This window comes from Chlorocebus sabaeus, chromosome 11 (genome assembly GCF_047675955.1).
Source record: "Chlorocebus sabaeus isolate Y175 chromosome 11, mChlSab1.0.hap1, whole genome shotgun sequence".
NCBI lineage: Eukaryota > Metazoa > Chordata > Mammalia > Primates > Cercopithecidae > Chlorocebus > Chlorocebus sabaeus.
In genome coordinates this window covers 128,932,719-129,411,535 of record NC_132914.1, presented here as the reverse complement: position 1 = coordinate 129,411,535, position 478,817 = coordinate 128,932,719, and the positions used below count along the sequence as shown (strand labels likewise).

General features: G+C 51.2%; 9 protein-coding genes and 3 non-coding genes across 45 annotated transcripts; 2 read left to right on the top strand and 10 right to left on the bottom strand.

Annotated features, from left to right (window-relative positions):
* Positions 1 to 13,595: 13,595 nt before the first annotated feature.
* Positions 13,596 to 20,120, bottom strand: LOC119622614 (uncharacterized). 2 transcript variants are annotated; one of them, XM_073021255.1, is made up of 3 exons: positions 16,137 to 20,120; positions 15,669 to 15,781; positions 13,596 to 15,407 (listed from the first exon to the last, which is right to left on the bottom strand). In XM_073021255.1, exon 3 carries the CDS (start codon positions 14,616 to 14,618, stop codon positions 13,638 to 13,640), a length of 981 nt encoding a protein of 326 aa, XP_072877356.1. In that variant the 5' UTR covers positions 14,619 to 15,407; positions 15,669 to 15,781; positions 16,137 to 20,120; the 3' UTR covers positions 13,596 to 13,637. The 2 variants fall into 2 exon arrangements, with proteins under 2 accessions (XP_072877356.1, XP_072877357.1); XM_073021256.1 differs by having other exon boundaries at positions 15,669 to 20,120.
* Positions 20,121 to 20,564: 444 nt separating this feature from the next.
* Positions 20,565 to 27,005, bottom strand: NOC4L (nucleolar complex associated 4 homolog). 2 transcript variants are annotated; one of them, XM_008005277.3, is made up of 15 exons: positions 26,694 to 27,005; positions 26,326 to 26,446; positions 25,579 to 25,685; positions 23,861 to 23,968; positions 23,434 to 23,583; positions 23,230 to 23,329; positions 23,103 to 23,137; positions 22,540 to 22,590; positions 22,337 to 22,448; positions 21,966 to 22,026; positions 21,641 to 21,751; positions 21,366 to 21,526; positions 21,182 to 21,264; positions 20,805 to 20,918; positions 20,565 to 20,719 (listed from the first exon to the last, which is right to left on the bottom strand). In XM_008005277.3, the coding sequence occupies exons 1-15, from the start codon at positions 26,808 to 26,810 to the stop codon at positions 20,600 to 20,602; spliced, it is 1,551 nt and encodes a 516-aa protein (XP_008003468.2). In that variant the 5' UTR covers positions 26,811 to 27,005; the 3' UTR covers positions 20,565 to 20,599. The 2 variants fall into 2 exon arrangements, with proteins under 2 accessions (XP_008003468.2, XP_037850911.1); XM_037994983.2 differs by lacking the exon at positions 26,694 to 27,005 and having other exon boundaries at positions 25,579 to 25,761; positions 26,326 to 26,435.
* DDX51 (DEAD-box helicase 51) lies at positions 26,952 to 32,713 on the top strand. Of its 2 annotated transcripts, XM_008005279.3 has the most exons (15): positions 26,955 to 27,305; positions 27,389 to 27,561; positions 28,385 to 28,535; positions 28,824 to 28,969; positions 29,056 to 29,127; positions 29,290 to 29,396; positions 29,641 to 29,749; positions 29,827 to 29,972; positions 30,225 to 30,414; positions 30,510 to 30,625; positions 30,706 to 30,822; positions 31,137 to 31,238; positions 31,411 to 31,474; positions 31,566 to 31,700; positions 31,992 to 32,713. In XM_008005279.3, exons 1-15 carry the CDS (start codon positions 27,002 to 27,004, stop codon positions 32,016 to 32,018), a joined length of 1,959 nt encoding a protein of 652 aa, XP_008003470.2. In that variant the 5' UTR covers positions 26,955 to 27,001; the 3' UTR covers positions 32,019 to 32,713. The 2 variants fall into 2 exon arrangements, with proteins under 2 accessions (XP_072877362.1, XP_008003470.2); XM_073021261.1 differs by lacking the exons at positions 31,411 to 31,474; positions 31,566 to 31,700; positions 31,992 to 32,713 and having other exon boundaries at positions 26,952 to 27,305; positions 30,725 to 30,822.
* A 4,719-nt stretch (positions 32,714 to 37,432) lies between these two features.
* On the bottom strand, positions 37,433 to 89,970 carry LOC103239433 (putative EP400-like protein). 16 transcript variants are annotated; one of them, XR_005236635.2, is made up of 9 exons: positions 89,841 to 89,969; positions 69,613 to 70,917; positions 64,568 to 64,678; positions 52,651 to 52,836; positions 51,697 to 51,834; positions 48,257 to 48,428; positions 47,297 to 47,483; positions 46,779 to 46,897; positions 37,433 to 38,919 (listed from the first exon to the last, which is right to left on the bottom strand). XR_005236635.2 is itself a non-coding variant. In XM_073021257.1 (9 exons), the coding sequence occupies exons 3-9, from the start codon at positions 70,891 to 70,893 to the stop codon at positions 44,277 to 44,279; spliced, it is 2,181 nt and encodes a 726-aa protein (XP_072877358.1). In that variant the 5' UTR covers positions 70,894 to 70,917; positions 83,230 to 83,335; positions 89,841 to 89,970; the 3' UTR covers positions 42,188 to 44,276. The 16 variants fall into 16 exon arrangements, 9 of the variants coding, with proteins under 9 accessions (XP_037842989.2, XP_072877358.1, XP_072877359.1 ...); XM_073021257.1 differs by lacking the exons at positions 37,433 to 38,919; positions 46,779 to 46,897 and adding exons at positions 42,188 to 44,382; positions 83,230 to 83,335 and having other exon boundaries at positions 89,841 to 89,970; XM_073021258.1 differs by lacking the exons at positions 37,433 to 38,919; positions 46,779 to 46,897 and adding an exon at positions 42,188 to 44,382 and having other exon boundaries at positions 69,613 to 70,347; positions 70,744 to 70,917; positions 89,841 to 89,967.
* A 3,740-nt stretch (positions 89,971 to 93,710) lies between these two features.
* On the bottom strand, positions 93,711 to 221,707 carry EP400 (E1A binding protein p400). Of its 10 annotated transcripts, XM_073021254.1 has the most exons (55): positions 221,517 to 221,703; positions 211,396 to 211,503; positions 210,134 to 210,889; positions 208,456 to 208,566; positions 191,074 to 191,173; positions 189,281 to 189,388; positions 188,400 to 188,785; positions 183,903 to 184,196; positions 182,510 to 182,695; positions 180,309 to 180,449; positions 179,697 to 179,775; positions 178,941 to 178,990; positions 178,178 to 178,235; positions 175,449 to 175,538; positions 167,264 to 167,371; positions 166,148 to 166,338; positions 165,574 to 165,751; positions 161,182 to 161,318; positions 159,639 to 159,808; positions 159,152 to 159,326; positions 158,902 to 159,038; positions 155,094 to 155,280; positions 154,436 to 154,602; positions 152,635 to 152,804; positions 151,537 to 151,779; positions 148,885 to 149,049; positions 147,128 to 147,286; positions 145,395 to 145,489; positions 144,646 to 144,917; positions 143,037 to 143,239; positions 142,784 to 142,953; positions 140,803 to 140,999; positions 135,594 to 135,705; positions 135,290 to 135,433; positions 129,935 to 130,093; positions 129,668 to 129,751; positions 128,972 to 129,106; positions 128,568 to 128,612; positions 128,330 to 128,483; positions 127,731 to 127,972; positions 127,393 to 127,566; positions 123,346 to 123,482; positions 123,149 to 123,205; positions 121,574 to 121,652; positions 121,201 to 121,455; positions 119,747 to 119,792; positions 119,558 to 119,667; positions 111,482 to 111,695; positions 111,098 to 111,339; positions 109,015 to 109,233; positions 106,946 to 107,141; positions 106,431 to 106,555; positions 104,289 to 104,435; positions 97,490 to 97,567; positions 93,711 to 96,681 (listed from the first exon to the last, which is right to left on the bottom strand). In XM_073021254.1, exons 2-55 carry the CDS (start codon positions 211,459 to 211,461, stop codon positions 96,409 to 96,411), a joined length of 8,976 nt encoding a protein of 2,991 aa, XP_072877355.1. In that variant the 5' UTR covers positions 211,462 to 211,503; positions 221,517 to 221,703; the 3' UTR covers positions 93,711 to 96,408. The 10 variants fall into 10 exon arrangements, with proteins under 10 accessions (XP_072877355.1, XP_008003443.3, XP_072877351.1 ...); XM_008005252.3 differs by having other exon boundaries at positions 191,074 to 191,170; positions 210,134 to 211,503; positions 221,517 to 221,707; XM_073021250.1 differs by having other exon boundaries at positions 106,946 to 107,120; positions 191,074 to 191,170; positions 210,134 to 211,503; positions 221,517 to 221,707.
* Positions 141,617 to 141,752, bottom strand: LOC119624065 (small nucleolar RNA SNORA49). Its single transcript, XR_005240154.1, has one exon. It is a non-coding gene; the product is annotated as a small nucleolar RNA SNORA49 (small nucleolar RNA).
* Positions 221,708 to 229,484: 7,777 nt separating the features above from the next.
* PUS1 (pseudouridine synthase 1) lies at positions 229,485 to 247,326 on the bottom strand. Of its 2 annotated transcripts, none has more exons than XM_008005250.3 (6): positions 247,248 to 247,326; positions 246,356 to 246,584; positions 243,936 to 244,073; positions 236,595 to 236,697; positions 231,385 to 232,076; positions 229,485 to 229,842 (listed from the first exon to the last, which is right to left on the bottom strand). In XM_008005250.3, the coding sequence occupies exons 2-6, from the start codon at positions 246,572 to 246,574 to the stop codon at positions 229,795 to 229,797; spliced, it is 1,200 nt and encodes a 399-aa protein (XP_008003441.1). In that variant the 5' UTR covers positions 246,575 to 246,584; positions 247,248 to 247,326; the 3' UTR covers positions 229,485 to 229,794. The 2 variants fall into 2 exon arrangements, with proteins under 2 accessions (XP_008003441.1, XP_008003440.1); XM_008005249.2 differs by lacking the exon at positions 247,248 to 247,326 and adding an exon at positions 246,685 to 247,241.
* A 3,692-nt stretch (positions 247,327 to 251,018) lies between these two features.
* Positions 251,019 to 279,204, bottom strand: ULK1 (unc-51 like autophagy activating kinase 1). Of its 2 annotated transcripts, XM_073021248.1 has the most exons (28): positions 279,038 to 279,202; positions 278,426 to 278,518; positions 278,301 to 278,342; positions 267,369 to 267,401; positions 266,767 to 266,803; positions 265,502 to 265,675; positions 265,309 to 265,382; positions 264,448 to 264,549; positions 263,856 to 263,914; positions 263,693 to 263,775; positions 263,425 to 263,475; positions 262,942 to 263,030; positions 261,652 to 261,796; positions 260,471 to 260,531; positions 259,535 to 259,624; positions 258,882 to 259,007; positions 258,197 to 258,345; positions 258,007 to 258,093; positions 257,300 to 257,568; positions 256,866 to 257,059; positions 256,395 to 256,504; positions 256,174 to 256,317; positions 255,061 to 255,245; positions 254,686 to 254,858; positions 254,475 to 254,593; positions 253,978 to 254,135; positions 252,890 to 253,025; positions 251,019 to 252,817 (listed from the first exon to the last, which is right to left on the bottom strand). In XM_073021248.1, the coding sequence occupies exons 1-28, from the start codon at positions 279,146 to 279,148 to the stop codon at positions 252,762 to 252,764; spliced, it is 3,150 nt and encodes a 1,049-aa protein (XP_072877349.1). In that variant the 5' UTR covers positions 279,149 to 279,202; the 3' UTR covers positions 251,019 to 252,761. The 2 variants fall into 2 exon arrangements, 1 of the variants encoding a protein (XP_072877349.1); XR_012094626.1 differs by lacking the exon at positions 251,019 to 252,817 and having other exon boundaries at positions 252,920 to 253,025; positions 253,561 to 254,135; positions 279,038 to 279,204.
* A 51,661-nt stretch (positions 279,205 to 330,865) lies between these two features.
* Positions 330,866 to 355,458, bottom strand: MMP17 (matrix metallopeptidase 17). 2 transcript variants are annotated; one of them, XM_008005243.3, is made up of 10 exons: positions 355,195 to 355,458; positions 345,042 to 345,174; positions 344,624 to 344,753; positions 342,414 to 342,697; positions 341,449 to 341,625; positions 338,979 to 339,063; positions 337,933 to 338,015; positions 337,685 to 337,837; positions 332,528 to 332,785; positions 330,866 to 331,717 (listed from the first exon to the last, which is right to left on the bottom strand). In XM_008005243.3, the coding sequence occupies exons 1-10, from the start codon at positions 355,354 to 355,356 to the stop codon at positions 331,362 to 331,364; spliced, it is 1,821 nt and encodes a 606-aa protein (XP_008003434.2). In that variant the 5' UTR covers positions 355,357 to 355,458; the 3' UTR covers positions 330,866 to 331,361. The 2 variants fall into 2 exon arrangements, with proteins under 2 accessions (XP_008003434.2, XP_008003435.2); XM_008005244.3 differs by lacking the exon at positions 355,195 to 355,458 and adding an exon at positions 349,857 to 351,771.
* A 6,430-nt stretch (positions 355,459 to 361,888) lies between these two features.
* On the bottom strand, positions 361,889 to 361,992 carry LOC119623952 (U6 spliceosomal RNA). Its single transcript, XR_005240053.1, has one exon. It is a non-coding gene; the product is annotated as a U6 spliceosomal RNA (small nuclear RNA).
* Positions 361,993 to 371,704: 9,712 nt separating this feature from the next.
* LOC119623985 (U6 spliceosomal RNA) lies at positions 371,705 to 371,810 on the top strand. Its single transcript, XR_005240085.1, has one exon. It is a non-coding gene; the product is annotated as a U6 spliceosomal RNA (small nuclear RNA).
* Positions 371,811 to 386,172: 14,362 nt separating this feature from the next.
* Positions 386,173 to 478,092, bottom strand: SFSWAP (splicing factor SWAP). Of its 4 annotated transcripts, XM_008005242.3 has the most exons (19): positions 477,724 to 478,055; positions 474,941 to 475,110; positions 474,230 to 474,361; positions 469,038 to 469,123; positions 462,628 to 462,853; positions 461,204 to 461,316; positions 459,839 to 459,974; positions 434,253 to 434,493; positions 433,126 to 433,257; positions 431,855 to 431,948; positions 430,351 to 430,522; positions 421,421 to 421,651; positions 419,795 to 419,985; positions 408,009 to 408,274; positions 400,763 to 400,918; positions 399,090 to 399,215; positions 388,535 to 388,708; positions 386,813 to 386,885; positions 386,183 to 386,488 (listed from the first exon to the last, which is right to left on the bottom strand). In XM_008005242.3, the coding sequence occupies exons 1-19, from the start codon at positions 477,939 to 477,941 to the stop codon at positions 386,423 to 386,425; spliced, it is 3,003 nt and encodes a 1,000-aa protein (XP_008003433.2). In that variant the 5' UTR covers positions 477,942 to 478,055; the 3' UTR covers positions 386,183 to 386,422. The 4 variants fall into 4 exon arrangements, with proteins under 4 accessions (XP_008003429.2, XP_008003430.2, XP_037843188.1 ...); XM_008005238.3 differs by lacking the exon at positions 400,763 to 400,918 and having other exon boundaries at positions 386,173 to 386,488; positions 477,724 to 478,081; XM_008005239.3 differs by lacking the exons at positions 400,763 to 400,918; positions 421,421 to 421,651 and having other exon boundaries at positions 386,173 to 386,488; positions 477,724 to 478,092.
* Between the last annotated feature and the right edge of the window lie 725 nt (positions 478,093 to 478,817).

Sequence of the window (478,817 nt, the reverse complement as noted above, 5' to 3'; positions counted from 1 at the left end):
CCAGCAGCCCCGGGCCCTCTGTTTCCCTCCCAGGGCCCCTCTGTCTCCCAGCAGCCCCGGGCCCTCTGTTTCCCTCCCAGGACAGCCTCTCCCAGCAGCCCCGGGCCCTCTGTTTCCCTCCCAGGGCCCCTCTGTCTCCCAGCAGCCCCGGGCCCTCTGTTTCCCTCCCAGCAGCCCCGGGCCCTCCGTTTCTCTCCCAGGGCCCCTCTGTCTCCCAGCAGCCCCCGGGCCCTCTGTTTCTCTCCCAGGACAGCCTCTCCCAGCAGCCCCCGGGCCCTCTGTTTCTCTCCCAGGGCCCCTCTGGCAAGTGTCCTGGTTTGGCAGTGGAGGAAAGTCCTCGAAGGCTGGCCAAGTGTTGGGTGAGCAACCTGCAGTGGTCCCCACGCCAGAAGCTCAGAGAAGCCGGGAGAGCAGGGCACAAAGCCTCACGCCTGCTCCACTGCTGCCCTGCCTGCTGCCTTTCCAGAAGGTTCTGGAGGTTTCTGGATTGTTGAAAACGCTGGGCCTGGGGCATACATGCACATCTAGGAGTAGAGGGTGGGCAGCCCAGTGGACACCCGGCACCGGCACAGGCAAAGCCCAGGCACCCCAGGCAGCAGGAGAGGCTCCAGCCCAGGCCCCTTCTCCACCGAGTCCCGAGACGCCCAGCCCCCAACACCACGTGGCCACGTGCCCTCGGCCGGGGTGGCCGGGCTGTGCGGCAACCCACACTGGGGACTCAGGACGTGAGAAGTGGGTCCCAGTCAGCAGAGACCGTCCCCACATCTGAGGGACTCGGAGCCCGCTGAAAACCCAAGTGTGCATCTGCAGCCTCTGGGTGCTGGAGGAGACGTGGAAAGTGGGTCCTGGGTTTCAGTGCAGCATGAACCATTCAGCCCACCACGGCCCCCAGGGGACCCCAATCACTCCCCTTCCCTCTGCCACTCCTGGCAGACACCGAAATCCCCAGCCTGAACCCTGGGGAGGGCCTGGTCTCCCCCAGCCCTTCTGGGTCTCTCCATGATGCCTCTTGTTTCTGTGTGTCCAGAATGCCAGTGTCGGAGCCCAGCCTCGCCGCCCCTCACACCTGCCTCGGTGCACATGGGCCCTGCAGACTTCACAGGTCCACACCACTCCCCCCGGGAAGACTCTGTTCTTCCCACAGTGCCCCGCCCAGTGAATGCCACCCCCGCCCATTCCTCAAGCCAAAGACCATAGAGCACCTTTGGTTCCTCAGTTCCTATCACCCCAAAATCCATCCCAGCAGCCCCCAAACGCCCGTGCTGCCTGCTCCTCCCCTCCCCTCCCCAACAGATCACGGTCACACGCGCTGTCTCCCTGTGCTGGGAAAGGCCAAGGGCACCACAGCCGTCCAACGGAGCTAACTCCACCTGCTTCCTTGCAGCGCTGACACATGCAAACCTTGCAGACCTGTGGGGTTGGGTGGGAGGGACGCCTCGAACCACGGATCCTTGCAGGACTCCAGGCCAGCCCTCGGGTTTCTCCTCTTCTGCTCACCCTCTCCCCAGGCCTCACCCTGTTTGTGGCTTTAGAAACCATCCATTATCTGTCGGCTCCAAGTGGTACCTGCTGCTGCCCGGACCTCTCCATGAACTGCAGCCTCGTAAATCCACCCGCCGCGTGTGTCAGTCTTTCCGCCTGGACGTCTCGGAGACACCCAGGTCCAGCATCCACAAAACCAAACTCCTCCTTTCCCAGCCTCAGAGTCCACTCCAAGCCCCCATCCCATCAGCGCCCACTCTGTCCCCACAAGTGATCACACCAGGGCACTGGGTTCAGCCTTGGCAGCTCTTTCCCATCCACTCATAGTGGCTTCTGCAGCAAATTCTGTCAGCTCTGCCTCTGATGGACATCCTGACCCGACTTCTCAGACCCCCGCTGCCCCCCGGGTCCAGGTCACCCTGGGCTCCCGACTTCTCGGACCCCCGCTGCCCCCTGGGTCCAGGCTGCCCTGGGCTCGAGTCCCTGCAGCTGCTTCCTCATCGGCCCCTGCCCCGCCCTCACCCCTGCGGCTTCTTCCACGGAGCAGCCAGCAGGAGCCCAGGAAAGCACACGGCGTTCCCTCCCCCTCCTCCCCTCCCTGTGGGGCCGCCGGGGAAGTGGCTGAGTCTGGGCCGACCACCTCTCCGAGCTGAGGACTTGCTCAGACAGTGACGGTGGCATTTCGAGGACACAGGGGACAGGCCCGGCACCACTCAAAAGGGCAGAGAAACAGTAAAAATATCTAATTACAACAAATCCTGAGTCTAAGAAAAGGGGTGGGGAGGGGAGTTCTGCTTCCCGGAGGAACGGCGGGCTCCAGGCTCACAGGCAGCGGCAGGACTAGAAAATTCCCACTCAACAACGGACCCACATCCGGCCCTCCTGGGTGCTCAGCCACCGGGTGGGAGGTGGACGGGGATGGGATACTCGACTGCCCAGAAGTGTCACCCACGGGTCACCTTCCAGTGCACAGGGAGGTGTCGTCACGATGGAGAAACCCCCAGGTCACCTTAACCGAGTGAGCAATGATCAGACAAGCAGCCTGTCTGCCCCGGATGTGACACACGAATCCCTCGGCCAAGAGAGTGGCATGGAGGCCAGTCCCAGGGCAGGACCACCGGCTCCAGAGGGGAAGCCCCAGTGAGGCCACGGTGGAAGAGCCTCAGACTCTGCCCGTCTGTGCTGCCGTGCCTCTCTGGGCCTGTTTCCTCCTTTGTAAGGTTCAGCATCTGCCTCATAAGCTTGTGGGGTAAGATGAGGCTGCATTCAGGCGTCTGGAGCAGCCTCTGGCCCTGAGCAAGCCCGAAGCAGAAGGGCACGGTCGCCCTGTTCCCTCTTTCCTTGGGAGCGAGCCGCACGGAGGGTCAGCCAGCGCCATGCAGGGCCCCTGCCCTTGCCGAGCTCAGCACCACAGGCTCCAGGCCAGGCTGTGTGGGCAGAGGGAGGCGCGGAGACACGTACAGGCAGCTGACGGGGAGAGCAGGACTTCCACATGGGGCAAGGGTAGAATAAAAACCTCCACTGCCACCCGTGACACCTTCGCTCTGAGCCCCACAGGGCCGGGAAAGTGCCTGAGCCTCCATCAGCCCTGGGAGGGACCTGCTCTACTCACCCCCTTCACAGATGAGCAAACACAGCCTCGGAGGAGTGGGGCTGCCTGCCCAGGGCTGCACCTGGGAGGGCCCGGGTGGCTCCGAGCTCCTGGCCTGGCGCCCTGGGGAGGTGACAGTGGGCAGGGTAGTGACCTCTTGGCTACAGGCCCAGAACGGCTGGAAAATGTGGCCCTTCGGGGACTTTCAGATGCTTTGGGACGGCTTCCAGTGTCCCTGGTGCCCCCTCATGCCCTGCCGGGTCTTCCCTGTCCCCACCCGCTGACACCCCACAGATCCCCACGTCTGTGCCCTCGAATGTGCAGGACGTGCCCAGGCACGAACCCGACCTCATCGGAAGCCGTCTCCACCGACACCATCATGCGTGGCCAGGCCTGGTCCCCCAGAGCTGCTCCCCGACCGGCAGCATCACAATCCAAGGCAGATGGAAACTGTCGTGTCTCCACCTCGCAGGCCCCGAGCATGCAGCTGGGCGAGTCCCCTGGTGGGTCCCAGGCAGCACTGCACAGCCTGATCCGGCAACAGCTCCACGGGTCCCAGGGACGGAAACTGAGGCCCTGCCGCTGTCTGCACGTGCCTTCTGCCTGGGGTCGGAGGGCGTGAGTGCAGCTGTGCGTGCCTGTGTGTGCTGGTCTCATGGGTGTGCACATGAAAAACAAACACGCGGTCCAGTGCCCCTTCAGTGGCCAAAGTCAATGCCCCTTGCTGAGGCCCCAAGGGCTGGGGTTCCCTCCCCAAAACCTGGTTGTGTTGTCTCTCTGGCTCAGCGTTGTCGGAACCCGGGGTCCCCCAGCCTCCCGCTGGGTGGGGCACGGCCTCGTCCTCATGGGGCTGCCGGGCAGCCGGTGTCCTCTTGTTCCACCACCCCGCCGGCGGACTCCATTTGCGGCCACAGGGTCCCCTGCTGTGCAAAATGTCCCCAGCTCACTCTTTGGCCAGTGACAAGCGTGTTCACCTCCAGCACGGGACAGAACTTGGGAGTGTCTGCCAGGATGGAGAGGGCCCAGCCAGGGCCTTCCCAATGCACCCTGGGTATTAAAGGGACCTGCCTCGGGGACATTGGGGGATAGGGACAGGAAGGGGCTGGGGCCATGGCTTGACCACAGTGTGCTTGGAAAAATGTGACTGGAGGATGATGAGGCCGCCCCCGCCCAGCACCAGGCAGCACGGATCCGTTTCCCAGGAGGAGCGGGCCCGGACACGCGAGGCGGCCCAGGCTGGGGCTGGTGGCTTCCTACTTGTCTGCTCATTAGATCTACAAAGTGAATTACGTTTCTCATAATTCTGCCATCGACCGCTGTGCACTTTGTGGTCTGGCAGGGGGACAAAAGAATTTACCCAGAGCAGAGAAATCTGTGTGAATAAACTCGTCATTAAGAATTCCTGTAACCATCAGAAAGGCTGATTGACAGCACTTTTTCTCGTGCAGGAAGAGGGCTGACATCGCGACGTTATTTACTGAGAATCAGGCCTGAGCCTGGCCTGCGGAGGGAGGGTGTGAGCCCCCAATCGCTCTCATGATTAGAACTTGTTCCCAAGTATTGACTGGGTTGAAAGAAACAAAATTTGATTTGAAATCAATTCCGGAGCATAAAATCGACCTCCGCTGCATGCGCTTAGAGGCCACCAGGCCAGTCTGGGAGCTCGTGGTCCAGGCTAGGGGCGTCGGACCTCCAGCTGCCCCCCTGCCAGAGAACGTGTCCACCCTGCAGAGACTCGCCGGAGCCCCTCTGCCTTTGCCCTTCTTTTGGGGTGTGGTGGGAGGGCACAGACAGCGTCCTTTTAAGAGACCCAGGGTCCTTAAGCCCAGGTCCGCCTCAGGTTGGGCTCCTTCCACCCAGGGTCCTCCTGCCCATGCCCCCTCAAGCCCAGGTCCCCCTCAGGTCAGCCCTCCCACCAGGACCCAGGTGCCATGGGAGGTGGGGGATCAGCAGCCTCAGGGGCCCCCGTGTCAGACGGACAGAGGTCACGCTGCAGACGTCCTGGCCGACACCTGGGGTTTGGGGTCACCTGCCAGTCTCACCTGCCACTGCCCGTGCTAGACACCTGATTCTGGCGGCGGCCCAGGCTCAGGGAGGGACTCAGGCCAGCAACCGCGAGAGGCAGGTGTGGGCCACTCAGAGGAGCCAAGACCCCTCAGCGACCCTGCCCTGGGGTGCCTACCGCGGGCAGGGGCTACGGGGCAGGTGGGAGCCGCCTTAGAGGACCTGAGCCCCCTTAGTGTCCCCGCCCTGGGATGCCTACTGCGGGCAGGGGCTGTGGGGCAGGTGGTAGCCACTTAGGAGCTGAGCCCCCTTAGTGTCCCCGCCCTGGGGTGCCTACCGCGGGCAGGGGCTTCGGGGCAGGTGGTAGCCACTTAGGAGCTGAGCCCCCTTAGTGTCCCCGCCCTGGGGTGCCCGCTGCAGGCGGAGGCTGTGTTCCCTGAAGAACACTGGCTGGCTCCGGCCCTGGCTCCCCACTGTCTCCCCCTGCCACGCGGCCCACCCTCCCTGCTGTCTCCCCCTGCCACGCGGCCCACCCTCCCTGCTGTCTCCCCCTGCCACACGGCCCACCCTCCCTGCTGTCTCCCCCTGCCACACGGCCCACCTTCTCCAGAATGCACCTCGGGGTGGGGTCAGGACCAGGGGCCCCTGGCACGCGGGGACTCACACCCAACACTCAGCAGCCCCCAGCTCCATGCACAGACGTGAGGACCAGCCGGGAGGGGCAGGGTGCTGGCCACCACAGGGTACTCCTATCCCCAGATCCCTCAGTGCACTCTGCTGGGGGGCCGGGACCCCACCAGATAGAGGGAGCCAGTGCGGCATGGCAGGCAGCGGGCACCCGGGACTCTGCATTTCTAAGAAGGCTCAGCCAGTGCTGGTGCTCCTGGTCCTGTGACCACGTGGCACCGTCCCACCACCCACCGTGGGAGCACACACCCTCCCTGCTGGCCCCATGGAAGCCCCACGGGGTCCCTGGCCCATAACCCAACTCCCTCCCAATCCCACATCCTGCTCCCTGGCATCAAGAAAGGATGCACCCCCAGGACCAGGGACAGCCTCAGCCCCGGCACCATCAGAGTTGGGGTCCCAGCTTCTGAGCCTGGCGCCAGCATGGCCCAGGCAGGTCCTCCGATGTGAGGCTTTTTGGAAGGGCGGGCTTTGCTGGGCTCCTGTCGTTTGGGTCTGCACTGCACTCAGCAGCCCCCACCCACAGTCAGTAGCCCTGGCCCTGTCCTGCACTTATTCCCGTTATCCCAGCCCGGACCCCATCTCAGCACTGGCCCCCAGGGGGCCTAAGTGGCCACCCCTCCCCACATCGCTGTGCCGGGGCGTGTGGCCAGCCTGCCGGGACGTGTGGCTGCCCCTCCCCACATCGCTGTGCCGGGGCGTGTGGCCGGCCTCACTGTGACTTGCAGAAAGCCCATGGAGAAGGCTGTTCCCGACCTGTTTCACTCAGGGGAAACTGAGGTTCAGGGACTCCGTGGCGACCAAGACAGCTGGCTGCAGAGCACCCCCTCCCAGCTTGTTCGTCTCCTCCAGTCCAGCCCAACCAAAGGCCACAGCTGGGAAGCCCCGTGGGCTGGCTCAGCAGGGCTCCTGGGGACCCTCATCCAGCCCTGCTGACACTGCCGCCAGACCAGCCCTGACCTGGGAAGAGCCCAGAAGGCCCAGCCCCCAGGCCAGAAAGTGACCGCCCCACATCCTTCCCTCCACAGCGGCCCCAGCGCCTCCCCCACCCCCACACTCAGCTGTGGTCTCGGGATCCCCAGGTTTCAATCCCTGCTGGATTTCCAGAAAAGCTGATTCACCTCGGAAACTGCATGTGCTGTGGGCGCGCAGCTGCCGAGAACAAACACATAGCGGGGCAACCCTCGGGGACGCTGTGTTTCGGCCTCGTGTGTTATTAAACCTACCGATTTCCGCCTCGGTTCTGGCCCACGTGGCCTCCTCTGCTGCTGTGTGAATGGCCCCGTCCTGCACTTACCGCCGCAGCAAATCCCAATGCCAGCCCTGCCTCCCTGCCGCCGGCCACCCTCCTTCCAGCTCGTCCTGGAGAGGCCCCGGGCGCCGAGCAGGGAAGAGGCTGGAGAGAGGGAGGGTGGTCCTGAGCCGAGGGTTTTCCCAGGCTCCTCGCTTGGATTCCCACCCTAGGTGGAGGAGTGACCCCTTCAGGCTCACGGCTGCGGCCACCCACTGCCTTCTAACAAGAACCCCACAGCTGAGTGGCTTAAGCAATGCCAATCACTTTATCTCCTCCCTTGGATTCTGTGGTCAGAGGGTCTAGCTCAAGGACAGGAAGAGTAGGGCCCAGAGATCTATGTTGTCATTTCAGCATGGCAGCTTCAGGTGCCTGTGCTGCTCAGTGGCCTGGGACTCTGGAGGAGGGAGTCCCCAGACACACCTGCAGACAATGCATGGCCATGCCCAACAGCCTCAGCACACACAGGCAGAAAGGAGGTTCCACCCCACCAGCCATCAGAGAGACCCACTCAAACCACAGGGAGACTGCACTTCACATCCAAGGGATGGCGCAGATGGAGAATGAGTGGATGGATGGATGGATGGATGGATGGATGGATGATGGATGGGTGGGTGGATGGATGGATGGGTGAATGGGTGATGAATGGATGGATGGACAGATGGATGGATGGCTGGGTGGATGAATGATGGATGGATGGATAGGTGGGTGGATGCATGGATGGGTGAATGGATGGATGGGTGTGTAATAGGTGGATGGATGGATTAATAAATGTATGATGGATGACTGTGTGGATGGATGGTGGATGGATGTGTGAATGGATGGCTGGATAGGTGGGTGATGAGTGGATGGATGGATGGATGGTGGATGGATGGTGGGTGGATGGATGATGGACGGATGGGTGGATGGATGGGTGGATGGATGGATGATGGATGGTTGGGTGGATGGATGGATGGATGAATGTATGATGGCTGGCTGGGTGGATGGATAATGGATGGGTGGGTGGATGGATGGATGATGGATGGATGGGTGGATGGATGGATGGGTGGGTGGTAGGTGGATGGATGGACGGATGAGTGGATGAATGAATGATGGATGGATAATGGATGGGTGGGTGGGTGGATGGATGATAGATGCATGGATGGGTGAATGGATAGATGGATGCATGGGTGGGTGATGGTGTGCAGGAAAAGTTAAATGTTAAATTTGAACTCAATTGAACGTGGACACTAACAATGGTCACCAAGTCCTGGAACAGGTTGTGTGAGCCCCTTGAGGCATTTATGCAGTGCTGTTTCAGAGAAATCTCTATTTCAATCTATTCCTATATAGTAGTTATTGAAAAATAACAGACAATCGCAAGAACAAGTTGACCTTTTTGCGTTCCTTGAGCCCGGTCGCAAAGGGCCCTTGTGACTGGGCCTCATGCCAAACAACTCCTTACAAAAAGAGCTCAGGTCCCAGACCGAGCCGAAGCTTCATGAGACCTCTCCTCATCTGTGCACAGATGAGTGGCCAACTCTGGAGCCCAAGCTGTAGCTTCCCAGTCTGCAGGTGAATCCTCCATAGTCTGGTGAGTATAAATATATATGTATGTTTTTTCCCTTCTCCCCTTCCCATTGCAATTTTCTTATTACATATCTGCACTGTCATTTATGTGGGATAAAGATTGTTTATCCTTAAAGGTATTGTGTGTCTTTTCTTCTTCCCTCACGCATCTCCTACACAGAACCGATGGATGGGTTGATGGATGGATGGATGATTGATGGATGGGTGGATGATGGATAGATGGGTGATGGGTGGATGGATGGGTGGCTAGGTAAATGGATGACAGATGGATGGCTGGATGGATGGGTGGGTGGATGGATGATGGATGGATGGATGGATGACGGATGGGTCAAGGGATGGATGAGTGGTTGATGGACGGATGGGTGGATGGGTGGATGGATGGATGGGTGATAGATTAGCTAAATGGCAGATACAAATAGATGAATGATACAGATATATATGATTAATCGATGAATATAAATGATAGACAAAGGATAGAGATCATTAATATAGATAGATGTGGCAGACAGGTGATAGATTGAAATAGACAAATAGAGATGGGTAGAGAGATAGGATAGACGATAGACATGATAGAGAGATCACAGAGATAGACAGACGGGAGAGAAACGATTGAGAGAGACAGAGAGAGATAGAAGGGACCAGTGCTGGCAGGGATGTGGAGAACGTGGACCCTTGTGCCCCGTTGGTGAGATGTCAGTGGTACACCCACTGTGGAAGGCTGTCTGGAGAGTCCTGAACACACTAGACGTGGAATTACCACAGGATTGCAGCCACGCTGCACAGCCCCGAGCAGCCGGGAGCCCCACACTAGACGTGGAATTACCACAGGATTGCAGCCACGCTGCACAGCCCCGAGCAGCCGGGAGCCCCACACTAGACGTGGAATTACCACAGGATTGCAGCCACGCTGCACAGCCCCGAGCAGCCGGGAGCCCCACACTAGACGTGGAATTACCACAGGATTGCAGCCACGCTGCACAGCCCTGAGCAGCCGGGAGCCCCACATTAGACGTGGAATTACCACAGGATTGCAGCCACGCTGCAAAGCCCTGATCAGCCGAGAGCCAAGAGACTCTTCTTTAATGGGATGAATGTGGTGAGACTGCTGGGCCATTTATCCAGTTAGTGACAGGACAAAATCAAATTCCAGAGGCCATGCCACCCGCACGCCCAGGCCCTGCGGGAATTCCTGGCTTTGTTAGCCATGGGGCTAACCAGGGCGGAGCCACCCACGAGGCACCTTCCTGGAGGCTGGGGTGACACCCTCTGAGGCCCGATGTGGACCCCACTCCATGGGTGACCTGCACCCTGGGAACCCTGGGCAGCCTGAGAGCGAGCGTGGTTCAGGGCTGGGCCACACATCCTGGCTCTGCACAGCACCTACCTGGCTTTTGGTTACTCACGTGTCCTTTAAAATGTGTGCAGAGCAGGGAGAGGAGCTCACATGGCGGGGGCGAGGGCACGGGCGCAAGCTCAGGGTCATGCTACTCCTCTGGGGCAGGCCAGACACCCGTCCTGGGGGCGTCCTGCAGCCCCTGTACCCCCTGGCCTGAGCAGCTCCCATTCTGCCAGAGCAGCAGGGCCCCACCTTCCTGCGGGGCACCTGCCCTCCCCACGGGCAGCTCAGTGCATGACAGCTCTGATCCAGCATCAACAGAGACCACTTCTGGGGGAAGGAAACTAAGAGGCAACGGAGTGGCTTAGACCTGCAGGACGGACCTGCACCCAGCACAGGGCGAGTCGGAGGTCCCACAGGCGGGGAGAACCTGGCAGCTGGGGATGGAGCCACCTGGGGCTAGAAACAGAAAAACGGGGTCAGGGGAGGAACAGAGACAGAGGAGGGACAGTGAGGGAGGTGATGCAGCCGTGGGTGAGGTCAGGGGTCAGGGAAGCTCCCAATGGCTCCTACCACAGGGGCTCTGGAGCCTGGGCTCACCAGCGACTCGGCAGCAGCTGAGCACGGGAACGGAGGGGACGCTCAGCAAGGGGTTCCCGCCTTCCAGAAAAGGCGACATCCACCCTCACGGCCCAAATGTGAGGGTTCGGGGAAGGGATTTCAGAAGGGCCCCTGCCCCGCCCTGCCCACGACTTCGGCGGCTGACCTCACTCTCCATGCGGCATCTGCTGTGGCCGTGTGGCCCAGGAACCAGCTGGGCAGAGAAAACTCGGACTCTGTGCGTCCCCACTGCCCGGGAAGGTGGCCAATGCCGCTTTTGAATTTTAAATGAAACCAAAATTGACTGCGGTAGTGGGAAATATTTCATAACAGCAATTCTCCTCAGAGTGCAGCTGCCATATTAGTAAAAATACACAGCTCTGAAGTGGCCACAGCTCAGGAAGTGGGCAGAGCACAGGCTGGCCCAGGAGGCTGCTTCCCTGGCTCTCACGCGCTTCCCGCCTCCCCACGGGCCTCCCCGAGCCTCCTCACGGCAGGGCGGCTGGTGACCTGAGAGGGTGGCTGGAGACAGCACGGAGAATGGGGACAGCACCTCAGGACCGGACTCTGGACGCGCTGCACCCTCTCATGCCGGGTGCTGGCAGTTCCGACCAAGCCCAGGCACGAGGGAGGGCCAGGGGGTGTGAGCCCGGGGGGGTACTGGGGGCCGTTCTGGAGGCCAGAAGCTGCAGGTGACAAAATAATGTGTGACGAGAGGGATTTGAGAGTAGCAGAGAGAAACGCGTCCTATGTCTGCCAAAAAGAAAGAAAGGAGAGAGGAGAGGGGAGAGCAGAGAGAGGAGAGGGTCTGTGCAGGGCACATGTTTCCCGTCCTCCAGGGCAGGGAAGGACGGCACCCAGGGCAGAGCTGTGGAACCCTTGTTTTCTTCCCTCCTTGATGCTGTGGGTTGGCAGTGGCTGGACACTGCCCCACCAAATGGGGGCTTCGGCTGGGATGAGGGCTCCGTGGGTGGCTGCTGGGGTCCCAAGGCAGCCAGGCTGAAAACCGAGGCAGGTGTCATGGGCCACTGTGTGACTTGGGCTTTCTCACAGTGTGGCGTCTCCACGTAGCGGAGGGCATGGTGTGGTCTCTGATGACCCAGCCTGAGAGTCCTGTGGGACCACCTTGCCCAGCCTCTCCTGGTTAAAGAAGTCACAAGCCCACCCAACCCCGAGGAGAGGGACGCAGACCTCATCTCTCAAGGGGACAACTGTTGAAGAGCTGTACTCGTGTTCTCCAAGTGCCACAGTGCAAGCGTCAGACCCACTGACCCACATAATCCAGACAGAATCCCTGAGTGGGGAGGAGCTGAGGGAGGAGGAGCTGAGGGAGGAGAAGCTGAGTGGGAAGGAGAGGAGCTGAGTGAGGAGGATCTGAGTGGGGAGGAGCTGAGTGGGAAGGAGAGGAGCTGAGTGAGGAGGATCTGAGTGGGGAGGAGCTGAGTGGGGAGGAGCTGAGTGGGAAGGAACTGAGTGGGAAGGAGCTGAGTGGGGAGAAGCTGAGGGAGGAAGAGCTGAGGGAGGAGCTGAGGGAGGAAGAGCTGAGTGGGGAGAAGTTGAGTGGGGAGGAGCTGAGGGAGGAGGAGCTGAGTGGGGAGGACCTGAGTGGGGAGGAGCTGATTGAGAAGCTGAGTGGGTAGTAGCTGAAAGGGAAGGAGCTGAGTGGGGAGGAGCTAAGTGGGAAGGAGAGGAGCTGAATGGGGAGGAGCTGAGTGAGGAAGAGCTGAGTGAGGAGGAGCTGACTGAGGAGCTGAGTGGGAAGGAGCTGAGTGGGGAGGAGCTGACTGGGAAGGAGCTGAGTGGGAAGGAGCTGAGTGGGGAGAAGCTGAGGGAGGAGGAGCTGAGAGAGGAGCTGAGGGAGGAAGAGCTGAGTGCGGAGAAGCTGAGTGGGGAGGAGCTGAGGGAGGAGGAGCTGAGTGAGGAGGAACTGAGTGGGGAGAAGCTGAGTGGGGAGGAGCTGAGTGAGGAGGAACTGAGTGGGGAGAAGCTGAGTGGGGAGGAGCTAAGGAGGAGCTGAGTGGGGAGAGGCTGAGTGGGGAGGAGTTGAGGGAGGAGGAGCTGAATGGGGAGGAGCTGAGTGAGGAAGAGCTGAGGGGAGGAGTTGAAGGAGGAGGAGCTGAGGGAAGAGGAGCTGAGTGGGGAGGAGCTGAGTCCAGAGGAGCTGAGGGAAGAGGAGCTGAGTGAGGAGGAGCTGAGTGGGGAGGAGTTGAAGGAGGAAGAGCTGAGTGAGGAGGAGCTGAGTGAGGAGGAGCTGAGTGGGGAGAAGCTGAGTGGGGAGGAGCTGAGGGAGGAGGAGCTGAATGGGGAGGAGCTGAGGGAGGAGGAGCTGAGTGAGGAGGAGCTGAGTGGGGAGAAGCTGAGTGGGGAGGAGCTGAGGGAGGAGAAGTTGAGTGGGGAGGAGCTGAGGGAGGAGGAGCTGAGTGGGGAGGAGCTGAGTGAGGAGGAGCTGAGGGAGGAGGAACTGAATGGGGAGGAGCTGAGGGAGGAGGAACTGAATGGGGAGGAGCTGAGGGAGGAGGAGCTGAGTGGGGAGGAGCTGAGTGGGGAGGAGCTGAGTGAGGAGGAGCTGAGGGAGGAGCTGAGGGAGGAGGAGCTGAATGGGGAGCAGCTGAGGGGGGAGGAGCTTAACGGGGAGGAGCTGAGTGAGGAGAAGCTGAGTGGGGAGGAGCTGAGGGAGGAGAAGCTGAATGAGGAGGAGCTGAGGGAGGAGGAGCTGAATGGGGAGGAGCTGAGGGGGGAGGAGCTGAGGGAGGAGGAGCTGAGTGTGGAGGAGCTGGGGGGAGGAGCTGAGGGGGGAGGAGCTGAGGGGGAGGAGCTGAGGAAGAGCTCAGGGGGGAGGAGCTGAGGGAGGAGGAGCTGAGTGGGGAGAAACTGAGTGGGGAGGAGCTGAGGGAGGAGGAGCTGAGTGGGGAGGAGCTGAGTGAGGAGGAGCTGCGTGAGGAGGAGCCGAGCGGGCAGGTGTGGGCAGGCGGGGAACTCAGAAACCCAGGGAGGACCAGTTCCTGCCTTTTCCAGCTCCCAGAGACCCCTGCTGCACCCTCAGAGCCGATGGATCGTTCCGGCCTCTGCCTTCCTCCTCATGCCTCTGACAGGACACCAGCCACCGGATTGAGGGCCCAGCCTGAACGCAGGATGATCTCAGCTGGTTCTTTTATTACATCCGCAAAGACCCTACTTCCGAAGAAGGTCCACTCGCCAGTGCTGGGGGCCAGGACGGGGACATGGAGTGAACCCCACCCCGTGAAGGCTGTGGGATGAGGGGTCCCCGTCGGCACCCTGAACAGCAGAGCTGGTGGAGAACACCTGGGAAGACCAGGAAGGGGCAGAGGCGTTTCAAGGGCCACTGAGTCACACCTGCAGGGAGGGCGCTGAGGCAGGTGGGGCCCAGGGCCTGGGTGTGTGCGTGTGTGTGTGTAGTGGTGTGTGTGTGTAGTGGTGTGTGTGTGAGAAGTGGTATGTGTGTAGTGGTGTGTAGTGGTGTGTGTGTAGTAGTGTGTGTATGTAGTGGTGTGTGCGTGTACTGATGTGTGCGTGTCATGAGTGTAGTAGTGTGTGTGTAGTGGTGTGTGAGTGTAATGTGTGTAGTAGTGTGTGTATGTAGTGGTGTGTAGTGTGTGAGTGTAGTGGTATGTGCATGTAATGGTGTGTGCGTGTAGTGGTGTGTGTGTGAGAAATGGTATGTGTATAGTGTGTAGTGGTGTGTGTGTAGTAGTGTGTGCATGTAGTGGTGTATGTGTGTACTGATGTGTGCATGTCGTGAGTGTAGCACTGTGTAGCAGTATGTGTGTAGTGGTGTGTGCAGTGGTGTGTGTGGTGTGTGTAGTGGTGTGTGCGTGTAGTGGTGTGTGTAGTGTGTGTGTAGTGTGTGTACTGGTGTGTGCATGAAGTGGTAAGTGGTAAGTGTAGCTGTGTGTGTGTAGTGGTATGTGTGTAGTGGTGTGTGTGGTGTGTGTAGTCGTGTGTGTGGTGTGTGTAGTGGTGTGTGCGTGTACTGATGTGTCTGTGTAGTGTGTGAGTGTAGTGTGTGTAGTGGTGTGTGTGTGTACTGGTGTGTGCATGAAGTGGTGAGTGTAGCAGTGTGTGTGTAGTGGTATGTGTGTAGTGGTGTGTGCAGTGGTGTGTGTGGTGTGTGTAGTGGTGTGTGCGTGTACTGATGTGTCTGTGTAGTGGTGTGTGTAGTGTATGTGTGTAGTAGTATGTGTGTAGTGGTGTGTGCAATGGTGTGTGTGGTGTGTGTAGTGGTGTGCGCGTGTACTGATGTGTCTGTGTAGCGGTGTGTGTCATGGCGTGTGGTGAGCTAATGACCCCAGTCCCCAACACCCAACTCTACCTTCTGCCACCTGGAGCAGAGGCGAGCCGTCCCCACTAAGTCCACATTGCAGATTCATGAGCAAAATCAGTGCTGCTGCTGCAGTTCCACACCACGACGTTTTGAAGTCATTTTCTGAGCAGACACAGCCCCTGGCAGCACACTCTGTAGATGGGACAACTGAGGCCTGGGGCTGTGCCACCCTCCCAGCCAGGAGTGGAGCCCATGCTGTTGGAGACTGGCATGGCCTTCACCATGGGCTGCTGGCCCAGTGGGGGAGACCCAGGCACCCAGGGAACGGACACGCTCCTCACTGTCGAGCAGGAATCGCTTACGGCGGAGGCCTTCGCCACAGCTCCCAGCACGATTGATGTTCAGGAAACACGGGCTGACGGCTAATTCTCCGCAGCTGATTTCCTAAATGCCAGTTAAATGCTCCAGCGTCCCTTATTGCCGGAACGCGCACTCCACAGCTCGTCAGACGTCCCTCATTACGGATGTAGCTGTGACTTAATTGTCGGGCAGCCACATTCATTTCCTGGAGGGAGACCCAGAATCGGGGTCAGGAGGAGAGGGAGAGACGGAGACAGTGAGGGAGCGGGGGAAGTACAGGGGGAGAGAGACCCCATTTGTGCGGTGTTGTTCTCCAGGCGAAGCGAGGACCTGGAAGGGGACCTGCCGGGGACACACAGGTGCTGGCTGAGTATTGACCTCATAGGTGATTGAAGGGCCCTGGAATTTCTCTAAGATTCTGGAACTGAAGGCGTCTCAGTCCGTCTGCACCACTGTTACACGTTACCTGAGAGCAGGCAACTTCTACAAGGTACCACTGTCTTCTCTCCAGTTCTGCAGCCCGGGAAGTCCAGGACGAAGGCACCAGCCTCTAGCAAGGGCCTCCTGACTGTGCCCAACCTGGTGGGAGGCCAAAGGCCAGAGATCAGCTGGCTCAGCACCAAGTGAAGAAGCCACTTTTACAAAGGCCTGAATCCCATTAACAAGGACAGCACCCTTGAGGACAAGGCACCCCTAACACTGCCTGGTGGGCAGCACCTGGATCTCGGAGGGCACGCGGTCCTCCACAGCACAGGGGACGGACGTGCCCGTGCTCTCGGGGATGGGGGCTGCCAGCCAGGGAGAGGGGACCTCAGGCGGTGAAGGAGGTCCCTGTTCATGCCTGGGTCCCGCAGGGAACACAGGGAGCGGAGGACCGAAGACGGGTACGTGGAAGTTGCCGGACACAGAGCCCCTCTGACGACAGAATCCAAACCTGGCTGACTCAGAGGAATGAGCCGGCTGGAAGAACATGGATGTAGGTCCTGGGCACACCCGCCGGCAGGGAGGGACGTGGCCTTCCAGGTGCTCTGTGCCTGTCCTCCTGTGGAGGGAAAAACAGAATCTCTGTCAGCTCAGGGTCCCCGCGGCCCAGGCCTGTATCTGCACTCTGGGAGGCCGGATGGTGTGGGGAAGGGAGGTGGGCGTTCCAGTCGGGTTAGGCCTCCACACTTGGCTAGGGATTTCATCTGGGGAGGGGAAGGCGAGGTGGCGGCGGCGTCCTCAGCCCAGGGACCAGGTGGTCTTTGGAACCAGGACCATGGGGGGTGCCGGCTGCAGGAGCAGGAGGCAGAGTGACTGTCACCACAGGGGCCACCCAGGGCAAACGGGAGGAAACGCCTGGGCTGCCCCTCACCCAGCACCAAAAAGAAAAGACAAACCGGTGAACTGAATGAGTTTCACCTCAACTCGGTATGCCCCAAATGCTGCCAATGGGGCACTCATCCTTACATTTAAAATGTTTTTGTTTATACAGAATTTTTGGAAGTGGTTTTAAAAAGCTCAAACTCGAGCCAGGAGGCAGTGGCGTCCCCAGTGGCACGTTTGTGGTGCTGGCAGATGGGGGCTCCGTGCTGGGGGACCGAGCGCTTCCCAGGGCAACGGGAGTCAGGCTCTGGTGCAGACAAGAAGGCTGGGCTGAGGTTCCGTTTTGGACACAGCGAAGGGGGGGTGGCAGGAGATGCCCGAGGGCATGGCCAAGAAACCACGGCCCACTGCCCCTCGCATGCCTGAGGCATGACCCATTCTGCATATCCTTGCGATGAGAATACTGAAGCTCAGAAGGAATGAACAGTTTGCGTGTTAAAAGAAAAAACAAAGATACACAGCAAAGCTTTGAACTGAGGCTGAGGCCAAACAGGAAGGGGCCGTTTAGGCGGAATGGCCGGGACTCCTCACAGCTTCTCTGTGCGCTGAGCTTTCATTTGAATGTTGACCATCAGGTTCATGTTGCCTTTGTCATTTAAAAATTATAAATAAAACTGAAGCCCTGTTTTAATTAGGGAAAAGGCTGTTGGTTTATGCAGAGGAAAATCACTATTTCACTCCCTTGCCCCAGGGGACTCTAGGAGGGACCGTGCTGCCTACAGGGCGACGAGGCTGGAAGTGGCCTGGCTGCCCCACCTCCTGGGGCTCCTGCCTGCTGGGTGCACAGGAGCCACCGGCCTCTGGGGCCCAATCCTGACTTGTTGCTAAATATTCACGATCAGCATCCTGCAAGACCCTCTGCAAGGGCCTCTAATGGAACCCAGCAGTTCCCCTCCACCGAGCCCAGACTGGAGGGAGGGGAAGGCGCAGGGAGACGCTGCCTGGGAGGTGCTGCGCTGGGCAGAGGGCACGGGGCAAAGGCCCAGGCCGGGGTTGCTGTTAGTTTGCTTCACAGAAGCAGGGTACAGAACGCCTGGGGCGGAGTGGGGGAGGGGGGCACAGGGCGCAGCCGGGGAGGACACTGGCGACAGCCCAGCCTGGGTCAGCAGTGACAAGCACCCGGGAGCGCCCGGACACGCAGGTCCCAGCCCAGACCCGCTGTGCCCAGACGTGCACATCCAGTTGAGTCTGGGGTGGTCCCAGAGCTGCCACAGTCTGAGTTCTAACCAGCGGGGCCAGGAGCCTCACAGCCAGCCTGGCCCTCTGGCCTCTCACCCGAGTCACAGAGGTTGTCCCGGCCACTCAGGCCCCTTTTGGAGCCTCCTCAATTCTCCACAGAGCGTCACCCAGCAGGTGAGCCCAGAGGCCCTGGCCTGGCTCCTCCAGGGCCACTCAGCTCCACTCGGCCCTGCGGGGCCCCGTCTACAGACGGTCGGCTGGGTCAGGCAACACGACATCCCTCCTGGACAGGCCTGGGTGCACTGAGGTCAGGAACGCCACAGACCAGCAGGCCAAGGACACGACATGGCCAGAAGGCCTGGGCCAGAGCCTCCCCCGTGCCCTGGAGCCCCCACACACCTGCTCCTGCTCAGCAGGCCTGGCTTCCGTCCCCCCGCTCCCCCACACCCAGGCCCGGCCCCTGCAGAGATCAGTGTGGGGATCCAGCCTCCTGCCAGTCCCATCTCCCAGTTCCCATCCACCCTTCAGGAGCTCTGCACAGCAGTGAGGCCAGGAAGAGCCAGGCTGACACCTCCTCCTGCAAGAGCAGGATCCGTGGTGCCACCTTGGAGCTGAGGTGCAGAGCCCGGCTGTGGGTGACTCTGGGTGAAGGCCCAGTTGTGCCTGAGGTTAGCTGTGGCCCCCCAGCGGAGTCCCTTCCACTGAAGCCGTGTGACTTGTCACCACCAGCAGAACACACCTAGGGTGACTGGAGAGCCTGCGGGGAGCCCGGAGAACTGGGATGTCACAGCTGGGGTGCGGACAGTCGGTGTGACAGTCTGGCAACCTCAGCGCAGTTCATCTGTTAGCTCAGGCTCCCGTCAACAAGCACAGACCAGGCGGACTGGACAGCGACAACGTGCCCCGTTCTAGAGGCTGAAGTCCCAGGTCCTGGTGTTGGCAGCAAAGGTTCCTCCTGGCTCTCCTTAGCGTGCAGACGCCACCATCCCCATCCCCTTCCCACGATGCTCTCCCTCCTCCGGCCTGCGTCCAGGTTGACCCCAGCTACATAGACCCCACCGTACAGGATCCGAGCCTTGATGACCTCCGTAACGACCTCTGTAAGGACCCCATCTCCGGATGACTTCCCACTCCGAGGCCCTGGGACCCCACCCTACAGGATCCGAGCCTTGATGACCTGTGTAACGACCCCATGTCCCCAGATGACATCCCACTCCGAGGCCCTGAGGGCTAGGACTTCAGTGCATCTTCTGGGGGCCCCAGCTCAGCCCACAGCCGAGTGAGCCTGGAGTGTCTGCCTCCAGCGAGGTGCTTTCACTCCTGCAGCCGGCTCCTGGCCTCACCCGTCATCCGAGATGGGCCCAACAGCCCAGCACAAACCCCCCGTGACATCAGGAGGGAGGCCCTGGCCGAGTCCCAGTGGGAAAGGCTGTAGAGCCTGGCAAGGTGAACCTGGCAGGGCAGCTTGGGGAGCGCCCCAGCCCAGGCAAGGCTGCAGCGGCCTCTGGTGGCCGCACAGGCTCAGGACACCAGCGCCTCCGGCCCAGCCCGGCCCCACCAGCCCTGGGAGGGTGGGGAGAGGAGCACACCGGGTGTGACAGGCTGCCCAGGGCACAGCAAGAGGCGGGGCCCTGTCTGCTGCGCTGCAGCCTGAGCGCTGAGGGGCTCGGGCAGGACAGTCTGTGGAGAGTGGGGAAGGACTGGTCCCCGTGCAAGACTACTACACACAGGGTACCAGGGAGGGCCTCCCGGGGGCGGGGAAGGGGTGTTCAAACCGGGGCAACGCAGGGAAATGCAGCAGAGGCCACAGCTGTGGCTGGTGCGAGGCCCTGGGGCAGGAGCCGGTTCACTTGAGGAGCCCGCTGGGGCAGAGGGAAGCAGCCGGGGGATGCTGGGAGCAAGGGCACCATCTCCACCGTCACTCTGCTCCCCAAACCCCCGCTGGGCACACGGAGCGTTCCCAGCCAATGCTGGGCCAGCAGGGTGGCCCCCTCAAGTGGGAGCCGAGGTACTGCCCACCCTCCCCAGCCACGCCCACGCCCACCAAGCTCCGTTCCAGTGCCCTGTGCCACTCTCTGTCCTTGAATAAGCAGACTGTGAAAAGCAAACTGGGGGTCCCCATGTAGACAGAAAACCTGGTTTAGTACAAACTGAGTCCCCTGAATATAAACACCCCAATAACAAGGCTGTGCTGCAGCTGGACCAGGGCCTCCCAATGGGGGGAAACTCCAGAGGGGCCCAGGCACTGCCTGTAACTCTACGCAGCATCCACCCGGGGCCTCACAGGACTCCCAGAACAAAGGCGGGATCAGCAGGACACAGCCAGGGTGGGACGCTGACACAGGAACCCCCGACTCACATCACACCCCACTGACACCAACCCCCCCATTCACACGAACACCCCCTACTCACAACCAAAGTCCCCCCAGTCACACGGATCCCCCACTCACACTAACACCCCCCCACTCCCACACATCATACCTGTACATACCACCACACCCACCTTCCGCCACAACTGACTCAGGCAGAGAGAACCCCCCAGCTCCCTCCCAGGTGTCTGGAGTGGCCTCAGCAGAGGCCCTGAGCTCTCCAACAGTGAGGTCACTGGGGCCCGGGGAGTGAGGGAGGCTGGGTGACCTGTGACACTGGTGGGCCAGAGGCCCTGGGAAAGACCACGCTTCAGTTCCCCACCAAGCCGTCCCAGGCTGCAGGGGAGGCAGGGGCCTCGCTTTGCCATGTGCCTGGCGGGCTCAGGTGGATGTGAGGCCCTCGGCCTGGCAGAGGCATCCAGCCGCCCCGTCCACACTCCGAGCCACTCTCCTACAAAACCATTTATTCACAGGTGGGCCGGTGTCAGCTGAGTGTGAAGTGCTGGGCACAAAGTTCGCCCGGCCGTCCCAGCAGGCCCTGGGCTGGGATAAACTCCAGCGGCACCAGCTCGGACCCCTTCTTCTTCAGGTCCCGCTCAAAGATCTGCAAAGGACAAAGGACGGTGGCTCTCAGGCTTGGCTCAGCGCCCTGGGGCCCAGGCCCTCGCACCCCGGCCCCAGTCCCATACCTCATAGGCCGTGAGCTCCAGCAGCGGCGCGATGCTGACCTCGGGCATGGACAGGGCCTGGTTGATGACGCTGGCGGCTTTGGACACCTCAGGATGGTAGTGGCGCTGGAGGGCCTGGGGCAGCAGGGCTGTCAAGGGGCAGCTACCCCAGGCCCCCGCCCTGTGCCACCAGCCACCACCTCCCTGTGCTCCTAACCAGAGTGGGCGGGGTGGGGGCAGAGCCATGGAAGACGGCCAAGCACCAAGCACCCACAAACCCTGGTGGCCAGTGGGGGACGCAGCACGAGGCTATGCGGGAGGTGGCACGGGGAGCTGGGCTTTCTGAGGGGCCAAAGGATAGCTCGGGAGGCCCCAGGGCGTGGCAGCAGCACCCTCACCTGAAGCTCCCACAGGGAGCTCTCCAAGGCCCGACTCTGGGCTGGATCCTTCTCTCCGGGGTCGTAGGGGTCAGCGTCCAGCTCTAGGAATGAGATGCAGGCCCTCATTTGCTGTCCACCTCTCCAGGGCACCAGGCACCCCTGCCACAGGTCCGGCCCAGCCTCTGAGAGCCCCGCGACTCACCAGGGCCGTGTGGCCGGTGCACGAGGACCCGGCAGGCGGGGTGCCGGCGCAGCAGGTTACAGATGAAAGGCAGGACCATGAGCAGGGCCTCGGGGGGAGCCGTCAGGGCCAGGCGGGCCAGGCGCTTGGCGAAGGCGGCCACCAGGTAGGCAGGGAGGTGGCTGGGCAGGGCAGTGGTTGTGAGACAGGGCCTGGACCGCTAGCCCCGCCACCCTCCCCTGGCCCCAGGCTGCAGAAGCACAGAGCAGGGCAGAGCCAGGTGCTCTGGTACTCACGAAGAGGACAGGAAGAGGTCGGCCAGGTGGAAGAAACGGGCCCGGTACTTGACGTGAAAGACGGAAGGGTCCAGGAGGCCATAGAGCTTCCGGTAGAAGTCGGGGTACTCCCTGTGGGCCGGCGGGGAAGGAGCAGTGGATGGAGCCGGGCCCGGGAACTGAGGCCTCCAAGGCCAGGGTCTCACTCAGCACCCCTTCCTCCCGGCCAGGGGCTCCGATGCCACAGCCTGTGAGAAGAGCGGGGACCCCGTGGGGCAGGGTAGGAAGGGGACAGGTAAGCAGGGCTGGGCGGATGGGGAAGACCTGCACCCCTGGAGACACTCACAGGTTGTGTTTGTGAATCAGGATGAACAGCCCGTTCAAGGCCAAGAGGCTGAGGGCCCCACCTGCAGACAGACAGACACGCTAGAGCTGCAGTGACCTCGCTCCCACTCCCACTCCCTGCCCACGCTGAGCGTACGCTGTGGAGTGTGGCCCTGCCCCTGCTGTCCCCTCCCACAGCCCCACGGACACAAAGCTGGAGACCACACGCAGGGCAGGGAGTGGGGGGTGGAGGCTGCAGGGCTGGGGAAGAGGTGCTGCGGGGTAGGGGCTGGGGGGTTGGGGGTATGGGAGGCGCTGCTACTGGCGTGAGTGAGGCGGCCGCACTCACCGAGGGGGGTTGGGGTGTGGTGTGAACCAGGCAGCCGCACTCACCAAGGTCACAGGCGCGGGTGAGGAAGTCGATCATGAGCGTGGGCTGGGCCAGCTGCGGCAGGATGGCGTCGTGCGTGATCAGCAGCACCTTCTTGTAGAGGCTGAGGGGCAGCTGAGCGAGGGCCGGCAGGTCAGGGTGAGGCCTCTGCCCTTGGGGAGACCTGGGTACTACCCCCGCCCTCACCAACCAGCCTGGCCCCTACCTTGTGCTTGAGGAAGCTGAGCCACATGGTCTGGAAAGCCTTCCTGTGTTCCTGCAACAGGGTCCAGACTGTACTTGCTGCCCTCCCGACCCCAGACCCAAGAGCCCAAGCAGCTGCCAGGGCACACTGAAGCCCAGCACTGAGCCAACACAAGCCCGCTCTCCACTCTTCTGACCCTGCCCTCCCTCTAACTGTCACCATTCAAGTCAGGAGCACCTCGCCCTCAAGGCTGGGGTCTCAGAACAGCCAGGAAAGAAGCCCTTGGCAAGACGAGGGCCAAGAGGGGGGCTGCGCCCAACACAGCCCACGGGGCCCACAGATGGCACCAGAGGCTTCAGACTCCGAGAGGCGGTGGTGGCCTCTGACCCAAAGGAGGGCCCCGAGTTCACAGGCCTTGTCACCTCCCACACTTCTTTGAGTGACCCGGTGGCCGTGCGAGCTGCCACCTGTACCCTGGGAGTTTCCTCTTGTGAGGAAGGTGGCAGCCTGCACGGGGTCTCACACGCACCCCACACGCACCCTGCAAGCCCAGGAGGGTGCCCGGCTCTCCGGAGGCCACTCACCTTCAGGTGAGCAACCTTCCAAGTGTCCCACAGCTCTGCAGGGAAAGCGAGGACAAAGGTCACCTGACCCTCGGGGGAGGCAGACCAAGGCCCAGCCCTGTCCACCCCTGGCCCTCAGTACCCTCACCCGTGCGCTTCACATAGAAGCTGGAGACGGTGGGCTCCTGGCGGGGCAGGCTCACGGCAGACAGCAGCGTGAACGTGTTGTTCCAGAAGGCCGGGGGCACCTGCGAAGCCAGACCTGAGTGCCTGAGCGCCTGGATGCCACACCCCGGCCCCTGCCTCCCCGGGAGGCACCAGCACGATGCTGGTGACAGGCCCCATCGCTCACCTCGGGGTGCTGGCCAGTGACCCGGGCCACGGCCTCCACGGCCGCCTGCATGGTGTGGTAGCGGGTGTCGTCGTAGTCCAGGTACTCCCGGAACTGGGACAGGAGCAGGCTCTGGTCCTCCTCAGGAGAAAGCAGGCCTCCCACCACCAACTGGGGGCAAGGACCAGTGAGCAGCCCTGCCCAGCCCAGCACGGCCCAGGCAGGCAGCCCCACCCCACCAAGGCCCCGACTCAGACTCCTCCTGGTTGAGTGGGCCATGAGAGGCACCCCACACACACAGGAGCCGCAGGAGGGTCCCAGTCAACAGCCAGGCTCAGCTCAGCAGACCCCGCCCCAACTACAGGGCCACCCTAGGCTCTGGCCAGCCAGCCGGGCCCTCCGGGACCCCCCAGCCGGGCCCTCCGGGACCCCCCAGCCAGGCCCTCACCTTGAAGAGCTCTCGGGGAAACAGGTAGTTGCCTTCCCACTTGGGCTTCTCCAGGGGATGTGCTCCTTCCAGCTGCACGAACTTCATGAGTGCACTGAGGGCCAGCTCCTGGGAAGGGGCAGTGCAGGGTGGCTGTGATGCCCTCAACCCAGATGGGCCCAGAGCTCAGCCCAGTCAGGGAGCCCCTCACAACCAGGCCCAGAGCTGAGAAAAGGGCATCCTGGCCTTCTCTTGTTCCACACGCCACCAGATGGCACTCCGGGATTCCGTGTCCCACCCACGACATGGGCATGACAAGATCTTGAGTTAAAGAGATCCAGTGCTCACGAGAGAGTCTGGCCAGAGAAAGGCACACAGCCCAGGTCTGCTTTATGGCTACCTGACTGCTCTCTCATCACCTGTATCACAGGAATGCCACCATAACCCTTGGGCACAGCTGTGAAAACAGGGGTGTGTGACGCCAGCATGCTGCCCAACTCAGATCCAGGCTCAGAAGCTCTCATCTCAGGGTGGCAAACTCAGTACTTTCAGGGCCCACGCAGATGACACCACAAAGCAAAAGAGCCATGTGTGGAATGACAGGAGCAGGTGCCTATCTCAGAGCTGTCCCTGACTCTCCCTCCAGCCAATTACAGCCACGAACAAACTTAGACCCCAGTGTTGACAGAACTGATTATTTCTTTGTGAAAAGCAGGACGCTGGTTATTTTCACGTAGTATCTCCCCAGCTGTTAGAAGTCTGCAACTCGACTATAACTAGAGACAGATGCATCGGCAAAGACGTGGAATATGGAATGCTCATACTCTGCCAGTGGGAGTGAAAGATGGCGCAGCTGCTGTGGAAAACAGTCTTGCAGTTCCTCACACGTTAGACACAGAACTGCCGTGTGGCCCTGTAATTCCACTGATGAGGCACATTCAACCAAAACAAACATGTACACACAAAAGTTTGTATGTGAACATTCACAGTCCACTGTTCTTAACAGCCACAGGTGGAAACGACCCAAATGCCCAGCAACGCACGCGCAGCTGATGGGCGCGTGCCGCACGACGGGACACCGCTCAGCCGCAGGGAGGAACCAGCCTCGAACACACTGATGACTGGAAGCCACATACCACATGCTCCCCCTTGTGACGAGCGTCTAGAGAAAGCAAACCCACTGACCCAGAAACTAAATGAGTGGGTGCCTGGGGGTTGGTGTGGAATGGGGTGGGATATGGCAGCGATGTTAACTGGTACAGGATTTCTTTTTGGGGCGATGAAGATGTTCTGGGATAGTGGTAACCACTGCACAACTGTGAACATAGTAACAAACGCTAACTTGTCAATTTTAAATGGTAAACTGTACATCACTTATTTCTCAATACAGATTTTAAAAAAGCTCGCAATGCATTCCCATGGCTGCAGACTACAGTGTGGGCTGAGCAAACACAGCTGTGGACTGGCACGAGGCTTGATGTGTGTGTTCTGTGCAACAGAGATGCCCGTCGATGCCGCTGGAGGTGAACATGGGTTCTGCCTCTTCAATATTCAGTACAGGACTCGATAGCCATGTTTGTAAACGGGGCTGAACGCCCACAAGGTGACGCTCCCATGAGCCAAAGAAAGGAAGCAGCTTTCCCTGGAGAATTGTGGGAGCCCCAGACCTCTGATTTGTGGATAGCCTGGGAGTGGGGGTGCAGGGTATGGACACAGATGAGTGCGGCCCAATGACCCACCTTGACCTGAAAGGAGGGGTGGCCCAGAAGCTCTCCCAAGCGGTTGCCGCAGCTGTGATAGCGATGTCTCATCCACACCTTGTATTTCCGTGCGGCTCCCCGGGACCCTGCAGACAGGTTAAGGCGGTCAGTGATAGCGGTGTCTCGTCCACACCTTGTACTTCCGTGCGGCTCCCCGGCACCCTGCAGACAGGTTAGGGGGCTCAGCCCACATATGCCACCTTGGGACCCGCCCAAAGTCTCAGGCCTGGCTCCACCCTCCCACTGTCTTCTCCTCAGCCTCCACAGCTGGAAACAGGTCGATATGGCTCCCAGACCTGTGCTGGGACCTGCAGGTTCCCTGAGCCCTGCAAACAGGAAGAGCAGCTCCTACCCCAGGACTGCCTCAGGCAAGCTGCCAGGGGCAGGATCCACATCTCCTCACTTTACTCCAAGACCCCATGTCCCCAGGATGGGGACATAAAGGAAGTTCTGAGTTTAAGTGACCATGTTAAGATCAATCAACATAAAATTACAAAATGGGTGCAAAGCACACAGACAATAAGTCGTACCTTGTCCAGTGTTCATCTAAATCCAGCTACATAGTATCCATGTCACCCCTGCATCCATCCTCCGCGGGGGCTTGGTGTGTCCTCCCACCAGCCTGCACGGTCTGTGACAGGTTTGGGGGCGCTCATCCCACGGTGACAAAGCCTCCCTCCGACCCACGGAAAGAGAAGAGCAGCCCTAGGGCCCTCCAGGGCTCACCTGTCATGACCATCTCCTCAGAAGGCAGCTGGCCCACAAACAGCTCTCCCCGCTCCAGCAAGGCCCCAAAAAGACGGCTGCACGTGCGGACTGCTTCCTGGATCTCCTCCTGGTCCTCAGACTGCAGGAGAGGCGGCGGCAGGGTGCCAACCGGGATGTCACCTTCGCCCCTGCCTCGGCCGCCGCCCACCCCTGCTCCCTTCCCCCTCGGGACGCCAGCCCCATCACCCCCGACCCGTGATCCACACGCCTCCCACCCTGACCCTCCCACGCCGTCTCCGAACCTCCTAGGGCCCTGCCGCCGCAGCCCCCCGTTCAAGTCCCGCTCCCGGGCCGCGACCCCGGCCCTGCGACGCCGCCGGGCCCACCTGCAGCACGGCCAGGATGTCGAACACGGCGTTGGCCTCACTCCGGCTCGCCAGTACCGCCTCCAGCCTGCGGCCCAGCGCCCGGCGAACGCCCGCGGCGCCCGGCTCCCGCTCCATGCCGCCGCCAACACGGGAAAACGCGGTACCCAGCCGCCGGCGCTCCCTTGACGTCACCACTGCGCGTAGAGTCTGACGTCATCTCTACGCGCCGTACCCAAACCCCATCTTTCGCGCCGAGCCCGAGTCCCAGGCGTGCCGCCGACGTCATCGCCGCGCGCCGAGCCCGAGTCCCAGGCGTGCCGCTGGCCATGTCGCTATTCTACGTCGCGCGGTACCAGGGCCCCGAGGCGGCAGCTGCGGCGGGGCCGGAGGGCGCGGAGGCCGGGGCCCACGGCCGGGCTCGCGCGCTGCTCGAGCGGCTGCAGAGCCGGGCCCGCGAACGGCAGCAGCAGCGGGAGCCCGCGCCGACCGAGGCGGCTGCACCGACCGAGCCGGCGACCAGGAGGCGACGGCGGCCCCGGCGGCGGCGGCGGGTGAACGGCGCGGAGTCGGGCAGCCCGGAGGCGCGGCAGGGAAAGCGACGGAAGGCGGACGGCGAGGACGCGGACGCAGGTGGGTCGCGGGGCGAGCGGGCTCCCTCCGGGGCGCCGGCGACTCGGTGCTGACGGGCTGCCGGGTGGGTGTCTGCCTCGCAGAAAGCAGCGAGGATGCGCCGGGGGAGCCCAGCTCAGGGAGCAGCGAGAAGGCGCCGGGGGAGCGCAGCGCCAGCGCCGAGGCGGCCCCAGACGGACGGGCCCTGGAGGAGGCGGCCGGACCCCTGGTCCCCGGCCTGGTGCTGGGGGGGTTCGGGAGGAGGAAGGCGCCGAAGGTGAGCGGCGGCTGTCGGAAGGGTGGTCGGCGTGGGAGGGGAGGCTGCGCAGATTCTTAAGTGTGGCGGTCGCCCCGGAAGGCATCGTTGAGCGAATGCTCCCGGGTCACAGACGCGCCTCACTGCCAGGCCTGCAGTTTCATCCCCTAGGAGTCTGGATCCTGCATGTGCGGAGTTCCCGTTTCTTCTGCTAGGCTTGCCCCTACCATCCCGCCGCGCCGCGCCAGTTCTCCTGCAGGATGTGCTTGCGTGAACGTGCGGGGGGGTCTCCTGCTGTGCGCTCACCGCCTCAGAAGCAAGTCAGAGGCCATTCCGCAAGCCCCTGGCCCTTGGTGTTTTTGCTTAGCACGGGTGGTTTTCGGTAGAGATCTCTGGTGAGACAGGTGAAGAAAAGGAGAAGTTTGGCGGAATGCTTGGGCATCTTAGGTAGGGCGGGTGGAGAAGGTTTTCTTTGAGCTGCGATGCGAAGACTTGAAGCCAGGTCAAAGTTGAGGGTTGGGGATGCCAGGCAGAGGCCTCGAGGCAGGGACGCCGGCGTGGCTGGGGCAGGCGAACGCCAGGTCACAGGGCCTCCTGGCTGCGGAAGGGTGGGTGCCACTGTGGGTTGATGGGAGACTACGGGTGAGTTTGCTCAGTAAGTGGTGTCTACTTTTGCTGTTGAACTTCTGTGAAGGCTGCATGAAAAGTGCATCCTGGGGCTGAGGAGGAGCTGGAGACTACAGAAGAGGTTTCCCCGGCCTCCCTCCCCCAGCCTCTGCCACCCTGGGCTGCTTTTGCATGAGAGCCTGGAAGGTGCTCACCTGGCCTCTCTTTTTGATGGCAGGTGCAGCCTTTCCTGCCAAGGTGGCTGGCTGAGCCCAGCTGTGTCAGAAAGAACGTCAACGAAGATCTGGTTCCTATCGAGGACATCCCTGAGGTCCACCCTGACCTGCAGAAGCAGCTGCGGGCACACGGCATCTCGTCCTACTTTCCAGGTGCCCCAGCCCCAGGCAGGCAGCTGAGGGAACACCTCCCTGGGCACCCACATGAAAGGCTGTGAGTGGCCATGGGTCAGGCGTCCCTGCCACATCGGTGCCAAGTGTGGTCTCAGCACCCTTAAGCTCATGGTTCTCCTGAGGCTGGTGTTCCTCTGGGCCCTGGTGCCATTTCTCGGGGGAGTGGTTCCCAGGCCTCCAGCAGAGCGGCCCAGCCCAGAGGTCACAGGCAGGGAAGCGGCAGGCCCAGGCGTAAACATGACTTCTCTCTCGCCTGCCTTCATCCAGTCCAGGCAGCTGTGATTCCTGCCCTCCTGGAGAGCGCGGCCTGTGGGTTTCTGGTGGGCAGAGGCGGCTACCGGCCTAGCGACCTCTGTGTTTCTGCCCCGACAGGCAGTGGGAAGACACTGGCCTTCGTCATCCCTGTGGTGCAGGTCTGTGTGAGGGTCCCCTTCCTCTATAGCACGTGTGCAGAGGGCAGGTAATAGCCTTGCTGACGCAGGAGCTCCTTCCTCCTCAGGCCCTGCTGTCGAGAGTGGTCTGCCATATCCGTGCCTTGGTCGTGCTGCCCACCAAGGAGCTGGCTCAGCAGGTACGTGGACCCTAGACCTGGAGTGTGGCACCGCCAGCCTCTGCTTCCTTGCTTAGTGCACGGCGGTCAGCCTCTGGGTGACCCAGACTAGATCTGGGGTCCTTTTTGCTGCAGTGGGGGAACACCAGCTATCTCCAGGCCGGTGACAGACTTCTCCTGCAGGTGAGCAAAGTTTTCAACATCTACACGGATGCCACACCTCTGAGAGTCTCCCTGATTACGGGACAGAAGTCTCTGGCCAAGGAGCAGGAGAGCCTCGTCCAGAAAACGTAGGTTGTATCAGGGTGTGGGGTTTTCAAGGTGTCCTTGCTCAGCCTTGCCGGTGGCCTAAGGCACCACAGGAGCAGAGGAGGGGCCGCCAAGTTTAACCGCCTGGTTCCCGTGAAGAGGAGGAGCTCCCGTCTGCCCCCTTCCCATGCGGGGTGGGGTTGGGACTATGGGGTGAGGCAGCATCTTGCTGTCCGGAAGCCCTTGAGAAAGCTTCCTTCTGTCGAGTCGCCCTTTGGTCTGTAGCGCTGATGGGTTCCGCTGCTTGGCTGACATCGTGGTAGCCACCCCCGGCCGCCTGGTGGACCACATCGACCAGACCCCAGGATTCAACCTCCAGCAGCTCCGCTTCCTGGTAAGTTCCCACCCCAGAGGCCTGGGCTTTGAGCTCAGGGCCGCGCCACCGAGTCCCGGGCTCCCTGCCTCCCGCAGGTCATCGACGAGGCTGACCGGATGATTGACAGCATGCATCAGTCCTGGCTGCCACGGGTGGTGGCAGCTGCCTTCCAGAGTGAGGACCCCGCGGACCCCTGTGCCTTGCTCCAGCGAAGACAGGCCCAGGCTGTGACAGCCGCCAGGTATCCAGCAGCCCGCCCAGGTGCTGGCATCCCCTGAGTAGAGGCCTCTGCGTATAGCTCTCTTTTCTTAGTGCCAAGAGACAAGGCTGGCTTGAGCTCTGGTGCACAGAACCGCATCGTTCTGTTCTGTGAGCTGGACTCACCTTGCCCCTGGTCCATGGTAGTCTACAGTGGGTAGTGTGAAGAATCCCGTTCCCTGGAGTCTCGAGGCAGCCGCTGACACGGTGCCAGCAACACCCCCTTCTCTTCCAGTACCTGCTGTCCCCAGATGCCCCTGCAGAAGCTGCTTTTCTCGGCTACTCTGACCCAGAACCCCGAAAAGCTGCAGCAGCTGGGCCTCCATCAGCCCCGGCTTTTCTCCACAGGGCTGGCACACAGGGGCCTGGAAGATACAGATAGGGACGGGGACTCGGGGAAGTATGCCTTCCCTGTTGGGCTCACGGTGAGTGGGATACTGGCTGGGCAGAGGGTTGCGCCAGGAGCCTGGGGCCCCTAACCAACCCCCACCTCCATCCCCACCCCCTGCTGTCCCTGTAGCACCACTACGTGCCCTGCAGCCTCAGCTCTAAGCCGCTGGTTGTCCTGCACCTGGTCTTGGAGATGGGCTTCTCAAGGGTTCTCTGCTTCACTAACTCCCGAGAGAACTCCCACAGGTGAGGCCCCAGCTGGACGGGGATGGCAGAGGCAGCCTCTGGTCCCAGCATCACGTGGCTGTAGCCTTCTCTCTACCTAGGCTCTTCTTGCTGGTGCAGGCTTTTGGGGGTGTGGATGTGGCTGAGTTCTCCTCGCGCTATGGCCCTGGCCAGAGGAGGAGGATCCTGAAGCAGTTTGAACAGGGGAAGATCCAGCTGTGAGTCCCTGGGCAGGGGCGGGCCTCTGTGGGGTGGGGGTGCCACTCCAGGGTCAGCTTGGGGGCAGGGCCTCTGTGGGGTGGGGGTGCCACTCCAGGGTCAGCTTGGGGGCAGGGCCTCTGTGGGGTGGGGTGCCACTCCAGGGTCAGCTTGGGGCCCTCTAAAGGGTGCTTCCTTCTGCAAATCGGCTTCCTGTGCCCTGGATCCATGGCAGCCACTTCCCAGAAAGGCCTGAGCTACCCCACACAGGGCCGGTGCTGCCACGGCCCCTGCTCCTGGCACAGCAGGCCCACGTTGCTGTGTGTCCCGGCAGGCTCATCAGCACGGATGCCACCGCCCGAGGCATCGATGTGCAGGGTGTGGAGCTGGTGGTGAACTATGACGCCCCCCAGTACCTGAGAACCTACGTGCACCGGTGAGTGCGGCACAGCCGCCATTGAGGGGTCTAGGGCTTTGTGAGCTCCTGGGCGTTGTATGTGGGACCGTCCTGCCTGGTGTGGGTGGGGTTGGTGTGGAGAGAAGCCGTCGTTCTGTCAGACCCCTGAAGGCTCAGGGGCCAGGCTGGAGATAGCCTCGTTTGATTCCAGGGTTGGGAGGACGGCCCGTGCTGGGAAAACTGGACAGGCCTTCACGCTGCTGCTGAAAGTGCAGGTGAGGCTGCAAGGGTCTTGGGAGTTTCTGCTGCCTGAGGGTGACAAGGGGCTGGCCCAAGAACCTCCTTCCACCATGAGCTTCCCTCCAGGAGAGGAGGTTCCTCCAGATGCTGACTGAAGCTGGGGCACCTGAGTTGCGGCGGCACGAGCTCTCCAGCAAGCTGCTGCAGCCCCTGGTTCCTCGGTACGAGGAGGCCCTGTCCCAGCTGGAGGAGTCCATCAAGGTGAGGACCAGTGTCCGGCACGAAACCCTCTGAGGGTTTCTCCACGTGTGCACAAAAGAGGAAACGAGGAAAGAGGGTCATACAAGTTGTCCTCGAGCTTCTAGCCCAAGGACAGAGAGCCCCCGGGCGTCAGTGGTGGAAATGCATGGCCCCAGGGAGGGTCAGCAGAGCCAGGGCCGGGCTTCTGCTGCGTGGGACTTCCCATCCTCAGCGTTCCGGGCAGAGCCCAGGGTCCCACAGACAATGAGGGGAAGGAGTGTGTGGTGCTGAACCGTCCTCTTTCCTCCACAGGAAGAGCACAAGCAGAGGGCGGCCTAGGCCGGGGCTCGGAGGGCCCGAGGGACTGCACCAGAGGACCAGAGGGACTGCGCGCTCACCACCCTGAGCCTCCTTCCAGAGCTGATCACTGATGCTCTGTGTGAGGAAAGGAGTCCCCCAGCAGACACAGCCTTCCTCCTCGAGCACGTGGTCTCTGCGCCAGGCAGCCTGGGCGTCAAAGCTCAAGCACACGCCCAGACTGGAGACTTTAGGGCCTGTCACTTTCATGGCCTGAAGGTCAGGATGGCCGCTGGCAATGAAGCCTCAGTAAAACTATGAAAAGTACTCCCAGACAGACACAGTGGCACCTGTCATGATTTTGGCTGAGAGTTGTGGGGATTAACCTTGAGCTAATGTTAAAAATGAGGCTCTCGGCCGGGCGTGGTGGCTCGCGCCTGTAATTCCAGCACTTTGGGAGGCCAAGATGGGTGGATCACCTGAGGTCAGGAGTTTGAGACCAGCCTGACCAACATGGAAAAACCCCATCTCTTTTATTTGTCTTGTATTTTGTAAAAATACAAAATTAGCCGGGTGTGGTGGCAGGTGCCTATAATCCCAGCTACTTGGACAGCTGAGGCAGGAGAATGGCTTGAACCTGGGAGGTGGAGGTTGTGGTGAGCTGAGATTATGCCATTGCACTCCAGCCTGAGCAACAAGAGCGAAACTCTGTCTCTAAATAAATAAATAAATAAATAGCTCTCAGAGCAACACAAATGTGTTGACCATCTTCCCTCTGAAAGGTCGCTCCAGAGTCCCACGCTGACACGTGAGGGACCCACGTGGGCTGTCCTGCTTTTGGAACAAACGCTGAGAAATGCGGGTAAACCCTTCCCCAGGCCTGTGTCCGGCAGAGTTGCTTGCATTGTCACAGACCAAAGAAGTCAGCTGTGCAGTTCGCAACATTTTACTTTGTAACCAGTCCCCCGCCTGGGTGTAAAGTCAACTCAGCATGAAACTTTTCACTGTGAACATGGAAAACACGCCTTGGAAACACGGACCACTGTCTGTAAAGAGGCTCTGTTTTGAAAGTCTTGTATGATAATATTCAAAGAAATAGGAGTGAACTGTGGTTCTTTCTTTGCCTGGAGATACCTGCTTCAGTAGAATGACAGTGTGGAAACATTCCTGAGACTGAGGCTCACCTCGAGTTACATTCGCTTGTCCCCCAGCCACAGGCCAAGGTGACGCATGAGAAGTCAAATCCCACGAGCAGGATGGACGCTCACGGGGACGCACTCAGACCAGAAGCCTCACACTAGACACGCACACACTTCGTCGGGATATAAACACAATATTCCCACACAAGGCAAGCTTCAGTGCAGGCTGCACGAGGCACCCTCGTGCGTGCTGGAACGTGGGGCCTTGGCTACAGAGCTGCCCTCCCAGTGTCTACTGTGGTCATCCAATGAGAGGCTTCTCCTGGGGTCCAGGTTTCTGGGCCAGTCCTAGTCCTGGGAGCTTCCCAGTGTAAAAACAGCAACAGCAGCCCTGGACGTCCCACCCCAGTCCAACAGCAAAGGGGATGAGAATGGGGGCACCCTCCTCGACTAGAGCATGTGCTGATACCCCTTGGTTGGGGTGCACGTCAAGGAAGCCGCCCTGCTGAGCTCTTGGGTGACTCCCACCCCACTCCCCATGCCTGCCCCTGCCTCTGCTGGGGCCCGGAACCTCCCAGTGGAGGCTGCATCTGGGCTTTGGCTGCTGCCTCGGCCTTGCAGCGTCCAGAGCTGCCCAGGGTTCTGTGCCCCCAGCACGGGCGTCTGTGAGCCAACCATGGTGACACTGCTGTAGTAATTTGTGCTGTGCCTGCTGGAAGCACGTGCCCCTGCTACTGGCCACTGTGGTCTGACACGTCACCAGTGGCTGTGCTGAACCTGTGTGTTAAAGGGTGTGATGAACAGATGGATCTGTGTTTAACAGAGAATTTGACACTGCCGTCATTTTCCCGAGGTGGAGTGGACCTCAGAGGGGGTCAAAGCAGCGAAACGGGAAATGCTGCCTCTGCAGAGCCTGGAATCAGCTAATTCCCCAGCACGTTGGTTTTCTCTCATTTCTTAGAAAGCAACATACCCAGAATTATCAAAATGCCGCTTATGATATATGAATAGCCGCCACTGATGTGGTCTGGTTTTTGGTCAAGGAAGACAGTGAGAACTGACTTCTGCTGACCCCACAGTGAGGCAGGCTTGGCTGGTGACATCAGCAAAGCACCAGCCACTGAAAGTGTGTGGACACTTAGGGCAGACAAGAACAAGCCCAGAACCAGCCCGTGGTGTTTGAGGTACAACCCTGCCCTGCCCTCCCCGGGCTCAGCCTGACGGAAGCTCTCTTCGGGGCACTGCCAGGCACAGTGGCCGCCAGCCATGGAGACGCATTCCATGCCACTCCTCAGGGAGATGCAGCTCAACCACAGTGAGATCCATCTCACACCCACAAGGATGGATACTCTGTTTGAAGGTAGGCGTGGGTGGAGATGCAAAAAACCGGAACCTTCTGTTAAAACAGGGACCCTAAGATTGACAGAACAGAGTCTTCATGGCAATCAGATGCCAAATTACAAACAGGACCTAAGGCTGGGCTGTGTGAGGTTCAAGTCATACACCCACACTTACAGAATAAACCATGTTCTGAGGCCACAAGATGTTTCTCTCTAGCAGCTAAGCAAGCTCTGGCCTCAAGACGAGGAATGTTGAAGCAACTGCAGCTTACCCAGCTCGCACACGCAGACTCACCGACCCCTGCTCCACCAGCCATGACTACAGCCCTGACGACACAACGCTGACGGCAGTAACTCTCCTGATCAGAACACAAGGCTGACGGCGCTCACTTCCTCCTGATCAGAGAGCACTGAAGTATGCATGGCCCTGGTTGGTGTGGAGGCTGCACACAGAGTGCCTTCCCGTCCCCAATTCAGCTTTTCGCATGCACGGTCTAATTATTCGTAATGCATTCGAATGTGATGCCTCCACCCCGAGGTGAAGATGGGACCCACGTAACATGCGTGTTTGCCTGTCACACACGTCCATGTTCCCCTTTCGTGAATATTCATACCTGTTCTGTGACCTGTTGAACACGTGCACCTGGCCAAGCTGTTGGGCACACACCTGCCACAGCGTCCTCGCTTTGGAAGTGCCTGCTTGTGTCTCTGCCGGAGGCTCCACTTCCCGGCCTGGCAGGACAGCCACCCTGCAGGGTGCAACCCTTTCTAAGAAACAGCTCGGGCCGGGCGCGGTGGCTCACGCCTGTAATCCCAGCACTTTGGGAGGCCGAAGCGGGCGGATCACGAGGTCAGGAGATCGAGACCATCCTGGCTAACACGGTGAAACCCCGTCTCTACTAAAACTACAAAAAAACTAGCCGGGCGAGGTGGCGGGCGCCTGTAGTCCCAGCTACTCGGGAGGCTGAGGCAGGAGAATGGCATGAACCCGGGAGGCGGAGCTTGCAGTGAGCTGAGATCCGGCCACTGCACTCCAGCCTGGGCGACAGAGCGAGACTCCGTCTCAAAAAAAAAAAAAAAAAAAAAAAAAAAAAAAAAAAAAAAAAAAAAAAGGAAACAGCTCGGTCCACCTGCGTTGAAGCTGGTTTGAAAAAAAAAGAGAGCTCTCCTCCCCAGATTTGTGAACCTTGTGATTGTTCAGTGGACACCTCACGTGTTGCTGGTGGGAAGGTCACATGTGGAGACAGTTGGGCAAAGCCTTGGGACATTAAATGCAGAGTCACTTATGACCCAGCACTTCCCTCCTATGCACCTTGTACACCGCATATCAGTGAAACCTACGTCCACACAGAAACGTGTACACAAATCTCTCCGCAGCAGTGTTCACAGTAGCCAAAAACTAAAAACTAACCACATGTCCATCAGCTGATGAACGGATAATAAAACGTGGGAAATCCACACCAGGAGAGAAAAAGGAGTGAGGCACCAGCACAGGCACCACGTGGATGAACCTGAAACCCAACACTAAGTGAAGGAAGGCTCCAGCTGTAGGGAGTGTCCCAGGCACAGCCAGAGATTAAAGGGCGCCAGGGCCGTGAGTGGGGGCTGGGGACACGGTGGCCGGGAGCGGGTGGGGTTTGTTTTGGGGATGATGACAATGTTCTTAGATTGTGTGTGGTGATGGCTGCTCACCTCTATAAACCTTTTACTAAAAACCATGGACTGGGTGGATACAGTGTGTGAATTCTGAGTCCAGCACTTTGTTTGAAAAAGGTGGACGATGCCAACATCACTAACCACCAGGGAGACGCAGGACACGGCCATGCCTGGCTCACTGGAGTTGTGAGGATGGAAACACCAGCCTGCCTCCCTCAATTCAGACCTCAGCATGGATCCAAAGAATGTCTGGGACAGGGACTGGCAGCTGATTAGAGACGCAACCGCTGAACCTATGGACTGTGTTCAAACAAATGCTAGCAGAATGCAAAGGCAACTGTTATAGGAGGCAGAAAGAAAGGGTTTAGGTAGGGTAAAGCCAGTCTCCAGCAGAAAACTTGCCTTTTAACAAAAATAGCTCCCTTTCTAACCTCTGAGTTCAAGATTACTTCTCCTCTAACAACAAGCAGGCTGAAAGAGCAGACCGTAAGTCACAGACGAGACAGCTCGGGCCCAGAAGGAGTCAGCGGGGAGTCTCCTGGGTAATCGCCAAACTTCACCCTTACACAACGGGCCCCAGTAAAACAGTGGGCCCTAATAAGCACATTCCTTTCCCTTTAGGCACTCTTAAGATAGGGAAACTAAAAGCAGACTGTCCGGGGTGCCTGTAGCCCCAAGAAGATGTCTGGGAACAGACCCAGAGACCTCCCAGAAAAGCGTCACAGAGCAACAGACTAAGAGTCTGATAGGAACTCTTCTCTATACAGATAGCACACCTGGTCCCAGCTAAATCCTTGGGCCCTGGGAGGACAGGACATCCCTCCTCTAGCCCCTCATCACTAGCCCACTTATGAAAACCTTGACAGGCCGGGCGTGGTGGCTCACGCCTATAATCCCAGCACTTTGGGAGGTTGAGTTGGGCAGATCACAAGGTCTGGAGATCAAGACCATCCTGGCCAACATGGTGAAACCCCACCTCTACTAAAAATACAAAACTTAGCTGAGTGTGGTGGCGTGTACCTCAGGAGGCTGAGGCAGGAGACTTGCTTGAACCCGGGAGGTGGAGGTTGCAGTGGGCCGAGATCGCGCCACTGCACTCAAGCCTGGGTGACAGGAAAAACCAAACAAACAAAAAAGCCTTGACATCTTTACTACAACTTGGCAACCCACTCAGTTCCCCTCTGTGACGGAGAGCTGTTCTTTCCTTTTGCTTATTAAACGTCTGCTCCAAACTCACTCGTGTGTGTGTGTGTGTGTCTGCGACCTCGATCTCCTTGGCCATGAAACCAAGAACCTTGGTATTTACCCCAGACCACAAGGCTACCTCACCATGATTGCCATTTATCGGGGATTGATAATGGCTCAGCGCCGCTGGGGGCACAGACAGGAGATGTGGGCCTGGCCACACTCGGGAGGTGGGAGGAGCGGGCACCGGGGCACACTCGGGAGGTGGGAGGGGCGGGCACCGTGGCCACACTCAGGAGGTGGGGAGGAGCGGGCACCGGGGGACACGGGAGGTGGGAGCGGGCACTGGGACACACGGGAGGTGGGAGGAGCGGGCACCGGGGCACACTCGGGAGGTGGGAGGGGAGGGCACCGGGGCACACTCGGGAGGTGGGAGGGGCGGGCACCGTGGGCACACTCGGGAGGTGGGAGGGGAGGGCACCGGGGCACACTCGGGAGGTGGGAGGGGCGGGCACCGGGGCACACTCGGGAGGTGGGAGGGGCGGGCACCGGGGCACACTCGGGAGGTGGGAGGGGCGGGCACCGGGGCACACTCGGGAGGTGGGAGGGGCGGGCACCGGGGCACACTCGGGAGGTGGGAGGGGCGGGCACCGTGGCACACTCGGGAGGTGGGAGGGGCGGGCACCGTGGGCACACTCGGGAGGTGGGAGGGGCGGGCACCGGGCACACTCGGGAGGTGGGAGGGGCGGGCACCGGGGCACACTCGGGAGGTGGGAGAACCGGGCACCGGGGCAGCTGTGGCACATCAGGCAGGCCCATCCCAGCCCTTCCACAGTGGCACGGGGGCCTGGAGCCTTCCCCAGAGTTTCGAGAAGAGATGTGAGGGGTAGAGAAGCGGTTTGCCCGACGGGAAGGACACCAGCTGAGCACACAGACGAAGAGGTGGGAGGGGCAACAGGAGGGCCGAGGTGTTAGTGACAGTGGAGACCAGGTGGGAAGGGTTGGGGTGGGGCTGAGGGGTGTGCCAGGGCCATGCCGGCGACAGGATGGTGGGCCACCAGCTGCTGAGGGCTCAGGCAGGCATCTGTGGCTGGGCCTCGAGGGCTCTTTGCAACCTTCACGGAGCACAGAATAGGGAGGAGGGACCTTCCGTGTGGAGTGTAGGGCTGGGCTGTCCACACACTCCCGTCTCCTTACCTCTCTGGAGGAAGGGGGTGGGTCTTGAAAGTAGGATAATGACAGCAAGGCGCACATCAGTCACGTGGGAGGGACACAGTGTGAGCCGCCCCCACCTGCATGTGGGCCTGCACTGGCAGGGTCCCCATGGCCTTGGGAACCTGAGACACGGGGGGATGGCAGACAGAGTGCCTTCCTGGTGGGCCGCAGACCGTAGGCCCCTCTCCTGGCGGGCTGCGGACGGTAGGGCCCTCTCCTGGCGGGCCGCGGACGGTAGGCCCCTCTGCTGGCGGGCCGCGGACCATAGGCCACTCTTGGCTGTTGGCCGGTCGGCTGCTGGGCCTGAACTGTGACTTGCTGGGCATTCATCTAGGAACTCAAATGATGGAATGAGAACACCACTCCTCCTGTTGTCCTTCCCAGCTTCTCCCCGACTTCCCCTTTTCCCTAGTTTATAAAACAGGAGAAAAGGGAGAAAGCAAAAAGTTGGAAAGAAACAGAAGGAAGATAAATAGTTAGATGACCTTGGCACCACTACCTGGCCCTGGTGGTTAAAATAATAATAATAATATTAACCCCTGACTAAAACTACTGGTGTTATCTGTAAATTCCAGACATTGTATGAGAAAGCACTGTAAAACTTTTTGCTCTGTTAGCTGATGTATGTAGCCCCCAGTCATGTTCCTCGCACTTGATCTATCATGACTTTTTCACGTGGACCCCTTAGAGTTCTAAGCCCTTAAAAAGGCTAGGAATTTCTTTTTCAGGGAGTTTGGCTCTTCAGATGCGAGTCTGCCAACGCTCCCGGCCAAATAAAAACCTCTTCCGTCTTTAATCTGGTATCTGAGGAGTTTTGTCTGTGGCTCGTCCTGCTACAAAATGACAGGCCTTAGAGAAGGAGCGGGGAGACGGTGAGCTGTGGAGGGGTGGCCAACCCCTCCTTCACCTTTCCAGACATGCGTGTTCCGGACAGCCCTGTGCATTCTGGTTGCTGAGAGACTTTAGGGCGAGTTGGAGAAGTCTAGCCCTCCAGGAGCGAGGTCTACACTGTCAGGAAGGCAGAGCAAGGCTGGCCACAAGTGGCTCACGCCTGTAATCCCAGCACTTTGGGAGGCCGAGGCAAGGGGATCACCTGAGGTCAGGAGTTTGAGACCAGCCTGGCCAACATGGTGAAACCCCGTCTCTAATAAAAATACAAAAATTAGCTAGGCATGGTGGCGAACACCTGTAATCCCAGCAACTCGGGAGGCTGAGGCGGGAGAACTGCTTGAACCCGGGAGGTGGAGGTTGCAGTGAGCCAAGATTGCACCACTGTACTCCAGCCTGGGTGACAGAGTGAGACTCTGTCTCAAAAAAAAAAAAAAAAAAAAAAAGGAAGGCAGAGCGAGTCCACCTGCCAGGGCATAGGCAGGGTTCCGGGCCTGGAAGGCCCACAGCCACCCCCACTCAAACAGTCGTAGGCCCCCTATCAGCCCCGGTTCCAAGGAGATGGTCCTTGTCACTGGATAGCTGCAAACTTGGGCAATTGAGAGGTGGACCCATAGGCTCAGCTGGGCCTGGTCTCCGCAGGAGACCCGAGAGGCCCGTCCAGGCCTCAGGAGGAGAACCATCCCCAAGCTCCCGCCCAGGTCAGGGTGGCAGTCATGCCTCTGGAAGGTGGCACAAGACCAGGCAGCAGGCACAGTCAGCAAAACTGGCCACACCCACGGAGTTAGGGAGCAGAGGAGGGCACGGCCTCCCCAGAGCACAGCTGTGCCCGTCCAGGCCCAGAGGGAGGCGGTGGGTGGTGTGTGCCACCTGCGTGTGGCTCACCTGCTGCAGCTCCCCGGGCACTCCCGGCCTTACTGATTAAGCAGAGAGAAGCCCAAGGTGGGGGCGGCCTCTTGGGCCTTTCAGAGAAACCTCACGCCGTTTCTGGAGAAGTGCGCCCCTGACCCAAGGTCCTCCCTTGCCAATGACACTGCTGGGGTCCACATCACTGTGGGGAGGCGTGGGAAAGAAAAAGAAACCAGTGTACGGGTGGCAGGGACGAGCCACACCCGAAGGCGCTCCCCTCGCAGGCCCCGCTGCACTCCTGGACCGCATCCTCCCGTGGCTGAGGAAGGAGGCGCATCCAGGCTCCCCCATCTGCGTCCCAGCCTCAGCTCTGCTACGGAGAGGCCACCAGGCTGGGGCAGGCAGCACGGTGGCCCACACCCCTAGCTCCCCCAGCGTCCCCGCCCCTGGCAGCCCCATTGCCAGCCAGGGTCTGGCGTCTCTGAGCCAGGCGGCCCAGCTTCCTGGGCCATGCCATTTGCACCAAGACCCTGAGAAGTCAGCCCAGGCTCCACGCAGTGGTTTGGCACATCCCAGGAGACGTCCTCACTGCAGTGCAGCCCTCCCCATGGCTCCTGCTCCCAGGGCTGCGCTGGGCAGGGGTGGGAGGCAACACCAGCTGCCCACTCCAGGAAGGCCTGGGGGCTCATGGGAGGCATCCGGGGGTTGCAGCTGCTCTGGGCTGCGGCCTTGGGGGAGCAGCTCCCCTGGACCACACCTGGAGACTCTACCATTAGCAAAAATGACAGGGAAAAGGCCTCTGTAGCACTCTCCTGTGACTGTGGGCAGAAAAGGAGGCCTCGCTCCCGCTCAAGGAACCTTCTAGAATGCACCTGCTGCTGCTTGCAGTTCTCTTCTTAGTGGGGCCTGCAGCTCCTGGTCCAGGTGACAGCGCTTCCCATAAGATGGGAGAGAATCATCGCCCACCAAGCCCGCAGCTCTGGGGCCAGCAGGCAAAAGGCGAAAGCCCTGCTCATATTCCAAACCAGTGGCCTTTGAACACCATGCGCCTGCTGTTCAAAACTGTGCCTTGGGATATGAGAACAGAGCTCGCAGGGACTAACATGCAAGTCAGGAAACTGCTTCTGAGGGTCCCGACCCTCCGTGGGCTGCCGCTCCCCGCCGCACCTCGACGCCACGCAACCCTCCATGGGCTGCCGCTCCCTGCTGCACCTGGACGCCACGCAACCCTCCGTGGGCTGTCGCTCCCTGCTGCACCTGGACGCCACGCAACCCTCCGTGGGCTGTCGCGCCCCGCCGCACCCCGACACCACGCAACCCTCCGTGGGCTGCCGCTCCCCACCACACCTCCATGCCACACAACCCTCCGTGGGCTGCCGCTCCCCGCCGCACCTCGATGCCACACAACCCTCCGTGGGCTGCCGCTCCCCTCCGCACCTCGACGCCACGCAACCCTCCATGGGCTGCCGCTCCCCGCCGCACCCGGACGCCACGCAACCCTCTGTGGGCTGTCGTGCCCCGCCACACCCCAATGCCACGCAACCCTCCGACGCCACGCAACCCTCCGTGGGCTGCCGCTCCCCACCACACCTCCACGCCACACAACCCTCCGTGGGCTGCCGCTCCCCGCCGCACCTCGATGCCACACAACCCTCCGTGGGCTGCTGCTCCCCGCCGCACCTCGACGCCACGCAACCCTCCGTGGGCTGCCGCTCCCCGCCACACCTCGACGCCACACAACTGAGCTGCTCTTTAATAACCCAAGTTCTGCAACACTCCTTATTCTGATTTTGTATTCCCATTCCATTCTCCCACAGACTTAGTCCTAATGTATTTTATGCTTGGAATCCTTTGACAGCTCCCATACACTTCTGTGCAACAGAAATGTGTACAAAACTTGATCACAAGGCTCTAGGTGTTAAAAAACAATGATCCCGACTGAGAAATCATTACAATTAGTATTGGTATGCAAGTAGTCAAAATAACATAAGCATATTACAAAATAACATCAGCATGGTAATAACTAAATATAAAAAGTGAAATTTAACCCAAGTGAGATGGATCAGGCTGTAAACTGCCTGATTCTGTCGCTGTTCAGGGCGCCACTTGTAACCGCCCTTGATCCCTGGTGGACTGAACAAAGGGGGCGAACGTAGGCATAAAAGACAAGAGACAAGAGAGTATATTTGGAAAAAGGGGTCGGGGGCACCTTGCTTCTAGTGGACAAGGGCCCTGAGCTTTACACAGCCCTCCGTATTGACTGGTAAAAGAGACAGCGAGAAAGGGAGGGATGATTGTCAGGCAATTGGCAGTCTGCCCGTTTGGTTCACAGCAGGCTCAAACAATAGGTGCTAGATTTCCCAGTAGATAACTTCAAGGAGTCCGGAGCCAGGGAGTGACCACCTTCAGCAAATCTGGCAGCAGATGCAGTCATGAGTTTCACTTACATACTACATTCATGATAAACGGTTTGCTGTTTGATCATATAGCCTCCAGTGGAATGCTGAGTTGGTCACGATCCCTTTGGCCTTTCTGACTCTCAACATCAGGCTATTTGATTTTTTTTCAATCAGTTCATCCATCCATGGGACAACATAGATTCAGCATCAGCACTGTTCTTATTTTTTGTATTTATAGATCAAAACACCAAGGAAACCCCGTGCCCATCATCAAGCAGGTGGCACCAGGAGTTCTGCCACTTGACTCTGAGCTCTTCTGAAGACTTCACCAGTCAGAGCTTGACAGGTTCTCCTTCACATGTGGCCCAAAGCCAGAAGAGAAGCCTCCCGGCCTGCAGGCAGCTTCGTGGGTGGCACGTGGCCTCCTCAACTTTGATGGCGGCACTCAGGGCTGTCCTCTGGCAGAGCCCTCACCAGGCAGCAGCTGATGAGAAGACCCAGATGATGATGGAAGCTCTGGAGACGTTCCTAAGGTCCTGTGACTGTGTTTGGAAGGTCTTTGCATCTGTGCAGCTCAGCATGAGGGGCAGATCAGCAGAGCCGCACTCTGGCAGCCTGGGGTAGTCAACTGATTGTTGCTGTCCTCAGGCTCATGCTCCAGTCTCACCGTGCATGGCTCCCAGCCCCTCCCTTGGCCCTGGGGGGACCCTCCGGTGAGCATCATCGCCTACTCTCCAGCACGCCCTCTGTCCCCTGCGCTTTGCTTTCCACATCGAGGGCCATTTGCCTTCTTAAGGTGAGTTTGTTTGTGGCAAATGTTTTCAGTTTTTGTCTGTCTTTGTTTCACTCTTATCCTTGAAAGACAGTTTAATCCCAGCACTTTAAAGCTACTTCTGGTTTCCACAGTTACTAGTAAGAAGTGAGCTGTCCATGGAATCGCCTTTCCTTTGTGAGAAATCTGTTTTCCTCCTGGATTCTTTCATGGTTTTCTCATCTGCTTTGAGTGCCACAGTTTGCCCAGATGTGTCAGGCACAGATATCTTTGTATCCCGCTAGGGACTTGTTGTATTTCTTCAGTCTTTAGACTGGTAAGTTAAACCCATTCTGGAAAATTCTCAACCATCCACTCTTTGAATATTTTCTTTTTTCATTCTCTTCTGAAACTCAGTTGAATGTCAGATCTTCTCATCCCTCCCTCTCCTTTTCTTATTTTTTGCAGAGATGGGCTCTCACTATGTTGCTCAGACTGGCCTTGAACTGCTTGGCTCAAACAATCCACCCACACTGGCCTCCCAAAGGGCTTGGGTTACAGGCCTGAGCACTGCAGCCAGCCTGTCTTCTTTGTCTTGTTTCCTAATCTCATGCCACCACAATTATTTCTCCAGATCTCTCTGCATCTAACAAATTCCCTAATGTATTGTTTAACTCCTCCATTAAGTTTTTAAAAACTGCAGTATAGGCTGGGCGTGGTGGCTCACGCCTGTAATCCCAGCACTTTGGGAGGCCAAGGCAGGAGGATCACAAGGTCAGGAGATCGAGACCACCCTGGCTAGCACGGTGAAACCCCGTCTCTACTAAAAATACAAAAAAAATTTAGCTGGGCATGGTGGTGGGCACCTGTAGTCCCAGCTACTTGGGAGGCTGAGGCAGGAGAATGACGTGAACCTGAGAGGCGGAGCTTGCAGTGAGCTGAGATCGTGCCACTGCACTCCAGCCTGGGCAACAGGGCAAGACTCTGTCTCAAAACAAAAACACAAAAACACTGCAGTATAATTTATATACAGTCCAAGTCGCTGTTTCTGATGTATACTTCAGTTTTGATCAATGCACACAGCCATGTAACAACCATCAGCATCAACATACAGAATCTTTCCACAGCCCCCCAGAATTCCCTCTTGCCCCTTTGAAAGTCAGTCCTTCTACTGCCCCAGGCCCAGGTGACCACAGATCTCTTCTCTGTTGCTATAGTGTTGCCTTTTCCAGAATGTCATATAAAAACAAAAACTGCAGCCTTCTAAGTGTGGCTTCTTTCACTCTGCACAAGACATTTCAGGCTTATCCCTGCTGCCCCCAGCATCAGTGGTCCAGCCCTCTCTCCTGCTGAGTGCTGTTTTATGGAATCAGTGGGCCACCATTTGTTTACCCATTGGCTAGTTGAAGAGTGTCTGGGTTGCTTCCAGTTTTAGGTAAATGAATAAAGCTGCTATGAACACTTGTGTTTTTCATTGTGGTTACAGTATTTGGTTATCACTTGGGACATATGTCTTCATTTCTCTGGTGTAAAGAATGAGGGGTGGGATTGCTGGGTCATACAGTAAATGATTGTTTTATTTTATAAGAAACTGCCAAACTGATTCCAGAGGGCTCCACTATCTTACAGTCCCACCAACAAGGTATGAGAATTTCTGTTGTTCTACACCCTCACTAGCACTTAGTTTTGGTCTTGTCTTTTTTTTTTTTACTTAAGGCATTCTCACGGGTGTGCAGTAGTTTCTCATTGTGATTTTGATTTGCATTTCCCAGAGGACAGTGCTTATTTGCCACCTAGAGAGCTTCTTTGGTGGAGTGTCTGCTCAAATCTGTTGCCCACTTTACAAAATAAGTTGTTTTTGTATTAGTAAGCTTTGACAGTTCTCTGTATGTTCTGTTTACATGTCCTTAATCAGCTACATGACTGGCAAAAGTTTTCTCCCAGTAACTTGTCTTTTTATTCTCTAAACAATGGTTTTCACATAGCAAAAAGGTTTAATTTTATTAAAGTATGACTTGCCAATTTTTTCCTTTTATAGGCTCTATTTTTGGTGTCATATCTAAGAAATGTTTACTTAATCTATAGTCACAAAATTTTTCCTATGTTTCATAGTTTGAATTTTATGTTTGGGTCTATGATCCATTGAGTTAATTTTCTATGGGGTGTGAGGTAGGGATCAAGATTACTTCCATTAAGTTTTGAATTTCAGTTATTACATTTTTCATTTTTAGATGTTCTATTTGGTTCATTTAGTGTCTGCTTAGCCTCTGATAATCTCTTGCTTCTTATTCATGCTTTTTAGCTTCTCCTTGTTTCTTCAAACACATTAAACATATTTGCATTTCCTATTCTAACATCTGAGTCTTTGTAGGTGTGGTTCTTTTGGCCATCACTTCTGAGGCCCCTTCTCTTGCATGTGCTATGATTTTCCACTATGAACTTATAGTCTAGGGATCCTGCTGGCTGGAATTCTTTGAGGCCTAGGTTGGGGGTTCCTCCTGCAAGAATGTACATTCTAGCAGAGGCCTGGGGCACTATAGATCCAGATATGCTTGCAATTAAAACTCACAGTTTGCAGTTCTTTTGAACATGTAAATAATATGAACTTTGGCCCTACATCTGTGGTGGAGAGTGCTAGCCAGGGGCCATAAATTTATAGGAGGGACTTTTTAAAGATGTTCCATCCACAGCCATGGCCAAGTGAGATACTGTTCCTGCAGTGAAGCTTAGAGGAGTGGTTTGCCCACTTCATCATTTCCTGGTAGTGTTTGCTGTATCCTTTTGTGAGCCCAGCCCTATATGGGGGTCTCCAATTTGGTTCTGCACCTCCCTGGGCCCAAGGCTTCTCCAGACTGCTCCCAAAACTCACTTCAAAGTTCTAGGTCATCTGGGTCCATGGGGACCCAGGTCATAGAGTGTCTTTAGCACAGACCTACCTCCTTAGACTTCAGCCCTTGCCTGGTTTCTAGACTCACTATCCTGCAGACTCATTCATGGTTTTATATATTTTACCTGGCAATTTTTGAAAATCCGGCATTTTTAGATGTTTTGTTGAGATAGATTTTCAGGTTCTCTCATCTACCATATTACCAGAAATAGAAGTCCTTGTCAGAGTGATTTTTCATAGAAATCATTGTAAATATTTTTGAAAAATTATACTCTACAGCAAAGCAAGCTCTCCCCCAGAGAGCAAATATATGTAAAAATTACAGGGTCTGAGTTCCTTAACACTCGGCCCCTACCCACCTCCAGGAGCCTCCTCAGCTCTGCTCATCAGGCTGCCTCCAAAAGGAAGGGGCTGAGTCCAGCCCCACTCTGGCCTAAGGTGCCTGAACGACGAGTGTGAGATGCAGCTCCCACAAAGCCAAGTGGCCACTTACCTTCTGCTGTGCAGCAGCGGGCCTTGGGTGGCTGAGGGCTGCACAGCTTGTTGCTGCTGGTGGTGTTTCAGCTTTTGGAGCTGCTGCACATGCAGAGGCTGTGCAACCAGTCTGGCCCCCTGTGGTGACAGGAGAGAGACAGCACACAGGACACACGAAGCACATGTAGACAAGGAGCTTCATCTCACACTCATCATTGCTGCTGATTTGCTCAGAGGAGTAAACTGCATGGCAATGACAGTAAAGGAAATGCCTGCTGCCTTAAAAAGGAGAAATAATGCCCATGCTGCATCTCCCCTTAATAGCGGCAAGCAGCTCTCGCTGGGGGGTATTGCGGTCTCTGCTCCATTTGCTTAGAAGGGGGAGGTGCAAGGAATGAGGCTCTAATTAGGCATCTTAAAAAATTAACACGTGGCAAAACAACTCAGCAACTTCTAGAATGAGAAATTTAGAAAGGTTTGATGCAACTCACTCAAGTGAGTTGTTTCGAGTTGGGTGAGGTGAAGTTGACTGCCTACCTGCCGCTTTCTGCAGCTGTCCTATCACAACACTGATCCTGTTGTGTTGCTGGAGGCTCTGTGACCCTGGCTGACAGCACCGCAACTGCCAGGACAGACACCACAGGAGGCGTAGCCAGAGCAACCTGGGCCATCTGGGACATCAGCACTGACATCAGTCTTGGGCCTTGCAGGTGGGAGGTGGAGTCTAAATAACAAGAAACAAGAATCACACGTGCCCTGCCCTGTCACACCATGTTATCCTTCCTCAGGGACTGGAATCATCAACCCACCTCAGGTATTAAAAACCATGATGAGGCCGGGTGTGGCGGCTCAGGCCTGTAATCCCAGCACTTTGGGAGGCTGAGGTGGGTGGATCACCTGAGGTCAGGAGTTTGAGACCAGCCTGGCCAACATGGTGAAACCTGGTCTCTACTAAAAATATAAAATTAGCCAGGCATGGTGGTGCACGCCTGTAATCCCAGCTACTGCGGAGGCTGACACAGGAGAATCACTTGAACCCATGAGGGGAAAGTTGCAATGAGCTAAGATTGGGCCATTGAACTCCAGCCCAGGCAACAAGAGTGAAACTCCTTCTCAAAAAAAAAAAAAAAAAAAAAGCCGGGTGTGGTGGCTCAGGCCTGCAATCCCAACACTCTGGGAGGCCAAGGCAGGTGGATCACCTGAGGTCAGGAGTTCAAGACCAGCCTGACCAACATGGTGAAACCCTGTCTCTACTAAAAATACAAAAATTAGCCGGGCATGGTGGCGCGTGCCTGTAATCCCAGCTACTCGGAGGCTGAGGCAGGAGAATTGCTTGAAACCGGGATGCAGAGGCTGTGGTGAGCCGAGATCACACTATCGCACTCCAGCTGGGGCAACAAGAGGGAAACTCCATCTCAAAAAAAAAAAAAAAAAAAAAAAGGAATGATGACTGAACGCTTACGAGTCAGGCTACCTGGAGGTTGGCCATGATGGTACCCGTCACCAGGGCTCTGGGCCCGGAGCCGTGAGCTGGGGGCTCTGCTGTGGTAGGGGGTGGCGACTGCACTTGCACTTGTGTGGTTGGCTGCGGGGCCCCAGGCAGGGTCTGCGGTGGTAGGGGTGGTGGGGGCAGCTGCAGTTTCTGCTCCTGGAGTCGAATCAAGTGCTCCTGAAGATACAGATAATATTCGTGTGTTTCCTTAGTTGGCAAGCTCACTTATGCAAATCCGGAAGTTTATGTCTTTCTTCATTCATGCTTTTAAAAAGACTGTCAAAAGATGTACATCTAATCAGACATAGATGCCACTACCAGGTATCTCTGGTATCACTGGCTTGCTTTCAGGAGCCACGTGGTTCTTTTTGTTTGTTTGTTTGTTTGAGACGGAGTCTCACTCTGTCGCCCAGGTTTGGAGTGCAGTGGCTCGATCTCTGCTCACTGCAAGCTCCGCCGCCTCCCGGGTTCACGCCATTCTCCTGCCTCAGCCTCCCTAGAAGCTGGGACTACAGGCGCCCGCCACCACGCCCAGCTAATTTTTTTGTATTTTTAGTAGAGACGGGGTTTCACCGTGTTAGCCAGGATGGTCTCGATCTCCTGACCTCGTGATCTGCCCGCCTCAGCCTCCCAAAGTGCTGGGATTACAGGCGTGAGCCACCACACCCGGCCAAGCCGCCTGTTTCTAATGGCACATCCTGACTGGCCCTCGGACCCTACAAATGTGCTGCTGGCAGCTCCCTCCCACGCACAGGACACAACACACACTCTTACACATGACACACAAAGCTCATGCAGAGACGTGCCATCCTCAGAAACACCTGCACACAAGGCTGGCCCTGGGCTGGCCTCAGGGAACTTGGGATTTGAGGAGGTCACCACCATTCTCTGACGCACAGCCCCTCATCCTCTGGGCCTGTGCTGCCTTCTCCCTGTGTTCTGAGTTCTCATCACACAACCCCGAGCTTCCTGAATGCACTGCACTGCTCCCTGTCATGTGCATGTGTGCACTACTCCTGCTGCCATGAATTTCCCTCCCCCGTAACCATCTAGGAACTTCCTATTTGCTTTGAAGACTCAGCATGACCTCCATTCTCCCAGGGTCAGGCACTTCTTCCTCTGTGCCTGCAGCACCTTCCCTATGCTTTCTGATACCACCAGGACTGTGAGTTCCTAGGGTCATGTGCTGGTTTTCCACTTTGAGTAGGTGATTAAAAATGTATGGATGGATGGATAGATAAGAGGATGGGTGGATGGATGGGTAGATGGATGGACAGATGAGTACATGGATAGATGGATAGCTGGATGGGTGGATGAATGGATGAATGAATGGATGGGATGGCTGGCTGAGTGGGTGGGTGGATGGGTGGATATATGGATGGGTGGGTGGGTGGGTGAGTGAATGCATGAGTAGATAGATGGATAGGTGGATGGATAGATGGATAGACAAGCAGATGGGTAGATGAATGGATAGATGAATGGGTGGATGGGTGGGTGGATGGACAAGTTGGTAGGTAGATAGGTGGATGGGTGGGTGAGTGGATGAATGGAGGGACAGATGAGTAGGTGGACGGGTAGGTGGGTGAATGGATGGATGGATGGACAGACAGGTAGGTAGATGGATAGATGAGTGGGTGGGTGGGTGAGTGAATGGGTAGAAAAGCACTGAGACTATAGGTGTGAGCCACTGCACCCAGTATATGTATTTTAAATTTAGCCATTAAATTTGAAAGATAAAGGATATAAAGTGGATGTTTAAAATCTTTTTCTTTTTTTTTTTTTTTTTTTTTTTTTTTTGAGACGGAGTCTTGCTCTGTAGCCCGGGCTGGAGTGCAGTGGCCGGATCTCAGCTCACTGCAAGCTCCGCCTCCCGGGTTTACGCCATTCTCCTGCCTCAGCCTCCCGAGTAGCGGGGACTACAGGCGCCCGCCACCTCGCCCGGCTAGTTTTTTGTATTTTTAGTAGAGACGGGGTTTCACCGTGTTAGCCAGGATGGTCTCGATCTCCTGACCTCGTGATCCGCCCGTCTCGGCCTCCCAAAGTGCTGGGATTACAGGCTTGAGCCACCGCGCCCGGCCTTCTTTTTTTTTTTTGAGACGGAGTCTCGCTCTGTCGCCCAGGCTGGAGTGCAGCGGCGCGATCTCGGCTCACTGCAAGCTCCGCCTCCCGGGTTCACGCCATTCTCCTGCCTCAGCCTCCCGAGTAGCTGGGACTACAGGCGCCCGCCACTGCACCCGGCTAGTTTTTTGTATTTTTAGTAGAGACGGGGTTTCACCATGTTAGCCAGAATGGTCTTGATCTCCTGACCTCGTGATCCATCCGCCTCAGCCTCCCAAAGTGCTGGGATTACAGGCTTGAGCCACTGCGCCCGGCCAATATTTTTCTTAAATACAGCACAAACTCACATCTTAGGGGTGCACCAAATCACATTTCAGCTGGATGCCTGCATGTCAAAATCTCTGATTAGCCAAAGCCAATATAACCATCAACAGAATAAACTCTGTGACAAATGAATAAATCTGACATTTTATTTTTAAAATAGTATTTTAAATTTAGGGGTCAAGTTTTTTTGTATCTGTGAAAAATTCCCAAACTAGTACTTTTTCTTAAAAGACGTGTCAACAACAAAATTAAACGCTGTCCTTGAAGACGATTTTGCTCAATGCTGTGAATGCCAGTCCATCCCAACACAAAGATCAGAATCAGCCTCTAATCTACTCTTCCCACCATGCCTGATATTATTACTTACATGTTTGGAAACACATGTTGGTTCAAAAAAGATAAAATGTGCTTCCTAAAGTATTCTACCATGGAGTCTCTCTTTATGTGTGTAGCAACTATTAATCTATTTCTGTATTTTATTAGAAAGTTCTTAACAATTATTTGTGTGCACAAAATTAACAGCTTTACAATAATCATTCATTGTGCTACAGCCTTCTACCACTGCAACAATAGATACAGGTTCATATTTCAACTGACAGAACTTCTAAATATAAAGTCCCATGAGGGTTTTTTTTTTTAATCCCAAGTCACCTGAATACATCACAAAGAAAACACTCACTACGTCACTTTTATTTTCAAGCGGAGCGCCTGCTTCAAAGATGCTGGAGTCTTTACCAACAAAGGTAGAATTCATAACGTTTTCAAGACTTCAGTCTCATTATGCCCTGTCACAAAGCGCAGGAGCAGCACAATGAATTCTGACAGTTCACCTTGACAGTGGGCTTTAACATGACTACTATTTGAATAAGTACACAATATTAACTGAGTTGGTTACCTCTTTTTGAATATTTATTCAAATTTAATGTCTTTTTTGTTTCTCTTGAAATTCAATTTGCAGCTTAATTTCTACTATCTAAAAGAAAAAAATCATGAATTAAAATATAAAATCATTAGCTCCCGAGTGAAAACTTGAGGGCAAATTGTAGAGGAAAAGTGTGTTTACCTGCGCAGTACTAGACCAGGAATGCTGGATTTCTCTGGTAGTGGAGGTGCCGTCCGTCTCAGCCTGCTCGGCTCCGCCCTCCCGGTCTCGGCCTCTGCGCGTCCTGTCCTGCAGCTGCCGGGCCACGGCTCTGACCATCTGAAGACAATCACCGTGTTGTCTGCGAGGGTCTCCGTGCACAGAGTAACATGGAAACATCTTGTATTTTTACTAGATATACATATCTAATTCTGGAGAATTCCAAAGAAAGTCTATTATTTCCATTATAGTATCCATTCATGATACTGCTTCAATCAACAATTCTAATAATATTCAAAATTAAAAAGTAAAATGGATATTCCCCTAGAAAATATCCCTTTACTGTCAACCAAAGACACTTACGTTAATGGGCAATAAAGTCCGGATGAAACATGAACCACAGTTATCACAGTGCTTTCTATGCAAACATAATTCAAGATAATCCTTCTCAATTTAGACTGTGCCATGGCCAGACATGAAATGCCAGTTGGTATGAAATTGTCCACATGGCCGGGGGCGGTGGCTCATGCTTGTAATCCCATCATTTTGGAGGCCGAGGCAGGTGGATCACCTGAGATCAGAAGTTCGAGACCAGCCTGGCCAACATGGCAAAACCCCATCTCTACTAAAAGTACAAAAAATTAGCTGGGCATGGTGGCAGGTGCCTATAATCCTCACTACTCAGGAGGCTGAGGCAGGAGAGTCAATTTAACCTGGGAGGTGGAAGTTGTAGTGAGCTGAGATTGCGCCACTGAACTCCAGCTTGAGGGACAGAGTGAGACTCCGCCAAAAAAAAAAAAAAGACTTAGAGTTAGTGATGAAAACTCAAACATTAAATTGGCCATATTAAATTTAGAAATCTTCTTTTACATAATATAATTACTTCTTCAATTCTCTTTCACGATGTGATTTCCACAAAGTACTATTCCAACCCACCTTCTTCACAGAGGCCACCTTCCACCTCCTTTCCTGGGCAAAGTCTGTGGCCACCCACTGCATCTCCTCCAGCAGATAGCACCAGTGCGACTTGGGCTGTGGGGCCTCCTGCAGCTTCGGCAGATGCCTCTGGGACCACACACCTGCTTTCCTCAGCTCCGCAACGCACTGATGCACCTGGTTCTCCTGAAAGATAGGAGCAGTTCATCAGCTGTGAAGACAGAGACTCCAGCCCCTTTGCCACAGGCTCAGATTAAGGACCTGAATGAGGGAACACGGTGCCCTGGTGGTCCCCAATGCAGACCACACTGGGTGCTGGTGGGGGGACCTGCAGTGCCCAGACGCTGTGCACACACCCCAGATGCCCCCTGCTCTAGACTCTGAGTAGGCTGGTGCCAAAGAATCACCAGAGAAACAGCTATGGCCAGTTCTTCAGATGCCTTTACCGTCTGCCATATTATAGAGAAACATTTCAACTTCTAATTTAAACAGCTTGTAGCAAAAGCAACTTCTCCCACTGATAACTGAGCTCTCTCACCAGCTTGATCTGCTCTGCAATCTTGTCCTAAGGGCTCTCCTATGGCCACAGGGCTTGGTGGTGGGGGGTGGGGTGGGGCGGGTGGTGCTATACTCTGGGCTCTGGGCACCATGGCCACAGCCACACCTGCACGTCTGGATGCACCTGGAGAGGCAGCTTTGTGACTTGCTAGGGGGTGCTGCTTGTCTGCACGGAGGAGATGGAAAGGGGTGCTGCCCACAGGAGCTGAGGGCGGATGAGGTGACAAGGGGCAGAGTGTTTGCAACAACTGGTTACCCTCAAGGGCAGCAAGCAACCCGTCGCTAACACATTCAGTTCTCAATTTCACTAAAACCTTTACCCCGAACGCTGACTTACGGCCCTCACCATTTCACCAGAAGCGCTTAGTAGAGGAAAAACATTGAACAAGTTAGATCTAGTCCTTTACACTCACTGGAAACACAGATTCCTGGAGAAGCACAGACCACCAAGAATATTCTGGTACCACAGCCCATGTGGGTCAGGACTCAGCCTGTGCCCGGGTTTGGAGGGCAGCCCCTCTGGGTACTTGGGATGGTGCCCGGGGAGCTGCCTGCCCCTGGGTGAGGAGGTGGAGCGCGAGCTGCACAGCCTATGGGGGTGGCGCTGAGAGTTGGCCTAGCAGGAGAGGTGGCGGCGCTGCGATTGGCTGCTGGGTCCTTCCCTGGACTGGACTGGGGGCTGTGCTTGTGGCTCTGTCGCCCGCTGCTGGGAGACCTGCAAAGACGCTGCAGCACAGACCCCGGCCGGGGGCAGCCTCCCGGGCAGCTGTGGCAGTGGGGTATGTAAGCTGGCAGCATTCTGCATGGGAGGCCCTGTGGAGGGGTTGTACTGCTGCCGACTCTGCCACTATCGGGTGAGCTGCGCGGCCTGCGGTGTGGGGGGCATTCCTCCTGCAAATGCAAAGAAAGTCAAGCCCAGCTCTTCCAGTATCTCAAAGCAAAATAGAGACGTGACTTTAAGAAGGGAGTCCACTGCTCCCCAAACCAAATAATGTCCCAAGTGTCCCTTGACAGATGACGGGTAAACAGAAAGCGGCCTTAGCGAGGAAGGAAATCCTGCCACGTGCCACCGTGTGTACAAGCCCCGAGTGACACGAGCCAGGCACAGAAGGGCAGATCCTGTCTGTCCCACTAACATGGGGTCCCTGGAGCACTCAGAGCCATGGGACAGCAAGCGGAGCGGGGGTGCGCAGGGGAGGGGAGGGGCATGCGTGTTTCACGAGGGCAGCGTTTCCGTTTGGGAAGTTGGAAATCTTCTGGAGGTGGACGCAGGTGACGGCTGCACAGCAACGTGAATGTGCTTCATGCCACTGAGCTGTGCCCTTAAAATGGTAAAACAAAAGCCAACCAGAAAAACTCCAAGGAGTAACACTTGAATCATTATTATTATTTTAGAAATAAGGGCTCACTCCATCACCCAGGCTGGCATGCAGTGGAGCAATCACAGCATTGTCTCTGCGGCCTTGACCCCTGCGCTCAGGGCGATCCTTGTGCTTCAGCCTCCCGAGTAGCTGGGATTACAGGCACGCACCACCACATCCGGCTAATTTTTGTATGTTTTGTAGAGACAGCATTTCTGCATGTTGGCCAGGCTGGTCTCGAACTCCTGACCTCATGTGATCCACCCACCTTGGCCTCCCAAAGTGCTGGGATTCCAGGCTGAGTGGCTGCACCCTTCAAGCACAGGTTTTAAAAAAATCATTTTTACAGTAGTTGTTCCAGTCCTAAAAATAGCCAATATAAAAGATTTGATTTTACATTTTACAAGCAAAAGAAAAAAAAAAGGAAATCTCTAGAATCTAGGTAATGGCTAAACTATCAATTTGGCCCCATCATTCATTCCTTTCCAGGCCCATGGTCCTGAACGGACCTCCTTCCTCAGCGGCAGGTGAGGGCAGCCAATGCCACGGCCTGTGATTGGAGGATGCCTGCCTCTCTGCTGCCCTGTGATTGGAGGGCCCCGGCCTGTGACTGGAGGGTGCCCGCCCCTACGCTGGCCTGTGACTGGAGGGTGCCCGCCTCTGTGCGGGCCTTTGATTGGAGGGCGCCCGCCTCTATGCTGACCTGTGATTGGAGGGTTCCCGCCTCTGGGCGCGCTTTTCCTCCTCTGGTGCTCGCACACCTCGCCTCACAGCCCCCACCTCGCCTCACCGCCCCCACGCTGGGAGAAGGTGATGGCCATGCTCTCTGCTCTGGGGCTCCGTACTCCTGGATGGTGACTCCCCGGGCCTGCCGAGGCCCGGCCCACCTGCCCTCCCCACAGCTGCAATGCTCCTGGCTCACACCCTGCCCAGCAGCTGCAGCCTGAAGGCCTTGACGACCACCTGCCTCGCGGCGTGCACATGGTGCGGCCTCTGCCACCAACCCTCCTCAAGAGGGCGCGGTCAGAAGCGCCCACTCTGTTGTAGCAGCGGCGCGGCTTCTCCACCTCAGCACCATCTGCAAGGTGACTCTGCCTGAGGACACGGGACCACCTTCCCTGACCACCTTCTGTCCCGAGGGCAGAGCGGAGCGCGGGGCACGCCAGGCCCTGCTTTCCTCAGGGAGGCACAGACACAGGCGACCTGACGGGAGTGGGCGCTCTGAGGACCAGGGAGAGCAAACAGGGCGGCGCAGGGCGGGCACCGGGTCGGCAAAGGGCTCTCCAAGGCGGGCCGTGGAGCCAAGACCTGAATAAAGAGAAGGGAGCAGTCGGGAGCTGGTCCCGGCAAAGGCAGGGGGTGGCGGTCACGCATCTCTGCGTGCTCGCGCCTCGCCACTCGCGAGTTTCTATAAATATCTGCTGAAGGAGCGCATCGATGTGACTCATCATCATGGACCGGTTTCCCGGGTCTCTAGGCACAGACTGATACGCACGTACGTATACATATTCTGATACTGGTATTTTCTGATGTGTTTTCCTTAAAAACTATGGTGTATTCTATTAGCAATGCAAACTTGCAAAAATTAAAGAAAGACAAAAAACAATAGATGCTGGTGAGGACGTGGAGAACAGGGAACATTGTACACTGTTGGTGGGAATGTAAATTAGCATAGCCGCTATGGAAAATAAAATGGAAGTTCTTCCAAAAACTAAAAATACAACTACTGTCCAATCCAGTAGTCCCACTCCTAGGTGTATATCCAAAGGGAAATAAATCATTCTATTGAAGTGATACCTGCGCTCGCATGTTTACTGCAACACAATTCATAACAGCAAAGACACGGAATCAACCTAAGTGCCCATCAACAGACAACTGGATAAGAAGATGTGGTGCATATATACACAATGGAGTACTATCCAGCCATAAAAAAGAATGAAACTTTGTCCTTTGCAGCAACATGGATGGAAACAGAGGCCATCATCCTAAGTGAAACAACTGGGACACAGAAAGACAAACACCGCACATTTTTGCCCGTAAGCGGGAGCTAACTCACACGTCCACACAGATGTAGAGTGTAGAATGAGAGATAATGGAGACTTGGAAGGGTATAGGGTGAGGGGAGGGTAGATGCTGGGAAATTACTTAGTGGGTATGATTACGTTATTCCGATAACGGATGCACTGAAAGCCCAGACTTCGCCACCATGCAGTATGTCCATGCAACAAAACTGCTCCTGTACGCCGTAAGTTTATAGCAAAAAAGTTGGATATGTTAAAAAAAAAATTAAAGCTTGCCATTAAATTTATAGAATGTTAATTTTTTAGTATGGTATTAACTGACATTATGTGCTTACAACATGGTGCTGTGCTAAGCACCTTACAGATATAACAGTGTCAGTCCTCAGAACAGACTTGAGAAGTGTGATTATCACTGTTGCTCCAGTTTTACAGATGAGACAACTGAGATAGGTGAGGTGACGCCACATGGCCACATCCCCAGAGCCAGCGAGGGCAGGGCTGACCACGCTGCAGCCCACACTCGGAGTATCACAGCACGGGCCCCCACAGAGCAAACAACAGTGTGTGTGAAGACAGCCTGAGATCATCATAGAGAAAAAAAGAATGCTCCTTGGAAAAAGGAAAATATGTGAAAATTCTTGATAGTTTGGTTTTTAATCACCTGTAGGAGAAACTATGAGTCTGCACAGACACCGCCAGCCTGTGCCCAGTTCTGGGTCAATAAACAGGTGCAAGGGCCCACTCTGCCCAGGAACAATCAACAGATGACAGAGTGTGTGGTAGCTTCAGAGCCTCATTGGCTCCTGGCTCCCACAGCCCACTCCTGGACTAGTACCTGCCAGGTACTTTGGCACACAGATACTTTGTGCTGTCGGCATTGACTGCTGGAGAGGAACACCTGATGTCACCTCCAGGTGCTGTAAACCCATCCCAGGATGGCCCACTTCTAGGTGAGGCCTCTGACATCAAAGGAGAATCTGTGACATCAAATCCAATCACAGCACAGTGAGCCACATTCCACCTTCGAAGTTCATGCTACATTATCCCTGGTGCAGAACAGGGAAAAAGCACAAAATGTGGAAATAGCACAGAACGCATTGCGGGCAGAACATCCTCTCTCTGATCCTCACCAGGAAGGGAGTCAGTCTCAGGCCTGAGTGGGACCAAGCTCTTGAGGCACCCATCTTGCTTTGCTCTGAGTCCATGCCCACTGCTAAGTGGCTGCTCCCAGGGATCCTGCTATCAAGGGGGGTGGCTGGACAGTGAGTGCGGGGACACTCACGTGCCAGATTCTGATGTGCCTGGCTGGCATGGGGAAGCTCCTGGGCACAGAGCTGAGGCCCAGGCCCTGCCACTCCATGAGTGCTCATGGCCTCCCCAGGCCCGCCTCCCATGCCTCCAGCCCAAGGCTCTAACTGGCTAAAATGATGGCTGAGTGTAAAGTCACTTTGCTCCAAGCAAGAACTGAGAGGAGGCACAGGGGTGACCCTGTGAGCCCACAGAAGCCATTTGGTACATATTTGTTGACTTACTTAAAATGAAAAAAGTTGGAAAATACACTGCTAGAAGGCTAGAATGGTTTCCTTTTTGTTTACAGGCTGACTTCATGCTGGGTGAAGCTACATACCTGTGGGCGCCAGTGTTCACTGGCTCTTAGATGCTTCCATTTTTATGGAATTCACATCTCCAGGTACTGGAGTCCCCATATGCATTTGCTATTAGAAGACAAAAATTATGGGAAGTATAAATGTGCGTTAACTTTTATCACACTGATTTTAAAATAAGTATTTCTCCACTGTCTCTTCAATTTCTATGACAAAGAACATGATATCACAGCTTAGAGCTATTGGCCAGTGATCATAAATAAACTCAAAAAACCCTCCATATTATCTTTTGAATTTGACAGAAAGGAACTATAAAAATACTCTTCTCATCATTTAGTGCTTTTCTGTGTACCACTTGCTAAAGGCAGCACAACAGAACCAGGCTTCAGAAGTAGTATGTAGATAAGAAATCTAAGTCACCACTGCTAACCAAAAGTGGAAGCCAGAATTAAATCACTAGAGGTATCTATGTGAAAACTAAATCTAGAGCTTAGAAAAATAGTTGTATAAACTAAGGCAAAAATGACAATGTCAAAATATTTGTGGAAAGAAATAAAACTCTTAAGTCTATAATATGTCTTCACCAAAAAACAGAAGGCTTATGTGGATCTGACAACAAAATCTTGGTAACTGGAGAATAATGTGAAAAGAAAAATGTCTAAATGTTTACTGAGTAGAAAGCAGACTTAGGTTTTATAAAGTCCACCATACATGAAAATGCATTGTATTCAAAGCCACAGAGGCCCCTGCAGAGGTATCCCACACACAAGCACCAGAGCTGCTCTAGGTATTGCTTTCCACCTGTTTGCTTGGGAGAAGGTGTAATAAACCTTTCCCCTCACAAGCACAGACACTCAGGCCTTGCCTCATCATCTAGGGGACTGCGTCCTGCATCTGTGACAGTCGCTTCCGGGACATATCTCCTGGCATGGGTCCTTAGGGACAGCCTCAGAATCAACTCCTCAGAGTGATCTGCAGCTTCTGTAAATATATTGATTGCTATTTTTGGGATATTGGGATATGAAATATGTATGTATTGATCCTCAGGCATTATTATCATATAAAACAACATTTGTTTCAATATCCTTATATATGAGCCCTTCCTTAAGCAGAATGTTAAGTTTCAGAGACCAAAATAGAATAGAGATTTGGCCGGGCATGGTGGCTCACGCCTGTAATCCCAGCACTTTGGGAGGCCGAGATGGGCAGATCACTTGAGTTCGGGAATTTGAGATCAGCCTGGGCAACATGGTGAAATCCCATCTCTACAAAAAAATACAAAAATTAGCTGGGTATGGTGGAGCGTGCTGATAGTACTAGCTACTCAGGAGGCTGAGGTGGAAGAATCATTTTGAGCCCAAAAGAGCAAAGTTGCAGTAAGCTGAGATCATGCCACTGTACTCCAGCCTGGGAGACAGAGCAAGACCCTATCTCAAAAAAAAAAAAAAAAGAATGGAGATTGAGACAGGTTCACAATTAAAACCAGTGTGCACTATTACTTCAAAGACTGTCAGAATGCTGCAGCAAGCTGAGTTTCAGAAATACCAAAAAAGGCGGGAAAAGATGCTTAAACAAACAACCAAGCTGGACAACATTAACTTTAATAAAAAGCTGAAAATTTAACTGGGCATGGTGGCTCACAGCTGTAACCCCAGCTAGTTGGGAGGCTGAGGTGGGAGAATCGCTTGAGCCCAGGAGTTCTAGACTAGCCTGGGTAACATAGTGAGACCCCATCTCAACTAAAAAATTTTAAAATTAGCTGAGCATGGTGGCGCCTATAGTCACAGCTACTAGGGAGGCTGAGGTGGGAGGACTACTTGAGCCCAGGAGATGGAGGTTGCAGTGAGCCAAGATCACACTACTGCACTCCAGCCTGGGTGACAGAGCAAGACCCTGTTTAAAAAACAAAACAAAAAACAACAACAACAAAAAACACTTTTCTTTTTTTTTTTGAGACAAGAGTCTCGCTCTGTCACCCAGGCTGGAGTGTGGTGGCGTGATCTCGGCTCACTGCAACCTCCGCCTCCCAGGTTCAAGCCATTCTCCTGCTTCAGCTTCCTGAGTAACTTGGATTACAGGCATCTGCCATTTTTGTATTTTTAGTAGAGACGGGGTTTCACCATGTTGGTCAGGCTGGTCTTGAACTCTTGACTTCAAACAATCCACCCGCCCCAGCCTCCCAAAGTGCTGGGATTATAGGCATGGGCCACTGCACCTGGCCCACTTTTGTTTCTTTACCTCATTTAAGGTGTTAAAGGAAATTTGTTTTTTTGAGCCAATATGTTAACACATCATGGAGATACGAGGCTGAGTCAGGCAGACAGCCAGGTTCATCCTCTTAGTGAACAAGGGCAGGCCCAGCCCCAGGGCTGCTCTCCAGGGGTGCCGGCACAGGGGTTTCAGCCCTGTGTGGGGCGCTGCACATGTGGCCTTGTGTAAAAGCTCAGTTTTTGGTTTCCACTCCCTACTGCTGGCCTCTCCTTGGCAGTCATCCAGTTGTTTATCCCCTCCTGCTCTTCGTAGGATGAACAACTGGAGGACTGCTAAGCCTCAGTCTGGGGCCAAGCTGAGCACGTGACAGAGAGTGCCTCTGTCCAGAGTGTGCTCGGAGGGCAACCTCCCCTGGCACGCACAGCACCCAGCCCACCTGCAGCTGCATCTCCCTAACCGGCCTGCACAGCTTGGTGGAGAAGCAAATGCGTGCAGAGCTCCGCCTCCATTGTATTCTTGCCAGAAATGTTCAGTCTACGTCGAGCAGTGAGAAACGGAACACCCAGGCTGTGGTAGCCTCTGCACAGCAACTGATCTGGGCGCTTCAAAACATCAGTGTTGTGAGAGAAAGAAAAGCAAACCGAGGCAGGAACATGCCTTGAGAGGTGTGGATGCCGGCAATCGTGATAGGAGGGCTGTGGTCACATGGGACGTTTTCTTGTTGGGAGATACACAACAAAGGATCCAGGGGTAAACAATCATGACTGACAACTTTAAAATGTGTGGAGATAGACAGATAGGTAGAACACATACATGCGACAAAATATTAACAACTGGTGAGTTTACCATTCACTGTACTGCTCTTTCAACATTTTCAATAATTGAAATTTTTCACAATATGAAATTGGAGAAAAGAGCCAGGCGTGGTGGCTCACGCCTGTAATCCCAGCACTTTGGAGGCTGAGACAGGAGGATCACTTGAGGTCAGGAGTTCGAGACTAGCCTGGCCAACATGGTGAAACCCCCCCGCTCTGCTAAAAATACAAAAATTAGCCAGGCATGGTGGTATGTACCTATAATCCCAGCTACTCGGGAGGCTGAGACATGAGAATCGCTTGAACCCGGGAGGTGGAGGTTGCAGTGAGCCAAGATCACGCCACTACACTGCAGCCTGGCTGACAGAGGGAGACTCTGTCTCAAAAGAATAAATAAATAAAGAAGTTGTAGAAAAGAAAACTGACACTGCCCACAGCCAGTTTGTTTGGAGAATCACACTGAACTCAACCTGTGTTCTCAACATTAAGAACATGACATGAGAAGAGTAGGGTAGAGCAGCCCTGTGTTCTGTGTGGGTGCTTGCACTTGCTGGGACCAGGCCAGAGGTGCCAGCCCTGCCGGCCACAGGTGCAGCACACTGGGCCACCCCACAGCCTGCATCCCGCTCCCAGGAGCCCATCCATCCCTCCATACTCTTCCCATGGGATTCCACATATGTCACCAATGCCATTTGTTACTCTGAGTTAAAGTTTTTTCAAAGGCTGCCTCCTTCACTAGTCGATTTTGAACCACCAACAGTGCCAGCTGATGAACAGATTAAAACTCTAAATGTCTTTTTTTTTTTTTTTTTTTTTGAGATGTCTGGAGTGCAGTGGCGCAGTCTTGGCTCACTGCCACCTCCGCCTCCTGGGTTCAAGTGATTCTCTTGCCTCAGCCTCCCAACTAGCTGGGATTACAGGTGCCCGCCACCAGGCCCGGCTAATTTTTCCTTTTTTAGTAGAGACGGGGTTTCACCATGTTGGCCAGGCTGATCTCAAACTCCTGCCATCAGGTGATCTGCCCGCCTCGGCCTCCCAAAGTGCTGGGATTACAGGTGTGAGCCATCGCGCCTGGCCAACTCTGAATGTCTTTAGCCATATGTACATGCATATTCAGTAATATTTTTCTATTACATTATAAAGCATATAGCACACCTATTAGAGTGGCCACTATAAAAAATTGTACAAGCGTTGGCAAGGATGTGGAGAAAGAAAACCCTCGCTCTTGCTGGTGGGATGTGAAATGGTGCAGCTATTATGAAAATGGTGTGGACTTTCCTAAACGTTAAACACAGAGTTACTGCATGACCCACCAATTCCACTCTGGGTATATGCCCAAGAGAACTGAAAGCAGGAACTTGAAGAGGTATCTGTACGCCCATATTCACGGCAGCACCGTTCACAATAGCTGAAATGTGGAAGCAACCCAAGCGTCCACCAAGAGGTGGATCGACACCCGCAGAGTCTACCCATCCCACGGAGCATGATTCAGCCTTCCACACCTGCAGTCTGTCCATCCCACGGAGCATGATGCAGCCTTCCACACCTGTAGTCTACCCACCCACAGAGTGTGATTCAGCCTTCCACACCTGCAGAGTCTACCCACCCACAGAGCATGATTCAACCTTCCACACCACAGTCTGCCCATCCCACGGAGCATGATTTACCCTTCCACACCACAGTCTGCCCATCCCACGGAGCGTGATTCAACCTTCCACACCACAGTCTGCCCATCCCACGGAGCGTGATTCAACCTTCCACACCACAGTCTGCCCATCCCACGGAGCGTGATTCAACCTTCCACACCACAGTCTGTCCATCCCATGGAGCGTGATTCAACCTTCCACACCACAGTCTGCCCATCCCACGGAGCGTGATTCAACCTTCCACACCACAGTCTGCCCATCCCACAGAGCGTGATTCAACCTTCCACACCACAGTCTGCCCATCCCACGGAGCGTGATTCAACCTTCCACACCCACAGTCTGCCCATCCCATGGAGCATGATTCAACCTTCCACACCCACAGTCTACCCATCCCACGGAGCATGGTTCAGCCTTCCACACCCACAGTCTACCCATCCCATGGAGCGTGGTTCAGCCTTCCACACCCACAGTCTACCCATCCCATGTAGCGTGGTTCAGCCTTCCAAAGGAAGGAATTCTGTTACAGGCTACAGCATGGGTGAACTCTCAAGACACGATGCTGAGTACAACAGACAGAAAAGGACAAATACTGTATGATTCAACTTACTTAGGTGGCTTGAGAAGTGCATTCCAATCCGCAGAGACAGACAGTACAGTGGTGGGTGCCAGGGGCTGGGGGAGGGGAATGGGGAGTTAGCATTTCACAGGGGCAGAGTTTCCGTCTGAGAAGATGAAAATGTTCTGGAGATGGATGCTGTGATGGCCACACAACAATGTGAACATGCTTCATGCCATGGAACTGTACACTTAAAAATGGGTAAAATGGGAACTGTTATGGATATTTTAACATCATTTTTAGAACATGTTTTTAAGTATATAGAAATGTTGACTGGGTGCAGTGGCTCACACCTATAATCCCAGCACTTTGGGAGGCTGAGGCGGGGGATAACCTGAGGTCAGGAGTTCGAGACCAGCCTGGCCAACATGGTGAAACCCCATCACTACTAAATACAAAAAATTAGCCGGGCGTGGTGGCACGTGCCTGTAATCCCAGCTACTCGGGAGGCTGAGGGAGGAGAAATGCTTGAACCCAGGAGTCAGAGGTTGCAATGAGCTGAGATTGTGCCACTGCACTATAGCCTGGGCAATAAAGCAGGACTCCATCTCAAAAAAAAAAAAAAAAGAAAAAAGAAAGGAAAGAAATGTAATAACTGAGCTGCAGTTTCCAGGAACTTCCTTGTATTCTGAAATCTAAAATCATTGGTTTTTGAGACTCATCCCCTAGAATATGTTTAAAGAACAAAATCAACTCCCTGTAGCAAGAAAATAATTTAGGAAATCTGTTTGTTTAAAAGCAGACAAAGGGGCAAAAAGAGAAACATCCAAAGAGGCCACAATCGTACAGAAGCAATGAAAAATGCAAATATATCAGAAAAGCAAATGCAAATGAAAAACATTCCAGCAGAAAAGTTAACAGAACTAATGATCAGAGACAAACACTTTAATTTCAGTAATAGTAGGGAAAAATAACAGCATTCATGCATTAAAACTAAGAGCCTTCACAAAGACGTCTCAAGATGTATTTTGAACAACAGAGGACAGGCTCTTGGGAGACCTCTGGGTCCTGCCTCAGAACATCGAGTCCTCAAATCCGAGTGAGGAAAGTCTGGGGAGCTGCATTGTGGAGCCATCAGAAAGTACCTGGAGCGGCTGCTGCTGGGCTGGAAAAGCCGCGGAAGTCCTCGGGGGAAGCTGGGTTGCTATGGCAACAGGAGTCCCAGGCTGCCCGTGCTTTCTGGCCACAACCTTTACCTGAGAGGGAACATTCAAAGAGAAGAGAGGAAGAAGGGAAAATAATGTTTAAACTTTGCAAAGTTGATCACCACCAGCACATCCCACGCAGCTGGCGGCCTCAGCCACTAATAGAGGGGCACGGGGACAACTTGGCTCGCTGATTGCAATTTAAGGCCTCACGGGGCTGGAAAGAACAAATCTGGCCCTAGGCACTGAAGCTTTGTTTGAAGTCCAGTTTAAACCTCAATCTGTGGCCAGCAGGTAGCCACGGTCAGGCTGCACAGGCCGTGTCCACACAGCTTCACGCAGGAGCCCAGTGGCAGTGTCAGAGGGCAGCCCACCCCTCACGGCAGGGGCTGCGGAGGCCATGGTGGGGCATGAGGAAGAATGACAAAAAACACTCCCACTGAAAATGTGTCATTTCTTAAAAACACACTTTGATCTGATAAAACAGAAAGACAAATTAATCCGCATCTCCATAATGACAGCTTCTTAGGAGTAAGTAAACCAAAGAATCTTTCCAGAGACATTAACTGCTTCACATCCAGGGTATTCAAATGGGAATACCCTTGAAATTAAATGAACTCAAAGTCAAACGGCACTTTACAGCTTAAAATCACAGAGATAAATACAAGAAAACAGAAACTGGTTCTTACTTCTGGCTGACAGGTCTAAAAAAAAAAAAGGAAAAGAAAAAGAAACTGGTTCTTCTGGCTAAATATGTCCAGAAGGCTAAATATAAACAAGCATATATCATCATAAATAATCAAAACCAAACCTTAATGTTTATCAGTACCCTGGAATAAATTAACACTTTAAATAAATCAGATAGACAGTAAATCTTATGTTTTGTATAAGTTACCACAATTAAGTGAGTTTTTTTGTTTGTTTGTTTTTTGTTTTTTTTTTTTTTTTTGAGACAGAGTCCCGCTCTGTCGCCCAGGCTGGAGTGCAGTGGCACGATCTTGGCTCACTGCAAGCTCCACCTCCATAGTTCACGCCATTCTCCTGCCTCAGTCTCCCGAGTAGCAGGGACTACAGGCGCCCGCCACCGCGCCTGGCTAATTTTTTGTATTTTCAGTAAAGACGGGGTTTCACCATGTTAGCCAGGATGGTCTCGATCTCCTGACCTCGTGATCCGCCTGCCTCGGCCTCCCAAAGTGCTGGGATTGCAGGTGTGAGCCACCGTGCCCGGCCCACAATTAAATGTTTTAAAGAAATCAAATAGTGGCCAGGCATGGTGGCTCACGCCTATAATCTCAACGCTTTGGGAGGCCGAGGCAGGTAGATCATGAGGTCAGGAGTTCGAGAACAGCCTGACCAACATGGTGAAACCTCGTCTCTACTAAAAATACAAAAATTAGCTGGGCGTGGTGTTGCACACCTGTAATCCCAGCTACTCAGGGGGCTGAGGCAGGAGAATCGCTTGAACCCAGGAAGTGGAGGCTGCAGTGAGCCAAGATCGCACCACTGTACTTTAGCCTGGGTGACAGAGCTAGACTCCATCTCAAAAAAAAAAAAAAAGAAATCAGGTAGCTTGATCCTGTAATCAAGCATGCTTGCAGAAAGTGCACAAACATTTCTTACTCTTTCAGGAACCTGCAATATAATCACTGAACAACATGCCTAAAATTGCTTGACACTGGCCACAGGTATCAGCCTTGGAAGGAATTCAGTTCTAGTAGGAGGTATTGAAGCCTATAACCTTGACCCAAAAGAAGAGAACTTGGTTGTGAAAATGGGAATCTGGGCATTTCAGTAGGCAGGGGGTGGGGGAAGGGTTCGGCAGTGCTTGGAGTTGAAGGAGAGTCTGAGCTGTGGGCATCCTCCAGGGACACCAGTGCCTGAGTGTGGTGGCCCTGCCTGAAGGTATGTTTGAGATCAAGTCATCCAAAGCTGAAAAGAAAAGCCGTTAGTAGAGTTCACTCCTTCTTGGAAGGCAGGGTGTCTTTTAAATACAAGTCTTCTCATACAAATTTAAAACACTGAAATTAAGTATTCTGGAGTAGTTCAATAATAGTATTGAAAAGGTTAAAAGGGATATGGAGGCCGGGTGCAGTGGCTCACGTCTGTAATCCCAGCACTTTGGGAGGCTGAGGCGGGGGGATCACCTGAGGTCAGGAGTTTGAGACCAGCCTGGCCAACATGATGAAACCTCGTCTGTACTAAAAATACAAAAATTAGCCTGGCGTGGTGGCGCATGCCTGTAATCCCAGTTACTCAGGAGGCTGAGGCAGGATAATTGCTTGAACCCAGGAGTGGGAGGTTGCAGTGAACCAAGATTGCGCTATTGCACTCCAGCCTGGGCAACAAGAGTGAAACTCTGTCTCAAAAAAATAAAAAATAAATAAATAAACAAAAGCGATATGGAGGCACCACTCCCTTGATACTTACAATTTCTAATATATTGACTACAAATACATCACACAAAGGTGTCAACAGGAAGATTCTACTATATTGAGAGGCAAAATTTTAAAAACACTAAGTTATGAAAATAAGGCATTAACACATCAATGTCAGTTTACACACTGACTTCTAGATACTTCTGAAAATTTCCTGAAAACTTAATGATTTTTAAGGTTTCAAATGTATATAAACATCATTTGTTCAAAGGCTTTAAAAGTGCATTTTTTCACTTGCACCAATTCCCCAAGTAAAAAACCCATAGGCAAATGTACCTAATTAGTTTAAATAATATTTTATAGTGCTAATGAAGTTTGGTAACAGGGATCATGTTAGTAGAGTCAACCTAAATACACAACAAGCAGCTGGCCGGGCGTGGTGGCTCAAGCCTGTAATCCCAGCACTTTGGGAGGCCGAGATGGGCGGATCACGAGGTCAGGAGATCGAGACCATCCTGGCTAACACGGTGAAACCCCGTCTCTACTAAAAACACAAAAAATGAGCCGGGCGTGGTGGCGGGCGCCTGTAGTCCCAGCTACTCGGGAGGCTGAGGCAGGAGAATGGCGTGAACCCGGGAGGCGGAGCTTGCAGTGAGCTGAGATCCGGCCACTGCACTCTAGCCTGGGCGACAGAGTGAGACTCCGTCTCAAAAAAAAAAAAAACAAAAAACAAGCAGCTGGAATGTGAGCGATATTACACAGAGGAAAATAGTCACGAGAAATCAAAATGTTAGTACACTTCCAATATTTTACTATAAAATGATCATAAACATAAATTCCTAAGATGCCAGTCAGGTTCTATAAAAACTTATTTCTACCATTTAGAAGTGAACTTTAATACAACGATTAACTTACTCTTCATGTGACTATCAAAGCTGTTAGACTGCTTATCTTCAGTATTTCTTAACTGAATGCCATAATGACCTTTCTAAGGAGACCTTCAGCTGATCCCACAAGATCTGTAGGCTGTGGTACCTCAGCTGTGGTGTGCTTTAAGACACTTCCATGAAGATATTCTCCTCAACCTATGAATACCTTATGGGCAAGTTTCCTAGTTTCCAAACATAGTAAATGTTTAAAATAATTGCTTTCTGATTTTGTTGCATTATAGGAAGAGGATAGTTCATATGAAATTAATTTTATAAATTTTATTGAGGATCCCCTTGGGGGTCAATTTACAAATAGTCTCCATGTATACTCTAAAAAAATTATTCTTTGTTGAAAGTTTTTACACACACATACATATACATGTGTGTTATACACTTAAACAGGCTAATTTGTATTGTTAATTTGAATAGTTCACATTCTACATACTTATAATTATTTTATTTATTTATTGTCTTCCGAGAAAAAAGCTAGTAATTCCTCATACAATTGTGGATTTAAAAACTGCTCCCTAGGAGGCCAAGGTGGATAGATCACAAAGTCAGGAGTTCGAGATGAGCCTGGCCAACACAGTAAAACCCCGTCTCTACTAAAAATACAAAAAATTAGCCAGGCATGGTGGCGGATGCCTGTAATCCCAGCTACTTGGGAGGCTGAGGTAGGAGAATTGCTTGAACCAGGGAGGTGGAAGTTGCAGTGAGCCGAGATCATGCCACTGCACTCCAGCCTGGGTGACAGTGTGAGACTCCATCTCAAAAAAAAAAAAACACACACACACACACAAAACACAAAAACTGTTCCCTTGAAACTCTATAGATAGGCCACACATGGTGGCTCACGCCTGTAATCCCAGCACTTTGGGAGGCCGAGGTGGGCTGATCACTTGAGGCCAGGAGTTCAAGACCAGCCTGGCCAACATGGTAAAACCCCATCTCTACTGAAAATACAAAACATCAGCCAAGCGTGGTGGCACATGCCTGTGATCCCAGCTATTCGGGAGGCTGAGGCACGAGAATTGCTTGAACCCGGGAGGCATAGGTTGCAGTGAGCTGAGATCGCACCACTGCACTCCAGACTGGGCGACAGAGCGAGACTTTGTCACACACACAAAAAAAAAAAAAAAGAAAGAAAGAAAATGAAATTCTATACACTTTTGCTCTGTGTATTCTGAGTCTAAGTTAGAGCTGTACTTGTTCAGAAACTCTTGACATTGAGATGTGTTCAGGAACCTTGGAACCTTGGCTTTGAGCCCATCCAGCCCTGACTGCAGGCGGCTGGCAAGGGTGGACTCTGGAGGTTCTCACCTTGCACAGCACAACCGTTTAGGAGCAGGCAAATGTGGTGACATTCTAAGAAAGGTGCCAGGATGCTGTCCCCGTGAGCACCTGCCACAGAGGTGCCTGAACCACCACCGGAGAGGGGGGCTGCCGGGGGTTCAGCCAGATGCCAGGATCCCCAGAACCACCCTCTGTAAACGTGGGGAGCCTGTGAGAGACTTTAAACCACTATTCACGGCCACAGTGTGTTCACAAAGTGAACTGCACTTCACAAAGTGAAGTGCTCAGAACGCATGCTCTGAGATGGTAAGCTCTGCATTGCACCTGCACGCAGCATAAGCCCTGAGCTGTGCTTCCCATGACAAGCACCAAAACAGAGAACTGTTACCTCATCATTAATGACTTCAAAGTGCTCCTCCTCCTCCTCTTCAATGTCCAAATCATTCTGCCTAAGATATGCTTGTAATGGTCCATACAGTCTCTCTTTGAAAGCTAAGAAATCCATCATGTTCCCTTGAAAGTGTTGCAAGAAAAACAGTTCAATCAAATACTCCTTGAAGACCTCCTTCAGAGCCTGCATCTCCTGGTAATGATAGTCCAGGCACTGCTTCCTCATCTGCACCATCTCCGGAGAGGCTGGGGGAATCTCCTCTAACTTCTTGGGAGCCTTCTTCACTCCCACGTTCCCCACAGACGTGAGTGGGAGGCTGGAAAGGCCTGGGGGCACGGCAGTCCTGGAAGGGCTGGTGGGTGGTGGGGACGTCATCCCAAACCCCGCTGCGCCCCCAGCCCCGGGGAGCAGCACGCCGGGCGTCCTCTTGAAGCCCAGGGGCCGGGACAGCGGCGGCCCCTGCAGCACCTGCTGCTGCTGGACCAGCTGGCCCTGGATGATGCTGCTGATCTGTGGTGGCAAGTTAGCCGTGGTGATGTGGCTTGGGCTGGCCAGGGGCTGCAGGCCAGCCCCACCCGCGGCTGCAGGGCTCTGGGGTCCCAAGTGGTGGATGGTGCCCCCTGACTGTGTGTGGGGCTGGGAGGGTCTCCGCTCTCGGACTGTGATGGGCGTACCCGGGTGCTGGAGCTGAACCTGGGCTCCCTGGGTGATCTGGGTGAGTCCTGGCCCATCCTGAAACACAAAGTGTCCGCCACTGGATGGGCTCAAGCTGATCTGCCTCACCAGCACGCTGGCATCCACGAAGCCCCCCGTGGGGCTGCTGCTGCAGAGGCCCAGCCCAGGGCCAGGAGCACCTGCACGCACATTCTGCAGGGCCTGCCCCGGCCCGGGGCCGGGCTGCGTGGGGCTCTGGGTCTGGACCTGCTGGGACAGTGGGGACGTGACCTGAATGTATGATGGAGACCCGTGCTCAAACTGCCATGGCTGAGTGCCAAACTGGAAGCCTGGAGAGGTGGGGCTGGGGAGCGTCAGTGGGGCCAGTGTGACCTGTGGGATTCCCTCGAGCCCAGGGCCCATGCCCTGCAGGGCAACATGCATGTTCTGCCCACCCGCAGGGCCCCCTCTCACCATCAGCTGCTGCGGTTGGTGGCTGGGGGATGGCAGCGTGAGGGGCGGGGGTGGCTGGGAGCATGCTGGCTGCTCCTCGCCCGTGCCGGGGCAGGCCCTGGGCCATTGGACGTGGTGCTGGCCGCTCTGGGAGCTGCTGATGCGCTGCATGGCCACGTCTTCAGGAAATGCTCCCTAAACAAACGCAGAAAAGTTAGAGTTGAGTGAGGCGAGCTCCATGCCCGGCGCCTTTCAGAGCCTGCACAGGTGTCTGGAAAGGTGGCTCAGGAGGGGCCAATGCAGGCCTAGCAAACCCCAGGCACCAGACTGCTACCCAGGGCAACAAAGGCTCAGATCAGAATATCTGCTCCGCGAGAGATGCTTGGCGAGCTCCCCTGCTTCACACTTTTCTTGAACTGAAGTATTAATACCTGCTTAATCCAACTCTACCGCAAGGGGCTGAAAGTGCTGGCAAGGAAGAGCATGGGAGGGAGGAGAAGGGCGAGAAGCACAGCACAGCAGGGCATCTCCAGCGGGCGGCAGACGGTGGCTCAGGATCACGAAGGTCAGTTCTCTACGCCCCTTACATGATCTCATTTAGTTTTCACAGTCTTGCCGTGGGGTCACTCCTATTGATAGACCATTTCCACAGAGAGACACTGAGGCAGCGAGCAATGAGCTCCCTGGGCTGCAGGGTCCAGCCCTACGGGGCTTAGCAGGTGTTCTCCCTGTGTGCGGAGACGAGAGATTGTAATAAATAAAGACACAAGACAAAGAGAAAAGAGAAAACAGCTGGGCCCAGGGGACAACTACCATCAAGATACGGAGACCGGTAATGGCCCCGAACAGCTAGGCGCACTGATATTTATTGCATACAAGACAAGGGGGGCAGGGTAAGGAGGGTAGATCTTCTAAGTGATTGATAAGGTGAAGCAAGTCACGTGATTACAAGACAGGAGGCCCTTCCCTTTTAGCCGAAGCAGAGACAGAAAGCAGCGTATGTTAGCGTTTTCTTCTATGCACTTATAAGAAAGATCAAAGACTTTAAGATTTTCACTATTTCTTCTACCGCTATCTACTACAAACTTCAAAGAGAAACCAGGAATACGGGAGGAGCGGACAAGGAGCGTGACCATTAAAGCACAGCACCACACGGAGGGGTTTAGGCCTCCAGATGACTGCGCGCAGGCCTGGATAATATCCAGCCTTCCACAAGGAGCTGGTGGAGCAGAGTGTTTCCTGACTCCTCCAAGGAAAGCAGACTCCCTTTTGCGGTCTGTTAAGTAACAGGTGCCTTCCCAGACACTGGTGTTACCGCTCGACCAACGAGCCCTCAAGCGGCCCTTATGTGGGCGTGACAGAAGGCTCACCTCTTGCCTTCTAGGTCACTTCTCACAGTGTCCCTTCAGCACCTGACCTTATACCCGCCGGTTATTCCTAGGTTATATTAGTAATACGACAGAGTGATATTAAAGGCTAATGATTAATAATGTTTACGCTAATGATTGATAATGTCCATGATCATCTCTATATCTAATTTGTATTATGACTATTCTTATTCTAACTATTTTCTTTATTATACTGAAACAGTTTGTGCCTTTAGTCTCTTGCCTTAGCACCTAGGTAATCTTTCGCCCACATCGGGCCAAGCTATGAAGTGGTGGAGCCATCATTCAGCTCCAAGCACACGGGTTCTGAGGCCCATGGGCCTCACTATAGGCCAATACCGTGGACAGGTCCAGAGCCTGCCCCTGAATCTGGAACTTGGACACTGTCAACCCCAGTGCTAAAACATCAGTTCCACAGATTCGATCCTGCATGAAGACTGAACACTTGATTGATGGTTTTCAGCATTTAATCTGTCCTGAAGGACTCAGTGCACACTGCCTGGTAGAAAAACGCAAAGGGAATCTGTTTCAGAAGTAGTCATTCCAGAGACAGGCTGGAAACACGGGGACAGAATGGACCTGAGGCACTCCAGGTGTGGCCTGACCCGGGCTGGGAGGACAGTCCAGCTCCCACCTTCCTACCATGACAGTAGACCCCAACTGCCACGTGTTTTTTAATGAAGGACATGTATGATAGACAAATGCATTTTATGGACGGCTCAGACCTGACGTTTTTTCCATCATCACCAACATAGAAATTCAAGGGAAACATTCAAAAAGCTGCAAAGATACCACCCACTACAGAAGCTGCCTCTCCTAATGCCTGATGCTCAGGGACACAGTAGACAGTGTTTACGTGAAAACGGTGCAAGCTCACATCCAGCACGAGGTGTGGCGAGCCAGGCAGGCACGAAGCGACGCCTGCCAGAAAAACCGTTTATAAAGAGTGCTTGATAAACACACTGTTTATGTTCGATTTTAAATGGAAAAATTCAAGATCCAAAATTATGTAATTTGAAAGATTTAATAAAAAGACTCAAAATATGCCCACAGGTGGTGGTCTCTGGGTTAGGTGGATTATAGTGATTTTTTCCCTTTTTATACTTTTTTGTACTTTCTAGATGTTCTATAATTACTACGTGGTATTTTTATATCCACAGGGGAAAAAAGGCATCTTTTTAAAAAGTGTTTTTCCTGGCCGGGCACAGTGGCTCACGCCTGTAATCCCAGCACTTTGGGAGGCCGAGGCAGGTGGATCCATGAGGTCAACAGATCGAGACCATCTGGCCAACATGGTGAAACCCCATCTCTGCTAAAAATACAAAAATTAGCTGGGCGTGGTGGCGTGCACCTGTAGTCCCAGCTGCTCGGGAGGGTGAGGCAGGAGAATTGCTTGAATCTGGGAGGTGGAGCTTGCAGTGAGCTGAGATCACGCCACTGCACTCCAGCCTGGCGACAGAGTAAGACTCTGTCTCAAAAGAAAAAAAAAAAAGTGCTTTTGTTTACTAGTAAACTCTTCTTCCAGGTGTGCAAAGTTTGCACGAGGGACTGTAATCTAGTAAAATAATAATTAGAAGATGTATAGAAGACACAAGGCAAAAAGTTATTTGTACATTATTTCTAACTCAGAACACTTTTTCCTATGGAAATGCAATGACTATAGTCTCTTTCTAAGATAAGGTAGATCAGTGGCTCTGTACTTCGGAAGACTGTGCCCACAGGGGACATCAGGCAATGTCTGGAGGCATTTTTGGTTGTCACAACTGATAAGGGTGGGAGCACTCCTGGCATCCGGTGGGGAAAGGCCTGGAGATCGCTAACCATCCTGCAGCACACAGCACGGTCCCACCGTGAGGAAACTTCTGGCCCTCAACGTGAACCGGCTGAGGCTGAGAACCTAAGACAGAGGAGGCGGCCCTGTGGGACTGACCCGCCACATCATCCGCACCGTGTGTCCAGGACTGAGCGAGGGCTTCTCCTTGCAGTCAGGCCACCCAGGCACACAAGGATGCAGCCTGGCCCTCAGTGGCAGCCAGACTGACCCTGGCTCTTCAACTTGTTGACACAGAGGGGGCCACTGGCCCTCCTGAGAATCTAGTGAAAGCTGTGCACTGTTCTTACCAAACACACCTCACAGCCACAAGCTTTACATGTTCACACACAAGGGGCTCTAAGAACCAAACCCTCACTCGGCAGTAAGGGATGAGGCCGGGGGAGCCAGTGACTCCTCATGGGGCAGAAGGGCAGCTGGGTCCCCTGTGAGAAAGCCCAGCCTGGGCGGGGCCAGCCAGCAGGACCAATGGTGGGCAAGAGTCCTAAGGGGACCATAGAAGGTCTGGGGTTAGCAGGCAGTGCCTGGGCTCTGGGGAGGTCAGATGAGGGGACAGCGAGTCGGAGTGCAGAGGAGCCTGTGCTTGTACCTGGGAGGAGGGGGCGGTCCTCTTCCATGACTGCTCCCAGATGACAGGACTCCTACCAGAGCAACGCTCAGAAAGAGGACAGTGCATACGTCCCCTCCCACAGCCGTAGTCAGAGCCTCCTGCCAGCCCTGATCACAACATAAAGGGCTGGCGGTGTCCGTGCCTGTGTGCCCTAGGCACACACACAGTCATCTCCAGACACCGCCTTGGCTGCTGGTAGAGCCTATGTGAGGGCGGTTAACACACAGCCAAACTGTAACTCTCCGCCCACCACAGGTTTCTGTGGTCTCCATGCAGCAGATATCCCTGGGAGCCCCCAGGATGCTGGGCAGGGCTTCCTCCTCAGTTCAGATTCTCCACAGATGCTGCTTTTCCTGAGGCAGAGTGCAGCAGAGACCCTTCCTGTCACCCTACACTGACGCAGGCCTGAAACCAGAAAAGGGGCTCAGAATACTCACGGGGCACAATCAGGCTGCAGCAGGAAGAAGGGAGGGGAGCCCTTCTGGAGCCATGCAGGCTGGTCAGCAATATTCAGTACATGCACTGGAGGAGGCAAAGGCCAACCAGCAGTTCAGCCGTATTCGCTGTATTAGAGTGAACTTAGTGTATCAGAGTGAATCCCAGCACTTTGGGAGGCTGAAGCAGGCGGATCACTTGAGGTCAGGAGTTTGAGAACAGCCTGGCCAACGTGGCGAAACCCCATCTCTACTAAAAATACAAAAATTAGCCAGGCATGGTGGCACACGCCTGTAATCCCAGCTACTTGGGAGGCTGAGGCAGAATTGCTTGAACCCCTGGGAGGTGGAGGTTGTAGTGAACCAAGATCAGGCCACTGCACTCCAGCCTGAGTGACAGAGTGAGACTCTGGTCTCCAGAATAAAAAAGGAAAAAAGACAAAATAAAGATTTTTCCAAATTTACAAAACTGAAGAATTCACCACCAGCAGATGTGCAGTATAAGAAATGAAGGACATACTTTAGGAATAAGGAAGACAGATCCAAGGTGAAAATCTGGTTCCATACAGTAAACTTGGGAAGAAGAAAATTTCCTCAACCTGATAAAGAATCTCAGTGGCTACAACAGCTAATATGATACTCAGTGGTAAAAGCCTGAAAGCTTCCCCTCTAAGATGGAAACAAGGAAGGGATGTAATATGTCTTGGATCTGTGTCCCCACCAAATCTCAAGTCGAATTGTAATCCCCAGTGTTGGAGGAAGGGCCAGATGGGAGGTGACTGGATTATGGGGGCAGTTTCTCATGGTGTTACACCATCCCCCTTGGTCGCAACAGTGAGTTCTCATGAGATCTGGTCATTTAAAAGTGTGTATCACCAGCCAGGTGTGGTGGCTCATGCCTGTAATCCCAGCAGTTTGGGAGGCCGAGGCGAATGGATCACTTGAGGTCAGGAGTTCGAGACCAGCCTGGTCAACTTGGCAAAATCCCGTCTCTACTAAAAATACAAAATTAGCCAGGCATGGTGGCGCACACCTGTAATCCCAGCTACTCAGGAGGCTGAGGCAGGAGAATCACTTGAACCTGGGAGGCGGAGGTTGTAGTGAGCCAATATTCACACCACTGCACTCCAGCCTGGGAGACAGACTGAGACCCTATCTCAAAAAAAAAAAAAGTATATCAAAAAACATAAAATATTCAAGAATAAATCTGACAGATGTGCAAGACCTGTACACCAAAACCACAAAACACTGCAGGGAGAAAATTTTGAAGATATTAACAGTGTTCATGAGTCAGAAGATTCAGTATTGTTAATATGTCAGTTCTCCCAAAATTAATCTAAAAATTGAATGTAATGTCAATCAAAACCCCAAGAGGCTTTTAACAGAAATTGAGAAGCAGATTTTAAAGTTCATAAGGAAATGCAAAGAACCCAGCAGAGCCAAAATTATGAAAAAGACAAAAATATTTAGATTTCCTGACTTTAACATGTAGTATAAAGCTATAGCAATTAAGACAGCATGGAAATAGAACGATGTTACAGAACACCAGAAATAGATTCACACATACATGGTAAACAAATTTTCAACAAAGAGGAAAGATCATAAAGTGGAGGAAGGATAATGTTTTCTTTTTTTTTTTTTTTTTGAGACGGAGTCTCGCTCTGTCGCCCAGGCTGGAGTGCAGTGGCCGGATCTCAGCTCACTGCAAGCTCTGCCTCCCAGGTTCACGCCATTCTCCTGCCTCAGCCTCCCGAGTAGCTGGGACTACAGGCGCCGCCACCTCGCCCGGCTAGTTTTTTGTATTTTTAGTAGAGACGGCGTTTCACCATGTTAGCCAGGATAGTCTCGATCTCCTGACCTCGTGATCCGCCCGTCTCGGCCTCCCAAAGTGCTGGGATTACAGGCTTGAGCCACCGCGCCCGGCCCCGGATAATGTTTTCAAATATGATGCTGAAACAGTTGGATATCCATATGCAAGAAAACGAACTTTGATCCGTTATTGTACAACAGACAAAAAAAAAAATTCAAAATGGATTGTAGATCTAAATGTGAAATCTAAAACCAAAAACTTCCTAGAAGGAAATATAGAAAAAAAAAAAAACTTTGTGTGTGATCTTTGTAATTCTGGGTTAGACAAAGATTTTTCAGATTCAACAGCATGATTCATACAAGAAAAAACTGGTAAGTTAACCTTCATGAAAATTAAAACTTCTGCTCCTGAAAAGACACTGTTAAGATAACCACAGACTAGAAAATATTTTCAAATCACGTATCTGATACAGAACTTCTATCTAGAATTCTCCAACTCAGTTTTTTTTTTTTTTTAATTTCACCAGGCAAAAGATGTCAACAAACACTGTCAAAGAAAAACGGATAGAAAATAAGCACATGAAAAGATGTTCAACATCAGTAGTGATTAGGGAAATGCAAATTAAACCCACAGTGAGATACTCCTACAGGCCTTACTAAGATGGCTCAAGACCGATCATACTGGCTGCTAAGGATGTGGAGAAACTGGAACCTTCATATACTACTAGGGGGAATATAAAATGGTCCACACACTTTGGAAAACAGTTTGGCAATTTCTTAAAAAGGTAAACACCTGCCATATAATCCAGCCATTCCACTCCTAGGTACTTACCCAAGAAAAGAGACAGCAGGTGTCCATACCAAGTCTTATAAGTGAGTATTCCTCCTAGGTTTATTTGTGAGAATCAAAAACTGGAAACAACCCAAATGTCCACTGACAGGCAAATGGATAAGAAAATTATGATCTATCCCTACAATGGAATCTATTTGGAGTATCATTCAGCAATAAAAAGGAATGAACTGGTGATACATGCAAAAAAATGAATCTTAAAAAAAAGGTTAAGTGAAAGAAGCCAGACACAAAAGAGGACACTGTTCCTAATTCCATTATAAGGAATTCTAGAAAAGGCCAATTATATGACAGCAGATCAGCGCTTGCCTGGGGCCAGGCCTGAGGTGGGAAAGGTGGCAAAGGGATGCAAGGGCCCCCTAGGGTGAGGAAAACACCCTAAAAAGCTGCTCTGCAACCATGTGGTGAATACTTACCAGGATTCAACGAAGAGTACACTTAACGTGAGTGAATTTTATGGTAGGTAGCTTATACCTAAATAAAGCTATTTTTAAAGTATAGTGGATAAATATGCATTTATATTTTTAATTGACTATTTTATCTATTTTTTTTAAAGGCTGGTGCCTGGACTGTTAGAAATGCAAAATGCTTGTTCCCTGGTGCCACAAAGAAATAGCACTCGAACATACATTTAATTTTCTCAGCAAGGCAGCTTTTACTTTCTGCAGAAAGCATGCTCCTCGCAGATGGAACAATGGCAAGAGCACACCTGGACAGGGCAGGGGCAGGAGTTCTTATCCCTGACGCAGGTAGTCCCTACTGCTGTGTCGTTCCCCTATTGGCTAGGGTCACAGTCTTAGCTAATTCCGACTGGCTATTTTAAAAAGAGCGGGAGTACAAGCCGGAGTGGCGGGGTGAGTAGGTTGGTAGGAAGGATGGTTAGGAACAGGTAACTAAGGGTGACTCAGGTCAAAGCAGGTGACTGGGATGAGTCAGGACGGAGCGGGTGACCAGGGGAACGGATATGAACTACTGATTGGGACTGGTGGGAAAGTTGTTTACTGAAACTAGAGGCAAGGGGGTGAAGAGAACCAGGAAGTTACACTTTAAAATGGAGAATCAAAGAATAAGAAAGCTGAACAGACTGACATACTGATTCTTTGAAGAGAAACTTGGGGTTCACTATACTTAACTCTTTATTTCTATGAATCAAGTGTGCTCAGAAAATCAAAGAGGCAATAGAGAGTCTGAAAACTATGATTCTGTCTCACTATTAGAACAGGATTAGTAGGGAGAATGAGACTAACAGAATGTAAACCAATTAAAATATAAAAAGAGATATTTCCTGAAGAGAAAGGCTGAAAAAAATTTTTTAAAAGATAGGTTGGATAGAAAAAGAAAAACAAGGCCAGGTGAGGTAGCTCATGCCTGTAATCCCAGCATTCTGGGAGGCCGAGGTGGGTGGATCACTTGAGGTCAGAAGTTCAAGATCAGTCTGACCAACAGGGAGAAACCCCATCTCTACTAAAAATACAAAACATTAGCCAGGCATGGTGGCGCATGCCTATAATCCCAGCTACTCAGGAGGCTGAGGCAGGAGAATCACTTGAACCTGGGAGGTGGAGGTTGCGGTAAGCCAAGACTGGGCCACCTGTACTCCAGCCTGGTCAACAAGAACGAAACTCTGTCTCAAAAATAAAAAATAAAAAAAGAAAAGAAAAGAAAAAAGAAAAAGATCTGTCCTGCAGAGAAAGGCTGAATAAGTTTTTTTAAAAGGTTGGATAGAAAAAAAAACAAAGCCGGGCGCAGTGGCTCACGTCTATGATCCTAGCACTTTGGGAGGCTGAGGTGGGTGGATCACTTGAGGTCAGGAGTTCAAGACCAGCCTGGCCAACATGGTGAAACCCCATCTCTACTAAAAATACAAAAATTAGCCCAGCATGGTGGCACATGCCTGTAATCCCAGCTACTCCGGAGGCTGAGGCAGAAGAATTGCTTGAACCTGGGAGGCGGAGGTTGCAGTGGGCTGAGATAGCACCAATGCACTCCAGCCTGGGCGACAGAGCGAGACTCCATGGAAAGAAAGAAAGGAAGGAAGGAAGGAAGGAAGGGAGGGAGGGGAGGGGAGGGAAGAGGAAGGTGGGAGAGGGGGAGTGGGGAGAGGGGAGGGGAAGGGAGAAAAACAAGATCTTTTGCAAAGACCAGGACAACCAAACAAAAGAGGTAAAGGGAATGCGCTCAAGTCTGCCTGATGGTCCACAAGGCAGGAGACGGAGTCTCAGAGCCAGCTGGGACACTCCTCTAGAGGAGGCTTCCTGAGAGTGATGGCAGAAGGGAACCCAGGACAAGCAGCAGAGGCATGGCTCAAAGCCTGAAACCGGCAGGGACCCCATTGGGAGGCAGCCAGCCTCAGCTCTGGAACCCACTGAGGAAGGTTCTGCATGAAACAAAGGTGGGCACAAGGGAGCTGGAGAGGACACCCTCAGGCCCGTAAGCACCGGCCAGAGTCAGCGTCTCTCAAGCAGCTCTGTGTCCAGCCAGGCACACCCAGTTCCAAGGACACCTGGCAAGAATTTCAACTGCCCCTCTCTCCAAGAGCCATAGTAGTACAGTCAACATTAAACAAAACAAAATTCATGGCAAACACATAGAACAGGACAAAAAGAAGCCTTATGTACTGATTAAAGCTGCAATTAGACCGGGCATATGATGGCACCTGTGGTCCCAGATACTTGGGAGGCTGACGCAGGAGGATCACTTGAGCCTTGGGGTTGGAGGCTGCCATAAGCTACGATCACGCCACTGCACTCCAGCCTGGGTGACAGAGCAAGACCCTGTCTGTAAAATATACTAATAAAATTTTAAAAAGAGTCGCAACTCACAAATTATACATGACATACATAAATCTTTATAAACTAACATTATAGCAACCAAATGCATGAAAACAAAATTTCCTAGGAGAACCTGATTTTAAAACCAAAACAAAACAAAAAAAGAACTCATTTAGAATGAAAGACTGTAAAACACCTCTTTCAAAACTTGATTGATCAAATCAGACAAAAATAAATAATGGAATACAATGCAACAAAATAAATAATATGCTTGCTATAAAACTTTGTACTTGGCTGGGCGCGGTGGCTCACGCCTGTAATCCCAGCACTTTGGGAGGCCAAAGCCAGCAGATCATGAGGTCAGGAGATAGAGACTAACCTGGCTAACATGGTGAAATCCCGTGTCTACTAAAAATGCAAAAATTAGCCGGGCGTGGTGTCAGGAGCCTGTAGTCCCAGCTACTAAGGAGGCTGAGGCAGGAGAATGGCGTTAAACCGGGAGGTGGAGTTTGCAGTGAGCTGAGATCGCACCACTGCACTCCACCCTCTGTGACAGAGTGAGACTCTGTCTCAAAAAGAAAAAGATAAATGTTGGGAATTAAAATATATAGCCATAGAACAGATTAGAATAGTTAGGAGACAATGTGTAACTCCATGGTGATTACCTGGAATATCTACCAAAAAAAAAAAAAATCACTTTCCTACTAAACATAAACTAAAAAAATTACCCCAAGGAGGAGAGAAAAGTGACCAAAAACCACCAAAAAGAAATCAGGCTGGGTGCGGTGGCTCACACCTGTAATCCCAGCAGTTTGGGAGGCCGAGGCTGGCATATCACGAGGTCAGGAAATTGAGACCATCCTGGCTAACATGGTGAAATCCCGTCTCTACTAAAAATACAAAAAAATTAGCCGGGTGTAGTGGCGGGTGCCTGCAGTCCCAGCTACTAGGGAGGCTGAGGCAGGAGAATAGTGTTAACCCAGAAGGGGGAGCTTGCAGTGAGCCAAGATCACGCCATTGCACTCCAGCCTGGGTGACAAAGCCAGACTGCGTCTTAAAAAAAAAAAAAAAAAATCAAAAAGAAAATTAAGTATCTATCGTTTTAAAAGACTCTAAGAGACAATGGAATTTTACTTAACTGAGCTCTAACCTTTAAAGCTCAAGTAATTACTATGCTATTTAAATATTTCAAGTTTATGGAAAAAATACAGATCTAATTCACTTTACAAAATTAGCATTTAATACCCAAAGCTGACAGATAGTACAAAAAAGCAATACACTTATAAGAATTTTGCATATGCCTGGTATAAAAATTATTTTTAAAAATTCATAAATAGAACCGAGCATACACTCGAAGAAAAACACTGTCAAAGGGGAGTCAGTCCAGTGATTCAGGGAGTGGGCCAGTATCAGGAAACCGACAAACTTTACCATCATTTTAAAGCTAAAAGCCACTAAATGAAAAAATGATATCCTATAAAATTTAGCAGCTCTTCCAAATAATAATTCAAAGTAAAACACATATCAAAGGAAACAAATTGAACATAATGTTTTAAAAACTAGCTCCCAAAACTCAACAGCAATAATCATATTAAATGCTGATATGCAGAAACTAATTCCATTAAATCAGGAACACAAGGATGCAAATGTCACCATTTCTATGTAGCACTTCAACAGAGGTTTTAGCAGTTAAAAATAAAAAGAAACATGAAGTAATGAGGGAAGGGAATACAATTTATTATTATTATTTAATATATATTTTTTAGAGATAGGGTCTCACTCTGTTGCTGAGGCTGAAGTACACTGGCAGATTCTTGGCTCACTGCAGCCCCGACCTCGCAGGCTCAAGTTATCTTCCCACCTCAGCTTCCCAAGTAGCTGGGACTACAGGCACGAGCCACCACACCCAGCTAATTTTTTAATTTTTTATAGAGACAGGGTTTCGTCATGTTGCCCAGGCTGGTCTCAAACTCCTGGGCTCAAGTGATCTTCCTGCCTCAGCCTCCCAAAGTGCTGGGGTTACAGGCATGAGCCACTGCACCTGTCCTGAAATTATATTTATTTGTATATGATATAATTGTATGCCTACAATACCCACAAGACCAAAACTTGTAAGAATAACAATTCTTACAGGCACAATGGCTCACACCTATAATCCCAGCACTTTGGGAGGCCAAGGTGGGTAGATCACCTGAGGTCAAGAGTTCGAGACCAGCCTGGCCAACATGGTGAAACCCTGCCTCTACTAAAAAAAAAAAAAAAAATTAGCCAGGTGTGGTGGTGGGTGCCTGTAATCCCAGCTACTCCGGAGGCTGAGGCAGGAGAATCGCTTGAACCTGGGAGGCAGAGGTTGCAGTGAGCCAAGATCGCACCACTGCCCTCCAGCCTGGGCAACAGAGCGAGACTCGGCCTAGAAAAAAAAAAAAAAGAATAACAATTTTGTTGAGGTGCCTGCAATCAAGATAAATATACAAAACTCAACAGGCTTTTTTTTAGGTCAGCAATAGACAACTGAAATGGAATTTTTAAGATGTCCCATTCGGAGGCCACAAAAACTATAAAATACCAGTCAGTACATTTACCAAGAAGAGCACAACCAGAAATAAACTATCTAATGTTATTAAAGGACGTTTAAAAATACATGATTAAGGCTGGGTGCGTTGGCTCACGCCTGTAATCCCAACACTTTGAGAGGCGAAGGCGGGCGATCACCTGAGGCTGGGAGTTTGAGACCAGCCTGACCAACATGGAGAAACCCCATCTCTACTAAAAAAAAAAAAAAATACAAAATTAGCTGGGTGTGGTGGCGCATACCTGTAATCCCAGCTACTCAGGAGGCTGAGGTGGGAGAATCGCTTGAACCCTTGAACCCGGGCGACGGAAGTTGCGGTGAGCCGAGATCGCACCATCCCACTCCAGCCTGGGCAACAAGAGCAAAACTCCATCTCAAAAAAAAAAAAAAAAAAAAAAAAAGAATAAAATGAAGCAACATACCATGTTCCAGAATAAGATTTACTATCATAAAATGTCATGCCTTCAAAACTGAACATATATATGTAATGCAATTCTGAAGAGGATTACAATGAGTTTGGGTTTTGTTTTGCTTTAGAAATAAGAAAAAAATTAGCTTAAAGCTCACGTGAAATGGTATATGTTTTTAAAGAGACAATGCTTTTTTGAAAAACATGAAAGAACACCGACAAAAGAAAAACAAAATAGTAGAATTCCTGATTTAGGAAAATAGTCATACTTATTCTAGAGCTTCTGTAATAAAAAAGCAATGTAGGTATATATAGCTATTGCGTAGCCATAAAAATTAAAAGTTTAAACTAAAAAAAAGTAGCATGCTCTTGGCCTCCCAAAGTACTAGGATTGCAGGTGTGAGCCACCATGCCCAGCCTGAAATTATCTTTATTTGCAAATGATATAATTCTATGCCTACAAAATCCGAGACGAAAAGTTATAAGAATATTTTGAATTTGGTGAAGTGTCTGTAATCAAGATAAATATACAAAAACCAACAGGTTTTTATTGAAAAAAGAAAAAGAGGAAAGAAAAAGGAAAAAGATTCAAAAATGTATAGATACTTTAAATGAGATAAGAATGCTTTATTTAATAAATGGTAGTGGCATTGGGAGAAAATATTTGCAAACCACACATTTAATAAGGGGCTAATATCCAAAATATAGAAGGAACTGAAACCACTCAATAGCATGAAAACAACGTAATTTAAAAATGGGCAAAACACCTAAATAGACATATCTCAAAAGAAGATATATAAATAGCCAACAAATACATGAAAAAAGGCTCATCATCACTAACCATCAGGGAGAGGCAAATCAAAACCACAATGAGATTATTACCTCACAACTGCTAGGATGGCTATTACCAAAAAGACAAAAGATAGTTAAGTGTTGGCGAGAATGTGGAGAAAAGGGAACCTTTGTGCACTGTTGGTAAGAATGTAATTAGTACAGCCATTATGGAAAACAGTAAGAAACTTCCTCAAAAAAATAAAAATAGAATGAAGATACGATCCATCAATCCCACTTTTGGGTGCACAGCCAAAGGAAACAAAATCAGGATGTTGAACAGTTATGTGTACTCGCATGTTGATGGCAGCATTATTCACAGTAGCCTAGGTACCCACCATCAGATGAATGATTAAAAAAAGTGTGGTATATATACAACACATAATAATAGTATACAGCCATTAAAAAATAAGGAAATTCTGTCATTTGCAAGGACATGGATGAGCCTGGAGGACACTGTGCTAAGTAAAATAAGGCAGGCACAGAAAGATAAATACCACATGATCTCACTTATACATGGAATCTAAGAAGGTTGAACTCATAGAAACAGAGAGCAGAACAGCGGATACTGGGGCCTGGGGGTGGGAGAACAAGAAAAGGGGGATATTGATCAAAGGTAACAATTTCAGTTAGCTAGAAAGAATAAGCTTTAGTGATCTATTGCAGAGGATGATAATTATAATAAATAACAATGCATTGTATATTTCAAAATTGCTGAAAGAGTAGATTTTCAAGGTTTTTGCCACATAAAAATGGTGTGTGAGGTGATGGGATTGTTAATGAGCACAATTTCATCATTCTATAATATAAACACATTAAGACATCATGTTGTTTTTCATAAATATGTAATACATACAATGATTATTTATCAATTAAAAATTAAGGCCAGCCATGGTGGCTCATGCCTGTAGTCCCAGCACTTTGGGAGGTCGAGGTGGGCAGATCCCTTGAGGCCAGGAGTTCAAGACCAGCCTGGGCAACAGGGCAAAACCCTGTCTCTACTAAAAATACAAAAATTCGCTGTGCACCTGTGGTCCCAGCTACTCAGGAGGCTGAGATGGGAGAATTGCTTGAGCCCGGGAGATCAAGGTTGCAGCGAGCCAAGATTGTGTCACTGCATTCCTGCTTGGGTAACAGAGTGAGACTCTGTCTCAAAAAACTTTCCTTTAAAATTGTTAATTAAATTTAAAACAAAAAAAGAAATGGTAGTAGCATCTAGAGGGGAAAAGGTTGTCCCCTACCTCACACCATTTCAATCAGAATAAAGAACTAAATGTTATCCTGGAAGGAAGAGGAGGCAGAGAGGAAAGGAGGAGAACACCCCTATCTTATACCATTTCAGTCAGAATAAAGAACTAAATGTTATCCTGGAAGGAAGGAAGAGGAGGCAGGGAGGAAAGGAGAAAAACGCTTTATTGGAATAATATTTAGGGGACTATCTCTACAACCACGAGGTGGTGAAACCTTCTTAATAAGTAATGCAGGAAACCCAGATGCTGTAAAGTAAAAAATACATGACTACATAAAAGATGTTTTAAATAAGATCAAAAGACGAAAAATAATTAGCAGAAAAATACATGCAATATTTTATGACTTCAAAGGGTAAATATCCCTACTATACAAAGAGCTTGGCTGGGTGCTAGTGGCTCACACCTGTAATCACAGCACTTTGGGAGGCCGGGGCAGGCAAATCACTTGAGGTCAGGAGTTTGAGACCAACCTGGCCAATATGGTGAAATCCTGTCTCTATTAAAAAATACAAAAATTAGCCAGGTGTGGTGGCACCTGTCTGTAATCCCAGCTACTCTGGAGGCTGAGGCAGGAGAATCACTTGAACCCGGGAGTTAGAGGTTGCAATGAGCCAAGATCACGCCACTGCACTCCAGCCTGGGCGAGAGAGCAAGACTCCGTCTCAAAAAAAAAAAGAAAAGAAAAGAAAAGAAAAAAAGAGCTCCTATAAAATAGTTCAAAAAAAAAAAAAAAAAAAAGAAAGAAAGAACAAAGAAAAAAAGAAAAGGAAATATCTCTAGGAAATGGGGAAGAACACAATGGAAAACTTCCAGAAGAGGCACTGCCAATGGGTCACAGTCCACAAAGTGCGGGACGTGGCCTCACCCATTCAACAGGCAGTATGTCAGATGGGAGCAAAGCGTCCTCCCCTTCATGGCTTCAGGCATATAAATTGCTATAACTTTCTGGGAATAGATCTCTCAATAACTATTGAAACGTAAATGTTAAATATGCATACCCTTTGACCCACTAACACCGTTTAGTTCCCATTCGTGGGAATCCCGCCTATAGAAATGAAAGTGTCAGGACTCATGCATAGGAACGTGTCTCTCAGTACAAACTGTGGCAAAAAAAACAGACAAGAAATGCAATCCATCAATGGGGAATTGTTGACTAAATATGTTATATCCTCAGTACAGACTATTATGCAAACATAAAAAGAATAAATTTTTATCTCCTGACATGAGCAGATGTTGAAGACATATTACTAACTGAAAAGGAAAAAAAGGTGGAGGGTGTAATTACAGCACAAAAGGACTGAAAAGGACTTATTTTTCTGTATTGTTTGAATTCTTATGAGGGTTCATTTTGTAACATTAAAAAGCAAATTAAAAATATGGCTCATTCCAAGGTACAAAAAATTACTTTGGCAAATCAAAGTTTTTCAAAGTATCTTCAGACTCAAAGAAGTAAAAAAATAAGCTGGATACAAATACACACTATTTGTTCCTGTAGCAGCTGGAATTAAACCACAGTGAAAGAGCATTTGCTTTTCCTCCTTAGAAGGGCCTCAGCACCTGACTTCAGAGAGAGCCCATTCCTTTGCCATTTTTCCGTACATGGTGGTTGTCACTGAACTCTTAGGGGACCAAGAATCACTTTACAACATTCTGTTCTCCTATTCAAAATGGGTCATGCTCCGTATTTCTCAGAGTTATCACCCAAAATCATACATTTCAATGCTTGTTCAAATATGTGAATACCACCCAGCAAATGAGTAGGGATGCCATTATCCTCCAGGCGCTCGGTTACATGATCACCGACATTAAAGTCCTACAACTTAACCGTTTTGTAGTAGTTATGACCACTGTTATCATAAGTTACCAGATCAGACGACAATGTATCCATGGCGAGGTGGGAAGATGTGGACCCAGCAGGACCTAAAATCATGGCCAAGAGACCTCTGTACCACATGCTGACTCTGTCAGGCCATCTCTCCTTGAGTGTTAGGTATTGTTAAAGGAGGGAGTTTTTCTACTTGTCTGTACTGTGACTGAACATGAAGTACAGACTTTTATAAATAATACTTTTTTTTTTTTGAGACAGAGTTTTGCTCTTGTTGCCCAGGCTGGAGTGCAATGGCGTGATCTCGGCTCACTGCAACCTCGGCCTCCCGGGTTCAAGCGATTCTCCTGCTTCAACCTCCCAAGTAGCTGGGATTACAGGCAAGCACCACCACACCCAGCTCTCTCTCGCTCTCTCTCTCTCTCTCTCTCTCTCTCTCTATATATATATATATATATATATATAGTATTTTTAGTAGAGATGTGTTTCTACATGTTGGTCAGGCTGGTCTCGAACTCCCAACTTCAGGTGATCTACCTGCCTCGGCCTCCCAAAATGCAGGCGTGAGCCACCACACCTGGCATAAGTAATAATTTTTAAAAGTGTCTTAGTTTAGCAAAAACATGACAGGGACGTCAGTGAAATACCTTTGTGTTATAGCTGTCATTCTGTACACCTTGGACAACTCCATTCAACAAACAATTTAGTTAGTTTTGAAGTCTCAATAACACAGCTGGAAAAGAAACTACTGTAGTCTCCCCTTATCCATGGTTTTGTGACCCTCGGTGAACTGCAGTTCAAAAACACGTGCGTACAATACAGTAAGATATTTTAAGAGAGAGACATCACTTTCACATGACTTTTATTACAGTATATTATGATTGTTCTATTTTATTATTAGCTATTATTAATCTCTTCCTGTGCCTAGTTTGTGAATTAAACTTTATCGTAGACATGGATGGATGCATAAGAAAACAGTATGTGTAGTGTTCACTACTATCCTCGATTTCAGGCATCCATTGGGGTGTTGGACCATATCCCCTGAAGATAAGGTGGGGGCACTACATGGATTGAGAGGTACCTTCAGTGCTGCCGAGCTGTGGTAACAGCACTCACTGTGGTTCCCAGACAAGACTCTCTGGTCGTGAGCCCCCAACAGCCAGTGGTACTGCTATCCAGTTTGACAGATGGAAACCAACGCCAACTAGCCTGCCTGGAGCGGTACAAATAAGCCTAAGACGCAAACTTTCAGCCAGTTAACTGTAAGTAAACCAACTTTTTGGTAAGGAGGAAATATTTACCTAGCTCTTGGGCAAGTGTCTTTATTATAAAAAGTGTCAATTCGCAGTCTTTACTGTAAAGCTGGTGGTATTATTAGATTCTTCCTTTCCACTAACACAAAACTCCCAGTACTGGAAGGCCCTTGTCAGGAGCAGGACCCGCGGAGGGGTCCGTGGTCAGTTCTGGGGCAGCTGCCAAGCAGGGCAGTCTGTGGAATCAACTTCATTGCTCCCGTGCACCACACCCTAAGCGCACTCGTCCCTCCTGGAGTGCAGGCCAGGCCCGGACCTCAGGGATTGGGACACCGAGGACAGGGGGCCAAGAGGGAGAGGCGGCATCAGCACCGGAGACAGCGGCGGTCTCCCGAGGCGGGAACCAGGCGGGCGGCAGTGACGGGGTGGGCACCCGGGGACGGGGTGAAGGGTCATGGGGGGAAGGGGCGGTTACCGGGCCGGACGGTCACAGGGATCGTGTCACCGGGGAAGGGGTGGGAGGTCAGGGGGTTTGGGTCATGGGATGGGGGGAAGCGGTCACCAGAAAACGGGGTGATGGGGGAGCGGGGGTGGGGGGAGGGAAGTTGGGAAAGGGGCAGTTAGCAGGTCGCGGGGAGACGGGTCGCAGAGGGAGGGGTCGCAGGGGGAGGGGTGGGCCCTCACGGGGACAGAGTCACTGAGGGAGGGGTGGGTCTTTCCGGGGGGGTCATGTCACGGGGGAGGGTTCACTGAGGGAGGGGTGGGCGTTCACGGGGGATCGTGTCACGGGGAGGGGGTCCCTGAGGGAGGCGTGGGCGTTCACGGGGGATCGTGTCACGGGGAGGGGGTCCCTGAGGGAGGCGTGGGCGTTCACGGGGGATCGTGTCACGGGGAGGGGGTCCCTGAGGGAGGGGTGGGCGTTCACGGGGGATCGTGTCACGGGGAGGGGGTCCCTGAGGGAGGCGTGGGCGTTCACGGGGGATCGTGTCACGGGGAGGGGGTCCCTGAGGGAGGGGTGGGCGTTCATGGGGGATCGTGTCACGGGGAGGGGGTTCCTGAGGGAGGGGTGGGCGTTCACGGGGGATCGTGTCACGGGGAGGGGATCCCTGAGGGAGGGGTGGGCGTTCGCCCAGCCGGGGTCACCGGGTGATGGGACAGAGAGGGGAGCTCGCGGCCAGGGAGCCTCGAGGGCAACCGGCGGGTGTGGGCGGTCGGGGGCCGAGGGTAGGGCCAACCCCTCAGGCCCGCCACGGCCCCGGCAGCGGATACGCGGGCCGTCACTCACCGCGGCTGCCGGGCGACGCAGCCAAGGGCTCCCGGCGCGGATGAGCGCTGCGACAGCGGACTGGGCGGCGAGGCCACCACAACCGACCAAACCGGCCGGCCGACGCGGAGCCAGTGCGCAAGTGCGGGAGCCGGCCCGGCACTGCGCAGGCGAGACTCGGACCAATCAGCGCCCAGCGGACCCGGAGGGGGCGGGGCGGGCAGGGCCAGGCCTCGGTCCGCGCCGGCGCGCGCCTCTGGCTCCGCCCAGAACTAGTTCGTTCGTTCATTCGCACCCACTGGACACTGAGTTGTATTTGCCCGCCCGCCGGACAGCTGCTGAGCGCTGGTCACACTGACAAGCACAGCTAGCGGCTCCCTTCGTGGGCCCTACAGTCTAGGCGGGGAGGGGAGCACCAGGCAAAGCAGCCAGGATGGGGCGGGCTGAGGTCTGTTTTAAATCCGGCAGGGGAGTCGGGACGCCTAGGAAGGTGAGATGTTACGTGGGATCCGAAGATCCACAAGAAGAGCCCTTTCTCTTGCCTGTGACCACTGAAATGGTGGGACATGTCCCTGGTTTCATCGTGTCCACTCTAGATAGTTGAGCTTTGGAACTGTGCATCAGGCTCCTCCCCCTGCATCACCTGCCCATCTACTTAAGAGTGAAACCCGTATCACTTACCACCTACCCATTTCTTCGTGGTACTTATCCCCTGAATTATTTTATCTGACCTGCTAGCATGCAACCCCCTTTTTTATTTTGCTGACAACTATAACTTAGTTGTCTAAACTGCCACATAGTATGTATTTCATAAACAGCTGAATCAACCAGTAATTTATCCATCTCTGATCAGCTTTGATTTTCTTGAATAGCCAAGTATTGTTCTTCTGCCACTCCAGCACTAGTGGTAAAGCTGGCATGAAATACACTGCATTAAACATTCATTGACTAGGGATAAAACAGAACCACACTACAGCTGGAGAAATAAGACAAATACTATTGTTCAGCCCAAGGTACTACTGGAGAAGGAGAACACTGGGGAGAAATGAATAAATGAATGAATGAATGCTCAGTTATGTGGGGTGGTCTTCAAAGGAGGAGAAATACTTTACAACAAAGGAGAAAAGTACAAAGTCAGGGAGACAGGAAAGGGCTGCAAAGGGGAAAGAAAGATGCTGCTCTGGGGGCTGGTCAGAGTGCAGGTGGCTACACAAAATCAGGCAGGATGTTGGAAATAAAGGTTCCCGAGTAGGGGACCATGTGACAAGCTGATAGGGCCTTATTTTAAAAATTAATTCATGGCCGGGCACGGTGGCTGACACCTGTAATCCCAGCACTTTGGGAGGCCAAGGCAGGCAGATCACTTGAGCCCAGGAGTTCGAGACCAGCCTGGTCAACATGGCGAAAGCCCATCTCTATTAAAAAATACAAAAATTAGCCAGGCGTGGTGGTGCGTGCCTGTAATCCCAGCTACTTGGGAGGCTGAGGCAGGAGAATCACTTGAACCTGGGAGGCGGAGGTTGCAGTGAGCGGAGATCACCCCATTGCACTCCAGCCTGGTGACAGAGTGACTGTCCCCACCCCCACCCTGCCCCCACCACACACAAAAAAATTCATGCACTTGGCAAACTACGTAAACAGTTAAAATTGATCCTTTCCCCCCAGTCTCTCCCTCCACAGAGGCAGTGCTAACACAACATACAAGCATCCCTCAGGACCTCCCATGGATGCCAAAATCCGAGAGGCTCAAGTCCTTGACGCAAAATGCATATAACTCGAAAACATCTTCTTGTATACTTTAAATAATCTCTGGGTTACTTATAATACTGAATGCAATGTGAATGCCATGTAAATAGTTGTTATACAGCATTGTTTGGGAAATAATAACCCCCCCAAAAAAAGGTCTCTATATATTCAGTATAGACACATTTTTGTTTCTGAATATTTTCAATCCTTGGTCGGTTGAACTCATGGACGTAGAATACACCACATGCAGGGGCAAATACTTGCAGGATATTCTAGGCACATCCAGGCAGACAACCAGTTCCGTCCTGGTAGCATACTTCACAAACACATCCCCCACCACGGCTGTACTTTCCTATTTGTAGAGGCTGCACTGCACTCCACCGAATGTATACAGCATGATCTACCCAATAGAATGCGACCTTCAGAAAAATGAATGTGGCCGGGGGAACAGATGCTGCAGCAACAGCATAGCAGGACACCCTACAGCAAAGGAATCTCCCCTCCTGTTGCCCTGGATCACAACGCCCAACTCTGGGACGCTGGTGGGCAGCTGTCACACGATCTGACATCTTGAGTAGGAGGTGACACAACACACTCTAGGCTCAGAGGCTACCTTAAGGTCTTGACGGCCGTGTGCAGGCACAATCGCTTCACCCACTGGCCCCCGGTCGCTACTGGACAGCAAACAGAAACAGGCTCAAGGCCAGATAAGCCCGCCGTAGGGCCTGCTGCCACCGGCACATTTGGCAAAGACGTGATGGTGGGGTCAGGATGACAGAAACAGTAGCCTTTGCAAAACCTGCAGTCCTCTGCACTGGGAGTATAAAAGACGGACACCAAGTGCAGCACCAAATGTTGCACTGGATCCTCCAGCCACCTTAAGAGAGGGGACATGGGGACGCAGAGGCCTTGAAGAAGGAAGTCACCCACCCCTGGTTATGTGGTTGGTAGGCATGGAGCCGCAGGTACACCAGGCACTGCAGTACAGACCCCCAGGGGCCAGGGGGCACCAGCCGGGCTTTGCAGCTGGCTTTCCCACCCACCCTGGTATCTGCACTATCACCTGCAGACACCAAGTGTGCACCCAGACCCTGGGAGCTTTCAATCTGGAAGACCTGAAGTGGAAGTCCAAAGCTGCAGGGCCATGTGCCCCGTGAACTCCCGTTTTTGTGGTGGGAGAAAAGATACCAAAACTAACCGTGGGCTTCTGGGATGCTTCTTTACTTTGCGTAATGCGGGTATTTTCAATTAAAAGTATGCACTGATTTTTGTAATCAGATTTAAAACGAAACAAAGAAAAGTCCAAAAGCAGAAGAAAAAGAGAAGCAACAATTCCCAGGCCACCTGCTCACAGGCGTTTTCGGTGGTGAGCACCTGTGAGCAGGTGTCCCTGCCCTTACTCGGGCACATGGACTGGGTGTGGAAGGACACTGGTGTCAGCATGGCCCCCAGGACAGTGACAACGGGTGCTGTGCGGGTGGCCGGCCACACGGGGCCACGATGGCCCCCAGGACAGTGATGACAGGTACTGTGCAAGTGGCAGGCCACACGGGGCCACCATGGCCCCCAGGACAGTGACGACAGGCACTGCGAGGCCACACGGGGCCACCATGGCCCCCAGGACAGTGACGATGGGTGCTGTGTGGCTGGCAGGCCACACGGGGCCACCATGGCCCCCAGGACAGTGATGACGGGTGCTGTGTGGCTGGCAGGCCACACGGGGCCACCATGGCCCCCAGGACAGTGATGACAGGTACTGTGCAAGAGGCAGGCCACACGGGGCCACCATGGCCCCCAGGACAGTGACGATGGGGGTGCTGTGCGGCTGGCAGGCCACACGGGGCCACCATGGCCCCCAGGACAGTGATGACGGGTGCTGTGCGGCTAGCAGGCCATGTGGGGCAGGGCGGCGCCGGCTCTTTCCTCCACATGCGGCTTTGGGAAGCGGCTGCCTGGTGGACTCAGTGAATGTGGTTTCTGTTCCTTCCAGGTCCTTCTATGGCCACGGAAGAGTGGGTGAGGGGAACACTTCTGGCTCCAACATTACTTGTTTGGTTTTGTTTTTTCCTCACACAAATGAAAAATCCAATTAGCATCTCATTTTTACTGAAATACCAGTTTTCTATGAAAGACGAAATGAAAACATATAGAAAAAGGTCACTTTATTTTGCCTTTTGTTTGGTAGGCTATCAATGCCCTTTAAAATCCTACTATTCAAGTACAAATGCTTATGTTTACAAAGTATTTACAATTTCAGTCTGGTTCCTTTCTATCTTAAAACACAACAGCTAACTGGTTACAACAGTTAACAAAATAGTAATAAAGGTCACAAAAAGAGAAATCCCCGTCTTATCAGGCACCAAATCTGAACAAGGGCTTGGATCCAACCTTCTGTTTCCTGCCAGATGCTTTAAAAACAGTCTGGCTTTCATTAGAATAAACGTCTTTCTTTAAAGAATAACAGGGCAACTGTTTCCCAGGGTGGCCAATTAGAGTCTGACAGTGTTTGGGCTGCTGCCTTTATAGTCCGTGTTCTCAAAGTTTCCAACTCTTACTTGCCGTATTGGAATGAACCCAGATTCACAAGGGGCCTAGACTCCTGAACGCATACTTAATTCTTAGGTTAGAAACTTTAACCTTTAAAATGGAAGGCCAAGAAAATAATATACTGAAAGGAGAATTTTTACTTACAAGACAAAGTGAAATTAACTCAGGTCAACGGTAGCATCTAGAAGTTACTAAATTGAGTGCTACGAGTAAAAATATGTCCATATTTTGTATTAGGGAACAGCCAAAGGAAACACACTTGAGATCTCGACAGGAGACCCTCACTGACGTGAGATCGGGGCTGGAACTCCACATTGCAAATATTCAGAATCCCGTTCATCTCTCCAAAAAAGCTTTTGAGAGATGTTGCTAAATTCTCTTGTAGTGTTTCAGATTAATAGAGCGCTTTTACTTAAGTTATGGCTAGGATATTCTAAAGTAAGTGCACTCAACATTTTATCTTCACCTATAAAGAGAACAGCAAGATTTGGGAAAGACAAAAAAAACGAACAGGGCACGCAAATTAAAACAGATGACAAAGGCAGAATTCCTAAATACTCCAGTTCTGCACATTTCTGGATGAGGAGGAGTAAAAATTTCCACCGGGAGCTAGATCCGAGGCCCACACAGCAGCCCTCCCTCCGGCAAGCTGTGCTCTCATGGCACACGCCGAGTCAGGGAGAACGGGTTTGGTTAGAAGAAACAGATTCCAGTCCTCTGCTTTGATATGTTCACCTAACTAAAAGATTAATTTCTTCTGTTTTATCAAAGCTTGATTTTTACTTTTCTCCAAATTTCTTATCAAGAGCTCAAAAGTGAGTTCCCCAGTTGATTTCACTGAATCCTGCCGTATCGCTGTCCACAGAAACATATGGGACAGAATACCTTCCTCAATGTCACTTAAAGTGAGAGAATGGGGAGGAAGCAGATGAAATACAATGTAAAAATGGAAAATCTTTATTGTGCCGTAACTAATTTTTAGTATACAAAAAATCCTAATATAACCTAATTTCCTGGACCAAATAATGTAAAATAGGCCAAAATCAAGCCAGAGTACAAAGGATATTATTGGATATGGACCTTTTTGTTTTGGTGAAAACTTCAAAGTAAGGAGACATTGTCAGTCAATCACTTCCACTAAAATTGCATTTATTTTCTCGTCATAGTAAAAAAGGGAAAAACAGTAGCAAATACTGGGCTTCCTTTCTTCCACAACAGCAGAACCATACAAGCTTATCTGAGAGAAAATCTGCTGTCACAAGTCCACAAGGAAGAGCTGACTGGGCCCACCACTATAGCCAATACTTCCAGAATCACGAGCCAGCCTTTGTCAAAGGGCTGGCTGTGGCAGCAAGGGGTGTCTGTCACATTCGCCCTGGCTCACTGAGTCCGGGCCCCATCGTCCCCTCAGCCATGACATCGGTACTAACATTGCCTCTGCGTGGTCCTCTGGGCCTCACGCCAGCCATGGCGGAGCGTCCCAAAGGTTCTCAGGAGCTGTTTAACACACTACATCAAACACCAGCTTCCTCCAAAAACTGGAGATGCATCTTGAGTGCACTGAGTTAGGCATCAGTCCCAGAAGTTTCCATTAAACGAAAGCCAATCCCATTGCGGGGTGGGCCTGGGGGAAGCCACTGTTGGCTGCTCTTTGGAATAACAATGCAATGACTGATGATTTCCCTTGAACACAAGCCAGGAACGTGCCTTGCGTGTTTAGGTGGGTGTTAGGACATTTCTCTTAAAAGTTAAGTCACATTTTAGGAGGGAAGGAAAGAACCATAATGGCTTTCTTTGGAATGGAAAACCAATCTCGGATGATTTACTTTAGACAGGCCTTCTCCTCTACGAAGACCATGAGGCATTTTTCAGTAAGGTATAAAGAACTAAACTCTGGCACATGGCACGTGTTATCTTTAGAAAGTCCACTGTATGCTCCTCACACACTAGATGGCTTCTGTGGCACGCAAAGCACTACACGCTCACAAAGAAATTCGAAATGGCCTTCAGAACACAGGACTAGGCTCTGGGGGACCGGTGCGGGTGGGGGCTGAAAGGCGAAATGATTTGGAGGAAACCGCGTTGTCACTTTTTACAGAGAAGGGGGCGCTCCATAAGGTCCCTTTGTCCTGCAGTGCGGGATGCATTTTAATAAAATGATTACACTACTTTGTTTCAATTATATCTTTCCCAGTGCTGAATATCTTGCATGACATTGTCCCGAGGTTCACAAATAAAGCGTTTTCCGTGAGGAAGGTAGTTTTGCTTTAGATGAGAGGCAGCCCTGCTGCCCTGACTACTGGCACGGAGGCTTAGTGGGTGTCTTTAGCCTGACAGCAGGGACCCTCATCTGTAACTTGGGCTGCTGGCTTGGGCTGTCAGAACTGGTGGGCACCTGGGCTGGGTTGGGAGTGCCTGGGGTCTGGAGCGGGGCCGATGCCGTGGTCACCACTTGCTGCTGAATGAGTTTCTGCTGGACCACCTGGGCAGTCGCGGTCACTGCAGGGATCATCTGCACCTGTTGCCCGGCCGCTGTCGCCTGCGTGAGCGCCACAGTCTGTGGAGAAGCCTGAGCCGAGAGAGTCAGAAAACACACATTGCCCAGGAAACTCAGTCCAGGGACAGGACAGGGGACGTTCTTTGGGATGGGGAGGGCTCGAGAAACTTCACTGACTATGCTTTTATGACATGGAGAATGACCGGTCACACAACAATATGACCTCTGGTTTCTAACTAAACACAAGTGGAAAATTAAAAGACGGTTGCTTTTAGACTAACACCAGATGCCTCTGGGGAAAAGGTGAGAGTTGGGTCAGGGACTGATTTTGTTGTTGTAGTAAAGCTTTTAATACAACCTGGATTGTCGAAATCTATATGCCAGTGTGACTTTGAACAAAATTTAAAAAGTTTAAAGCACTGCTTTACACTTGAAGCACTGTGCTAAAGTCATATTGTGGAGCATCAGCGACAACAATGAAAGTGCCGGAAGGGCTTCTGTGGGAGGCAGGCCCCTGTGCCCACAGCGCCTCTGCTCACGGGCGGGCCCCCGAGCAAAGCCTGCTTGCCTGAGGCCTGCGCCTCCCTAAAACCACAGGGCAGTGTCTGTGACTTGCAGGACACACTCGCAGTAATCAGTGAACGAAGGGTCCTGGGAGTGAGCCCAAGGAGAGGCTCCCTCAGTGCGGCTGACACAACACCCCAAAATGCTTGTTCACTCTTCTTCTCATTATTAAGCATATCTAGTTTTTCCCCTGAAGTTAATGTTTTTGTGTGTATCACAAAAATCAAAAGTGATTCCCTCATCATGACCTCAGATGAAAACCACCCATTCTCTGACCTGGGAAATGTGAGGTTTCCACCTTGTCTACACGTCCTACCTGCTGGGAAGCAGAGGCAACTTGCTGGATGCTGGCCACGGGTGTTTGCTGCTGAACGACTTGAGGAAGTTTTGCAACCTTTGACAAAACAAAAAAAGCCAAACATAGAATTCAAAGGAGCATGTGCACAAAAAGATTTTTCCTCCCTTTCGGTCCTTCTCAGTTAATGCAAAAAACACAACGACCAGGTGACACAAAAGAGCAGTTCTCATACTGTGCCCACCTGCAGCAGTGACACAGAAAGTCGCTCCACTGCATGGCGAGTCAACTGACTGCCTCCCCAATTTGCCATCACTCATCATTTAAGCTTATTTTTGGTCTCATATTTCAGACACATTTTCTCTTTTCACAAAAACTACCACAAGTTTATATGAAAGAATCAGACTGAGGATGGTAAGTATTTGAGCGTCTTGTGAGTCCCAAGAGTTCTGCATGTGACAGGCCTGGACAGCGTTCCAATAATGAGCTGTACAGTGCAGCTCGGGCAGCCAGCTGAAATGGGGAACCCAGAGATGTACCAAGGTTTTGAGGCTGGTAATTTTATCATTTTTCTACATTTTTCTTAGTCATGATTGAATATGACTATTTATAAAGCAGCGCTTTCCACCCAGTGCCCACTTTCTGTGCATTTGCTATTGCATGCGTCCCCCACTGTCTTGATGTAGTAAGTGGCTCTGGGCCATCTGTACGTCCTATCAGCACCGTCAGGGCATGCACCCAGAGCACAGACAGGCTCCAGCGTGGACAGCTGCTGGGGGCCCTGATTTCAAGGGCCCTCCCTGCACAAGGCCCTCATGGACCCTGGCCTCTTGGTGCGTCCTGTTTCTTATAGAACACGGATGAAAATAATATTTCCCAAGATAATTCTGGGAAAAATGTGAAATCATATGATTTACTCATACATCAACAAAGATCCAAATAAATGTTAGTCCTTACTAAAATTAAAATCAATCAGAAGGCATTTACTAGTTTACTGTCACTTAAAAGAAACAATTATAAATAAGATTCACTAAGATAAGAAGTGCCCTGAGCGCCCCCTGTGGAACTGATGAGAAACAAAGATGCGGCCGGTGCTCCAGGGCCCATCTCAAGACCACAATGGCCCAGGACTTACTTGGCACAGCACTGAAAATCCTGAGATGTCTTACGTAAAGCACTAGGAAGAAATCTGAAGAAACCTGCGAAGAGTCAGGAACTGCCAGTCTCCAAACCTAAGCACAGGCGGGCACCACGAGCCACGGAGCAGAAAAGCTGCACAACCTCTGCTGGGATCACCGGCCACATGGAGATGCACACTATGGTCTTCAGGGTCGCACAGGACACAGCTGAACAGACACCAGGTACAGGCCAGCTCTCGGTGGGGAGCTCGCAAAAGAGCCCCATGCTACTGCCAGCTGCCATCCTGGAGGGAGACACTGTCCCCACAAAGGTACCCAAAAGCTGCAAAGAAGGCACCCCCTTCCTCTAGTGGCATCTGTAAGAAAAGCACCTGCCCTAAGCCTCAGTGCCAGGGAGCAGAGAGGAGCAGACACAGATTCAGAGGCCAGGTGGGTGACACCTGAGAGCCCAGCGCAAGCCCGAGCCACACACTGAGCGGCGTTCCTGATGCCACCCAAAGGTACCTGCAGAAGCAAAAATCCACCTCTGCCCCAGGCCACAAGGTGTCCCTACAGATGCAGCACATTTCAGACAGGGTAATCACCAGATTCAGAAAACCACTGGGCTCACTCTGTGAAGCCTGCAAACAAGAGACTATAAACAAAGATCAGGCATATTTGGGAACTTCTGAAAATAAAATAATAAATCATCAAGATAAAAATTCAACAGACAAGCCTGAGAGATTTGACCTAACCAAGGGGAAAATGAGTGAGGAGAAAGAGCAAAAGACATGACTCAACATATGGTACAATGAGACAGACACAGAAAATATAAAAGCTGCTGAGAGACCCGGAGGTCAGAGAAAACAGGACAGGAGCAACATCTAAACAAACAGTGGCTGCTCACTTCCTAAAGAGATGAGAGAGCCTGCCCCAGATTCAAGAAGCTGGAGCATCGGAATGAAAATGCAAACAACAAAGACAAAGACAATGTCTCAATAACAGGCAGAGGGTGGGGAAAAGAGAGGTGACCCTGGAAGAGTGAAAGGCTGGACAGACACCAGCTCCTCTTCAACAACAAAAGCAGCCATAGTGAGGAAATGATACAGTGAATGCACTCAGAAAACAACGCCGGCCGGGCACGGTGGCTCATGCCTGTAATCCCAGCACTTTGGGAGGTCAAGGCAGGTGGATTACCCGTGGTCAGGAGTTCAAGACCAGTCTGGCCAACATGGTGAAACACCACCTCTACTAAAAATACAAAAATTAGCTGGGCATGGTGGTGCACGCCTGTAGTCCCAGCTACTTGGAAGGCTGAGGCAGGAGAATCTCTTGAACATGGAAGGCGGAGGTTTCAGTGAGCTAAGATCGTGCCACTGCACTCCAGTATAGGAGAGTGAGACTCTGTCTCGGAAAAAAAAAAAAACAAAAACAAACAAACAAAAAAAGACAATGCCAATTGGGAATTCTGTACTAAGCAAAACTGTCTCCCAGGAACAAGAATGACACACAGGCATTTTCAAGCACTTAAGGAAATTCCAAAGGATGGGTCAAGTGGAAGGAAAGCAATTCTACATAAAAAGTCCAAGATGAAAAAGGACAGAATTATGGCCACGCATGGTGGCTCACACCTGTAATCCCAACACTTCGGGAGGCTGAGGCAGGTGGATCACGAGGTCAGGAGTTCGAGACTAGCCTGGCCAACATGGTGAAACCCATCTTTACTAAAAATATAAAAATTAGCCCGGCCTGGTGGTACGTGCCTGTAATCTCAGCTATTCAGGAGGCTGAGACAGGATAATCGCTTGAACACAGGAGGCGGAAGTTGCAGTGAGCCAAGATCACACCACTATACTCCAGCCTGGGTGACGGAGCGAGACGCTGCGTCAAAAAAACAAAAACAAAAACAAAAAAAAACGAAAAAGGACAGAATTAAAACGCACGCTAACAGCATCATTTGAAATGAACAAACTGAGCTACTGTGTGGTAAGATCATTGCTGGAGAACAGGTTGGAGGCAACCGTTAACTTCATACTCTGATACAGAAATGTGCACATGGAGATTTTAAGGTAACCACTTAAAGAACAGAAAGAAAATATAAAATTTTTCACTGGCAGAGGGGCAAAAATTGACAAAATAAAAAATAAAAAAAATTTAAAAAGGTGGCTCAAAAGAAGGCAAGGAAGGGAGGAAAGAAAAAACAGAACAAGTAAGACAAACAGGGTCCAAACAAAAGAGAAGCCAGAAATTCAAACATACCCACCCTTATACCCACCCTTATATACAGACGAGTGGGCACGTGTTTCAGGTAAGAGTCACAGACGGAAAGCCTGACCTCACCGCAGTGCCGGACCTGCCTGTGAGCTGCTCAGAGGAGTGACGCGGGGCACACAGAGAATGGCTGACAACAAGGAGGGAAAAATACAGACCAGAAACTTCCAACAGGAGGGTGATGCTTTACTCATACAAGGCAAATAGGCTTCAAGACCAGAGATATTACTGAAAATAGTAAGAGTCATTTCAAAATAACAAAATTTAAAACTTTAAACTTAAATGTGGCTAATGAAAAACCATCTAAGATATAAAGCAAAACCAGAGAGAAAGGTAAGGAGAAACAGGTAAATGCATACTCACAACGGGACATCTACACACGCTTCTCAGTACCTAGTAACACAAGTGATTGGCAGGACACACAAGACCGAAATGACACAAACAGTAAACCTGACCCAGTCACAACAAAACCATCTCACAACTGGAACCACCCTGAAGACTGCTTTGGAAGGACATAGACCATTTTTTAAAACTGACTGTATTTAGCAGATAGCAAGTTTCCACAAATTCCAAAGACTGAAATCATTCAGACCTCATTCTCTGATGATACAATGAAGATTTATTTTTAAGTCAATAATAAAAAGTAACTGGAAAACCTCACCTGGAAATTAAGAAACACTTCTTTAAAGAACCCAAGGAACAAAGAAGAAATCAAAATGGAAATTCAAAAATATTTAAGACTGAAGGAAAACCAAATAATAAAATTTGTGAAATAAGCTCAGGTGGTATTCCATCTTAACAAGTTAGAAAATGAATAGCAAAATGAAAGAAAGGAAAGGAAGTAAAAACCCTGGCAAAAGCCTGGCATCGTGGCACACACCTGCGGTCCCAGGCACTCCGGAGGCTGAGAAGGGAGAACTGCTTGAGCTCAGGAGTTCGAGGCCAGCCTGGGCAACACAAGCAGGAGCCTGTCTCAGAAACAGACCTGACAAGGCAGGCAGAGCGCTCAAATGAGGCCGTGCCGCCCCGATGCCATGAGGCAGCACACATGAGAGCAGCAACTGAACTCATCCATGCACAACGACAACCACCACAGGATCCAGTGAGTCACCCCAGAACACAGCGATGATTGAACATCACAGGATTCAATGACTATAACCCGCTACAACAGTCCATCTGTCCACTGTACTAACAGCCCTCGCGCACGCCTGTACTCATGGGGCTGGCTTTATTGGAGGAGACAAAATCATCTGATCCAAGTAATTACAGTATTTGTTGAAGGTGACAATACAGAAACAAAGAGCAGAAAAGGTGAACAGGAAGGGGGTGTGAGCAAGGCTGGTAGGGACACAGGTGCAGAGGAGCAAGTGCAGCGGGGTGCACAGGCCAGGAGACATCCACACCCCCATACCCTCCACCCAGCCACACACATACCCACAACCACAGAGTATCCTGGGGGATAGATGGCAAAAAGGAAGCAGGAGAGATGGCAACAACCAGGGAAGGGGTGCGGAGGAGGGGCTGATGGTAGAAACAGGAAGTGGCTGGTCCAGGTCTCTTCTGGAAGTCAAGCACACACAACTGCCTGCCAATGGGCTGGACCTGTATGGGTGACTGTAGGGGTTTCTCAAGTAGGCAAAGGTCTGCAGAGACAGCTGTCCTTCCTGAGCCAGAAGCCTCTGGTAGGAGCAGGTCAGGCGTACACACCTGAGGCCTGAGGTATCAGACATCTCCATGGATCTGTCAAAGGCAGGTAGGATGAAGAATCTGGAACTCAGGACAGTAAGTGGCTGCAGACATGAATCTGGGCGTCATTTGCACCGAGACAGGACTTAAAGCCTTGAGGCTAGAGGAGATGTGTAAGGGAGGGAGGTCATACACACGGGCTTTAAACAAGACAAAAAGCACCATTAACAAAGAGGAACAGAATCTTCCAGCAAAGTAGGAAAGAACAGAATTTTCTTACTCTGACAAAAAACACAGCAAACACCCTACTTCACAGTGACATATGGACTCTGACATTCACCACTGTGCTGCAGGTCCCAGCCAGCACAGTAAGGCGGGAGCAGAGTAAGGCGGGAGCACAGTAAGGCGGGAGCACAATCAGGCGGGAGCACAATCAGGCGGGAGCACAGTCAGGCGGGAGCAAGCAAGGGTTTAAGATGGGAGAAGTAGATCGTCACGATTTACACGTGATACAACTGTATATGAAGGAAACGCAACAAAACCAAATCCTAAGATAAATTATTCAAATAACCAGAATCTAGCAAGGCGGCCAGAAAAACCAATGTACAAAAATGTACAACAGCCAGAGACAGAAAACAGAAATTAAAAGCATACCATTTACAAAAGCATCAAAAAATACTGATTAAGAATAAAACTAACATAATCTATAAGACTTTCACAAAAAAAATTTAGAAAACTTCACTAAAAGGCATTAAAAAAGACTTACAAAAAATGTATCATATTGGTGAATCTGAAGCCAAGAGTGTAAAGATGTTAACTCTCCCCTAAACAGAGCTACAGAATCAATGCAATTCTAACAAAAACTTTCAGCAGTTTTGATTGCAGTGTATGAATTAAGCTAACTAAAATTAACACGGAAGTGTAAAGAGCCAAGAATAGGCACCTTACACCCAAGGAAGGGTGTGGTAGGGGGGCTCGCCCTCCAGACACCAAGTGTCACGGCCACTCAGAGCAAGAGTGCAGTAGGACCAGCACGACCTCTGAGACACGAAGCCCTGAATGTCCCCACAGGATCTCGGGTGGAGGTGGCACTGTGGATTGATGGATGACAGAGTGGGCTTTTTAATAAATGGGGCTGAAAATAGGGTGTTCACAGGGCACATCAAATTGAATTCCTGTTTCTATCTCAAACCCAAAAACCAATTCCAGGAGGGTGGAAGACCAGCTGAGAAGGTAAAACTCCCTCGCTCTCAGAGGAGGATGCAGGGAGGTAACTCCATAAGCTCTGGGAGGAAGCAGGACATAAAAGCTCTAGGCAGAGAGGAAGACGGGAGGGCACACTGCACACATGAAATCAGGAACTCCATTCTCCCAAAGACACCAGGTAGAACTTGATGAACAAGAAATATCAAAAAACAAAATAAAAAATATTTTTTAAAAAGACACTAGGAAGGGAGAAGAGGAGCCTGGAACTGGGAGATGGCAGCTGTACCCCGCAGAGCTGGAGATCGACATCCAGAACATGAAGGCAAAGCTGGCGACAGCTGGAACAAGCACCTGCAGAGAGGAGCCTTCCCAGGAGCCAGCGGGGCTGAAACCTGAGGCCAGGAGACAACACTTCCCCTCCAGTACACCACCTAGTGGAGCCACCGAGAGCTGGGAGCTGGCAAAGCCCACGAGACATACAAGCCAAAGGCCAGGCACCCACTCCTGACACTTGGGCCCGCACCCTGTTCCCCACTCACCTGGATCTGGGTCTGCACTTGCTGGGCCCCGGCCAGTTTCTGGGCCTGGGAGATGGGTGTGGTAAGAAACTGGGTCTTAAGGGCCGGCTGTGCGGCGTAGGCGACCTTCTGCTGCGCGCCAGGGGTGGTGATCTGCTGTGCAGTGATCTGGGGAGAGACTGCGAAATTAGGGCCGCAGAGACCACGCTGCGCTCAAGACTCCCGGGACTCCTGACTGCTCTGGGCCCTACGGCAGAACCCAGCCCCTTTCCAGCCTACCTCCCAGACCAACCCTGTGTGCACCCACATCCCCTGCCCTCTGCGCCTGACGCTGCCTCCTGGCAAACCTCTGCCCACGTGGCCTGGCCACCAGCTTCTCCTCCAGGAGGCCCGGCAGTTGCCTGCACCCCACCCCACCCGGGATGCTGTTCCCTGCATAGCTGGGCTGGTGGGGCACCCTGACACCCTTGGCACACCTGCGCAGGGCTGCTACTTAGGTGACTGAAACCGACCACAATCTCTCAAATCCAATTTAAGAATTTGGTAGACATAGAGAAAATATTTAGTACAAGGGGTAACAAACTGGTATGCACAATTTTTGCATATCATATTGTGCACGTGTGAAGTTTACGTATCTGCTGTATCAGCCATGCTATGGGTAAGTAGGGGTTTCTAACATCTAAGGGCGTTTCTGTCCAATCGTAGGAACACAGCCTGGCACTTCAGCTGCAGCCTTCCACTGCTCCCTCAAGCACAGCTCAAGCCTGAGGGACCACGCCCACCTGTGCATCAGCGTGGCCACATCTGCCCATGGACCACCATGAGGCACCCAGCGGCTGCTGACCAGGCCTGGGAGGTAAGTCCCAGTACCATCTCCTTCTTCTAGAGGTAAATAAACGCAGATGACCATCCCGACCCAAAGGACATGCACTTCCCTGCAGCGGTCGTGCCGAGTGGGGATGCAGGCTGGTCTTCGGAACCCAGCCACGGCGGAGCTGATGGCATTACCCAGACACCCTGTGCCTCCCGGCTTGTGTTCCCTCAGTGCTCACTCCCTCCCGCTCTGGGTTCCAAAGACAGCTCTGCTTCCAGCTCCCCACAGAGCACGCCATCGCTGGCAACCAGCAGGGCTTCACCACAGGGTTCCTGAGCACTGGTCTTCTGCAGGAGGTGGCAGCGGCTCACAGCACAGCCAGTGTCCAGCTGGTGTGACACAAAGCACCCTGGGCCCGCTGGAGTCAGCCAGCCGCCTTTTACTGGCCCTGTGATCTGGGCAAGTCCTTTTCTCTGAGCCTCAGTTTCCTCAAAACAACATCCTCCATCTTGAAGATGAGCACCAGGTACCTGCAGGGGGCCAGCGCAGCGCTCAGGGAACAGGGTAGCTCCCCGCACAGCCACGTGGCTTCCCATCAGAGCCCGCCTTCTAACTCTAGCCAGAGAGCAGTGCCAATAGAACATGGGGTCTGAGGGCCCACACCAGCCATCCAAAGCCTGGGACTTGGGCTGGGTGCCACCGATGAGCCACCATGAGCAGATGTCCCTGGAGGCAGAGCTGTCTCACCACTGTATGTCCCTCACGTCCTTCAACATAGCACTGGCTGCTGAGAGGCACAGGTGTCGTCTCAGGGAGCTGGGTGAGCCTGTAGACACCCTCGGAGCCCGGTGCCCTGCTGCACCCCCATCCACGTCAGTTCCTGGTGTGTATTCTCCCCTTTCACCACCAACATGCACAGAGGCCGCATTCTCTCTGGGGTCCAGACCGTGTGGCGTCCCTGTCCTCCACTAGGAGTCCAGGCGGGTCCTGTGGTGTGAGCTGCGTCTGCTTCCGTGAGTCCACTGGCCCCCATCATGTAATTGCATCCCCTGTGTCTGTCCCAATGCCATGCAGGCTTCTTACCTGGCACCCAGCCATCCTCACAGACTATACCCCCTCCACCCCCCTGCCAAGACCTCAGCCTCACTTGTCACTTCACACACAGCGTTCACCTTTAAAAGGAAGGGAAAACCAACAGGGATGACCACACTAGCACCTCCAGTCCTTGAAGCCACCCTCTGAAAAGCCTGGGCTGCCACAAGGGGCCTTGTCTGCTCAGGACCCTCTCCTCCAACAGCCAGCTTTGCCTTGGCATAGACCCAGAGGTGAGAATCCCCCAGCCCCAGTACCTTCTGCTGGACGGCTGCCGGGCCCTGGGCAGCCTGTGGCTGGATGGCCTTCTGCTGCTGGACGGCCTGCTGTTTCAGCTTCAGCAGCTGCTGCACATGCACGGGCTGGGCCACCACGGTCTGTCCTGCAGGCAGCAAAAGCCACTTAGTCAGCACATTGGGGAAAGAGCTCGAGGCTCACGCCAAGCTGTTCCAACGGACTCACCTCTACAGAAAATAATAAACTATGAAACTCTATGGAGACAAGTAAGCCATCCCGTAACTACATTAAAATGTTTCTGGATTCACAAATTACACTTAAATTAAGATGGAAATTTCAAAATGTCAACAGTTCAACTGAGGACCAAGCCTTGTGCCTGGAAAGCGCCAAGGCACGTTTGTGCTAGAACATGTGACGGCACGCTCAAGTGGGTGGGTGCGAGGAAAGAACACAGGTTGCTGGCGACCACTGCCACCAGAGAGGCCTATGAAACTGGGCTCAAGCCCAGGAGGGGAGGGTGTGCTGGGGCCGGCACCTGCTGCCTTCTGTGGCTGACCGATCGCCACGCTGATCCCCGCGACGTTCATGGGCAGGGTGGTGACTCCCGGCGAGGAGACCACAGCTGCCGGGACGGACACCACTGGAGGCTTCGCCAAGGCCACCTGGGCTGGCTGGGGTGCCTGGGTCTGCATCTGCCCTTGCGCCTGCAGCTGAGAAGTGGGAACCCGGGTCTAAACAGTAGAAATAATGGGAGAGTCCAGAGAAATTCAGGACATGGTATGTCTTTCCAAATACTTCCCCACAAGAGGTCATGCCATGAGAAAATTTACAAAGATCAACAAAGTTGAAAGTAGCCCGACATAAAAGGAAAACCGAGTGATCTGCACGCCTCAGGGAAATGTCGATTCACAGGTCAGCCTGTGCTTCTGAAGCTCCCGCAAGACCTGCAGGCTCATCACACATGCTGCTGCGTCCAGATGTCCGTGATCTCGTGGGACATCACCTTCACTTCCCTCCATCTCCCGAACCGCACCAGTAACCACATCCTGACCCATTTCCCACAGAAGCCTTCACTTCCTGTTCCTTCAGCGACCACCCAACATCGGCCCGTCCCTCACTTCAAAATGACTGCCACAGCCTCCCGTCCCACACATTTTCTCTTAAATTACTATTTTAAAAATGGTAAGTGGAAATAGCTCTATTGTTGTATGTATAAAGACTAAGATTACGTAAGAAAATACAAAGTAAAAATTACCCACACTCCTCGAACTACTCACATCTGAATGTTAAAACTGGTATTTAGCCTTCAGCCACTGTTCATATCCAGGTGGCTCACCGTGAAAGTGTGCAAAAGTGACATGAATCATAAATATTTTGAAATCTGTTTCTCTTCCCTTTACCAAAAACCACTTTCAAAGTTGCTTAATATTCCATTGTTTGGATGATACATAATTTACTTAATGAAATTCTTAGTAATGGATATTTAATTTCCTCTAACATTCATGAAGCAAACAAGCTTGTATATTCATCACTTTGTAAATGTTCTGTTATTTCTCTAGGACATAAGAGGAGTGTTTAGTTAACTAAGCAAGCACATTTTTATAGCTTAATTACCAAAATCCTCTCCAAATAGAGGCCACTGATTCCTGTCCAACAAGACCCCTATACCCTGGCCACTACTAGGTGTTACCATTCTTCTCAGTGAATTTGCATTTTTGTGAACATGATTGAAACTGAGCACCCTTTTGTAGTTTTTCATCCACTTCTACTCACTCTGTTGTGGAGGGCTAGTCCCTCCCAGGGAAGACCCAAAGTGGGGGTCCAGCACCCACACAGCTGAGCCTGAGCACCCAGGTCCCCAAATCCTAGCTTGAGATGCAGCTGACTGGTTGTGGAATTTGGGTGGGAACTTAGCCTATGTGCCTCAGTTTCTCAACCTATAAAATGGAATTAATAGTAAGACCCTTATCCCTGTCTGGGGCAGTCCATGAGCGCTGGGCCAGGTGAAAGACACAAGAGAACAAAGGGCAAAGTCTAGCTCAGGGTGAGCCTCTATCAGGGCAGCTGTCACCAGCACCCCTAGCTAAGCTCTGCTCAGGGTGCAGGGACCCTGCCTGCCCCGGGACGCTGGCACCTGCTGAGAGCCAGTCTTCCCAGACAGCACTTGTGCCTGATGCTAGTCCCTTCTGAAATCTCCAAATGCTCTCCTGCCTCCAGCGGTCACCTGAGAGCAGCTTCAGAGACGGCTACCTACCCATGCCTACGGCTTACATGCACAGCGCCCTCTGCTCCAGCCACGCAGGCCTTGGTCCCCGCATGCTCCCTCAGCAGCACAGGGACGCCACGCAGGCTGCACCTCACCTTGCTCACGCTCCACCCACCCCCGTTCAGGCCCTGAGAAGCTTGCTGATGCCTGGATGGCCTCTGGGAGCTGCTGCTGTGTTAATGCTCCACAAGTGGTGAGTCCTGTCCTCTGTCCAAGGGGCACTAAGTTCTTGGGGAAAAGATCCCATCTCACACTCACTCCTGTAACACGTGACACGCAGCCGAGCAAGCACAATAGCTGTGTTAAAACTTGGAAAACAAACAGAAACTGACACTTACGAGCCGGGCCACCTGGAGGTTGGCCACGGTGGTGCCCGTCAGCAGGGCTCCAGGCCTCGGGGCCGTGACCGTGGTGAGCTGAGGGCTCTGCTGCTGCGGGGGCTGTGAGGCCTGCACCTGCACTTGGGCTGTTGGCTGCGGGGGCGCAGACTGGGCCTGTGGCGGTGGGGGCTGCGGAGGCATCTGCAGTTTCTGCTTCTGCATTTTGATGAGGTGTTCCTAAAATACAAGCAAAGTATCTTCTCTTCAACATTAACTGTGCTCCATTCTTAAGTAGACATCTTGATCCTAAGCCACCCCTCTACTGCCCACTAAATACCAAAGCAGGCACCTGCTACTGTGCAGCATCCAGACTGCCTCCTATGGGCTGCCCAGTATCTTTTAGGTGTTCATTTATTAAAAATAAGCATTTTGTCAGGTGAAAGCTACAAACAGGGATTCTGACTGATAAGTTCATAGCAAAATTTCTATTATCCCTCACAAACAAGTCGATTTAAATCTGTAGTGCCAACCAAACTTATTTATTAGTTTATAAGTTCAAAAAACATTTTAAGAAAAAAATTTTTAAGAAAACCTATAATGAGTTGATCAGGACTATCAAGTGTCTTTTGAAAGGCTGGAAGTGAAACTGGCTTTGAAATGGATTTGGAAGAGGGCAGAGTGAGGAACGAAGGAGCCAGGCAAACACCTGGCACACAGGACTCCTGGCAGCCAAGGCTGGGTGGCAGCCTTGACGTTGAAGGCACTGGTGTCTCAGTGGTTGAACAGGGGCAGGTGACAAGGCACCTGTGTGGCTGTGGGCCGGGGGGTCAAAGCCCAGCTCTGGCTCCGATAGTTGCCTCTGCTGGGCCTGGAGTTCCTGAGCACAGCGTTCATATTTAGCACTCTCCAGCGGCACTTCCTGCAGGATACAAGTGGGCTAGACGGGGACTGCCCAGGGTGGTAGCCACAGCCACATATGACCACGGAGCCCTCGAGGAATGGCTGGTGTGACAGGAACAGGATAAGCTCGATGTCTAAATTCCACCAACAGCCCTGCCAACAGCCCCAGGACAGGCCCTCAGCTGAGTCTGTGTCTCCCGCAGCCCACTTCCTCCCTTCTAGACCATGGAGAGGCCCAGACTCAAGCACTCCGGCAGGCCCAACAGTGAGCTGAAACTTCAAAATATTGTCTTGTTTTCATTCCATATATTTCTCTGGTTACTTTCTATGACAAGTATTAATGGTTTTCCATTTATGGTAGGGGTATAACATTTCCTTTTTTTTTTTCCTTTGAGACAGAGTCTCATTCTGTCGCCCAGGCTGGAGTGCAGTGGCACAATCTCGGCTCACTACAACCTCTGCCTTCTAGGTTCAAGCGATTCTCGGGCCTCAGCTAGGATTACAGGCACCCGCCACCACGTCCGGCTTTTTTATTTTTAGTAGAGACAGGGATTCACCATGTTGACCAGGCTGGTCTCAAACTCCTGACCTTAAATGATCTGCCCACCTCGGCCTCCCAAAGTGCTGGGATCACAGGCATGAGCCGCTGCGCCCAGCCCAACATTTCCTTTTAAAATGAACACATTTACATAAAGAACAGCAAAGCTGGTACAGAGGTTAGCAAAAATCAGGTACATCAGTACCCCAATGACCACCTCTGAGAAACAGTACTGCACACGAACCACACCGAAACAAACCCAGGGTCCACTGCCTGCTCTCCCAACACTGTGAGGAATGCCTTCTCACCAGCACTTTCTCTGGTCCAGAACCGCACCAAGTGGGCTGCCTAGTCCTCCCCAGAGACTGATGCTGAACACAAGGCACAAGACCCCTAAGCAAGAAGACACATTTGCACGCTGGGTGTTAATGTCTTCAAAGTGCTCTGAATACGCGTAAGATACTTCTCTAAGGCATGATCAAAGTGTTATGACATGGGAAGTTTTAGATCAATAAAACGAAGCACGCGTCCTACAAAAAGGCAGTGCTAGACGTTTGCAAAATACACTCTGGACTGCACCATGCAAGCAGGCACCACCTCACAGACGCTGGGCTGACTGACCACAAGACGCACACGTCCATGGTCCTCCGGGAAAATGCTCACCGGCGTCAGCTTGCCCACAGCTTTGATCTGTGCTGGAGACTGGGCCTGGCCTTGGATCTGCGGAACTTGCACCTGAGAAGTCGTCGTCTGCTGCTGCTGCTGCTGCTGCTGCTGCTGTTGCTGCTGCTGCTGCTGTTGCTGCTGCTGCTGTTGCTGCTGCTGCTGCTGCTGCTGTTGCTGATGCCTGAGAAGCTGGAAATGTGCAGGTGTGATGGTTTTTCCAGGGAGCTGAACTCCTGTGGCTATGAAGAGGTTTGCTCATTAGGTCTGGACAGGGATACTCGCCCACCTTCAGATCCTCATTCTCAGAAAGCAAGCAGCAGCTGAGCCCTCACACGTGCCACAGCAGACGCGTGTCAGAGAAAGCTCCCAGCCTGGCTTTACCTTGGGACACCTGGGGCACCAAAGACCGCGCCGGGGTCTGCACTGGGGTCAGGCTGGTAGTGACCACGGCCGAGGCTGTCACAGAAGTGACTGCTCGAACACCCTGAGTCGTCGTCATGGACACCAGGTCAGGGGTCGCCGTGGCTGGGGAGCCGACTGCCCGTGGCGGGGGCTGGGTGTGCACCACCTGGGCAGGAGCAGAGCCTCCCGGCGTCTAGAAAAGGCAAACAGAGGACCTCATCAAATATTTCACACAGCACTCAGGGCTGTTCACACTCAGAGCAGGGCAGACAAGAGCACCCAACTTCAGAGGCGAAACAAGTGAAACACACGCTAGAGTTCAGTCTTTTGACAACTGCTGATTTCACGTGTCAATTCAAAAGCAAGTGCCTTGAGCAATGTTTTCTTACAGCGGATCACATCACCCACAGAAACGCGGTTGAGATGACGACACTCCCATGCATATGCTGAAAAGGCTGTCCTGTCCCTCCCTCTCTGCACAAAGACCTCTTGGTCCCCAGGAACATAATGACTGTCCTTGCGGCACCCATGCTACCCACAGACACGCAGCCCACAGCCCTGGCTCTACCACCGCCCCCATCTGTGCTGACATTACAGCCCCGACACAGCCCACAGCCCTGGCTCTACCACCGCCCCCATCTGTGCTGACACTACAGCCCTGAGTCTCTCACCATGTGCTTGGGGTCTTGTGGCATCTTACCTTCATCTTGCCTAAAATTCAGAGCATCCTCACTGTGCCCTGCAGTCGACTCTGGCCCGCAGGCAGAAGTGGCAGCCAGAGTGGCTCCCTCACCCTATCTCGCCCCACCACCCTTCCTTGTCCCACCATAAACTGGAAGGCAAACGCAGCCATGCCACCTCTGCAATGTCTCTTCAGCTGGCCTCTACCAGCTCCCTTGGTTCTGATGTGCCGTGTATTTTTAGTCTGTCTTGATCCTTTTACGTCTCACTGCTTATGCATCTGGATGGAAATCTAGCATGTCACTCCGTGTTTTCCACTCAACCCAGCTGCTGCATGCTTCTTTTCATCTCCTTTCTTGCCTCCTCTCAGATGACTCTTTCCTCACCAACGTCCCCTGCCATGGTTGGGAGCAACTCGCTCTGCTCTCGCTCTTCTGGTGGCTCGTCTGGAATTACCACGGATGCTTGCCAAAGTCTAAACGCTCCATGCTCTTCCTAAACAGTAACGAGACCTGTGCACACTTCAGCCCCTCTGCCCCTTCCCCAGCTTGCATGTTACCATCCTGTGTATTTATTTCCTCTTTCTAACCCCAGCGAGCTCTTGCGTTCATCCACGAGCCAACCTTGTTACCACCTCCCGCTGGGAACACCTTTCTTCTGCTTAAAGCATATCATTCAGTGAAGTTCCAAAGTTGAAAACTGCTTTATTTTGCCGTTTTTTGTTGCTCTTTTTTTAGACAGAGTTTTGCTCTTGTTGCCCAGGCTGCACTGCAATGGCGTAATCTTGGCTCACTGCAACCTCCGCCTCCAGGGTTCAAGCAATTCTCCTGCCTCAGCCTCCTGAATAGCTGGCATTACAAGCATGCGCCACCACGCTCGGCTAATTTTGTATTTTTAGTAGAGATGGGGTTTCTCCATGTTGGTCAGGCTGGTCTCGAACCCCCGACCTCAGGAGATCCGCCCACCTCGGCCTCCCAAAGTGCTAGGATTATAGGTGTGAGCCACCACACCCAGCCTCCCTTGTTCTTTAAGATATTTCCAAGAACTGCAGAGCCCCAGGCTGGCAGCAACTTCCTTTCCCTGGCACGACGACGACACCTGCTGGCTCCCGGCCTCACTGCTGCCACTGGCAAGCGCGCCGCTCCACCTCTGAAGGCAATCTGTCTCTTCCTGTGGCTGCTTGAAAGACCTCTTGGTCACTGGCATTATGCAGACCAGACTTGGTTCCTTTTTCTCATCCTTGATTGGGATTAGACTTTCTACATAAATGCATCAGTGTCATTAGTAAGTTCTTAAAAACTATTCCGTCTTCAAATATTGACTCTGCTTAATTTTCTGTCTGACAGTCAGTAACCACCTATCAGGCCCTGTCACCATGTCCTCCATGTGTCATCTTGTCATCCCATGTCGCGTGTAGGATGTCTTCTGATTTTGCCTCCACTTCCCTCATTTTCTCCTCAATTGTGTGATACTAAAGCCCACTCATAAGTTTGGTTTGTTTCCCCCAACTAGGGTAATCAGACTTTTCTAAAAGTTCTCTATATTCTTTCTATACATAGTTTCCTGATTACAGACATTCAGATATTCTCAATCTTCTCTTTTATTTCCTTAAAATAGAAAGCATAACTTCTTTTTTTATTTTTTAACGGAGTCTCACTCTGTCACCCAGGCTGGAGTGCAGTGGTGTGATCTCGGCTCACTGCAACCTCCGCCTCGCGGGTTCAAGCGATTCTCCTGCTTCAGCCTCCCGAGTAGCTAGGACTACACACGCGTGCCACCACATCTGGCTAATTTTTTTTTTTTGTATTTTCAATAGAGATGGGGTTTCATCGTGTTAGCCAGAATGGTCTCTGTCTCCTGACCTTATGATCCACCCTCCTTGGCCTCCCAAAATGCTAGGATTATAGGCGTGGGACACCGCGCCCAGTCTGAAAGCCTAACCTTTAAAATCTAAACCTGATAATCCCAATATCGCTCATCTTTGCAGGCCTATCCAGTGTCTGCCATTCCGCTGATTCTCACTCACAATGCCTTTTCTTTTCTGTTTAGTTATTTTGTATTCTATTATATTGTATTATACTAGAAAACTATTTGTGGAGATTCTCAGAAGTCAAGAAAGCATAATCCTCCAGAGAGAATCTGCATTTGTTCCTGGTCGGCTGCACAGGAACACGCCCAGTGAAGCAGGTCTACTTCATTTGATGTGAGGGAGTGCCGGAGACACTCTTAAGGTAATACCAACTTGAACTGCAAACTGACCTGTGGCTTCAACCTCTCAGGGGCCGTCCCCACCGTGCTCCACTGCTCAATCCAAGGGCAACTCTTCTTTTGACCCCTGAAGGCCAAGGGCAGATGGATTCTGCTTCTGGTTCACTCTTGCCCTAAGAGTTTAGCCACCTGGGAGCCTACCTCGGTGTATCAGCAGTTTCCTTTTTAGATTCTCCACCTTGGCCCAGCCTTGGACTTGAATTTGAGTTCCCTCATCCCACAGGCTGAAATTTATTTTCAAGGCAAACATGACTTCAATGAATCCTGTTTCTCTCTCTGAGTTTCTTCCCTCCCTTAGATTTGGGCCTGATAACTAATTATTCTTGTCAGTTCCCTGAAGCTTTAAAAATGTTTATCTAATAACTTCAGTTATTCTCATTAAGAGGTGATATAAAAATAACTTAACTCATCTTGTTACCAGAAACAGAAGTCATCCTTTTCTGGACTAAACAGTTTTCACATCCAAACTACTAAGGAAGCTGAGGCGGGAGGATTACTTAAGTCTGTGAGTGTGAGGCTGCAGCGAGCTGTGATTGCACCCCTGCACTCCAGCCGGAGCAACAGCAAGATGCTGTCTCAAAAAAAAAAAAAAAGAAAAGAAAAAAAGAAATCATTTTGTCCTTAGCCTCTTCTACCCTAATCAATTCTAGATATGTAGTATCACATTAATCTTCCTAGAACATCTCTCTGCTCGAAGACCGTTAAGGGCTCCCCACTGCCTAGTGAATAAAATCCGTATCTAGGCTGGGCGCAGTGGTTCGTGCCTGTAATCCCGCACTTTGGGAGGGTGAGGTGGGTGGATCACGAAGTCAGGAGTTCAAGACCAGCTGGGCTAAGATGGTGAAACCCCCTCTCTACCAAAAATACAAAAATTAGCCAGGTGTGGTGGCAGGCACCTGTAATCCCAGCTACTTGGGAGGCTGAGGCAGAGAATTGCTTGAACCCAGGAGGCGAAGGCTGCAGTGAGCTGAGATCACGCCACTCCGAGATCGCGCCACTACACTCCAGCCTGGGTGACAGAGCGAGACTCCATCTCAAAATAAAAAACAAAACAACAACAACAACAACAACAAAAAACCATATAGCCCAATATCCAAAGACCAGTACAATCTAACCTCAATATTACAAAGTGCCAAGCACACAGAAGCCACTCAATAATAATGGTTTTAAAGGCAGGGAACCACTGTTTCTCTGTTAATATCTTTTGTGTTCCATTCAAACAGAACAACACGTCATTCTCCATGCACACCATTCCCTTCCCCTCAGACCCCCCGCTCACACGACTGGCCCTGCCTTCAGAAGGGCCAATTCTGTGGATGATGCACTTCCTGTCCTCCTGAAGCCCAACATCACTTTCTCCTGAAAGCCTTCTCTGAGTCCCCCGAGTACAATCACCTACATGTCCACCACTGCTATCTGCACCTCTCTCACGTTCTAGCCACAGCACTACAAGGCCCCATGAAAGCACACTGTGTCTTGGGCCCACAGTGCCAGGAAGAATGTCTTGTCCATTAAGAGCCACACAAAAATATGTCATGAATGAAATGCTTTAAAGTTTAAAATACCACAAAGAACAGGTCTTTTTCAAAATAAAACGCTAAATGCAGTGATTCTGGCTTGGTACCCTCACAGAAACAGTGGTATTGGTCATACAGGATATTCCCAACGCCACAGGCCTAACAACTTCTACTATCTACTGCAGCGACTGAGCCTGAGGTTGTTTACTGCAAAGCACAAAGAAAAGTGAAATAATCTTAAAGTTACATACTAGAAAAACCGTGTGTTTTTATATATTCTACTGCTTAAGAGTGTTTTACAGGGATTTATTGAAGGGTAATTTACAGAGAGTACAATATGAGGTTCTATGAATTTTGACAGACACATTATCATCATGTGGCTACTGCCACGACCCCACCACTCCCAACGTTCTCATATTCCTCTCCATAGTCGAGCCCCTCCCGCATCTCCAGCACGTGGCATTCATTCATCTGTTTTTTCGTCTCTCTAGTTTTACCATTTTTATAATGTTATTTAAATGGAGTCATACAGCATATGAAGCCTTCTGAAACTGTTCATTTAGCTGCAAAATGTATCTGAGAGTCCTCCACGGAGGTGCATGTCTCAGGGGTTCATTCTTTTGTATTCCTTGGTAGGACTGGGCTGTACGAATGTACATGGTTTATCAGCCCATCCACCAGGGCATTTAGGCTGTTTTCTTTTACAGCAATCCTGAATAAAGTCACTATAAATATTGGTGTTGAGGGTTCTCGTTCTGGTGTTTTCACTTCTCTTGGGGAAATACCTAGCAGCAGAACTGCTAAGCTGCATGGTAAGGGTATGCTTGGTTTTATAAGAAAAAATGAAACTGTTTTCAGAAGTGACTGTGGATTCTGCATTCCCACAGCCTTGTGAGAGAGTCCTGGCTACTTCCATTACTGCCAGCCTTCTGTTTCTGAAGCCACTCTCCTAGGCACATTATGCTGTATCACTGTGGTTGTAAAACTCTGCATTTCCTTAATGACTAATGACGTTGCACGCCTTTCCAAGTATTTATCTAATTCTTCTATCTTCTTGGTGAAGTGATTGCTCCATCTTCTGCCCATTTTATAAAGTTGCTTGTTTTCTCACTATTGAGTTGAAGAATCTTTATATTTTCTCCCAGTCTATGCTTTTCATTTTCTTACTATTTTTCAAGGACGAGAAGTCCTTAATTTTGATGAAGCCTAATGTATTAATTTTTCTTCATGATTCATAGGCTTCCGGTATCCTAAGAAATCTTTGCCTAAACCAAAGTAGCACAGATTTTCTCCTAGAAATGTTACTGTTTTGGCTTACAGTGTAGTTTTTGCTTTTACATGCAGGCCTGTGATCCACCTGCAGTGACTTTCATATTCAGTGTGAGTTACAGGCCAAGGCTCATTGTTCTGCACATGGCCGCCCAACTGTTACAGCACCGTTTGCTGACAAGACAGTCTGTTCACCTCTGAATTTCCTTGGCACTTTTACTGAGGTCAACTGAAAATCTGTGTGTGTGTGTGTGTTGGGGAGGGGTCTATTTCTGGACTCTATCCAATTCCATCATCCACACATCTATCCTGCCAATGCCCCATCACCTGCTACTATAGCAACGACATCTTTACAGGAAAGACGCTTTTTAAAACCCAAGAGAGACTGCATTCTACTTGCCAACGCACTGACTTTGAAGCATGGTTTCTTCTCATTCAGGGTGTGTTGCCCCTGGGTCTGTGAACTATTTGGAAAATCGAGATACAAATCTGAGCTCCTTATTCTCACTTGTGTTTGGTTCTGATGATGAAAAACCCAAGTGAAGCAGTGGTCCCAGGGCACCACATGGCTCTGCACCTTTGCCTGGGCACTTCCTCTCCACCTGCGTGGGCTGCACCTACCACTTCCCACACCTGGGGCCTCCACGTTCCGTAGAAACTGCCCACTCCTCCCATGCCCGCCTGCTCCTGGCACGCACCCAGCCATGCCCTTGTGTGATGCCGTGTCCCTTCCCCCAAAACCTCGCCCCCAAGAGGCCCGTCATCTCTCAGCTTCCCCACATGGGCACAGTGATCAGCATATGGGGGGCACCTGCGGCAACAGAATCAGCAGCGGACCCTCACATCCCACCTACCTCCTACCTAAAATCATCCTACAGGGAGGGGACCCTTCACACACACACACACATACCCCCTCCTACACTTCACACACACACCCCTACACCTCACACATACCCCTACACTTCACACACCCCCTACACCTCACAAACATACACCCCTACACTTCACACACTCCTACACCTCACACATACACCCCTACACTTCACACACACCCCTACACCTCACATACACCCGTACACCTCACATACACCCCTACACCTCACACACATCCCTACACCTCACACACACACCCCTACACCTCACACATACACCTGTACAGCTCACACACCCCTACACCTCACACACACCCCTACACCTCACATACACCCGTACACCTCACACACACACCCCTACACCTCACACACCCCTACACCTCACACATCCGTACACCTCACACACCCCTATACCTCACACACACACCCCTATACCTCACACCCCTACACTTCACACACACACCCCTATAACTCACACACACCCCTACACTTCACACACCCCCACACCTCACACACATACACCCCTACACTTCACACACACACCCCTACACCTCACACACACCCCTACACTTCACACACTCCCTACACCTCACACATACCCCTACACTTCACACACACCCCTACACCTCACACACACCCCTACACTTCACACACTCCCTACACCTCACACATACCCCTACACTTCACACACACCCCTACACCTCACACACACCCCTACACTTCACACTCCCTACACCTCACACATACCCCTACACTTCACACACACCCCTACACCTCACACACACCCTTACACTTCACACACCCCTACACCTCACACACACACCCCTATATTTCACACACCCCTACACCTCACACACACACACCCCTATACTTCACACACCCCCCTACACCTCACACACATACAACCCTACACTTCACACACCCCTATACCTCACACACATATACCCCTACACTTCACACACCCCTACACCTCACACACACACACCCCTATACTTCACACACCCCCTACACCTCACACACATACACCCCTACACTTCACACACCCCTACACCTCACACACATACACCCCTACACTTCACACACCCCTACACCTCACACACATACACCCCCACACTTCACACACCCCTACACTTCACACACCCCTACACCTCAAACACACACACCCCTATACTTCACACCCCCCCTACACCTCACACACATACACCCCTACACTTTACACACACATATCCCACCTCATTTTCATCCCTCATAGAGAATGGAAACCATCCCCCAAACAGGTGAATGTTTCTGAAATCAACATACTGATCAGCTACTTATTTTATGAAATTCAAATTAGACAGTTTTTTCACCAATGGAATACTTAAAAATAATAAGAAGAATTAACAGACAAGTAAATAATTTCGGCGGAATGCAGTCAAGGTGCACGACCCAGGTGAAGGGCGACTCACAGTCAAGGCTCCAGGAGCCACTGGTGACGCCAGGCGCTTGTTGATGGACTGGAAGGTGGCAGCCGGGACCCCTGCGATGGTGTTCACGATCACATTTCCACTCACGGTGCCTGTGGAGACAGGTGGGCATAAGGCAACAGTGCCAGGAGAAATGGGGTCCACATTTCAGCATCTCTGTATTTGTCTTACCAGTGGGTATGCTTGTCCCAGTAACTGATGTTTTAATGGTTCCTGCCTATTTAAAAAAAAAATTTGAATTTCATGTCAGGCTCTCCCCCACATAAACACTCCAAAGGCTTCCACTTCATTCAGAATCAAATCAAAACTCCCAGACATTCACACAGCCACCCGTCCCAACCTCCCCAACTCATTCCACCTGGCGGTGCCCCCACCATCTGTCTACCTGCTATCCCTCCACCCCTATCCCACTGTCCCTCTAGCCCCACCCCACTGACCCTCCACCTCTACCCCGGGGTCCCTCCATCCCCACCCTGCTGACCCCACACCCCACTGTCCCTCTACTCCTCTGTCTCTCCACTCCATTCATCCACCCTCTGTATCTCACCACCTGAGTCCAGCCACACTGACCTTTCTGGCCCCCATATCAGCCAAGCTCAGGACCTCTGTACTTGCTGTGTGTGTTCTTCTCATGACAAATCCTTGTCACTCAGGCCTTAGCTCAAATGCCAACTCCTCAGAAAGGTGTTTCCTCACAAGCCAGCTCCACACTGTGCCACCCTGACTCCTCCCACCAGCATTTAAAATGATCTCTTTGGCTGCCTCCCTCCCCTGCAGAACATGGCTCCAGAGTGTGGGCACTGCCCATCTTGCCCACCTTGCACCAAGTAGGCATTCACAAAGATCTCTTTTGAATAGATGAGGAATGAAGTTGCCTGAGTACATTGAAAATTCCACAACAACAAACAATTTTCTAAAAACTACTGCAGGAAATGGTTCTATGTAACAAAAATGTTTTTATGCCTGCCTGGTAGTCCAAAGTGTGGGTTTTCCCAATTTGGCACAGCTCCTATTCTCTGCAGGTGTGATTCTCTGCATATGATTTCAGCTCTGTGTGGCACATGGACACACACAGTACAGAGATGCACCAGAGCGTGGTGCGCACGGCCACAGTCTGCAGCTCCACACCCTGCCTTTCTTTTCACAATGCTTCTCGTGCACTTTACAGCTTTTCTACAACATGCATTAAAGACTGATGTGTATGAGTGAGCACACATGGGCAGGCTTTCAGGAGACACCAGCACAGACAGGACCTGCTCCCTAAGTGTGTAGGAAGTCAAGAGGTAAATGCGTCACAGGTATGTTTAGGTATGTTTTACAAAACCCAGGCAATTCCAAACTTCCCAGCCACCTCCACTAAAAGGAGCTGCCTCTACCTGCCAAATCCAATAAAGCCACTAAGCCCACAAAAGCCTTGGAGGAGTGAAATGGCAGAATCTGGGTGAAAACACACAATTCCTCTGGGGTGAGACTAAGCCTTTTCCCATTTCTTCAGAGGAAGGTCTACAGCCTAGAAATGTGTTAGAACTGGCAACAAGCTTCGTTTTAACAGAAAGCACTTGAATCAAGTGTGGGTGGGGGTGACTTCCTGTGGAGGGGAAGCCCGTGAGGAGGTCCCTGCTCACCAGCACGGCCGCGCTGCCCCCCGTCGTGATTGCGGGCTGCGCCTTCGCTGGGGCCTGCACAGGCTGCGTCTGGGTCTGGGGCTGTGGCTGGGGTTGAGACTGGACAGCTGGTGGCCCTGCTGGTGGCTGGCTGCCCGCTGCCTGTGGTTGTGGCAGTGGTGGTGGTGGCTGCTGCGGGGGTGGTGGGGGCTGCGGCTGGGGCGGGGGCGGCTGGGCCACGGCCGGCTGCTGTGCCTTCTGCTGATCAGCCAGAGCCTGAGGGGCAGGGAAGGAAGAGGAGCCACTGGAGGGGCGGACCCGGCCTGCACACCCCCTGGATGAAGTCACAGCCACCACATTTTCCCACTCAAGCAGAAGGGCCCAGGGCGCTGACCTTTTTCTCTTTTGCGATTCGCTCTGCACGGAGAGACGCCACCTGGATGGGAGGCAGTGGCTTGTCATAGTTGATTCCACTGAAAGACAGACGCAAAGGTTAAAAACATATAGGCAAATGTTAAGATGGACAAGTACCAAGTACCCTAGAAACCCCATGCTGCCAGGTGCTGGGGCAGCTCCAGCCCAGCCCAAGAGAGGAGGGCATAAAGCAAGGTGCCCGACGTGCCCTGCAGGAGATCGAGCCACCTGGACCTTGTCCTCAGCCTGGCGCCGAGTCCTCTTCCCTGAGGCCGAGCTCTCCCATGCTCCAGGAGAAGTATCTCTGAACACATCCCCAGGGTAACTGGTGGCAGCCGCCAAAACGCACAGCCCACCTCATGTGCCTGCACTGTACTCAGGAAAATCACTGTCTGTTCATTCTGTGAGGACGCCCTCCAGTGAGGCAAAGGGAGGGCGGGACTGAGCCTGTCTCACTCCCCTGGGAATGCCCAGGCTCCACGCCGTGCAGGCCCGCAGCAGGTCCATAAATATTAGTTGGGTGAATTAACTCTTCATTTAATCGACAACATAAATCAAACGCCTGGTCTGTGCTCCCAGACACTAGAGTCCCAACAATCATAGCACTCACATCAGACAACAAACAGGTAAAACGTGCAGTAGGTCTGAAGACGTATACTGACTGCTATGAAGGAAAACAGCAGGGTAGGGCTGCAATTCTCAACAGTATGCTCTGAAAACATCTCACGAGGGTGGTTAAGTGAAGGCCTGAGGCGCGGCTGCCAGCACACCCAGGGAGCACCAAGGGGCCGAAAGCCAGGGTCAGGCGACTCAGAGCATGGGCAGGAGGGAGTCCTGGGGGCTTGAGGAGATGGGCCCTGGGCCAACTCCCTCTGACAAGGATCACTCCACCACTGTGTGGAAAGGGAGCCACAGAACAAGGAAGCATCCCAAATCTGCCACTGTGTGACAACAGTGCCTAAACCAGATGCACACCATTTCATCCCAGCATTTCCAACATTTATGGGAAGAGTCGGACAGTCAGAAACACAGCAGACACCCACGTGCCTGGCACTAAGGTTCCACACTGGGGTTTCGCCATCCAATTCTTACCCCATTTGCTTTCTTGCATCTACCCACTTCTCTACCTATCCATTCATCCATTCCTCTTTTCCCCTGTAGAACTTCAGGGCAAATACACACACCCCTAAACATGATGTGTTCTTAAGATATGGCTAACAAAATCAGTGCCTGAGAGGTGGGGTGCAAGGAAGAAAGCCCCTTGTGGTTGGCCACATGGCCCTGGCACACTCATCATGTCTGTCAGCGTCTTTCCCCACCGAGGGCCAGCAAGGACAATCCCTGTAACACAGAGACAGGGCAGGGGCCGTCCCATGCACACCCCAGCCCACGGCAGGAGAAGCACCATCTCTCCCGCAGGTTCTGCGCACTGCCATGTCCAGCTGATGCCTGAACACACTAAGTGCACAACGATTTGCTGAACTCGCTGAACTCAGATGACACTGGAATGAAATCCTTCCAAACAGTAACAAATGTGTCATGACTAGAGAAATACCTTTCTGCCAACACAGACGCGTGCTTGGGGTTCTTCTGAAAGGGATTCATGCCAAGCCTGCAGTATAGATGGTGAGACAGTAATTATTAAATAAAGGAAATATCTGAAGAAGCGTTATGTTAAAAATACATCAAAACCAAGCTTCACGCAATCTACTCAGTCATAATTAACATAAAATGAGCACTCAGGAAACATACAGAGGTTTGATTGGGGGGCTCCTCTTGCCCGCAGTCATTTTCATTAAGTCAAAGTGGCTCGTGTACAGTTGGGTGTGTGTGGCATTCTCATCCTGGGCATAGATCTGGCTCGTACGGAGAGGACGGTTGTTTTTACTCTGCAACAAAATTGACGAGAGTGCATCTGAATTAGGCAGCATGGACAGATGGCTGCGCGGGACACAGGCCTCACTGGGTGGGAATCTGAGACTAAACTCCCCATGGCTGAACACAAACTTTCCTTTCCTGGGCCTTCTTTCCAAGTCCAGGCATAACCCAACAGCAGCAGCATTAAGTGGCTGTCACGGCCAACTGCTATGACACTCCCCCGTCCACGCTAACCCTTTCCAGGTGTTCTCTCACATAAGCCCCATAATCACCTAAAGAGGGAGAGGGAGGCCGGGTGCGGTGGCTCACGCCTGTAATCCCAGCACTTTGGGAGGCTGAGACGGGCGGATCACGAGGTCAGGAGATCGAGACCATTCTGGCTAACACGGAGAAATCCCGTCTCTACTAAAAAATACAAAAAACTAGCCGGGCGTGGTGGCAGGCGTCTGTAGTCCCAGCTACTCGGGAGGCTGAGGCAGGAGAATGGCATGAACCCGGGAGGCGGAGCTTGCAGTGAGCTGAGATCCGGCCACTGCACTCCAGCCTGGGTGACGGAGCGAGACTCCGTCTCAAAAAAAAAAAAAAAAAGAGGGAGAGGGAACAAAATAGGTGTGCAAAGTGCCCGAGGTCACACGGCAGGTAACCGTGTGGAGCAGGCTGTGAGCCTTCACCCGGTAACACCAAGGGGCAGTGCGGACCGCCATGGACACCACTGTCCTCTGCCCATGGTGGACAGTGAGGCTGCTGCATGCCCAACGGTGTCTCAAGGTACATTCTTGGGGGTCTTTAGCAGTGCTTATGCCTGGCAGTCCTTCCTTCATAAATTGCACGGCTAAACAACGGGCCACTCAATTGTGGGCTACTTGCTCCCAAGACATCTTAGCATCCTGCAGAATTTTAAAGTAACTCCTTATCCTGTGAAGTGAACAGCCATCCCAGGAATGCTCTCTGTGCAAGGTCACAGAGGTAGTGACAAGTCAAGACCAGGGCTCAAGCACCTCCTTCCTTGCCCAGGGCTCTTCCCCCATGCTCCTCTAAACTCCGGTCAAAGAGAGTGTGCCAAGGCGAAAACCAAGACTCTCACATGACACAGCAGCACAGGCCCAGGTACAGGTGTGTCTGCGCATGTACAAGCACACATGTCTGTGTGCACACGTGTCCTCTACTGCTAGAGGAATGCCCTAAATTCTGAAGGCAACACTAAGGACAACCAGAACTAGAAACCAACATGCAAGACCACAGCAGTCTCCTCCCAGAACACTGTGCCATACAGGGAAGCATTCTCCTCCTATCTATCGTCCTAAGAGTGAGCAAAGGGAGGGAGGGAGAAGGGGTGCATAAGAGTAAGACCAGGTCTATCACACAAGACGCTGGATGGCTAGGTTGAGCCAGGCCAGAGGCGGAAAGACTGTGTGTCTGGTAAGGGAGCTCCTGTGCAGGCTCTCACCAGGCATGAATGCCCCATCCCACATGGCTTGCCGGAGTCCCGCAGGCTCTGAGAGGTGGGGCTGTCCCACTCACGCACACATCCGACCACTGTCACCATCAAGGGCTTCCACAGGGCGTGAGGGACATGGAGGCTCAGGATGCCCTTTAGGGGGCTGGACAAGTCACCGTGGGGTCCTCTAATGCAAAGAGTCATGGCCTCTACATACAGAATGAGAGGCCCTGGAGAAAATTCTAGGTCTCAGGTTTCTGTTGATTCCTAAAATATAGGGTAAGACTGAATCTTACTCTACGTTTCTGTGCACAGGCTCTTAACAAAGTGCTCCAACTTATTCAGAACATCACCCGCAGTCGCGGGTGGTGGCTCATGCCTGTAATCCCAACACTTTGGGAGGCCAAGGTAGGTGGATTATCTGAGGTCAGGAGTTCGAGAGTAGCCTGGCCAACTTGATGAAATTTAGGGTATTCCTCTAGCAGTAGAGGACACATCTCTACTAAAAATACAAAAATTAGCCAGGCGTGGTGGCATGCACCTGTAATCCCAGCTACTTGGGAGGCTGAGGCAGGAGAATCACATGAACCTGAGAGGCAGAGGTTGCAGTGAGCCGAGATCATGCCACTGCACTCCAGCCTAGGCAACAACAGTGAAACTCCTGTCTAAAAAAAAAAAAAAAAAAAAAAGAACATCACCCTCAAACTTTACAAATATTTTTGCCTTTTTCTCTGGATTAGCTTCATAAATCAGCTATAAAAGAAGACAATATTTTAGCTTTACTTTTTTCCATAATAAGGTAATGGCTATTATTACAAATGCTTCCAAAACACAGAAAATCTAATTAACGCAAGATTCCAGGAAGTCTTATTGGTAAAGGGACCACAAAGTGGTATTACGAAGAAAACTTGCTTTTCTACGTTCAACAACAACAACAAAAAAATGCTTTATTTTCAGATAAGTGTTTTTAGCAAAATGGAGAGAGATGACTGAAAGAGCGGGTACAGAAATAAATTAAGTGTGATGTTCGCTTCCTGAGGATGGATCTGGCTATTATGGAGAAAATGTAATTCTCACAAACTAGAAACAAAAGTAAATATAGTAAAAGTACTGGATGCCTGCCTCTACTATATCTGCCCCACCCTGCCCCATGCAAGAAGACGTGCCCACAGCTCCTGTTTGGATGGGCTCCACGAGGTGAACTGAAAGGCAGTGGTCCCCACACACCAGCATGGCAAGTGCCCTGGAAGTGGGACAGCACATCCCCTGAGGGGTGTGGACACCGGCAACGTGGGCACAGCAGAGCATGCAGACGCTGCTGGTATGGGGGCTCTGGATGCGGTCCTGAGGCGAGAAAGGCAGGCAAGCAGCAAGGAGGAGCTGCCTGAAGAAAGCCAGATGCACAATGGAGAGGGATGACTCAGTTCGGGGGAAGGCACGCCACACGCACACCTACACGTTACTGACCAGCTGCCTGGACTCTTCCGGGGCCAAGCTACAAACCACACAGCTGACTTCTTACATGAAAGACCAACGATTTGACTATACTATATGTAAACAAACACTTGCAATACTTATAGTTAACCCTGAAACACGGAATATTACGCTTGTCAAACCATTGCAGCCAGCCAGTCATTCAGTACCAGAATAGCAGAGGTACCAGTAACAGACTTTTCTTTAAGTATGCTATGATCAAAACAAAGCGAGACAGCTTATCTTTTTACTCACCCAAAAACTTCTTGAAAATGTCTGTCTATATATGACCAAGTATTTGGATGATACCCTCATTTAAGTATGCCATGATCAAAACCCAGAGAAAGGTCTTTTCATTCATCCAAAACCTTGTTGAAAATGTATATATATCGGCCGGGTGCAGTGGCTCACGCCTGTAATCTCAGCACTTTGGGAGGCCGAGGCGGGTGGATCACAAGGTCAGGAGATCGAGACCATCCTGGCTAACACAGTGGAACCCCGTCTCTACTAAAAATACAAAAAATTAGCCGGGTGTGGCGGTGGAAGCCTGTAGTCCCAGCTACTCAGGAGGCTGAGGCAGGAGAATGGTGTGAACCCGGGAGGCGGAGTCTGCAGTGAGCTGAGATCGTGCCACTGCACTCCAGCCTGGGTTACAAAGCGAAAATGTATACATATATATACGGCCAAGTATTCGGATGACACCCACACTATCTTAGAAATGACAACGGCAGTGCAAATGTTGGTATCAGATAAAACCTCAGGTATGAGGCCTGCTGCCAACACCAAGCACAGTGCGAACACCTCCATCACTGCTCATGCCATAGGCGAGGCACAGTGCAGGAACCTGACCTCGCTGGGTCCATCAGGAGCCCGAGGAGATGGACTTCACCGCAGACCCACAGGGATCAAGGAGCCCAGTCAGTGAAGAGCAGGACTGGAGCCAACACTGCAGGCCACAGCCACCACACCTGCCTGTGTTCTCCTTGGAGGACAAACGAGACCGTGCTTACCTTCCCCTCCTCTCGTGGAATGATGACGTTCTCGTAGCGATTCCGGCACTGTTTGGAAGAGCGGTAGATTCGGCTACAGGAGTTAACGACGTCACTGACAAGATCCCAATTAGGTGTGTGAGCAGGTGACACGATTGTGAGGTTCAAAGGCAGCTCCAGTAACTGCTTTACAGCCTAGAGAACGAGGTTTCAGATAAAACAGGCGAATACACTCTAAGTCAGAAGGTCTTCCCTCCTGCCAAAGACTCCCCGCAAAGTGACCACAGTGAGCTGGAAGCACAGACGTGAGGGAGAAAAATGACCACGTGACCGCTGGCACAAAGACCATGCCCACCTACCTGCAGCAGCGCCCAGTCCTCACTGATGAGCCACTCGGGGTTGTCTTGACCAGGCTCAGCTGTGGGTTTGGCAAAAGTTGGCAGGGGCTTGGCGAACGGCACCTGCTGCTTCAGCAGAATATTCTTCTTCTGCTCCTTGCCCTCTCTGCGAATTTTCAGGAGGCCTGGTGTCGCTCGGTCAAACAGGGACCGAGGAGGGACGACTGCCTCCCCATGACGCTGCTTCTTCTTCCTGCCTGCAGCTGAACAGAGAGGCTGTCTTCAGCAAGACAGTAAACCAGGAGATTCCACATTGGCAGGCAAAAGACAAAGGAAACAGGTTGGGCAAGTCTGGAGGTGCCTGGGCAAAGAGGCTGCAGAAAGCACCTGCCAAAGATAGACCTGCTCTCAGGTCTTCACGGTCAATTAGAAGGAAACACGAAGGTTTCCTCATTGGAAACAACAGAACTTGTGCACAGGGCCTGAGAGGCAGTGGACGGGCGTGTGGGCACTTGCCCTGCAGCAGACAGGCAGACGGTAGACAGCAGAAAGCGGCTGATATGCAGGGACTCTGCAGGCCAGGGCCCGCCTAGGTCACGGGATGCCCTCGGGATGCGCACCTGAGGGGTCTGTTTTGTGTCGCTTCCGCTCCTTCCTCACATACACGGGGGGCAGCTTAGCCTCTGGGATGGGAGTGGCTTCATACATGAGACACATGACCGAGTCAAGATAGATGTCACTGTCATCCTGTGGCGGGGTGGGTGGGGTCCAGAGCTGCACAGAGAAGGGAGGGCCCATGAGATGTGGAACTCACAGGAAGCTGCCCGCGCAGACCCAAAGGGAGAGGGCAGCACTCACCGGCATGACTTCTGCCTGCCCATCGACATCTTCGTAGACATACTCCTGTAGGGAACACGGCATGCTCTAATTTCCACCAAGTCTCAGTGTCATGTTGTAAGCCACAAATCATGTACCTTCATACTTATTAAGTCTTCCAAGTAAGTCTGATCGACATGACTATTTATAATAAGATTTATAAATGCTTTAATCAGAACTGGTCAATATCTAACTGCAATCTCCAAGTGTCAATTTTTAAGAAAACTGTGTTTTTAGAACATGAGTGAAGTTGTTTTGATATGAGAAGTAACAATTCCTAGGCATTTTCTCATGTCAATGTACACAGATTTTGAACAGCCAAACATGGCTGAACAAGTGCCCCTCAGCAGGGGGGCAAGAGGGCAGGAGGGCCCTGGGCCAGGTACCATGCTGTAGGCATCCTCTCGGGTGTAGGTCAGGAGCTCCGCCTCCTCCTGCTCCAGCCGCAGCCGGGCCTCCCTCTCCTGCAGGGTCTTCAGGTTCCAGAACTCCCACGCCCTCACTGCAGTCATCACTGCGTCCTGATGGGGAGAGCAGCAGGAACTTTCAGGATCAGGAACGCAGCTCAGAGCAGTCCCCGAGTCCCCACTACAGGTCTCCCTGCTGTCTCAGAGCCACATGTTCTCTATACACACTGACCCACAACGTGTCACCCTGCAAGCAGCAGCCTGCTGCAAATCAAATCAAAGACATTGAGGGCAGAACAAGCCCCATGGTCCCTATGGGGGGAAAACAAGCTCCACGGTCCCTACGAGGGGTGAACAAGCTCCATGTTCCCTACAAGAGGTGAACAAGCTCCACGGTCCCTATGAGAGGTGAACAAGCCCCACGGTCCCTTTGGGGGGAAAACAAGCTTCACGGTCCCTACGAGGGGTGAACAAGCCCCACGGTCCCTTTGGGGGAAAAACAAGCTCCACGGTCCCTACGGGCTTCTCGAGACTCTCTTCATTTTAAGTTCGTTTCCAAACTTGTGGGTTTTGGCTTTTGTGACTCTAATTTAATGAAGTCACATTTACTTTAAATCAAACTTAACTCTGAAAATATTGCCATTTTTTTCACTGACTGAAAGCTGACCGTCTTACCTCACTGTCTCTCGCTTTTTCTTGCTCAGTGGAAGCATGGAATAATTCCAGGTAATTTAAAGCGTATTTTTCAATTGGTGTAAGCTGTTCCAAAAGTATATTTTTTGAATAGGGTTAACAGCAAGTTAATAAAAGTCAAGTTCCTTATACAACCCACTCACCAACATTTGAATCAAAAAAGTGATTTTTCTTGCAGTGAACAATAAATATTTCATAGAACGGTCAAATTTTTAAAGTAGGTAGTTGTAAAGGAAAACATGCCCAAACCTGCTCCATGAAGTCAGCTAGTTCCTCTAATTGGGATGGTTCTTCATCACATGGCACGTTCTCAGAGTCTGAGGACAGCGCATCAGTGTGTGGTCCCGGCACCCCCTCCTCTGCGGACTTCTGGGCATCCTCCTCCAGATACTCAATACTCTTGAGGGCCTGAGGAAAGTCGATGTTTAGATTGCCTTGACAGACTTTTTAAATGAGGGTAGTTTGAAAAAGAGCCATCCTATGTAAAGTTAATGGAGATGCCTACACTGTAATCACCCACTCTCTATAAAGGCCATCCACTCCTTCCCTGAGGTCCTCTTACAGGTGAAAATGATAAGGCACTTAGAGAATACAGAAAATGAGCGGGAAACCTCCTGGGCCTTGCTAACCTTACTATCGAGTTGGACAGGCAGGCCCCATGGAAGGGCTGAGCACTGACGCAGGGAAAGCGTGCCAGGGCACCCAGGGCCAGGGAAGCTCCGAGAACAAGAAAGGCCCAGGAGGCTCTGTCTCAGACCGGATGCACACCACTGCCCTCAGCTGACAGACACAGCAGGACAGAGGCTTCTGTCCAGGAAACAGACAGCAGACGGACAGCCCAACATTACGGCAGCAGGAGCAAGTCCACCGCGAAATGTAGCATTGATGACTATAACATACAAGACAGCTTTATCACAGTGCAAGACACGCAAGTTAGAACGAGGAGACGCCACTGTTCATCTGCAGAAACAGCTAGGAACACACGTCTGATAGTTACCTGCAGATGTGGGCAAAAGACATCTGACATGGAGGTATGGTTTTTAGTTAGAAGATACAAATTAAAAACTGATACAATCTGTTTCCAGGGCAATCTGGTAAAACCTGCAAAGTTATATAATACTACTTCGACACTATACACAGAACTTATTGCCAGATAGGTGGTGCACCTAAGTAGCAAACATAAAACAACGCAACATGTAGAAGAAAACAGAGGAGGATGCACGGCGACCTTCAGGTGGGCAGAGAATCTCCTCAGCAGAGCACAAACAGCACCCACTATAAAGACAGCAGACGTGGACCCTGGATGGTGTCAGAACTTGGAACTTCTGCTCATCAATATATAGCGTTTAGAAAGGCAAACCACAGAATGGGAAGATATGTCACGTGTATCAAACAAAGGCCTTTTATCTGGGATACATAAAGAACTCCAACAAGTCATTAAGAAACAGAGACAACTGGCCAGGCATGGTGGCTCACGCCTGTAATCACAGCACTTTGGGAGGTCGAGGCAGGTGGATCACCTGAGGTCAGAGGTTCAAGACCAGTCTTGCCAACATGGAGAAACCCCATCTCTACTAAAAATATAAAAATTAGCCAGGCGTGGTGGCATGCACCTGTAATCCCAGCTACTTGGGAGGCTGAGCTGGAGAATCACTTCAACCTGGGAGGTGGAGGTTGCAGTGAGCCGAGATCATACCACTGCACTGCAGCCTGGACGATGAGTGGGACTCCGTTTAAAAAAAAAAGAAAAGAAAAAGAAATAGAGAAAAACCCAATAAAAAAAAATTGGGAAAAGCCTTGGCATTTCTTTAAAAAGTACTCAAACTATCAGTAAATACGTGAAGAGGCACTCAAACTCATCCATCAACAGCAAAACTACAAATTAAACCACAATGAGACTATCCCACATTCCACCCTGTAGCTACGGTGACAGGACCAGCAATTTCGCCTCCACACCACCACCCAGAACAATCCCATGGTGGGAGCATCCCCGGTGCAGCCACAGCATCTCCTGAGGTCAAACGTATGCAGCCTGAATTGCACATGCGTGCTTACCAAAGACAAGGATAGAAACACCCACAGGAGCGCAACTCAAATTAACCACTCTACCACATCCATGAGCCGCAGATCTGATCAACTGTGGTATATTCAGACAGAACTCTACACAGCAGTGAGAATGAGTTACCGACTGCCGCGCACAACAAGAAGGCAGACCCGAAGGAAGAGCGCCCCATGTATAGAAAGTGCAGAAGCAGGGAATGCTGTCAGAATTCTCAAGAGGCAGCACCGATGGGGGGACAGGCCTTCTGAGGAGCCAGCCACATCCTCCTCCTCCACCAGATGCTAGCTACTAGGTGCTTCTACTGACAGAACATTTCTCCAGCTGGAATCTTTGTGATGCGTACACTTGCTGCATGTTTTTGTATGTCAACAAGGACTTTTCTTAAAATCATTTTTCAGGCACAAATCCTCTGATGACCGTTGCCCATGATAGAAGAATCCTACAGCCACAGTCCCGTGCAGCAGGTACGAGCACAGCACGCTAACGTGGATCTGTCTCTGCTGGCAAAAGGTCAAGGCTAACCTACCTCTCTGTTCCCAGGGGCCGGTCAAGCCAGTGAGGAGCAGCCATCCTCCTCACACACCCACTGCAGCGAGTCCTGCTGGCTCCACCCTCCAAAGACCCCCCTGCTGCCCCGGCAGGTCCCCCAGCTTTCCTCACCAGCCTTGCTCACCAGTGTTACTGCTCTGGGACTCTTAACTGGGCCCCAGGATCCCCCTGCCTTGCTACAACCGAGTCTCAACAAAGGAGTCAGAGCGACTCTCTTAGGTCATGCCAGACCCTGCACCACAGCTTGACTCAAACCCTTCCAAGGGCTTCCTGCAGTCAGGCCCCACCTGGTCACACCCTCCCCACCCCCTCAGCCACACTGACCTGTCTACTGTGGTGACCACAACATTCTCCCCTGGACTCAGCATTTCACAGCTTCTCGTGTGAATAAATTACATGCTTTACTCACTAGGTTTGGTTTCTGCCTCTCTCCTTACTAGAATATAAGCTTCAGGAAAGGTGAAATTCTTGTCTTTTTTTCGATCCTGTATCCCCACTGCTTAGAACAATGCCTGACACACAGTAAAACAATCAACAAGTATGTTTCCAAAGAATCTATGTGTTGAAATACTATGCTGCTGGGAAACAACAGAGCCAATACAGAAAATCCCAGACTTCTGATGGACACTTGGGTTGATTCTGTGTCCTGGCTGCTGGGATGGTGCTGCCATGAACACGAGGGTGCAGACCCCTCTTCTACGCGCTAATTTCAACTCTTTGGATAGACACCCAGCAGTGGGATTGCTGGATCCTGTGGGAGCTCTATTTCCACATTTTTGAGGAAGCTCCCTGCCGTCTCCCATGGTGGCTGTGCCAACGACGTTCCCAGGAACAGAGTGCAACAGGTCCCTTTCCTCCATGCCCTCACCAACACTCGCTATCTTTTGCGTTTTGATGACAGTCATCCTAACAGGTGCCAGTTGGTACCTCATGTGGTTTTTATTTGATTTTCCTGATGATTAGTGATGCTGGACATTATTTCGTCTACACATCGGCCACTTACATGTTTTCCTTTGAGACACACAGAGTCAGGTCCTTTGCATATTTTGTCTTTGAGACAGGGTCTCACTCTGTCACCCAGGTTGGAGTGTAGTGGCACGATCACAGCTCACAGCAGCCTCAATCTCCTGGGCTTAAGAGATCCTCCCGCCTCAGCCACCCCAGTAGCTGGGACTACAGGTCCTCACCACCACACTCATAGTTTTTAAAATTCTTCTTGTAGAGATGGGGTCCCACTATAATGCCCATGCCAGTCTTGAACTTCTGGCTTCAAGCCCTCCTCTAGCCTCAGCTTCCCAAAGTACTGGGATTACAGCCTGAGCCACCACACCTGGCCCTAGCTATGATTTTGTGTTGTTTTTCTTTTCCAACCTCATGCATGTATTACCTCCTTAAAATGGAATGAGGTTGATCCATACCTCCTGATACGTAACAATCTGTAAGGTATTTCTGTGTAAAGGAAATGATACACAGACAATCTCCAGAAGAAATGTGAGAAACGGGGTGGTGGCAGGGTACGGGGCAGGGCAGGAGACTGGCTTTTCATGATAAATTCTCAAAGGTTTGGGTCATAGGTGGATCCCTCAGGAACAGACATGCTCTGGGGCTGGGGGAATGGGTCTCGCCCTGTTCGTCCTGTGAGGGTCAGTCTATTAAAGGAAGCCTGCTGTCTGCCCCTCGCTCCCTCTCTCGCTCCGTGGCCTGCACATGCAGCTCCCCCTCCCCTTCTGCCACCATGGAAGCTGTCTGAGGCCCTCACCAGACAGATGCTCAATCCTGAACTCTGCTGCCATCAGAAACGTGAGTGAAATAAACCCCTTTTTAAAATAAATCACCCAGTCTCAGGTATTCCTTTACAGCAACACAAACGGACTAAAACAGTCATGCCCCAAGTATTTCTTACTTATTTGGTAACTGAGTAATGTTTAGAAATGGAAGAGGAGACAGCATCAGAGTTGATGAGAACAAGCTAAGCACAGGCAAGGACGGGGCTGACACCATGAGGCTGGGAGGCTCAATCTCACGTGTCTAGGGACAGGTGCTGAGAGGCTGTGCAGTGTGCCTGGTCTCGTCTTTAACGCTTTCACCGAAAAGAAAAACATACAGAAAAGCCCATGCAGTCAGGCGCTGTAGTCAAACAGGGCAGGAAAAAAGATGCACAGGGATACCAAATCCTTCCAAGGTAAGAGGCATAGCAAGGGGGGCCCCAGAACAAGCTCTGGAGGAGTAGCAGGGCCACATGAAGGAAGAGAGGACTCAGAGAACGAAGGTAGCTAAAAGCCTCCATCTCCAGGACGTGAGGCTGTAGGGCTTTGGCAGGCAGCCATGGGGACAGGGAGGGAACAGCGGCCCCGTGACAGGTATGTGATGTGTCCACACAGCAGCACCTCCAAAAGGGAAAAATCAAAGGACCCAAACATGCCCTCTATCTTCTAGTACCCACGCCAAAACAGTAAAATACTGACATAACCCGACAGCCAAAATATTATCACTTCAACAGGCAGTCAACATTCAAAAGTACCAACATGATAGTCTGTGTTCTTTCTTACACTCAGTCTTCACAATCAACCGGCACCTGACACTTAGCACCTGAGTGCAGGCTAGTGACTGCTCTGCTCAGGGAGAAGCCAACACAGCCAGCTGGAGGGGAGCAGGGGCAGTGCTGGTAGAGCCTCCAGAGGAGGCAGGAATAGATTTCCACAGGGAGGGGAAGGAGCTGAGACTGTGGGAAAGTGCGGATGAAGACGGCAGCAACTGCTTCAGTGACAGGCCTGTGGTTCGCGACCTTTGTCACCATTTCCCTCACTTGTATTTGCAGTTCAAAATCCCCATGACGGAAAGAAGGGAGGGGGGAGGCTCCAAAAGCAGGGACGGGAAGAGGGCTTCAGGCCAGGGAAGAATGGGGACTAAGCACTCAGAGCCCCAGGGGAGGGTGCAGGTGTTCTGACGGCTCCCACCATGCAACTCTCCAGCCAGATTCAATGTATTCTCACCTCTATGAAAGGTCTTGCAATTTTGGGTGCAATGGTTTCCGTGACAGAAGGTTCCTGAGAAAGCACCACAAACTCCTCAGCTTTGACCGGGAAGCCAGCATCATCCATGGGAGAATAAACCTCAAACAGCTCCTGGATGGTTCGCTGAACACAGAGACATGCGTTACTCCCCAGTACAAGGTCCAAGTGTGCATCTGACCTGAGCTGGAGACCAAAGCCCCTCGCTAGTGTGCACTAACACCAGGCGATTCCATGCGCCGCACAGCGGGCCTCACCTCAAGGACTCTCACCGAATAAGGAGTACCTGAGTTAAGAAGGCCATGGAGTAGTCATTTCCCTGAGCAGCCACTTCTCGGATCAAATCTTTAGTTCCATTTTTCAACAATTTCTCTTCAATGGAATTGCCACTCACAAGCCTGCAAACAAAGGACATAAGATGCTAAGTCGGTCACCTGGAAATGCAGTGACAACAGGCTGGCCACAGTATGCAGATGGTGATCAGCGAGTCCACATCCCTCCTCCAGGTCTACCCCTGTTTGGAACATGCCTTCGTGGGGCCCCAAAGGCCGCTGTCAGCCAGCCCCTCCAATCTTAGCTCTCCTGCCTCCCAGACAGCTGACAGGAGGCCCCTCCGGAAGACTCTTCGCTGTTCCACCTCATCCTTCTACACGTCATCCCGTTTTTTTCCCACCAGTCTCAACCTGGAAATGTCCCACCCGGTCCTTCCAGATGTACCTCCAGCATCTATCTTCTCGGAAACCTTCACTGAGCCCAACAGGCAGAACTGATAATTTCACAGACTTGCTTGTTAACCCTCATGAGACATCTCATTCTCACGTAATTATGGACATTTTCATCTTTTTAACCCCTGTACACTACCAGACCCACAATAGGCGTTCAATTAAGACTATGATTTGTAGATGTGACCCCACTGGACAGACGGACCCCCAGTGCAGGGACACATGCACCTGAGTGGCTTCCTTAAGACTGTATCACTGGGGACACAGAACAGACCACGCAGTCTATTGCCTTCCCATGAGGCTCATCTGCCTCTAAAATGCTAAATGCTAACCCCCCAAAATGTTCACATTAAACAACTTTAACAGCATGATATTCACAGAGATGAAAACAAATTTTTTTTCAGAAAATTCGAAATTAAAAGGATCTTAAATATTAAAGAAAAACAATCATAGGGAACAGAATGGAAAGTGAAGACGTGAACCCAGACACAAACAAAGGAACTAAATACATAATAAAGGGAAATAGCAACATGAAAGACGGACGGACAACTTCATCAACAGCAAACCACCACCTAGGAAGACTTTCCTGGCCTTTCAATGAAAATCTGCTCTTTCTTGATTATATTACTACATGCTCATCGTAAATTATTTGATTACATAAAAGTATAAGAAACAAAACAAAACAAAAAATCACCTGGATTCCAATCACCCTGAGAACCATTAAAAAAGGTAGGGATGGCATTTCCACCCACCTTAGTTCACAAGAAGGTGCTGCTGCCTATATATGACGGTGTGCACTTCCACGGGCACACTTTTCCTAACAGGTGCACCTCATGGCTGCTTCAGGGAGGGCGGCCTGCCTCTCCTGCCCTCTACCCCAGCAGCCATGTCAGCGTGAACCTGGGTGGGTGTGCGCTTCCACAACGTTCCGTGTGAACCTGGGCGCGAGCTTCCACGAAGTTCCGTTTCAACCTGGGTGTGTGTTTCCATGACGCTCGGTGTGAACCTGGGTGTATCCTTCCACGACGTTCCGTGTGAAACTGGGTGTGTCCTTCCATGGCGTTCCGTGTGAACCTGGGTATATCCTTCCACGACGTTCCGTGTGAAACTGGGTGTGTCCTTCCATGGCGTTCCGTGTGAACCTGGGTGTGTCCTTCCATGACGTTCCGTGTGAACATGGGTGTGTCCCTCCACGACATTCCATGTGAACCCGGTTGTGTCCCTCCATGACATTCCATGTGAACCTGGGTGTGGTGTTCCACAATGCTCCGTGTGAACCTGGGTGTGTCCATCCATGGCGTTCTGGGTGCACCTGTGTGTGCCCGTCCACAATGTTCCATGTGAACCTGGCTGTGTCGTTCCACGATGCTCTTTGTGAACCTGGGTGTGTCCTTCCATGATGTTCCGTGTACTGTCACCTCATGCACAACCGTGTGGGAAAATGTCTGCCTCATTTCCTACTTCTCTGCATTCTGCTATCCTCGCTAAGCAGTGTATTACAGAAATCCCTCGACATGAGCTCATTTTCCACCTGGCTGCTCAATACGGTGGGATGGCTGTACCCCAGTGACTGCTTTGTGCCATGTGACAAAGCTGCGACACACATCCTTAGATAGCAATCCCACATTCCCATCAACATGAGGACATCCCTTTTCTAGTACCAGGCTGAGCAGGCTCGTTCCCTTAGGGTCTCACCTGTCTGGGGCATGAGAAGAGAGATCTCATCATGCATTAAACTGGTCCTTCCTTCTCCAGACCAGTGAGCTGGAGCGGCCTCTCATACTTTTTGGCCAATTGGGATGGACTGTTCATATTCACAGGCCCTTCCTTTTTAAAAGTAAGGTGGGGGGGAACTTTATATATCTTCTCGATTTTTAGGAGCTATTTAATCCTTTACTTACACTGAGAATGGCAAATCATCTTCCTGCTCTATCACCCGCCTGCCCACTGGGCTTACCGTACATGCACAATGCTCGGCTTCCTGTCATCTCCCCACTCATCACCTGCCTGCCCACTGGGCTCACCGTATCTGTACAACGCTTGGCTTCCTGTCTCACTGCAGCCATGTGCCTGTCTCCCCTGACTTCGGGGTCTGTGTGGGTCAGGCGGTCCCTTCCAGCTCTCGGCCACAGGCACTGTCTCTTCAAGAGTGTTCTAATACTGCTGCTCCACTGAAAACATTCAAGTCGTTCATCCCTCTGGACTCCACTCTGGTCAGCCATGGGAGCAGCACTCCAAGCCCGTCCTCTCACTCGTGGAGCGAAAGGTGTGCAGCACATTCATGACAGAAAGGCCCCCCAGTTACTGTGACAGCCAACCTCTGTTAACATGCAAACTCCCCATGGATGCCAGGCTATCTGCCCTGACACCAACAGCACCCTCATGCGGTTTGGGGGTCCCCATGGCTCATAGTGGGGCACACTCTCACCCGCAACACTAAGCATCTTGATAGCGGCCTTCGTCAGGATGTCCGCACCGCAAGCACACTGGCACCACCTTACCCAGCCACATGTGTGCACGCATACAACCTCCACACCCATGAGAAGCGTTTTCACAAAAATATTAAATTTTAGTATTACTTTGGAGAAACTTCACAAGTTCATGAACGAAGTCTACCCACTCAAGAACAAAGTGGGTCTTCACACTTGGCACAGCTCATCCTGCATCCTTCAAGGCCACCTCATGCCACACTTCAGATGCCCTGTTCCTGCACCGCTAAGGCCATGCCTGAGACTTTATTGCTACTGAGAATAAAACACTTTTCCAATTTCTAGCTAGTAATTGCTAAAGGGCCAACAATGCAGAATGGATTCCACACTAAGCCCTTATCCATTCAACATAAACCATGCACCAAACTTACATTCATCACCATGGAAACGTATGTATAATACACTGTTAAAAAAAAAAGTTTACAAAATAAGACATAGTGTGAGCCTTCTTAAAGACTCAGAAACATGTCTTGGAAAGATGTGCATCTAAATATTAATAATTGCTGCCTCTATAGGATCCTTGTTTTTCTTTACAGGCTTTCCTTTTTTTCCTCGAGGAACAAGGAATGCATTTATAGCAAGAAAAATAATAATCAAACAATTTAAATACAGCATTTGAATTACTATGACACCAACTGTCTTGTTAAAAAACAAATGGCGGGCTGGGTGCAGTGACTCACACCTGTAATCCCAGCACTTTGGGAGGCTGAGGCGGGCTGACTGCTTGAGTCCAGGAGTTTGGGACCAGCCTGGGCAACATAGTGAAACCCTGTCTGTACAAAAAACACAAACATTAGCCAGGCATGGTGCTGAACACCTGTAGCCCCAGCCACCCGGGAGGCTGAGCTGGGAGGATCACTTGAGCCTAGGTGATAGAGGCATCAGTGAGCCAAGATCACGCCACTGTACTCCAGCCTAGGCAACAGACCCTGTCTCCAAAAAAAAAAAAACAAAAAAAGAGGTTAAAGCACACTTGGGGTTGTAGTTGCAGTGTCAGCTACTACCTAGGAGATCTCATGCAGGGACCATAGTTGTCTAGTCTCAGGTTCCCTACTGGGAACTGACATGTCACTATGAGAGGCGAGCCTAGGCTGCACTCGGTACACAACCAGGCACAAAATAAGCAAAAGAAGTAAATATCCTATTACACTGTAACAGCAAGCACTTAGAAATTTAAACATATACAGTAACCTTTCTCCATGTCTCCCAATTGTGTTTTGACAGTTACAGTTTTTATCTTTAAAGCTAGTAATAGGCTGGGTGCTGTGGCTCATGCCTATAATCCCAGCACTTTGGGAGGCCAAGGCAGGAGATCACCTGAGGTTGGGAGTTCCAAGATCAGCCTGGCCAACATGGTGAAACCCCGTCTCTACCAAAAATACAAAAACTAGCAGGGCGTGGTGGCGCACACCTGTAACCCCAGCTACTCGGGGGGCTGAGGCAGAAGAATCACTTGAACCCAGGAGGTGGAGGTTGCAGTGAGCCGAGACGGCGCCATCGCACTCCAGCTTGACTAACAAGAGCAAAACTCCATCTCAAAAAAAAAAAAAAAAAAGGATAAGAATAGATTTTGGCTGGGCGCAGTGGCTCATGCCTGTAATCCCAGTACTTCGGGAGGCCGAGGCAGGCGGATCACGAGGTCAGGAGTTCGAGACCAGCCTGGCCAATATGGTGAAACCCCGTATCTACTAAAAATACAAAAATTAGCCAGTCGTAGTGGCGCACGCCTGTAGTCCCAGCTATTCAGGAGGCTGAGGCAGAAGAATCGCTTGTACCTGGGAGGCAGAGGTTGCGGTGAGCCAAGATCATGCCACTGCACTGCCGCCTGAGCGACAGAGCAAGAGTCTGTCTCAAAAAAAAAACCTATTTTAATTCTCTTTTTCTTCTTTTCACAGGTGTTGACCATTCTTTCAATAGCCATTTTACTAACAGGTAACTTTTAGTTCATAATAATTAAAACAACCCAAAATCTAAATCGTACTTTTAAGACTGAGGTACTCTGGAAGAGGTACCACATGTAAAAACTGAGGACGGCAAGATGATTTGTGTGAGCAGCATCACTAACTTACAATTTCAAGCAAATGTTGAGTATAAATAAAAGGAATAAATAAAACAGCAGAAACATACATTTGTCTGAAGGAAAACGAAACCTAGTTTAAAATTAGATATCATGTACTGCCTTTAGTGTTTCCTTTTGTTTCTGCATTAGTGCTTCCTGCACCAAAGCCTCCTGCAAAGCTTCTCAGTGACTCCATCTCCACACGGCCGTCCCTGCAGGCCTCACCTGTATATGTGGATGTCTTTGCATCTCCCGATCCGATCACACCACTCCTGAGCTTTGGCATCCATCACTGGATTCAAGTCATTGTCATAAAACACGACGGTGTCTGCCTCTACAAGGTTTATACCTGTGGTACGGCTGTGAGTGGAAAGAATGGCACAAAAAATCCGCCTGTCTCTGTTGAAACTCCTCATCAGTTCCTAAGATGAAACAAAACACTGGAGTTAGTATTCTTGGGAAATGTTGGGAAACCTTTGACACATTTCACCATTTATCAATTAGAAATTACCCCATAGCAGGCCAGGTGTGCCGGCTCACACCTGTAATCCCAGCACTCTGGGAGGCCGAGGCGGGTGGATCACAAGGTCAGGAGATAGAAACTGTCCTGGTTAACATGGTGAAACCCCATCTCTACTAAAAATACAAAAAACTAGCCGGGCGTGGTGGCGGATGCCTGTAGTCCCAGCTACTTGGGAGGCTGAGGCAGGAGAATGGGGTGAACCCGGGAGGCGGAGCTTGCAGTGAGCCGAGATTGTGCCACTGCACTCCAGCCTGGGCGACAGAGCAAGACTCTGTCTCAAAAAAAAAAAAAAAGAAAGAAAGAAAAAGAAATTATCGCATAGCAAAACTGCTTGGTTTGTATTCCATTCAACACAAGGCTCATGTTAAAGCAACATCAAGGTCCCTGCACTATATTATGGCTCTTCCGTGTAGCCACCATCATCTTACACTCACCCATCTCCAACACCCTCATACCCACGGTTTAAATAACACCAGCCATGAGTGACAAGAAAAAGTTAGATTCCACCTTGCATTTACTGTCAGCTCAACTTGTAGGCCCCAAAAGAAAACAGCGTCTTACTGGGGAGGGATATGTGCTTTCTCATCTATCCTCAGGCAATGCCAGGGCACTTTACAGGCAACAAAAAGCCCCTGGAGTAAGGCTGAGGAAGCAGGAAAAACAAAACCGTGAAAGACATTCCTCTAACCTCACTGAGGACCATGAAAGGAGATGACTTGAATACTTCTCTTCCATAACTATTTCTGTGCCAGAAACGAAACCTAACCACTGAACACCTCTCTTCCTGCAAAGCATTCTGCCTGTAATTTGTTAGACTATCACCAAGAAAACTTGTTAAACCACCTTTTGCTCTATTTCGTTCTAGGCCTCTTCAGTGTGTGCATGAGCATATGTGTGAGATAAAGCAGGTTGCATGACTTACAGGGCAGCATCTGGGGGACACGGGGCCATGCTACTGAAGCTGGCTCTGAAATGCTGCTGACAAGGGCCTAGTGCACCACATGGAATGCTGGGCACGGTTTCTGCTCATGAAGCTGCCGGGGCGCGGGGCCCAGGGACAACCCCTTATGCACTCACTCTTCTGCTGAACACTGACTGTTCCCAGCTGTGGATTACCATCAACATTTCAACGACGACTCTGCAGACAGATCTCACGTGGTGTGTTTGTTGTTATGTAAGTAAAGGGTTCTAAATACATCACCACTAAGGTTCAAATCCATACTGCCAGGCTGCCTTCTAGAACTATACTACTTTATGCCTCCACGGCAGGCTATGAGAGTGTCTGACTCACTGTGCCTGATGAATCAAAACAGCCTTGGCAAATCTAGTAAGTAAACAATGGGCATATTATCTTAACTTGTATTTCCTTTAATTCTAAATTGGTTGGAATTGTTTTCATATTTTTACCTCGTAGTTACCTCTTGAAGTACACCAGTATTGTCTTAATGATGACTGCAGGTCACCAGTGTTTATTCTGAGACATCAAGACTGCATTTACCTAACAACATGGCTTTCAATAAAAAATATCAAAGGATGGATTGAGACTTAAGAAAGTTCAAAGGCTCATTAAGTCCTTCTCCTTTCACTTAGAAGGGCCATGAGACCACTGAATTTACACAGCACTCAGGCCTTAAACACCGGTGACTGACCCATCAGGGACAAGGTAAGCAATGTCCTTCTCACCTGCCGTTGCTCACTGCTGGCATTTTCATCGATTCTTACATAGGTGAGGTAATGGAAGTTCAAGAACATCTCTAAAATGTCCAACATAAGAATCATCTGTGATAAAATCAGCACCCGACGTCCTTCAGATTTCAACTTCTGAAGCAAGATAGCTAAAGCTTCCAACTTTCCTGGGAAACGAATCACATCAAGAGTGTCTCATCATCCAGGGCCAGCCCAGCTCACACGGGCCACACCACCAACTGCCCCATACCTGAATCGAACTGCACCAGCCTCAGCTCAGGGAACTGCAGCAGGCGCGGAGCCGTTGTCTGCCGCAGCTGCTGGAAGTAAGGTGCAGCATGCTCTCTCAGGCCCTCCCTGAAGATCCTCATTCTGTGGTTGTACAAGGGTGGCGGCCGCGGCACCCATAGGGATGGGGGTGCTGCCACCACCGGAGGAATCACAAAGGCAACCCTGAGGAGCAGAAAGCATGTTTTATCACCACCAGGAGCCACACACCTTCACCCAGCATGGGGGCTCCCAAAAGATGTGGCAGAGACCTCCGGCAGTCCAAGTTCCAGGAAACAGCAGGGCTCAACCCAGTCACATGGGGACATGGCTGTTGGCACACGGGTAGGGGCCCAACGAGGCAGATCCTAACCAGTCCTGGCCAACCACCACCACCTTAGGGACTACTTCAGACAGTCCAGGGCTGACCGACCAATGGGGGTGGACTCCCTAGGCCGCAGGCACTATTCAGAGATGAGCCATTCTCTTTCCAGCGTGTCTTCAGCTGGAAAGTTTGGGACAAAGGTGCGCTGTCTCGTGGACCCTAGAACTGCTACGGACTGTGTCACCAGGATGGGGGCCAGACTCAGGGTGAAGGAATCTTTAGGACAATGACAATATAGCAAAGATCGCACAGCCAACCTGAGGCCCACCTTGCAACCTGTGGAGGTCACCTGCGCCAGAAGGCCCTTGCTATGGACATCAGCTATGACTCACTCCCAACTGTATACAAACTGAAAGAATGGTCAAATGTTCAATGAGGGAGGAGTACACAAAGACAAACCAGTACTTGAAAGAAAAACTCCAGGAGCACAAGGTCACTGACTTAGCCACTCCTAGACCAGGAGATGCCAGAGGTGGCTTGTTCGGCCTTGGAGAAGCACTCGCAGTTTTCTTTTTTTCCATTAATTCTGTTTCCTGATCTGAAAGCACTGAAATAGGTAGACCTGAAAGCTGAGCTGAGCCAAGGTACAGGAAGAAGCCAGGTTTCCCTTTGTAGATGGGATACAACTATGAGAAATACAACAGCTGTAAAGAAGGGAAGAAAACATGTCTGAAGCAGAGCCTGGAGACCGAGTCCAAGCAGGGAGTGGAACTACAAACAGGGTAACGCGCTCTACTGAAAGCAAGCTCAGTGAGAGCGGCCAGGTGCCCACCATGCCCACCAGAGCTCGGATTTGCTCTCCATTAACGCATGTTCTGAGCTCAACTCTGGCACATATTTGTCATCATGTAACGTTCACTCACTCATGAGGATCTTTTAATACAGTCATTGTTTTGAAAGAATCAAATGGAGAAAGTCCTTAGCAACACAGTCATTTGTCCCCAAGCACAGTGTGAGCTCAGTGCTGTGGCTCTGCCCCGGGGCTGCCAACTTCCTTCAGAAGCCGTGCCTGGCACTGAGACCCAGATAATAAAACCATCTAATCCCAAAGCTGAAGACCTCAAACAGTAACTTCAAAACGGACTGCTAAGGGACAGCGTGGGGAGAAGCCGATGGGAATAAGATGAACATCCACGAGACAAGAAGGGGCCTTGCTGGGGTGTAACGCAGCCAGAGAGCACCGAAAAGGCCACGAGGTCTGCAGTACCTGTCAATAACATCCTGCAGAGACTCTCGACACTGACAAAGCGTCAACATCAGCTCACTTGGACTTTCTGAGGATGAAGCGTAACTGTGTGCTGGCCCGGCCTCCTTCTCACGATGGCCATCCAGGGACCCACGCCACTGTACCCTTCCGTGGCCAGGCAGGGCACAAATCCTTAGCAAGTCTCTGCCATAGACTGGAGCTTGAGAACAGCGCCGCTCGTTGACCAAATAAATCTGATCCAGGCGCTCTTTCAAGAGTCTGGTCTTCTCCTCCTTTATCAAAAAGTGATGAAAAACAGTTACTTGAGAAACAGAACGACAAGTTACCGTCTTCACCAAACCCCCTGGAATTTCCCACGCATGGGATCCACTTCAATATCCAAGGTCTTATGTTACAGGAAATAGAGACTGAAATGAAGCCGAGAGCTACAGGAAACAGAAATGGAAATGAAGCAGAGAGCACAAGCATTCTCTTCTCTGTCAAGATGGGAAGTATTTCTCAAGACACAAGTGAGTAATTCTAATGCCCAGGAAGACTTGCAGAAGGACATAAAAAATACAAAAAGAGATTTTGGCAGTCGTAAGTCCAGTTTCATTTCTTGTATTAGGAAATTTGTGTTTTAAAATAAGAATTCAGTAACATAACTTGAGGATTCACAGGAGCCTTTAAATATCACAACCGAACACAACAAGCAGCTCTTGGAAAGCCACTTGTCCACATGCACCAGGGTCTCAAGCTCAGGTGCTTACCTGGGTTGGCCCTCCAATGGGAGAAGCTGGTTTGGAGGCCGTTCCAGGTTCTCCCACAGCCAAGGCATTCACCGCCACGCGGCCCGGAACGCCAACTACAAATGCATAAAGGAAGAGGTGAAAAGGAATGCCAAGTTCGCAGGATTTCATCTGCCACCAGCATGCTCCATGGAACCTCGCCCTCCACCAGCACACTCCGCAGAAAGTCATTCTGCAACAGCATGTCCCCAAGGCCTCATCCTCCACCAGCACGTGGCTGGAATGTGCATGGCTCAAACTTAAATGCTTTAGATCTGCCACGGAAGCATGCTGGCTCCCAGGCCATGACTGGAGCTGAATGGAGCCAGGAGTTTACCCCTTTCCCTTGGGAAGCACTCCAGAGCCACCCAGAAGCATCCCAGCATACCTCCAAGGCCCTGGGTGCCCCATCGCCATCAGCATGTGGCCACCTCCTAGCCCAGGTGACAGCCTGATAACTGTGAGGCCTCTGCCTGCCATGAGCAGCCCAGCCCTGGCAGGATGTCCACCCAGTCCTCACGACTGCAACAGAGCAAGCCAGTGCCCGTTTCATATCTGTTCCCCGGAGCTGCTCCTGACATGACACCAGCTACCAGCCAGGGCCAGCGAGGAAGGCAGAAGCTGTGCCACTTAGTGCGGCAGACTTTCCTACACAGATGTGGTCAAAGAGGTGTCTGAGTGCTGAAAAGGGGCCCAGGGGTTAAGAGTCACCCTAGGGGAAAACAAAGGGAGAGAGGCTGAGGTTGTCAGAACTCAGCACTTGGGGGTAGGGGTGTCTGGGCTCAGACCCTCAGGGTCCAGGACTCCCGTTGGTACTGGGGTCTCTGAAGCGGAGGAGGGCTTCCACAGGACAGTGACTCCTCAGCCCGCGAAGAAGGTGCAGCAGCTGGTTCTGGAATCCCCAAGATGCCTGGTTCTGGAGGTAGCGGCAAAACCTGGCGAGTGGAACTGCTGACCACGCTGGCATGCAGGACTGCTGCTGGGTGACGCTAACAGGACTGGAGAACAAGCCATGGCCCCTCCCCACTCCAGGCTCGCAGCCTCCTCTGATGCCTAACAGAGCCTAACAGGTTGGCAGTGGCCCACCCAACATCACTGCCCACTACACAGAGGCGGGGCTGGAACTGAACAAACACCACTCGGCCACCAGGACAAGGGCTCCATCCCAAGGAGAGAGCCTCACCCCTCTAGGCTCCCAGCCGCCTCCACGGGTCTTTGGGTTCCAGAGGACACACCACATCATGACAGAGCATGTCCAGGGAGACCCAGGGCCAAGGCAGGGGCAGAGTGAGGACTCAGAGGTGAAGCACGTGGCGAGACAGGATGAGGAGTGGCAGCTCGGGCCGGACAAAGAACCAGGCCCTGCGTGGGCGGCCACACGGTCCCACTCCCAGGGGAGACTGAGCACACTGAACGTGTTGGCGATATACAAAGCAGCAAGATTTCTCATGATTCCAAATTTCTTGTGAGAACACAAACAAAACAAAACCCTAAGGACAGTGGAGGCTGGTTATATCCAATCAATACCTTTGAAAGCACAAGAAAAAGAAAATAAATCAGGCTGAATGACACATCTATAGAAATCAGAGATGGCCACACACTAGACTGTGCTGTTCTGAGATACAGTCAAAGACACATGAATGCCTTCCACTCGCCTTAGATGGAAGAGGAAGAAGCTTCCAAGCCAAGTCTCCCTCCTGCTCAGAGCACCCTACCTTGTGGGGTCAAGGGTGCAGGGCTGGGACCGCCGGCCAGGGGCTTGCTTCCCAGGGCGCCGTGCACAGCGCCCGCCTGAGACACGGTCTGCATCACCACGGGGCCAGGGGCTCGAAGGTAGGGTTGCCCGGGGGCGGACACGATCTGGAGGACGCTGCCTGCAATCATAGGTCCGCTAGGTGTCAATAACAGGCACGTGTACATCACAGTCACACACTCCAGGCACTTCCAAACAGTACAAAATAAGTCGACAAACTGAAAATCAAATCTAAACAAACAAATCAATGCAAAGTTCAGTCACTGTGAGAAAAGTGGCAACCCATCACCAACAGTGGATGACAACACACTAAGAGGCAAGGTCTCTTGCTCAATGTCAAGAAAAGGCCATCTACCCTCTGTCCCTTACAGAAGGTGTGTGACACACAGCTGCTGAGGACCTGCTGTGCTGTTTGAGGTACTGAGCTGGACATCCTCACTCCCAGATCACCGCAGTCACTCCTGACAGCAGTCAAGGAGAAGGAAGAAATGGAACAAAACCCTGTTTTTAGCCCAGATGCCTGTGGCTTTTCTGCTGCTTTTTAAGGAGGCTGCCACTTTGGATCTTGTATGACTGCATCTTTCTGACTTCTTTTACTCTGGAGATAGCTTCCCATGTCATACTTTGTGAAAACTGGCGGCCATCAGAGATGTTACCAATTGGCCCCGCCTCTGTGGGCCAAAAAAATGTTTAAAAAAAAAAAGAAAGGAAGTAAACCAAACTGAATCGTTTCTCTGTGGCAGGCCTTGTTCTGCTGAGATGTGTGTCTCTCTCCAAGGAGGTCAGTGGGCTCACCCCACTTATGACAAAACCTTCCACGCTGACAAATACCACAGGCAGCCATCATGAGGAAAGCACTGGGGAGGGCGGTCGCTGAGGCTGCAGTCAGGGAAGGTGGGGGAAGGTGCCGCCGGGGCTGCTGTGTGGGGGTGGGAGGGAGGCAGCCCCTAAGGCTGCTGTCGAGGAAGGAGGGGAAGGCGGCTGCTGGAGCTGCTGTGGGTGCTCCCTGAACCCTAAACTAAAACAGAGAGAGCTAATGATCCCACCACCAGGACAAGGCACCACTCAATTCCTCTCCCTCACTTTTTTTAAAGAGCAGTTACTATATAAACACACTGCTCTTCACCAAAGGTCTGGGCTTTGGGTCTGGGAGTTAAAATTAAGTCTGTTGATAGAAGAAAATGATTTCTCATACATAAAATTACTAATCCTGTGGTGTTTTGGGGACAATTTGTCTCACACCTATATTAGAAAGCAGCAACTATTTCTGTTACTTATCTATTATTTAGAGATGGGAGCCTCACTCTGTGATCAGGCTGGAGTGCAGTGGCACGATCTCGGCTCACTGCAGTTTCAACCTCTGGGGCTCAGGTGATCTTCCCACCTCAGCCTCCCGAGTAGCTTGGACCACAGGAGAGCACAACCACGCCTGGCCAAATATTTCTACTTTGATCTACAAAATACGAAACTCTCTTCAAAGGGCAGATGCTGGGAACGAACGTGCCTGTTGTTTGTCTGACACGCGTCAAGCGCAGGCAGCCCAGTGGCTGCTGAACGGCGTCTCGCTGGGCCGGTCCTCCGCGGACCATGAGACGCACCATTGGACACAGGGAAAAGCCTGAAGCATACATGCACGAAGCAGGCCTGCGGGCAGCAGGGCTCATGGTGAGGCGCTTTTGGCACTTTCGGCGTCAAGTGCTCTCTCTTCCTTATCCTTACCTTGCAGCTGCAGCGGCTGGCCCGCCGTGAGCTGCCGGAGCTGGCTATGCGACAGGGTGAACTTGCTGCCCTGGAACTGCAGTGTCACCGGCGTCTCCGGCTGAGCCACGCGGCTCTGTGGTCCTGCGATGGATGCCAGCTGAGCTATTTTCACTACCTCGCCACCTGTTGAAACGGAGATGAAAAGGTGAATTCAGATCATTTTGGAAAAAATTTGGGTGTGTCATATTGACAATCATTTCTTGTATATAATGACCATCTATCATAAACTGAAGCACCACAGAAATGTTTACCAGGTAGTGTTTTCTACCACTTTTTAAAAATAATTATTTTCATTAAAAAGAGAAAACAAAATGTCAGATTTTAATGGTTAACTTTACTTAACCATAATTGGTAGGGATTTTAGATATCAGATATTGATAATATTAAGGAAGCTATTAAGGAATATTTTACTTTTCTACCCAAACAATAAAAAAGCAGCAAACATCAAAAACAGCAGAAATCAGCTGCATGAAGTGGCTCATGACTGTAATCCCAGCACTTTGGGAGGCTGAGTTGGGTGGATCACATGAGGGCAGGAGTTCGAGACCTGCCTGGAAACAGGGTGAAAACCCATCTCTACTAGAAATGCAAAAAAAAAAAAAAAAAAAAAAAAAAAAATTTAGCTGAGGCATGGTGGCGGGCGCCTGTAATCTGAGCTACACAGGAGGCTGAGGCAGAAGAATCGCTTGAACCCAGGAGGCAGAGGTTGCAGTGAGCTGAGATTGGGCCATTGCACTCCAGCCTGGGCAACAAGAGTGAAACTCCACCTCAAAAAAAAAAAAAACAAAAAAAGGCAGAAATTTATTTGTAATACACTTGGAAACTCACACATGAACCTAAACTTTAGAGAACTTTATAAACGTGGAAAGTACCTGTCCAATTTAGCTCACAAAGAGAGACTGTATCTTCACAAATATGAAAAATAACTAGCTTCAGTTACACCCATAACTCTCCAAAATCTAGGAATGTATTTTTATTTATTTTGTGAGAGACAGGGTCTGGCTATGAACCAAGCTGGAGTGTGGTAGCAGGATTATAGCTCACTGCAGCCTCAAACTCCTGGGTTCAAGTGATCTTCCCACCTCAGCCTCCCAGGTAGCTGGGACTACAGGTGTGAGCTACAGCACCTACAAGATCTAGCAATGCCTCTAAATACATAAATAAATCACATACATAAAAAAATCTTGAAGATATAAAACTTCATACTAATTTGAATTAGACGGTAAAAGTCAATCTATAACATTTACTGTTTTTTTAAAAAAGTAAAACTTAGCGTTGCTTAAAACCCTTTTTTTGAAAAAACATAACTCAGACGTGGTCATATGCCCCCAACTCAAAAAGGTATTACCTTCCGGCTACAACTGAACAACAGGTTTAAAGATTTATTTCCCAATGGTTGATACTTGAGTCTAAATGTTCTTCCCAAGAAAATCCATGCCAGAATTATTAGTAATATGATAAAAAGAACAGTTAGTAAGAGACTAGAAAAATGTCTAGAGGCATCTTGCCCACAGAATAACTGTGAACAAGGAGGGGAAAATGGAAACAGAAGACAGAGATTTGTGCATAGAAGTGTCAATCTCCCAACAATCCTCCTTGCTCCATACACAGGTGAGAACCGACCCACAGGAAAAGCAGTTTTGCTCACTTTACAGATCTCCCAAAGAACAGCTCCTCTGGCAACCACCAACATGACTTTCATCCCACGCAAGACAGTGTCTAGTTTGATAAAGATGTAACATATGCAATTGCTTTCTCCCTTAGGGCAATTAACTAGGACAATTACTCTTTATTTTTGGGCAATGGGAGAGAGAGAGATTTGTAAGGAAAGACAATTAGTTCGAACTCAGTGTCTCTCTGCATCACTCCCTCTCCCATCTCCATCTTTCCAGAAAGGCCTCCACACAATTTGGCTACACCAACGAAAAAAGGAGTTGAGGTGGCACTTGAGAAACAATATAATACTTTAAGTCAGGATAATTTCCACCACAGAAAGAATAGGGTACATGTAAGGTCTGAAAACATACTAATTCCACTGGACACAGCAAAATGTTCTGTATTTAAAAAATTAATAACTGTGTTTTTTAAGTCATTAAATTGTTACAAGTTATCTTGATTGAGCAATTATTCATCCCAAGTTTAAGTTTGGTAACAGGCAAGAGATTAAAAAGACCTAATTTTTTTAGGAACCTAAAGCTTGTTCACATGACTGGCAAGGAAGCGACCTTAACAAAAGCAGTCGCTGTCACTCTAGAAGCATCTGCTCCCCCAGAGTGCACCTGTGTGGCTGGTGGAACAAGGCCGGGGCTAACACTGGGAAGTGCCGACAACAGCACCAAAGCAGTGAGTGAGCGCAGCAGGAAAGCAGAGCTGGATGGCGGGGTCAGGAGAGAGAGCACAGACAGGAGAAGGCCGGACGCGGCCTCCGCAGAGGCGCTCCCTGCTAGACTCATGCCAGAGGTGGCTGCACTGGTGAGAGGCAGCGCTGGGCATGGGGCTGGGGAAAGACACAGGAGTGGACAGCAAGGCTCCTCCTACATCCCCGTGTTCTTAACACAACTCCTCTGGGGTAGAGAGATGGCAGAAACCTGGAAAGGTGAGGCCACTTACTAGGCAAGCGGGCCTGGGCCTGCGAGGTGAGCACCAGCCTCTGAGGCAGCGCGCTCTGCCCGGCCGCGTGCGAGGGGGCCTGGGGCTGGGGCGGGGGCTGGCCTGGGGTGGAGGCCTGTGCTGTGGTCTGGGCCCGCAGTTTCGCAGGATGGGCCGGGCTAGCGGCTGTGCTGGAGGCCGAGGCGGGCTGGTGTCGTGGAGCACTGGCGGAAGCCTGAGAGGTCTGAAACGGGGCTGCTGCTGCTGCAATCGATAAGGTTTGTTTGTGCAAAGCTGTTAGAGGTTCTTAATAAAATACAATATTTTAAACCGAATTTTAAAGAAATAAAATAAACATTTCACACTGTCTCTCAAATGAGAAGCCCCCTCTTAAGGAAAAAAAAAAGGAGGGGCCATATAGTTTACAGAGTGAGAGAAACGTAATTTTACATGTCGTCAATTATCTTCACTTTGAGCTACGCGGTACATTTCTCAGAGTAAACAGAAACTGTTAGAAGTCAGCCCAACCAAACATTAGTATCAATTAGAAACTATTTCCTAAACACACAAAAAAAACATCAACAGAGCTTCCACTCATATTTCTATACAGAACGCTGGCAACAATGCAGGTCTTCTCATTTATTTTTAGCTCAGAAAACCCAATGGACATGGTGTGGAGGGCCCCTTTGGCCACGTGGTGAAATACTACTTTTAACTATTTTGATGACCTTTTCTACACTATCCTTCCTCAAAAGAATAATCAAGTTCAAGTGACAGCACAAAATACAATATGAGCAGACGTTCTCAGGAGTCTCCTAGACGACTGCACGCATGCGCCTCTTGTCAACAGAAACAGCCTGCCCAGTGGCTGTCAGTATCAGATCAACACTTATTAACCTAGGAGTGAAATTTCTTCAATAGGGAAAACATCCATTACCAGCCATCAAAAAGTCTAAAACTCATCAAGAACTCAACAAGGCACCTTCAGAGAGCCAGCAGGTGGTGCCTATTCCCACTTGGGGACGATTACCACGTCCAGAGGCGCAAGAAGAAAGTGCCATGAACTTGTCCCACAAAAACCTCCACAAGGCGGAGAGCAGACAACTACGTGAAGTCTACCTTTTGCCTCCGGATTGGCAGAGAATGTGGCGATGGGCGGCCGTCCTCGAAGCGGGCCCTGTGGAGCAGCAGAGGCCGTGGTGGGGGCTGCCGTCCGGGGCGGGTGAGTGCTGGGGAAAGCCACGGTGCGACCCTCGGGCTTCTGGCCGTACTGCACAGGCTGAAACAACCTAGATGCCCGTTGTTCCAGGCAAGAAGACACAGAGCATCAGACCACAGAAAGAACAGGCCACCTCAAGGAGCCGGGGTTCACCGCTGCCCACAGGAAGCCAGCTCAGGGGCCAGCACCCAGAGTGCAGTTTACAGAGGGAAGGGAAAGACGCCTAAGTACTGCCCTAGGTAAGCTCCCCCCCAAGCCCGGTAGCAGTGGCTAAGAAGACTTAAGTACACCAAAGTGGTATGTTACATCTGCCCAGATTCCTGGGAATACAAGGATGAAAGCTGTTTTAACTTTCACAATCGTATCAATGTAGATTAGAAAACAACACATCTATTATAGCACAAGGGCTAAGGGGAGTGAGAAGAAACATCAACTTGACAAAAGTCTGATCAAGTGGCCGTACAAGTGATGGTTCACTGTTGCCTCAAACTCCTGGCTTCAAGCAATCCTGCCTCAGTCTCTAAGTAGCTAGGAATACGGGTATGCACCACCACGCCTGGATTGTATTTTTTTTTTTTTTTGAGAGATAGGGTCTCACTATGTTGCCCAGGCTGGTCTCCAACTCCTGGGCTCAAGCGATCCTGCCACCTTGGCTTCCCAAAGCATTGGGATTACAGGCATGAGCCACGGTGCCCACTTTAAGCTGGGAACTATACTGGCCATTTTCAAAACCCCTATACAACGTAACAGGCAGAGATGGCCATCAAAAGTCATTTTTAGGCCGGGCGTGTGGTCTCACACCTGTAATTCTAGCACTTTGGGGGACTGAGGCAGGAGGATTCCTTGAGCCCAAGAGTTCAAGACCAGACCGGCAACAGAGTGAGACCCCTGTCTCTATTAAAAACTTTTATAAACTTTTTTGTAAAAGGCCATTTTAAAAACACAGACTAGTACCCACTAGAATGGGTGCTGTTCATTTAACTGAGGGCTGCAGGCTCCCTGAGGAGCAGCCTGCTGGGTCGTGGCTCCTCAAGCTAAGCAGAAACCTCTGGTACTGACGAGGGGAGGGTGATCCACTCAAAGTCCCAGTGAAGCCAAGGACAGAAGTGCCAACAAGAAAGACTTGTCTGCAGAACTGGCCCCTCATCTCTGAACGCCTCTCTCCTCTCCTTTCCTTTTTAACCCAAGCACAGGATTTGGGATACTTCCAATTGCTAGATTTAGACTATGAGTCATTTATATCTTGTTTTAATCATCTAACGTGTCTGTCCCTCCCAGCCTCACGGCATTGGCAAAAGCATCACTTCAGAATCATTCACATGTCACTTGTAAGACAATGACATCACGGTGGGGGTGGAGCCCTCTGCCTGCCACACTCACGACACGTGTGGTCCGGCCACACCAGCCTCCACCACAGGAGGCACCAGGTTAAATGCAGCCCTGATACCCACCCTACCCTGAAACTGCCACAAAGACGATCAAGGAGGTTGCTGCTCAGGGAGGCAAGTAGTTGCACTGCACCACACAGCCTAAAAGGCATCTGCACAGCCACACGTACCACAGCCAAGGACATCAGCAAGGTCCCAAGAGCAGCAGGTAACCCAAGTACATTAGCAGCCTTTCTTTCACCACGCACAGACCCGGGTCAGCTGCAGGGACCCTGGGAGCCGACCCTCCCTGCTGCCTCTGGGTCGCACGCACCTGCTGGCCTTCAGCTTTGCTGCTGCTGGTCGGGCTGCTGGGGCTGCTGAAATGGAGATTTCTTCCATGAGTTTCCGTGGTATCTTTTTCTTAGACAGCAATTCTGCCTCGTGACGAGTGATTTTATTTTCTAAGCCGATGAGATCAAACATAGAAAGATCTGTTTCCTAGAAAGAAAAAGAAAAAAAGTCTTGCTGCATGAAGTGGCATAAAAAGCACCTAAGAATCAAAACTGATTTCTATGGCAGGGCCCTAACGTGGGCATCCAGACGCGCCCCCTCTAACGGTCGCTCGGCAAGCAGACCCTCCTCCACGCCAACACACAGGTGCTGTCATGCCCTTGGTGAAGTACTAAGGATGCACCGTGCATGCTCAGCTGCTTCTCACAGTCCACAATCCACACAACACCAAGAAAGTCTGCCCTCAGCATCTCTGCACCCTGCGAGCCCGCCTCCCTCAGGTAAACTTCCGGAGGCGGAACACTCCGGCAAGGGGTGGCAAGCCATCAGTGCTGCTAGACAGTGCCATGTATCACAGAGCTGCAATTGCAATTGCAGAAGAAGAGCTGGTTGAGAACCATTTCCAAGAATGGTTTTATCTATAATGTGCCTGGAAAAGACATCCAACAGTGATTCCGCTTTCTGGATCCTCCACTTACCCTCCAGAAATCTCTCTCCAGTGCCTTCAGGATTAGAGATGCAGACGGATATTCCAGGGGCCCCGCCACATAGGAAGAGCCTGGGTGCCGGGGCTCGACGAGCCCAGGGTGATTGCAGATGCGCTGCAGCCGCACGAGGATGCTCAGGACATTGACAAAGTGCCCGCTCTTCAAGGCCTCCTGAGTGCTGCCCGTGGAGGAAGAAGCATGAAGCATTCAATCCAAATGGCACATGGACATATTCCCACCCTCACGATCAACTGTCTCAACTCCAGAAAGGTGGACAGAAGAAGATTTTTCTAGGTCCGTTTACTGAGTTAGAGAGAGTGGCCATTCAAGACCACGTCCCAGGCAGGGCCTTCTGCACTTGCTCGCCATCCCCGTTTAGAGTGACACCGCCCCACCAGAGCTGACCAGAGACAGCCACTCCAGTTCATTCTTCATTCACAATCATAGCGAATGCTCTCAAAGAGACGTGAGGGGCAACCGAGGGGGATGAGCAAAGTGAGGGGCAGGGTGAGCGCAGCAGAGCAAAGCCCCTCACACAACTGCTTGGCAGCTCTGACACCTGGTCCTGCACTGGCCCTGCAGGCGGTGCGCAGGGGTAGACAAGGGCCCAGGTCCCTGCCCTGTGCGTCTTACCACCCAGTGAAGGGGGCAGACAGAAGGACCTACAACGCACACTGGGACCAGGGCTGGGTAGGAAATGGGACCGTGGTAGGGAGTAGCCCTCTGGCGTGAGCACAAAGCACCAGGCAGCCTGAGGGAGGAAACCAGGGTGACAGTGACGACAGGTAACTGGTCTGGAGAGAGATGGCAGACTCATGGGAAGAGAAGGGAGGAGAGAGCAATGGCAAATTTCCAACCCAAACAACTGGGTTGATGGTGGCGCACACCCTAAAACGGGAACACCAGGGAGGGAGCCAGGCTTGGGAAAACACGAACTCAGTTCTGCCATGCTGGATGTGAGGAGCTCAAGGGTCAGCTCAAGCGCAGGTGACAGAAACCACCATGACATCAGCACAGAACCCAACCAGGGCCGGCACGGAGGCTCACGCCTGCAATCCCAGCACTTTGGGAGGCCAAGGTTGACAGCAGCACGCACCACAGAACCCAACTAGGGCCGGCGTGGTGGCTCGCCTGCAATCCCAGCACTTTGGGAGGCCAAGGTGGGCGGATCACTAGAGGTCAAGGGTTCGAGACCAGCATGGCCAACATAGTAAAACTCCGTCTCTACTAAAAATGCAAAAAAAAATTAGCCAGGTGTGGTGGCGCATGCCTGTAATCCCAGCAACTCGAGAGGCTGAGGCAGGAGAATCACCTGAACCTGGGAGGCAGAGGTTGCAGTGAGCTCAGATCGTGCCACTGAACTTCAGCCTAGGTGACAAGAGTGAGACTCTATCTCAAGAAAAATTTTTAACAAAACAAAACAAAACAAAAAAACGAAAAACAAAAACCCAAGCAGGAGGGCTCCACAGGGGAGCCGATGCCTGGAGTCTTGAGTCCCCACACAGCTAGGCGCATGAGAAGCACATTGCATAGGGGCTGAGAAATGAGTGGAGACCGAAAAATGGAGACAAGCATCGGGAGAGCTCCTGCGAGCCTGGCTCTGGAGAGCAGCGGTGGGAAGGAAAAGAGGCCAGGGAAGGACTTACATGCACAACGGCCGGGGCACAGCACGTGCTTCAAAAAGAATGGCTGAGAAGATGGATGATTCCGGAGAAGGGATGGAACTTAAAGCCCACATGGACGGGCTGATAACAGAAAGGCAACTCGCCCTGGCTAACAGGAACCAGGAGAGGCCAGCACAAGTGCAGGGTGGTCTGGGCAGGTAGGGAGTCTGGTCTGGCAGCTCTGGAGCTCACGGTACAGAAACATGGGCGCTGCCCTCACGGCAGCGGGTGTGGCACGGTCCCTGCAAGAGGGAGGAGCTGACCAGGACAGGACGCTCCTGGACCACCCGAGGATCCCGTTGAGCACCGGACAGCGCCCCAAACACTTGATTACCAGGTGCTCTAGGGGGGCGAGGCGTGCGCACACCTAATGCACTACAGCTTGATTTCAAGGAAAGAAAGAGGAAAACGTGCATGAGGAGTCCAAGTGCCCTCCTGCCATTCCGCCCGGGGAGCAGATGCCACACAGCCAGCCTGAGCCCAGCAGAAGAAGACATGCTTTCCCCCTACAGGTCCCAGGGCCACCAGCCTCTCACACCTCAGACAACACTGCAACCCTGAAGGCAAACCACCATGTTGCATGGGCACAACCCCAGAAGGGCAATGGGTCAGACTCCCTGAGATGGTCCCTGTACGCAGGGCGTGGTCAACGTGACTTCCCTGACACGCTGGCGCCCAAACCCTGCATACGTTGTGAGCCCTCTCCACTCAAACGACAACTAGTGTGTTACCAGCTGGCATAGGCTGATTTCAGTATTCTACTGAAAAATCTGACACCAGAGCTTCAGCAATGTGGTAAAGCGTTTTCTGTCCACGCATACAAAGTTTCTACAATGCCTGGAGAGTCTCGCCACTAACGGCGTGGAGTGAGGTGCTGCTCCACTGCCCTGCCTCTTGGAGAAAGGACGGTTGTACTGTGTCATTTGTGAATTTGAGAAATTCCACAGTCACCATGCACACTTACTTTCCTTCCTGAAATCTTCACTCACCAGGTTTAAGCTGCATTCACAGTCACCCTCCTCTCAAGGGTGCCCAGGCGCCACGTGCACATGCACAGAACCCTGGCAAGCCCCTGAGTGCATGCCCTCCGGCTGCAGAGCAGAGGATGAGGCACAGAGAGGGAGACCCAGGACGGGGGGTGGGGGGGGTGTGTGTGTGGCTAACATGGGCTCACCCCTAGTCTCCGCAAACCACAGTCTGCTGTGCCCATGGCCACGGAGTGCACTCACACGATCGCCTGGCATCTGCTCCCCCACAGCACCTCACCAGGGTCCCCATGTCGTCTCCCCACAAGGAGGGGAGCACATGAGCACATGGCTGGTGGAGGAGTGGGGTCGCTGATCCAGTGTGTCTGACTGTGGCCTGTGAGGGACACTGAGGTGGCATGGGGTAGGGGGTAACCCTGCAGCACTGCCTCATGGCCACACCCCCAGCAGAGACTGAGTTGTGATGACTAAGCACAGATAAATTTCAAATCCTCCAAAACTTGACTTCCAGGGTTTTTTGTGTTTCTTTCATTTAAACTCAGAAAACTGGAAAGCCAGACAGATCAAAACCAGGCACATCTGACGACCTCAGAGGATCAAAGGGGGGCCCCACACTGTGTCAACTCCAGGGGCACAGCTTCCAGCACCAGCACGTCCCTGCCAGAGGCACAGCAGCCAGCCATCACATGGTGTGCGCTGAATGGCGCATTCCACCCCATGCAACACCCCGCTCACTGCGCCGCAGACAGCAGCGTGCCACCTCCTGTGGGCCACAGCTGACCCAAGTTCTGGGGCCTCCAGGCTGGCTGTGGGAAGACGAGCTGCTCAATCATCGTCTCTCCCAGATGAATGGAAACTAAAATGCCCACAGAATTCTCTGGGCAACACAGACAGCAGCACCAGGACACCACCCTACACATGGCGGCTACACAGGAGTGGGGCTTCTGAGACAGGAAGTACAGCAGGGCCAGCATGAGCCTGAAACACCTGAGGCTGCAGAGTCTGCTGCCCCCAAGAGGGCACCTCGGCCTCCAGCTCCAGACACCCAATCCTTATGGAAAGGAGCTTTCTGCTGAGGCCACAGAAAGGGCCTCTGTCCCTCACAGGCAGGGACACCGAAGGGGGCACATGCCCAGAGTCCACACTCACCCGGGTTGTAGGATAACATCCTCGTATAAGGCTTTTTGTCGGTTAGAAAGGCGACACTTCAAAACATGCTCATATTTCTTTGTCAGTTGCTTTTCCACATCTCTCTTAGTTCTCCTCAAAATAAATGGCTGTGTCACCTGAAAATAAAAAACTGTTTACTGTTTTCTTTCCAAAAATGCTGCTGTAACACATTTACAATGAGGCATACACATGTTTAATCACTGAGCTGAAATGGCAGAGCCCAACCTACCCTGTGTAACCTTATGACCACCTTATGGTAGTAATCCTGGCTCTCTTCACTGGGGGCCCTCAGAGGGGAGCTCAGGTAGGGTCTGGAGATCCCTGGGACCAGGAAGTGCACCATGGTCCAGAGCTCCAGGAAGGTATTGTGCAGCGGCGAGTCGATCAGAAGCAGGCGTTGTTGGCTGCAAACAGGACAAGAGACAACACTGGAATTCTCCAGCCACGGGGCTGGATGCAGCAGCGTCTTCTCCGACAATGTGTGAGAAAAGGGACAGTTAATTTGACACTGTGAATGTCAACGTGCACATGACTGAAAAGGGGGGCTGCATTGACCCAGCTCTGGGGCTTTCTGGCCCACATGCTGGGATGAAGATGAAAAGCAATTCTCTAGCTCAAAGGCCATTTTTTGTGTCTGTAATTATGCAGATTTCTTCAAGAGAACCTTTTACATCAACAGCAAAGAACACTCAATGACAAGCACGGAACACACAGACCTCTGCAGGGTGAAAACCGCTTCCCAGTGCCTCTCGGTCATGCCTTTCACACGCTGCATCTCATCAATGATCAGACACTTCCAGCGCACTCGTGTGAAGGCGGTGAAGCCCCGGAAGAACTGCGTGTAGGACGTGATGCAGACGTGGAAGCTGTTGGGTTCGGCCCACTCCTGCAGCACAGAGAGGATGGCTCAGTGCCTTCGCACCCCACGGTCTTCCAAAACCACCTTGAGGACACACGCTTCCCAAAGCTCTCCACCCAGTGACTCCGTTCCCACCTATAATTCTACTCGCTTTTTTAAATAACTTGCTATTACCGCACAGAAAATGGCTGCGTTTATGTTTTTATCTCTTCCTCTAGGGGTCTAAAGCAGTTTCGTTGACAAATTAAGAAGCTATTCTGCAGGCGCTGACAATTACCATTTGGAAAATACTGAGATTATAGCAGAGGATCCTGAAGCAGGGCGAGCTCTTCTAGTATCTAATCAAAACAAGGGGAAGTGTGCTCAGAAAAATAAGAGATGTCAACATCTGTATTGCAACTGACTGCATTATATGCTTTCTAAAAACAAACTAAAAGCCAGACACAGAACTATGGCTTGAATGTGTTCCCTCCAAAATTCATGTTGAAATCTAACGCCCATGGTGGTAGTATTAACAAGTGGACACTTCCCTGCTCTCAAGGATGAACTTGTGCAGTATGAAACGGCTGGAGGGAACCAGCTTGGAGCCTTTTGCCCTTCCATCCCTTCCGCCATGTGCCCTCCAAAACATGCAGCAGCAAGGCCCTATCTGGGAAGCGGAAACCAGGCCCTCACCAGACACTAAATCTGCTGGCATCTGGATCTTGGACTTCACAGCCTCCAGAACTGTGAGAAATAAATGTCTATACTTACAAATTACCCAGTCTGTGACATTTTGTAATAACATCAAAAACAGACTAAAATAGTAAAAAAGAAAATACTACTGAAAGCTCACTTTTTCAGTAAACACTACTCAACACAATGTCGTCTAATGGTCCAAAATGTTCTACTCAATGGAAAGCTGTGATGAATCTACCTTTAGCGACCTTGTACTAGAAACTATAGGGCAGAGAAAAATTTTTAATAAGTTAAAATTTGTTGCAGAAACGTTATCTATTAGGCACGTTGTGCAAATGTTTCTATGGGTTTTAAATTCAGATCTGGGGGCACCCAGCTTCTCCTCTGTGCCTGTGGAAGTCAGCAGGGCCTCCAGGGAAAAGTGCCGCACTGCCCCAGAGAAGACCATTTCCGGAGGAAACTGCCCCACTTTCTGGGCAATGACACTGAGCTCTGTGCACATCTGGGCCTGCGAGGGTGTGGCCCTTCTCGCAGGGAACGGCCAGGCCGAGGCGGTACTGTCTATGCTTTCGAGGGGAACAACATAAAGGTTTGTTAACTCATGAATGAGTGATTTTTAATAATTACATTAGTAAGCATGTCTTCACATTTTTTAATGTGTCTTTTATAAAAATTAAGATGGCTTTCTGTTCAGCTTTATTTTATGTTTAAAAAAAAAATACCTGTCTCTTTGCTTTGAGTTCTCTGTGGCTGCCAATATATGAGAGGATTTTGAGCCCGGGACACCAACGTTTCAATTCAAGCTCCCACTTGAGTATATTACAACTTCTCACAACAACAAGATGGGGGCCCCAATTACCTACAAAGGAAAAAACAGAATTTTCCACGTCAAAGTATCTGTCATGTCCAGGCACCTAGCACTGTGTCTGACCAGAGACGCTTCCTCAGTATGAGTACGTGTGACATGAACCACCACACGACTGAGGCAGACTTGGGGGGAACAAGTGCATTCGTCTGGAGCCAGCACACCGCCCAGAAGCTGCTCCTTGGTCCCCAGGGTGCTGCTGCACAAGCAGCAAGCCTGGCTCAGAGGAGACCTCAGTAGACACACATTGAATGAACAGTCCCAAGAACACCCTGGTGTTCATTCAAACCACTCTTGAGCTCCTCCAAGAGACCGGAGGAACAAGCGACACTTAGAAAGTAGACTCACAGACAAAGAGAGCCCCAGACCCTGCTCAAGTCCTTCCCATAAGCCAGGCGACCATGCAGCAGGCGTCTAAATTGTGTTTTGTCAGCCAAGGGCTTGTGCCCATCACTGCTTCCCAAGCTTTAGTGAGGGCACATCCAAACCATCCTAAAATACATTGTTTCAAATTTCCTTCTTCAGAAAACTATGATTTTTTTTTTTAAGATGGAGTTTTGCTCTTGTCACCCAGGCTGGAGTCCAACGGCACAATCTCGGCTCACTGCAACCTCTGCCTCCCAGGTTCAAGTGATTCTCCTACCTCAGCCTCCTGTGTAACTGGGATTAGAAGCACACGCCACCATGCCCAGCTAATTTTCGTATTTTTAGTAGAGATGGGTTGTCACCATGTTGGCCAGGCTGGTCTCAAACTCCTGACCTCAGGTGACCCGCCTGCCTTGACCTCCCAAAGTGCTGGGATTAGAGGCAAGAGCCACTGAGCCTGGCGAGAAAACTAAGGTTTTTAAAGATTATTAGAGGAATACATACGAATTTCAACTTCTGTGCTATAAATGAAACATAAACCAAGTTACAAGACAGACTTAGTAGACTTTAAACAAGTATTTACAACACATCCATCTACAGCCATTACTGCTAATATGCAAAGCATTCCTGCTGATCCTGGAAAAGAACCACCCAATAGAAAAATAAACAAAGGATATGAACAGAAGTGTCACAAAGAAAAAAATATAACAGGACAATAAACTCTTTAAAAGACATAACCAGCTGGGCACGGGGGCTCACGTCTGTAATCACAGCACTTTCAGAGGCTGAGGCAGGCAGATCACAAGGTCAGGAATTCAAGACCAGCCTGACCAATACGGTGAAACCCCGTCTCTACTAAAAATACAAAAATTAGCTGCGCATGGTGGTGTGCGCCTGTAATCCCAGATACTCAGGAGGCTGAGGCAGGAGAATCGCTTGAACCTGGAAGGCGGAGGTTGCAGTGAGCTGAGATCATGCCACTGCAATTCATCCAGCCTGGGCAACAGAGCAAAACTCCACCTCAAAAAAAAAAAAAAGACACAACCCAAGGAGTAAGTAAACACAAATCAAATCCAGATGGTATTTTAACCCCCAGTAAAAAACAAGATTAAAAAAAAAAGAAGAAGAAAAGAAAAGCTGGCTAGGCACAGTGGCTCACAGCTGTAATCTCTGTAATCCCAGCACTTTGGGAAGCCAAGACAATCTCTGTAATCCCAGCACTTTGGGAAGCCAAGACAGGAGGATCTTTTGAGGCCAGGAGTTCGAGACCAGCCTGGGTAACATAGTAAGACCTCATCTCTCCAAAAAAAAAAAAAAAAAAAAAAATTGGCCAGATATGGTGGCATACACCTGTATTCCCAGCTACTTGGGAAGCTGAGGCAGGAGGATCGATCACTTGAGCCCAGGAGGCTGAGGTTGCAGTGAGCCAGGATCACACCACTGCTCTCCAGCCTGGGCAGACACCTGTACCAGCACCTGCACTGATGCAGACCACACACTAAGGCAAAGCCACATCAGCTCCAGTGCTTGCTAGGCCTCTATCGTGGTTGACTCCAATCTTTCTATACTCATCCCCCACCGTCCCCTCACACCCCCTTGCCCTCACACTAGCCTTGGTGGTGTTCCTGGATGTCAGCTGCATTTGTAGCCTCCACCCCCAGGGCCCCATCTCCCTGAGACCTTGCCCCAGCTGGCCAGGATCCTGTCACTATGCTGGGTCATCAGTCCATTTCAAGGTTCATCTGTACCAGTGTGGGGTTCCTGAAAGCAGGGCTGCACCCTCAGGACCTAGAAAAGTGCCTGGGGTCTGTGACAGCCACCACGTAAGGAGCAGATGAATGAATGCTGAATGATTCACTCATCTGTTCAACTGACCAAATACAATCCCCTAGTTTTAGAAGCACAGGGTACTTTCAGGCTGGGCATGATGGCTCATGCCTGTAATCCCACCACTTGGGGCAGCCAAGGCAGGCAGACTGCTTGAGCCCAGGACTTCAAGACCAACCTGGCAACATGGCAAAACCCTATCTCTATCAAGAATACAAAAATTAGCCAGTTTTTTGTTCAGTCACAGTGATCTTCCTCCTTAGGAGGCTCAGGTGGGAGGATGACTTGCGTCTGGGAAGTCAGGGCTGCAGTGAGCCCTGATCATGCCACTGCAATCCAGCCTGGGCAACAGTGCCTTAAAAAAAAAAAAAAAGAAAAAAGAGTCAGGCACGGTGGCTCAAGCCTGTAATTCCAGCACTCTGGGAGGCTGAGGTTGGTGGATCATTTGAACTCAGGAGTCCCAGACCAGCCTGGGCAACATGATGAAACCCTGTCTCTACCAAAAATTTTTTAAAAAATTAGCCGGGCATGGTGGCAAGTGCTTGTAGTCCCAGCTACTTGGGAGGCTGAGGCAGGAGAATCGCTTGAACCCAGGAGGCGGAGGTTGCAGTGAGCTGAGATCATGCCATTACACCCCAGCCTGGGCAACGAGAGTGAAACTCCATCTCAAAAAAAACAAAAAACAAAACCCTCTCTGGAGCTGAAGGGACCCTCAGCCCTGCCTCTCTCTCCTTAAACTACTTGGACTGAGACCCCCACTGCAAGCCCACTGTGCTCCATTTCTTTTCACACAGCCTTCAGTCAGAGCACCCATGGGGTCATCACTTCCCTAAGCTGACCCTCCTAATTTAAACACGTCCAACTTTTTTTTTTTTGAGACAGAGTCTCGCTCTGTCACCCAGGCTGGAGTGCAGGCTGGAGTGGCTCATTGCAAGCTCTGCCTCCCGGGTTCACGTCATTCTCCTGCCTCAGCCTCCCAAGTAGCTGCGACTACAGGCACCCGCCACCTTGCGCGGCTAGTTTTTTGTATTTTTAGTAGAGACGGGGTTCCACCTTGTTAGCCAGGATGGTCTCAATCTCCTGACCTCATGATCCGCCCCCCTCGGCCTCCCAAAGTGCTGGGATTACAGGCTTGAGCCACCGCGCCCGGCCCATCTTTACTTTCAAAGCTCAAATATGAAGATGAGGCCACGTCCCCTCTTCTCTGCAGGAATAGCAAAGCCTGCTTTAAGTCTGGAACATATAGTGGGAACCACATTGCAAGATGTTTACTGAACATTTCTCTTACAAGAGCAAGAACAGTGAAATCTTGTCCTGTGTTAGAGACACAAGTCACACCTTCTTCTGCAGCTAGGCACAGAGCAGGAGACTAAGGTGGGCACCTGACCTAAAAGCCAAGAGAGGAAGGGCAGTGAACAGGGAGCTGACTCTAAAGACTGGAAAGGAGGCCAGAGGGGGCCTACACAAGCTGGATGCCAGTCAGAAGTGTCAAGAGGATGAAGAACCAGGTGGGGCTGCCATGCAGAGGCTGAGCCCCCACAGGGTACCCAGGCCCATTCCCTAAGGAACTCGAGCAGTGGATCAGAAACGCTGCCCCACTGACAGGTGAAATCCAGCAAGAGAGACAAGAGGAGGTGTGCACATAGTAACACGAAAAGGATACAGTGAGCCAGGATGCGTGCCACAAACCACCCCACACAGTTGAGAGCCCTACAGTGGGGTTCGTGCCAGTCTAGAAGCAGCAAGGAAAGTGGACCACCTGCTCTGCTGCCCACACACTGCACGGTGACCTGACCCTGGAGTCACAAGGTTCAGTCACAGCCTGATGAGTTTCTGCATTGTATTAGATTTTCACTAATAGTTACTGGATGTTAACTGTGAACTAGTTTTTTATTCATTCATATAATGAATACCTCTGAGCCTCAATTTGCTCAGGTCAAAGGACAGAAGCAAAGAAGTAGATAAGATGGCCAAGTTCCCACACTCCCATCAAACACACTGGCCTACGGTAAGTCTTAGCAAATAGGTATTGTTCAAAAAACTAGCAAACTCTTACCTTCGTTACAAGCTAGGTGGGCAAAAAAAGCAATGATCTGCACTGTTTTACCCAGTCCAGCTTCATCTGCCAATATGCCATTGAGATTCTTCCTGTAGAGCTTGGCCAGCCAGTCCAGGCCAATCTTCTGATAATCTCTGAGAGCCCCGTACAATAGAGGCGGAGCATTAAACTTGACCTGCAGCGATGAACAGATCAAAGAGTGGCTGCTGGTCAAAACAATCACCAAACTTTTTCTAAAAACTGAAACCAAAGTCACACTATAAACCGATTAGAAAGTCACAAAAATGATCTACAGAAAACAGGAAGAGGAAGAATTGCTTCTTTTGGAGACCAAGTCTCGCTATGTCACCCAAGCTGGTCTTCAACACCTGAACATCTGGGCTGAAGCAATCCTCCTGCCTCATCCTCCTGAGTAGCTGGGACTACGGGAACATGAAGAATTGCTTTTTCTGACAACTCTGTAGTTGGGATAGAGCACTTCACTGGGAAGAGGAAAAGCTTTTCTCATGGCTAAGCTATGTGCTCTGTCTCTCAAAGGCCCATCCCACACTTGAAAAGCTCAGCGCCTCACCGAGGTTGTGACCCGAGCACTGCCCTTGGGCAGGATGGCTTCAGCCACTGCAGTGACGTCCGCAATGTCCTTGGCATTTGGCTTCCCGACATTCATCCTCTCGGCAGCTTTGAACTGATCCATGATGAAAAGTGAGTCAATGAGAACCAAGTCCTTGCGACTCTCCCTGTCGCCTGGACGGTCATCCGCATCTGTAACGACAATAAAACAGAGAAGTGGGGGCTGCTGAGAGGCCTTTATAAATCTGAACCTTTTTTTAAAACAGGAAAAAGTTTATAGAGTCCAACTACTTCAAATACAGAATTAGGCAATAACTTTTTACTTGGAATCCAAAATATCTAACAATGCTATCTGGATAAATGGGCGAGAACTCTTATGAAACTATCAAACCAAGGACCACTCCGGAAAGCCCTCCAAGAGTATAATCTGCCCCAAGTAGTCTGGCATTTTGGAAAATGTCTCCATAGCAATCAGGAGCTGGTATCACAGAGAGATACATGTAGGCGTTTCAGGGTTTAGGGATCTCCCCTCTATCACCAAGAAATAAAAAAGCAGAATGCTTTCCCAAATGTGGGAAACCGGGAGGAGACCAAACCTGCCCCTCCTTCCTCTGGTCCTGCTGGCAGTGTGGGGTCGGGAAAGGCCTGAGCTTCCCAGGGCTCCTGTGGGCCCCTCCCCAACTTCTACGCAGGAGTCTAACTGTCCCAAGAACTGGAAGGAGAGCAGTGAAGGCAGACTTTTTCTGGTATGCTCTGTGCATCTGTTTACAAAGTCTAATAAGTAAAATAAACTACTCAAAACTGATGTGTTAAACAAACACAGCACAGCCTGAATAAACATGCTATCTAGGTCCATAAAACAATGATGTTTATAAATCTAGAGAAAAATATTTTACACCCTTCACAACATGATCAAGCGTCCCAATAGCTGTGTCAGGTTAATAAAAGCACAGAATGTAACAAAATTCTATTCAACATAAAGATACTTATTACATATTTCTAATTTTTTATTTTATCAAACTAAAAGAAATTTTCTAAATCTTGTTTGAAGTCTTTGTCTGTAAGTATTCCGGCTTCTGCTTTTAACCCTGAATTCTTCCAAAGGCTGGTAGCGCACCTTCCTCTCCACTCGTGTCCTCCCCATCAGGCTTCGGCCGGGGCCACTGAGAACTCGGCAGGAAGGCGCCTTCGTACAGCTTCATCAGGTCCAGGAGGGGCAGCTCAGCTGCAGAGGGTTGAGGGCACAAGGGCTGTTACTTTATAACAACTGTCATTTGAATTGGGAAGGAGCAGCAGCCAGGAGAACCACAGTAAGAAGGGCAAGGGGCTTCCTCTCACATGTATTCCTTTTTCCGGCTTTAGATCACTCCTTGGAAAAAGATTACAATGTCTAAAAGCACACTTGTTTTTTCTAAAAACTAAAATGGTTGCCCATTACTGATAAAAGGTGTAAACTATTTTGTTGGGGCGTGCAAGGGGAATCATGAGAAATTACTCAGTAGGCGCAACACACGTTTGGGTCATGACATACCAGAGACCCAGACTTCACCACTACACAGTACAGCCAGGGAACAGCACTGAACTTGCACCCCTGAAATTTATGCAAATTTAAAAATGTATAAAATATTTTCTCTATAAAGATGAGAATCTTTGAAAGAAACTCAACCGTATTCACAAAAGATTTAAAATACCTGAAACAGTCTAAATGAACAGTAACAGTATAGATGAATAAATTAAAATGTAAAAAATGAACATTACTGATAGGAAATAACTGATGAAGATGATATATAAAAATATAAAACATCAAAGTAAAAAATAAAAGCAAAAATGTTAAAAAGTATGATAAAACATAGTTAGGCTTTTTTAAAAAAACACTCACCCTAATTGCTTAAAAAAAATACCACACATTAAATCCCCAATCACAATGGGCAAAGGATATGAAGCTGTTACATACACAAAAGTATAAAGGGTAATGAAATACTTTTTAATTGATCATCCCTGGAAATCAGTGCACAATTTGTTTAGTATAGAATTATCAACCACCTTAAAATCATAACACTGGGAAACTGTTATGAATTAGGTACTCTCACTTGCTGCTGATAATGGCGTAAACTGGCTGGATTTTTCTGGAAATCAACACGGAAAGCTGAAGGGCTTTGGAATCCAATGCCCTCAACCCGGTCGTTTCCCCCTTTAGTGAGTCTATCCATAGGAATGAGAAATGTGAACCCAGATTTCTGTTCAAAGAATGTTCACACAGTGGTAGATCTAACAGGGGAAAACACTTTAGTTGGGTTGTGTACTTGTGATATGTGAGCTTGTCTGCATCTATATTTTATGTCAAATAAGGACTGTTGAGTCAAAACAACAAATGCCATGGACAAGTACCCTACAAGGACCACGTTAAAGGCACTGCCCATTTGGGACTAGCAAAACACCCTTTGAATTCATTTGCTCAGGATGTTAAACATTCGCCACACTGGCTTGATGGACATAGACGTAACGGAGCCCAGTGAAAGTAAGTGTTGGCTGTGGAATCCAGGTGGTGTGTCCATGGTGTTCCTAACAAGGTTCTTCACCTTTCCTGTCTGTCTGATGCTTCCAGAGCAAAATGCTGGGCTGCACCACTATAGCATATGACGCTACATATAAGTAGGAAAAACAAGCCAAACAACCGAAAACTTCCAATAACAAGAGAATTCTGTAAGGTGTCTCAGAACAAACAATACACAGAAATCAGCCTCCACATAGATAAATGAGTTAGAAAATGCAATAGAAGGAAAAAAAACTCATTTAGACAGAAAATTAAATACAGTTGTCCCTCAGAATCCTTGAGGAGTTGGTTCCAAGGACCCTTGGATACCACAATCCAAGGATGCTCAAGTCCCTTATATAATGTATATTTGCACGTAACCTATACACATCCTCTCATATATTTTAAATCATCTCTAGGTTACTTATAATACCTAATACAATGTGAATGCTATGTAAATAGTTGTTACACTATTTTTTTTGTATCTTTTTTGTAATCGTTGTGCTGTTATTTTGGCTTATATGGTTTGGGGATTTTTCTGGTTGGCTGTTTGGTTTGTTTTTATTTGTTTGTTGTTTTAGAAATGGGGTCTTACTATGTTGCCCAGGCTGAACTTGAACTCCTGGGCTCAAGTGATCGTCCTGCCTCAGTCTCCCAAGTAGCCAGGATTACAGGTGTGAGCCGCACCACACCCAGCTGTATTATTATTTTTTACTGTTTTGCTTTGTTTTGTTTTTGGTAAATATTTTCTATCTGTAGTTGATCAAATTCATGGATCTGAAACCATGGATATGAAGAGCTAAGTATACTTAGAATTAAACTTTCAAAAATGCACCACATCTCTGTGAAGAAAGCTCTCACAAGCTCCTGAAGACCATGAAAGAAGCCTTGACCCGACGAGAGGCTCTGTTCATGGATTCAGCTCGACACCATGAAGACAACGGGATGCCCGAGAACCCACCTCCTGCAGTTTACTCCTGGCCTCTCCCACACTGACCTGGCCTGACCGATGTGACCACCATCCAGGAGAATGACAGCTTGTGACTTCCAAGACTCAGTTAAAAAGATACTACAGTGTCTATCCTGCTCCCACACGGACACTTGCTCTGAGACACCAGCCCCAGGTCAGGAGGACACTAAACCTGCCCTCAGCATGCAACAGAGCTCATCAGCTGGCAGAATGAACCAGCCTGGAATGGCATCCTCCAGCCTGCCGCATCAAGCCTTCTGAAAACCATCTTCACAGGAGACCTACGCCACAACCACCCAGCAAGGCTGCTCCCAAACTCTGCCCCAGAGAGAGTACACAGTGTACAGCGCTGATTTAACAGGTAATCTAGTTAAGTCAAGAACGCACACCACGATCAGATAGCCACCGCAACAAGAACACAGAAAGCTAACAGAGAAGAGGAAATGAAGTAACTAAATACTTGACTGATGCTTTAACCAGAAAGAGATGACTAAACAACAGGTGAGAAAACACAAAATAAATTTTTAAATTATGATAGATCTAGGCCCAATTATTAATAGAACAGGCTTAAATTTAATACAAATGTACTAAACACTCCAATTTAGAGACACAGGGATGTTAGAATAAACTGGAGGGCAGAGAAGACCAACTACAAGCTGTTTACAAGAGACATGCTTTATAAAAGAACACAGATTAGAAGTTAACAGAAACTCCCTCTAGAGGAAACTCCCTCAGTGTCAGGCCTAAAATAACTGCCACAATAAACTTCCAATAAATTGTCAAAAATCACAAGGTACACTAGGAAACAATGTACCATCAGCAGAAACCAGGATTCATAAACGACAGCAGAATCAGACCTGCAAAAACGTCGCCCATGCAATTATCAGGCACAGATTATAAAATTTTATATCTGAAGAAATAAAAGACTGAAAGTATGAATACACAGCAAGAGATAATTTTAAAATTTCATGTAGGTTTTCTAAAAAACCATTGGGAATGTCTTAAAACAAACTGGTAACTGGAATTTAACACTTAATCAATGGGTTAACAAAAGACTAGGAAGAGCTTAAAAGAGAACTCATCAAATAGAAAACAGATGTGATAACATTATCTAGAACCAAGTAAAAATGAAGTAACAGGATAACAATCTTAATCTATATATGCACATACTAACATAGCCTCAAAATACATAAAATGAAAACTTGACAGAAACTTAAGGAGAAACAGGTACTCATTATCATAATGGAAAATTTTAACATACTTCTCTCAGTAATTGATAGAGCAAGAAGACAAAAATCAGTAAGGATAAGACAAATTGGATAATGCAATCAAGTTGTACCTGGTGGACTCAAGAGAGAAAAGGGTACCATAACCTGATGAATTCATGTTGTTTTAAAGCATGTATGGAATGTTTATAAACTGGTCCATTCAAAACCCACCTCAACAAAATCCAGATCAGTGAGAATCCCATAAATCCACTGTCTGATCAAAATGCAACTAATGTAGAATAATAGTAAAAATATATATTGAAAACTCTGTATTGTTTGGAAATTAAGAAACACCCTTCTAAATAACTCACAAGTCAATAAAAAATATATATATAGGGGAAATCAGAAAATATTTAAAACTGAATAATAAACATGATATTCAGCTAAAGCAGTATTACAGAAAAATTCAGACCCTTAAATGTTTATATTAATGAGCTAATGAAAATTAGTAAGTTAGTCATCCAAGTTAAAAACTCAGAAAAAGATATTTTTAAAAAAGAAATACTAAGAGCAGAAACAAAACAGAAAACAATACACAGGCGTCAGGTAAAAAAAAAAAAAAAAAAGAAACTGACAAACTTTTGACAAGACTATCAAGAAAACAGAGAGGCTTAAACATAGTATTAGGGGAAAGAAGGGACATATGTACAAACGTAGCCAAGATCGGAAACACTGTAAGGAGAAGTTATTGACAATGTATGCCAATAAAATTTTAAAATTTAGATGAAATAAAGAAATTCTTAGAAAATGTGACTATCGAAATTGACTATGAAGAAAAGAAAAAGACATATTCCTCAATTTAATGTACGAGGGCCGGGCGCGGTGGCTCACACCTGTAACCCCAGCACTTTGGGAGGCTCAGGTGGACGGATCACCTGAGGTGAGGAGTTGGAGACCAGCCTGGGCAACATGGCAAAACCCTGTCTCTACTAAAAATATTAAAAAGTAGCCAAGTGTGGTGACAGGTGCCTATAATCCCAGCTACTGAGGAGGCTGAGGCAGGAGAATCGCTTGAACCCAGGAGGTGGAGGTTGCAGTGAGCTGAGATCTCGCCACTGCACTCCAGCCTAGGCGACAAAGCAAGACTGTCAAAAAAAACAAACAAAGCATGCAATACCCATCTACAACAGAGACACTGAAGAGTAGATACGAACTTCATTAATCTTATAAAAATATTTACAAAAACCCTACACACCATGTCCATTCTGGAAACACTAAACGTATCATCACAGTCATCCTGAGAGCAGCAGTGAAGAGCACTCCACAGGACACGTCAGGCCAAGGCTTCCACACACTGTAGATCCTCAGAACAACCCTGTATCCCATTTACAACTGAGAAAAACACCACGGAGAGCTTAGACAACCTGACCGAGGCCATGGGGTCAGTAGGCAACAAACATTAGGTTTGAACCATGCAATTATGACTCAACACTCTTAACACTCTGCCTTTCTACCGAAAGTGTTCCCCTTCAAAGCAAGAAAAAGCCAAAGTTGTCCACCACTAGCATGAACTCAACACTGTACTGAAAGTCCCACCAAGCACAAAACGGCAAGAAAAGGTAGTATAAAAGGAATAAGGATTATAAAGGAAAAACTCTTTCTTCAGAGAGTATACAAAGACTTTGCATACAAGACTGTATGCAAAGAATTAATGAACAGAGTTCAGAAAAGTTGGCTGGGCGCGGTGGCTCAAGCCTATAATCCCAGCACTTTGGGAGGCCGAGACGGGCAGATCACGAGGTCAGGAGATTGAGACCATCCTGGCTAACACAGTGAAACTCCGCCTCTACTAAAAAATACAAAAAACTAGTCGGGTGCGGTGGCGGGCGCCTGTAGTCCCAGCTACTCGGGAGGCTGAGGCGGGAGAATGGCGTAAACCCGGCAGGCAGAGCTTGCAGTGAGCTGAGATCCAGCCACTGCACTCCAGCCCGGGCGACAGAGCGAGACTCCGTCCCAAAAAAAAAAAAAGAAAAGTTGCTGAGTATAAGAGAAACAAAATTGACTGCACTGACACGTATCAGCAATATATTTAAAATATAATTTTAGAAAATATACCACTTGGCACAACTTTTAAAAATATATAGTACCTAGAATTAAATCTAACAAAAGAGACACAATCATCAAATTTCATGGAAAGCTATTTAGGAAGACCTAGCTGAAGGGAGAACTATATTTTGACCATAGACTGGAAAGGCTGAACTTCATAAAGACGGCAATTCTCACAAAGCATCCATTAATGCAATTAAATTCTAATCAAAATTCCCAATAGGTTTTTCTGTGAAGCTTGACGAGCTGCTTCTAGCACGGATCTGAAATAGTCGCCAAATAGACAAGACCCTCCCAACGCAGAGCAAGGCAGAGAACTTACCTGACCAGACATCGAGAACCACTATAAAGCTACAGTAAGAAACAGTGTGTGGCATCAGTACAGACTGGCACAAGTTTTGCAATAAAAGAATAAAGATCCCAGAAATAGCCGTGCATAAAAGGAAACTTGTTTTATGTCTGAGCTGGCATTGAAGATCAGTGGGGAAAAGATTGGCTTTTCAATATGACTTTCCAAATATACATTTGGGGGAAAAAAGGGAAACTGCACTCATTTCACAATGTAAGAGTAAAGCAGAAAAATTCTAGATGACATATCCTTGTGAACAAGACTGACAAATTCAACTACAGTAAGTCCTCACTAAACATCATCAATAGGTTGGTTCTTGGAAATTGTAACTTTGAGCAAAATGACGTATAGCTGATCGGTGGACAACCTGGGTTGGAACTGTGAGGGTCCTCTATCCACAGCAGGACCAACCCCTCCCCTTCCCCCTACCCCACTACCTTCTTATCCTACGCAACGTGAAGATGACAAGGGTGAAGACCTTTATAATCATCCACTTCCACTTCAGAGTAAATGTATTTTCTCTTCCTTATTTTTTAACAACATTTTCTTTTCTCTAGCTTACTTTGTTGTAAGAATACAGTACATAATATTAAATATACATAACATATAAAATAGGCCAGGCACAATGGGTCACACCTATAAACCCAGCACTTTGTGAAGCCAAGATTGGAGGCTCACTTGAGCCCAGGAGTTTGGGACTAGCGTGAGCAACACGGTGAAATCTCGTTATCTACAAAAAACACAAAAATCAGGTGGGCATGGTAGCGCACACCTGTAGTCCCAGCTACTCAGGAGCCTGAGGTGGAAGGATCGTCTGAGTCCAAGTCAAGGCTGCAGTGAGCTGTGGTCTGCCACTCACTCCAGCCCGAGTGTCAGAGTGAGACTGTGTCTCAAAAAAAAAAAAAAAAGAAAGAAAAAGAAAAAAACCACATAAAATAAGTGTTCATCGACTGTTTCATATTATTGATAAGGTTGCCAGTCAACAGTCAGCTGTTAGTACGTTTTGGAGGAGTCAACAGCTATATGCAAATTTTCAACAGTGCAGGTGGCGGGGGCAGGCTGGCACTCTTAATCCCCACATTGCTCACTGCATAACAAACCAATGTTTTTTCCTCATGGCTATAATAAAACAACATTAATGTAACGCCATTTCACTTCAAGTTGCAGTTTCCAGGAACTCACTGACAACATGAAATGAGGACTTTATGTATGCTGAAATTAAGAACACCTTTCATCAAAAGGTACTGCAAAGAGTGAAAAGATACACCACTAACTGGGAAAATATCACTGCAACACAGAACTGACCAAGAATTCATGTCCAGAATATATAAAGACCATCACCAACAAGTCAATACAGAAAGAAAACACCAAACTGAGCCAAAACGAACAAAGGAAGAAACATGAAAAGATGCTTCACTTCATCAGTTATTAGAGAAGTGCAACTTAAAACCACAAGGAGATACCACTTTTTATCCCCAGAGTGGCAGACAATACCAAGAGTTCCTGAGATGTGTGATAGCAATGAAAGAATAGCAATAAAATTAAATATATATAATTCATTTTTTAAAAAAGAGTTCCTTCCTGAGATGTGGAGCTTGGCACACCCACTCTAAACAACAGTTACTCTCCTGCCCCTGATCACAGGCAAGCCACTCATGCACACGTGCCTGGGGAACAGGAGAACGCTCACAGCAAACACAGGGAACCAGGTGAATGGCCACCAACAGCACAAAACATAGTCAGTGACATATTTACAAAAACAATACTGCCTGGCAAAGACACAGAACGCATTGACAGCAACACATAACACCGTGGCTGAACTCAGGACACACAGGCTGAGTGGAGAGAGCAAGCCCGTCAGGCTGTGGTGGGATTCGTTCGTATGAAGTTCTCATACATGCAAGACGAACAGTACATTCAGGGAGACACATGCAGGTGGCAGGGAAAAAAAACAGTCAGAGCAGAGTCCTACACACAACCCCGGAGGGCCAGGACCTCCAGGTCAGGAGAGAGAGCAGCAGGAGGCACACAGGGACTGTTTTCCATAAAACAGGCACTGCTGCCTCAATGTATTATTATTCACATCTCACACGTTTTAAATGTTTCTTTGCACCTACTGAGGTAGCAACAGCCTACCTTCCTTGGCTAAATTAGAAAGTTCTGTTTGGTGGTCCACAACGCCTTCGTTTGCTTCCTCCTCTTCAATTGTTTCCTCTTCGTCGTCCACTAAAATGGTTATCAGCGAGCGTCACTGAGAGGCAACACCACTTGCATGGCTGTTACTCATTATACACCATAAGGCTTCGAAATTATTTTGCATAGCTATTAAAGAAATTGAAACTGAGCTTTTAAACTTCTCAGGTTAAATTTGGAAATGATCATTTAATTAAATGAGCAGGAAACTGGAAGCATATTTCCCCTTCCATTTCAGGCTGTGAATGACAGCCCTGGTTTTTCCACACATGGCATACCTTCTTCAGGCCAACATACGGAAGGCTGTCAACCCTCCTACCTTCCTGCAGAGCCCCACTGTGGAAAGCCCACAAGCATGCCATCCGGGATCACTGTGAACTCATCACTGCCATCGCCCATCTCATGAGGCCCAGCCACATCAGCCTGACACTCTCATTGGCTCTCCTGTCCTCCACAATCACCAGCTCAAGCCCGCTCCGCTCTCTTCAGCCTTCCAGCCCTGAACCTCACACCCACTCGCCATAGAGATCTTGGCTCCTGGAGAGAAAAGAGCAGCAACCAGCATCCCCGCAGCCAAACTCCCTCTGTCCACGGATCCTCTCCCCACCTGGGGGCCTGCACCGTCTCTCCTCTCAGCTGGCTCTTAACTTTTCTTCTCACAATCTACCATAACATCTCTCCCTTCCCACCATCAAAACTCCTCACTTCTTCACTACAAGACCCCCACTGCCCACCAAGAAGGCCTAGGCACCTGACCCCAACCACACAAGTCGCTGAGCCTCCGGGTGCCGCCTTTTCTGACTGTACTCGACACCCTGGCGGCTCACGACAGGCCTGGCCATCTCCTCTTCTTGGAAACGCCTTCTGCCATTCCTTCTGCCTTCTGACCACTTGGTTTCCAGAGTGGAGAGCTTCGGAAAAGAAAAGTGAAGAAGACCTCGGGCGGTTAATTTGGCCTTCTCTGAGTTATCCTAAGACATCTTTAGGCATTAAATAGACGTCAAATAAAGGTCTGTTTCAATACAGTTGGGCACCACATAACGACGTTTCTGCCAACAACGGACCGCATATGCAATGGGACCCTGTAAGACTGTAATACTGTATCTTTACATTAGCTTATCTATGTCAAGATATGTTTAGATGCACAAATACCACTATATTCCAATTACCCACAGTATTCAGGAGAGTCACGTGTGTGCAGGTTTGTAGCCGGCGGCACAGGCTGCACCATCTAGGTTTCGGTGAGTACTCTGTACGTTCATGTAACAACAAAATTGCCCAGCAACGCACCTCTCAGAATATACACCCATTGTTAAGAAACACATGACTGCACACAAATGTGCTCCTGAGAATGTGAGAAAATAAGGAAAGTGGAGATGTCAATCTACATAAAGCCAACCGCAGATACCACAGTACAGGCCAGAGAAAAGGTGTTCCTCATGAAGAAATGACCTAATCCTTTTCCAGGTAACAAGAAAGACACAAACCTACGGTACTCTGTTGTGCTTCTCCTGCTGCCTGAAAGGCCAGGGTTCAATCCATCCCCAGTGCAGGATGGTATTATCTAGAATTCAGCACCAGGCCAGGTGTGGTGGCTGACACCTTTAATCCCAGTACTTTGGGAGGCTGAGGCGGGTGGATCACCTGAGGTCAGGAGTTTGAGACCAGCCTGGCCAACATGGTGAAACTCTGTCTCTACTAAAAATACAAAAATTAGCTGCATAGTGATCCGTGCCTGTAGTCTCAGCTACTCCAGAGGCTGAGGCAAGAGAATCGCTTGGCAGGGGCCTGAAAATGCCACCACAATGCCGTGCCAGTGCTGGGCCATGTGCCCGCAGGCTCCTCACTCATCTGCCACATTGCTGTTTCGTTTCTGTCATATGCAGCAGACCTGAATACCGCCAGTTTCATGCCAACAATCTGGTCAAACTCCCTATTGACTTCCAAATAAAAATCAATACATACCAAAGATCAATCTTCAAAAATTTGGAAAAGTTAACACACTTCACCAAATCAAGCCAATAAACCCACACTGATGCTGATCAAAGAGCCGAAGGAGAAACTGCAGGCCTCACCTGGCACCTGACAGGAACCTCCACACAAACACCCAAGAAAGTTTCTCCAGCCTCTCTACTCCTGCTCTCCACTCTGTCTCTAAAAATCCAATCTAGTCCTGAGGACTTCTGTACTCAATCCACATGGGTTTGGAAATAGGTCGTGGCCGGGGCTGTCCCCAGCTCACACACCCAGTGCTCAGGTATCTGTTCTCATTTGAACGAGGTGCCAACATCTAAAATTCACATGAGTTTCTCCTGAAATCCCAATGGCTGGCAACCATGGGTCTACCACAGGACATACCAGGGCCACTTCTCGAGGACAGGAAAAAGCTTGGCCCTGTGCCACAGAAGCATGGGGCCCCAACACTCTCCAAGATGCACCCAAGTTTCCAAACCTCACAAAAGCAGATACAACCGTGTTGCTCCAGAAAACATCCCAAGTGCTCTAGAGATACCAAAAAGTACTCTATACACTGAGAGACATCTGGATAAATACAAAAGTTGAACTTTCCAACCAGCTGAAGATGACAAGACTAAACCCCAAGTCGCCACAGCTCTGTGTGATCTCATCAGCAGCCCTGTAGACAATAAAGATGGCACTGAGGGGGAACAGACCTTCATCATCAGTCAAAGATATGCTAGCTTTTCTTTTTCTTCCAGATATTCCTGAATCCTGAAAGAAAGAAAGAAAAACCACAAGCATGAGATCCAAACACTCAGAATGGGAAACCAAGACAGAAGTGTCCATGGGACAGGGGAAAGCCCCAGTGCAAGCCTGCTGGGCCGCCCTTAGCCTCCATCTGGGGTCGGGTCAGGGCAGGGCAGTCAGGGAGCAAGGACATGATCAATGCTCACTGTGTTCAGCTGTCACTGCCAAATTAACAATGCACGTGAGACCAAGGCTATAAAGCACCAGTATATTTTCAAAGTAGACTGAGTCTATAATGAAAGGGAGTAATAGGCCGGGCGCAGTGGCTCATGCCTGTAATCCTAGCACTTTGGGAGGCCAAGGCGGACGGAATGCCTGAGCTCAAGAGTTTGAGACCAGCCTGGGCAACATGGTGAAACCCCATCTCTACAAAAATACAAAAAAAAAAAAAAAAAATTAGCCGGGCGTGGCAGTGTGCGCCTGTAGTCCCAGCTACTCGGGAGACTGAGGCAGGAGAACTGCTTGAACCTGGGAGGCGGAGCTTGCAGTGAGCTGAGATCATGCCACTTCACTTCAGCCTGGGCAACAGAGACTCCGTCTCAAAAAAAGAAAAGAAAGGGGAGTAATAGTCACAGCCTATAAATTCCTCTGGATGAGAATGAAAAGGCCCACTCCACTGGAGCTGCTTCCACTCCTTCTCACACAGTACAGCAACAACCCCAAACTTACCAGAGAACTTTCCTGGAATGCATCAAATCCTTTAGGTCTCAATTCTTTCCCTAGAGAGACAAGAAGCACAGTTCATTCCCAAGACCCCCCACGCTTGGCGAGGGCGTCTCTGCTTTCCAGGCAGGGTCCTGCTGCCTCCACCCACGTGCAGGGAAAGGAAGGACACATTGAGTTCTGCCTCTTCCTCCTCATTACGCAGGGCAGTGGTTTTTACTAACTTGTGGCTCTATGCCTTTCAGCAGCAGCCACCTCTCAGCCTCAGGTTCCTCATCAATAACGGGGAAACACAGTGCCCACCCTCCTGGGGGCATCCTCAGAGGCAAACGAAACAGTGAATGCTGCCGCCACTGGTGCTGCGCATATCCTAAGTGGAGTGGCACATAACAAGTGGAGGCAGCTGCTGAAGAAATATCAAAGGAAGAACGACATGGAGGCGTCACCCAGCCAGGCACCCAGGGATCCTCCTGCATGGCAAATGCCTCAAGGAGCTCCTCACTCACTGTCCAGGGACTGAACCCCAGTTCTATGTCCCAGAGTTTATCAACTTGGGGGTGCTGACTCACACCAGCACATCTCAAAAGCACTGAAGCATAAAACTAGGATGGCCACACAAAGAGAAATGTAACAATCAGGCAGCTGGCTGATGAGCAGATGTCCTCTGTGGGAAGCCACAGTGCCAGGAGACTGCCTGCTGAGAAAAGAATCCGAACAAAGTACCACCCAAGCAGTAGTAAGCCTTTTTATAAAGGGTCATACCTCTCCTGGAAACTTTCTGTAAATTTAAGGCTTTCTTCCTTTTTTCTTCTAATTCTACTTGTAGTTTTATTTCCACAACCTAAATGCAAAGGATTAAATGAATAAGCACGTTACTAAGGATGGGAATTACAGACGTTCTGCATACAAAACACTAAAACACATAAGCAGAGTCTAAAAACAGTGTTTTCCAGCCTCGCCAGTTTGGTGCTTTTTCATTTATTTCATACTAACTACATCCTGCCCAGGTTCTATTAGGTGGTGAGATAAGAATTAAAATTTCAAAAAAGGAAAGCGAGCGACCAAGCGGCCACTCTAGAAGCAACCATGGTGGTGACTTACGCTAACCCTGAAACAACAATACCCAGAGGCCCTCCACGGCATGAAGCACCTCAGAGGGTGGCCACAGTTGAAGTGCATCAACCGTGCAAGACAGACGGAGGCGTGAGCAGCTCATTCAAAGGCCAACGAGCAACAGTCCAGGAGAGTGCACACATTGCCGGCTCTGGTGCTCGAAAGCTTCCTAAGCAAGGTACTGAGCTCTGGTCTCGGAAAGCAGCCTCACCAGCTCCGACAGGCTGACTCTTACAACCCCATGAAAACGGCGGCACTCGCCTGTTCGATATTTGACCAAAAGCACTCTATCTCGCGGGCCGTGGCGGCAGCTATCCGCCTCAGTCTGCTCTGCTCTTCCTTCTTCCCCCTTTCTTCACGGAGCTGCTTCTCCTCATGATGGCGCACCACAGTTCTAACGAGCTGGTGAATAAAAGTGCAAGAATTGTATGTTTTACTCTATGTCATATTGGGAAAAAAAGGATATGTAACTTTTTAAAAATCTTCTCAGGCTAAAATTTATACAATTCACTGCCATATACATTCTTGTATGCTCTTAGGGTGGATTAGGAGAAACAGGACTACCAGCAAAAACCACTATCAATATTTTGCTTGCCTTTTCTAGAAAGTGTTTTTATTTTTTTCACTAAATACACATTATTTTTCTCAAAACTATAACACCATGTTGTGCTATAATCTTCCTTCCCCGTTTAATAGATGATTAACATCTCTCCATGCAATAAACATGGGTCAGCATCTCATTTCATGAATGCTGCACCAGTTACAGAAATTATTGGGCTGGGATAATTCACATTTTTAAAGCTTTTGCTTTAAATTGTCAAACTGCTTTCTAAAAGTTTAGACACTCCACATACCCACCAACAGAATCTCAAACGGGTAGAGAGAATTAAGATGAGAAAAGCTCTAGAGCCCTGAGAGCACAATGGCTGTCACCCCCACCCCTGTTCTAGGGATGGAAACGTGCTCAACCACCGCCCAGACTCTGCGCACACGCCGTGCTCCCACTCAGCCTCCAGCGGGGCTCACTGTCGTCAACACGGGCCCTGATCAGGGTGGGTTGGTCTGCGGCCTCTCCCTGTATACCCCAGCAAGAGGGAGGAGGCACGGGGAGGGGAAGGCCTGGCTGCAGGTGCATCACTCAGCTGTTGCGAGATGGCCCTGGCCTGTGCCCTGTAGGTCCTGCACTACTCTTCAGCCAACCCCACCAGCTCCCACTCCAGCCCATCAGCCAGCCCCCATCCATCCAGCCTGACATCCACATGTCCAGCCTGGCATCTACACATGTCTGGCCCCCTGCCCTGTCCAGCCTGGTGTCCACCATGTTCAGGACTATCTTCTTTGTGGAAAGGCTGGTTTAAGGAAGAATCTGGGTTTTTCTGAAATGCCTATGAATCTGACTTGAGACCCCTGACCCTCAGAACCCCACGGTTCTCACTCTGTGGTCTCAGCTTTTCTCTGCCTAACCTACATGAAGAGAGCAAGGGGGAGAATTCAGGGTAGGGAGTGGACAAGGCAGGGGACAGAGCACGAGGCCACAGCCTTAAGAGTACAGAAAATATGAACAAGGACACTACAGCCCAAGAAACAGAGGCGGCGACACGGTAATAAGGAAGACAAAGAAGGGCCACGGCTGTTCACACAGTGAAAGTACAGCTGCTTCCCACTGAAGCCTGGGGTTTCTAGAAATCTACCACTTGTTCTCACTTTTCTAGTGTTAGCAGTAGGGCCTCCAGAGTCTTCCAAGGACTCTGCACCTGCTTGGTCAACAGTTAGGAGAAAATAAATTCTCAGCCGAAACTAAAGAGAAAGCTAGACTAGAAGCCCAGGAGGAAGAGCAGGAGGTGGTGTGGCCAGGCAGGAAAGCCTGGGACAGCCCCTTGCTGCCCCTTGACTGACACCAGGGGCCTTCTAACTCTTAGCCTCTCAGCTCCCTGAACAGCCCCAGCCACCAGCCTGGACCTGTAGCACTGGAGATATCCTAACTCCAACTGGCCGGCAAAGCCAGGCAACAAAAGGAAGCTAAATCCACACCAGTGCAGAAGTGCGGGAGCACAGGCTTGATTCCAACAATGCATGCTGGGCTCTGAAGACACCACCCTAGAGACTTAATTACACAGCACAGTTATTCTCCAAACAACAGGGAAGTCTCCTTCCCACACTTCACAAGTTAAGGTCTTTAGAGTGAGCCAGCCAGGCACGGTGGTTCACGCCTGCAATCCCAGCACTCCAGGAAGCTGAAGCGAGCAATCGCTTGAGCCCAGGATTCAAGACCCGTCTGGGTAATGTGGCAAAAAACACAAAAATTAGCTGGGCATTCCAGCCTGGACAAGAGAGTGAGACCCTACCTGAAAAAAAATAAGAAAAAAAAAGTGGGTCTGGAGTCCTGCCCACCATTTACAGCACCACAAACTCGAGCTCCCACCAACGCACACAGCACAGCAACTCCACACATTCCAACCCACCTTCTTCGCAGCGGCCACCTTCCACCTCCTCTCCTGGGCAAAGTCTGTGGCCATCCACTGCATCTCCTCCAACAGATAGTCCCAGTGGGCCTTGGGCCGTGGGGCCTCCTGCAGCTTCGGCAGACGCCTCTGGGACCACAGACCTGCTTTCCTCAGCTCCGCGACGCGCTGATGCACCTGGTTCTCCTGCAGGTAATATACGGGGGATGGTGGGGTCGGTATGTGAAGAGTGTGTTCCACCAACTCACACACCAGAAATCTGAAGCCCTACTATGTAAAAGGCTCAGTCAGGCACTAGGAAGACAGAAAGCTCAAGGTCCCAGTTTAATATCAAAGGTAAGACTCAAACACAAAGGTCAAAGTGGTTCTAGGAGAAGTCGAGGAGCGTGTGACCTTTCCAGGAGCCTTAGAAGAAGCTGGAGCAGGCCGGGCGCGGTGGCTCAAGCCTGTAATCCCAGCACTTTGGGAGGCCGAGACGGGCGGATCACGAGGTCAGGAGATCGAGACCATCCTGGCTAACACGGTGAAACCCCGTCTCTACTAAAAAATACAAAAAACTAGCCGGGCGAGGTGGCGGGCGCCTGTAGTCCCAGGTACTCGGGAGGCTGAGGCAGGAGAATGGCATAAACCCAGGAGGCGGAGCTTGCAGTGAGCTGAGATCTGGCCACTGCACTCCAGCCTGGGCCACAAAGCGAGACTCCATCTCAAAAAAAAAAAAAGAAGAAGCTGGAGCAACTGTCCTGCCCCAGCTTCTATAAAACAGACTAAAACTTTAAAACCTTATGTTTCTACCAAAGTGCTTACAAGGGAAACCATAGGATGCCTGGAATTTGCTTCTAAATAATCTGGAAGGGAGTGGAATAAACGAAATGAGACTAGCTGCATATTGATCACTGTGATAAAATCAGATAATGGGGAACATGGGGTTTATAACACTCTATTTTGATACACGATTCTTTTAATTCCCCTAATGAAGTTGAACAAAATAAATGCTTAGTCATCCAACCCAAAGTAAGTGCTAAGGGCTGGGCAGTGACTCTCAAGGACAGGGCTGCAGACCGGTGGCTGCAGGGACCTCACAGCCTGCAGGGCCCCAGTGTTCAAGCTTGTCCCTCTTAGCCTGACTCCTACACATGACCTCTCCCACCCTCGTCTACTACCCGTATGAAAGCAGCCCAAGACTGCAGGTTTTATCACAAAAACACAGACTTCCTCCATGAGTCTGCTTCCAACAGAAAAGGCTAACCCTTGGTTTTCATCTTGTTTCTACTGATTCCCAAGCCATGCTGAATTGACCAGGCATTCAGTTTTACCCTATCACATTCTTGACAATTAAAACTAAATGTGCTTCACCGACTGGAGTACATTTTACAACTTTCTTAAGCATGCTTACCAGCGTTATCTGTTCTGTCAGCGTATCCTGAGAACTGTCTTGGGACAAGGTGGCATTCTGAGCAGGACTCTGTGGTTTGGTGGGGGCAGATGCCGCCACCCCTGGGGTCCGGGAAGTGACTGGAGACAGTGCCTTGTTAGTTGTTGAGGAGGGTCTATTTATTGGCGAGGACCGAGCAGGGGAGGGTCCTGGGCCGGAGCCACTCACAGGTGCCAGGGACGAGGTAGAAGAGGTGGGCAGAGGCCGTGTGCAGGGCGGGGCAGGGTCCACAGGGAGCCTTGTCGATGCCACCGTCTAAAGGGCAGAGTACAAGTGGAGCAAGGTGAAGAAAAGATGTCAGGGCAGCCCACGGTCCAAATACCAGAGCGCCCACAGCATCAGAGATACTCACTGCCAGTACCTTCCACTCCATGACAACGCAAGCAAACAAATCACATCACATCCACGGCCCAACACTAACGTGTCCACAAACAAATAATACATCCTTCTACTTCCACAAAACCAAACAGGAGTTTTCATCATGAACTATCTTTAGGCCATGCCCAGTGGCTCATGCCTGTAATTCCAACACTTTGGGAGGCCGAAGTGGGAGGATCGCTTGAGCCCAGGAGTTTGAGATGAGCCTGGGCGACAAAGTAGGACCCCATCTCTACAAAAAAATTTAAAAATTAGCCAGGTGTGGTGGTGTGCACCTTTGGTTGCAGCTACACGGGAGGCTGAGGTGGGAGGATTGCTTGAGCCTGAGAGGTTGAGGCTGCAGTGAGTCATGTTTGTGTCACTATACTCCCTCCTGGGCAACAAACCAAGACCCTGTCTCAAGAAAATATAACGTAACGTAACATAACGTAACGTAACGTAACATAACATAACATACAAATTCAGTGTGCCTCTCTCATGGCAGATGGGCTAAAAGGGTTAAAAAATCCTCCTCAGGCCAGGCACAGTGACTCATATCTGCAATCCCAGCACTTCTGGAGGCTGAGGTGGGTGGATCACCTGAGGTCAGGAGTTCGAGACCAGCCTGACCAAAATGGAGAACCCTCATCTCTACTAAAACTACAAAATTAGTAGCCAGGCATGGTGGTGCATGCCTATAATCCCAGCTACTTAGGAGGCTGAGGCAGGAGAATTGCTTGAACCCAAGAGGTGGAGGTTGTGGTGAGCTGAGATCGTGTCATTCCGCTCCAGCCTGGGGAACAAGAGCAAAACTCTGTCTCAAAAACAAAAGTCCTCCTCTTCGCACCACCTCAACAACAGACTGAATTAAATTCACAGAGAACTGTTGCTGGGGATAGAGAGCAGAGATGATGGGCTGAGTGCAGATTCATACAAGACTCAGCCCGTTCAAAAGCTGAAGGGAGACAAAGAACCGCTAGAACACACTCTCTCTGAGTGACTGTCCCATGGCACGGGTTTCTTTTCTTCACAGCTGCAGCACTGTCCCCCGGCTGGCCACAGGCTTTTGGAAATGAAGCTTTATTAGAGCACAGCCACATCCACTTATGTGCTGTCTGTGTCTTCACTTCCGCCACAGAAACTGAACCGTCCGCAAAGCCAGAACATTTATTACCTGGCCCTTGACTGAGAAAGTGTGCCCATCCTGCTCAACCTAAGTAACAGGTTCCTACAGACTTTGTAAAGGCTTCTTTAAAATCATTTTCCAGGCTGAGTGTGGAGGCTCACGCCTGTAATTCCAGCATTATGGGAGGCCAAGGAGGGTGGATTAGTTGAGATCAGCAGTTTGAGACCAGCCTGGCCAACATGGCAAAAGCTCATCTCTACTAAAAAGTGAAAAAAAAAAAAAAAAAAAATAGTTGCCTAAGCATGCACAAGATATTACATGCATTGTAAAATGATCAGTAAATGATTTCCTGTACCGCTGTTCTTAAGGAGATAATATAAAGTCATTTAGAGAGCTAAATTGTGAAATACATCATTTCTCTGCTGGAAAAAAAAAAAAAAAAAAAACTAGTAGGGCATGGTGGCACACACCTGTAGTCCCAGCTATTCAGGAGGCTGAGGCAGAAGTGTTTGAACCCAGGAGGCAGAGGTTGCAGTGAGCAAAGATCGAACCACTGCACTCCACCCTGAGGGACAGAGAGAGACTCTGACTCAAAAAAAAAAAAAAAAAGATAAGATAAAATAAAATCATTTTCCACAGCTGATTTTTTCAGTAATACAGGCAGGTAAATTAAATCTAAGAAAAACCACACAGCTGCTTTAAGTCAGTATGTGGCTTGATGTGAGGAAGTGTTCAAAATAGAATCATTTCCACAAAAACCTAAAGCAAGCAATGTAAGGCCTAGAAGAGCTCAGTGCCCCGACATGTGTTGCCTTTCTCAGAGTGGGTGCACTAGGGTTCACTGCAGACTTGCACAAAAGGCTCCCAAGCACAGCCCCACCAGTCACTGGCTTTTCTGGCCTCCATTTTTTTAAATCTATAAAATGGAGATAATAAACATTCTACATCATAAGGTTGTCAGGTAAAGGAAATAAATAATGCCAACAAATCATTCATCACAGTGCTTGACACCACACCTCACAAGTGATGAATAAGTGATAGCTATTATCATTACTATTATTTCATCATTATATACTTAAGACTTTGCCATAAATCTCAAACATAAAGAACCTGCAGGCCGGGTGTGGTGGCTCAGGCCTGTAATCCCAGCACTTTGGGAGGCCAAAGCCGGCGGATCACCTGAGGTCGGGAGTTCAAGACCAGCCTAACAAATATGGAGAAACCTCGTCTCTACTAAAAACACAAAACTAGCCAGCATGGAGGCACATGCCTGTAATCCTAGCTACTAGGGAGCTGAGGCAGGAGAATCGCTTGAACCCAGGAGGCGGAGGTTGTGGTAAGCCAAAATCGGGCCATTGCACTCCAGCCTGGGTAACAAGAGCGAAACTCCGTCTAAAAAAAAAAAGAAAAGAAAAAGAACTTTTAGCTTGGGCAGCATGGCAAAATCCCATCTCTACAACAATACGAAAATCAGCCAGGTGTAGTGGTGTGTGCCTGTAGTCCCAGCTATTCAGGGGGCAGAGGCAGGAGGATCATCTAAGCCCAGGAAGTAGAGGCTGCAGTGAGCAGAGATTGTCCCACTGCATACCAGCCTGGGTGACAGAGCCAGAACCTGTTTCAAAACAAACAAAAACCCTGAACTCAAAGCCCACCTAGGAAATTCCTTTGTTAGTGAGGGAGAGGGTAGAAGGCAAGACTCTGCAGTGGGCTCCCCACGCCCTGACGTGCATCAAACAGAACTAAGAGGGCTGAGAGCCCTCCCCGGCCTCCCTGTCAGTGCCCTGTTGACAGCTGGCATCCAGGCTGTGGCATTTCGCTACTCCTTGGAAACCAAAACCAGTTTACTGTGGACATTCCAAAACCGCACTGGGTAAAATTCACCAGTGGGGGAGGAGGGGCATTTTAACTACCTGAAACATGTATCAAGCTGGATCAGTAATGCCTTACACACGTGTATCAAGCTGGCTCATTAACACCTTACACACGTGTATCACGCTGGATCAGTAACGCCTTACACACGTGTATCACGCTGGATCAGTAACGCCTTACACGTGTATCACGCTGGATCAGTAACGCCTTACACACGTGTATCACGCTGGATCAGTAACACCTTACACACGTGTATCACGCTGGATCAGTAACGCCTTACACACGTTTGCAGAGCACAGAGCATCCCAAAAGCAGCAAAGCAGGCACCCAGGGAGCACGTCTGGTGGGTGGTGTGCTGCGTGGTTTTGCACTCACATGGAGCTAAGGTCAAGCCCCGCTCGTCACTTCATCGCCATGTAACTTGGGGCCAGCCCCAGAACCTCTGAGTATTTGTCTCCACACTAGTAGAATGGGTCGCTGCCACCTACCTGAGAGTTGCTGGGCAGCTCATACGGGATAACTGACACTATGCCCTTCACACAACATGTGGGTAAGCAGGGGCCCATGGTACTAAGAGTGACAATAATAACAGCTGTCTATTATTATTATTATTATTTTTTTTTTTTTTTTGAGACGGAGTCTCACTCTGTCACCCAGGCTGGAGTACAATGGTGTGATCTCAGCTCACTGCAACCTTCACCACCCGGGTTCAAGTGATTCTCCTGTCTAAGCCTTTGAAGTAGCTTGGACTACAGGCACGTGCCACCACACCTGGCTAATTTTTGTATTTTTAGTAGAGACAGGGTTTCACCATGTTGGCCGGGTTGGTCTCGAACTCCTGAGCTCAGGTGATCCACCCACCTCAGCCTCCCAAAGTGCTGGGATTACAGGCGTGAGTCACCAAACCTGGCCCCCTTCTTTAGTACTTTAATAAAGATAATATCATAGAACCAAATAAAACTATAGTGCAAGTACTGAATTAACTAATTGTTCTAAATTGGGGGAGCAAGCTGCTAAGAGAAAATATACAAATTACAGTGTGGTGTGACACTCTGTCTAACACCCAGGCAGTCCATTTTCTTTTTTTCCTGTTTCTTTTCTCATACCTGTGGCAGGGAGGAAAGCTGAGAGGGCTGCACCTGCACCTTCCCAGGCGTGGGAACGTGGAGGGCCAGCGGTGCAGGCTGCGAGGGAGGGATGGGGAGTTGGCTGCTGGGGGGTGCAGGGATGGGAACATTGGGCTGCTGAGTCTTCACCGGGATTTGGAGCTGTGTCTGGGCCTCCACTGCTTGCGGCTGCTGTGCAAACTGCAGCGCAGAGGAGAGGGCTGCGGTGGGAACACCGGCTGGGGGAAGCCTCCCAGGCAGCTGCGGCAGTGGGGTGTGCAAGCTGGCGGCGTTCTGCACGGGAGGCCCCGTGGAGGGGTCATACTGCTGCTGACTCTGCCTCTGTCCAGTGAGCTGCGCGGTCTGCGGCGTGGGGGGCATTCCTCCTGCAAAATAAGAAAAGTGCCAAGAGCACTGATTCCCAAGTGTGGCAGCTTCTACCAGTGAGTCACAAGGAAACATGTCTGACACCCCGGTGCTTATCCAAGACCCACCACACTCACACAAGAAGTCGGCCACAACTGAGCACACACAAAAGGAAAGAGAGGCGCTTGACCTTTGCAAGTCAGCATCAAGCAAAACAAGCACCAGATCACCACAGGGCATCCCCACAATGCGGCAATTAGGAAAAACACAGGAGTAAAAATTGTTGAAAGACACTATGACAAAGCGACGTGTGGCTCCCATTAGTGTGGCAAGAACATGTCTCCAGGGGCTTTGCATATGATATGGACCGGGACTCAGAGAAGTATCTCAATTTCAGGCACCCCACTGCAAACACGCTACCTCCACTGCCCAAGTTTGAGTCTGGTGCTGGTTTCTGGAACCGCAGTGTACCGCCTGCTCCTGAGTGGGGAGCTGGCTCTGCTGCTGGGCCTTACCTTGTGCGGTCGGCATTAGCTGCTGGAGAGGAACGCCTGCGTCCGCCCCCGGGTGCTGGAAAACTACCCCTTGGTGACCCACTTCAAGGCGAGGCCTCTTAGACTGCTCTAGAATAATTTTCAAAAAAGGTGCAGTTTGATGTAAAAATAAAACCAGAAAAGTAGTAGAAAAAAACATGTGTGTTTTTATCATCTTTGAACAGGGAGGCCTTTCTATACATTAACCAAAATCCAGAAGCCATAAAAGATAAGGCTGATAAATACAATTTCTCATTAAAATGTTGCCAATATAAGAAAAAGCTTCATAACAAGGCCAGGGACAAGCAACAACCCAAGAGGCAACACTGCAACGCGTGCGATGGACAGAGTTGGACTCGCTCAGCACTCGGAAAGCACAAGCACACGAGGAGCACCACAAGCACACAGACGAGAGCATGGAGAGCGGGCAGTGGGGCAGACTCACAGATGCCCAGCACACGGGAATGAGGCTGCACAGCGTGCTCAAAACTAAAGAAATCCAAATCAGAACAAGGATTTTTTCACCCATCAGAGCAATGAGGATTAAATGACTTATACCTAATAAAACGATCTAAATGAGAAAGAACCAGCCATTGTTGATGGCAGTGAAAACTGGCCCTGACCTTTTGGTGGGCAACTGAGCACCATCATTACCTAACTACACCTGCGCTTTGATGTAGCAATTTCATTTCTAGGCATTTTTCCTTTAGATATATTGACAGACAGTCGGGTGTGGTGGCTCACGCCTACAATCTCAGCACTTTGGGAGGCTGAGGTGAGACGACTTGAGCCCAGGAGTTCGAGACCAGCCTGGGCAACATAGTGGGACCCTGACTGTAGCCAAAATGCAAAAAGGCTTGCATGGAGCCGGGCATGGTGGCGGCGCCTGTAGTCCCAGCTACTCAGGAGGCTGAGGCACAGGATTTGCTCGAGGCTGAAGTGAGCCATGATGATGCCATTGCACTCCGGCCTGGGTGAGCCAGACCCTATCTCAAAAAATAAGGAGATACACAGACTGATAAACATGTAGGAAAAAAAAAAAATGAGACTACATGTTCAATCCTCGGTTCACTGTAACAGATAAAATGTGGCACTAACAGATGAACATTGACAAGGATCTGACTGATAAAGAACCAACCATCCCCATGATGGAACAGCACGTGGCACTGAGAGAGGGGTTATGACTTGAAGAGATGGCCTTTTCAGTTAATATTCTTAAACATAACAACATACATACAACCCGATCACATCTGAACTTTTTCAAAGTATCACATATGTAACAATGCTTGTGTATGGAGAGGAAGGTCTGTGAGAGAGAATATGCGAAACATTAACAGTGGTTACTGCTGTGGCTGGGGAGTGGGCAGGTACCAAGTCAGAGGTAGGCTTAAGTTATCCTCTACTGCACTGTTGAAGTCTTTTATATAAAAATGTATTAAGTTTATTATTTGAAAAAAATCAGCTTAAAAATATGACAACTTCAGAAAGCAGATGATTTTGTGTTGAGCTACACTGTGGTGACTCAAGAGCCTACAAATGCATACAGAAAATCAATATGGAATATACCTGCTCAACTGAAAAAGTCCTCACCTCAGGACACAGAAAAATTCACATAAATATTGTTCAGCTGATAATCACCATAAGAGAGGTTAATTTTCAAAGTAGGAAGAAATCAAGTTTAGCAACTGCTCTTCAGAAACTCATGGCAACTGTACCTCGGCAGCCCAAGAAGAGGGGGGCATTCCAAAGGCCGTGCTAGCTGTGCCCTGACATACCTGCCATACCTGTGGAGGGCATCGCCTGCTGCCTCTTAAACAGGTCAGTCTCTACTGTGCTTCCGGCCCCTGCTACCAGGCTCCCTGCGAGGGCTTGCTGCTGGGAAAAAAGATGAAAAAATGAAGGCCATTACAAGAATAAACTCAAACCATCATAATTATCCCAAACATCGACCTCATTCCTTTTTAATAATAGAAATGTTATCTACCCCGTGTCTTTAAATATACATGTGTAATGTATATTTATGTATAATAAACAATTTAAAGTTCTAACTTACCTCTGGAGGAAAAAAGACTTGTAAAAGACATATGATTCTGGTTTTAATGGAATTTCAAATCAATGCAAACCTACAGTCCTCGGGAAACTAACTAGCTTTGCGTACTGGATGATAACAAAAGGCCTAATGCTGGGAACATGAGTTTCAGTTCTGAGACAAAGCTCAGCCGACCCGTCAGTCACACTGCCCAGCATAACTTCACATCCAAAAACACCAAATAATAAAAAGGTTAAATTGCCTTTCTACTGGAAAATGACACTAAAACCCCAATTAATAGCTATCTAATTAACTTAGATTTTGTTTGTTTGTTTTTGAGACAGAGTCTCACTCTGTTGCCCAGGCTGGAGTGCAGTGGTGCAATCTCGGCTCAGTGCAACCTCTGCCTCCCAGGTTCAAGCCATTCTCCTGCCTCAGCCTCCTGAGTAGCTGGGACTACAGGCACCTGCCACCACGCCCGGCTAATTTTTTGCATTTTTAGTAGAGACAGAGTTTCATTGTGTTAGCCAGGATGGTCTTGATCTCCTGACCTCGTGATCCACCCGCCTTGGCCTCCTAAAGTGCTGGGATTACAGGCGTGAGCCACCGCACCCAGCCAACTTAGATCTTTAAAATGATATTTTTACAGTTAGCACCCTACTTGAGACATACATACGTGAGATATATAGAGATATAAATAGACAGATGTTATTTTAAATGTTTAAAGTGAAAAAAAGCCATCACCAGGTGTGGTGGCTTACGCCTGTAATCCCAACATTTTGGAAGGCTGAGGTGGGAGGATGGCTTGAGGTCAGGAGTTCAAAACCAGCCTGGGCAACACAACGAGATCCTGTCTCTACAAAAATATAAAAATTAAAATATTAGCCAGGCATGGTGGCACACGCCTTAGTCCTAGCTACTCAGGAGTCTTGAGCCCAGGAGTTTGAAGCCACAGTGATCTAGGACTATGTCACTGCACTCTGCATTCCAGCCTGGACAACAAAGCAAGACCCCATCTTTAAAAAAAATAAAATGAAAGAAGCCAATTTGAAAAGGTGACATGCTACATGATCCTAACTCGGAAAAAGCGAGACAACAAAAAGATGAGTGGTTGCCAGGTACAAAGTAGCAGGGAGGAGGTAAACAGGCAGAGCACGGGAAATTTTTAGAGCAATGAAACTATAGTACTATGCTAATGACAAGGCACTGAAGGCTCAGCAAGGGCAACAAACGTACCGTCTGGAGGGGACACGGATATAAAGGAGGCTGTGCACATGGGGTTGGGGGCAACAGGGTATGTAAAAAAATCTCTGTTCCTTCCTGTCAATTCTGCTGTGAACCTAAAACTGCTTTTAAAAAATCATGGTTTTTAAAAGTTTACATGGAAAGCTACCGGCATGTTCTCTCACGAAGACAGAAACCAGCCAACTCTTGGTCAGCACAGACTCAACCCTAACCCTCTTCCATCTGGTCACCATCCTCGCAATTAAAGTAAATGCTAAGAACTTAATTACTAGTTACTAAGAACTTAAATCACTCAAAAATATTCATTCTACTTAGTGAGACATTTTAAACGCAAAAGTTACAGATACCTAAACAAAGTAACTGTTCAGTGAGAGGGAGCTGTTTGAACCAACTGCCACACAAGGCCCACCACGCAGCCACCACCAGTCATGCCAGAGACTCTGTACGCACATGGGCAGAGGCTTAGGAAGAGTTACTAAAAGGAAAAATCAGCCCCAATACAGCATACGTAAGAGGAAGGCACTGCTATTTACATCTAACCAAGATAGAAAAGGAAAGACGACAAAAGGGACAGAGGGGATGGACAAAGAGAGGGCGGAAAGAAAGGAAAGAATGCTTTGAAAACAATGGCCTGGCAGTGCTCACCTCTGGGGCAGCATTACAGGTGACATGATTTGTGTGTGTGTGTGAGCTTATAAATTTCCCAAATGTTCTATAATGAGCATGTATGACTAATGTAATCAAAAGAAAAGAATATTTTTTAATAAACAAAACTTGATAAAGGGCTCTGTGTCCAGAAATGGCCAAGTACTTCCTATCGGGTCAAACATAATCCAGGTAACAAGGCCGGGCGCGGTGGCTCACGCCTGTAATCCCAGCACTTCGGGAGGTGGAGGTGGGTGGATCACAAGGTCAGGAGATCAAGATCACGGTGAAATCCCATGTATTTTGTAAAATACAAAAAAAAAAAAAATTAGCCGGGCGCGGTGGCGGGCGCCTATAGTCCCAGCTACCCAAGAGGCTGAGGCAGGAAAATGGCGTGAACCCGGGAGGCGGAGCTTGCAGTGAGCTGAGATTGCACCACTGCACTCCAGCCTGGCGACAGAGCAAGACTCCATCTCAAAAAAAATAAAATAAAATAAACATAATCCACGTAAACATAAACTCTAGATGAAACACAAAAAAATATGAAAAGGTAGGCCAGTGATACAGGAAGGGAAATGATACTTGCAAGAAGGGAATGGAACATGGTAAGGTTTCCAGTTTCATGGCATTTGGCATGAGGGCAGCCCCAGCCTGTGCTCTACGGAACAGCTCAAACCTAAAGACACATAGCATCTCACGGGCTTGAACAAGAGGACAAAGAGCAGGAGACAATTGGAAAAGGAGGCCCCATATTCTCTCCCTAACCTCCACCTAAACCATGTACACAAAAACAGAATCCAAGCGAAGGCCCAAGTACTGAACTGAGTTTTCAGGTGCCTCCCGTCACAAAGGAGAAAGAGTGGCCGGGCGCGGTGGCTCAAGCCTGTAATCCCAGCACTTTGGGAGGCCGAGATGGGCGGATCACGAGGTTGGGAGATCGAGACCATCCTGGCTAACACGGTGAAACCCCGTCTCTACTAAAAAAATACAAAAAACTAGCCGGGCGAGGTGGCGGGCACCTGTAGTCCCAGCTACTTGGGAGGCTGAGGCAGGAGAATGGCGTAAACCTGGGAGGCGGAGCTTGCAGTGAGCTGAGATCCGGCCACTGCACTCCAGCCTGGGCGACAGAGAGAGACTCTGCCTCAAAAAAAAAAAAAAAAAAAAAAAAAAGGAGAAAGGGTAAGCAGGTTTTTGTTGTTGTTGTTTGGTGGTTTTTTTTGTTTGTTTGTTTTTTTGAGACGGAGTCTCACTCTGTTGCCCAGGCTGGAGTGCAGTGGTATGACCTTGCCTCACTGCAACCTCCGCCTCCCGGGTTCACATCATTCTCCTGCCTCAGCCTCCTGAGTAGCTGGGTCTACAGGTGTGCCACCACGCCTGGCTACTTTTTGTACTTTTAGTAGAGACAGGGTTTCGCCATATTGGCCAGGCTGGTCTCGAACTCGTGACCTTGTGGATCCACCCACCTTGGCCTCCCAAAGTGCTGGGATTACAGGCGTGAGCCACCGCGCCCAGCCAGAGTGTACATTTTTAATTCAATCAAGTTAACTAAGTGTTAAAGCAAATAAATACTTTTCAGAAGAATATAACAGAACCCAGGGTTTCTATATGTCATGCACAATTGTCCAAAATCCAATTCAAACTTACAAAATTACTCCAAAATACAAACAAAAAACACGAGCCATACTCAGATACCAACCTCAAGACGACCCACGTACTAGAATAAGCAGGCAAGGATCTTAAAGTGACCTTAATATGTATGTCCAAGGACATAAAGAAAAATATACTGCAATAGGCGGATCACAAGGTCAGGGGATCGAGACCATCCTGGCTAACACGGTGAAACCCTGTCTCTACTAAAAATACAAAAAAAAATTAGCCGGGCGCGGTGGCGGGCGCCTGTAGTCCCAGCTACTCGGGAGGCTGAGGCAGGAGAATGGCATGATCCCGGGAAGCAGAGCTTGCAGTGAGCCGAGATAGTACCACTGCACTCCAGCCAGGGGGACAGAGCAAGACTCCGTCTCAAAAAAAAAAAAAAAAAAAAAAAAAGAAAAATATACTGCAATAAAAGACAAGAAGAAGTCTTGACAAAAAAACAGAAACTATTAAAATAAAGAGCCAAATGGAGATTCTAGAAGTGAAAAATATAACATCTGAAATTAAAAGAAAAATTCATTGCATAGGCATAACATCAGTGTGGAGATGTGAAAAAATCAGTTGGGGTGCAGTGGCTCACGCCTGTAATGCCAGCACTTTGGGAGGTCAAGGCGAGAGGACTGCTTGAGGTCAGGAGTTCAAAACCAGCATGGGCAATCTCCAAAAAACAAACAAAAAAATGTTAAATTGACCAGGCACAGTGGCTTATGCTGTATTCCCAGCATTTTGGGAACCTAAGGTGCACAGATAACTTGAGGTCAGGAGTTCAAGACCAGCCTGACCAACATGGTGAAAATTCATCTCTACAAAAATACAAAAATTGGCTAGAAATGGTGGCAAAGACCTGTACTCCCAGCTATTTGAGAGGCTGGGATGGGAGGATCAGTTCAGCCCTGGAGGTTGAGGTTGCAGTGAGCCAAGAGAATGCCACCGCACTCCAGCCTGGGTGTCAGAGCGAGACACTATCTCAAAAAAAAAAAAAAATTTAAAAATCAGTGAGCCTGAAAAAAGATTCTTGAGACAGAAGAACCAAGTGAAGGACCTGACTTCAAGACACACCCCAAGACTCCAGGAACCAGGACAGTGCAGTGCAGTGCCAGCGTAAGGACCAACACACAGATAAAAAGAACTGAGCCGCGCACCAAGAATCAGACCCACACTCACAGGATATCCAAAGCCTCCAAGGCAATCCAATGGGGAAGAGAAAGTCTTTTCAACAAATGGTGCTGGAAAACTGGATGTGTACATGAACACAAGGATAAACTGGACTTCACTAAAATGAGACACTTCTGCTCAAGAAGCACTGGCAGGAAGGACTGTGCGCCCCGCTGACTGCACCCCGGCTGCAGCTGACACTCAGGCCACTTCCCAGAGGACTCAGGACACACGGGTCCTGCTGCCCCTGGGTTCTGCAGAAGCTACAGGAACTCCTCCAGGCACAGCACACTCAGCCTTGGTTTTCAGAATGATTTTTAGTTTTACCTTATTCTGTCTCCATGAAGGTATTATTAGTAAAGATACTCTGGTCTTTTTATTTATTTATTTATTTATTTTTGAGACGGAGTCTCACTCTGTGGCCCAGGCTGGAGTACAGTGGCACAATCTCTGCTCACTGCAACCTCCGCCTCCTGGGTTCAAGTGATTCTCCTGCCTCAGCCTCCCGAGTAGCTGGAATTACAGGCACCCACCACCATGACCGGCTAATTTTTTGTATTTTTAGTACAGATGGGGTTTCACTATGTTGATCAGGCTGATCTTGAACTCCTGACCTTGTGATCTGCCCACCTCGGTCTCCCAAATGCTGGGATTACAGAAGATACTCTTGTCTTTAAAATATAACCTTGATTTTGGTCAAAAACCATTATTATAATTCTTTAAAAAAGAGAAATTCTCACAAAGAAAAAACACTCTGAAGGGAATGTAATTCTGGGTGCTCATTTAGGAGAGACAATACCAAAACACAGCTTATCCATGGAAGACCCACCTTAACCTACAGGGAGCCTAGAAACGACACCAGGAAAACACAGCAGAAGGGCTCACAGAACGCCTGCCACCTAAAAGGACAGACTGAAGGTAGAAATTAAGACCAGGAGTAGTTGGCAGCTACCAGGAGGAAAATTTCTGCCCCATTTAAACAAAGAAAGAAATAAACTGTAAAGTCAGGTGTAGTGGCTCATGCCTGTAATTCCAGCACTTTGGGAGGCTGAGGTGGGAGGACTGCTTCAGCCCACGAGTTCAAGACTCGCCTGGGCAACAAAGTGAGACCCCCATTTCTTTTTTTTTTTTTTTTTTTGAGACGGAGTCTGGCTCTGTCGCCCAGGGTGGAGTGCAGTGGCCGGATCTCAGCTCACTGCAAGCTCCGCCTCCCGGGTTTACGCCATTCTCCTGCCTCAGCCTCCCGAGTAGCTGGGACTACAGGCGCCGCCACCACGCCCGGCTAGTTTTTTGTATTTTTTAGTAGAGACGGGGTTTCACCGTGTTAGCCAGGATGGTCTCGATCTCCCAACCTCGTGATCCGCCCGTCTCGGCCTCCCAAAGTGCTGGGATTACAGGCTTGAGCCACCGCGCCCGGCCGAGACCCCCATTTCTACAAAAAAAATCAAAAAACTGGCCGGGCACGGTGGCTCACGCCTGTAATCCCAGCAATTTGGGAGGCTGAGGCAGGTGGATTACCTGAGGTCAGGAGTTTCAGACCATCCTGGCCAACATGGTGAAGCCCCATCTCTACTAAAAATACAAAAATTAGCTGGGCATGGTGGCGCGCACCTGTAGTCCAGCTACTCGGGAGGCTGAGGCGGGAGAATCACTTGAACCCAGGAGGCAGAGGCTGCAGTGAGCTGAGATCACACCACTACACTCCAGCCTGACGACAGAGCAAGACTCCGTCTCAAAAAATAAATAAATAAATAAAAATACAAACACACATGTAAGGTAACGAAAGAAACAACAGTTGGGTTAGGATCACAAAACCATAAATACTTACTCATTTTCTCTAACATCATAATCACTGAAAAAAATGCTGCAATCAGGAGGGCTTTATAAGACATAAATAACCATAATAATATTAGTACTATTTTTTATACTACAACTGCACTCAACACCAACACAAAACCTTCTGGAAACAAAAAGAAATACATGCAATGCTGAGCACTATGGATTTATTTCTGGAGTTTAACTGGCATAGATTAGTTTACTATAAAAATCCTACGATTGGCTGCAAATAATAAAACATCCTGAAACTCTGTCTTGAACTTTTTTTATTTTTATTTTTTTTGAGACAGAGCCTCACTCTGTCACCCAGGCTGGAGTGCAGCGACGCAATCTTGTAGCTGAGACTGCGGGAACACGCCACCACACCCGGCAAATTTTTTGTATTTTTGGTAGAGACGGGGTTTTACCATGTTGGCCAGGCTGGTCTCAAACTCCTGGCCTCAAGTGATCTGCCCGCTGTAGCCTCCCAAAGTTTCAACCTTTTTTAGAACGGTTAACAAGGTTTGCAAAAAAAGCCGTAACAAAACTGGGGCCACACTCTAGCAGCACTTTCAGCTAAACACCAAGTGAGTATACAGTGGGCACCACGAAGAGACCTGCGCTCTCCTGATTCACTCGTGTCACTCCTAAGAGTTTTTCTAAATAGGAGAGACATAACCTAAGACTAGAAAGTAGTTAGATGAATTACAGGTCCTCAAAATAATGAAGCAGCAGCAGCAGCAGTTAAAATGAGAATTATTAGAAGTCAATAAAATAAAAAGAATTATTTGTTAAATGAAAAAACAAGAAAGTATAAATTCACTTGTTTCAACTAGTATATATGCAATATAACATTAAAAAATCAGCCAGACATGGTGGCTCAGGCCTGTCATCCCAGCACTTTGGGAGGCCAAGGCAGGTGGATTACTTGAGGTCAGGAGTTCGAGACCAGCCTGGCCAACATGGTAAAATCCCGTCTCTACTAAAAGTACAAAAATTAGCTGGGTGTGGTGGTACCTGCCAGTAATCTTAGCTACTCAGAAAGCTGAGACAGGAGAACCGTTTGAGCCTGGGAGGCAGAGGCTGTAGTGAGTCGAGATCGCACCACTGCACTCCAGCCTGGACAATAGAATGAGACTCCATCTCAAAAAAAAAAAAAAAAAAAAAAAAAAGTTGTGTTAGGATGATAAAATTATGGCGAATTATTCATTTTCTCTAACAGGAAAATTATGAAAAATCTGTACTTAGAATGGTTTTTATCTTTTTATAAATAAACGTGTGCCTGTCTGTATTTTATATACAACACCTCTGCACTCAATAATACTACCTAAAAATCTTTTGGAAACAGAAATTAGTACAAATCTTTTGGAAACAGAAATTAGTACATTATTACAATATGTAATAAAAAATTCTGAATCTATTTCTAGAGTTTCACTAGTCAAAATAAAAATTACACAATTAGCTATTAGTAATAAAACTCAGCTGGGCACGGTGGCTCACGCCGTTTGGGAGGCCGAGGCAGGCAGATCATGAGGTCAGAAGATCGAGACCATCCTAGCTAACATGGTGAAACCCCACCTCTACTAAAAATATAAAAAATTAGCCGGGCATGGTCACAGGCTCCTGTAGTCCCAGCTACTCGGGAGGCTGAGACAGGAGAATGGCAAAAATCCAGGAGGTGGAGGTTGCAGTGAGCCAAGACCGCACCACTGCACTCCAGCCTGGGCGACAGAGCGAGATTCCATCTCAAAAAAAAAAAAAAGAAAAGAAAAGAAAAGAAAGTAATAAAACTCATGCGGAATTTTATTTCCCAAAGAAATGGATGCTTTTCATTTTAACCCTTTTCTATTTTCTTAGACAGATACCCACTGTTATTTGCCTCAAAACTCTGTAAGTCAAAATGGAGACTCCTTAGTTTTCCTCTTTCAGTCTTATAAGCAATTTTTTATCAGGAAATATATCACACACACAAAAGAAATTATAAAATATATGTAAGGCTTTCAAAGCACAGTAAAATTAATCATAGAATTTAAATAGTAAGATATCATTCACTAAACAATCCATTCAACTTGTTTGGAATTTTCATAACACAATGTTGAGGAGGAGAGTGGAAAAATACATACATACAATTTAAAGCAGTAATAATAAAGCGATCCCTATACTCATTACATGCCTTAAGAAATAAAAATTTTGGCTCTTGAGATTATACCAGAAGACAAAAATAAAAAAAGAAATAAAAATTTACCCATACCTTAAAAACTCCATACACCCGCTTCTGTACTAACTACCCAAAATGTATGTTAAACATTTCCCTAAAGAACCCTTGTGCTCTGTTGGTGGGAATATAAACTATTACAGCCATTATGGAAATCAGTATGAAGGTTCCTCAAAAAAGTAAAAATAGCATGAACATATGATCCAGCAATTCCACTTCCAGGTGCACAGCCAAAGGAAAGGAAATCCGCGTCTTGAAGAGGTATCTGCACTCCTGTGTTCACCACAGCACTGTTCACAACAGCCAAGCTATGAAAACAACCTCAGTGTCCAGCAACAGATGAACAGATAATATAGTATATACACAATGGAATACTCTTCGGTAACAAAAAGCAAGGAAACCCTGCCATTTACGACAACATGAAAACTTAGAGGGCATAATGCTAACTGAAATAAGCCAGAGAAAGATAAATGCTGTACAGTATCACTTACATGTGTAATCTTTTTTTTTAAGAGACAGGGTCTTGCTCTATAGCCCAGCCTGGAGTGTAGTGGCACAATCATAGCTCACTTCAGCCTCAACCTCCTGGGCTCAAGCGATCTTCCCGCCTCAGCCTTCTGAATGAATAGCTGGGACTACAGGCACAAGCCACACTTGGCTAATTTTTTAATTTTTTTGTAGAGCTGGTGTCCTGTGTTGTGCAGGCTGGTCTTGAATACGTGGTCTCAAGAGACCCCCCAGGCTCAGCCTCTCTAAGTGCTAGGATTGCAGGTGTGAGCCAGAGTGCCCAGCCTATAGTTAACAATATTGCACTGTATACTTGAAATTTGCTGAAAGAGTAGATCTTAGCCATTCTCACCAAACAAAACACAAGGGTAACTGCTAATTAATTTGATTGCAGTAATCACCTCACTATCCTTACACCAAATCACTTTGTACATTTTATATAAAATTTTATTTGCCAATTATACCTCAATAAAGCAGAAACAAAAAAAAAAAACTGTTTCCTTACAGTGTCATCACCTGTGGGTGTGTGTTTAAACCCTCTTGGCTTTGCTTACACCCGCGCATCGACGTGCACGATGGCAGGGCTCTCTGTTTTGCACTGGGTGCTCTATTAGTACTCCTCCAGGACACAGCCCATACATTCTGTGGCCAATGGACAATCTGGTTCTTTCCAATTTGGGGCTGCCAAAAACAATGCTGCGAGGAACATCACTGCACACGTGTTCCGGTGCACAGACACAACACTGCACACGTGTTCCGGTGCACAGACACAACACTGCACACGTGTTCCGGTGCACACACACAACACTGCACACGTGTTCCGGTGCACACACACAACACTGCACATGTGTTCCGGTGCACACACACAACACTGCACATGTGTTCCGGTGCACACACACAACACTGCACATGTGTTCCGGTGCACACACACAACACTGCACATGTGTTCCGGTGCACAGATACAACACTGCACATGTGTTCCGGTGCACAGACACAAGTCTCCCTAGAGCATCGTGCTGCTCAGAGTATGCTCTCTGCTCACCTTTTCCAGATAATGCAAAACGTTTCCAAATAACTAGACCAAGCTCCACTCTCATCAAAAGCAGACGAGAATCCCACAGCTCTACATCAAGATTCTCTCCAGTTTAACTCCTGGCAGTCTTGTGCGTGGAATGGAAAGTCTGAGCAGTTTAATTTGTACTGTAGAGACTGCATCTCTTTTTCATGTTTATAGGCACTCCTGGCCTATTGTCCTACTGTTTTAATGCAGATGTTTATCAATGTGGTCTATAAATGCATTAATATATTATATTCCTCTAGGCATTAGCAGTAAAGATGTCCCACTAACAAATTTTCTGATAATCACCGACTTAAGAGTTATCTTCTTTTTTTTAGGGAGGTTGGGGGCGGTGGAGACAGAGTTTTGCTCTGTCACCCAAGGAAGTGCAGTGGCACAATCTTGGCTCACTGCAACCTCTGCCTCCCGAGTTCAAGTAATTCTTGTGCCTCGGCCTCCTGAGCAGTTGGGACTACAGACGCGCACCACCACACCCAGCTAATTTTTTTGTGTTTTTTAGTAGAGACAGGGTTTCACCATGTTGGCCAGGATGGTCTCTAACTCCCGACTTCAGGTGATCTGCCCGCCTCTGCCTCCCAAAGTGCTGGGATTACAGGTGTGAGCCACCGTGCCCAGCCAAGAGTTATCTTCAATTGTATAAAACCCATTACAATGAGCACCTAAATAGCAGAATCAAATTACTATTCTCCACCAAAAGGAACCAGGCTCTTTGTCGAAATGGCTGATTCCAGGGCTGGATTAAGGAATATATATATATACACACACAAGGTGAACTTTAAACACTTTGTGCCATAAGGAAGTACTCAGGAAGTAAGAGAGGTATGTTGAAAGTATACTAGAGCCAGCTTGAACAGGCTCCAGTTGGTCAATCACAGATAACCTCAGTATCAAAATAAATAACAACAGAACCACCAGGAGGGGGGTTGGGCAGTAAATGACTGGCAAGGAGCATCAGGCAACTTCATGGAGTGATAGAAATGGACATGTCGACCATTGTGTGGGTTACATGGGTGTATGCACTTGTCAAAACTCTGCAAACTGTTAACACTGAAGATCTGCGTGTTCTGTTTGTAAAGTATGCATCAATTTAATGTAATTTACCATTTTTACAGACTAAAGAAGAAAAAACACATATCACTGTCAATAGATGTATTTGACAAAATTCAACATCAATTCATGATACACCAGGAGTAAAAGGGAATTTTCTTACTTTGATAAAGAAAATCTGCAAAATCTACAGCTAACATCTTACTTAACGGTGAGAGACTAACAGCTTTCCCCCTAGATCAGGAAGGAGATCATACGGGACACCCCTGCCAGTACAATAAAAAAAAAAAGAAAAGAAATAAAAAGCATACAGATTGAAAAAGAAAAAAAATCCTGCTCTATTTGCAGACATGATTCTCTATGTAGAGAATCCCATGGAATCTACAAAAAAGCTCCTAAAACTAATAAATGAGTTTAGCAAGGTTGCAGAATGTAGGTTCAAATAATCAACTGTATACCCTATATACTTGCAATAAACAGCTGGAAACTTTTTAAAGTACTACTTATAATACCCCCCAAAATTGGAATAGAGGGATAAATCTAAGAAAATATATGTATGCTGAAAGTTATAAAATGCTGATGAAAGAAAAAAAGAATACTGAAATAAATGGAGAGATATACAATATTCATGGACTGGAAGACTCATATTGTTAAGATATCACTCCTCCTCAAACAGGTCAATAGATGCAACACAATTCTAAACAAAATTCCAGGAAGATGTTTCAAAGATATCAACAAGCTGATTCTAAAATGTATACAAAAAGGGAAAGGAACTAGAATGACCAAAATAATTTTGAAAAAGGAGAACACACTTGGAGAACTCACACTACTTGACTTCGAAACTTTAGTAAAGCTATAGTAATCACAATAGGGTGACACTGGCAAAGAGAAAAACACGCAGTTAAAGAGAAGGGAAGAGAAGAGAATCCAAAAACAGAATCATACAAGTAGGTCAACTAATCTTCGGCAAAGATGCAAGTCAACTCAACATACACAGGATAGTCTTTTCAAGAAATGGCATGGAACAATTGATTACTCACATGCAAATTTCTTATGTTTGCCATGTTACACAAAACTTTACTCAAAATAAATCATAGATCTAAAAGTAAAACTGTGAAACTTCTAGAAGAAAACACAGAAGAACATCTTTCTGACCCTGGATTGAGCACAGTTCTTAGATATGGCATCAAAAGCAAGTCCATAAAAGAGAAAAATGATAAATTGTACTTCCACAAAATTTAAAACGTTTGTTCTGAAAAAGATAGTGTTAAGAGAAGGAAAAAACAAGCCAAAGACAGGAAAAAATATTTGCAAATCATGTAGCTGACAAAAAACATGTCCATATTTATGTGAAGGACTTTCAAATGCAATAATAACTCAATGAAAAAATGGGTGAGACAAGAACAGATACTTCGTCAAAGACATACAAAAAGCAAATGAAAAAATGCCCAACTTTATTAGTCTTCAGAGACATCCAAATTAAAATAAACTAGACCCGGAATGACTAAAGAAGAAAACTGACAATAACAAGTACTAGGGAGGAAGCAAAACAAAAAGAACTATCCTACATTGCTACTGGGAACACAAAATGGTACAGGCACTTTGGGAAAGTCTGGAAGTTTCTTTTCATCTTTTCTTTTCTTTTTTTTTTTGAGACAGAGTCTCACTCTGTCGCCCAGGCTAGAGTGCAGTGGTGCCATCTTGGCTCATTGTAACCTCCACCTCCCAGGTGCAAGAGATTCTCCTGCCTCAGACTCCCAAGTAGCTGGGACTACAGTGGCACGCCACCACGCCTGGCTAATTTTTTTTTTTTTTTTTTAAGTAGAGATGGGGTTTCACTGCATTGGTTAGGCTGGTCTCAAACTCCTGGCCTCAACTGATCTGCCAGCCTCGGCCTCCCAAAGTGCTGGGATTACAGGCGTGAGCCACTATGCCCAATCTTATTTATTTATTTATTTATTTATTTATTTATTTATTTATTTATTTTGAGTCGGAGTCTCACTCTGTCAACCAGGCTGGTGTGCAGTGGCGTGATCTCAGCTCACTGCAACCTCCATTTCCTGGGTTCAAGCAATTCTCCTACCTCAGCCTCCCGAGTAGTTGAGATCACAGGTGCCTGCCACCACACCCAGCTAATTTTTGCATTTTTAGTAGAGATAGGGTTTCACTACGTTGGCCAGGCTGGTCTCGAACTCCTGACTTCAGGTGATCCACTCCCCTCAGCTTCCCAAAGTGCTGGAACTATAGGCGTGAGCCACTGCACCTAACCATCTTTTTATTTTTTTGAGACAGGGTCTCACTATGTGGCCCTGTGGCCCAGGATGGAGTACACTGGCATGTTCACCACTCACTGCAGCCTCGAACTCCAGGACTCAGCAATCGTTCCACCTCTCAGCCTCCGAAGTAGCTGGGACTACTACAGGTGTGTATCACCACACACAGCTTTTTATTATTTTTTTTTTGGGAGGAGTCTCACTCTTGTCACCCAGGCTGGAGTGCAATGGGGTGAACTCAACTCACTGTAACCTCTACCTCCCAGGTTCAAGTGATTCTCCTGCCTTAGCCTCCCGAGTAGCTAGGATTACAGGTGCCCACCACCACACCTGGCTAATTGTGGTATTTTTAGTAGAGATGGGGTTTCACCATGTTGGCCAGGCTGGTCTCAAATTCCTGACCTCAGGTGATCTGCCTGCCTTGGCCTCCGAAAGTGCTGGGATTACAGGTGTGAGTTACCACGCCCAGCCTAATTGTTAAATTTTTAGTAGACGGGGTGTTTGTTTGTTTGTTTGTTTGTTTGTTTTTGAGGTAGGGTCTCACTCTGTGGCCCAGGCTAGGGTGCAGTGGTACTATCTCAGCTCATTGCAACCTTCACCTCCTGGGTTCAAGCAATTCTCATGCCTCCAGAGAAGCTAGAATTACAGGCATGTGCCACCATGCCCGGCTGATTGTTGTATTTTTAGGAGAGACAGGGTTTCACCATGTTGGCCAAGCTGGTCTCTAACTCTTGACCTCAGGTAATCCGCCCACTTCGGCCTCATGCCTAGTCCAGGCTGGTCTTAAATTCCTGGCCTCAAGTGATCCTCCCACCTTGGCCTCCCAAAGTGCTGGGATTTCAGGCGTGAGCCACAGTGCCTGGTCCAGGTTGGTCTTAAATTTCTGGCCTCAAGCAATCCTCCCGCCTCAGCTTCCCAAAGTGCTGGGATTACAGGTGTGTGCCACTGCACCCGACCAGATGGTTTCTTAAGTTCAACATACCCATAAATCTGATTCCTAGTTTTGTTTTGTTTTTTTCAAATCATGCAGCCAGCAACCCAAACCAGAATAGTTTCAGAGAGACTCTGACTCCTAGGCATTTACCCAAATGAGATGAATGCCTATGCTGACAAGAAAAACTGTATGTGAACATTCACAGCAGCTTTATTCCCAACTTCCAAAAACTGGAAACAACCCAAATCCTCTTCAAAGAGTAAATGGATAAACAAACTGGGGGCACATTCACACAACGGAATAGCACTCAGCAATAAAAAGAACAAATTAATGGTAAATAAAACAAAGTAGATGAATCTGAAATGCATTATCTTAAGTGAAAGAAGCCAGACTGAAAAGCAACCCAGACTAGGATTCCACAGATACTCATTCTGGAAAAGGCAAAATCATTAGCAATGGAGAACAAAGGTCAAGGGAGGCGTGAAGGGTTGATGAGAGAACATTTTGGGAGGTGATGGAGCTAACTGTTCTGTTGCTTGACTGTGGCGGTGGTTACGCAACTCAAAGGATTCATCAAAATTCACAAGCACAGACTAAAAAACAGTGCATTTTACTGAATGTAAATGAAATAAGTTTAAACAAACATAAGCAAATAAATACTGACAGTGATATATTATAGCCTACTGATTCTAATAAATGTAGTTTACTGAATGTAAATGAAATAAGTTTAAACAAACATAAGCAAATAAATACTGACAGTGATATATTATAGCCTACTGATTCTAATAAATGTAGACAGAATGATGGAGTTAGAAAACCCAGCACGATTCTTTATAGCAATAACTGATTCAGGCAAGACTCATCAACAGATGCTAGAACTAGTGGGTAAAAGTTTAAGGAGATTCAGGATATTTACATAGTCTCAAAGTATCTTCCCCCAAATTACTCATCATTTACAAAAGGCAAAATAAATAAATTTCCACTGGACAGGGCTGGTAGAAACCAACTTAACGAAGTGGTCAGAGTTAACATTACTAGTTACAGGACAAAGTGACATCACAGCCGTCCGATAAGACATTGAACTGGACATACCATTACTTCTACAGCAATCTTCTCAAAAATGCATGACTCAAATAGGACACAAGAAAACATCAGACAATCCCACATCAAAGGACATTATACAAAACGGCTGGTCTATACTTTTCAAGGCCCAGGCCAAGGCCAAAGCCAAGGTCATGAAAGACTGAGAAACCAGCCCAGATTAAAGAGGCCAGAGAAGTATGACAACTTCATACTGGACCAGGGGGAAGAAACTATGACGGACATCCTTGAGACAAAAGATGAAATTTGAATATAAACTATGGATTAGAATATATTATTGTATTACTGTACAATTTCCTGATATTTATTACTGTACTGCCATTTGGTAAGGAAACAGTCTTATCTAACACATGCTGAATTATTTACAGACAAAAGAGTATGATATGTTTTATATAGGTGTGTATATATATGAGAATGAAAATAATGCAAATGGGGCAAAAACAACTGGTAAATTTGGTAAAGGGTATAAGGGTTTTTTAAAATAATTATTGCAACTATTATGTACATTTGAAATTATGTCAAAATTTAAAATAACAACAAAAATCCCAAGGATGAAACTGCTTTCACAATCCAGCACTAACTATTCCAAAACTAGTAGAAATTTTACAGTTTGTTTTTGTTTGTCTGTTTGTTTGTTTTGTGAGATGGAGTCCTGCTCTACTCCCAGGCTGGAGTGCAGTGGCACAATCTCCGCTCACTGCAAACTCCGCCTCCGGGTTCAAGCAATTCTCCTGTCTCAGCCTCCTGATTAGCTGGGATTATAGGCGTGCACCACCACATCAGGCTAATTTTTATAGTTTTAGTAGGGACAGCACTTCATCCTGTTGGCCAGGCTGGTCTCAAATTCCCGACTTCAGGTGATCCGCGCGCCTCAGTCTCCCAAAGTGCTGGGATTACAGGCGTGAGTGACCTGTGTTTTTAAACTAATTGGCATTACTAATTTAACAGAGTGAATTTGCAAAAAATTGAAAAAATCAGTTTGCATTCACTTAATATCCGTTTAGAAGCCTACGGTCCTGATGATTTCAGGAGTGTATTTCACTTCAGCATTTCCTCCAGCTATGGAAAATACCAATTTATCATCTACTTGAATCTTTTTTTTCTTGTTCTGTTTTGCACGGTTCTCAAATACAGATAAAGGACACAAGAAAGAACCAACATGTAAAACACAGCACACAAGGAATGCTGAGCACACACCCAACAGGACTAAGTATTAGATGACATGCAGGCTAAGCCACTACCGCATCACAAGTACACGAAAGAAACAATGCACTGAGATCTGTGCCATCATTCACTCATGCAGTGTAGTTTTATAACTGTATGCAGGAAGGTTTTCACTGTTTGAAAATAAGAAATGGGCTCTGGGAAAATGCTGAAGAGCAAGTAGTGCATCGAAGGCTAAAACACCTGGACGAGGGGAGCTTGGGGCGAGAGCACACCCGAGAACCATGGAAAAGTACCTGGAGCGGCTGCTGCTGGGAGGAAAAAGCAGCAGAAACCTTTGGCGGAAGCTGGGTTGCTATAGCAACAGGAGTCCCAGTCTGCCCATCCTTTCCTGTCACAACCTTTACCTGAGAGGAGATATTTTGAGAAAAAAAGGCAACATGATTTTTACAGCTGCTCAAAATTTTGTTAGAATTTTACTGCTGATAGCTCACTGACATTTGGGGTTTAAAAATGGAATGTTTTTGCATCAGATCCTGTAAAAGGATGCTGGACTGACAGATTTATGGCACGACAACCTAACTCAAACTGCGAACCTTGCAGAAACTCCAATTTAAGTCAAAGTGCAATATCTTTAGATTCTGCAACTTCAAATTTTAAAAATGCATATGGCAGACAGACTTCAAGTAACAAAGCCCTAAGAACTCCGCAGGAGATCTGCACAATAGCCACTCGGTTACATGTAGGGTCAGAATGGCAAAGGTCTTTTTCACCAGGAAGTTAGAAAAACGAATCTGTTTTCTTTCTAAGCACAGAGAAGGGGGATTGAGCTTACAGACAACATTGGTATACAAACGTAAGAGAAATGAATTTTACTGTTTCAGGACAATAGAGGTGACATCCTCAAAATAATCATATAAACCTGTTGAAAAATAAATAGAATCCATCCTGGAAAAGGCGTTAAAAGAAAACACAAAATGGCAAAGTCACACAAATACATCCATAGATGCCAGTAAGGACTGCTTGAGCAAAGAGACTAGCTTTTGTTCACCAAAAGCGGATTTCTTTGCAGAAGAGCTGACAAATATTTAAATTATTTTAACTGTATCATAAAACAAAATAAGCTCCACCAACATAGTATACACTACACAACACAAAGGCACAAAATACAGTGCGTCACGGTCCAATCTGCTCTCACTTTGGTTTTCAGGAAGTCTCAGACTCACCATGGTACTAAGAAATCTCAGTTAAGGGGTTTATTATGTGCCATTCCAAGCACCCAAAAAGTATACTCTCTAAAAAAGAGTCACTCTTAAATATCACTTAATAGGTATTTGTAAAAATGAGTTTTAAGTACGATCTCAAATCTTAAGACTACATCTAAAAATTGAGTAACTTCTCAAACTAGTTTTTTGCCATAATAACTATTTCAATGATGAAGGTCCCATATACATACATCTAGTGACTTATGACTGGTTATCATAAAAAGCTAGTGACTTAAATCGGTTTGAAAACCATGCTGATGGTGTCTTTAAGGAGCTCTATAGAAGTAAAATGCGAAACTTGGAAAACCAGACAAAGGGTGCTGGGCTTTCACACTTTCGGCTGGTGATAGCCGTCAGCGTCAGCCAACAAACCACACACTCAGATACAAGGGGGAAAAACTGGACACGCTTGCTGAGCTCTCTGAACCTGAGATGAACCCTTGGTGCTCAATGAAAACATTGGGTGTTGAATACGCACTCATCGCAGCGCAGCTCCGTCCCTTCCTCCTGACACACCTCTGGGCTCAACAGCTCTTCCTTCCCATGAAGGAGGCCAAACACATTCTTCACGTCTACTTATGGCTCAAATCCTTGTGAAACCAAAACCTTAAAATACCGCAGGCTCAATAAATTATTACTTAATTCATTGTTGCATAGACTCTGATCATCTAGAAGATTTGTACTAAGCAAACTAACTCCTATTTCTTACCTCGTCATTGATAACCTCAGACTTTTCTTCCTCCTCTTCCTCCTCCTCCTCCTCTTCTTCAATGTCCAAATCATTTTGCCTAAGATATGCTTGTAATGGGGCATAATGTTTCTTCTTGAAAGCTAAGAAATCCATCATGTTCCCTTGAAAGTGTTGCAAGAAAAACAGTTCAATCAAATACTCCTTGAAGACCTCCTTCAGAGCCTGCATCTCCTGGTAATGATAGTCCAGGCACTGCTTCCTCATCTGCGCCATCTCCGGAGAGGCTGGGGGAATCTCCTCTAACTTCTTGGGAGCCTTCTTCACTCCCACGTTCCCCACAGACGTGAGTGGGAGGCTGGAAAGGCCTGGGGGCACGGCAGTCCTGGAAGGGCTAGTGGGCGGAGGTGGGGACGTCATCCCAAACCCCGCTGCGCCCCCAGCCCCGGGGAGCAGCACGCCGGGCGTCCTCTCGAAGCCCAGGGGCCGGGACAGCGGCGGCCCCTGCAGCACCTGCTGCTGCTGGACCAGCTGGCCCTGGATGATGCTGCTGATCTGTGGTGGCAAGTTAGCCGTGGTGATGTGGCTTGGGCTGGCCAGGGGCTGCAGGCCAGCCCCACCCGCGGCTGCAGGGCTCTGGGGTCCCAAGTGGTGGATGGTGCCCCCTGACTGTGTGTGGGGCTGGGAGGGTCTCCGCTCTCGGACTGTGATGGGCGTACCCGGGTGCTGGAGCTGAACCTGGGCTCCCTGGGCGATCTGGGTGAGTCCTGGCCCATCCTGAAACACAAAGTGTCCGCCACTGGATGGGCTCAAGCTGATCTGCCTCACCAGCACGCTGGCATCCACGAAGCCCCCCGTGGGGCTGCTGCTGCAGAGGCCCAGCCCAGGGCCAGGAGCACCTGCACGCACATTCTGCAGGGCCTGCCCCGGCCCGGGGCCGGGCTGCGTGGGGCTCTGGGTCTGGACCTGCTGGGACAGTGGGGACGTGACCTGAATGTATGATGGAGACCCGTGCTCGAACCGCCGAGGCTGAGCACTGAACTGGAAGCCTGGAGAGGTGGGGCTGGGGAGCGGCAGCGGGGCCAGTGTGATCTGCTGGTTTCCCCCGACGACAGGGCCCACGCTCTGCAGGGTGATGTTCACATTCTGCCCGGCTGCAGGGCTCCTATTCATCAGCTGCTGTATTTGGTAACTGGGAGACTGGGGTGCCGATGGGCTCGCTGAGGGAGCGAAGGGAGCTGCGGGGGATGGGGGTGGGTTGGGGTGGGCCGACTGCTCCTCACCCTCGCTGCCAGGGCAGGCCCTGGGCCTCTGCAGCTGATGCTGGACGTTCTGGGGGCCAGTGCCATGGTGCATGATCACCTCCCTTCTATATCCAATGTGTCGTTCTCCTAAAAATTAAAATTAAAATCAAGTTACTTGAAGGCACACATAATTGTTTTATTATCATTTAACGGCACTGAAAAGACACTGTGAAAGTATGTTCCCACCGCATCTGATTCATACGACAGAGTTGACTCACAATCAATATGGCACAGCTGAAGAAATGTGTCCTCAGTTACTGCTGTACCTGGGGTGGCCCCCATGGGAGTGGGTGAGTAATCTAAACCACCTACTGAGGGAGGAACGTACCAATCATCGCTGACCTCAACAGCTAACCTGTGTGGGCGCTTGGAGAGACCAGGCCATCCCTCAAATCCTCACGGCCGCCCTGTGGGGTAGGCACTACTCACACCCCATTTGAAGGACTAGGAGACTGAACTATAGGAGTATCTGTGAGCTGTTCAAGGCCACACAGCCGGCAGGCAGAAGAGCAAGGTCTGAAGCCAACACTCACGCTGTGGACCACGAGGCCCCTTTCCAGCCTCTGCCCGCCTCTCCCTACAGAGAGACAGCTCCCTGCTCACTGCCGCCCAGTGCCCAGGACGCATTCTGTGACTCTTGTTGAATGAGGGTGTGCAGCACCACCTCGCCAGAAGCAAATACCCAGCCCTCCCCAGCCAGTAGTTCTTATCAACCTCCAGGACTACCTCAACTGCAAACTCTCCTCTTGTAAATCCAGTTCAAAGACACTGAGCCCTAGTTTTGTGTCAGGCCCGGTGCTACCACAGGAGAGTAGAGATAGACACGGGTAAGACGGTCCTTGCCCTGGGGAGGCTGCCAGCCTATGCCAGGAGCTAGGAGAAAATATGACATCAAGTCCTGGAGTGGAAGGTAGGGAACGGCCTCAGATCTCAACATTCTCCCTAAGAACACACGAAGAGAAAAAACTGAGAAGGTCTCAAGGGAGAGAGAAGGGAGATGGCCAGGACCTGGCTCTTACTCTGGGGTGAGTCGCCTTTCTGGTTTTGCAAACTCTCTGGGAGGCTGTACCACAACCTCAAAGGAGCTCTAACCCAAACGCTGCTGAGCACAAGTGGACGAGAAACAGTCGTGGAGGAGCAGATGGGGCCACTGAGGAAAGTCAGCTTTCAGGACAGGATGAAGCAGAGGATGGAGCAGACAAGGGTAATCCTGGGGTGAGACAGGGTCAGACCTGGCCTATAGACTTCAGTATCTACAGGGGAAAGGAGGACTAAAGGTAAGCAGTGGACCCCACCACTGCAGCCCCATCTGTTCCCCACTGTGGTCGCTCTTTCCCCGCTAAGAGAAGCAAGGGTGCAAATGCAATGGTGAGTGGCACCTGGCACCCAACTGAGTGCCAGCATTCCAAGAGGAGAGGTGGGACACTGTCCCACATCAAGGGGGTGGCTGCTGCTTGGATCTATTTAATAACTAATTTATGTCATAAACGAGCAAAAATCTCATTCAAGTTTTCAAGGGAAGCAGATGGACTCTTGGTGTCATAGTTTAGCACTGAGCCAGTGGGTGAGAAGCCACACCACCCCCCAACATTCCGGTTCACATTTAGGCCCACCACAGAAGCCAGCTTGACCTGGATGCCACCATTCAGACTTCTCCAGTCCTGCTGGACATACCCAGCTGCCCCCGTCTTCTTGGGGAGACTTCACCTTAACCCTGGGTGGACAGCTATCAGAGAGCTGCTTCTTACTTCCTCCAAGACAAACAAGACCCCCGTTCATCACAAGGACATCACTGCTTATCTCTATGAGAAAATGCACTGTGGATTTTTAAAAATCATGAATCTAAAGAGGATAAAAAATGGCAAGGTGTGGTGGCTCACACCTGTAATGCCAGCACCTGGGGAGGCTGAGGCAGGAGGACCACTTGAGGTCAGGTGTTCAAGACCAGCCTAGGCAACAAAGTGAGGCCCCATCTCTATAAGAAAAATACAAAAATTAGCCAGCCATGGTGGCAATGTAGCAGCCTTAGTCTTGGCTACTCAGGAGGCTGAAGGAGATCACTTGAGCCCAAGAAATTGATGCTGCAATGAAGAACAAGATTCCATCCCCCCAAAAAAAGAAGTTACAAAACGTATAAGGCTCTTCCAAGTTTCGGGTACCCAGCTGAAATATAGGTATATATGAAATCAAAAACTACAGAATTTATAAAGGCACAAGTATATTCCTTACAAACATTTTTTAAAGTGCACATTTAAACTAGCAGCAGAAAGGCATGCTTTGATCAGATGGTTAGTTTCTGAAGATGGGAGTCAGAAGACAGCACACAGGCTGTAACAACCATAGCTCAGGGGAAGAGCAGGGCCACAGAGACACCCAAGAGCATGCCCCTCCCACCACTCAGCAGAGAGCCCATCAGAGTGGGTGCAGGGACAGGAGCTCCAGGTGCGGGCAGTTAACAATGCTTATTACTTTCAAAACAAGCTTCTGTTCCTGATCTTATTAAACAAGCATTACGATAGGAGATCAGTGTGAAACAGGCACAAAAGCTAAATTAACATAGGTAGAGTATATTCGGGATTATTTCCTTACAATACATTCCCAGAGTGTCAAAGGAGATCAGTAAGAGAAAATGAGGGCTAGAAAGAAACTCTCACATACAGTAATTCAGAAAACCAGGGGAAAGGTAAGCGTTAGGAATTTTAAAGTTACATTAAAAAACTAATTAATGCATTGAGAAAATTCAACTTAAACTCTCATCACAAACCATACATCAAAATAAATTAAGTGGCCGGGCCTGATGGCTCGTGCCTGTAATCCCAGCACTTTCGGAGGCCAAGGCAGGCGGAACACTGGAGGTCAGGAGTTCGACACCAGCCTAACCAACATGGTGAAACCCCATTTCTACTAAAAATAAAAAAATTAGCTGGGCGTGGTAGTACACACCTGTAATCCCAGCTACTCAGGAGGCTGAGGCAGGAGAATCGCTTGAACCTGAGAGGTGGAGGTTGCAGTGAGCAGAGATTGAGCCATTGCACTCCAGCCTGGGCAACACAACCAAAACTCTGTCTCAAACAAGCAAATAAATAAATAAAGCATTTTTATAAGCTAACTTTCTAAGTTTTATATTAAATGTAAAAAAAAAAAAAGAAATGAAAAATCAAAATGTTTCTTCTGGTAGGTGATAGAAAAAAAAAAATGTTAAACTCGAACACAAAAGTGAATATTTACTAAATCTCTGAAGGAAATTCAATCCCCTAACCTTAAAAATCATAAAGTTGGCCGGGCGCAGTGGCTCAAGCCTGTAATCCCAGCACTTTGGGAGGCCGAGACGGGCAGATTACGAGGTCAGGAGATCGAGACCATCCTGGCTAACACGGTGAAACCCCGCCTCTACTAAAAAATACAAAAAACTGGCTGGACGCGGTGGCTCACGCCTGTAATCCCAGCACTTTGGGAGGCCGAGGCAGGCGGATCATGAGGTCAGGAGATCAAGACCATCCTGGCTAACACGGTGAAACCCCGTCTCTACTAAAAAATACAAAAACTTAGCCCGGCACGGTGGCGGGCGCCTGTGGTCCCAGCTACTCGGGAGGCTGAGGCAGGAGAATGGCGTGAACCCGGGAGGCGGAGCTTGCAGTGAGCTGAGATCGAGCCACTGCACTCCAGCCTGGGCCACAGAGCCAGACTTGGCCTCAAAAAAAAAAAAAAACAAACAAACAAAAAAAAAACTAGCCGGGTGCGGAGGCGGGCGCCTGTAGTCCCAGCTACTCAGGAGGCTGAGGCAGGAGAATGGCGTAAACCTGGGAGGCAGAGCTTGCAGTGAGCTGAGATCCGGCCACTGCACTCCAGCCTGGGCGACAGAGCGAGACTCCGTCCCAAAAAAAAAAAACCAAAAATCATAAAGTTGTAACTGAAAAAATAGAAAGATTTGAAGATAATTTTTAAATGTTTAAAACTCAAAAACTAAATCATCAAAATCCAAAACTAAATATCTTGGAAAGAATATTTGAAGTAGATATGACAAAAAGCTATTACCAATACCGTAAAAAGCACTCATACAAATCAGTAAGAAAAACATTAAAATCCCAGTAGAAAAATGAATTAAAGACAAAAAGAGGCTGAGCATGGTGGCTCACGCCTGTAATCCCAGCACTTTGGGAGGCTGAGGCGGGTGGATCACCTGAGGTCAGGAGTTCAAAACCAGCCTGACCAATATGGTGAAACCCTGTCTCTACTAAATACAAAAAATTAGCCGGGTTTGGTGGCACATGCCTGTAATCCCAGCTACTTGGGAGGCTGAGGCAGGAGAATCGCTTGAACCTGGGAGGTGGAGGTTGCAGTGAGCCAAAATCTCGCCACTGCACTCCAGCCTGGGCAACAGAGCGTGACTCCTACTCAAAAAAAAAAAAAAAAGTTCACAAAAGGAGAAAAGCATGTACTTAATCAGCTTAGAGGAAAATGACCAACCTTGCTACTAAAAAGACGAATACAGACTAAAATAAATACTTCCCCAGACCCACTTAGCCAAGACATTAAATCAGACAACTGGCACTCCACTAATCCTGCTAAAAGGAATTACAGAAGCAATTTGGGAAGGTGTAGAAAAGATTTCAAATAGGTTCAGAACCAAAACAACGCCCTGTAGGAGTAGACTGCATACGGCAGTAGGAAAGTGGAAAGAACCCATCTGACCCCAAAACTTTTGGCCTAGTAACCCTACTTCTAGAAATCTATCTAAAGGAAATTAACCTACCAATCTAAAAAATTGTACATAAATAATACTCACTGCAGAATAACAAAAAAATTAAAAAACATAATCAGAAATTTCCAGTGTTGAAGTTCTAGATGAAAAATATGTAATAAAACCAAAATTTCCAAATATATTAAGTGAAAAAAGCAGGTTACCAATTGCATAACACAATCACTACTAAGTTAAACATACAGAAAAAGATCCACTGAAACATATCAGAATATTAAAACTGACCTTCCCCTGATGCAGACACATCAAACCGTGATAGAGCCATACAACAGACACAATCCAGCAACACCAAGGAACAAACCACTGACACACCCACAACACAGTTGAGTCTCACAGGTGCAAGATGCCAAATAACGAGGCCGAGGGCGGTGTAGGTCACTGGCATGACATTCTGGACAAGGAAAATGGTGGGGACAGACACTAGAACAGAACCTGACGGGCTGAAGGCGGAGACAGAGCTGACTAGAGAGGGGCATGAGGAAATGGGGAAGTAAAGAACTGTAGCTACAGCCTGATTTGTGATGCTGGTTACAAGACGGAATGTATCTCTCAAAAGTACACAGATGGGCCGGGTGCAGTGACTCATGCCTGTAATCCCAGCACTTTGGGAGGCCGAGGCAGGCGGATCACCTGAAGTCAGGAGTTCGAGAACAGCCTGGCCAACATGGTAAAACCCCCCGTCTCTACTAAAAATACAAAATTTGGTTGGACATGGTGGCACGTGCCTGTAATCCCAGCTACTCAGGAGGCTGAGGCAGGAGAATTCCTTGATCCTGGGAGGTGAAGGTTGCAATGAGCCAAGATCACACCACTACACTCCAGCCTGGGCAACACAGCAAGATTCTGTCTCAAAAAAACAAAAAGTACACAGATGGCAACATTAAATGGACTAAGAAAAAAAAATTCAACCGTACACTAAAAAGCATAAACTTGGATGAGCGCGCTGGCTCATGCCTGTAATCCCAACACTTTGGGAGGCCGAGGCAGGTGGATCACTTGAGGTCAGGAGTTCAAGACCAGCCTGATCAACATGGAGAAACCCCATCCCTAACCAATAATACAAAATTAGCCAGGCACGGTGGCGCACACCTGTAATTCCAGCTACTTGGGAGGCTGAGGCAGGAGAATTGCTCAAACCCGGAAGGCAGAGGTTGCAGTAAGCCAAGATCGCACCATTGCACTCTAGCTTGGGCAACGAGCGAAACTCCGTCTCAAAAAAACAAAGCATAGGCCAGGCGCGGTGGCTCAAGCCTGTAATCCCAGCACTTTGGGAGGCCGAGACGGGCGGATCACGAGGTCAGAAGATCGAGACCATCCTGGCTAACACAGTGAAACCCCGTCTCTAATAAAACTACAAAAAAAAAATAGCCGGGCGAGGTGGCGGGCGCCTGTAGTCCCAGCTACTCGGGAGGCTGAGGCAGGAGAATGGCATGAACCCGGGAGGCGGAGCTTGCAGTGAGCTGAGATCCGGCCACTGCACTCCAGCCTGGGCGACAGAGCAAGACTCCGTCTCAAAAAAAAAAAAAAAAACAAAAAAAAAAAACAAAGCATAAACTTTCACCATATGTAAATTATACTTCAGTTTTGTTAAATGGCTCCCGACCTCAGTGATGTTATAAACAAGTTAGAGAAACAAAGACAAGCAACTATAATGCAGAGAAACTGTTCATCTAAAATAACACTTCTCAAAAACGTAGTACAGGCCGGGCGCGGTGGCTCACGCCTGTAATCCCAGCACTTTGGGAGGCCGAGGCGGGCGGATCACAAGGTCAGGAGATCGAGACCATGGTGAAACCCCGTCTCTACAAAAAATAGAAAAAAATTAGCCGGGCGCGGTGGCGGGCGCCTGTAGTCCCAGCTACTCGGGAGGCTGAGGCAGGAGAATGGCGGGAACCCGGGAGGCGGAGCTTGCAGTGAGCCGAGATCGCGCCACTGCACTCCAGCCTGGGCGACAGAGCGAGACTCCGTCTCAAAAAAAAAAAAAAAAAAAAAAAAAAACTTTTGCATTCATCTACTTATTCAACAAATTGTTACTGCACATTTAATGTCAGATACTGTTTGACACACTGGGGATCTAAGAGTGAGCAAAGCAAAGTGGCACGTGCCAGGTACTAAGTGCAATGGAAGAGACTTATGCAGAATAAGGGGAGGGAGCTACTTCGGGGAGGCGGGCCAGTTGCCATGATGCAGGGCAAGGAGGGAAGGCCTCTCTGAATAACAGAATTTTGAAAGAACACACTAGATGAGAGTGAGACCCATGCCCATGTAGGTCCCAATGTGCTAGACAGAAGCAACACGTGCCCAAGCGCTGAGCCAGGTGCAGTTGGTGGCTCAAGGAGAGTGGCTGGGGTCATGAGGTGATCAGTTGGGTGCTGGACCACAAGGCCACAGGCCACAGAGACAGCAGAGGCTTGGTCACTAATGGCCTCCAGAAACTGCCTTCAGAACTCTGGCTTTTGGTCTGAAGATGAGAAACCATGAAGGGAGCAGAGAAGCACACGATGTGATTTCTGTTTTAAACACATCACTCAGCTGCCATGCTGAGAGTAAACTGCAGAAGTCATGTCTGAGACCACTCTAGAAAGCACTGACAGGTCAGACTTAGGATGCCGAAGAAATGCATAGTTCACTACAAGGTGCTATAACCACAGCAACAGAGAGAGTGAAGCTGCCCCTGACTGAGAGAGAACAGAGCGTGTAAGAAACAGGTTCCCAGCCAGGCACAGTGGCTCATGCCTATAATCCCAGCACTCTGGGAGGCCAAGGCGAGCGAATCACGAGGTCAGGAGATCGAGACCATCCTGGCTAACACGGTGAAACCTCATCTCTACTAAAAATACAAAAAATTAGCCGGGCGAGGTGGCGGGTGCCTGTAGTCCCAGCTACTCAGGAGGCTGAGGCAGGAGAATGGCGTGAACCCGGAAGGTGGAGCTTGCAGTGAGCCGAGATCACGCCACTGCACTCCAGCCTGGGCAACAGAGCGAGACTCTGCCTCAAAAAAAAAAAAAAAAAAATACACACACATAAAACAAACACACACACACAAAAATGAAACAGGTTTCTCACATGTAAAAGTAGCAGTGTGGCGTAGAAAGATCTAGCCAGATGCAATGCGGGACACGCCAGTAAGTTACGTTCAGTCGACACAAGATTATAATATCCGGGACTTACAGACCAGAGAAAGGGTCTGAGGATTGCCCTGAGGCAGTGTAGCATTCACAGGTAACAGAGATGAGAAGGGATCAGCAAGGAGACTGGGGGTAGCAGCCAGTAAGGTAAGTGGAGAACCATTCAAGAGGGGTGTCTCCATGCCTGAGGGAGATAATGTTTCAAGGAAGCCACAAGCTGCTGCTGTAAGAGCTGCTAAAAGGGAACCTGGCAATGTGGAGGCACCAGAAATCCCCAAAGGAGCTGTTTCAGTAGAGAGATAGAGACCAAAAGCTTAACTGAAGTTGGTTTAAGAGACCAGTAGAGGCTGGGTGCAGTGGCTCACGCCTGTAATCTCAGCACTTTGGGAGGTCGAGGCAGGCGGATCAAGAGGTCAGTAGTTTGAGACCAGTCTGGCCAACACGGTGAAACCTCGTCTCTACTAAAAATACAAATATTACCCGGGCGTGGTGGCGGGCGCCTGTAGTCCCAGCTACTCAGGTGGCTGAGGCAGGAGAATTGCTTGAACCCGGGAGGCAGGGGTTGCAGTGAGCCGAGATCCTGCCACTGCACTCCAGCCTGGGAGACAGAGTGAGACTCTGTCTAAAAATAATAATAAGAATTACAAAAAATCATTTTACTGCACATATTCTGCTAAAAAAAGAAAGACAGAACACAAATAAGTAAAAAAGACTACAACTCATCCATGAACCCATAAAGAAGCCCTATGAACACTTCCACGGTCCCGGCGCCACGGCTCACGCTACAGTCCCAGCACTGGGAGGGCAAGGCGCTAGGGCTGTTTGAGCTCAGGAGCTCGAGACCAGCCTGGGCAACACAGTAAGACCCTAATTCAAATAATAAAAAATTGGCCGGGCGTGGTGCCTCACGCCTGTAATCCTAACACTTTGGGAGGGCGAGGAGGGCAGACTGCCCGAACTCAGGAGTTCGAGACCAGCCTGGGCAACACAGTGAAACCCCGTCTCTACTAAAACCCAAAAAAATTGGCCGGGCACGGTGGCTCATGCCTGTAGTCCCAGCACTTAGGGAGGCCAACGGGGCCGGATCACGAGGTCAGGAGTTCCAGACCAGCCTGACCAACGCAACACGATGAAATCCCATCTCTCCTAAAAATACAAAAAAAAAAAAAAAAAAAAAAAAATAGCCGGGCGCGGTGGCGGGCGCCTGCAGTCCCAGCTACATGGGAGGCTGAGGCAGGAGAATCACTTGGATCCAGGAGGCGGAGGTTGCAGTGAGCCGCGATCGCGCCACTGCACTCCAGCCCGGGCGACAGAGACAGGCCCCGTCTCAAAAAAATTAAAATAAAATAATAAAACAAATCAAAATAAAAAGTTAGCCGGGCATGGTGGCCCAAGCCTGCGGTCCCAACCCCTCGGGAGGTCGAAGCTCTAGTGAGCCGTGATCGCGCCACCGCACGCCGACCTGTGCAACAGAGCGAGACACCGTCTCAAAAAGTAACACTAACAAAGCACCGGGAGGCGTTACTTTTCCGTCACTGACACGGCGACAGCCGAGCGGAGGCCCGTGGGCCGCAGGTGTGTGAGCCGAGGCGCTCCCGGCGGAGACGGCCGCGATTCCTAAGGCTCGGCGGTGGAGGACCAGGCGGGTCTACGCCGACAAGCAGCGGATTCGGACCGCGCTGTCACCCCCGTGGCGGCGCGTTCCGGGACACCCGTGGCGCGGGGTCCTTCAGTGCTGGGTGAATTCGCCCCGTCGCGCCTCAGGGAAGTGGTTCTGGACGTCCCATCCTCGCACCTCAGCGTCGCGTTCGTGACCGCGAGGGAAGCCCACGCGCGCGCCAGAATCAACAGCCACCCACGCAGCCCCGAGAACCAGGAGGTGCCGGCCGAGTCCCCCGATTCCCGCAAGGCCGCCAGGCCGAGCTGCCATCGACCACGCCCCCAGCCCAGGAGCCCGGGGGACCCAGCGAAACGGGCGCGCATCGTGCGACCTGCCGGCGACGGGCGCTACGACACGAAAGACCCGGGCCCGTGAGCCCTCAGCGCGGTCGCCCGCCCGGGGTCGCACACGGCAGCCACCACGGCCTGGTCCCCACGCGAAGCCCGAGGCCGGCCGGCGAGCGGGCCCTGTACGCCGGCGGCTGCGGCTACGCGACCCCAGGGCCCTGGCCGCTGCCGTCCGGAGAGCCTCCCGCGCCTCCGCCCTTACTTACCCTGGGCCTCCGGGCTGGGCTCCGGCCGCGTCAGGAGAGCGGGAGGATGGAAGCGGCGCCGCAGCCGCTCATCGCATCCGGGGCCCCGGCGGAGGAAGCGGCGGCAAGGCTGCTACGGCGAGCCGGAAGGGACGCGCGTCGGCGCTCCCGTAGAGCTGCGCTTTCGCGGCGCGGCTCTGACCGCGCGAGGGCGCTGGAGGACGAGGGCGCCGGAGGACGAGGGCGCCAGAGGACTAAGGCGCCGCGACACTCTGCGCGGTGGGCGGGGGCGAGGCCGAACGCGAGGCCGAGACTGAGGAAGGCGGGGGCGGGGCCGAGACTGAGGAAGGCGGGGGCGGGGCCGAGACTGACGGAGGCGGGGCGGGGCCGAGACTGAAGAAAGCGGGGGCGGGGCCGAGACTGACGGAGGCGCAGCAACCTGGCTTTTCCACGCGCAGTTCGGGAAGTGCGCCCACGGGGAACAGAAGTGGGCCGCCAGTTCTCATACTCTGCAGATTCACCAAACAGACCAGGCTGACATGCAAGACCCAAACCCTGTGTGGCCCAGGCTGGCCTCGAACTCCGGGGCTCCAGTGATCCTCCTGCCTCAGTCTCCCGACTAGGTGGGACCACAGACTCGCGCCACCACGCCCGGTTAATTTTTTGTATTTTTAGTAGAGAAGGGGGTTTCACCAAGTTGGCCAGGCTGGTCTCGAACCCCCCCGACCTCAAGTGATCCGCCCACCTTGGGCGGGATTACAGGTGGGAGCTTCCACGCCCGGCCAAAAACGATAAAACTCTATTAAAAGACACAGACGTGGCTCACGTCTATAATCCCAGCACTTTGGGAAGCCGAGGCGGGAGGATCATTTGAGGTCAGGAGTTCCAGACGAGTCTGGCCAACATGGTGAAACCCTGTCTCTACTAAAAATACAGAAAATTAGCTGCGCGTGGTGGTGCGCGCCTATAATCCCAGCTACCCGGGAGGCTGAGGCAGGAGAATCGCTTGAACTCGGGAGGCGGAGGTTGCAGTGAGCCGAGGTCATGCCACTGCACTCCAGCCTGGGCAACGGAATGAGACTCTGTCTCCAGATAAATACAGACATAGGCGTGAATCTTCGGGGTTCTGGTTTAGGAAGTGGTTTCTTAGATATGACACTGAAAACACAGCTAACAAAAGAAACATAGATACACTGGACATCACAATTTAAAACGTTTGTGCTGCAAATGACACCATTTTAAAAAGATAATCCACAGAACAGGAGAAATTACTGTAAATTCATATGTCTGACATGGAACTCGTATCCAAAGTAAATAATTTACAACAGAACAATTAAAAGACAGGGCAGGCACAGTGGTTCCTGCCTGTAATCCTAGCACTTTGGGAGGCTGAGGCAGGTGTATCCCTTGAGCCCAGGAATTCAAGACTAGCCTGGGCAACATAGAGAGACCCCATCTCTACAAAAAATTTAAAAATTAGCCAGTCATGGTGGCATACACCTGTAGTCCCAGCTACTCAGGAGACTGAGGGAGAATCACTTGAGCCCAGGGAGGCTGAGGGTGTAGGAAGCTGTGATCATGCCACTACAATCCAGCCTGGGTGACAGAGTGAGATTCAGTCACACATACACACACACAAAAAAATTTAAAAATGGACAAAGGAATATGTATGCTTCAAAAGATGTACAAACGACCAAGTACAGAAAAAGATGTCCAGTGTCATTGGACATTAAGGAAACACAAAACTACAACCAAATACCACTTTATCCACTATGATGGCTAGAATCAAAAAGTCAGGTTAACAGGCCAAGCGTGGTGGCTCACGCCTGTAATCCCAATGCTTTCATAAACTAAAGAGGTGGATTATTGGAGCCCAAGAGTTCAGGACCAGCCCAGGCAATGTAGCAAGACCCCATCTCAACAAAAATTCAAAAATCAGCCAGGCATGCGCTGCGCACCTGCAATCCCAGCTACTTGAGAGGCTGAGGCAGGGGGATCGCTTGAGCCCAGAAGTTGCAGGCTGCAGTGAGCTGTGATCACACCACTGCACTCCAGCCTGGGCAACAGAGCAAGAACCTGTCTCAAGGGGAAAAAAATAGATAATGGCAGTGTAGGGGAGAATGTAGAGAAATCGGAACTCTCATACACTGCTAGTGGCAATTTAAAATGATGTAGCCACTTTGGAAAATAGGCAGCAGTTCCTCAAAAAGTTAAACGTAGATGGTGTTTCAGAAATAAAGTATTTTTTTAAAAAATGGTTCAATATAGAGTTAACACACGGTCCAGCTATCTCACTCCTAAGGTTATACCCAAGAGAAAAGCCATGTCCACAGAAAAATATGTACACAAATGTTCTCAGCAGCATTATTCATAATAGCCTAAACGTGAAAATAATCCAAATGCCTATCAACTGATGAGTGGACAAACAAAATGTATGCACATAATGGAATATTATGCAGCCCGAAAAAAACGGTTGGGGATGAGGCACTGACCCAGGATGAAACTTGCATGAACCTTGAAAACATCCTCCTGAAATGAAGAAGCCAGACAGACACAGAAGGCCACAGATTGTTTAACTCCATTGATATAAAATCTACAGAATTCATGAATCAGAGATGGAATGTAGATTTGGCCAGGCATGGCGGCTCATGCCTCTAATCCCAGCACTTTGGGAGGCCAAAGCAGGCAGGCCACCTGAAGTCAGGAGTCTGAAACTAGCGCAGCCAACATGGTAAAACCCCGTCCCTACTAAAAATATAAAAATTAGCTGGGCGTGGTGGCTCGTACCTGTAGTCCCAGCTACTCGGGAGGCTGAGGCACGTGAATTGCTTGAACCCAGAAGGCGGAGGTTGCAGTGAGCCAAGATCATACCACTGCACTCCAACCTGTGTGACAGTGCAAGACAAGACTCCTTCTCAAAAAAAAAAAAAAAAAGAAAAAAAATGACAACTTCGTCCAGGCTGGTGGCTCACGCCTGTAATCCCAGCACTTTGGGAGGCCAAGGCAGGTGGATCACTGGAGGTCAGGAGTTTAAGACCAGCCTGGCCAACATGGTGAAATTCCGTCTCTACTAAAAATAGAAAAATTAGCCATGCGTGGTGGCAGGTGCCTATAATCCCAGCTACTCAGGAGGCTGAGACGGAAGAATCGCTTGAGCCCGGCAGGCAGAGGTTGCAGTGAGGCAAGATCGAGCCACTGCACTCCAGCCAGGGCAATAGAGCAAGACTCTGTCTCAAAAAAAAAAAAAAAGTAAGTAAATTAGTGGTTATCAGGGACTGTGGGGAGAGGACAGGCAGTGACTGCAAATGAATGTGGGGTTTCCTTTTCGGGTTGATAAAAATGCTGTGAAATGAGACAGGGTTGATGGTTACACAACTTTATAAATTTACTAAAAGTCACTGAATTATATACTTTAAAGGGGTGAATGTTATGGTATGTATGTGAATTATGTCTGAATTTATTTTTTTAAAAAGAAATGTGGGCTGTGAGGTAAAGTGATGAATGCTTAACTTTAAAGACACTAAAAATGTTTGGCTCTGCACAGTGCCTCATACCTGTAATCCCAGCACTTTGAGAGGCTGAAACAAGAGGATCGCTTGAACACAGGAGTTCAAGGTCAGCCTGGGCAACATAGTGAGACGTCACCTCTACAAAAAATAAAAAATAAATAAACTGAAAATTTTAAGGAGAAACCAGAGGGAAGGTTGGAAGGGGATAAAATTAGGTGGATAACAGGGGAGTGATCTTGCGTGTTGAAGTGCTGTGAAGCAGTAGACATGCTGATACACGAGAAAAGACAGATTCAAAGTGCAAGGTCTGAGAAGGCAGGAGAAAGACGACGGAGAAACCATCGAGGGCTCGGGCACTGGAGAGGGAGACCTCTTCCGCTGCGAGGCAGGAAGTGCAAGCCTGGGTTGGGATTCAAGAGGATGCGGAGTGGGGTTTCCTGGCCTCCATTCTCTCATGGAGTGGGAGTGACCCATCTGCTGAGGGCATGGGACAGTGGTCGCCGGGGTGAGGAGACCGAAGGCGACCAGATATGCCAGTGAGAAGTGCCATGGGACTGTCTGCCAGTAGAAACTCCGGCTGACTGTTGAACTGGCAGTGACGGTGGACACGGAGCACAGCACCAACCACGTTCTCCCTTATTGTCACAAACGAGCATCAGAAGGCTGACAGTTGGTTGGGCGCAGTGGCTCATGCCTGTAATACCAATACTTTGGAAGGCAGAGGTGGGCAAATCATTTGAGGTCAGGAGTTCGAGACCAGCCTGGCCAACATGGTGAAACCCCATCTCTACTAGAAATACAAAAATTGGCCAGGCACAGTGGTTCACGCCTGTAGTCCCAGCACTTTGGGAGGCCGAGGTGGGCGGATCACGAGGTCAGGAGATCAAGACCATCCAGGCTAACACAGTGAAACCCTGTCTCTAATAAAAATACAAAAAATTGGCCGGGCGTGGTGGTGGGCGCCTGTAGTCGCAGCTACTCGAGAGGCTGAGGCAGGAGAATGGCGTGAACCCGGGAGGCAGAGCTTGCAGTGAGCCGAGATCGCGCCACTGCACTCCAGCCTGGGTGACAGAGCAAGACTCCATCTCAAAAAAAAAAAAAAAAAAAATACAAAAATTAGCAGGTCATGATGGTGCCTGTAGTCCCAGTGATTCAGGAGGCTGAGCCACAAGAATCACTTGAGCCCAGGAGCTGGAGGTTGTGTTGAGCCGAGATCGCAACACTGCACTCCAGCCTGGGTGACAGAGCACCATTACAAAAAAAAAAAAGAGGAAGGCCAGCAGTTGAGTAAAACCACGGGTAGGGGCTTTCATGCCAAGGTACCGTCTCAAGGAGGCACAGAATCCTGGAAGTGGTAAACTATGGAATCCAGGCAGAGGCAGTCAGGATGAAGCAGCCGAAGGAGAAAAGAGGGGTTGGTAATGTGAGGTGTTGACTCAGTCATCAGTGCAGGATTCAGGACACAAGTAACACGTGGTGCTGCCCAGTGGCAACACGGAGCACCACAACACAACGGTTTCCATCCTCGCTCACTTACACTGAGAAAACCATACTGCACCTCCCCACCTTAGGACTTCCTGCCTCACCCCCAGGCATGAAATACTGACTGCGGGTAAGTGAAATGATGGGTTCCGCAAATTTTTCAGACTGGCTGTTTCAATGAGAAGCTATTAATTTTGGTGAAAATAAATGTATCACTTTTTTTCTTTTACTTTTTGCATCTTAAGAAATCTTTGGGCCAGGTACAGTGGTTCACACCGACGATCCCAGCACATTGAAAAGTTGAGGCAGGAGGATCACTTGAGGCCAGGAGTTTCAGACCACCTGTGCAACATAGCAAGACCCTGTCTCTTAAACAAAAAAAAAATTTTTTTTTTTTGAGACAGAGTCTCGCTCTGTCACTCACACTGGAGTGCAGTGGCGCAAACTCGGCTCACTGCAACATCCACCTCCTGGGTTCAAGTGATTCTCCTGCTTCGGCCTCCCAAGTAGCTGGGTCTGCCATTAAGCCCAGCTAATTTTTTGTATTTTTAATAGAGATGGGGTTTCACTGTGTTAGCCAGGATGGTCTCAATTTCCTGACCTCGTGATCCGCCCACCTCGGCCTCCCAAAGTGCTGGGATTACAGGCGTTGAGCCACTGCGTCCGGCCAATTTTTTTTTTTAAATTAGCCTGGCATGGTGGTGTGCCTGTAGTCCCAGGTGCTTGGGATGCTGGAGGATCGCTGGAACCCAGGAGGTGGAGGCTGTACTGAGCTACGATCGCACCACTGCACTCCAGCCTGAGCGACAGAACAAGACCTTGTCTCAAAATAGAAAAAAAGGAAAAGAGAAAGAAACCTTCTGGCTACCACAGAGCAGTGAAAATATTATCCCGTGTTTGTTCAAGATGCATTATCATCCTTGCAAAGGCTCAGGCATGCTTATATATACACGGAACTCTCCAGAAGAAGCCACAGGGCACTGGTGAGAGCAGTGGCCTCCGGACAGGGATACTGGGAATTAGAGGATGAAAGGCAACTTCCCTTTTTTATACTTTTTTTATTTCCTTCCATGTATACATATTACTTTAAAATGTCACTTATCCCCGTATCATCAAAGGTGATTTAAATGGGTCACCCAGGCCAGGCGTGGTGGCTCATGCCTGTAATCCCGGCACTTTGGGAGGCCAAGGCGGGTGGATCACCTGAGCTTAGGAGTCCGAGACCAGCCTGGCCAACATGGTGAAACCCTGTGTCTACCAAAAATACAAAAATCAGCCGGGCGTGGTGGCGGGTGCCTGTAATCCCAGCTACTCTGGAGGCCGAGGCAGGAGAATCGCTTGAGCCTGGGAGGCGGAGGTTGCAGTGAGCTGAGATCACGCCACTGCACTCCAGCCTGGACAACAGAGCGAGACTCCCTCTCAAAAAAAATAAAAATAAAAAATAAAGTCCTGTCTATCCCAGGTAAAATTAACACGCTTAGAACCAAGCTCCTGCTAGCTCTCCAAACCCATTCCTTTCCCTATCTCCCATTCCAGTTAACGGCCCAGCTCATCCGTCCCTCAAACCCTAAGCCCAGTGGGCCTCACCCCTGCACTCCCTGGCTCCCCAAGCAGTGAGCCCCACTGCTCCTCTGGCCAAAATCCCTAAAACCAGCTCCGCTCCCCTGGACACCCCACGCCCTCGGAGCACACTGCCCACCTGTCCTGCCCCACTTCTCACCCACGGTGTCCAGCGCGTCATGGGCACATGCGCGTGCATCACTCTCGCGCTGCTGGGGCGACAGGCGCCTGCTGAGCCACAGGCGTTGTTGGGACGTCAGGCGCATGTCCATTAGTTGCATGTGCTGGCTCGCTGCTCACGTGCACCCGGGGGCTGCAGGCTGGGAGGCCGCCCGTCTGCACAGCACTTCCCGCGCTGAGCCCCTCCACAGGCTCCTGGCAGCCCAGCGCCGAGGATCCCCTGCTCCTAGCTAATGCAATGTGTTTTGTTCTGCGCTGAGCGCCACGTCAAAAGCAGTCATCCCCAGCCTCCCTTGCAGCTATGAACGGCCCCTGGACACACCTGTGACCAATGACGTGAAGAAGCCGCTGGTGGGGTCTTCCAGAAAGCTCTACTAGGGGCCTGTTCTGCAACACGCCCCTTCCTTCTGTCCTCTGCCCCAGCCCTCACCCGCCTGGCACCGGGGCACTGCTGAGGCGAGTCCCAACCTGCAACCAGGGCAAAGGTTGCATGCACGGGGCTGTCTAGGAAGAGCCCAGGGATACCACCCCTCTCAGGGGTGCGGCGGGTCGGCCGGCCCCTGCTCCAGTGCTCCCCACAGACCTGCCTCGGCCCCACCCCACAGAGCACAGGCTACGGGTTTTTTTTAGATGGAGTCTTGCTCTGTCACCCAGGCTGGAGTGCAGTGGCGCGATCTAGGCTCACTGTAATCTCCACCTCCCGGGTTCAAGTGATTCTCCTGCCTCAGCCTCCCGAGTAGCTGGGATTACAGGCGCCCATCACCATGCCCAGCTAATTTTTTATTTTTAGTAGAGACAGGGTTTCTCCATGCCGGTCAGGCGGGTCTCAAACTCCCAACCTCAAGTGGTCCGCCCACCTCGGCCTCCCGAAGTGTTGGGATTACAGGCATGAGCCACCGCACCTGGCCGGTTTTTTTGTTTTTTTTTTTTTTAGTGCAGTGGTGATCAGGACAGCGTCAACTTCCCCAGACTCAGGCAATCCTCCCACCTTAGCCTCCTGAGCAGCTGAACTACAGGGCACGCTGCCATGCCCAGTTAATTTTTTGTAGAGATGCGGTTTCACCATTTTACCCAGGCTGGTCTGGAACTCCTGTACTCAAGCGATCTGCCCACCTCAGCCTCCCAAAGTGCTGGGATTACAGGCTGAGCAACCTCCCGGGCCTGCCTCAGGCCTGTTCTCAACAGGATAACATGCTCTGCTCATCTCTCTGAATGAAAAAAATGTAAAAAAAGACTAAGAAAAAGGCAAACAAAGGACTGACTAAGCAAAATTTGTACTTATTTAATAAGAAAATCACTTCTTTAAAAAAATAGTTATTTACATGCTGAGGTTCATCTGTGCAATGCAAGAGCTGAAAATAGATTCGAGAAAAGCTGTTCCTACAAGGAAAGGTCCTGAGGTTACAACGCCAGGCCACATCTGCCAGGCAGGCCTGAGAAACCATGGTTCTCATGGCTGGGAAAACATGGCTGCAGCGATCCCAGCTTCTTGCTGCCCACAGGGATGGCACGCCTGGGCACACACTGTGAGCTGCTCAGAGGCACTCTGGTGGGCAGCTCCCACCGCCTCAGTCGGTGTCTCCGTCCCCTTCGCTGCCTCCCAGGGGACTGGGCACCTGCAGAAGAAGAGCACATGGAGAATGAGAGGCAAGCACTCTCCCCACTGCTCCTGAATGCCCGGAGGTGCCCATGACAGGCTCGGCACAGGAGCCCTGCCCCCACCATTCCCTCATCGGGGCAGAGGCAGGCGTCTGTTCTCGGTCATCTCTTAACCAGGTCAGGAACCTGCGCAGGGAAAGGCAAGGGCTGGGGATACTAGAGGGGCCTTTGTTGGGCTCCTTCACATTCTCACAGGCTGCACTGACCACAGGAGAAAATAAAATGGGGCCATTTGGAAACTCAACAAATGCAGGTGCCTCGGAAGTATATATGCCTGTCATCAGTGGAGTCAACAGCAGTCCACTGGCCCAGGCCAAACTGGCACCTGCGCTGTATTTAGCCTGCACTGGGCTTGGGAAAAATTAACTACCAGCACTTAAAAAGGGGAAGATTTCCCATACCAGTATGTAACGCTGGTTTCCCTCGACAACATTTAAGCATGCGGTCACTGTCACATTCCAACATGGCCACCACCAGCTGCCACTGAGCCACGAGTATCCCCTTCAGATGAAACAAGGGCTCCTGGCCACTGCTGGCCCCCTACTCCCTGCCGTCCCCAGACTGGGGGCCTCTCACTGCCCCATCTATAGGACGGCTGGCCAGGTGCCTGGCCCCTCGCCTGCCCACCCCACCTCCCTGGGGCCTGCACACACTGAATATGCCACCCAGGTATGCAGGAAGAACTCTGTTTTCACAGATACCGGGACACGAAGAATCTCCCTGAGAACTGCCTGGGAATGTCACCCTTTGAAACCTCACTGGGCCACCATGAAAGAATTTGGGCTGGCCAGGCACGGCGGCTCACACCTGGAATCCCAGCACTTCGGGAGGCTGAGGTGGGTAGATCACAAGGTCAGGAGTTCAAGACCATCCTGACTAACACAGTGAAACCCCATCTCTACTGAAAATACAAAAAATTAGCCGGGCGAGGTGGCGGGCACCTGTAGTCCCAGCTACTAGGGAGGCTGAGGCAGGAGAATGGTGTGAACCCAGGAGGCAGGGCTTGCAGTGAGCCGAGATCGCGCCACTGTGCTCCAGCCTGGGCAACAGAGCGAGACTCCGTCTCAAAAAAAAAAAAAAAAGAACGAACGAACTCGGGTTTTGGGGACATCTCTCACCCCAGAGCAAAGAACTGAGAATGACAATTTCATTCACTTAGCTTTTAGCTCCTGCACCTACAATCCTGAGTGTTCCAGTTCTAAGCTACAGTCCGCAGCTGTCTAGCCGCTGATTACGCTCCGTGCCAGGTCCATAGTAGGCGTGCCGGTAGCAAGCCTGACCTGGGGTGGCCCTCCCAGGGTCGAAAAGCACCTGGTGGTGGAGCAAGTGGGTGGCGCAGGCAGGCAGACAAGGAACATCTCAAGACCGCCTGGCCCTGCTCCTGCGGCCGCTGTGTGGCCTTGGGGGAAGTGACACACTTCTCTGTGCCTCGGCTCCCTCCTCTGTACAATGGGAACAATGTGGGCCTGTACTGAGCACTGCTGGGACTGTGCCCCTACCTTGGTGCCTGTGCCAGCTGCTGTGAGAGCGGTGGCACTGAAGTTGTGGACGGGCAGGGTGCTCAGCCACTGGGCCATGGAGCGTTCATCTCGCTCAGTGCTGATGATGGTGGGGTAGATGTGCTCCTCCTTGAAGGCTGCGACCTTGCCCTCCTCCTGCACCCAGTCCAGCGGCTCATGCAGCCCATCGTTGCCAAAGCGCTGGTTGTACTTCTCGAAGTGCACCCTCTCCAGGACCAGGCCAAGTCCCGGCGCCTTGGGCACGTCCACCTTCTCTGTGCCCCAGCTGCGCTCCAGCACACTCTCAGGGGCATAACCCTTCACGATGGCCACTACCAGGCCAACCATCTTCCGGATCTGATGCATCATGAAGCTCTGGCCTTTCACCCTGATCACTGCGAACTCCAGGCCCTCCCGCACAAAGGGTTCCTCGCAGTACATCTCCAGGATGTAGCGGCGGGCGCTGGGCTCCTGTGGCCCCTTCTGCGAGGTGAAATTGTGGAAGTTGTGCGTGCCCTTGTAGCAGGCCAGGAGCCTGTTGACCTGCTGCAGCGTCTCGGCGCTCAGGCGGTAGGTCTCATCCTGCACGTCCCGGTCCTTGTGCGCAAAGGCAAACGTGGGCAGCAGGTAGCAATAGGTCCTGGCATCACATCTGTTCTTGGAGTTAAACCCGCCTGTGACCCGCTTCAGTCCTAGGAGAGAGGTGATCGGGGAGGAGAGAGGCATGTGAGAAGTGCCTGGATGACCAGGGAGCGGCCTGAGCACAGCGTGCGCCCCAGTGTCTCCTCACCCAGAGCACCAACCAAGCTCCAGCAAGCATCGGCTTCTCTGGGGAGGGGACAGCCACAGGTTGGGGAACAGGCACAGGACAGTGGACACGAGGGACAGGTGCAGTGCTCTATAAGGTGACTGAATTTACAACCATTTATTGTAATTTTCCAATAGCGAGAAGATATGAAATGTTTCCAACACAAAGAAATGAGATAAATGCTTGGAGTGATGGATCTATTTATGCTAATTGCCCTATTTGATCATTACACATGACTGGAAATATCACACATTATTGTACATAAGTGTGTATAACTATTATGCATGAATTTAAAATAATAAAAGCAGCTAGGTGCGGCACAGTGGCTCATGCCTGTAATCCCAGCACTTTGGGAGGCCAAGGCGGGTGGATCACTAGGTCAGGAGTTCAAGACCAGCCTGGGCAACATGGCAAAACCCCGTCTCTATTAAAAATACAAAAATTAGCCAGGCATGGTGGCGGGCGCCTGTAATCCCAGCTACTCAGGAGGCTGAGGCAGGAGAATTGCTTGAACCCGTGAGGAGGAGGTTGCAGTGAGCTGAGATCATACCACTGCACTCCAGCCTGTGTGACAGAGCGAGACTCTGTCTCAAAAAATAATAATAATACGCCAGGAGCGGTGGCTCACACCTGTAATCCCAGCACTTCGGGAGTCTGAGGTGGGCAGATCACGAGGTCAGGAGATCAATACCACCCTGGCTAACACGGTGAAACTCCATCTCTACTAAAAATACAGAAAATTAGCCCGGCGTGGTGGCAGGTGCCTGTAGACCCAGCTACTCAGGAGGCTGAGGCAGGAGAATGGTGCGAACCCGGGAGGCGGAGCTTGCAGTGAGCTGAGATTACACCACTGCACTCCAGCCTGGGCAACAGAACGAGACTCCATCAAAAAATAATAATAAAAGCCAAAAAAATTTTGTTAAAACAAAGGAATTGGGCTTTTGTGCACTAAACTCTAAATCTGTAGCATACTTAATCTCAGAATTAAACACATATCCAAACAACAAAAACAAAAGGTGTGTTAAAACCCAGTGCTGGCAAAGGATCCAGTGTGAACTGGCGCAGCCCACCCTGGAATAAAACCCCAGATGTAGGGGAAAGGTGTAACCCCAGCTCAGAAGTCGCGTGAATTCTACAGACAAGGCCATACAGGCAGCACTGTTTGCAACAACAAAAGACACTGGAACCACCTTAGAATTCCAGCAACTGCAGGCTGACCTAACAAATGCCAGAGTACTCCACACAGAGTAGGATAAAAAAGGATGCAGCCCCGCAGGTCAGGAACAAGTCTCCAAGAACTGAGGGCACGTCCCCTCCAAGATGCCTTGAGCGCTAGCGGCACCTCACAGGTGCTCAGTATTTGTTGAATACTGAATAAGCAAAAATTAAAGACAAATGAAGACCTGCATGCAGGGGGATCCAATCTGTTGAGGACATCTATATTTAAATGGAAGAATTCTAGAAGAGTAACCCTCACTGAGGGCACCAACTTCAGGGGCTAGGAGGAGAAAGCTCTGCCTGGACTTGCCTCTGCTGGGAGCTTGCATTGTGGCTGAGACACGCAGGCCCCTCCGGTTGCTAGGATTCCACCTCACCTCAGGAGTCTGATTTTTTTTTTTTTTTTTTTTTTTTTTTGAGATGGAGTCTCACTCTGTTGCCCAAGCTGGAGTACAGTGATGCAGTCTCGGCTCACTGCAACCTCCACCTCCCGAGTTTAAGTGATTCTCCTGTCTCAGCCTCCCGAGTAGCTGGGATTACAGGCACCTGCCACCATGCCCAGCTAACTTTTGTATTTTTAGTAGAGATGGGGTTTCACCATGTTGAACTCCTGACCTCGTGATCCGCCCACCTCAGCCTCCCACAATGCTGGGATTACAGGCGTTGGATACCGCACCCAGCCAGGAGTCTGATTTAACACCCAACTATGGTTTCCCATTTACAAGGACTGGCCTGGGCCTTGTGACCTCACAAGCAGTGGGGTGCCTCCACACAGCCTGCCCGGCCCGGGTCGCTAGTAACATGGATCCCATGGGTGCTGGCACCGCATGCCTTGTGCTTTTGTCTCCAGTCATGTTTGTTTCTGAGTGACTTTTTTGTTTTTTTTTGGTTTTAAAGATTCCATTTCATAAACACTAAACATCACAAGGATGCGCTGCAAGCATAATTCTGGTTGTTCCAGACATAACTGCTAAGAAAGGCTGAAAAGTGCCTGCAGATGGCCACACTGCAGGCCTGGGGAGGGCCCTGCTGGCCTGCACCGCGGCGTGTGGGTGACAGCGACTACCCAACAACTGCACAGATGTGGCACTGTTGAGCATGATAGGGATTAATCTACAGAATACTCAAGTATTTTCCATGCAAATGAATGGGAAGAGAACTCAAACGCAACTTTCAGAGGACTTATTCTATGGGAAGTTTCTCAGGAGGAAATTATCCTCAGAAGGCAGAGGAAGCCCAGCATAACAAAAATAAAACTATTGTCGGGTGTGGTGGCTCACGCCTGTAATCCCCAGCTGCTGGTAATCCCAGCATTTCAGGAGGTCAAGGCGGTGGATCACCTGAGGTCGGGAGTTCAAGACCAGCCTGACCAACATGGAGAAACCCCATATTCACTAAAAAGACAAAATTAGCCGGGCGTGGTGGCCCATGCTTGTAATCCCAGCTACTCGGGAGGCTGAGGCAGGAGAATCACTTGAACCTGAGAGGTGGAGGTTGTGGTGAGCCAAGATTGCGCCATTGTACTCCAGCCTGGGTAACAAGAACGAAACTCCATCTCAAAAAAAAAAAAAAAATTAATAAAAAAATGAAACTATTGCTGGGTGTAGTGGCTCACACCTATAATCCCAGCACTTTGGGAGGCCGAGGTGGGTGGATCACCTGAGGTCAGGAGTTTGAGACCAGACTGACCAACATGGTGAAACTCCATCTCTACTAAAAATACAACAATTAGCCGGGTGTGGTGGCGTGTACCTGTAATCCCAGCTACTGGGAAGGCTAAGGTGGGAGAATCGCTTGAACCCAGGAGGCGGGTGGAGGTTGCAGTGAGCCGAGATCACACCACTGCATTCCAGCCTGGGCAACAGAACAAGACTCCATCACAAAAAAGTAAAAATAAAAACTTAACAGTGGGTAAAATCAACAGGGATTACTGAATCCTATTTATGACTCATACATAAATGTTCACAGTGGCTTTACTTCTAACAGCCCAAAACTGGAAATCACCCAGTGTCATCAGCAGGTTATGTATAAACAATCCGTGATACATCGCAGAACGGAACACCCCGCAGCAATGAGAAGGAACAGACTGCTGACATACACAACAGCATGGATGAATCTTAAAATAGTCAGGCTGTGGGCCGGGCACAGCAGCTCACGCCTGTAATCCCAACACTTTGGAAGACTGAGGCAGGTAGACTGAGCCTAGGAGTTTGAGACCAGCCTGGGCAACATGGCGAAACCCCATCTCTACCAAAAAAATTAAAATTTAGCCGGCTATGGTGGCGTGTGCTTGCAGGCTGAGGCGGGAAGATCGCATGAGCCCAGGTGGTCAATGCTACAGTGAACTGTGATCGCAACTCCAGCCTGGGCTATAGAACAAGACCCTGTATCCCTGTCTCAAAAAAACACTTCTCTCCAAGCAGACCGGTCAGGCAGACAACAGTTCTGTTTTCTTGGGATTACACCAAAACACAAAGGAAAAGAAAACAGAGCAAGATGATAGATTCACGCCCAGCCACACCTATCAATACATTCAATATAAGTGGCTTCTGGGAGGCCAAGGCAGGAGGATCCCTTGAGCCCAGGAGTTTAAGACCAGCCTGGGCAACAAAATGAGACCCCATCTCTACAAACTCAAAAATTAAGCGTGGTGGCACACACTTGTAGTTCCAGTTACTCAGGAGGCTGAGGACCACTTGAACCTGGGAGGCGGAGGCTGCAGTGAGCCATGATCACACCACTGGACTCTAGCCTGGGTGACAGAGTGAGACTCTCTCAAAAAACAAACAGAATAAATGAATCAATGAATGAATCAATGTATGTACGTTAAGTTACCTGTACCTGCCACTTAAAAGGTAGAGAGTTCCATTTTAAGAAGGCCTAAAAATTCCATTTATCAGTACTGCCATAAAAGGGAACAACTGTTCATTTTAACCACGAATTTGGATTTTCACATCCAGTGTTTGATAAAAACAAGGCACCCGTGTGGCCACAAGCACTGCAAATGAGAAGCCTTCTACTCCTGTCTAGCTGCTCCCATTTCTGAAGAAGGTCAGAACCAGCTGCAAAGCAACTCTGACTACACTTCTGCATCAGTGACAGGTGGAAAAGGCAAGAGCATGCATAGTGTCTCTGCAAGACCATCTACAACCAGGCGTGTGGCCGCCAGCACTGCAAGACTTACCCAGGATCCGAATGTGAGAGGGAAGGTGGCTGTTGATCTTTTCTAGAATGTCATCAATCAGCCACACTTTCAGGGATACCACCTGGCCGGCTGCGGACACACCCTGTAAAGAAAGCAGAACGGGTGACGGAAGGTGGGTCCCTCAGGCCTTGCACGCTGGTCTCTGAGACAGAAGGACGACGCGGACCTTGTGTCGTTTCACACATGAATTCTGCTGTTAGAAACGCATCTGGAGGGAATCATCAGATATAAAAATAAAGCTCTATCTGCCAACGGAGTGTGTGCAGGAGCACTTATAAAATAAACTATTACGAATGAATTCAAAGCCCAAGAGAAAACATTAAATGAGGGAGCATAAATATGACTCTGTGCAGACAGAAAGCAAAGTCCCACATAAGATATGACCCCCACCCAGGCACAGTGGCTCACGCCTGTAATCCCAGCACTTTGGGAGGCTGAGGCAAGCAGATCATCTGAGGTCAGGAGTTTGAGACCAGCCTGGCCAACACGGTGAAACCTAATCTCTACTAAACACACAAAAAATTAGCAGGGTTTTGTAGCGTGCACCTGTAGTCCCAGCTACTCAGGAGGCTGAGGCGGGAGAATCACTTCAGCCTGGGAGGTTGGAGGTTGCAATGAGCCAAGATCCTGCCACTGCACTCCAGCCTGGGTGACAGAGTCAGATTCTACCTCAAAAAAAAAAAAAAGATATGACTCCCAAGGATTGGGGAAAAGAGAAAACACAACTTAGAACCAAGGGCAGAGTGAGGAGGTGGTCCCCACTGGAGTCAGAACAGCAGTGGCCCTGGGGGAAAGGGAGAGGCCTTCTGGGGACAGGCAGTGGGTACACAGGTAAAAACTGATCAAGCTTATGCTTAAGACTAGCACGCTTTACTGTTGTATATTATACCCCTTTTTTAAAGTAAGTTTCTATAGATTTTTTGTTGGGTTCTTTTTGAGACAAGGTTTGGTCTGTCACCCAGGTTGGAATGCAGTGTTGCCATCTTGGCTCACAGCAACCTCGACCTCCCAGGTTCGAGCAATCCTCCCACCCCAGCCTCCCAAGTAGCTGAGACTACAGGCAGGCACCACAATGTCTGGAGAGTTTTTAAAATTTTTTTGTAGAGACAGTGTCTTGCTATGTTGCCCAGACTGGTCTGGAACTCCTGTCCTCAAGTGATCCTCCCACCTCAGTCTCATAAAGTGCTGGGATTACGGGCGTGAGCAACCATGCCGGGCCAAGGAGATCGCTTCCGATTAAAGGAAGCTCTAGAGACATGATAACTGAATGCCAATAATGATCCTAGATTAGATCCCCGACCAATTAACAAAAATAAAAGGCATGCCACAAAGAAGCTGAAGAAAAAGAAAACAGAAAAGACAGTTTCCAGCTTGAGACATGTCAGATGGTGGTACTCTATCAATGCTGAATTTCACACGCGTAATAATTTATAGTGTGAGGTTGCTGAAGGATGTCACAGTCCCTAGGAGACTCATGTTAAGATGTTTCAGGGTAAAGGGTGATGATGTCTGCAACTTACTCTCAAATGGTTCCATTTTAAGATAGAAAAGGCCAGGTACGGCTGGGCGCGGTGGCTCACACCTGTAATCCCAGCACTTTGGGAGGCCGAGACGGGCGGATCACGAGGTCAGGAGATCAAGACCATCCTGGCTAACACGGTGAAACCCCGTCTCTACTAAAAAATACAAAAAACTAGCCGGGCGAGGTGGCAGGCGCCTGTAGTCCCAGCTACTCAGGAGGCTGAGGCAGGAGAATGGCATGAACCCGGGAGGCAGAGCTTGCAGTGAGCTGAGATCCGGCCACTGCACTCCAGCCTGGGCAACAGAGCGAGACTCCATCTCAAAAAAAAAAAAAAAAAAAAAGGCCAGGCACAGTGGCTCTCATTCATTATCCCAGTACTTCGGGAGGCTAAGGTGGGAAGATTGCTTAAGCCCAAGAGTTCGAGACCAGCCTGGGCAACACAGCAAGATTGTCTCAAAAAAGGTAAAGAAAGATAAATAAAAAGAAAACAAACAAAAAAAACGGGTCAGGTGCGGTGGCTCACGCCTGTAATCCTAGCACTTTGGGAGGCCGGGGCAGGCGGACCACCTGAAGTCGGTCGTTCAAGACCAGCCTTACCAACATGGGAAACCCCGTTTTTACTAAAAATACAACAAATTAGCTGGAGTGGTGGTGGGCCCCTGCAATCCCAGCTACTTGGGAGGCTGAGGCTGGAGAATCGCTTGAACCCGGGAGGTGGAGGTTGCAGTGAGCCGAGATCATGCCACTGAACTCCAACCTGGGCAACAAGAGTGAAACTCCATCTCAAAAAATAAAATGAATTAAAACACACACACACACACACACACACACACACACACACACACACACAACTATGCCAATATGGTAAAAACCTAACCTTGGTGAATCTGGGAAGACTATGTGGGTGCTCACGGTATTATCATTAAGACTTTTATGAAGGTATGAAATTTTCAAAATAAAAAGTCGGAGAGTAAAACCGTTGAGATGTTCCACTGGCCAGACCCACACATGGAACGTGACAGAAGGAAACGAGCTGTTCTGAAACAAGATGACTTTAGGTAAATACACAACAGATTTCAAAGACTTAGCGCCAAAAAAGGGAAAGAAAATACATCTCATTGCCAAACACTTTGTACTGACAAGTTGAAGTGAGAATATCGGAGGCATCTGGGGGGGTAGGGACAACAGCGGAGGGATACCCGGTATCTCTGGGATGGCCTATGTCTGGCTGTGGTGATGGCTGCACAGCTCTGTGAATATACTGGAACCACTGAACTGTATACGTTCTTCTTCTTCTTTTTTTGGCCAGGCTGGAGCTCAGTGATGCAATCTCGACTCACTGCCACCTTCGTCTTCCGTGTTCAAGAGATTCTCATGCCTCAGCCTCACAAGTAGCTGGGATTACAGGTGTGACTTACCATGCCTGGCTAATTTTTGTATCTTTAGTAGAGATGGGATTTTGTCATGTTGGCCAGGCTGGTCTCGAACTCCCGGCCTCAAGTGATCCGTCCACTTTGGCCTTCCAAAGTACTGGGATTACAGGTGTGAGCCACCACACCCAGCTTGAACCGTACACTTTCTTTTAGGCTTTCTCGTTTTGTTTTCAGATGAAGTTTCACTCTTGTTGCTCAGGCTGGAGTATAATGGCACGATCTCAGCTCACTGCAACCTCCACCTCTCGGATTCAAACGATTCTCCTGCCTCAGCCTCCTGAGTAGCTGGGATTACAGGCATGTGCCACCACACCTGGCTAATTTTGTATTTTTAGTAGAGAAGGGGTTTTACCATATTGACCAGGCTGGTCTCGAACTCCTGAACTCAGGTGATCCACCCGCCTTGGCCTCCCAAAGTGCTGGGATTACAGGCGTAAGCCACCACACCTGGCCTGAACTGTACACTTTCAATGGGTCAATTGTATAAGAGTGAATTATATTTCTTTTTTTGCTTTTTTTTTTTGAGATGGAGTCTCACTCTGTCACCTAGGCTGGAGTGCACCATCTTGGCTCACTGCAACCTCCGCCTCCCAGGTTCACACAATTCTCCTGCCTTGGCCTCCTGAGTAGTTGGGATTACAGGCACCCACCACCACACCCGGCTAATTTTGTATTTTTAGTAGAGACATGATTTCTCCATGTTGGCCAGGCTGGTCTCAAATTCCTGACCTCAAGTGATCCGCCCGCCTCAGACTCCCAAAGTGCTGGGATTACAGGCATGAGCCACCGCGCCCGGCCAAGAGTGAATTATATTTCAATAAAGCTATTTTTAAAATTTGAAACAAAAACAAAATGTTAAACAGCAGAAATACACACACAAAAAAATAAATAATAGGCCGGGCGTGGCGGCTCACGCCTGCAATCCCAGCACTTTGGGAGGCCGAGGAGGGCGGATCACCTGAGGTCAGGAGTTCGAGACCAGCCTGATCAACATGGAGAAACCCCATCTCTACTAAAAATACAAAATTAGCCAGGCTTGGTGGCACATGCCTGTAGTCCCAGCTACTTGGGAGGCTGAGGCAGAAGAATGGCTTGAACCCGGGAGGTGGAGGTTGCGGTGAGCTGAGATCCCGCCATTGCACTTCAGCCTGGGCAACAAGAGTGAAACTGTCTCAAAAATAAATAAACAAATAAATAATTAAAATTGTAAGATGTTACTGTTTTCACCCGAAGGGCAGGGCACTTGGGTGCGACCACGTCGGCCTCATGGATCTACTTCTGCAGGTTTTCCAATTGCAAGTGAGAAAACATATTAGAATGAAACTGTCTCTCTAATAACAGCAGAACTAAAAATAAATACAAGGACCCTATTTTGAAATGCTCTCTTCATCAGCTTGAACAAATTGTTACTTTCTTCTTCCCTAAAAACCATCAGAGAGCTGTAAATGGAGAATCAAAAAGAAAATGGAAATAGTAAGTCCCACAGAACTCTCTACCTTGGGCCATCAAATGCATCACCCACTAGGAGTGAACTTGTGGGTCCCTCTTTGTGTTCTCCCCTCTACACGATGGCTCCGGCATGCGTCCATGGATCCCCAGGGACCTGTGTGCCTTTGAAACTAGGTGTTTGTGGGAAAAAGAGCCATAGCTTTATTCAGATTCCTGGGGGTCCTGACCGGCAAAAAGTTATGTCTCTGAGAGACCCCCAATGCCCTCAGGCAGCCTGAGAGCCATTTTAGAGCCAGATACTCTGACAGGCAAGGATGACAGGTGTCACATTCACTGATGCCTTATACATGCTACAGAAAAGCTATCTGTTCTCTCCGGCTGTGCTGTCCCTGTCTGCCAAATGTTGGGCTGCGGGCGGCAAGCCACCCAGGTGCGAGGCAAGAGACTGAAGGCACGAGCTGTTCCAGTATAATAAAGAAAATAATTAGAATAAGAAAAGTTATACTAGAAATAGGATACAGACACAATTATATATAATATCAATATTTGTAGTATTGTTCTTTATTATTATAATAATCTCTGTTCTATAATTATAACCTAGGAAAAACCAGGCCATACAGAGTCAGGAGCTGAAGGGACACTGTGAGATGTGACCAGAAGACAAGAGTGTGAGTCCTCGGTCACTCCCAGATAAGGGCCGCTTGGTCTAGTGGTAGCGCCAGTGCCTGGGAAGGCACCTGCTACTTAGCAGACTGGGAAAGGGAGTCTCCCTTTCCCTGGGGCAGTCAGAGAACACTCTGCTCCACCACCTCTTGTGGGAGGCCTGACGTTACCCAGGCCTGCCCGCAGTCATCTGGAGGCTTAAACGTCTCCTGTGGGGCTGTGCTTCAAAGGTCACACTCCTTGTCACTTTCATGTTCCACCTGTACACCTGGCTCCTCCTTTTAAGTTCTCAGAAGACAGCAGTAGCAGAATTAGTGAAAGCATTAAAGTCTTTGATCTTTCTGACAAGCGCATAGAAGAAATGCTGACGTATGCTGTCCCCGCTCTCCGCCTCAGCTACCACAAAGGCAAAGACCCCCGTCGCGTGGACACGTCACTCGTGTGACCTTATCCATCACTTGAGACGACTCATACCCCTTCCCCTGCCCGCTTGCCTTGTATACAATAAATAGCAGTGCACCGGGCATTCAGGCGTGCACCGGACATTCAGGCCACCACCGGACTCCGCACGCTGGTGGCAGCGGTCCCCTGGGCCCAGCTGTCCTCCCTTCTATCTCTCTGTCTCATGTCTTTATTTTTCTACGATCTCTCGTCTCTGCACACGAAAGAAAACCCACAGGCCCTGTAGGGCTGGACCCTACACTGGGTCCCTCCTTAAAGACATCTCCATTCCCTGTGGCGGGCCACTCCGCCCACATCCAATCCCATGGTTCAGTTCCAAGCACAGCAATGTGGCGTCACAGGACCACTTGGCATGTGCTGCCACACAGCCAGCAGCAGCGTCCAGGGTGGACGTGCAAACCCATCGGAAACGGGTACTCAGCCTTGTGGTTCTGAAGGGTCAGTGCTGGGCCACCAGCCCCACGCAGCTGAGACCACGTAACGGGTCCAGGGTGGTGGAGACGTGATGAGTGTGGACTCAGCACACACACAAAAACAGTATTACATTTATCCCATGAAGAGATTTTTATATGGATTACACGCTGAAATAAGGATATCCTGAATATACTGAGTTTATAATACAGCGAATTATTTATTAATTTCAAGCAAGATGTGGTGGTTCATGCCTGTAAATCCCAGCACTTCGGGAAGCCAAAGTAGGAAAATCACCGGAGCCCAGGAGTTTGAGACCCCTGGGCAGCATAGCAAGACCTCATATTAAAAAAAAAAAAAAATGTAGCCAGGCATGGTGGAGTGCCTGTTGTTCCGGTGAGATGGTTTTGCTGTGTCCCTGCCAATTCTCATGTTGCATGGTAATCCCCACATGTCTAGGGAAGACCTGGCGAGAGGTGACTGGATCACGCGCACGGTTTCCCCCATGCTGTTCTCGTAACCGTGAGTGAGTTCTCACAACATCTGACGGTTTTATAAGGGGCTCTTCCCCTTACCCTCCTCACTCTCTCGTGCCTGCCACCATGATCTAAGTTTCCTGAGGCCTCCCCAGCTATGTGGCACTGAGTCAGTTAAACCTCTTTTCTTTATAAATTGCCCAATCTTGGGCAGTTCTTTATAACAGCGTGAAAACAGACCAATTCACCCAGCTACTCGGGAAGCTGAAGCAGGAGGACTGCTTGAGCCCAGGAGTTTGAGACTGCAGTGAGCCCGGATCATGCCACTGCACTCCAGCCCGGACAACAGAATGAGACCCTGACTCTAAAAAAGGAAAGAAAAGAGAATGTTGCATCATACAAGTATGGCTCTCTGCCTTCGTAGCCACACAATCACATTTGCCTCAGAGTGAGTCTGATTGGAGGGTCGAAGACAGACGTTGCGGCTGCCCCTGGGCCACCTGCAGGAATGTATGTCCCTGAGAACAGAATCAACACAGGAATGTATGTCCCTGAGAACAGAATCAACACAGGAATGTATGTCCCTGAGAACAGAATCAACACAGGAATGTATGTCCCTGAGAACAGAATCAACACAGGAATGTATGTCCCTGAGAACAGAATCAACACAAGAGAAAGCAAAGACCAGAGAGAACACAGAGCCCCCCTGGCAGGAAGCACCTAGATCCAGCTATACGTGAGCTGACCAGGCTCCTGGACATCTCACCTACATAAGGTGTAGGCTAGTTTGATTTGCACATCATATGTGCTCAGAAGCAGCACAACAAGTCAGGACACTGAGCTGGAAAGTGGGCCGGGTGCTGCTCATATCAGCCGGGAAGGGGCAGAGAAGGCCGTCACCCACCTTGTCTGTCCGGGCACAGCGCTGGAAGGACATTTTCCTCATGTCCTCGCCATGATTTTCAGGAATACAGCCTGACCGGACAAGGGCGGACACCAAGTCATCTTCAATTGTTTTGAATTGTGAGGACCCAACATTCCTCTGGAAAAAGGAGACAAAAACAGGTTTTATATTTTGCAGATGGGGGTCGCCATGTTGCCCAGGCTGGTCTCAAACTCCTGGTCTCAAGCGCTCCTCTGGCCTGAAGTGCTGAGATTACAAGTGTGAGTTGCCACGCTCACGTGAAAACACTGTATTCTGCTCACTCGCCCTGAGCCCGGGCTGCTCCACGTCAGGGGATGGGTAGCGTGGAATGGAATCAAAACGCAGGTTTGACTGAACCTGTGCACACACCTACTTCCACAATCTGTCAGTTATGACATCAGTGCCGTGGGTGCTACCTATACTTAAACAGTATAACATCAGATATAAAGTAATCCATGGCCAGGCACAGTGGCTCATACCTGTAATCCCAGCACTTTGGGAGGCCAAGGCGGGTGGATCACCTGAGGTCAGGAGTTTGAGACTAGTCTAGCCCACATGGTGAAACCCCGTGTCTACTAAAAATACAAAAAGTAGCCAGGCGTGGTGGCAGGCTCCTGAGACAGGAGAAATCGCTTGAACCTGGGAAGTGGAAACTGCAGTGAACCGATAGTGCACCACCGTACTCCAGCCTAGGCGACAGAGGAAAACGCTGTCTCAAAACAAATACAAATAAAAGTTAGTCAGGTGTGCTTTTAATTCCAGCTACTCAAGAGGCTGAGACAGGAGAATCACTTGAATCTGGGAGGCAGAGATTGCAGTGCACAGTGGTTGGGTGGGCTCGGTAGTTCACCCCTGTAATTCCAGCACTTTGGGAGACAGAGGCAGGAGGATAATCTGAGATCAGGAGTTCAAGGCCAGCCTGACCAACATGGTGAAACCCCATCTCTACTAAAAATAAAAAACTAGCCGGGCGTGGTGGCAGGCGCCTATAGTCCCAGCTACTCGGGAGGCTGAGGCACAAGAATCACTGGAACCCGGGAGGTGGAGGTTGCAGTGAGCCAAAATCCCGCCACTGCACTCCAGCCTGGGCGACAGAGCGAGACTCTCTTTCCAAAAAAAAAAAAGCAATCCATTACTTGTAACTTTCACCATAAAAGCTGTTACAACAACTGCCAAAGTTAAGCATTATTTTCTTAAACTTTGGTTTCAGTCAGACACTGCATGCACTGCACGAACTTCTGTGGATAAGCTTAGAGATGCTTAAAGAACACAGAACCAGGCAAAGCCACAGTGTTAATTATAAAAAGGAACAAAAGGAACGTCTACCTGAGGCCAGTCGCAGTGGCTCATGCTTGTAATCACAACACGGGGAGACTGAGGCAGGAGGATGGCTTGAGCCCAGGAGTTCGAGAGCAGCCTGGGCAGCACAGCGAGCCCCCATTCCCATAAATAATAAGAAACTTGGCAAAACCCCATTTCTGTAAATTTTTTTAAAAAATTAGGCCGGACGCGGTGGCTCAAGCCTGTAATCCCAGCACTTTGGGAGGCCGAGGCGGGCGGATCACGAAGTCAGGAGACCGAGACCATCCTGGCTAACACGGTGAAATCCCGTCTCTACTAAAAATACAAAGAGAAGAAATTAGCTGGGCATGGTGGCAGGCGCCTGTAGTCCCAGCTACTCTGGAGGCTGAGGCGGGAGAATGGTGTGAACCTGGGAAGCGGAGCTTGCAGTGAGCTGAGATCACGCCACTGGGGGCGACAGAGCGAGACTCCGTCTCAAAAAAAAAAAAAAAAAAAGTATTCGGGCCATGAGGTCAAGGACACTTACAGTCCTCAATGCTTGGGAGGCTGAGGTAGGAGGATCTCTTGAGCCCAGGAGGTGGAGGCTGCAGCGAGTAGTGGATGCACCACTGCATTCCAGCCTGGGCCACAAAGACCATGCCTCAAAAAGAAAAAAAAATACGCCTACCTGAATGCACCCACACCCTCTACTTTCCAGAAAAGGAAGTGAGCTGAGGAGAGAATCCTCATAACTTTTAATACTTAGCTCTGTCCCTTTAACGCACACGACGGCAGGCTCTTCTGAGCTGCAACGCGCTGTCCACTGTTCTCAGCAATGAGCGTCAGTACACCTAGCTCATCTTCACACCCTATTTAGCAGGTGCCGTCAGCACTCCCATCCTAAAGATGAGGACTCGAGCACACAGCAAGTGAACCCCGCCCCACATCCCAGTGGTTAGCGGCAGGGCCGGGCCTCATGGAAGGCAGCAGCTCGCGTGCAGCAGGACCAGTGAAAGCTGCTTGGGCCTGCACCTAAACCCAGCTGGACCCGCCGCTTCCACAGCGGCCGCACCTGCACCTAAGCCCCGCGGGACCCGCCGCTTCCCGGGCGGCCGCACCTGCATGCCGTGGTAACCCTTGCCCGAGTAGGCCATGAGCAGCACGATCTTGCGCTTGGGCAGCTTCCCGCGCCGCTCCTCGTCCCCATCGCTCTTGACCTTCTTCGCCGGATGCTCTCCGTCCTCCCAGACGCGGGTACCCCCGGCCCAGCAACTGCGGGACCTCCGATCCTGGGGGCGCGCGGATGCCGCGGGCGGTGGCTCTGCGTTCCCCGCCATGCGCGGCGAGCTGCGGAGAAGGGCAGCGTGAGCGGGGGTCCGGTCGGCACCGCGCGGGGTGGGCTGGGCTGGGCGGGCGTGGCGGGGTCGCCCGGCGTCGCGGTCATTACCAGGACGGACGCGGTCCCAGGCGCAGGGTCCACCGTCCGCAGGCTCCCAACAGCGCGCGAAGCTGGAGGCCCATGCGCAGGCTACCAGCGAACCCGACCCCGCCCTGACCCCCGAGCCCTGACCCCCAGTGTCCCAGCCCCGCCTCTGCCGACCCCTAACCTCTCGGACCCTGACGCTGCTGCCCTGTTCCTGCTGACCCCTGACCTCCGGGAACCCGGCGCCCCAACCCCTCTCTAGTTAACCTCTGACCTCTCGGACCCGCACACCCCAAGCCCGCTCCTGCTGGCCCCTGACCTCTCGGACCTTGATGCCCCAGCCTCGCTCCTGCTGACCCCTGACCTCTCGGGCCCGGCGCCCAAGCCCCGCCTCTGCTGTCCCCAGACCGCCCCGGGACCCTGACGGATAAACTTCAACGTCCCCTGACACCCAGGTTAACCGCTGACCTCCCCAGCCCCTTCACCTCCCGCCCCGCCCAGTGGGCTTTCCTCGGGAGTCGAGGAGACCCGGACCACCCGCGTCGGGACCAGAGAGGCTCGCCCGCCTCGCGTCAGGCCCCACTCACTACGCGACTGACAGAGCCGGAGCCGGACCACGTGGGCGAAGGCGGAAGTGGAACGAGCGGCTGGACGGCGGCCGAGCGGGGACAAAAATTCTTCGGGAGAAGTGGCGGGGCGGGGACAGGGATGAGGGGGATTTGCGGGGTGTGATGGGGGCGGAGATTAGGGTGATAGGGGCGGGGATTAGGGTGTTGGGGGCGGGGATTTTTGGGTGTTGGGGGCGGGGATTTTTGGGTGTTGGGGGCGGGGATTGGGGGGTGTCAGGGACCGGACACGAGGTCCTCCCGCATCCGGCACCGCGGCCGCGCGGCGAAACGTGTGAGCAGTGGTCGCGCCGCCGCCGCCGCCGCCTACCGGGTGCTGTCGCCCGCCCAGCGGAGCAGGGGAAACTCCGAGCCCACGCCGGCCCCGCTCCTCTCCGCTGCCGGGTTCCCTCCCACGGGCTCGGCCCCCAGACCCTCAGTGGCACCCACCCTGTGCGGCCCTCGTGTGGCCTCAGCCCCGCGCCCCGTCCCGGTTCCACAGACGCTGGGGCGCAGGGGCGGCTCCGCCCTGGCCTTCACCCGCACCGTATAAGGGGTCGCCGCCCACCTCAGCCTCTGCCTCCGGGCTGCAGCGGTCCTCGCAGGCGCGCACCACCACGCCCAGCTAATTTTTTCTTATTTTTTATAGAGATGCGGTCTCCTGAAAAGTGGCCACTCTTTTTTTGTGGGGGGGGGGCGGGGAATCAGAGTCTTGCTCTTTGCCCAGGCTGGAGTGCAGTGGCGGGATCTCGGCTCACTGCAACCTCCGCCTCCCGGGCTCAAGCGATTCTCCTGCCTCAGCTTCCCAAGTAGTTGGGACTACAGGCGCGCGCCACCACGCCCGGTTAATTTTTTTGTATTTTAGTAGAGACGGGGTTTCACCATGTTAGCCAGGATGGTCTCGATCTCCTGACCCACCTCGGCCTCCAAAAGTGCTGGGATTACAAGTGTTAGCCACTGTGCCCAGTCTTTTTTTTTTTTTTTTTTTTTAAGAGACCGGCTCACTATGTTGCCCAGGCAGATTTCCAACTGCTGAGCTCAAGCGATCCGTCTGCCTCCCCTGCCGAAGTGCTGGGATTCCCGGTGTGGCCACTGCACCCACCACTTCCTTGCCTCCTCTCCCAAGCTTGCCCTCCTGTCCTCCTGCTTTCCCTTAGAGAAACTCATATGATTTTGGACCCGCTCTCTGGCATAACCTCAAAATCCTTAATCCCATGTCTGGGGCCACAATTCAGCCAACCACAAGCTTGAATTTGGGGAATGGGCCATGGAGGTGTTGGGGAGAGCATGCTCCTGGCAGTGCAAGGGTGGGGGGGCAGGAGCCAGCCATCTGCAGCAGCCCCACTCCTGCCCTCCAGGGGCTGCACCTCCTCCTACAGGTGAGGACTCAGCAGGGCCTGGGCACTGTGCCCAGCTGGAGTATGCAGGTGGAGAAACCACAGGGCTGCGTGATGAGGGACTGATAGGAAAAGAGGACCAAGGGGCCCGGGGCCAGGTTGTGTGGGGCCCCATGGCGTTGGCTGAGTGAGATGGGACCCCCAGGGATCCAATGTGACACCCCTTCCCAAGGGGTACTCAATGGGCTGCGTGTGGCTTGTGAGGAGCTGGTGGCCGAGTAAGGGGAGGCAGGAGGGTGATGCAATTGGCCAGGTGGGAGGGCAGCTCACCCATACTAAATGACCTCCCAGGAGGGTACCCCTCCACCAGCCCAGGCTCCAGGACTGAGGCAGGGGGTATAACAGGCACCCAGGGGGCCACAGTTCTGTGAGAGTGCGGGCACCAAGGCCTGGTCCCGCTGGCTTGGAGTGTGCAAGGATGAGGTCCCTCCTGCACTGCCACGGCTTCCTCTGGGCCCACCCTCACCACCTGGCACTGGCACATGGACCTTTACAGCAGATTTACCACTGCCCAAACGTGGAAACAACTGATACGTCGGCAGGTGAATGGAAAAACTGTGGTACCTCCAGACAATGGAATACTATGCAGCTCTAAAAAGAAATGAGGCCAGGCACAGTGGCTCATGCCTGTAATCCTAACGCTTTGGGAGGCTGGGAGGATGGATCACTTGAGGCCAGGAGTTTGAGACCAGCCTGGCCAGCGTGGCAAAACCCCTGTCTAAAAATACAAAACTTAGCCAGGCTGGGTGCAGTGGCTCAGGCCTATAATCCCAGCTACTCAGGAGACTGGGGCACAAGAGTCGCCTGAACCTTGGGAGGTGGAGGTTGCAGTGAGCTGAGTTCCTGCCACTGCACTCCAGCCTGGACAACAGAGCGAGACTGCCTCAAAAAAAAAAAAAAAAAAAAAAAATAGGAAATGCACTCCCAGGCCCTGGGCATAGTGTATGTTCCCAACTACGGGACATTCTGAAACAAAAACAACTATGAGGACAGGAAGATCAGCAGCCAGTGGAGCTAGGCTGGGAGAGAGGTGGAGCCCAGAGGACCTTAGGGTGATGTGTGGCATGACACCTTTGCAACACCCAGTGTACGTCGAGTGACCCCATGATGTGAACTGCAGACTTTGAGTGGTAACACGGAACCTGTTGTATTAGAAGTGTCCATGATTTTTGAAAATCTAAAATATGAATATTGGGTTCAACAGCAGAGACAAAGGCACTGCACGAACCTGACCTGTTACTGATGGGAGAGCAGATGTCTCTGTACATCCTACTCAATTTTCCTGCAACTATAAAACTGCTCTAAAAAATATTAAATTCCATGTTTGTAGTGACTGTCTGGGCATTTCTTTACGTTACAGACGTACCAGGAGGACCACAGCGCCCACGGCCTGGCAGCTGCCGCACCACACCTCACCCGGTGCTGAGTGCAGCTTCTCCTCTTTGAGGAGGCTGTTTGGAAGCAGCCCGTCTTGGGACTCAGAAATCAAGGTCTCCGCCTTCCCCTTCCTCGAGAACACCAACCTCTCAATGAACTTTCACTTCTTATTGTGGTTAGCAGTTTTTAGCAAGTTATTTTTATCTAATAAAAACAATATACAGTTTAAAAAATGCAAACCCTACAGGAGTTTGAGACCAGCCTGGCCAACACGTGAAACCTCGTCTCTACTAAAAATACAAAAAATCAGCCAGGCACAGTCGTGCATGCCTGTAGTCCCAGCTACTTGGGAGGCTGAGGCAGGAGAATCTCTTAAACCTGGGAGGTGGAGGTTGCAGTGAGCCAAGATTGTGCCACTGTACTCCAGCCTGAGCAAGAGTTACTCGTCTCAAATTTAAAAAAAAAAAAAAGGGCAAAGGATTTAGATGTTCCTCCAAAGACACACAAATGGCCGCCAAGTACCTATGATGCTCAACGTCAGGACGCCTTGGGGAAATGCAAATCAAAACCACAAGGCGAGGCCTTGGAGGCCCAGCTGCTCAGTGGCTGCAGTGAACCACCAGTCTGAGGCTTCTTGGAAATTCACACAGAGCTCCACGTGGCCCCTCCTAGGTGTATCCCCCAGAGGAGTCAAAGCAAGTGCCCAAAGCTATCCCAAGGTGGGTACCCTGCCCTCTGGAGTCTGTTCACCCTGTGCAGGACCTCCAGTTTGGCAGGAGAGGCTTCCTGCAGCAGAGGAGTCTGCACTGCCCCTCACATATCCAGCTTCTGCCCTGGGGCTCTGCTCCTACAGCTGTGTCCGGCCATTGTGGGCATCTATGGAGGGGGCCCTGGGGCTCCTGCGCCTTGGCTGAGAAAGAAAATGACAAAACCCTGAGAACAGTGACAAGCCAACGAAGACAAGAGGTGACACCAGCCCAACAATTCCAAAGGTTTATTTCCTTAAATTGATATTACACAATATAACGCAAAGGGCAGGAAATCACACAAAATTTGCTTTAAAATAGACAAAGGGTCCAGCACTATCAAGAGAACATTCAACCAGGGGCGGCAGTTGAGGCGCCCAGGACCTGCTTGGACACACGCACACGCGGCCGCGACGGAAGCAAGAGGACCAGGACGCCAGGCAAGATCCCCGTAGTGCCAGCTTCCCAGGACTCAAGATTCCAGTCGGCCATGAAGCAATAAATACTAACATGCCCCACAAGGTGAGAATAAAGCCATCAAGGTGATGAGGAAGAAATCACGGGGATTTTCTTCTTCTAAGTCCAAGCACAGTGGCAATATTTCAAGTATTGCAAAGAAAAACACACATGTGTGTATTTTTGTCTGTTATGTGGCGTGTGACCCTGGAACCCCCCGCGTGGGTCCATGGCCCCACCGCTGCCTCCCGCAGACTGGGGACTCGTTCAAGTATCTACTGATCCAGGCTGGGCAGACCAAGGGAGGCCCAGGCAGGGTTTGCAGCACATGCCCGCCTGGAATCCGGAAGGCAGGCCTCTCTGCGGACACCCTCAGTGGCCCTGGGCAAGGCCGAGGCAGGGAGGGACAGGGCTGTCATCAGGCCTACCCTGCCGAGGGGCTGACGCCACAGCTGGCTGTCAAAGCTGGACGGGGAGCTTTTGCATGTTACTTTTTTCCTTGCATGAAGTATTCCCCTCATCTGCCCCCAGGCCCAGGTGGGGAGGGTGCTGGGCACACACCTGTCCTGCTGCAGCCACCGACCCAGGTGTGCACAGAGCAGCCTCACCTGCCTGCCATGCGCCCCTGCGCCATCTGCCTCTAACCTGGCCCAGTCCTCGCCCTCCCAAAACCAACACTTAAACACCTACAAGTTTTCTCCTTTAAAGAAAAAATTAGCTGCATAAAAATAAGACACATTTTAGGAATAAAGTATGAAAGATTACAAGACGTATCCAGGGCTTAGAGAACACGGTGCCTCTGCTGCCGGTCCCTAGAGGAACGCTTGAACAAATAATTGCCTCTGCCTCTAGCGCAGGGCCCCACTCACCCCGGAGCCAGTTCTCCCCTTGAGGTCCAGACCTGGGCAGCTCCGTGGTCCGGTGCTCAGGCTTGGGGGCCCTGGCATGTGTCCGCTTATGTGTATGTACAAACACCAGGCCACTGCCAGGAATCACCGCCCAGCAGTCCCTGGTGAGGTCCAGATTCTGTCTCTATCTGCATAAAGTGCTTGGGTGATTGACAAAGCTGGGTGGGTATCTCGGAGGGAGAGGCTCCTGGAGACTGGGGGACACCGAGGCCGCAGGCTCTTCCTGGGCACAGTGACTACTGACCTGCCCGAAGCAGGAGCTCGCTTTGGCTTTGAGTTGGCAGCGGTCTCAGGCCCTTGCCTGTCCTCCAGGGCTGCCCCGGGGCTAGAGGGTGGTGGCACCCATGCCTGCTGTGCCAGGCAGCCAGAGGGGCAGAAGTTCTGTGATCCCCACCTGTACAAGATGGGAGACACCCCCAAGCTGTGTGGCTCCAGGTGTGCTGGTTCTGCCCCGTGACCTGCAGGGAGGCCGGCAGGCTGACTGTCCGTGGGGCCCAGGGCAGGGCTCAGCACCAGCGATCAGTGCCATGGGCTTGTCCCGAGGAGTCCAGCCAGCACAGAGCCCACCCTGCAGGGCTCGGCAGGACCAGGGCCCAGCCAGACCAAAAAAGGTCAGGCACAGATGCCAGTCAGCAGCGCCGAGAGTCTCCGCTCAATGCACAGCTTGCCTGTGGAGGGAGAGGGGGGACCGTGAGGGAGACGCCCAGAGCCCTCAGCCCCCAGCCCAGCCTGGCACTCACACTTGGCGACGTTCTCGATGTCGGCCTGGTCTGAGAGCATGTGCTGCAGCCCTTCCAGGAGCAGCAGGGCCTTGTGGTAGCGCGGGACGCATCCCTCACGGTGCTGGAACATCTCGTCCAGGGCGGCCGACTGCACCTGGGGGCGAGGGCAGAGGCTGGACAAGGCCAGCTCACCCCACTCCCTCCCAGCGAGGGCTGCCCTGCAGCGGCCCAGGGGTGGCAGACAGGCCCTCAGGGCAGTGACATGGGGGGGTGAGTGCTGGCGCAGCCTGCGGTGCAGAGGGGATGGTCACAGGGCCAAGGGGAGACGCTGCCTGGAACCAGATGACCCTGGCCAGCACTGTCAGCCCCACCCCAGGACAACAGAGTGCCCGCCAGTCAGTCAGTGTCATTACTGCTGCTGCCTGGCCTGCCTGGGTGGGAAGCAGGGGCAGGAGGGAGGCTGACTTTTCCCATGTTTGTTCAGACTGGATTTTTACTGCATGCATACATTTTCTTTAAAAAGGAGACTCAGGCACTCATGAGTTTTTGCCTGTAATCCCAGCATTTTGGGAGGCTGAGGCAAGATGATCACTTGAGCCCAAGAGTTAGCGGCTGCACAACACTTCAGCCTGGGCAACAGTGCAAGACCCTCTTAAATAACAGAAAAGAAAAAGAAGGGGGGGCCCCACCTCAGAGGCAGAGGAAGCTCTTCAGAGCCCAAGCAGGGAGCCTGTGCCCGCGGTACCAGCTGAGTGCACCACACTTCTAGGCAGGTTGTCTGGGACCAGGTGCTGCTTCTGGAGGCTGACACCTGACTACGAGGCCTGAAGACCAAGTCTCTCATTTTACAATTGGGGAAACTGAGTCTCGGGAAGAGGCATGGCAGGATGCACATGGGCCACGGCACCCATGCAATCAAGGATGCACCCAGCCAAGCTGTAAGCGCCTGCAGGAGGCTGGGGGGCATCATGCTATCATTTCAAGACCTCCAGAAGTGACACCCCCCAAAGTCTCACCAAGCTGTGGGCATCAAGGTCCCCTCCCAGTGCAGACAGCCGGCCTGGAAGTTCCTGGCCCCTGCCCCACTGGTGTCTGTCTGTCCGTACCATCTGCACAGCATGGCTGAAGATGAGCCTCTCGGCAGTGATGCTGTGGATGCGGTCCAGGAGCCGCTGCTTGTCCAGGAAGAAGCGCTGCAGCCGCAGGCTCAGGCCTTGGCAGGACACCACGCTGGCCTTGTACAGCTCATTCAGCCTGCGCACCACTGAGGAGGACGAGGGTGGTCGGCTCAGGGTGCAGCAGACACGGGGCGGGGCTGGAGTGTCATGATCTGCCCTGTGCACTGAGCAAGCACGTCCCTCCCTCCCTGCCACAGCCCTGGCTCCCTGTGGCCTTCAGTGTGCGGCCAGGCTCAGCACCTTGTCCCGGGTGCCATCCGACCCCACGGCCTCTGTGCTCTGCACACTGGGCCAGGCCCCAAGGCCTTTGCACCTTTGCACAGGGGCCTGCTCAGGCAGCCTCCCTGTCACCCTGTCACCCGGACAGTTGCAAGGCGGGCTTCCTCCCCAACCCGACATGTGGGCTGAGCGGTCACAGCCCTCACCCTGCTTCACGGTGGACGACAGGCAGAGCTTGCCGGCCCGGATCTGGTCGATGGCAGTTTGCAGGCCGGAGGACAGTAGCTCGGCCACCTTCAGGTACAGGACCAGCTGCTCCGCAAAGCTGGGGGTGGCAGGCAGATCAAAGGAGGCAGGTTGGTCCTGGCCCCCAGGCTACCACCCGCTCCACCCCGCCCCAGCCCTCGTGGCACCTACCCCCATTCTCGGCTCAGCAGGCTGATCTGGTCGGCCACCACACTCTCCTGCAGCTGGTACTCAGGGCCCCCGGCCGCCTCGCTGGCGCTGCCCTTCAGGGCTGCGATCTCCAAGACGTGCTGCACGAACAGCAGCGTGAAGCGCAGGCCACGCAGGATCTCGGTGTGCTCTTGCTGCAGGAAGCGGTCGTCAGGGTGGCACATGCTGCCCGGGCTGGGAAGAGGCTTGTCTCCCTTGAGACTCACTGATGACGCCTTGGGGAGGCAGGGCAGGGTCCCCTCCCTTGCTGTAGCCCGGGCAGCTGGGATGTGCCCCACCCGACACCCCATACCCGCTCCAGCCAGAATGGAAACCTTTGCTCACTCCAGCCCTCACCTCCATGAGGGTCTCCTCAGGGAGGTCGGGGGCCTCGAAGGTCACAGCCCCCTCCAGGTTGGCAGCAATGGGGTCGGCAAAGCTGCAGCTGTGTCCTGGAGGAGGGAGCTCGGGGGCTGGGGTCTCACTGCAGGCCCCAGGCACCAGGTGGCGGGCAGAAGAGCCAGCGGAGCCAGTGGAGCCCACTGCAGGGAAAGGGCGGTGAGGGGCATGCCAGGACAAGCAGACACCGTGGCCCCCATCCCCCACAGGCTCCCACACCTCCAGGGCCCAATGTGCCTCTGCCTTAGTTTACACCCTGTTACCTCCCAAAACTCTAACAGGAGAAGCAGACAGGTCCCTAGAGCCCCTACTCAACCTCCTGCCACTCACCACAACCCCCAGGTCCCCAGCTCCCTACCTCAGGCCAAGGGCTGCAGTAGCCATCAAGGGACCCTCTGGGTATCCCGACCCCCAGCCCAGATCCGCCTGGGAGAAGGGCAGCTGCCACTGTCTGGGATGGGGTAGGTGGGTGGCCTGGGGTGCTACTGTGCAACACGGGTGGGCCCAAGGGCCAAAAAGACCTCAAAGGGCAAGGCAGGCCACCCTCACTACGGGGCTGGCAGGTGACCCCAGTGATGGCAGCCCCTGGCCAGGACCAGATGCCCACAAGCCCGCCCCTCCCCAGGCAGAATCCACAGTGGGGACCCAGCCAGGCCCCAGGCCCAGAGCATCCCCACACGCCACTGGTTGGGGAACCGAGGGGCACGCCTGTCTGCGTGGCCCGTGCTCATCAGGGCGACTCCTGACCAACACAGCACAGCCCATGGCAGCTGGGCAAGGAGGTCACAATCCAGACACCATCCCTGCTCAGCTCATGTTTTAGGGATAAATGAGAACAAGTACCTATCACTCACAGGTTGAGTGGCAGGGGCCGCCTGCGGTGCAGGTACCAGAACCACGTCCATTTTGTAGATTGGGAGACAGAGCGTGGGTTTCTCAGGGGCCTGAGCTGCTTCCTCAGGCACCCCCAGGCTCTGGGGGGCCATCGACCCGAGTTAAAGGATGCCCCCCTCCTCTAGGGCACTGCCACCACCCCAAAAGGGACAGGGCCTCAGCCTAGCCAGCCCTCACCTGAGAACATCCTGGTGCGGGGGCCCTGGGGCGGCGTGCTCCCACTCGGGGGAGAGCCCACGGTGAAGACTACCGGGGAGGGGCTGCTGGCGCCCCCAGCGCGGGCTCCTGGGTGCAGGCTCCCTCCACAGCCAGCTGAGGGTGCTGGGAGAGCAAGGAAGGGCTCAGGAGCATCCTGGCTGCCCGCCGCCCCCATCCCACAACCTCTGAGCCCCACCCACCGATCTCCATGGGCTTCTCCTGCAGGCTCTCCGTGCTGCCCGGCTCCGGGGCTTGCGTCCCAAACGCTGCCTTAAGGAGCAGGTCAGTGAGGCGGCTGGTGCTGAAAGACCTGCGGGAGGGTGCAGGGCTGTGCTGGGGGCCCGGCCCACTCCACCCTAACTGGACCTTGAGGGGCCCCTCTGCAGGCCAGACACACGTAATGCACGGTCCCCTGGCCTACCTCGAGAGGCAGGCACTCCTGTCAGCCCAGCTTACAGGTGGGCATGGTGAGGCTCAGGACGGGGACCTGCTGGGAGTCTAGGGCCAGCCATGGGTGGGCCAGGCTCTGGCACCCAGCCACACTGGGCACCCACAGAAGGGCAAGGCCAGGCTTTTCCTGTTCTACCCCCAAGAAGTACACAGCAGAACAATGCAGGGGAAAGGGGCAGCCCCCTCAGCAGCCCATCCAAGGCCTGTTCCCTCCAACTCACCGGCCAAAGGGACTCTTGGGGTCCTCGCCTGGCCGCAGGCCAGGGCCCAATGGCTGACCATGGAAGGGTCCCACCTCCGAGAGGTCGGGCAGTGTCCGGTTTCGAGGGGGCGCCATCACCATGCCCTGCCGGGCTAGGAGGGCCAGCAGGTTCTGGGAGCTGGGGGTCTTTGGGAAGTCGAAGGAGGGCACAGCCTAGGAGGACAGAGATGGGGTGAAGACTGCCCCGCAGGTCTGCAGCCCTGGGGCCCAGTGTCTGTGGGAGGTGGCCAAGTTGGCAGGAACTGGCAAGGTGTGTGGGAATGGACTGAGCATGAGCCCAGGCGGGGGTCAGAAGGTACAGAGCTGCCTTCCTCAGTCTTTGTTCCGGCCTGGCCACTCCCACCCGTCTTCCCCAGGGCTCTGTGCCCCTCGACACATGGCAGTGCCCATTACCTTGGTGGGGGAGCCCAGAATGGGGGGCAGGGGGTTTCGCTGCAGGAAGTCGGGCAGCTTGGGTGAGCCCCGCAGGTTCCGGCAGGACTGCAGCCCGTGGGACGGCTGGGGAGGGCTGGCCTGGGGTGGGCTGAACACGGCTCCCAGGGGGTCCGTGGGGGGTTTGGGCAGCTTGGGGCGGACGACGTGCAGGTCAGACAGGTTAGGGGCACTGTGCAGGCGGCAGCCCAGCCCGGAAGTGCGGGTAGAGTGCTCGGGCACAGAGGAGCCTAGAGAGGAGGACAGGCCTCGTCACGACCTTCCGGTCCAGCGGCCCAGCCTTAGGCCCCACTGCTGCCACACGGAGACCCCTTGGGGTAGATGGTAAGGCCCCACTCTTTTCTTTTTTTTGAGACAGAGTCTCGCCCTGTCGCTCAGGCTGGAGTGCAGTGGTGCGATTTTGGCTCACTGCAAGCTCTGCCTCCCAGATTAAGCCTGTTAAAGCCACTGTTAAACCTGACCCCCAGCCAGCACAGAAGACCGGCACAGAGGGGATGAGAAACCTGCCCCAGCTCACAGCCAGGAGCTGGAGAGGCAGTTGGCTTCTGTTCCATGAGCTTCCCTCCCACTCCTTTTCACTTGTTAAAAGCAAGGGTTTTAGATCAGTTTGACAACATGAGTGAGGGAAGTCAGCCTCGCGCCCCCTCCCACCTCCGGACTGTACCTACCTGGACGAGGGGACCTGCCACCCCGCATCTCCGCTCCCTGTGGGGAGGGCGTCCCACTCCAGCCTGGCCGCTCAGGGATGGTTCCAACTTGGAGAAAAGAGAGATCTGCTAGGGTCAAGCTGGGACAGAGACAGCCTCCTCGCCCACCGCCTAGAGACGCCCCTTCCCAGGCCCCAGCCTGCAGGCGCACCTTGAGGGGATGGCGTGTAGGGCCGGCCCCCACCCAGAGACATCTTCCTGGCCAGGACGCCTCCATGCTCAGCGTGGGCAGGAGGCGAAGGGCTGGCCCTTGCAAAGCCCAGGGGGCTGGTGCTGCCTGACCTGCGGACGGCAGAGGACCTGGGGACAAGGCAGGTATTAGGAGGGGAGGCCTCAGTAGCCCAGGACCCCATGCCATACCAAATGGCTACAGTGCTGACAGATGGCTCACCCTCTGCTGCACTCTGTCCAGGTAACTGGCCACACAGTGGGTGTGTGTGAGCAGCTGGCCCCTTAGCATTCCTGCCCAGGGCACCAACCCAAGGCATCCTCACCCTAAAGTCTCCGTGCCCTGCCAGACACCTACTGGCCCACACAGCCTTCTGTGAGTTCAAAGAAAGGTACCCTTTCCTCCCAACATTTACTTCTGTCTATTAAAACTGGCCAAAGTCAATATTGATTTTATAAACACAAGAGATTTTACTGATCAGAAAACTGTCAAAATAACTCTAGAAACCCAAGACATCAACAAAGTGAATAGTGGTGCTGAGTTACACAGTCCACAGTCTAGATAACTGCACATGGATGATGACCCTGTCCCTCTAAGGAAGCCGTGGAAGGGCTCCTGCTACACACGCCCCTGGTCATACCTGGCTACCTGGGAGCTCTGCACTCACCGAGGTGTTTGGAACTGGGTGGGTGACTGCAGGTTTCGCTCGATGCGCTGGTAGTTCTGCACCTGCGTGGGGACTGGGATGGGGACGGAGGCGCCGCACCTGCTGCTGGAGAACGGGCCAGCCCGGCTGTGGTGGAGAGAGGTCAGCATCATGACAGACACTGGGGTCACAAGAGGCTGTGGTCATGGAGCTGGGGCACCAGAAGAAAGCCTAGGCCCAGACTTCCTAGCTATGACAGAGGCCACCCTGGGCCCCATGCCAGGTCTGAAAAGAGCCGGCTTCCATGCCTCTACACACACCAGCACTGTGGCACCTGCACCCCACCTGGACTCCCAGTCTGCACCCAGCCACTGGGAGGCCACCCTGGCTGGGGCCCTGGCCATTCCTGGCCCCACAGGCTCAGGGCTTACAACAGGACTGTGCTGGCCCTGGCATCCCTAGTTGGTTTCCTCATTCACCTACTCCTGTCGATACCGCTCCCACTATAGTGCCCTCTACAGGACAACCCAGAAGACCCTGCAGTCCTGCGAGGCCTGGAGAAGGCAGGGGCCTCTAGACACAGCAGGCTGAGTCTGGCTGCGACACACAGGAAGCCCAGCCTCCAGCTGGGGGACTGTTCATAGCCCCATCCACCCAGCCTGGGCCCTGCTTACCCTGAGGGACTAGGGGAGCTGCTGCAGGGTGGGGATGGAGATGGGGTCCGGCCGTGGCTCTCCAGGCCCGCAGAGGCCACCAGTGAGCTCCTGTGGGACAGAAGGGAGGCCAAGGGCATTTTTTTTTTTTTTTTTCGAGACAGAGTCTTGCTCTGTTGCCCAGGCTGGAGTGCACTGGCACAATCTCGGCTCAATGTAACCTCTGCCTCCCGGGTTCAAGCTATTGTCCTGCCTCAGCCTCCAGAGTAGCTGGGACTACAGGCATGTGCCACCAAGCCTAGCTAATTTTTTGCACTTTTTTTTTTTTTTTTTTTTTTTTTAAAGAGACTGGGTTTTACCATGTTGGCCAGGATGGTCTCGATCTCCTGACCTCATGATCCACCTGCCTCGGCCTCCCAAAGTGCTGGGATTACAGGTGTGAGCCACCACGCGCCAACAACATTTTCTTTTTTTTTTTTTTTTTGAGATGGAGTCTCGCTTTGTTGCCCAGGCTGGAGTGCAGTGGCACCATATCGGCTCACTGCAAGCTCTGCCTCCTGGGTTCACACCATTCTCCTGCCTCAGCCTCCTGAGTAGTTGGGACTACAGGCACCGCCACCTCGCCCGGCTGAGTGTTTTTGTATTTTTGGTAGACACGGGGTTTCACTGTTAGCCAGGGTGGTCTCGACCTCCTGACCTTGTGATCCGCCTGCCTCAGCCTCCCAAAGTGCTGGGGTTACAGGCATGAGCCACTGCACCCGGCGGTCAAGGGCATTTTCAAGTCACACGCGGCACAGAGCTCAGCCAGCCCTGTGCCCCATCACCCCCTCTCTGCAGTGGACGTGGCGGTCTCAGCCCCCCTAATGGGCTGATGACTCCAGGCAGGGATAACACGGGCCACTTCCAAGGCCACAGTTCCTCTTCTCTAAATTACAGAGGTAAGGGATGGGGGCTCACCCACTGCACATCAGGCTGTCTGGCGGGGGTTTGGCACTGGGCGCCTCAGCCACCAGGTCACCTGCAGGGGGAGACAAAGCTGGGCCTGGAGTCCTTGCTGCCTGCCCAGGGCCACCCCACCCCACTGAGGCTCTCTGCTGGATCCCCACACACACTCCACCTTGCAGGGGCCTCAGCTTGTACAGCGGCCTTGCAGGGTGCAGAGCCTGGGTGGTACGGTCCAGACTGCCTCCTCCCTGCCAGCCCCAGGCCAGTTCCGGGAGACCAGAGCACTGCCTGCCCCCCTTATCCCCACTTGGATTGTGTGCTTCCTATCTCCAGTGTCCTCAGCCCCAGAGACCCCTGGGGCCCTGCCCCATAGCCTTCAGCCAACTCCAGGACGGGCGGGGGAGGTCAGCCATCCACAGCCCTAAGTCTGGGCCCAACCCCGTCCAGGAATACCCAGGTTCCCGCCCCCAAGGAGGCTCTGCCCGGCCCCTAGTGTCTGTCTTCCTGTTGCCCTGACAGCTGGCAAAGGACCAAGGCCCTCCCCGGGTCTGTCTGGGGCTTGGCTCAGGCCTCCCCACCCCCGCAGGAGCCATGCTGACGGGAGATGCGGAGGGCTCTGCATGAGTCATTGTGTCCCTGGCAGACACGGGGACCAGTGCCAACCCAGACCTCCAGGAGCTTTGGGACAGTCAGGGACAGAGTACAGGGCCTTCAGAGGAACCACAGACCCCAGGCCTGCTCCAAAAGTTTAGGCACCTTCTTTCAACAAACACGTGGGCAGCCCCTGGCCACTATGGAGCAGGAGTTCCCCAAAAGCCAAGGAATAAACGCACCTGCAGGGTGTGGGGGCAATAAGAGCTGCTGAGAAATAAGGTAGGGGTACACGGCGGCAGTGTGGGAGGAGCAGGAGATAAGCGTCCCCCACCCATCTGGAAGAGCAGCACTGTCTGGGGGGACCAGGCCTACAGCCTCCAACCTCCTACTGACTACTAGGAGGACCCGGTTCTGATTCCCAGAGTGATTTTAAGAGACGCGGCCTCCCCAGCCAAGTGGAGCTGATGCTGGTGGCTCCCAGGGGCCTACCCTGACTGCTGGTAAGTGGAGATGGGCCACACACAGTGCATCCAGTACATGCAGTACACTGTCCCCACTGCACCCGCGGCGTCACCTCCGAGCCCCGTGTTCTCCCTGACCTGGAAACTGCGCGGGGACCATGACGAAGTCGTCTGTGTCACAGGAGTCCTTGCTGCCGCCAGAGTCCCGGGAGCTATGCAGGAAGCCAGCGGCGTCAGCCGGCGAGGTCAGGGTCTTCTGTAGCTGCTGCATCTCGCCCAGGGACTGAGAGTCAATGGAGGGGCTGGTGAGCAGGTCTCAGGAACACAGACACTCAGGAGAGCAAATCCCTCCTCCTCTGGGACGGCCCAGAGCCCCAGTAAAGATCGGGGCACTGGGGCTGAGAAGGGCTGGGGGCATCTTTCTTCCCGTGCTCTGCTCTCCTCTGTACTTCCAGAGGACTCCACTCAAAGGCCGGCCTTGACCTCGCAGGGACACGCCCCCCGATGAGCCACTCCCACCATGCAGCCTGGGTGGGTTGAAGCCCTCAGCTCCCAGAAGCTCTGGGAGGCCCTGCTTTGGGGAGTTGTTCACCATCTGCCCTCTGCACCTCACTTTTCCGTTTGCATAGCCAAGAGAGCGAGGTGCCATGGGGGTCGTGTCCAGTGAAGAGGCTGCCACCCCCGGTGGACCCTGCTCTGAGGCCAGTACCATGCTAAGGCCCAGCGCACACCATCCATGCGGTGGTGGCTAAAGCCCCAAGTGCCCCAGGGCAGCTGTGCAGAGGGCCACACCTCCCTACAGCGCGGTGCTGCCACGCTCCCCTCACCACATCTGAGCTTCTGGCCATGATACAGGCAGACAACCAGGGTCAAAGGACCGGTCCCTGGTCACAGAGCAGGAGGCCAGGCCAGGAGAGCCCACACACAAAACTCTACCACCAGCCACTACACCACGCCCAAGAGCCAGGTCCCAGGTCAGATGGACAGAGGCACAAGGGTTCATGGCCGACTCAGGTGCTCTGCAGACCCCTCCCACGTCACACAAGGAGTGCCACCATCATGTGGGGCCATCACCCTGCAACCCTACCCACGCTGAGTCCCGTGGAAGACGCCACAAAGGAGGTCAGGGGTGCAGATGCCAGTGGGCCAAGGCCACACGCTACTTCTGTCTGCGTCAGCACAAAACCGAAGACAGGACCAGACCAAACAGCCGCCCTGTTGGCCTCTGGGACCTGAGGGCTGTGGGTGCTGGCAGGGGCCGTCGCCTGTTTGTGGGGCTTCACCATCTGACAGGACGAACTCATCCATGTCTTTCGTGACCCACACGGACAACAGAAGTCACAGCACGTCTCCGCAGGGGCCCAGGGCTGGAGCCCCTGACTGCTGAGTGGGGGGAGAAGCTGTCAGGCCCCTGGGGCGGCAACTCACCGGCGGGGAGGCCAGGTGGGAGGTGGAGCTGCTGCTGGAGCTGCTGCCGGACCCCGAACTTGGGTATGAGGGCACAGGCACAGGTGGGGCTGAGGGAAACATGCATAGGTCAGTCTGGACCATCCTCCTGTCTTCTCACCCTTGAGCCAACCCACGGACTGGACAAGCTCAACCATATCCCCTCCACTTCCCGCTACAACCTGACCAGCAGGGAGGGGAGCTCCCTCCTGGACCACCCCATGACAGTCACAGGGCAGCACCAGCCCCTCCAACACCCCATCCCCATCCCAAGCCTGCTGCATCACGCGCACCCTGGCCTTGGGGTCCCCGCTGCAGCAGAGTGAGGGGTCGGGTGTTCTGCCCTCCCTGGGAGCTGCCGCAGCTCAAGACCTGCTCCCTCTACCCCACACTCAGTGCCTAACCAGACCCCAGGAGGATGGGGTGTAGGGCCCATCCGGAGCCCCAGGACCCACAGAAACTCACACTTCCTGACGGAGGGGCTGGCATCGAGGAAAGGGTGATGGAAAAACTCATCTGCAGGAGGAAGGAGGAGCGAGGCCTTAGGAGGCCCCCACCTCCCCAGGGGGATGGGTGACTGCCCGGGCAGAGGTGGAGCCCCTGCCCGCGCTTGGCTTGTGGAAAGGGCAGTGTGCATGTGGGGCTGGGTGCGAAGCGGGTGGGCTCTGCTCACATCAGCAAATGCAAGGAGGGAGGGTGGGGGGCTCCGGCTGCACCCCCGGTGGGGGCTCACCGAAGTCCATGCGGTCCTTGTGGTTGCGCTGGAGCAGAGCCAGGAGCAGCTGCCGCAGCGGGGCCGAGGTCTCCCGGGGGATGCTGGGGTGAGAAGAGTCTGCTGTGAGCGGGGCCTGCGGGGCCGGAGCCCGCGGGGGAAGGGAAGGCAGGAGGGCGCTTACATGGGGACCAACGTCTTGTTCTTCTCGTAGAACAGGCGCAGGTCCTGGGGGCTGCTGGCCTGCGGGGACGGGGACAGCCTGACTGCCAGGGCTGTGGCCGAGCGGGACCAGCCCATGGGGTCTTGGCGCGTTGTCCCCAGTCGGTCCCCGCCCCAGACGCTGCGAAGCCCGGGGGACACCGGGCGCTGGCGCCGCTGTTTGCTGCTGGAGGTGCGAGCATGGGGGCGGGGAGGGGCCGCCGACGGTCTCTCGGGGTGTCCAGCCCCCAGAACGCGGCCTCCCCGCCCCCACCCACTCGGCCCCGGCGCTGCCCTCACCTCTGACCAGGCAGGTGACCAGGCAGGTGACCAGGCAGGTGACCAGGCAGGCGAGGGAGGCCTCGCGGGGGCAGCTCCCAGTCACCGCCGGCGGCGCCGCCCCCGGGGAAGGCCGAGGCCCTGTCCCCACCGCACCCCTGGACGCCCGCCCCACCCTGTCAGGACCCGAGGGGAGCCCGTGGGGCGCGGGCAGGGCTCGCAGGGGGCGTCTGACCGCAGCTGGCGGACACTTGCGCGGAAGGTGCGGCGGGGGGACCAGGGCCAAGCCGAGTTACCTGGAAGGGCGCCTTCCCCGTCAGGCACTGGTAGACGATGGTGCCGATGCTCCACAGGTCCGCCTTCCCGTCGTAGTGCTGGGACATGATGACCTCGGGGGCCTGCAGGACCAGAAGCTGGGTCAGTGCGAGGCCCCCAAACGTTGACCCCAGAAAGAGCCCACCAGGCCACAGCCAACCGGAGCAGAGCCCACTACACCCCAGCCAATCAGAGCAGAGCCTGCCGGGCCACAGCCAACCGGAGCAGAGCCCACTACACCCCAGCCAATCAGAGCAGAGCCTGCCGGGCCACAGCCAACCGGAGCAGAGCCCACTACACCCCAGCCAATCAGAGCAGAGCCTGCTGGGTCACAGCCGAGCAGAGCCCACCACACCCCAGCCAATCAGAGCAGAGCCTGCCGGGCCACACCCCAGCCAATCAGAGCAGAGCCTGCCGGGCCACAGCCAACCGGAGCAGAGCCCACTACACCCCAGCCAATCAGAGCAGAGCCTGCCGGGTCACAGCCGAGCAGAGCCCACCACACCCCAGCCAATCAGAGCAGAGCCTGCCGGGCCACACCCCAGCCAATCAGAGCAGAGCCTGCCGGGCCACAGCCAACAGGACCAGAGCCCGCCACACCCCAGCCAATCAGAGCAGAGCCTGCCGGGCCACAGCCAACAGGACCAGACCCTGCCACACCCCAGCCAATCAGAGCAGAGCCTGCCGGGCCACAGCCAACAGAACCAGACCCCGCCATACCCCAGCCAATCAGAGCAGAGCCTGCCGGGCCACAGCCAACAGGACCAGAGCCCGCCACACCCCAGCCAAACAGCAAGCCCAGTAAGGCGCCCGCCCGGCACAGCCCATTAGGGCAGACACACCATGTACATGGGGGAGCCGCACAGTGTGGCCGCCATCATGTTGCTCTGGAGGTACCTCGCGAAGCCGAAGTCAGCTGCGGGAGAGACGAAGCCGAAGCCGAAGTCACCTCGCGAAGTACCTCGCGAAGCCGAAGTCAGCTGCGTCAGGACGGGCGCCCGCCCCGGAGCCCCTCCCCGCCCGCCCGCGGCTGACCGATCTTGACGCGGATGCTGTTGGGGTTGGCGCGGCGGCCGGCGGGGTTGGACAGCAGGATGTTCTGCGGCTTCAGGTCGCGGTGGATGATGCCCTTGCTGTGCAGAAGCCGCATGGCGCCCGCGATCTGCTGCAGGAAGAGCCTGATGGTGTCCTCGCTCAGCGTGCGCATGGCTGCGGGGAGACGCGGCTCAGGCTGGGGGCCGTGTCTGCTCCCCCAGGGGTGAGCCCCGCGCGGCCAGGCCGGCCCCACCACACGCCGGAGAGTCAGGCATGGCCGCGGGCCGGGAGGAAACGCCGGCTCAGGAGCACGAGCCACCGCCGAGACCAGGCGCACCTGAAGCTCCCGCGCAGAGCCCGGCGCGCCGGCCCCACCACTCAGCCCCGGGCTGCAGCTGCTCCAGAGACGGGAGGCCGCCGCCCAGCCTCGGTGCCGCCCGGGTCCCGCGCCCGCCCCTCTTCCCGGCATCCAGACAGCGGCCAGCCGCGCGCAGCCGGACCGCAGCCACAGTGTCCACTCCGCCCGGCCTCAGCGTCTGTCTCCCAGGCTGGACGGTGGGGTCCTCCCCGCGGGGGACGAGGCGAGGGGGCCAGGGGGTCCTGCCCATCTACCAGCCCGGCACTCCCGCCCCAGCGCCGTCAGGGCAACGCGAGGCTGAGCCGGTGTTCGAGCCCTGCCGGCTCCCGGGTGCTCAGGCGCAAGTCCCCGGAACCATCCCAGCGCCACCTCCAGACCCTCCCGACACACCCGAGAGGTCGCCGGCGCCCCACCCGCCCTCACGCCCGCCGGCACCGTGGCCCGGACACCCACCCAGGGAGCCTGGGAACAGACGGGCGCCCACCTGCTGTCCTTCCCTCTGCCCTGCCCGGCCCTGTGCAGCACATCCTCCTCCCATCCGCCACACGGCTCAACTTTGGGTGGGCCAAGAGCCACCTTCCAGCCACACTATGAAGACAACAGCCCCGCGCCCCTTGTTTGTGGGGCTCCCGTGGCCTCATTCGACCAGAGGCCTCGGGCTACTTTGGTCACAGCTGTCTCCTCAAGCAAGGGGGAGGCGGGCGGATGGACAGAATCCTAACAACTGGGAGCAGCTCAGCCCCCTGCATCCCCTCAGGAGTCCCAAGGGGACGAGAAAGAGCCAGTCTCACAATCAGCCGGGGACCCGCTCGAGCCAGGCTGCCTCCCAGGCTGGGCCAGGGTGGCCCTGGGTGAGGGACCCTGTGGGGGCCGGCTGGCAGCCCAACTGGCACAGCTGTGCACTCACTGTGCAGGTAGTCGGCCAGGTCCCCACCGTTGCAGTACTGCAAAAGACCAGACACGCATCAGGCTGCAGCAGGGACCAGGGCCCACCTCCCAGCCCTGCCCAGCCTCCCCACCCCTCACACTTGGACACTACTCCCTGGGCCCTCGGGCACCTGCCCACCCCAGGGCAGGTGTCCCCACAGTCCCTGCTGGAAGACATCAGTAGTGACGCTCAGCAGTCATGGCAGCTTACACCTGTAACCCCAGCACTTTGGGAGGCCGAGGTGGGCAGATCGCTCGAAGTCAGGAGTTCAAGACCAGCCTGGCCAACGTGGCGAAACCCCATCTCTACTAAAACTACAAAAATTAGCCGGGTTTGGTGGCACACACCTGTAATCCCAGCTACTCGGGAGGCTGAGGCAGGAAGATTGCTTGAACCTGGAGGTGGAGGTTGCAGTGAGCTGAGATCGCACCACTGCACTCCAGCCTGGGTGACAGTGAGACTCCATCTCAAAAAAAGAGAAAAGGTGCTCGTCACCCTCCCCCCGGCCACATCCCTCCCTCTGGGGCTCCCAGGGCCATGGCCATCAGCCTGCACTTGTCCTCACACCACAAGGCACTCACCTCCATGACCAGGTAGACAGAATTAGCCATTTCCTGCAAGACAGAAAAGAGGCTGTGAGAGGTCCCAGTGCCCCCGGGCCCTACTGCAGGGAGTCTGGCTCAGCCCCAATTCAGCCTGGGCAGGCCCTGCAGTGCCAGGACATAGCTGGTCATCCGGCGGCCAGGAGACGAGGACATCTGTGGGCCACGTGCTTTGTAGGTGGGTGTGTTCTGTGTTTTGTGGCCATCCAGGTCTCCATCATGATCAAGGTAAAGGCCCCTGGTTCCCCCATATAAGTGACAACTCCTGGCAGAGGACATACCCTCTAGCAGGAAAGGTAAAGGCCAGGTGTGTGGGCAGGTCTTGGCCCTCAGGCCACAGACACTTCTCAGCTCCTGAGCCCAGGATCAAAGATGCCCCAACAGGGCTGGTTGCAGTGGCTCATGCCTGTAATCCCAGCACCATGGGAGGCCAAGGTGGGTGGATCACAAGGTCAGTGTTTGAAACCAGCCTGGCCAGCATGGTGAAACCCCATCTCTACTGAAAATACAAAACTTAAACAGAAGCGGTGGTTCACACCTGTAATCCCAACACTTTGGGAGGCCGAGGCAGGTGGATCACGAGGTCAGCAGTTCGACACCAGCCTGACCAACATGGTGAAACTCCATCTCTATTAAAATACTAAAATTAGCCAGGCGTGGTGGCACACGCCTGTAATCCCAGCTACCCAGGAGGCTAAGGCAGGAAAATCACTTGAACCCGGGAGGAGAAGGTTGCAGTGAGCTAAGACCGTGCCACTGCACTCCAGCCTGGGCAACAGAGTGAGACTCCATCTCAAAAAAAAAAAAAAAAAAATAGAGATGCCAACAGATTGCAGATTGGCACTGCCAGGCTGACCCAGAGGCCTGGAGGCCTCCAGCTGCCCTACCCCAACCTGGCTGCAGCTTAGGCTGCCACCCCTCGACCCAGTGCCTTCAGTCAGAGGCATCCCAGCTACCCCCTCCACTGCTGGGTCACCAAGGCCTGGCCAGCAGCTGCTCAGCCCTCAGCTCAGACACAGACCTGACCAGGGGTGCCACCTGCACCTGCCCTTGCCTGCCCCATGAAACTCAGAGTGAGCCACAGGCACAGACACAGCACACACCCCAACGGCCAGCGTTCGTACACCCTCACCTGGGACTGGGAGCCTCCCTGTAGCCCACCACTCACTCCCCGCAGCCACAGGAACAAGCCCTCATCACTCCCGTTTCACAGACGAGGAGAGTGAGGCCCAGGAAGCCACATCAAACCAGGCAGGCTGGGCTGGAGGAACGAGGGCCCCACATACCTGATTCGGGGCCTCCAAACAAGAGGAAGCCCTCAAAGCCCCTCCCTCTGCCCTGTACACATCCACACGCTCTAGCCCCTCCCTCTGCCCTGTACACATCCACACAAAGCCCCTCCCTCTGCCCTGTACACATCCACACGCTCTAGGTGCTTGCAGGGAAGCGAGTCTACACCCTGTTGTACGGCCGTCCCACTTCTACCCCTGAGCGGGCCCAAGCTGTCTCAAAGCAAAGGGGAGCTGTGTCTGGAGGGGGGCTGCAGGGAGAACACCCCTCGGTGCCTGTGGGAACAGGGTCCCACACAGGACTCCTGCTCAGCCCCCAGTCCCAGGAGGCCCTGACCAATCAGAAGGCATCCCTGGTGGGGGGACAACCACAAAGCCACTGGGTATATCTGCTTCGTAACGTGAGAAGCCCGTGCCCCCAGAGCTGCCCCCGCAGAGGAGCTGTGGGCTGGACAAGGATGCTGAGTGGGGACAGGCTCAGGAAAGGGTGCTCTTAGGGTGGCTAAGGCCGATGCTGCTCAGGCAGCAACCCCAGGATCCACAGACACTGCATGGCCGGCCCAGAGGGAGACCCAGAAACCCAGGCACAGCCTAGAGAAGGTGGGACCTGTCCACCAGGCAGGCCTCAGCCCACCCCACCCACGCCCGTGCACCCCAAGCCCCGCCTGGCCTCAGCTGCCTACCCAGGAAGAGCATGTGGGAGCCCAGGGCTCCCAGCAGCCGTGGGGAGAACAATCCACACGGGGTACAGGATGGGGCAAAGGGGACTGCAGGGACAGCTCCGGGCAGAACCCAGGAAGGAGGGGGAGACAAAGCTAGAATGAGAAATAACTTCAGGACAGCAACGTCCACTCCGTGACCTGGGCCCGCCATTACCCTCCCCACAGCCTCTCCAGTGAGTGCCCATAGGTGCCCACATTTCTCCTCTCCTCTCTGGGGGCCACCTGCCCTGGATCACAGAGCCAGGGGCTCCCCAAGACCTGACCTGCTCACCAGAGCTCCAAACCCACCGGCAAAGCCAGCACAACCAGGGATGTGCAAAGACAGAGGCACCCTGGGGGACGCCCATGTGTGCACAGCGGGAGCCCAGCACCCCATCCCCCAGCCACCGACCCAGGACCAGCCTGTGTGGGACAGGAGCTCCCTCGGGGCAGGGGGTGCTAACTGAAGCCCTGTTTTCCTCCCACCCCCAAACACTAAGGCAGCCACCTCTCACCCCTAGAAAGGCAAAGGCCTGGCCAGGTATGGTGGCTCAGGCTTATCCCAGCATGTTGGGAGGCCAAGGCCAGAGGATCGCCTGAGACCAGCAGTTTGAGACCAGCCTGGGCAACCTAGCAAAACCCCATCTCTACAAAAAATACAAAAATTATCTAGGCGTGACAGTGCACACCTGTAGTCCCAGCTACTCGGGGCTGAGGTGGGAGGATGGCTTAGGCCCAGGAGGCCACAGCTACAGTGAGCCGGGAGTTCGTGTCACTGCACTCCAGGATGGGTGACGGAACGAGACTTGTCTCAAAAAGAAAGGCAGAGGCCCACCAGGGAGACCCCTGTGGCACCAGTGACTGGCCCTGGGCCCACAAGACCCTGGCAAGGAGGCTCTTCCCCCACCCCATCTGCTGCCCACACTCCAGCCAGGGTCCCCAACACCCCTATCCAGGGCACCTGGCACTGCCATCCCTCCAGCCACATTGGCCTCATAAGTGCTGGAACCCACCTCGCTACTGACACGTCTAGACCCCTGGCCTTGCCCAAGTCACAGATGTCACTCCTAGGTTGCCTTCCTAGAGACCCCTCTGCCCTCCCCACTGTGCTGGCCACCCTCTTCCATCCCCAAAACTTCAGGGGGCACCACCAACTCCCAGGAGGGAGTGGGCAGGGCCCTGCACTTTAGATGGTCCCTTGCAGAAGCCAAGGCCTGGCCCATGCTCAGCCTGTCTCCTAAAAGGTCCTCCCTAGCAGGGGACTCAGGGCCAGTGGGGGTGGGGCTGCAGGGTAGGGTGGGGGCACCCACCTTACCACAGGCATTTGGGTCTTCCCAACTCCCCTGGGACAGATGACAGCTTCAGACAGGCCCTCAGGGCTGTGGGCATCCAATTCCCTGAGCTGGGCGTCAGAGGCACACCAGGGCCTTTCCCACGCCTCCAAGAGCCTCCTGTGAAATCCAAGTGCACCAGCCCTGCAGGAGCCCAGGTAGCAGGCCATAACCAGCCCACTTCCCATACGAGCACACTGAGGCCCCAGAGGTTGGGAGGCGCACCCAGGCTGGGAAGTGGCAAGACAGCCCAAGCAGGTGGGCTGGAGTCCCGTCCTCACTCTCTGACAGTGCCAGTGCCAGTGCCAGTGCCAAGCCAATAACCCTCTGTGTCCACGGAAGGGCCTAGCTTTGCTGCCTCCAACCCTGGCAGGGTCAGGGATGAAGAGTGAGGACAAACAAGCCCAGGCCCACCCCCTGCCAGGGCTTAGGGGAGCTCCTCCAGGGCAGCTGCAGGCCCAGGTCCTGGTCCTGCGCAACAACACCTCCCGGACAGGTCCCCCAGCTGGGCCTGCCCACCCTTCCCACAGGCAGCGACTCTCTCTGGGGCTCTTGATGGGGGTCAGGTGAGAGCACAGCCTTGCCAGCCACAGCTGACCTCCCCTGCCCAGCCCTGGGCCCACCCAGAACCCACACAGGGCATCGGGTTCCACTTCTGCCTTGCAGCTAAATTTGGTTTTCACAAGCTACCCTGGGGAGCGGGGACCAGGCATGCTCCCAGCATCAAGCCACCCAGTTAAAGACACCAGAAAGGGCCATGACTGCCTCCCTGGGCTCTGGGGCAGGAAACGGCCACCCCGGGCCGAGCAGCTCGCCTCCCACGGCAGGGCCTGGGGGTCCATCCCGTGGTGACACACACAGAGGTGGCCACAGGGCCCACGCCCTAATCAAACACGGCAGGCTCCTGCACCATCACCCGCACCCCAGGAGGTGGGTCCCACCTTGTCGCCTATTTTAAGGGAGGAAATGGAACGGCTGCTGACCATTCCACAGGGCTGTCCCTGAAAAATCCCAACACATGCATCCGAGGTCCAGAACACTTCAAAAAGGCAGCAAAATCAACACCCCACTGTCTCCGGGCAGCGTGCCTGAGGGACCCGGGACAGCACCCCCCAGGCAGGCCAGCCCCCACACCCCGCACACACACACGCACGCACGCACAGTCAGCCAGGTGTCCCAGGCAGCCTGGCACGGGTGTCTGGGCACGTAGGAGGCTGCCCCACCCCTGGGGTGCTAAGGTGCTTTACTTAATAGGATCCAGGCTCCCACCCTCTGCCAGTCCTACTCCTGTCTGGTGATCCTGGGCTGGGCCTGGTGAGCAGGCACTGACCTAGTTCACGCCTCCAGAGCTGGCCTTCTTGGCTCCAAAAAGTGGCAAAAGCCACAGCTGTGGCTGGACAGAACCACTCTGCACCCCAAGGCGGGGTTCCTGGACAGCTCCCAAAAGGGAAGGGATGCCGGCTCAACCCTAAGAAAGAAGGGCCGCCCTCTGGCCCGGGGGAACCACTTGCAGCTGCCCATTGTATGTGGGCCTCCTGGGGCTACAGCCCAGGCTGACCTCTGCAGCCTCCCGCCTGCTGGGTCTGGAGGTCTGGACAATCCAGGAGTCAGCCGCAGCGGGTTGAGGCACGTCCCTAGATGCAGTGAGGCAGGGGTGGGTGGCCTGACCCTTCTGAGGGCACAACCTTGCTTGGAAAAAGCAGGGAACAATCCCAGTGCAAGCAGGGGTGGGGGGTTGGGGGGCAGTGTAAGCTGCAGAGACCCTCGGGAAGACGCCAACTCCACACATTCCTCCCGAGACCCGGCCATCCTAGTTGGCGCACACCCCAATGAAACCTGGTCCCAGCAGCTCTGTCCTTCAGGCGGCTGAGACCCGTCCCCCAGCCATTGCGGACAGATACTGATACCAGGTGACAGTCCCACAACGAGGTAATGCGCAGAAACAAAAACCAACTCCTGTCACCCACGGAGACACAGCACCCTCAAACCTATGGCTGACATCCCACCTCCAGGCTTAAAGTCAGCATGTGGTAAAGGGAGCAGCCCAGGATATGGGCACGGCTTTGGGCTGGCGCTTGCTACTCCACACAGGGCCTGTTGTGGTGCACCTTCTCATCTGTTTTGCACGTTCCAGTATTTTTATCCCATGATTTTTTTCTTTTTCTTGTTTTTTCTTTTGAGACGGAGTCTCGTTCTGTCATCCAGGCTGGAGTGTAGTGGCGCGATCTCGGCTCACTGCAACCTCTACCTCCCAGGTTCAAGTGATTCTCCTGCCTCAGCCTTCCAAGTAGATGGGACTACAGGTGCCCACCACCATGCCCGGCTAATTTTTGTACTTTTAGTAGAGAAGGGATTTTGCCATGTTGGCCAGGCTGGTCTCGAACTCCTGACCTCAGGTGATCTGCCCACCTTGGTCACCAAAAGTACTGGGAATACAGGGGTGAGTCACCACGCCCGGTCTTATCCCATGATTTTAAAAGTTAAAAAAAAAGATACACACCACTTTGGAGGTAATTCCAGAACTGCCTGGGCCCTGGGGGCCCCTTCACAGGCCCCTGCCCGGGAGCTGGGTACCCACCCCATGGGTTTCTACTCTGCCTGCATCCTGCCCCAACTCACACTGCAGACAGCCCCCCAGCCAGACCAGCCCAGGCCTGGCAGTCCCCTCCTCACTCTGGGATGGGGAGTCACAGTCTCATGCCGGGCTGGACTGCCTGGACCCACGGTCTCCCAGGCCCCTAAGCAGGCCTGGACACCTCTTGACTCGGGTCTCCACGGGGGAGCACACCTCTTGACTCAGGTCTCCACCACAGGTAACTCACGGGCAGCGGCTCTGTCTGCAGGGCCTGAGTGAGTCACACCTGAGTGGCCCAGCAAGGCCTTCAGCTGCAAGGAACCTGTCAGTTGGCGTGCTGGCCACGGGGGTCACCGTTAGCAAGGCCTGTAGCCATCAGCCCTCCTCCCAGGGCACGCTGGGCAGGATCCCAGCCTGGCTCCACACCCTGATTCCTGTGGTGGCGCACTCCTGGGGCCAGGCAAGTGCAGACGCTGCCACCACACCCTCAATAAGGAGGCTAGCTGCTGCAGCTGCTCCCAACGGCTGTGGTGGACCCAAAGAGCATAACCCAAGGTACACACTTCCCAGGCACTCACACTTTCACAATGTTTATGGATAAAAAAGAAACCCAATACACAAAACCCAACACGATAAAACAAAAATAACCTCAACAGTCAACAAACAACATGGAGGGGGATACCTGCAACCTATCACAAAGAAGCTACTTTCCCTCATACATAAAGGACATTTACCAATCAAGAATACGTACAGAGCACTTACAATGTGGCAGGCATAGTTCTAGGGACTTAACACACTCAAGTTGCCATCACAACCACAACAGTTTTCGTGGGTTTTTTTTGTTTTTTGTTTTTGATAGATTCGCCCTGTCACCCAGGCTGGAGTGCAGCGGCGCAATCTCGGCTCACTGCTGCCTCCGCCTCCGCCTCCTGGGTTCAAGCGATTCTACTGCCTCAGCCTCATCAGTAGCTGGGACTATAGGCATGGGACACCACGCCCCGCTAATTTTTGTATTTTAATAGAGGCGGGGTTTCACCATGTTGGCCAGGATAGTCTCGATCTCCTGACCTCGTGATCCACACGCCTCAGCCTCCCAAAGTGCTGGGATTACAGGCCTGAGCCGCTGCACCCAGTCAACAGTTTTTAAAAGGTAAGAAAACTGAGGTGCCAGGAGGCTACCTGCCCAAGGTCACACAGGTAAATATTAGAGCTAGGGCCCAGCGAACGGCAGAATGGCTCAGGGGCCATGGTGTTAACCATGGTACCCTTCAACCTTGGCAAAAAAGGGATCAAGAACTTGCCAGAAATATGTGCCTAACCAGGTACGGTGGTGCATACCTATAGTCCCAGCTACTACGGAGGCTGAAGCGGGAGGATCTCTTGAGTTCAGGTGTTCAAGGCTGCAGTGAGCCATGATTATGCCACTGCACTCCAGCCTGGGCAAGGGAGTGAGACCCAGTCTCTTTTTAAAAATATATTAAAATAGGCCCGAAGCGGTGGCTCCTGCCTGTAATCCCAGCACTTTGGGAGGCTGAGGCAGGCGGATCAGCTGAGGTCAGGAGTTCTAGACCAGCCTGACCAACACAGAGAAACCCCGTCTCTACCAAAAGTACAAAATTAGCCGGGCGTGGTGGCACATGCCTGTAATCCCAGCTACTTGGGAGGCTGAGGCAGGAGAACTGCTTGAACCTGGGAGGTGGAGGTTGTGGTGAGCCGAGATAGTGCCATTGCACTCCAGCCTGGGCAACAAGAGCGAAACTCCATCTCAAAAAATATATATATAAAATATAGAAATATATTGTGAAGGCTGGGCACGGTGGTTCATGCCTGTAATCCCAGCACTTCGGGAGGCCAAGGTGGGAGAATCGCTTGAACCCAGGAGGCGGAGGTTGCAGTGAGTCAAGATCGCGCCATTGCACTCTAGCCTGGGTGACAGATTGAAGCTCCATCTCAAAAAAAAAAAAAAAAAAAAAAATACATCGTACAAAAGACAAGTGGTATTTCTAACATTTCCATGCTTAGATAGTGAAGCTTATTCATCACCAATGAAAAAGAAAACCGACCAGGCAGGGTGGTTCACTCCTGCAATCCCAGCACTTTGGGAGGCCAAGGCCAGCGGATCACGAGGTCAGAAGTTCGAGACCAGGCTGGCCAACGTGGTGAAACCCTGTCTCTACTAAAAATACAAAAATCAGCTGGGTGTGGTGGCACGCGCCTGTACTTGGGAGGCTGAGGCAGGGGAATCGTTTGGACCCGGGAGGCGGAGGTTGCAGTGAGGCGAGATCGTGCCACTGCACTCCATTCTGGGTGAAAAGAGCAAAACTCCGTCTCAAAAAAAAAAAAAAAGAATAGCAAAACCGTAAGAGACACCATTTTCCACTTCTCACATGAGCCACGATGGAAACCTCTGAGAGCCGCCCTCCTGGCAAGGAGCTAGGGAGATACGTGCTTGGAGTCAGGCTGAGAGACCACTGGCATTGCCTCTCTGGAGGTCAATTTGGTTTACCCAAATTAAAAACCAGCATCCCTCCCACCCAAGGATTCTACTTCTAGGGATCCAATCCCAACCACCCTGATGTACCAGGATCCCAAAATAACCCCATGTCCCACCTACAGGGCCTCGGTGAAATCAGTTATGGAATCTCGGGCAACAGGCACCCCATGGCTGAAAATCACCACGGCGGCCCCAATCAGGACAGCGGCGAGCACCTCCACAATGGCTCCCCCAGCCCGAGAGCACTCCCTCTCACAGCCCTCACAGCCCGTGCTTTCTGCTTCACAGAGGAAGAAACAGGGCCACAAACTGGAGAAGCCGTGTGTGCACGTGGCAGCCAGGACTGGGCCCCTCATCAGCGTCAGCCGGGCTCTCGACCACTGCGCTTACAGATGGTGACCTCTAACAGAGAGGGGTACACTTTTCGAGGGATTTTTTTGTTTTGTTTTGTTTTTTTGAGATAGGGTCACACTCTGCTGCCCAGGCTGGAATGCAGTGGCAAGATCACAGCTCACTGCAGCCTCAAACTCCTGGGCTTGATCAATCCTCCCACAACCTTCAGAGTAGCTGAGACATGCCACTATGCCTGGCTAATTCTCTTTCTTTTTTTTTTTTAAAGAGGGCAAGTCTTGCTATGTTGCCCAGGCTGGTCTGTCCTGGCCTCCCGCAGTGCTAGGGTCACAGGTGTGATCCACTGTGCCTGGCCGAGGGGTAAACTTTCTGATATGGATTGAGCCAGCACAGAACCTTCCCCAAGCTGTACTCTTTCAGAGACAGGGTCTCGCTCAGTCACCCAGGCTGGATGGAGTGCAGACTATACTCTTAAGTGACAAAATTCACGGTGGAGAGAGGTGGGTGTGGTTGGAAGGACATACATGAACACATCATCTTGTAAGGACGGCTGTCCCCAGTGGCTCAGAAACAACTAAGGCAGGTGCCTGAGAGCGGAGGACAGGACTCCATCCAGGGGGCTGGACTCTTACCTTTACCACACTCCCTCCTGTAATGTTTGTGGATTTTCTTTTATCACTCAAATTGTTCATTACCCATTTTTAAAAGCCAATTATTTTTTCCTGGGTTTGGGTGCCTGCCTCAAACATTGCCTTACCGACACAGGGCAACAATCCCCGCACCTGTGGGGCGAGGGCAGGCCAAGCTGCAGCTCCAGCAGAGCCTAGTGCCCAGAGACAGGAGCGCCTGCAGCTGGCCGCTCTAAGTGCTTCCTGAGGAGAGGAAGCCGCAGTGTTGCCAACACTGGAGGAAGTGGCAGATGCCCACAACCAGGTGTGTGTGGCTGACTGGGATGGAGTGGGGGCTGGGGATACTGGCCCTGGGTCTGCGGGGGTCATGCAGACAGTCACAGGGCCTGGCCTGGAGATGCCCAGGACTGGACCTGGGGAGCCCTGGAAGGGAGCAGCAGACAGCATAGCCCAGGGTGGAGGGGGACTCCTCAGAGTCACTGCCTGGCCAGGGACAGCTGCCCACTCCTTGCTGGCTCCCAGCGCCATGACGCATGTCCAGGCTGTGGCCCAGGCAGGAGGCTTCCAAACATGGGGAGGATGAGGAAAGAAGAGGAAGGGAGGGAGGAAAGCAGGGAGAAAAGGGGTGGGAAGAGGGCGGGAAAAGCAGCAGGAGGGGTGGCCCGGTTCCAGGACACAGTGTGCCTGGGTTTCCAGGTACTTGTTGGACCTGGGCCCTCCTCACTCGACACCTTGTGACAAGCCTCGGTCCCCAAGGCCACAGCAAAGCTCTGACAGGCGAAGGGAGGAGGCCACCGAAACACAGCCCGCCAGCCCTTCCCTCAGCCAGGGGCTGGGCCCTGGGCTCAGTAAACAGGTCGCAGAGCCATTAGTCAGCACTTTGGTCGGGCGGATCTCCCGCCTCAGGTTCCTGGTCCCCAGGAGGGCACCCTGGCTCCCACAGCCCCAGCCTGGCCTGCCCTGAGCCCCGGGACACGGGGGCAGCATGAAAGCCAGCTGGTCCCACCGCCTGCATCCTGGGGCCAGCCCGGCCTGAGGTCATCTCCTTGGCCAGCCAGCGGCAGCCGCCTGTGCCCTGGCCTGGCCCTGACTGTCAGCGAGCAGGAGTCTCCGGCGGCCCCTCCCCCGCCCTGTCTGACGCAGAGCAAGGCCGGCCAATGCCGGCCGCAGGAGCAATGTCAACAAACACACGGCCTAGACAGGTGGGCCAGGCCGGCAGTGCTGCCAGGGCCTGCCTGGGACGCCGGACTCAGGCAGGGCCCCTAGGACTGACACCCGGCGGGGAAGGGATGCCTGGTCAGGGGAACTCAGCCCTGCCCTCGGGGCGCCCTGCGGCCCAGACACCCCCTCCCCGGTCTCACAGCTGGGGAAGTCACAGCAAGAGCCAGCCCCAGCCCAGGCCTGGACCCAGGGCGTAGTCTCCAGGGGCCCAGGAGACCCCAGCCTGGACAGGCTCAACACCAGTGCTCACCAGGGGATCCAGCACCTGGGGCCACAGTCCCCCATCCCCTCCCCGGCAGACAGCAGCCCAGAGGCCTTACCTGGAAGTCGTACAGGGCCACGATGTTTTCATGTTTCAGTTCCTAGGACAGAAACCCAAGTTTCTTATCAGTGTGGGGAGGGGGGCTCGCCCTCGCCCACACACCCTCCCCAAGCACTAGCTCACCTTCAGGATTTTGATTTCCTTCCCCAGCAGGGTCTGAGATTTGGCGAGGTTCTTCTTGTTAATGCACTTGACGGCGACCTCCAAATCGTGCTTCTGAAAGCCAAACGTGCAACTTCAGGGCCAGGGCTGCCCCTCGCAGGCCTCCCCCAGACCCCAGACCGCACAGGTGGGGCCCTGAGATGATCCCGGTTGGGTATCCTGGGACTGGAAGGCCGAGTGGGGAGCCAGGTTGAGGATCGGGCTGGGGGTCCTGGGGTAGGGATCCAGCCTGGAAAGCCAGGCTGTGGAACAGCTTGCGGGGTGTCCCGGGGTAAGGGTTTGGACAGGAAAGTCGTGCTGGGGGTCTCGGAGTGGGGATCTGGGCTGGCAAGCCAGGCAGTAGTGGATCCTGAGGTGGGAGTCGGCCTGGAAAGCCCGGCAGGGGATCTCGGGGCGGGAGTCTGTACTGGAAAATCGGGCTAGGGGTCGCGGGGTAGGGATCCTGGGGTGGGGGTCGGCCTGGAAAGTCGGGCGGGATTCTCGGGCGGCGTGCGGGGGGGGGTCCCGGGACAGGAGAGAATCTCGGGGCGGGGATGCCGGGGCAGGGGATCCCGGGCCGGGCGGGGGCCTCACCTCGCGGTGGCGGCCCTTGAAGACCACCGCGAAGGCGCCGTGGCCGATCAGATCCTTGCGGGAGAACTCGAACTTGCCCACGGTCTCTGTGCCGCCGCGGCCGGGCTCCATGGCGCGGGCGGGCCGGGGGCGCGGGGCTGGGGGTGGCGGGCCGAGGCGCGGGGGACTCAGGCGGAGGCGCGGGCCGGGGCGGGCGGGCCGGGGGCGCGGGGCCGGGGGCGCGGGGCCGGGCGAGGGCGCATCTCCGGGGCCGCGCGCCCCATCGGGCAGGCCGGGGCCGGGTCCCAGCCCCGCGGGCCGGGCGGGGTCCGAGGGTCGCGCTTCCACCGGCGCCTGTGCCGCGGCACTCTTCCCGGGCTGCTAATCCGAATCCAGATCCGACTCCGACTCCGACTCCGACTCTGGCTCCAACTGGGGCCCGGCTCGGCCCCAACGGAGAAACAAAAGAGCCGCGGCGCCCGGGCCTCACAGCCTGAGACGCCCGCGCAGCCGCACTGCGCGCCGGGCCTGGGGGCGGGGATGGGGCGGGGCCTGCGGGACGGGGCGGGACGGGGCGGCAGAGCCTGGCGTGACCAGTCGGCGGGGGGCGGGGAATGGGGCGGGGTATGGGCGGGGTGGGGGGCGGAGAATGGGGCGGGGCCTGTCGGGCGGGTGGGCAGCTGGGCCAGACCCTCGTGGGGTCGGGTGGGCTGAGAGTTGGTGGGACCAACAGCGGACCCGTCCCGGTGAGGGCAGAGAGGAGCGCTGACCTGGGAGCGGGCCACGGGGATCCGTGTTGATTCCTTGCTCCACTCCCTGCCACGCCCCTTCCCCGCCCCACTTCTTCTCTGCTTCCCTCCATCCCTTCCCCTCTCTCCGTCCCCCTCCCTCCTTTTCCCCCTCCTTCCCTTTCCCCTTCCCATCACCTGTCTCCCTCCCTGCCCCCTCCCCTCCGCCCCCTCCCACGCCTTCCCCACTGCTCCCCTCCCGCCCCCACTGCCTGTGCTCCTCCCTCCTGTCTCGTCTCCCTGCCCCCTCACCTCCGCCCCCTCCCATGCCTTCCCCACTGCTCCCCTCCCGCCCCCATTGCCTGTGCTCCTCCCTCCTGTCTCCCCTCCCTGCTCCCCTCCCTCCAGCTCCCTGTTCCCGTTCTACAGGAGAATGGAGAGCAGGCGTGGGAAATGTACCCAAAACGGGGGACTGCGTAGAATTAATTCTTAGAAATAGAATGGCTGCGTTAGAGGTTACGTACTTAAAGTTGCGTTCCATAATGCCAAATTGTTTAAAAAAAAAAAAACAAAAACAAAAACAAAGCAAACAAACAAAAAAAAACTCGTAGACCAAAAAGTTGTCACCAAAACCTACGACATAGCCCATAAATCGGCTGGGCAGGAAAGGTTAGCTAGATGGGCTGTGCATCGGTCCTATGGAACAGTGCACAGAGGTAAATATACCTGTGCTCAAGGGTGAGTTCTCCAAAGATTGTAATTAAGTAAAAGCAAAATACGGAACAGGGCACTGTACTGTCCGTTGGGTTTGTTTTTTTTTTTTTTTTTTTTGGGACGGAGTCTCGCTCTGTCGCCCAGGCTGGAGTGCAGTGGCGCGATCTCAGCTCACTGCAAGCTCCGCCTGCCGGGTTTACACCATTCTCCTGCCTCAGCCTCCCGAGTAGCCGGGACTACAGGCGCCCGCCACCTCGGTTTTTTGTATTTTTTAGTAGAGACGGGGTTTCACCGTGTTAGTCAGGATGGTCTCGATCTCCTGACCTCGTGATCCACCCGTCTCAGCCTCCCAAAGTGCTGAGATTACAGACTTGAGCCACCGCGCCCGGCCCTGTCCCTTGTTTTAAGAAAGCCGAAGGAGTGGGGGGTGTGTGTGTGTGTGTGTGTGTGTGTGTGTGAAACGCCTGGATGTGTACATGATCGTTCCTAACTATAATGTCCGCTAACTCATCACTTAGCCCAAGCAGTGCTCTTTCCAGCTATTAGTGCATTCGCTCAGTGATTCCACGAGGCACTTGCTATTATATCCCTGTTTTACTGATGAGGAAATCAAGGCCCAGAAAAGTTAGGGAGTGTGTCCAAACTCACGCTGCCCGCAGCCAAAAGAGCCCGGCGGCTCACTCACAGAAGACACAGTCAACAGCCATTGCGCTGGTGGGAAGACTGGGGAAGACTCAGTGCTGTTCACCGGACCCATTGTGCGCTAGTTTGAATGGCTTTCACCACGTGCAACCGCTGCTTTTGCAAATGCATGATTCTAAACAATGCTCACCACCCCAGCCTTCAGCACAGTCCTAAAGGAACAGCCCAGAAACTCACACTTCAGCCAGGACTCTCCATCCTGCCTCCCAGAGCAGCCCAGCAGATGGACAGCCTGATGCTGACCCTGGGATGGGTCAGCAAGTCCTGGATGCCTTTTACCTGCCCTCAGCTCATCCTCCAGGCCCCAGGACACACAGACTCCTGCCCCTGGGCTGGGGGCCAGAAGGCACCGAGCTGGAAGGCACAAGAGGTCTCCTGGCCCACGACGTCTGTTTTCCAAATGAAGAGGTTCCCCAGTGCCCTGTGGTCAGCCATAGCATTCACTCACGTCCTGGTTCATTGAGCGAGTGTCTTCTGCCTGCCGGGAGAGCAGATGCTGCGAGGTAAGTGCTGCAGTTGACACAGTGAGAACAAGACCCGCCTGCAGGAGCTCCAGCGCTTAGGGGTGGGGGACAAGAAGAGCAATAATTGTACCACCCGTGGCAAAATTGCAACAGAAAAAATGAGTGAATAGGTGGCTAAGTGCTGAGGTGATCAGGACACACCAAAAGGGCCGAGATTGCTAGAGATGGCAAAGCCTGTACTCCTGGAAAGACCCAGGGAACCCCAGCCCAGCCCACCCTGGCCTGGAAAGTCAAGCTAAGGGGGTCTTCACCCCAAACGCAAAGAAATACCCAGGAAGAGTTTAGGAGAGGGTGAGATGGCAAGATGGGATTTGCATTTGGAAACCGTTACTAGGCCCACCAAGAGAGGACGTGTTTCTTTTTTGTTTTGTGCGGTCTTATTAAATGTTTTATTCTTTTTATAACTTTTAGGTTCAGTGGTATGTGGGCAGGTTTGTTATACAGGTAAATTAGGGTTCACAGGGGTTTGATGAACGGATTATTTCATCACCCAGGTTATAAGCAGAGTGCCCGATAGAGTACCCGATAGGTACTCTGCTTTTTTTTAATCTTCTCTCAGCCTCCCAAAGTGCTGGGACTGCAGGCGTGAGCCACCACGCCCCACCCATCTTAACCATTTTTAAGTGCACAGTTCAGTGACATTAAGTACAATCACGTTGTTGTGGGTTGGCCGTGTGGCTCACGCCTGTAATCCCAACACTTTAGGACGTCGAGGCAGGAGAAATTATTTTTTGATCCTCTCTCCCTCCTCCCACCCCCGCACCCTCAAGTGGGACCTGGTATCTATTGTTCTCTTCTTTGTGTCTGTACATTTTCAATGTTTACCTCCCACTTATAAGTGAAAACATGTAGTATTTGGTTTTCTGTTACTGTGTTAGTTCGCTTGGGGTAACGGCCTCCAGCCCCATCCATGTTGCTGCAGAGGACATGATCTCATTCTTTTTTATGGCTGTGTAGTATTCCATGGTGTATATGGACCACAGTTTCTTTTTTTTTGAGACAGGGTCCCACTCTGTCACCCAGGCTGGAGTGCAGTGGCTTAATCTCTGCTCACTGCAGCTTTGACTGCCTGGGCTTAGGTGATCCTCCTGCCTCAGCCTCCCGAGCAGCTGGGATTACAGGTGCATGCCACCACACCCCACTAATTTTTGTATTTTTTGTAGAGATGAGATCTCACAATGCTGCCCAGGCTGGTCTCAAACTCCTGGGTCCAAGTGATCCTCCTGCTTCGGCCTCCCAAACCGTTGGGATTACAGGCATGAGCCACTACGCTGGGCGGAGGGCTTATGTCTGTAATCCCAACGCTTTGGGAGGCCAAAGTGGGCTGATCACCTGAGGTCAGGAGTTCGAGACCAGCCTGGCCAACATGAAGAAACCTTGTCTGTACTAAAAATACAAAACTAGCCGGGTGTGGTGGCGCATGCCTGTAATCCCAGCTACTCTGGAGGCTGAGGCAGGAGAATCGCTTGAACCCAGGAGGCAGAGGTTGCAGTGAGCTGAGATCGCGCCATTGCACTCCAGCCTAGGAGACAAGAGTAAAACTCCACCTCAAAAAAAAAAAAAATTAAAAATTAAAAATTAAACAACAGACATAAGCCACCACGCCCAGCCTCAGAATGTGTTTGTTTTTGTTTTTTGTTTTGTTTTGTTTTGTTTTGTTTTTTGAGGCGGAGCTTCGCTCTTTTCACCCAGGCTGGAATGCCATGGTGTGATCTCGGCTCACCGCAACCTCCACCCCCCAGGTTCAAGCAATTCTCCTGCCTCACCCTCCCAAGTAGCTGGGATTACAGGCACCTGCCACCACACCCGGCTAATTTTTGTATTTTTAGTAGAGATGGGGTTTCACCATGTTGGCCAGGCTGGTCTCGAACTCCTGACCTCATGATCCACTCGTCTCAGCCTCCCAAAGTGCTGGGACTACAGGCATGAGCCACCACACCCGGCCCATCTTAACCACTTTTAAGTGCACAGTTCAGTGACATTAAATACAATCACATTGTTGTGGGCCAGCCGTGATGGCTCACGCCTGTAATCCCAGCACTTTGGGAGGACGAGGCAGGAGAATCGCCTGAGCCCAGGAGTTCGAGACAGCCTGGGCAACATGGTGAAACCCTGTCTCTATAAAAACATTGTTGTATAACCGTCACCACCATCCAGCTCCAGAACTCGTTCCGCTTCCAAAACTGAAACTCGTCCCTGTTGAAGACTCATTCTTCATTCCCTTCCTTCGGCCCCTGGCACCCACTCTGCTACTTTCTTTTTTTTGAAACAGTCTTGCTTTATCACCCAGGCTGGAGTACAGTGGCATGATCTCGGCTCACTGCAACCTCCGCCTCCTGGGTTCCGGCGATTCTGCTGCCTCAGCCTCCCGAAGAGCTGGAACTACAGGTGTGCACCTTCACGCCCGGCTAATTTTTGTATTTTTAGTAGAGATGGGGTTTCGCTATGTTGGCCAGACTGATCTCAAACTCCTGAGCTCAGGTGATCCGCCCGCTTCGGCCTCCCAAAGTGCTGGGATTACGGGCATGAGCCATGGAGGCGGGCCCACTCTCCTGCTTTCTGTCTCTGTGGTTCGACTCCTCTAGAAACCTCATATACGTAGAATCCTACAGTATTTGTGCTTCTGTGACTGGCTTCTTTCACTGAGTATGATGTTCTCCAGGTTCATCCGTGTTCTAGTGTGGGGCACAGCAATTGATACCCCAAAATAGGGCGCTTCAACACACTGAACTAAAGAAAAGAGCTCATGGTCTCTCCAACCTCCCCCAGCTTCTCCCAAAGTCAAAGCTTCTTTATCTGCCTAAGATCCAGACCCACCAAGGAGAGCAATTGTTTATTCCTTCCTCTCCCTGGAGGACCAAGAATGTGGCCACACCTGAACAGAGCCTTTCCCATCAGAGAACCACCTACGAGTTAGCCCTTTCCCTTCAGAGAGAACCATCTGGGGGTTACCGTGGCTTCCCAGACACATTCATTCTCCCGGTGTATCCCCTCAACAGAGCTGCCCTTCTCCCTGCCTCCCATAACCTGCTTTGCTTCTGACCTCCCTGAGGGTGTGGGCAGTCGCTCTGTGATTCTCCCTGGATGCACACGTTCCATAAACATGCATGCTCCTTCTCACCTGCTTTTTGTGAGTTCATTTTTCCACAGACCTTCCGCGGCTCAGCTGTGGCCCTTACAGTCCTGTGTGTCAGAATGTCCTTCCTTTTCAAGGCTGGATGATACCCATTGTATGGATAGACCACATTCTCTTTCTCCTCTTTCTTTCCCCCCTTTTTTTTTGAGACAGGATGTCACTCTGTAGCCCAGGCTGGAGTGCAGTGGCAGGAGCCAGCTCATTGCAACCTCCGCCTCCCGAGCTCAGGTGAACCTTTCACCTCAGCTTCCCGAGTACCTGGGACTACAGGCGCATGCCTCCACACCCAGCTAATTTTTTCATGCTTTGTAGAAACCAGGTCTCAATGTGTTGTCCAGGCTGGTCTCCAACTCCCGGGTTCAAGCAATCCACCTGCCTCGGCCTTCCAAAGTGCTAGGATTCCAGGTGTGAGCCTCCGTGAGCCAGACCACATTTTCTTTGTCCATTTACCCACAGATGGGCACATGGTTATTTCCACCTTTGACTACGGGAATCATGCTGCTGTGCATGTGGGTACTGTTTCACCCGTCTGTGTGAAGAGATCACCAAACAGGCTTTGTGTGAGCAACAAGGCTGTTTATTTCATCTGGGTGCAGGTGGGTTGAATCCGAAAAGAGAGTCAGCAAAGGGCGGTGGATTATCATTAGTTCTTACAGGTTTTGGGATAGGCAGTGGAGTTAAGAGCAATGTTTTGGGGGCAGGGGGTGGATCTCATAAAGCACATTCTCAAGGGTGGGGGGAATTACAAAGAACCTTCTTCAGGGTGGGGGAGATTACAAAGTACATTGATCAGTTAGGGTGGGGCAGAAACAAATCACAATGGTGGAATGTCATCCGTTAAGACTATTTTCACTTCTTTTGTGGATCTTCAGTTGCTCCAGGTCATCTGGATGTATACGTGCAGGTCACAGGGGATATGATGGCTTAGCTTGGGTTCAGAGGCCAGATAAGTGTTTGGGTCCCTACCTTCACTTCTTTGGAATATATACCCAGGATGGGAATTGCTGGATTGTAGGGAATGTTGTTTAATTTCTTCAGGAACCTCCACACCATTTTCCACAACATCCACACCATGTTACCTTCCCCACAGCAGCACCCACGTGTTCCCATTCTCCACCGCCAACACCTGTTTTTTTCCATTAGTTCCTTTCAATAGTACCTATGGGTGTGAACTAATATCTCATTGTCCTTTTTTTTTTTTTTTTTTTTGAGACAGAGTTTTGGTCTTTTTGCCCAGGCTGGAGTGCAGTGGCATGATCTCAGCTCACTGAAACCTCTGCCTCCCAGGTTCAAGTGATTCTCCTGCCTCAGCCTCCTGAGTAGCTGGGATTATAGGTGCACGCCATGCCCGGCTAAATTTTTTTTTTTTTTTTTTTTTTTTTTTTTTGGTGACAGAGCTTTGCTCTTGTTGCCCAGGCTGGAGTGCAATTAAGTGATCTCAGCTCACTGCAACCTCCGCCTCCCGGGTTCACGCCATTCTCCTGCCTCAGCTTCCCGAGTAGCTAGTACTATAGGCATGCACTACCACGCCCAGCTAATTTTTGTATTTTTAGTAGACACAGGGTTTCACCATGTTGGCCAGGATGGTCTCAATCTCTTGACCTTGTAATCTGCCCGCCTCAGCCTCCCAAAGTGCTGGGATTACAGGCGTGAGCCACCACACCTGGAGCTAATTTTTGTTTTGTTTTGGCTTTTTTTTTTAGAGACTGAGTCTTGCTCTGTCACCCAGGCTGGAGTGCAATGAAGTGATCTCAGCTCACTGCAATCTCCGCCTCCCGGGTTCAAGCAATTCTCCTGCCTCAGCTTCCCGAGTAGCTAATACTATAGGCATGCACTACAACACTCAGCTAATTTTTATATTTTTAGTAGAAAGAGGGTTTCACCAAGTTGGCCAGGATGGTCTCAATCTCTTGACCTTGTAATCTGCCCGCCTCAGCCTCCCAAAGTGCTGGGATTACAGGCGTGAGCCACCACACCTGGAGCTAATTTTTTTTTTGATTTGGCTTTTTTTTAGAGACTGAGTCTTGCTCTGCCACCTAGGCTGGAGTGCACTGGCACAATCTCAGCTCACTGCAACCTCTGCCTCCCGGGTTCAAGCAATTCTCCTGCCTCAGCCTCCTGAGTAGCTGGGATTACAGGCACATGCTGCCACACCCGGCTAATTTTTTTTTGTATTTTAGTAGAGACAGAGTTTCACTGTGTTGCCTAGGCTAGTGTTGAACTCCTGAGCTCAGGCAATCTGCCCACCTTGGCCTCCCAAAATGCTGGAATTATAGGAGTGAGCCACCATGCCTGGCCTACATTTTTTATTTTTAGTGGAGATGGGGTTTCACCATGTTGGCCAGGCTGGTCTCAGTGATCCTCCTGACCTCAAGTGATCCACCTGCCTCAGCCTCCCAAAGTGCTGGGATTCCAGGCGTGAGCCACTGCATCCGGCCTGACTGTGGTTTTGATTTGCATTTCTCTAAGGACTAAACTGATATTTTTTATCTTGCCCAAATTCTTATCTAAGGAGTCTGGAGAGTCATGCCCTACCCATAAATTCTCACCAGATGGGTTTTATTTAATCCTATATGTTGTGACTTACCTTTTTTTTTTTTTAATTTATTTTTTTTTAGACAGAGTCTCTCTCTGTCACCCAGGCTGGAGTGGAATGGCACAATCTCGGCTCACTGCAACCTCTGCCTCCAGGGTTCAAGCAATTCTCCTGCCTCAGCCTCCCAAGTAGCTGGGATGACAGGCACCCGCCCCCACGCCCAGCTAATTTTTGTATTGTTAGTAGAGACGGGGTTCTCCATTGTGGTCAGGCTGGTCTCAAACTCCCAACCTCAGGTGATCCACCCGCCTCGGCCTCCCAAAGGGCTGGGGTTACAGGCATGGACCATCACGCCCTGCCCAATTTTTGTATTTGTAGTAGAGAGGGAGTTTCTCCATGTTGGCCAGGCTGATCTCGAACTCCTGACCTCAGGTGATCCACCACCTTGGACTCTCAAAGTGCTGGGATTACAGGTGTGAGCCATCATGCTGGTTAGCCATATATATATATTTATTTATTTATTTTTGTTTTTTGGGTTTTTTTTAGGCTGGAGTGCAGTGGCGTGATTTCGGCTCACTGCAAGCTCCGTCTCCCGGGTTCACACCATTCTCCTCCCTCAGCCTCCGAGAGTAGCTGGGACTACAGGCGCCTGCCACCATGCCCGGCTAATTTTTTGTGTTTTTAGTAGAGACAAGGTTTCACTGTGTTAGCCAGGATGGTCTTGATCTCCTGACTTCGTGATCCACCCGCCTCAGCCTCCCAAAGTACTAGGATTACAGGCATGAGCCACAGTGCCTGGCCTGGTTAGCCATATTTTGAAGGCTCTGCAAAGCCCTCCTTTGTGGGGGAAAATTTGTGTCTGTAAAGAATCTCTATTAACATAGCTAGATCTTTTTCTTCCAGGCCCTCCCAATCCTAAAGAGATTAACTGAAAGTCTAGCATAGGAATTATTTGTCACTTATTGTCTCTAAGGGCAGCCACTGTAAGACCTCAAAGGAATTTTGGCCTCCACAATCTTTCATCTTAACCTGAACATTTCCTTTCTATGGATCCCAGGTTTTTTAGACAAACTTAACCAATTGTCAACCAGAAAATGTTTAAATTTACCTATAGCTGGAAGCCTGCCCACCACCCCTTTGAGTTGTCCCGCCCTTCCGGACCAAACCAGTGTCTTTCTTAAATGTATTTGATTGATGTCTCCTGCCTCCCTAAAATGTATAAAACCAAGCAGCGCCCCGACCACCTTGGGCACAGGTTCTCAGGACCTCCTGAGGCTGTGTCAGGGGCAAGGGTCACTCATGTTTGGCTCAGAATAAATCTCTTCAAATATTTTACAGACTTTGACTCTTTTTGTCGACATTTGTATGTGCTTACTGGCCATTTGTGTATCTCCTTTGGAGAAATGTCTATTCAAGTGCTTTGCCCATTTTGTAATCTGGTGGCTTGATTTTTTTCTGCTGAGTTGTAGGAGCTGGTTATGTATTCTGGATGTTAACTACCTGCTTTTGTAAATAAAGTTTTCCTGAAGCCGCGACCTGCGTTTATTGGTTGTCTGTGCCTTTTTTAGTGCTACCGACATCACCTTTGTAAAATTATGACTGAGACAGTGAAAGAGATATAACTTAACCAACTCCATCTTGCTTCTAACCTCCAAGCTGTCTTTGTTCATTCCTGGGCATAGGCTAAACTAACTTTGGGAGAAATTTAACTTGTTGTTTATAGTTTAAAACAAAGACAGTAACAGCCCTTTCCCAAAGCAAACCTCCTTCTTGCCTGGGGACTAGTCTAACATCAGCCACGGGATTAGAAATTATGGTTTAGGAGTCATGCAGCCGGAGGCTACAAGATTCTGACCCTCCCTACACTGCTTCTAAGATTAGCGCTTGAGATATTTTGCAGACCTTGCACTTGATGGATCAGCTGGCTCCACCCAGATCGATAAATTGGCTTGTCTGATCTTGTGGTCCCTACCCTGGAACTGACTCAAAACAAGAAGACAGCTTCCACTCGCTGTGATTTCATCCCTGACCAGTCAGCGCTCCTGGCTCACTGTGATTTCATCCCTGACCAATCAGCACTCCTGGCTCACTGTGATTTCAACTCTGACCAATCAGCACTCCTGGCTCACTGGCTTCCCCCTACCCACCAAATTATCCTTAAAAACTCTACTCCCCAGCTGGGAGCAGTAGCTCACACCTGTAATCCCAGCACTCTGGGAGGCCGAGGTGGGCGCATCACGAGGTCAGGAGTTCAAGACCAGCCTGGCCATACCGTGAAACCCCGTCTCTACTAAAAATAGAAAAATTAGCCAGGCATGGTGGCAGGTGCCTGTAGTCCCAGCTATTCAGGAGGCTGAAGCAGAAGAATTGCTTGAACCCAGGAGGCAGAGGTGGCAGTGAGCCGAGACTGACCCCCTGCACTGCAGCCTGGGGTACAGAATGAGACTTCATCTCAAAAAAAACAAAAAACAAAAAACAACAAAAACCGCCAGGCACAGTGGCTCACGCCTGTGATCCCAGCGCTTCAGGAGGCGGAGGCGGGCGGATCATGAGATCAGGAGATCAAGACCATCCTGGCCAACAAGGTGAAACCCTGTCTCTACTAAAAATACAAAAAAAAATCAGCTGGGTGTGGTGGCACATGCCATAATCCCAGCTACTAGGGAGGCTGCGGCAGGAGAATCGCTTGAACCTGGGAGGCAGAGGTTGCAGTGAGCCGAGATTGTGCCACTGAACTCCAGCCTGGTGACAGAGCTAGACTCTGTCTCAAAAAAAAAAAAAAAAAAAAAATCAACTTTATCGAGGGGTATAATCCACATTACAAATAAAGGTTCACATTCTGGCTGGGCACCGTGGCTCACGCCTGTAATCCCAGCACTTTGGGAGGCCGAGGCGGGCAGATCACGAGGTCAGGAGATTGAGACCATCCTGGCCAACACGGTGAAACCCCATCTCTACTAAAAATACAAAAAATTGGTCGGGCGCAGTGGCAGGCGCCTGTACTCCCAGCTACTCGGGAGGCTGAGGCAGGAGAATGGCGTGAACCCAGGAGGCGGAGCTTGCAGTGAGCCGAGATCGCCCTATTGCACTCCAGCCCAGGTGACAGAGAGAGACTCGGTCTCAAAAAAAAAAACAAAAGGTTCACATTCTAAGAGTTCAGTTCAGTGAGTTTTGACAAATGTACAAACCCGTTTATCCACTGCCAATCACCACAGAGCATTGCTATGGCCCAGAAGTTATCTGCTGCCCTTTCCCATTCAAACCCCACCCCAGGCCGACAGTGATATGTTTTCAACACTATCGATGACTTTGCATTTTCTAGAATCCCACAGAAGTGGACTCTGCAGCCCAGTCTCTTCGTTTGCATCTTGGTTTGGGCCCATGTGCACTCATCCCTCTGGCTGTTTCTGTGGCTGAGCAGGATCCATCCTTTCTTGTGGCTGAGTGGGGGTCTTCCTGTGGCTGAGTGGGGGTCATCCTTTCCGTGGCTGAGCAGGGGCCAGCCTCTCCCGTGGCTGAGCAGGGTCCTTCCTTTCCTATGGCTAAGTGGAGGGCCATCCTTTCCCGTGGCTGAGTGGAGGCCCATCCTTAGGCACCTCCAGTGAGCAGCCTACATCCTCGGAGGATGGAACATGGATTTGCCTCTTCACAGGCTTTTCTGGTTCTAGCTTTGGGCTATTTATGCGTGAAGCTGCTAAGAACATTTCCCGAATGTGATTTGTATAAATACCTAGGAGTAGGATTCCTAGTCCTGAGGTCAGTGTCTGTCTAGTAGCATAAAAACAACCAAAAGGTTTTCTGAGCCTCAGGGCACACAGGTGGGGCCCAGCAAGTGGAGGCCCAGAGAGCCCCCAGGACTGAAGCTGCCCAAAAACTCCCTTGAGCGCCCCAGGCTGTCTGTCCCCACTCCCACTGCCAGGAGCCTGCTCCAGGGCCAAGGGTGAGGCCCACCCTGCCTAGGGCTCCCTCATGCCCCTCTGGCACCGGCACCGCCAGGATTGAGGGTGGACTGTCAAGCCTCCCTTCTTCCACTTCCTTCAACATGCCCACCCTCCTTTTTTTTTTTGAACAAAGAGACTGAAGGCCCTAGGATCCAGCCTGGAGGCTCCGAGGTCTACCTAAAGTGTCCTAGTGGAGGACAAAGATTTTTTCAGAAAGAGATCAGGACTCTGGCTTCTGTGGCTCTCTGACAGGGCTGGGGAAGGGAAGCAGCTCCGGACGGGAAGAGGGGTGGCTCCTCCTAAAGGAGCTGCATGTTGCTCTGTTTTGTTTTTGATGGGATCTCCCTGTGTCACCAGTCTGGAGTGAGTTACATGATCTCCGCTCACTGCAGCCTTGACCTCCCAGCCTCCAGCGATCCTCCCACCTCAGCCTCCTGAGCAGCTGGGACTACAGGCACACACCACTCCAGCTATTTTTTTTTTTTTTTTTTTTTTTTTTTTGAGACGGAGTCTCGGCTCTGTGCCCCAGGCTGGAGTGCAGTGGCGCTCTCTCGGCTCACTGCAAGCTCCGCCTCCCGGGCCCACACCATTCTCCTGCCTCAGCCTCCCGAGTAGCTGGGACTACAGGCGCCCGCCACCGCGCCCGGCTAGTTTTTTGTATTTTTTAGTAGAGATGGGGTTTCACCGTGTTAGTCAGGAGGGTCTCGATCTCCTGACCTCGTGATCCGCCCGTCTCGGCCTCCCAAAGTGCTGGGATTACAGGCTTGAGCCACCGCGCCCGGCCTTCCAGCTATTTTTTGTGTGTGTGGAGATAGGGGTTTCACCATGTTGCCCAGGCTAGTCTGGAACTCCCAAACTTAATGAGTCCTCCCACCTCGGCCTCTTGAAGTGCTGGGATTACAGGCGTGAGCCACCAGGCACAGGTCACTGCATCCTCTGAGAGGTCTTTTTTTTTTTTGAGACGGAGTCTCGCTCTGTCACCCAGGCTGGAGTGCGGTGGCGCGATCTCAGCTCACTGCAAGCTCCGCCTCCCGGGTTTACGCCATTCTCCTGCCTCAGCCTCCCGAGTAGCTGGGACCAAGGCACCTGCCACCACGCCCGGCTAAGTTTTTGTATTTTTAGTAGAGATAGGGTTTCACCATGTTAGCCACGATGGTCTCGATCTCCTGACCTCATGATCCGTCTGCCTCAGCCTCCCAAAGTGCTGGGATTATAGACAGGAGGCACCGCGCCCGGCCAATCCTCTGAGGGGTCTTCTTATCGTCCCTCCCATTTTCCTGGTGGGATAACAGAGGCACAGAGTATCCAGCCGAGGCTCCCTGTGGCACCTGGAGGGGACTTGGGCAGGTTCAAGCTCTCAGCTCTCTGACCCCCCCCCCAGGATTCAACCCACCCAGGCAGGGGAGGATCCAGGTGGCAACTCCAGGCTTTCGGCTCCTGTGTGTGACCACTGTTCGGGAAAATGCTCCGGAATATGTAAACAATGATGCGGCTCGCACTTGGCTGTCACCTGGAGCCTCATTTATTTACTAGGTCCACCCACAGATTACTTAATGATCTAGGGCAGGCTGGCAAGGTGGTTTCCCCGTGTAATCCCAGCATGTTGGGAGGCTGAGGTGGGCAGATTGCCTAAGCCCAGGAGTTTGAGACCAGCCTGGGCACCTTAGTAAGACCCTGTCTCTACTAAAAATTAAAAATTAGTCAGGCATGGTAGTGCACACCTGTAGTCCCAACTACTGAGGAGGCTGAGTGAGAGGATCACTTGAGCATAGGAGGTCAAGGCTGCAGTGAGCTGACTGTGCCACTGCACTCCAGCTTTCGTGACAAAGTGAGACCCTGTCTCACTCTGAAAAAAGAAAAAAAATCTAGGACAAGAGTCAGCAAACAACTGGGCGCAGTAGTTCACACCTGTAATCCCAGCACTTTGAGAGGCCGAGGTGAGCAGATCATCTGAGGTAAGGAGTTCGAGACCAGCCTGGCCAACATGGTGAAACCCCGTCTCTACTAAAAATACAAAAACTAACCGGGCGTGGTAGTGGGCACCTGTAATCCCAGCTACTTGGGAGGCCAAGACAGGAGAATCTTTTGAACCTGGGAGGCAGAGGTTGCAGTGAGCCCAGATCGCGCCATTGCAGTCCAGCCTGGGCGACGAGTGAGACTCCATCTCAAAAAAAAAAAAAGAGTCAGTAAATATTTTCTGCAAAGGGACAGGTAGTATACATTTTCAGCTTTGCAGCCACACAGCCTCTACTGCAACTGCTTAACACTCTGCAATCGTAGTGTAACCGCCCAAGGGGTTCACTTTGCCCACTGCCTCAACAGAGCTGATTCATCAAGACAGGGGAATTGCAAAAGAGAGAGAATAATTCAGCTGGGCGCAGTGGCTCACGCCTGTAATCCCAGCACTTTGAGAGGCCACGGTGGGTGGATCACTCGAGGTCAGGAGTTCAAGACCAGCTTAACTAACACGGCAAAACCCCGTCTCTACTAAAAATACAAAAATTAGCCAGGCATGGTGGCACACACCTGTAGTCCCAGCTTCTCGGGAGGCTGGGGCAAGAGAATCACTTAAACCCAGGAGCTGGAGATGGCAGTGAGCCGAGATCGCGCCATTGCACTCCAACCTGGGCAACAGAGCGAGACTGTCTCCAAAAACAACAACAACAACAACAACACAACAAAAAAGAGAAATTCACGCAGAGCCAGCTGTGTGGGAGTTTTATCATCACTCAAATCAGTCTTCCCGAGCACTTGGGGAGTAGTTTTTGTTTTTTCTTGTGTTTTTTTTCCACACACAATGTGGGTGAATCTTGAAAACGTGATTCTTGTGAAAGAAGACAGATGCAAAAGGACACATTGAGAGACAGAACTAGCTGGATTTCCTAGGCCAACTAAGAATCCCTAAGCCTAGCTGGGAAGGTGACCACATCCACCTTTAAACACGGGGCTTGCAACTTAGCTCACACCTGACCAGTCAGGTAGTAAACACAGCTCACTAAAATGCTAATTAGGCTAAAACAGAGGTAAAGAAATAGCCAATCATCTCTATCACCTGAGAGCACAGGGGGGCGGGACAATGATTGGGATATAAACCCGGCAACGGCAACCCCCTTTGGGTCCCCTCCCATTTTATGGGAGCTCTGTTTTCACTCTATTAAATCTTGCAACTGCACACTCTTCTGGTCCGTGTTTGTTACAGAGCTGAGCTTTCGCTCGCCGTCCACCACTGCTGAATGCCACTGTCGCAGACCCGCCACTGACTTCCACCCCTCCGGATCCGACAGGGCATCCGCTGCGCTCCTGACCCAGCGAGGCACCCATTGTTGCCCCCGATTGGGCTAGAGGTTCGCCATTGTTCCTGCATGGCTAAGTGCCCAGGCTCATCCTAATCGAGCTGAACACTAGTTGCTGGGTTCCACGGTTCTCTTCTGTGACCCACGGCTTCTAATAGAGCTATGACACTCACCACATGGCCCAAGATTCCATTCCTTGGAATCCGTGAGGCCAAGAACCCCAGGTCAGAGAACAAGAGGCTTGCCGCCATCTTGAGAGGGTTGCCACCATCTTGGGAGGTCTAAGAACAAGGACCCCCACCCCATAACATTTTGGCAACCATGAAGGGAACTCCAAAGCAGTGAGTAATATTGGACCCCTTTCGCTTGCTATTCTGTCCTATCCTTCCTTAGAATTGGAGGAAAATACTGGGCACCTGTTGGCCGGTTAAAAACACTGTACTTGGCCGGGCGCGTTGGCTCAAGCCTGTAATCCCAGCACTTTGGGAGGCCGAGACAGGCAGATCACGAGGTCAGGAGATCGAGACCATCCTGGCTAACACGGTGAAACCCCGTCTCTACTAAAAAAATACAAAAAATTAGCCGGGCGAGGTGGCGAGCACCTGTAGTCCCAGCTACTCGGGAGGCTGAGGCAGGAGAATGGCGTAAACCCGGGAGGCGGAGCTTGCAGTGAGCTGAGATCCAGCCACCGCACTCCAGCCTGGGCAACAGAGCGAGACTCCGTCTCAAAAAAAACAAACAAACAAACAAACAAAAAAAACACTGTACTTAAGACTCAGGTGTGAGGCTGTCTGGGAAAGCGCTTTCTAACAACCCCCAACCCTTCTGGGTTGGGAGTGCGGTCTGCCCGGAACCAGCTTCTGCTTTCAGTTTCTCTGGGGAAGCTGAGGGCCGACTAGAGGCAGAAAACTGTCGTCCCGAACTCCTGTCATTAGCCGGTTGAGATTATGGTGTGGCCAGAAGTCTCTACTCAATAATCGCCCATATGTGCACCCCTCCGTTTCCTTCTGACCCATACCTCCTGGGTCCCGACCACGACAGTCTCCTTACCTCTGAATCCGCTTCCTCTGATCCCTGCCTCCTGGATGCTAATGCTTCAGACTTTCACTTCCTCTCCCAAGTATTAGGGCAGGTTGTATCTCCAAAGGGATCTAAGGAAGCTCTATGCTGGGTCCTTAGGCCCCTAGGCTATGAACCCAGGGAGTCTTGTCCCTGGTGTCCCTCCCAATTTAGGCATACAGCTCTTGACATGGGTAGTTATGTGGGACCCGTTCCCCACCACCCTTGCCAGGGCCTTAGAACTGATAACCCAGTACTGTAACCACTGGAACTGGGTCTACAACATAATAGATCAGGATGAAAGCAAATTGAGTAAATAAAAGGGAGGTGCATATTCCTATATGCGGGCATGTAGGGGCATATAGGAATGGGCATGGGGGCAACGAGAGAACGTCCTTCCACTGTGTTTCCAAAAATCCATCTACAAAGACAGAAAGGAGAAAGTAAGAGAGAAAGATAGAAGTAGTAAAGAAAAAACAGTGTACCCTATTTATTTAAAAGCCAGGGTAAATTTAAAACGTATAATTGACAACTGAAGGTTTTCTCTATGACCCTATAACACTCCAACACGACTTTGTTGTCAGTGTAAATAAGGGTGTATCCTGAAAGTACTGAGGCCCCTGACGACCAGTAGCCTTCCTATTTCCTATCACAAATCCTTAACCCAGGAACCCGCGGGTGGCCCAAATGCATTGGGTCTGTAGCGGCGACTGCTTTGCTAACAGAAGAAAAGCAGAAAATTAGCCTTTAGAGGAACCTCACTGTGAGCACAGCTCACCAGTTCAGAACTATCCTAAGTCAAAAAAGCAACAAGGTAGTTACTAACTCAAAAATCTTCAAGTATGGGACTATTCTGTTAGAGAAAGTTAATATAACATTAACCACTGATAATTACCTTAACCCAGCAGATTTCCTAACAGGGGATTTAAATCTTAATTACCCTACAAAGGTCTGACCAGACCTAGGAGGAACTCCCTTCAGGACAGGACAATAGATGGTTCCTCCCAGGTGATTGAGAAAAAAACACAATGGGTGTTCAATAATTGAGGGAAACTCTTATAGAAGCAGAGTTAAGAAAATTGCCTAATAACTAATCTGCTCAAATGTGGGAGCTGTTTGCGTTCAGCCAAGCCTTAAAGTACTTATAGAATCAAAAAACTCTACCTCAATCCTGACTCAAAAGGTTACTCACACCCTCTCTGAAATGAATTTGCATAAGAACTGTTGTTTATAGGAGTGCATCTTGATGCAGCAGCTGGGTTATTATGTAATACTCAGGAACCGAGCTCAGCTCTAGAACTCACCCCCAGTGCAAAGGCAGTGTCAGGCACGCTGGTAAAGGACCACTAGAATCCAGCAGCCCGGACCCGCCTTTGTGGTCAAGAAAGGCGGGAAAACAGGTGCAGGACTGCTACATCAGTGAGTGTAACTAATCTGATAAGCAGAGGTCCATGGGTGGTTACGCACCCTGGAAAGGAGCTCACCTTTGAGCGCAAAAAGAATGTTGGGCATGCTGGTAAAGGACCAGTAGAATCCAGCAGCCCGGACCCCTTTCTTTGTGGTCAAGAAAGGCGAGAAAACAGGTGCAGGACCTGTTACCTTGGTGAGTGTAACTAATCCAATAAGCAGAGGTCTGTGGGTGGTTACGCACCATGGAAAGGAATAGGACCATAGAGGACACTGTAGGACTAATGCTCATCGGAAAATGACTAGGGGTGCTGGCATCCGTATGTTCTTTTTCCAGATGGGAAACATTCTCCCAAGGCAAAAATGCCCCTAAGATGTATTCTGGAGAATTCGGCCCAGCCAGAGTGCATGTACCTTTTTCCCTCTTAGACTTGAAACAAATTAAAATAGACCTAGGTAAATTCTCAGACAACCCTGATGGCTCTATTGATGTTTCACAAGGGTTAGGACAATCCTCTGATCTGACATGGAGAGATATAATGTCACTGCTAGATCAGACACTAACCCGAAATGAGAGAAGTGCCGCCATAACTGCAGCCCGAGAGTTTGGCGATCTCTGGTATCTCAGTCAGGTCAATGAGAGGATGACAACAGAGGAAAGAGAACGATTCCCCACAGGCCAGCAGGCAGTGTAGACCCTCACTAGGACAGAGAGTCAGAACATGGAGATTGGTGTTGCAGACATGTGCTAACTTGTGTGCTAGAAGGACTAAGGAAAACTAGGAAGAAGCCTATGAATTATTCAGTGGTGTCCACTATGACACAGGGAAAGGAAGAAAATCCTACCACCTTTCTGGAGAGACTGAGGGAGGCATTGAGGAAGCGTACCTCCCTGTCACCTGACTCTATGGAAGCCAACTAATCTGAAAGGATAAGTTTATCACTCAGTCAGCTGCAGACATTAGAAAAAAACTTCAAAAGTCCGCCTTAGGCCTGGAGCAAAACTTAGAAACCCTATTGAACTTGGCAGCCTCGGTTTTTTATAATAGAGATCAGGAGGAGCAGGTGGAACGGGATGAACGAGATAAGAAAAAGGCCACCTTTAGTCATGGCCCTCAGGCAGGTGAATTGTGGAGGCTCTGGAACACAGAAAGGCTGGGCAAGTCGAACGCCTAATAGGGCTTGCTTCCAGTGCGGTCTACAGGGACACTTTAAAAAAGATTGTCCGAATAGAAATCAGCTGCCCTCTTGTCCATGCCCCTTATATCAAGGGAATCACTGGAAGCCCCACTGCCCCAGGAGACGAAGGTACTGTGAGTCAAAGCCACTAAACAGATGATCCAGCAGCAGGACTGAGGGTGCCTGGGACGAGCGCCAGCCCATGCCTTCACCCTCAGAGAGCCCCAGGTATGCTTGACCGTTGAGGGCCAGGAGGTTAACTGTCTCCTGGACACTGGCACAGCCTTCTCAGTCTTACTCTCCTGTCCCGGACAACTGTCCTCCAGATCTGTCACTATCTGAGGGGTCCTAGGACAGCCGGTCACTAGATAGTTCTCCCAGCCACTAAGTTGTGACTGGGGAACTCTACCCTTGTCCTTAGGTACATGGATGATTTACTTTTAGCCGCCCGTTCAAAAACTTTGTGCCATCAAGCCACCCAAGTGTTCTTTTTTTAAATTTTTTATTATTTATTTATTTATTTCTTTTGAGACGGAGTCTCGCTCTGTCGCCCGGGCTAGAGTGCAGTGGCCGAATCTCAGCTCACTGCAAGCTCCACCTCCCGGGTTCACGCCATTCTCCTGCCTCAGCCTCCCGAGTAGCTGGGACTACAGGCACCTGCCACCTCGTCCGGCTAGTTTTTGGTATTTTTTAGTAGAGACGGGGTTTCACCATGTTAACCAGGATGGTCTCGATCTCCTGACCTTGTGATCCACCCGTCTCGGCCTCCCAAAGTGCTGGGATTACAGGCGTGAGCCACCGCGCCCGGCCAATTTTTAATTTTTTTTTTGAGACTGAGTCTCGCTGTGTCACCCAGGTTGGAGTACAGTGGTGTGATCTCAGTGCACTGCAAGCTCCGCCTCCCGGGTTCACGTCATGCTTCTGCCTCAGCCTCCCAAGTAGCTGGGACTACAGGTGCCTGCCACCACGCCCAGCTAATTTTTTGTATTTTTAGTAGAGACGGGGTTTCACCATGTTAGCCAGGATGGTATTGATCTCCTGACCTTGTGATTCACCTGCCTCGGCCTCCCAAAGTGCTGGGATTACAGGCCTGCGCCACCGCACCCAGCCCCAAATTTCCTTGCCACCTGTGGATATAAGGTTTCCAAATCAAAGGCTCAGCTCTGCTCACAGCAGGTTAAATACTTAGGGTTAAAATTATCCAAAGGCACCAGGGCCCTCAGTGAGGAACACATCCAGCCTATACTGGCTTATCCTTATCCCAAAACACTAAAGCAACTAACAGCATTCCTTGGCATAACAGGCTTCTGCTGAACATGGATTCCCAGGTACAGCGAAATAGCCAGGCAATTATATACACTAATTAAGAAGACTCAGAAAGCCAATACCCATTTAGTAAGACGGACACCTGAAGCAGAAGCAGCTCTCCAGGCCCTAAAGAAGGCCCTAACCCAAGCCCCAGTGTTAAGTTTGCCAACGGAGCAAGACTTTTCTTTATATGTCACAGAAAAAACAGGAATAGCTCTAGGAGTCCTTCCACAGGTCCGAGGGACCAGCTTATAACCAGTGGCCTACCTGAGTAAGGTAACTGATGTAGTGGCAAAGGGTTGGCCTCATTGTTGACGGGTAGTGGCAGCAGTAGCAGTCTTAGTATCTGAAGCAGTTAAAATGATACAGGGAAGAGATCTTACTGTGTGGATGTTTCATGATGCGAATGGCATACTCACTGCTAAGGGAGACTTGTGGCTGTCAGACAACCGTTCGCTTAAATATCAGGCTCTATTACTTGAAGGGCCAGTGCTGCTACTGTGCACTTGTGCAACTCTTAACCCAGCCACATTTCTTCCAGACAACGAAGAAAAAATAGAACATAACTGTCAACAAGTAATTGCTCAAATCTGCGCCGCTCGAGGGGACCTTCTAGAGATTCCCTTGACTGATCCCGGCCTCAGCTTGTATGCTGACAGAAGTTTCTTTGTAGAAAAAGGGCTTCGGAAGGTGGGGTATGCAGTGGTCAGTGATAATGGAATACTTGAAAGTAATCCCCTCACTCCAGGAACTAGTGCTCAACTGGTAGAACTAATAGCCCTCACTTGGGCACTAGAATTAGGAGAAGGAAAAAGGGTAAATCTATATACAGACTCTAAGTATGCTTACCTAGTCCTCCATGCCCACGCAGCAACATGGAGAGAAAGGGAACTCCTAACTTCCGAGGGAACACCTATCAAGCATCAGGAAGCCACTAGGAGATTATTATTGGCTGTACAGAACCCTAAAGAGGTGGCAGTCTTACACTGCAGGGTCATCAGAAAGGAAAGGAAAGGGAAATCGAAGGGAACCGCCAAGCGGATATTGAAGCCAAAAGAGCTGCAAGGTGGGACCCTCTGTTAGAAATGGTTATAGAAGGACCATGAGAAATACTTATAGAAGGATCCCTAGTATGGGGTAATCCCCTCTGGGAAACCAAGCCCCAGTACTCAGCAGAAGAAATAGAACGGGGAACCTCACGAGGACATTGTTTCCTCCCTTCAGGATGGCTAGCCACCGAAGAAGGAAAAATACTTTTGCCTGCAGCTAACCAGTGGAAATTACTTAAAACCCTTCACCAAACCTTTCACTTAGGTCTTGATAGCACCCATCAGATGGCCAAATCATTATTTACTGGACCAGGCATTTTCAAAACTATCAAGCAGATAGTCAGGGCCTGTGAAATGTGCTAAAGAAATAATCCCCTGCACTTCAGGCCATACATTTCAATCCCTGTATCTTTAATCTTCTTGTTAAGTTTGTCTCTTCCAGAATGGATGCTGTAAAACTACACATCGTTCTTCAAATGGAGCCCCAGATGCAGTCCATGACTGAGATCTACCACGGACCCAGAGACCGGCCTGCTAGCCTATGCTCTGATGTTGATGACATTGAAGGTACCCCTCCTGAGGAAATCTCAACTGCACAACCCCTACTATACCCCAATTCAGCAGGAAGCAGTTAGAGTGATTATCGGCCAACCTCCCCAACAGCACTTGGGTTTTCCTATTGAGAGCGGGGACTGAGAGACAGGACTAGCTAGATTTCCTAGGCCAACTAAGAATTCCTAGGCCTAGCTGGGAAGGTGACCATATCCACCTTTAAACACGGGGGTTGCAACTTGGCTCACACCTGACCAGTCAGGTAGTAAACACAGCTCACTAAAATGCTAATTAGGCTAAGACAGGAGGTAAAGAAATAGCCAATCATCTCTATCACCTGAGAGCACAGGGGGAGGGACAATGATCGGGATATAAACCCAGCAATGGCAACCCCCTTTGGGTCCCCTCCCATTTTATGGGAGCTCTGTTTTCACTCTATTAAATCTTGCAACTGCACACTCTTCTGGTCCGTGTTTGTTACAGAGCTGAGCTTTCGCTCGCCGTCCACCACTGCTGAATGCCACCGTCGCAGACCCGCCACTGACTTCCACCCCTCCGGATCCGACAGGGCATCCGCTGTGCTCCTGACCCAGCGAGGCACCCATTGTTGCCCCCGATTGGGCTAGAGGTTCGCCATTGTTCCTGCATGGCTAAGTGCCCAGGCTCATCCTAATCGAGCTGAACACTAGTTGCTGGGTTCCACGGTTCTCTTCTGTGACCCACGGCTTCTAATAGAGCTATGACACTCACCACATGGCCCAAGATTCCATTCCTTGGAATCCGTGAGGCCAAGAACCCCAGGTCAGAGAACAAGAGGCTTGCCGCCATCTTGGAAACGGCCTACCACCATCTTGAGAGCTCTAAGAACAAGGACCCCCCTGGTAACAATATGACGTATGACACCACTTACATGAGACGCCCAGAACAGGCAAATCCACAGAGATAGGAAGTGAGGCCAGGTGCAGTGGCGCACGCCTGTGATCCCTGCACTTTGGGAGGCCGAGGCTGGAGGATTGCTTGAGCTCAGGAGTTTGAGCCTGCAGTGAGCCATGCCTGCACCACTGCACTCCAGCCTGGGAAACAAAGTGAGGCCCTGTGTAAAAAAGTAATAATGAAAATTAAAATAAAGTGGTTGTCAGGGTCTGGGGGACGACGCTTAAGGAGTGACTGGGAATGGGTGTGCAGTCTCCTTCTGGGTGATGAAACGTTTCGGAAGTGGCGCGAGGAGATGGTTGCCCAGCACTGTGCACTGCCACTGAACGGTGCACTTTATGATGTTTGATTTTATGTCATGTGAGTCTCACCTCAATAAAAAAGGACGTGAGGAGGGGGAAGAAGGGAAAGGGGAGGACAAGAGCACAAACAGTGCGTAGGAAGCTTTTGCTAAAGTAACTTTTCCTGAGCACCATTGCCTGGTAGTATGGAAGTCCCACCAGCCTCTCCACCAGGCCCAGGTGAGGGTGGGACGGAGGGAGCTGGGAGCTGTGGCCAGTGTGGCCTGAAGACAGTGGAAGACAGGAACTGCTAGGGCCAGGGACCCAAGCTTTATCCAGCATCTTCCCAGCCCAGAGAGCTCCAGCCCCTGAACTTCAGCAGCTCCCAAATGAGGCCTGAGCTGGCCAGGAGCCTGCAGCCGGCCAGACTGGTTCCTGCAGAGGCCCTTAGAGTGCCTCAAGGACTTTGCAGCTTGCCTGTGACTCAGCCTGACACAAGCGGTAGCCGGCCCCATGATGGGACAGACAGGTCACCAGCCTCACAGCACATCTGGAAGGCAGGCAGAGCCACCACAGGCAGAGAACCCCTGCAGGGCTGAGTCAGGGCCCGGGCAGGCTCCCGCTCCCCACGCCTCTGCTCTCCAACGTGGAATCCTCCAACATCCTCAATGCCCGGGCTCCACCAAGCAGGCGGGCAAACCTGCCCTCCGCGAATCCACCCATCTCTGTAAATGGTGCAGCTCTACCCAAGGCCCAACGCCCAGGTGAGTCTCCTGAGCTCACGCCCTCCCTCCTCCCCCACATCCAACCCAAATGCCCATCTCCTTCCCCTCCCTTCCCCAGTCCTGCCCTGCTGTCTCCATCCCCCGACCACTGCGTCTGAGCCCCTGTCGTCTCCGACCTGCACCAACCCCAAACCCCAAACGGGGGCAGCACCTTCTTTCCTCCTCGTCCCCTGCACCTGGCAGCCGCGGGGCCTTTGCACTGACAGACTCTTTGCAACTAGAGAACACGCTTTCTCGAGGCTCTCCCTGATGCCCCCTAGTCAAGTGCTGACGCCAGGAGTCCACGGACCAAGGTTGGCTGCACGGTTGGCCACCGGGTGCCTGTGAATGTGGCTGGGGAGTCACCTCTTCCTTTTTGCTATCCTCCAGCAGAAACATAGCATTTCCTTAGCTGATCCTCCCCAGGCATCACCCAAAAAAGGACACCTTGGTAGCACAACCACTAGGTTTTCTTCGTAAATTGTTATTGAAACTCTCCTCATTTGTTTATTATTTTTTATTTTTATGTATGTATGTATTTTTTTGAGACAGAGTCTTGCTGGAGTACAGTGGCAATATCTCGCCGCACTACAACCTCCACCTCCACCTCCCGAGTTCAAGCAATTCTCCTGCCTCAGCCCCCTGAGTAGCTGGGATTAGAGGTGCGCGCCACCATGCCTGGCTCATTTTTGTATTGTTAGTAGAGAAAGGGTTTTGCCATGCTGGTCAGGCTGGTCTCCAGCTCCTGACCTCAGGTGATCCACTCACCTCGGCCTCCTAAAGTGCTGGGATTACAGGTGTGAGCCACCGTGCCCCGTCTCTCCTTTGTTTATTTCTTGTTTTCTAGCTCCTTCCGCTGGAATGTAAAGTCTGAGACACAGGGAACTTGAATCTGTTCATCTAAAAAAGGCTTGGAAGACCTCATCATTACCGTGGAATGCATGAGTCAATGCGGGAGTGAATGAAGTACCTGTGCGGGGCATGTCCAGCCACCCCTCCCATCGAGCTCTTGAAACCTATCCCCTCTCGGCTGTGGGATCATGTCCTGTGAGCTATGGCCCCAAGTCCCCTTCCTGGTCTAATGACTCCTGGCTCAGAGCCCGGCCCCACAGACAGGGTTCTGGACCTGATGCCAATAGAGTTGTCTTCTCACCTGGACCAGAATCAGAAGGCTGGGCCCCCATGACAAGGCCTCGCTGCAGCCCCCAGGGGCTTGGGTGGGCTTTTCTGTCTCTGGGCCTACGTTTCCTGCTCTGTAGAAGAGGCAAAGTCCACAACGCCTCCTTTCCCAGGCTGCGGGAGTGAGCAGCGAGGGTCAGGCCAAGGTGGGGTGCTCGTGGGTGCTCCCCAGACCACATGGACATTAGCCCTGGGATGCAGCCTGGGGAGGAGCTGCTGGGGGATCATTTGTCCTGATTTGACATTCCAGAGGAGCTGGTCTGAATTTTAGACTTTTGACATTTACTTCGAATAAAGTTATACCCACAGGGAAACAGAATTGCTGACAGGAGGAGAAGGCGCTGAGTGCCATTGGGAGGGTCTAAAATATATCTCAAGTCTGCTTTTTTTTTTGAGGTAGGGTCTCACTTTGTCACCCAGGCTAGAGTGCAGTGGCGTGATCACAGCTCACTGCAGATTCCACCTCCTGGGCTCAAGCAATCCTCCCACCTCAGCCCACCAAGGAGGTGGGACTACCAGCACGTGCCACCATGCCCAGCTAATTTTTTGTAGAGACAGGGTTTTGCCATGTTGCCCAGGCTGATCTCAAACCCCTGAGGTGAAGCAGTCTGCCACCATTGGCCTCCCAAAGTGCTGGGATTACAGGTGTGAGCCACCGTGCCTGGCCAAGTCCACTCTTAATATGGTGCGGTGGGAGGGCAACTTGGCAGGACCTCTATGAAGAGCAATTTGGAGGCAGTACCCAAACACCCATTCCACTCGCTCCTGGGTCTGTCCTGTGGATATATTTTTATTTATTTATTTATTTATTTATTTATTTATTTATTTATTTTTGGAGACAAAGTTTCGCTTTTGTTGCACAGGCTGGAGTACAGTGACGCGATCTTGGCTCACTGCAACCTCTGCCTCCCGGGTTCAAGCAATTCTCCGGTCTCAGCCTCCTGAGTAGCTGGGATTACAAGCGCCCGCCACCACGCCTGGCTAATTTTTTGCATTTTTTTTTTTTTTTTGAGACAGGGTCTCGCTCTGTCGCCCAGGCTGGAGTGCGGTGGCGCGATCTCGGCTCACTGTAAGCTCCGCCTCCTGGGTTCACGCCATTCTCCTGCCTCAGCCTCCTGAGTAGATGGGACTACAGGCGCCCGCCACTGCGCCCGGCTAATTTTTTGTATTTTTAGTAGAGACGGGGTTTCACCGTGGTCTCGATCTCCTGACCTTGTGATCCGCCCGCCTCGGCCTCCCAAAGTGCTGGGATTACAGGCGTGAGCCACCGCGCCCGGCTAATTTTTTGCATTTTTAATAGAGACGGGATTTCACTGTGTTGGTCAGGCTGGTCTTGAAATCCTGACCTCAAGTGATCCACCTGCTTCAACCTCCCAAAGTGCTGGGATTACAGGCATGAGCCACCACATCCAGCCTATTTATTTATTTATTTAGTTAGTTAGTTAGTTGTTTTTTTTTTGAGACCGAGTCTCGCTCTGTCACCCAAGCTGGAGTGCAATGGCACGATCTTGGCTCACTGCAACTGCCACCTCTAGAGTTCAAGCGATTCTCCTGCCTCAGCCTTTGGAGTAGCTGGGATTACAGGCAACGCACCACCATGCCCGCCTAATTTTTGTATTTTCAGTAGAGACGGGGTTTCACTATGTTGGCCAGGCTAGTCTCAAACTCCTGACCTCAAGTGATCCGCCTGCCTCTGCCTCTCAAAGTGCTGGAATTATAGGCGTGAGCCACCGCACCTGGCCTGTCCTACAGATATAGACACACATATTCAACATCAAATATGTATAGTAATGTCTGTTGCAGCATTTTTATATTGTGACAAACAAAATAAAAAATCGATCATCTTAACCAGTTATTTTTAGACACAGGGTCTCACTTGGTCGCTCAGGCTGGAGTGCAGTGGCAAAGATCACAGCTCACTGCAGCCTCAAGCTCCTGGGCTCAAACGATCCTGCCACCTCAGCCTCCCGAGTAGCTGGGACTACACATGTGAGCCAATATTAACCATGGCTAATTAAAAACTTTTTTTTTTTTTTTTTTTTTTTTTGCAGAGATGGGGTCTTTCTATGTTGACCAGGCTGCTGTTGAACTCCTGGCCACAAGTAATCTTCCCACCTTAGCTTCCCAAAGTGCTGTGATGTTTAATTTTTTGTTTGTTTTGTTTTGTTTTGATGAAGTCTAGCTCTGTCACTAGGCTGGAGTGCAGTGGCACGATCTCGGCTCACTGCAACCTCCGCCTCCTGGGTTCAAGCAATTCTCCTGTCTCAGCCTCCAGAGTAGCTGGGACTACAGGCACCCGCAACCATGCCCAGCTAATTTTTTGTATTTTAGTAGAGACTGGGTTTCACCATGTTGGCCAAGATGGTCTCGATCTCCTGACCTCGTGATCTGCCCGTCTCGGCCTCCCAAAGTGCTGGGATTACAGGCATGAGCCACTGTGCCCGGCCTGTTTAGTTTTTTGATACAGGATTTTTTGTTGTAACAGAAGATCGGCAACAGCTTAATACAAATTCATTTGGGGAAACTGACTAAATAAATTACGACGTACCCATTCATGGAGTACTACACAGCTGTTAAAAAGGAGATAATGGCCGGACGCACTGGCTCATGCCTGTAATTCCAACACTTTGGGAGGCTGAGGCGGGCGGATCACGAGGTCAGGAGATCGAGACCATCCTGGCTAACACGGTGAAACCCCGTCTCTACTAAAAATAAAACAAAAATTAGCCGGGCATGGTGGCGGGCACCTGTCATCTCAGCTACTCGGGAGGCTGAGGCAGGAAAATGGCATGAACCCAGGAGATGGAGCTTGCAGTGAGCCGAGATCATGCCACTGCACTCTAGCCTGGACGACAGAGTGAGACTACATCTCAGAAAACGAAAAAGGAGATAATTTTTTTTTTTTTTTTTTTTGAGACGGAGTCTCGCTCTGTCGCCCAGGCTGGAGTGCAGTGGCCGGATCTCTGCTCACTGCAAGCTCCGCCTCCCGGGTTCACGCCATTCTCCTGCCTCAGCCTCCCGAGTAGCTGGGACTACAGGCGCCCGCCACCTTGCCCGGCTAGTTTTTTGTATTTTTTTAGTAGAGACGGGGTTTCACCGGGTTAGCCAGGATGGTCTCGATCTCCTGACCTCATGATCCGCCCGTCTCGGCCTCCCAAAGTGCTGGGATTACAGGCTTGAGCCACCGCGCCCGGCCAACTTATTTTTTATATGCAGATCTGGAAAGAACTTCAATATACATTGTAAGTTTTTTTTTTTTTTTTTTTTCAGAGGGAGTCTTGCACTGTCGCCCAGGCTGGAGTGCAGTGGTGCAATCTCCGCTCACTGCAAGCTCTGCCTCCTGGGTTAATGCCATTCTCCTGTCTCAGCCTCTCGAGTAACTGGGACTACAGGTGCCCGCCACCACGCCTGGCTAATTTTTTTGTATTTTTAGTAGAGACAGGGTTTCACCATGTTGGCCAGGACGGTCTTGAACTCCTGACCTGGTGATCCACCTGCCTCGACCTCCCAAAGTGCTGGGATTACAGGCGTGAGCCACCGTGCCCGGCCTCATTGTTAGATTTAAAAACCATGACCAGGCCCAGTGGCTCACATCTGTAATTTCAGCACTTCGGGAGGTCAAGACAGGATTACCTGAGCCCAGGAGTTCAAAATCATCCTGGACAACATAGGGAGACCCCATCTCTACAAATAATTTTAAAATTAGCCTGGTGTGGTGGTACCCCTGTGGTCCCAGCTACTTGGGAGGCTGAGGCAGGAGGATCACCTGAGCTTGGGAGGTGGAGGCTGCAGTGAGCTGTGATCACACCACTGCATTCCAGTCTGGGTGACAGAGTAAGACCCTGTCAAAAAAAAGAAAAAAAAAAAAAGAAAAAACCAAACGTCAATTTTGATGTTCATAGCAGTACTATTCATAATAGTAAAAGACTAGAAAAGAGGTGGGCATGGTAATGGACACCTGTAATCCCAGTGCGTTGAGAGGCTGAGGTGGGAGGATTGTTTGAGCCCAGGAGTTGGAGACCAGCCTAGGCAATGTGGCAAGAACCTGTCTCTGCACAAAACAGAGAACTAGCCAGGAACGGCGGGGGTGTGTCTGTAGTCCTAGCTACTCTGGAGGCTGAGATGGGGGCATCACTTGAGTCTGGGAGGTGGAGGCTGCAGTGAGCTGTGATCTTGCTGCCGCACTCCAGCCTGGGCAACAGAGTGAGACCCTGTCTCAAAAAAAAAAAAAAAAAAGTGGAAAGATCCAAACCCTCAGTTATATTTTTCTGCAATGGAATATTATGCAGCAGTAAAAAAATGCATGGGCCAGGTGGGGTGGCTCACGGCCGGGCATGGTGACTCATGCCTGTAATCCCAGCACTTTGATAGGCTGAGGAGGGTGGATCATTTGAGGTCAGGAGTTTGAGACCAGCTTGACCAACATGGTGAAACCCTGTCTCTACTAAAAATACAAAAATTAGCCGGGCATGGTGGTGCGTGCCTGTAATCCCAGGTACTCAGGAGGCTGAGTCAGGAGAATTGCTTGAACCTGGGAGGCGAAGGTTGCAGTGAGCTGAGATCGTGCCACTGTACTCCAGCCTGGCGACAGAACGAGATTCCGTCTCAATAAATAAATAAATAAATAAATAAATAAATAAATGGATGACGGCTTCCTGCACCCACAGGATGCTTCCGAGGTGACATCACGCTGAGTGGGAAAAAGTGAACTCAGGAGATGGCAGCGGGTGTGACATCCTCTTTACAAAGTTAAAAACAATCAAAAACTAAACACGACACTGTGATGCACCTGTGATGGATACGTGTGGCATGTCCCCAGGGCTAAACCTTCAACACAGGAAGGCAAGGGACGGCAGCACAAATCAAGACAGTGGCCGCCTGGGGAGGGATCGAGGGTTTGGAAGGCACAGAGGCAGATGGCAGCCATGGTTAACATCGAGTGGGCTGCTGAACCCACGGATTTTCATTATACTACAAATCAAACAAGTCCAGGCAGTGAGGTGCAGTAGCTCGCGCCTGGAATCCCAGCACTTTGGGAGGCTGAGGCGGGCCGATCCCCTGAGGTCAGGAGTTGAGACAGCCTGGTCAATATGGTGAAATGCCGACTCTACCAAAAATACAAAAATTAGCCAGCTGTGGTGGCCTGTAATCCCGGCTACTCTGGAGTCTGAGGCAGGAGAATCGCTTGAAACCGGGAGGCGGAGGTTGCAGTGAGCCAAGATCGTACCACTGCACCCCAGCCTAGGTGACACAGCGAGACAATCACACAGAAAAAAAAAAAAAAGGAAAAGAAGCCCAGGCTGATGCGGAGAGCACACCAAGAACCAGGATTTACATCCACCCGAGGGATGCACCTGAATTTTGGTTCCAGGATTTACATCCACCCGAGGGATGCACCTGAAGTTTGGTTCCAGTGAATTTTTTTCTTTTTTCTGAGACGGAAAAAAAAAAGGCAGGATAGTCTTGATCTCCTGACCTCGTGATCCTCCTGTCTTAGCCTCCCAAAGTGCTGGGATTACAGGTGTGAGCCACTGCGCCTGGCTGAATTGTTTTTCCTAAGGAACAATTTGTATAACCATAGGGATACACTGCAGCCTTGGAAAAGGAAGGTCACAGGTCACACACCCTATGGCTGTGTTGATGTATAATATGTAGAATACCTAAATCCATAGAAACAGAAAGGTAAGTGGCTGCCAGGGCCTGCGGGGTGACAGCTAACAGGCTTCTCTTCCAGCACATTTTGAACTAGATGGAGGTGGTGATCGTGAAACACACTGAATGCGCTCGGTGCCACTGAGTTGGCTGCTTAAAATGGTTAATTTTATATTATGTGAATCTCACCTAAAAAAAAAAGAAGGATTTTGAGGAGGGGCGGGGGGTTCTGACTGTGGGCTCTGAGATGGGAGACCTCACTAATTGCTGGGGGACACAGAGAACATGCACAGGAAAGGGAAGCTGGGGGGAGTTGATGCATGGGCCTGGCAGAGCTGGGGCTCCTGGCAGTGGCCCTTGCCCACCTGCCATGCCGCCCCTGCAGGGACTTGGGATGTGGTCCAGCCTTGGGGAAGGGTGCGGTGGCGGATCCCAGCCTTCTGAGGTGGGGAGGGGACTCCTGCCCCGGGAGCGGCCAGGCTGTGTCTGGGTGGCCACACCCAGTGCACCGGCTCCTCACACCTGTAGGCATCCTGGCCGGCTCCCCCTGCCTTTCCCGCTGCGGGCCGTGAGGCCTGGTCCACCTCCCTTTGCCCTTCTCACACCACAGCCCTCCTGGTGGAATGTTCCATGGCACCAGCGTGCATCCAGCCTTCCCGCCGCTGGGCCTGTGGGAATCCCGCCCTTCCTGCAGGAGCCAGCATGGCCTCAGCGCCCCGTGGAGGGTGCAGGTGTCCCGGGCTGCAGCTCTGAGCTTGGCTTGCAGCTGCTTGGCCCTTCTGTGGCCCTGCTGAGGGTCAGACGCCCGGGCCTTGGACCTAAGTGGGAACCATTCGCAGCTGCGCCCCAGTCCGTGCACACGGCCACGGGGCAAGGGACAGACCTGCATGGGGCTGAGTGGCCGCAACTCCCACGGGCTGCCTCAAGGATGGAGGATCTGATGCCACAAAGGGCTCAGAGCAAGGCCTGCATCTGGGCCAGGAAGTGACTCAGCTGTGGCCCCACCAGCCACAGGCCTGGGGGGGGCTCGTGTCCATTCCCTCATTCAGCACCCCTGACGTAACTTCAAACCATCCTTCCATGCTCACCGCACCTTGGGCCAAGCTCAATCATGTGAGCTCCCACCTCAGCCCTGCCAGGCTCACACTCGGCTGGAACTGCACAAGGCTGGCGCTCTGTGACTTTAGGATTCGGCCCCATGTCGCCTCCTAAGGGGCTGTCCCTGATCACCTAGACCAAAGCCACACCTCCCGGGCCCCCGCACTCCTCACCTTCCCGGGCCCCCATGGCTTCAAGCTTCCATCATAGGACAACTGGCCCCAAGGTTCACTCACAACGTGGGGGACATAGGAAGCCACTGGAGATGAAGAGGGTTACACGGCTCACACATGGCCACGGATGGGGGAGTCGTCCAAACAAATCCATTGTAGACATTTTGTGGGGATGGGACACATTTCAGTATGGACGAGTCTGACACGACATTATAAAATCATTGGGTTTGGGGTGTTTTTTAGAGAAGGGGTCTCACCACGTTGCCCAGGCTGGTCTTGAATTCCTAGGCTCAAGTGATCCTATTGTCTCAGCCTCGAAAAGTGCTGGGATTCCAGGCATGACTCACGGTGCCTGGCCCGGAATTGTCAATCTTGTGAAGTGTGATCGTGATATTGTTGTTATGTAGGAAATGTGCGCCTTCTTAGAGGGAGAAACAAAATATTTAGAAGCGACATGTCGTGATGTCTATTTTTGCCTCAAGATTGCTGCAACAAACACAAAAATAAATAAAGCAACATCCAAAGTCCTCACAATGCTGGAATCTAGGTGCTGTGCTTATAAAAGGCTGTTCATTCAACTACTTTCTTTAAAAAAAAAAAATTATTTTGAGACAGGGTCTCACTCTGTTGCCCCAGGCTAAAGTGCAGTGGAGAGAGCATAGCTCACTGCAGCCTCCAACTCCCAGGCTCAAGCAATCTTCCTACCTCAGCCTCCCTAGTAGCTGGGACTACCAGTGCACACCACCATGCCTGGCTAATTTTTGAATTATTTTTACAGATAGGATTTTGCCATGTTGCCCAGGGTGGTCTTGCACTCCAGAGCTCCGGTGATCCACCTGCCTCAGCCTCCCAAAGTGCTGGAATTACAGTTCATTCCAATTTTTTTTTTTTTTTTTTTTTTTTTTTGAGACAGAGTCTTCCTCTGTTTCCCAGGCTGGAGTACAGTGGTGCAATCTGAGCCCACTGCAACCTCCACCTCCCAGGTTCAAGTGATTCTTCTGCCTCAGCCTCCTGAGTAGCTAAGATTACAGGTGCCTGCCACCCTGCTTGGCTAATTTTTGTATTTTGGTAGATACGGGGTTTCGCCTTGTTGGGCAAGTTGGTCTCGAACCCCTGACCTCAAGTGATCTGCCCACCTCAACCTCCCAAAAAACTGAGATTACAGGTGTGCACCACCGCACCAGGCCCAGTCAACTACTTTCTTTTTTCTTTCTTTTTTGAGACAGAGTCTCTCGCTCTATCACCCAGGCTGGAGTACAATGGCATGATCTCAGCTCACTGCAACCTCCACCTCCTGGGTTTAAGATTCTCCTGCCTCGGAGATCGAGACCATCCTGGCTAACACGGTGAAACCCCATCTCTACTAAAAAATACAAAAAACTAGCCGGGCGAGGTGGCGGGCGTCTGTAGTCCCAGCCACTCGGGAGGCGAAGGCAGGAGAATGGCGTGAACCCGGGAGGCGGAGCTTGCTGTGAGCCGAGATCCGGCCACTGCACTCCAGCCTGGGTGACAGAGCGAGACTCCGTCTCAAAAAAAAAGAATTAAAAAAAAAAAAAAAAAAAAAGATTCTCCTGCCTCAGCCTCCCGAGTAGTTGGGATTACAGCGCCCACCACCACATCTGGCTAATTTTGGTATTTTTCAGTAGAGACAGGGTTTCACCATGTTGGCCAGGCTGGTCTTGAACTCCTGACCTCGGGTGATGTGCCTGCCTCGGCCTCCCAAAGTGCTGGGATTACAGGTGTGAGACACTGCACCCGGCCAAGTCAACTCCTTTCTAAGCTTGAAAATTTTCATGAAGAAGAAATACTGTATATGAGAAATAAAAGAAAAAAGAACATACTGGGAATTCCTATATATTTACTTAAATAATCTCAGACCTTTTTCTTTCTTTCTTTTTTTTTTTTTTTGGAGACAGAGTCTCGCTCTGTCGCCCAGGCTGGAATTCAGTGGCGTGATCTCGGCTCACTGCAAGCTCGGCCTCCCAGGTTCACGCCATTCTCCTGCCTCAGCCTCCCGAGTAGCTGGGACTACAGGCGCCGCCACCTCGCCCGGCTAATTTTTTGTATTTTTAGTAGAGACAGGGTTTCACTGTGTTAGCCAGGATGGTCTCGATCTCCTGACCTTGTGATCTGCCCGTCTCAGCCTCCCAAAGTGCTGGGATTACAGGCGTGAGCCGCCGTGCCCGGCCAGACCTTTTTCTTTATTGCTATGTAACATACATAATAATATACGTAGCACATATAAACAGCATTATTAACTAAGGAACACCCTGTAAATCACCACCTCACCCAAAACTAAGAACATCTCCAATAATTTATTTTTTCTGTTTGTTTTGAGACAGGGTCTCACTCTGTCATGCAGGCTGGAGTGCAGTGGCATGATCTTGGCTCACTGCAGCTTCGACCTCCCTGGCTGAAGCGATTCTCCCATCTCAGCTTCCTGAGTAGCTGGGACTACGTCGTGCACCACTATTCCTGGCTATTTTATTTTTATTCTTACTTTTTGTAGAGATGGGGGCATCTCACTAAGTTGCCCAGGCTGGTCTCGAACTCCTGCCTCCAGCGATCCTCCCACCTCAGCTTCTTCAAGTGCTGGGGTTACAGGAGTTATTTTCATTACCATCTATGGTCCTACATCCCAACCTCCCCACCTCCCCACCTCCCCGACCAGGCTACTCATGCCTGAGTTTTGTGCTTATTATTCCTTTGTTTTTTGTTACTTTCCACTGAAGTATAACTGATTCTCAGTCAAGTACACTAATCCGAAGGGCACGGCCTGATTCATTTTTGCTCACATGCACACCTGTCATCGCAGCCCCTGAAGATGTAGGGCATCCAGACCCGAGGAAGCTGGCAGGTGCCCGTCGTTCCTGACAAGTGAGTCACTGTCCTGATCTCAGCCTCTGGACATTAGTGTGCCCATCCCCGGACTGCACATAAATGCAGTCAGACAGGACTCACCGTGTGTTGGCTGCGAGACTCCCTGCTGAGACTGCATCATCTCCTTGCTTTTCACTAGACAGTCTTAGCATGTATGTGCGTGCATATACCTAGAAGCTATCTTTTTCAGCCAGCTTTGCTTTTTGTTTTGTTTTGTTTTGTTTTGTTTTTTTGAGACGGGGTCACTCTGTCGCCCAGGCTGGAGTGCAGTGGCGCGATCGCGGCTCACTGCAAGCTCCGCCTTCTGGGTTCACGCCATTCTCCTGCCTCAGCCTCCCGAGTAGCTGGGACTACAGGCGCCACCACCACACCTGGCTAATACGGGGTTTCACGGTGTTGTTAGCCAGGATGGTCTCGATCTCCTGACCTCGTGATCTGCCCGCCTCAGCCTCCCAAAGTGCTGGGATTACAGGCGTGAGCCACCGCGCCCGGCCTGCTTGTTTTTAAGCTTTATAAAAAAAGCAACATAGTATAGAAAAAAAAAAACTCTGTGTTTCACAGGGAAAACTATGCATTTTAAACCAGAGCAGGTACCCCAGGGCTGTCAGAGTCTAGCCTTTCGTTGTCTCCGAGCTGTTTTACATCACATTGTAGGCTGAGGCAACTGACAGAAATTCTTAACCACACAGGTTGCACTGTCTTTCCTCCCACCCCTTAGGGAAAAAAAAAAACAGATTTTCCTTCATTTACATATTCATTTTAATATTTTGTTGGATTTTTCTTTTTGTTTCTTTCTTTCTTTTTTTTTTTTTTTTTTGAAACAGGGTCTCGCTCTGTCACCCAGGATGGAGTGCAGTGGTGCGATCACAGCTCACTGCAGCCTTGAACTCCCAAGACTCAAGCCATCCTCCTGCTTCCAACTCTCAAGGTGCTGGGATTACAGGCGATTACAGGCTTCTTGTGTGAATCACCTGCTCATGTTCCAGCAGGAAGCCGGGATGCAGGAGGAGCCACCCCTGGGGGTCAAGGTTGCCACTGTGCCCTGTGCCTGGAACAGAGTAGGCACTCCGCCAATAGCTGTTAGGCCCAGGCACATGCCCAGGGGGGTGCTGTCAAAGGCATGCAGCTAACAGGCTGGATGTAGCTAACAGGCCGGGGTGCTGGGCACTGAGGTCTCCATCGTGGCGTGGAGGACAGCTCATTCACAGCGGTAAGGGGACTCGGCCTCCTCGCCAGGGCTGCCTGACAGCCGGGCTGGATTTCTTCACCGTTTCTTCTCAGACACGCTAGTGTTATTGCTGGTTCGTGCATGCCGGGAAAGATGCCCCTGCCCCCTATTTCACCTGCGGCAACGGATGGGGACGTGGCATCTTTAGGACCCTGTGAAATAAAACAGACATCTGTCCTGGCTGGCTGCTGTGGAAATACTGTTTTCCAAATGCACAAAGCGCTCATCTCGGATGCTCTGAGGGGCCCTCTTGATCTCGCTGACAGATCAGAAGCTTTGGTGCAGGAGCTGAATTGACCCACCTAAGACGCCAGCCCCGGCGGGGGGTCACTCGGCCACAGGGCAGCAGGGGCCTGCGTGGTCCTGTGTTCCCCTCTGTGCTCTCGGCCCCCGAGTCCCCTCCTCAGACCCCAGCCACTCTGGTGACCCCTAGGAGCCAGGTCCAGCCTCACCTCACTCCTGAGTCCCTCGCCTGGGCAACCCCTGGACCTATAGGAATACAGGGGTGAGGGTGGGGCCTTTGGAACCCCTTCCCCTCCCAGGCCCCCAGGGAGGTCTCACACCCAAGTGCCTTCAGAGATGAAGAGAGCCTGCCAAATCCCTCCAGCCCCAGGCAAAGGCAGTTCTGTGCATTTATGCTCTTGAACAACAAACCCGCCCCCACAGGCTCGTGGGTAAAAACTCCCCTGCGCCATCCTAGAGATCTGGGGTCAGCTGGGAGGCCCAGCCCTTTCACCCCTCCCTCTTCCCTTCACCCTCCCTCCCCACCTTCACCCTCCTTCCCCACCTTCACCATCCCTCCCCCTTCACCCCCCCTCCCCACCTTCACCCTCCCTCCCCCTTCACCCTTCCTCCCCCTTCACCCCTCCCTCTCCCCTTCACCCTCCCTCCTCACCCTCCCTCCCCCTTCACTCCTCCCTCCCCCCTTCACCCTCCCTCCCCCTTCACCATCCCACCCCCTTTCACCCCTCCCTCCCCCTTCACCCTCCCTCCCCCTTCACCCTCCCTCCCCCTTCACCCCTCCCTCACCCCCCCTCCCCCCTTCACTCCTCCCTCCCCAGGCACGACTGCAGAGTCAGCAAAGACAGCTGGGTTTGTGGCAGCTCTATTCATCATCCCCCAAACCTGGCAGCAACCGGGATGCCCTGCAGTCGGTGAGTGGGTGGGTCAGCGGGGTGCATCCAGACAGTGGGACGCTATTCAACACCAAGAAGAAAGGAGCTTCCAAGCTCCGAAGACACAGAGGAAACGACAGCACACGTTATTACGTGACAGAAGCCGCCTGCGAAGGCCGTAGACGACGATTCCAATGTTGGACAAGCTGGGAAAGGCCAAACCCTGGAGGCAGGAAGAAAGTGGTGGCTGCCAGCGGATGGGGATGAACAGAGGGAGTGAATGGGGGACCTGGGGGCAGTGAAACTACCCCAAGTGATGGCACCATGGTGATCCGTGTCCTGGTACATTTGCCCAAACCCACAGCAGGTACAGCGCCAAGAGTGAGTCCCAGCGTGAACTGCGGACTCTGGTGACAATGACGGTCAGAGCAGGGCTACTGGGGTGGCCAGCTGACGGCAGGGGCTGTGTGTGTGGGAGACACACGGAACTCCCTCTACCTTCTGCTCAATTTTGCCATGAAACCAAAACTGTTCTAAAAAATATAGTCTTAGCTGGTCGTGGTGGCTCACGCCTGTCATCCCAGCACTTTGGGAGGCTGAGGCAGGAAGAACGCTTGAGCCCAGGGGATTAAGACCAGCCTGGGCAACAGAGGGAGACCCCATCTCTACCAAAATAAAAATAAAATATTAGCCAGGTGCAGTGGCACAAGCCTGTATAGTCTCAGTTACTCAAGAGGCCGAGGCAGGAGGATTGCTTGAGCCCAGGAGGTGGAGGCTGCAGTGAGCTCGAATGCTGCCACTGCACTCCAGTCTGGGCAGCAGAGCGAGCCCAGCCCCTGCCTCCAGAGTGCCCCTGCCCACCGTCACGCTGGCCTCCCCTCCCCGCCATCCGCCTGTCGATAACTTGGTGAGGAGCAGGGCGTGTGTGCCCTGACCCTGGGGACCCGTGGCCTGAGTCTGAATCCCTGCTCTGTCCACTGGAGCAGTGGACCATGAACTTTGGCCTCTTTTTGTTTCCCCAGCCTGAGGCCTTGCACTGGCTGTTCCCTCCACCCAAGTGCTCTCCCCATCCTGCAAGTCCCAGCTCAAATGCCACCTCCTCCAGGAATCCCGCACTGACCGCCCGTCTAAAGTGCCCCTGCGTCCACCTTGACCCCAACTACCTAAGTCTCATGTCAGTCACACCGGAGCTGACTTCCTGACTTGCTCTCTTCTCCCTCCGACTGTCCGATGGCTCCTCAGAGTCCCTGAGATGGCAGGAAAGCCCGGTCCCCTGGCAGCCTTGGATGAGGGGATACAGAGCCCCTGGCACACCCCAGACCTGTTCTGGGGACCTAACAGGTGGGAGATGGGAGTGCAGGGCCCAGCCCCCCGCAAGCATCACTGCCAGTTCTGGTTCACAAAGCACTTTCCAGCCCCTGCCTGGATGAGTTCTGTGAAACGCTGTGCAGCTGAGCTTTGCAGCAATACTTCTGCTTTCCTTCCAGCCTGGGTGCCGTCCACAACACACCCACCATTAACTTGGTTTTTCAGAGGCAGGGTCTTGCTCCATTGTCCAGGCTGGATCACAGCTCACTGCAGCCTCAATCTCCATGCTCAAGTGATCCTCCTGCCTCAGACTCCTGAGTAGCTGGGACTACAGGTGCATGCCACCACTCCTGGCTAATTTAATTTTTTTAGGGACAGGGTCTCATCATGTTGCCCAGGCTGGTCTTGAACTCCTGGGCTCAAGTGATCCTCATGCCTTGGCCTCCCAAAGTGCTGGGATGAGAGGCAATGTTGCTAGCTGAACTTCTACTCTCTGTCAATTTTAAGACACATCCTGATTTCATGTGAGAAGATACGCATCAGAGACATGGTGAAATACGGTCAGAACATGCAAACTCTCCTGTTGCATCCACCATGTGCCAGGCGTGGCTCCCCACACGCGTGTGGCTTGCTCCTGTGACTCCACAGACAGGGTAGACGCCACCACACCCAGTTCACAGATCAGAGACACTCACTGGGCACCACACTGCGAGTTCATGGTAGAAAAGGGCCTGATGCTCCAGGCGCCTCTAAACAGACCCTGGGAAGGGAGGGATCACTGGAGGCTGCGGTGAGGGCTGGGCCCCCAGGCAGGGCAGAGTCCAGGCTGACCAGGGCAGGTCATGCTGCAAGACATCCGCGGATTGCATCAGGGGCCCAGCTGCCACGGTGGCCTGGAGATCCCCAGGGCATCCTGGGTGATGCAACCGGGGCGAGGCTGCCCTCAGCCTGCCTCGAGGGCTGCAGGAGCCCCAGATCCCGGCTCATGCATCCCTGCTCCCTCCCTCCCTCTTCCCTCATATCCCAGGTCCTCCCCAGCTGGGAGACCACCCTTCCCTGGTGGTGGCGCGCCCTTTGGTTTCTGTTTGTGTTTGGGAAACGAGTGTTGTAATAAATAAAAGCTGCTGTGTCACCTCTCCCAGGGCCAGCCCACTGCTCAGTTGCCTAGTTTAGTGTATTATTATTTAAACAAATGGGCTTGGCTGTGTTCCAGGGAAGGCTGATTGATTCACACAACAGGCTCCAGGGATCCTCGTGTGGCCCCAGGACCCTCGTGTGGCCCCAGGACCCAGCTTGGCTGAGACCGATCGGATTAGTTTTGATCTTTCTTTCCTTTCTTTCCTCTTTTTTCTTTTCTTTCCTTTACTTCTTTTCTTCTTTTCCTTTTCTTTTCTTCTTTTCTTTTTCTTTCTCTCTCTTTTTAAAGGAGTTCTTTTTTCTTTCTTTTCTTTTTTTTTTGGAGTCTCGCTCTGTCACCCAGGTTGGAGTGCAGTGGCGTGATCTCAGCTCACCGCAAGCTCCACCTCCTGGGTTCATTCACACCGTTCTCCTGCCTCAGCCTCCAGAGCACCTGGGCCCACAGGCGCCCGCCACCACGCCCAGCTAATTTTGTTTTTGTACCTTTAGTACAGATGGGGTTTCACTGCGTTAGCCAGGATGGCCTCCATCTCCTAACTTCATGATCCGCCCGCCCTGGCCTCCTAAAGTGCTGGGATTACAGGCGTGAGCCACCGCGCCGGCCTATGTTTTATTCTTTTGTTAGAGACAGAGTCTCTCTCTGACACTCAGGCTGGAGTGCAGTAGCACAATCTCAGCTCACTGCAACCTCCACCTCCCGGGCTCAAGCGATTCCCCTGCCTCAGCTTCCTGAGTAGCTGGGATTATAGGTGCCCAACACATCCAGCTAACTTGCGTTTTTTTTTTTTTTTTTTTTTTTTTTTTCCGAGATGGAGTTTTGCTCTTGTTGCCCAGGCTGGAGTACAGTGGTGTGATCTCAGCTCACTGCAACCTCCGCCTCCCAGGTTCAAGCGATTCTCCTACCTCGGCCTCCTGAGTTGCTGGGATTACAGGCGCTCACCACCGTGCCTGGCTAATTTATTTATTTAAAAAATTTTTTTGAGATGGAATCTCGCTCTGTGGCCCGGGCTGGAGTACAGTGGTACAATCTCGGCTCTGCCTCAGGTTAAAGCAATTCTGCCTCCCAGGTTAAAGCAATTCTCCTGCCTCAGCCTCCTGAGTAGCTGGAATTACAGGCACCTGCCACCACACCCAGCTAATTTTTGTATTTTAGTAGAAACAGGGTTTCACCATGTTGGCCAGGCTGGTCTCGAACTCCTGACCTCAAGTGATCTACCCGCCTCAGCCTGCCAAAGTGCTGGGATTACAGGTGTGAGCCACTGTGCCCAGCCTATTTTTCAGTATTTAACAGAATTCAGGACAAGTCACATAATCAATGATTCATTACTTTACACACAGGGAGTCTGTTATACAACTGGTTGTGAACACCCAGAACAAAGCTCTTACAGCCTTTAGATAGCCAAAGAAATTCTCAAAGCCTGGGCATGTCCAAAAAGACTTCAACCACATCTTTTAAAAAACATAGACTCTCAGCCGGGTGCGGTGGCTCACGCCTGTAATCCCAGCACTTTGGGAGGCTGAGGCAGGCAGATCATGAGGTCAGGAGTTTGAGAATAGCCTGACCAACATGTTGAAACCCCGTGTCTACCGAAAATACAAAAATTAGCCAGGCCTGGTGGCACGTGGCTGTAATCCCAGCTACTCGGGGGGCTGAGGCAGGAGAATCGCTTGAACCCGGGAGGCGGAGGTTGCCGTGAGCCGAGATCACACCACTGCACCCCAGCCTGGGCAACAGATCCAGACTCCATCTGAAACAAAACAAAACAAACAAAACAAAACAACATCCACTCTCTACCCGTTTCAGAGGACTGGGTGGAGGCTACGTCTGCCTCCCTGGGAAGCCCTCAAGGACTCGCCGAAGTCTCCGGCCTGCCAGTGTCCAGCGGGGGACACAGATCCGCCCTTTGCACCGGGAGCATCATGTCAAGTCTAGGAAAGCCCTGCAGGGCCAGCCGTCTCCCACCCGTCGTGGAAAAGCCCATTGGCACCCCTCTGACTCCCACGTGGGACTCACCAGGCCACCACCGTCAAACGGCCTCCCGCAGGCAGAGACGGCAAATGCAGTCCTCCCGTACTCAGGGGAGGGCTCATCGCTCTGCCACAGTCCCCGCAAATCTCCAAATACAACCAGGATGTGTCTCCCTCACTGCCCTCGTCCAGGCCACTGCCTCTCCCTGGAAAATCCCAGCCCAGCCCTCTTACTGGCCTCGCATCCACCCGTTCTCAGGGCAGCAGCCAGAAGGACCTGCAGAAAGCTCCGTCTCATCAGGCCCCACTCTACGCGAAACCCTCCCGTGGCTCCCCTGAGCCTGCACAGTAAACACAGAAATCCCTGGCACCCCAGCATGTCCTCAGACTCTCCAGAGCACCCAGCATGTCCCTGAAGCACCCAGGGCCTCCCCAGAGCACCCAGCACCTTCCTAGAGTACCCAGCACCTCCCCACAGCACCCAGCACCACCCCAGAGCATTCAGGACCACCCCAGAGTACCCAGCACCTTCCCAGAGCACCCAGCACTGCCCCAGAGTACCCAGCACTGCCCCAGAGTACCCAGCACCTTCCCAGAGGACTGCCCCAGAGCACCCAGCACCGCCCCAGAGCACCCAGCACTGCCCAGAGTACCCAGCACTGCCCCAGAGTACCCAGCACCTTCCCAGAGGACTGCCCCAGAGCACCCAGCACTGCCCCAGAGCACCCAGCACTGCCCCAGGGTACCCAGCACTGCCCCAGAGTACCCAGCACTGCCCCAGGGTACCCAGCACCTCCCCAGAGGACTGCCCCAGAGCACCCAGCACTGCCCCAGGGTACCCAGCACTGCCCCAGAGTACCCAGCACCTCCCCAGGGTACCAAGCACCTTCCCAGAGGACTGCCCCAGAGCACCCAGCACTGCCACAGAGTACCCAGCACTGCCCCAGGGTACCCAGCACTGCCCCAGAGCACCCAACACTGCCCCAGGGTACCCAGCACTGCCCCAGAGTACCCAGCACCGCCCCAGGGTACCCAGCACCGCCCCAGGGTACCCAGCACTGCCCCAGAGTACCCAGCACTGCCCCAGGGTACCCAGCACTTCCCGAGGGTACCCAGCACTGCCCCAGAGTACCCAGCACCTCCCCAGGGTACCCAGCACCGCCCCAGAGTACCCAGCACCGCCCCAGGGTACCCAGCACCGCCCCAGAGTACCCAGCACCGCCCCAGGGTACCCAGCACCGCCCCAGAGCACCCAGCACCGCCCCAGGGTACCCAGCACTGCCCCAGGGCACCCAGCACCTCCCCAGGGCACCCAGCACTGCCCCAGAGTACCCAGCACTGCCCCAGGGTACCCAGCACCTCCCCAGGGTACCCAGCACTACCCCAGGGTACACAGCACCTCCCCAGGGTACCCAGCACTGCCCAAGAGCACCCAGCACTGCCCCAGAGTACCCAGCACCTTCCCAGAGGACTGCCCCAGAGCACCCAGCACTGCCCCAGAGTACCCAGCACCTCCCCAAGGTACCCAGTGCTGCCCAAGAGCACCCAGCACTGCCCCAGGGTACCCAGCACTGCCCCAGAGTACCCAGCACTGCCCCAGGGTACCCAGCACCTCCCCAGGGTACCCAGCACTGCCCTAGGGTACCCAGCACCTCCCCAGGGTACCCAGCACTGCCCCAGAGCACCCAGCACTGCCCCAGAGTACCCAGCACCTTCCCAGAGGACTGCCCCAGAGCACCCAGCACTGCCTCAGAGTACCCAGCACTGCCCCCGAGCACCCAGCACTGCCCCAGAGTACCCAGCACATCCCCAGGGTACCCAGCACTGCCGCAGAGTACCCAGCACCTTCCCAGAGGACTGCCCCAGAGTACCCAGCACCGCCCCAGGGTACCCAGCACTGCCCCAGGGTACCCAGCACCTCCACAGGGTACCCAGCACTGCCCTAGGGTACCCAGCACCTCCCCAGGGTACCCAGCACTGCCCCAGAGCACCCAGCACTGCCCCAGAGCACCCAGCACTGCCTCAGAGTACCCAGCACTGCCCCCGAGCACCCAGCACTGCCCCAGAGTACCCAGCACATCCCCAGGGTACCCAGCACTGCCGCAGAGTACCCAGCACCTTCCCAGAGGACTGCCCCAGAGTACCCAGCACCGCCCCAGGGTACCCAGCACCGCCCCAGGGTACCCAGCACCGCCCCTGAGCACCCAGCACTGCCCCAGAGCACCCAGCACTGCCCCAGGGTACCCAGCACTGCCCCAGAGTACCCAGCACCGCCCCAGGGTACCCAGCACCGCCCCTGAGCACCCAGCACTGCCCCAGAGCACCCAGCACTGCCCCAGGGTACCCAGCACTGCCCCAGAGTACCCAGCACTGCCCCAGAGCACCCAGCACCTCTCCAGGGTACCCAGCACCGCCCCAGAGTACCCAGCACCGCCCCAGGGTACCCAGCACCGCCCCAGAGTACCCAGCACCTTCCCAGAGGACTGCCCCAGAGCACCCAGCACTGCCCCAGAGCACCCAACACTGCCCCAGAGAACCCAGCACTGTCCCTGAGTACCCAGCACCTCCCCAGGGCACCCAGCATTGCCCCAGAGTACCCAGCACCTTCCCAGAGGACTGCCCCAGAGCACCCAGCACTGCCCCAGAGTACCCAGCACTGCCCCAGGGTACCCAGCACCTCCCCAGGGTACCCAGCACTGCCACAGGGTACCCAGCACTGCCCCAGAGTACCCAGCACCTTCCCAGAGGACTGCCCCAGAGCACCCAGCACTGCCCCAGAGCACCCAGCACCTCCCCAGGGTACCCAGCACTGCCCCAGAGTACCCAGCACCGCCCCAGGGTACCCAGCACTGCCCCAGAGTAACCAGCACCGCCCCAGAGTACCAGGCACTTCCCCAGGGTACCCAGCACTGCCCCAGAGTACCAGGCACTTCCCCAGGGTACCCAGCACTGCCCCAGAGCACCCAGCACCTCCCCAGGGTACCCAGCACCTCCCCAGGGTACCCAGCACTGCCCCAGAGTACCCAGCACTGCCCCAGAGTACCCAGTATCGCCCCAGGGTATCCAGCACCTCCCCAGGGTACCCAGCACCGCCCCAGAGTACCCAGCACCGCCCCAGGGTACCCAGCACCGCCCCAGGGTACCCAGCACCGCCCCTGAGCACCCAGCACTGCCCCAGAGCACCCAGCACTGCCCCAGGGTACCCAGCACCTCTCCAGGGTACCCAGCACCTCCCGAGGGTACCCAGCACCGCCCCAGGGTACCCAGCACCGCCCCAGAGTACCCAGCACCTCCCCAGCGTACCCAGCACCTCCCCAGGGTACCCAGCACTGCCCCAGGGTACCCAGCACCTCCCCAGGGTACCCAGCACTGCCCCAGAGCACCCAGCACTGACCCAGAGCACGCAGCACTGCCCCAGAGTACCCAGCACCTTCCCAGAGGAATGCCCCAGAGCACCCAGCACTGCCCAAGAGTACCCAGCACCTCCCCAGGGTACCCAGCACTGCCCCAGACTACCCAGCACCTCCCCAGGGTACCCCGCACTGCCCCAGAGTACCCAGCACCTTCCCAGAGGACTGCCCCAGAGCACCCAGCACTGCCCCAGAGTACCCAGCACCTCCCCAGGGTACCCAGCACTGCCCCAGAGTACCCAGCACTGCCCCAGAGTACCCAGCACCTCCCCAGTGTACCCAGCACTGCCCCAGAGTACCCAGCACTGCCCCAGGGCACCCAGCACCTCCCCAGGGTACCCAGCACCTCCCCAGGGCACCCAGCACTGCCCCAGAGCACACAGCACTGCCCCAGAGCACCCAGCACTGCCCCAGGGTACCCAGCACTGCCCCATAGCACCCAGCACCGCCCCAGGGTACCCAGCACTGCCCCAGAGTACCCAGCACCTCCCCAGGGTTCCCTGCACTGCCCCAGAGTACCCAGCACCTTCCCAGAGGACTGCCCCAGAGCACCCAGCACTGCCCCAGAGTGCCCAGCACCTCCCCAGGGTACCCAGCACTGCCCCAGAGTACCCAGCACTGCCCCAGAGTACCCAGCACCTCCCCAGGGTACCCAGCACTGCCCCAGAGTACCCAGCACTGCCCCAGGGTTCCCAGCACCTCCCCAGGGTACCCAGCACTGCCCCAGAGTACCCAGCACTGCCCCAGGGTACCCAGCACTGCCCCAGAGTACCCAGCACCTCCCCAGGGTACCCATCACTGCCCCAGGGCACCCAGCACTGCCCCAGAGCACCCAGCACTGCCCCAGAGTACCCCGCACCTCCCCAGGGTACCCAGCACTGCCCCAGAGTACCCAGCACCTCCCCAGGGTACCCAGCACCGCCCCAGAGTACCCAGCACTGCCCCAGGGTACCCAGCACTGCCCCAGGGTACCCAGCACCTTCCCAGAGGACTGCCCCAGAGCACCCAGCACTGCCCCAGAGCACCCGGCACTGCCCCAGAGTACCCAGCACCTTCCCAGAGGACTGCCCCAGAGCACCCAGCACTGCCCCAGAGTACCCAGCACTGCCCCAGAGCACCCAGCACTGCTCCAGAGTACCCAGCACTGCCCCAGAGTACCCAGCACCTTCCCAGAGGACTGCCCCAGAGCACCCAGCACTGCCCCAGAGTACCCAGCACCTTCCCAGAGGACTGCCCCAGAGCACCCAGCACTGCCCCAGAGTACCCAGCACTGCCCCAGAGTACCCAGCACCTTCCCAGAGGACTGCCCCACAGCACCCAGCACTGCCCCAGAGTACCCAGCACTGCCCCAGAGTACCCAGCACCTTCCCAGAGGACTGCCCCAGAGCACCCAGCACTGCCCCAGAGTACCCAGCACCTTCCCAGAGGACTGCCGCAGAGCACCCAGCACTGCCCCAGAGTACCCAGCACTGCCCCAGAGCACCCAGCACTGCCCCAGAGTACCCAGCACCTTCCTAGAGGACTGCCCCAGAGCACCCAGCACTGCCCCAGAGTACCCAGCACTGCCCCAGAGTACCCAGCACCTCCCCAGGGTGCCCAGCACTGCCCCAGAGTACCCAGCACTGCCCCAGAGCACCCACCGCTGCCCCAGGGTACCCAGCACTGCCCCAGAGTACCCAACACTGCCCCAGAGTACCCAGCACCTCCCCAGGGTACCCAGCACTGCCCCAGAGCACCCAGCACTGCCCCAGGGTACCCAGCACTGCCCCAGAGTACCCAGCACCGCCCCCAGAGTACCCAGCACCTCCCCATGGTACCCAGCACCGCCCCAGAGCACCCAGCACTGCCCCAGAGTACCCAGCACTGCCCCAGAGCACCCAGCACCTCCCCAGGGTACTCAGCACCTCCTCAGGGTACTCAGCATCAGGCAGAGGGCCTAGCACAACCCAGAGCACCCAGCACTGCCCCAGAGCACCCAGCACTGCCCCAGAGTACCCAGCACCTCCCCAGGGTACTCAGCATCAGGCAGAGGGCCTAGCACAACCCAGAGCACCCAGCACCTCCCAGAGCACCCAGCACCACGGGCTGCCAGGGCCTGTGCAAAGCCTCCTTCAGCTCCTGCAGGCTCGGCTTCCCTCCCCAACAAACACCGCCCCCCACCTCATTTTCCTACCAACATCTGATCACTGCACACTCCACCCACAGGTGACACACTCTCACAGGTACAGCCCCATCTGCTCGGCTGCCTTTTCTCCCCGCTGGAATACAGGAAGCTTCACAGAAGATTTCACAAGATTACGGATTTGGCCTGTTTGGTTCAAGGCTGTGGCCCCAGCACCTGAAACAGTGCCTGTGGCTTAATAGGTGTTTGTTGAGTGAATAAAGAGTGACGGGAGGCTGGGGGCGGTGGCTCACACCTGTAATCCAAGCACTTTGGAAGGCCAAGGCGGGCTGATCACTTGAGGTCAGGAGTTCAAAACCAGTCTGGCCAACATGGTGAAACCGTCTCTACTAAAAATACAAAAATGAGCCGGGCGTGGTGGCGGCGCCTGTAGTCCCAGCTACTCGGGAGGCTGAGGCAGGAGAATGGCTTGAACCAGGAAGGTGGAGCTTGCAGTGAGCCGAGATCGCACCACTGCACTCCAGCCTGGGCAACAGAGCGAGACTCCGTCTAAAAAAAAGGAGTGAGAGAAATGCAGGCACCAGCCGAGTGCTGGGAGGAGCCCAGGCCCCATGGAGGCTCCCGCCAGAGCCAGTGCCAACGCCATGTGACAGGAGCAAGCCAGGTCCCCACCATTGTGCAAGTGCAGGGGAGACCAGCGGCAGAGGCCAGAAGACCTCCAGAGAAAGGGAGGCAGACAGAGAGACAGAGAGAGACAGATGCAGAGACACAGCTATAGAGACAGAGACAAGCAGAGACAAGGAGAGACAGAGACAGGGAGAGAGAAAGATAGAGACCGAGATGGAGACACAGACAGAGATACAGACACGGAGACAGAGAGAGCTAGAGACAGAGAAATAGAGTGGGGGTGACAGAGTGAGCGAGAGGGCAAGGATGCTGCTGCTTTAAGCGGAGAAACCAGGGGGGTCCTGTCCTACAGTCACAGTGGAAGGCCCTTGACCCGGTGGAGGTGGAGAGTGGCCAGCAGTGGGTCTGTCTCCTCGGCTCCTCCCATTTCTCGGCCTCAGCGGGGTCCTGCCTGCCTGGCCTGGGCTCAGGAGGGCGGGGCGCAGAGCGGGTGCAGAGCCAGCCTGGCCCATCACAGCTTGGGGTGAAGCGGCCCAGAGCCAGGCGCCCCCCTGAAGCCACGGTGCCCTAAAGACCGCCTGGAAGCTGGGAGGGGCAGCCCCAGCTCACGCTGTAGTCACACCTATGGGTCCAGCTCGGCTGCCCTGGAGCAGTGTCCCCTGGCGTCCTTAAGATTCCCATGAGAGTGTCCTGCCACCTGTGGTCCCTCCACCTGGGCACGGGACGTGCTGCTCTAAGCCGGACCTCAGAGTGTGCCCCCTGGCTTCACACCTAGCTCAGGCTCTGCCCCTCACTGAACGCTGGGCTTGGACAGCTCTCTGCCCGCTCCGGGGCTGTTTTCTCATCTGGGGGACAGAAGTAACCTAGCCCCACCGCTCGGGGTGACTGCCAGGATTCAGTGAGTTTGCAGTCGCAGATCACAGAGCAGGCATGTTAGCTGTCACTCATGATGCTTTGGGGTGATCTGGGTCCCGCCAGAGTCTCCTAAGCCCCCACAATCCGCTCCCCGCAGGGTTTCTGAAGGAGACCAGGAGGGTGGCAGGGAGGTAGAGGTATGGCTGGGATCTGAGGCCACCCACCCGCTGGGCAGCCTCGGCCCATCCACCCTGGATGTTATGCACTGAATGTCTGTGTCTCCTCAAAGACGTGTGTGTGTGTGTGTGTGTGTGTGTGTGTGTGTGTGTGTGGTTTTTAAGTTTTTTGTAGAGATTGGGTCTTGCGGTGTTGCCCAGGCTGGTCTTGAACTCCTGGGCTCAAGCAATCCTCCCACTTTGGCCTCCCAAAGTGCTGGGATTACAGGCATAAGCCACCGTGCCTGGCCACCAAAGTCACATTTTGAAACCATGACCCCCCCTTGTGATGGTGTTAGGAGGGGCCTTTGTGAGGTGATTTGGGTTCGATGAGGTCGAGGACGGGGCCCCCACAATGAGACTGGTGCCCTGGTAGGGGGTGAAGGGACCAGAACTTTCTCTCTCCGGCTTGTGAGGGCAGTGAGAAGGTGCCAGCTTTCTTTTTTTTTTTTTTTTTTTTTGAGACGAAGTCTCGCTCTGCTGCCCAGGCTGGAGTGCAGTGGCCGGATCTCAGCTCACTGCAAGCTCCGCCTCCCGGGTTTACGCCATTCTCCTGCCTCAGCCTCCCGAGTAGCTGGGACTACAGGAGAAGGTGCCAGCTTTCAATCGGGAAGTGGGCCTCTAAGAACCCAACCCTGCCGGCATCCTGACCTCAGACTCCTGCAGAGTGGTGGGAAAGCAAATGCCTGTGTGGAAGCCGCCCGGTCTACAGCAGCCTGTCACAGCAAGCTGAGCTGAGACACTGTGCCTCAGTTTCCCTCCCTGTAACGGGAGCTGGAGAGGGTGTCCTGTCCCCGGGGGTCTCCCATGCAGAGGTGTGCTTGGTCACAAGGCTGGGTCATGCTGAAGGCAGCCAGGGCCTGCGCCTGGCCGCGTGGCTCAGAGAGACCCTGGGCCCCCAGGCTGACCTCCCCGGGGTGGAGGGAAGAAGGGAAGAGGTCCTTGCCCCTCACTGGGGTGGTACGGGTCCTCTGACCTCCTTCTGAGGGTTTTTGACCGTGGCTGCAGGCTGGCGATGCCCTGTATCCTGGGCATGGGGGCACAGCTTCTCCAAGTTGGGCCAGCCCAGCCTGGGGTACAAGCAGTGACTGAAAATCCAGAATGTCACGTGAAGTCTCCAGGTGTTTAGACGGTGACTCAGGCGAAGATGGAAGACTGTCTGCTGAAGACACAGAACCAAGGTCCCATCACGAGGAATGTGCAGGCAGACGGGCCGGGGGCATGGACCACAGAAGGACAGGCTGGCAGCCCTCACACGTGCTGAGGTCGTGGGGGTCGGGGAAGGCCCAAGAGCTGTGCTGGGACGAAGGCCGTCCTGGGTGAGGTTGTCCCTGCAGCATCCTCTGATCTGAGATCCACTGGCTGCATGTCTTTCCCAACTCTGACCTTGGGAGGACACCCTGGGTTCCAGGAGACACAGAGGTGTGCCCAGGATGGTCAGCGCCTCCCAAAGGATGCAGAGGACTCTCATGCTGTGTGCGCAGCTTTCTATGAACATGAAATCCTTTCCACAAAACAACACACCCTGCCTGAGTGTTCCTTATCCGAGATGCACAGGACCAGAAAAGTGTTTTGGAGCTCAGATTGTTTGGAGTTTGGAACACTGTATTTGCATTATACTTACAGGTTGAGCATTTTTTTTTTTTCTGCTTTTCTTTTTCAAATACTACCTCTTGGCCAGGTATGTTGGCTCATGCCTGTAATCCCAGCACTTTGGGAGGCTGAGGCAGGTGGATCACCTGAGGTCAGGAGTTTGGGACCAGCCTGACCAACATGGTGAAACTGTCTCTATTAAAAATACAAAAATTAGCCGGGCGTGGTGGCGCCTGCCTGTAATCCCAGCTACTCGGGAGGCTGTGGCAGGAGAATGACTCGAACCTGGGTGATGGAGGTTGCAGTGAGCCGAGATCTCACCACTGCACTCCAGCCTGGGTGACAGAGTGAGACTCTGTCTCAAAAAACAAAAAAGTGAAATCCCAAATGTTCTGTGTGCACCCCAAGCCTGTCAGTGCCCAAAAGGTCTTAGGTTTTGGGGGGTTTCTTTGAATGTGGCCTCAGCTGCATGTGCGTATCGAAAGGTGGGGGCTCGTGAAATGTGGCCAGGCAGGCAGGCCCGCCAGCCCACGTCTGTGCCGTGGAGACTAGAGGCCTGTGCGCCGGCGGGAGGACTGGGCCCTGCAGAGCGGCTCGGCTGCACCCTCTGAACAGGAGGGTCCCACAGGACAGACACGTCGCTCGCCGGTCACAGTGGGGACGGGGTGAGGGACCCCGGGTGCTGTGGATCCGGAGGCTGGGAGTAAAGGGAGCAAATGACAAAGAGTGGCTAGAGCTAGAACGAGCCCCGTGCAGGGAGCACCTGCCCTTCCTCTGAGGCGCACCCAGGTCCCGGTGCTTGGCCAGGCATCACGGTCCAGTGCTGCTGGGCAGGCAGCATCCCAAGTGGCTCACCCAAGAACCAAGTGCCTTTCCTTGGGCACCTCCCACACTGAGAATCCCGCCGCCCACCTGTGATGCCCCTGCCTGTAGCACCGAGGCTCATCCCCCACAGGGCCTCAACTCTCGTCTGTGAGAGTGGCTCGGGGACCCCTCGGGGCACGAGGGAAGAGACACAGGGCGGGAAGGGCTGATGAACAAGGGAGATACGACTGGCCAGACCTCCTTGGAAGCCTCCACTCCAAGTGCAGGCGTGTGGGCCCCTGGTCAGGGCCAAGCCCCTTGAGGCCCGAGGACACCCACTCCCATGGCCCTGGAGCACCAGGGAGCCCAGCCAAGCTGCTACAAAGCAGGGAGAAGTCGTGTTGGTCTGGAAAGCGTCACAAGGGGGACGTGCCATGGCACCGCGTGGGGGCTCGTCTGTGGGGAGGGCCCCACTGGGGACCTGGGCACGGAGGCCCTGTGGGCTGGCGGGAGCACCAGGCAGTCGTGTGGGTAGGGTTGGCGGCGCCGGCACAGACAGAGGCAGGCCCCCAGCCCGGGATGCTCCCTCCAGGGCCGGGGGAGGCTGGTGGCTGGTGCGGCCTGACTGGGCACCCCTCTGGAGTAGCCACCTCTTGGCTTGCCAGTCACACAGTCACTCGCTACTGGACAGCTCCGTCCCAGCTGCCTGAGTCTGCCCAGCCCTGGTGGGCAGTGCCCTCTGCCGGCCTTCCAGCACCAGGGTGGCCTGTCCTCATCCCGTGCCAGCACCTCTCCCACGGACTCTGGCGCAGTCCTTGCCCTCTGTGGCCAGGCTGTCCCACCGCCTCTGTCCTCTCATGGGCCTGTGCTGTGCGTCATAGCGCCAGGGCCTGGGCCGCTGTCCACAGGGCGCCTGGTGACAGTGGCAGCAGCAGCAGTAGCAGCAGCGAGGTGGTGGCCACCAGCGGGCCCGGGGCCCCTGGGAGAGAGGAGGCCTGGGAGGTGCATGAGCAGACCTCGTAGCTGTCCTCCGAGCGGCTCTGGTCATGCTGTCCCGGAGGGGCGCGGGGCCCCTCCACCCCATCGATGCCCGCGGCCGCAGAGCCGTCAGCCTGTGAGTCTCCACACACCAGCCAGTCCCGGGCTGTGGACTGCGGGTATCCGGGTGCCGCCTCTAGCTCGCCATCCAGCACTTTCCAGTATTCCTGGCCACGGAAGAAGTAGGAGGCACCTGAGAAGAGAAGGGAGCACTGAGCTTAGGGAGGGCTGCAGCGGGAGGGGCTTGGGTGGGGCCAGACAGCAGGGGGCTTGCACTGGACTGCAGTGGGGGTCGGGCCAGGTGAGGGGCAGCTCGAGCGAGACAGCAGGGGGCACCCAGATCATATCTGAGACGGCGTCAGCATCTGCTCAGCTGCGGCGGCTCTGCAGGCAGGTCACAGGCCTGGGAAGCTCTGGAGGAGTCTGCTGGGGCAGGGAATGGACCAGGAGACCCTCAGAGTCTCTTTCCCTTACTGGAGAGTTATTGAGGGTCCACTCTGTGCAGGGCTGTTCCAAGTGATGGGGATGCAGCATTGAAAACAAAACAGAGGATGCTGCCATCCCTGGAGCTGACCCTGTGGGGAGGTTTCTTCTACACTGTGGGACACGGCAGGGAGCACAGGGTGATGCTCAGGAGGGCGTTTGGCAGGGCTGGGTCGGTGAGGGAGGGGTTGCATGGACATCTTAGGAAAGTGTGCCCAGACGAGGGCATGGCAGGTGCCAAAGCCCTGGGGCAGTAGCATGGCTGACGGAGGGCAGGGGCGAGTGAGTGCTGAGGGCAGCGCGACCAAGTGCAGCTCATTCAGGAGGCTGAATTCACTTCGGGGAGTGACCTGGGACCCCTGCAGGGTCGGCAGCTCAAGGCGAGGGGCTGGGACCCTCAGAGCCCACACCGACTGGGGCCGTCCTCCTTTCAGGGAACCTCTTGGCTGCCCTGTCCTGATCACCATCTCCTGGTGGGGAAACTGAGGCCGCACGACCTGTCCCCGCAGCCGGCACTCACCGTCGGACCAGCGCATGGCGTCGTCCAGCGTGCTGGGGACACCCCTCCACAGGGGGCTCTGGGCGGGGTAGCCGGGGTCCATGCGCCTCGTGTGGTCATCATAACGCCAGTACAGCTGGTCCTTAAAGAAATAAGTCCTGTCATTGTGGGCCCAGGAGAAGGCAGCATCGATCCCACCAGGCGGGAGGCTGAAGTCGGAGACGGGGCGCGGGTATCCTTCCTCTACGTTATTGTCCTTGAACACCCAGTACCTGTCTCCTGGGGGCGAGAGAAACAGCTGTGGGCCGGGGCTCGGCCCCACCCCGAAGGGCAGGGGGCTCCAGCCTTTCCTTCTCCCCTGCGTCGGCCGCCCTTGTCCTGACCCCTCACCCGGGCCTGATGGGACAGCGGCCACAGTGCAATCACCCCACATCACAGCAGCCACATGGATACGCAGTGAGCACCTACTGTGCCCAGCCCGGGCCGTCCCATCCAGCCTGCGGACACTGCCAGCCACCCCTTTATCGATGGAAACAATGACTCGGGCTAAACTGAAGCCCATGACGTGCCATTCTATTATTACTATTTGTTTTTGAGATGGAGTCTCACTCAGTCACCCAGGCTGGAGTGCGGTGGCTTGATCTCAGTTCACTGCAACCTTCGCCCCTGGGTTCAAGCGATTCTTGCGCCTCAGACTCCTGAGTAGCTGGGACTACAGGCACGCACCAGCACACCCAGCTAATTTTTGTATTTTTAGTACAGACGGGGTTTCACCATATTGGCCAGGCTGGTGGTGGACTCTTGACCTCAGGTGACCCGCCTGCCTCAGACTCCCAAAGTGCTGGGATTATAGGCATGAGTCACTGTGCCCGGGCCTTTTCTTTCTTTCTTTTTTTTTTTTTTAAATAATCTTGTTACATTGCCCAGGCTGGTCTCAAACTCCTGGGCTCAAACAATCCTCCCTTCTCAGCCTCCTAAAGTGCTGGGATCACCCGTGCGAGCCACCGCACCTGGCCGACCACTCTTTCTGCACAAGGGGCTAGAACGTCTTCACCGAAAAGACTAGAAAGGACCTCCTGACCTCCTTCAAGGCCTAACTGTGTGAGTCTTTTTTTTTTTTTTTCCTTTGAGACAGGCTCGCTCTTGTCTCCCAGGTTGGAGTGCAATGGTGAGATCTCAGCTCACTGCAACCTCCATCTCCTGGGTTCAAGTGATTCTCCTGCTTCAGCCTCCTAAGCAGCTGGAGACTACAAGTGCCCACAACCACACTCGGCTAATTTTTGTATTTTTAGTAGAGACGGGGTTTTACCATGTTGGCCAGGCTGGTCTCGAACTCCTGATCTCGGGTGACTCGCCCGCCTTCCTCCCAAAGTGCTGGGATTACAGGCGTGAGCCACCGCGCCCTGCGTTAAATACACATTTCTGCCAAGAAACACAGATGGCATTGAGCACCTGAAGATGGTCAACGTCACTAGAGAAACGCCCTCAAAACCACCATGAGACGCCCCCTCACCCCCACTGTCAAGTACATGGAAAGTCACACGTGTCGGGAGGATGTGGGGATGGCGGAGCCTGGGCGCTGCCGGAGGTGTGTGAAATCGTGCAGCCGCTGCGGGAGACAGGACGTAGGCTCCCCAAAACATCAGAAGTAGAATTACCACATGATCCAGCATTCTGGCTTCTGGGTATAAATCCAAAAGAACGGAAAGCAGGGTCTTGGAGAGACGTTTGCACACTCATGCTCATAGCAGCGTCCTTCACAGGAGCCCAGAGTAGAAGAAACCCAAGTGAGCAGGCAAATGAGATGCAGTCCGTCCGTGCCACGGAAAGACGCTCAGCCTTAGCCAGGAACGAAATCCTGCCACGTGCCACTGCGTGTATGAGCCCCGAGGACCTTCCACTGAGTGACACAAGCCAGGCACAGAAGGGCAGATCCTGTCTGTCCCACAGACATGGGGTCCCTGAAGCACTCAGAGCCATGGGACAGCAAGCGGAGCGGGGTGCGCAGGGGAGGGGAGGGGCATCCGTGTTTCACAGGGGCAGCGTTTCTGTTTGGGAAGTTGGAAATCTTCCGGAGGAGGACACAAGTGACGGCTACACAGCAACGTGAATGTGCTTCATGCCACTGAGCTGTGCACTTAAAAATGGTTAAAACAGTAAATTGTATTTACCACACCCACAATTTAAAACGACCAAAAAAACAGGGCTGGGCGTGGTGGCTCACGCCTATAATCCCAGCACTTTGGGAAGCCAAGGTGGGTGGATCACCGGAGGTCAGAATTTTGAGACCAGCCTGGCCAACATGGTGAAACCCCGTCTCTACCAAAAACACAAAATAATCTGCCAGGCACGGTGGTGAGTGCCTGTAGTCTCAGCTACTCAGGAGCCTAAAGCAGGAGAACTGCTTGAACCTGGGAGGTTGAGGCTGCAGTAAGTCGAGATCATGCCACTGCACTACAGCCTGGGTGACACAGTGAGACTCTGTCTCAAAAAAGTAAAGTAAAATAAAATTTAAAAATAAAAATAATATAAAATGACCAAAAAACGTCCAATGCTGGAGACTGGAAAGGTCTGTGATGTCTGTAAGCAGGGGAGGTATTAAGGAGATGACGGGATGACCAATGGGCCCTGCCCTGCTACGGCTGAGTAGGAACCAGGACAGGTGCGCCTGTTAGGAAACCAGGCAGGGGCAGGGGGTGCAGGGGACAGAGTCGACACAGGGGTGGGACAGGCTGTGGCAAGAGACCCACGTGTTCTCAAGAGAAACCTGCAGACACACATCCAGGTGACCACAGCGAACATCACCAGGCAGGGCGGCTCGGGGCTCAGAACACACGCCCTCGGTGGCATGTCTGCCAGATGTGCAAAACCAGAACCTGATCCGGAGGAGACGCCAGACCAGACAGGTCCACCTGGGGGAAGCAGCCCGAATACTTCTAACCCATGCAAGGCAGGGGAGCTGCACGTTACGGGACCCTGCTCGGGAAGGCTCTACAGGGCACCCTGGGACCTTCCACAGGGTCGCCTGGGGGAGGTGAGGAGCAATGGGTCATGAGGTTTGCAAGCCATTCTTCTTTCTTTTTTAGTCCAGGTACTGTCTTTGGGGATTTTTTTTTTTTTTTAGACAAGGTCGTGCTCTGTTGCCCAGGCTGCAGTGCAGTGCATGATCATGGTGTAGTGCAGTTTTGACCTCCTGGCTCAAGCGGTCCTCCTGCCTCAGCCCCCCAGGTAGCTGCAGTCTCTGTTCCTCCAGGAGGGACCAGGCCTCCAGGAACAGTCACCTGAGGGCTCCCAAGTGACGGGGGTGACCGAGTCAAATGCTAAGGGCTGGACAGGCGATGGAGCGACAGGAAGCGGTTCCCCTGGCAGACACACAGAACACCCTTTACCTCCACCAGGAAACAGGGTCCCACCTGTGACTGTGGGAGTGGCTGCCACACTGGATTGAATGACGTACACCAAACTCACATCCACCCAGAATCTTAAGACGTGACCTTACTTGGAAAGAGGGTCTTTGCAGCTGTGTTAGTTTAGATGAGTTAAGATGGGATTAGGCAGGTCGGGCGCAGTGGCTCACACCTGTAATCCCAGCACTTTGGGACACCAAGGCGGGTGGATCACCCCAAGTCAGGAGTTCGAGACCAGCCTGGCCAACATGGTGAAACCCTGTCTCCACTAAAAATACAAAAATCAGCCAGGCGTGGTGGTGGGCACCTGTAATCCCAGCTACTCGGGAGGCTGAGGCAGGAGAATTGCAACCCGGGAGGTGGAGGTTGCAGTGAGCCGAGATCACACCATTGCACTCCAGCCTGGGCAACAGAGTGAGACACTGTCTCCAAAAAAAAAAAACAAAAAACAAAAAAACCCCACGAAAAACAAATGGGATTAGGGGACCTGAATCAAGGCCTGGCTTCCTTATAAGAGAAGACACGGAGATGGAGCAAGGCCTGGCTTCCTTATAAGACACGGAGATGGAGGAGACAGCCTGGTGTGAAGCCAGAGGCGGTGGCAGGAGGGACGTGGCTGAGGGCGACACTGGACGTGGGAGAGGCCTGGGACAGCCTCCAGAGGAGACCCACCCTGCCTACCCCTTGATTTCGGACTTGTGACCTCCAGACAGTAAGGGAAACTCCGGGTGTTTCAGCACAGCATGGGGGCCTGTGTCCTGCAACCCTGCTGCCCCTGCCTGCCCCTGCTCCTGTCTCCTTTTCCTGCCCTTCATGGAGACTTGAAGGCAAGAGGAGTGCTTCCTGCAACACCACCACGAGGCTGTTTCTAGAACGGGGGGCAAAGGGGCTGACCGGGAAGAGGCAGCCCGGCCCCGGCAGCCATGGCCCCTCACGCTTCTGTCCTGAGCCTCCTCCAGGCCCGGTCCCGGCAGCCACAGCCCCTCATGCTTCTGTCCCGCACCTCCTCCAGGCCCCGGTGCTCTAGCTGCGGCCCCGTCTCTGAGGTTCTTGGGATCCAGTAGGACTCCTCCTGCCTTGCACGGCTGTTCCCTGGGCTGGAACACTGTTGCCTAGTTTCTGCTTGTACAGCATCTCCTTAAGGAGACCTCTTCCCATTGCTCTTCATTTCTTTCTTTTTTTTTTTTTGAGACGGAGTCTCGCTCTGTCGCCCAGGCTGGAGTGCAGTGGCGTGATCTCGGCTCACTGCAAGCTCCGCCTCCCAGGTTCACACCATTCTCCTGCCTCAGCCTCCTGAGTAGCTGGGACTACAGGCGCCTGCCACTATGCCTGGCTAATTTTTTGTATTTTTTAGTAGAGACGGGGTCTCACCACCTTAGCCAGGATGGTCTCCATCTCCTGACCTCATGATCTGCCCGCCTCAGCCTCCCAAAGTGCTGGGATTACAGGCGTGAGCCACCGCGCCCGGCCTGCCCTTCATTTCTGACCACACTGAATGGCACCAGCAATCAGCTCCTCCTGACATGTGGGTGGACTGTGCCCCGACTAGAACGACAGCAGGATTTTCCATCATTTCGCCCTCTGTGTGCCTGCAGTGGCTACCTCAGGATGGGGCATAGAGTAGGTGCTCAGTATGTGCCTGCTGAGTGCACAAGCAAACCAGCCACTCTGTGCTCGACCAGCCTCTGGGTAGACGTGGGGCTTACACGCAGCGGGATGCAGGCTGGACCCCCTCCGTGAGGCGGGCAGAGGGCCCGGGAGGCCCGCTCACCTTTGAAGAAGACGATCTTGTGGTCGCTGGTGCGCTCGTACACGGCGTCCACGCTGTCCAGGTGCAGCGGCAGGCCCCGCCAGAAGCGGTGCATCTGTGCCGGCTGCAGGGACACCAGGTGCCGGTCCCGAGTCAGCCGCCAGAAGTACTTGCCTGGGGACACAGGGGGAGGGCCGGGCTGCAGAGAAGGTCTGCACCCACAGTGGGCCATGCCTCTCTGCCCACCGCCACGGGGACCCTGGGGGTACCTTTGAAGAAGAAAGCTTCACCCCGGATCTGGGCCACTGCGTCAAAGTGAGTGCTGCATCTGTGGGGCACGTCCTTCCTGGGCCTGCGGGGAGAGAGCCAGGTGGGCTGGGAGGCAGGGCCTGAGCAGTGTGGGACTGTGCATTCTTGGGGGGAGCCCCTATCCCTGCCTAGGGGTCTGCTCTTGAAGAGAAAGGCAAATTAAAACGGGGGTGCCTGTCCACCGCTTCACTAGGCGGGCGGGGAGCAAGATCTACGCTCTGAGCATACAGAGCGCCAGGGAGCTGCGGGGAGGGCAGGAGCTCAGGCGTGGAGACTGGTGTAGCACCCAGGGCCTAGCGCCAAACACCACACCACGGGACCCCAAGCCCAGGCCTGGAACTCAGTCCTACGAGAAGCGTGTTCACAGCTACATGGCTGTAACAACAGGAGATCAGGGACAAGGTGCATGTCCACCGAGAGATAACTCGAAACACAGAGCGTGGCTCCTTCACAGCTTTAACCGGTAGGGTCACACGTGACATCTGAGGCTCGGTGACACGAGGTCACGGCTTCTACCGGCCTCTGGCAATACCAGCTGTCAGGACAACTTCACTCAGAATCCAGTTGCCGTGGGAGGGTCATGCCTCGTGGAGCAGCCCCGATGGCCCAGCCCTGGCCCCAGATGTGAGCCCAGGCAGTGAACGTCCCTGCCACTGGGGGCACAGGCCAGACACTCGCGGGCCCTATCTGACTTCCTGACGCTGGGAATCCAAGGGCTTGATGAAACGTTCATCAAGCTGGGCCGCTTGTCACGTGGCAGTAGCTGACACGGACGATGGGGAGAGGAAACCTTGTTTGAAGCTGTCATTTCTGTGCGGGGCCCCTGGCAGGGCAGGGCTGGTATTAGAAGGGGTTTAAGAGAAGACACAATTTCACTGGGGCTCATCCGGCCACACAGCTGTCCGTTTTCCAGGACCCCGAGCCACGATTTGGGGCAAATGTTGCCTGGGATGGGGATGAGGACAGACAGACCCCAGTGGGTGGTAACCATGGGCCCAGGGCTTACGGGGTGCTGGACCGGTTGTCTGGGGGCTCTGGCAGCAGGGGAGGCTCCTCAGGCTGCGCCGTGGGAGACACAGACTCCCGCACACCTACGGGAGACAAGGAGGAGGACGGCCTCAAACCCCAGACGCCCGCCTCCCCCCACATCCCACCAGCCCCTCTGAATCCCAGGGATGAAACCAAGGCCACTTAGCAGACAGGCTCTGCGGGGGCACAGCTGCAATCAGCGAGACTGCCACCCCCAGAGTTGATGTCGAGGTGGGAGTCAGACCCCTCGCCGAGTTAAACACTCAGTGTGTGAGCAATGCCCTGCAATTCCACCCCGGTGTACACCCTAAAGAGCTGAAGACAGGCGTTCCCACAGGAGCTCGTACACCAGCCTTCACAGCACTGTTCACCGCAGCCAACAGGGGTGGCAACCCAGTGCCTGCCAAGGCTGCATGATGACAAAACTATTCAGCCATGAGAAGAAATCCAGGTCAGAACCACGCTACCACAGGGCGAACCTGGAACACACTATGCTCAGATCCACGCGGCCACGGGGGCGAACCTGGAACATGCTATGCTCAGATCCACACGGCCATGGGACGAACCTGGAACACGCTATGCTCAGATCCATAAGACCACGGGGCAAACCTGGAACACGCTATGCTCAGATCCACGCCACCACGGGGCAAACCTGGAACACGCTATGCTCAGATCCACACTACCACAGGGCGAACCTGGAACATGCTATGCTCAGATCCACGCTGCCATGGGGCGAACCTGGAACGCACTATGCTCAGATCCACATGACCACAGGGCGAACCTGGAACACGCTATGCTCAGATCCACGTGGCCATGGGCTAACTTGGAACACGCTATGCTCAGATCCACACCGCCACAGGGCAAATCTGGAACATGCTATGCTCACACTACCACGGGGCGAACCTGGAACATGCTATGCTCAGATCCACACAACCACAGGGCGAACCTGGAACACGGTATGCTCAGTGAAAGAAGCCGGGCTGGGCACAGTGGTTCGTGCCTGTATTCCCAGCACTTTCAGAGGCCAGGGCAAGAGAATCACTTGAGCCCAGGAGTTTGAGACCAGCTGGGAAACATGGTGAGACTCTACTTCTACAAAAAGTTTAAAAATTAGCCAGATGTGGTGGTGCATGCCTATAGTCCCAGCTGCTCGGGAGGCTGAGTCAGGAGAATCACTTGAGCCCAGGAGTTTGAGACAAGCCTGGGCCACATGGTGAGACCCCATCTCTTAAAAAAAAAAAAAAAAAAGGCCAGACACAAAAGGTTGCATGGCTGCATTAGGGCCAATCTGTGGAGACAGAAAGGAGGTCAGTGGCTGCCTGGGGCGATGGGATGGGTGTCGGGTCTCCTTTGGTGGTAATGGGTGATGAAAAGTTCTAGAACCAGATAGAGGTGGCGTCTGCACAACCTTGTGAATGTCCTGAACTCATGGAAGTACACACGTTGAAATGGTGAATTAATTTCTTTCTTTTTTCTTTTTTCAGGCAGTCTCACTCTATCACCCAGGCTGGAGGGCAGTGGTGCGATCTCGGCTCACTGCAACTTCCATCTCCCGGGTTCAAGTGATTCTCCTGCCTCAGCCTCCCGAGTAGCTGGGATTACAGGCACCTGCCACCATATCCGGCTAATTTTGTATTTTTAGTACAGATGGAGTTTCACCATGTTGGTCAGGCTGGTCTCAAACTCCTGACCTCAAGTGATCCGCCCGCCTTGGACTCCCCAAGTGCTGGGATTACAGGTGTGAGCTGCCGTGCCCGGCCAAACAGGCAAATTGCATGGGATGTGAATTTTACTACAATGGAAATGACGCATGGATGTCAGAGCATATGAAGTGGCGAGGACGATGCTGAGGTCAGGAGGGGTCCGGGTGGCGGGGACAGCACTACTGCAAGGTGTGGTGGGCGGTGTCGGGGGAGCTGGGGCTGGGTATAAGTGAGGTGACCGCCTTGGCCTCTGATGCATGTGTGCTGTCTCCCTGGGGCACCAGCTCCCAGGACAGGGGCTCTGCCTCACTTCCTAATGTGAACCCAGCAGAGGGGTCCCTGGGGCCTGACTCGGCTACTCTTGGGTTTCCTGGGCAATCTACATACCTCTGGGTGCCTCAGTTTTCTCATCTGTAAAGTGGGGACAGTAGTCCTACCTTATATGGCCACAAAAATCAGATGATTTAAGACATGAAATGTGATTTGCACAGGCCTGGGATACCATCAACCCCGCCTATCGTAACTCCATCAGTGTCTGGGGCACAGAGGTGGAATTCTGACCCAGGGGCTCTGGGGACATCAGGGATGGGCTCTGTGGACAGGCCGGAGTGTCCCAGCTGGCACAGCACCATACGTGGAGGGAACAGAGGGGACAGCAAACCCTCCTGGGGAGCTCTGCTCGGGGGTGCCTGGGATTTCTGACCCCTCTTCCGGGGCCGTGTCTGGCTTCAGGGAGACACTCACCGTACAGCTGCCAGACACGCACCCTGTCCTCATACGGGAGCCCATAGCGCAGCGGGTCGCCAACTGGGCCCTGGTAGTACGGCCGCATGATGGAGTGTGTGGCAGCCACGTGGCTCAAGCCAATGGCATGGCCAAACTCGTGGACAGCCACCGCAAACAGGTCCATCCCGTGGGCATCTGGGGACATAGGGAGCCATGTGAACCAAGGGCAGGAAGGGCCCCGTCCCTGTGGGGAGGGATCAGCAGGCCCCCGCCATGCTATGGGGTCAGGGTGGGCCCGGGCTGGGGTGCCCATGGGGATGCCCTGGTGCCTGCTTCGCCAGATGGATTCTGCAGGGTTACTGGGAATTAACGCAATTCCCCTGGGGGCTCTGTGGGGCCTGCTGGGCTTCTCAGGCCTGGGGTCTTTGCAGCATTCATGGAGGGGCTGATAACCTTTTCTGCACAAGGCCACACAGATAACACCTTGTGCCTGGGCCCTGGGTTACGTGGAGCCCGGTGTCGGCCGGTTGACCTGAGGCTCGATGCTGTGGGCACAGCCCCCCGGGTCCCACGCGACGGGCCTGGGCTCCCAGGACTGCATGGTCCCCGAGGCCACAGTCCAGGGGTCGGAAAAGCCTCTGCAGAGCCGTGACTTCTGCAGACAACGGGACTTAGCGGGAGTGACAGAGCCAGGGCCACAGAGGCCTCGCACGCCTCCTCCTGCTCCCTCCCTCGGGTGCTGAGAATGCGATGAGGACAAGCTCGGCTCAGCTGCGGTGTCCCTGCCCGACAGGCCAGCACCCAGTGAGGTCAGCCGGGCGAGCACAGACGCTGTGAGATCGGCCTAGTGGGAAATGCCCAGCCGTGCTCAGCAGCTGTGTGTGTTTTCAGCCGCGGGGTTGGGGATGGGGGCCATGGCTGCTCCCTGGCCTCACAGGCCGCTGGGGCTCCTGACTCTGCCCCGAGGGCTGCTCCAGACGCACCCGAGGAGCGGAAGGTCCAGGCCTCATCATCGTCAAAGTGGGTGTCCCCGGCAGTGTGGTGGTCGCCAGGGAAGAAGGCGTGGGCCACGGTGCCGCCGGGGCCGTCGAAGGGGTAGCCATCATTGTGGTCGGCCTTGGAGAAGTCGATCTGGATGTCGGCGGCACTGCCCGCCACCTCGTGGAAGTTCAGGGGCGCAATGTCACTCCAGACCTTGAGGGCGTAGTACATGAGTGCCCGCACCGTGTCCCGCCCGAGCGGCGAGTCCCGTGGGAATGTCCGGACCCTGTAGGCAGGGGTCAGCCCAGAGTCACGGAGAACAGGCCACGGGCCCCAGGCCGAGGTTCCCTGAACGCCCCTCCTCAGCTGGGGGTGCCGCTACGAGGGTCTCCCCCATCTTCCGCGTTTCTCCCCGTGCCAGGAGTCATCCGACGCACCCATGGAGGTCCCAGGGGTTCACCCAGGATGGACGAGGGAGGGAGGGAAATGAGAGCCCAGGCAGGCTGAGAACCCCAGGCCACAGGCAAACGTCAGCTCCCACGTGGAGCCATCACCCCCGGGCCCTCAGCGGTGCGTCCCGTCTGCCCCAGCCCCGTGCTGCCTGCCGAAGAGCCTCTCTCTGGTCACCAGCTCTCACACTAGCCAGGGACCCTCTGAGCCAGTTTTGACCCGGGATCAGCAGAAGGTGTGTGGGTCACATGGTGTCTCGCCAAATTCACGTCCACCCGGAACCTTAGACTGTGACCTGGAAATAGGGTTGGCTGGGGGTGGTGGCTCACACTTGTAACTCCAGCACTTTGGGAGGCCAGGGTGGGCAGATTGCTTGAGCTCAAGAGTTTAAGACCAGCCTGGCCAACATGGTGAAACCCTGTCTTTACTATTTTATTTTTTTGAGACAGAGTCTCACTATGTCTCCAGGCTGGAGTGCAGTGGCACAACCTTGGCTCACTGCAGCCTCCACCTCCCAGGTTCAAGTGATTCTCCTGCCTCAGCCTCCCGAACAGCTGGGATTACAGGAGCACATCACCACACCCAGCTAATTTTTGTATTTTTAGTAGAGATGGGGTCTCACCATGTTGGCCAGGCTGGTCTTGAACTCTTTTTTTTTTTTTTTTTTTTTTTTTTTGAGACAGAGTCTTGCTCTGTAGCCCGGGCTGGAGTGCAGTGGCCGGATCTCAGCTCACTGCAAGCTCCGCCTCCCGGGTTCACGCCATTCTCCTGCCTCAGCCTCCGGAGTAGCTGGGACTACAGGCGCCCGCCACCTCGCCCGGCTAGTTTTTTGTATTTTTAGTAGAGACGGGGTTTCACCGTGTTAGCCAGGATGGTCTCGATCTCCTGACCTCGTGATCCGCCCGTCTCGGCCTCCCTAAGTGCTGGGATTACAGGCTTGAGCCACCGCGCCCGGCCGTCTTGAACTCTTGACCTCATATGATCTGCCCGCCTTGGCCTAAGTGCCAGGATTACAGGCGTGAGCCAACATGTCTGGCCCTGTCTCTACTAAAAATACAAAAAATTAGTCGGATGTGGTGACTCGTGCCTGTAATCCCACCTATGTGGGAGACTGAGGCAGGAGAACTGCTTGAACCCAGGAGGCAGAGGTTGTAGTGAGCCAAGACTGCACCACTGCCCTCCAGCCTGGGTGAAAGAGCGAGACTCTGTGTCAAAAAAAAAAGAAAAAATTAGCTGGGTGTGGTCATATGATCTGTAGTCTCAGCTACTCGGGAGGCTGAGGCAGGAGGATTGCTTGAGCCCAGGAGGTCAGGGCACAGTGAGCTGTGATTGTGCCACTGCACTTCAGCCTGGGTGACAAAGTGAGACTCTGTCTCAAAAAAAAAAAAAAACGAGAAATAGGGTCTTTGTGGATGTCATGAGGCGTTGACATGAGGTCACACTGGATTCGGGTGGGCCCTAAATCCAAGGAGCGTCCTGGAGACATGGGAGACGAGGCGGCACAGACAGGGCAGGGTAGAGGCAGAGCTGGCGATTGCACCGAGGGCTGCCAGCCACTGCACAGCTGGACAGAGCCCTGGACAGATGTTCCCTCTACCTCCCCAGGGCACCATCCTGCCCACTCCTTTGCATGGACTCCCGGCCTCCAGAGCGGGGAGAAAGCTCCTGCTGCTGTCTGAAGTCTCCCCATTTGTGGATACTCACAGCAGGCCCAGATACGGAGACATGGGGGCCCCACTCCTCACCCTGGCCACGCACCCACCTCCACGACAGGTTCCTCTTGTTCCACTTGGTTGGGGCTGGAGCCTGGCGTCTCCTGCGAGCCTGGGTCAGGACGGGGAGGTCCGGCAGGGAGCAGCGTGGGGTTCTCATCAGGGCCAGGGTGGCCTCGTCTGCAGGGGTGCATGGAGCTCAGAGCCTAGCCCAGTGCGCTCCCCACCCTAGGATCCCGAGTACCCCCAAGGGCGGGAGCCCTGACTCTGGCACTGGCACCAGCCTCTGAGTTGCCCCCTCCTCCCACATCATCTTCAGGGGACCAGCCCCAGGCCCCGAACTACCCCAGGCCAGGACCCAGGTTCATTCAAGCATAAGGTGGGCTGTGTCTGATCAGAGGGGGCATGGCCAACTGGTGCAGACCTGACGGGGGCCACAGTGCTCCCGCTGCCCCCTGGAGAACTGACCCAGGATGCCGGTGGCTTCCAGGCCGCCAAACTGCTGCATGGCTGTGATGGCCTTAGACAGCTCCTCTTGCGTCTGCAGCTGCCCTGTGGTGGGGTCAGCCGGGGGCAGGTAACCGAACCTGCTCAGCCACTCCTGAGGGCAGAGAGCAGGGTGAGGGGGTGCGATAGAGGGCCCGGTCCTACCCAACGAGAAGCCTGCCACAGGCCACCACTGTTTTGGGGCAGGCCCCTCCCAGCCCTGATCACCACCCCAGACCCCTATCTGCCCACAAGGCACCTCTTGCCTCTTCCCTGGGCAGTTGCCAGAAAAGTGTCTTAATAAACCCGACGTCCCTGGCCGGGCATGGTGGCTCACACTTGTAATCCCAGCACTTTGGGAGACCGAGGCGGGTGGATCACGAGGTCAGGAGATCGAGACCATCCTGGCTAACACCGTGAAACCCCATCTCTACTAAAATACAAAAAAGTAGCCGGGTGGTGGCGGGCGCCTGTAGTCCCAGCTACTCGGGAGGCTGAGGCAGGAGAATGGTGTGAACCCGGGAGGCGGAGCTTGCAGTAAGCCGAGATAGTGCCACTGCACTCCAGTCAGGCAACAGAGCAAGACTCCATCTAAAAAATAAAATAAATAAATAAATAAACCTGATGTACCTTAGATGATGTGAGCTTGTGCAGTGCACAACCTGTGCAACCACTCATGGCAACCCTGCCCCACCCCATGCCTCCTGAGACCGCAAAATGCTAGGGAACCTTCAAAAGGCTCTTAAATGTGGCCAGTGTCAAACGCAGGCTCTTAGCTGACTTGTGACACAGCAGTCTAGGACCCAAGGTCTGGGACCCCAGCTGAGAAAGGAAGTGGCTCAGACACCAGATTAAGGAATTGGGCCATGCTGTTCATTCATGGGGGAGATAAGAGCCCAGGTGTGGCTGGCGCTGTGGCTCATGGCTGAGATCCCAGCGCTTTGGGAAGCTGAGGCGGGAGGATCGCTTGAGCCCAGGAGTTGGAGGCTGTGACTGCAACAGAGCGAGACTGTCTCAGAAACAAAAGCCAGGTTCTAGCCAGGCTGCCCAGGTTCAAATCCCACTCGGCCACCTCCCCGCTGTGTGCCTGGGGCAAGGCAGTCCATCCCTCTGGGCTCCTTCCTCAGAGTCTCTGGCAAGCTGGTGGTGAGGATGTGAGCCAGGATGTGGAAAACGTTCACACCAGCACCTGGCGTAGGGGACAGCTCTGCTCTGAAGGGCCTACTGGGGTGAGTGGGAGGCTACCCACACTGGAGCTGAGCAGGAGCAGGAATGGGGGCAGCCCTTTAACCTGGGCACAAATCAAGCCCTGGCCCCATACCCCAGTCACCTCTGCTACCCTGGAGGGGCCCCAGGGACAGGGGGGCCTGGATGGCATCTGTGGGGACCTGGGTGCCATCATGGGGACCTGGCGATGGCTACCCTGGAGGGGCCCCAGGGACAGGGGGGCCTGGATGGCATCTGTGGGGACCTGGGTGCCATCATGGGGACCTGGCAATGGGGGGCCTGGATGCCATCTGTGGGGGCTACCTCCACCCCTAGCTTCAGTTTCTTCAACCACCAAATGGCACCTGTGCCCACTTGCAGGTTGCCATGAAGCTCCAGCTCCGCCCTGTGGACACTCGTCAGCCCAGGGAACCACAGCACGGGTGAGGCGGGCTCCAGAAAGGTACAAGCCAGGGATGACGTGCTGGGGGCTCTGCCCTGCCTGCAGACCTGTCTTTTTTTTTCTCTCTGTTGGGCATTTAGAAAATGCTTGGGAATCACTATTTTTTTTTTTTTTTGAGATGGAGTCTTGCTCTGTCGCCCAGGCTGGAGTGCAGTGTCGTGTCGTGATCTCAGCTCACTGCAAGCTCTGCCTCCCAGGTTCACGCCATTCTCCTGCCTCAGCCTCCCGAGTAGCTGGGACTACAGGCGCCCGCCACCTCGCCCGGCTAGTTTTTTGTATTTTTCAGTAGAGACGGGGTTTCACCGTGTTAGCCAGGATGGTCTCGATCTCCTGACCTCGTGATCGGCCCGCCTCGGCCTCCCAAAGTGCTGGGATTACAGGCTTGAGCCACCGCGCCTGGCCTGTGAATCACTATTATTTACCACCTCTCATGGATTCATTGGCCAAACCATATGAAAGCACCCATTTTTGATCATTTCTCTGATTTAAAATAAATACTAGTAGTTTCATGTGGCTTAACCTAAAAAAATGCATAAATGAATAAAGTAACTTTTTAAAGAAATCCTTAAGAAAAAAAAAAAAGAAAAAACAAAATGCTTGTGACTCATTTATGCTACCTGCTGGGACCCGGGTTCTGGTCTGCAGGAGCTGGTGACAGGGTGGCTGGGCAACCCTCCTGCCCACCAGCAGGCAGTGCACAGAGGAGCAAGGCACCGTCCACCTGGGAGTCCCAGGGGCATCAGCAACAGGCCGTGCCGGCCAGGAGGGGCCGCACAAGACACTGCATGGGATCTGCACACCCCGAGATCCCTCTTCCAGGAACCACTGAGTCCTTCCTGGGGCCTTCCCTCTGTGCCTTTACCCCCTCTCCAAACCCTACTGACCCAGCCCAGCCCCTCAGCCCTGAGGGGAAGCCAAGAGTGTGTACAGAACGGGGGGAGCCTGGAAAGCCCTCGGGTCTGGGGGCCCCTCCAAGGCTCTAGGCATGACAGGACATCAAAGTGGGCATTCATGACTGGGGAGGGCAGCTTCTCTGGAGGGGCCTTGAGGGTGACAGCCTTGGCCCCGACAGGCTGGCTTCCCACTTCCACCCCGACCTCCAGGGTGTGGGATCTCTGGCCGTGAGCGTCCGGCCCCACACTACCGTGCACCCACAGAGTTTACTGACAGGGTGTGGGATCTCTGGCGGCGAGTGTCCGGCCCCACACTACCGTGCACCCGCAGGGTTTACTGACAGGGTGTGGGATCTCTGGCTGCGAGTGTCCCGCCTCACACTACCGTGCACCCGCAGGGTTTACTGACAGGGTGTGGGATCTCTGGCCCCGAGTGTCCGGCCCCACACTACCGTGCACACACAGGGTTTACTGACAGGGTGTGGGATCTCTGGCCGCGAGTGTCCGACCCCACACTACCGTGCACCCGCAGGGTTTACTGACAGGGTGTGGGATCTCTGGCCGCGAGTGTCCGACCCCACACTACCGTGCACACGCAGGGTTTACTGACAGGGTGTGGGATCTCTGGCCACGACTGTCCAGTCCCACACTACCGTGCACATGCAGGGTTTACTGACAGGGTGTGGGATCTCTGGCCGCGAGTGTCCGACCCCACACTACCGTGCACACGCAGGGTTTACTGACAGGGTGTGGGATCTCTGGCCACGACTGTCCAGCCCCACACTACCGTGCACACGCAGGGTTTACTGACAGGGTGTGGGATCTCTGGCCGCGAGTGTCCCGCCCCACACTACCGTGCACATGCAGGGTTTACTGAGGGTGTCCCATGGCAAGTCACCGCTCTAGGTGCTAGAGATGTCCATCAGCAAATTCTGCATTAAATATGTGCACTTTTTAGTCCTTTGTTAAGATCACAGCTCAACAGGGCCACTGTGCCTCATGGTTACAATAGCCTGTCACCTTCTCCAGGAAGCCCTCTGGAGTTTCCTCACACCATCTATGATACTGGATGATGACTCCCTGCCTCCTCACCAGGGAAGAATCCATACAGGCAGGTGCTTTTCCCACCCAGGCCAGCTGCTGCCTGGGTTGGGCCAGCGGGCGCTGAGACCCCTTGGGAGGACAACCCAGCCCCCAGCCTTCCTATCTACAAGTGGGGTAACAGCTGGTGACTGCACTAAGCGGCCCATTTACTCTGTGGGGTTCATGGCAGCGGGTTGGAGCACCCCTCCCTCTGGTCCCTGGGGAGCTGGGCAGCCACAGCGCCACATGTGCTTCAGGAAAGCGGAGCTGGGCCTGGCAGGCAGCACTCCTGGTGGCTGTGGAATGTTGCCCAACTTTGGAAGCAGGTGGTTTAGCCGCAGGTGTGAGCAGCTGGTCTGCTCTGGGGCCAGCCCGGGACAGGCAGCCCCGCCCACAGTCAACAGGCACTGTCACCGTGGCCCCAGGGGCACTGGAATTTGAGCACAGAATGCCGTGGAATCTTGGGGGGTGGTGGGTCGCTGGCGGGTGCCTCCTACCTAACACGAGCCTGTGCTCAGGGGGCTGTGCCCCCAGTCTCAGGCTAGGCATCCTGGGAGGGGCCGTCTAGGGGGCTGGAGTGGGAGGGTGGGAACTACTTCCTAGTTTGCCAGGGGCACCCCGACAGAACAAGCCTTGCAGGTTTGGGAGCCACCAGCCTTCGGGTAGACACAGGTAGAAGTGGCCACCTGCCCCAGGGGGCCTCCTAAGCCCACCAGGTGCCCTCGCCCAGCCCTGACCCGTCCTGTGCTCCCAGCGGGGGCAGAGGCGCAGCTGTGGGGACGCCTGAGCCTGCAGGGAAGAGGCAGCAAGCAGCTCACCAGGCAGCTCAGGCCCATCTGGGAGGGTGGCCGATTCCCGGCCAGGGCTTGGAAATGTCCACGCAGGTAATGGGGTGGCAGTGGCGGCAAGATGGGCTTGTTAGCTAAGGGGAGGAGGGGTTAACCAGGCCCGGAGCATGGTCCTGGGGCAAAGCCCCCCGAGCCAGCACCTCAGGGCAAATGTGGCGGCCCCTCCTCCCCGCTAGGCTCTACCCTGACCCACTCCCACCCACAGCGGGTAGGGGGATGCCTGCTGTGTGATGGCCACTGGGGTGGGGGCCCAGACCCCGCCCTCCAGGTGTCCTCCTCCCCGCCTCCTGCCCCCAGTACCTACAGAGCCTGTGGATCCCACGCAGGCCGGGGGGCGTCTGATCCTGGGAACCTGCTACCTGCTCCCCTCCACGCCCACCCGCTGCCTGGTCCTCCCTCTGCTGTCGCCACGGAGACCGCTGTCTCCAGGGCAACGGAGGCTGTGGCGGGCGGGTGCTGCAGCAGCAGCAGGGTGAACCTTCCAGAAGGCCACTGGGGAAGCGGAGGGGCTGCCGGGAGGAGGGAGGAGGCGGGAGGGGCCGCCGGGAGCTCTAGGGAGCCCAACCCACAGCAGCCACCCCCTGGCTGATGATAGTTTCTGGAGCTGCCTAAGTGAGGCGGTCGCTCTCCTGCTCCTCCCATGGGCTGGGCCATTACCAAAGATGGGGACACAGAGGCCAGAGGCAGAGCCCTGCCCGGGGGGCACCGGCAGGAAGTGGGCTCCCGCAGCCCCTGACTCTGGTGCAGACGCTTGCAGCCGCCCTGGCCCACTCCGGATCTACCGTTCAGCCACGCCTGTTGTCTGACACAACGCGTATCTGTCTCCAGCCTCAAGGGGGCGTAATGCACACAGCACAGAATTCCCTTTGACGGTTTTTAGGGAGTTTATGGTTTTTACGGAGTTGTTTATGGAGTGCAACCACTGTCCTCGGGCTCTGGGTTGCGCTGATTGGTTGTAACGGCCTCTCCCGCCCAGGGCACCCTGGCTGGTGGGTGCATCTGTGGCCCTGCTGTGCCATGGGGGTGGTGCCTGGGCCCGACCCCCATACTCATCTGTGACCCAACCTGCACGGGGCCTGGGGGTGGGGAGAGCAGGTGTCATCAGCCCCATTTTACAGATGAGAAAACTAAGGCTCAGAGAGTGTGGATAACCTGTTCACGGTCACATAGCACACGGTCAGTGATGGAGCCGTGGTCTGGTCCCAGCAACCATGTCTGACCCACTTGGCTATGCGGGGTTCCCCTGCACCAGCCTCCTCTAGGGGCTGACCCTCGGTTGGAGTGACCCCCTTGCTCCAGCCTCTTCCCCAGGGACACTGCCAGACCTCCTGAGTCTGTCTGAGCAATTGGGGAGAGGCTGAGACCACGGGAACCCATCCCACTGCCCACAGCAGAGGACGGGATTGTGAGGAGGATAAATAGCAAACACCTGAACACATACATGAGTCTCAGGTGGTCGTTACGTCCTGAATAGTAAGAACTGCTCTACTCGACCCTAACAGCCAACAATTACCAGCACTACCCAACCACGCCCACGTCACTGATGCCACGTCCCTCAGGCTGTAGCCAACAGCCCAGGCTGTTGGCTACAGGGTCTCCGCTTGTGACCACTGTGCTATGCAGGTGTGAGGGACGGGCTGGAGGGCTGATGAAATGGGTGCTCGGGGAACATCCTGGGGGGCACGGAAGGAACTGTCCAGGTGATGCGGGGGGTGCTGCTCACGTGCTCACGGTGGTGGGGACAGCAAGGCAAAGGCCCTTAGGCAGGGAAACACACAGCGCAGAGGAGCCAGCGGGACAGAGTCAAGGGGCGGGACGGAGAAGGAGGTGGGCCAGGTCGCGTGGGGCCCTTGGGGCCAACATGAGGAGGGGACTTGTCTATTACTGCAGGGTCCACAGGGGAAGCCGGGCTCCACACCCTGCCCAGACCACCCCGTCCTGTCCTTGCCATCCTGTCCCACCCAGACAGTGCCCAGGAGGGCCCAAATCCCAGAGGCGGGTGCCCAGGAGGCTCACAGCCACTGCATGACAGAAGTGCCATCCTGCATGTGTCTGACACCCACCCTGCGTCCACAGCCAGGGCAAGCGTCCCGCTGGATCTGCTGCCAACAAGGAGGCAAACTCACGCATGTGCAAAGTGCCCTTGGAGCCCCCAGGAAGACACTGTGTCAGGGAATACCCTGCTGTGCCTCCAGATCCTCTCCAGCCTTCCCGCTTCCCATCCCCCCAGATCTTCTCCAGTCTTCCCCCTTCCCGTCCCCCCAAGATCCTCTCCAGCCTTCCCCCTTCCCATTCCCCCAAGATCCTGTCCAGCCTTCCCCCTTCCCATTCCCCCAAGATCCTGTCCAGCCTTCCCCCTTCCCATCCCCCCAAGATCCTGTCCAGCCTTCCCCCTTCCCGTCCCCCGCTAAGATCCTCTCCAGCCTTCCCCCTTCCTGTTCCTGAGCCATCGGAGGCACCTCCGCTGATCTTACGGCAGCCTGTCCTCACTGACCCCATTGTACAGACAGGGAGACTGAGGCCTGACAGTCGGGTCGCACAGCCCATGTCCAAGAGAAACAACATCTCTGGAGCCATGAAGATGGCTGTCAGAAAGGGACCTCGGAGCAAGGGACACTCAGACGTCTCTCACGGCGAAACCAGGCCGTGGTCTAACCTTCCTGCCGGTCTTGGTTTTGGCTGGGGGTGCTCGCCTGAAGCTCTGGGAGCAGCTGCAGGGGACACCCTGGCCCCAGCCAGGGCGATGACAAGGTCCTGAGGGCCAGGAACCCAGAGGCCACCGGCAGAGGCCAGGATATGGAGGGCGCTGCCACCTGGTGCCATCTGGCCCAGCATCCCACAACCTCAGCAATATCACCCACCCCGCCCCACCCCACCTCGTGCAGAAGATCAAGGGAGCTGCCACTGTGCCGTGGGGGCGGCGATGACAGCCACAGGCTGTGATGCCGAGAGGAGAAATGGAACAGAAACTTCAGAGCACAGTTTGTCAAAATCTGCCACCACACAACTGCCACCCGGGACCCAGAACCCAAGACACTCTCGCGGCGAGTCCGGGAAGTTCCGGCCAGAGCCAGGCTGCAGGCCAGCCTGGCTGAACCAGGTGAATAGACGGTGGCCAGGCTGCAGGCCAGCCTGGCTGAACCAGGTGAATAGACGGTGGCTCCTGCACAGACACTCCAGATAGCGTGTGAAGCGGAGATGGCACGGCCCACGGGCAGCACGGTGCCACCGTGCAAAATAAGGCACCGAGAGCCGCGTCCCATCCATGCCCAGGAGCCAGAGGCGGGGGGAGGCGGACGCCTGTGGAGACCCTGGGCTGCTCGTTGTATGTTGTACTCAAAACACAGGAAGACAATTCAGGCCCACAAGGACGCACAGCCCTGCTGAGGACCCCCGGGGGGACAGTGCGCTCTTTTGTTCCCACCAAGGGCTCCTGAAAGCCCGGCTCCCGCCGCCCAGCAGTCTGAATCCCGGCCTTGTTCACGTGCTAATGGGGGGCGCTCCGGGGCGGGCCCTCCCCTCCAGCCGCGGCTCCAGCCCTGTTGGGTGCAGCTCTGTCTGCAGGAGCGGGTCCCTGAGACAAAGGAGCCCTTCTCCTCCCTGGCGCCCAGACCTGAATTTCAGTCAGCTCCGGGAGCCCCTCTGGAGAGGGGGCAGTGGAGGAGTCCCCCCTCCCGTCCAGATCCCGGCCTCCCCATCCCTGCCCGAGGGGAAGCCGCCTGCCCCTGGGCCTGAGCTCGGCCCGCGGTTCCCCCGAGGGCCAGCAGAGGCCGCCCCGCACCGCCAGTGTGAGCAGGAGGCTGAGGCAGGACGGAGGTTCCATGCCAGGCCAGGCCGGGTGGGACCCTGGAGGGGGCTCCAGGCAGGGGGCTTCCTGCAGAGTCCTCCCTCTCCGGCTGGACACCGGGGCCCCACTCACTGCCCCCGGCCAGGCTGGGGAGCCACATCCTCCGCTCGGTGCTGTCACAGGGCGCGGGGCGGGTGACTCTTAGAGTGCCAGGAGAGACCCAGGCACAGGTACCAGCCGAGAGCAGGGCACCTGACCCACTCTTTCCGAGCAGGTGGGCAGGTGGGTGGTAAGAAACTTCCAAACCGCACTGGGTCTGATCAGCCAACATGGCTCGGCCAGGGGTCCATCCTCCTGAGTGTGTGGGCACCACCTTGAGTCTTCCCTTGGCATTGACCCAGTCCCTTCTGCAGCACCCTTGGACCTGGAAGGCTGGCCTGGGTTCACCTCCCTCCAGAGCTGGAAACACTATGTCCCCAGGGCGTGCTTCTCAGTGGGGGATCCGGGAGACCCCCAGCTACAAAGGGGTCTTGAGGAGGTGGGGAGGCACCCCAAGTTCACAGGCTGCCTGGCTGGAAGGAAGTCACTGTGGGGACCTGCAGGCATCTGGACGCGGGCAGCAGGGGCAGTGGCCAGCACCCTCCCAGATGGCTTCGGGGCCTGGGGCAAACGGTGGCCAAACCGGCTTCCCATCCAGACCCCCTGGCCAAGTCCTGCCAAAAACAGGGGCTGCGGGTGCCACCCAAGTAGTCCCTCAAAATGCCTCGACTGCCTGAAATCCACCTGCGCTGACTTGCTTGGACCCCAAGGTTTTGGAGCTCCTGAATGTCCACTGCGCTGGGCGAGGGGCCCTGTCAGGACTCCACGGGGAGACTGTCCACGGACGAGAGCCGGGCCGAACACTTGTGCGGGGCAGGGAGGCCTCGGCTCCTGGCCCAACTCCCTGGGTAGGAGTGCAGTGAAGGCAGCGGCGGGTAGGAACCTCAGAAGGAACCGGTGAACCCAGCCCGAGTCCACCCGGCCGCCCCACCTGGGGGGCACTGACCCCACGACGTCTGCTCTAAATCTTCCGGGTCCACAGGAGACGCAAGTCCCGGCTGCGGAACAGGGGAGGGGGCTGTGGGAAGAGACCACGTCGCTGCCCCCAGGCAGGGTTTCCAAGCTGAGCTGCGGACAGCGGCCGGGTGTGGGGTGAGGAAGGCTCTCCCCGCGCCCCCGGCTCAGTACTGTACCAGGGCCAGGCAGGGCCAGCCTGGCCGACCTGGGGTGGAGGGGAAAGAGGCTGGAGGCCAGGTCCTTGCCCAGTGGTGAGCTGGGGGCCGACTTCCCTGTGCCCCCAACACCCTCAACCGAGCAAACTCAGGGGCTCAAGGCTTTCGGGGTGCCCCCACTCCGCAGCCTCTGCCCTTCCTCGCTTTGTAGGTGCGTGCTCCTGCCCCCACCACTCCCACCCGGAACGCACGCAGCGCGCAGGGCTCGGAGCGGCCGCTGTGCCTGCTCTCGCCCACCCCGGCTGCTCTGGGGCTGCTGCAAGCCAGGGACCCGGGCTCCGGGTGGGCGACCCCCTCACAACTCCACGGGCTCCTGAGGCTGCGGCGCGCTCCGAGCGCACGGAGCCGGGACGGCAGCCGGCGCCTCCCTAGGACTCGCGTGCGCTCGCCCGGCCGCTCAGCCCACGCCCCAGCCTCAGTCTCCCCACCCAGGAAATGGGTCCAGGGCGCCCGGGCTCCCGCGCGACGCCGACGCGCACTGCTGGGGTCTTCCCGGTCCCCGCCACCCGGCCCGCGGGGACCCCCGACTCCGGCCCAGGAGCTCCGCGCCCGTCCCGGCCCCGCGCCCTCGGCCGCGCGCTCACCACTCCCAGGCTGAGGTCCTCGGCGCGCGGCGCGGGCGCGGGCGCAGCGCAGCCCCCGCGGGTCCCCAGCGCCAGCAGCAGCAGCAGCGGCAGCGGCCGGAGCCCGGGCCCTGGGGGCGGCGGGGGCGGCGGGCCGGGTCCCCGGGCTGCGCGGCGCCGCATGGCGTTCACATGGGCCCGCGGGCGGCGTGCAGGGTCCCGCGCCCTCCGCTCGGCGCTCCGCAGCCCCGCGCCCTCCGCTCTCCGCGGCGCCCCCGCCGGACTGAGCCCCGCGCGGCAGTCTCAAGCGGCGGGGCGGGGCTATGCAAATATATGCTAACGAGGTCCGCCGCCTTAAAGGGCCCGCGCCGCCCTGGACGCTGCGACCCCGGTCCCGCCCCGCCGTGTCCGCGAGAGGACCGGGTCCGCGGCATCACAGGAAAGGCGTTTCCCCGAGTGTCTCGGGACGGTCCTGGGGCGGCGGGGACGCGCGGGGTGGCCGCGGGGGCAGGGGTCCGGGGCGCCTGCGGGGAGCTGACCCTGACCTCTCTCCGGCCGCGCTCCCGGCCCCATCCCCCACGGCACCCGAGGCCCGGGTTCAGAACCGGGTTCAGGCCCCGGAGCCGTCGCCGCAGCGCAGCGGGTGGGCGCTTGGTGGAGCCCGCGGACCGCGGGAGAGGGAGGGTGGGGGCTGTGGGAGCGCGGGGGACCGGAGGGCGAGGGCGGTTGTTGTGGGGCTGGGGTCCTCGGGAGGCTCTGCAGTCCCTGCGGGCCTGGGAGGGACAATGTTAACTTGTAACGTTTGCTGGAGCTCAGCGTGTGCCTGGACGTGCCCAGGGGTTACATGAATAATTTCATTTACTTACTACCTTTATGAGATGAAAACTATGATTTCCATTTTGCAGACAAAGAAACTGAGGCCCAGAGAAATGAAGTAACTTATGGGAGGTCCTGGAGCGGGCAAGTGGCAGAGCCAGGGTCAGAGCCCAAGCAGGTGCTGGTGTGGATTGAACTCGTGCAAGCTGCGTACAGGCTGCCCCCCGAGTGGGAGATCTTGGGAGAGGGCGGGGGGTGAGGTTCAAGTGTAACCCTAGCCTTTATTCAGCTTCTCCTGGTGCTGGACAGCATGGCTTCCCCTCCTTCCCAAGCCATTCTGCTCCACCACCCCAAATCACAGCTGTTACTGTTAGGACTGAGGTCACATTCTGCGGACAGGGAAACTGAGGCTTGGCTCCTTTTACCAGAACTGGTCTTAAGGGAGTGGTGCCCCCCAACTCCTGTGCGGGCCGACCCCCACCCCACGCCTTCCCTGGGTGCTCTGGCCAATCCTGTCCCTGCTGCCCTCAGAGCCTCCCTGGCCCTGTCTGAACAGGGCGATTCCACACCTGCCTCAGACCACCTTGGTTCGGACTGATGGAGATCACCTGTAGGAGGAGCCCGGCACGTGGGGACTTTCACAGTGCATCCCAGATTTTTTTTTTTCTTTTTTCTTTCTTTCCTTTCTCTCTTTCTTTCTCTTTCTCTTTCTCTTTCTCTTTTCTTTTCTTTTCTTTTCTTTTCTTTCTTTTTTCTCTGTTGCCCAGGCTGGAGTGCAGTGGCAGGATCTCGGCTCACTGCAACCTCTGCCTCCCAAATTCAAATGATTCTCCTGCCTCAGCCTCCTGAATAGATGGGATTCCAAGTGTGCACCACCGTGCCCAGCTAATTTTTGTATTTTTAGTAGAGACGGAGTTTTACCATGTTGGCTAGGCTGGTCTTGAACTCCTGACCTCAGGTGATCCGCCCACCTCGGCCTCCCAAAGTGCTGGGATTACAGGAGTGAGCCACCACGCCTGGCCTCATCCGGGATTTTGACCAAGTGCATCAGGACACCCTTGTTTCCGGAGCAGAGACCCAGCCAAAGCGGCTGTAGTCAAGGAAAGGAAGTGTGTGGGGCTCAGGAACGGTGGTGTCCCAGCGTGTGCTAAAGTCAGGCAGGGCCGGACCAAGTCACACAGCAACAGCATCAGAACGCGATTTCTCTCACTCCATCTCTGTGTGGGGCAAAGACGGCCCAGGGCAGCTCCCGTCATCCTTCCTGCGCAGCAGGCCCAGCCAGAGACAGACGCTTTCTCAACCAACGGTCCCAAGGCCACCTCTTTCTGGATTCTGGGTCAGGAACTGATTGTGGGGCCAGGGGCAGGGAAGTGAGCTGCAGCCCTGGGCTGGAAGGGATTCTCTACAGGAAATCAGAGGTGCTGAAATCAGAGGAAGGGAGGGTGGATGGCAGGCAAAGCTGGGTCAAGGGCTCAGAAGAGGCGACACGGCCACCACCCCCACTGCGTCACGGGGCTCCTACGCATCTGAGACTTGCAACAGGACGCTGTCAAGGGGCTGTGGCTCGGTGCTGGCAAGAGGCTTCACCGCAGGGCTTGCTGGCAGTGAAGGGAGATGGCTTGTTTATGGGCGACAGTGGCTTGGGGTGTACAAATGTGAGAAGGGGCCTTACAGGCAGGCCACAGTTCTCCCCAGAAAGGCCTGGTGGTGGCTGGTGACCTGGAGATGCTTGGTTAGACATCGGGAATGTGGCCTTCCTCAAAGCAGTTGTGTGGCACCACAGCTGCTGTGTTCCCTTCAAGCCTGCCACCCGATTCAGGCATCTGAAAACAGCTGAGATCCAAGCCTCACAAGAAATCACCTTTCCCCCATCAGCTCTGCAATGCTGAAAAATCATGACTGGGCACGGTGGCTCACACCTGTAATCCCAGCACTTTGGGGGGCCGAGGCTGGCGGATCGCTTGAGCTCAGGAGTTTGAGACCAGCCTGGCCAATATGGCGAAACCCATGTTTCTACTAAAAATACAAAAAAATAGCCGTGCATGGTAGTGTGTGCCTGCGGTCCCAGCTACTTGGGAGGCTGAGGTGGAAGGATCACTTAAGCACAGGAATTCCAGCGAGACAGAGCGAGACCCTGCCAAGAAAAAGAAAGAAAGAGAAAGAGAAAAAGAGAGAAAGAAAAAGGAGGGAGGGAGGGAGGAAGGGAGGAAGGAAGGAAGGGAGGGAGGAAGGGAGGGAGGGAGGGGAAAAATCACATATTATCATGTGCAGAGGAGGGTGTGGGGAGTGGGCACTCGGGCTCCTGGTACAGCCCCTCGGGAGGGCCACCAGGTAGCAGCTATTATGATTCAAGAAGCGCATGTTCTGCGGCCAGCGTTCTTGGTGTCTGCTCTGGAGCGATACTTCCGTCTTTGCACGAGAAGGCTAATGCAAGCATGGTGTTGCAGTATGATTTGTAATAGGAAAGAATTCGGAAACTGCCCATGTGCCCACCCATGGCTGACTGGCTGATCCAGCGCCATGTGTCCTGCTGGCTGTGGCCAAGGGCGTGGGTAGAGGCTGGAGTCCCACCTGCACCCTGTTTATGGATCCATGGCCCCACAGGGGGGCCATAGCCCGTGAGGAATCAGGCACCTTTCCAAGACCCACGAAGCTGCTGTGTCAGCTGGTGGCTGCCCCGGGCTGACCACACTGGGACATGTCCCAAAGACAGAACACTGCCTTGAAGCCAGGAAGAAGGGATTTGATCCAAGTGTATCAGCAGGGCCACTCAGACATATTGTTGGATTTTTTTCTTTTTTGAGATGGAGTTTTGCTCTGTCACCCAGGCTGGAGTGCAGTGGCGCAATCTCAGCTCACTGCAAGCTCCGCCTTCCAGATTCAAGCAATTCTCCTGCCTCAGACTTCCAAGTAGCTGGGATTACAGGCACATGCCACCACACCCAGCTACTTTTTATATTTTTAGTAGAGATGGGGTTTCACCATGTTGGCCAGGCTGGTCTCAAATGCCACACCTGACTTCAGGTAATTCACCCACCTCGGCCTCCGAAAGTGCTGGGATTACAGGCATGAACCACTGTGTCCAGCCTCAGACATATTGTTGAGCAAATTAAACAATTTATGAGAAACAAGAAAAGCAGAAAGCAGAAAAGACCCACAATAACCATATACTGTATTTGTGTTTACCACGCGCACACACACATTGCCTCACATCTTCTGAGCCCCTTGATCCAGCCTTGCCTGCTATCCATCTCCCTTACCCTGCAATTTCCTTTTGAAAAGCCACCTTTGTCCCTGTCAGCCCAGGGTTTAGTGATGCTGCCCCATGCCTGGACCATTAAACCTAGGCTGGGCCCATCAGCTCATTTCCTGCCCCTGGCTGGAGGCTCAGGTAGCGATGTCTGTGGACCATGAAGATGGGCAAATGACAGTCGGGCACTATTGTTGGGGCTCTGTGGGGCACATACTTGGGGCTCCTAGCTGTTACGTGAAGGTTCTAGGAAAGCCAGAGGTGCCCAGCCCTGGAATGTAGCCATCCGGGTACAGACACTCTGATGGGCAGCCCCCGGGTGGCCCTGCCCACGGTCGCTGCTGTGGGGACCCAGGACCCTTGCGTCAGGCAGTGAGGAGGGGGTGCTGTGCCCCTGGTTGTATCACTCACGGTGAATTCCATTCAAGGCTCTGTGTGTGTAAGTGACAGGAAGCCCAATGCAGAGAGGCCTGAGCACAAAGCACTGTGTTTGGCTTATGTCACCCATTTCAGAGATGGGCCCTCCCTGGACCCTATGCCAGCCCCAGCCTGGTTGGTCTTCTCCTCAGCCCAGCGTCTTTGTAGTCCTGGTTCCACGTCCTCATGCACTGGTACCTGGCTTCCCTGCTGCCATGAACACCACCAGTGGAGGTCCTCAACCCCTTGTTGTTGACTTTTGAATGTTTGTTAATTCATTAATTGATTTTTGAGATGGAGTCTCACTCTGTCGCCCAGGCTGGAGTGCAGCGGCGCGATCTCTGCTTACTGCAGCCTCCGCCCCACTGGTTCAAGCGATTCTCCTGCCTCAGCCTCCCGAGTAGCTGGGATTACAGGCGTCCGCCACCACGCGCAGCTAATTTTTGTATTTTTAGTAGATACGGGGTTTCACCGTGTTGGCCATGCTGGTCTCGATCTCCTTATTTCAAGTGATCTTCCCACCTCAGCCTCCCACAGTGCTGGGCTCACAGGTATGAGCCACCGTGCTCGGCCCACATTCTGTACATTCCCCCGTGGCGGGCGCCTGGGCTGCCTTCGCACTTCCGTGGTGAACATGCTCCACCCCCTTCCTGGGTGCGCCCCCTTCCTGGTAAACGATGCTTTTCCCTTTCTCAGCACCTCTTCCGCAGCATTTCAGCCCTATATGAGTCCGTTCTCACACCGCTGCAAAGAACTACCTGAGACTGAGTGATTTATAAAGAAAAGAGGTTTAGCTGACTCTCAGTTCCACAGGCTGTACAGGAAGCATGGCTGGGGAGACCTCAGGAAGCTCTCAAGGTGGAAGGTGAAGGGGACGCAGGTACGTCTCATGTGGCCAGAGCAGGAGAGAGAGAGCGAAGAGGGAAGTGCTACACACTTTTACACAACCAGATCTCCTGAGAACTCACTTCCGTGAGAGCAGCAAGGGGGAAGTCTGCCCCCATGAGCCCGTCACCTCCCACTAGGCCCCTCCTCCAACACACGGGGCTTACATTTCAACATGAGATTTGGGCGGCGCCACAGAAACAAACCCCTTCAACCCCACGCACTGTAGCCCTGCATGGGTGGGTTCTGGGCCCCCTGCTCTCAGCGTCCCCCCTAGCCGGCCTCCATCACGAGAGCTGTACTCACCAGCTCCTCGTTGCTGGCCGAGCGCTGCCTAGGTTTGTCCACTCCAACCCAGAGCAGGTGCCCAGGCAGCCCAGGCGCCCTGGACATCCCAGGGTGAGCCACAGGCCGGGCGCTCACACCAGAGTCCAAGCCCAGCCGCCTCTCTGCAGGCTCTGCCCCTAGAAGACTGGGTGCCATTATTTATTTATTTCAGGACGGCTGAATATGTCTTTATCCCAGAAGTGCTCATTCTGAACAATAATGAGAAAACAAAATTAATCTCTTCATCTCGAATTTATTAAAGTTAACAAATATTGCCTTTGTAAAATTTTCAGATTCCTTAATTTTAGCTATTTGTTGCAGAGGAAATAATCTGCTGTCACTTCGTATGGCATTTGGGGAAATTAGCTTTGACCCAGCCTGGGAAACCCTGCGGCCCAGGGGCCATGGGAGGCAGTGCCCACTGGGCGCTCTGCAGATGACGCTGCGTGCCCTGTCACCCACCTGCGTGCAACTGAGGTCGGCTTCTGAGGCCTCACTGCACCTGAGGTTCTTCCCAGTGGACCCATGGGCTGTGGTGTGCGAGCAGGTTGGGCAGGTGGGTGGAGGCCTAGGCAGCTCAGCCACGCCCCGGCAGGCTGGGGGCAGGTGTCCTTGCAGCAGACTCAGGCAGAACAGCACACAGAACACAGGTGTTCCTAGTTGACATATTTTTGTGTTTTTTTCAGATGGAGTCTCGCTGTCGCCCAGGCTGGAGCGCAGTGCTGCGATCTCGGCTCACTTCAAGCTCCGCCTCCCGGTTCAAGCAATTCTCCTGCCTCAGCCTCCAGAGTAGCATGCGCCATCACGCCTGGCTAATTTTTGTGTTTTTAGTAGAGATGGGGTTTCACTATGTTGTCCAGGCTGGTCTTGAACTCCTGACCTCAGGTGATCCACCCACCTCGTCCCCACAAACTGCTGGGATTACAGGCGTGAGCCACTGCACCCAGCCCCTAGATGACATGTTTTGAGGCACAGTTTTGTATGTGTGTGTTGTTTATTTTTTATTTTTATTTATAATATAAAAATACAGAACACTTCATGAATTTTTGTGTCATCCTTGTGCAGAGGCCATGCTAATCTCTGTGTCGTTCCAATTTTAGGATAGGTGGTGCTGAAGTGAGCAGTCTGTTGTTTTTTTAAAAATAAAGTTCTAAATTTTTAGAAGTTAAATTTACAGAAAAACTATAAATATAGGAAAGTTCCCACGTATCTTTTTACTTTTTATTTTTGAGATGGAGTTTTGTTCTTACTGCCCAGGCTGGAGTGCAATGGCACAATCTCAGCTCACCATAACCTCCACCTCCCAGGTTCAAGCGATTCTTCTGCCTCAGCCTCCCGAGTAGCTGGGATTACAGGCATGTGCCACCACGCCCAGCTAATTTTGTATTTTTAGTAGAGACGGGGTTTCTCCATGTTGGTCAGGATGGTCTCGAACTCCCGACCTCAGGTGATCTGCCCGCCTCGGCCTCCCAGAGTGTTGAGATTACAGGTGTGAGCCACCGTGCCCGGCCCCACGTATCTTTTTAAAAAATAAATGTTATTGTGTGCATTTAAGGTGTACATCGTGATGTTGTAGGGTACATATATGCAGTAAATTGGTGACCACAGCGGAATGGGTGAGTTTTGCATCATCTCACAGGCACCCGTCTTCCTCCCACAGTCAGAGCAGCCATGATCCACGCATTAGCAAACACCTGGAACATAATTATTCTCTGTAGCCCTCAGGTGCACACAAGCCCGTTTGAAGGGGCTCACCCTGTCGCCCACTGTTTTATTCTGTCTTTATATATTTGATCCCCACCTTTTTATTTATTTATTTTTTTGAGACAGCTTCTTGCTGTCTTGCCCAGGCTGGAGTGCAGTGGTACGACCACAGCTCACTGCAGCCTTGACCTCCTGGGCTCAAGCAATCCTCCCGCCTCAGCCTCCCAGAGAGCTGGGACCACAGGTGCACACCACCACACTGAGCTAATTTTTAAAAGAATTTGTAGAGATGGGGTTTTACTATGTTACCCAAGCTGGTCTCAAACTCCTGAGCTCAAGTGATCCTCCCACCTTGACCTCCCAAAATCCTGAGATTATAGGTGTAAGCCTCCACACCCAATACCCCTGCCTTTATTTATTTATGTATTTTTAAGATTCTGCATATTTGTGACATCCTGTGATGTTTCTTTCTGTGTCTGGCTTGTCTTGCTGCATCGTGACCCCCAGTCCATCCATGTGGCAAATGCAGGATCTGTTTTTAAGGCTGAACAATAGTCCGTCATCTCTCTCCATGTGATCATATACACCACATTCTCCTTATCTGTCCGGCCACTGGTGGATGCCCAGGTGGTTCCCCGCTTTGGCCGCTGTGGGTAGTGCTGTGGTGGACGTGGGTGAGTGTGGACACCTAGATGGGTGGTGAGCTTGATTCATTTGGGTACAGGCCCAGGGGAAGGACTGCTGGGCCCTGTGGCAGTTCTATTTTTAATTTCTTACGAATTGCCACATTGTTTCCATAATGGCTGAAGTGCCCATACACCTTATACCCACTCTCCTCTGTAATTAACATTTTATCTTATCATGGTCCATTGGTCACAGTGAATGAACCGTAATGATACATTGTCATTAAGCACAATCCACACATTATTCAGGTTTCCTGAGTTTTTCTCTAATGTCCTTTTTTCTGTGCAAGGGCCCCGTCTGGATCTCATGTGACATTTATTTATTTATAAAGTGTATAATTATTATTATTATTTTGATACAGAGTATCACTCTTGTTGCCCAGGCTGGAGTGCATTGGCACGATCTCGGCTCACTGCAACCTCTGCTTCCCTGGTTCAAGTGATTCTCCTGCCTTAGCCTGCTGAGTAGCTGGGATTATAGGTGCCCACCACCACGCCCAGCTAATTTTTTGTATTTTTACTAGAGATGCGGTTTCACCATGTTGGCCAGGCTGGTCTTGAACTCCTGACCTCAGGTGATCCGTCCGCCTCGGCCTCCCAAAGTGGTGGGATTACAGGCATGAGCCACCACGCCCCACCCTTGACTGAGGATTTTGTTTGTGTTGAGCGCGTTCTTACTTTATGCAACTATAAGATTGTGTTTTTTCTGCCCCAGTCCTTGTTTTGTGTTTGTTTGTTTGGTTTGCTTATGTTTGTTTGTTTTTGATGCACAGTCTCACTTTGTTGCTCAGGCCAAAGTGCAGTGGCGTGATTATAGCTCACTGCAGCTTTCACCCCCTGGATTCAAGCAATCCTCCTACCTCAGCCTCCTGAGTAGCTGGGACCACAGGTGCATGCCACCACGCCTGGGTATTTTTGTATTTTTAGTAGGGACAAGGTTGCCTAGGCTGGTCTCAAACTCTTGGGCTCAAGTGATCCTCCTGTCGTGGCCTCCCAAAGTCCTGGGATTACAGCCACCGTGCCTGGCCCTGAGTTCCTTGTATTGGAGAATGGAATTAGGACCTCCTAACCTAAATATGAAACAGAAAGAGGCTCTCTAGAGGATGTGGATATTTATTTGGGAGGGAATACGTGTGCCATAGTAAACTGTGTGTATATTAAGGAAGGTAAAGAAAGAAAAAGGGTTTTAAAGGAAAATGAGGATGACATAATTGTTTTGAAATGATTGTCCTTGGCTACGAGGATGAATGACAAGATGATGCCAGTCCAGGGTTGGACAGGCAGTTGCTGGGCAGATTTCCTCGCAGAAGTATTTTCTGGGCAAAGTTGTGGTTTTTGCATCTCTTTCGTGGTAGTTTTTATCAGGCATACAAGGCTGAGAACCCTCCCTTCATAATCTTCCCTGGCTCTATTTGTCAGGTGATTTATTTTTTACACTAATAACTCCATTTTGCTTCTGAAAACTTTCCTATTTCCCCTTTTTTAAAATATGTTTTAATATATATATTTTTTGAGATGGAGTCTCGCTGTATTTTCCAGGTTGGAGTGCAGTGGTGTGATCTCTGCTCACTGCAACCTCCGTTTCAACCTTCAATCGCTTGAACCTCCCGGGTGCAAGTGATTCTCCTGCCACAGCCTCCTGAGTAGCTGGGATTACAGGCGTGCGCCATCACACCCGGCTAATTTTTGTATTTTTAGTAGAAACGGGGTTTCACCATGTTGGCCAGGATGGTCTCAAACTCCTGACCTCCTGATCTGCCCACCTCGGCCTCCCAAAGTGCTGGGACTACAGGCGTGAGCCACCATGCCCGGCCTCTTAAATTTTTTAAAAATAAATAAAGATGGAGTCTCCCTATGTTTCCCAGGCTGGTTTTAAACTCCTGGGCTCAAGGGATCCTCCTGCCTTGGCCTCCCAAAATGTTGGGATTACAGGTTTGAGTCACTGCACCCAGGCAATTTTTTTTTTTTTTTTTTTTTTTTTTTTTTTTTTTTTGAGAGAGGGGACTCTGTTGTCCAGGCTGGAGTGCAGTGGCGTAATCAAAGCTCACTGCGGCCTCCACCTCCCAGGGTCAAGCAATCCTCCCACATCCGTCTCACAAGTAGCTAGGACCACAGGTGTGCACCACCAGACCCAGCTAATTTTTAAGGATTTTTTTGCAGAGGCAGGGGTCTCACTATGTTGCTAAGGCTGGTCGTGAACTCCTGGCCTCAAAAGATCCTCTCGCCTCAGCCTTCCAATGCACTGAGATTACAGGTGTCAGACACTGTGCTCGGCCATATTTCCCCCTTTGATCGAGATCTTTCTCAGGCAGCCAGATGTGGTGGCTCATGCCTATAATCTCAGCACTTTGGGAGGCCAAGGCAGGTGGATCTCGAGGTCAGGAGTTTGAGACCAGCCTGGCCAACATGGTGAAACCCCATCTCTACTAAAACTACAAAAATTGGCCAGGCATGGCGGTGTGCGCCTTTGGTCCCAGGTATTCTGGAGGCTGAGGCAGGAGAACCGCTTGAATCTGGGAGGCAGAGGCTGCAGTGAGCTGAGATTGCGCCACTGCACTCCAGCCTGAGTGACAGAGCAAGACTCTGTCTCAAAAAAAAAAAAAAAAAAGAGGCCAGGCGAGATGGCCCATGCCTGTAATAACAGCACTTTGGGAGGCTGAGGCGAGCAGATCACCTGAGGTCAGGAGTTTGAGACCAGCCTGACCAAAATGGTGAAACCCTGTCTGTACTGAAAATACAAAAATTAGCTGGGCATGGTGGTATGCGTCTGCAGTCCCAGCTACTTGGGAGTCTGAGGCAGGAGAGTTGCTTGAACCCGGGAGGCGGAGCAGAGGTTGCAGTGAGCCAAGATTGTGCCATTGCATTCCAGCCTGGGCAACAAAGTGAGACTCTGTTTAAAAAACAAAAAACAGGCCGGGCGCGGTGGCTCAAGCCTGTAATCCCAGCACTTTGGGAGGCCAAGACGGGCGGATCACGAGGTCAGGAGATTGAGACCATCCTGGCTAACCCGGTGAAACCCTGTCTCTACTAAAAAAATACAAAAAAAAACTAGCCGGGCGAGATGGCAGGCGCCTGTAGTCCCAGCTACTCGGGAGGCTGAGGCGGGAGAATGGCGTGAACCCGAGAGGCGGAGCTTGCAGTGAGCTGAGATCCGGCCACTGCACTCCTGCCCGGGCGACAGAGCTAGACTCCATCTCAAAAAAAAAAAAAAACAAAAAACAAAAAACAAAAAACAAAAAACTTTCTCAGGCATCACTGATCAGTCTTTCTGTACTTAGCTTTTTAGTTTTTTGTTGTTTTTTTGAGACGGAGTCTCACTCTGTCACCCAGGCTGGAGTGCAGTGGTGCAATCTTGGCTCACTGCAACCTCCGATCTGCCTCCCGGGTTCAAGTGATTCTCCTGCCTCAGCCTTCTGAGTAGCAAGGATTACAGGCACCCGCCACCATGCCCGGCTAAGTTTTGTATTTTCAGTAGAGATGGGGTTTCACCATGTTGGCCAGGCTGGTCTCAAACTCCTGACCTCAGGTGATCTGCCCGCCTCAGCCTCCCAAAGTGCTGGGATTACAGGTGTGAGCCACTGCGTGCAGCCTTGTACTTGGGTTTTGATTTCCCGGGGATGTCCTGGTTGCTGGTCTTGCCACACACTGGGTGAGGTTACTGTGGGTGGTGACTAGGAGTCAATGTCAAAACCCTTTTAGCCACAGTTGAGCAATAAGGGAGGTTTGGAGGGCGTGGTTCCTGGGCTAAGTCCCCCGGGGCCCGTTACTGAGTTCAATTTTTTCTGCTTTGGAGTCTCTTGCTGTCATCTTGACATGCTGGGCCAGCATGATTCTGCTAGGAGCTGTACTTCAAAATTTAACAAGGAATGAACGCAAAGCTTAAAAAGGGGAAACACAAGGTAAAATTAATAGTAATGTGGCAATCCCAGTTTGCATAATGGCTTTGAGTCATGAACCCAGGTGTAAAGGCAACCAGGGGAATAAATCAGATGGCCACAGGGTGAGTGAGACCGGCTGAGACCCTGTGACCTGTTTTCTTATTTTGTGCATGTGGGTCTCAGCTTTCCCAGAGGAGTTTCTCCAGGTGCAGCACGTGGTGTCAGCAACAGCACAGGCATTTCCTCACTTAACCAGCGGGGACTAAGGGATCTCCTGGGTCAGCTTCTGTGGAGTTGCCAGCAGAAGCCGTGGATCGTGAAGGTTCAGCGACACCAGTGTCCTGCCCCATTTAAGAGGTGGGCACTGAGATGGGTAAGAGCCTTGTCGTGACAGGAGTCCTGTGCTGGCATCCGGGGAAAGCCGTCTACAGCACGAAACGTCCAATTCGCAACCTGGTTTGCAGTTTGAATGTCTCTGATTATGGCATTGGGGGGTACTGTGAACTTTTTGTGTGGCCCACACATCAGATGCAAGTCTGCTTTTGGAGAATTCATCTAGTTTTAGCTGATAGGACTTCAGGAACAGAGACGTTTCCATTTTTAGTAATTCTGTGGAAGAAAGATAGATTAGATGAATCTAGAAGAATGTAGGTGTTACGTGCATTGTCTGTATAAGAGGCCACCTGAACGCTTAGTGTGAGGAAAAAGGCTGTTTATTGACTTGGGTGCAAGGGGCTGAGTCTGAGAAAGGAGTCCGCGAAGGTGGTGGGCTTATCATTGGTTCTTATAGGTCTGGGATAGGCGGTGGAGTTAGGAGCAATTTTTTGCGGGCAGGGGATGGATGTTACATGGTACATTCATAAGGGCGGCGAGGGTGTATTGTCACCAGGGCAGGGAGGAATGTTACAAAGTACATTCACAAGAACTGGGAATATCATAATGTACATTATCACAAGGGTGGGGGAAACGTCAGGATGGCTTGACCACGGTGTGGCCAGCTCAGAGGACGTTACAGGGCTCCCAGCCCTGTGTACATTTTCAAATATCACATTTTAGTCAATGCCTTGACCATGTGGGGCCAGGCGTAGTGGCTCATGCCTGTAATCCCAGGACTTTGGGAGGACAAGGTGGGCGGATCACCTGAGGTCAGGGGTTCAAGACCAGCCTGGCCAAGATAGTGAAACCCTGTCTCTACTAAAAACTAAAAAAATTAGCCGACTGCCATGGCAGGTGCCTGTAATCCTAGCTACTCAGGAGGCTGAGGCAGGAGAATCACTTGAACCCGGGAGGCAGAGGTTGCAGTGAGCTGAGATCGCGCCACTGCACTCCAGTCTGGGCAACAGAGTGAGAATCCATCTTAAAAAAAAAAAAAAAAGAGAGAGAGAGAGAGAGAGAGAATGGAGTTTAATTGGACCAATGCAAATGATCATATTGTCCTAAGAGGACTCACAAATAGTTTGAATTTTGGAGAAAACAGTAGGAGGAAAAAGCAAACGTTTTCATCTTTGTTTACAAAAGTTCACTTTACCAAACTGTTTAAACTACAGGTAGTTTAGGCCGGGCACGGTGGCTCAAGCCTGTAATCCCAGCACTTTGGGAGGCCGAGACGGGTGGATCACGAGGTCAGGAGATCGAGACCATCCTGGCTAACACGGTGAAACCCCGTCTCTACTAAAAATACAAAAAAAAAAACTAGCCAGGCGAGGTGGCAGGCGCCTGTAGTCCCAGCTACTCAGGATGCTGAGGCAGGAGAATGGCGTGAACCCGGGAGGCGGAGCTTGCAGTGAGCTGAGATCTGGCCACTGCACTCCAGCCTGGGCCATAGAGCGAGACTCCGTCTCAAAAAAAAAAAAAAGAAAAAAAAAAAAAAACTACAGGTAGTTTAAAAGGGAGGGCTGGGGAGGCCTTGCGGGAGGGTGGAGCAGTGAGTGCGGGCAGCTGCCTGTGGGGCCAAGGAGCCTGGGCTCAACTGCTGAGGAGGCTGGATGAAGACAGTTTAACCAAACAACCAAAGTGCTGGATGACCTAGAGAAACCTGGAGAAGGGAGGACTTTGGTTCAAAAGACCTGACATAATTAAGTTTTAAAAACATCTACTGCTCTTTAAAATCTGCTTTTAGCCAGACTGGGCCACAGGGTGAGATCCCATCTCTACAAAAAGTACAAAAATTAGCCAGGCATGGTGGTGCACACCTGTGGTCCCAGCTACTCAGGAGGCTGAGGTGGGAGGGTCACTTGAGCCTGGGAGGTCAAGGCTGTAGTGAGCTGTGATTGTGCCACTGCACTCCAGCCTGGGTGACAGAATGAGACCCAGTGTTTAAAAAAAAAAAAAAAAAAAGGTCAGGCACGGCGGCTCACACCTGTAAGTAATCCCAGCCCTTTGGGAGGCCGAGGAGGGTGAATCACTTGAGGTCAGGAATTTGAGGACTGACCAACATGGCGAAACCCTGTCTCTACTAAAAATACAAAATTAGCCGGGCGTGGTGGCGGTCACCTGTAGTCCCAGCTACTCAGGAAGCTGAGGCAGGAGAATCGCTTGAACCCGGGAGGTGGAGCTTGCAGTGAGCCGAGATCATATCACTGCACTCCAGCCTGTGCAACAAGAGCGAAACCTCGCCTCAAAAAAAGAAAAACCTGTCTTTTTTGTTTTTTTTTTTTTAGAGACAGAGTCTCACTCTGTTGCCCAGGCTGGAGTGCAGTGGCGCGATCTCGGGATCCCAGGGAGCTGGGACTACAGGCGCACACCACCACATCCTGCTCTTTTTTTTTTTTTTTTTTTTTAATTTTATGGCGATGGGCTTTTGCCACATTGTCCAGGCTGGTCTCAAACTCCTGGGCTCAAGCTATTCACCTACCTCGGCCTCAGAAAGTGCTAGGATAACAGGTGTGAGCCATCATGCCTGGCCAAGTTTTGTTTTGTTTTGTTTTACTTTTAAATTAAATTTTATTTTTAGAGTTGGGGTCTTGCTATGTTTCCCAGGCTGGTCTCGAATTCTTAGCTTTGAGCCATCCTCCCACCTTGGCCGTCCTAAGCGGTGGAATTATAGTCGCGAGCCGCTGTGCCTGACCTCACTGAGGTTTTTTATCATAGAACAATAACAAACGCGCCGTGCCCACAGTTTTGTATCTAGTGAATGCTGTCGCTAGGACTTGCTCCTGGTTAGTTTGGCCTCAGATACTGTGTTTTTTCATGTTTCTACGTTGAGCCTGGCCTTGTGTGACTTGTGTGAAACATCTACTTCTCCACCCTCTTTGTTCTCTGCCAGTGGTAATTTCTTGAGTCATTTCATTTTTGCTGCAGGAAATCAGGTTTTTTGTTTGTTGTTGTTGTTGTTGTTGTTGTTGTTTTTTCAGATGGAGTCTTGCTTTGTTGCCCAGGCTGGAGGGCAGCGGTGCGATCTCGGCTGACTACACTCTCCCTCTTCCAGGTTCAAGCGATTCTTCTGCCTCAGCCTCCCGAGTAGCTGGGATTATAGGTGCCCACCACCACACCTGGCTAATTTTTGTATTTTTAGTAGAGACGGGGTTTCACCATGTTGGCCAGGCTGGTCTTGAACTCCTGACCTCAAGTAATCCACCCACCTTGGCCTCCCAAAATGCTGGGATGACAGGTGTGAGCTGCCACACCCGGCAGGAAATCAGGTTTTAAGGGACTTGCCTATGAGTGAGTGTGATGGCTGGAGCCTCTCAACACTGCAGATCGCTGTAAATGAAGAGTGTGGAATGACGAATCTCTACGGTTCACGTGGACCGTCAGACTGATAAGCTGTACATAATCTGTAGGATATTCACATTAATATATTTACATAAATATAACTTTAAAGAAGATTTACTATGACAGCTAAAATTATGACTAATGATGTTAGATTTTAAGTTTTATACAATTTTGAAACATTATTTATTTATTTATTTTTGAGACAGAGTCTCACTCTGTCGCCCAGGCTGGAGTGCAGTGGCGCGATCTTGGTTCACTACAACCTCCGCCTCCTGGGTTAAAGTGATTCTCCTGCCTCAGTTTCCTGAATAGCCGGGATTACAGGTGCATGCCACCACGCCTGGCTAATTTTTGTATTTTTGGTAGAGATGGGGTTTCACCATGTTGGCCAGGCTGGTCTTGAACTCCTGACCTCAAGTGATCCGCCCGCTTCAGCCTCCCCAAATGCTGGAATTACATTTGAATTACATTTGAGCCCAGCCATGAAACATTTGTATTAATAACATAAAACATTTGTATTGATAACATAAATGTAACTGAAAGAACGTCTAATGTAATTTATTATTTGATAGTGTCTCTCACATAATTTTCTAAATAAGCCTAGTCATTTAATGCCTCTACAAAATGAGAGATAAGTTTTTAAGGCTCTCCTAGGGCCCAACTAGAAAATCCCAAAGTTAAGCCTAGGTCAGAAAAACTTAATTTAGAATTTTGTTCTTGGAGAAGCTGCTAAAGATGTCAAAAGGTTTAAAACAATTGAACGAAACGTGATCATAGGTCACTGTGAAATAATAGTCGTTTGTTTCACTGAAGTGATAATCAAAAGACTTTGAAAGCAAGACAGAGATAGTTACACAGCACTGGCTGCGGCAGCACAGACACTAAAATTGGAGTGACACAGAGGAGTGAGCAGGGCCCTTGCGCAAGGATGACATGCAAATTCGTGAAGCCTTCCATATTTTTTAAAATAATAAAAGTATAAATATTAAAAAATTATTTTTTGGCCAAGTGTGGTGGCTCATGCCTGTAATCCCAGCACTTTGGGAGGCCGAGGGGGGCGGATCACCTGAGGTCAGGAGTTTGAGACCAGCCTGAGCAACATGGCAAAACCCGGTCTCTACCAAAAAAATACAAAAATTAGCCGGGCATGGTGGCGGCGCCTGTAGTCCCAGCTATTCGGGAGGCTGAGGCAGGAGAATGGCATAAACCCAGGAGGCGGAGCTTGCAGTGAGCTGAGATCGCGCCACTGCACTCCAGCCTGGGCGACAGAGCGAGACTCCGTCTCAAAAAAAAAAAAAACAACAAAAGTTGTGCAGACGCCACCTTGTGAATGTCCTAAACTCCACCGCACTCCAGCCTGGGCAATAGAGCCAGACCTTGTCTCAAAGAAAAAAAAAAAAAAAAGGTTTTTTCAAAAAGGTTACATGGATGTAACCTTTATTTATTTTTATTCATTTTTTTCGAGACAGGGTCTCAATCTGTTGTTGCTCAGGCTAGAGTGCAGTGCTGCAATCTCAGCTCACTGCAACCTCCACCTCTTGGGCTCAAGTGATCCTCCCACCTCAGCCTCCCAAGTAGCTCTGCACCACCACACCTGGCTAATTTTTTGTTTATTTTTTGTAGAGATGGAGTCTCACTGTGTTGCCCAGGCTGGTCTCAAACCCCCAGGTTCAAGCAATCCTCCTGCCTCAGCCTCCCAAAGTGCTGGGTTTACAAGTGTGAGCTACCACATCCACTCCTCTTTCTTATAATAATTACAAAAAATATTGACTGGAATGCTAAAGCTGTGAGTTTTATCTCAAACCCATTAGAAAAGTCAGCAGATGGCCGGGCATGGTGGCTCATGCTTGTAATCCCAGCACTTTGGGAGGCCAAGGCAGGCGGATCACGAGGTCAGGAGATCGAGACCATCCTGGCTAACACGGTGAAACCCCGTCTCTACTAAAAATACAAAAAATTAGCCGGGCGTGGCGGCAGGCGCCTGTAGTCCCAGCTTCTCGGGAGGCTGAGGCAGGAGAATGGCGTAAACCCGGGAGGCAGAGCTTGCAGTGAGCCGAGATCGCGTCACTGCACTCCAGCCTGGGTGACAGAGCGAGACTCCGTCTCAAAAAAAAAAAAAAAAAAAAAAGAAGTCAGCAGATTTGAAGTAAGCAGAAAAAAAATAGAGAACTTAGAAGGCTCTCCACATTAGCTCTATAGTTGAAGGCTTTTTCTTTTTTGAAGAGACTGTTTGAATAATGATAATGTGAGCTCTTAATTTTTCTTGATGTAATTTGTCCACCAGTTAAAAAACGTGCATGAGAATGGGCTATAATATGTAGGTGGCTGGAGTCCCAGAAAACTTGGCATGTCTTAATATTTAAGAATCCCATTCTGCTTCTTATTAATATCTTTAGAGCAAATAAAATTCTGTAAATCCTGTCAGAGAATGTTAGGAGTTTGACCAGTGTTTTTAGATGGTGGTGACTGGCCCAGCAGCTTTAAGAAAGTTTTTTCTTTGTATCTCCTAGTACATATTTTTTCCTATTATGAATTCGACGTGAAACCCAGTGGTTTTTAATTAGCCACCTTGTGTCCACCATTTAGAATGTTTATTTTTGTTCTTGGAAGATTTTTAGAAACAAAAAAGGGAAAATGGCCAAATCATGTGTGTAACCAAACTATAATCAGGATTTGCAAAAAATTTTGACCCAGGCATGTAGATCCAATGAAACATTCAGCTAGGAGCAGTGATCAACAGTGAGTTTACCAGAAAAGACACACCTCCAGACAGAATCTGAGTTCTGTCAAGAAAGACACTTGTTTTTCTGTTTTGATCCTAGGAGGAATGGAAGGGCTTTTATTAAGGCAACCTTATAACCAAACCAAATCCTGAAAAAAGTGGAGAGCTTCTACCTAAAAAGAGTGAGGCCTGGACTGAGAGAAGATTCAGCAGGGCAGAAAAGGCAAGAGGCAGGAGTGAGCAGCTCAGGTGGGAATCGCCGGTTCTAAGAGCCACGGTTTCCTTCCAACAGTGACTGCTTTTCAGGTCCCACTTCTGACACCATTTATCTCAACTGAAGTATCAGGGAGAGGCTCTTTAAAAGAAAATTATAGGCCGGGCGCGGTGGCTCAAGCCTGTAATCCCAGCACTTTGGGAGGCCGAGACGGGCGGATCATGAGGTCAGGAGATCGAGACCATCCTGGCTAACACGGTGAAACCCCATCTCTACTAAATATACAAAAAAAAAACTAGCCGGGCGAAGTGGTGGGTGCCTGTAGTCCCAGCTACTCGGGAGGCTGAGGCAGGAGAATGGCGTGAACCCGAGAGGAGGAGCTTGCAGTGAGCTGAGATCCAGCCACTGCACTCCAGCCTGGGTGACATAGCAAGACTCCGTCTCAAAAAAAAAAAAAAAAAGAAAGAAAATTTTATATATATATATATATGTATGTGTGTGTGTGTGTGTGTGTGTGTGTGTGTGTGTGTGTATTTTTTTTTTTTTTTGAGATGGAGTTTCACTCTTGTTGCCCAGGCTGGAGTGCAGTGCCGTGATCTCAGCTCACTGCAACCTCTGCCTCCTGGGTTCAAGAGATTCTCCTGCCTCAGCTTCCTGAGTAGCTGGGATTACAGGCATGCACCACCATGCCTGGCTAGTTTCGTATTTTTAGTAAAGATGGGTTTCTCCATGTTGGTCAGGCTGGTCTTGAACTCCCGACCTCAGGTGATCCACCCACCTTGGCCTCCCAAAGTGCTGGGATTACAGGCGTGAGCCACTGTGCATGGCAAGAAAATGGTATTTATTTGGGAATGGGGAATTGCAGTGGGAATACGTGTGCCATAGTGAACTGTGTGCATTCCTGGGGGTGGGGGCTGGGGGTGAAGGAAGATGAAGCCTTTACAGAATGAATGAGGAAGATGACATAATTGTTTTGAGATAATTCTATTTGGCTGGCTGGGCATGGTGGCTCACACCTGTAATCCCAGCACTTTGGAAGGTCGAGGCAGGCGGATCACCGGAGGTCGGGAGTTTGAGACCAGCCTGACCAACATGGAGAAACCTGTCTCTACTAAAAAATACAAAATTCACCAGGTGTGGTGGTGCATGCCTGTAATCCCAGCTACTTGGAAGGCAGAGGCAGGAGAATCGCTTGAACCTGGGAGGCGGAGGTTTCGATGAGCCGAGATTGCACCATTGCAACTCCAGCCTGGGCGACAAGAGCAAAAATCCATCTCAAAAAAAAAAAAACCAAAAATGTATCTTTGGCTACAAAGATCAATAACAAAGGCAACGCCAGCCCAAGGTTAGACAGGCAGTTGCTGGGTAGAGGTTTTCACAGTAGCTTTTGTGTAGGTTTCAATGGCCTTTGTACAACGTTGTGTTTTTTTGCATTTTTATTTTTTCATTTTTTTTCTTTTCGTTTTTTCATGAGTCCATGAGAGTCTGTTTTTGCAGTCTTTTCTGATCGTTTTTGTTTTCAGGCATTGATGCATGAGAGCCTTTCTCTTCAGGGCCTTCCTCAGGCCTGTTTGTCAGGGTGTTTTGTTTTATTTTTTATTTTTTATTTTTTGAGATGGAGTCTCGCTCTGTCGCCCAGGCTGGAGTGCAGTGGCCGGACCTCAGCTCACTGCAAGCTCTGCCTCCCAGGTTTACGCCATTCTCCTGCCTCAGCCTCCTGAGTAGCTGGGACTACAAGCGCCCGCCACCTCACCCGGCTAGTTTTTTGTATTTTTTTAGTAGAGGCGGGGTTTCACCGTGTTAGCCAGGATGGTCTCGATCTCCTGACCTCGTGATCTTCCCGTCCTCGGCCTCCCAAAGTGCTGGGATTACAGGCTTGAGTCACCGCGCCCGGCCTTTATTTTGTTTTTTTAAAACAGAAGTGATTCTGACAACTTTCATGAAATCAAGATCTGGGCACTAGGTTTGTTCATTGCTGCTTGAGCCTCCATTGGTCAGTGAAAGAAACGTGTGTGTACGAAGCCCTGCACATACACATACACAAATATTTTCCTATGCAACCACCTGTAGCTAGGTTCAGCTGCATGAGTTCACACTGACATCTCCAACCCTCATCCATCGCCACATGCACCACGCCAGCCTCTCCCCTTGCTCATCCGTCACCCTGGGAGTCACTTTGTCCCTCTCTCTTGCTCTCCCTCTTCCCAACCGTGGAGCCCAGGACGCAGCCTCCTCAGTCCCTCTGGGGCCTCCCGCGGCTCTGTGCACTCTCGAGCAGGCCCCTTTGCTGTGGACTTGACTCTCTACTTTCAGCCTCCCCACCCTACTCTCCCCAAAGCACATTCTGAGAGCTCTCTGAAGCACATGCAGGCCTGAGGCTGAGCCCTCTTTTGCGTCCCTTTCTTCCCAGGATACTGCTTGGGGAAAGGACATGCTCGGGACCCATCTGTCAGCTGAATGGAGGTCGGGTGGTGCAGGGCTGGCATCCAGAGGGCACTTCATCTGCATGCATGCTGAGCCCCTGTGGGGTGCCAGGCTCTCTGCTTTCCTGGGAGCTGGGGCCAAACTCCGAAGAAAGCAGAGCTGCCACCCTCCCGAAGCCGGTGGGTCCTGGGTGGTGGTGGCCAAAACGGACACTGGCTACTGCAAGCTTGTTTCTGCTTCTGCACAATTTTTTTTTTTTTTTTTTTTTTTTTTTTTTTTTTGAGATGGAGTCTCACTCTTTGCCAAGGCTGGAGTGCAGGGGGGCAGTCTTGGCTCACCACAACCTCCGCCCACGGGTTCAAGTGATTCTCCTGCCTCAGCCTCCCAAGTAGCTGGGATTACAGCCGCCCACCACTATGCCCAGCTAATTTTTGTATTTTTAGTAGAGGCGGGGTTTCCCTATGTTGGCCAGGTTGGTCTCAAACTCCTGACCTCAGGTGATTCACCTGCCTTGGCCTCCCAAAGTGCTGGGATTACTGGTGTGAGCCACCGCACCCAGCTGCACAAGTTTTCAAGAGCTGGCAGGACCTGCTGTACTCAGAAGGAAACCTGGGTTATTTCCAGGTTAGTAGGGGCATCAGCTGGCCTTGTTTCCATGGTAGTCTAGCAACCCACGGCAGAATCTGTCCAAGGGGAAGACAGAGGTGGCTCAGCTCTGCAGAATTTGAGATCTGAACCAACGAAAAATCGTCGGCAGTGCTTTCTCAAATTCTTTTTCAACATTTGACTTTCATGTTTCCCTCAGCTGCCCCCGCTGAATAGCTAATGACCCTGTAATTAAAGCAACTTTTCACATGGTGAAAAGCCGCCTTCCAGCACCCGTGGCTCGGGCTCAGTCCGGGGCTGGAACCCAGCCCGGCGCAGCAGGTGTGCAATCCCTGACCCTCATGCTTATGGAGTGGGTAGAACGGCTGCCCTCCAGGACCCCGCCCCTGCGCACCTTCTTGCGGGAACACCTTCCTGGGGGCGGACCTGGCCCACGAGGTGCACCAGGGTGCTGGCTGCTTTCAGCCGGGGGATGAGCGGCCGTATTGCGCTCGGCGGAAGCCCAATTCCCTGCGCTCTGGATTCTGAAAGGAGTTGAAGAAAGGCGGAGGCAGCCTGGGCCTCGTGCGGCACCGGCGCTGGGAGGGTCGTCCAGGCGCCACCCCTGCTCTGGGACCCTCTGGAGCGGCCGGGGCCCCAGCCCTCCCTGCCCTGGGGGAACCGCCCGCTGCCTGGCGTGATTCCCGGGGTTGGGGCGGAGAGTTGGCTGCTGCTGCTCACCGGAAAGGAGCCGAACGCAGCGTTTAGTCTCCAGTCAAAACGGAGCAGGGGCGAGACAGCGCGGGGGGCGCAAGCAACCGGGAGGCGCCTGGTTCTCCGGCAGCTCCCTGCCGCTGAGGAAACTGAGGCTGAAGAGGCCGGGGCGGGGCGTCCCCTGCCCGCCCCACACTCCGCCCGCAGCGCCTTCCGCTCCTTCCGTTCCGGGTCCCAGCGGGGCGCGCGTTGCCCTGGAGAGGGTTCTGTCGTCTGTCTGGGTTGAGGAACGTTTCCAAGACGCCAACAGTTCAAAGATCTAATACAAATGTCTCTCTCTCTCTTTTTTTTTTTTTTTTTTGAGACAGGGTTTCACTCTCACCCAGGCTGGCGTGCAGTGGCGATCTCGGCTCACTGCAACCTCCAACTCCCGGGTTCAAGTGATTCTCCTGCCTCCGCCTCCCGGGTTCACGCCATTCTCCTGCCTCAGCCTCCCGAGTAGCTGGGACTACAGGCGCCCACCATCATGCCCGGCTAATTTTTTGTATTTTTAGTAGAGACAGGGTTTCACCATATTGGCCAGGCTGGTCTTGAACTCCTGACCTCAGGTGATCCACCTGCCTCGGCCTCCCAAAGTGCTGGGATTACAGGCGTGAGCCACCATGCCCAGCCACAAAAGTCTCTTTAAAAAGTTTATCCCTGCACTTTGGGAGGCCGAGGCGGGCTGATCACAAGGTCAGGAGATCGAGACCATCCTGGCTAACACGGTGAAACCCCGTCTCTACTAAAAATACAAAAAATTATACGGGTGTGGTGGCGGCGCCTGTGGTCCCAGCTACTCAGGAGACTGAGGCAGGAGAATGGCGGGAACCCGGGAGGCGGAGCTTGCAGTGAGCCGAGATCACACCACTGCGCTCCAGCCTGGGGGACAGAGTGAAGACTCCGCCTCAAAAAAAAAAAAAAAAAAAAAAGTTTATTTAGGTCCGGGCACGGTGGTGCATGCCTGTAATCCCAGCACTTTGGGAAGCCGAGGTGGGCGGATTACTTCAGGTCAGGAGTTCGAGACCAGCTTGGTTAACATGGTGCAACCCCATCTCTATTAAAAGTACAAAAAAAAAAAAAAAAAAAAATTAGCTGGGCGTAGGGCACGCGCCTGTAATCCCAGCTTCTCTGTCCCGAGGCTGAGGCGCGAGGATTGCTGGAACCTGGGAGCCAAAACTGCACCACTGCACTCCAGCCTGGGCAACAGAGTGAGACTCCATCTCAAAAAAAGAAAAAAGAAAAAGTTTATTTAGGTCGTTTGGTGGCTCACGCCTGTAATCCCATCACTTTGGGAGGCCGAGGTGAGTGGATCACTTGAGACCAGGAGTTCGAGACCAGCCTGGCCAACACAGTGAAACCCCCATCTCTACCAAAAAATGCAAAAATTAGTGGGATGTGGTGGTGTGTGCCTGTAGTCCCCAGGAGGCTGAGGCAGGAGAATTGCTCGAACCTGGGAGGTGGAGGTTGCAATGAGCTGAGATCGTGCCATTGCACTCCAGCCTGCGCATCATGAGCAAGAAACTCTGTCTCAAAAAAAAAAAAAAAAAAAAAAAAAGGTTTTCAGTGTATTCACAGAGTTGTGCAACCATCACCAGCCTGTTTTAGAATATTTTTAGCACTTCAAAAATAACCTTACAGCCATCAGCAGTCACTCCTTATTTCTCCCCAATCCCCCCAGCCCTAGGCAACCACTACTGCTTATGGATGTACCTATTCTGGACATTTCACATAAATGGGATCTTAGGTAGATGCCGAGCAGTGGGATTGCCAGGTTGCATGTTCAGCCTTTTGAGGAAGAGCCGGACTGTTTTCCGAAGTGCTGTACCATTTTACATCCCACCTGCAGTGTATGAGCGTTCCAATTTCTCCAACACCCCCTACTCTTGCCAACACCTGTGCCGTCTTCTTCATCCAGCCGTCCTAACGGGTGTGTGGTGGCGCCTCACTGCGATTTGCGTTACCCTTCCCTGACGGCTAATGGTGTTGAGCCTCTTTTCCTGTGCTGATTAGCATCTGTATCTGTTATGTGGAGGAATGTCTATTCAGATCTTTTGACCATTTTTTAATTGGGTTATTTTCTTTTTATTATTGAATTGTAAGAGTTCCTTACATATGCTGGATACAAATCCCTTACCAGACACGCGATTTGCAGTTTTCCTTCCATTCTGTGAGCTTTTCACTTGATGATGTCCTTTGACGCACAAAAGTTGTACGTTTTGATGAAGTCCAGTCTGTCATTTTTTCGCTTGTTGCTTGTGCTTCTGCGGTCCTGTTGAAGACACCACGGCCACCACAGTCGCAAAGGTTTAGCTTCTAATGCTGGTCCGCAGCTTCCACTCTTACCTGTCGGCCTCCTCTGAGCCAGTTTGAGTTCACTTTTGCACGTGGTGTGAGGGAAGGATCCAGCTTCGTTCTTTGCACGTGGACACATGCCTTTCCCAGCAGCGCTTGTTGAAATGAGCACTTTTTTCTCCCGAATTGTCTCGGCTTTCAGTTCTGCCCCATCAGTTAGCTCTGCGTGGTCCGGGTCCCTGCGCCGTCCAGTAAGTTTTCCAGCTCTGAATTGTGAGTCTTCCAACTTTGTTCTTTTCATGAATGTTTTGGCTATTCTGGGTACAAATGCTTTTATTTATTTATTTTTTTGAGACGGAGTCTTACTGTATCACCCAGGCTGGAGTGCAGTGGTGTGATCTCTGCTCACTGCAAGCTCTGCCTCCTGGGTTGAAACGATTCTCCTGCCTCAGCCTCCCGAGTACCTGGGATTACAGGCACGCGCCACCATGCTTAGTTAATTTTTATATTTTTAGTAGAGATGGGGTTTCACCATGTTGGTCATGCTGGTCCCGAACTTCTGACCTCAGGTAGTCCACCTGCCTCAGCCTCCCAAAGTGCTGGGATTACAGGAGTGAGCCACTGCACCTGGCCAGGTTATACATTTTAAATTTTGAAACAAATTTATTTTAAAAAATTTGTGAAAAAGAATATTTTGTGATATGTAAAAATTCTATGAAATTCAGATCTCAGGGTTCACACATAAAATTGTATTGGAACACAGCCACACCTGCTCATTTACATATAGTCTCTGGCTGCTTTTATGCAACATCAGAGTTGAATAACAGAAACTGGATGCTCTGCAAATACTAAGATGTTTGCCATCTGGCTTTTGCTGAACGTTTGCTTATGCTAAAGATGTTTGTGCAGATATGAGAAATGACTTAGGTACAAGGTCTTTAGAGTAGTGTTATTTGTAGCAGCAGGATCAGAAACAACCCAAATGTGTTCCAGAAGAGGACTGGTTAATCAGCAATGAGTCATTTATAAAATGGAATATTATACAGCTATGAAAAGAATGAAGAACTTCCCCAGCCCAGAGGTGCCCAGGGAGACAGGACTCGATACAAGGTTGGAACCTGGATGGGATCCTGGGACAAAACAAGGACATCAGGGAAACAAAGGGAATCTGAAGTATGGACTTTCAATAATAATAATGTATCAATATTGGTTCATTGATTATAACAAATGTAGCATCCTAATGTAAGGTGTTGCCAGGAGCGGTGGCTCACCCCTGTAATCCCAGCACTTTGGGAGGCTGAGGCGGACAGATCACGAGGTCAGGAGATCGAGACCATCCTGGCTAACACGGTGAAATGCCGTCTCTACTAAAAATACAAAAATTAGCCGGGTATGGCGGCATGTGCCTGTAGTCCCAGCTGCTGGGGAAGCTGAGGCAGGAGAATGGCGTGAACCCAGGAGGTGGAGCTTGCAGTGAGCCGAGATCCCGCCAGTGCACTCCAGCCTGGGTGACAGAGCGAGACACCATCTCAAAAAAAAAAAAAAAAAAAAAAAAAGTTTATTATTCTTTGGGAGGCCAAAACGGGCAGATCACTTGAGGTCAGGAATTCGAGACCAGCCTGGCCAACATGGTAAAACCTCGTCTGAACAAAAATATAAAAATTAGCTGGGCGTGGTGACGCATGCCTGTAGTCCCAGCTACTCAGGAGGCTAAGGCAAGAGAATCGCTTGAACCGAGGAGGCAGAGATTGCAGTGAGCCGAGATCGCACCACTGCACTCCAGCCTGGGCGACAGAGTGAGACTCCATCTCAAAAAAAAAAAAAAAAAAAAAAAAAAAAAAAAAAAAAGAAAAAAAGGTTATTATTTAAAAAATAGGGAAGCTCTTTATGTTCGGATAAGGAAATGACTCCAAGACATACAGTAACCGTAAAAGCAAGATGATGCTGGCATAGAACAGAAATGATACACACTTTCTGTGTATAAAGATGTGTATTGGGGCTGGAGGGGGAGAATATATTTACATATTTGCTTGTATTTATACAAAGAAACTTAGAAAAATTCACAAGAAATTCCTATGTAGCCACGTGAGTGAATCATTTATTCAGACAAATAAAACCCCAAATGTTGGCCGTAAGGTGGAAGTTTTCAGCCTTCCTAGAGATGCCTCCTCCTCGAAGGCCTGCCCGGCCTCCTCAGCTCCTCGTTCCCAAGCCCCTTCCCGGCCTCGCCCCGCTCTTGCTCACAACCCCCAGTGCCTGTCTGGCTCCGGGAATCTGGCAGAGCAACCCAGCCCTCTCAGCTTGCATTAGGGCTCAGAGAGCTGAACGATCCAGACACGGGTCACACCCAGGGACACACGGGGCAGGGATCCAAGCTGCACACCAGGACATCAAAGCAAACGACTTCCGACAAAACCCAGCCTTACTAAACTCAGGTGAAGGAGACATTCTTTGGAGAACAATTTTATTAACAGTTTAAGAACCTTAGAAGTGATACAGTAAAACTACTGTAAATCTGTCCTAAAGAAGGAAAGAATATTTTTATTGTTGTTGTTGAGACAGAGTCTTGCTCTGTTGCCCAGGGGTGGAGTGCAGTGGTGCCGTCTCAGCTCACTGCAACCTCTGCCTCCTGTTTCAAGCGATTCTCCTGCCTCAGCCTCCTGAATAGCTGGGATTACAGGCGTGCACCACCATGCCCAGCTAATTTTTGTATTTTTTGGTAGAGACAGGGTTTCACTGTTGCCCAGGCTGGTCTCGAACTCCTGGCCTCAAGTGATCCGCCCACCTTGGCCTTCCAAAGTGCTGGGATTCCAGGCGAGCCACTGTGCCCGGCCCCAGAAGGACTCTTTTTAAAGGGGAAAAACTCTAATTTCACAGCAGCATCCTTGCCGATGGTAAGGCAGGAAGCTGTCTAGATGTCCAAGGCAGGAGAGTTAGGCCTGGGGAGGGTGGGGTTGCATCTCATACGGGTGAGGGGTCCAGCCAAAGTCACCCTTGGAAATTTCTTCAATCACCCATAAAGTAGGACATTTGCGCGGTTTAACATGACAGTCCTTAGCTGTGATAAGACTTTTTTTTTTTGAGACTGGAGTTTCACTCTGTCACCCAGGCTGGAGTGCAATGGCGTGATCTCGGTTCACTGCAACCTCTGCCTCCCGGGTTCAAGCAACTCTCCTGCCTCAGCCTCCTGAGTAGCTGGTACTACAGGTGCCCGCCATCACGCCCGGCTAATTTTCATAATTTTAGTAGAGACAGAATTTCACCATGTTGCAGATTGGTCTTGAACTCCTGGCTTCAAGTGATCCTCCTGCCTTGGCCTCCCAAAGTGCTGGGATTATAGGCGTGAGCCACTGTGTGCCTGGCCCATGGTACGGAATTACTACTGTGTCATACACACAGTAATGTGTCTTGTATACACTATGCAAAGTCTAATTTTACAGGTTTTTTTTTTTTTTGAGACAGGGTCTCACTTTGTTGTCCAGGCTGGAGTGCAGTGGCTCATTCATGGCTCACTGCAGCCTCGACCTCCCAGGCTGACGCTATCTTCCCACCTCAGCCTCCTGAGTACGTGGGACTACGGGCGTCACCACGTCTGGCGAATTTTTGTGTTTTTTGTAGATACGGAGTCTTGCTCTGTTGCCCAGGCTGGTCTTGAACTCCTGGCCTCACGTGATCCTCCTGCCTTGGCCTCCCAAGGTGCTGGGATTGAATCACTTGTGCCTGACCCAGTATTTTGTTTTTAAAGATGGGGTCAGCTGGGCGTGGTGGTGCATACCTGTAGTCTCAGCTACTCGGGGGACTGAGGCAGGAAAACCTCCTGAACCCAGGAGGCAGAGGTTGTAGTGACCTGAGATTCTGCTACTACACTCCAGCCTGGGTGACAGAGGGAGACTCCATCTCAAAAAAAACCAAAAAACAAAAAACAGATGGGGTCTCCCTGTCACCCAAGCGGCAGTACAGTGGCGTGATTGCAGCTCAGTAGTCTCGACCTGCTGGGCTGAAGTGATCCTCCTGCCTCCGTCTCTCAAGTAGCTGGGACCTCAACTGCGTGCGCCACGCCTGGCTCCAGTATTTAGAGTGCACGTGTGCTGTTGAGTTTACCAGGGGGGTCTATGCAGACTGTGACACCATTGCACTCGTTTCCGGGGGACACTCATTTCCGTTGCCATCATGAATGGCCACTCTGGAGACTGGAGTGGTTGGAGGGCTGGGTGGGTGGTCTTCCTTGCTCCAGGCACTGATGCCTGCTCCCATCTACCAGGGAAGTGCCTCAACCCTTCCAGCACCAACGCACCAAACAAAAACATCACTGTATCAGGGCGTGGCAGGCAGGATTCCCCGACGTTCCAGATGCTGGCCAAGCCTGTGTTGCCCTCGCCAATGATCCTACTGCCGCCAGCATAAACGTCGACTTGACAGTGCATGGGTAAAACCACGGTTCTGCTGATGTCTGGTCCCACGTAACGATCTCCCTGCATCAAGATGCCGATTTCTGGCTCATGATCCCCGACCCTTTACAGTGGAAAATGACCCAGCAAAACAAGGAGGGTGTATGTAAAACCTGGAGGTGCAAACCCGAGGCAAAGTACCTCTGCACCCAGAGGGCCCATCTCAGGAGCAGCGCCCAGAAGCCATGGCAAACACAAACAGCCACGCCTGAATATGCCTGGTTGCGTCTGATCGAGGAAGCTAAGCAGGGTTGGGCCTGTTAGTACTTGGATGGGAGACCAAGTGGGAATACCAGGTGCTGGAGGCTTTTGGCAACAAAACAAAACAAAAGAAAAAAAACCCACCACATACAAAAATTTTTCCATGTAAAAAAACCTTAAAAAAGGTCAAAACAGCAATGACAAATTGGGGCAAACATTTGCAAAATAAATAATACCAGAAGGCTAAGTCCCTTAATATGTAGAGAGTGGTTATGACTGAAAAAGAACTCCATAGCAACACACAGGCATGGATGCGGTTGAGTTCATAAAGCAACATAAACGCATTTTTAAACAGAAGAGAAACTGCGCCATTTGACTCATCACTAGAGAAATGCAAGTAAAATCAAGCCCTTTCCATCTTTCTGATTTAGCAAAGATGATAAAAATGTTTGCAGACGCTGCACCAGGAGGATGTGGGTAACATCTGCCTGAGGTCGGTCACCCCCCCCCGGCAGCAAAGGCCACTGCGACCCCGAGCAGCCACTGGGGAGCCCGAACTGAACCGCAGTGCGCTGCAGCGGGAGGAAGCCAGCGTCTTCCCAGAGACGGCTTCATGTCCAGGTGCAGAGGGGCCGATGAGCGTCTGTGGGATGGACGGCCACTGCAAGCCGTGGGCGGGGGCGGGGGGGCCTGAGGGACGTCATCTCAGAAACCAACACATCAGGAGATGCCTAGAGTGCTACATAAAGTCAGCACCGCTTGTGAGAGGAACCAGGTATATGGTACCGTGGGGGTGGGGGTGGCAGAGGAGCCTGGCTGTGCAGGATGCAGGCCACACGGCTTTGCTCTCTGCCTCGTCCAGGGCCTGTGGCATTTCTGAGTCATTGTGGGCAGCTGTGGGGCCTGTGCCTATGTGTGCCTGGCCCCACCCACCCACCTGCTCCAGTTTGCCCGCCTGCCTCACCTCACCCACACTGGCCTCTGCGGCAGGCAGTGTCTGGACCCCAAGTGCCATAAGGAGGAAAAAGTAATTCCCTTTCTGGGTTTTGGTAAATTGGCAGAATTGAAAATGGAACGATCTCAGCACAGCAGGGGTTTAAGTGAACGCCAGGGAGTTTCCTTCCTGTGGGGACCAAACTGTCACTGTGACCTGACTGCAGCAGACAAGCAGCAAATCCTCATTTCTGGCGTAAGGACCTTATGAGCCCCAACTCCAGGTGGCCGGACCCTCAGCTACACACAAATTGTGTTTCCACTGGGGCGGCCAAAGGCTGCAGTGGAGTCCTGGGCATCCGCACGTCAGGAAAGGCACCAGGAGCAAGCAGCCAGTGCTTACGGCAACACACGGTGCTCGGCGCGGGGCCGCGGGGCCGGGCTGCTCCCCTGCTGTGTGCCACTGCTGCAGGGAAGGCCTGTCCAGCAGCTGCAGCATGGGTGCCGGCAGGGACACACGCCCACAGGGAGCTGACGGCCTGGGAAGGGGCGTGCGGTGATCGCAGGAGGCATGGGATGGGGAAGGGGAGTCCAGCGGCTACTGTCAGAGGGCTGGGGGCCCAGGACAGGGAGGCCCAGCGCTGCCCATCTGTCCCCGCCACACCTCCATGACCACACGTATAATAGATGACGAACAGTCAAACAGACCCAGAAGCCAACCAAGGAGAAAAGGAAGAAAGCACGCCAGGGTCTAGCTAGAAAAGGTGTTTCCTCCCATTTTATTTCATAATACATTTTCACAGAAACATGATATATTTACAAATATACAGGTAAGAGACTGCTGGTCAGAAATCTTAAAACTGAAAATGTCATCAAAAATTAATTTACAAAAGCCACCGAGGGTCCACGGAGGCGGCCAGGTGGATGGTGTGGCCAGCGTCTGCGTGAGCCTGCCCAGAAGCCCACATGGCCTCCCAGCTCTGCCTCCGCTGGCCCCGTCTCAGGAGGCGCTGGTTTGCAGGTTTTTGGAAGCTGCAAGCATCGCTCTGACTTTGGCCATGAGATCCTGTGCAGGGCGAGACACAGAGGAGAACCTGTGAAGACCTGGCCAGACAATCCATGCGGTGAAGAAATTCATCAACGAGCTGGTGGTCAAGACCAAAGACAGTGCTTCTAGCACCGTGGGGGTGGCGGAGGAGCCTGGCTGTGCATGGTGCGGGCCACACGGCTTTGCCCTCGGCCTCACCCAGGGCCTGTGGCATTTTGCCTGAGATCCCTGTCCCGTGCCGGTGTCGATGACGGGAGGGACAGGGAATGAAAATTAGCAAAAGGAAACCCACGAGGCCCCTTGATGAAAGGCTGGGAGTGGGAGGGGGGCACGCCCACTGACCTGAGTGATTTTGCTCTGCACGGAAGAAACGATTGCTGAAGAGATCTGGGCTTCTTTTTCCTGAGAGACTCCCCTGATGCAGAGAGACAGAGAGAGAGCGAGCAGAGCTTACCACCGTGTGAAGACGCTGAGCCAAGGCCAGCGAACAGCATCTCCACCTCCGAACCCCAGCTCGAGGACTGAGAAGAGCCCACTGCACCTGCTTCCAGTATCCTTTTTTTTTTTTTTTTTTTTTCCCAGACAAGAGTTTCACTCTGTCGCCCAGGCTGGAGTGCAATGGCACGTTCTCAGCTCACTGCACCTCTGCCTCCAGGATTCAAGTGATTTTCCTGCCTCAGCCTCCTGAGTAGCTGGGAATACAGGTATGTGCCACCATGCCCGGCTAATTTTTGTATTTTTAGTAGAGACAGGGTTTCACCATATTGGCCAGGCTGGTCTCCAGCTCCTGACCTCAGGTGATCCACCCACCTCGGCCTCCCAAAGTGCTGGGATTATAGGCGTGAGCATATCCTTCAATAAAAATAAGCATCATAAACATGCTGTGCTACACGCATCTGAAATGTGTACAAACTGCAATCTACCTAAAAAAATTTTCATAGAAAATTACCTTAAACACAAAGGAAAAAAGAAACAAAGAAAGGAAAGATGCAGCAGAACAGTGGAGCCCTCCCAGAACCACGGCCTTGAGTGGGTGCCCTCGGCCTGTGCACGAGGCGTCTGTGTGGGGGAGTCAGCACCCCTGCCCCTCAGCGATGCTCAGCCTCCCGCACTGATGTGCATTTGGCCATTATTACATTTTCAGAGACAGGGTGTCTCCTATCACCCAGGCTGACGTGCAGTGGCGCCGTCACGGCTCACTGCAGCCTCCACCTCCTGGGCTCAAGCAATCCTCTCGCCTTAGCCTCCTGAGTAGCTGGGATTACAGATGCATGCCACCTATTTTTAGTAGAGACAAGGTCCTGCCATGTTGTCCACACTGGTCTCAAATTCCCACCCTGGCCTCCCAAAGTGCTGGAATCACAGGTGTGAGCCACGGTGCCCGGCCCGATTGACATTTTAGCTCTAAAGTTGCCACCTCTTAGAAATTCGGATCCATCTCAAATGAGCTGAGGCCTCTGCCACCTGAATGGAACAGTCGCGTGTCCCATGATTCACATTTACAGAAGCAATCAGTTTAAAGGGAGCGGCTGCTCCCAGATGCCGCCCTCTGGTCCCTCCAGGGTGTGGGTGCCTGGGCAGTGGAGGGTGTCTGACTTGAAGTCATGATCACCTAGCCCGGGACTGGGATGCCACATCTGTGCTGCTGCCCAGGTGTAATGCCCGGCAACAGGTTGGCATCATCTGGCCCCAGCCGTTGCAGCCTGGGGACCTGCTCCAGCCACGGCAGCCTGGGGAGCTGCTGACAGTTCCAGGTCTACTGGTCACTGCAGAGCCCAGTGTGCCTGGTGAGCATCAGGCACGTGTGTGACACCCGGGCTGCTTGAAGTGGACTGCTCCACTCCTGGGCTCTGCAGGAGGGTCTCCCCAGTACAGGACCTACTCTGAGCGCTCATGGATTGAGAAGCCACCTCCGGGGGACTTCCTTGCTACCGGGGGTGTGGTTTGGCTTTGTGGCTGGTGCCCCCCAGGACACAGGCAGGGACTCAGGGAGGGAGGGAGGGAGAGTCCTGCTGGCCACCCCTTGCCCTTCCCCAAAGAGAGCCGCTGGAGGACAAGGGTTACCTGGAGCGTTCCTGGCTGGAGCCCCGACTCTCCACAGGGGAGACGCTGGCCGAGTGGGCCGAGGGGGCCGCGGGCCGGGGAGCTGCCTGCTTGCTGGGTGACACCGACTGAGACCTGGCCTTGGACTTGGTCCGCGACCGGGACCGCCTCTTCTTCTTCTTCTCGTGGGGACTTCTGAAAGGCAAGTGTTTCTGTGAGAGATGTACCTTTGGTTTAAAGGCAGAGCACAAAGGGAGAAGCTCGGACCTGAGCCAGTTTTTGGGTAAGAGTTCGTCACGGCACAATTCAGGGATGGAACCATTCCAAACACATGAATTTTTCTTAAAGCAACTTATTTCACTGAACTGATAACTGACAACGCGGCAAATCGATCCATGGGTTTAACAAAAGCCACCTAGCACACTGAAGACGGTATGGTCTCCCTGGAAGCAGCTTCATCCCAGTTTAGGACCTCAAGTAAAATACTTGTGGTATTTAAGATGCAACCAGCATTTTATTCACATGCAAAATACGTAAGATAAGCAACCACAGGCAGTTCATAGCACTTTGTCACTTATGTTTCATCAATAAAAATTTCCAAAATGATACAGGAAATTATTAAAGTATCAATACATCGAAGTTTAGCATTCCTTTTTTAAAAAAAGCAGACAGGGTTTCGCGCTGCTATCCAGGCTGGAGAGAGTGGTGCCATCACAGCTCACTGCAGCCTTCACCTCCTGACCTCAAGCAACCTCCTGCCTCAGCCTCTCAGACAGTTGAGACTAGGGGCGCAGCTTCTGGTACTGCTGCTTCCTTTTTCTGAAGAGATGGGGTCTCACTCTGTTGTCCAGGCCGGAGTGGTTTCTGACCTGCCAGTTGCCCGCCGCTTGGTGATGCTGCTTAGTCTCTGGGCAGTGGAGCCTGCTCTGTGGGCAGCAGCTCAGCTCTGACTGTGTCGTTCCCTGTCCTCTTGCTTCCCAGAGTCCACATCACCAAACTGACAATCCCGTACCAGAAATGCTTTCCAGACATTGCGGCTTGCATCTGCCCTTAGACCATCCTTCTCTCCTGCCTGTAGAGGCCGACCCTTTGGCTTCCGCCTGGTCTAGCTCCATTCCACACCTGAGCCACGTGGCCCTCTTGGCCACTCCTCTACAAACACTTAAGAGAGTGAACACGTACTTGGTAAAGGCAGACAGGCCTGAGCCCTTCCCATGAGGCCCTCCAAGCCCTGAGGTGCCCTACCTGGCATCTTCTTTCAGAATTCATCTGTCACAGACGCTGCAGCCTGCGCTTCTGGCCCTGAGTGCAGAGTTTCTTGACATGGGTCATTTGCATCACTGACTTCCTTCCTTCCTCCCCTCCTCCCTCCCTCCTGTCCTGCTTGCTGGGGCCTGGACAGGATTTCCTTCCTTCCTTCCCTCCTCCCTCCCTCCTGTCCTGCTTGCTGGGGCCTGGACAGGATTTCCTTCCTTCCTTCCCCTCCTCCCTCCCTCCTGTCCTGCTTGCTGGGGCCTGGACAGGATTTCCTTCCTTCCTTCCCTCCTCCCTCCCTCCTGTCCTGCTTGCTGGGGCCTGGACAGGACAGATCCTAGGAGTAGGGCTGCGGGGTCCTCTGCTGCAGAAGCTGCCAGAGGCCTCCCTGGCTCAGCCTCACCCTCACTATCCAGGTGGACCCAAACTGCTTAATCTGCCAACCTCAAGGGGCAACCGTGGTTCTCTGCTGGTGTCTGACCCTCCTGGGGTTGCTATCTGCACAGCTTGCAAGCGTCTGGCCTCCCTTATGATTCTGCGTGCCACGAAGCCCCTTCCCAGCCTGGCCTCTTCTGTCTTCCAGGGAGACCCCCAGGGCCTGTGCACAGGTCCAGATACCCCAAGCCCTGCCCCTCATCAGGGTCTCCCGACTTCATGCATTTCTTTTGTGCCAACCCCCAAGATCTGGAACATTCTTGCTTAATGGCTGGGGCTGTGCTCACAGTCTGGGGTGCAGACCCCATCAAGGGGCCATGCCCTCTATCCATCTCTCAGACCCCACTAGTGCATGGCCCTGCAGAGCTTAGACAGAGCTGTGGGAGCCAGGGGCCACAGCATGCCCTGGTAGGGACAGCCCCAATATGCAGAGGGGGACTGAGCGTTTCTGTCCGGGCTCCCTTGTGTGGTTCTGGGCATGAGCAGACTGTGTTGGTGCCAGTGAAGTGACCTAAAGCAGCAGCGCCAGGCCTGGGCACTCCCACCCAGCTCCATTCAAACAAGGCAGGACCTGCCAGAGGCGGTGCTGGCTGGCAGCTTAAATCCAGTTGCTGGAGGGGCTGTCCCTGGAGAGCTGGGCCCGGACAGATGACCTGGCATCTTCTGGAAGCCTGCCTGACGTGCCCAGTGAGGACAAAATGTTGTAAATGGAGATGCTGCTCTTACTGTTCAATATGCCTATGTGGGATCTGTACACAAGAGTCATTTTTCTAAGTTGCAAAATGTTTTGTGAAATTTTTGTCTATGAATACATGCCAGGATTTCAAAGGAAGCAGCAAATAAATAAAATATATACCAGCATGTGACATGTGTCCGAAATGACTTACTCTCAAAATCCAGCTGAGTTTATGTGGCTGCATAATGAACAAAAGGCAGGTTACTAATCCTTAACTGTAAACTGGCTCAATTCTGCTACAATCTGATCTAAGCCCTTGCTGAAGGAATGGAGTAACTCATTCATTTTTTTAAAGCACTGAGGTACCATTGGGTGAAACGATGTCCTCGGTGCTGGCAAGTGCGCACACCCTGACACCTGGGCCCTATCCATGCAGGGGTGTCCCTTCCTTCCAGAAAGTTCCTCAATGCCACTTCAAGTTCGTCTATACCCCTTCTCCACCCTGAGCGTTCCCCACTGCTCTGATTTCTAGGGCACAGCTTAAAGCTCTATGGAAATGAACCCCACACTATGCCTGTATTTGTTTGTTGGTTTGGCTTCTTGGTTTTCTGCTGTTTCTCAGACAGTTTCCCTGTTGCTCAAGCTGGAGTGCATGGGCACAATCCCTGCTCACTGTAGCCTTGACCTCCCAGGCTCCAGTGATCCTCTTGCCTCAGCCTCCCAAGTAGCTGCGGCGACAGGCAGACGCCACCACAAACGTTTTTTTTTAAGTAGAGATGGGGGTCTCTACTTAAAAAAAAAAAAAAAAAAAGCCTGGAAATCCTGGGCTCAAGCAATCCTCCTGCCTTGGCCTCCCAAAGTGCTGGGATTACAGGTGTGAACCACCACACCTGGCCTGTGTCTGGCTTCTTTTGCTTAGCAAAGCATGTCTGAGAGTCCTCCATGAAGCAGGGAGATCCTCAATGTGTTTCTTTCACCTATGAATAGTATTACATGACAGGACGCTACCATCATCTGTTGATTAATTCTCCTGTTGATAGAGATTTGGTTGTTTCCAGTTTTCGGCAATTATCAATCAAAGTGTTTTTGGTCCAATGTTGACCTACGGTGGAGGTCACAGCGAGGAACAGGACAGCTGGGTGAGGGAGTACGTGTGTACTTAACTTTACAAGAAACTGCAAATATTTCCCCACCCAGTGTCTGAGAGTGCAGCCGCTGGGCCTGTGCCCGCTCTCCCCAGAGCCCATCCTGGTTTTCTGGGACGGGCGATTCCCGTCCAGTCCTGTCTCACTGGCTTCATCAGCACGGCCCTGACTGGTGACTCATGCCGTTCCACATCTTTCCATGTGCTACTGGCTATTTCAGTAGATCCTTTTGTGAAGTCGGCTGGCGTCATCTGCCCCCTTCTTAATTGGGTCCTTTGTCTCTTTGGTACTGACACAGGCTTTTGTCAAGAGATACACACCGCAAAACCTGCGGCCTGCCTATGCATCTTCTTAACTGTGCCTTTTGAGATACGTTTTTACACTTTAATGAAGTCTAATTGATTTTTTCCTCTTATCAAGAGGGTTTTCCACATCTTAAGGAATCTCTGCCACCCTCAAATTCATGAACATACTCTGTGTTTTCTTCAAAAAGCGTAATAGTCTGATCCGACCTGAATTAAAATTTGCAGATGATGCGCTGCACCTTTTCCCATTCCAGTATCTAGCTGTCCATGCGAGTTTTGTCGGAAAGACTCTCCCGGCTGGGTGCTGTGGCTCACGCCTGCAGTCACAGTATTCTGGGAGGCCAAGGTAGGAGGACTGCTTGAGCCGAGGGGTTCAACATCAGCCTGGGCAACATAGCGAGACCCCGTCTCTAAAATAATTAAAAAAAAAATTAGCCAGGCATGGTGGCGTGTGCCTGTGGTCCCAGCAGAGGCAGAAGGATTCCTTGAGCCCAGGAGGCTGCAGTCAGCCGAGCTGAGCCGAGATCCCACCACTGCTGCACTCCAGCTTGGGCAACCGAGTGAGACCCTGTCTCTTTAAAAAAAAAAAAAAAAAAGACTTTCCTTTCTTTTTTCCATCACTGAATCACTGTGGCTGTGGCCTCAGCCCCCTGCCCTTTGGGTGATGAAGTTTTTCTGCACTTTCTATTCCATCCCACTGTTCTGCTGTATCCTCATGCTGAGGCCACACTGCCTTGGTTACTGCAGCCTTCTGGTAAGTCTTGAAATCTTGCTCTTTGTCAAGGAGGCTGTTTTGGCTCTCCCAGGTCATCTGCATTTCCACACAAGCTTCGGAGTTTGTGCCAATTTCTAGACAAGCCATGGGAGCTCTGAGTGGGACTGCACTGCATCTCTGCACCAACTTGTGGAGAACAGGCACCTCAGTAATACTTAGTTGGCTAATATTTTATGAAGTATTTTTGCATCTATGTTCTTGAGAGTCCTGGTCTGGAAACATATACGTGTGTGCGTACACACAGCAGTGGTCTGTGAACACACACACGCGCACACACACAGCACTGGTCTGTGAACACACATGTGCACACAGCACCGGTCTGTGGACATGCATGCATGGGCACCAGTACTGATCTGTGAACACACGTGTACACACAGCACTGGTATGTGAACACACACGTGCACACACAACACTGGTCTATGAACACACATGTGCACACACACAGTACCGATCTGTGAACACACGTGCACACACAGCACTGGTCTATGAACACACATGTGCACACACACAGTACCGATCTGTGAACACACGTGCACACGCAGCACCGGTCTGTGAACACACACGTGCACACACACAGTACAATCTGTGAATACACATGCACACACAGAGCACTGGTCTGTAAACACACATGCATGCGCACCAGTACTGATGTGTGAATACACACGTGCACACAGCACTGGTCTGTGAACACACACGCGCGCACACACAACACTGGTCTGTGAACACAGATGTGCGCAGACAGTACTGGTCGTGAACAGATGCACACCTTTCCCCAAACACAGAATCTTTATCTGTCTTAGGTATGAGAGATGATGGACTCAAGATGAGATGGGAAGCGTTCCCTCATCTATTTTTTTAAATAGAGTACCCCTTCTTTCTTTTTTTTTGTTTTCTGAGACAGAGTCTTGCACTGTCACCTGGGCTGGAGTGCAATCTCGGCTCACTGCAACCTCCACCTCCCAAGTTCAAGTGATTCTCCTGCCTCAGCCTCCTGAGTAGCTAGGATTACAGACGCACGCTACCACACCCAGCTAATTTTTTGTACTTTTAGTAGAGATGAAGTTTCACTATGTTGGCCAGACTGGTCTCAAACTCCTGACTTTGTGATCCGCCCGCCTCAGCCTCCGCAGTGCTGGGATTACAGGCATGAAGCACCACGCCCGGCCCCTCCTTTCTTGAATGTTAGAATTCACTGGTGAAGCCATCATCTGGGCCTGGAGTTTGGTGGAAAAGTTTTTTTTTTTTTGAGGTAAGAGTCTCACTTTGTCATCCAGGCTGGAGTGCAGTGGCACCATATTAGCTACTGCAGCCTCCGCCTCCCAGGTTCAAGCAATTCTCCTGCCTCAGCCTCCCAAGTAGCTGGGATTACAGGTATGTGCCACCACACCTGGCTAATTTTTATATTTTTAGTAGAGACGGGGTTTTGCCATGTTGGCCAGGCTGGTCAAAGTGCACTCGGCCTCCCAAAGTGCTGGGATTACAGGTGTGAGCCACCGCGCCAGGCCAGGTCTTGCTCTGTAATCCACTCTACAATCACTGCCTTTTAACTAGTCTTTAGTCTTCTTACATTTAATGTAATTATTTTACAATGGTTTTAAACCTACAATCTTGTTTTTTATTTATCCCATTTGTTCTTTCCCCCACCTGCCCTTTTCTGCTGTTTCATGAATTTAAGAAAGTATCTAGAATCCTACTTTATATCTTCTATTGGCTTTTTAGCTACATTTTTGTTTTTAGTGGTTGCTCTAGGGAATTAAGTTAGGCATCCTTCAGTTAGCAAAGTCTACCTTGAATTAACATTTCATGGATAAAGAAAGATCTTTACTGCAGCAGTAAACTCCCATTCACTCAACAAATAGCTGTCCCATGTGCCTTGTGCAATGTTAAGTACTAGAAACTCAATGGAGAAAACCTGTAACTAATCATTCATTGTATTTGCTACAATAAGATAACTGGGACATCTTGTTGAAGTGTGCTACTGTAAGATTTGGTCAATATTCTTGTGGAAAGCCCTGGGTGTGAACTCCTAGGCTCAAGCGATCTACTCAGCCCTTCAAGTAGCTGCGGCTGTAGGTGCCCGCCATTGTGCCTGGCTGAAAAACACTTCTATGACGTACTCAAAGTAACTTTCATGAATGTTGTTTTATATATATCCACACAGTACCAAATTTTACTCCTAAAAATTCCTCAATACGTCCACATCTGGTTTTCCAAATATTCACTAAAAGGAACCAGAGGTCCTTGAAGAAATGGCAGATTTCAGGGCTGGAACAGGGAAAATGCCCAGTAAACCTGGAATATCCTGTACCAAAAGCAAGAACACAAAGAACTATGGGAGGTGTCAAAAGAACAGAACTGACTTGAAAGGGCTGCCACTGGCCAAATTGGAGACAATAATAGCAATGGGATTATCACACAACAAATCAAAAATCAAAACTAAAAATGCTCCTGAGTCCATGGTGAGATTTAAACAAAAGGGCAGGGTCTTCAGCTAATAAACACAGAAGGAAGAATAGAAGGAGAAAGTCACTATTTGGCAGTCAGCAGTGTAAGAGTTGATTCAGGCAGGGGCCACCCTGGCTGACGTGTGCTGAGACAAACGAGGAGAGAGCTGCTGGGAGCAGCAGAGCCGTGCTGCTTCACAGTGTCACCTCCTGGATTCCTCGCTGGTGGGGAGACGAAGGGGCAGATGCAGCCTTAATCAAGTGATCAAACTCAGCATCATGAATGATGGGACGAGTGGACACTCCTGTGTCTCCTGATCGGTGGTGCAATGGGAAACTACGCAACGTCGCCTACGCAGCCAAAACATTCGCCCTGAACCCAGCCACGAGGCACAGCAAGACGAAGCCCGATTGTGGGAACATCTACAGTAGAGCTGGCCTGGAATTTTCAGGAATGTGAAGGTCATGAAATACACACACAAACAAAGGAGGGAGGGATGGGAGTGGATGGGATGGGCGCGATGGGAAGGGGTGAGAGAGAGAAAGCAAATGTGGCAAAATGTCAGCTCTTGTGGAACTGAGCTACAGATTTTATGCATATGGGTGTTTATTGTACAACTGTTTTTGAAAGAGAGGGTTTCACTCTGTTGGCCAGGTAGGGGGTGCAGTGGCTATTCACAGGCACGATCACAGTGCATACTACAGCCTCCAACTCCTGAGCTCAAGTGATCCTCCTATCTTGGCCTTGAAGTGCTGGGATTATAGGTGTGAGCTACTGAGCCCAGCCCCACTGCACTATTTTAAACACTTTCCTGTAAGTTAAAAACATTTTCAAATAAGTCAGTGAAAGAATCAGGCTATCATCAGTTTACAGAAACGATCCATCAGGGCCGGGCACAGTGGTTTAATGCCAGCACTTTGGGAGGCTGAGGTAGGCAGATGTTTGAGCTCAGGATTTTGAGACCATCCTGGGCAACACGGCAAAACCTTATCTCTACTAAAAAAACAAAAAATTAGCTGGGCATGGTTCCATGTGCCTGTAGTCCCAGCAACAGAGGAGGCTGAGGTGGGAGGATCAGTTGAACCCAGGAGGTTGAGGCCGCAGTGAGCTGAGATCGTGCCACTGCACTCTAGCCTGGGCAATCTCCAGCCTGGGCAATGGGAGTGAGACCCTACCTCAAATAAAAAGAAAAAAATTCAAATCTGGGTAGTGGGCATGTCCCCGGGTCTGGTCTGGTGCTGTCCCAGCATTAAAGTGACAGCAACTCGGTAGCTGATTACGTGCACTGCACTCCGGCAAGGAAGTGGATGCCCACTCTGAGACGGGGACACAGCCTGGCTGTAGGATTAATATGATTGCTAATAAAACATATTCTGTACCAGGCACGGTGGCTCATGCCTGCAATCCCAACACTTCTGAAGGTTGAGGCAGGTTGATCACTTGCGGCCAGGAGCTTGAGAGCAGCCAGCCAGGCACAGTGGTGAGAGCCTGTGGTCCCAGCAACTCAGGAGGCTGAGGTGGGAGGATGGCTTGAGCCCAGGAAGCAGAAGCAGAAGCTGTGATTACACCACTGCACTCCAGCCTGGAAAACAGAGTGAAACCCTGTCTCAAAAAAAAAAAAACCACCCCCCAAAGAAAACAAAACCAAATCCATATTCTGGATTTATAGACTAACTGGGGGCTTATAATTACAACTACAAAACTGACCAGTAATTACCCACATATTCACCTCTATTGAGTTCCTAGTGAATCACAGTTTAACACTCCACAGAGTTAGGTTTGCAGGTTTAATTCCGTCTAACCAGGCAGGGCAGCTCAGGGCTCAGCTCTGCACTGAGTCTAACGCTTCGCTTCTGTTGTGTGACCTGTTAGCGCTCAGTGAGAATGTGAGCCGCTCACGCGAGTCTGGCGTCTGAGTGTGCTGGCTGGCCATCAGGACGCTGCTACTTACAGATACGATCACTACTTGCTCCCACAAGATCTCTCTTAAAGCAAAGGTTAATGTGCCTCTTCTGTTGCGACAGAAGGAATTAATTTCTAACCATGCCCTTCACATATACCAAAGGTGATGGTGAATTTCTGATGTGAAATTACTTGTTTAAGGGATGGATTCTAACATTTTAATTTTCATCAGATTGTATGAGAGTAGACATGAATGCTCAGTGTAGGATTACTAAGGAACAAAATGTAATTTATAAACAGAGCCAGTTGTACATGAAACATTTGCTAGTATCTATCTGCTTTATCGTTCTTTTGCTAATTTTTCTGTTTTAAGAAAAAATCATATCTTGTCAACGGAGGGAACTGTGGTACTTGGCCAACTGCAGCAGTGTCTTCTTGCCCAGGGTGCTGTGGGGAGGACCTGCTGCGGCTCTCTGCCTAGGGTGTGCCTTGTGGCTGTGCAGTGTGGGTGATGGCTGGGGCCATCTGTCCCAGGAGCAGGAGGGTCCCAGTGTGTGGGTGATCCTGGCAATGTAAGGCTCGTCCTCTGGAAGGCTCTGGCACCCTGAGTGTCTTGACCCCCATGCACTTAGCAGAACCGTGTTAAGAAACTCAAGGCTATGATGTGCAACGCTCCATCCTTCTCTGTGTGGCTCCAGACGCAGACACGGTCCACCCACACAGCCAGGAGGCTGCATGAACTCCATGTGGGGACACAAAACAAGCTCCTTGTGCTTGGAAAGAGTGGAAATGCAGGGTTGGCCCATGCAAGGCACTGGGTGGTGACATCAGTGGGTGAGAACCAGAGGAGGCGCTCGTGAGATGGCACCCTCACGGTCGAGAGGGTAGTGCTCACTGGCGGCACCAATGGAGGTGGCCGTCCACAGCTACTGGAAGCCGGGGCGAGAGGACAGATGGTGGATGTATTTCCTGAAGTGAAAGGTGGAACCTCTACTGAGTGCCAGGCACTGAGTGAGAGGTGAGCCCGTGGCACCCTGGGCTGTCAGAGGCCCTGCCAGGTACCACGGCTGGGGCTTCTGCTTGATAAACACGAACGCCAACCTCCCTCCATCTCCTGCTCCAACCAAGACAGGTTCTCCTTAGTGGTCAAGAGGTAAGGGATGGATGCTCCTTGCCCTCTAGGCCCCAACAGGACTCTGTGGCCTCTCCTGGGAGCTCCAGCCTAGGCCGTGGTCACAGTCACACAGCACCCAGGCAACTACGGTGACTGTCCTTGAGACCAGGAGGCTTTGCGACCGGAAGCTTGCATTATCCTTATGTTTGTGCCTTCCTGTCCTCTCCACCAGCAGGCAGAGGGGCGGCAGCTGCATGTGGACCCAGTCGAGGTACCAGCACAGTGGAAAGCTGGACACGAAGCCAGGCCATGCAGAGCCCTGGGGGGTAAGTGAGCCCCGCCCACCAGACACAGGAGCTCAGTGTGATCAAGTGTCAACAGGGATGGCCACGCCACGGGGAGGGACTCAGCACCTCCCTCTGGTCACCCACAGCTCTGCTCACAGATACCCGACCTTCAGACGCCCTTTCCGCCCAGGGAAACCTGGCCCGCATCCGGCACCTGTGCGCACACCCAGTGGCCTACCTGGAGCGGGTCCGCTTCCTGCTGGCCCCAGGGCTGCTGCTCACGCGGTAGGCAGTGGGCACACTCCTCTCTTCTCTCCGTCTCTCAGGGGAGTGGGCTCTCCTCCGAGGGGACCGGGAGCGGGACCTGGACAGAGGAGGAGGCAGCGTTCAGTTCTGTGGCCTGGCTGGTGGGACGTGTCATGCTTCCGACTGCCTTGGCAGAGATCAGGCCCCGTCTGCAGAGGCTGCTCCTCAGGATGGTGCCCGTATAGACCCTGAGGCTTCAGAGAACCCCTGCCAAGCTCCACTACTCTACCGACAATGAACGGAAACCCTGAATCCCATCTCAGAGGCAGAGATGGTCTCTCTCTCGTTCCACACACTTACCACACCAAGGATAAACTTTCAACCAATATACAACTGGCATGGAGGCTGGAGCTGCTTCAAATGGTCAATGGCAACCAATTCCCCACAAGCCATGGTCTGAGTATGTAATTTATGACCATCTCAGGCTGCCGCTTTCTCTTCCTTCCTCCTGCCTTTGCCCATTTTATCTCCCTATACATTTCAGCTCACTGACGTTTCTACCAGCACGAGGTAAGAAAAGGCAAATCAGACTCTAGCGAGTCGGGTCTACCTGTCTGAATAACAGCAAGAAGAAACTCAACGGTAATGAAGCTAGAGGCCTACCTGGAAATTTCTCCTGTTCACACTAATCTTACAGCCTCTCAGCATACTTAGGAATAGGCTGTGGGGCACTGGCATGAAGCCTGAAACCTTCGATCCAATTCGGAAATGCCAGTCTTACGACAGTTTCGGCTAACTTAAGTTTATGAGATTTCACAGATGCAAAGCCACCCATGAACACTGACTCCTCCTCCTCCTCATGTGCCTGGAAAGGACTCATTTCTCTCCCGTGGTGACACAACGCACACATGGCCATGAGGACCCTGAGACCCACGCCCCTCCGGGGCGATGCTCCTTAGTGGAGGCCCCGTAGCGATGAGTTGGGACCTTCGTTTTAGTTCTTTTTTTTTTTTTTTTGAGACGGAGTCGTCGCTCTGTCGCCCAGGCTGGAGTGCTGTGGCCGGATCTCAGCTCACTGCAAGCTCCGCTTCCTGAGTTCACGACATTCTCCTGCCTCAGCCTCCCGAGTAGCTGGGACTACAGGCGCCCGCCACCTCGCCCGGCTAGTTTTTTGTATTTTTTAGTAGAGACGGGGTTTCACCGGGTTAGCCAGGATGGTCTTGATCTCCTGTCCTCGTGATCCGCCCGTCTCGGCCTCCCAAAGTGCTGGGATTACAGGCTTGAGCCACCTCGCCCGGCTGTTTTAGTTCTTTGTTCATTCAGGAAAGCTACTATTTTGGGAAGACCTGCAATGAGCACAAATCTGGAAAAAAAAAACTCCATTTATTTCCATTTTGTTTCCATGACAACTCATTCAAAACAATATAAAGAAGAGTGGTCTGATTTTGCCATTTGAAAAAGTTCTACACTGAATCATTTTCATGACAATAAACCGCACACGCCACAGGCTATGCTTCTGCAGATCAGCTTGGGATCACTCAGCCCCCGGCATCCTGGAGAGCCAGGAGTGGCCATCCTTTAACTGACAGAATGGTTTTGATTTTTTTTTCCAGACCTTTCCTAAGATTTACAGAACAGATGATAAAGGCGAGGTCAGTTAGACACCTTGACATTTTACCAGGTTTTCCCTCAAAAGAACTCGCGGAGTCAAATCTGCTGGTGGCCGAGGCTGGCTGATAACTTCCTGGCTGGGCTGCCGCTGTCACTGACACGCTGCTCTGACAAGGCTCTGCGCGCAGCATCCCTGGGGAGGCTGAGGCTCTGGGACACGGAGGCACACACCTCACACTCAGAATAAAAGGTGCTGGGCTGGGCGCTACCACAACTCTGAAGAAAGCTCTGCTTATTCAAAGCTATAGCGGCTAGGGAATGCTTACACGTAGAATTCTACAATAAACTCAATAATCAGGAAAAATAAGTTAGTTTGTAAGGCCTGCAAATTCATAAGTCTGAAATACAATACCATTTAGTAATAGACTTCTTTAAAGGGAAGTGGCTGTTACCAGTGGATTTTCAAGTTATCGGGGGAAAACGCCCATCTCAGAACGAGGGGGTTACATACCATTAGACAATTCTCTAAGTTTGACTTTAGCTAAAGAAGCTTTAATGCTTTTTATTCTGCTAATTAGGCTTCTCATATTGATACCACAACATAGTGCAAGAAACAGGAATTCCATTTTATAAGCAAATCATCCATATAATGTGACCAGAAGCCTTCTTAAAGATGAAATGGTCTGAATTAAACACTTTCAAGCATAATGTGACTCAGTTTTGTTTTTTTTTTTCTTTTTCTTTTTTTTTTGAGACAGAGTCTCGCTCTGTCGCCCAGGCTGGAGTGCAGTGGCCGGATCTCAGCTCACTGCAAGCTCCGCCTCCGGGTTCACGCCATTCTCCTGCCTCAGCCTCCCGAGTAGCTGGGACTATAGGCGCCCGCCACCTCGCCCGGCTAGTTTTTTGTATTTTTTAGTAGAGACGGGGTTTCACCATGTTAGCCAGAATGGTCTCAATCTCCTGACCTCATGATCCGCCCATCTCGGCCTCCCAAAGTGCTGGGATTACAGGGTTGAGCCACCGCGCCCGGCCTGGTTTTTTTTTTCTTAAAAAAGCATAATGGTTTGCTTTCAAATAGAAACATAATGAGACTTTTTTCAATGACAAAACTCCAGATATTTTATCTGAATGACAGTGGTCATATTTATAAATAGCCTCTTTTCTCCGACATGTAACCATTTCATCCACTCCACTTCCTCCATTCGCGTCCCTACCCACGGCATTTCAGTCACAGAATAATCTGTGCAGATGACTTAGCAGCAAGGGTCTGGCTCTGCCACAGCTGGAACTTCCAGTAGCTCCTGGAATAATCTCTGCAGATGACTCAGCAGCAAGGTCTGGGCTCTATCAGCAGCTCCCGGGGCTTAATTTTTCTCAAGTTGAAACTGGAACTGATTTCACATGCAATTCCTCCTCATGTCCCCAGCCCAGTGACAGCTGCTGCAGCTCCCCTCCTTCCTGGACTGCTCAGTGCAGACACCCTCTGGTCTTATCTGTGTCTGGCTATGATTCACTTTGATTCACTTTGCAAGTGATGGGAAGACGGTCTTCACCTCAGCATGATCAACACTGCCACTCGCGAAACTGCAAGCATCTGGTTTCCTCCTTTAAGGAGCAGGATTAGGAGATGAGTCATCGCTTTGACTGATTTGCTATGCAGTTTATCGTGGGTAAAAAGGGCAATGAGGAGCCACAACTTTCAACCTAAAGTGGAAACCCAATGTTGCCTCAGTCCCTTCTGAATGCTAAACAAGACTCCTAAGAAGTCTTCCAAATCCATCCCCAGTCTCCGTCACCAACCCCAAGTATTTAGGAAGCTAATTTCTACAAAAAAAAAAAAAAAATATATATATATATATAAAATATATATATATATATAATATGTATTTTTTGAGACAGAGTCTTGCTCTGTCGCCCAGGCTGGAGTGCAGTGGCGCGATCTCGGCTCACTATAAGCTCCACCTCCTGGGTTCTGGTTCTTGCCATTCTCCTGCCTCAGCCTCCTGAGTAGCTGGGACTACAGGCGCACGCTGCCACACCTGGCTAACTTTTTGTATTTTTAGTAGAGGCGGGGTTTCACAGTATTCGCCAGGATGGTCTCGATCTCTTGACCTTGTGATCTGCCCACCTCGGCCTCCCAAAGTGCTGGGATTACAGGCGTGAGCCACTGCACCCAGCCAGAAATATGTTTTTATCATATAGGTCTCTACACTAGAAGATATCTTAAAATGATAACATGCAGAGATCTATCTAGAACTCCCAGAAGCCCAGGCTAACTCTGAAGATGTATTTAGATAAGTAAATGAACACAAGAGACCATCTTAGCAAAAGTTTTAAAAATAAACTTAGTTTCAAACTGATACTTATTAAAATTTAATTTTAGGTTGTAAATGAACTGCATGAGTACTTCTTCATTCCATTAAGATAGAGAACTAGATATGATATCAAAATACAAATGAAAACAGAAAACAAGACAACAAAAGTATTTTAATTTTTTTTTTTTTTTTAAGATGGAGTCTTGCTCTGTTGCCCAGGCTGGAGTGCAGTGACACAATCTTGGCTCACTGCAACCTCCACCTCCTGGGTTCAAGCGATTCTCCTGCCTCAGCCTCCCGAGTAGCTGGGATGACAGGTGCCCACCACCACACCTGGTTTTTTGTAGTTTTAGTAGTGGTGGGGTTTTACCATGTTGGCCAGGCTAGTCTTAAACTCTTGACCTCAGGTGATCCACCTGCATCGGCCTCCCACAGAGATGGGATTAGAGGCGTGAGCCACTGTGCCTACCTCAATGTTGATATAAAAGACACTAAATACTGCCTGGTCATAACTAGTATACTTTTTGAGAAGTAACATAGTGATTTCCCAAAACTAAAGATTTTTACATGACTAATTTGCCTTTGGAGATCCAAAGTCACCTATAACTTAGACATACTAAATAAATGGGACTTCAACCACAGGAACAGTATGGCCATTAAATAAATATTCATTGTGCTGTAAGAAGGCTTTCTAATCTTAACTTTCTGTATTTTACATAGAACTTTAGTAACTTAATATATACAAAAAATATATTCCACATAGCATCCTACCACAATTAGAAATACTAACAACTGTGGTATTCTACTGTGGGCTGGCAGTAGTCATTAAAAATGATCAATTGGGTCTGTTCAGGCCCAGGTGACAAGTCTGATCCATTCTGAGTGGAGGCTATGCTTGTTAACAGTTTATTCTATCTGATAACAACCGCATTAACACTTTCAATAGTTTGGTTAAAATTTAGTTACCTTTTATACTCCAATAATTCATATGACTGAGGAGACCACCACCCCTCCCATTTCTAACTTGCATTTTTAAGGCCACTTGGATCCCTGGAAATGATTATTGCTGGCAGAGCTTGGATGGAGGACGCAGGTTTGCAGCCAGTTTAGAAAAATGCAATCCTACTCAAAAAAACACACACTCCCTGTTCCCAGAAGAGCTGAGGCAGAATTCCACAAGAAAAGGTTATGGTGAGAAACCATCAGCTTCTTCTTCTTCTTTTGTCATAGAGAACATGTCCCTCAGGCTAGATTCGAACTCCTGGGACCAAGGGATCCTCCTGCCTCTGCCTCCCAAGCATCTGGGGCTTGACTAGCTTGTTTAACTCATGTCCTCGGACTCCAGAACCCACGGCACTGCTGGTCTCTGCACCCAGCCATGCCCTTGGCCCTGTGGAGGGGAACAACTGCCAGGGGCCAGCACCCACGGTAGAACTTGCTCAACAATCCAACACCTGCAAGGTTTTGTTTTATAATACTCTTATTTTCATTTTATAATAAACTTGCACTTTGCCTTCATATTTTGTCTCAGTTGCAAAATTGAATGATTTTTAATCAGTTATTTAACTAAAATTAACTAAAAGTATGTAGATACTACCTCCTCAGCCATGGAGATTTAATTAAAAATTTGAGTGTTCTGAAAACACTTTGCTCTGTTGACACTGTAAAATATTTTAAATGAAGGTCAAATTAAAATTGGTAGCCTACCATCACAGTAGAAACCATACTCAGATAATTTTTACCTTAATTTTTTCTTTTAACTGAAAGTTACAAACAAATGAGTAGGGTTTGGCTTCTTGGACTTGTCAGCAATGAATCCATAAAAATAATATAAAGATATATTTTTATATAAAGTAATATGCAACTAAAGCTATTCTAAAGTAAATTATTCAAAAATATGTAACTCTAAATCTATTCTAAAACAAATCACTCAAGTAAGATGTAAAATGACCTTTTCTCCTATAGTCTAGTGAACAAAAAGGATGCACAGCCTAGAAACCTGAAATTCCAAGTGTGAGGTGAAGCCTTTCAGCTCTGAATACACCAATGTGGGAAAAGCTGGCGGCCACGGCATCATCTGTCCTTAGAAGTGAATGGTAGGAGACCTGGAAATATCAGATGCCGCATCTGCTGTGTTTGCAAAAACTCCCCACATGAAAGTTGAGCTAATTTCTTACACTAAAGAAACACCATGAACAGCTCTTACAATGATCGGTCCCCGAGGCTTGGGATTGAGGAAGGAATTATGCTTTCTTTTGAGCCTGCAGAAAAGGAAAACTGGGAAGAATTTTACTGAATCTGGTCACTAGTAGGGCTTGTTTATGCCTGTCTTCAGCTATGTAACGTCACAAGAAACATTTTCAAGTGGGAAATTTTTTATTTTAATCTTCACTTAATTGCATTTAGAGGCAGGGTCTCGCTCTGTCATCCGGGCTGGAGTGCAGTGGTGTGATCATAGCTCACTGCAGCCTCAAACTCCTGAGCTCAGCTCAAGCAATCCCCCGACATCAGACTCTACGCTTGAGCTCAGGAGTTCAAAGCATGCACTGCCATGCCTGCCTAATTTTAAAAAATATTTTGTATACTCGGGAGGCTGAGGCAGGAGAATGGCGTAAACCCAGGAGGCGGAGCTTGCAGTGAGCTGAGATCTGGCCACTGCACTCCAGCCTGGGTGACAGAGCCAGACTCCGCCTCAAAAAAAAAAAAAAAAAAAAATTTTGTAGAGATAGGTCTTCACTATGTTGCCAAAGCTTGTCTCGAACTCCAGGCCTCAAAGTAATCCTCTCATCTTGGCTTCCTAAAGCACTGGAATTACAGGTGTGAGCCATTGTGCCTGGCCTCAAATGAGAAATTTTTAAAAAGCTTTGATATATAAGCTCCTGGGAGCCTTCAGAAATTGAAGATATGTTAGCAAAACTGTTCATTTGATTAGAAAATAGCAAGGTCTCTTTTTTGTGTGTATAAGGGTATGAAGTGATGAAACATTTAAAATACTCGCAAAAAGGCAGAGTGAAAGGTCAAACTGATTTATCATAGAGTCAAATCCAATTTCACTGCAGAGAAGTCAGTGTAAATGCCTGTCAAACTTTAAGTGTTAGCTGGGGTAAAAATAAAGAAAGCAGGCTAGGCATGGTGGCTCACGCCTGTAACCCCAGCACTGTGGGAGACCGAGATGGGTGGATCACCTGAGGTCAGGAGAGAGAGACCAGCCTGGCCAACATGGTGAAACCCCATCTCTACTAAAAAAACAAAATTAGCTTGGCGTGGTGGCACACACCTGTAATCCCAGCTACTTGGGAGGCTGAGGCAGGAGAATAGCTAGAACCCCGGGAGGCAGAGGTTGCAGTGAGCCGAGATCACGCTATTGCAGACCAGCCTGGGAAACGAGCAAAAACTCCGTCTCTAAATAAATAAACAAATAAATAAATAAAGCACATTGTTTTTAGGATATATTCAGAGAGGCAAATGTGTAAAATTATACTTAAAAAGCCCACAGAGCGCCCAAGGCATCTGTACTTTTCCCATGGAAACGTAAGAGCTAACAGCAATTCCAGGAGAAAAACTAGACGAGCACAGTCAGTGCCGCACTACAGAAACCGAGAGAGCCAGTCAGTGCTCAGCAACAACCCGAGGTGTAACGGGGCCCTGAAAACAGGGCAAGCTGTGCCAGCCTCCCATAGGCCGGCCACTGTTTTGTTTTTAAAAAATGGTTTTCACCAAGATGTAAATTCTGTGACTCTTAAATGTTTTTACATTTTTAATTTCTGCTCCCAGAAATGTTAACCTGCTTTCTGAAAAACTGGTTCCTCACCAGGAAGGCCTTTGGTTTAATAGTGACTTCTGGAAGGAGGGTGGAGAGGAAACAGTGTGCACCGGCGCCGCCCTCTTCACACACACCCGCGCCGCCCTCTCCACACATGCTCACCCGTCGGCCCTCTTCACACACACCCGCGCCGCCCTCTTCACACACACACACCCGTCGGCCCTCTTCACACACGCTCACCTGCGCCGTCCTCTCCACACACGCTCACCCGCGCCGCCCTCTTCACACACGCTCACCCGCGCCGTCCTCTCCACACACGCTCACCCGCGCCGCCCTCTTCACACACGCTCACCCGCGCCGCCCTCTTCACACACGCTCACCCGCGCTGTCCTCTCCACACACGCTCACCCGCGCCGCCCTCTTCACACACGCTCACCCACGCCACCCTCTTCACACCCACTCTGCACACACGCTCACCGGTGCCACATGAAGTATGTGCAGAGTGTGGCACTGGTGAGTGTATGTGCAGAGCAGGGAATCCAAACCCAAAACCAGTGCTAAAGAGTTCTCTTGTCTTGCAACTTTACACATTTGAGAGAAATTAGCATGGGAAACTTCACTTACACAAATAAAACAAAAGACCCCCCAGCACACCACCCTGTGAATCAAGGTCCTGGTAGGCTTACTTCCAGGAACCAATTTTTAAAAACCTGGCAGTAGTTAAGTATAGGCCTGCGTGGTGGCTCAGGCCTGTAATCCCAGCACTCTGGGAGGCCAAGGTGGGCGGGTAACCTGAGGTCAGGAGTTTAAGACTAGCCTGGCCAACATGGTGAAACCCCGTCTCTACTAAAAATACAAAAATTAGCCTGGCGTAGTGGTGGGCGCCTGTAATCCCAGCTACTCAGGAGGCTGAGGCAAGAAAATCACTTGAACCCGGGAGGCGGAGGTTGCAGTGAGCTAAGATCGCACCGCTGCACTCCAGCCTGGGCAACAAGAACAAAACTCTGTCTCAAAAAACAAACAAACAAAAGTTAACTACGAAACAAACAAAAAACCAAAAAAGATCTTATTTGGACTTGCAGGGCACACAAGCACATGCATACACACGTCTGCTCAATGAGAGTGGCACTGATTTTAAACTTTCTACCTAGCTCTACTGGGTATCCTGTGAAGGACACAGGGGTCATGAAGGCACCAGAGGTGCTGCCCCCTGCACACCCACCTCGACCGCCGCACTGTCCGATAGGCACTGGGAAGAGAATGCTTTGCTTTTGAGTGTGATCTAGACCTGGACTTGGATGATGAATGGTACTTGGGAGAACGTGATCTTGTTCGAGATCTTTTTTTGTGCTTTTTCTTTTTCTTTTCTTTCTCTTCTTCTCTCGGTGGATCTTTGCTTTTGCTTGAAGGCCTATCGGGTGGTTTAACTTCTAAAGTAGGCAGAGGTCTGCCTCCAGTCAGTAGAGGGCAGGGCGTAGTGTTGGATTCCTAAGAATAAAAGGAAAATCTGGGTGTTAACAGGGAAAACAGAACACTGAAGTATATGTATAAAATTTCAACTTTGGGCCCCTCACACCAACACACACAGCAACCATCCCTTACAAAGACCCGTCTCCTCCTGTAGCTATCCAGAGTGACCTCCTTTTCACCTCCCAGGATGCAAAGGGAGAAAGGGAACCCCCTCTGGTTCCCGAGCCTTTCCACAGGCAGCACTCCCTTCCCAGCCCCCAGGCTGTGGACAGCAGGAGCCAGTAAGAGGAGCACAGTTATTAGAGATGCTATGCTGGAAAAAAATACGTTTCTTTTTAATAGTTTTAACTACCAGAGGAGAGATTCCTCAAACCTCCAATATTAGGTTTTTAAATGAATCTCTGCACTACTCTGACAGTAATTTTTAAAGAAGGTCTAGGTTCCCCTTTGATGTTTTAAAACCTCTCCATCTGAGTGTCACATACATGCAGAAGAGCATACGAATCTTCAATGCATCCCGACACATTTCCACCACAGCGCATCGGAACCAGGTCAGGAGACAACACCCTTCAACAGTGTGGGCCTGCAGCCTGGCCCTGCTCCCCAGAAAGCTCACTCTCTCCTCAATTCACTTAAGTGAATTTTAAACTACAGCCATTAAACATTTCACACCTTTAGACACAGTGAAAAAATCTGCAATTCATCATTTAGTGCCTCGAAGAAATTCAGGTCAGGTGCTGGGGTGGGACCCAGTCTTCCAGGCTGCCCCCAGCTGCTCCCCAGGGAGAGAGCTCCAGCCCAGCCCGTGGCACAGTGTGCAGGATGGCACAGTGTGTGCCGGACGGCACAGTGTGCGCAGGACAGCGTCTGTGAAAGGCAAAGTGCTAAGGGGGCTTCCCTTCCTTCTTTCCGCTCCCTAGGTCCGCCCTGGCAAGGCCAACTGGCTGAGGGAAAACACAGTAGAAATGACTCTTCTACAGTTATGCTTCTTACTTTGGCTTTGAGATCAAAAGCAATTCAGCGGAGCCCTGGTGGGGCAGGCCCCAATTTAAGATGAGATTCCACTCGAGCTGGCTGCTTTATGATGGCACTGTGATTTCCCAGTCCTCTGTTCAGCCTCCTTGATGTTTCCGTTTACACCTTGCTCTCTGATGCCCCTCCCTGGTTGTGGGCGTGCTGCAGGCAGGAGGGCAGGGATGAATTCCTCTTCGGGATCTGATGGCCCTCCCATTTGGCCGCTACCAAGTTCACCGCTACCAAGTTCATCTTTACGGCTCTGCCTAAATTATCTCCAGGGACACTTCGGTAAAAAAAATCCATTTTACTGTGGGAGAGTTCTTATCAAAAAGGTCTTTCTCATTTGAAATTCTGTTAAGTGTAACAATATTTTTCAGGTCTAACTTTTAAATATTTTATTGTTTTTTGGTTTGTTTTGAGGCAGAGTCTTGCTCTGTCGCTGGGGTGGAGTGCAGTGGCGTGATCTCAGCTCACCACAACCTCTGCCTCCCAGCCTCAAGTGATTCTTGTGCCCCAGCCTCCTGAGTAGGTGGGATTACAGGCATGTGCCATCATGCCCAGCTAATTTTTTTTTTGTTTGTATTTTTAGTAGAGAAAGGGTTTTGCTATTTTGGTCAGGCTGGTCTCAAACTCCTGACCTCAAGTGATCTGCACGCCTCAGCCTCCCAAAGTGCTGAGATTACAGGCGTGAACCACCGCACTCAGCTAAAATATTTTATTGCTTACATAATTCTAACACACAAACGTCCAATGAGAAACCAAGCTCTATATCCAAGAACACCCACTCCACTCTGGCATTAGTCAGGATTTGCCCATAAGCAATGCTAAATGATCCTTTAAATTAAAAAGACAATAAATAAAAGCCAGTAAGCTTTACAACTTCAGAGGCTCAACATCCTAGCTATGGCCTCTCCCATACACACTGAAAGGGCTTCCATTCTGCAAACAGCAAAGAACAAAGGTTTGTGAGCTGAGCATATCCTCTGAGGTGAGCCCTGGGTGGGACCAGAGAAATCAGCTGATGCACTAAAAAAATCCCAATATCCATGGAGTTTAAACCAGGAGAAAGCCAGCCAGCCCCGGGGATGAAAGACGCCACTGGGAACCTCAGCACGGGCACCTGTGAGTGTTTGGGGAGGTCAGAGCTGCTGCAGGTCCTTTTAACAAGGCCCGGGATTTCCCCAGGAAAACAAAGAGAAGGCTGAAGAGGAGAGCCGAGACACAGACTCCACCCTCGAGTGAGGAGTCTGTTATGTGAGAAGGAAGAGAAACACGTCTTTGTTGTCTTTTTCTGGTGAAGAACTCTCCTCATTTACTCTCTCTCACAAAATCACTGCACTATTTTGGCGTGTGACTGATAACACATGGCGTTAAAACAGAGGGGAGATGGAAAAACCCGGTCCCTGGCAAACGTCTGTGAAAGACAAAACCAAACGGGCGCGAGACGCCATCTGAGGCATAGTCAAGACAAACAGGAGTGCGAGGAGTCAACTCTCCAGCTGAGTTTCTACTCCTATTTTTACTGCCAATGATTTGAACCTCTAAACTTTTTTTTTTTTTGCCTTTATCCTAACTAATGCCTGTCATTAATAATACTTGGCTGGGCGCGGTGGCTCAAGCCTGTAATCCCAGCACTTTGGGAGGCCGAGACGGGCGGATCACGAGGTCAGGAGATCGAGACCATCCTGGTTAACATGGTGAAACCCCGTCTCTACTAAAAAATACAAAAAACTAGCCGGGCGAGGTGGCGGGCGCCTGTAGTCCCAGCTACTCGGGAGGCTGAGGCAGGAGAATGGCGTAAACCCGGGAGGCGGAGCTTGCAGTGAGCTGAGATCTGGCCACTGCACTCCAGCCCGGGTGACAGAGCGAGACTCCGTCTCAAAAAAAAAAAAAAAAAAAAAAAAAAAAAAACAACAACAACAAAACTTATCTCACCACTGTGGTTAAAGACGAGGGCTTCATTTTGAAGTGAGGGGACAATCTGAATCAACACTTTCAAATGTCACTTGTAATGAAGCCCAGTTCTATTTATTCCAACAACACGATCATCCTTCACCACGAAGGTGCAAACTAGAGCTGCTGTGAGCTCTGCCAGGCTGAATTAAGATGGTCTGTGATGTTGACATTACCGCTTTTTTCAGCTTCAAGTGCTAAAAGTGCACAAGGACTGATGCCAAACACAGCTTCCCAGAAACCACAGCTGCCTTTGAGATGCAATTTTAATATTTCAGCAAAAATGATCAAAACCGAAGTCATGTCTGAGTGTAGGGGGGCAGACATACGTTGGTTCAGGTAGAGTTGAGGACAAAGCAAAGAACTTCTGAAAAATGGTCATTTATGAGAGCATTAAAAACTTACTGCCTGCCACTTTTGTAACATTGGAAAATAACATTGATTAGCCCCCCTTTATCACAATGAAGTATTTGGCAACAAATTAGCACATGAACTAGCAACTATTATTTCCTACTGCGGCAAAACAAATTGCTCAAAAGCAGACCGAATGTGTATCTGACTGTATTGGAAAATAAAAGAAATCTTATTTGTGAAGGGCATTACATTAACTATGAAATGGGCCAATCCCACGGACGGATGGCGAACACTGAAGCGTCCTCTCCATCCCTTCACCCAGCCCCACTGCCCTACTGTCTCCTGGCAGGTGCGTCCTCCCACCCCTGCCCCCACTCTGCTCCAGCACCCCCTGCCCCGCAGCCACACTCTTTCAGCGGAAATGCAGCTCTCGTGCTCGTGCTCACTTATCCTGGAGTCCCAGGCTCTCTACAACTGGCCTCCCATTGTCATACCCGTTCTGCCTGAGAACGTGTCTTCCCGAGTGGGGCCACCTGTCCTTTACCACTTGTGGGTCTTTGGTCCTCGTGGGTCCTCACTATTCTGTAAGCTCCTCAAGGCCTTGCCTGAGCCCTAGGTCCCGGAGCTGCCACTCTCCTCCTGGCTGTGCTGTCCTGATAGAAATGCCCATGTGTGAACAGCAACAGCTCAAATGCTGTCACGGTCACTGGTGAACAAGCAAGCTTCTAATGCATATCCCAAAGTGCCTCAGCACCTAGCACACAGCAGATTCAGCAACCATAGGCGGGTTTCAGTTCCTATTTCCTTGTCAAACTCTTACTGGAATCGTAAACTTGGCAGGATCTGTAACTTGAAAACATCTATGGGCTGGGTGCAGGGGCTCATGCCTGTCATCCTAGCATCTTGAGAGGCCAAGGCGGGAGAACTGCTTGAGGCCAGGAGTTCAAGACCAGTCTGGGCAATATAGCAAAATCCCATCTCTACCAAAAATACAAAAAACATTTAGCTGGGCGTGGTGGCAAGTGTATGTAAGTCCCAGCTACTCTGAAGGCTGAGGTAGGAGGACTGCTTCAGGCCGGGAGGTCAAGGCTGCAGTGAGCTGTGATGGTACCACTGCATTCTAGCTTGTGTGACAGAGTAAGACTCTCTCAAAAAAGAAAAAGAAAAAAATTTGTGGAATCCAAGAAATCATCCTGCAATCTGTTGCTACTATGTAAATGACTGCATGACAAAAGGGGTTCAATGAAGACTTCTGCCTTCTCTTCATCCTGGATTAAGAACACACACTAGGAATGAAGAGAGAATATATGTGATACGGACAGGAGGCAGGGAAATACTGGCAAGGGCTTCACACTCAAGCCTGGACCCATGGCCCAAAGTGAGAACTCTCCCTGTTTTCCCGCCTGAATGTTGCCTTTTGGCCTGTTCTGCCCCCATCCTGTGCCCATAAGAACCCCAGACCCCAGACTTAGGGGACACACACAGAAGAGAGACGCGTCTGAGCGAAGAGAGAATACGAAGCAGCTGGATGTCGGAGAGGAGTTTGGCTGAGGATGGCCAGACTCCAGGGGAAAATTATCTTCCGGCTGTAACCCCCTGTCAGCTTCCCTCTCTGCTGAGACCACTTCCACAGCTCAATAAAGTCCTCCACATTCATCATCCTTCAATTTGTTCGTGTGACCTGATTCTTGCTGGACGCTGGACAAGAACTCAGGTACCAAGAGGGCAGGGTTAAAGGCTGTCACCCTGGCCCTCCAGAGCTGATTAACACTCAACGCTGACTGTAACATATGCTTTCTGGGGCTCCAAGGGTCACAGACACCCCCTCCTGGACGGCAAAGCTAAAAGAGCATTGTAATGTGCTTGGAGGATGCCGTGAGGCCAGTGCAGAGCCTGCTCCCGCTAGAGAGGAGCATTCCTTTGCTCTGGTTCCCGCACCTGTCCGTTCATGTGGTCCCTCCTGTAAGAGATTGAGTGGCGGCCGAGTAAACGAGCCACCCCCTTTGCGAGTCCTGGGAAGGGGTCAAGGGAACTATCCAGTCTCATATGCAGGTTTATATGCACTATTTTTGCATATGCTTTTATAAATTTTATACTCCACTTGAAAAATTTAGAGTACTGCCAATATCATTCCATGCCAATAGGCACACTTTAGGACATCATTTACAACTGTATCTCAATATGTAAAATCACCTTTCCTAACGATCAACGGGACTGAACAGGAACACATACGCAGAAAGATCGAGTACAAATGGGAGTTCAGCACGTCGTAAAGAAGGCTCTGTGAGTCACTAGGGAAAAGATGTATGACTTAGTGAATGTGTTGTATCTAGCGACAGGCTCCTCAAACTGAAATTAATTCCAAGTGTGGCAGGTCAAAAACGTACCTGAGGAAAAAAAAGTTTGTGACACTGATGACAAACAGCTAACATGAAGCAGCATAGACAAAGAAAGGGCCCTTCCTGGGCCCGGAAGAAACACAGGCCCAGGCTAAGGGAAAGTCAGTTCAAAAGGCAGCAGACAATGCCAAGAAACATCAGCAAAGTGGCCGGGCACAGTGGCTCAGGCCTGTAATCCCAGCACTTTGAGAAGCTGAGGCGGGCGGATCACGAGGTCAAGAGATCGAGACCATCCTGGCCAACATGGTAAAACCCTGTCTCTACTAAAAATACAAAAATTAGTCGAGCGTGGTGGCACCCGCCTATAGCCCCAGCTACTTGGCAGGCTGAGGCAGGAGAATCACTTGAATCCGGGAGGCAGAGGTTGCAGTGAGCCAATTGAGCCAAGATCGCACCACTGCACTCCAACCTGGAGGCAGAACGAGACTCCGTCTCAAAAGAAAAAAAAAGACATCAGCAAAGTGACTCAGTATTACTTATCATTAAATATGTCAGTTAAAGCAGATGCTGCTTTCCCACTGAAAGGCTGATGGTACCCAATACCGACAGGGGCATGAAGAAACAGTTCTCATACCCCATGGGCGCCAATAAAACTGCTACAATCCCTTCAGAGGTCAACTGAGCAGTTATCTCAAATTAAAAAAAGAATTCCATGGTGAGGATTTCCCCAACGAGTGCACTCACTGGAGTACACAAGATACAGGACACAGATGGGTGATCGGCATTGTTCACAAAGACAGACCTGAGACGTGGCTCACATTTCCCACAGCAGGGGAGGGGCACACACAGAGGGGGTGATTTACAGGTAAACTACTTACAGTCATTCGGTCAATAAATATCTACCAAGTGCCTGTAACACACCAAACACTACTGTAAGCATTGGTAACAGAAGGATCTCTACTGTAAGTCAAAGATGTCAGAAAAATACATAGGGTATGATCCCATAACTATGAGGTTTTACATCTCTACATACATGAATCAAATTGAGTTTTTCCCCTCAAGGATTCACAGGAAACAAAGCGGGGGATAGACACGACGGAGCATCATTCAACCGTAAAAAGGAACGGGGTCCAACGCGGCTGCCACATGGCTGGACCGGAGGACACCACGCTAGACGAAGTCAGCCAGGCACAGAAGCACAGACACCGCAGAATCCCGCTCACAGGCAGTCCCCAGGAGTCCCGTTCAGAGGCTGAAAGCAGGTGGGTGTCAGGGCTGGGGGAGGGGAGAGCGGGGAGTTACTATTTAATGGCTAAAGAGTTTTGGTTTTAGAAGATGGACATTCTGGGAATGGATGGGTGGTAATGGTTGCACAGTGTGAATACACTTAATGCCAGCATAAACGGCACAGTTAAAAAAGGTAAAATGGTAACCTTTATGTTAAAAACTCAGGAAGGGAGAGAATTGAGAGGAATTTTAAAAAGTGCCATTTCCACAGGAATTAAAAAAAATACACAAGAAGGAAATGACTTTTTCTCTTTTATACCTTTCTGTAGCATTTGAACTTTAAAAATCATAGGTATATATCAGTTTTATAAAAAGCAAAGTAAAGACAGAGAAGTGACTGTCCTTCAGGCACATAAGCTGCTCTGTGGCTGTTTTTAGTTAACTTTAAGGTGACAGTAAAATTCCTGCCATGTTACGCCAGGCCTTGTATAAGGGAGTGTCCTCATGCCACCCTGCAGAGTCAGCCTGAGCTAGCCATGGCTCCAACAGACCTGGGGGTGCCATGAGCCTCCTGGTGCTGATGTGCCCTCAGCCACGCTGGCTCCCTCACCCAGGGTGTGCGGTGGCCAAACATGGTTTTGTCTCAAGTCCTCCTGGACTCCGAGAATTTTACAACTACACAGCTGGGTCAAATGTCTCAACATCAGTGAGTAAAGTAGATGCTAGAATACTTAGTAAAGTCAAGGGTAACCTGTCCCAGAAGTTGTTTTAGGCTAAAAATATTTTTGAGTTTGATTTTTATTTATGACAATTGCCAATTTAATTACAAGTATTTTTGTTTCAGAAGCAATTAAAGACATTTATCATCATCTGCTACAACCATTACACTTTTGTTGAAATGGCTTCGTAGCTGTAATCTGCACATACACACACACATATATCCAGGGAGAGCATTCTAGTAATTTAAACACTCGTTTCTATGTTCTACAGATTCAAAAACCAATGCCTGCAAACAGGAGAGGTGAGAGAAATGTACGTATAAAAATAAATAGGACAGATCGAGACCATCTTGGCTAACATGATGAAACCCCGTCTCTACTAAAAATGCAAAAAAATTAGCCAGGCGCAGTGGCGGGCGCCTGTAGTCCCAGCTACTCGGGAGGCTGAGGCAGGAGAATGGCATGAACCCAGGAGGCAGAGGTTGCAGTGAGCCGAGATTGTGCCACTGCACTCCAGCCTGGGTGACAGAGTGAGACTCTGTCTCAAAAAAACAAATAAATAAAATGAAATAAATAAATAGGACAAAGGCCTAAGCTGTAACATATCTTGTGTTTATAAGGAAATAATTCTGGTTGCTGTGATGTGGAACTACAGTAGATTGGGAAAAACTGGGTTAGTGATAAATTATAGTTGTGACTGAATTTCACTGGAAATTTTATTACAACATACAGATACAGTCATGTAATATAATTGGTTAAAGTATTCTCACGAATGTCTTTTGATGAACCCCTTTATCCACTGCACAAATGGTATCAAAACACGATAACCCGTACGCCACTGTAACACTGTAACGCCCTTACTTTCTTAAATTCCCTTCCCTTCTTGCCACATGCATATTTTCATGGCTGTACCCACAGAAGTGGATGTATTTTATATTGTGCTTCTCTTGCTTATTACATCAGAAGCATTTTCTTGTGGCTACAAGCATCCTCATGATCATTTTTGTTGTTGTGTATTTCATCCCCTTATTGCTGCAGAATATCTTCTTCTTTTTTTTTTTTTGAGACAATGTCTTGCTCTGTCACCAGGCTGGAGCACAGTGGCGCGATCTCAGCTCACTGCAACCTCCATCTCCCGGGTTCAAGCGATTCCCCTGCCTCAGCATCCAGAGTAGCTGGGACTACAGGCACGCAACACCATGCCTGGCTAATTTTTTGTATTTTAGTAGGGATGGAGTTTTAACATGTGGGACAGGATGGTCTCAATCTCCTGACCTTGTGATTCACCTGCCTTGGCCTCCCAAAGTGCTGGGATTACAGGCGTGAGCCACCATGCCTGGCCGTCCTTTTTTTTTTTTGAGATGGAGTCTCGCTCTGTCGCCCAGGCTGGAGTACAGTGGCGCAATCATGGCTCGCTGCAACCTCTGCCTGCCAGGTTCGAGAGATCCTCCTGCCTCAGCCTCCCGAGTAGCCGGGGTTACAGGCATGCGCCACCATGCCCGGCTAATTTTTTGTATTTTTAGTAGAGACGAGGTTTCACCATGTTGGCCAGGCTAATCTCGAACTGCTGGCCTCAGGCGATCCATCCGCCTTGGCCTCTCAAAGTGCTGGGATTACAGGTGTGAGTCACCACACCCAGCCAAGAAATTCTATTAAAGCTAAGGAATGACCAGAGATCCTTTTGCTATAACGGGCTGAAGTGAGGAGCCAGGAGGCAGCCCCGACTCTGAAGAGCCATGGAAAGGCTGTGAGATGGTGTCCTGCAGGGCTGCTCGGGGTTCCTACCTTCCCTGAAAATGTTCATTTCTGGGACTGGCAAGTCGAACGGCTCAGAAGACTGGGCATCACCGACCTGTGGAGCTGAGGCTACAATGGGTGGCCCGGGCACTCCGGAATCAGGGGCAGGAGCCCACCCTGTGGCACTTGGGCACTCGACAGGTCTCACACAGACTCATCTTCTCTGCTCCTCTTATCTAACTCTCCCCTCCCTGCTCATCATATTATTTCTGAGGCCTCCTGCCAGATGTGAGGGGATTTCAGACTGACTCCCGAAACGGGAAAGCTGATTCAGCCTTCTGCATCATTTCAAAAGTCTGAGCCCAGAATGTTGTTTCCACAGAAAAACAAGCGGAGTGACTTCAAGCAGAGAATCAGTTTTGAATAATGGTCCTGGACTCTTAGAAATGTCAGCATAATTAAAATGAAAGGCTCATTCTATACTACTGGAAAAAAAGAGCTACAAAAGACATGTGGGGCCACTTGGAGCAATGTGACTGCGGCCTGCAGAGGAAGTGATGTACCATCAGTGGGCAATCTGCGTGCGGCACTGTGTTTCCCAGGAGAAGGCCCTTCATGGGTATTCAGGGTAAAGCGGTCACCACGTCTGCAAACGAGTCTCAGAGACGGCGAGCACGCGTGGGTCAACGTGCCCACATATAGATGAGTAAGCATGCGCATGCAATCGCCTGGGCACTGGGGGCATCTTACCATTCTTTCCGATTTTTTGAAGGTTTGCAAACTTTTCAAAAAGTAAAATTCCCAGAGTTACTATCTTTTTTATTCTTTCCAACTTTTATTTATTTCATCACCCAGGCAGTGAGCACAGTAGCTAATAGGGAGGTTTTTCATCTTTACCTTCCTCACTCCCTCCCTCCCCACTCAATGAGGCCCTCCTGTCTGCTGTTCTCTTCTCTGTGTCCATGTGCACTCAATGTTTAGCTACCACTTATAAGCGAGAACATATGGTGTTTGATTTTCTGTTCCTGTGTTCATTCATTTTTTTTAGGAGAGAGATTAGGTTGAGAAAGATTTTATAAAAAGATTTTTTAAGTGCTCTTGAAATAACATAAAACCACAACTTCTTAGCTATTGTCTAATTGTAGATCTAAACCCATCCTAATATTATAGTTCAAATGTTAAGTCAGTTTTTAATTCATCTACAATTATAGGACTAGTTACTAAAATGCCCAGTTTTGTCATAGTTTACTGATACAAAGACAATCCTCCTTTAATCCTCAAAGGATGTGTCCTACTCTATTATTTTTCTTACTTTAAAAGAGTTATGTCTCCAAAATGCTCCTAAACTACCCAAAGAATTTCTGGATATTCTTGTAGTTTAAATACAAAATAAAATTCAGAGACAGAACTGCTATAAAAAATCTAAAATTAAACTTAAAAGATTCTAAATTGATGTGACTAAAAAAAAAAAAAAGGCAGCGTTTTTGCTGAATATGATTAATTACTGTACTGCTGCTGCTGAAGGCATCAGTGTTTCCTGAAGGCCTCTGGTCTCAGACACCCATGTGAGCAATCCCCCTGGCATAGGAGCCAGTGTCTACTGAAGTCCTCTGTTCTGAGCACCCTCCCTTGGCGCAGGAGACTTGTAAGGCAGCCATGTGACGACCCCCATGTAAGGCCATATCTCTGCTCACACAACTGAGGAAGGAGCCATGTACTCCCAGAGTCTGTTCTCTTAACTCCCTCTTCCTTTTTCTCTTTAATTAAAGTGTTGACATTGATACAGACTGTGGCAAAAGGATTTCTGCCCTAAGTGTGAGCTCAGTACTGGTGCTGCTGCAGAGGCGGGGCTCCAGGGAAGTGTGTCCACCACATTTCCCCAGCAGGACCCATGGGAGTGACTCCCCAGGCCCTCCTGCCCGCCCCATAAGGGCAGCCGTGAAGCAGAGGCTCCCCCGAAATCACAGGCAGTATTTGCTGTTTATGTGAACGTGCACTTACGGGGGAAACTCTTGTCAAATTCTTCGATTCACAGCTATAAAGCAAAAGCCAGCCAACCCACGTAGGAAGAGCTGGGGGCTCATATCCCTCACTCAGGCCAGAGACTAGGGCAGCTGGAGGGAGACACATCCTCCCTGCTTCTATGTACCACGCAGCCCCGCAAATACCAATGTGGGATTTCTTTACTATACCTCAACACTGAAAGGACTCTCCTCAATTTTCCCAGCTTCTGCTTCCGGCAGAGGATTTTTGAGGGTCTGTAAAAATAATGCCGCTTTCCTTTTACGTTCTGCTTGAAGCTGTTTCTCTTTTGACTCCTTAGACGCCTGGGCCAGCTTTTCCCGGGCAGCAGCTGCGAGGCGATCTTCCAGCTTTTGCTTTGCTTAAGGAATAAACAAAGAAAAAAGAGAAGTTTAGAGCAAGCAGTATTTTATCTGATCTTAATTTTCACAGGTTGCAAAAGCGTCATATGATGTAGTCAGTTAAAGTTTCTGAATAGGTACATACATCAGACAAATCAAATTTTGAAAGAATTAGTTTTTAACGTGCCCTTTCTTGGATATTTTACTTTTAGAGTTAGAAGGCTGATGAGACTCTATACTAACGAAAGCTGGAATAATGAAAACCTCAGAATGGCTCTCAACATATATCCAAAATATTCACACCAGGCAATGAATACTCTATGAGAAGTGTTTTATTCCAAATGATCCGACAGTTGGTTAGTTTACACACAGGAAGTACAGATTCAGATGTACAGGCATGAGTACAAGTTTGCTTAGGGAGAACACCACAGCACAATGGAAGTTCTTGATGGTGGATTGTGGTTGAAAAATGGCCTTTTTTTTTTTTTTTTTGGAGACAGAGTTTTGCTCTTGCTGCCCAGGCTGGAGTGCAATGGCGCAATCTCGGCTCATTGCAACCTCTGCCTCCCGGGTTCAAGCAATTCTCCTGCCTCAGCCTCCCAAGTAGCTGGGATTATAGGCGTGCGCCACCATGCCTGGCTAATTTTGTTTTTTTAGTGGAGACGGGGTCTCACCATGTTGGCCAGGCTGGTCTCTAACTCCTGACCTCAGGTGATCCACCCACCTCAGCCTCTCAAAGTGCTGGGATTACAGGCATGAGCCACCTCGCCCAGCCTGAAAATTGGCCTCTTTTAAATGTTGCTTGATCTGAATGTGTGTATACAGAAAAGCAATTTAAGAAAATCAGTTAGAATAGATAACAACCACAATGCAGCAACCATTATTTGACTGCTTTAATGCAGAATAGAATTTATTTTGGAGTCAGGATGGGAAGACTATATGCTGTCCCCATGCTGCCGGCAGTGTTGGGGCGGGTGTGGTGGCCACGCTGTGGCCCATGAAGATGAGCTGCAGCCCGAAAACCAGCTGGGTACACACCACCTTCAAGGGCCCAATGGTTCTGCTGGGAGGCAGCCTCACCAAAGGGCATCTCCTAGTTTGGTTCCTGAGCTGGGAAGCAAGGCTGAGCCTTTTACCCTGGGGCTGCCAGCCAAGCGCAAAGTGAGCCTCCATTAATGCATTCCACTGTGGCGCATGAGGGCTAAGACGGCCAACTCAGTTTCTTCGAAAACAAACTGCCAACGGCACTGCATCTGAGGTTCAGTGAAGAGCAGAGCTCATTCCTCTAACAGAGAACGTTTCAAAACCTCAGACATGTCACACAACTCCCAAATGGGTCTGATTTCCAAAGGCTTCAGATTCTAGTTGGCAGCCTTGAGATTTTTTGGCTTAGCAGATAAACCTTATATTTATGTATTTCCTTTCTTTCAAGAAGTTTAAAAGCTATCAACAAACCTTGCTTTGCTTCTAGCTCCTCCTGGGTAAGTTGAGGCTTCTTCTCCTCAACAACTACACAGGGTGGGGCAACTGCTGGGTTAGTGTTTGCAGCACTACTAGAACTTTCTTGGCCTTCTTTGCTTTCTTCATCATCATCACTGTCATCATCTAGCTTAACACGGTTTTTTTCCAGGGGAAGCAGATCATTTTCTTTGGCCTTGATTGCAAAGCTTATTGGAGCAAAGGAAGCTATTGAGGAAAGGTGAGAATTATGATACATGTTACAGAGTGGAAATCTTTGCAGGCCCTGCTACCCACCTGAGCATAGGCTGCTGGGAAGGGGGTGACCAGCATGGAGTCACATCACACACAGGGTCTCTGGTGGGGACGCCGTGTGCCATCAGAGCAGACCTGGACACACGTGTCTGGTGGGGACGCCGTGTGCCATCAGAGCAGACCTGGACACACGTGTCTGGTGAGGACACCGTGCCATCCGAGCAGACCTGGACACACGTGCACTGCACGGTGCGGGGCTGGGGCAAGCCCCTGAACTGTGCTGTGAGAACGGCACTGGCTGGGGACTGCATGGCAAGGGCACACTTGCTGATGCCAGGGCAGTCACCTGCAATTTCAAATGCCCAATTCTTGTCATTTCTCTCTCTCTCTTTTTTTTTTTTGAGATGGAGTCTCGCTCTGTTGCCCAGGCTGGAGTGCAGTGGCGCGATCTCGGCTCACTGGAACCTCTACTTCCCAGGTTCAAGCGATTCTACTGCTTCAGCCTCCCGAGTAGCTGGGACTACAGGCACCCGCCACCACGCCCGGCTAAATTTTTGAATTTTTAGTGGAGACGGGGTTTCACCGTGTTAGCCAGGATGGTCTTGATATCCTGGCCTTGTGATCCACCCGCCTCGGCCTCCCAAAGCGCTGGGATTACAGGCGTGAGCCACTGTGCCCGGCCTCATTTTTCTTTAAAAAAAAAAAAAAAAAAAAAAAAAGCTCACGGCTCAGCATATATCTAAATTTGCTTCAGGAGGCATATGATGTGACTCCACTATAAACAGGTCTCTTTCAAAAATTCCCCATGATACAAAATAGCCTTTTCTTACAAAGCAAAAATTACAGAATCCATGCCTTTATTCAGCAAACATTTTTACCTACTTTGTGACAGGCATTATGTTAGACCATTTTCCACACCTGTAAGAAAATTTCAAACCCAGCGTAACAAAAATTTAGAAGCAATCCCTCCTCCTAGAATATCCAGAAAGTTTAATTTAAGGGAAATATGGAGGCCCTGAAGAAAAAAAATCATCTTCCCTGCCCCACCACTCAATGAACACAGAGTCCCTTTCTTTTTCAGATGCTGTGATAAATGGCTCTTGACAAGAGCTAACTGGTTGCAATAAGATACAGTATTTTCAAACACCATTAGTTGTTATTTATGAAGAATATTCAAGTAACCCACAATGAAGGGGATGCTAAGTGCACCGCAAACCAGGTGACTGAGAGGGAAGTGGGTTCCGGGTAAACAAGGCAGCTTCTGGAAGGGCTGCGACTGAAGTTTGTGATGCCGCCTCTGCGGCACACGGCGGGCTACCTGGCTGGCCCCTGGAGGAGGTCCTCCTGCTTCAGCAATTTACGGCTTCAAACCCGTGTGTGACGTGAAGTAGACAGTTAAGTATGTGATAGCCCGGACCCTCTGAAATAGAACCACTTTTCATCAGCAACTGCCTCAAGGGGCAGGGCACACACCAAGACACTAATACCGGGAGAGCAGTATTTTATAACGTCAAAATAAAAAGGAGCAGGGCCAGCAGCTGAAGCCAGATGATGAGCACATGTGTGGGGCGTGAGCAGGCATTATATGATATTCTGTTTTCGTACGTGTTTGAGATTTTCCATAAGAAAAAAAAAAAAACTGGCCGGGCACAGTGGGTCATGCCTGTAATCCTAGCACTTTGGGAGGCCGAGGCGGGTGGATCACAAGGTTAGGAGTTCAAGACCAGCCTGGTCAACATCGTGAAATCCTGTCTCTACTAAAAATATACAAATTAGCTGGGTGCGGTGGCGAGTGCCTGTAATCCCAGCTACTTGGGAGGCTGAGACAGGAGAATCACTTGAACCCAGGAGGCGGAGGTTACAGTGGGCTGAGATCACACCACTGCACTGCACCAGCCTGGGCGACAGAGTGAGATTCTGTCTCAACAAACAAAAAACAAAACAAAACAAACAAGGGGCTAGACTAAAACATATCATGAAATGATTTAATAACAATTATTTCCAAACCATCTCCCCAAATTAGAAAAATATGCAATCAACAAATAAGAGTATTAAGATGAAAGCTTCTGGAACACTTTCTAGTGATGCTTATTTCATTTTACATTTTATTTTCTTAATATTTTTTGAGACAGGGTTTCACTGTATTGCCCAGCCTGCAGTGCAGTGGTACAATCATAGCTTATTGCAGTCCTGACTTCCTGGCCTCAAGCAATCCTCCCGCCTGAGCCTCCTGAAGTGCTGGGATTACAAGCATGAGCAACTGTGCCCAGCCTCAAGTAGACATTTTTTGCTTTTTTGAGACAGTCTCACTCTGTCGCCCAGGCTGAAGTGCAATGGCGTGATCTCAGCTCATTGCAACCTCCGCCTCCCAGGTTCAGACGATTCTCCTGCCTCAGCCTCCCGAGTAGCTGGCACTACAGGAGCTCGCCACCATGCCCAGCTAATTTTTTGTATTTTTAGTAGAGATGGGTTTCACCATGTTGGCCAGGCTGGTCTCGAACTCCTGACCTCAGGTGATCCACCTTGTCCGGCCTCTCAAGTAGACATTTTAAAGCTAGTATCTATACATACCAAACACAAAGCCAAAACCACAGCTACTCACACTAAGAGTGGCCTATGGCACACGGCCCACAGGCCTCCCTTACTCAGCCTTTACAGCTCCACAGAAAGGACACTGAGAGGCTTCCATTTTACAGATGGGAAAACCGAGGGTGAAAAGACTAAGTAAGTTTCTCATGGTACCTCAGGTCAGTGCAGGGAATCAGGAATTACTTCTTTATGTGGAATTTTTCAGTCACTAAATTGTTGCTTCTGCCTAGAATCCTCCTTGCAGATCACGTGACAACACAGGGAAAGCATGTCCTACCGCTTCAGCGAGTGGTCTCACGCTGCATTCAGAATAAACCCAGTTCCTTCCCAAGGCTGCCATGTCCCTGCGTGACCAGGGCCATTGCTCCATGTTTGCACTGCCCCTCACCTCTGCTGCCGGCCTGCCCTCTGCCTGAGAGCTGCCTGCTCTTCTCCTGTCCCTTTCACATTCTTCAAAGACCAGCCCCTACGAGGCCTCCTCAGACAGGCCTGCCCAACCTCTTTCCTGCACACCACTCACTATGATTTGCATTCAGGCGATGACGGTCCACTATCTCCCAGGTGGTGGAGGACGGGACCAAGCGGGGACAGATGCACGGCTGACAGGGCATTGGGCACCCCTGAGTGAACCCTCCATCTTCCGTAGCAAATAGGTCTCTGCTTTTTAGCTAACAACTCTTATTGCTAACTTCTAACTTCAAAAGTAATATACATTTTCTATGGGAAATTTTGAAAGCATATGAGCAAAACGATCAACTGCAATCCCAATACGGAAAAAAATCATCTGAACATCATTGGTGGATTCCTCGGCAGAAGCGTACAATGGTACACGTGTGAAAAATGAGGGCACAGCTCCTTGTTTCATAACCTGCTATTTTCACTTAATAAGCAACTCCTTTTTTTTTTTTCTTTGAGACGGAGTTTTGCTCTTTCAACCAGGTTGGAGTGCAGTAGCGTGATCTAGGCTCACTGCAACCTCCACCTTAGAGTTTCAAGTGATTCTCCTGCCTCAACCTCCCAATTAGCTGGGACTACAGGTGCCTGCCACCACACCTGGCTGATTTTTGTATTTTTAGTAGAGACAGGGTTTCACCATGTTGGCCAGGCTGGTCTCAAACTCCTGACTTCGTGATCTGCCCCCCTCAGCCTCCCAAATGCTGGGATTACAGGCGTGAGCCACTGCGTCCGGCCCCAGCAACTCCTTTCTTTTACTGTGTAGACACGTTTCCGTGTCAACTCAGACCACTTAGACAGCAAAAAGTAGTATGGACATGCCAATTCACAATATACCATTACTGCTTCCAAGGTTTTTTTTTTATTTTAAAAAACAAACATGCCCTACAACGAACATCCATGTATAGACATCTTGGTAAAACACGTTTCTAGGAGTAGAAGGTCATTTTCATTTAAAATTCAGTCCATATTACTGGGTTGTATCAACTTACACTTCAAAACCAGTACTCTCACTGCCCACAGCCTATCATTGTTCCTTCAAAATCAGTACTCCCACTGCCCACAGCCTCTCTATCATTGTTCCTTCAAAACCAGTACTCCCACTGCCCACAGCCTATCATTGTTCCTTCAAAATCAGTACTCCCACTGCCCACAGCCTCTCTATCATTGTTCCTTCAAAACCAGTACTCCCACTGCCCACAGCCTATCATTGTTCCTTCAAAACCAGTACTCCCACTGCCCACAGCCTATCATTGTTCCTTCAAAATCAGTACTCCCACTGCCCACAGCCTCTCTATCATTGTTCCTTCAAAACCAGTACTCCCACTGCCCACTGCCCACAGCCTATCATTGTTCCTTCAAAACCAGTACTCCCACTGCCCACAGCCTCTCTATCATTGTTCCTTCAAAACCAGTACTCCCACTGCCCACAGCCTCTCTATCATTGTTCCTTCAAAACCAGTACTCCCACTGCCCACAGCCTATCATTGTTCCTTCAAAATCAGTACTCCCACTGCCCACAGCCTCTCTATCATTGTTCCTTCAAAACCAGTACTCCCACTGCCCACAGCCTCTCTATCATTGTTCCTTCAAAACCAGTACTCCCACTGCCCACAGCCTATCATTGTTCCTTCAAAATCAGTACTCCCACTGCCCACAGCCTATCATGGTTCCTTGAAAATCAGTACTCCCACTGCCCACAGCCTATCATTGTTCCTTCAAAACCAGTACTCCCACTGCCCACAGCCTATCATTGTTCCTTCAAAATCAGTACTCCCACTGCCCACAGCCTATCATTGTTCCTTCAAAACCAGTACTCCCACTGCCCACAGCCTATCATTGTTCCTTCAAAATCAGTACTCCCACTGCCCACAGCCTATCATTGTTCCTTCAAAACCAGTACTCCCACTGCCCACAGCCTATCATTGTTCCTTCAAAACCAGTACTCCCACTGCCCACAGCCTATCATTGTTCCTTCAAAATCAGTACTCCCACTGCCCACAGCCTATCATTGTTCCTTCAAAATCAGTACTCCCACTGTCCACAGCCTATCATTGTTCCTTCAAAACCAGTACTCCCACTGCCCACAGCCTATCATTGTTCCTTCAAAACCAGTACTCCCACTGCCCACAGCCTATCATTGTTCCTTCAAAATCAGTACTCCCACTGCCCACAGCCTATCATTGTTCCTTCAAAATCAGTACTCCCACTGCCCACAGCCTATCATTGTTACTTTTTTTAAACTTTATCAATTTGAGAGGCAAAAAATAAAAACCTGTTAATGAGGATACATTGAAAAAATATATTTACTGGCCATCGATTTTTCTTCTTTTTGGAACCATCTTTTCATGTCCTTTGTCTATTTCTCTAGGTCAGTGACTGTCTTTTCTTATTGATTTATAAAAGCTCTTTCTATAGTAAGGATGTTAACCTTTATTTTTATGTGTTAGCAATTACTGCCATTTCTGTATTTGTCTTTTAACTTTATTCAGGCCAAGCCCCCATTAGACCTACTAATCTTTCCCCATGATTTACAGCTTCAGTTCTTAGACACTTCTTTCCAGCTCCGAGATTATTTCAAAAAATTACCTTTTTATATGTTTCTACTTTTCTAGTTTTATTTTTTACATTTAAATACTGGATTTATATGGAATTATGGTTGTCAAATATGTGATGTCTTATTATTTTTCAAAACGGAGAGCCTGTTTTTCCAACATCAAACACTGTTATACTAAAGAAGTTTCATCATAAAAATGTGAGAGAATGTTGCTGCTTTCTCGGCATCTGAGAAAGCCATTCATCTGTTAATATGATAAACTATACTAGAAGATCTTCTCATTTTGTGACATACTGGGATTCCTGGAACAATCCTACTTGCTCATGACTTATTACTATTTTCATACATAGCTGAATTCAGTTTCATATCTTAACATCTATACTTGTAAGTGATCGTGGTCTACAGATTGCCAAGCTTTGAGAGCTTCATTCTTTTCCATCTTTCTTAATGCTCTGGAGTGGCTTTAATGATGTAGGCGTTCTATTTCTTGAGGGTGAATTAACTTGACCTTTAATTTGTCTTGGCTGACTGCCTGGGTTTAGAGGTATTTCACTAACCAATTATTTTCAAAATTCTTTCAGGTCTATAGATCTATGTCGGTTCCTTATTTATGAAATAATTTCAGCAACTCATGTTTTCTTAGAAAATGATATTTTTCACTGATTTTCAAATTCATTCAAATCTGAAATAATGTATGTTGTTCATATACTTTAAAGATACCTATAATTTTTTTCCTCTGTCACACACGCTGGAACGCAGTGGCGTGGTCTTGCCTCACTGCAACCTCCATCTCCCAGGCTTAAACAATCCTCCCACCTTAGCCTCCAAGTAGCTGGGAGCACAGATGTGTGCCACCAAGCCTGGTTAATTTAATTTTTTTGTAGAAACATGGTCTCACGATATTGTCCAGGCTGGTTTCTACCTCCCAGGCTTAAGTGATCCTCCCACTTCACAGCCTCTGTGAGGAGCTGGTGCTACAGGCATGCGCCACCATGCCTGGCTACATTTTTGTAATTTTAGCAGAGACGAGGTTTTGTCATGTTGCCCAGGCTGGTCTCGAACTCTTGGACTCAAGCGATCTGCCTGCCCTGGCCTCTCTGTGTGCTGGGATTATGGGTGTGAGCCACCACACTCCACAGCAATTTATTTCTAAGCAACCTTTTCCACGTCTGATAATCAGTAGCACAAGTTTTATATTTTCAGTTTTGTAGAATACAAATTAGAGACTTAAAGATCTTTCTCCTGTTACGCAGTCTGTTTCAGAGATGCCCATATGCCTGGAGGCTCAGCTGTGTCTTCCGAGCTTTGGAATCTCTGTGGGCGCAATGACATTTCTGTCTCCGCATCTATTCAAAGAGAGGCTGGCCTGTGCTTTTGAGAACTGAGAGTTAGCATGAGTTTTGTCAGATACTGAGTAGATCTCTGTTCAAGTGTCTCAGGCTTGGGTGGATGGAGACGGGACACTTCTGGGTGTGTTGTTTTGTCTGCCAGGTGCCAGGACAATCAGGGAGGTGTGGAGAAGGCCATGCTGGTTGGCAGCAGCCTTGTGTGCAGGGCTGCTCCTCTGCGAGCCCCACAGCTGGCAGGGGTCAGGCGCCTTCCCTGGGCTCACAAACCCTGGGGCAGGAGGCAGGTTCGGGCTGTGGTTTCTTTCTGGGGTGTGAGAATGGATGAGGTACTGCTGCCTCTGGGATGCCCCCAGCTTGTTCCAGCCTCCTGACCACCCCTCTGTGGCTGACAGTCGACTCCCCTGGGGTCACTGCCCTGAGTCTCAAGGGCACTTCTCTGCGAGCTCCAGGTGTGCTGCCTTACCCTGACATACAGACAGTACCTCCCCCTGCTTTCTAGAGCAATAACCATTTTCATCCTCTACTTATTACGATCCTTTGGTTATTCCAATGAGAGTGTGCGGGTGGCTGGGAAGGGTGAGAGATGGATCATTTGTGCTCAGGTAACCTCTTGGAATGAGAGGCCCAAAGACACACATAGTGAATTGCCTAGTTAGCAGTTCATCCACACGGATTTGGTTTTGCTGAATGATCACCATTCTCATACAGCAAGGCATCTTTATGCAAAGAATGGTCCTCTTACCACCCCAGCCTACTTCCTCAATCTCTCGTCTCCACTCTGCCTTTCCTTCTGACCAAAGAGCTGTCACCTCGCCCCACTGTCACACCTGTCACACTCCATTCCAGGCCACCAATGCCACCAGAAATCTCTGAAGTTGCTCCAGTGGCTTAATTGCATCACAAAGTCACCAGACTGGATAAAGTTATTCTGCTGACCTGAAACCTGTCAGATGTACCGGCCCCCACAGGGCACGCCTGGACAAGCTGGCCAAGGCTCCTTCACCAGCCACCCCCGTAGTCACTGCTGACTACCTACCACATCTCAGCACAGGGCCGGGCAGCTCGCACCACGGGGCTCCTGCCTAGGGCTGCACCCCCGCCTCGGTGCCTCCCGTTCCTCTCGCAACACCAGCTGAACGCCTCTCCCCCACAGAACCTCCCTCCCGCAGGGGGAGCCCACCGCTGCTCCACACGGGCTTCCATGAGGTTCCTGGCTACGGGGCCTGCTCTGGCCTTTGCTTCTGTCTGCTTTTTAATTGCACTGGCTTTTTATTTTTACGTGCATGTGTGTCCTGCGACATGAAAGTCTCCCTCCAAGAACATAATAAAGTAAATGAAATCGAGTGAGCGAAGTATCGCCTGGCAGAGATTCTCAAGGAACCTGCTTTGACAAGTAAATAAATGAATTTCACTGGTACAACAGTTTGCATATAAATAGCTTCAGAAGTCCCAGGGAATATGAAGGATTATTTGAAACTTTCTGCAAACGTCCAGTACAGTGAACAGACTGTTAAACAGACACATACCTAAGGGCTGCTCACACCCACGTTACCTCCAGTGCCACGCTAGGCAAGCACGACACAGCGCAGAAGGCGGAGGTTTCGCCACAGCCACCTGCGGGGGGCCGCCAACCCCAACCCAGCCTGCAGGTGAGGTCGCCGAGGATCCTGCGCTTGCCGACTTACGGTGGAACGTGCAAGGCCAATATGCAAGTGGCAGCGTACCTTTCACCAGCTTCCCGTCCGGGACGGTCTTACTGGACGACGCCTCCTTCTTCCCGCCTGAGCCTGCCCGTGCTCCCACCTCGGCCGTGTCTTCAGGCGCGCCGTCCTCCCCAGTGTCACTCGGCTTCTCCGGAGCAGAGTCTGTGGGAGCCTCTTCCGGTGCGGACACAGCCTAGAGATGAAATGTCACTATAAACTGTCAGCAAGAAATTATACAGACATTTTCAAAAAAGAGAGATGTATACAGTATGTATGTTTCACTGGACAATGGCAACTGTACATTACTGCCCAAGCAGCACTGGGAATAGACTTCCAAATCCAGATCTGCTATTTTTTCTTACAATAGAATGTAAAAGAGGAGCAGAAGATTTTCTCCTGTCTGAAAAAACCCTATACTCTTTGAAGCCCTAATACTGCCTTGGGAACCAATCTTCGGTACCTTTTCTTTGGATGCTGATTACCGAGAATTCTTTAAAAATACCAAATTATCCCCATCACCTACAGAGGAGTCAGTTTTTTTCAGTGTGGGCCATGCCATCGGAGAGAAAGGTCTGAAGAAATCTCCTGAGAAGCAAGGTCCATGTCGTCTCTTCACCAAAACTGGCTTTACAAAAATGTCAGGGTGTCTGTGTAACTGAGAAGAGCAGAGCAAAGGAGAAGACGGGGCTGCGGGACAAAAAGCACTTCCAAGGGCACCAGCACCACGCTGGGGACCTGGTGAGGGGGAAGGGCATGCAGGAGCAGGCAGAGACCATGCTGCAGGACACCCCCAGCAGCAGCTGGCCAGGTGTGAGGTGCCCACATGTATATATATATATATATGTGTGTGTGTGTGTGTGTGTGTGTGTATATATTTTTTTTTTGAGACAGTCTCACTCTGTTGCCCAGGCTGGAGTGCAGTGGCATGATCTCTGCTCACCGCAAGCTCCGCCCCCCGGGGTTCATGCCATTCTCCTGCCTCAGCCTCCCAAGTAGCTGGGACTGCAGGCATCTGCTGCCACACCTGGCTAATTTTTTGTATTTTTAGCAGAGATGGGGTTTCACCATGTTAGCCAGGATGGTCTCGATCTCCTGACCTCATGATCCGTCCGCCTTGGCCTCCCAAAGTGCTGGGATTACAGGCATGAGCCACCGCACCTGGCCATATTTTATATATTTCATACATGTTAACACAACAGATGCAGGGTACCCAGCTGTCAGGAAATGTAGCTAAAAACTGTAGACAGCCAAAACATCGAACAGCTGAAGGAACAGGATTTTTTTTGTTTAGAATGTGCTGGACAAACAATCATCAGTACTGTGAATGTGGGCAGATGCTTTCAATAGATCAAGTTCCAGAGCTAAGGGGGACGTGAAAGATAGAGTATGCCAGACACACATTAAAGAAAGGTGAAGAATCACCCAGCCCTTTCACCTGTAGGAGAATAAACAGAAAGTGACTTCTGATCTGGAAGGCAGAGCCACCTGTAACAGCTTCACGGCCTCCCTGTGTTCAGACACGTACCTGCGTGCTATCGCCCCCTTCTTTCTGGAGGAAGAACTGCTTCTTAAACTCATAATAGGCATTATACTGGTGCCATGGCTGCAGGAATTCAAATCTGAGCAGAAAGAGAAAGAAAATGGGTCATTTACCAACATAAGCACACTGAAGTAACAACAGGCCCTGTTCTCCTAGCTCTTTACTGATCTCCACAACCCCACAAGGTGGTTACTATTATAGCTACTCACAGACGAGGGAGACCGCACACAAGGGGTCGAAATCGCTTGCCCGGGGTTACACAGGTCATACTGCAAACTGACAACATATTTTTAGGCTTTACTAGCACTGAGGCATGGGACATTACTTGGTTTTTAAAAAGAAGGGTTTGTGTCTAGATTTTTAAGGCAGATTCTTGAAAACCATGAATTATAGGCTTTTATTTTAGGTAGCTTCAAAATTCTTTTTTTTTTTTTTTTTTTGAGACGGAGTCTCGCTCTGTTACCCAGGCTGGAGTGCAGTGGCCTGATCTCAGCTCACTGAAAGCTCTGACTCCCAGGTTTACGCCATTCTCCTGCCTCAGCCTCCCGAGTAGCTGGGACTACAGGTGCCCACCACCTCGTCCGGCTAGTTTTTTGTATTTTTTAGTAGAGACAGGGTTTCACCGTATTAGCCAGGATGGTCTCGATCTCCTGACCTCGTGATCCGCCTGTCTCGGCCTCCCAAAGTGCTGGGATTACAGGTTTGAGCCACCGCGCCCGGCCCAAAATTCTTACTTAAAAAATGAAACAAACAAAAAACAGGTAACATAATTTAAAAACACCACCCCAAGTCTAAGCAATTTAACAAGCCAATTAAAAAATGTATTTATCTAAAGACATTGGTTGGGTGTGGTGGCTCAGGCCTGTAATCCTAGCACTTTGGAAGGCCGAGGCAAGTGGATCACTTGAGGTCAGGAGTTTGAGACCAGCCTGGCCAACACAGTGAAACCCTGTCTCTACTAAAATACAAAAATTAGCCAGGCGTGGTGGTGCGCACCTGTAGTCCCAGCTACTCAGGAGGCTGAGACAGGAGAATTGCTTGGGCCCAGGAGGTAGAGGTTGCAGTGAGCCAAGATCATGCCACTGCACTCCAGCCTGGGTGACACAGCGAGACTCCATCTCAAAAAAGACATTTGAGCCAAGAAAAGGATTAAAAATACATAAAAAAAAAATTCATTCCGTACCTACATTTTTAAAAAAAGGCTAAACGAAATCCCCAAATGCCATATACCTAACATACAAAATTCTTCTTCTGACCTTTGATCATTCTTGGCACGAACACTGGTCTCGAACTTCAGGCCGTTCCTGGCGACATACTCGGCTAGCTTGTCAATCACAGGCTGGACGTCGGGGGGCGGGGGGATGATGGCGGCCACGGGGGCAAGTGCACTGTGGGAGAAGAGTCTGTGAGGCCCCCGGGCCTCAGGGGCTGGCCAAGCTCAGTCCTGGCTGCTCGGAGGTCCTCACCGCCTCAGATGTCCAGAGAGACGTGTGAGTTACAGTGTATAGGGGAGGCTCTTGTTGAAGGTGATGCATACGACAGAAACTAAAGTCAACTAGACAGCATTACTGTCAAGAGTGAAAATGGGGATTTTAGTGACAAAAGGTGCATTTTTCCTAGTAATTAACATTTCTCTCCAATCACAAGCTAATTCTTAGAAATAACCAAGAGTAAGTTTTTTTTTGTTGTTGCTGTTATATTAAAAAAAAAGTCAGCAAGCATGATTCAGCATCCTTCATTTCCTGTTTGACTTGCTCAGCATGACCAGAAAGAGTCGTTTTTACAGAAACTCCCATGTTTCATTACATTTCCCAAGAGCCTCCTTTCAAGGCCGGGCATTCCAGGCCCTCTGGTAAAGCACCTGTCTCCTCCTCGTCCCACGAACACGGGGGGCCTCACTGTTGGGGAAGCTAGGGCTCTGCTGATGGCTTCACAGGTCACCTAAAGCAGCCGCCAGGCCCCCGCAATGGCCAGCAGCTTGGGAGAGACCCATGAAGCACCCCAACATCACCTTCCTCAACTTCACGGACCTGCATGTTTCGCAAACAGCTGCAGTTCCACTGCATACTGATTTTGCCTAGCACAGCTCAACTGAGACTCTGACACTAGCACAAGAACAGATGCTGGAGATCTGGGGCCAGCGTGCAACGTGAAATGAACTCAACTTTATAAGAGGTTTAACTTCAATGCTAAAAAGTTTGTGCTACGACCATTTCTGTTTTCCTGTCAACTTTGTAACTTGGGGATTTGGAATAATAACTACTCAGATAATGGGGACCCCTATACGTGATCCAGATTACAAGCCCCCCATGGAGACACACGGCTCCATTGACTGCAGTGCTAAGTGACCCACACAGCAGGCACCGGCGGACCCTGCGCCTACCTTGTGGTGGTGGTTGTGGAGGTGGCCCCGCTGCTTGTCTCCGCCGTGGTTGGGGGCGGCGGTGGCGTGGTCCCAGGAGGCGGTGGGGCGGTGGTCGTCACTCCGGGGGAGTTAGACACGGTCACACCAGCAGGAAGGGTGCTGTAGTAAGTGGCCACGTCGATTCCGGGAGGGGGCGGCGCCAGGCAGTAAGTGCCATCCGGTAGCATGTAGTAGCTGTAATACATGGCTGCCACGGTCGCTGTGGAGACACATTGCCCGGGAGTGAGCGTGGCCAGCGACAGACTGGTCCGTGAGTCCACAACACAGTCACAAGAGCCTGTCCCCCGGCAAGATGCAGCCTTGCTTCTGCTCACTTCCAACCATGCTGTTTTCTAGATTTTTCTGATACAAAAATGTTGTCTGTGCAATACGCAATTTAAAAGAACCAGGCAAAGCCACAACACACATCCACAGACAGATGGAAAGTGAACAGCATGAGGATGTTCAAAGCCACCAGACGTGAATATTCTCTAGACAAATTAATATTCTCCTTAACTTCAAAATGCGCAGGTTGGGAACAGTTTCCCCTCTAGCGGCAACCAGTCATCCCTTTGCTCACACGGCCCACCAAGGCCACCCATGCTCCTAAATGCACATGTGAGGAAACGCCTCTGGCTAGCTCCCTGCGCTGACATCAGCTTTCATTCTCCAGGCACGCTGCTCCCTCCGTTCACACGTTAATCCGGAAACTACCCCCTCAGTAAGGCAGGTGCTCCTGGCAACCCCGGCGTCAACCCCCGGCCCCAGCAACACAGGCTGTGCGGGAATTTATCCAGTAAATAAAAGTTCCCAGGGGCACTGAGTCTGCGTCTGGACCTTTCCATCACAGACAGTGATGTACGCCATCTTCCCCCCATTCTGTGCACACATGCAGGTATCTGTAGGGCAGTGGCACGCTGTCTTAACAATTAAAAATCCTGTACATTTATCCTTTTTGGGGCTAAATGTTCAGAACCATGAATCACAGAAGATTCAACGATTACTTATGAAATTTAATTTCCAGTCCTGTTGTAGATAAGCAAGTAGTTCTGACTACACACAGATTTAATTTCCTCTTTATTAGGAGATGGCAAAATTATTTTTTAATTAAGAACTTTTATCTTCATTTTCAATTAATTCACCTTAAAACGATAACACTGAAAAACAGTGAAAGCTTAACCATGGTTTCCAGTAACGTATGCTATGCACAGAAACATTTCAGAAGTACAACTCAGACTCTCTTGACCTTTCCGTCATAGATTGGCAAGGCGGCATAATTCCTACGTACTGTAGGCATATTCTCCAGCTGCTAACGACTTATTTAAATTAATTACACATGATGAACTCCTAAACCGTCGTTCTCTAGCTCCATGTTACATACCAACCACCATGACACAGAAACAGCAACACTCCACATTTTCAAAATAAGATAAGCGGGCTCAATGTACTCCACATTATCGTCTACACAGAAATATCTGAGTACCATCTCTGAGAAAAGGCCGGGGGCAAGGATGAAACCCTTGGAGGTCAATGGGAGGAGGCTGACAGCAGGGCAGGCACCGTCTCTGAGGTCCTGTAGGGGCAGGTCCTGTCTTCACCGTCTCTGTAGCCTCTGCACTGAGCACAGAGTACGTGCTGGACCGACGAACTGACCTGATAGTCCAACACAGGCTTTCCTATCAAAATCAGGAATCCAAATATAAGCACGTGCTTCTGTAAGAGACAACGTCGTCCCTGGAAGAGGGGAGCTGCTGCTTCCATCCACTCCCTGCTGGAGCCATCAGGCTACTGTGTATGGACCAGGGCGAGGCCAGCACTCCAGGGGAGACAGCGCAGCCCACTGTGTGCTTGGCTCTGGGGAGGGCTGGGCGGAACCGACCCCACTACTGACTGGCTACTGTCAGGTCTCAAGCCTCCCACGTCAGCAGGAAGGACGGAAACCCCATGTCCTGCCCTGGACAGTCAGTCTCATCCCTAAAAAGAAGCCCAAATATGTTTTAAACTGGGGCCACAAAGGAAGGGATCTGAATTCATAAAAACAAAAAACAGTTTATAATTATTTCAACTAGTAGTACATATTACGCAACTCCAACCTGATACCTGCATTCTTTATGTAACTGTGTAAAGTGCAATCACCCTGGAACACAACAGAGATGAAGAAGTTACTTTCAAAGCTAAGCACCATTTCTTTGAAAGAACCCGCAGACTGTTAGACTATATGACCTTCCTGAGCATTCCATCTTGTTAAATAAAAACGAAGTGTTAAAAAAAAATAGCAGTGCTGGCAAAATGGCAGACTACTCAGAGACTCATCCACTACAAACGTCAAAAACGTTGGCTAAAATATAATGAAAAATTTAGGCTGGGTGCAGTGGTTCACATTTATAATCCTGGCACTTTGGGAGGCTGAGGTGGGAGGATGCTTCAGGCCTGGGCAGTATTGTCAGACCCCATCTCCAAAAACTAAAATAAACTAGCTGGGTATGGTACACACCTATCGTCCCAGCTACTTGGGACGCTGTGGCAGGAGAATGGCGGGAGCCCAGGAGTTCGGGGCTGCATTGAGGTGTGATGGCACCACTGTGCTCCAGCCTGGGTGACAGAGTGAAGCCCTAAGCTGAGCTCACAAAAAGAAAAAAATGCTGTCTCTAGGTGTAAAAATGAAACAAATCCCCAAATCTGAACACACCTCCAGGGACATCGTAGCCTGGGTCCCCAGCTTGCTTCAGAGGCTCCACACAAAAGCCACCCAGGCTGACCATGCTCTGGGCACACCCTTGACCCAGACCCAGGAGATTCTCATGGAGGAGAGCTGTGAAGCCGAGATACGCGCAGCCTCTGTGAGCCGGTCTGCTACTAGCTCCTGCTGCTGTGACCTCTTCCCTGTGATTCTCTCCAAGGTTTTAATCAAATTTGAAAATCGTCCTGCTTCTCAAAAGGACTCCAAGAGAAATAAAGTATGTGCTGTTCAGTGAGATGAAAACACTCATCTGTCGGCAGACGGTGGAATGTGGAACGTGGGGCATGTCCTGTGGCACTGCCATGCTCCGAAGCGGCCTGGGAACCAGCACCGCAGGGGTGCATGAATTCCGCTACACTGCTCTTGGGTTGCCTCTCCCAGATTCCCATTTCGTAGGGTGTCAGGGATGTGAAGATCTGAGGGAGGACATCAGATCCATCCTTCCCCAGATGCTGTGGCCCTGGTGGGAGGCAGGACAGGCACAAGGCACTGGAACAGCGCAGGGCCAGTCTCCTGAAGGGCTTCTGCCGTTGCCCAGCCCGCCCCTTGCCCTGGTTTCTGGTCCCCAGGTCTCTGTCCTTGGCACAGCCTCACAAGGTCTCTGCCTGCCACGAGAGGCCCCTATTCAGCTTATCTCCAGTGCCACCTCTTTTGGGAAGCCTCTGCCTTCTTGGCAGACTCAGGAGGCCTTTGCTCTGGGCTCACGTGAGACCTCACGTGGGACCCTGTACACAATGCCCTAAGGCGACTCCTGCGCCACCAGGACTGGGGTGCAGCTATGGCCCCGAGGACTCCACATCTCCAAATAGTGACCACAAAACCTCAGCAGCTCGCACAGCTCCTGGCATGAGCAGGCTCTCAGTAAGTGTTTAATGAGTGAGTTCATGCCAGCTGGTGGCATGGCCTGGGCTGCTTCTAAAATGCCTCAGTGCTAAAATATCCCGCAGTGACCACGAAGCTGCCTGACACACGCCCCGCACAGCGGCAGCACCACGCAGCCCACAGAGCCCTGTAACTGGGCTGGAGCCCTTTAAACCGACTAGCAACTACAGCACACAGGGGTTCTGTGCACAGCCCCTTGTATGTTGTATACAGCAATTCTCACAAACACTAAACTTTAAGGATTTCTGGACTAGAACAGGGTAAGAACAGAATTAGAATCTACGAGCTGGGCTGTAGTCTACAAACTGAAGTCCGGGCTGGCAAAAGTCACATCAGCTTTACAATAACTGTGCCATCACTAGTCATAAATGGGGGCAGGCACAGCGTGCCAACAATAACTGTGCCACCACTAGTCATAAATGGGGGCGGGCACAGCGTGCCAAGGGGCTCCTGCTGTCCTCAGGCTGCCACGACATGCAGGGAATCTCCTGGGCTTATCGTGAGGCTACTTCCCAACAACCTCACCATACATTGACAACACCGTGAAATGGAAAATGCACTGAATCCACCTGTAACCTACCAAACATCATGGCACAGCCTCACCTGCCTTAAATGTGCTCAGGGCACCTACAGTAGCTGATGGCTGGATGAAATCATCTAACACGAAGCCTATTTTATAAGAAAGTTTTTAGCATCTCAAGTAATTTACTGATGCTCTACTGAATGCAAATTGCATTTGCCCCATCATCAAGTTGAACCCTCAGTAAGCTGGGACCACATATATTTTGTTAGGTTTGTTGCTGTTCTCAGGATTTTATATTGAATTTCCCAAAAGAGGACTAGGTTTTAAAGTAAGTTAAATGCTGATGTAATGTTACTCTAACAAACACTATGAGTACTACGAAAGCCTACTCCAAATAAATCCAAGAAAGAAATTCCAACAGGTACCTACACAGTCCCTAAAGGCAAGTACAGTTGTACGACGAGAACTAAGCTGCCTAAAAGCAGGAAGCACATTTGTAAGTCCTTCTTCCCCAATACTGCCTCCTCTGAAACGTGCAGAGCTACTTAACACAGGTCAGAGAAATCTGCCTAATTATCTCCCAAGGCCCCGCTATTCAACTGGCTTCTTGTAAAAACCAGAGCCAGTTTCCTGGTATCTCTGCATGATCTTCATCTCGTGTAAATTCAACAGACAGAACAGAACTCCTGTGCTAAGAAGGTTCTTAGAGAGGAGGAGACTGGTGAGCAACCACCTTTCCGGAAGAACTAAGTCAGGGAAGATGAACAATGTGTGCATTAAGAATAAAAACAGGGTCGGGCGCGGTGGCTCAAGCCTGTAATCCCAGCACTTTGGGAGGCCGAGATGGGCGGATCACGAGGTCAGGAGATCGAGACCATCCTGGCTAACACAGTGAAACCCCGTCTCTACTAAAAAATACAAAAAACTAGCCGGGCGTGGTGGCAGGTGCCTGTAGTCCTAGCTACTCGGGAGGCTGAGGCAGGAGAATGGCATAAACCTGGGAGGCGGAGGTTGCAGTGAGCTAAGATCAGGCCACTGCACTCCAGCCTGGGCGACAGAGCGAGACTCCGTCTCAAAAAAAAAAAAAAAAAAAAAAAAAGAATGAAAATAGGCTGGCCAGGTGGCTCACGCCTGAAATCCCAGCACTTGGGGAGGCCAAGGTGCAGGGATCACTTGAGGCCAGGAGTTCCAGACCAGCCTGGCCAACGTGGTGAAACCCCGTCTCTACTAAAAAACACAAAAAAATTAGCTACTTGGGAGGCTGTGACAGGAGAATCACTTGAACCTGGGAGATGGAGGCTGCAGCCAGCTGAGATCAGGGACAGACTGCCTCCAAAAAAAAAAAGAGAATTAAAATAGTTAAGAGTTCTATGGAGATAAGTATAGATATTCTGAAAAAACACACCTATCTGAGTAAGCCCCTGGGTGTCAGCCAGGCAAACGTCACTAGCTGAGCGTATCTGAGAGGCAGCAACAAGCCAGCCTTCCTGTCTCGCAGCTCTCCAGGCATCCAGAGCCAGACGTGGCCTTGCTGCTCCCGGCTCTCCAGGCATCCAGAGCCAGACGTGGCCTCGCTGCTCCCACAGCCCCAGGCTCTTCCTCAGCACTGGCCATGCCTCTATCTCCTTTCCTGGATCTCTAAATCCTGTTGACAAGGACTCTTCTAAGTTCAATGGCTTTAAATTCTATTTATACTTGATGGCTGCAGAATTCACATCTCCAGCCCTGAGCTGAACTTGAACTTGTGCATTAACCACCTACTCAATGTTCCCACTGGGACGTCTCATCCATATTTCAAGTCGAATGTGTCCAGAACAGAGCCCCTGATTTCTCCCATGCCTCTCTTCTGTAGTCCCTCAACACAGGAGGTGGCCACACCCCTCGTCCATCCAGTTCATCTGTCAGACCCCATGGCTGATGCCCCATGATGCAGCTCTGCGACCTGCCCTCCAGCTCCAGCACCTCCTGCCCTCCACGTGCACAGCCTCTTGGCTGCTGCCTGCCCCAGGCTCTTCTGCCCTTGCCTCCAGAGTTTCTGCCTGAATCCCTCCCATGGTGACCTCTCTCAACCAGGGTCAAGCTAAGTCCCTTGTCTGGGAAGCCCTCCTGCAAACCCACTTGCCTGCTTCTCCCACCTCATGTCCCACTGCTGTCCCATCCCCCACCCTGCACATGGTAATTGTTGGGCTCACCTGCACTTCCTCTGGTCTCTGGTCACAGGAGGCCTCCCCGACCCATGATGCCAGCACTGCTGGCCTCCCTAGAACCCTGGTCCCCTTGTCATGGCCACTTTCTCCATCGCTCTTAGTCACGTGTCCACTGTCACTGTCTGGCTCTGCCCTCCAGAACATAAGCTCCATGGCAGAAGGAGCTTCGTCCACTGTGTTCCTGGCATGGCAGAGCATGATGCAAATCGCTCAATGCCTGTACAAGTTACACAGGAAAGAATGGGAATGAACATGGCATGAGATTTTGTTTTGTTTTTGTTTTTTTTTTTTGAGATGGAGCCTCGCTCTGTTGCCCAGGCTGGAGTGCAGTAGTGCAATCTCGGCTCACTGCACGATCCACCTCCTGGGTTGATGCCATTCTCCTGCCTCAGCCTCCCCAGTAGCTGGGACTACAGGCACCCACCACCATACCTGGCTAATTTTTTGTATTTTTAGTAGAGACAGGGTTTCACTGTGTTAGTCAGGATGGTCTCAATCCCCTGACCTCGTGATCCGCCAGCCTCAGCTTCCCAAAGTGCTGGGATTACAGGCGTGAGCCACAGCGTCTGGCCGGCATGAGCTTCTCCATGGCAGTAAAGGCTCCTGCAGATGGTGGCACCCAGCACCCACATTCTTAGGGAAAGTCATACCCATCTAGCAATTCTAGGTCCTTCCAAACTACCTGTCAAATGGGAGGGCAACATTAAGGCATTTTCAGATATCCGAGAATTTAAAAAACTTTGTGTTCCTATGTACCCTTCCTTGGCAAACTACTGGAGGATGTGCTCCAGCAAAATACAGAAGTAAACATACAAACAACAGTAACAGGAACGAACAAAGGAAAGAAAGACAAGTCACAGAAAAGTACTGGCTACAGGCTCAGAACACCGCTGTTCCAGGCGGGGGACACAGAAACCCAGCTGTCAATTTCACCAAGTGCACACTGCAAACAAACGACCCACACACCAGAGAAGCTGGCTCCACCTGGATCTAGCAGCAGCAAATGAGGCATCAAAAGTCAAGACCTGCTTAAAAGATGGCACCACTACGTGAGTCTACACTACAACAGCGCTGTAGGTCCTCAGTGAGGAAGTCAGCACAGCTCCCTCTGAGAACTGCCCCTCAAGGGTGATCTGGACTTGCCTGCCTTCCCTTCCGTTCTTTGTCCACACGCACACTGACTTCTCAGAGATACAGAGCGGGCTGCATTGCGAAGATGACGTGCACGTTCCCATACTCACCTGAGATCTCTCCAATTCAGGCTAATGGTTCACCAATATATGCAGTCATCTGTAATACTATGCATGTACATGTATTAGTGTGTCAAACAGAACATGCAATGTGCAGCTGATTTCCTATACCATAACCGATGTTCGTTTATTTCCATTTACGTTTCAAGCTGGATTCTAGGAGGAAGCCGCTGAGAGCAGATTTACCCTAGCAGTGCTGGTGAGCCAGGTAGCCGCCTGCTCTGAAGCCCACAGCCTGACCCGCTGCCAAGAGCCACTGTTCCCTGCAGGCTTATTCGACTGCTGGATCAATATCAGAATACATTGTTTTCATGGCAATTCCATTATTTAGTGTAAAATTCTACAATACTTTTGTTTTTTTGAAAAAAAAAAAAAAAAAAAAGCCCTTACTAACAGTTTTATTACCATCTGAAGATGCAGATCCCTGAAAGAGGTATTTTTAGTTCCTTCAGACTGTGGCAGACTGCTTGATTTGAGACTCTTACTCTGCTTACGGTTAGAGTGCTGCCTTATTCACAGTGAAGACCTGCACCCCAGGAAAGGTTCAAATTCTATGCATGGAAATGTCAGGCACTGACAGCACAATTCAAGAATAATTGTTTTTATTACTGAATTCTGCATTCTCAAGAGTGAGGCAGTGCCTAATACACTCAGGGGATGTTAGAAACCGTCAAGGTCTTCTAGAAGTGAATGAGAGAAAACAGGGCTGAGAAACTCTTTCTCCTTCTGCAAGTTTCTCTTTTCCACTCAATTATCTCCATTCTCAAGACTTCTGACTTCATCTCCTGAACTCAGATAATTTTCAAGAATTCCTAAAAGACCCCTTCTGGCAATAGTTTGTTTTAGGCAGGGTGGTTACCTATTAGCTCTCTATAACATAAATCTCATATTGCAAGAATAAAAATGGTAAAACAAACCAAAAACTCCTTAAGATGTAAGCCCGCAGTTTTTAAGAAAATATGACTTCCTTCCCATCTTCCCAAACACTTAAAAGCATTTATTATTTGGCTTATCACACACTGTGTCCAAATATTTTCCAACTGAGATAAAACAGTGATATGGTTTGGCCGTGCCCCCACCCAGATCTCATCTTGGTTTGTAACTAGCACAACTCCCATGTGTCGTGGGAGGAGCCTGATGGGAGGCGACAGAATTATGGGGGTGGGTTTTTCCTGCGCCGTTGTCGTGTTAATGAATGAGTCCCACAAGATCTGGCAGTTTCAAAAACAGGAGTTTCCTTGTACAGGCTGTCTTTGCCTGCTGCCATCCATGTAAGACATAACTTGTTCCTCCTTGCCTTCCGCCATGATTGTGAGGCCTCCCCAGTCATGTGGAACTGTTAAGTCCATTAAACCTCTTTTTCTCTACAGTCTCAGGTATGTCTTTATCAGTAGTGTGAAAATGGACTAATCCAGTAATTTGGTACCAGAAGTAGGGGACTGCTGAAAAGATAACCCCAAAATGTGGAAGTGACTTTGAAACTGGGTAACAGGCAGAGGTTGGAACAGTTTGGAGGGCTCAGAAGAAAACGGGAAAGTTTGGAACTTCCCAGATATTTGTTGAGTGGCTTTGACCAAAATGCTGACAGTGATAGGAACAATAAGGTCCAGGCTGAGGTGGTCTTAGATGGAGATGTGGAACTTGTTGGGAACTGGGGCAAAGGTGACTTGTTATGTTTTGGCAAAGACATTGGTGGCGTTCTGCCCCTGCCCTAGAGATTTGTGGAACTTTAAACTTGAGAGAGATGATTTAGGGTATCTGGTGAAAGAAATTTCTAAGCAGCAAAGCACTCAAGAGGTGACTTGGGTGCTGTTAAAGGCATTCAGTTTTATAAGGAAACAGAGCATAAAGGTCTAGAAAATTTGTAGTCTGACAATAGAAAAGAAAATCCCATTTTCTGGGGAGAAATTCAGGCTGGCTGCAGAAATTTGCATAAGTAACCAGGAGCCAAATGTGAATCCCCAAGACAGCATGGAAAACGTCTTGAGGACACGTCAGAGGTCTTCATGGCAGCCCCTCTCATCATAGGCCTGTAGGCCTAGGAGGAAAAAATGATTTTGTGGTCCAGGCCCAGGGTCCCTGTGCTGTGTGCAGCCAAGGGACTTGGTACCCTGTGTCCCAGCTGCTCCAGCTATGACTAAAAGGGGCCAATGCATAGCTCGGACTGTGGCTTCAGAGGGTGGAAGCCCTAAGCCTTGGCAGCTTCCATGTGGTGAGCCTGTGAGTGCACAGAAGTCAAGAACTGAGGTTTGGGAACCTCTGTCTAGATTTCAAAGGACGTATGGAAATGCCTGGATGCCTAGGCAGATGTTTGCCACAGGAGCAGGGCCCTCATGGAGAACCTCTGCTAGGGCAGTGCGGAGGGGAAATGTGGGGTTGGAGCCCCCAAAGAGAGTCCCTATGGGGGTACTGCCTAGTGCAGCTGTGAGAAGAGGGCCACCATCCTCCAGACCCCAGAATGGTAGATCCACCAACGGCTTGCACCATGTGCCTGGAAAAGCCAGTCACTCAACACCAGCCTGTGAAAGCAGCCGGGAGGGAGGCTGTACCCTGCAGAACCACAGGGGCGGAGCTGCCCAAGACCATGGGAACCCACCTCTTGCATCAGCGTGACCTGGATGTGAGACATGGAGTCAAAGGTCATTTTGGAGTTTTACGATTTGACGGCCTTGTTAGATTTTTTGTACAGGGCCTGTGCAGCCCCTTTGTTTTGGCCAATTCCTCCCATATAGATGGTTGTATTTACCCAATGCCTATACCCCCATTGTATTTAAGAAACAACTAACTTGCTTTTGATTTTATAGGCTGATAGGCAGAAGGGACTTGTCTTGTTTCAGGTGAGATGTTGGACTGTGGACTTTTGAGTTAATGCTGAAATGAGTTAAGACTTTAGGGGACTGCTGGGAAGACTTTAGGGGACTGCTGGGAAGGCATGACTGATTTTGAAATGTGAGGATGTGAGACTTGGGAGGGGTCAGGGAGAGGGTAATGATATGGTTTGGCTGGGTCCCCACCCAAATCTCATCTTGAATTTTAATACCCACTATTCCCACATACTGTGGGAGGAAACTGGTGGGAAGTGAGTGAATTATGCGGGCGGGTCTTTCCTGCATTATTCTCGTCATAGTGAATGAGTTTTATGAGATCTGTTTTAAAAACATGAGTTTCTCTGCGCAAACTCTTTGCCAGCCACCATCCATGTAAGACATGACTTGCTCCTCCTTGCCTTCTGTCATGATTGTGAGGCCTCCCCAGCCGTGTGGAACTGTAAGTCCATTAAACCTCTTCTTCTCAGTCTCAGGTATGTCTTTATCAGCAGTGTGAAAACAGACTAATATAAACCGTAAGGCTATCCATATCACAACACAGAATGGTTTCCAATGATCTGTTAATGGGTTCTTATATGCCAAGACCTACTTGGGAAAATCAACACTTAACATGCAGTCTGTCACAACCACACTGTATTCTGCTGCAACTTCCAGATGACCTAGTATCTTAAAAAAAAAAAAAAAAAAGTTCCCCAACAAGAGAGGACTCGTTTTGACATCACCAAATTGGATTTGGGAAACCCAAATGAATTCTGTAGTGATGCAAGATTATTCCATTTGTCAAGTTGGGAAACTACAAAAATGAATCTGTTTTGGGCATTTAACCAGCTATTTGGAATTTTAGCCCACTGTGCTTAAAAGTCACCTCTTTTTGGCAAATAAAACTTTCCTTTAGAAAAAAAAAAGGCCTGTCTCTAAACATTACTTACCATTTTCATCAGTGACCCTCAAAGTAAAAAGTTTTCAATTTTTAATGCTGTATTGAGGTTTTGAAGACTTCTTACATAAAAATAGGGGTACAGAGAGCAAGTGGCTGAAGTGGGACCTGGGCCCCACCACAGAGAGAAGCAGGCAGAAATGCCATTGACCTGCAGTGGGGATCTTGCCAGTGAGGAGAAGGGGGCTTGTGGACTGGGGGGCCCTGCCTGACAGACAAGCTGTGATACTCAAGAACGCCTCTCTCTGTGGGTCCCTCACTAGGGGAAGGAAAACCACTCTAGGACATTTTTAGAATCTCACAAAAGACAGCAGAGGACAGGTCTTCCCAAGAAGGCTGCTGGAAGGGAAGACAAAGGAGCTAAGAGAAGGTAAGAGAGCATCAAGGAGAATCCACCCATACCAAGAACACACAGGCTCGCGTACCAGGGAAGGAAGAGTGCCAGATGGCATGAGACCCCGCACACGCCCCCAGGAAAAGCAGCAGAGGGAAACAGCATGGCATGTGAATGGCAATTCAGGCTGCAGAAGCGTTAACCCGAGGAACCTCTGAGCTCTCTGAGCCACAGATGAATCTGGGAAGACAGGAATTCAACAAAGCACAAAAATAAGGTAACGCAACCACATGCAAAGAGGGGGAGGCTGTGAGGAAGGGTCCAGCAGGCGCTCTCCCTGTTCTTGTACAGCCATCAGCAGAACGGTGTTTACTGGCTTTTTTCTGAGACAGGGTCTCGCTCTGTCACGCAGGCTGGAGCACAGTGGCGCAACCATTGCTCCCTGCAGCCTGGAACTCCTCGATGCCCTCTCCGCTGCCAAGCCCCACACCTCACTTTCCCCAGCAGCCGGGACCACAGGTGTGCACCATTAATTTTCTTAATTTTTTTCTAGAGACAGTCTCACTATGTTGCCCAGCCCGGTCTTGACCTCCTGAGCTCAAGAGATCCACTCACCTTGGCCTCCCAAAGTGCTGGGACTATAGGTGTCAGTCACCATGGCTGGCCTGGTTTTTACATATTTAAATGGTTGAAAAAAATACAAACAAAGAATAATATTTTATGGCGTCAAAATTACATGAAATTAAAACAAAGGCCAGGCACGGTAGCTCACGCCTGTAATCCCAGCACTCTGAGGGGCCGAGGCGGGTGGGTCATGAGGTCAGGAGTTCCCAGCCTGGCCAAGACGGTGAAACCCCGTCTCTACCAAAAATACAAAAATTAGCTGGGTGTGGTGGCAGGCACCTGTAATCCCAGCTACTCGAGAGGCTGAGGCAGAGAACTGCTTGAACCCAGGAGGCAGAGGTTGCAGTGAGCTGAGATCGCGCCACTGCACTTCAGCTTGGGCGACAAGAGTGAGCCTTCATCTCAAAAAAAAAAAAAAAAAAAAAAAAAAAAGAAAGAAATGAAAACCCTCGTATCCATCAATTAAGCTTTAGTGAAGCCCTGCCACACACACGGGTCTACGACCATCTGCAGCTGCCTCCACACCCCAGGGACAAAGCAGGGGCTGCACACAGGCTGGGCAGCTGCAGGGCTGAAGACATGCACCTTTACATAGAAAGGCTGTGGAGCTTTGCTGTGAAGCTTAGAAAACCAGCCGAGCATCCAAACAATACCATTGCAGAACCAATGGAATTTAAACTACAAGGAATAAATAGACATGGCTGAAAAAAGTCGCTGACAGGGAAGACAGACACAGTCCTGCTGAGTGCCAAAGAGAAACACAGAAGAAAGGTGACCCGAACCAAGAGACTGCGTCCTTCAAGCAGAAGCACCAATGCATGGGACAGGAAAGGTGCTCGAGGCACAACAGAAAAGAGCTTCCCGGAAATGAGAACTGAATCTTTGACTGAAAGGTGTACAATATAGTCCCTGAAAAATGAGAAATCAAGTTAATAAAATTAAAGGGCAAAGCGAGACTTCCTCAGATGTTGGGTCAGAAAGAGCATCCGCCTCCCAGGGCAGGGTAGGGAAGACAGCGCTGGCCTCGCCCTTTCCACAGCAACGTTCAGTTCCACTTCTGAATCCCAGGCAAGCGACTCGGTGCATCATTCCCCGCAAATTGCTATTTATGTTACAAGGCAGCCAAGAAAGATGTTCGAGCATGAAAAAACTCAGAGAGCAGCACAGGAGCAATGAATGCAAACCAACCAATGAACAAACCCAAATAAGCAGTCATGACCCACCCAGCTGCCCTGGGCCACCCTGCCGTGCCGTGGAAAACGGCATCAGATGCCAGTTCCCAGAGACCTGAGAGGCCCACAGCATTACTTAAAGAGTTTTATACCCAGACAAGCTGTCCTGTTCACATAAAGGTCAAACACAGGCATTTTTCAAGAGGCAGAAATTCATGAACTACAGCCCTTGTAAAAATGTGCTTGTTTATGAAATTCAAATGACCAAGAAAAGATGAATTGAATAAATAACTCAAAAGGAGAAGCTGTGGGGAAAAAACAAATCCAGTCAACCATAAAAATAAAATTAAGCAACTGGGGGCCAGGCACGGTGGCTCATGCCTGTAATCCCAGCACTTTGGGAGGCCAAGGCGGGCAGATCACGAGGTCAGGAGATCAAGACCATCCTGGCTAGCACAGTGAAACCCCGTCTCTAATAAAAATACAAGAAATTAGCTGGGCATGGTGCTGGGAGCCTGTAGTCCCAGCTGCTTGGGAGGCTGAGGCAGAAGAATGGCGTGAACCCAGGAGGCGGAGCTTGCAGGGAGCCGAGATTGTGCCACTGCACTCCAGTCTGGGCGAGAGAGCAAGATTCTGTCTCCAAAAAAAAAAAAAAAAAAAAGCAACTGGGAAATAACAGAACACAAATACTACTTATAAACTCTCATAATATAAAAATATTTCTATAAAGGAATCAAAGTCATATATATAGTATATTAACTGTCCTACTCACTCTTCAATATATTTCTGTATCAGCATATTCAAATCAATCTTACATTTTAAATGGTTACACAACTAAGCAGCTCTCATATCCCCGTGGTGACAATGCAGCAATGCATACGGCACAATGTTTCAGAAGGCAACTGCTCGGTCACTGGTAATACTTTGAACAAATGCATATACTCTTTGAACTAGCTGTTTATTTTCTAAGATTTTTATCTTGCATATAGGATTATACCGTGTTAGTGCTTAAAAGCAGTAAGTAATTGGCAGGGCACAGTGGCTCATGCCTGTAATCCCAGCACTTTGGGAGGCCAAGGTGGGTGGATCACTTAAGCCCAGGAGTTTAAGATCAGCCTGGGCAACATGGCAAGACCCTCTAGAAAATTCATCTAAAAAATCAGCCAGGTGTGGTGGCACATGCCTGTGGTCCCAGCTGCTCAGGAGGCTGAGGTGGGAGGATAGCTTGAGCCTGGGAGGTTGAGGTTGCAGTGAGCCAAGATCACGCTACTGCACTCCAGCCTAGGCGATAGAATGAGACTCTGTCTCAAAAAAACAAACAAACAAACAAACAAAAAACAAAAAAAAAAACCCGAAAAGTGTTCATTACAGTATTGGAAAAGCAGAAATAATTGGAAATCATAAATAATCAAATTATCAATTAATGGAGGGCTGTTTCATAATAAATCTATACAACAGGATACTAAGCAGCTGCTACAGCGAGGAGAGAGAGATCTACATGCACTGTTACACAAAGATGTTCGATAGGTATTAAATGCAAAGAAAAAGTTGAAAAATTCTAACAAAAATCAGGAAAAATACACAGCTTTAAAAAACATCTACAATGACAACCTCTCAATGTTCTCCTGACCTTTTTTCAGAACTGAATTCTTTAGGCATAAAGGAAACTTTCATCCGAAGTTCCACAGTTACTTCACTTTTAGATTGCAAGCTCTTCTGTTTAAGTAATATTAAGTTTATTTTCACTTTAACGTAAGTATTTCTAGAAACACAGCCAACATTTTAATTGATATTCGTGCATAAAGATCATCTTTGTGTTCCACAGATAACAAGCTTCTTTCTTTCCTTTTTATTTAGCACGATTACCTCAGTCTTTTCCACTTTGCTAATGATGTTCACTAATGGCTATTTCTGGATGGTGGAATCTTGGGTAATATTTTTGCTTTCTTTCTTCTTCTCTTGACATACAATAAAACCATTTTTAAAAACGGGTTTGGAAAGTAAGAACTCCAAGGTCATGATTTGCAGGAAAAATATACCATAAACAGCAAAGACACATTTAAAAAACCGGGACCAAGCTAGAAAATATCTATAGTAGCCATGTGCAATGGTTTAATTTCACTGCAGATATTTACAAAATAAATATTAAGAAAAACTGAGTTGGCATTTTATTTAAAAAACCATAGGCTATCACAGTGGGCAATATTTCACTATTACTGCCGCCTGCATAATTAATTTTATTATTTATACTCTTCTGTAAGGATTTATAGGTAAATAGCAGGAGACAACTAAGTAATGAAAAATAAAGAGCATGAAAAGTGGTTCATTGTCAGGCTAATTAATACATGAAATAAATTGTTAGTTTTACACATCCATATTTAATGAGCTTCTAGAAAAATCATTTTATATACATATACATATGTAAAATTCTGCTGGACTTTAAGGAAAAAAATAGATGCTTTTCTTCCCAGGCTGCCAAAATGTAGGAAAATCTCTATCAGTAGGAAGTAAATAAGAAAGAATGACTGAGTATATGCTAAAGGTAATTATTAAATACCAGGCCCTATGAAAGCCAGAAAAGCTTAGTGACCCAACCGCCCCCGTGAGACACAGCAGTACTGGGCATGCCAGTCTTCACGGGGAAAAGGATGTTACAGGGACCGCTTCCGCCTAAACAAAATACACTAAGCAGATGAAACACCTCAAAATTATAAAAACACGTATTATTAAAATACAGAATTGTAAGGAATTAATTCAGGATACCAGTTTAGTCTCAAAATAAGCACCATGTCAATCTGCATGTTTTGAGGTGACGAGTCACGCTGAAAAAATTCAAGCAGCACAAACGGGCAGGTGAGACTGCGACCTCATCCTTCCAGTTCCCCTCTCTGTGCTGGCCACCGGTCCTTCTGACCTGTCCTTTCAGGTGCTGATACAGAAGCTGGTACAGACACTTCCCTCCCCTTCTGACGTGAACAGACTGCCTCGTGCCGCCCTCCCCTTGCGTCACCTCGTCTCTGTCCTCAGGAAGAGGCATTCCGGCGGGCAGCCCTGCAATGCTTGGGTTCTGGCTCACCCCAGAGCCCTGCAGCCTGCCGCGAGAGCGCACCAGAGGGACTCCAGAAGTCCTCCACTGAGGACGTGGGTCGTCTCAGGCTTTTGCTACTACTAAAATCGTACTATGATGAATATCTAGTGGCTATGTTCGCTATGTTGAACATAGCCATGTTCACCCATACATTAGTAAATGAGAGTAGACATCCTGGGTTGGAGGCATGTGTGTTTTAGACTGATCGCCCGCTGGCCCTCCACATGTACCACGTCGCTGGTACAAATCTACACCCCCACCAAGAATAAACGTCTGTCACCTTTTCTTTCTCTGCTTAAGTGACAGCTGAAAAATGGCACGTCATTGTAGGTTTCCTCTGCATTTATTTAATCTCTATTATTAAGGTACCCAAACTCGCATATACAAAATAACATTCTAACAGCCTAGAAATCTTCGTCTTCTCCTAAGTCTTAGACCTGCAGAGTGCTGTGTGTGCCTGTGAGTGCGCTCCTTTCTACTGTACTACGAAGCCTCCCACCCTAACACATTCGCTGCAGCTGAGCTGAACCAAAGCGCTGGAGTGGTGGTCACTACGGATTTCAGGCTCTGCGGTCGACAGACACAATGTCTGTGCGAGGCAGTGAGGGTGAGCCTGTAAAACCGTACGGGCATTTTTACCTCTGTGATTTATTCACGCTGCAGATCATTCTTCTACTGGACTATCAGAATTTTTTCCTATTTGATTGTAAAAGCTGTTTAGACATACAGGCTTTTTTTCCCCCCCCTCAAATTTTTTTTAATTAGTTGAACATAACTGCTGACTGAAAATAGATGATTCTTCACTCTTTTTTTTTTTTTTTTTTGAGACGGAGTCTCGCTCTGTCGCCCAGGCTGGAGTGCAGTGGCCGGATCTCAGCTCAATGCAAGCACCGCCTCCCGGGTTTACGCCATTCTCCTGCCTCAGCCTCCCGAGTAGCTGGGACTACAGACGCTCGCCACCTCGCCCGGCTATTTTTTTGTATTTTTTACTAGAGACGGGGTTTCACCGGGTTAGCCAGGATGGTCTTGATCTCCTGACCTCGTGATCCGCCCGTCTCGGCCTCCCAAGATGATTCTTCATTCTGCTGAAGCATCCTTACTTTCCTAAGAATTTCCACAACTGGCATTTACATCTGGAAGTGACTCTGATACTGGGTAAAAGTGAGGCTTTAATGTGATGTTTTCCAAATAGCTCTTTGTGTCTTAGAACATCTCTTCCTGTTAGCTTGGTGTTTCCTTTTCTCCGTCCTTATTTTTATTTGGATCTGTTTCTGGGGACTCATTCATCCCTTCCCACTGCAGGGCCTGTGGATTTCTGTGCTCGTGCCGCCTTGTTTGAGACACACGCAGAAGCTTCCTGGCTAGAATGACAGCTCCATCTTGCTGGGTTGGCCGGTGCCATGACAAACACCAGGGTAGAAGGGGCATCTCTTCAGAAGCCCGGGCCTTTTTGCTTTTAACATTAGAGTCTTTCTCTTATTTTTTCCAGTTAAACTTACTGTAATTACGTGTTTGATGAAAATTTATGCAAATGTAAAACTTGAGTGAGAGATGAGAATGATCATTTCTGTGAAAATGAAGCTGAATACTTTGAGAAGATGGACAAAAAGTCACCTGCTTTAAAAAGCCATAGTGTAACTTGAGGAGGGAGAAGTAACCATCAAGTCCTTGAACTACTGTAAGTCCAGCATCACTTTACAGAAATCCAGACTGGAGGTCAGGGCTCTGCGGGCTGGGTGCAGCTCACGTGAGGACCACAGGACGCCAAGACCAAGGGAACAGCAATAGACGAGCTGAGGCCCAGCAGATGTTCACGGTTTGGGTCCACACACAGCACGTGCAGACCTGTTTTAACCGCCTATTTTGCTTAAAGCGCCAACTAGGAGGCTCGAGAGACCTTCAGTGGAAGCATAACACTTTATGATGACGTCGACCCTCCATCATTTGTTTCTCAAACTCTCCCTGGGGCTCACAGGAGCAATGGGAAACCTCCAAACGTTCCAGAATTAACTGGTGTCCCATTCAGAATACAATAGAGTGCTTCTGCTATTTAAATTAATACCCTAATGGTACAAATGGGAAAACTGAGGCCCAGAGAAGCAAAGCAAAGGGCTCAGCGTCATCCAGCCACAGCAAAGCCCAACTGCAAAGGCTGTCCTGGGAAAGTGCGCACAAATCCTCCGACACGGGCGCGCAGGAATGATGCACACAGCCCATGGCTACGACGGCTCTCTTCGCTCAGGGAGGTTGTGGGGACTTGATTTTCCAGCTTTTTTGTCATTTCCAAGTTTCCCTTGTCCCCCAAACCCAAATACTTGTCACTGCTTCCAGCCAGGAAAGCCTCTTGCCAGCTCTCTGGAGAGTCTGAGTGCCTGTGGCCACGTGGCTCCACTGCTGCCTCCCACTTCTGTGACTGTGTGGCAACAGCTCGCTGCTAAGGTTATGGTATGAGCGTCACCTTCACGCACAGTTGCTTCCGGCCTGACCTGTCTCTCGGAGCAGGCCCCCCTCACTGCCCCACCCCGCCCCCATGCGTCATGCCAGCTGAGGTGGTATCTACGGCTGCGGCAGCAGCTTCGTCATGTTTGAACGCCTGCTCCTCAGCATACACGTGTGTGTACACGTGCGCACGGACAGAGAGCTCGTTCACCTCACGTGTCAGTTGGATCCAAGGTACCTGTGCAGGTGATTTCTCCCAGGAAGCACCAGGTACTTTTGGAACTTCTGCTCTTCACTTTTCTGAAGTTACTTGGTGAATGTTCCTGGAATCCCCGTGGCCCCTTGGAGGGAGGTGTAGGGAGCACACTGGCCAGTAAGACAGTCCCAGCCTTTGCCTCACGGACCTCCAGGTCCACAGGGCATTCAAACATGCACAAGCACACACAAGTGTGTAACTCAAAACCGTAACAGGCTCTACAACAGAAGTGTGGTAACACAACAATGGGGCCCCAGCTTATAAGCGGGGAGTGTGTGGGGCGGGGCGGCTGCCTCTCTGACCTCCTAGTCACTCTCTGTTTGATCATAAGTCCTCTTCTCATTTCCCCTGCACGTTCATTTTAAAGTCCTCTTGGGTTAGATCATGGCTAGCCAAGACACTCATTCTTGTCTTCGTAAGAACCCAAAGTCTGTCACTTTGCTATTCTAAGTTGTGGGGAAAAACAGGAATCCAGTGTGTGGGCCCTGTCCTATGTACGAGCCACACTCAGCCCAACATCAGCCTTCAAGTCCTCGAGGGCGGCAGGAGCCAGTGATGAACACGCTCTCTGTGCCAGGGGCCACCTGGCGTCCACCATGGCAGAGGCTCTGAGCTTCCCCAGCCTCTGCTGCAGGTGTCATTGTCACCTGAGCTGTCGGGTCTCAGTGCCACATGGTGGGCACTCACCTAGGACAGGAGCAAAGTTCCCGAATGGTGGTGGCAAAGCCACGCACAGGGCGCTGAGCTGCTCCCATGTGTGTGTTTAGGGTCTTGTTTGTATCTAGGAGGTAAGTCATCTGGAGACCATGCCCTGGAGGACGAAGCTGCAAGGGGAGTGGAGGGGCAGGTGCCAGGATCGAGGCCTGGGAGGGCTACTGCGCTGTGGCAGGAAGACAAGCCGGAACACACATTCTGCACACCTCAGGGCCCACCCCTGCCTGTCCCCCTACCTCACCAAGCCTGTGACCCCAGGGCGGGGTCCTCTGTGCCTGTCATGAGGAGACTGTATGGACTGCTGTTTCCTTCTGGGCTGTCACAGACGCTGTGACAGGCCTCTTCCTCTCTCCAAGAATACGGCTGCAGTCTGTGAGCCCCCAAGAAACACAGTGAAGAAATCCCCCGAGAACACGGAGCTGCGCCCACCTCCAGCCTCGGCTCCACTGCTCAGAGGCGAGGAGAAAGCCCTGCTCCTGTGACCCTCTGAGCACTGGGGCAGTGCAGGAGGGGTCGCTGCCTGGATCTCAGGATGCATGCTGTGCTTTATGATCGTGAAATTTCCTCCTACAAACGACAAACTGCCGCTCTCTGCAAAGCTGTACTGAAAATCCTAAGACCCTCAATGTGAAAGGCACCTTATAGGCCTGCCAGTCCACCCCTGGCTCCACAGGTCAGGAATGGGAGGAGGAGATGGCAGAGACGCACACAAGAAAGTTCTCGCAGGGCAGGGTGAGGAGCTCCTGACGATATGCACCTTCCCAGTAAGTCCCAGGGAGACCGCGCCATCCCCAGCCCACTCTCATAGAGCTGATGTTTCAAGTCTACGGCCAAAACGTCCTTTGTCTTGTCTTTGGTGTCCACAGTTGGCAGTGGTTTGAAACGCGGGTCACAGAGCTCTGCTTTCATCGTGGGGCATGAGTCTCTGCAGGCTTTAAACCACGCCTCCTCCCTCATGCACAATTCCTCCGTCCTCGGGAAAAGTAACTGGGTGCTATGGAAGCTGACGTGCTCGACGGACACTAGCCCCACCCCTTTCCAGACCCCATGGGGCCCCAGGTTTGCCCCAGCTGCGAGTCTCCCAAAATGTTATCAGTAACGTTAGTAATTTTCCAGATAGCTTTCTCTCCAGTATCCTACTATTTCCCCAAGTGCAAAGCCCACAGTTTAAGTCCTCTTCTGAAAATTACTTTAATGCCTCTGACAGTTGTGCCTTCTCTGTAGAAATCTGGCTGTTTAAGAAACAAATCCATGCATGCCCAGAGCATGGAAAATCACACATTAGAGATACAGGAATAACAGGCTGTATACGAAACCCTGTGGGACAGCACTTCTGTGAACGCACTGGGTACATCAGGGGGAGACGAGGAGCAAGCTGAGAGCAGCCAAGGGCAGCACAACCCGCAGACCTGCTTCTCAAGCTCTCCTGAGCAGGGCTGGGTGGGCCCAAGACAGAAAGGGGCCCCTCAAACCTTCCTCTGTGCTGGCTGAAGCAGGAATTTCAAAACAGTCCACCAACTTCATACACTACATTCACAAAGGCCAACTTCATACACTGCATTCACAAAGGCCAACTTCATACACTGCATTCACAAAGGCTCGTCAGACACAGCCCATGAGTTAAGGTCTTTCCTTCAAGCAGCTCAGAGGCCTGAGAAGGAACTTCGGGAGATCTGTACAGGCCTGGGCTTGCCACAAACTCAGGTCAAGGCACAGGCTGCTCTTGTCCTCACTGTCACGGCGTTTCAAACACTACAATTATTCTATGAACTTTGTATTTTACTTTGTTTCTTAAGTATAATGGCCACATGGCTGGGCGCAGTGGCTCAGCTTGTAATCCCAGCACTTTGGGAGGCTGAGGTGGGCGGATCACCTAAGGTCAGGAGTTTGAGACCAGCCTGGCCAACATGGTGAAACCTTGTCTCTACTAAAAATACAAAAATTAGCAGGGCGTAGTCACGAGCGCCTGTGATCCCAGCTACTTGGGAGGCTGAGACAGGCTTGCTTGAACCCAGGAGGTGGAGGTTGCAGCGAGCCGAGATTGCACCACTGCACTCCAGCCTGGGTGACAGAGACTCTATCTCAAAAAAAAAAAAAAAAAAAAACCAGTAAAATAGCCACGCATACCCAAAAACATTAGGAAAATGAAAAAAGTATGCAGAGAAAAAAAATCAACCAAATGCCAATCTGAGAGGTAGCTCTGAGCCTCATAGTATTTTTTGCACAGCTCTCTTCTGTTTATTATTTTAAGCATAGTTGAGATCCCACTGTATTAATACTTTTGGAAACTAACTACATATAATGAATGTAAAAATATTATCTTGAACTTTAGCACGATGGAACTCAACCCAAAAACTATGACCAATGTTCCGTCTATCTGAACTGTATTTGTAAATAAATGCTGTTACCAATGACTGATTACAAACCAATAACCACAGAGTAGTCAGTCCATGAATTACAGGTAGTTCCCTAAACATGACAAACCTGGGTAAAGCAATGACTGCTGTCTCTACTGCAACTGCCAACAACCCGCCACACAGGACCCCAAATTCCGCAACAACTTCACTGAAAACCCAGGAAGGTGAAGACGAGGTCACGAGGGACTTTCACCCACGAAACTTCAACAGCACACAGAAGCACGAAGCAGGCAGAACAAGATACTCAAAGGGTAGCAGAGGAAGACGGCGGGCAGGGAGGCGTGTGTGAGTGAGGCACCCTGGAACCTCTGCAGATTCTGCAGCAGCCACACAGCCCGGGCTTGCATGGTGCTGGAGGACCCTACTACTGCCACGCCACTCATCCCATAAGGCTGAGCGCCTGAGTACAGGTTTATACTCATTTCTGCTGGGTTTTACAGTGATTTAGAGCCAAAGTTCTAGCTCTTGGCTCTTCTTGGAAACTGGATGAGGACACCTCCCCCACCTTCTGAGCCTCCAGATCCAAGATGGGTGGACCTGTGGTAGTGGCCCTGAGTGCTCATCGAGGAGGCTCTAGGCGCTGTGCTAAGGGCTCTGACCCGTATGGCTGATGCAGGAGCGTGTCTAAAACCCACAGAACCTAACATCAGACACACATGCTTTCCCCAGCCTCCAGGCACCCAGCCGCCTCACTCTCACATGTGTGTGTCCACTACTCTTGCTGGGTTGAGGGGAGATAATGTTTCAAAACAACTGTACTGTATTGAGGGGAGGACAGGGCGCCCCCTACTGGAGCACTTGCAGTTGGAAGGATGGGGTGGGGTGCCATCAGTGCCCAGGGTGGTGGTAGTCGGGGGCCTGAACAGAGTAAGTTTGGGGTTCCTGCAGAGGCTGTCATGGCTCATCAGTGGTCTTGGGAGCCAACAGCAGGTGGGGAGAAACCAAGGTGTGTGGGCTCTGGTCGCCCTGCGGTGAACCCTTGGGAATGTGCCCAGCCTTCCGACCCAGACAGCTCACAATGCCGCCCCAGCATGCCTCGGTTCAGATCATGTTCCCACTAGACCAGGGGATGCTGTGTGTCACAGAACGGCCACTATCAGCCAGCTCCACCATCCTGCCCGGCCCTGCAGGGTCTGCACATAGCTGTTCTTCTACTAGTGATTAACACGGCAAATAATCAAGGTCAGCCTGCCCTGAATTTGTAGTCCTCTCCTTTGCAACAGCTTCAGGGATCTAGTGGACATGCACGGACAATAGATGTGGCTCAAGCAAACTCAACGACAGGCTTGGAAAAAGGAAAGGAGGAAGCAGAGGGATAGTCCCTCAGTGGGCAGGCATCCTGGGCAGAGCACAGCGCCCCATGATGCCAGGGCAGGAGCTTCACAGGCTGCCAAGTGGGGCTCAGGACTTAAAGGTGTGCGGCCGTCTATCCAAAAATCCATGCAGTGAAGCAGTGAGGACTGGGCATTAGGAGTGATCTACAGAGCACCTCAGCTAGCTGGCCGCCTACACCATTCAACACGCACCTCCATAGCAGTAGAGCTGATCTTTGATTTGAATATTCAATGAAATTTGATATGACTTGATTTAATCATTTAAAGACAATCTCAGCTTTAAAAGTTTTTTGGGGGGACACACGCAGAGAGTTCACTCAAATAACTAATTTTTTAAAGTCTAAAAACGTTTAGTACATGCCAGTGCTAAAAGGGAAGAGTGAAGAACACAGCTGTGATGTTTACAAAAGATTGTATCAAATAAAGAGGAGCTCATGTTTTAACAATTCATCTCTGGCTGAACTGAAGAATCTAAGCTTTACAAATGGAGTCAGGGCACCAGATGTGCCTGGGAAGCAGATTCAGCAGGTGGTTCCTCGGCTCTGCTAAAGCTTCCTCATTCCATATTTAACCTCTGAATAAAACAATTACAAAAAGACCTGATGCTGGAACCAAGGCCAAACACTTTCAAATGATCTCCTGCATGGACCTTCAAGACTTACCTTCGATTCATACCATAAAATAATTGCAATCAGCAAGAAAAAGAAACGTAATTCCTTTACATACGCATATAATATGCTGCCTTACAATGTAAGGCTTTTTTTGGAGACAGGGTACTGCTCTATCGCCCAGGCTGGAGTGCGGCAGTGCAATCACAGCTCCCTGCGGCCTTGACCTCCTGGGGCCAAGCCATCTTCTCACGTCAGCCTCCCAAGCAGATCAGACCACCATGCCCAGCTACTTTTTTTATTTGTTGTCGAGATGGGGTTTTAGTATGTTGTCCAGGCTGGTCTCAAACTCCTGTGCTTAAGTGATCCTCCCACCTCAGCCTCCCAAAGTGTTGGGATTATAGGCACCAGCCACCATGTCTGGCCTGCCGTGAGCCTTTTTAAAGCAGCCACTGTGTTAGACACACTATGTGTCCCCCATTCTCCCTGTTCTTAACGGCGTTTGACCTTGTTTAGGGCAGCAATGTGTTTAACGAAGGCCCCACTGCCCAGCCTCTGCTGCAGGTGGGGAGACCACGTGACACCACGCTAGCCACTGAGAGGTAAGGGAAGCCACTAGGTATGGCTTGGGGGGAGATATTTAAAGAAGGGCAGAGCCAGGGCCAGGAGCAGCGACTTGTGCCTGTAATCCTAGCACTTTTGGAGGCCAAGGCAGAAGGATTGCTTAAGCCCAGGAGCTTGAGACCAGCCTGGGCAACACAGTGAGACCCCATCCCTATCAAAAAATCAAAATTAGCCCAGAGTTATAGTGCCTGTAGTCCCACCTAATAGGGAGAGTGAGGTGGGAAGATCGTTTGAGTCTGGGAGGTAAGGATGCAGTGAACCATGCTTGCATCCCTGCACTCCAGCCTGGGCAACAGTGTGAAACCCTGTCTCAAAAAAAAAAAAAAAAGAAAGAAGAGGCAGCCAACTACCTTTGCCAGTCCTTCCTGGAATGCAGAGCTAATGCTGGAACAGGGCAGCCATCTTACTGACATGGGGCCAAGCAAAGGAAAGCCTCATGGCACTCTCCCTCGGGGCACGCGCTGGCTCTGGGCTGCCTGCTTCCAAACTTGCTACACTAAGGACAGAACACTTGGGGTTTAGAGCCCTGCAGCTGGCTCTGTCACAGGCAGCTGAACACAGGTCAGGATACACACAGTGAGTACTCACAGTCTGCCGTGTACTCCACCTGGGAGGGCTGCACAGGCACACCATCTGCGTTGTGTGGGGTGGGAGTGGAGCTGTCGGCCTGCGCCTTACGAACAAGCGCTGCAAGGGGATGATCTGGGTCCACCACCTTCAAGGGCTGAAAACAGAGAAGACACAGCCTTAGCATTCAGTATTCTGAACCACACGGAACTCTTCTGCTACAAAACGCTCACCTCTAGGACACAGTGTACATGCCTCAGAAAAAACACACACACGCACGCACCCATGTAGGTCCTAACTAGTTGTGGCCAAATGCCCCAGCTGGTTGTCTCAGAGGAACTGAGTAAACACAGGGTTTCAATTTCCAAAATAACTATCAAGAAAAGGACAGATGAACAACTAAGTCCAGTTTGACACAAATTAAACCCCATGCAAAACTTCAAACTGTTTTTCCTTATAGGAGTTACTGATTTTTAATCACCAACAGCTTTTCCAGTCCAATCAATCAGCAATCATTCCCACAAAAGGTCACCCACGCTGCACAACTGCTGAAACTAGACGCTCAAATCTAGTTGACTCCTGTTTTTTCTGTCGCAAATGGCAGAGTGGTGTGAATTAACCACAAGATACTGCTGAGTGGTTTCTTCACACAGATGAGAGGAGAATTAGAAGGGGAAACATTTATTTAAAAACAATCTATGATGGTAACAGAGGACTTGAAGATGCATATATTCTAATTACCTACAAAATCTAATCCTATGATGAAATCACAACTAAACAATTTTCTTTTTTTCTTTTTGAGACACAGTCTCACTCCGTCTCCCAGATTTGAGTGCAGTAGTGTGGTCTTGGCTCACTGCAACCTCCATCTCCCAGGTTCAAGCAATTCTCATGCCTCAGCCTCCTGAGTAGCTGGAATTACAAGTGCACCCACCATGCCTGGCTAATTTTTGTATTTTTAGTAGCGATGGGGTTTCGCCATGCTGGCCAGGCTGGTCTTGAACTCCTGACCTCAGGTCATCCACCCGCCTCAGCCTCCCAAAGTGCTGGGATTACATGTGTGAGCCACTGCACCCGGACAACAGAACAATTTCCAAGCCTTAACCAACACTCTACTTATTCTAAGTAGCTCAGAGAGTAAAACTGTAATGAAATGATAAAATTATCATGAGCAAATGCTCATGAATTTTATAAGATAGATAGGTAAGAAACCAAAGAAGCAGATGCTTTGTCACCCAGCTAAAAACAAAAATGCAAATACACCTCAGTGATGATAAAATAAGATACAACTGTAACACACAAGAATGACATGCTTCAAATTTTCCAAAATTATGTTAGCAGTTTCGTGGTGGCATAAAAAATATAGTTCAACAATGAGATAAAAACCTTCATCAGCTCTTCAAGGCGGTTACACTTCTTGGAGGCAAAGAGAGAGGGATGTAGGTAATTCCCATCTTCTTCATCATCATCATCTTCATTGTCAGAGCTGACTCCTGATTCTGAAATCAAAATCACATTTCAAGATTTTGGTGTTTGGTGAGAAAAAAAGTACAAAAATTATGCAAAAACTTAGAAGCAGCCAAAGGTAGAGCTTCTCCGGTTATCTGTCCAAAAAACACTATTAGTAATTTTTCCCTAGAGTCACCCAAGTTGCTCAGACGAAGGCCAGCTAGAAAGGACTGCGACCTTTGGCCATTTGGTGATTCCTGCCAACACTGAACACCAGCTGGTCTGGGGCTCTGTATGCTTTTTTCTTTCTTTTTTTCTCTTTTTAAAAAAAGGGCAAAAATTGTACTAATTTATGAAAAGTAAAATAACAGCAACAGAAATAAACAACTACAACAAACCTGAAGATGAGATCTGCATTAAGATTTACACAATTGATTTGAAATTTATTTTAGCTGAAGAGAACAAAATTCAGTGGAAGGGCCAGGCATAGTGGCTCACGCCTGTAATCCCAGCACTTTGGGAGGCTGAGGCGGACAGATCACCTGAGGTCAGGAGTTCGAGACCAGCCTGGCCAACATGGTGAAACCCTGTCTCCACTAAAAATACAAAAATTAGCCGGGTGTGGTGGCACCTGCCCACGATCCCAGCTACTCGGGTGGCTGAGGCATGAGAATTGCTTGAACCCAGGAGGCAGAGGTTGTAGTGAGCAAAGATCGCGCTTGTGCCACTGCACTCCAGCCTGGGCAAGGGTGAGACTCTGTCTCTAATTAAAAAAAAAAAAATTCAATGGAAGATGTGTGTGTGTGTGTGTGTGTGTGTGTGTATACACACATATATGAATAGACTTGCCAAAATACCATCTTTATTCAAAATACAGCTAACTGGCTTTTGCAGTAAGAACTCCAAAAGAGAGACACTGTTATAAAAATAATAGCTTAAAATAGATAATCCAAGTAAAATTTTCACTTTTGTGGCCATGTATAGAGCTATACAGCCCTGAACACTATGGTACGTGAATAATCCAAGAGAGGGTACAACTGTTTTCTCTCTGAAATGTTAAGTGGGCAAAATGAGGGCAAAAATTTCCCACCCAGATGATTATGTTCTGATAGCATCAATATTTAATTATATTTCATTTATCTATAAAATATTAACCAAGGATTTAATAAAGGTGCACCAGCAAGGGTAATGATCACACCTTAGCTGCAGGATTTCAGACACATTCTATGAATTCAAGTCTGGCTTTCAAGCATGCATCTGTAAGAATGTACGTCTTCAAACTTTTCCCAGAACCACCCCCTGCCTGCCATCCCCACAACACAGGTCCAAAGTCTGGATGGAACAGATGCAGTGGGACCTACTTTTTTTCTCGTCACTTTTGTTTTCCGCCAGGACGGTGTAGCGTCCCTCTTTCATGGCTTTCTGGATGAACTTATAGTAGGGGTTGAGGTAGTGGTCGAAGCGCAGGAAGTCAAACTGGGAGTTCCGGGCCTGCTTGGCCTTCAGCATGATCTCAAACTGCGCTCCCTGCCTGCACACGAAGCTGGCCGTGCGCTCGATGATGGCGTGCATTTTAGCCGTTGGTGGCTACGGGAAAACACACATATTCACGTTACCCATTTGTGCTCTTGTCCACCGGCCACATGATTTCATTAAAACAAAGAAATGACTCTAGCTTTACTGTCAATTTTAAGAGATACGAGACTTGAAGCTGGACGAGCCAAGGCTGTTCAGATGCCTCGTCTCCAAATCTCGTCAGGATTTTGCAGGAGAGAAAACTCGCCAGTTGAGGCAGGCCACTCCACGGTGGTACAGACCCATGGGAGGCAACCTCTTTTTGCACCAAGTCAACATTTTTCTATGTATCAGGGGTCTTTAAGTTTGGTTCTATGATGGAATTCAGGGGGTTTGTGAATCCTTTGTGTATGCAAATTTTACATACAAACATTTTTCTAGGGAGAGGATACACATCCCATGGTTCTCAATAATCAGAATCACCGCTCTTTCCTTTTTCTTAGCGGGGACTAGTTCTCACAGCTTGGAGGCTCCCTTTTAAAAAACAGCCCTCTGGACATCCAACAAAAGCCACAAGAGTACATACACCATGTCTTGTCTTCTGCACCTGACCCCTTCTCCTCAGCCTCTGCACAGTTCCTGGCTCACTGCCATTCCCACTTAAAAGCAGTATCCCAAGCTGAAGACCACCTAGGTGTTGTCTGGCCAGAGCAGACAGGACACTCCAGACACTCCAGGTGAGTTTCCTCCCAGCATCAAAGCCCTCCCTCATCCTTTCATGTGCTGCTAAGGAGTCACTTCGACGACCCTCACGCTCTTAGCATTTCCTGCCCCCAAAAGGATCTTGTTAGACTAAAGGCTGAAAGCCACACATCTAAAATACTTTTCATATCAACAAAGAGATTAACACTAGGAAATTACTTGCAAATAAAACTGGCAATTATTCTCATTAAAAATGGATGGTTAAGAATTCAGGGCTTCATCCTTCATAAAATATAAATGGCTTAGTTCTCTAATTTAATTTTTGAACTAATAACATCCTTCACACTTAAAAAGGATAAATGTCTACAACTAAAGTTATTCATTAATCCCCAAATAATTTAAATTCCATGTTAAAGGCCCATTGTGTGCATATGGATCATGACTTGGATTTTCAGTAGCTTTGGTTATTCATTGTTAAAACAAAATATTCCATAAACACATCAATAATTAATGATCACTACATAATAACCACACTTAAAGGAAAATATGATGTCCCCAGTTGAGGCTTTCTTTATTGACCAAACCAACTTGTTGATCTAAAATTTCTTAAAAGTCGGCCTGTTTGTTATATAATATTACTACTACCATGGTTAAAAAGCAACGTGTAGGTAATTTTACAAAAAAACAAAGCATCTTATGAACATATTTCAAGGTTGGCTACCAACCCTGAATGAGATTAAAAAGTACCTGGTTTGGAAAAAGCCATTCTTTACTTTCTTTATTATGCAGACTTTAGGTAAATAATTTTCCATTTAAGAATATCATGATCATTCCTACTACATAATGAGATTTAAAAAATACAGTCAACATATAAATACGCATGTTATAATGGCCTTTAGAAAAGGAAAACTGTTTTTCGAATTTAAATCCAGTGGGGAAGGCTTCTGTTTAAGGAAGCTGACTGAGCTCCAGAAAGGGTCTAACACCTCCTCTCCCCCTCCCTGGAAATTCCATTAATGTGAATTTAAACTCCAGAGGAGGCATGGGAGACGGGAGAAAGGTATCTACAGGTCAGAAAACCCACACAAATGTATGGTTTCCTAAGAGCTTTGGAAAAAGTTTGAGCTCAGACCCACTGGGGGAACCAGGAAGGAGGTGGCATGACATGAAGACAGGGAAATCGGCAAAGAATCCCAGGGGCAGCAGGGCCAGCCCTCTCCTCACAGGATTAGGGGAGAAAAAAAATCAAATACCTGCTTTGCCCAGAGCCCTAAATAAGTATCAGATTGAGCCAAAATTCAAAGGCAAAAATACAAATACAGAAGTACGGCCAGGCCCGGTGGCTCACGCCTGTAATCCCAGCACTTTGGGAGGCCGAGGCGGGTGGATCACGAAGTCAGGAGATGGAGACCATCCTGGCTAACATGGTGAAACCCTGTCTCTACTAAAAACACAAAAAATTAGCCAGGCGTGGTGGTGGGCGCCTGTAGTCCCAGCTACTCAGGAGGCTGAGGCAGGAGAATGGCATGAACCCGGGAGGCGGAGCTTGCAGTGAGCCGAGATTGCGCCACTGCCCTGCAGCCTGGGCAACACAGCAAGACTCCGTCTCAAACAAAAACAAAAACAAAACAAAAAACAAACAAAAACAAATACAGAAGTACTAGCAGTAAATATAGGAAAATATTTTCAAACTCTTGCGAGTGGGAAAAGTCTTCCAACGTAAGCTTTAAAATTCTGAAGCCATAAGGAATAGAGGAACATATATCACTCTATACTCAAATTCTGCACAGAGTCATGCAATCACTGACAAGACAAAGCGTGGGGAGAAACCACCTGGAAGACACACTGGGGACCAAGAGTTACTGCTCATCAGACGTCAAGAGTCCTTACGAATCCGAACAAAAGGCCAATCGCTCCACAGGAGTTCAAGAATAAATCAACATTTTTCCCTCCCCACCCACCTTCCGTGACAATACAGTACCTAAATTATGATGAAATAACACTCTAATCTGCACAGATTTGATAAAACTTAACTTCAGTGGTTCAGCGCTCTGCAGTCGGTCCCTTGGCTGGAACCCCAGGCCTTACTCTAACATATCTAACTTACGGCAGTTACTCTTAACTTTCTAAACCTTAACATCTGGAAACAACTGTATCTGCTTCATAGAGTTATTTTTGTATTTTTATTTTTTTGAGACAGGATCTGACTCTGTTGTCTAGGCTGGAGTGTAGCAGTACCATACCAGCTCACTATAACCTCCACCTCCAGGGCTCAAACTATCCTCCCACCTCGGCCTCCTGAGTAGCTGGGACTACAGGTATGTACCACCATGCCTGACTAATTTTTTTTATTTTTTGTAGAGGCGGAGTTTCACCATGTTGCCCAGACTGGCCTTGAACTCCTGGGCTCAAGCGATTCTCCCACTTTAGCCTCCCAAAGTGCTGGGATCACAGACATGAGCCACTGCACCCGGCCTGTAGAGTTACTTTGAGTAGTCGCTGAGAGATACGCCTAAAGCAGCACTTAGTACCGTGTCTGGTACACAGGAAGTGCTCCATAAAGGCTGGTTCTATGTTATTATTCACTAACAGAGTAAATGTTGCACATAACAGCAACTGTCAAATCCTTCCCTGCTTATCTTCTGTCCATAACATGTGTTGGAGCAAGCACATTTCCCTTGGAACCATGCCCTAACAGGTCTGGGACTACAGGCATGCGCCACCACACTGGCCTGTAATTTTCACTTGTTTGTAGAGACGGGATCTCACTACGTAGCCCAGGCTAGTCTTGAACTCCTGGCCTCAAGTGATCCTCCCATCTTAGCCTCCCAAAGGGCTGGGATTACAGGTATGAGCCACTGTTCCCAGCCTGGGGTGCTGTAATTTCTAACTACTTCTTACTCTTCATCCAAAAGCCTCAAGGATCCTGTCATCATTAGGTTCTAAACCAAGTTAGTTCAAAAACCAAGAACCTCCTAAAGTACCTGCTGTTTTTCCCAATCACTACCAACCTCGTCAGTGAGTCAAACCATGTCCTGCCCCTGAGGCAGCAATAGTCTACTTAACCACAATTCAACAATCCTGAGGCCTAGTCACCAAAACACCTTATAATTCAGACACTTCTGTTTTCTACATTTTCTCCACTAACATGGACACCACAGTGTATAATTTACACAATGAATTACTGCCAAAAAATCATAATAATTATGAGAATGAAATACTGACACTACCACAAAGTAAATGAAAGATGCAAATGAGAGACTCAATCGCTTGGGAAAGCACTCAGTTTCCACACAGTCAAAACAACATTCAAGAGGCCTTTTTATAATATTAGAAGAAACTCTAATGATAAGATAGCAAGTTGCTACACACTAAGACTTACTTTGCTCTCCAATGAGTGACAAGTATATTTGATCTGGCAGACTATCAAGAGCTCAGTGATGCTTAGTTTGGCTGAGAACACAAAGCTATTAAATATTTTAATAGGAATTAAGGCAACAAAATTCTATTGTACCTCTATATTTAAATTTCAATAAAAATTTAAAAAATCTTTAACACTAAAAACAAAATTCCATATAGTCAACTTCACATAAACTTTTTAGCATTAAGTATTAGATGCAGCACTTAGCATTTAATAAAAATGGAGTAACTGATTTTTAAAGCTTCATGTTAATAATGTGTCATGCATAATAAACACATTTCAGAACAAACAGGAATATGACATATACGAATACACAGAAAATACATTAATACAAGTCTCAGGATATCAAATCTTTGGGTAATTTTAGCTTTAACTATAGCAAAATCATCAATACTAGAAATGGAGAAACAAACAGATGTAGTAATATAGTTTGGCTCTGTGTCCCCACCCAAATCTCCTGTCGAATTGTCATCCCCAATGTTGGAGGTGGGGCCTGGTGGGAGATGAATGGATCATGGGGTGGATCCTTCACGAGCAGTTTCGCACCATCTCCTCAGTGGTGCTCCCCTGATAGACAGTGAATGAGCTGTTGTGAGGTCCGGTCGTTTGAAAGCGTGTAGCACCTCCCTGTCTCCCTCCTGCTCTGGACATGCTAAGACATGCCTGCTCCCTCCTCACCTTCCACCATGAGTTAAAGCTTCCTGAGGCCTCCCCAGAAGCAGATGCTGCCTGGCTTCCTGTACAGTCTGCAGAACCATGAGCCAATTAACCCTCTTCTTTATAAATTACCCAGTCTCAGGTATTTTTTTATAGTCATGCGAGAAATTACTACCAATACAAGTAGCAATTACACTAGGCAAAATCCAAAAAGTTATTTTATCCATATTTGCAAGAATAAAAGAGAGAGGATATGTAAATGAATAAGGGAAGAGAAGGAAAGTGTTGGAGGCAGGAATTAAAAGGGCTATTTTTATATTGCCCTTCATCACATAATGAAGGGTAAGAACCATCAAATTCACGCTGAACTCAATGAGACTGGCAGCAAGTGATTGCAGTGGGAGGTGAGAGATGCTCTTTCTGTGCCGAGCTTTCCTGGCATCTACCGTGCAGGTGAATCAGGATGTGGGACACAAAAAGAATCGAGAATGCCTGCGTCTATGCCACTTGCAGTCCAGTTATGAAAATGTCCAAGAAAAAACTTCCTGCTAGGCACGAACACTTAAGAGTCCTTCCCAAGTATACACACGCAGCAAAAAGATTTTCAACTTCCCTAGTAAACATATAAAAACCCCATAAAGCACGGTGACTGAAGATGGCATCATAGTTAAGATCACGGTTCCCAGCTGCCATTTATTAGCCAAATTCTTGACATTCCTAAGTCTCTGTTTCTTCATCGGCACAAGAGGGAGAGTAAACAGCAGCTCACTTATAGGACTGTTAGCATTAAATAAGATTAATAAGCAAAAAGCAGCTTAGCATGTGACTAGAATGTGGAAGCCCTCAATGAACATTCAGAAAAAAAGGAAAAATCCTGGTCTGGGCTTTAACACCTGTTATAACTTAATTTAATGTGACATAACTGAAATAGCAGGAAAGCTCAATGCTGAACAGACAGTAACCAGCTGCAAAGCCCTCAGATGAGGAAAACCAGGGTAGAACTCCCCTTCATCAGTGGAAGGGCAGCCTGGGCCTGGAGATGCCACAGGGACCTAATCACAACACAGAAAACTGCCAAGAAAATGTAACGTGAAGTGCCCCCAAAAATCACACTTTAAACAAAGCAATGTTACTGAAATCAACGCTGTCCTGAGCAAGAGTGCTTTTGCATCTATGTGTGGTTAACAGCCCACGTGCCACTGATTCTGACTTGGGGATTCACCTATATGGCCGCTGAAACACACCCAATCCTCAAGTCCCTAATGCTCTAGTCTAGTTCAAATTTTGCTATAAGTCTTCCCTTTTTCTTTGAGGAAAATAAGTAGGGTGTGATCTTTTTACCCATTAACTCACAAACCATTTTAAAGCATTACATGCCTAAAAAGCAGCTGTAATCATCATTGAGTATTCCCACAAGCAGGACTGAATCATGATAAATAATAATGACGACAACTAGTGCTTGTGAAGGACACATACCAGCTCCACGTCAGACGGGACGCTCAATCCTAAGGGGGCAACGAAGGGCTCTTCATTTTCCTCTAAATTTTCAGCCTCATTTTTTTCTGCATAAAAAGAAAATTTAAAAATTCAGAACAATGCAGGGAGGAAGACACCTGCAGCAAGACGGAAGCATGTGACTGGCTGTTCCTGCTTCTTTACCTTCTGTTTTACTTCTAGAAGCCAGTTTCAGCTTTCTCTTCTACCCACAAAGCAAGTGAAACTCACTTTACAAAATTCCAAATGCGGCGGGGCGGGGGTGGCGGGGGCGGTTGCGGCAGGGAGGTGTGGTGCAGCAGCAGGAGTGTGTCTAGGGTCAGACTGCACGGCATTCCCTTGGTACACACAGGGTTCTAGGGCCCCTGCGGACACCAAAATCCACATGCGCTCGAATTCCGCTTTTGGTCCATTTAAACCCACATATACAAAGAAGCTGACCATATATGCGGGTCTCACATCCCTCAATCTGATCCCTGTATGGCTGAAAAAAATCCTCATGTAAGCTGACCTATGCAGTTCAAACCTGTGTTGTTCAAGGGTAACTGTAGTTAAACTCCTGCCCTGCCACTTGTTAGCCCCAGGATTCTGCTGTTCTCTGTTTCGTCACAGGCTGTGAAGTCATCGCATCTACTCCCAGGGCCAAGTGGGGCTCAGGTGAGATAGCCCACCTGAACATCTCTACCATAATCTTCTGCACTTAGCAGATGCTCAGTCCAAGTTCCTTTTCCCCTCTGCATCTCTTTCAGGTATGTAGGTAAGTATTTAATTGGTATCGCTAAGATTTTTCTCCAACTATTTCTGTGGATTCCTGACAGCATGACACAACACAAGATAATCAATTCCTAGATAACTGATTTTCATCTTTGAATTGTCAACTACCTGGGTATAACTGTCAAGATTCCTCCACCCAAGCAAATTACCTCTTTCACAAATAATCAATTATTTTTCCATTTCTGTTTATTCATTAACCATTCACTTAACAAGTATTTGCCTACTACGTGGTAGACAAGGCACTACACATTATCTTTCTGTATTCTAAGGTACCTAAGTACATCTCAATAACTCAGATGATTACCAGTTTAAAAAGACACACTGAAATGTACAAAAACATCACAGCAAACTTTAAAAAGCTAACTTTTTTAAGGATTTCAATGATCTATTGAGGTTCTTATTTAAAAACAGATGACATTAAAGAAACAAACCTTAAATCTTCATCAAAATAAATGTTTCTATCATACACAGTAAAGGCTCTTGAAGCGATCAATAATTTGCAAAGATCTCCTGTCAAGCCTCATTCTGTGAAACCAAGGAGGAATTTTAAGCAGGTTTCCTGGTATATAAAAACTTGGGTATTCTAGTCTGATCAGATACAAGTTGATTACAATCCCTATTAAGTTACAGTTATTTAACACTGTCCCATCCATTTCTGTTTGAGTCCCCTGTTCTTTCAAAAATCAGAGACAAAGCCGGGTGCAGTGGCTCACAACTGTAATCCCAGCACTCTGGGAGGCTGAGACAGGTAGATCACCTGAGGTCAGGAGTTCAAAACCAGGCTGGCCAACATGGTGAAACCCTGTCTCTACTTAAAATACAAAAAATTAGCCTGGCGTGGTGGCACACATCTGTAATCCCAGCTACTTGGGAGGCTGAGGCAGGAGAACTGCTTGAACCCAGGAGGCAGAGGTTGCAGTGAGCTGAGACTGTACCACTGCACTCTAGCCTAGGCCACAGAGTGAGACTCTGTCTCAAAATTCAATCAATCGATCAATCAATCAATCAGAGATGAATGAGAGGGCAGAGATCTACTACTGCTTTTTAAAAAGCTCCCTGTAATTAGTAACCCTGTCATTCAGCTTCAGTAACCAAATGACACAGTAAGATTAGAAAATACCAGAAACACTGGTCTGCAGCGATTTTCTATTGGTAAAATGCCAAGCAGTAGATGTTTCCTCTTTCTCAAAATCTCTTTGGGAATGAGGCAGGAGTGTGTGTTTAAAAATGCAACTTTTTATATTCCAAGGTAGACTGCTTTAAAAAAAATAAGTAAGGCTGGGCACGATGGCTCATGCCTGTAATCCCAGAACTTGGGAAGGCCGAGACAGGTGGATCACTTGAGGTCAGGAGTTTGAGATCAGCCTGGCCAACAGGGTGAAACCCTGTCTCTACTAAAAATAGAAAACTTAGCCAGGTGTGGTGGCAGGCGCCTGTAATCCCAGCTATTCGGGAGGCTAAGGCATAAGAATTGCTTGAACTCAGGAGGCAGAGGTTGCAGTGAGCTGAGATCGCACCACTGCACTCCAGCCTGGGTGACACAGCGAGACTCTGACTCAAAAAAATAAAATAAAATAAATTAAAAAATACAACTTTTACTATATTTTCCTAAAATGAAAAAAACGATTAAAACATTGTCTAGTCAAAAAGCCTTTCCTTAATGTTAAGTTATTCACAAAAATAAAGGCATTTTAATTGAAATAGCCTTTTGGGATGGATGGGTTAAATAGATTTGTTCTATTCTTATCTATACCTTTATTTACAAAAAAAAAAAAACAGCTTTAGTAGCACAAAATAAAAACCAACCATTGCAATAAAAACTCAGATTTAAATAAATTCAAATAATCTTTTGATTAAAAAATAGACATATAGCAGTGAGGGCCTGTCCCCGCCCCATTATTCCCCTAAAAAAGAAGAAAAAAATGGATATAGAATAATGATGAAAAATTATGAACATCTAAAGGATAGAAACTTGACTGAAAATAGTAAAGATGGCAGAGATGGAGGCACCATCAACTGCTTTTGGCTAGTGTCACAAGGCTCTAAAATACTAACAAACAATACAATAGAGTAATTTTGAAAATCAAGACATATGTAGACATATTGACGGCTCAGGAAAAAAATTATTTTAACAGAATGTGACACTCAATGTGGCTGTTCGTGGTACTGGATTCTATCACAATATGCACGTGTGTGTGTGTGTGTGTGTGTATGTGTGTGTGTTAGGTGTTTCACTTATATTAATGCAAGTTAAACATACAACGTCAAGCTCTAAGTTTTATGTGGGCCCAATTTCCATTAAGGAAATTAATCAGTATATAAGGTAATGTTCTGAGAACATGATTACAGAAAGAAAAGAAGTAACACTGTAAAATACTAAAGAGAATTTTATCTTAAGGGGAAAGCAAACTAATACTCAGAAGATAAACTAAGTCATGCTGAAGTTCTCAAAATTCAGTAATCGTAACAAACTGAACACCATTTAGCCCAATAATTACACCGAGACAATGGTCCACCAGCGAGAACTGGGGCTGACAAACTCTATAAAATGCCAGACAGTATCAATAAATATTTTTGGTTTTGTGGGCCACATGGTCTGTTTCATTTCTTCAACTCTGCTGTTGAAGTGGGAAAGTGGCAACAGACAATATGTAAACAAATGAGCATTGCTGCGTTCCAATAAAACTTTACTTGTTATTTTCTTTCCAATATTTTAGAGCTGTGGTTGGTTGAATCCACAGATATGGACCCGATAAGCTGACTGTATTTCAACTCTTTATTTGTGAAGTGGTTATAGTATCTATTCTTTCCTTCTGATAAAAACACCACAGAAAGTCGAGCTCATGTGTGTGGCTTAGAGATAAGACAACAAAATCACAACTATCCAGAGCCCTAGGAAGGAGAAGCTTACACTGGATAAATAAATGGGTGTTCACTTTGTAGACCTGATAGAACATTTCCAGTGCATTGTAACTTCTGAGGGATGGGGAGGCTTGAAAGTTAATGCAAAAAGTCTTAAGTACCTTAACTAGCCTTTAACTCAGTGTAATTACAATTACACTTGAAAGTTTCTCTAAAAGCTCATAAAATAGAGCTGTGCAACAGTAATTCTTGTGCCCATGAAGTAAGGAGCAGGACTAAAGGCAGGGCAAAAGGAAAGCCTGTGTGCGTGTTTGCCCCACATTCTATCATTCCATTAGGACTGCAGCCCTTGGAGAGTGCCAATGGGTAGAACCCTAGTGCAGTCACAGCACGGAGTGGCAGACATCATTCTGCTTTAAAACTAAAATGCTATAATTGCTTCACACTTGTTAAAAGATGTGTTACTTCGCTGGACGTGGTGGCTCATGCCTGTAATCCCAGTGCTTTGGAGGCGAAGGCAGTAGGATCACTTGAGCTCAGGAGTTTGAGACTAGCTTGGGCAACACAGTGAGACCCCATCTCTTTTAAAAAATTATTGTGTATTTTATAATAAAAAAATTTAAAAAGATAACAAAAAAGCGTTACTGAAGGAGAAACCAATGAAGTTCCGAATAACAGATTAAATTAGCTCTAAAACTAATCTCCATTTGATGTAATTCCACTTTACTAAACGTTTGAGTCAGTTTCTAAGTTAATGTTCTCCTTCTTTTTAAACAGAACATCCTGAATATAGTGATCCGTCTTTAATGTGTCAGGTTCATGTTACCATTATTGGTAACTAATGACTGACCATGATGCAGTGCTGTGGTAGTGGAGCTCTCAACGCTTACTGAAGTGATTAAGGATATTTGTGTCTACACCACATGAGCCCAGGTTTTTCAGCAGCACTATTTTTTATATCCAAAGTTTTCCATGTTAATTCAGAGAAGCATAAATTCCAAATCTTTAATTTAAAATACTGTGGTGAGTATATGCCCTAGGTGGCCCCAAGGCTACCAGAGAGCTGCGTTGTTTTCTGGGGAGTAGCAGTTCACTCACTGTGTCCTTCCACTGGGCATGTGTCACTGTCTCAGTCGTGGAGGGATATGGAGAAGCAGATTGGTGAGAGGGCAGTGAGGTTAATGTATCCCAGCTCACACCTATTCTTTCACTGTCTCAAGAATGAATCCCTGAGGATATTAATGAATACGTTAACAATCTAGAAACAAATAATCTGGAGTGAGTAATTCTGTTACCCGAATCAATGAGAAATAAATGATCCAATGCATTCACTTTCCACCTCCACTAATCATTCCTGTTCTAGTTTTTAACTTTGCTTTACCAAAAGAAGGAATACCACTTACTCCCGTTTTCTCCTGTGGTCATAGTGGTGTTATCACGAGTGCCAGAGATGTGTTCTGCAGACTTGACCACGGTGCATGCAGCCTGTGTGTACACAGGTAGCCCCACACCAGCAGTCCAGGCAGCTTCCCGCTCACCTCTCTGTTTGGAAGGCTCCTCCTCCTCCGTCGGCTCTGACGGGTCATAATAGTCGCTACCGTAAGTGAACCCCACGGCATTGTAGCTCCCATCCTCTGCTAGCGCTTCACTCAATCGCTTGTATTCTTCCTCTTGAATAAAAATTGAGAATTTTATCAACAAAAATAGAAAATTACTGAGAAAAACTTTTATTTCTAAAGTTGTAGCTATCAGTAAAGCATACAACATACTTTTTTCAACCTCCTTTTGAGGTAAAATATTTTTTAAAATTCACACTTTATATCTATCAATATGTACTTTTGTCAGTACATGTTTACCCACAGACAGCTGAATACACGTCTTTTGTGGAAAATTTCTTCCTGCTGAGAAAATCTTGGGATTAAGAACTGTATTAAAGATTGTTACGGCAAAGACAAGAACATCAATTTTATTTATACGATACTGTTAAAGAAGAACAGTTAAAGAGTTTGGTTTTTGTTTTTTTCAAATCCCAGTCTGCCCTCAAAAGCTGGGAAAATTCTTTGTGGCTCTATTTATAAACTATCCTGAGGTCCTCTCAGAACGCAAAGACTCCTGTTTTTCCAATCCACTGGGTACTGTCAAGATAATATCAGAAAGAGTGAGTATAAAAAAATGAATGGGAGTAAATTTTTAAATACTTAAAAATTTTAAAAAGTTTGTTGCTGAAGTAAGTTTGTCTTGAGCAGTACCTTGCCTTGCCTCCTCCTCAAGCAAGTCCGTATGCAAGGCTAAATACCTCTCTTCATCACACAGGGCCTCTATTCGCGCCTCCTCTTCAGACAGCTGATAATCTCTGTTCCACGTGGAATACTCAGCATCGTACTCAGAAAGGTCATGCAGGTGACCACGTCCATCATATCTGTAATGTGAACAAGCTGGTCAATAAAAGGAAATTAACGTCTAGACTGGCGTGTGTGTGTGTGTTTTATATATATATATATACACACATACTTACCGATTAAAATAAACAAAAATATTAAAACAAGTATAAAAACTCTTCCCAGGTTTATATTTAATTTGGATAGTCATATCTCACCTACTTTTAAACTCAAGTTATCTTAACAAAGTCTAAATTCCTTTCCACAGTAAGATAACATTTATAACTAAAGGCAAACAATCCATTATTAGGAAAAATGGTATCCACTTCACTGGCAGTTCTTACCATTATGGTTTGGTCAACCATTCAATGCCACTTGCAAAAAATTATTATTTTTTTCTGAAAAGTTAAATATCATAGCTTACATTCACACAAACCAAATACATAAATACCTATCCGTAAGAACCAAACGGTCGAAATTTCCTCGCTTCTTTCTGCTAGTCCCGAACTCTCAGGAGAGATCTTCACCAAAGAAACTTGCGTCCATTGGAGGTAAAATCTTGGCTAGGCTCGCCCCCTAGCCACTTGGCTGAGGAAATAAGTGCTGGGTTATGTGATAGAGAGACACACATACATCGGAACAGTGACATATACATGCAGTTTAAGGAGGTTCACTGGCAACAGAGCAAAACTATTAGAAGATACGGTATCAATATTTCCTTCTGAACTTTATACCCGCAGGAAGTAACATACATGAAGACACTTCCATGTTTCTCTTGCATGGACCAATCAGTAATTTAGCCAAACAATGGGAGCACTTTCTGCTATGCTTTTAACATAAACGATCCAATGAGGATGCTGTCAACGTGTAAAACTGTCAGATAATAAATGAGTGAGTTAGTGAATTTTACTTAAAACACTCAGATTTAGGGTTTCAAAAACAAACGTAGAGAAACAAACAAAAGTCTGCTTATTTTTTAAATGCTGACTTTTGTAATGGGAACCAAAAATATTAATGTAGACCAAAAAAGACATTTACAAGAAAAAGGCCCAAAATTCCAGGGTAGTCAAGTTACTGCATTTTATTAAATTTCAAAATTAATTGGACTTTGATGTAAACCTCCTTAACTTACAAATGTAGATTATTATTAAAAATACTATACATGTACATGTGCGGCGTTTGCTCCCCACCAGTTTTGGAAGACCTAACTCAAATCATGTACAGAATGATAGGAAAACTGTACAAAGAGCTCAGACTTCATTGCTTACCAAACTTTAATGATAAATATCACAAGTGACACTTTGGAAAAGCAAGCCTGATAACTCAGGTGACACATTCAATATAAACCACGGTGTGAAGGCACAGCAGGCTTGAGCAGAGCACGGAGCCATCAGATCCAGACATGATCTGATTCCGCGGCCCTCCCTTCACCAGTTCTTGTTTTCTAGCTCTAATTCCAAGTGGAAACGTCAGGGATGGAAAAAGGCCTATTTGGTCATTAATGTGTCCATTCTGGCCAGCTCAGAGGTCATCCCTACGGTCATGTTCCAGGGCTTGGAAGAATCCAGTTTTAATGGTCTCAAACGATGGGCTTTCTTCACGTGGAGAGACTATTCCACAGTTTAATGGTTGGTCATGGTTAGCTTTTCAGTCCGGGCCCCAGAAGTAGCCGAACAGGCAAAAAAGAAAAAAAACCACCCCACAACAACCCCAAAACCCAGAGACGAGGGGAAGGGGGATTGAAAAAATGGGAAGAAAGAGGGGAGCAAACCACCTACATCATGTAATGTTATCCTTTTCAAATCAAACGCCTTTAGAAATCCCTAATCCCAGGCCCCCACTGCCCATAATGGCTAGACACCCTCGAGTGACGACCTAAAGCAGGTTTGATTTGAAAAGAAACAACACATCTATATCCCAGCTCCACCCTTCGGTTTTAAGAGACAGTGAAACCAGCCCTAAGAACACTATCTCTTCCAAGGGCAAGGCCAGGGTCCGCACGAAGTCAACTGGCCGCCAACTGACGGGCAACTTCGCTCACTACCTCAATCTGTCGAACTCGTCGGATTATCACCAGGAAGTCAAACGTCATGCCGTTAAAGTACGGGCGCTCCACTGAGGGCGCTGGGGTGGTAACAGGTTAAGGCTAACTCACAGGGTCCAAAAGAGACTTCTAGCCACGGTCTCAGTGAGCGGCGGTTCGGAAGAATAAAGGCACGCCTCCCAGGCTACCCTCCCAGTACACCGAGCAGTGGGAGCGCGGCGAGTAGAAAACCAGCGCGCGACCCCATGGCATCGCCGGGCGGCAGGCCCAGGTGCGCTCAGAAGGAGACCCTGGGCACTGGCAGCTTTCACCGCGCAAAATCGCCAACTGCAGCCCAGCGACAGGGTGAGGGGTCGAGGGGGCTGCGGGACCAAAGACGATCCCTCCGGAGACGGACGCGGCACGTAATTCCAGCCAGTGCCTTAGGGCAGGTTTCACCGTCCCCCTCCCCACCAGAACACCAGCAGGAGGTGGGGACAGGGGAGGGGGTGTCCCCCAGATCCCCGCTGGCTCCAGAAAACCCTCTGCAGTCCTTGCAGTCAAGTCAACATCAGACGAGATCAAGCGGGTGAGGGAAGGGGAGGATCGACGGGTGGGGGGAGGAACCGACCTGTCGATGAGGATCTTGTGGTCCCCCATCCAGGGGATGAGGTGCTGTCCCTGTTCCTGAGCCAGGGCCCGCTCGTCGTCCCGGAACAGCTTGCAGGCATAGCCGAAAACCAAGAGCTCCACTCGGCTGCCCCCACCGCCGGCACCGCCTGGCCCGGCCTCCTCCTTCGCGCCACTTTTCCTCTCGGGTTTGGCGCGGCCCCCGCCCGCGCCGTACATGACAGCGTCCCCGGCGTCCAGGCTGGTCCTCTTCTGTGCCGCGCGACGTCCCTGATACCTCCACTTGGCCTACCCCTTCAGTCAAATGCCCCGCATCCCGGACCCAACCTCAACACCGCCGCCATAGCGGGCCACAAAATGGTGGAGGGGCAGCTTCCGGCAGGAGGGCCCGCATTTCCGGCGAGCGGATAGGCAGATTCGTCATGGCTCAAAGGTCTTTTAGCCGCTAGGAAATATTTTGGCGTTAATTTTCGCATTCAGATGCGCCGCCACAATAGGTGCTGCTGTATTCACTGCAAAGTACAATTTTAGTGTTCGTTTTATAGGGCAGCCGTCAGGAGAGTGACGAAAGCGCGGCGCGGGACGGCGCGCCGGCTTCCGCTGCGGCCAGTCTGGCGGCGACGGAGTCGGAGGGAGGGGCTTTGCGCGCTCTAGGCCTTGGGCGAGGCCTTGTGGGTGGCACTGCCGCGGGTGTGGAGGCCTCGGGTCCACCCCGGGCCGCCGCGCCCCTCACCATGTCCGGGTCGCTGGGGCCATGCGTGCTCTGCCCAGGGCGGCGATGTCCTTTTCCTTGGCCTCGTTTCCTTCTTCATCCCTAGGGGGACTTGGCCCCCACCCGCCCACCTTTGAAGGTTTCCGAGGCAGCAGAGGCCTCTGCGCCGCAAATCACACGCAGGTGGCGAGATTTCGGAGACCTGAGACCCTTGTCGCGGGGAGGTGGTATGGCTGGTCTGGAGACTGGCCACCCCGATGCGGTGCGATTTTGCTTGGTGTGTTTCCTCCTGGGCCGCAGTTTTTCCATCGGTGGTTTCATTAGGATCTTTCGGTCCCTTTTAGCTCAGTAATTTCAGGTCGGAGGGGCTGGAGTGCAAAACC

Coding starts and splice junctions, on each gene's coding strand:
- PUS1 (XM_008005249.2), bottom strand. CDS start 246,758: ATGGGCCTCCAGCTTCGCGCGCTGTTGGGAGCCTGCGGACGGTGGACC. Junction 246,585..246,684: donor CTGGGACCGCGTCCGTCCTG/GTAATGACCGCG, acceptor CCTTCTCCGCAG/CTCGCCGCGCATGGCGGGGA. Junction 232,077..236,594: donor CTCTCACATTCGGATCCTGG/GTAAGTCTTGCA, acceptor CCTCTCTCCTAG/GACTGAAGCGGGTCACAGGC.
- LOC119622614 (XM_073021256.1), bottom strand. CDS start 14,618: ATGCACACACCAGTACACACACACACCACTACACACACTACACTCACA.
- LOC103239433 (XM_073021257.1), bottom strand. CDS start 70,893: ATGCAGCGCATCAGCAGCTCCCAGAGCGGCCAGCACCACGTCCAATGG. Junction 64,679..69,612: donor TTGAAGTCATTAATGATGAG/GTAACAGTTCTC, acceptor GTTCCCTCTCAG/GTAAAGGTTGTGGCCAGAAA. Junction 52,837..64,567: donor CCCAGCAGCAGCCGCTCCAG/GTACTTTCTGAT, acceptor CCTATCTTTCAG/GAGAACCAGGTGCATCAGTG.
- ULK1 (XM_073021248.1), bottom strand. CDS start 279,148: ATGGAGCCCGGCCGCGGCGGCACAGAGACCGTGGGCAAGTTCGAGTTC. Junction 265,383..265,501: donor CAGCATCCGCGTCAAGATCG/GTCAGCCGCGGG, acceptor TCTCTCCCGCAG/CTGACTTCGGCTTCGCGAGG. Junction 255,246..256,173: donor CCGCACCAGGATGTTCTCAG/GTGAGGGCTGGC, acceptor CTTTCCCTGCAG/TGGGCTCCACTGGCTCCGCT.
- NOC4L (XM_008005277.3), bottom strand. CDS start 26,810: ATGGAGCGGGAGCCGGGCGCCGCGGGCGTTCGCCGGGCGCTGGGCCGC. Junction 21,265..21,365: donor GCACCGGCCACACGGCCCTG/GTGAGTCGCGGG, acceptor TCTCATTCCTAG/AGCTGGACGCTGACCCCTAC. Junction 20,919..21,181: donor GCTCCCTGTGGGAGCTTCAG/GTGAGGGTGCTG, acceptor CTGCTGCCCCAG/GCCCTCCAGCGCCACTACCA.
- MMP17 (XM_008005243.3), bottom strand. CDS start 355,356: ATGCGGCGCCGCGCAGCCCGGGGACCCGGCCCGCCGCCCCCGCCGCCC. Junction 342,698..344,623: donor AAGAGGAACCTGTCGTGGAG/GTGGGTGCGTGG, acceptor CCCTGCCTACAG/GGTCCGGACATTCCCACGGG. Junction 331,718..332,527: donor CGCCATGCGCTGGTCCGACG/GTGAGTGCCGGC, acceptor TTCTCTTCTCAG/GTGCCTCCTACTTCTTCCGT.
- DDX51 (XM_008005279.3), top strand. CDS start 27,002: ATGTCGCTATTCTACGTCGCGCGGTACCAGGGCCCCGAGGCGGCAGCT. Junction 28,970..29,055: donor TCGTCATCCCTGTGGTGCAG/GTCTGTGTGAGG, acceptor CTTCCTCCTCAG/GCCCTGCTGTCGAGAGTGGT. Junction 29,128..29,289: donor CCAAGGAGCTGGCTCAGCAG/GTACGTGGACCC, acceptor CTTCTCCTGCAG/GTGAGCAAAGTTTTCAACAT.
- EP400 (XM_008005252.3), bottom strand. CDS start 211,468: ATGCACCATGGCACTGGCCCCCAGAACGTCCAGCATCAGCTGCAGAGG. Junction 154,603..155,093: donor TGGAGAGAGATTTCTGGAGG/GTAAGTGGAGGA, acceptor TTTTCTTTCTAG/GAAACAGATCTTTCTATGTT. Junction 129,752..129,934: donor TAGCTGACTTCATGGAGCAG/GTTTGGGCATGT, acceptor CTTTTGGAACAG/CTTACACCAATTGAAAAATA.
- SFSWAP (XM_008005242.3), bottom strand. CDS start 477,941: ATGTACGGCGCGGGCGGGGGCCGCGCCAAACCCGAGAGGAAAAGTGGC. Junction 419,986..421,420: donor GGAGCTAGAAGCAAAGCAAG/GTTTGTTGATAG, acceptor TTATTCCTTAAG/CAAAGCAAAAGCTGGAAGAT. Junction 386,489..386,812: donor TGCAGAGCAAAATCACTCAG/GTCAGTGGGCGT, acceptor CGCCCTGCACAG/GATCTCATGGCCAAAGTCAG.